Raw genomic sequence first — 543146 nt, 5'->3', positions numbered from 1 at the left:
CAGACACATCTGTTACTGACACCCCACCACCATCGCTTCAGTCACAGGAAGCCCCAGAATTGCTCGTGAAACTCTAGAGCCTAGAAAATATTTTCCAGGCTCCTGGCCATATAAAACCACTTATTCGGTTTTTTTTTTTTTTTAAATAAAGTATTTAATATCTATCCAAGTAAAAACTATCAAAGACTAAGTCCATGAAGAAGAAACTAAAAAATGTAATGCAACCGTTGGAACAGATGAGGAAATACTTTCCTCTAAAGCAGTACATGGCAGCTCAAGCAATAGTATGTACAAACAAAAACAAAAAAATAATGATAATATGTATGGTAAAGTGGGAAGGGGTGAGTGGGAAAGCTTATTGAGAATTTATGGTTGTAATTCTAACTTTGATAGCTGATGTTTTAGAACTAAGCTTCATCTATAGATGAATACCACAGTTTGTGGAATACTGGTACCTTAAGAGCACATAGTAGGAACCCCGGTAGGGCAAAGTCAAGAGCTGGGCTGCTAACTGAAAAGTTGGCCATTCAAACCCACCACCCACTCCGAAGGAGAGAAGACCTGGCAATCTACTGCTGTAAAGACTACAGACCAGGAAACCCTATGGGGAAGTTCTACTCTGTCCCATAGGGTTGCTGAGTCAGAATCAACTCGACGGCAAACAACATGAACACACAATAGATATTTAATAAATATTGGTTGGTTGGATGAATGAATGATTTAAGATTTGGAATGATGGGTGTGGGTGTGAAATCCAGCCAGGTACTTGAGGAATGAGATCCCACTAAGGAAGACCTGTCTATCCTGATAGGTGGTGCACCCCTAAGCAAGCCCAACATACCTTTGGGCTGAAGGAGGCTTGGTCCTCTGGTTTCCTTAAGACCAGGGCTCTCCTGAGACTGACATATTCTCCTATCTTATGTAACTGCCTCTAGAGCAAGCCATCCAACCAGCTAGCTGCCTGAGCCAGAAACCTGGTTATCCTTGATTAATTGGCCATGTCACACATCCACTCAATCACCAAGCTTTGCCCATTCTAACTTTTCAAAAGTCCCAAGAATCCACCTGAACCTCTCTGTTCCCATTGTCTCAGGCTTAGTTCAGCCTCCATCATCTTTCACCCAGACACTACAATGACTTCAGGGGATTTTAGGTCTTCCTCTTCTCCAACCCATTCTTTATAAGTTAGTTGTAATAGTATTTCTAAAGCATGAATCTGATTATGTCACTACCTGTTAAAGTAGTCCGGTGACTCATTATTCCCAGGAGAAAGCCTGGATCACTTAACTTGGCATATAAGTCCCAATTATAGCAAAGTATGTGCAATCCCTCAATAAGCTCCCCTCTTTTAGTCCTTTGCACATTCAGCCATTCTTAGAGCTCTAGCTAGATTGTTCTTTCCCCACCCTCTTCACCTTGATAACTACAACTCATTCTTCACACCCATCTTAGACTTCGTTATGTGTTCCTCAGAGGCTCCTGTAGTCCCCTGTTACAGCGTTTACCACATGGTATTGTAATTGTCTGTTAATATGTCTATATAGTTCATAATATACAAACTTCTTGAGAGCAGAGATTCTCCCTTAGTATGTATGTACCCCTGGTGTTTACACTTAAAGCAACCAACTGCTAACCAAAAGGTTGGCGGTTCAAAACCACCAGTGGCTCCAAGAGAGAAAGATGTGGCAGCCTGCTTTCATAGAGATTTACAGCGTTGGAAACCTTATGGGGTTGCTATGAGTCGGAATCGACTTGACAGGAATGAGTGGTGTCTATCACAAGATAGACAGAAAATGTATGCTTGTTGAAAGAACGAATCCATATATGCATGAATGGTAATGTTTGGCATACGCAGGTCTCAGCTTACCAAGTTTGCAATCTCACCCACCTCCTCTGTTTCTTTGGCAATTCCTCTACCCAATAACCACACCCCATCTGCCTCTGCTTTCTGGCCCCATTCTCACCACTTCATCCAGTCTAATTCACTGAGATTCCCCAGGTATGCTCCCACTTCAAACTGCATACTTGCCCCTCCTCGTAGCACGCCACTAGAGTCCCTGTTACGCATATACCTGCCTCCCTCACCAAGCCTGAGATGAAACTACACTTCTGATTACCCACAAGAGGCACCTGCCCTCCTGATACAGCCAAACCACACCTTAGGTTCTAACCAACACTTCCAGGGCCACTTCTGGCAGGGAGGCTTAGTCTAGAAATACAAGTTAAAAAGAACCAGGCCATGCTCTGACTTTGGTTTTAAGCTATTGCCATGATATGGCTCTATCTGAAGGAATTAATTAACTAGAAGCACCATATTTGGGGAATTGATGGCATGTTCCATCAACCAGACACACAAACAACCACTGGTTCTAAAAAATATAAACACCCTCACAGTCTACTTGCTGATAGCTAATATTATAAATCAAGCTACACATAAATGTATACATATTGATTTACAAAACAAATTCATTAATTCATTTGATAAACATTTACTTGGTGTCTCCTATGTACTAGTCATTGTGCTAAACACTGAGGATGAATATTGTCTCATCCTTCAAGGAGGTTTCGAACTTGTTGGGGAGACGAATAACTGGACAGGTCATTACAGAACAATGGGCTAAGTGCAGGCATAGAGGTATGCACGGGGTAGACCAAGGATCTGCAAATAATAATAGAACCTGAAAGTTGGAAGGGACCTTAAGGCCTTTGGTCCAACCCTAGTTTTATGAATGAGTCCCCAGTATATGTCCAATCAGCCTATACTTTAATACTGCTAGTAAGGAGCTTACTTCCTCCCTAGGCATCCCATTACATTTGTGAACACCTCTGTGAAAAACTCATTTTAAATTCTCAACACAATATTGATATTCGCCAGTAATCTTCAGTGCTGCTGAGTTGCTCCAGGACCTCTTGCCCCTTGTTTTGCCCTTCAAAAGCTGCTTGAAGGTGAGATATTCTTCCAGAGACATCAAGATTTCACCCCAGCTCTGAGGGCCTCCTAGCCTTACAAATCTGGACCTTCGTCTTCAGTGAGTCAGTAATCAGAAGGAATGTTTCATCTTGGCCACAAGTAAAAAAAAAAGGGGGTGTAAATTATCTGGGCACACCCAGAAGATAAACCTGACCACTAATTGAAGCAAGAGAGGGAAGAAGTCACACAATGGGATCTTTCTTCCTCACCAGGAATACCTAGCCAAGATCGCCATCATCTAGGTTTGGTCTAGTGTTACCAACACAGGAAAATCCAAATCACAGGTGACCTCATGGACCACAATGGAATGGAGGACAACTTCCTCTTAGGCTGTCCAAAGGGCTTGGCTCTGATGAGATTCAATTCCTAAACTTGGAAGGTTGCTCTCTTTCTAGTTCCAGATAGTCTCACTGAAACTTGATAAACATATCAAAGTATACACCTGAGCTCTTAATATTCAAGTGATAAAATTCAGTGACATTTATAATACAAAACTATTAAGCCTGGTTGGAAGAGAGGGATACTCTAAGTAAAAAAAAAAGAGAGGGATACTCTAAGTATCCACTGTGAAAGAAAATAGCTCTTTCCACGTTGAATAAAAGGATGTGAAATGCTAGATGGATAGAATCCTCTTTAGCCTAAATGGCTAAAGTTTAGAGAGCTGAGATGATTGTTCTGGGCTTCTTATTTGTTTCTAAGACTACTTACCAGCTTTGTAGAGCCGGAAACTTTAAGTAACTTGAAAACCATTATTTCAAACTGGCTTATCCAACTGGGCAGAGTGCTTGTGAAGCTACTGTGAAATTTATTGATATTAATATTTTAAGTATTCCTATAAATAATTTATGGTACTACTCTCTAAGGAGCTGTGGCAACAAGCGTATTTTTAGGAAACCAAATTATGAGGTTTTTTTTTTTTTTTTTTTTTTTTTGTAGAACTTTCAGTGACTCAGGCTTTTCATCTTTAAAGTCAGTTCATTGAGATCAAGTTCAAAATTTCCCCCTACCATGAAATATTCCCAGGCAAGTTATTTCCCTCTACCTTTGTGCTTCTCGGAATTTTTTGTATTCTGTTAGGACAGTGGTTTTCCACTGGATAATACTCTGTTTACAAGGTGATTGTCTTCTCCATTAGAAGGTCCTTAGAACGAAATCATGTCTTATCCACCTATCCGTTCCCACTGTTAGCATAACATCTGACCAGACTAGGGCTCAGACAATGCTTGATGGATGAATGAGGACCACCCTACCTACATCTGAGAAACTCAAGTGAGTCTGTAATCGCAAACCCTTCACATAATGAAAGAGCTAAATCAACAATTATAATAAAACATTTGTCCCCAAATATTGCCTCCCAGACAGCACAGTGCCCAAGGACACACTGATGAGAAAAGAAAAAGGAAGAGAACTGGGTTTTCATATGGTTTGGAATCTTTTAAATTGACCCTGGACAAATTACTTTATCTCCCTGGAGCTCAGTTACCTAGTGTATGAAATAAAGCTCATAAAGCCCACTATTCTATCTTTGACAAGGTTTTGTGAAAGTCAAGTGTCAACTAGAAAATCACCAAAACAGTACACAAATGCATAGCACTGTTACTTTAGCAAATTTGCTTACAGACCTCACTTGGCCATGCAGGACTGAATTCCAATTTGGAGTTGCCCAACTTGGGAGGTGACACAGCAAGTGGGAGGCAGCATAAATGTAGTGGGTAAAAGCAAAGATTTGGCAACCCATCTAAATTTAAATCCCTGGCTCACCATATACCAGCAGTGATACGTGAGCAAGATATATAACCCCATTGAGCCAAATTTTTTCACATCTATAATATAGGATCATTGCACACACTTTGTCACTTTGTGGGATTGTTGTAAGATTAAGAAATGTTTGAAATGTACCTAGTACACTCCCTGGTCAATAATAAAATCTCATCATTATTAACTCTTGAAATATATACACTTTGGAAATGATTTAGCCCCCTCCACAAACCTCATTCTACGTGGAAACAGAATAAACTGTGAGGAGACACTAGGAAGCAGCCATTTGCCCCTAAAGGAAGGGCTGCCGGCTAGAACACATTTCCCTAGAGAGGAATACATGTGAAAAGTGGATAAGAGCACAAATGCGAGTCAGCTGCTGTGTGCCTGTTCTAGAAAGGGAGGAGATGGGGGGAAGGGAAATTAGGCAGAAAAGAGCAACAGAAGGGAAGAGGTGGAGAAAAGTTCTGTAAGGACTTGCTGAGGCAGAGCTACAAAAAATACCACCTGGGTGTGGAATGTTGGGAAACCATAGGAGAGGATTAACTGTTTCTATTTGAGAAAAGGAATTGAGCAGCAGTCTACCAGGCAGAGACAAAGAGCCAGAATGAGATAAATTGCCCTAGCTCTGATTATGAACCAAGAATAGGATATTGACATGGGCTCTACAGCAAAGTGCTGTTGCTCATGCAAAGATCTTTACCCATATTGTGCAGGGGAAAACATGAGGTACCATCTAATCCAGGACTCTTTTATGCACTAATCACTAATGCCAAAGATGCAGAAGCTGAAGATTTTTACCAACTTCTGCAGTCTGAAATTGATCAAACATGCAATGGAGATGCATTCATAATTACTGGGATTGGAATGCGAAAGTTGGAAACCAAGAAGGATCAGCAGCTGAAAAATTTGGCCTTCGTGATAGAAACTAAGCCCAAGATTACGTGACAGAATTTTGCAAGACTAACAACCTATTCATTGGAAATACCTTTTTCAACAACATAAACGGTGACTATACAAGTGGACCTCATCAGATGGAATGCACAGAAATCAAATATACTACATCTGTGGAAAAGAAAATGGAGAAACTCAGTATCATCAATCAGAACAAGGCCAGGGGCTGACTGTGGAACATATCAATTGCTCATGTGCAAGCTCAAGTTGAAGCTAAAGAAAATTAAAACAAGCCCGTGAGAGCCAAAGTACAACCTTGAGTATATCCCACCTGAATTAAAGACCGTCTCAAAAATACATTTGATGCATTGAATGCTAATAACCAAAGACCAGACGAGTTGTGGGAAGACATCAAGGACATCATACGTGAAGAAATCAAAAGGTCATTAGAAAGAAAAGACCAAAATGGATGTCAGAACAGGCTCTGAAACTTGTTCTTGAGCATAGAGTAGTTAAAGTGAATGGAAGAAAAATGAAGTAAAAGAGCTGAACAGAAAATTTCAAAGGACAGTTCCAGAAGACAAAATATTATAATGAAATGTGCAAAGACGTGGAGATAGAAAACCAAAATGGAAGAACGTGCTCAGCATTTCTCAAGCTGAAAGAACTGAAGAAAAAAATCCAAGCCTCCAGTTGCAATATTGAAGGATTCTACGGGCAAAAAAATTGAATGACACAGGAAGTAACAAAAAAAGACGGAAGGAATACACAGTCACTGTAGCAAAAAGAATTCGACATTCAACCGTCTCAGGAGGTAGCACATGATCAAAAGCATGTTGTACTGAAGGAAGAAGTCAAAGCTGCACTAAAATCGTTGGCAAAAAAACAAAGCTCCAGGAATGGATGGAATATCAATTAAGATGTGGTCAGCAAACAGACGCAGCACTGGAAGCACTTGCCAAGAAATTTGGAAGACAGCTACCTGGCCAATTGACTGGAAGAGATCTATATTCGTGCTCATTCCAAAGAAAGGTGATCCAACACAATCGGAAATTATTGAACAATATCGTTAATATCACACACAAGAAAATTTTGCTGAAGAGCATTTAAAAACGATTGTTGCACTACATCTACAGGGAACTGCCAGAGATTCAAGTCGGATTCAGAAGAGGACATGGAACAAGGGATGTCGTTGCTGATATCCAGTGGATCTTGGCCAAAAGCAGAGAATACCAGAAAGATGTTTACCTGTGTTTTATTGACTATGCAAAGGCATTTGACTGTGTGGATCATAACAAATTATGGATAACATTACAAGGAATGGGAATTCAAGGACACTTAATTGTGCTCATGTGGGAAACTGCACATTGACCAAGGCAGTCATTTGAACAGAACAAGGGGATACTGTATGGTTTAAAAGCAGGAAAGCTGTGCATCAGGGCTGTATCCTTTCATGTGCTTATTCAATCCGTACGATGAGTAAATAATCCAAGAAGCTAGACTATATGAAGAAGAATGTGCCATCAGGGTTAGAGGAAGACTGATTAACAACTTGTGATATGCAGGTGACACATCCTTGCTTGCTGAAAGTGAAGAGGACGTGAAGCACTTACTGATGAAGATCAAAAGCCACAGCTTTCTGTATGGATTACACTGCAGCATAAAGAAAACAAAAATCCTCACAATTGGACCAGTAAGCAACATCATGATAAACAGAGAAGAGAGTGAAGTTGTCAAGGATTTCATTTTACTTGGATCCACAATCAATGTCCATGGAAGCAGCAATCAGGAAATCAAATGATGTATTTTATTTGGCAAATCTGATGCAAAAGATCTCTTTTAAGTGTTAAAAAGCAAAGATGTCACCCAAGTCTCGTATGGATTCGAAAGCTAGACAATAAATAAGGAAGACCTAAGAAGAATTGATGACTTCGAAATACGGTGTTAACAAAGAATATTGAATATACCGTGGACTGAGCAAATCTATCTTGGAATAAGTACAGCCAGAATGCTGCTTAGAAGCAAGGATGGGGAGACTTCGTCTCACATACTTTGGATATAGTATCAGGACAGACCAGTCCCTGGAGAAGGGCATTACGCTTGGTTAATTAGAGGGTGAACAAAAAAGAGGCGGGCCCTCAATACCATGGACTGACACAGTGACTGCAACAATGGGTTGGAACATAGCAATGATTGTTAGGGTGGTGCAAGACTGGGCAGTGTTTCGTTTCTTTGTACAGAAAGTCGCTATGAGTTGGAATCAACTCAATGGCACCTAACAACAACAACAGCCATTTAATCCAGTGCTGTCCCACAGAAATAGAATGTGAGCCACAGATATACTTTTAAATTTTTTAAGAGTCATGTTAAAAAAATAAAACAGGTGAAATTGTTTTTAATATTTTAATTTAATCTAAACCCAGAAAAAAAAAACCAAACGCAGTGCCGTCGAGTCGATTCCGACTCATAGCGACCCTACAGGACAGAGTAGAACTGCCCCATAGAGTTTCCAAGGAGCACCTGGCGGATTTGAACTGCAGACCTTTTGGTTAGCAGCCGTAGCACTTCACCACTATACCACCAGGGTTTCCTAATTTAATCTACTATATTCAAAATAGTTTTTTATCATGTAATTAATATAAAAAATGATAAATGATAATGTGAGTTTTTATCTCGAGTCTTCAAAATTCAGTGTATATTTTCAACAACAATATCTCAGTTTTGACTAGCCATATTTAAAGTGTTCGATAGCCATGTGGATCTAATCCCAAAGTGGAAGCAGAGGAGATTTCATTCTTCTGACAGTCTAGGTAGTTAAGACCTTTCTAAAGTCTAGATTCTTAGAGCCAGAAAGGATCTTTGGAGATGTTCAGAGTGCAGGGATCATCTACACATTCCTGGTAGGTTCTCTCTTAGCACCTTTGCTTGAATTTTATCAGTTTCACATCCCTTGGAAATCCATTCTCCAATTCAAATTTTATTGGGCTGATTTAGTCTTGACCTGGAGAGGTCATGTTTTGGTACATGTTCTATCCATTCTCCCATTCTAAGGGAAACCGCCTCAACCCCACCCTCCCCTTCAATCCCAAGGCAGTTTTAGGCTCCCCACTTCTTCTTCTCTTCCCCACCCCATGCTGGGCCAGCAATTAGACTAGGGAGGCACAACTCCATGAAGCATTCAATCCATCTATGCATGTAGAGAAACTCATCCATGGGTCAGACCACCGTGGGCCAGTTAGATTCTCAGTCAGGAATATAGTCACAGAATCGGTCAGCTGATGGGGACAGCCGTTGGGAGAAAATACTCCCAAAAGAAGCAGAAAGGGAGAGTAGTTGAGTCATATTAAGGGCAGATAAAAACAAGTCACCATCGAGTTGATTTCAACTCATGGTGACCCATGTGTGTTACTGTAGAACTGTGTTCCACAGGGTTTTCAATAACTGGCTTTTCAGAAGTAGGTCACCAAGCCTTTCTTCCAAGGTTCCTCTGGGCAGACTTGAATCTCTAACTTTTTGGTTAGCAGATGGGCACTTTAATGATTTGCACCACTCAGGGTCTCCAAGAGCAGATGGAACTACAATAACTCTGAGTTTCCAGTCATTCCTTAGGCTTCTTCAAGCAGGGTTTTGGGTGAGGTTGGTAAGCAGGTCAGAATAGCTCCTCTTCTACCTACTCCCGATCAGTCTTCCAAAAGCCATTTCATTCTAGCAAAGCAGCTCTCTAGGTGAAAGAAGTTTGAAAGCTTCCCACTGCACAGTCTCAAAATAACTCTGGTACCCGGGACTCAGTTGGCATCTTCCAGCACCACACACATTCTGGGCTCCTGAGGCCCACCTGTTTGGTTCCTAGTTTTCCATGAGATTCTCGTCTTTCTTATGCTTATGACTAGTTTACTAGAATCCTTTATGACATGAGGGAGCCGGATTGAGTTTCTATACCTTTCAACAATAATGTCTACCACAGATCTAAATACTTTTACACACATTTGACCAAAGTTCTTTCCCACTTCTCCCCTATGGACTCATTTGCACTTATTCTCATGTCAACACTTAGCCTGACAGAGAAATGACTTTGGGCTGCATCCCCAAGTAATCAGAGTCTGAAAAGACTTCATGGCTGTGGCCTTCTGCGGACTCTTTTAAGCCTCATATTATCTACAACCATGCCAGCACATTAGAACCACCTGGGGAGCTTTTAAAATTTGCAGATGCCCAGGCCCTTCTCCAAACCTGTTACATCAGAATCTCTGGGTGCAGGTCCCTGTTAATCAGTAATTTTTGAAAGCTCCCCAAGTAATTCTAATGTGCAGCAGTAGTTGAGAACCATTGATATGCAAGTCCCTCATACAGGCTTGGGGACTCTGGCAGAGGAAATCGTACTGGCTTTAACTATAAAAGAAACACATAATCATTTTTTTTGGAAAATAAATACCATTTTTTTACATGTTGCTGTAAAAAAAAAATTAGCATAGTATACTTACAAAAATACCTCACAGGGGGAGGGAACAGTTGGCAAATGCTGAAGGTGTGTATTATTTGCATAAAAATAAGGTCAATAGTGAGGAATGATTCAAAGTGAAAAGCCTCACTCATCAATTGTACTCCCAACAGTCCCACTCCCTGGAAGTAACTTTTAATTTCTGGTGGTGCAATCTATTAAGTGCTGAACTACTAACTGAAAGGTTGACTGTTCAAATCCCTTCAAAGGCATTTTGGATGACAGGCCTGGTGACTTGCTTCCGAAAGTTCACAGCCTTGAAAACCTCATGGGACACTTTTACTTTGCATACAGAGGGTTGCCATGAGTTGGAATCCACTTGATAGTAACTAATAACAACAATACAAACATATAGGTATGTTTGTTTATATTTTTATTTACACAAATGAGCTTATACTACACACACATGCATGTTTTTTTCTAAGACTGACTTTTCTATTACAAATATATCTTGGTTCATTAGCCAAGAAATTTTGGCAAGGTTTGGGGGTTACATACTTTCCCAAGTAATAAAACAAGTTATAAAACTAAAGTAATTAAAACAGTATGATAGTGTTACTGGAATAGACAAATTATTTTCTAAAATAGAATAAAAAGTCAAAAGATAATCAATGAAATTGATTTGGTATAATGAAAAGGTTTGCATTTCAAATCAGTGGTGAAAGGATAGACTACTCAATAAGTGGTATCAGGATAACTGGCTACTCATTTTTTAAAAAATAAATTCTTATTTCGCAATGCATATAAAATAAATCCAAGATGAATGAAAAGATCTAAACAATGAAAACAAATCTCTAAGAATGTTAGAAGAAATAATTTTATAATTTTGAAGTGGGAACATTTTTATTAAATAAGACTTGAAATCTAGGAGCAATAAAATAAATGATAAAAAATAAATAAATGATAAAAATTTATTTTATTTTTTTAGATAGATTTGATTAAATAAAAAATTTAAAACTAATACTCATGAAGAGTATGCTTCTTAGTTCAAGTAGATACATGAGACTAAATGGGCAGCTCCTGTCCAGAGGTGGGATGAGAAGGCAGAAAGGGGTAGGAGCTGGGTGAATGGACATGGGAAACTTGGGGTGGAAAGGGGGAGTGTGCTGTCATGTTATAGGGATTGCAGCTAGGGTCACATAATAGTATGTGTATGAATTTTTGTATGAGAAATTAACTTAAGCTGTAAACTTTCACCTAAAGCACAATTTAAAAAAATTTAAACTTCTCTAAGATGAAAGACACAATAAAGAAAAATAAAATAAAAACGAGAGAATTTAGGTAACATTTACAACATACGTAACAAGAAATTAATATCTATACTAAAAAAATTTCGATATGTCAATAAGAAAATGACAGTCCAACAGAAAGATAAGCAAGGCTATGAGCTGGCGATTAACAGATAAACAATTATGAACCATAAATGTATGAAAAGATGTTCAATCTCAATAGTGAGAGAATACAAATTAAAATAATGTTCACACACCATTTTTTACTCATCACATTAGCAAAATGTTTTTAACGATTGAGTAACATCAAGAGATGGTGACTATTTGAAGAAGCAGGTATTCCCATACTTTTGGTATGAGTAAACGTATACAAACGACAAGTTGGTACATCCTCTAAAACAAAAATTCATATATACTTTGATCCAGCAATTCCACTTGTAAGTACTTATTCTACAGGATAAAACTATGAAACAAGTGAGCACAAAGATATATATAATGCAGCATTCTTTGTAATAAAAAAAGGAAACACTTGAATGCCTCTAAATAAATGGTTAAATAAAATACAGTATATTTTTATGGCAAGTCCTGTGCAGCTATTAAAAAAAAAAAATATATTACAATACAGGCGAGGTCAGCACAACTGGGCTAAACCAAACACAAAGAAGTTTTCCAGAATAAACTGAATGCTTCGAAGGCCAGAGTAGCAGGGGTGGGGGTTTGGGGACCATGGTTTCAGGTGATATCTAAGTCAATTGGCATAATAAAATCTATTAAGAAAACATTCTGCATCCCACCTTGGAGAGGGGCATCTGGGGTCTTAAAGGCTAGCAAGTGGCCATCTAAGATGTATCAATTGGTCTCAACCCACCTGGATCAAAGGAGAATGAAGAATACCAAGGACATAAGGTGATTACAGGCCTAAGACACAGAAAAGGCCACATAAACCAGAGACCACATCAGCCTGAGACCAGAAGAGCTAGATGGTGCGTGGCTACAACCGATGACTGCCCTGACAGTGACACAACAGAGAACCCCTGAGGGAGCAGGAGGGTGGTGGGATGCAGGCCCCAAATTCTCATAAAAAGACCAGACTTAATGGTCTGACTGAGGCTAGAAGGACCCCAGTGGTCAAGGCTCTCAGAGACCTTCTTTTGGCCCAGGATAGGAACCATTCCCAAAGCCAACTCTTGACAGGGATTGGACTGGACAATGGGTTGGAGAGGGATGCTGGTGAGGAGTGAGCTTCTTCGATCAGGTGGACACTTGAAACTATGTTGGCATCTCCTCCCTGGAGGGGAGATGAGAGGACAGAGGGGGTTAGAAGCTGGTGAAATGGACACGAAAAGAGAGAGTGGAGGGAGGGAGCGGGCTGTCTCGTTAGGGGCAGAGCAACTGGGAGTATGAAGCAAGGTGTATATAAGTTTTTGTGTGAGAGACTGACTTGATTCGTAAACTTTCACTTAAAGCACAATAAAAATTAAAAAAAAAAAAATGTGACCCTATAAGAACTGATATGGAAAATTGTGCTAATATGTGAATTGTAAAAAGCCAGGTTCAGGTGCAAAACAATTTATAAACAGGATTTAATGTGTGTGAAAGAAAGAAAGAAACACACGCATGCACTTATAATCACATAGAATAAGGGCTGGAAGGAATAGCAAATATTTAATACTAGGGAAGGAAATGAGATTTCATACTTGAAGGAAACCTTCATTTAATACCATATACTTCATATGTGGAAACCCTGGTGGCGTAATGGCTAAGTGCTATGGCTGCTAACCAAGAGGTCAGCAGTTCAAATCCACCAGGCACTCCTTGGAAACTCTATAAGGAAGTTCTGCTCTGTCCTGTAGGGTCACTATGAGTCGGAATTGACTCGATGGCAGTGGGTTTGGTTTTTGGTTTACTTCATATGTATTTTGCAACTTTTATAGTGCATTTATTAACTTTTTAATTTTTAAAACAGTAGAAAAGAAAGTTTTCTCACTGTTTTAATTTGCATTTTTAAAACTTGTAGTGAGTTTATCCTCCTTTCATATGTTTTTTGGCCACCTCTATTTTCTCTAAACTGCCTATTCATGCACTTTGCCCATTTTAACTTATCGAATGTACTATTAAGAAATTAAGAGAGAGTTGCACTACTACGAAATAGATTTTTCCCCCACTGATGTAATTAAAATGGAAAAACTAGCTAGCAAAGAAATTGAGTCTCTTTTTTTTTTTGGCTTTTTTTTAACTAAAACATTTGCTTCTTTAGTGGTCTGAGGTCAGAGAAGAAACAAGGACAGAGAACTCTCTGGATAGATTCCCCCATTCCTCCACATCACCTCAGGAGCTTGATCTAGGATGGCTTCTGTAAAATTTACAACCCCCAAACTTAGATAATATAAATTATTGTTATCTCTGAAAGCTCTGTGAGTTTACTGGGCTCAGCTGAACAGTTCTTACGTGGGGTCTCTCAGGAAGTTGCACTCAGATAGTGGCTAGCTGGGTTTGGAGACATTTAAAGACTTCTTTCCTCACATGTTTGGAGATTGAGCTTGAATGGCTGGAACAACTGGAGGCTGTTTGGGTTTTTCTCCACGGACTTTCTTCACATAGCTAGCTTGGGCTGTCTCTCAACATGGTAGTTTCAGAAAAATTGGCAGTGGTGCTCTGGGACCAGCTTGTGGCCCTTTTAAGAACTGATTGCATACCTCTTCTCAACTCTGCATTCGGTATAGCTTGCAACTGGGATTATTTACACTATGGAAATTGGCAAACACTATACTTCAGCACTCTCTCTCTTTTTTATTCCCAGAGAGCCAGTTTACATGGTGGTTGACTTTCCCCAGAGTGAGTGAATCAAGAAATCGACGAGGAAGCTGCAAAACTTCTTAGAACCCAGCTTTGGATGTCCCAAAACATCACTTCCTTCTCATTCCATTGCATGTAAGTCCCTAAAGTTAGCTCAGGTTCACCTCTCCATGGGAGGAGTAACAAAGAAGTGTATATTTTAAGACCCAGCACAGAGCAGGTACTCAACAAATGCTTGCTGAATGAATGAGTAAGGTCACTTTTAAACATACATCTATACGTTCTAGAATCACTCTAGACTGGGAACATCAGAGAGACCAAGGATTTTTAAATCCCCAAGAAGCCTAAATATAAATTTGCTTGATATAGCATTATTTACACTCTGCAGGTATTCACATGCCTGCTTACTCAGGCCTTTCCTGGTTATGTACTCAGTTGGGAACGTATACATGGCAATCACAGATTGCTTGTTTTATTGATGCTTTTGGGCTGTTTAGGTTTGATTTATCTCTTTAAGTAGATGGTGAGTTCCTTAAGCGAGTTCTCGTATATTTCTTTGCCATGGCTTCTTTCCACCATGTTAAATACAGATCATTATACACACACATATGTAAAAATACTTTCAAGACATTGTGATTAGAAATTATAAGCTTTAAAAGGGAAAGAAAGAAAAAAAGAAACCAAAACTTCTTAATTGCTTGGTTCAGAGTCTTCCATAATTGTTCAATTAACCCTTATATTTACTCAGTGAAGTAAAAAAAAAAGTAGGTATTATTATTTCCATTTCATAGTTGAGGAAATGAGTCTCAAGAAGGTTCACAAACTTGGCCAAAGCCACAGTAGGAAGTGGAGCAGCTACGATTCAAATGCAAACGTGTGTGGCTCCAAGGGAGCTTCTTGCATTCTCCGTGCTTTCTTCCCACTGCAATACATATCCCCTAACTCCTCCCCTTTTCTCTCCCCACTTCCTTGAAGAATCCACAAGAGTCATAAAAATGAAAATGCTTCCAAAAACCCATGTTCCAAGTTCTTGTAAAAATGCCCTCAGAAGCCTGGGAAGACAAGAAGCTTAAGATGTCTTATACTAGGATGAGCACGATCCTGGTGGCAGGAAGACCAGCTAGGAGGCAACTGCAATAACTCAGGCAAAGGGTGCTTGTGGGCTGAGCCAAGGTAATAGAGGTAGAACAGAGAGATGTCAGAAATGTTGAGGCATAGTAAGAAGACAGAATCGACAGATTAGTGATTGATTGGATTGTGCAGGTGCTGACCAATCATCTTGGAACCATCACTCTGATTGCTGCCAGGAAGGTAAGACTGGAGAGACGAAGCCTAGATGAAAGCTTTCAGTGTTCCTGGTAGAAGATGATAAGGTCTTAAACAAGGATAATGGCCAAGGAGGTGGAGAGAGCTGGGTGCAGTTGAGAGATATTAAGTTGGAACCTGCTGGATACTTGCCAAACCAGATGTGGAATGTGAGGAAGAGGGAAGGGTCAAAGGAGAAGTCCAGAAATCTGTCACAGACAACCAGGTGCTTTTCACTGAGCTAGGAGCATAGAAGGGGAGCTGATTTCAGGTGAGTATGGATTTTGAGCATGATTGAGTTTGAGGTCAATGAGTAACCAAGAACTGGTAGCCAGTACGCAACTGCATTTAAAACCAAACATCTTTTTTTTTTTTTTAATTTTTATTTCTGTTAGTTATTGGAAATATGTACAGCTAAACATATACCAATTCAGTAATTTCTTCATGTAGAATTCAGACATTAATTACATTCTTCAAGTTGTATAACCATTCTCACCCTCCTTTTGAAAACAAAGCATCTTTTATCTAAATGAGATCCTTTGCTCCCTTCATAGGTTATAGATGACTGCAGCCAATGCTATTTGTGGCAGGGCTCTGTGTCAATCAATGAAGGGGATCTGCAACTCTCAAATGTTTCTACTTCGTAGGGGCTCAGCTCTCTCCAATTGCCATTCATCACCCTGCAGGCGCCTGTGTCATAACCAAAATGTCTCTACTGAGCATTTGAAAGCTAAAGTAAGACTCTATGATTCAGTCAGTGACAGTGACTTGTATAACTCAGAGAAAGCAGAGGGAGATTTCAGTGGACTGTGCACACATAAAACAAGATTTCACGTCCGTTTTCTTAGAAGAACTCATATGGGCAGGCACTAAGATGTTTTTGTACATTTCTGCCTCACCTGCAGCCACACAGCCATTGTTTACACAAGGTACTTGCATGTCAGGACAGGAAGCCAGGGCTCCTTTGTCTCCCCTACCCTCTTGAGGAAGAAGGGAAGCATTCAAGCCAGCTAATGAGCAAATGAGGGCTCTTCAGAGAGCCGCTGCTTTTCTGCACATCAACTGTTATCAGAACCTTCTGAGGGTTATTCTATCCAAAACACAAAGCCAAACATTAGGAAAGCAAAAGAGGGTACAAATGGCCCCAGCCCAAAGAAGACCACTTGCAGCTGCTTCACCAACGTGCTCAGTTCATTAAACAACTAAGAGAAACCAAACCTGGATTAGATGTCCTTGACCACTCTGAGAGTCCACCGTCTCAGCTCAGGGCTGAGTGGGGTTTCTGCTTACCCAGCCCAGGGCTGCCCCACCCACCAGGTGGAGACCAGCTGCCTGGAAAGCAGCCATTCTTTTCATTTCATCGAGTGTCCTTCAACCTTAACCCCACCTCTACAAACAAATGCCCTCCAAAGTTCCCCTCAAATCCCCCTTCCCTGGATTTTTTTTTTTTTTAATAGAAACCCACTAAAGAAGAGTTTTCTTACCTGAGAGGAGGTCCTAGGTGTGCAGCAGTGGAGAAAGCACCAAGTTCTAACAGAATTGACAGGGACTCACGGGGCAAGTCAGTTGGTTTTAAAAGAAGAAAGGTGACTTAATCCCTGGTGCCGTGGAGTTTAAAAAGAGCAACGAGTACTCCCCGCCTGAGCCAACTCTGCTCCATCCAGCGATGACTCCATCCAAATTATGCAACCATTGCCCAGACATGCTGAGCCTTCAGAAGGTAAATCTTTGGAATCTGACTAGCCTGTTGTTTTCAAAGAGCTTCAGAACGTCCCGAAGCACCAATCGCCTTAACCGGCGCCAGGGAGGAGGAAACCATGCACTTATTTCCCTGAGTCTTATCATTATCTCTAAGAATTCAGCTGTGTGAAAAAAAACGGTACTCTAGGGAAGGAAAACAGATTTAAACTTCTGAGAGGTAGAAATTCTCAGAGGGCAGGGGGTGGGAGAGAGAAACAAAGACATTTCAGTCTGGAGGAAGGGCAATAACCCAGATAGGGCAATAAGGGAGCTGGAAATTATCACCTTGCTAAGAGGTTTTCAGAGCTGGTGGATTTGTAAGTACACATATACAAAGCTGAAGCGAAAGCTAGTGCAGAGGGGCAAGCGACTGTATGGAAAAAAAGAAGTGTGGCAGCCATTCTAACCAAATTTTGTTATTTTCATTTTGTTGATGAAGTACTAAGGTGCTCAGGTCGTATAGTGGTTAAGCACTCGGCTGCTAACCGAAAGGTCAGCAGTTCAAACCCATCAGCGGCTCTGAGGGAGAAAGCTGTGGCAGTCTGCTTCTGTAAAGATCACAGCCTTGGAAACCCTATAGGGCAGTTCTGCCCTGTCCTATAGGGTCGCTATGAGTTGCAATCAACTCGATGCCAATGAGCTTATAGTACTAGTCAACCAAGCCTGGATTGCTTTTTTGTATGTTGAGGGTCAGGCTGGAGCAATTGGACTTGTAACAAGAGATTCTCGGTTACTTCAGTGCTAGGCACCTCCCATTTGGTGCCAGGTTCTTGGGCAAAAACTTCAGGCAGGACTTCTGGCTGGGATGCCAGGACAAGGAATGGCAATGGATGTGAGCTCTGTTAGAAGTGGGGTGGACAGCTTGGCAGCTGACTGCCCTTTCTTCCTCAACTCTACTTCAGGAGAGGGTAAGGTAACTCTGGGTCACTAGGCATGTGTCCAGGTTCTTGCTGAGCTGTTCTGAGGTTTGACAGATTTTCTTGTGTCACATTTCACTCCAGAGAGGCTAAAAGAAGAAGAAACCCTTTTCTGTTCAGATAGAGGTATTCAGGCCCAACATTAGAAAAGGTTTGGTTTTTGAACTTGGAAATTTAAGACATTTCAGACTGGCTTATAAAAAGAATTTGCTAGTCTTCTGTCCAGGGTGTAAATAATGATAGAAGTAGAAGAGGAGAAGAGGAACAGAGTTTGGACACTGGTAGGACTGATGAAGGCAGGAATCATTTTTGTTTCATTCACCATAGTATTGTCAAAGCCTAGCACAGAGGCTGGCGTTCAGTAGGCACTCAGTAGATAGTTAAGGGGTGAATGACCTCAGACAGCCCACTCCACTTCCAGGTATGCCATTTTACTATTTGTTTTCTTTTTGTTCCCCCCCCCCTTTTTTTTTTATTCCTCTGCTCCTCCTTTTGCTTTCTTTTGCATTCATATTTTAAAATTCCCTTTTAATCTATCTATTCGCTTTTTGGAGCCCTGGTGGCGCCGTGGTTAAGTGCTACACCTGCTAACCAAAAGGTCAGCAGTTTGAACCCACCAGGTGCTCCTTGGAAATACTATGGGGCAGTTCCACCCTGCCCTATAGGGTCACTATGAGTCGGAATCAGGTTATTGGCTTTTTAGCAACACATCTTTGCATTATATTTTTAGTGGTTGCTTTAAGGATTAAAATATATATTCTTTACTTTTCCCAGACTCCTGGGAGTTAATATTGTACCACTTCATGTAAAACATAGGAGTCTTGCTACTGGTTTGGTGTATTTACCCTCTCTACCTCCTCCTTTATGCTGTAGCTGTAATAGGTATTTCCTTTATATACACTATGAACTCCACAATACAATGCCACGTTTTTTCTTTAAACAATCACGTAGTTTAAATAAATTAAGCTGAAGAAAATGGTATTTTATATTTACACCATTTACCATCTGAGATGTTTTATGCTTTCCTGAATAACCGAGTAGCCATCTAGTTTTATTTCCCTTTGTTTCGAAGAATGTCCTTTAGTCTTTCATGTAGTGCAGGTCTACTCGTGACAAATTAGTTCTGCTGAAGGTGTCTCATTTCATCTTCATTCATCAAGGATGTTATTGCTGGATATAAAATTCTGGTTGGTAGGTTTTTTTCTTTCAGCATTTGAAGATGTTGACCCACTGTGTTCTGGCCTTCATTGTTTCTGGCCTCCATTGTTTCAGTGGCATTTAAAATCATTGTTCCTACTCTGCAAAGTATCTTTTTTCTTTGCCTGCTTCCAAGATTTTTTCTTTGCCTTTGTCTTTGATTTTTGGCAGTTTGACTATGTAGGATATGTCTAGGTGTTTTTATTTATTTAATTTTGTTTTTTTATATTAATCCTTAGTGTTTGTCAAGGTTTTGGTATATGCAAATTTATCTTACACAATTGGGAACTTAGCAGCCATTATTTATTCAAATACTTTTCTGAAGCATTCGTTCTCTCTCTTTCTGGGACTCCAATTACATGTATGCTAGACCTTTTTGTATTGCCCAAAGATCCTGAGTCTGTGAATTTTTTAAAAATCTGTTCTTCAGTTTGGATCATTTCTGTTGATCTACTTCTGGTTCATTGAGTCTTTCCTCTTCCATCTCCTTTATGCTATTAAGTACATTTAGTGATTTTTAATTTCAGATACTATATTTTTCAGTTCTTAAATTTCATTTGATGCTTTTTTATAGTTTCTGTTTCTCTGCTAAGGTTTTCTATATTTTCATTCATTATGAGCCTATTCCTTACATACTTGAGCATAGTTATAATAACCCATTGCTGTCAAGTTGATTCTGACTCATGGAGGCCCTACAGGACAGAGTAGAAACCATAGGGTTTCCAAGAAAGAGCTGTGGGTTCAAACTGCTGACTTTTTCATTAGCAGCCAAGCTCTTAACCACTGTGCCACCAGGGCTCCATGGCTATAATAGCTTCTTTAAAATTATTGCCTGCTAATCTTTTTTTTTTTTTTTTTTAATTCTGATATCTAGGTCTGCACTGGAGTTGGTCTCTATTGATTATCTTTTCTTTTTTAAAATGTATCATGCTTTCCTGTTTTATTGTATATTAAATAATTTTGAAGTGTATCCTGGTCATTACCAATGATATGTTATAGAAAGTTTGGATTGTATTTTGTTCTTCTGGTAAGTATTGAATTTTTGTTATTCAGGCTTTTAAGGTGGCTGGACTGCAAAATTCTATCTTGATGGCAACAGCTGAAACTTCAGGTCAGTTCTTTTAACCCTGGCTGGGCTGCTTAGAGTCTGCCTCATGCATACGTGGATCAGGAGTCACCCAGAGGTTAGGCAGAGTTGACTCTCCCCTAGTTTCTGTCTGATTTTGTTCTCTCTCCGGTGCCTTCAGCTAGTTGCTTTTGTATCTTATCCAGAATTTATAGTTGTTACCTACAAAAGGGGAAACCCTGGTGACATAGTGGTTAAGTGCTATGGCTGCTAACCAAAGGGTCAGCAGTTCGAATCTACCAGGTGCTCTTTGGAAACTCTATGGGGCAGTTCTACTCTGTCCTGTAGGGTCGCTATAAGTCAGAATCAACTAGACGGCACTGGGTTTTTGGCTGGGTATCTACAAGAGGTTTGATCTAAAAGTTTCTACTTGGCCATCCCAGAAGCCTTCAGCTACCTTTTGAATCAGCAAGATAATTCATAGCTCTTAGCTGGAATACTAAGTGTTTCATTTCAAGCAAGACCTCAGATTGATTAGTAATGTTGAAAAGGATGTTGGGGCTCAATAGAAAGGGCAACATAATCAATAAGCAATGTCTGCTTTGGATACAGTAGGAGAAGTATAGGTCAGATATTTATATTTTCCATCTATTTATTTACAAAACAATGCATAATACTTAGACATTTGTAGCTACTAGAACATCTCTTGGAGTCAAAGTACTATATTTGCTTGTTTGACAGTTAATTTTCCCCATTAGGTGCAACTTTCAGGAAAGCAGGGAGTGTACTTGTGAAGCTTATGATTGTATGTCCAGTGTCTGTCTTGTGGAGCACAGTAAGGAATCAGTAAACTTTGGCGAGTGTGTTAAGGTAGTGTCTGTTCAGGACCCATCTCTTGATATCATGACATCATCAGTGATCTATTCCAGAAAAAGTAGACCACTTAGAAATACCTCATCCAGTTTAACTTTTGTTTTAGTTTTCCCTTTTTGAATTATATAACCAATATACGGAAACAAATGCAGAACACAGATTAGCAAAAATAAATCAAATCATGTCATTTGTTCTCTCCTGGACATAATCATTGTTACCATTTTTTTCACATAGATTTTGGTCATCCTTCAAATTTTGTTTCTCAACTTTGGGTGAACATTAGAATCACCTGAGGAGCTTTGAAAAATCCTGATGCTCAGGCCACACCCCAGACCAATTAAATCACATCTTCAGGGGTTGAGACCCAGGTATTCATATTTTTTTAAGTTCTCAAGATGATGCCAATACAGCAAAGAAGACCTAAAGAATTACCAGTCAGGACTACCAGAGACTTTTCAGATGTTATTTTCTATATGACATAGTCCTTGCTCTCAAGGGCAATTCAGAGAAGGCAGGACTTGAAGTGATTAAATATAAAACAATTAGAAATCAAAAGGACACCAAACATACATCATCAAGTGCTAAACTGCATAGAAGCTGGGAGTAAAGTGTGTCAGGGTAGGCACACTTGAGTACAGTTAGAAGTGGACTTACCTGTGGATCTTGATCCTTGGCGAAGCCCAACCAGCTATGCTGAGGGAATATCCTTCCCAGCTATGCTGAGGGAATATCCTTCCTCTGTGCTTGTGGGGGAAACCCTGGTGGCGTAGTGGTTAAGTGCTACCGCTGCTAACCAAGAGGTCGGCAGTTCAAATCCGCCAGGCGCTCCTTGGAAACTCTATGGGGCAGTTCTACTCTGCCCTATAGGGTCGCTATGAGTCGGAATCGACTCGACGGCAGTGGGTGGGTTTTTTACGCTTGTGGGGGGGATACCCCTGTGGTGTAGTGGTTAAGAGCTACAACTGCTAACCAAAAGGTAGGCAGCTCAAATCTACCAGGCGCTCCTTGGAAACCCCATGTGGCAGTTCCACTCTGTCCTATAGGGTCACTATGAGTTAGAAGCAACTCAACAGCAACGAGCTTGGTTTGGTTTTGGTACACTCGAGGGAGGAGCATTGGTGGTACAGTGGTTAAAGTGCTCAGCTGCTGCTGTGGCTGTTAACCAAAAGGTATCACATTATATGACCCAGGATGAGTTGGTCCATCCTCGTAGGATGTGGATGGGTTTGAAATTTTCCTTCCTGCTACTCCTGGAGGCAGCACAGAGGACAGTCCCAAGGCTTATGTTAAACAAGCTAAGGTCTGAAATCTTGTTTTGCCATTTACTAGCTGGGTAACATTGACTAGGTTACTGAACATCTCTGATGCTTCATTTAGTTAACTGTAAAAGAGGCAAAATAACAGTAGCTACCATACAGGATTATTTTGCAGACCCACTGAGACACCATATATAACAAATAACACATAGTGTGTACCTGATAAACATCCACTCCCTCCGCATCTCCCCACGCCCCTCCACCCCTTGCCCTGCCTTCAAACTGTGACAAGAGCTACAGGAAGCTCTGGCTGGGTTCTGAGCTATTTCTCCTTGATCTGACCAAGACTATGGCCTCTGCCTGGATTTGCAGCCCTGGTCCCAGGATCTAGCATTCTGATTTCAGCTTCTGAACCTGATCTGGCTCTTCTTTCCTGCCTCACAAGTTCTGGGCCCAGTTTCCATCACCTGTTTCTCTTGCTCAGCTGTAGGCCCAAAAGCATGGTTGCTAAAAGTAACTGGGCCTGATGTTGCTGCCTTCCCAGCTGAGCCTTAGCACTGGGGGAAGGGGTGGTGGTGGCTAATTTTAGGCTTGTCCTGGACTAACATCTGAGAACAAGCAAGGGCTGGCAAGTCCAACCTGCCCCCTCAGTACCACCAGGATGGGATTTACAGAGAAAGATTGGGGAGATTTTGTCACAGGGTTTGAGTATCTGTAGCATGTCTGGCACCTTATATGGAGAAACAATATAGGAAACCATATGCCTTACAATCTATTTGGATTTCAGCCTCAGGTGCTGTGCTGAGTGGGAGCAACCCCAATGTAAACCGGAGTTTTTGGTATGCTATAATGGTTATACTGAGCTAGTAGGGATTATTTTCTGCCTACACTGGGGACAGGACCCGACAGGTGTGAGCAGAGCTCTGGGCTCAAGACCTTGCAGAAAAGGGGCTGATGAAGAGAAGAGATAACCAAAAACCAAACCCATTGCTGTAGAGTCGATTCCAACTCATAGTGACCCTAAAGGACAGAATAGAAGTGCCCCGTAGGGTTTCCAAGGCTGTAATCTTTAGGGAAGCAGACTGCTACATCTTTCTCTCGTGGAGCAGCTGGTGTGTTCAGATCATCAGCATTTTGGTTAGCAGCTAAGCATATTTAACCACTGCACCACCAGGGTTTCTTTGAAGAAAAAAAGATACAAGAGGTTATTTACTTCCATTTTAGAGAAACTGAGGAAAGAAAATGGAGCTCTGATTTAGAGCTCCTAGAACAGACCAAGTGGAAGAGTTCCATATTAGAGCCCATTCCAAAGAAAGGTGATTCAACAAAATCGGACATTATCAAACAATATCATTAATATCACACACACACATAAAGTGTTGCTGAAGGTGATTCAAAAGTGGCTGCAGCAGTACACCAACAGGGAACTGCCAGGAATTCAAGCCAGATTCAGAAAAGCATGTGGAATGAGGGATATCATTGCTGATTTCAGATGGCTCTTGGCTGAAAGTAGAGAATACCAGAAAGATGTTTACCTGTGTGTTTTTTTTGACTATGCAAAGGTATTTGACGTGTGGATCATAACAAATTATGGGTAGCATTGTGAAGAATGGGAATTCCAAAACACTTAATTGTGTTCATGAGGAACCTGTACTTAGACCAAAAGGCAGTCGTTCAAACAGAACAAGGGGATACTGCGTGGTTTAAAGTCGGGAAAGGTGTGTGTCAAGATTGTTTCCTTTTACCGTACTAATTCAATCTGTATGCTGAGCAAATAATCTGAGAAGCTGAACTATATGATGAAGTATGCAGCATCAAGATTGGAGGAAGACTCATTCACGTGGTATGCAGATGATACAACCTTGCTTGCTGAAAGTGAAGAGGACTTGAAACACTTACTTACAAAGACCATAGCCTTCAGTATGGATTACACCTCCACATAAAGAAAACAAAAATCCTCGCAACTGGACCAATAAGCAACATCATGATAAATGCAGAAAAGATTGATGTTGTAAAGGATTTCATTTTACTTGGATCCACAATCAACACCCATAGAAGCAGTAATTATAAAATCAAACAATGAGTTGCACTGGACAAATCTGTGCAAAAGACCTCTTGAAAGTATTGAAAACCAAACATGTCACTTGTAAGGATTAAGGTACGCCTGACCCAAGCCATGGTGTTTTCAATCGCCTCATATGCATGTGAAAGTTGGACAATGAATAAGAAAGACCAAAGAAGAATTGATTCACCTGGAGTTGGTGAAGAATATTGAATATACCACAGACTGCCAGAAGAATGAACAAATCTGTCTTGAAAAAGTACAACCAGAATGCTCCTTAGAAGCAAGACTTAGTCTCACATACTTTGGACCTGTTATCAAGAGGGACCAGTCCCTGGAGAAGGACATCATACTTGACAAAATAGACGACCAGCAAAAAATAGGAAGACCCTCAGTGTGGTGGGTTGACACGGTGGCTGCAAAAATGGGCTCAAGCATAACAATAATTGTGAGGATGGAGCTGGCCTGGGCAGTGTTTCGTCCTGTTGTACACAGGGTCAATATGAGTTAGAACAGACTCGATGGTACCTAACAGAAACAACAACTTAACAGGCCTGGCCTCTGATAAGTTTTGAATGACTTTTGCATGATTGTGGAATGGAAGATTTCTAAGGTGGGGAAGAGGAGATGCTTTGGGGCTGCCCAGTGAGCATCTTGTGCTTTGGAAGGAGGGCAACCAGATCAGAGAAAACTGAGTGTCAAAGGATTGCCCACAGCATCAGAAGGGATTTGTGGCCTCTGGGTCAAGGGAAATCCCCAGAGAATCAGCTCTTATGTTATCAGGCCATAGACTGAGGATACCTAACCATGAAAATGGGTTGGGGACCCCTAGGATTAAGAGGCAAACAAGGTAAAGGGGACAGTGAGACCAGTAGGGGCTTTGGAGTAAGTCAAGCTAATTTTCTCATCCCCCTACGTAAAGCTATGAGGTTTTATGCAAATGATCAACTACTCTGAGTCCCCAGTTACCGCATACATTTATTCAACATTCTCCAACGTATAATTATTCTACATCCAATATTCAGTACAGCATCTGAGCATTTGGATACTGTGTATTGGATATACTTGGATACTGTAGTTAACAATACAGAGAAGTTTCTTGCTCGTATGCATCTAACAATCTAGTAGGGAAAGGAGACAAGAGAAAAGGATGCGCATTAGTGACAAGATGAAGGCAGGTGATGCTAAGTGCTGTGAAGGAAGTAAACAAGATAAAATATGAATGGAAGGTAATTTGGGTAGGGAAAGCTGTTTTAGGCAGTGTACTGGGTTACTTAGTGTGTCATCCTCCCAAAATGTTCCTTCCCAAAACCTCAGAATGTGACCTGATTTAGAAATAGGGTCTTTGTGGATGTAATCAGTTAATGTGAGGTCATACTGGAGTAGGGCGGAACCTTAATGCAATCTGGGTGTTCTTATCAGACAAGGAGACGAGACATAGCTGCAGGCACAGAGGAAAGACGGCCATGTGAAGGCAGAGATAGAGATTGGAGTTATGCCACTATAAGCCAAGCAAAACCTGGGTTACTAGAAGCTGGAAGAGACAAGGAAGGATTTTCCCCTAGTTGAGTCAGAGGGAGCATGGCCCTGCCAATACCTTGATTTTGTATTTCCAGCCTCCAGAACTATGAGAGAATGAATTTCTGATATTTTAAGCCAACCAGTAGGTGGTACTTTGTTATGGCAACCCTAAGAAACTAATGTTGGTGTTGTTGGATGCTGTTAAGTAGATTTTCAGCTCATAGTGACCCCATGTGACAGAGTAGAACTGCCTTGTAGGGTTTTCTAGTCTAGAAACCCTGGTGGTATAGTGGTTAAGGGCTATGGCTGCTCACCAAAAAGGTCGGCAGTTCAAATCCACCCCGCGTTCCTTGGAAACCCTATAGGCTCATTGTGAGTCTGAATCAGCTTGACAACAATAGGTTTTTTTTGGTTTTTTAACCTTTACAAGAGCAGATTGCCAGGTCTTTTCTTCCAGGGAACTGCTGGATAGGCTCAAACTGCCAACCTTTCGGTTAACAGTCAAATACTTAATTGTTGCACCGCCAGGGCTCCTTAGGAAGCTAATGCCCAAGCCTATTGCTGTCAAGTCAGTTCCGATTCATAGCAACCCTGCAGGACAGAGTAGAACTGCTCCATAGGGTTTCCAAGGAGCGCCTGGTGGATTTGAACTGCTCACCTTTTGGTTAGCAGCCGTAGCATTTAACCACTATACCACCAGGGTTTCCAAGGAAGCTAATAAGTGTGGGCAAAACTTCTCTGAGGAAGTGACATTGGAAATGAGCCCTGAATGACAAATGGCCAGCTCTGCTGAAGAATGCTCCAGGCAGAGGGAATAGCAAGTACAAAGCCCCAAACAGAAAAAGGCTCAACAGGTTGGAAGAACAGAAGGGAGGCTAATGTGGATTCAGGACAATGAACCAAGAGAAGATGGACTCACATAAGATTAGAGGGGAAGGCAAAGACCACACAGGGCCTCGAGGGCCTTGAAAAGGATTCTGTATTTTGTAAGAGCGGGATAATTCCCATCTCTTGGAGTGTGAGGACAAGCTGGAAGGCAGCTGCTCCTATGGAGGATATAAGTGTACAGGATCATAGGGCAGAGCTGGTGAAGAAGGGTCTGTGAAATGGGTGCCACTGGGGCACAGCATCCTTAGAATACAACTCAGATGTCAGCTGGGTACCCACTAGCCCTCAGGTAGCTGGCCAAATAGCTGGGAACCCCTGTAAAAAAAACAAAAAACAAAAACATATACATATGTCTTAAATCTGGTCTAGGATAGAACTTTTTGGGGTGATGTAATTCAAAGTCTACTCCTGGGGAAAAAAAAAAAAAGACCATTTCTGATAAAATGCTTAATTGATCAGTTGTTGTTTTTTTTTCAATAAACTTTAAGAAGATTAAGATTTGTGCTGGGAAACTAGTCCCTCACTCACCCATCCACCTGCAGACTGTCAGTCAGTTGTCCAGTGGGGTTTAACCAATCTTTTCTTTTTGCGTCTTGGTCTAACAATGACCTAACCATTTCCTTTTTCTACGAAATACCAAAAAAGAATATTTGAATTGGCCTCCTAGAGGTCTTTTCACTTGCAGCAAGATTGTAATAAAACTTTGGCATGGGCTTTTTAAAAATATTTATTTTATGTTTTGGTGAAAATACACAGCAAAACATGCACCCATTTAACAGTTTCTACATGTACAGTTCAGTGACATTGGTTACATCCTTCACTTTGTGTTAATAATCTCACTATTTCTACTCAAATTATTTCACTGCCATTATGTTAAGACTCCCTGCTCCCCTGGTCTTCTCATCTATGCTTTATAGTGGCTGTTGTCAATTTGGTCTTATACATATACTCAAGGCACACGTTCTTTACTAAAAAAAAAAAAAAAAATTTTTTTTTTTTTTTTACTGATTGAGCTAAATTGTTGTTTAGTTTTTAAAGATGACTTCAGGAATAGTTTTGGTTAAAACAGGGGCAAATTATCCAGTAAGCAAGGTAAGCACGGTTTTACTTGTGCTTACTCACAATTTCACTTTAATGTGGTATGATGAAATCCATGTGAAATTGTGCACCACAGATTAGTAAGTAAGCACAAGTAAGCCCACGCTTACCTTGCTTATTGGATAATCTGCCCCTGGGTTAAAGGTTTAAAGAGTACCTCAGGGAAATAGATTCACGGGTTCCTCCAGTCTCAATGAGTCCAGTAAGTCTGGAATCCGTAGAAATCTGCAGTTCTGTTCCACATTTTTTTCCCCTTTTGATCAGGATCCATCTACTGTGTCTATGATCAGAACATGCAGTCATGGTAGCCAGGCACGTTCCAGTCCTGGTCTCATGAGAGGAGAGGAAGTAGTTCATGGATGCAATGATGTGCGCTTTTACTGAATTTTCTGGAAATTCTGTAACATCTCCAAGTTTGTAGCCGGGGGGAAATGGGAAAGCTTCCTGATTTTTCTGTGAATCCGTTGTCCCTCCTCCCTCCAATCTCCTGCTTATGCAAATGCTGTCTCCTGATGTGACTGCAGCCAAGAAACCCAGCCCTTCCCTCTAGTTCCACTAAACTCTGCTCCCATAAAGCCTCTGCAGTCCGATAAGTAAGAGAAGGACTTTAAAGGGAACATGACAAAACAGAGATTCTTAAAACCTTCTCAGCCCTCCCCAGCATGGAATGGCTCAGGTCTGTCCCCTTTCTTAGTCCCAGCCTCTCCCTACCTTGCTGGCCCCTGTGCCCCATCCCATTGTAGCCCTCCCTCCCTGCCTTCCTCATTCTTCTCCTGCCTTCCTCTCATCAGAAAAGCAATTTCTCTTCTTGAATGCCACATAAGAGTCTCATTCCCATCTTAAACAGCTCATCAGATTTAATTTTTAAGTAAATTTTAATAGAATTGTAATATATCTATATGCCCATATCTATGTAAGGAGCCCTGGTGGCACAATAGTTAAGCATTTGGCTGCTAACCGAAAGGTCAGCAGTTCTAACCCACCCAGCAGCTCCATGGGAGAAAAGACCTGGCAATCTGCTCCTGTAAAGATTACAGCCTAGGGAACACTGTGGGGCAGTTCCACTCTGTTACATAGGATCGTTATGAGTCAGAATCAACTTGATGGCATACATGCAAAAAATATATCTATATATCTAAACACACAAATCTTAAGGTACAAGTTGATGCATTTTCACTAAGTGAAAATGTGGCATCCCAAGCCTGCTGTGGAACTTCCCTCCCCTTCCCTCCTTCTCACAGGTCCCATACACCCAGTTTGCTGTCTGATGCTCTTCAGAGTGGCCGCTACCCAACCCTTGAGGTTCTCCTTTTCTGCAGAGCAGCCCTTTAGATTTTACTCACCCAATGAAAATGGGCAGAGGCTATAGAAAAGATAAATGTGATGAATTAAAAAAGATTAAGGTATCTTTCCAACATATTAAGAGTCACAGTTGCTTTTTTTCAGTCTTTGACTCCATATTGGCATGGGCACGGAAAGTGTCTCTGAATTTTTGTCCTCTCCTTTTATTCCTGAGGGTGGCTCTCACTTCACAGCTCCTCAGAAGGGCATGATGACTCTTCTCCCATAAAGGTTCTTTTCCTCAGCACTGGGGCTGTGAGGTAATTAGAGCAGAATAGTGAGCACCCCATGGGTAGAGTTACATTTAACACAGAGATAGACCTTGAAAGTTAGCGTGCAAGGTGAAAATTGCATAGAATTCATAATAGAATTATGAAAGTCTCTCCTGAAGGTATCATTTTGGAGGCTGAAATGCCATTTTTCAGTTAAGTCGAACACACAGTTGCAAACTATACCACCATTTCTTCAGCTGAACACAAGATAAGGCAGTTGGCTTTCAGGGGCCAGGTTGTACAAACATTGTACTCTCTCTTCTTAATTCTGGAATCATCCTCAGTATGGCAGCCAGCTCACACTGAAGCTGACTGAGAAAAAGACAGGTGCATGCCTCCCATCTCACATTCAGCTTGGAGCACACCTTTAGCAAGTAGATGGTTAGCAGAATTGCTCACAACACTTAAACGGTCGTTCTCTCTAACCCATATGTGGGTTATGGTTGAAGTGCATATGGTTGAATTTGTTTATGATGAACCTTCATTATATAATGATTCAGGTAAATTTTTATCATCTTGAAACTCACCCAGAATTTCTGTTTAAGTGGAATTTGAAAAAATAAAAATAAAAAGCAGGAAACTGACTTGACTCTCAGCTATGTCGGCTGCCTCTGACTAATTTGCAATACGTCAAACCTCCCACTGACAAACAGCAACAGAGAAGCTGGATTTACAAAATGGTTGGACAGGGGACTGTTGGGGCTGGGGCCTCAGGAAAAGATTAAAATTAGAGTGTAAGAAAAGAAAATAGAAGCCATGTTTCCAAGACCTGTGTTATAGGTGCTTCACCAGTGTGTAAGACATGAGTTCGAAATAGCTAGCAGTTTGGTTCTCAAAAGATCTCTGAATCCTGTGCATTTTACATGGGCGAGTGAGTCAGCACCCTGTCATGAGACAGGTGGAAGGGAAAAATCCAGTCACTATATTTTCTCTAGGAACAATGAGTTGTGTTGATTAGGGTAAAGTGAAGTATAACAAATGGGTGACACCCGTCAAAAGACAACATGGCACAGAATGTCAGTATTCCCGTTGGTATGGGGAAAAAAAGGTCTCGCATTTATGGGGAAGGGAAAGTAGACTACGGTGAATACATAGATAAAAATAATACGAGATGACAGGCAATGGTGATCATAGCTGATAACATTTTATTTCTAAGTGACCAGACAAAAGAGAAGGCTAGAGTGGACGCGTCTTCTTTGGTCAATGTTTGGTAGTCTCATTTCCAAATTATGTATGGTCTTTATAGTTCCTAAGGACAAAAATTAAAATACCGCTTTATAGAAAAATTTTTTGAATAAGATGAATATGATTGATGCCCCTGAATTTTATGTGTAAAAAAATGCTGAAAAGGCAAATGTTTTGTTGCATGTGTGTTTACCACAATAAAAAAAAAAGTGGTTGAAGGTATTCAGGCGTTTCCCAAGAAGCCAGGACATGAGGGACCAAGAGCTCTGAGGGAAGGGAAAATTCACTGAGGTGAGCCTGACATTTTATGCTGTGTTTCCCCCTCAAGGAATTTGCTAGCCCATAATTATTTTAGGATAAGTCTGACAAGCCAAGCAGGAAGCTGAACAGAAAGCAGTAGCTAAGCAGAGCTTTTGGCAGAAAGTGAAGTTCAGGGCTACCAAGGAGCCAGGAATAGAGGGATCAAGAGAGAAGGGATCACAAAGAAGTGAGCTTGTTGCTATGAGATACTGTTCTTCTCAAAGCATTTGTCTATACATAAAGAGTATAGAGTTATGCTGATAAGCCAAACCAAAAGTACCCCATAAGAGGCTGGGAACCTAAGCAGAGCTTTCAGCCATACCACCATGCTGAGGAGAACAAATTGGAATTCAGGGCCTATCCAGCAAAACGGAACCTGGGAAATACCTCAGGCTTTCATTTGCTGTTTCAAGACCTGTATCCTAGGAATAATGGCAATTAGAAACAGACCCAAGTTTACAAAAAGGAAATGCAGCTTTAAATCAGTCCAACCCCTGACTGGATTAAGGTGATCTCATTTACCCCCTTATAATTGCCTGGGAGAAGAGAAAACAAATCCTTTTCGGAGAAAGATAGCCTACAGGGCCTCTGAAGTGTTTCATATGCCATGCCAGGATGGCTACTCTGTGACTTCCACAAAATCTTCCCTGGCTGTTCTTTCCCTGACAATTGCATCAGCCTCACTGAGTTGTTATTTAATTAACATTTACTGAGCGTCTGTAATAGCTGCCAAAGATGAGGGGAATAGCTAGTATTGGAAAATGATCCATTATTTACACTTTTTCTTCACAATTCATTCCCAACAAATAGCTGATTTTGCAGAGATTTTCCCTAGAATAGCCTGTGGTATTGAGTCTCTAGCTAAAGATTCATCTGCGTCCCCTACACAGTAGCCAGCGCAGAGCCAAATTCAGAGACCTGGAGAGAAGAGAGGTGTCTAGGCAAGACGGCACTGTAGGAGAGGTTGTCAGTCCTAGCTTGTATCCTGTATGTCTCTTCCTCTCTTTTTAAGCTCCAGAATGAGTTGGCCTATTGTCTGGGAACGCCTTTGAATAGTGGGGCTGGTGAAGAATCATCAATATACCATGGACTACCAAAAGAACAAACAAATCTGTTTTGGAAGAAGTGCAACCAGAATGCTCCTTAGAAGTGAGGATGACGAGACTGCATCTTACATACTTTGTACATGTTGTCAGGAGAAGTCAGTCCCTGGAGAAGGACATCATGCTTGACAAAGTACAGGGTCAGCAGAAAAGACAAAGACCTCAACAAGGTGGGTTGACACAGTGGCTGCAACAATGAGCTCAAGCATAACAATGATTGTAAGGATGGTGCAGGACCAGGCAGTGTTTTGTTCTGTTGTGCACAGGGTCACTATGAGTTGGAACCAACTTGACGGCACCTAACAACAACAACATTATTGTCTGGGAACAAGCCACTCTCAATAGCATGAGAGCAAATTTCAAGGCATGTTGGAACTTTTGAACATCTCAAGGCAGCTGTAGAGTACAAAGAAGAGGAAGATAAATGGCCCTGCTGCTTCATGTCAAAAATTCATTTAGAACCAATCTGGGTTGAAGTATTTACTCTGTTATGAGTCCTATGGCCTGGAACCAAGTCTCTTAACATCTCTGAGTTTCAGGTTCCTTTTCTGGAACCTGAACAAGTTTTTCTGAAGAACTTTTAAAATAGTACAATTAGAACTCTTGGCACACAATAGTACTCAATTCATCTTAATTTTTCTTTTTGACCCATTTTTAAGGGAAGAGAGTGACTTCAAAGATGAATAAGAACCAATAGATGGTGTTTATAGACATTCATTCAGCAAATATTTACTGAAGGCCTACGATACTTTAGGCATTGTTCTAGGCTCTAGAGATACAATGGCAAGTGGCTTTGGTGGTTTGCCACAAAGGGCTGAGAAAAAGTGTTCCAAACAGAATGGGTAGTTACAGTGACTACAGGCGGACATATACGAAAGCCCTCCCCAAGAAAACAAAGAAGAAGAAAGTTAAGAGAGAGAAGGGGTCAGTTAAATGAGAGAAGAGCTCAGTTTTCAGGAACTTCCTTGAAGAAATAATTTGGGCTGAAACTCACTGATTTCACCCACTGGTTACAAAAACAAGCAGAAGCTCCAACACAATTAGTTCAAGAAGTCAGCCTTGAAGAAAACCGAAGACCCAAGGAAAATATTAGTCCAAAGGACTAATGAACGGACCACATGAACCACAGCCTCTACCAACCTGAGCCCAGAAGAACTAGATGGTGCCCAGCTACCACCACCTACAGCTCTCACAGGGATCACAATAAAAGGTCGCAGGCAGAGCAGGAGAAAAATGCAGAACAAAATTCAAATTCACAACAAAAGACTAGACTTCCTGCTCTGACAGTTGTTGTTGTTGTTAAGTGCCATCGAGTCGGTTCCAACTCATAGCAACCCTATGCACAACAGAACGAAATGCTGCCTGATCCTGCGCCATCCTTACAATTGTTGTTATGCTTGAGCTCATTGTTGCAGCCACTGTGTCAATCCACCTCATTGAGGGTCTTCTTCTTTTCCACTGATCCTGTACTTTGCCAGGCATGAGGTCCTTCTCCAGGGACTGATCCCTCCTGACAACATGTCCAAAGTATGTAAGACGCAGTCTCGCTGTCCTTGCTTCTAATGAGCATTCTGGTTGCAATTCTTCCAAAACAGATTTGTTCGTTCTTTTGGCAGTCCGTGGTATATTCAATATTCTTCACCAACATCACAATTCAAAGGCATAAATTCTTCTTCAGTCTTCCTTATTTGTTGTCCAGCTTTCACATGCATATGATGCGATTGAAAATACCATGGCTTGGTCAGGTGCACCTTAGTCTTCAAGGTGACTTCTTTGTTTTTCAACACTTTAAAGAGGTCCTTTGCAGCAGATTTACCCAATGCAATGCCTTATTTGATTTCTTGACTACTGCTTCCATGGCTGTTGATTGTGGATCCAAGTAAAATGAAATCGTTGACAACCTCAATCTTTTCTCTGTTTGTCATGATGTTGCTTATTGGTCCAGTTGTGAACATTTTTGTTTTCTTTACGTTGAGGTGCAATCCATACTGAAGACTGTGATCTCTGATCTTCTGACAGAGACTGGAGGAGTCCCCAAGACTACGGCCCCTGACTCCCTGTGAACTCAGAGCTGAAGACACTCCCAAAGTTTATGTTTCAGCCAATAATTAGAGTTATAAAACACACATGACAAAGGGGCTTCTTAGTTCAAACAAGTACATGAGACCAAATGGGTCTCTCACTAAAAACAGAGGGAATAGTATATACAAAGGGAGAGCATGGCTTGTCCAGGAAGCAGTAAATAATTCCATCTGATGAAATGTGAAAAGTAAAAGGTGGGATGGGTCAACAGGTGAAGCTAGAGAGAGAGAGAAAGCAGATCATGAAGGGCCTGTCTTAGTCATTTAGTGCTGCTGTAACAGGAATACCACAAGTGGATGGCTTTAAGAAAGAGAAATTTATTCCCTCACAGTCTGGGAGGCTAGAAGCCTGAATTCAGGGTGCCAACTCCATGGGAAGGCTTTCTGTCTCTGTCAGCTCTGAGGGAAGGGCCTTGTCATCAATCTTCTCCTGGTTTAGGAGCTTCTCAGTGCAGGGACCCTGGGCCCAAAGGAAGCACTATTCTCCTGGCTCTTGTTTCTTGGTGGTATGAGGTCCCTGCATTTCTCTGATTGCTTCTATCTTTTATATCTCAAAAGAGATTGACCTCAGACAGAACCTAATCTTGTAGATTGAGTCCTGCCTCATTAACATAAATGCCTCCAATCCTGACTCCTTAACATCACAGAGGTAGGATTTACAACGCATAGGGAAATCATATCGGATGACAAAATGGTGGACAATCGCATAATGCTGGGAATCATAGCCTACCCAAGTTAACACAGATTTTGCAGGGACATGATTCAACCTATAACAGGCCCCTTTAAGCCAGAAGTTAAGATGGTCCTCGATTCATCCTCAGCAATTTAAACAGTCTATTTGAAATGGTGGATTTACTTGGGGCAGTGCTTCCCAGGGCCATGCAGTTTTGTTCCCTTTTGGGAACACTGATTATCTCATACCGATGAGCTCAAATTGTTAGGTATGCTTGTCTTTTTGATTAGTAAATTGATCAACAAAGATGCTAATATTGGAAAATACGTGACATAATACAGTAAAACCTGAGAAAGCCAGAGCCTATGTAAGACAGAAACCTGTCAGGAAGGAAAACTCAAATGTTTCCCACTAAACAGAGCAATAGACAGTTGTAAGACTATACCCTGTCAAAGGTGGAAAACTTGAGAGATCTGGAAAAACAAGGCAGTTCTATTGAGTTCCAGTTCTCACAGGTTTCACTGTATAACCTGACTTGAGGAAGAAAACTTGAAAAATATGAAAGATACTTGTGAGTTAGACCTGGCAGAGCTTGGTAGCTGACGGGCCTCAGTGAATGAGGGTGAAGGAGGAGTCAAGGATGACTCCCAGATATCTAGCTTGGACAATTTAGACTAATTTTCTTATGGCAAATAAGATACATGTAGTCTTGTGCCTCGTTTATATACCTTTTGGATCAAACAGCTCTGAACCACAAGCATTTACTGAATATCTGCTACCTGTCAGTAGAGGGCCATCGAAAAAGGGGAAGACTCTGAACAAAATGGATTGACACAGTGGCTGCAACAATGGGCTCAAACGTAGCAACAATTGTGCAGATGGCACAAGACTGGGTACTGTTTTGTTCTATTGCACATAGGACTGCTATGAGTCAGAACCGACTCAATGGTACCTAACAATAACAACAAGCTACATGTCAGGCATGTCTAATCTGATTCAATTCTCATAACAACCCTAAGAGAAGAGGACTATAATTTTTTACCTTACCAGATGAAGAAACAGCTCCAGATTGCACAACTTTCAAATGAATGAGTTAGGACTTGAGCCCAAGTGTGTCTGACTGTTAAGATTAAGCTTTTCCACATACCTTGCTCATGGACAGGAAGACTTAACATAGTAAAAATGTCTATTCTACCAAAAGCCATCTATACATACAATGCACTTCCAATGCAAATTCCAACGACATTTTTTAACTTGACGGAGAAACAAATCACCAACTTCACATGGAAGGGAAAGAAGCCTCGCATGAGTAAAGCATTACAGAAAAAGAAGAAGAAAGTGGGAGGCCTCACTCTACCTGATTTTAGAACATATTATACAGCCACAGTAGTCAAAACAGCCTGGTACTGGTACAACAACAGGCACATAGACCAATGGAACAGAATTGAGAACCCAGATATAAATCCATCCACATATGAGCAGCTGATATTTGACAAAGGCCTAGTGTCAGTTAATTGGGGAAAAGATAATCTTTTTAACAAATGGTGCTGGCATAACTGGATATCCATTTGCAAAAAAATGAAACAGGACCCATACCTCACACCATGCACAAAGACTAACTCCAAATGGATCAAAGACCTAAACATAAAGACTAAAACGATAAAGATCATGGAAGAAAAAATAGGGACAATGTTAGGAAATACAAGGTATAAACAGAATACAAAACATTACTAAAAATGACGAACAGAAACCAGATAACTGGGAGCTCCTAAAAATCAAACACCTATGCTCATCTAAAGACTTCACCAAAAGAGTAAAAAGACCACCTACAGACTGGGAAAAAATTTTCAGCTATGACATCTCTGACCAGCGCCTAATCTCTAAAATCTATATGACTCTGTTAAAACTCAACCACAAAAAGACAAACAACCCAATTAAAAATTGGGCAAAGGATATGAACACGTACTTCACTAAAGAAGATATTCAGGTGACTAACAAATACATGAGGAAATGCTCTCGATCATTAGCCGTTAGAGAAATGCAAATTAAAACTATGACGAGATTCCATCTCACTCCAACAAGGCTGGCATTAATTCAAAAAACACAAAATAATAAATGCTGGAGAGGCTGCGGAGAGGTTGGAACTCTTATACATTGCTGGTGGGAATGTAAAATGGTACAGCCACTTTGGAAATCTATCTGGCATTTTCTTAAACAGTTAGAAATAGAACTACTGTACAACCCAGAAATCCCACTCCTCGGAATATACCCTAGAGAAATAAGAGCCTTTACACGAACAGATATATGCACACCCATGTTTACTGCAGCTCTGTTTACAATAGCAAAAAGCTGGAAGCAACCAAGGTGTCCATCAAGGGATGAATGGTTAAATAAATTGTGGTATATTCACACAATGGAATACTACACATCGATAAAGAACAATGACGAATCTGTGAAACATTTCTTAACATGGAGGAACCTGGAAGGCATTATGCTGAGTGAAATTAGTCAGATGCAAAAGGACAAATATTGTAGGATCTTGAGAAATAGTTTTAACTGAGAAGAACAAATTCTTTTGTGGTTATGAGAGGGGGGAGGGAGGGAGAGTGGGAGAGAGTTATTTACTGATTAGATAGTAGATTAGAACTACTTTAGGTGAAGGGAAGGACAATACTCAATACCTGGAAGGTCAGTTCAACTGGACTAGACCAAAAGCAAAGAAGTTTCTGGGATAAACTGAATGCTTCGAAGGTCAGCGGAGTAAGGGCAGGGGTTTGGGGACTATGGCTTCAGGGGACATCCAAGTCAATTGGCAAATAAATTCTATTAAGAAAACATTCTGCATCCCACTTTGAAGTGTGGCATCTGGGGTCTGAAATGCTAAAAAGCGGCCGTCTAAGATGCATCAATTGGTCTCAACCCACCTGGATCAAAGGAGAATGAAGAACACCAAGATCACAAGATAATTATGAGCCCAAAAGACAGAAAGAGCCACGTGAACTAGAGACTTACATCATCCTGAGACCAGAAGAACTAGATGGTGCCTGGCCACAACTGATGACTGCCCTGACAGGGAGCACAACAGAGAACCCCTGAGGGAGCAGGAGAGCAGTGGAATGCAGACCGCAAATTCACACAAAAAGACCAGACTTAATGGTCTGACTGAGACTAGAGGAATCCCGGTGGTCATGGTCCCCAAACCTTCTGTTGGTCCAGGTTAGGAACCATTTCCGAAGACAACTCATCAGACATGGAATGGACTGGACAATGGGTTGGAGAGAGATGCTGTTGAGGAGTGAGCTACTTGTATCAGGTAGACACTTGAGTCTATGGTGGCATCTCCTGTCTGGAGGGGAGATGGCAGGGTAGAACCAAACCAAACCAAACCCAGTGCCATTGAGTCGATTCCGACTCATATTGACCCTATAGGACAGGGTAGAACTGCCCCATAGAGTTTCCAAGGAGCACCTGGTGGATTTGAACTGCCGACCCTTTGGTTAGCAGCTGTAGAACTTAACCACTATGCCACCAGGGTTTTCGTGGGAAGGTAGAGAGGGCTAGAAACTGGCAAACGGTCACAAAAGAAGAGACTGAAAGGAGGGAGTGGGTTGACTCCTTAGGCGGAGAGTAAATGGGAGTATGTAGTCAGGTGTATATAAGTTCATATGTGAGAGACTGACTTGATTTGTAAATTTTCACTTAAAGCACAATAAAAATTATTTTTTAAAAAAGATTAAGCTTTTCCAAGAGATGGTGCTTGGATTTCAACATAAGACTGCTTTTAATTGAATCTCGAATCCACGCAGCTTGGTGTGCCTAATTAAGATGACCCCACAAACTATGGACTTAATCAGTATTTCTAGGTTCTGTCACAATGGGAGCCTTAGACAGCTGTGTAGACTGAACTTGTCCCAGTGGTAAGATGGGCCCAGCTCTGCAAATGAACTCTAGGGACATGGGGCAGTTTCTTAGCCTCCTCTCCTTTAGGAAGGCTCAGAAACAGGAACTCTTCCTCATCATTTAGTGCTGCTGAGCAGTCAAACCAGTGAGAGTTAATTAATGTCAGCTGGGATTGCAGGTGTTGTTCCTGAGAAAGTGAACTGCATTCTGCACCATGTAGGGTCGGGGGACAGCTCTACTTTGACTTTTCCCCTCGGCTGTTGTCAGCAGTGGGCAGGAAACTAATTACAGCAGAGATTCCACTATGTCTTTCCTCCCCCAGAAAGAGGACACAGAAAAGCTCCATTGCATACCTCCCTGAGACGAAAGTGGCCCCCCTTGTAAAAATGGTAGTGTGGCATCAGACCTCATCTAACGTCATAAAGGGGAAGGAAAGCCATTATCAACAGCATTAGCCCAAGGCTGATTCCTATGAGGTAGAGGTCAAACATACCTCCTCTCTCCAACCATTTTACCAATTCTGACACCAGGTGTCCTTCCCACAGCACTCTCACTTCTCTACTGGGTTCAATAATTCGTTGCAATGGCCACACAGAACTCACAGACCATACTCACAGTTATGAGGTTTATTAGGGAAACAACAGGCTACAACTTAAGATTAGGAAGCATGTAGGCAAAGACTCCCTTCTTCAGTGCACCACAGCTCTCTCAGCTCCTCTTGGCCATGAAGGGCTCCTCTCAGACACCTCAGGACAGGCTCCTCTCAGGTTCCTGAGGACAGTCTTCTCTCAGCACCCTCAGGACAAGCTCCTCTCTGTCGTCAGCCCCAGCCCTGGCCTTCTCTGCCCTCAGCCCCTGCCCTGGCCTGGCCTCTGCCTTGTTCAGTCAAACATTACAAAGCTCTTTAGCTCTGCCAGTAAGTACCCTGAGGCACCCCACTCCACCAGCAAGACTCCTACCCAAAGGCACTCAGCTGTCTCACTCTGTAGGTCGGCATGCTCACGGTAGCTATCTTGCTCCATGAGCTGGGAAGCCCACCACACTGTCTCCTGCTGGTCTCCTGGTTCTGCTGCTGCTGTTTCTCTGCTGCGCTTGCCACCACTTCTCACCGTCTTGTACCTTCTCCAGTATTACAGCTCTGTCTCCTGGGTCTAGGAATTTCTCAGCACAGGGAGCCTGAATCCAAAGGATGCACACCACTCCTGGCTCTTCTTTCTTGATGGTAGTGAGATCCCCTCCTCCATTCCTCAAATTGTCTCTCTTTAAGGCTAAGGGGATGGCAAAACTGACCAATCCCCTCATTAGGGTTCTATACATCTTATTTGCATGGTTCCATCCCCACAAAGATTCCGTGCACTTATTTGCATTATTATCATGATGTTCAATCTCCTTGGTGGGCCACGAGCACCTTATTTGCATAGTCCTTCGCAATCATTTTGCGGCTGTCACAAAGACTATGGCTAGAAGGTCCATATTAAGTAATTTGCTGCACTGAATCCCTTCTCTCTCTGTCCCTAAAATGTCAGTAAGGGGCATTTTATTACCCTTGTGGAATATTTTCAGAAAATTTTAAGGGTCTCCCAAGTTCCACCTGCATTCCTTCAAACCAGGCAGTGAACTTAACAAGAATGATAATCATCAGCATAATCACAATTTTGAATTTACAGAACACTTTCACTTGGATGATCTCATTTCACTTTCCCAATGGGTCTGTGACATGGGTGGAGTAGACATTATCATCCTCATGTTTTACAGTAGGGGAGACTGAGGAGCCATGAAGTAAAGCTCCCTAGTGGCTGCTCGAAGCCTAGTGCTGACATCACTGAATGCCCTTATAACCAAAGTGTAGGCAGATGCAGGGTATATTGATGTATGCCTGCTAAGAAGTTCACAGCCAAGGAGACCAGCCAGGTGGGATGATTCTCAGAGGGCTTCAGAGAGTTGAGGATGTGGGAGGAGCTGGGCTAAGAGATTGTGCCATGGGTAGTTCCTTGCAAAATGGAAAATTTTGAGCCTTTCCCTCTTTTTAGTGCCTGGGGCTCATTCCAAAAGCTTTCTGGGGCCTACCTGAATCTGTCTGCACAAGCCTAGCCCAGCCTCCTCTGAAGGAAAGAAGACCAAGGATCTTCACCCATTGCTGTTGGGACAGGTCTAGGCCCCTCAGGCTAGTCTAAAAAAGGAATGCTAGTCATCCTCTAATGCCATCCTAATGGGCCCCTTTTTAATATGGCCTCAAGTGAAAAAGGACTGGAAATGAGTACCTGCCTGTCTTTCTCACCCCCAGAAGCTTTTCATATTAGGTTTGAAAGGGGTCTAATGCAACCTGTCAAGTTGCAGCATGTTCTCCTTCAGAGGTGATGATTGTGCCCCTACCCCTCTGCACATTTATTTGTATAAAGCTTATGGGTCCATTTGAAAGGCACACATTCCTGACTCCAGGCAGAATGGCATGCCAGCTCTCATCATTTTGAATTAAGTTCTAAGTCACTAAGCCTTTCTCTTTGCATTCCAAGCATTCCAGTAAATGAAAGGCTAACAGGAAGGAAGAGAGGGAGGGGCCAAAGTAATTACATCACTGTGGTCTGCAAGGGGTAGCAATTCAGTTTAAGGTTCAAGAAACCTGGCATTCTATTAAACAGGGTCCTCATACTCCCACATCAAGGTCACAAGGACTGGTGGCTCCACTCAGGTCACTCAGCCACCCACAACAGGGGTCCAAGGATAACTGGTACCTCCCAGTCCTTACAATCAAAAGCATTGGGTGCCCATGGTCCATCTGCAGAGCCCACCCACCTGTACATTCTAGGGAACAAGGATGTGCTTTCCTCAGAGACACTTGGGGGAAGGTTCTCGGACCCTGCCCTGTTTAGAGAGTGACCCCGTCCTGCAACCAGATGCCGGTTCCTACACCAAACACCCCTGCCCCTCTAAGACTGTAGGACACAGCCTGTACCATACAACTGATGACCAGCTACCTGGACACCTGAGCTGAATCCACACAAGAAGAGTAAATAGACTCATAAGTTCATATACCTGATAACAGCTCTAGCCATCTGGTGACAGGACGTCAGAGTTCCAAAGGCAAAAATAATCAAGCTAGCTCACTCAAGCAACCTATCTGGGCATATCAAAACAAAACAAAGCAAGAAACTAGGATACATTAAGCAAACATAAAATAAACTAATACAATAACTTATAGATGGCTTGGAGACAACAGTCAATATCAAACCACATAAAGAAACAGTCCATAATTGTTCCAACAAGCTCTCAAAACAGAGACTCAAAGGATCTTCTGGATGAAGGTGCCTTCCTGGAATTACCGGATGCAGAAGACAAAAGATTAATGTACAGAACTCTTCAAGACATCAGGAAGGAGATCAGGCAATATGCAGAAGAAGCCAAGGAATACACAGATAAAGCAAGTGAAGAAATAAAAAATGTTATTCAAGAACATAATGAAAAATTTAATAAGCTGCAAGAATCCATACGGAGACAGCAATCAGAAATTTAGAAGATTAACAATAAGATTACAGAATTAAACAACTCAAAAGAAAGTCAGAGGAGCAGAATTGAGCAAGTGGAAGGCAGAATTGGTGACCTTGAAGATAAAGTACCTGGTACCAATATATTTGAAGAAAAATCAGATAAAAGAATTTTTTAAAAAATGAAGAAACCTTAAGGATCATGTGGGAATCTATCAAAAGAAATAATCTACGAGTGATTGAAGTACCAGAACAGTGAGGGATAACAGAAAATACAGAGAGAATTGTTGAAGATTTGTTGGCAGAAAACGTCCCTGATAACATGAAAGATGAGAAGATATCTATCCAAGACGCTGATTGAACTCCACAAAAGGTAGATTTTAAAAGAAAGTCACCAAGACATATTATAGTTAAACTTGCCAAAAACAAAGATAAAGAGAGAATTTTAAGAGCAGCTAGGGATAAACGAAAATTCCCCTACAAAGGATAAAAAAAAAAAAAAAAAGATAGTTAATAACAATAAGCTCAGGCTACTCAGCAGAAACCATGCAGGCAAGAAGGCAATGGGATGATTTATGTAAAGCATTGAAGGAAAAAAATTGCCAGCCAAGAATCATATATCCAGCAAAACTGTCACTCAAATATGAAGGTGAAATTAGGACATTTCCAGATAAACAGAAGCTTAGGTAAAAAGCAAACCAAAACTACAAGAAATTCTAAAGGGAGTTTTTTGTTTAGAAAATCAATAATATCAGGTATCAACCTAAGACTAGAACACTGGACAGAGCAATCAGGCGTTAACCCAGACAGGGAAATCACAAAAATAAATCAAGATAAAAAAACGCTCGAAATAGGGAAACAGCGATGCCATTATATAAAAGAAGAAAACATTAAAATAATAAAGAGGGGCTAAGAAATTTTTTTTTTTTTAAGCAATGTAGTCATAGATCTTTGATATGGAGAGGAAGACAAGGCGATACAAAGAAATAAAAGTTAGGTTTAAACTTAGAAAAACAGAGGTAAATATTAAGGTAGCCACAAAGAGGCTAACTATCCTACTCATCAAAATAAAATACAAGAAAAAAATAGAGACACAGCAGAAACAAAATCAGTAACAACAAATATGAGGAAAAGACAATATATAAAATAAACTACTCAGCACAAAAAATTAAGAGGGAAAAAGAAACTGTCAACAACACACAAAGAAAGACATCAAAATCAAAGTACTAAACTCATACCTATCCATGTTAATGTTCACGGATGAAATGCACAGATAAAGAGACAGAGAGTGGCAGAATGGATAAAAAAATATGATCTGCCGATATGTTGCCTACAAGAGACACACCTTAGACTTAGAGACACAAACTAAAACTCAAAGGGTGGAAAAAAATTTATCAAGCAAACAACAATCAAAAAAGAGCAAGACTGGCAATATTAATTTCTGACAAAATAGACTTTAAAGTTAAATCCACCACAAAGAATAACGAAGGACACTATATAATGATCAAAGGGACAATATACCAGGAGGATATAACCATATTAAATATTTATGCACCCAATGACAGGACTGCAAGATACATAAAACAAACTCTAACAGCATTGGAATGTGAGATAGACAGCTCCACAATTATAGTAGGAGACTTTAACACACCACCTTCCGTGAAGGACAGGACATCCACAAAGAAACTCAATAAAGACATAGGAGATCTAAATGCCACATTCAACCAACTTGACCTTACAGACATATACACAACACTCCCCCCAACAGCAACCAACTATACTTTCTTTTCTAGTGCACATGGAACATTCTCTAGAATAGACCACATATTAGGTCATAAAGCAAGCCTTAGCAGAATCCAAAACATTGAAATATTACAAAGCATCTTCTCTGACCATAAGGCCATAAAAGTAGAGATCAACAAAGAAAAAAAAAAGGGGGGGAAGAAATCAAACACTAGGAAACTGAACAATACCCTGCTCAAAAAAGACTGGATTATAGAAGACATAAAGGATGGAATAAAGAAATTCATAGAATCCAATGAGAATGAAAATGCTTCCTATCAGAACCTTTGGGACACAGCAAAAACAATGCTCAGAAGTCAATTTATATCAATAAACGCACACATACAAAAAGAAGAAAGGGCCAAAATCAAAGAATTATCCCTACAAGTTTAACAAATAGAAAGAGAGCAACAAAAGAAACTTTTAGGCACTAAAAGAAAGGAAATAATAAAAATTAGAGCAGAACGAAATGAAATAGAAAACAGAAAAACAATTGAGTTAACAAGACCAAAAGCTGATTCTTTGAAAAATTAACAAAATTGATAACCCATTGGCCAAACTGACAAAAGAAAAACAGGAGAGGAAGCAAATAACCCAAATAAGAAATGAGATGGGTGATATTACAACAGACCCAACTGAAGTTAAAAGAATCATATCAGATTACTACGAAAAATTGAACTCTAACCAATTTGAAAACCTAGAAGAAATGGATGAATTCCTAGAAACACATTACCTACCTAAGCTAACACAAACAGAGGTAGAACAACTAAATAGACCCATAACAAAAGAAGAGATTGAAAAGGTAATCAAAAAACTCCTAACAAAAAAAAAAGCCCTGGCCTGGACACCTTCACTGCAGAGTTCTACCAAACTTTCAGAGAAGAATTAACACCACTACTACTAAAGGTATTTCAGAACATAGAAAAGGACGGAATACTACCCAACTTACTCTATGAAGCCAGCATAACCCTGATACCAAAAACAGGTAAAGACACCACAAAAAAAGAAAATTACAGACCTATATCCCTTATGAACTTAGATGCAAAAATCCTCAACAAAATTCTAGTCAATAGAATTCAACAACACATCAAAAAAAAAAAAAATTCACCATAACCATGTGGGATTCATACCAGGTATGTAGGGATGTTTCAACATTAGGAAAACAATTAATGTAATCCATCATATAAATAAAACAAAAGACGAGAACCACAAGATTTTACCAATTGATGCAGAAAAGGCATTTGGCAAAGTTCAACACACATTCATGATAAAAACTCTCAGCAAAATAGGAACTGAAGAAAAATTCCTCAACATAATAAAAAGCATTTATACAAAGCCAACAACCAACATCATCCTAAATGGAGAGAGTGTGAAAGCATTCCCCTTGAGATCAGGAACCAAACAAGGATGTCCTTTATCACCGCTCTTGTTCAACATTGTGCTGGAGGTCCTAGCCAGAGCAATTAGGCTAGATAAAGAAATAAAGGGCATCCAGACTGGTAAGGAAGAAGTAAAATTATCTCTATTTGCAGATGACATGATCTTATACCCAGAAAACCCTAAGGAATCCTCCAGAAAACGACTGAAACTAATAGAAGAGTTCAGTAGAGTTCAGGATACAAGATAAACATACTAAAATCAGTTGGATTCCTCTATACCAACAAAGAGAACATGGAAGAGGAAATCGCCAAATCAATACCATTTACAGTAGCCCCCAAGAAGATAAAATACTTAGGAATAAATCTTACCAGAGACATAAAAGGCCTATACAGAGAAAACTACAAGACACCACTCCAAGAAACTAAAAGAGGCTTACGTAAGTGGAAAAACATACCTTGCTCATGGATAGGAAGACTTAACACTGTAAAAATGTCTATTCTACCAAAAGCAATCTATAGATACAGTGTAATTCCAATCCAAATTCCAAAGATATTTTTTAATGAAATGGAGAAAAAAATCACCAGCTTCATATGGAAGGGAAAGAGGACCCGGAAAAACAAACATTACTGAAAAAGAAGAACAAAGTCAGAGGCCTCACTCTACCTGATTTTAGAAACTATTATATCGCCACAGTAGTCAAAACAGCCTGGTACTGGTACAACAACAGAGACCAATGGAACAGAATTGAGAATGCAGACATAAATACATCCATATATAAGCAGCTGATATTTGACAAAGGCCCAAAGTCAGTTAAATGGGGAAAAGACAGTCTGTTTAACAAATGGTGCTGGCGTAACTGGATATCCATCTGCAGAAAATGAAACAAGACCCATACCTCACACCATGCACAAAAACTAACTCAAAATGGATCAAAGACCTAAATATAAAACCTAAAATGATAAAGATCATGAAAGAAAAAATAGGTACAATGCTAGGAGCCCTAATACATGGCATAAACAGTATACAAAACATTACTAACAATGCAGAAGAGAAACCAGATAACTGGGAGCTCCTAAAAATCAAACACCTATGCTCATCTAAAGACTTCACCAGAAGTGTAAAAAGATTACCTACAGACCGGGAAAAAGCTTTTAGCTATGACATTTCTGATCAGCATCTGAGATCTAAAATCTACATGATACTGCAAAAACTCAACTACAAAAAGACAAATAACCCAATTAAAAAATGGTTAAAGGATATGAACAGCCACTTCTCTAAAGAAGACAATCAGGTAGATAACAGATACATGAGGAAATGCTCATGATCTTTAGCCATTGGAGAAATGCAAATCAAAACTATGAGATTCCATCTCACTCCAACAAGGCTGGCATTAATCCAAAAAACACAAAATAATAAATGCTGGAGAGGTTGTGGAGAGACTGGAGCACTTACACACTGCTGGTGGGGATATAAAATGATCCAACCACTTTGGAAATCGATTTGGCACTTCCTTAAAAAACTAGAAATAGAACCAGCATATGATCCTGCAATCCCACTCCTTGGAATATATCCTAGAGAAATAAGAGCCTTTTACGAACAGGTACACACACACCCATGTTCACTGCAGCACTGTTTACAATAGCAAAAAGGTGCCCATCAACGGACGAATGGATAAATAAATTATGTTATATTCACACAATGGAACACTATGCATAGATAAAGAACAGTGATGAATCTGTGAAACATTTCATAACATGGAGGAACTTGGAATGCATTACGCTGAGTGAAGTAAGTCAGATGCAAAAGGACAAATATTGTATAAGACCACTATTATAAGAACTCAAGAAATGGTTTAAACAGAGAAGAGAATATTCTTTGATGGTTATGAGAGGGTAGAGGGAGGGAGGAAGGGAGAGCGGTATTCACTAATTAGATAGTAGATAAGAACTGTTTTAGGTGAAGGGAAAGACAACACACAATACAGGAGAGGTCAGCACAACAGGACTAAGCCAAAAGCAAAGTAGCTTCCTGTATAAACTGAATGCTTCAAAGGCCAGCGTAATAGGGGCAGGGGTTTGGGGACCATGGTTTCAGGGGACATCTATGTCAACTGGTATAATAAAATTTATTAAGAAAACATTCTGCATCCCCCTTTGGAGAGTGGCGTCTGGGGTCTTAAACGCTAATAAGCGGCCATCTAAGCTTCATCAATTAGTCTCAACCCACCGGGAGCAAAGGAGAATGACGAACACCAAAGACACAAGGTAAGTACAAGCCCAGGAGGCAGAAAGGGCTACATAAAGCACAGACTACATTAGCCTGATACCAGAAGAACTAGATCGTACCCGGCTACAACCGATGACTGTCCCGACAGGGAACACAACAGAGAACCCCTGAGGGAGCAGGAGAGCAGTGGGATGCAGACCCCAAATTCTCGTAAAAAAGACCAGACTTAATGGTCTGACTGAGACTCGAATGACCCCGGAGGTCATGGTCCCCAGACTTTTTGTTAGACCAAGATGGGAACCATTGCCAAAGCCAACTCTTCAGACAGGGATTGGACTGGACTACCGGATAGACAATGATACTGGTGAAGAATAAGCTTTTTGGATCCAGTAGACACATGAGACTATGTTGGCATCTCCTGTCTGAAGAGGAGATGAGAGGGTAGAAAGGGTCAGAAGCTGGCCGAATGGACACAAAAAGGGAGAGTGGAGGGAAAAAGTGTGCTGTCTCATTAGGTGGAGAGCAATTAGGAGTATATAGCAAGGTGTTTATAAATTTTTGTATGAGAGACTGACTTGATTTGTAAACTTTCACTTAAAGCACAATAAGAATTAAAAAAAAAAAAAAAAAAAGAATAAAATGTAAAAAGAAACCTGGCATTGAATCCAGGCTCTGCCACTTAGTTTTGTAATCATGAACAAGTGTTTCCACATTTTTGAGCTTTGGTTTCCTTAGCTATGAGTGCTTTGCCTGACTCATACAGATGTTGTGAGGATCAAATAAGATAAAATAAGGCAAAGCACTTTATTATAAGTCTAGGACAGCCATGTGGTTAGGACTTGCTCTACCAGTCGCTCTGGTTGGGAGGGCTGCATTATCACTCCCATTTTCGGGATAGGGATTGGTAAAAGCCAAAACGAAGCAGTGGGTTGGTGACCCTCAATTCAGGTTGATAGGCAGGCCTGGGCATTGCAGATGGAAGAAAGACTTGCTTGGAAATGTACCTCCCACAATCTCCATATTTCTCTAGGCCTTGAGCTTCTACAAAAAAGGCTGTCTGTCTCATCGTGGTATTGTTAGGTATCACATCAATTCTGGGAGGAGGAAAAAACTTTGACAGCTACACAGGCAGTAAGGAACAGCGCTGGGACGAAACCCCATGCATTCCAAGGCCCATGACTGTGCCCTTTCTCCATATCGGCTGCCCTGATGGGGAAGGAAATTTTGATTTGGGAATAGAGAAAGGAAAGGTGATATTATTTTGGAGAATGAGACACTTCTGGAAGGGTAGACCTGGGCTAAGGGGAGCTGCAGTAAGATATGTTTGAGAACCATAGCACAGGATGAGGGCCCTGGCTGCCTGAGCAGGAAATGCAGGAGAAAGACTGCAGAAGGCTATTCATTCATTTATTCGTGCATTCGCGCATTCATTTTTTCATTCATTCTGATTGCCCTTCCTAACAAGTGGTTGCTGGGATGATCAGATCCAGGCTAGCAAGGCAAGGACCAGAGCAACTCAGAGAGTGGGATGAGGATGAAGGTGAGTATGGGGATGCTGTTGGACCAAACCTCAGGATATTCAAAAGTATCAGAGTGAGTCTGAAATAATAGCCAAGCCAGGTAGATACACAAGTTCATCAACACACAGGGACCGGCCAGAGAAAAAGATCTAGTTCTGAGGTCTCAGGACTGAAACTGGGGACTTCAGAGCAGAGCGAGAAGGCTTTAAAGGTTGGCGTTGGGAGAGGAGAAGACAGCCTGGGGATACTCTCTGAGTGTAAGGGTGAGAAGGAGGCTGGGGAGGCCAGGAGTCAGATCAGAAAGGCCTCTTCCTTTATGGAAACTTTCTGATGGTTCCCAGTGTCCCTGGAGTAAGTAATGGCTTTGGACTTACTCCAGGGACACTGGCAACCATCAGAGAGTTTCCATAAAGGAAGGGACATGATGGAACTTGCATTTTAGAAAGATCACTCTGGTCTGGCAGGGGCACTGGGAGGAGGATGAGTAGTTAAGAGGCTTCTGAGGGCCTGAACTAATCCAGTGACCACAGAGATAGAGAAAAATGAGAACATAAGGAGGAAGAATCCATTGAATTTTATAATAATTTGAGCATGAAATGACTTGTAGGGGGAAGAAGACATCGAGAATGACCTCCAGATTTACTGACATATCCCCCACCCCAGTGCCGTCGAGCCAATTCTGATTCATAGTGACCCTATAGGACAGAGTAGAACTGCCCCATAGAGTTTCCAAGGAGCGCCTGGCGGATTTGAACTGCCAACCCTTTGGTTAGCAGCAGTAGCACTTAACCACTACGCCACCAGGGTTTTCAAAAAACTCAAACCAAACCCCTTACCGTCGAGTGGATTCTGACTCATAGTAACCCTATAGGACAGAGTAGAACTGCTCCATGGGGTTCCCAGGGAGTGGCCGGTGGATTTGAACTTCTGACCTTTTAGTTAGCAGTCGAAGGCTTAACCCTGCACCACCAGACTAGAAAATTTAATTCAGTCCCCCACTCTGCCATTAATTTCAAACTTTCAGACCATAAGTCATTATCCTCTTTTAGGTCTCAGTTTCTACTTCTCCAAATAAGAAAGTTAATCTAGATTTGTGGTTTTCTAATTATGGTCCTCAGGGTAGTCCTGCTGGGTGTGGCTGACCCTCATGGGAAGAGCCCTGGACTAGAGTCTGAAGATCTGGTTTACTTCCTGGCTCTGCCTATGACATTATGCAAGACACAGCATTTCAGAGCCTGGGTCTTCAATTGTATAAATAGAGATAACTATTCAGTTGTTCAAGAAATAAACATCCTAGACAAGATAAAAAGGATGAAAGACTGTCTATGTCTCCTGGGGCTCATAGCCCAGGAGGAGAAGCAGACATAAAAACAAATAGTTGCACAGGAGCTTGGTAAGTGTCATAATGACGTGAATGATATATAGTGTATACAGAAGGAAACAGCCCAAAGGAAGAAGGGACCAGCAAGTGCTAGAGTTGCGTCCAGAAACAGACCAAGAAGTTTCCAGGTAGATTAGAGAAAAGCGTACTCTAAATTGAGAAAATCAGGTTAAACCTTCCCCACCTCTCCCTCTTGCCTTCTAAATAACCTGTTGCCATTGGACTCATATAGCGGCCTGAAAAGACAGAGTAGAACTACCCCATAGGGTTTTCAAGGAGCAGCTGGTGGCTCTGCCTTCTAAATAGCAGTCCTCTTTCTTACCTGCAGGTGAAGCCCTGCAGGATTCCTTAGAAAGCAAGAATTTGATCTACTCCATATTACTAACACTCCAGCCTACAAAGAGAACATCTAACCCAACATCAAGGGGTAGACACACCAATAGTGGACTTCCAGGCATCAGAGACAGGCATAACTCACATTGTGAAGTAAAACCTGTGAAAGTCAGAACCTATGTAAGGCAGAAACCTGTCAGGGAAGGAAAATCAAATATTGTCCACTAATAGTGATAGAAAAGTGGTAAGACCACACCCTGTCAAAGACAGAAAACTTGCAAAACCCAGAAAAACAAGGCAGTCCTGCTGAGTTCCGGCTCTCACAGGTTTCACTATATAGGCTAATATCTATATATATAGAATATATACTGTGTGTTTGGGAGAGCAGGTATGATGTTTGATTCATAGCTGTCATCCCATGCCTGGCACATGGGAGGTAACTAATAAATGTGTGTTGAATGAATAAAACTTCATAGAATCTTTAAATTTCGAAGTGTCATTGCCTCATTTATTTCCCGAACTTTAGGCTAGACTGCATCTCAACCACCACACCTGGGGACTGTTCAACTTCTTTAACAGATTTAATGGTACCTTTTCTTTTTTTTACACAAGAAACAAAAAAAAAAAAAAAAATTTTTTTTTTTTTTACACAAGAAACAGGCAGAAAAGTAGCAATGCCTTGAATTTGTCAACTTTAATTTACTCATCAAGTATGTATTGCGATCACCACCTGTCTGTCAGTTTATTGTACAGCGGTGGCTGTATTTCAAACACGAGCAGGGTCACCCATGGTGGACAGCTTTCAGCAGACCACGACAGACTAAGAAGAAAGGCCTGGAGATCTACTTCTGAAAATTAGCCAGTGAAAACCCTATAGATCACAACAGAATATTGTTCAATACTGTGCTGAAAGATGAGCCCCTTAGGTTGAAGTTACTCAAAATACGCAGTGGCTGCAACAATGGACTAGAGCATACCAACAATCGTGAAGATAGCACAGGACTGTGCAACGTTTCATTCTGTTGTGCATGAGGACACCATGAGTCAGGGCCAACTCAATGGCAAGTAGTAACAACAACATATATTGAGAACAATCAATGTGCCAGGCCCTGCACTAGGCCTGCACAGGGGCAGGGCAGGGGGGCGGAGCCACAGAGATGAGTATGACCTCAAGAATGTCATAATGTCATAGCCTAGTTGAGGGACAGATATTATGTTCATAGCTGCCACATAATGGAGGCCCCAAAAGAGGGGATGGGCTCTGCCACAGCAGTCTGGGCAGGAGATGCTTGAGGTATGTCTTGAAAAATGAGTAGGCATTAGACTAGGGTGGGTAGGCTGGCAGAATTAAGGGAGAGGAAGGGAGCTGGGACCAGGGCCTTTAAGGCAAGACAGTGTCAAATATATAGCGTTTACAATAATGTTACCCAAAATGCAGGTCCACGATGGGACAAGAAACTCATACTGTACTGCTTCCTTCAACGAGAAAGTCTTGCTATTAAAAAAAAAAATCTGTCAGCTGAACTAATCAGTGTGTTAAGTGACCCTTGATTTACTTTCTGGCGCAAGTTCCTTATCTACGGCACCAGTAACAAATGGTTTGGGGCCTGCAAATCACACCTTCAGTAACATTGCTTTATAGTTTACCAAATGCTTTTACACAAATTAAAGTTCTTTTGCTTCTGGAAAAATCCTATGAGGCTGGCAGGGCAGGGCATCATAATCCTCATTTTATGGGCCTGAAATTGAAACTCAGGGAAGTGACAGTTCATGTCACACAGCTGGTAAGCAGGAAGGGATGCGAAGCCAGAAGTCTTCTCCTAGCCCTCTTCTCTTTAATTCATTAATGACTTGTGAAGGCAAACTAGGCCACGTGGGAAAGCACTGCTGACTAATGGGACAGCTTCATGGCTGCACGTCCCTGGGAACAAATGTCAGAGAGAGAATCTGCATGTAGATGGGTCCATCTGTGGCCTCACATGGCATTTCTTGTGTTCCTCTGTCTCATATTACTGTCATATCATAAATAGAGCCAGGATGACTCGTCCTTTCCACCCACCCACCATGGAGCCTGCCCCCACCTGCCATCCTAGGAGAGCTTCCTCCAGCTCAGCCCTCTGACATTTCACTACCTGAAAGGGCTTGGCATTGGTCCCGGGCCTGGAGGTTGTCTCATGTGTTCACAGAGCATCACTCCATGCTGCTCAAAATAGGCTTAACTTTGCACAAACGCCATTCTGGGATGTGCTGTTCTTACCCTGGCCAGGTGGGGCCATGGTGTTGTGGTAAGCTACTGTGTCCATTTGCTTAGAACAGAACCTTGTTTTTCAGACGAAGAAGCAGAGACAAAGTAGAGACAGCTATGGGAAAGGTCACTCTGGCCAGGAGAGGAGGGAGTCTCCAGGCCTGAGGAACCATCAATCTGCACTAAGATCTGATCATTACTCTAAGCAGCAAGCTACGGGGGAAAGCTTGAGGGGCCCAGATCTATGATTACACAGCTATCTGACTGTGGGAACATTCTATGAAACTGGAGTGAGCTCTACCACCAACCCCTTGGAACACAGCCTTGCTGTCCATCAATGTGTTTTTAAGGGTTGCTATGAGACGGAATCGACTCGAAAACAACAGGTTTGTTTTTTTTTAATTATTTTTTATGTAATTGTTTTACATAACAGATGTATCAGAGTCTTCCATGGGTCACACCCATTTGTATGCTCTGAGTTTTCTTAGTCTTTGTGTACCTTGAAATACATAGCACGTTACACAAATACAGGTGATTGCTAAATGAATATGAAATTGAGTATTTTTCTGACTTTCAGAGCAATATAAAAATACGGATAGGCTTGACTATGTCATAGACAAATACACCCCAAATTTCAGTGGCTTAAGGTAAGGGAAGTTGACCCCTGTTGCACTATATTTCTTTTGCAGATCAGCAGGGAGGCTCTGCTCATTGAAATCGCTTAGGGACCCACGCTGAGGGAGGCTGCCTCTTGATTCATGCCATGGTGGGGGAAGAAAACATGCTCCCCTTAAAACTTCTGTCCAAGTGATGTACGTCACTTCTACTCACACTGCATTTGTCAAAGCAAGTCATATAGTCAGACCTAACTTTAAATGAGGCAAGGAAATACAATCCAATGATGTCCCCAGAAAATGAGAGCTAGCACATTCGTGAACATCCCTAATGACTAACAAATATCATCTATCCAAGCAAATCCTATGTATACCAGAAATCAGCTTATACAACCCTGATACAGGATGTTTTGTTAACTTGAGGGTGTAATCAGACTTTGAGAAGAGAAATATTACTCAAATTCCAGGCCCTCTAGGTGTTAGTGGAGATAGCAGCAGAAGTCTGTCTGAGAATGTATGCTTCCCTTCTCTGCCACAATCATCTGATTTCTATTGCCCATATGGCAGGCAGTTATAGGTGATAACCTAGGGAACCTGAGTAGTTATTTTTGCAACAAATCACTCCCAGCATTGGTAGTATGTCAAAGAACACTCTTTCCATAAGGTGCTCTGTGAAGCTAGAGCAATAAGGCAAGAAAAAGAAATAAAGTCATCCAAATTGATAAGGAAGAAGTAAAACTATCCCTATTTGCAGATAACATGATACTATGGAAACCCTGGTGGCATAGTGGTTAAGTGCTACGGCTGCTAACCAAGAGGTCTGCAGTTCAAATCTGCCAGGTGCTCCTTGGAAACTCTATGGTGCAGTTCTACTCTGTCCTATAGGGTCCCTATGAGTCGGAATTGACTTGACAGCAGTAGGTTTGGGTTTTTTTTTTTTTTTTTTTTTTGGTTTATGATACTATATATCGAGAACCCTAAAGGCTCCAGAAGAAAACTACTGGAACTAATAGAAAGATTCAGCAGAGTAGCAGGATACCAGATAAGTACACAAAAATCAGTTGAATCCCTATACACTAGTAAAGAGAACTATGAAAACAAAATCAGGAAAGCAGTACCGTTTATAATAGCCCCTAAAAAAAAAAAAAAAAAAACTTAAGAATAAATCTAACCAGGGACATAAAAGATCTGTAGAAAGAAAGCTGCAAAACACTACTGCAAGAAACTAAATGGTACCCACATAAATGGAAAAACATGGTATGTAGACTCAACATTGTGAAAATATCAATTCTACCCAAAGCAATCTACAAATAAAATGCAATCCTGATCCAAATACCAACAGCATTCTTTAACGAGCTGGAAAAACTAATCATTAACTTTATTTGGAAAGACTTGGAGTAAGCATAGCATTATTGAAGAAAAGGAACAAAGTAGGAGGCCTCCCATTACCTGATCTCAGAACAGCTATGGTAGTCAGAATAGCCCGGTACTGGTACAAAGACAGACATATTGATCAATGGAACAGAATCAAGAATCCAAATGTAAATCCATCTACCTATCACCACCCGATCTTTGACAAAGGCCCAAAGTCCATTAAATGGGAAAGACAGTCTTTTTAACAAACGGTGCTGGCAACTAGGTGTTCATCTGTAAAAAAATGAAACAGGGCCCATACCTCACATCATACCCAAAAACTAATTCAAAATGGATCAAAGGCCTAAAGATAAAACCAAAAACTCTAAAGATCATGGAAGAAAAAATAGGGTCAACTCCAAGGGCTCTAATATACAGCATAAGCAGCATATAAACCATAATTAACAATACACAAATACCAGAATATAAGCTAGATAAATGGAGTCTCCTAAAAATTAAATACTCATGCTCATTAAAAGACTTCACCAAAAGAGTAAAAACAGAACCTACAGACTGGGAAAAGTGTTTTGGCTATGACATATCTGGCAAAGGTCTAATCTCTAAATACAGGAAAGTTCAACACCACTGTAGTAAAAAGACAAATAATCCAATTAAAAAATGGGCAAATGAGATGAACAGACACTTCACCAAAGAAGACATTCAGGCAGCAAACAGACACAAGAAGAAATGCTTGAGATCACTAGCCATTACAGAAATGCAAGTCAAAACTGCAATGAGATGCCATCTCACCCTGATATTACTAGAGAAAGAAACCAGAAAATAACAAATGTTGGAGAGGCTGTGGGGAGATTAGAACTCTTATGCACTGGGAATGTGAAATGGTATAACCACTATGGAAAATGATATGGTGTTTCCTTAAAAAGCTAGAAATAGAAATACCGTAGGATCCAGCAATTCCAATCCTAGGAATATATCCTAGAGAAATAAGAGGCGTCACATGAATAGACATATGCACACTCATGTTCATTGCATCATTGTTCACAATAGCAAAAATATGGAAACAAGTGCCCATCGACAGATGAATTGATAAACAAACTAGGTACATACACACAATGGAATACTATGCAACAATAAAGAACAGTAATGAACCTGCAAAACACCTCACAACGTGGATGAAATTAGAGGGCATTTCACTCTGCTGAGTGAAATAAGCCAATCACAAAAGGACAAATACTGTTTGAGACCACTACTATAAAAACATGTGAAAATGTTTCCACACAGAAAGAAATGCTCTTTGATGGTTTGAAGGAGGGGAACAGTGGGGAGGGAAAAACACTAACCAGATGGAAACCCTGGTGGTGTAGTGGTTAAGAGCTATGGCTGCTAAGCAAAAGGTCTGCAGTTTGAATCCACCAAGAGCTCCTTCGAAATCTTATGGGGCAGTTCTACCCTGTCCCATAGGGTCACTATGAGTCAGAATCAACTCGACAGCAACAAGCTTTGTTTTGGTTTAGACAGTAGATAAGTGGTAACTTTGGTGAAGGGTAAGATAGTACGCAATACTGGGGAAGTTAGCAAAACTTGACCAGGGCAAAGTCATAGAAGCTTCACAGATATATCCAAACACCTTGGGAGAACTGAACCATTGGGCTGAGGGCTAGGGACCATGGTCTTGGGGGACATCTAGCTCAACTGGCATAATATAGTCTATCAAGAAAATGTTCTACACCCAATTGTGTTGAGTAGTGACTGGGGTCTTAAAAGCCTGTGTGTGGCCATCTAAGATACATCTACTAGTCCCATTCCATCTGGAGCAAAGGAGAATGAAGAAGACTAAAGACACAAAGGATAGGGTATTTTAAACTCAGATGTCCATAGGCTACCCAACTCTCAATTGTTTCTTCAGAGACAATTGTTTCTTCTGCCCACCTTGATGGCTTCAGGAATAGAGGCATCAGACGCCAACTGGACATCTCCCTGGCCACAGTGCTTGTCATATTATTTTCCTCTCTACTCTATTTGCTTAGATATGTTGATCCCATATACTATGCCTCTTCTTCTCACTCTTTTCTTTAGAACAACCTTATAAAATTCTCCCGTACTGAAAAATTTCTGTCCTCCTTCTACTGTAAACATCTTGGAAACAGGCTCCTCACCTTATTTGTATCCATGGCACCTAGCACAGTGCCAGTCTGACTCATTAATTGTCTGTTGAATAAACTATTGATATTTTCCCCCAACAGAATCCATGCCTCCAAAATATTTCATTTATATTAACAAGCACTTATATTAAGCTTGCTATGCACCAGGCATTATGTTAAGCATTAAACATGTATTAATCCATCTAATTTCTCAAAAATCCTATGAGGTAGATGCTATTGTTATGCTCGTTTTATATATTAAAGTCTATGTCTGATAACTTCAATAGCTGGATCTCCTATCGTTCTGTTTCTCTTGCCTGTATTTTCTTTTGGGTTTGATTCTTTATTTTTGGTTCCTGATGATTTTGGATCGAATGCCAGTGATTTTATATGAAAAACTGTAGAGCTATTTCAAGACTCTGGATAATGTTCTCTTTCTCCGGAGATAATTTACTTTCGCTTCTGAAGGCAGTTAGGATAGAGGCAGATCAGGTTAATGGAGTCTGGGACTGGGCCGATTCGAAGCTGCGTTTCAGTCTTTGTGTTAGCTGGCTTGTCTTCAAACCGTTCTTGTTCCTAGGGTGTTGTCGTTCAGTGTGTTAACTGGGGACGCACCTCCCTAGTGGGTGCTGAATTCTAATTTTTAACATCCAAAACCTGACTGCTGAAAACTTGGCTCCACTTCTCAGCTCCTTAGCCACTTGCTGTGCAGCTTCTTGGCCTCTCGGCTGCTGCTTTAAAAAAAGAAAAAGATTTTTTTTTTTTAGAAATCAGCAAATACTTGAGGGAAAGCTGGCTTCAAATATTGGGCTAATCTACTTTTTCCTTCTCTTTGTGATTAAGATCACCCAAGTCCTCGCTGCCTTGTTCCTGCTAACACCCTCAAAAAGCTTATATGTATATAACCAAAAACCAAACATGTTGCCGTAGAGCCTGTCCCAACTCAGAGTGATCCTATAGAACAAAGTGGAACCACCGAGCAGGCTTTCCAAGGAGTGGCTGGTGGATTTGAACTGACAGCCTTTTGGTTAGCAGCCAAGCTCTTAACCACTGCACCACCAGGGCTCACTATATAATATATATATAACGTGTGTATAAATATATGAAATATACATATATATGTATCTGCTTTTATAGATCTCAACAGGTGGCTTAGTCTAGTGCAAGCTGGTCTACCAGAATTACTTCTATTTTATTGATGAGGAAGTTGAGGCACATGCATGTTAAGTAACTTGCCAAATAAGTGAAACATTTATTCATTTATTTAAAAATATTCAGTAAGCACCAATAATGCATTAGCTACTGTCTTGGGCATTGTTGTTGTTGGGTGCCTTTAAGTTGATTTTGGCGTATAGTGACCTTGTATGACGCAGTAGAACTGCCTCATAGGGTTTTGTAGCTGTAATTTTAGGGGCGCAGATTGCCAGGTCTTTCTCCAGTGGAGCTGCTAGGTGGGTTCGAAAGTTGGGTGAGTTCAAACTGCCAACCTCTTTTTAGCAGGTGAGCACTTAACAATTGTGCCACCAGGGCACTAGGATTATGCAAATTAATAAGCCAGCCCTTGCTTTCCAAGGTCTTGGTGTCAAGTAGAAGTCACTTGTAATTCAATGTAGTCAGTGTTATTATCAAGGAAGGTATAGGTGCTCCAGGAGCTCAGGTGAGGGGCTAGCCTAAATTTATCATTCTCACCTGTACTTCTTTCTTCATAGAAATTTCTTCCTAGTATCCAGTGAACTTCTTCAGGTCAGAGTCTGTGACTCATTCTATTTTCTAACCCCAGTACCAAGTGGCTAGATGGAGGCAGGTGCTCCCTGAACTGAGTTGAATTAATTCTCAAACAGGAAGGAGGAAAAGTAGCATAGGATGAAGGTCCTAAGATAATGGAGAGTACCTTAGCCTGCCGGTCGGGAATCCCTGGTCTACCAGCTCTACCTCAACTGTCTGTGAATGTGGCAAGTCATCTCTCCTGTCTGAATGTCAGTTTTCTCATCTCCAAACTGGTTGGACTGGAAGATGTCTAGTTTCCCTTCCAGCTCTATGTCCCTGTAGCTGAGTATGACCTCACAGAGGATAAATGACCATAGCCCACCCCAATGTGTCTCTTTGTGCCCTCCTGGGGCTGTAGTACTTGGCCACATAGGCTGTTGGACAAAACCAGCGTGGTAGTTTTATGTCTATCTCCCCTATTTATGCCTATTTAAAATATAAAATGAAAAGTTTGTCAAGCTCACCTGGCAACTGTCAGAAGCCCTATTGCCCAGGACAGGCCCGCCTGGGGCAGGAGTAGTGGGGAGTGGGGCTTTCTATGTTCTCTCCACCTGGGACTGGCTACAGCCTGACCTCCTCTGTCTCTCATGCTCCCCAGCACAGAATTTACTTACTTTCCTGTTTGAGAAAATAGCACTGTCTCTATGGCAAAGAGGATACTTCTTCCACAATGCTTGTCCCAGCTAAAGGATGGGAAGGAAGCCAATCCCCGAGTAAGGAGAGTCCTCTTTCCGGACACCCACCTCTCCATCTCCCGGGGATCTGGACATCCTCACAAAGGCACCCGGGGCAACAAATGGACCCAGATTCTCACTCAGCTGATCAGTGAGAGGAACCTGCACCCCCTGAGCCCTGGAGTAGGTCTTGGAGAACCTGCTAGAGAGAGTGCTCGCCTCAGAAAGACTCTGGGAAGCTGGGAAGTATTGGCGTTGGAGCAGCAAACTCACCTCCTTTTACAGACAGAAAAACTGGGCCCAGAGAGCCCTGGTGGTTCACCTGAGGCCACATAGTTTGTAGCAGGCTAGGACATAGAATTGAACATCACAAAAAGACAGATCACCTGGCCCTGGTGCTGAGAGGTTGGTGCGATTTTGTTACTGAATCACATAACCAACTTTCAAGCCCCTTCTCATTGTGGGTCCTGTGTGCAGCATTCCTGGCCCTAGTTCCCACCCAGAACACTTAAGTCAGCTGGGGGAAGCGTTTGTACCCAATTATGTATTTCTAAACATACCACTCGGAGGTGGGAGGAGGGATAGGAAGCAGCCAGGGTTATTTCTGTGGCTTATGCAGTTACTGACCTAAATTTCATATTGAGGGGAAAAAAAAGAAAGAAGCGCCGCAGGTAACACTGACATGCTGGAGAAAGTGCAGAGGAGATGAGATGCTCGACTGGGGTCTTTGAAAATGTTGTCTGTTTTAATTGGATGTGTCTCATGAGAACTAGCTGGTGACAGGTCCGTCACAGGCTCCTTTTAATCAGTAGAATTCATATTCCCCCACCACAGCTCCACACTGAAGAAAGAGCAATGGTGCAGGGGCCGAGAGGAGAGACAGTAATTGCAATTTGAAATATGATAATTTGGAAGAATTTTATTTAAAATGAAATTGCCAGGCTTCTTCTGCTTTATGCCTTAGTGAGTAGATTTTTCAAAGAAGAAAGTAACTTCTTCTCTTGGAGGAAGAGCCCAGAGTGATCTTCTGGCCCATTTTCTTCTCATTTTCTAGAATTGGGTGGGTGGGTAGAAGGGGGGTGTCCTTGTTTTTTCATGGTGTCCAGCAGCAGAGTGCACTGTTCCCCAGCCCCAAAGGGTAATGCAGAGGGGAGACAGGTGGGTACCTGTGGCTGGGGCGGGGGAGGTGGAAAGGCAGAAGTGGCCAGGCCTTGCTTTCGCAAAGGTCAGCCCGAAGCCACGGAAGCCGTAGATCTGGGACTTCCCACTGGGGAGCCAGGCCTGTGTCCTCTCTTTTTAACCTCAGAATAGATAATCTCTGACCAAAATAAGGCCAATGCTGTCTCTAGCATTTATTCAGTCACTCACTAAATCTTGGTTGCATAGAGCTCCTTGATATTATGGAGTCCCTGTGTGGTGCAAATAGTTAATGTGCTCAGCTGCTAGCCAAAAAGTTGGCAGTTCAAATCTAACTAGGAGTGCTTCAGAAGAAAGACCTAGTGATCTGCTTCAAAAAATCAGTCATTGGAAACCTTATGGAGCAGAGGCACAGTTATAGATACTTCTAGACATAACCAAACACCTCGTGGGACTGGTTTTATGGGTTTGAAAACTTAGGAACATAGTCTCATGGGAGAATTTGGTCAGTTGGCATAATATAGTTCACAAAGTTTATGTTCTACATCTTGGTTTGGTGTGTAGTGTCTAGGGTCTTAAAAGCTTGTGAGTGGCCACCTAAGATACAGCTCTCAGTCTCTTCTCATCTAGATCAAAAGAGAAAGAAGGAAACCAAAGACTCAGAGAAGAAACTAGTCTACAGGACAAACGGTCTACACGAACCATGGCCTCATCTACCCTGAGACCAGAAGAACTGGATGGTTCCCAGCTACCACTAACGATCATTCTCCTCAGGGCCACAATGGATGGATCCTGACAGAATGGGAGAAAAAAGTGGAACAGAACTCAAATTCTTAGAAAGTCCAGACTTACCGGACTGATTGAGACTAGAGGGCTCCCGGAGACTATCGCCCTGAGATACTCCATAAACCTTGAATGGAAACTACCCTTTGAGGTGACCTTTCAGTGAAATAACAGATTGGCACATAAAGAATATTACCAGTGAGTACTATGCACCTTTTAAAAAATCATGTATATGATACCAAATGGTCAACAATTACTCTAAAGCCAAGATGAAAGGATAAGGGAACAGGGAAACCAGGTAACTGGAAAAGAAACATCCAGAATGGAATGAATGAGAATGTTAACACACTGTAGAAAATGTAACCAATGTCACTGAACAATTTGTGTAGTAATTGTTAAACGGGAACCCAATTTGCTGTACAAACTTTCACCAAGAATAAAAAAGTATTATACAACTAAAGTATTATTAAAAACAAAAATCTGTGGAACGTAGTTCTATTCTGACACAACTGAGATCACCAAGCTGGAGTCAATATGACAGCACCTGTTTCTCTACTTGCTGCTAAGCACTGGAACTTACACCTTATAAGCCTTGATGGGCCCCACTTGTGGCCTCAGTCAGGCATTGAGATCAGTCTAGCGCACACTAGAGCAGATCTAAACACTCAGAAATGTCTTGGGACTAGTAGAGCTGCCTGAAACCTATGGAGAGCCCAACCAGTGGCAATCTCAACATTCTGTGAACCACCCAGCACCGTAGCCAGGATCTAGGTTAGACCCACAGTCTCAGAGTAGACTCAGAGTCCATCGAGACTGAGCAACAGGGGTTGGGAGAGGCGAGGAGGACAGACGTGAAGTGGAGAAACAGCACACTGCTAGTTACAGTGTCAGACCAAATGGCAGAGAGGCTTTTTGGGACCTCAGTGTCTTCAGCTTAATCTATAAAAGGGGATTGATTCCCACATCTAGGTTAAGTCTTTGAAGACACTTAACCCTGACACATTCATCAGTTATTTAATGAACACCCATGGTGTGTCAGGAGCCCTGGTGACACAATGATTATGCATTCGGCTGTTAACCAGAAGATCAGTGGTTGGAACCTACCTACCAGCAGTTGTGAGGGAGAAAAGACCTGGTGATCTGCTCCTGTAAAGATTATAGCCTAGGAAACCCCATGCAGCAGTTCTCTTCTGTCATATAGGGTCATTATGAGTCAGAATTGACAGGACGGCACATAACAACATGGTGTATCGGGGACAACACCAGATTTGGCAGTCCCTGCCCTCAAAAGGCTCACAATGTCATGAGGGCGATACTGTGCCAACTAATTTTTATAGAGTGCTCTTTTCAACAAGACCTGTTCCAGGCGATGGGTATACGACAATGCCTAGGACAGACTTTCTGTCTTGAAGGATTGTACATTGTATTGTGAGGGGAGGAGGAAGCTGACAATAAGCATATAAATAAATAGCTGAATTAATAACTAATAAATAAGAAAGAGGAGAATTTCAGGCATTTAAGTGCTAAGAAATCAAGTACTGTATTAGAGAATGATCGGGTAGGGACTGAGTTAGATACCAAGGTGGAAGAAGGCCACTCTGAGGAGATGGTGTTATGGATTGAATTATGTCCCTCCAATTTTTTTTTTTTTTAATAAATGTGCTGGAATCGTAATCCCTATACCTGTGGATATAATTCCATTTGGGAATAGGATTTTCTTTGTTTTGTTAATGAGGCCATATCAGTATAGGGTGTATCCTAAAATCTAATCACTTCTGAGTATAAAGAGCAGCATAGAGACAGAGTCAGGCAAGCATGAAGAGGGGGAAGATAGTCACCATACGGAGATCACTAAGGAACCGAGGAATGCTGGGGCTACGGAAGCTGAAAGAGTCAAGGACCTTCCCTCAGAGCCAACAAAGAGAGAGAAAGCCTTCCCCTAGAGGCGGAGCTCTGAATTCAGACTTCTAGTCTCCTAAACAGTGAGAAAATAAATTTCTATTTGTTAAAGCGACCGACCTGTTACAGCAGCACCAGGAGACTAAGGCAGGTGACAAAAGAGCCAAAAGCTGAGTGATGAGAAGGAAGATGCTGAGAGGCTAGGTATGAAGAAGACCACGACAAAGGCCAAGATACAACCTGTTCAGCATGTGCCAGGGGCAGGACGAAAGCTAGCAAGTCTGAAATGAAGAGAAATGGGGGGAGATTGCAAAGAAGGTATCAGACGACTAGGCTGTGGTCAGATCGTGGAAAGCCTTGGTTTTATTTTATGTATGACCCTCCCATTGAGAAGGGGGGGTGGTCTATGTCCCCTCGCCTTGAACCTGGGCAGCCTCTCTGACTGCTTGCCAAATGGAATTCAGCAGACATGATGCTATGCCAGTTCTTGGGCCCAAGTCTTAAGAGATTAAAAAAAAAAAAACCATAGCCATGGAGTCGATTCCAACTCATAGTGGCCCTATAGTACAGAGTAGAACTGCCCCATAGGGTTTCCAAGGAACAGCTGGTGGATTGGAACTGCTGACCTTTTGCTTAGCAGCCAAACACTTAACCACTGTGCCTCACATGCTCTAGAAGCCCAGCCCCCATACCATGAAAAAAATCCAAAGAGCCCCTTGGAGAGGCCCACAAAGGAAAGAATCAAGACACCAGGCCAAGGACCCCAGCTCAACTGCCAGCCAACAGCCAGCATCAACTTGCCAGCTGTGAGAGTGAGCCATTTTGGAAGCGGGTCCTTCAGCCCCGTTGAGCTGCCCAAGCTGACCCCACGTGCAGCAGGGATGAGTTGTTCCCATCAAGCTTTACACAAATTGTAGATTCATGAGCAAAATAAATAATTACCATTGTTTTAACCCACTAAGTGTTGGGGTGGCTTGCTATGTAACAATAAATAACCAAACATATGAGAAGTCAATAGAGAAGGAGGGACAGGCAAACTTTTTCTGAAAAGGGTCAGATAGTAAATATTTTAGCTTTTACATAGCAGACAGTCTCTGTGACAACTACTCAACTCTGCTATTGGAGCACAAAAGTAGCCATCAAGTCGACTCTGGCTCATGGCGACCTCTGAGTTGAACTGTGTACCACAGGGTTTTCAGTGGCTGATTTTTTGGAAGTAGATCACCAGGCCTTCCTTCTGTTGACTGCAAGCTTAGCTGGGGCTATTGGCCTGGAGCCTCTGGGTGGACTTGAACCTTCAGCCTTTTGGTTAGCAGCCAAGCACGTTAACTGTTTGCACCACCCAGGGACTCCAAAGTAGCCACACATAAACAAATGGGCATTATCTGTGCTCCAATAAAACTTAAGTAACAAAAACAGGTGGTGGGCTGGATTTGGCCTTCCAGTTGTAGTTTGCCAGCCCCTGCAATAGAGTGTTTTAAGCAGCAGAGTGATATGCTCTAATTTAGACATAGGAAGCTCATTCTGACTGCTGTGTTGAGGATGGACCATAGCGGAGAAGGGTGGAGGTGAGGCTATCACCCAGATGAGAGGTGATGGTGTCTTGGCTTAGGGTTTTATTAGCAGCTGTGGAGTGATCTGCTTGGAGGTGACACTGGCAGGATTACTGAGATAGCTAAGTAAACAGCCAGTTGATAATTCCTTTGAGAACAAAAGACTCATTACCGTCAAGTCCATTCTGACTCATGGTGACTCCGTGTGCTGCAGAGTAGAAATGTACTCCATAGGGTTTTCTTCTTTTTTTTTTTTTTTTAATTGTGCTCTAGGTGAAAGGTTACAGCTCAAGTTAATTTCCCATACAAAAATTCATACACATGTTGTCATGTGACCATAGTTGCTGTCCCTACAATGTGACAGCACATGCCCCCTTTCCACCCCAGGTTTCCCATGTTCATTCAACCAGCTCCTTTCTCTTTCTGCATTCTCATCCCACCTCTGGACAGGAGCTGCCCATTTAGTCTCATGTACCTACCTGAACTAAGAAGTACATTCTTCACGAGTATTATTTTATGTTTTATAGTCAAGTCTGATCTTTGTCAATTAGTTGTCGAAGAGTTGGCTTCAGGAATTATTTTAGTTCTGGTTAACAGAGAATCCGGGGGCCATGTCTTCTGGGGTCCCTCTAGTCTCAGTCAGACCATTAAGTCTGGTCTTTTTGGGTAAACTTGAATTCTGCACCACACTTTTCTCCTTCTCCACCAGGGACTCTGTCGTGTTCCCTGTCAGGGCAGTCATTGGTGGTAGCCAGGCACCATCTAGTTCAGGTCTCAGGCTGATGGAGTCTCTGGTTTATGTGGCCCTTTTGTCTCTTGGGCTAAAATTATCTTCGGTGTACTTCATTCTCCTTTGCCTCATGTGGGTTGGAACCAATTGTTGCATCTTAGATGGCCACTCGCAAGCTTTTAAGACCCTAGAAACCACTCACCAAAGTGGGATGCAGAACATTTTCTTAATAAACTTTGTTAAGCCAATTGACCTAGATGTTCCCTGAAACCTTGGTCCTCAGACCCTCGCCCTTGCTACCTTGACCCTCAAAGTGTTTGGTTGTATTCAGGAAACTTCTTAGCTTTTGGTTTAGTCCAGTTGTGCTGACAGCCCCTGTATTGGGTGTCGTCTTTCCCTTCACCTAAGATAATTCTTGTCTATTATTTAGTTAGTGAATTCTCCTCTCCCTCCCTCCCTCCCCTCATAACTATCAAAGAATGTTTTCTTCTGTGTTTAAACCTTTTCCTGAGTTCTTATAATAGTGGTCTCCTACAATATTTGTCATTTTGAGACTGACTAATTTCACTCAGCAAATGCCTTCCAGATTCATTCATGTTATGAGTTGTTTTGCGGATTCGTTGTCTGTCTTTATCATTTCATAGTATTCCATCGTGTGAATATACCATAATTTGTTTATCCATTTGTCTGTTGATGGGCACCTTGGGTGTTTCCTTCTTTTTGCTATTGTGAACAGTGCTGCAATGAACACAGGTGTGCATATAACTACTTGTGTGATGGCTCTTATTTCTCTAGGATATATTCCAAGGAGTGGGATTGCTAGATCATATGGTAGTTCTATTTCTAACTTTTTAAGGAAGTGCCAAATCAATTTCCAAAATGGTTGTACCATTTTACATTCCACCAGCAGTGTATAAGTGTTCCAGTCTTTCCACAACCTCTCCCACATTTATTATTTTGTGTTTTTTGGATTAATGTTAGCCTTGTTGGGGTAAAATGATATCTCATTGTGGTTTTGATTTGAATTTTTTTTAATGGCTAATGATTGTGAGCATTTCCTCATGTATCTGTTAGCCATCAGAATGTCTTCTTTGGTGAAATGTCTGTTCATAACCTTTGCCCATTTTTTAAACTGAGTTATGTGTCTTTTTGTTGTTGAGGTTTCATCAGGTTTTCTTGGCTACAAATTTTGAAGAAGCAGATCCCCATATCTTTTTTTCACGGCACTGCTGGGTGGGTTCAAACAGCCAAGCGTGTTAACTGGTTGTGCCCCATAGGGGCTCTGAATAGGAACTAGCCAGAGGACTTACCACAAAAAGAATGATGTTTCAAGCAAGCAGAGCAGAGTAACAGTTCAGTATGGCTAAGCTTAGGGTAGTTGGGGGTGCCAGGAATAGAGGTAATAGAGGGTAAAGACTCTGGAGAGTGGTTAGGGCAAGATCTCAAGAGATCAAGAGGTCATCCTATACAAGATCAAAGACAGGTCCAGATTTGATTAAAGATTCTATTGAAGAAACTTGATCAAAAGGGGGAAAATATAGAACGGAATTTAAAATTCTCATGGAATCCAGACTTTCTGGAGCCGTGGAAGCCGGATGAAGGATGAACCCCTGAAACTATTGCCCTGAGATAGTCTTTAAACCTTAAGCCAAAAATATCCTCTGAGGTCTTCTTAAAACCAAACAATAGTTTAGCTCAGCTAGTAAAGAATGTCTGCTTTGAGCATTGTGTTCTTGCAAGATCTATCTATATGGGATCAAATCTACAACACAAACTCGGAAGATTAGATAGGAAAATTAGGGGGCAGTGAGTTTATGTTAAGGCGGGAGGAACAACTCAGAAAAGGAGGCCGGTTGCATAACTCGAAGAATGTAAACAATGTCACTGAATTTTACATGTAGAAACTGGCGAATTGGTGTATATTTTGCTGTGTATATTCTCAACAACAACAACAACAACAAAAAGACAGACTCATCCTGCTGAGATGCCACTAGTCTTTTTTCAGAGCTTCTTTCCAGTCATTCCTCCCAAGGCTGCCCTAGGATATCATCCCACCAAGGGTTTTGAAGCTTCCCCCTAAAGGGAGCTCAGATTTGTTATCAACAGCCCAGGCTGTACATGGAGGCCATGTCCTGCCTATGACACTTGATAGTTATGAACCAGGTGGCAGGTCTCACTGAGCCTCAGTTTCCTCGTCAGTAAAATTGTGACAGTAACAACTGCATGGAGTGGTTGTGAGAACCAAATGGGAAAATGCATATGAAAGTACTCTGCAAATACCATAGAAATGCCAGGGCTTGTTAGGGTGACAATGCTGATTATTAAAAATCGGCATCCTGCCTCTCCTACAGATATCTTTTGTTGTTTTTCCTCTCCCACTGCCCTTCTCACCCCTTATCCTGAAGGTTCTTCTGAGTTGTGGGGAGATACCTTTATATCTTGTTCTGTGGTTCTAAGGGAACATGGCCACCCCTCCTCTGCTGAAAAGAAAGCCCAGCCAGCTTTAGTCACTTCCCAAGATGCCCAGGAGTCAGCATGATGTTTTCCAAGCAATCTGCAAATGCCCACTGTGTCTTCTTTGTCTCCCCCACCACTGCCCCCCACTATCCGGTCATCATTACCCACCTTTCCAACTCAGCCAGCCTGCTAACAAGTCCTCTTGCTTTGTTCTCAGACAAAGTGCTTTTCCCAAGATGACTAAACATAGACTGTGACCTGCTCTGAAGAACTCTTATGTAGCTCTCTCCCTCTTATTCTATGTTACGGCATGTCAGAGGAACATTTCAGAAGGGTTGTGTGTGTGTGTGTGTGTGTGTGTGTGTGTGTGTGTATCTAGCACCCATCTGAGGCATTTTGCCCTCAGTGTTGCTCCACAACCTGCAGGTATTACAGGCTCAGCTCGGGTTCCACCTACACAGTCTTGAGCTCAGTGTAAACCGTGACCCCTGAGTTCACAGCATCACACAGCTCCTTGGGCAGCCGTTCATGTGGACTATAATGTCAATGATGCCTTCTAGAGTTGAGAGTGCACAACCTGTGTGACTGTACATCATGGCCCTGAATACCCTTTCTCAATTTGTTTTATGATGACTAGTGGAGTTCAGAATCTCACTGCTTTCTTGAACTGAACAGGCCTTCAGAATTTGGCCACTTCAATAGAGGAGAAGGGATGGGTTTTGAGAAAATCTGATCTAGGTTCCAATTCCAGTACGAGCATTTATTAGCTAAGAAACTTAGACAAAGTCTTTGAGTCCTAGTTTGCTTATGCAGGAAAAATAATACTTTATGGAGTTGTTGTGAAGGTGAAATGAAGTATATTTTACAAAATAGAGAGAGTGAGGCCAATAAGTTAATGGCTGGTTTGATCCCAAGGGTTCTGATGCCAAGTAGCAGATGATAGATACTCAACAAATGCTTGTAGAATCGAGCAATGACCTCAACAAGAGGCCTTCAGGAGATGAATTCTGTGGGAATTTTATTTTGTCTGTGTAATTGTAAATGCTTTCCAAAATTTTAATCATGAGTATGAATTACTTCTATAATCAGAAAAAATAAAATAAATGTTATTAAATAAACAAAAGCAGAAGGCAAGAGAAACAAATAACGAGAAAATATGGAATACGACGGTAAGAGTTACACACCAATTAGGAAATCGAAAGTAATTTGGGATCCTCCTTTGTTGAACTTTGGAACAAGTTCAAAGATTTTCCTCTACCTGTCTACTTCCTACCCAAAAGTGGCTTGCAGTCTAGTGGAAGGAAGTATTATAAATCAATATGTATGATAAGGCAAGTGATTTTGAAAGCTAAGAGGACAGAAGAGAGGCCCCAACCTAGTCTGGGAGGCTAGCAGTTAGCGGTCCCAAAGGGGAGTCAATACTTGAGCTAAAGCTTGATGAATGACCATGAATTATCCAGGTGAAAATGCTCTGGGGATGGGGATGGCATGCATAGTGGCAGGGAGCCAAGCCACAAAACAACTGTTTGATCTCGGGCAAGTCACTTAAACTTCTTTGGCCTCAGCACTCCCATCTGTAAAACGAGAGGGTTGGACCAAATCCATGGTTCTCAATTCTGGCTGTGTGTTAGAATCATCCGAAGAACTTAAAAAATATCAAAGCCCAAGCCCTACCTCATAGCAATTAAATCAGAATCACTAGGGGTGGGACCCAAGTAATAGTATTTTTAAAGGGCTCCAGTAATTATAATGTAGACTGCTGGGCTAAGTTGCTTTCAGATTTTTTTCTCTGATGGCATGTCTTTCAGCCTAATGATAGTCTTCTCTCCTCACTGATGGCTTCTTTTGTGTCTTATTAATCAGCCTTTCGATCCTGCTGTTCCCTTGGCCAAAAGTCATTTGTTAGGTGAGCAAGAGAAAGACAGAAATCTCTTGTCTCCATACTAGTATTTAAATGCTACGGTCACCTGTTAAATACACAGAAGATGTAAACCTGCTCATTCAGAAACATACCTGGATGGCCATTCACCCCGATCACTCGTCTCAAGGTTAGATTGGTGTTTTACCAGTCCTGTGAACTTGATGCTTCATTGATCCTATATCCTATATCTATATTAACCTATAGAAATGAGTTATGGTCCCCATCACAGTGGCCAGGCCTGTTTCAAAGTCAAACTATGGGATAACTGGCCAACTTGAGCTATTTGTTGAAGGCCCCAGGCAACTGCTTAAGCAGTTGTTGACCTGAAACATCTGGTTCTTTGAATTAATGGATCATGAAAAATAACCGATTAGACATCATTTCAGTTTTCACAGCTCAAATGATGATAAAAGAACAAGAATGCAACAACGGAAATCTGACCCAGGTTAGTATGTGAAACTCCAGACTTAAAAGGCAGATAAATTATGGGAGAATTACTTCTGTTACAGAGGAGCTCTTCAGTTTGTGAAAATATTTGAATACTTCATCCGAGACTGAAACTTGGACATTGCTTTATGTTTACAATTCATTTTCAGATGTATTTATTATCTTAGATGACATCCTCAACAATTCTGTGAGTTAGATACTATTGACACATTTTACCGAGAAAGTCAGAAGGCTCCTAGGGAAGTGGGAGAGCCAGGGCTCCCTCACAGCTCACCAGACTGCAGAAGCTCCTTTAATCACCAAACCACCTCCCAGGGTGCTGTTAAGAGATGGCACTCAACAGCAACTCGAAAGTTTGGGAGGCAATCGGTTTATGTTAATAGTGGAGGAACAATCCAGAAAAGGAGAGTGAAAATGGTTATACAACTTGAAGAATGTAATCAATGTCACTGAATTGTACGTGTAGAAATTGTTTGAATGAGTGTATGTTCTGCTGTGTATGTTCTCAACAACAACAACAAAATAAAATAAAATCTTTTTTTAATACAAAAAGAAAAAAAACTTCACTCTGGTTGCTGTGTTGAGAAGACAGTGGGTGTAGAGGGGGGCGGCAAGGGCAGAAGAAAGGAAACCAACTAGGAAGCTTATGTATAATCCAGGTGAGAAGTGAGAATAGCTTGGGCCAGGGTGGTAGCAATGGAAGTGGTGAAAAGTGGCTAGAATCTGGATCTGAGTTCAAGCTAAAGCTGAAAGAAATTCCCTAAATAACGATGGCAATTTCTTCAAGTCAGTGACGCTGTCTGGAGTTAACAGATGTCTCAGAATGAGTGCCTTCTCCCCACCCCATTCCCTATCTTCTAGGCTTGATCTACCCGTCACTAGGGACCACTGGTGAACTTAAGACACAGGATGTGAGTGTTAGATTGGACAGTAAAATCTTCCAATTAAGACCTATCCTAAAATCACAGGACGAACTCAAGGCCCAAAAAGACGTTCTTTCTGGGGTTTAGAGCGAATAATCATTTTGAGATAATTTCCTCCAGAATGAGGTTCTGTGGGATACAAACAGCAATGGGTTTGCAGTTAAGCATATGCTTGCTCAGAGGCCCTGCACCACTATATGTGCACTCTCATACCTTCTCTTCATCCCAGAGAGAGGTAAAGGGCTTCACCCAACCTGCTCCCCAGCAACACCACTGCTGGAAACAAAAGATGCATTGTCCTTGGCCTAATAAAAGTCTTTACATCCTGATGACCTTCAATTCAAAGTCACTACCCTTCAATCTTACCGCCACCCTCTTCCCACCAAATCTCAGGGATGTCCTGACTCTTTCATAATTATCTAAATGCATGGTCTTCTGCAGAGACACCTAAAGCCAGCTTATTGTCCCTTCCCTTAGACCCTCTCTGAAGGTGGCAACATTGTCAACAGCCACTTCTCGAACATGGTCAAACTGACTATGATTTTGAGCTTCCACCAAGTCTCTTTCCTTCCTAGAAGTTTAATACTTGGGTTGCACTGAACATCTAATAGAAGTGCTACCTTGATTACACATTTTTTCAGTTATAGAAGTGCTTACCTTGATCTCCCACCACTCATCTGTCAGTTTGTTGTACTCTGGTGGCTTTCTTGTTGCTGTGATGCTGGGAGCTATGCCACCAGTATTTCAAATACCAGCTGGGTCACAAATGGTGGACAGGTTTCAGCAAAGCTTCCAGGCTAAGACAGACTAGAAATAAAGGCCCGATGGTCTACTTCCAAAAATTAGCCAATGAAAACCTTATGGATCACAAGAGAACATTGACCAACTCACTTACTTTGGACACATTATCAGGAAGAATCAATCAGTGGAGGAAGATATCATGTTTGGCAAAGCAGAGAGCCAGCAAGGGCAAAGGAAACCCTCTGTGAGATGGATTGGCACGATAGTCACAACAATGCACTGAACATGCTGGAGATTGTGAGGATGAGGCAGGCAGGACCAGGCAACGTTTTGTTCTGTTGTACATAAGGTTGCCATGAGTTGAAGTCTACCTTGATTTCATGTGTTTTCAGTTCCCAGAACCTTCCACAATTATACGGAGTAATCAAATTGGCAAATGACTTCTAAAGACCATTTCTGTCTTCTCTGCCTCTGGGCAGGAGTGTAACAGAACAAAGTATTTTGCCAAGAATAATAGCACATAATACCTGGCAAGTCACAAAATGTGTATTTACGTGGCTAGGAGAATGGCTTGGGAAGTCACACAGTAACAGAAGCAATTAATAGAGACAGAACACCATCTCCTCTGAGAACCTGGGCAGAGTCACAGGAGGAATGGGAATGCAGTTTGTGCTTTTTCAGGTAAGTTTAATTGAAAAAAAAAAAAAGGAGAAGTATAAGAAGACACAATCTTTTTCTTTGCCTTTCTCAGAATGCTGTACCTGAAAGGAAGAAAGATTATATTTAAAGGCCAACTTCCGGCTAATGTAAAGACTAGCTGACTCATCTTGATATTTGCCAGAGGATCTTACTAACCTGTCCTAGAAAATAAAGCAAAATTCACAAGGAGTATGGCAAAGGTCACATCACTCAAAACCAGCAGATTTGTAAATTTTCAAATATATAAGTGATTAGTACATGTCTTTATTGCGCAAAGGTTTTGAAGCTTAACGGACTTGAAAGAGAGGCAGGAGCTGAGTATAACTGAGTTTTCTAGTTAGGGACTCAGATACTCTTGCTTTTTAAATATCTAAAACCTTCTCTAGATAAAATGCAAGGAACTCATCCTCACTCAAGTGTAAATGAGCAGTTGTTATCTAAAATATGTGTCTGTTTTTTAAACAAAGATCAAAGCTTTAAGCTAAAAACAGAAGCTTTGGATAATGGGGAGGGGATATTTGGGGACTCAGTCTATTCAATGCTTTTTTTTTTTTTGAGTCTATTCAATGCTCTGTAAGCCAGTGTCTTAATTATCTAGTGCTGCTATAACAGATATACTTTAACAAAGAGAAATTTATTTTCTCACTGTCTAGGAGGCTAGAAGTTCAACTTCAGGGTGGCAGCCTCAGGGGAAGGCTTTCTCTCTCTGTTGTCTCTGAGGGAAGGCCCTTGTCATCAATCTTCTCCTGGCCTAGGAGTTCCTCTGCACAGGGACCGGGGGCCCAAAGGACGTGATCTTCCTGGTGCTGCTTTCTTGATAATATGAGGTCCCCATGTCTCTCTGCTCACTTCTTTCTTTTATGTCTCAAAAGAGATTGGCTTAAGACACATCCTGTTCTTGTATATTGAGTCCTGCCTCATTAACATAACTGCATCTAATTCTACCTCATCAACATCATAGAAGTTGGATTTATAACACGTAGGAAAATCACATCAGATGACAAAATGGTGAACAATCACACAATACTGGGAATCATGGTCTAGCCAAGTTGACACATTTTGGGGGAACACAGTTCAATTCATGGCATTCCCCCCTTGGTCCCCCAAAATTCATGCCCTTGCCACATTTAAAACATATTCACCCCATCATGTCATAGCAAAAGTCTTAATTTAACTTCAAGTCCAAAATCCAAAAATTCCTCTTCATCTGTGAAATCTAGGATACAAGTTATCTGCTTTAATGTACGAAGTACAATGGTGGAATAGGCATAAACTAGACATTTCCATCACAAATGGGAGGAATTGGAGGGAAAGTTGGGGTAACAGGCACCAAGCAAGTCAGCAGAACACATTACATTAGCCCTCAAGGCTTGAAAATAATCCTCTGTTGTCTGAGACCATTTACACAATGGCCCTGCCCTCCAGAGTCTAGGTATTGGCCACAGTCTCCAGATTCTGCATGGAGACCCCTCTGCCCTAGACTTCAGCTCCACCTTCCAGGCCCACTGGCACGGCAATTCTGCTCCCTCAGATTTGGGTGGTCGAATTCTCCTAGTCCATCTGAATGACAATTCCTCCTTTCGAGACTGAGGCAGCTCTGCTTCCTGTGTTCCTTGTCTCTTCATCTTCTGCTTCCTGGGTCCTAGGCCTCTCCAGCCTCACTTCCGGCATCTGCGCTACTTGGGCAAGTGTTCCAAAGCTCTTTAGCTGCACCAGTAAGTGCCTGAAGGCACCTCACTCTGCCAGTAAACTTCGGCCAGAAGGCACTCAGATCTCTTTCTCAGTGGGTCGACTCCAGTACTGTCTAATGCTGGTCTTCTGGTTCTGTTGATGCCTCTTGCTGTCTGTACTGTCTCCAGTGTAACAACTCTCCTCATTTCCTTCTGAGTCCTCTATCCATTCACAGTTCCAAAACTGCTTCCACATTCTAGGTATCTGTTAGAGCAGCACACCACTCTCTCAGTACCAAATTCTGTTTTGGTTATCTAGTGCTGCTAAAACAGAAGTACCACCAGTGAATGGCTTTAACAAAGAGAGATTTATCCTGTCACAGTCTAGTAGAAGGCTGAATTCAGGGTGCCAGCTCCAGAGGGAGGCTTTCTCTCTCTGTCCACTCTGGAGGAAGGTCCTTGTCATCAATCTTCCCCTGGTCTAGGAGCTTCTCAGCAAAGGGACTCGGCTTCCAAAGGATGCGCTATTCTCCTGGCTCTTGTTTCTTGATGATATGAATCCCCCCTGTCTCTTTGCTTGCTTCTTTCTTGTGCCCACTCTGGATCCTGCAGCTGGCTCCTGTTTGTATGACCTCGGTTCTTGGGACTTGACCTAGCAGCTTACTCCTGGTCTTGCCTGCCAGTCTTTGGATTCATCGAGCTTTGCAGCCTGTGACCAAGAGCTCTGCTCTCTGACCTACCAATCTTGGGTTCACCAGCCCCTGTGGCTACATGAATCAGGAGAAGCCTCTATCCTGATCCACAGACTCGGGACATTCTAGCCTCTACAGCCATGTGAGCCATTTCCTTGACATAAGTCTCTCTCTATATACATTTATTTGCTCTACTGGTCTTACTTCTCTAGAGAACACAGCCTAAGACAGTCAGAAACTATGAAAGGTTGGCCTTGGCTTTCTCTACCTCTGAGCTGTGTGGGCCCTGAGGTGAAGCTTGTTTAGAGCATCCAGTTGCTTATAATTCCTTGGGAGTCCCTGGGTGTTGCAAATGGTTAATGTGCGCAGCTGCTAACTGAAAGGGTGGAAATTCGAGTCCACCCAGAGGCACCTCAGAAGAAAGGGCTGGTGATCTACTTCTGAAAAGTCATCCACTGAAACACTGTGGAACACAGTTCTACTCTGACACACGTGAGGCCACCATGAGTTGGAGCTGACTTGACGGTAACTGGATTTATAATTCCCTGAACAGTATTTCATGCTTCCATGTTCCCCTCATCCTGTTGCAAATTCTCCCCCAGAATTTTGAAGAGAAAATTTAAGGATAATTTTTTTTTTCTTTTAATTCTAAGTAATTCTTTTGTGATTATCAAGAGCAACAGTACTGGACTTCAGAAGCTGTGTCAAGACCAATGATGTTAAGATTAAGATACTATTTGAACGTTTTATGTAACAGGACATATATCCATTTGTGTTAGCTAACAAGTTACAGGTAGGCCTCGACTTAACAATGGGATTCTGTTCCAACAATTCTGTCCTAACTCAGCTCTGGCATAAGTTGAATATCTTTTTTTTTCCATTTTCGTTATTATTGCCTTTTATTACCAGTATCTTTATAAATTCAATTTCTTTGTCTTTAGAGGTTGAAAACATTACACATGAACTAACACATATATTTTAACATTGTATGTAGTACATATTACTAATGATAGATGTGTTTAAAAAAAAAAAAAAACAGATGGTCCTAAGTGCAGTTCATTGTAACGCAAATATGTTGTAAGTCAGGGGATTATCTGTATTTATTTTCCTGCATGGGGAGAAGCCAATGTCTCTTTCAAAGAGTCCAGTCAAACAGGTGAGCATCAAGTGCAAACATTTTGCCTGCTTTCCTGATGTTGTGTGAATCCATGACAATGAGATATTTGAAGAGGTTTTCTGAGACTATGTTGAAGACTGGCTGGGCTTCCTTTGTGTTCCAGCTGCTGTCTGGAAGGACCTGATTTTGTTGTTGTTGTTGTTCTTTGTTCTGTAAGTAGGAAATCAAACACAAGAAGCCTAGCCCGTGGATAGATGAAAATCTTTGATACTTCTTTCTCCCTCGTTACCATCGCATCCAGTCAGTCATTAAGCCCATCCTCTTCTCTACGTCCCCTTGCCGTAACACTCACCATTATCCCTTGCTTGGACCACTGCAACAGCTCCTAATTTCTCTCTCCATTCTCATGCTTGCCCTGCCTGCCTCCAGCTTGTTCTCTGCACAGCAACCGGAGTCATGTTTTAAAAATATAAATATGAATATGTGATTCCCCTGGTTAGGAACCTTCAAGGCTTTCCATAGCTCGTCAAATAAATCAAAAATCTTCAACCAGAACTTTAAGGCACTTTGTGGTCTGGCTGCTGCTTTCCTCCCTAGCTTCATCTTACCCCTACTCTCCCCACTTTCTACACCCTATAGCCATTTTGACATATTTTTCCCGTCCTTGAAAGTGCCAAGCTAATCCCTCTGTCTGGAATGCTCTCCCCACTGCATCTTCTCCTGGTTAACAACTTTGGGCTTTCAGATCTTAGCTTAAATGAACATTTAATGGCATCACAGAAGAAATGCCATTTCACTGTCAGGAAGGACCTAGCTCCAAACTAGGTTAGAGATCCCTCTTGTATAATCTCATAAAACTTTGTACCTCACATTTTAAATATTTCTGTGGTGGTCATCTGATGGCTCAAGACCATGTCTGCCCTGTTTACTGCCATGGTCCCAGGATGCAACATTGTTCTTGGCACCTGGAAAGCCCTCGGCACATCTTTATGGGAGAAATGAGTGAACCAGGACTCACTGTCAGGAAGGACCTAACTCTCAACCCTGGCTCTGGCACTTACTGAGTTCCGTGGTCTTGGGCAGGTCATTTAACTTCTCAGTTTCCTCATCTGTAAAATGAAGATGATGACCACTGCTTTGCTTTCAGGGCTGTTGACAGCATCAAATGATAATTGAAGCTTGAGGCAATTTGAAAGCTGTGAAACGTATACAAATGCCATATATTGTTACCGTTTTACAAGTTGGATTGGTTACTAAAGGGTTAAACAGCTCAAATACCCTAAATCTTGTGCTTCCCAACCTTCATGGTTTCCAGAGAAGTTCTGAAAACCCAGTGGCCTGCTGGTGCTTACAACTTGGTGGACTCTGGCAATGTGGGAGTGAGTTGGGTAAGGAGGTGTGGACAGGGAGCCAGGCTTCTTCCTGCCAAAGCAGAATCTTTGCCTAATCTCCCTCATGAAGAGACAAGGAAGAGCCAATCAGTAAGCCTTGAGTTCAGGTTTTATGTCAGGGCAGGTACAATTTCACACAGACTTTAGTCCTTGGAGCCAGGCATTCCTAAAATCTCCGTCTCCCACTTCTGTCCTCACTGCTGCCAGTAGCTAAGATATCCTTTACGACAAGCCACCAATTCCATGACAATCTGAGCTGAGCAATGATTTTCATAAAATTTCAGTGAAATAAAAGGCGTAGACCATGTCTGAAGGGGGAAATGTAAGATGTAGGAATATAGCTAAACTGGCATCTAAGGGTCCCTCTTGACAGTTGGACTGGAGTTATGACATCTAAGGGTCCCTCTTGACAGTTGGACTGGAGTTATGGATCAGATCTAAGAAAAACAGTGCTGATTGCTGTTTAAAGGAGAAAGATGGGAAGAAGAGGCTTCGAATATGAAATACGGCCATTCGTCCGTATACTGTATTAGTATTCTATTGATGCATAACTAATTACCCCAAATCTAGCAGTTTAAAATTTAAAAGTTTCAATAGGAGTCCAGACATAGCTTAGTGTCCTCTGCTCAGGGCCTTTTGAGGCTGCATTCAAGGCGTCAGCCAGGGCTGGAGCCTCATTTGAAGTCTGGGGTCCTCTTGCAGTCTCAAGCAGCTGTTGACTGAATTCGTTTCCATGCATCTTGTTTCTTTAAGGTCAGCAGGACAGAGTGAGTTCCTGAGCTTTAGGCTTTCTTTCAAAGGCTCACCCGATTGGGTCAGGCCCACCCAGGATAATCTCCCTTTTGAATAACTTAAAGTCAACTGATAAGGGACATTAATTACATTTGCCAAATCCCTTCACCTTTATTATATTCTGTTGGTTAGAAGAAAGTTACCACACTCAAGGGTAGGGATTACACAAAGGCATGGATATCAGGGGTAGAAATCACAGGAACTATCTTAGAGTGCTACCTACCGTACCTTCCAGTTGCTGAACTCCTACTGTGTGTGTGTGTAACAGAAACCAACCTGCTCTAAGGTATGTATTGTTGTTGTTGTTGTTGTTATGTGCCATCAAGTTGATTGGGGCTCATAGTAACCCTATAGGACAAAGTAGAGCTGCCCCATAGGGTTTCCAAGGACTGACTGGTAGATTTGAACTGACAGCCTTTCAGTTAGCAGCCCAGCTCTTAACTACTGTGCCACCGGGGCTCTAAAGTTTGTATTAGGTATGAACAAAGGATTAATGGATATTAATGATATTAATGAAGATCATTCAAAAATAGCTGCAGCAGTGTATCAACAGGGAACTGCCAGAAATTCAGGCTGGATTCAGAAGAGGACGTGGAACCAGGGATATCATTGCTGATGTCAGACAGATCCTGGCTGAAAGCAGAGAATACCAGAAGGATGTTTACCTGTGTTTTACCGACTATGCAAAGGCATTCGACTGTGTGGATCATAACGAACTATGAATGACATTGAAAAGAATGGGAACTCCAGAACACTTAATTGTGTTCATGAGGAACCTTTACATAGATCAAGAGGCAGTTGTTTGGGCAGGCCAAGGGGATACTGATTGGTTTAAAGTCAGGAAAGGCGGGTGTCAGAGTTGTATTCTTTCACCATACCTATTCAATCTGTATGCTGAGCAAATAATACGAGAAGCTGGACTATATGAAGAAGAACAGGGCATCGGGATTGGAGGAAGACTCATTAACAACCTGTGTTATGCAGATGACACAACCTTGCTTGCTGAAAGTGAAGAGGACTTGAAGCACTTACTAAAGAAAATCAAAGACCACAGCCTTCAGTATGGATTGCACCTCAACATAAAGGAAACAAAAATCCTCACAACTGGACCAATGAGCAACATCATGATAAATGGAGAAAAGATTGAAGTTGTCAAGGATTTCATTTTACTTGGATCCACAATCAACAGCCATGGAAGCAATAGTCAAGAAATCAAAAGATGCATTGCATTGGGTAAATCTGCCCCAAAGGACTTCTTCAAAGTGTTGAAGAGCAAAGATGTCACCTTGAAGACAAAGGTGCGCTGACCCAAGTCATGGTATTTTCAATCGCATCATATGCATGTGAAAGCTGGACAATGAATAAGGAAAACCGAAGAAGAATTGATGCCTTTGAATTGTGGTGTTGGTGAAGAATATTGAATATACCATGGACTGCCAAAAGAACGAACAAATCTGTCTTAGAAGAAGTGTGGCCAGAATTTTCCTTAGAGTCGAGGATGGCGAGACTGCATCTTACATACTTTGGACATGTTGTCAGGAGGGACCAGTCCCTGGAGAAGGACATCATGCTTGGCAGAGTACAGGGTCAGCAGAAAAGAGGAAGACCCTCAACAAGGTGGATTGACACAGTGGCTGCAACAATGAGCTCAAGCATAACAATGATTATAAGAATGGCGCCGGACCAGGCAGTGTTTTGTTCTGTTGTGCACAGGGTCGCTATGGGTCAGAACCGACTCGATGGTACCTAACAACAACATGAACAAAGAATAATGCAATGTCCTATTATCCATTCTCTTACTAGGGAGCTCCTATTATGCTCCCCAAGACCCTAAGCAAAATCAGGGGAATTTGTTTCCAGGATATATAAATGTCTTATGGACCAAAGGTAATAATGCAGCTTACCTGAGGAAGGACAAGAAGTAGGATGTGGAATGCCATAGGGGACCTGTGTCTCTGTGTGTATTTGCTTCATTATTACCTCTCCCTATGAACCAATTTATCTGCTCTCCAATGTATGCTTTACAGTTCCAGCCACCTGCTGTCTCAGGTAGACTCCATTACTCTCTCCCTCTTTTCTAGTTTTAGATTCTCAGAGAAGGAATCCTTGGACCAGGTGGTCATCTCTAGTATAATCATTTGTGGCCAGAGCAGGGAGGACACACACTGCAAACATGGCTGCTGGGGCTCCACCCATGTAGAAAGGGAAGGATGGGGTTAGTTCTCAGAGAAAGAGCAGAGGCATGCACAGCATAGTATAAGGCATTGTGGTCAGTGGCCAGAACATATATAATCCACATCATCTTGCACATAATTTAGCAGCAATGCCTTCTGGTTAGTAGTGCAGGGAGCAGGGTGTGTTTAACGATATTCCACAGGCAATGTCATGTGCTGCATAAGCCAGGGACTGGTTCGTTTTGTTTTTTAATTTTTATTGTACTTTAAGTGAAAGTTCACAAATCAAGTCAGTCTTTCATACAAAACCTGATATACACTTTGCTATAGACTACGAGTCGGAATCGACTTGACGGCACTGGGTTTGGTTTTTTTTTTATATACTCCTAGTTGCTGTCCCCCTAATGAGACAGCACACTCCTTCTCTCCATCCTGTATTTCTGTCTCCATTCAGGTATCTTCTGTCTCCCTCAGCCTTCACATCTCCCCTGCATACAGGAGCCGCCCACATGGTCTTGTGTCTACTTGATCCAAGAAGCTCCTTTCTCACCAGTATCATTTTCTATCTTATAGTCCAGTCCAATCCCTTTCTGAAAAGTTGGCTTTGGGAATGGTTCCTGTCTTGGTAACAGGAGGTCTGGGGGCCATGACCTCTGGGGTCCTTCTAGTCTCTGTCAGACCATTAAGTCCGGTCTTTTTATGAGAATTTGAGGTCTGCATCCTACTGCTCTCCTGCTCCTTTAGGGATTCTCTGTTGCGTTCCCTGTTATGGCAGTCATGGGTTGTACCCGGGCATCATCTAGTTCTTCTAGTCTCGGGCTGATATAGTCTCTGATTTATGTGGCCTATTCTTATTCTTGGGCTCATACTTACCTTGTGTCTTTGGTTTTCTTCATTCTTCTTTGCTCCATGTGGGTTGAGATCAATTGATGATGCATCTTACATGGCCGCTTGCTTGCATTTAAGACCCTAGATGCCACTTTCCAAAACGGGAGGCAGAATGTTTTCTTAATAGATTTTATTATGCCAGTTGACTTAGATGTCCCCTGAAACCACGGTCCCCAAACCCCTGCCCTGCTATGCTGGCCTAGGAAGCATTCGGTTTATTCAGGAAACTTCTTTGCTTTTGGTTTAATTCAGTTGTGCTGACCTCTCCTGTATCGTGTGTTGTCCTTCCCTTCACCTAAATTAGTTCTTGTCTACTATATAGCTAGTGAATTCCCCTCTCCCTCCCTCCCTCCCCCATCTCGTAACCATCAGAGAACATTTTCTTCTCTGTTTAAACTATTTCTTGAGTTCTTATGATAGTGGTCTCGTACAATATTTGTCCTTTTGCAACTGACTGATTCCACTCAGCATAATGCAGGGATTAGTTTTCAGCCAAAAGCAATTCTTCCTGTCCAAAGGAGTTTAAAGCTACTTTCCCATACCATAGCACTCAGAGGAAGGCTGAACCCATAGAAAAGAAGGCAGTGGCTACAGAGACTGCAGGTATAGACGCAGAGGGCCCAATTTAAAGACAGAATCAAGGCAACATCTTATAAAACCTTTCCTGGAAATGGCTAGTAAAGAGCATGCTTTGAGCGAGTGCAGACAGCAAATAAGTGCTCAGTGATAAAACGTACTGAAGGAGAAGGGAATATTCCAGCACAGACTGTACTGTTCTTGTTCTGATAGGAACAAAGAGAGACACACAGAAGACAATCCAGATTGACCAGTACTTCAACCTCAGCCTTGGTTCTTAAGAGCTGTTATAAATTCTTACTTATAAGGAACTGGTATCATTATTCTTTGTGAATCTTATAATGATGAGTAAACTGTGTGTGATTCTCATCCCAGAGCATGGGTGCATTACCTGCAAATTCTGTGGCCTTCATATAGTTCAAAGTTCAAGGATCTTGACCAGCATTGACATATATGTGTAAATATGTATACCTGGACCAGGTGGTCTCTACTGATGACTATGGTCAAGATTCTGAGGTCAGAGTGGGCCACACTACATAGATACTCACCAGACCCATATCCTTAAAGATCTTGGTTTCAGTGAGGCTTGTTTATGTCAGGTGTTCTAATGGTACACAAGCATTGTCAAAAGGGAGGATTTGGCCTGGCTATTGTTATAGTCCCACTAGATTAAAGGTCTATTGGAGAGAGGGACAAAGGTGTAGTCATCTCTGTAGTATGGTGCCAGCCCATATTAGGTCCTCAAAAACAGCTTATTGAATGGAGAAGAAAATATTAGTTACAATCACCATATCATATAATCATTGTAATTAAAATCTGCTGTCTCTCCTATTAGATTGTGAGACACTAGAACTGTGTTGTCCAATATGGTCGAGTTGATTCTGATTCATAGCAACCCTATAGGACAGAGCGGAACTGCCCCATCGTGTTTCCAAAAAGTGCCTGGTGGATTTGAACTGCCAGCCTTTTGAATAGCAGCCATAGATCTTCACCACTATACCACAAATGTTTCCAGCCCTACATAGATTTTTAAATTATTTAAATTTAACTAAGGGAAAAATTCAGTCCCTTCATCATACTAGCCACATTTCAAGTGCTTAATAACCAGATGTGGCTAGCAGTTACCAAATATAAAATTCCCATCACCACGGAAAGTTTTAGAAGATAGAGACGTCATCGTTATCCCTCACAGACTCTGTATCAGGGTCACATAACATTGTGTTCGACAATTATTTATTGAATTAATGGCAAATTCCCTCCTAGTAAATCCCAGCCTCATTTTTATTTTTACACAGAAGCCTTCCCTGAGTTTTGTTCTCTGTGCACCCCACCACCGAGGCAAATGGGTGTCAGATACTGCTTTATACTGGAATGGCCCATTCCCAAGTCTCTCCTGCTGCCAGGCAGTAAAGCTCTTGGGAGCAGGGATGATGCCTCCATGGTTGACAGAGCATAGATGCTCAATCTTGTTTGTTGAACAAAACCAAATAGGAAGAGTGAATTGCTGGCTTATAGAAACATCTCTGTGGCTTGTCAAGTTGATGAGAGAGTGGGGAGAACGCTGTCCAGGCAGTGTCTGCCTGTGGGCAGGACTTCTGTGTAGCACATCTCCATGGGAATCTAAGTCACATTAAACACCAGCATGAGGGTACTAATATTTAACTAATGTCTAGTTCCTCAGGGCAACCCAAGTTATTGAGGAAGTTTTCAGACTTTTCAATTTAATCTCTCTCAACTCCTTGCTTCTCTAATGCTTTTTTTTTTTTTTTGTATACTTTCAGTGCTATAAAATACTCAGAGAAATCTCTAACAAACATCTTAACTGTGGCTTATCTAGGGTTTTGCACCAGCCCTGGGCAGTGGCGCCACTGAGCAGTTTCTATTAACCCGATATAGCCCAATGTCCTTCCGAAAGCACCAAACCCAAAAAACCAAATCCGTTGCCCTTTGAGTGGGTTCCGACTCACAGTGACCCTATAGGACAGAGTAAACTGCCTCGTAGACTTTCTAATTAGGGTCTGGTGGATTAGAACTGCCAACCTTTTGGTTAGGGGCTCTGTCACTTAGCCACTACTCCACCAGGGTTTCTTCTGCAAGCACAGTAATGTGTTAATTAAAAGACTAATGAGCTTGTATTGTTGAGGTGACATTATGGTAAAGGTTATCTAAAAGAGGGGTGTCAGATGTTTGAACAGGGCCGCAATTTCGGTGCTTTTCATAGGCGTCTTTTTCCATAGATACGCCGTAGCCGTACTGGGTTAATAGAAACTGCTCAGTGGCATGACGCATGCCCAGGGCCGGTGCAATACCTGCCATACCCTAGTTACTCCTCTGCTACGCTTGTACCAGGAAGGTTCCTAACAGGAATATATGGCAAAGGAGTAAACAAGGTGCAGGAAAACCACAGGGGGTAGTGCTGTACCCCAAGGGTTGGGGGAAACTTTACCACCTTAAAAGGACAAGAGGAGGTTGCTGTTACCAAAACCTGGCCAGAGGAACCGTGTGGAGAGGACCTCCTGACAGGAGCCTGCATTCCCTCAGAGAGGGACCTGGGACATAAATACCCAGACTTCGCTCTCTGCCCACCCCCTTGTCTCTGCCCCCACTCCCTGCTGAATGAACCCAATATGAAGCCAGAGAAGCCAGAGGGCTGGGAAGCAACCTGCATGACCTTCCATCTGTATTAACAAATGTTAGCATTTTGATATTTTTGCTTCTCATTAAAAAAAAAAAAAAAATTAAAGCTTCACGGATAGAGTTAGAACTCCGCCTCATTTGCCTCACCATTCCATTCTCCTCCCTCACCACGGATAGCCAACTTAATCATTTTGGTATAATCATGTTTTTGTCCTTTCATTACATACATATTAACATAAACTGGGTAACATTGTTTTGGCTTTTAAAATTTTTACATCAATGTTTTCATGCTGTTCATATAATTCTGCTACTTGCTTTTTCATTCAATGGCGTATTCAGTGGAAATACGTGTATGCTAATACATATTGATATTGATATATTTCATTCGTTTTTACTGCTGAATAGTAATTCCATCCTATTTATCCACTTCTCTGATGATGGACATTTACGTTATTTCCAACATTCACCATTCATACTGCTGGAGTGAATGGTCTTGCACCTTGGATCATGAGGTTTGAACATTCTCACGTTTACCAGACATTGCCAAATTACTCTCCAGATCGGTTGTACCAATTATATTCTCACCAGCAACATATGAGAGTTGTTTCCCTACATCCTCACCCATGCTTTAGATTTTAATTTTTGCTAACACAATGGATGTGAAATGTTATTCCCTTGGTTGTTTTAATTGGCATTTCCCTGATCGCTAGTGAAGGTGAGCATCTTTTTCAGATACTCATTGGCCACCTGGGTTTCCTCTTCTGTGAATTTTTTGTTTATACGTTTTGCCTACATTTTTATTGAATTGTTTCTCTTCTTCCTTTATGGTTTCTAAGTCTTCATATGTTCTGGACCTTAAACCTTCATCTAGTATGTGGTTTGCAGTCTAAGGCTGTTTTACTGGCTCGGGATGAGGTTTTATAAGTACCTGAGCTGAGAGCCTGACAGAAACAAACAACCCTAAGGGAAAGGAATAGGCCGACCAAAGCCAAGGTTTTTCTAGATTACTGGAGAATAACAGGTAAGGCAATACGCTTCACAGGAAACAGGTACATTGAATTAGGGCTTGACATCTCTTCTCTGCAGAGTTGGCAACCCCTTGTTCCTGGGCCCCAAATGCCTTGCGTCAAGAGAGAAGATTGTTGCTCTGTTTTCAGCGGCTGTTCTGACTTGACGACGCACTGCATGATGAATTGATGCTGTCAGGAAGACATTTTAAGCCACTAAGATATGTGAACTAAATCCCCCAACTCATCTCTCAGGAACAACTGCCTGAGGGTAGGGCTGTTTCTGAAAACGTAAGCTCTGGTGACAAATTTTATTCAACGTGACAGAGCGCTGCACATTTTTTTAGAAAATGGTTCTACAGGCAGCAAAGTAATTCACACGATGAAACACTGAGAAATGCTTCAGTGTAGGGAGAGGTGAGGGAGATTCCATCCACCTATCATTTGTTCACCCAGGCAAATGTTCTTGTATTTCTCCTTTGTGGTCCAGCCACTAAGCATAGCCCTGGGCACTTGAATGAATTGGACATAGTACCTGCTCTGGAAGAATTTACAGTCTAACAAGGAGAACTATGTATAAACCAATGGTTAAAATACACCTCAGCATTAGGTGCTGTAAACAGGATTATGCAAAGTGTTATGGGATCATGGGGTCATAGAAGAGGGAGAGGCTGATCACCCAGCCCCTTCCGGCTCCAGCCCTATCTCTGTGCACGTTCACTCTCTCTTCGTTCCCCACATTATGTTGCCACTTTCTGCTTATGCATCTCTCTCCCCAAAAAGGCTCTAAGCCAGGGCTTCTCATCCTCAGCATTACTGACATTTTGGGCCAGATTAATTTTGATATGGGGGTCTGTCCTGTGCATTATAAAATGTTTAGCAGCATTTCTCTGGCCTCTACCCACTACATGCCAGTAGCATGCATGTACACTCATGCGCACTAGAGCACACACACACACAAATTGTGGCAAAAAAAACCTCTAGACATTGTCAAACGTTCCCTGGGTGGCAAAATCACCCCAGTTGAAAATCCCTATTTTAAGCTCTTCCAGGGCAGCAACCACATTTTCTTCATCTCTGAATTCCTGGTGCCCTCTACATGAACCAAAAAGCACTTTGCTTGAAAGGGTGAGGGAAAACCCATCATGAGAAAGGATGTCTGATTTGAGTGTTGAAGGATAAATAGGAATAATCTATGTCTTTTTTTTTTTTATGGGCATTCTCTTATAGAACTTTCTGTGATGATGACAGCTCTGTATCTGAACTTTCCAGTAGAGTCGCCATTCCCACACATGGCCTTTGAGCACTTGAATTTTTAATTTTATTTCACTTTAGTTACTTGAAATTTAAATTTTAATAACCACATGTAGCTAGTCTAGTGTTGAACAGCCTGGCCTAGTGTAAACACTACTGATCAAATGCAAGTTCCCTTCTATTGGGTTTGGATGGTTTCCCAGACATTCAGGAACATAGTTACATTTCCAGTTTCACTGACCATTGTCCAAGCCTTAAGCAGTATGGTATGGAATAAACTGACTATTACTATGCTTCACTCTATAGACATGGTAAAAGAAGCTGGTCTCACCCATTGTAAAGTAACCAGGATTACCATTATGGATGGTTTTGAAGATGCTGGTGAAATTTTCAGAATTACCCAGTGCATTTAAAACCAGTCTACTCATCCATCCTTCCATATGCATTTATCCAAACAACACCTACTGCAGGCCAACCATTTGCAAGGTGTTATATTTTTCACTGAGATCACAAAAATATGCAAAACAATCCAAAAGATAAACATGTGAACAACTAATTTGAATACATTGTAAGCAGCACAATGATGGAGCTGTACATGTGGTATGGTGAAGAAATAGAGAAGGGAAAAACTGAGATGGGTAGAGAAAGCTCGACAGGGGAGGTGGTGCTGAGCTGAGTCTCAAAACTGAGTGAGAATTAACTAAGTCAGTGTCATGGATTGAATTGTGTCCCCCCCAGATAGCTGTCAACTTGGTTAGGTCATGATTCCCAGTATTGTATGATTGTCTACCACTTTTTCATCTGATATGATTTCCCTATGTGTTATAAATCCTATCACTAGGATGTTATGAGATGGATTAGTGGCAGTTATATTGTTGAGATCTACAAGATTAGATAATGTTTTAAGCCAATCTCTTTTGAGATATAAAAGAAAGAAGTGAGCAGAGAGACATAGGGACCTCATACCACCAAGAAAGCCCTGCCGGGAGCAGAGGGCATCCTTTGGACCCAGGGTTCCTGGGCAGAGAGCCTCCTAGTCCAGGGGAAGATTGATGACAAGGACCTTCCTCCAGAGCCAACAGAAAGAGAAAGCATTCCCCCAGAGCTGATGCCCTGAATTTGGACTTCTAGCCTGCTAGACTGTGAGAAAATAAATTCCTCTTCGTTAAAGCCATCCACTTGTGGTATTTCTGTTAGAGCAGTACTAGATGACTAAGACAGTCAGTTTCCTAAATTTGTCTGAACAACCAATAAGAAAAATCACTTGGTATATTTGGTTTTACACATATCTTCACCACACACACACACACAAAAAATCGAATACTATGTAGCCAGAAAGACAAATGAAGTCTTGATAGATGCTATAACGTGGATGGAGCTGAAAGACGTTATGCTGAGTGAAGTAAGTCAATCACAAAAGAACAAATATTGTTGATCTCACTTATGTAAAAAGACAAGAACAGGTAAATGAATAGAGACCAAAGTTTATTAGTAGTTACCAGGGATGGGAGGAAGAGAGGATAGGGGAGTTATTGCTTACAGAGCTCTGAGTTTCTGTTTACGGCGATGGAAAATTCAAATTGATTAAGGGTAATGTTTGCATAGCTGGTTAATGTAATTGATGTCAGTGAGTTGTACACCTGTAAAAAGTTGACTTGGCAAATGCGTGTGATGTACATTTTTGCAAAGACAACAAAAAATGAAAAAGAGCAGCTGCTGAGCCTGTACCTCGTGAGATTTGGTTTTTTGGTTTGGAGGTTTGGGTCATGGTTTCATGGGACATCCCAGTTAACTGACCTAATATGTTTAGTGGTTCTGTTCTACCTCACAGTTCGCTGTGTATGCCTGGGTCTTAAAAGCTTGTAAGCAGCCATCCAAGGTACAACGATAGGTCTCTATTAACCTGGAACAACAGAGGAAGGAGAGAGTTAAGGAGGAGAAAATGTAATGCATGGCAAATTGCCTTTGTGAACAACTGCATCCTTTACCATTAAACCAGAAGAGCTGGATGGTGCCCAGCTACCATTACTGAACATTTTCTTTTTTTAACTGAACATTTTGATCACAGATTCTATAGAAGAATCCTGAGCAAAAGGGGGAAAACGCAGAATAGGATTTCAAATTCTCATGGAACCCAGACTTTCCGGATCTATTGAGGCTGGATAAGCCTCTAAAACTATTGTCCTGAGATAATCTTTAAATCCTAGCCTGAAACCGAAAATAGCCCCTGGAGTCTTCTTTAAGCCAAAAAATAGTTTAGCTTAATTAGTGAAGCATGTCTGCCTTGAGCATTGTGCTCCTTTAAAGAACCATCTATACGGGGTCAAATTAACAACAACAACTCAAAAGGTTAGATAGGAATCTTAGGAAGCAGTGAGTTTATATTGATGGGAAAGGAACAATTCAGAAAAGGGGGGTGAGAATGGTTGCACAACTTGAAGAATGTAATCAATGTCACTGAATTTTACGTGTAAAAGTTGTTGAATTGGTGTATGTTCTGCAGTACATATTTTCAGCAACAACAAAAATAAATTATAAAAAAAATTATCTGGGGCACTTGTTAAAAAGTAAATTCTGAGGCCTCTTTCCTGAAAATTTCTGGTATAGAGCTTACAGTTCTGCAATTTTAGCAGGCATCCTAGGAATATATAGGAAACAGGTGCTAGGAGGATGAGGGCAAATAATTTTCACATGTTGATAGGAACGATGTCAAGATCTTGGTTATGTTCCTGATATCTGACATGTATCAATATATCATGACTGTCTTATATTAGATGGCAGGAGTTTGAAAAATATACATTTTTTCTGATACTAAAACTAACTAGAAACATGCAAAAATAAAGAAAAATAACAGTATGAAAGAGAAAATAAATGCCACCCATAATTCCACCATCCAGGCTGTTATGGATTGAATTATGTCCCCCCAAAATGTGTGTCAACTTGGCTAGCCCATGATTCCCAGTACTTTGTGACTGTCCGGCATTTTGTCATCTGATGTGATTTTCTTATGTGTTATAAATTCTACCTCTATGATGTTAATAAGGCAGGATTGGAGGCAGTTATGTTGATGGAGCATGACTCAATCTACAAGATTAGCTTGTGTCTTTGGTCAATTTATTTCGAGATATAAAAGAGAGAAGCAAGCAGAGAGACATGGCGACCTCATACTACCAAGAAAGTAGCACTGGGAGCAGAGTGCGTCCTTTGGACCCAGGGTTCCTGCACTGAGAAGCTCCCAGATCAGGGGAAGATTGATGACAAGGACCTTCCCCCAGAGCTGAGAGAGAGAGCCTTCCCCTGGAGCTAGCACCCTGAATATGGGCTTCTAGCCTCCTAGACTGTGAAAGAATAAATTTCTCTTTGTTAAAGCCATCCACTTGTGATATTTCTGTTACAGCAGCACTAGATAGCTAAGACACAGACTTAATTATTGTCTGGCATTTTGATAAATATTCTGCTCTTTTTCTCTGTGTATACACAAGTGTATACACACTAATACAAAATTGGAATAATACTTTACCTATTCTGTTTTTTTAATAAACTTGTTTATTTTAGAATAATTTTAAATATAAAGAAAAGTTGAGGAAACAGTACAGAGAGTTTCCATATACCTGACACCGTCTCCCCTATTATTAACATCTTACGTAAGTATGGCACATTTGTCACAATTAATGACTCAATATCGATGCATTATAATTGACTGAAGTCCACACTTTATTCAGATTTCCTTAGTTATTTCTTAATGTCCCTTTTCTGTTCCAGGATCCCATGGAAAAGATATCACCTTACCTTTAGTCATCATGTCTATTTAGGCTCCTTTTGGCTGTGACATTTTCTCAGACTTTCCTTGTTTTTGATGACCTTGGTAGTTTTGAGGAGTGCTACTCAGGCATTTTGTAGAATGTCCCTCAACTGGGGTTTACCTGATTTTTTTTTTTTTCTCATAATTATACTGGGTTATTGGTTTTGGTTTTAATTATAATTTTGGTAAAATTTTACATTACAGAAAAGAACAAAGAATAATATGACAAACACCTACATGTCTTCAACCCAGAACTGAGAGCTATTATGTTTGTGATATTAAAATCAATTTTTAAAAATTAATAGAATTGAAATTAAATTACCTTTGTTCCTCGTCCCTGTACAGTCTCACCACCCTTCCTGCCTCATGGATGCAACCACTGTCTTAAACGTAGTGTGTAATCTTCATTTCTGTTTTTTCTTTTATATGCGTACATATATGCATATATAAAACCAGGAAAATATATGATATTTTATACGTATTTAAAATTTTTTTCATGAAATGGCATATATACATCATTCTGTATCTTGATTTTTTTCACTCAACACTGTTTATGAGAAGATCTACATAATGCTAGCTAACTCAGTTCTTTTAACTGTTACATGGTATTCTATAGTACAACTATTGTGTATTTCCATTACCTTCTTTCTGGACATTTGTTTCCAGTTCTTCTATTACCAGTAAATATCTTCTTGTACACATGTACGAGTTTCTCTGACATATACACCTCAAGGTAGAATTGCTGGCTTGTAGGGTATGGACCTTCCAAAGTGATAGTACCAATTCACACTTCCGGCAGCATTGTTTAAGAGTTTCAATGACCCCACATTCTCAGTAACACTTGGTATTAACAGACTGTGTGTGTGTGTGTGTGTGTGTGTGTGTGTGTATGCTTTAGGCAAAAATTTACACAGAAAAATTCGTTTCTCATTCAAAAATTTATACACAAATTGTTTTGTGACATTGGTTGCAATCCCTGCAATTTGCCAGCACTCTCCCCCTTTCCCTTTCCCTTTCCCCTCTACGTTCTCAGTGTCCATTCATCCAGTTTTCCTGTCCCTTCCTGCCTTCTGGTCTTTGCTTTTGGGCAGGTGTTGCCCGTTTGGTCTCCTATACTTGACTGAACTAAGAAGCATGTTCCTCACGTGTGTTACTGTTTGGTATTAACAGATGTTAAAAATTTTTCCACACTAACGAGTGTAAAATTAAATCTCATTGGTTTTTTATTTTGGATTTCCCTGATTACTGGTGAACTTGAGCATCATTTTTATATATTCATTAGCCATTTGGTTTCCTTTACTGTAAATTTTATGTTAATTTTTTGGTCCATTTTTCTATTGGGTATTTTCGTCTTTTTGATTAGTAGTAAGTCAAAAGCTTCTTTTTTCTTTTCTTTCTTTTTTTTTTTTTTTACATGTTTTGGATGGTAATTCTTTTCCTCTTATATATGTTATAGATGGAAACCCTGGTGGTGTAGTGGTTAAGTGCTACAGCTGCTAACCAAAGGGTCTGCAGTTCAAATCCATCAGGCGCTCCTTGGAAACTCTATGGGGCAGTGCTACTCTGTCCTATAGGGTCGCTGTAAGTCAGAATCGACTCGACGGCAGTGGGTTGGGTTTATGTTATAGATATATTGTTCTGGTCTGATTTTTTTTTTTAGCAATACTATTGGCTCATTTGTCATTCAGAAGTTTACATTTTGACATAGTCTTTTCTTGCGTAATTTAAGCTTTTTAAGTATATGGCTTAAGAAATTCTTTGCTACCTTAATAGCTTAAAGAAAATTCTTATATTTTCTTCTAGCTGTTCCAAATTTTGTTTGTCATGTATAGGTGTGCAATCTACATGAAACTTCTTTTTTTTTCACATGAGGTAGGGATCTAATTTTCTTTCTTTGTGAAGCTCAGTTATCCCAATATCTTTTTTTTTTAAATAATTTTTAATGTGCTTTAAGTGAAAGTTTACAAATCAAGTCAGTCTGTCACATATAAGATTATATACACCTTACTCCATACTTCCACTTACTCTCCCCCTAATGAATCAGCCGGCTCCCTTCTTCCAGTCTCTCCTTTCGTGACCATTTTGTCAGTTTCTAACCCTCTCTACCCTCCCATCTCCCCTCCAGACAGGAGATGCCAACACAGTCTCAAGTATCCACCTGATACAAGTAGCTCACTCTTCATCAGCATCTCTCTCCAACCCATTGTCCAGTCCCTTCCATGTCTGATGAGTTGTCTTCGGGAATGGTTCCTGTCCTGGGCCAACAGAAGGTTTGGGGACCATGACCGCCAGGATTCTTCTAGTCTCAGTCAGACCATTAAGTATGGTCTTTTGATGAGAATTTGGGGTCTGCATCCCACTGTTCTCCTGCTCCCTCAGGGGTTCTCTGTTGTGCTCCCTGTCAGGGCAGTCATCAGTTGTGGCCGGGCACCATCTAGTTCTTCTGGTCTCAGGATGATGTAAGTCTCTGGTTCATGTGGCCCTTTCTGTGTCTTGGGCTCATAGTTATTGTGTGACCTTGGTGTTCTTCATTCTCCTTTGATCCAGGTGGCTTGAGACCAATCAATGCATCTTAGATGGCTGCTTGTTAGCATTTAAGACCCCAGACGCCACACTTCAAAGTCCCAATATTTTTTGCTGTTGTTGTCATTGGTGTTCTAAAAATATAGATAACATATTTGCCAATTCAGCATCCATCATGTGTGTACAATTCAGTGACATCAATTATATCAGTCATGGTATGCAACCATCACCAATATCTGTTTATGCAACCATCAAATATTTGTTGACAAATTTTCCATCACCATAAACAGAAACTCAATGGTTCCTAAGCAATGCGTCCCCCTTTTCCTCTCTCTCCTGCCCCTGGCAACCACTATTAAACTTTGATCCTATACTTTTTATTAGGTAGTTCATCCTTTCTGATCTATACCGCCAGCTCCATTAAGTGACAAGTGTCCATATATGTACGGATCTGTTTCTGGGATTCCTAATCTGTTCAACTGATCTTTTACATGGCTGAGCCAAAACCACACTGTTTTGTTTATTTAGCTTTATAATAAACTCTGATATCTGGTAAGATAAGGACTCCCTTCCTCTTCAGAATTGTATCGGATATTTTTGGACTTTTATTCTGCCACATACATTTTGAAATACACTTATAAAATTTTATGGAAAACCACATTAAGGTTTTTGTTGAAAGTGTATTGAAATGATAAATTGTTTAGGGGAGGATTGCCGTCTTCATCAGATTGAATCATAAACTGTATATTCATGAACACAGTTTATCTGTCCCTTTATTAAGGTATTCTTTATATGCTCTTTAATAAAATTTTGAAATTTTCTCAGCAAAAAAGTGTATAAATCTTTTGTTTTACTTATTCTTAGACATCAAATTATTTTGTATTTCTAAATGAGATTTCTTTTAGATTTCTGTGTAAATGCTGACTTGTAGGAATTGTAAGTTGAGGAATGCTATTGGTTTTTTAAGGTAGTTTTTTATCCATTTACCTTGTTGAATAGTTTTATTGGTTTATAGACTCTCTTGGAGTTTCTAAATAGACAGTTATACCACTCAGAACTAATAATAATTTTGTCTCTTCTTTTTTGATTCTTATATCATATTGCTTTTTTGGCTACAGCCTCTAGTACAATAGTAATATTAGAAGTGGTAATGGATATCTTTGTCTTGTTCCTGACTTTAATGAAAAAGTTTCTAAGCATTTACTGTATGACGTATGATGAGATTTATTGTGATAAATAGGTTTTTTGTTAGATGCACCTTTTCAGGTACAGGGAGTTCCAGTTTCCTTCTATTTATGCGGTGTTAAGAGAGTTGTTTTTTAATATTACAAATGAGTATTAAATTTTACTGAATGTTTTTTCAACACCTATTGCAATGATCGGCCCTGGTGGCATAGTGGTTAAGCATTTGGCTGCTAGCCAAAAGGTTGGCAGTTCAAATCCACCAGCCACTCCTTGGAAACCCTATGGAGCAGTTTTGCTCTGTCCTATAGGGTTGCTATGAGTCGGAATTGACTCGATGGAAACAGGTACTGCAATGATCAGATGGGTTATCTACTTTAATCTGCTAATGTGGTGAATTACGTGGATAGATTTTCTGAAGTTCAGTTCCTGGAATGAACCATGCTTGTTCTTATTTTTAGAATGTGTCCTTGTATACTGCTACACTGGATTTGATAGTATTTTATTTAGATTGCTTACAACTATGTTTATAAAAGAGGTTAGTCTGTATTTTCCCTTTTTATACCAACTTTGGTTTTGGAATCAAATTATATTGTCTCATAAAATCAGCTGCATGACTTTCTCTCTTTGTCTATTTTCTGGAACCATTTGTCTATGATGGGAATTATCTGTTCTTTGACCACAGTAAAACTCAGCTGTAAATTTTTCTGGCTCGGTTTCCTTTTTAGAGAGAACATTTTTGACTACTGATGCAATCTCTCATCATTTTATTATTACCATATTAATAGCAGATAACACTTACATAGTCTTACTATGTGCCAGGCCCCATTCTAGTCTATGCATTTCAAAAATTAATGTTCATTTAAGCAATCTATCAGTTTACTAGCCCCACTTTACACACGACAAAACTGAAGCAAAGTGGTATTAGGCAGTTGTTGTTGGTAGATGCCCTCAAGTCAGTTCCAACTCATAGCAACACTTTGTACAACAGAAAGAAACACTGCCTTGTCCTGTGCAATCTTCACAATAGTTGTTATGTTTCAGCCCATTGTTGCAGCCACTGTGTCAATCCATCTTGTCAAGGGTCTTCCTCTTTTTCACTGACCCTCTACTTTACCAAGCATGATGTCCTTCTCCAGGGGCTGCTCCCTCCTGATAGCATATCCAAAGTATGTGAGATGAAGTCTGGCCATCCTTGCTTCCAAGGAGCACTCTGGCTGTATTTCTTCCAAGGCAGACTTGTTCGTTCTTCTGGCACTCCGTGGTATATTCAATCTTCTTCCCCAACACCATAATTCAAAGTCATCAATTCTTCCTTGTTCAATATCCAGCTTTCACATGTCTATGAGGTGATTGAAAATATCATGGCCTGGGTCAGGTGCATCTTAGGCCTCAAAGTGACATCTTTGCTTTTTAACACTTTAAAAAGGACTTCTACAGCAGATTTGCCCAGTGCAATACATTTTTTGATTTCCTTACTGCTGCTTCCACGGGCATTGACTGTGGATCCAAGTAAAATGAAATCCTTGACAACCTCAATCTTTTCTCCATTTATCATGATGTTGCTTATTGGTTCCGTTGTGAGGATTTTTGTTTTATGTTGAGGTGTGATCAATACTGAAGACTGTGGTCTTTGATCTTCATCAGTAAGTGCTTCATGTCCTCTTCACTTTCGGCAAGCAAGGTTGCACATTTACATATCGCAGGTTGTTAATGAGTCTTCCACCAATCCTGATGCCACATTCTTCTTCATATTGTCCAGCTTCTCCAATTATTTGTTCAGTATGCAGACTGAATAGGTATGGTGAAAAGCTATAACACTGACATACACCTTTCTTGATTTTAAACCTTGTAATCTCTCCTTGCTCTGTCTGAACAACTGCCTCTTGGTCTATATCTACAGGTTCCTCATGGCACAGTTAAGTATTCTGGGATTCCCATTTTTCACAATGTTATCCACACAGTCTAATGCCTTTGCATAGTCAATATAACACAGGTAAACATCTTTCTGGCATTCTCGGCTTTCAGCCAGGATCTGACTGACATCAGCAATGAAATCCCTTGTCCCATATCTTCTTCTGAATCTGGCTTGAACCTCTGGCAGTTCCCTGTCAATGTACTGCTGTAACTACTTTTGAATGATCTTCAGCAAAATTTTACTTGTGTGATATTAATGATATTGTTTGATAATATCCACATTCTGTTGGATCACCTTTCTTTAGAATGGGCATAAATAAGGATCTCTTCCAGTCGGTTGGCCAGGCAGCTGTCCTCTAAATTTCTTGGCATAGACGAGTGAGCATTTCCAACACTGCATCAGTTTGTTGAAACATCTCAATTGATATTCCATCAATTCCTGGAGACTTGTTTCTCGTTAGTGCCTTCAGTGCAACTTGAACTTCTTCCTTTAATACCATTAGTTCTTGATCATATGCTACCTCCTGAAATGGTTGAATGTGGACCAATTCTTTTTGGTGTAGTGACTCTGTGTATTCCTTCCATCTGCTTTTCATGTTTCCTGCATCATTCGGTATTTTGCCCATAGAATCCTTCAGAATTGCAACTTGAGGCTTGATTTTTTTCTTTAGTTCTTTTAGTTTGAGAAATGCTGAGTGTGTTTTTCCCTTTTGGTTTTCTAACTCCAGGTCTTTGCATATTTCATTGTAATATTTTCAACCTGCCATTTGAAATCTTCTGTTTGGTTCTTTCACGTCATCATTTCTTCCATTTTTCCATTCGCTTTAGCATTCAAGAGCAAATTTCAGAGTCTCTTCTGATATCCAGCTTGGTCTTTTCTTTCTTTCCGGTCTTTTTTTTCTTTCCGGTCTTTTTAAAGACCTTTTGATTTCTTCATGTATGATGTCCTTGATGTCTTCCCACAACTCATCTGGTCTTCAGTCATTAGTGTTCAATGCACCAAATCTATTCTTTAGATGGTCTCCAAATTTAGGTAGAATGTACTCAAGGTCATATTTTGGCTCTGGTGGACTTGTTTTAATTTTCTTCAGCTTCAACTTGAACTTTCATATGCGTAATTGATGCTCTGCTTCGCAGTCAGCCCCTGGCCTTGTTCTTTTTTTTTCGTTTGTTCCTAGTGCTTTATGTTTTTAAAGGATATTTTTTTATTGTGCTTTAGAAGAAGGTTTACAGAGCAAATTAGTTTCTCCTTAAACAATTAATATACATATTGTTTTGTGACATTGGTTACCAGCTCTGTGATGTATCAACAGTCTCCTCTTCTCATTTCCATTTATCCAGCTTTCCTGTCCCCTCTTGCCTTCTTGTCCTTGCCCCTAGGCTGGTGTGCCCATTTACTCTCATATACATGGTTGAGCTGCGTGTATTATTATTTGTTTTATGGGCCTGTCTAATCTTTGGCTGAAGGGTGAACCTCAGAAGTGACTTCAGTACTGAGTTAAAAGGGTATCTGGGGGCCATGCTCTCGAGTTTTCTCCAGTCTCTGTCATACCAGTAAGTCTGGTCTTTTTCTGAGTTAGAATTTTGTTCTACATTTTTATCCAACTCTTTCTGGGACCCTCTATTGTGATTCCTGTCAGGGCAGTCAGTGGTGGTAGCCAGGCACCATCTAGTTGTGCTGGACTCAGTCTGGTTGAGGTTGTGGTAGTCGAAGTCCATTAGTTCTTTGGACTAATCATTCCCTTGTGTCTTTGATTTTCTTCATTCTCTCTTGCTCCAGACCGGGTGGGACCAATGAAGTATCTTAGATGGCCGCTCACAAGCTTTTAAGACCCCAGATGATACTTACCAAAGTAAGATGTAGAATATTTTCTTTATAAACTATGTTATGCCAATTGAGCTAGATGTCCCCCAAGACCATGGTCTCCAGCCCTCAGACCAGTAATTCGTTCCCTCAGGGAGTTTGGCTGTGTATGAAGCTTCTATGCCTGCCTTGGTCAAGTTGTGCTGACTTCCCCAGTAGTGTGTACTGTCTTACCCTTCACCAAAGTTACCACTTATCCATTGTGTAAAACCCATTGCCATCCAGTCCATTCTGACTCATAGCACCCTATAGGACAGAGTAGAACTGCTCCATAGGGTTTCCAAGGAGTGGCTGGTGAATTCGAACTGCTGACCTTTTGGCTGGCAGCCAAATGTTTAACCACTGTGCCACCAGGGTCCCCATTTATTTGTAGTAAGTGTTTTTCCTTCACACCACTCCCCTCCCTGGTAGCCAACAAAGATTGTTTCTTTCTGTGTGTAAACCTTTTCATAAGTTTTTATAGTAGTGGTCTCATACAGTATTTGTCTTTTTGTGATGGACTTATTTCACTCAGCATAATGCCCTCCAGATTCATCCATGTTGTGAGATGTTTCACAGGTTCATCATTGTTCTTTATTGTTGAGTAGTAGTCCATTGTGCATATGTACCATAGTTTGTTTATCCATTTATCTGTTGATGGGCACTTAGGTTGTTTTCATCTTTTTGCTATTATGAATAATGCTGCAATAAATATGAGTGTGCATATGTCTATTCGTGCGACAGCTCTTATTTCTCTAGGATATATTCCTAGGAATGGGATTGCTGGATGGTATGGTATTTCTATATCTAGCTTTTCAAGGAAGCACCATATCATTTTCCAAAATGGTTATACCATTTTGCATTCCCACCAGCAGTGCATAAGAGTTCAAATATCCCCGAAGCCTTTCCAGCATTTGTTATTTTCTGTTTTTTTGGTTTGTGCCAGTAATGTCGGGGTGAAATGGTATATCATTGAAGTTTAGATTTGCAATTCTCTAATGGCTAGTGATTGCGAGCATTTCCTTATGTGTCTGTTAGCCATCTGAATGTCTTCTTTGGTGAGGTGTCTGTTCATATCCTTTGCCCATTTTTTAACTGGAGTTTTTGTCTTTTTTTGTAGAGGTGTTGGATTGTCTTTTAGATTTTAGAGATTAGACTTTTGTCTGATATGTCATAGTCAAAAAGTTTTCCCAGTCTATAGGTTCTCCTTTTACTCTTTTGGCAAAGTCTTTAGGTGAACATAAGTGTTTAATTTTTAGGAGCCTAGTTTACTTTCTGGTGTTTGTGTATTGTTAGTTATGGTCCCTGGCCTTCTTCCAGCTAATGATATTGAGCTTTTCCATTGTCTCTTTCCACAGATGTAGTGGATTTCAGTCCTGTGTTTTCCATCCGGTGAGGACCACGTGTATAGTCATCATTGATGCTATAGAAGAAACCCTGGTGGTGAAGTGGTTAAGTGTTCAACCACTAATCAAAAGGTCAGCAGTTCAAATCTAACAGCTGCTCCTTGGAAACCCCACGGGGCAGTTCTGTTCTGCCCAACAGGGACACTGTGAGTTGGAATTGACTCCAGCTTCGTTTCTATCACTAAGTCCATATTTTTCAACTACCAATCCTTCTTCATTTCTAACTATCAAATTTCAATTACCAGTACATCCTGATTACATGTTTAATTTCAGACTGCAGAATTTTGTAAAAATCTTCAATTTCTTCATCTTTGGCATTAGTGATTGGTGCATAAATTTGAATAAGAGTTGTATTAACTGGTCTTCCCTGTAGGCATACAGATATTATCTGACAGCATTGTACTTCAAGATAAATCTTGAAATGCTCTTTTTGACGATGAACGCAATCCCATTCCTCTTCAAGTTGTCACTCCTGGCACAGTAGCCCATATGATTGTCTGATTCAAAATGGCCAATAGCAGTCCATTTCAGCTCACTAATGCCTAGGATATCGATGTTTATGTGTTCCATTTCATTTTTGATGATTTCCAATTTTCCTAGAGTCATACTTTGTACATTCCAGGTTCCAATTATTAATGGATGTTTGCAGCTGTTTCTTCTCATTTTGAGTCGTGCCACATCTGCAAATAAAGGTCCCAAAAGCTTGACTCTGCCACTTACTGTGTGAGCTTGAGCCACCACGTGTCTGTCAGTTTGTCATACTGTGGTGGCCTGTGTTGCTGGAAGCTTTGCCACTGGTATTTCAAATGTCACCCACTATACTGTAAGTTTTTCTCTCTCTTCTTGGGCAAATTTTGCTAATTTACATATAGAGTCAGTGTAATTGTTTCTTTGCAGGAATTCCGTGGATCTATGTTTCTTTTCTGGAGTCTCTTAAATTTTCTTTTTATATTTGATGTTCTACAATTTTCGTAAAAGTATTAGGTATGAAACTTTCTTATTTATCTTACCTAGTGAAAAAAAAAATCATAAAAAAAAATTTTTTTGTTTTTTTTTATGATTTTTTTTTTCACTCTAAGTATGTATGTTTAAATTTTAGAACACTCTTAGACATTATCTCTGAAATTTGCCTCCACCTTCTACCTGTTATTGTTGCTGGATGCTGTTGAGTTGGCTCTGACTCATAGCGACCCTTTGCACCACAGAACGAAACTCAGCCCAGTCCTGCGCCATCCTCCAATCCTCGTTATGCTTGAGCCCATTGTTGCAGTTTCTACCTGGTTCTCTGAATTTCCTCTTTCTGGAACACCTACCGAATGTGTGGTAGAGTGTCTCACCTTATTTTCCACGTCTCAATCTTTATACTGCATCCTATGTGATTTCCTAAAATTTACCTTCCAATGTATTAATAGTCTATTCATCTGTTTTTAGTCTACTGTTTAACAAACCTATTGGTTTTATTTCAATTATTTTGTTCTTCATTTTTAGCATTTCTACTTCCTTTTTTTTTTTACCCACCAATTCTTTTATAAAAAACTCATAGCGACCCTATAGGACAGAGTAGGACTGTTGCATAGAGTTTCCAAGGAGCACCTGCTGGATTCGAACTGCCAACCTTTCGGTTAGCAGCCATAGCACTTAACCACTACGCCACCAGCGTTTCCTATTCTTTTATAGAATTATTTAAATAAATAGTTTAGATCCTTACTTCACACTAAAACATAATCTAGATGGATTTACAGAGTTAAATGAAAGGAAAGTAAAACCACAAAGAAGTAATATTTCTCAACTCTCTGGGTAAGAACAGATTTTTCTTGGTTTCAAATCCCAGCTCTACTTTCATAACCTCAAAAGAAAAAAGTGATAATTTGACTACTTAAACTTTAAATGTCTGTAGTGAAAAAGACAGCATAAACAAAATTTAAAAGCACACAGTACACTAGAGACAGTATTACTATCTTCCAAATATGAAGGCTTCATAAAATTTGGTAAGAAAAAAAAAAGGTTATAAGTTTTCAAACTGAATTCCTTTATTAATAATCAAATAAATGGCTGTACATGTAATCAAACAAACACAAGAAACAATCATCTACCATACAAGGAAAGTGTTTCGTTTTTAATGAAAACTTACAAAGCTTGCTTGGGTGCCACAGTGGGATGACAGGGTGATACGACATTACTAAAACAAATTTAGCACGTAAAAGAATTCTAAGCCTGGTGGTGTCGTGGTTAAGAGCTCAGCTGCTAACCAAAAGGTCAGCAGTTCAAATCCACCAGCCACTCCTTGGAAACCCTATGGGGCAGTTCCACTCTGTCCTATAGGGTGGGTATCGGTTGGAACCAAGTGGATACCACTTAACAACAACTTCATTTTTAGGGATATAACCCAAGGAACCAATCACAAATAAAATAATGGAAACAGCCTAGAGATACAACAAATACAGGAACAAGTAAATTGTTACATCTGTACAGTAAAATACTACTCAGTCATTAAAAAGTGTGCTTTAAGTAAAAGTTTATGAATCAAGTCAGTCTCTCACACAATTTATATACACCTTGCTATATTTTTTTTTTTTTTTTTTTGCTATGTACTCCTAGCTCCTCTCCCGCTAATGAGACAGCACACTCCTTCTCTCCACCCTGTCTTCCCCATGTCCATTCAGCCAACTTCTTTCACCCTCTGCCTTCTCATCTCCCCTCCAGACAGGAGCTACCCACATAGTCTCATGTGTCTACTTGAGCCAAGGAGCTCACTCCTCGCCAGTATCATTTTCTATCTTATAGTCCAGTCTAATCCGTCTGAAGAATTGCTTTTGGGAATAGTCCCACTCTTGGGCTAACAGAAGGTCTGGGGACCATGACCTCCAGAGTCTTTCTAGCCTCAGTCAGACCATTAAGTCTGGTCGTTTTATGAGAATTTGGGGTCTGCATCCCACTGCTCTCCTGCTCCCTCAGGGGTTCTCTGTTGTGCTCCCTGTCAGGGCAGTCATCTGTTGTAGCCGGGCACTATCTAGTTCTTCTGGTCTCGGGCTGATGTAGTCTCCGATTTATGTGGCCTATTCTTATTCTTGGGCTCATACTTACCTTGTGTCTTTGGTGTTCTTCATTCTCCTTTGCTCCAGGTGGGTTGAGACCAGTTGATACATCTTAGATGGCCACTTGCTAGTGTTTAAGACCCCAGATGCCACTCGCCAAAGTGGGATGCAGCATGTTTCCTTAATAGATTTTGTTATGCCAATTGACCTATATGTCCCCTGAAACCATGGTCCCCAGACCCCCCACCCCTGCTACTCTGGCCTTCGAAGCATTTGGTTTATTCAGGAAACTTCTTTGCTTTTGGTTTAGTCTAGTTGTGTTGACCTCTCCTGTACTGTGTGTTGTCTTTCCCTTTACCTAAAATAGTTCTTGTCTACTATCTAGTGAATTCCCCTCTTCCTCCCCGCTCTCGTAACCATCAAAGAATATTTTCTTCTGTCTTTAAACTATTTCTTGAGTTCTCATAATAGTGGTCTCATAAAATATTTGTCCTTTTGCAACTGACTAATTTCACTCAGCATAATGCCTTCCAGATTCCTCCATGTTATATTTCACAGATTCATCATTGTTCTTTATCCATGCGTAGTATTCCGTTGTGTAAATACACCATAATTTATCCATTCACCTGTTGATGGGCACCTTGGTTGCTTCCATCTTTTTGCTACTGTAAACAGTGCTGCAATGAACATGGGTGTGCATATATCTGTTCATGTAAATACTCTTATTTCTCTAGGATATATTCCAAGGAGTGGGATTGCTGGATCCTATGGTAGTTCTATTTCTAGCTTTTTAAGGAAGCACCAAATCAATTTCCAAAGTGGTTGTACCATTTTACATTCCCACCAGCAGTGTGTAAGTGTTCCAGTCTTTCTACCACCTCTCCAACATTTATTATTTTGTGGATTCATGCCAGCCTCGCTGGAGGGAGATGGTATCTCCTTGCAGTTTTTTTTCAAAGAATTTTTAATAAAATAGGAAAATTTAATGCCATAATCTTATGTTAAAAATGAAGCATATAAAACTACATATGTAGTAGTTAAAGGACTAGAAGAAAATTATGTTTCAAAGGTTTGATAGTATATATTTCTGGGTAGTAGCTTATTGGTGATTTTTTCCTTTATTTTTATAATTTTTTGTACCTTCCAAATATTCCATACTGTACTTCTATTATTTTTATAATTGTAAAATTAGTTAAGGATTATAAAAAGAAGAAGAAAAACTTTCCTAATAAATTGAGGGGAATTTCACTCAGAAAGTTCTTTTTTTTCAGGAAGGAACTGAAATTCTTTAAATCTCCTCATCCTCTCTCCCTTCAAAGTGAGTCCTTTCCTCCTATCTGTGTTCACTTAGCCCACAGTGTCCGCTCCTTCAAGTCCTCCTAGCAGGAGCTGAGGGATTATTCTTGGCCAGCGGGCACTGGGTCAAACAGAATGCGCACGGTACAGGTTCATCTGAGCAACAAACTCAGACATTTACAGCAGCTCTCAAGAGTAGTTTACATTTCATGTCTGCGATCTTGAAGGGCGTTAGAAAAATTTACAAATAAATTTCCCCATGGAAAATTGCTAACCCAATATTTAAAAGGTTATGACACCTCAAGGTAAATAGTTTTCTTTTAAATTTCATGTCGTAGTTGATGTAGACTCCTAAGACTAAAAACAGACTTTCTAAAGAGTGACTTAATGGTGAAGGAAATTGTGTTGGTTTGGGTTTCTGAAGAAGCAGACACCAAGACAGAATTAGACATTCAAGAGGTTTGGGGGCGGGGCGGAGGAAATGCCTGTGAAGATAAAGGGGAGAGAGAATAGGAGTAAGGAGGGAAAGTCTTTAGATCACAGTGCTGATCTGACATCTATGAAAGGAAGAAAGTGAAGGAAGAAGGATTACAGGAAGAGCCCCAGACTATCATGCAGCTCTGAGAAAGTCCTTGTCAGGCCACAGAGGGAGCCACTAGTAAAGGCTGTCCATTAGTAGAGTCCCAGGTAGATAGAAATGGTACCTCTCCACCACCTGTCAGTTTGTTATACTGTGATGGCTTGTCTGTTGCTGTGATGCTAGAAGCTATGCCACCAGCATTTCAAATACCAGCAGGGTCACCCATGGTGGACAGTTTTCAGTGGAGCTCCAAAACCGAGACTAGGAGGAAAGGCCTGGCAATCTATTTTTCAAAAATTAGTGAAAACCTTCTTGATCATAGCAGAATATTGTCCGATATAGTCCTGGAGAATGAGCCTCCTAGTGGTCACAACAATGGACTTGAGCATACTAACAATCACAAAGATGGCACAGGACCAGGCAACATTTCATTCTGCTGTACACAGGGTCGCCGGGAGTCGGAGTGGACTCTGACGGCAACTAACAACAACAATAACAAAAGCCATTAGTACCTCTGCTGTGCTATCAGTGGCTAGGAGTAGTGTGGAGATTGTAGTCCCAGATTCAGCACTGTAGTGGATCTTGGAGGTGTGACGTCTAGAGGTTGTCGGCCAACTACGCTCCTTGCAGAAGATTCTTTTGAAATAAAATCTGACTGATGCACCTCCACGGCCACCACAAAAATGTATTTAAAGTATACTTTCTTCCAGTCTCTTCCCTACATCACCTTCCCCTCCCCAAAACAGTAAAACAAAACAAAACAAAAAAACTGCCCAAAACAGCTGGTGGTAGACTGCTTATGACTAAAGAAACTGTTAGCCCTTTCCTTAAGCAGAACTGTAGAAGAAGTTACAGCCTGGCACAAAACGTGCATCCTTATTTGCTGACTGAATTAGGTCATTTGATTTTTTCCCTTTTATCAGGTCTAATAATGTGATGTTGCTGTGTGCCATCAAGTCAATTCCAACTCATAGTGACCCTGTAGGACAGACTAGAACTGCCCCATAGGGTTTCCTAGGCTGTAATCTTTACAGGAGCGGATCGCCAGGTCTTTTCATCCACAGAGCAGCTGGTGGGTTCAGACCACTGACCTTCTGGTTAACAGCTGAGCGCTTTACCTTTGTGCTGCCATGGCTCCTAATAATATACTATTTGGGAAAACCAGATACTTTAGATTTGTTATTTCTAATCCTTACAACAACCCTAAAATGTGGACTTTGTTAGCTATCTTCACAGGTAGGTATGCTGGGGCTCAGAGAGGTGAGGTAACTTGCCCAAGTTCACATAGCTGAAAAGTGGTGGTTCTGGGATTCAAACCCGGCATCACTCAGAAGCCTGGTGTGTGCCCTCTTTCCTCCTTGTCCTTGGTAGATTTAATAAGCAAAACTAATGTTTGCAAAACTAAGTAACAAAAACTAACTAATCATGTAACGTGAACCAGGGATGGAACTTAGCTGTTATCTGGACCCATGGACCTCAGCCCAGGCTTAGCATCAGCATCGCCTGGAGAACCTGTTTCCCAAATTACCACCACGTGGGTGGCTGAAAACAGCAGAAATTTATTCTCTCACAGTTCTGGAGGCCAGCAGTCTGAACTCAGGGTTTCCACAGAGCCATGCTCTCTCTGCAGGCTCTAGGGGGAGATCCTACCTTGTCTCCTACAGCTTCCCGTAGACCCAGGCTTTCCTTGGTTTGTGGCAGTGTAACTCCAATCTTTCTCCATTCGCATGGCCATCTTTCCTCTGAGTCTGTGTCTCTTCTCATGAGGACACCAGTCATACTGGGTTGGGATCTACTGACTCCAGCAGGGCATCACGTTAACTAACTACAAAGGTCACATTCACAGGTTGTGGGAAGGTTAGGACTTCAACGTATCTTTTCAGGGGATACAAATCAATTCATAACACCTGGAGAACTTTTAAAATATTCAGATGATCAAGCCTCATCCCAGACTAATTAAACCACTATTTCTGGAGGTGGGCCCAGGCACCTTATTTTTTCAAATATTTTTAATATGAAAAGTTCTAATGTTTCCAAGGTTGAGCACCACTGGTCTAGCTCAACTCCCTTCCGTATTACAGTTGGGGTAACTTCCTCAAATGGAATCCTGGGTGGCGCAAATGGTTTGAGCTCCATCACTAACTAAAAGGTTGGGGGTCTGAATCCACTCAGCACACAGTGGCATGGTGTTCTACTTCCATAAGATTACAGCCATCAAAAACCCTATGGAGTGCAGTTCTACACTGAAACATGTAGGGTCACCATGAGTCAGAACTGACTTGGCAGCAACAGGTTAACTTCATCAGAGAGGGAAAAAAGCGTTGGAACCAGGGCTCAAACAAAGGTTTCCCTAATCCTATGTTGCCCTCTGGGAGCTGACTTGAGGTTGACAGTTTTCCCACTCTGTTGCATCACACTGCTACTTGAAAGGTGAAGGACTCTATTCATACCACGGTCCTTGTGTGCCCCCTGGTGGGATAAAATAGTTAAGAGCCTAGGGCAGTATTTAATAGGTCAGAGAGTGAGCCTGGTGGCATCGTGGTTAAGTGCTATAGCTGCTAACCAAGAGGTTGGCAGTTCAAATCCATAGGGCGCTCCTTGGAAACTCGATGGGGCAGTTCTACTCTGGCCTATAGGGTCACTATGAGTCGGAATCAACTCGATGGCAATGGCTTTTTTAAGAGTGAGGCGCTCTGCAGACCTTTGACCTAATCAAAACATTGCATGTAGATTTATACAAACCAGCTGGTCAGGCAATACAGCTTTGCATTATCCTTGTACTTTTAAAGAAGATGATCACAAAACAACATCAACACCAATACAGAAACAAAACCCAAATCCACCACCCAATATTTATATAGCACCTTCCTCCAAAGACAGTTTCAGTTCACGTAAGAACTCTGGGAGGAATTTTTAAAATCTCAGAGTACCTTTTATTAAGGCAGTAGGGTCTTATGGGTCACCTCAAGGGGTTTAGAGTGGAGCAAACCTGAGGGCAAATTCTAGCTCCACAACTGATTAATCTCATAAATTTTGATGAGCCACATGGCATCTTTAATCCTCAATTTTTTCATCTGTAAAATGGTAATTATAGTGTCTAATTCAGACAGCTGTTGTGAAGATTAACTGGGCTACTGTATGTAAAATGCTTGGTGCAGTGCCTGGAATGTCTCACCTCCCCCCACCTGCCATTCCCTACCACCCTCATGCCCACAAATGGTTACCGTCAGTACTAATGGAATGGGCCCATGTTGAGTGCATGCTACCAGACCCAGACAAAACTTTCCAGTAAGAAAAGGATGTTTTCAATGCCATTTTATCTCTACATTGGTGTCCCTCCTGGTGGCCTCGTCCTCTCACTTCTGCCCTCCCCAGCTCCCCCTCACTACAGTCCTCCATATCATCTTCCCTGTGCAAACAGCATTTGGAACTTACAATTTGTCCATTATTAAAAGATCTTTTATGTGGAACAAAATTTCCAATTTTCATGGAATCCAGACTTTCTGGAGCCATTCAGTCTAGATGAACTCCAGAAACTATTGCCCTGAAATAATCTTTAAACCTTGAAACAAAAATATCCCCTGAAGTCTTCTTTAAACCAAACCATAGTTTAGCTTAGTAAAGAACGTCTGCCTTAAGCGTTGTGCTCTTGTAATGCACCATTCACTGTATTTTTATGCAAATAATGCATGCCTTCTACATTTGTTTGCCAACTGTGCTTCCTCCAGATATTTTCATAAGCACCACTTGGCAAACATTTGTTTGCCAACTGTGCTTCCTCCAGATAGTTTCATAAGCACCACTATGCCAATATTTTTTACGTTATTGTAAAAAAATTAGCATAGCACACTTATGAAAATACCTCTTGGGGGGACGGCACAGTTGGCAAACAAACACAGAAGGTGCACATTGCATGTGTAAAAAATGGTATATCAGATCAAATGGACAACAGCAACCCAAAAGACAGGAAGCTTGGGGGGCAGCGACTTTTATGTTAATGGTGAAGGAGCAATTCTGAGAAGGAGGATGAGAATGGTTGCACAACTTGAAGAATGTAATCACTGTGGGAAATGTTGAAAATGTATATTTTCAACAACAACAACAACCAAAAGATCTTTTACATGTAGCCATTCTCATTCTGGGGGAATGCCAATGTAAAAAGGATGAGGACATGAGGAGAAACCAGCAAAGGAGACTGAGAATAAGCAATCAGTGCAGTAGGAAAGAAACCAGAAGTGTGTGTTACCCTAGATGCCAAGTAAAGAGTGTTTCAAGATGGAGGAAACAATCAACTGGGTCAAATGAGGACTGACTATCAGATCTAGCAAAGTGAAAACCATTGGTGACCTCAACAAAAGCAATCTTGACGTAGTAGTTGTGGTGAAGTTCTGAATGGAGTGAGGAACTGGATTCATCAAACAGATTATTCGTTTGAGAAGTTCTGCTGCACAGGGAAGCTGAGAAATGACATGGTAGCTGGAAGGGGAAATGGTTTTCTTTCTTTAAGATGAAAGACATTAACACCCTAATGGGAGAAATACCAGCATATCTATAATGCTGATGGGAACGATCCTGTAGGATAAAACTGATGATGCAGAAAGGACAGGGGATAATCACCAGAGCAACAACCTTCATAGGTCTGAGGGAATGGGATTTAGTACACATTAAAAAAAAATTGCCATGGAGTCAGCTCCAACTCATGGTGACCCCCATGTGTGTGAGAGCAGAACTGTGCTCCAGAAGGTTTTCAACGGCTGATTTTTCAGGAGTAGATCACTGGGCCTTTCTTCCAAGGCACCTCTGAGTGGATTTGAACCTCCAACTTTTTGATTAGCATCCAAGTGCGTTAACCATTTGCACCACATAGGGCCAAATGGTGGAAAGACCCAAATGGGAGCACGGAGTAGGGGAAGGGGAGGGTCTACGGACACGATGCCCTTAGGTGGGTAGATACAGTGGGAACCTGTGTAAGTTCTCTTCTGATGTCTCCTGTTTCCTCTGCAGCAAGAAGCAAGGTCATCACTCAAAGTAGCTGCTATTAAGTGAAACAAAGTCCCATCAAGAGGCCAAGTGGTAAGTTCTGTTTTAATAATATAACTCAAAGAGTGAGGTGATGTGATCTAGTGGGTAAGAGTCCTCTCTGAAAGCAATTAAATAATGAGGATCACGTGTAATGTCAACTCAAAATTTAAAGAATAAACACATATGTGATGCGCTCAATTTTCTTTATTTTCTAATAATTATTTAAACTACTCTACAAAATGTTCTATAACATTATCTTTTTCCAAAAACAACTGCAATATTTAGGATAGGAACTGGATCCCATTTATCTATCATCCAAACACCACGCAAACACACTTATTTTCTTATAAGATATTTAGCTTTGTGGGATCCTTTATAGTGATGGTATATTTTAATTCCATATACCATAATGAGAATTTACACCAAGCATATAAGTCTTTAAAATAAAACAACACACATTTCTTATGAACCCTTTCAGATTGAGCTGTTTCTTGTTTTTTTTTCAGAAATTAAAACAAAACTCAATCCCCTTGCTCCAGTCACAGGCTCGAGCTTATGGGAGATTTTTTTTTTTTTTATCCCAACTACTCCTTTGCTTCTTCATCTAGGGATACCAATGGTTCTTCCCATCACAAGTAGAAGAGAGAATTGGCTAATTCCAAACTTGGTTCTTTATGAATGCTTTGTGCCACCAGAAAGGTCAGCTTGTGTGCATACTGGCAAGGTGCTGGGATACGGATTAAGCCCTGAGGAGGGAAAAAAAAAAAAAAAAGAGGGAAAAGTATTGATTAAATAATCTGGTCTTCAGACAAAGTGAAATTTTGTTTGTTTTTCCATCTCAGAATGAAATACTATATACAATGAATATACAATATAACGGAAACCCTGGTGGCATTGTAGTTAAGTGCTACGGCTGTTAACCAAAAGGTCAGCAGTTCAAATCTGCCAGGCGCTCCTAGGAAACTCTATGGGGCAGTCCTACTCTGTCCCATAGGGTCGCTTTGAGTCGGAATCGACTCAATGGCACTGGGTTTGGTTTTTTTTTTTTAATATACTGTAACATGTTTCTGGGTAAACAGTAATTAAACTCAACTAAAAAGGCAACCTTGATCACTGAAAACTAAGCTCACTGGGTAAGATAGGCTGGTGTGGGCTCCAGTCTGGCTCCATGGTGCTGGGGGCCATCACACTTAGGGCTAATCTCAGTTTCCTATGAGGCTCAGAGCAAAGCTGGACTTTGAGAGCCGGTCTTGGCCTAGTGCAGAGGAATACAGGACAGACCCCTGCCTATTGACGCTTTCCCACCAGGTGCCACATCGAAGTTAGCTTCTACTTCCTCACCTGTAACATGGAAATACTAATACCTACCCTGATTTCCTGCCAGACTTGCATAGTATCATGTACATAAAAGCCCTCTTGTCGTTGCTGTTGTTACTGTCCAGTCAATTACGACTCATGGCGACCCCATGTGTGCAGAGGAGAACGGCTCTGTAGGGTTTTCAAGGCTGTGATCTTTCAGAAGCAGATCACCACGCCTGTCTTCCAAGGCAACTCTGGGTGGATTCAAACTGCCTACCTTTCAACTAGTAGTCGAACGCTTAACCTTCTGTGCTACCCAGGGACACCAGAAGTCCACTAGAATTATAAATATTAATATATATATTAATATTTATTATAATACTTATTTTGTTTCTATCACAGACAGAGAGCTTATCACTGTGGGCTTAAGAGGTCATTCATTCCTTTTCATTCCTCACTGGTGAAAAGGCAGGCACTGGGGTAAGCCTAGAGGTGCAAAGGTAAATTGGAGGACAGTTCCTGAGTGGGAACCTTGAGTATCAGTGCTTACGTAACTGAAAAGCTTTCACTTACCGACCAATTGTAGTACAGGTGGCACAGTTTGAATGTAAGTCTCTGCATGTGGTCTGGCTTTAAGCCGTTGTTATCATAAATGACATTATAGTAAGTGGGATTAACGGTCCCCTGATGGGCCACCTGGCTGATCAAGTAAAAGTCATACCTGGGGGGAAAACAGAATGAATGTAGGAAGGAATGCAAACAGAAAAAGGCTAAACCTGAACAGCCCACATTGAATGGTTTCCAAAAAAATTAATTTTCTAGTGGTACTTGCCAATCAGGACGCGTTGCCTCTGAATCCACGACAGTGCCAAGCGGGGGGTTCTGCAAGGTACGGTTCATTTCCATAAAGAATCGCGGCACGCACTTCTTTCTCACCACAATCACTGATAGTTTGGAGCTTGGAAAAAGACAGGCAGGAAATGAGGAGAGAACAAACACCAAGTCATGTCGTTTTCTATTTAACTTTCTTTGTGATTTCTTTAATGAAATAGAAATTTATCAAGAAAACACTGCGAAACAAAACCCAAAAATTGCTCACAATCCCTCTAACCAGAGATACATAGTTTTTTAAATTAGGGATTTTGTTAGAAAAGTATGGTAGACCCACTCATTTGCCTAGTTTATATCATTTGAATGGGGGGAGGTGGATGGTTAATAGAACAACGAACTTCAATCAGGGCTTCTAAAGAGATTTTCTGGGATTATCCATGGAGAAGTTCTTTTTTTTTTTTTTTTCCATTGTTGTTGTTAGGTGCCACTGAGTCGGTAGTGACTCATAGCGACCCTGTGTACAACAGAAGGAAACACTGCCTGGACCTACACCATCTTCATGATCTTTGTTATGCTTCAGCCCGTTGTTGAAGCCACTGTGTCAATCCATCTTGTTAAGGGTCTTCCTCTCCTTCGCTAACCCTCCATTTTACCAAGCGTGATGTCTTTCTCAACCCGTCGCCAACGAGTTGCTTCTGACTCACTTTGATCCTATGGGACAGAGTGGGACTACCATCCGTAAGGTTTCCAAGGAGCAACTGGTGAGTTCAAAACGCCAGCCTTTTGGTTAGCAGCCGAACTCTTAACCGTTGCGCCACCAGGACTCTACCATTAGTACCGTCACCCTATTTTCACCTTCACTCTTCCTTTCAAATGTATTTCTGAGTAGCAAAGGGAGAACCACTAGGTCCTCTTGCTCCTCAAATTCCCTCTTCTGAATTCCACAAAACTTGCCTGGGTGGATAAATGGACGGACCTAATGTGCATTTCGGCCAAGTGATGAATGACCAAGTGTTAAAGTTAGCATTTGGTAAAGCCAAGGCCAAATCCAAATAGTTGCCACCATGGAAGGACCTCTAGGATGGAAGGATCGTGGTGAAATTTCACTTTAAACATGTTAATTATTTTTTATATTACTATTAATGTTTTTAATATGGAAAATTTTAAATTTGGCATTCTAGTGCAAGTAAAAACAGCCCTGGTAGCACAAAGGGTTAAGCACTCAGCTGCTAACAGAAAGGGTGGTGATCCAAACCCACCCAGCAGCTCTGAGGGAGAAAAATGTGGCAGCCTATCCCCTTAAAGGTTACAGCCTAGGAAACCTATGGGGCTGTCTATTCTATCCCACAGGGTCACTCTGAGCTGGAATCAGCTTGATGGCACACAACAACAACATTCCAACTACATGGAGTCCCTGGGTGGTACAGGCAGTTAATGCACTCAGCTGTTAACCTAAAGGTTGGAGGTTCAAGTCCACCCAGAGGTACCTTGGAAGAAAGGCCTGGAAGTATACTTCTAAAAACTCAGCCACTGAAAACCCTATGGAGCACAGTTCTACTGTGACAAACGTGAGGACATATGACTCAGAATCAACTCTACAGCAACTGATTGGGTTTTTGGTTTTTACCCCAACTACTCTCCAATCTAGTGAAAATCCAGCCAGCTATACTCACAAGATGCAGAAACAGAGCAAAGCTTAAATGCATTAAAAAAAAAAAAGATATGTTTGCATAGCTTGCGTTTACTAGTTACAGCTGGATGTACCATAACTGGGAGTGTGGCAGCAAGAACAATATTTCATACCTGGTATTCGAGCTGGATTCTGCCACACTGCTCAGCAGCTGGGGAACTTCATATTCGATAAGTGTTTTTAGCTGACCATCCCCCACACCATCACGGTACACAATTATTCGAGCTGGCAAACCATGGTTGTACTGGTACCATTTGTTGAGTGCTCCTGCACAATGTGGTTTTAGTAAGAGAAACATGACTCGTTCAATGCCGATAAACAATAAAATTCCCACTAACTTCAATGTTTAAATAAGTTTGCCATTTAGGACCACCGTAAAATAGAGCAATACCTAATCTGGGTTGCAGTTGCAATAATCTGAAAAAGAATAATTTTAAGGAACATTCGTTCATCTCCACTTTTGGAGGAATCCAAATTATTTCTATGGCATAATATATTCTTCAAGCTCAGCATATCTCTCTGGTACAATTTTAACATTCAAGCAATAAATTAAAATTTAATACACGTAGTACACATAAAAACTCCCCAAACCAAATTAATACTAATCTAGTTTCTTCAAGTCTTTGAATCCTCTTAACAGATACAGGCTGGATAATTTTATGTCATCTTCCCCCCTAATGAACATAAATATGAAAACATAAGAAAATGTCTTGGCTGTCATCTCTTCACACTGACTCACTCAGTCAGACTCCAAGTCTCACCTATGATATGAACTCTGAAAACGTTTCCACCCACTCTAACTATAAATTGCCTAAAAAGTAGAGACCAGACAGGAACTCCACAGAAACTTCTAATAACTGCTAAAAAAAAAAAAAAAATTACCATGTCTTGAAGTAAAGGAAAAGGAATAAGGTGCAATAATTCCGTTAACGTACAATATTGCAACACTGTTTTAGCAGAGTTAACTGCCCAGGAAATTCACTTGGGTTAGGTAGAAGATAACCATATATATAATCACATACAAAAGACGTGTATACACATAAATCATATGTATACCAAGCACATATACCAAAATACGTACTGCTAAATTCTCTTTTTTAGATAAAATATATTTACAACCCCAAAAGTGCCCTGACGGCACAGTGGCTAAAGCACTCAGCTGCTAACTGAAAGGTCATCAGTTTGAATCCACCAGCCACTCCATGGGAGAAAGGCAATCTGCTCCCATAAAGATTACAGCCTTGGAAACCCTATGGAGCAGTTCTACTCTGTCCTAAAGGGTCGTTATGAGTTGGAATTGACTCAATGGCACACAACAACAACCAAGCGTACAGATGGGAAAAGGGAGATCAGGGCAGGGAATGATCTGTACAAGGTGTATTGCTAGGAAGTGGCCAAGCCAGACCTGGGCTGGGGCTGGTGAGGAGGTGGGAAACCCTAGACCGCCTTTCCACTGCATCCCACCGTAAAGAGGGCTTCCTTCCTTGTCTGCTGTCTTCCCTATCTTCCCCTGCTATCCCATACTTCATTTGTTACCAAGGTCCCTAGGTGGCGCAAGCAATTTGTGCTCAACTGCTAACCTTTAGGTTAGAGGTTTCAACCTGTCAAGGAGCCACTGTGGAAGAATGGCCTGGCAATCTACTTCCATTAAGATTATAGCCAAGAAAACCCTATGGAGCAGTTCTACTGATAACAGATGGGGTCACCATGAGTCGGAATCAACTAAACGGTAACTAGGTAACTAGCGACAATGATCCATTAGTGCCTCTATCTCAGTCCCAATGGCTTCTCTCCTATTTATAGACTTAATATTGCTCTGTCAGAATCTTAGTTCCTCCAGGGCAGGTTTCTTTTGGCCTTCAAAGCACTTGCCAGATGGCCATCAGCAACTACAAACTCCTTCCTCCTGGCTTTCTGTTATCACACAGGCTCGAAGCTTTGAGAACCCCCAACTGGGTGACAGTAGACACTGGCAGGCTTGGACAGCTTATTCCACCTATCTGGTCTGCTGCAGGCATGGGGACCTTTGGGTCTGAAGGCACAGCCCTTGGAGCCCGTGGGCATTGCTACATTTTTAGTACCTATCATAAGAACTTTTAAGCAATCTGCAACATTAGTCGTCGTTCTCTGAAGGATACAGCGGGAATACCACCTAAAGTAAGCAGAAGACAAAAGTAAAGCTCAACATTAATTTTCTACAATACATGTGGGTTAGTATTAGATTAAGAAATAGACATTAGAAGTAAAAATCAATGTTCAGGATTTAAAGCCCCCCTTCACAAAAAAAAAAAAAAGAGGAAATTTACTAAAAAGAGAAACCAAAGCATAATGCTGGCATCAGACATCTGGGTTCAAATCCTGGCTGGTATACTAACCAGCTATGTGACTCTGCAAGGAGCCCTGGTGGTGCAGTGGTCAAGTGCTCAGCTGCTAACCAAAACGTCACTGCTTTGAACCCACCAGTGGCTTCGTGGTAGAAAGATGTGGCAGTCTGCATCTGTAAAGATTACAGCCTTGGAAACCCTATTGAGCAGTTCTACTATGTCTTACAGGGTCGGAATCGACTTGACAGCAATGGGTTTTGGGTTTATGTGACTTTGCTATCTGAATGTAAGCCTTAGTTTTCTCAAATGTAAAAAGGAGATTCATCAGACAGTAACGACCTCATAGGGTTGATCGGTGGCATGTTGAAACTTAACGGCCAATGATTATTTGCCTCCACCAGCTTATCCACTCAAGTAGATGCTTCCAACTTTGTTAACTGCTTTGCACAGAGGCCGGACTACAGAAGTGTCAACAGTTACGATGTCAACAGAGTTTTGATATGTAATTGGGGGGTATCTACCTAGCAGGAGGTAATTTGTTATAGGGACCTCTCTATCGCTGGCCTTAATTGTAGGTATATAAATAAAGCTGTAGGCCTGCAGATATGCTGCTATTTTTCCTGTTTCTCACAATCCCAAATATACACCTGACCAAGCTTAATGGAAGTGTGGGAAGACACCATTTTGCAAACAGCTTCTACAGCCTCAAAACACATTGCTGAGTTACAAACACTGAAACAATTCTAAGAACTACCCTTTAATGAGAACTCTGAGCCAGTGTTTAACATGTTATCACTAATCCTGCCTATTGTGTAATAGCTCTATAAACACCAACCAGGACATGTGTGAGAGTATTAGTAACAGTAACAATAAAGCAACAAGCATGCACTGAGCATTTACTACGGGTGGCAATGTTCTAAGTACTTTATTTTATATAATGCCGATAAATGCCCTATGAAACAGGCAACACTATTATTCCCATTTTACAGATGACTGCCTTGAGGCACAACAAGGTTAAATGCCTTGGTTACAGAAAAAGTAAGCAGCATATCAGTATACAAATCCAGGCAATCCGATTCCAAAGCTCAACTGCTTGAAATAATGAATGCAAAGTACCTAGTACAATGCCAAACCCATTACTTTCAAGTGGATTCCAACTCTAAGTGACCCTGTAGGATAGAGTAAAACTGCTCCATAGCGTTTATAAGTGTAATCTTTATGAAAGCAGACTGCCACATCTTTCCCCCTCGGAGCAGATGCTGGGTTCGAACCACTGACCTCTCAGTTAGCAGCTGAACACTCAGCCACTGTGCTACCAGGGCTCCTATACAGCCATTATTTTGTAAATATGATTGGCACATGGTCAATAGTTTTCTCTAATGAATGTATAAAAAATAGTTTTCAATGAAGCTACATATTTTCCATTATAAAAATATTTTCTATATGTAAACATAATTTTTTTTCTTTTTTGTTAAACATAATTTATGACCGTACATGTTGGTGTTTTAAAAATAAGTAAACAATACAAACTATTTCTTGCTGCTATGGTCTTTTTTTTTTTTTTTTTATGGTCTTTAGCTAAACCACGATTAATAGTCTAAATAACTGAAGAATATGTTAGGGTAATTTTAAACGTACCTGGTAATTCTGGTGTTAATGCTGGCCACAAATCCAACCACTGCCATTTCCTTGTTCAGGGCATCTTTGCAGACATCAATACCGACTACCATCAGGGACTTTAACTGTAAAATCAAATTTTTCATGATTTAATGGGATGAGGCAGCATCTCTCCAAACAATGATTTAATTTGAAGTTTTCAAAAAACTGTTCCCAGTCACTCCAAACCCAAAACCCAGTCACTAAATTATTTAAATTAAGCTATGTGTCAGGGGGATCAAGGTAGAGATTAGGCAGATAATTTAATCAGAAACCAAGGAGACTTAAAGACAGAGGGAAGAATTAATTGCTTCAGAAACTTACTAGACCAAGTTAGTCATCATCCTCTGTGGGGTGGACAAGGGGTACTAGTGACGAAAGAGATTCTGGGAAAATGGTTAGTCCATTCATCCCTTGTCTTTGGGCTGAAGGACTGACAAGAACTTCCATCCCCCATTATGTGCTTCAGGTTGCTAAGGAATCCTCACTTGGCCATGGGCCTCCAAGAGGGACACTGGGGGTAACCGCGCTCGCTCATCTGATTATGGGAATGTAAAGAAGTGGACAGCATTTTCATTTCTCGTTCCTCTCATTTCCAACCATGGTGGCTGTATTTCAGGAGAGAAGAGGATTTTCTCAGTTCCCACCTCAGTCTGGAAGTTCAAATCATAGGCTACGCCAGCTCCATAGCTCTGGGAAGGCCCCAGCCAGGGGTGCAGGGCTACTCGGAGTCAGCGCCATGCCGAAAGCAGACCCACATAGTGGCCACGGAACACTGATTTTAAAGTTGTGCCTGGGAGGATCCAGGGCAAGTCCTTTCAAGTTTCTGCCCAGCTAGACTCTCTTTTACAAAATATTCTATGTGTTCAGTTTAACAAAAGCCCTCTGAGAACAAGCGCCATGCCTCACCTTCTTTTGGATACCCCCACAGTGGCTTGTGAAATGCCAGAACCCAGAGCAGAGACAACACAAACAAATAATTCTCGGATCGTGTAAAAATCTCCTACTTTGATTTTTTTTTTTAATTGGCTGACTGACTAAGTGAGAAAATGTGACAGATTCCTCACAGGTATCTCCACAGCCCATAGTTCGCCTCCAAGTTTACAGGTCATCTGCATGGCAATCTTGGTGGCAACACTCATCATCATTCCCTGTTTATTCAGAGTCCGAGTAAGCACACACTGGCTTGGCACTGGGCAGTCTGAGCTCATGTACTTTTTAATGGAATCATAGTAGCTCTTCTGATTAGAAGACAGAATACACATCACCTAAAACAACAAAATATAGCCGAAGAGGAAATCAGTTTACTTATGCTTAGAAGTAACTTCTTAAAAAAAATGAATACATGGACTTTCCATACGTCTTTAGCCCCTAAGTTCTCAAGAAGCAAATATGAACACATCTCCAGCTCTCCTAAATGGCACTTCATCAATGCCACTTGAAATGCCTTTTCATCAGCCATTCTCTGTGCAAAGCCCCATTCCAATTCTGCCCATCTTTCTTGGCACGTTCCTTCCTTCCTCGTTTCTCTCCTGATTAGATTCCCTTATACCATACCAGTTGCCATCAAGTCGACTCTGACTCATGGTGAACTCAAGTGTTGCAGAGTAGAGCTGCACTCCAGAAGGTTTTCAAGGCTATGATCTTTTGGGGAAACAGATCACCAGGCCTGTCTTCTGAGGTGACCCTGGGTGGGCTCAACCAGCCAACTGTACAAACAGTAGTTGAGCCCACCAGGGGCTGGTGCATTGTTAGTCCTCTCAAATGTCCTTCTAATCTAGTTCTTTCTCCAGCTACTCCTTCTCTTCTCTTCAGTAACCCTTTCCTGTGGCTCTCCAGCTCTCCCAGTGCATCAATGACAGGGAAAGTGGAGAATTAGCTTAAATTATGTTGCTTTCCTCACTAGGTGCTAGGTAATTAAAATAAAGGAAATAAATAAACAGAAAACCATTTTGTTTACTGTGACTTGAAAGTAGGGATATGGGGGAAGAAGGGAAAATAAGGAGAAAGAAGCTTAAGGTCCTCTGGTATTTTTAATCCCAACCCATCACTGTCACTGCCCCTATTTCTTACCAGGTGTTACTACACTGATGTACTTCTCCTAGTCTACCTCCAATTTCTTCCTATCTTTTATCCTCTATCTTCAAATGCCCCCAAATTATAGTGGAGTTGAGCACTGTCATGTTTAGCAGAAGAAAACAAAGCAATTTTTTCACCTAGACCTGTTTAAAATCATAATATCACATGCTAAAATTATTTACACCTAATTAATACAGTGGGGAAGAAAAATATTTTTAAAGTGTCAGCCATATTCTCTTAGGGGACTTCCTTCTTTCTATCCTATGAGTGTGGAGCCAAGCAAGGTAGGTGGCAGTGACCCAGTGAGGGTTGAGCCAAGAGAAGATGGTGTCTCAGTTACCTAATCTAGTGCTGCTATAACAGAATTACTACAAGTGGGTGGCTTTAACAAAGAAAAATTTATTTTCTCACAGTCTGGTAGGCTACAAGCCCAAATTCAGGGTGTCACCTCCAGGGGAGGGCTTTCTCTGTTGGCCTTCTCATTGATCTTCCCCCGGACTAGGAGCTTCTCTCTGCAGGGACCCTGGGTTCAAAGGATGTGCTCTGCTCCTGACATTGCTATCTTGGTGGTATGAGGTCGCCAACTCTCTGCTTGCTTCTCTTTCCTTTTATCTCTTGTAAGATAAAAGGTGGTGCAGGCCACAACCCAGGGAAACTCCCTTCACATCGGATCAGGGATGTGACCTTAGTAAGGGTGTTACAATCCCACCCTAATCCTCTTCAACATAAAATTACAATCACAAAATGGAGGACAACCACACAATACTGGGAATCGTGGCCCAGTCAAATTGATACACACATTTTTGGGGGGACATAATTCAATCCATGACAGATGGTTACACACAGGGGATGGAGCAAGTAAGCAAATATGTGGAGAATAATAGGAACCATGTTTCTCAGTATCTGAGAAAAAAAAAAAATTTTTTTTTTTTTTTTTTTAAGAGAGGTACAAATATGAAAAAGAGGAAAACTTTCCTTGGTGTTGAATTGTAATTGGAAGTATGAGCACATGTTTTCAACATACACAGATACGTAAAGTAATGAAATAGTTGCAGGTATGCACGTATATATGCTTGGCTGCTAACTAAAAGGTCAGCAGTTTGAATCCACCAACCACTCCCTGGAAACATTATGGAGCAGTTCTACTCTGTCCTAGAGAGTCACTATGAGTCGGAGCCAGCTTGAGGACAACGGGGCAGGGCGGGGGGGGGGGGGGTTGGTATGTAAATAGATAAACACACACCAATATTTCCTAACTTTGCCCACTGAGAACACCTAGGGGCAGCAACAGCCCAGTAACAAATAAGCAAACTCAGTGTCCAGATATTAGTTTCTAAATACCATTCTCTACCAAAAGGAATCAGAGAACCTTGGAGAAATACAGGATTCCAGGGCTAGGTAGCAAAATCACAAGATGAACCTGCAGTATCTTATTGTACCGGAAAGTGAGGAAGTGGTCCGAGAAAGACGGGGACATATGAAAAAGACGCAGGTGCCAGCTTGAATGAGGCTTCCACTGGCAAAATCAGAGACAATCTGAGCACCAAAATAAATAATGATGGTAATGGACTATAACCCAGTAAATAAGGATTCATGAGTTCATACTGATGTAAATAAATGAACAAACAAATGAGAAGAGAAGCCTCTTCTCAGTATGAATCAATTATTTCTATGACAGTTGCCAAATGGCAGTTTTCTAATTTAGTAATAAATGTAGAAGGAATGACAGGATTAGAAAACTGCCATGTGACAACCATCACAGTAATAACTGATTCAGGTAAGAATCATCAATGGATGCTAAAACTAGTAGGTAGAAGTTTGATGAGGAACAGGATATTTACATAGTCTCAAAATAGCTTCCACAAAAAAAAAAAAAAATTACAAAGAGAAAAAAAGTAACTTCAGAGTGGAGAATTCTGGCTGATATCACCTTATTGTGTGATCAAAGTTAGCATCACCAGTAATGGAAGAGACATTGAATACCACCTGGTACAATGCAGTGAGGTTATGGGATCATTGCTGTGTTACTCCTGCCAAATGCATATAACCTGAGTTTAATTATAAGGAAACATTAAACCAACCCAAACTGAGGGACAGTATACAAAATAACTGGCCTGTATTCTTCAAAACTGAAAGGCTTTAAAGTCATAGAAAACCTGAGGAACTGTTCCAGATTGAAAGAGTCTAAAGAAACAGGACAACTGTGCAATGCATTAGATTCTTCCTCTATAACAGACATTACCTGGACAAATAGAGAGATCTGAATGGGGTCTGGAAACCCTGGTGGCATAGTGGTTAAGAGCTCAGCACTAACCAAAGGTCGGCAGTTTGAATTCACCAGGCTCTCCCTGGAAACCCTATGGGGCAGTTCTACTCTATCCTATAGGGTTGTTATGAGTTGGGATGGACTCAACGGCAACGGGTTTGGTTTTTTGGTTTTCTGAATGGGGTCTTTGAATTAGCTAATTGTACTGTTTCACGATTTGGATGTTGGTCCTATGGTTATGTAGAAGAATGACCTTGTTTGTGGGAAATATGCACTAAAGTATTCAAGGGTAATGGGTGTCACATCTGTAACTTATTCTCAAATGGCTGAGGAAAAATAATAGATGAGTGGGATGGGTGAGCGAGGGAGGTGAGGAGAAGAAATGGAAAAGAGACAGGAAAAGCACTGCAATACAGGGTGAGCCAGACCCCTGGGAAAAAGAGCAAAAAGAAAAAAATCTAAGACATGGGAAAAGTCAAGGGGTTTTTAGGAACGAGGATGCTCATTTCAACTTGTCTGAAATGATGGGAGGAGATTTAATCATACCTTGTCCCCAAATCCTCTGCCAAGTCACACACACACTTGTGGCACTTTGGGAAATGAGGAATTGGGGGTATCCCACAGGGTCAAGCAGTGCAGGAGGAAAGGACACTAGCGAAAGATGGAACACACAGAGGGGAGTGAGGATTCAGAGGAAGAAGCTGGGGCCATAGGTGACTCCGGGAACCCTAACTCCTCCGAGAATCTCCTTAACCACTGGGAAGAACACTGGGGGTCCCAACATCTATGAGCTATGGAGGGGGCATTTTCTCTTAAAACTTAAGTAAAAGATGACCCCCAATAAGTTGGAAAACATGCAGACACCCAAGAGTCTGATAAAGGGGAAACTAGAAGTACTTAAAAAATTAACATTAGAAATATGAAAAGGAAATAAAATATTACTGATGAAAACACTAGGACTGATACTTTCTTGGATACTTTGGAAAATGCACAGTAATTTACAAAGACATCATGCCACAGTCTGTTCAGATTCCTGCTTTCCAGACTGACAGACAGAAAAAAATACCAATCATATATCACAACAAAAAAATTATCCTATACTTACCAGCTGAACATCAGCGTCAACGTGTTGCTGTATTGCTCTAAGAAATGCAGCTGGATCTTCTTGCACTTTTATCCTACATAAAAAGATCGATTTTGAAGCTATATTAATTCCCTTCTGAGTAGGACATGATCATGTGGCATTAGAAATAATACAAATGGATTTTCAGACCAGACTAGTAACTCAAGGAATAAATCGCTAGAGAAAAATTGAAACCTTCTGAGGCTAAAAGTGTTTCTCCCTCTTGAGGGTATGCCAAAAAGACTTACAAATCATTTTCATTAGCTTAAGAAATACAATGGGTAGAAAATGAAATTTTGTCAATTGTACAGAACTCCTACAATTAGTAATTCTGTTGTTCAAAATGGGGCTGAAAGTGAACTTGTGAAATCATGAATCTCCTATCAAGTGCCTGAAACAAGGTTCAGGTTAAACCAGGATTATGATTTCACTAATACTCAATCTATATGGGAATTTTAAAATGAAAATTTAATAGTCATCACGTTAATGAGATCAAGACAGTCTAATCCGCCTGATTCAGACCATGTTTTTTTCCTTAGTGGTGGTTTATTTGGAGCCTGAGTTTGGGCTTCTTAACAACCTTAACCAATCCATCAGTCAGCAAGTACTTATTGTTTATGATCCTGCACACAGGAATGGACGAGTTTAGTTTCTTTATGAAGGAGCCCTAGTGGCACCGTGGTTAAGAGCTCAGCTGCTAATCAAAGGTCAGCGGTTTGAACCCACCAGCTGGCTCCATGGGAGAAAGATGTGGCAGTCTGCTTCTGTAAAGATTTACAGCCTTGGAAACCCTATGGGGCAGTTCTCTTCTGTCCTATTCGGTAGATGTGAGCTGGAACAGACTTGATGGCAACTTTTTTTTTAAGTCTCTTTATGAAGAATCAGGCTATCTTATGTCTACATGACTGGACCGTCCCAATGACTAACCAAACCTGTTGCCATTGAGTCAATTACGACTAATAGTGGCCCTATAGGACAGAGTAGAACCTTGTTAGGGTTTCCAAGGAGCAGCTGGTGGATCCGAGCTGCGAAACTTTTGGTTAGCAGCCAAACACTTAACCACTGGGCCACCAGGGCCCCTCCCAGTGACTAGTGGACTTTTAATACTTGCCCAACAGGTTGCAGGACCACTATCTCCAGATTGTTGATTGTCACAGATATAAGTGAATGGCCCGCAGCATTGTTTATTAAACAGCCTAACGATTCTGACTTTTCCAATTCAATATCTTGTGTGCAGACTCGGCTTACCGTCCATTCATTCTAAGACCAACAGGGAAATGATTTTACATAAGAGAAACTATGTATATGAATCTAAAAGGTAAACTGATACCTCATAAAACAAAAACCATACTCATTGCCATCGAGTCAATTTGACTCATAGTGACCTTATAGTCCAGAGTAGAACTGCCCCGTAGGGTTTCCAAGGAGCGCCTGGTGGATTCTAACTGCCAACCTTTAAGTTAGCAACCATAGCTCTTAACCACTACGCCACCAGAGTTTCCCAGATACATCAAGGAAAACGAAAAAGGATTAATTAAAATTTGGGTTTTCAAATAAAACAGACCAAGAACAGAACATGGGCACTAGCTCACTCATGGAACTTGTGTGATAAAGAGGCTGTGATGACAGCCTAGGGTCAGCTGACTGGCCTTCTTCAGTCATCTTTTCCTGCTTTATTAGCTGATGGGTTAAGAGAAATTACAGCAGATGAAACTCAAACCAGGCGATTTGTTACCAGATTTGGTAAGAGGATAATTCTAAGCTATGTGTAAAACAAGACTTTTGGAGTATCTGTGGTTTACAACAATGCTTGCACACTACCAGCGTAATTAATTAGTAAGCACTTGTTAAAGAAACAATAACTTTCCACCCTGCCAGTTAGGACATCTGTACCTCCACTGTCAGAAAGGAAAAGAAGTACCGTGCCTGTTTTTCTTTTCTAAACATATCAAATTCAATCAAGTGGGGCATGACCAAATTTATGGCTTTCCTAAGGCAAAACAATATTTAATTTTGAGTATGCTCATGTATGTATGTATCCCTTACTAGCCTGAAACAACTAATTCTCTTCATCATGCCCAGCAATTGACATAAAATGCCCCCAAAACCCATTGCCATTGAGTCAATTCCGACTAATAGCGACCCTATAGGACAGAGTAGAACTGCCCCACTGAATTTCCAAGGACTGGCTGGTGGATTTGAACTGCTGACTTTTTGGTTAGCAGCCAAGCTCTTAACCACTACACCACCAGGGTTTCCAGCAATTGACACAGTATCTAGCATACAGTAGATATTCAGTAAATACTACAAGAATAAATGAACAACCTCATGAGAGTTTCACCAGAAAATTTTTATCTAAATTATTAATCTTATATTACAGTAATAGAACCTGAAAAGTTTATTTCAAATCTACTTTACATTAAATTTTAAAGCACCAAATCTGTCAAGTAAATCAGGAAATGCAGCATCTATTTTTCAATATTCTGTTTGCTCTTAAGTTTTATAAATAGCTGATAAAAACGTTGAGGAGGCAATACATGGGTTTATTAAAATTTTATATCTCAGCTATTACTAAAAAGATTTTGACATAATGAAATTATTGTTTAAGAAGAGCTGTGAAAACAATGTAAAAAGACCAACATAAAATCCATTTTAACTTTATAAAGATTTAATCATTAAAAAATCCATCTACATATAACTATTTCCTTGGAACTTTATATTAAGAAATTTTACTGAGATAAAGAAGCTTTTGTGGATACTTCTGCCATTATTTCCTACCTTCTAACCAAACCAAATAGAGACATTAAAAAAAAAAAAAACCCCACTGGGATGACCTGTAGCATAGTCTCACATTTTGGGGTAGTCCACATTAAATCCCATGGAACTTCCGACTCTTCTCAAGCAGTTCAGAAAGCTCTCGTTCACATGTTCAGCTCTGTTATTACATATAATCAACCATTTATTCAAAGACGGTGCACTTAAAATCTTGCAAGTTCGCACATCCTTGGACCAATCAGCAGCAGACATTGGTTGACACTGAGAAGTATAATGATCATGAAATGATTGAACAAATTCATTCACAGAGCAATTAAATAAAAACGGTGTGAAGACGGCCCGAGTTTATCAGAAAAGAAGTATTTGGTACAGTCGGCTATTCACAGCCTTAAAACTGTAACTGTTTAAAATCATAGGATCTGACTTCTGGAGCGCAGAGGCACCGCAATTCAACCCTCACTGTACGCGAGAGGAATGAGACGGAGAGGTTAAACAACCCGTCCAAGGTCACACGGGTACAGGAGCTGTGTGTCTGAACAAAATGCATGATCTCGCTGGTTGTATAACCATGGAAAAGTCCCTTTATCTCATAGACCTCCAATGCGTACAACGCAAAGTGTCTGGTTCAAAGATCTCTGAGGGTCCCTTCCAGCACTAAGAATCTATGATTTTTACTATGAGCAGCTCAGGCAAGTCGACTGTCCGATCTGGTCTCTTAAGACCATCTCTTTACATCTCTTTACTTTGGGCATCCAAAGTATCCAGGTAGAAAATGCTTACTGTTGATACTCCAGGGATACTCCAAGTATCAATAAATTACTCTATAGAGCAGTTAAGTATGTACATTATGGTCAGAGTTAGCTACGTCTAGGAGCAAAGATGAAGCCAGGACTCAGGCTCCTTTCTCACTCTTGGGACATCTGGTGACCAGAAAAAAAACAAACTTCCTGCACTGAAGAAAGGGCAGGGGCTTTAGATAGGTCACCAGCCACCTGCTTATACCCATAGACTGGAATCAAATGGAAATGCCTTGGTCTGGTAAGCCAGAAAGAGCAACTATTAGAATTAAAAGGGATGATACAGCAGTCTCATCTCTTGCCACTCCAAGTGTTGTCTATGAGCCAGCAACATGGACATCCCCTGAGAGCTTATTAGAAACGCAGAGTCCTGGGCCCCACCCCAGACGTAGTGAATCAGAACCTGCAAGTTAACCAATTCCCCAGGTTAGTGTTAAGCACCTTAGTGTTTAAGATGCATTCCAATCCCTTTGTTTTACTGACTCAGAAGCTGCGACTAAGAGAAGTTATGAAGCAAGTATCACAGCCACAGGCTTAGAATGCTGGTTTCCTGATAGTACAGCCACTTCTACCAAGTGCTTTGACTTCCCGCCACCACTCATCTTCAAAATGCTTTGCCATTAGGTGGTCAGGCTGGGACTCAGCCTAGGAGGCAGCTTTTGCCTAAGAACAAAGAGGGAGGGTTGAAACCAAAAAAACCAAACCCAGTGCCGTCGAGTCGATTCTGACTCATAGCAACCCTAATAGGACAGAGTAGAACTGCCCCATAGAGTTTCCAAGGAGCGCCTGGCGGATTCAAACTGCTGACTCTTTGATTAGCAGCCGTAGCACTTAACCACTATGCCACCAGGGTTTAGGGTTAGCCCTCCATAAATCGTTCTATCTGAAGCTAAGGTCCGCTCCTGTCCATTAAGCAGGTATGAGGAGAGCCACAGCCTCCTCACCCACAACACTTCCACCTGCTGTCACCTTGTGGACAACAGGGGGAAATTCAGGACAATACGCCCACAGCATACGCTGAGGTCAATAAACCTTTACTTTGCACTGTTCCTAGGACCCAATTTCAGAAAAGCAGAATTAGCCAAGAAGTCATTGACATGGTCACCTCTAGCCATCCACCACCACCTTTAGGGGTAGGTTCTCCAATTTCAGCACCCCTTCCATATGAGACCTATTTCCACGCCAATTAAAAAAAAAAAAAAGCAACAAAACTGACAAACATGATTTTACTTATTTAAAACAAAAACCAAACCTATTGCTGTTGAGTCAATTCTGACTCATAGTGACCCCACAGGAGAGAGCAGAACTGCCCCATAGTGTTTCCAAGGAGCACCTGGTGGATTCGAACTGCTGATCTTTTGGTTAGCAGCTGTAACTATTTAACCAGTACTCCACCAGGGTTTCTCCTTTTACTTACAGAGATCACGAAACAGATTATTTTAGCTATTTTAAGTTCCACTTCACCTGTGGAACTTGGAGTTTGAAATTAGACTACCCTTTAGTGACCCCTGACCAAGATCCTAAGGCGGACCTATTTTTAGTACTTAAAAAGTTTTGTTTTGTTTTCAAAAGTAGTTTTCCCTCAGTTTCTCCAATAGGGGTTTTAGTTACTTAGATGACCAAAAAGAAAGGATGAAAAAAAATTCCTATTCTGTCAATACGAAACATTTGTCATTCAGTTATATTAAACATGTTGGTTTGTTATACCAAATAAAGGCAAGAAGAAAATACAAAAACCCACTGCCTTCGAGTCTATTCTGTCTTACAGCAACCCCACGGGGTTTCCAAGGCTGTAAATCTTTATGGAGGAAGACTGCCACATCTTTTTCCTGCAGAGCTGCTGGGGGTTTCAAACCACCAACCTTTCGGTTAGCAGTCAAGCACATTAACCACTGTACTACCAGGGCTCCTCAAGGCGAGAAGAGAGCCTTTAAAAATGAAATGAAATGTAAGTGACTCTAAAAATGGGCATAATAGGAGAAAAGTACAAAAGTAATGCACAATTTTTGCATGGAATAGGTTCCTTTCTTCAACTGGAGCCAGGAAGAGGCCAAGATTTCTGTCTTTGGGTTTTAGCATGCCTCTCTCCCCAAGTGCTATGGCTAGGCATGGGTTTTGTGTGAATTTCTTCATTTTTATACCAGCTGAGCAGCATTTTATTCCGGGAGATTAACAGACACAGAAACTAAAAAACCAGTTCTGGTATCAGGAAACATTCTCATTAGGTACCTTCACCAGTTGAGAAAACATTCTCACATACTGTGGGTGTGTACATATAACATAAGAGTAGTACAGTGGTTTGAAACACCATTTTCTAACGCATCTTTAAACATGACACTACGCCACAATGACTAGCGAAAATGTCTCCACTGGATGCCACTAAGCCCACGCGAGTCCATGCAAGTGAAAAGGAAACCACAGGGGACCTCAAGGCTTAGGACAAAGGGAGAGGAGGGACACAGTGGTGGAGAAACCAAATAAATATTATGAGCCTGCTAGTCACTCTAGAAGGAGCCCTGGTGGCACAGTGGTTAAGCACTCGGCTGCAACCAAAAGATTGGCGGTTTGAACCCACCCAGTGGTTCTGTGGGATAAAGACCCGGTGATCTACTGCCAGAAAGATTGCTGTTGTTAGGTGCTGTTGAGTCGGTGCCGAGTCACAGCAACCCTATGTACCACAGAATGAAACACTGCCTGAGCCTGCGCCATGCTCACAATCACTGTTACGCTTGAGCCCATTGTTGCGGCCGCTGTGTCATCTCATTAGGGATCTTTCCTTTTTCCGCTGACCCTGTACTGTGCCAAGCATCATGTCCCTCTCCAGGGACCGATCCCTCCTGACAACATGTCCAAAGTATGTAACACACAGTCTCGCCATCCTTGCTTCTAAGGAGCATTCTTCCAAGACAGATTTGTTCATTCTTTTGGCAGTCCATGGTATATTCAATATTTTTCGCCAACACCATGATTCAAAGGCATCAGCTCTTCTTCTGTCTTCTTTATTCATTATTCAGCTTTTGGCATGCATATGTGACTGAAAATACCATGGCTTGGGTCTGGCACACCTTAGTCTTCAAGGTGACATTTTTGCTCTTCGACACTTTAAAGAGGGCCTTTGCAGCAGATTTCCCAATGCAATGAGTCTTTTGGTTTCTTGACTGCTGCTTCCATGGCTGTTGATTGTGGATCCAAGTAATACGAAATTCTTGACAACTTCAAATTTTTCTCCATTTACCATGATGTGGCTTATCGGTCCAGTTGTGAGGATTTTCGTTTTCTTTATGTAGAAGTGTAATCCATACCGAAGGCTGTAGTCTTTGATCTTCATTAGTAAGTGCTTCAAGTCCTCTTCACTTTCACAAACAAGTTTGTGTCATCTGCATAATGCAGGTTGTTAATGAGTCTTCCTCCAATCCTGATGCCCTGTTCTTCTTCATATAGTCCAGCTTCTCGGATTATTTGTTCAGCATACAGACTGAATAGGTATGGTGAAAGGATACAGCCCTGACACACACTTTTCTTGACTTTAAACCACGCAGTATTCCCTTGTTCCGTCCGAACAACTGCCTCTTGATCTATGTAAAGGTTCCTCATGAGCACAATTGAGTGTTCTGGAATTCCCGTTCTTTGCAGTGTTATCCATAGTTTGTTATGATCCACACAGTGGAATGCCTTTGCATAGTCAATAAAACACAGGTAAACATCCTTCTGGTGTTCTCTGCTTTCAGCCAGGATCCATCTGACATCAGCAATGATATCCCTGGGTCCATATCCTTTTCTGAATCCGGCCTGAATTTCTGGCAGTTCCCTGTCGATATACTGCTGCAGCTGCTTTTGAATGATCTTCAGCAAAATTTTGCTTATGTGTGATATTAATGACATTGTTCTATACTTTCCCCATTTGGCTGGATCACCTTTCTTGGGAAAAGGCATAAATATGGATCTCTTCCAGTTGGTTGGCCAGGTAGCTGTCTCCCAAATTTCTTGGCATAGACGAGTGATCACTTCCAGCACTGCATCCGTTTGCTGACACATCTCAATTGATATTCCATCAATTCCCGGAGCCTTGTTTTTCGCCAATGCCTTCAGGGCAGCTTGGACTTTTTCCTTCAGTACCATCAATTTCTGATCATGTGCTGCCTCTTGAGATGGCTGAATGTCAACCAACTCTTTCTGGTATAATGACTCTGCATATTCCTTCCATTTTCTTTTGCTGCTTCCTGCGTGGTTTAATATTTTCCCCACAGAATCCTTCACTATTGCAACTTGAGGCTTGAATTTTTTCTTCAGTTCTTTCAGCTTAAGAAATTCTGAGTGTGTTCTTCCCTTTTGGCTTTGTGTCTCCAGCTCTTTGCACATGTTATTGTAATACTTTACTGTCTTCTTGAGCCACCCTTTGAAATCTCCTGTTCAGTTCTCTTACATCATCATTTCTTCCTTTTGCTTTAGCTGCTCGACGTTCAAGAGCAAGTTTCAGAGTCTCCTCTGACATCCGTTTTGGTCTTTTCTTTCTTCCGTGTCTTTTCAATGACCTCTTGCTTTCTTCACGTATGATGCCCTTGATGTCATTCCACAGCTTGTCTGGTCTTCGGTCATTAGTGTTCAATGCGTCTAATCTATTTTTGAGATGGTCTCTAAATTCAGGTGGGATGTACTCAAGGTTGTAATTTGGCTCTCATGGACTTGTTCTAATTTTCTTCAGTTTCAGCTTTAACTTGCATCTGTGCAATTGATGGTCTGTTCCACAGTCAGCCCCCTGGCCTTGTTCTGACTGACGATATTGAGCTTTTCCATCATCTCTTTCCACAGATGTAGTCAACTGAATTCCTGTGTATTCCATCTGGCAAGGTCCATCTGTACAGCCGCTGTTTATGCTGTTGAAAAAAGGTATTCATAATGAAGAAGTCATTAGTCTTGCAAAATTCTATTACGTGATCTCTGGCATCGTTTCTGTCACCAAGGCCATATTTTCCAACTACCGATCCTTCTTCGTTTCCAACTTTCATGTTCCAATCACCAATAATTATCAATGCATCCTGACTGCATATTCGATCAATTTCAGACTCAGAAGCTGGTAAAGATCTTCAATTTTTTCATCTTTGGCCTTAGTGTTTGGTGTGTAAATTTGGATAACAGCTGTATTAACCTGTCTTCCTGGTGGGCACATGAATATTACCTTATACTGACAGCACTGTACTTCAAGATAGATCTTGATGTTCTTTTTGATGATGAAGTTGTCATTTCCTCATCAAGTTGTCATTCCCGGCCTAGTAGACCATATGATTGTCCGATTCAAAATGGCCAATACCAGTCCATTTCAGCTCACTAATGCCTAGGATATCAATGTCTATGTGTTTCATCTCGTTTTTGAAGATTTCCAGTTTTCCTAGATTCATACTTCATACATTCCAGGCTCCGATTATTAATGGATGTTTGCAGCTGTCTCTTCTCATTTTGAGTCATACCACATCAGCAAATGAAGGTCCCAAAAGCTTTACTCCATCCACATCATTAAGGTTGACTCTACTTTGAGAAGGCAGCTCCTCCCCTGTCGTCTTTTGAGTGCCTTCTAACATGGGGGTTCATCTTCCAGCACTGTATCAGACAATGTTCTGCTGTTATTCATAAGGTTTTCACTGGCTAATGCTTTTCATAAGTAGATTGCTGGGTCCTTCTTCCTAGTCTGTTTTAGTCTGGAAGCTCAGCTCAAACCTGTCCGCCACGGGTGATCCTGCTGGTATCTGAATACCGGTGGCATAGCTTCCAGCATCACAGCAACACGCAAGCCCCTACAGCACGACAAACTGGTAGACACATGGAAGCCATAAAGATTACAGCCAAGGAAACCCTACAGGGGCAGTTCTAGTCTGTCACATGGGGTCACTATGAGTCGGAATCGACACAGTGGCACCCAACAACAGTCACTCCGGTAAATCATCAAACTAATGCATCTTCAAGTGGATTCTTTCAAATGAAAATAAAATCACAGCACTTACTACTTGGTCTTGCATTAATATTTTTTCCAAAGGCACAATGCGGCCAGTCAGAGACATCTGGCATCCAAAATGCAGCCCCCAGGTCTCCAGCTCGAAACGTGCATCCTTGTTTCTGTTGATAGATTTGAGTTTTGAATCATTAAAGTGATTATTTTATAAAGAGTTTTAATCATTAGTGATATAATTATAAGTTACTGAATTATTCAGGAACTGGTTTTTCTGTTTCTTTAAGGTTCCTGGCTTCTATTTCTACACGCCGGTTTTTTTTTTTTTTTTCTTATTTTCCTTAGCACGCCCACAGAGCAATTCATAATTGTTTTGAGCAACTTCTTTCATAAATAGGACAATATAATGCTCAAAAGAATCAGGGGAAGATAGTGTCTATACAGGCCATGCAGGAAAGGGAAAAGGCTCCCAGTGTGGCACGTTGATTATAAAGATGGGCCACAGAGCCAAAGGGACCCGGGTTTAAGTTTTAGCTCCAACATTTAATAATATGTGACCTTGAGCAAACTAATCTTTTTAAGTCCCAGTTTCCTCATTGGTAAAATGTAGGTATAATAAAAGTAGCTACTTTTATTAACGATGAAATACAACATACAAGCAAAGTGATTAGCACAGTGCCTAGCACATACTACGTGCTCAATAAATGCAAGATATCATTCCTGTTAATGAAACTGAGAGAGAGTACTTTAAAGGTTCTGGATATGAAGATCCAAAATACTGTCATTTCAACATGTAGCACTAGCCATATCTCAAGTGCCTAAGGGCTACACGGAACTAGCCGCTACTGTACTGGACAGGGCAGTTTAGAAGGTCAGAAGGGAGAACCGGGGGAAGCTCAATTTTCCCATCATGGGTTCGACAAACTGTCACAACTTAGGGCAAGAACACAGACTGAGAATCCAAAGGGCTGAACCATGAGAGGCCAAAAGTGTTGCCAAGCTTAAAAAACATATAGTGGGATTTTCTTAATGTTCAGCGTGCTGAGGCCACTATGTTAAGATCTGAGCATTCCTGGTCCTGAACACTGGGGACCTGAGGTGCTTGTTGTTTTGTTTTTTAAACTGTAACTCTTTTCTTTACTCACAATTTTATCCAGAACTTCGATGTATTAGACAGATGAAAGCAGAGCTGTCTAGCTGAAGAGGGTGGTACTCTTACCAGCATGGCCTCCTACCATCTTCCCTCAACCCGCTTCCCCTAAGGCATCTCAGAGGAGCCTCTAGGTTCAGGACTCCACCACCCAAAAACACTTGCCCTGGATCAACAAGAATGAGATGGTGTCATCAAGGAATGACAGAACGATAGAACATCTACCACCACCAGTTGCTATCAAGTGGACCTGACTCAACGGGACGCCATGTGTGTCAAAGTAGAACTGTGCTTCGTAGGGTTTTCAATGGCTCATTTTTCAGAAGTATATCACTAGGCCTATCTTCCAAGCTCCCTCTGGGTTGACTCGAACCTCAAAACTTTCATTTCGCAGCTGAGTGCGTTAACCAGTTGCACCACCTAAGGATTCCATATAATAACTCGTTTCCGTTGAGTCAATCCCAACTCACAGCAACCTTAAAGGTCTGAGTAGAACTGGCCCATAGGGTTCCCAAGGAGCAGCCAGTGAATCTGAACGGCTGATCTTTTGGTTAGCGGCCATAGCACTTAGCCACTACGCCACCAGGGCTCCAACGACTCCATATAGAACATAGAATTCTATAAACCAGGCCCTAGGCAGGGTACACACTAGTTCCAGAAAGGCATCCTGCACACCAAAGTACCTCTGGATATCGTCTGCAAGCCTGGCCAGCCGCTGCTGCCTGCCCAAAGGACTAAGGTGTGTTACTTCAGCCAGAGCCTTCATCAGTTGGAAATCAGAGATTGCCTGGCTAGTCAGTCCTATTAAATGCAAACGAAAACAAAGTAAAAAAATGAACAGTATACCATGTAATCACAGCCCAACTTAGGCACCATTTAACACATTCACTTAGACTAAATCAAATTCACCGTCTGGATCCAAAAGAAATGCAATTTTTTTTTGAAGAAATGTCATTTTAAATTTTCTAGTAGCCACATTTAAAAGAGTAAAAAAGAAACGGGTGAAATTATTTTAAATAATATATATTATTCCACCCAACACATCTAAAATAAGAGGAAGACCCTCAACGAGATAGACTGACATAGTGGCTGCAGCAATGGGCTCAAACAAAGCAATGATTATGAGAATGCCTCAGGACCAGGCAGTGTTTCGTTCTGCTGTAGATAGGGTCACTATGGGTCAGAACCGACTCGACAGCACCTGACACCACCCAAAGTTTTATTATTTCAACGTCTAATCAATATAAAAAATTTACAAATAAATAGTTTCTTTTTTTTATACTAAATCTTCAAAATCCAGTGTACACTTATACTTCCATTCAGTTCTTCACCTGCACTAGTCATATTTCAAATGCCCATTGGACTCATGTGGCTACCATATTGAACTGTGTTGGCAGAGAATATCAGGCTTACCACTAAGAATGAGTAAAGCTCCCCTCAAGGATTGTACCCTTATTAATTTTCCTAGTTGCAAAATAAACATATACACGTCATAACTGAGGAAACCCTGGTGGTGTAGTGGGTAAGTGCTACAGCTGCTAACTCAGAGGTTGGCAGTTTGAATTCACCAGGCGCTCCTTGGAAACTCTATGCGGCTGTTCTACTCTGTCTTATAGGGTTGCTATGGGTCATAACTGATCTACTGTAAAAAGTAGAAAGTCCCCCATTCTTAATCCTCCCCGTTAATCTAATGAACATAATTAAAAGTACTCCAGACAATTATTCAGATTCTACCATATAGTGAGAATTACCTTCTGAAAGCTCATGCAAAAAGAAAATAAGCATCATTTTGGCACCATTGAACAAGGTTAATTAATACCAGAGCTGAAGAAAATCAGTCACACTGCTTCCTATGCTATTGAAGTTCAATAAATGGAAAACAGGCAGCTTGGTTTCAGGAAAATATGTGGGAGCCTATTTTACGTCCAAGTAACAAATGGAATACATGAGATAAAGGAGACAGTTTTTAATACGCCAAGAATTTCCAAAGGCCATTCTCTCCTCCCTCTGTTCTTTAATCGCATAAACGACTTAAAGGGCCCATCTTCCCGGGGTTAGTTTAATCCTCTGGCACTCAGCTAACTTCAGCAGGTTCTGCCCACTGCTAAGTATCTGGTGTAATCAAGGGCCTGACAGAGTTATAAAACATAAACAGTACCTGTTAGAAAGCAGAGTTCGGGGATCAGGTGGGCAATCCGAGCCTCAGTGTTGTCATTTCTCTTGCTTTTCAACAGACTAACAAGCACAGGCTGATTTAGGTCAGATAAAGTAATATCATATTGCTATAAAATCCAAGATTAATAAGGGAAAAGTTAATATGGAAGAAGTACTATATGCTGAGCGTCTCTGCTTACAAGCAATAAGCAATGGTATCACACAAACCAATTTTTTCAGTGAAGAACAACAATCCCATGGTTATTTACTCATTTTTACTTCCTTGCCAAAACTTACCTTTTATTTCTGAGGGCCAGTTTTATAATTTTAATTATTATCTTTTACAATATGACACCATTTACCTTTAAAAAAAAAAATTAATTTCCCTCTTCCCTTCTGGGTTTCATCCAGATTCAGGAGAGCCTCCAGCTGGCGCCGTACATACTACAGTGACCCCGCTGGAGCTGGTCAGCATTTTCACCATTGATGACTGGGGCGGACTGCCACAAACTTGCCTGGCTCTAAGTATATCTGTATTCATTTTGATAATACCTAAGCACGACTGGACTCACTGCCCTCGAGTCAGTTCCAACTCATACTAACACAGCTCGAGGCAAGGTTATATTGAGTCAACCCCCAATTTCCCAAAAACAGCATGACTGTCTTCAACTTTCAGGATATAATGATATAGGAAAACAGCTTTGAAGTCTGACAAATGTGAATTTGATTCCCAACTCTTCTACTTCCTTGGACTATGACACTGGAGAAGTTACTTAACTTCCCCAAGACTCAACTTTTCTCATCCTTGCAATGAAGGTAATAGTAGCCTAGAGGCAGCCTATATAAACTACTAGCATGCCAACCAAAAACAAAAGCCAGTACCACAGAGACGATTCCAACTCAGAGTGACCCTATAAAAAAAAAAAATGACCCTATAGTACAGAGTAAAACTGCCTCTAGGGGTTCCAAGGCTGTAATCTTTACAGAAGCAGACTGCCACATCTTTCTCCCGTGACCATTAGCACAGTGCCCGGTATATAGCAAGTCCTCAGCAATTGTTACGTCCTCCTCCAACCTTCCTTTTCCTAAACTTGAATTTCAACATTCTCATCTTGCTAAAAATTCTGTTACCTTCCAATAACAAAGGTTCTGATTGACATTCATTTCTAATATAATTTACTTAACACTAACGGCAGAACAATTGTAATTATACTCTGCAAATGCCTGGGCACCATCCGACACCAACATCCATAATTAAAATTGAGTAAGAAAGAAGTGGGAGTTTCTCTATTTCAATAAGAACTTTTCATCATTAAAATAAAAAACAGTTCAGGGATCACATTTTAAAGTGGCAATTACAACAAATGCTGCAGCTGTAAAGCTTGGAGGAAACTTTACTGAAAGAGAATTTTTATACATGACTTCAGTAATTCAGTACACACCTTGTGCTTCCTAAGCTCCAAGAAATACAATGGATACAGAGACAAAAGGGGCGCAGACTCCTTCCTTTACACCTAACTACACTATCTATAAAGCAAGGCAGACAAGAAGCACAATAATGACCTGCTAAAGGCGTTTTTTTTTTTTTTTGTAGTGGTTAAGCGCTACAGCTGCTAACCAAAGGGTTGGCAGTTCAAATCCACCAGGTGCTCCTTGGAAACTCTATGGGGCAGTTCTACTCTGTCCTATAGGGTCGCTATTAGTCGGAATGGACTTGATGGCACTGGGTTTGGTTTGTTTTTTTTTTGAAGGTGGTGTCAAGGGCATTCCACTACTAGCCAAAAGGCTGACCGTTCAAATTCACCCAGAGGTGCCTTGGAAGACAGCCCTGGAGATCTGCTTCTGAAAGGTCACAGCCTTGAAAAACCTATGGAGCAACTCTGCTCTGCACACATGGGGTCACCACGAGTCCAGATCACCTCAACAGCAACTAACAAGAAGCACTTATATTTTTCCTCATTTAATCTTAACAACAGAACTATCAGATGGAAGCTACCATCTCCCCCTTCATAGATGAGAAAACACGGTGAGTAATTAAACAACGTTCCCAAAGCCCCATAACTGGAAATTAGCACAGCCAGGATACATTCCTTAAGGCTTGGGGATCATTCAGTACTGGGTGAGATTTACAGAAACAATTCAGGACTCCTAAACCAGAGAAGGCTTCGTGAAGGAGGTAATGTTCAAATGGGGACCTTGAAGAAAATAATGGGCATAGGAAGAGAAAGGATGCTAAGTCCCAGATAATAGATCAAGCAAAGCTGGCAACATGAGCGAGGAACATGGTATTCTGTTCAGCTGGAGCACGGCCAAGAACACTACCCAGTAAACTGCTGTCATAAGGGGAATTTTAACCCTTTTTTTTGCCCCAATCTTCTTAGCATTTGAGACTATTTTTCATGATAACATTAAATACAGAAATAAAAAGTACAATATCAATGTCTTCCACTCTGAAAATAGATTACATAATAATTTAACGTTCTTTTCCTGCGCACAGAGAAAAGCACATTCTAGAAACTGGCACAATTTGGGTTTTCCCTCCTTAATTACAGTATATATGCAGTGAATCACAACTCATTACAAAAAAAGTCAGTAGATTTTACCATGATTCTCTTTTCAGAACATCATAGGTCCTGAAGCACATCTGTTGCGGTAAGAACAATTTACTCATGCAGGAAAGAAGCTCAAATGTTAAATAGACTTTGGGTTTAATAAGCAAACAGTTGTGGAGCACATTTTACGCACAAGCCGCTTTGGTAGGCACTGTGATCAAGGATTAGTCATACACCATCCTTGTTCTACCAGGAACATGTGTTCCAGAAACAATGTGAGGAGTGGCACGGGTGCTTAGAGAAGCCAACAGCTAACTCATCTGTGGGTGTGACAGGAAGCAAACTTAGAGAAGACTTCACAACAAGATAACATCTGACTTTGAAGCTACGGTTTTACCTGGTGGCGAAGGAGGAAGATAGTGTGGATTTATGTAGCCTTCTAGTGTATATGAGCAGAGGTGGTGGAACACCTGGTGAGGAGCGAATGGACTGGGGTGATGGCAGCAGGGTGTGCAGTGGGAATGCTGCAGGTCACGAGGCTGCCAAGGTGGGATGGGGTCAAACTGTGTGATACCAGAGATGAAGGAGGGGAAGGCGGAGAAGCAAGGGCAGGGTTTCCACTGTTTACCCAGTGCTCACAACGTGCAGACACCTGGACATTATCTCATACAATGCTCAGCTGCACCATTAAGATTGGAATTGTTATCAGTTGTTGTCGAGTTGATTTCAATTCATGGAGACCCCAGGTGTGCAGAGTAGAACTGCTCTACAGAGTTTCCAACGCTGTGACCTTTTGGAAGCAGATCGCCAGGCCTTACTTCTGAGGTGCCTCTGGGTGGATGTGAATCACCAACCTTTTGGTTAGTAGTCAAGCACTTAACTGTTTGTGCCTCTCAGGGGCTCTACAGATGATACTCCAAGTTTAATGATGAGCCTAAGGTTACAGAGCTAGTGCCAGGACCACCTTATACCAGGGCTTATTCTCTTAAGCACATTTCTGGTCCGTTTCAGAAAGATCCCTCCGGTGACAGTGAGGATGATAGACTCCGGTGGGGAGAGAGCTAAGACAAGAAGACCCTAAGGGGACAACTGCAATGCCCCAGGCAAGAGACAGTGGGGTCCTGCATGAATGCGGTCAGTGGTAATGGGGCTGGGGAGGCAGGGGTGGGTTCCAGAGAGAATTCAAGCATAAAGGAGGCAGAACTCATCTTGATGATGATTGAATGAGAAGGTAAGGGTTATTAAAAAAAAAAAAAAAAGGAAAGCAGCAAAATGATTTCTTAACCAAGATGCAGAATTCCCAAGTGGAAACAGGAATGGGAAAGGCAATGAATTCAGTTTGAATTATGTTAGTCTGAGATGCCTGCAGGACATTCACGCAAATATGTCCTGAAAATGCAGATGAGTACACAAGGCAGGAATGAAGGCAAGGCAAAAATACTGTATTTGAGCGGTCTCAGAACAAGAAGAAAAAACCCTACATGAGGGAACCCTGATGAATAATAACATTTAACTTGTGGGGGAAAGGAAGGAGGAAAGCATCAAAGGAGGCAGAGACAAAACAACCTGAAACCTAGCAGAGAACCATAAGGAAGGTGCTGTCCCAGGGGTCAAGGAGTACAGAAATTCAAGCAGGTGGGGGTGGTCACTAGTGTCAAATGCCACCCAAAGCCCCTCAGGATAAGAACAATAACTGAATTTGACCTTTACTGAGCTATTTCCATCACAGCAGGGCCAGAAACCAGACTGCTGAGGCTTCAGAAAAGAGGAACCAAAGAGGTGCACGGAGCTATCGTAGATGACTTTCTGAAGAAGTTAGCTAGTGAGAAAAAGGATATGGCATTTCCTCAAAGTGTACAAAAATCAAAGGTTTTGCCTTGTGTATGTTTTTTTAAAAACACCTGTGAGATTTCAGAGATTCAAGTATGAGTGCACATTAAAGAGAAGGAACCTCTGAAAGGAAGTGAAAATGGAAGGGGGGCTGGTAACTGTGAATCAAGCTCCCAAAGGTAGCAGGAGATTCAATCAAAAAATATTTACTGAATATCTACTAGATGCAAGGTGCTAGCCCCAGATATACAGAAATAAAGAACCCAAGGCACAACCTTCAGAGCTCAGGCAAGGTCCAGGAGGAGACACTGACCATTCCCACTCTGTGATAATCTGAGGCAGATGAATGCTGGGAAGGGTGTCCTGGGGAGAGTCAGGGGCTCCCTTTAGAGCTGACAGCTGAGTAATGAAGAGGGTTTAATGTCTGGCTGGTTGCAAAGGTGACTCCAGAAAGAGGAAGCAATGTGTGTGCAAGTGCACAGGGAAGCGAGTAAGTCAAGGAACCAAAAAAAGCCGAGTTTAGGAATCGAGCCAGGGAGTGGTAAGAGATAAGGCTCCAGAGGTAGGGAGTGCCGGGTCATAAAGGGCCTCATAAACTCCGCCGAGGAGCTTTGATTTGGCTCCTAAGGCATTAGGGAATCAAGGAAATACTTTAAGCAGAGGAGTGACATTATCAGACATGCTTTTTAGGGAGATTATCCAGACTACAGAAGAAGGGTGACAGGAGACCGAATGAGGGCCCGAGTCAAGCCAGCGATGGTGGGGATGGAGGGAAGGGACAAGTCAGAGAATTATGAAGGAGGAAGAGTCAGTCTGACAACCAGGGAACTCATTAGACTTGGAAAGGAGTAGGGAGACTTCTCTAAGAGGAAAGGAGCTAGGGATGAAGGGAAAAAGAAGCATGTGTGCACGTTTATGCATGTATTCACACATACACACGTTTTTTAATAAAACAAAAAAACCCATTGCTGTTGAGTCGATTCCAACTCATAGCAACCCTACACAAAGTAGAACTGCCCCACAGAGTTTCCAAGGAGTGCCTGGTGTATTCAAACTGCCGACCTTTTGGTTAGCATTTTTTAATATTTAACAGTACATACATAATTTCTATTTTTACGTATATGTATAATATTGAGAAATGAAGTTTTAACTAATGGAATACGGATTTCTGCATGTACTCCATTAGAGTTAAATTGCGGTGACCCATGCAAGCTACCACCCTGAGATGGTCTTTGAACCTTGAGGAAACTGGTCTCCTACAAGTCACCTGTAAGTCAAGAAATAGTTAATTAGTGAAGATCATTTTGCCTTAGACCTTGTGCTCTTTTGGAGAATTATCTACGGGGAGTCAATTCCAAGAAACAGAGACTCCAAAGGTCAGAAGACTAGGGCTATGTGTTAGGGTAAATCTAATTATTTCAATTGCTCTTCAGGACAGTGCTGTATGGAAGCCTACTGACCACAGATTGTTTTACTAGCGATAAACTGGAGTATAAAAATCTGTAAAAGACTCTTAGCCCTTGGAACATCTTTGACTCACTAGTCAAAATGTTACCCTGATTTGCAAATTGCGTATGACATAAACTTCAATCGATCTCCATTACTGGCTTAATAAGATTTTTGTTTTAACAATATTTACCATTATAGTACTTACTAGTTAAAAGATGGAAATCCTGGTGGTGTAGTGGTTAAGCACTACAGCTGCTGACCAAGAGGTCAGCAGTTCGAATCTGCCAGGCGCTCCTTGGAAGCTCTATGGGGCAGTTCTACTCTGTCCTACGGGGTCACTATGAGTCAGAATCGACTCGACAGCAGTGGGTATATAGTCAAAAGGTGCTGTTCTAGGGGCTTCACACATATTAACTCATTGAATCCTTACAATATGGGTATTAGATAGATCCTGTTATCCCTGTTTTCAGATGAGGAAGCTGTGATACAAAGAGGTTTAGTGACTTGTTTGAGGTCACACAGGTAGTAACTGCCAGAGGCAAGAGCCAAACCCAGTCCAAGCTCAGGACTGCCATGCTTTATTGGTTCTCCATGACAACACTGTGACTTTGAGGGGAGGGATGAGTAAATGAAATTTCACCGCAGCTTTCACTGATCCTACCTGCTTGTAATAATCCACATAGCTGATCTCAGCGCCATCCCGCTTCTGAAAGGTATGTGTGGGCCTCACAGACCAGTCAATGTCATCAATGCGATAGGTTTTGTTATTGTATCTGGAAAAATACAAGAGATCTTTAAAAAAAGGTTCCAAATCATACAAGATACGCTGCCATTTCACCAAACTTTTTTTTTTTTAATTTCAGCAGGTGATAGTGGCACAGATTAAAGATTCCTCATGTGAAGGTGGCCTCAGATATGATTAGTTCTGTTAGGTCTCAGGACCTCTTTTATGAAGTGTGGGGACCAGTCTGGGTGGCTTTCAAGGGTACTTCAGGATCTAAACATTTCTAAGACCGCACCATCTATGGCAATATCCCCTTAAGAAACCAGGTCAGTTTTACTCTAAAAGATCTTAGTGCCCCATTACTCTCATTCGAATGTCTGACCAGATCCTTCCAATATCCCCCACTGACCACCTTAGGATCCCTTTCCGGAAACATCTTTGTGTCTCACCAGCACAGGTTTCCTCCCTAAAAAGGTAGCAGGCAGTTAAGATAATGAGCTCTGGAGTCATGTTGCTTGAGACTTTGGGGCAAGTGACGTATTTACTCTCTGCTTCAGTGTCCTCATCTTGAAAATGGGGACAGCAATTGTGTCAACCTCACAGGGTTACAATGAAGATTCATGAGATAATGCATACAAAGGGTATGTGAAGATGCGTGCCACGTAAGCGATGGTTATTATCACTCCCACTAACTACAGCCACCACTGGTGGACATCCACTGGATTAGACTCACACGAGCCTGCAGGTTGGCTGGGATGTGGAAGAGTGAGGACAAAAAGAAAAAAGAGGATCCGTACAGAGTCATGCTGTACAGGCTGCCTATAAGTCCTCTCGAAGGACAGAAGACATCCAGAGAAGACTTTCTTCTCCTCGAACCTCAACCCCACCTCTCTACCCTGTTGGACATAAAAGGTACAATCCCAAGCCCCAAACAGAAAAGCCTCAGGCCCTCTAAAAGTAAAAACCTATCATGCCAGCACCACCCACACAAGGCACCCATATGCTCCGAACCCTTCAAGGACTTACTCTTCTTTTTATCACTATTATTTTATTGTACTTTGGAGGAAGGTTTATACAACTAGCTTCTCATTAAAAAATTAGTACACATTGTTTTGTGACACTGGTTGCCAACCCCGTGACATGTCAACACTTCCCCTTCTCAACCCTGGGTTCCCTATTACCAGCTTTCCTGTCCCCTCCTGCTTTCTCATCCTTGCCCCTGGGCTATTGCGCCCACTGAGTCTCATTCTATTTTATGGGCCTGTCTAATCTTTGGCTAAAGGGTGAACCTCAAGAGTGACTTCATTATTGAGCTCAAAGGGTATCCGGGGCCATACTCTCACTCTCTTTCTCCAGTCTTGTCAGACCAGTAAGTCCCCCCCGCTTTTTTTTTTTGCATTTCACCAAACTTTTAAGTCAAAGTATAAGACTCTAGAATTTGAGGAATGATGGAAGACAGTAATACAAGAAAAACGATATTTAAGTCCAACGAGTTTTTTAATTTTGTTGTTATTGTTGAGAATGTACACAGCAAAACATACACCAATTCAACAGTTTCTGCATGTGCAATTTAGCAACACTGATTACATTCTTCAAGGTGTGCAACCATTCTCATCCTTCTTTTCTAAGTTGTTCCTCCTCAATTAACATAAACTCACTGCCTCCTAAGTTTCCTATCTAATCTTTCAAGTTGCTGTTGTCAGTTGACTCTCATACAGATAGATCTTGAAAGATCACAATGCTCAAGGCAAGCATCCTTCACTGGTGAAGCTAAACTACTCTTAGGTTTTAAGAAGGCTTCAGGGGATATTTTTGGTTTTAGGTTTAAAGATGATGTCAGGACAATAGTTTCATGGGTTCATTCAGCCTCCATGACTCCAGAAAGTCTGGAATCCATGAGTATTTAAAATTCTGTTCTACATTTTCTCCCTTTTGATCAGGATTCTTCTACAGAATCTTTGATCAAAATGTTCTGTAACGATAGCCAGACACCATCTAGTTCTTCTGGTCCCATGAGGCAATCAGCCACACATTCCATATCCTCTCCTATTCCCTGACTCTTCTTCTTTCTCTGTTGCTCCAGGAAAATAGAGACCAATTATTGTGCCTTGGACGGCACCTTGCAGGTTTTAAGACCCCAGGCACTATGCAATGAATTAGGAGGTAGAACAGAAGGACTGAACACATTATTAGGCCAATTAACTGGGATGTCTCATGAAACTATGACCCTAAACCTCCAAACCAAGGAATCAATGAGGTTTTTGGTTGTACATAAGCAGCCTCAGCGCTACTCTTCTTATTTTTGTCACTGTTGTATTTTTAAGGATCAGCTCTTACCTAAGAACAACACTAATTAAATCATTACTATGTAAGAAGACATCCATATTCCAAGAAATCCCCTGGGAAGTCATTATACTGCAATTTACTTTTCTCACTGACAACCACTTAACTTCAGGAAACCAATACAGTATTTTATGCAAATAAGTACACCTTCTACATTTGTTTGCCAACCACTCCCTTCCCCCTCGGGGTATTTTCAGAAGTGCCATTATGTCAATTTTCTTTTTTTTCTGCATGTTGCTGTAAAAAAAAAAAAAGCATAGTGTGCTTAAGAAAGCACTTTGCAGGGAGAGGCAACAGCTGGCAAACAAATCTAAAAGGTGTTCATTATTTACGTAAAAAATGCGGTAAATCAGTTGCCATCAAGTCAACTTCCACTTACGGTCACCCCACGTGTGGCAGAGTAGACTGTGTTCCACAGGATTTTCAGTGGCTGATTTTTCAGAAGTAGGTCGCCAGGCCTTTCAAGTCACTTCTGGGTGGACTCAAACCTCCAACCTTTCAGTTAGCAGCCATGTGTGTTAACTATTCGCACCACCCAAGGACTAAAGTCAGGAAAATCATTCTTAAATGTCCAAAACGAAAGGCATTCCTCAAAAACTTTCCCCTCCACTTCTGGTGTCACTCAAACGTTCTGTGCTTGCAGACAAGTTTTCTGATAAAAAGCATCAAAAGAAGACTGATCAATCATGTAATTTTGGTATCCTGCTTAACCTCCCAATGAGGGCTGGCCCTTGGCAAAACTGCATAGCAAGTCAGCTAGGATCATTCTAAGCTCTCATTCTAAGCAACTTCTCCCCTCCAGCAGAGTTTCTGAGTGGTGCAGTTGATTAACACGCTGGGATGCTAACTGTTACATGAAATAAAAATGGAGTCGTGTGGTTGACAAAATGGAGTAGGAAGTCGAGTGGATGACATCCTTAAGACATGTCTTCACCAAAACTTAAGTTTAGCTTTTCTGTAAATCAGGCCACCCTCGTTGACCAATGAGATTCTGACAGCATTTCCACAGTAAATTGTACAAGCCAATCAGAAATAAGCTTCTTTGCTTCTGGGTTGTTTTCTATAAAATGCCAGTCACTGCTGCTACTTGGCAGAGTACCTTTCCACATGTGGTCTGGTGCTGCCAGATTTGTGAACCTTCTGCTGGAATAAACCCCATCTTATAGATTAATTTTATTATTGACTCAGTTTCTTTTGACATAACCAAAAGATTGGACGTTTGAGACAACCCAGAAGTGCCTGGCGAACCACTTCTGGAAAAACAGCCACTGAAAACCCTGTGGAGCACAGCTCTACTCTGACACATGTCGGGTCACCATGAATTGATGGCAGCTGGGGTTTTTTTTTTCTCCCCTTTAGCACTGTATAGAGTAGAATGATCCCCATGTCACTTAAGCCCTCAGGACAGAAAACTCCATGGCAGGATTCTTCAAAGCCCTCTGTACCTTCCAAGGTGACTTTCAAATAATGTGATAAGCTAATCCATGAGCAGTAAGATAAAAGGGCAGCCTTCTCAGCCCAGGTAGTGTGGAATTCAACCAGTCGCATCTTTCTGCTCCATTATCCAGAAAAACAACTTTGGGAATTCCAAGACAGACTAGAAGGCTAGCATGTCCTCTAAAAGAAATCTCTTGGACTGGCAGCAGTATATGGTGAGCTTTGTACTCAGGAAGTCACCTAATCCACCTGTGTTTAATTCCAGTTCAATATGCACTGAGGGTGAACTCCCAACCTTGAAGACCTCATCATCTTATAGAGAAGATATGTCAGGGACCTAACATTCGTCCTGTAACATAAAATGGCTAGAAGCAAAGTGCTATGGGAGCAGCACCAGGGAGGGAACTAGTTAATTCCAACTGAGTGGACAGGTAGAGGCTTCAGGGAAGGTGTGATATTTGAGCTGGGCCTTGCAGAAGGAGTAGAATTTCAACAGGAAATGTTTAGAGCAGTTTTATTCATAATTGTCAAATACTGGAAACAATCAAGATGTCCATCAACGGATGAATGAATAAACTGGTGCACACATACAACGGAATATTATGCAGCTATAAAAAGAAATGACAAGTCACAGAAAGACATGGAGAAACCTTAAATGCGTACTGCTAAGTGAAAGAAGCCAGTCTGAGAAAGCTACATACTGTATGATTCCAACTATGTGACATTCTGAAAAAGGCAAAACTATAGAGTCAGTAAAAAAGATCAGTGGTTGCCAAGGGGTTTAGGGAGAGGAGGAAGGGAAGAATGAGTGGATCAGGAGGCCTTTTTTAGAACAGTGAAACTCTCCTGTAGGATACTGTAACAGTGGACACAAGACATTATACATTTGTCAAAACCCACAGAAACGTAAAACACAAAGAATGAGCCCTAATGTAAACTATGCACTTAAGTTAATAATTATGTATCAATATTGGTTCATCGGTTATAACAAACCTATCACAAGAACTCAAGATGTCAGTAACGGGAAAGAGTGTGCAGGTGTCCCCCTCTGTACTTTCTGTACAATTTTTCTGTAAACCTGAAACTGCTCTAAAAAACAAATTCTATTAAAAACTTTGGAAACCCTGGTGGCGTAGTGGTTATGTGCTACAGCTGCTAACCAAAAGGTTGGCAGTTTGAATCCACCAGGAAACTCTATGGGGCAATTCTACTCTGTCCTATACAGTCTATATGAGTCAGAATCAACTCGACTGCAGTGGGTTTTTATTTAAAAATTTAGATGAATGGATAAATAAAACATGGTATATACGATGCATACAGTGGAATATTTATTTAGTCATAAAGAAAAATGAAGTTCTAACATGTGCTGCGACATGGATCCATTTTGAAAGCATTATGCTGGGTGAAACAGGCCAGTCATAAAAAAAAAGGGCCAATGCTGTACGATCCCACTTACGTGGCTCTCTAGAACAGGCAAATGCATAAAGGCAAAAGTTTATTAGTGGTTAGAGGGAGGGGAGAATGGGGACTTATTGCTTAAGGGGTACTGAGTTTCTGGGTGGGGTAAGGAGAAACATTAGGAAATGGCCAGTGGTGCCGTTGCACAACATAGTGAATGTAATTAATGTCACTGAATTATACACTTACAAACGGTTAAAATGGCACATTTTTTGTTATATGCATTTTACCAGGATGAATTAAAAAAAAAAAAAATTGGGTGGGAGAACCAGCAAAGTGCAGACTGTTGGAGGTTAGGAGGAGTGTGTGGGTGGAGGTGGTGGATGTACGACAACCGATAAAGGGCAGGTGTCAGGCTGTGGAGAATGCCATGTGAAGAGTCTAAATTCTAAGCACAACCGATAAAGGGCAGGTGTCAGGCTGTGGAGAATGCCATGTGAAGAGTCTAAATTCTAAGCAATTGAGCACAGCCAGGCCTTCTAAACTGGTGAGTAAGCTGATCAGATCTGTGCTCAGGGCAACATCCTGATGTTATTCCAGCTCCCGAACACCAACAATAATTTATTCTCTGAAGAAAAATGTATTTAAATGCAGGCTTTTACCTTGTAAGGACAATGAGTCCTAACAGCTCTTTCTCACAGGCCTGGGTGAAGGAGGACAGGCCAGTTTTATGGTAGAGATCAGTCATGAATTCCAGAACAGTCTCACTCCGGAGGACTTTATAACACACATCAGCACTAAACAGCAGACTGCTTTCAAACTGGGATACAGAAACGGAATATCCAGGCCAAAGGGTCAATCTTAAAAAATAATAAAATTCAATTAATATTATACCAGAAAAACAATAAACTTTTTAAAAACGGTGATTTTACATTAGAACTCTCTGGATTTTATCCGGCAATATTTTCTTTAGTCTGATTTCTTCCAGTTGCTGACTAAAAACTTTACTGTTTTTAGCTATAGCGTCTTCACACATTGTCTTAGCTATCTAGGGCTGCTGTAACAGAAATACGATAAATGGGTGGCTTTACCAAGTAGAAATTTATTTTCTCACAGTTTAGGAAGCTAGATGTCCGAATTCAGGGTGCTGGCTCTAACGGAAGGCTTTCTCTCTCTGTGAAGGTATTTGCTTCTTCAGCTTCTGCTTCCTGGTTCCCTGGAAACACCCACCTGTCTTGGCATCTATCTTCCCCCATCTCTGCTCTGTTCAATTGTGTAATCTCTTTTATATCTCAAAAGAGGTTGACTCAAGATACACCCAACACTAATCCTGCCTCATTAACATAACAAAGGCAACCCATTCTCAAACGGGATTATAACCCCAGGTATCAAAAAAATAAAAACCAAACCCATTGCTGTTGAGTCTATTTCGACTCATAGCAACCCAAAGAGCAGAACTGCCCCACAGAGTTTCCAAGGAGTACCTGGTGGATTCAAACTGCTGACCTTTTGGTTAACAGCCATGGCTCTTAACCACTATACCACCAGGGTTTCTACCACAGGTATAGAGATTAGGATTTACAACACATATTTTGGAGGGACATAATTCAATCCACAACACACATAATATAATAGGACACACATATATTCAGGATTGAATACATTCCTGTAGAACAGGGCGCCTCAATCTTAGCACTATTGACACTTTGGACCGAGTAATTCTTTGTTAGGGGCTGTCTTGTGCAATACAGGACGTTTAGCACCATCCCTGACCTCCAACCACTAAATACCAGTAGTAGCCCTCCAGTGTGACAATCAAAAATGTCTCCAGACATTGTCAAATGTCCTCTGTGTGATTAAATCGCCCCTGGTTGAGACCCACAGCTATAGGATTGATACGTCCCAGCAGGAAAACCTCCAGGTTCAGAAAAGCACACCCACTCAAAGGTGAATACAATGGACAGACTCAACAATGAGACTCAGAAATACTTAAGTGATATCATGTACAAATAAACATGAGAAACTTTAGTCTTTTTCTGTCCACATTTATAAATGCCATACACTGAAAAGCCTTGAATAAGAAATGGCATGAAAGAATAGCTCATTCCCTTTTACATTTTTGTGGGTCTGGTTTACCAATCTTCAGGACAATCATATGCACTGAGCATAGACCCCCCAGCTCAACCCACTGCTGGACCTATGAGTATTTCTAATCCAGGTGGAGAGGTGACAGAGATGAATGGATTGGAATGCTTTTATACAGAGCATTCTGACACACTGAAATAGCAGACAGCAACCCGATCACCCGGCAGAAGGTCAAAGAACCTGCCCCAGTCTTTATCTTTTCATGCACTTGTTCCCTTTGTTTATGTATGTGTCCTTGAGCTAGCAGCTGCCATTCTGTAGTTAGCTTGACCATACATTTTGGAGAAATGTGTAACCAACAGCCTATTTAAGGTGTATCTGACCACTTTCCCTGAAGCACCTAGTTAGTTCCCAGGTTAGAGTAAAATCTGTGACTGTTTCTAAGGATTCTTTCCTTCACTAGGGTAGGTAGGTCGGCTTCTCTGCTTGACCTCTGCTTAACAGGCGATTTCTTTTTTACTGCCCTTTCCGCGCTAACTGCCTTTTCTGCAAGAAATCGGAACAGCAACGACGTGTTAAAACAGAATACTGTTCATTCTACTTTCGTTATTACTTGACAGACAGAAATCTTCGTTTCTGAATTTCTTCAAGGACTTATGGTGATGATCCAGCACACTAAAACAAACAAATAAAAATAGGCTGCTAATTTCACATTCACTGTTCTAGGAAAAAAACTTGAAAATTACAGAAATCCATTACATCACATATCGTAGCGTCTCTCATAGGAGGTATAATCATATAATTTTGTCTTGCAAATTATGCTGCTCACATTGGAACAGTTTCTGAGTAACAGAAAATATAAATAAACCTACTTGTACTGGGGAATTTCCACTGGTTCTGAAGGATTATAATAGTTCCGTCCTATTTGGTACATGGATAGCTTTTTCAGGATCCTGCAAGAATATTTTTTTGAAGCTTTGGTAAGTATCAGTCAATGACAGTGTGTAAGTTTATACCAATGCTGAAAATTATGATCTAAACATACAGAAAGGACAGAGCTGTAATCCTTATAGCACCGGATGGTTTAGATACTAAACATACATAATATGAGTATAGATATAAAGACTACGGTTTTTTTCTTATTTAAGTATGACACAGCTGAAATTATCTCTATCTGGCTGTGTCTAACTGCAAAGGTAAATATGTGGTTCTTTATCAATTAAGATCTGTGGTTGTGACATTCTGGTTAGCCTGATGGATGAAGCAAGTTGTCTGAAGTCTCTTTCGGCTTCTGCTCTATTTTGAGATGAGCAGTCTGTCTCTAATGAAGCTAGTCAGACTCCCAAGACGCCACCAAACAGCACAGTCACCTCCTCAGCGACCAATCCTGGTCACTTCTGGAATTTGTGGCATCACCAACATGAGGCTGCCCAGTGCATGGGGGAAAAGTAGGGAGCTTCAGCTCAGGAAAGGGGGATTCCGATTGTGTGACTTTAAGTACAATCACTGAGCCTCAGCCTCCTCATCTGTAAAATGGGGATTTTAATGGTACCTGCCTCATGGTGCTCTAGTGAGAGGATTAAGTAAGAAAAAACACAGGTGAAAGAGCTTTGTAAGTAAAAACCATCTTCCAAGTGTTGGCTGATTTAAAGATAGTCCCTTCCCAGGAGGGCACATGTTAAGACTGGCTTCTGAAGAGCAAGTATACAGCACAAAGCTGAGGCCCAGATGTGATCACAGGACGTCCAACCAGAATTAGGACAGTATTTCTGTGTGTGGGAAGTCCCTGTATGTGCTCTACTCAGCAAACCCCAAACTTCCCTCACCTCATCCTCTCCTGGGGCCTCTGTGGCCAAGGGCTCACATCTCAGGTTTTGAACAGAGCACCTTAATGACCCACACTAGTAACACGCACACCAGCAGTTCTTGAGCTTTAAAGTACCCACATGTCATCTGGGCAGCTTCCTAAAAATGTGGATTTCCAGGTTCCACCCATGCAATTCTGACTTACTAGGTCAGGGGCCAAGGAAGCCCCCAAGATTACTTTAAAGCAAGTGATCCTCAGACCAGTCAAGGAAACACTGGAAAGCTTGGTTACAACCTTCCCTCTGCCCCCACACAGAAATGGGGGGAAGGAAAAAGGCTAGACGGGAGAGAGGGCAGAGAGAAAATGGTGATGTCTTTTCACATACAATATAAGATGATAGAAAAAAAGAAATCTTTCAGTTTACTGACTTAAACATGTTGCTGTGATCGAGTCTACCCTCAACTCCTGACAATCCCATGCACAATCGGGATGAAACACTGCCCAGTCCTGTTCCACGTGTGTGATCAGATGCGGACTGGACTGTTGTAATCCACAGAATTTTCATGGTTGATTTTCACAAATAGATCGCCAGGCCTTTCTTCCTAGTCTCTCTTAGTCCGGAAGCTCTGCTGAAATTTGTTCAGTATCATAGCATCATGTCAGCCTCCACTGACAGCTGGGTGTTGGCTACCCATGAGGTGCACTGGCCAGGAATGGAACTTGGGTCCCCTGCATGGAAGGCAAGAATTCTGCTACTGAACCACCACTAGAGAAAATTGAACCACCACTGCCCCCTCATAACTCTAACATACTGAACTTCAAATCTGGATGGGAGGACAAAAAAAGAAGAAAAAGGAAAACGGCACTCTCCCTGTTTCCAACGAGACAGCAAGTCTTAGTCAGCTATTGCTGCTATAACAGAAATACCACAAGTAGATGCCTTTAACAAACAGAAGTTTATTCTCTCACAGTCTAATAGGCAGAAGTACAAATTCAGGGTGCCAATTCCAGGTGAAGACTTTCTCTCTGTCGGCTCTGGAGGAGAAGTTCTTAACAACAATCTTCCTTTGGTCTAGGAGCTTCTCTGCACAGGGACCCCAGATTTTGGCACTACTTTCTTGGTGGTAAGAGGTCCCTTTCCTCTCTGCTTGCTTCTCTGTTTTAGATCTCAAAAGAGACTGATGTGAGATACAACCTAATCTTGTAGACTGAGTCCTGCCTCATTAACATATCTGCCTCATTAACATCATAAAAAGAAAAAAAAACCAAACCTGTTGCCATGGTGGAGTCAATTGCGACAGAGTAGAACTGCCCCACAGGGTTTCCAAGGAGCGCCCAGTAGAATCGAACTGCTGACCTTTTGGTTAGCAGCCGTAACTCTTAACCACTATGCCACCAGGGAATAGAGGTAGGATTTACAGCACACAGGAAAATCACATCAGACGACAAAATGCTGGACAATCACACAATACTGGGAATCATGCCCTAGCCAAATTGACATCCATTTTTGGGGGGACACAATTCAATCCATAACACAGCACAACCTAACCTGGACTTCTTTGAGTCAACTGGGATGATAATGGTTTATACCAAGGACAGACTGCGATGGACAGTGTTGCACCTCCTTATACAAGTCTGTGAAAATGCTATTGTGGTAGTAAAAGGAAAAACTGCCCTAAAGGGGGCATTGTTGCTGGCACTTTTACTACAAAATGGTTGATAGTTTTAATACCCAGGCTTTATACTTAAAGGTATCATTAGCCTAAATTAAATTCACATTTAAAGTTTCTTACTTTTTGAAAATGATGCTGAAAACCTGGAAGCACACGGGGGAACTTGACGGCAGCTCCCTCGTCAGAGTGATGACAATCTTCACAGTCTCGCCTCTCTGCGTTTCACTTGACAATTCCGTGACCTGGGAAAAGAAGTATTTAATATGCGATGTACAGATTATCCCATGTGCTGAATGTCGCTATTATAAAGCCATCACAATTTCGTACACATTAACAAAAACCGAACTGCAGGTGTTAGTATGTGATGAATAATCTAATCACCACGTTATGTTTAGAGGATTTTTCTTTCTGGTATCTGGCTAATTCTAGAAAATCAACAGATCTCTCTGCTCTCTTAACTTCTTACGGGAGAATCAAAGCTAGACTCATGGATCAAAGACTCCATCCAAAAAGCAGTGGTTCTTAACCTCTTGGGGGAAGGAAAGTAAAATTACTTTGAGAGTCTGATGAAAGTTAGATATTCTCCCCAGAAAGTGTCACATACATATATATCACAACAACGTATATAACGTACCCATTTTCCGGGGGTTCAAGGACTCCCAGGAAGCTTATTGGTGGATTGTCCTGACCACGAGGAATCCCAGTGGTGCAGTGGTTAAGTGCCTGGCTTATCAAAAGGTTGCCAGTTCAAACTCATCAGCCACTGTGTGAGGAAAGATGTGGCAGCCCGCTTCCGTAAAGATCACAGCCTTGGAAACCCTAAGGGGCAGTTCTCCTCTGTCCTACAGGGTCACTATGAGTTGGAACTGACTCAACAGTAATTAGTTTTTTGCTCTGACCATCCCAGGTTCATGGGTTCCAGAGGACTGCCTCTCACAAATTTACTTACAAGAGAGCACTGAAGAGAGGAGAAAAGCAAAGAACAGGGGAGAGCCAAGAGAGGAAAGTAAATACGGGGAGAGAGAGGAATTCATAGCAGATAAGAACCTGATTGTCTTATTTACTTTTGAGAGGTCTGGAGAGAGCCCTAGCGTTCTCATAACCTGGAACAATGTTGTGGCAATGTAAGGAGTGCGTGAACAGGTTTCTGTGCCAGCTCCCCGACTAAACATAAAACTCCCTGGGTCCGACAGGGCTCAGTACAGGTTTTTGGAATTAAAAAAACAATGAATAAATCAGTCAATAAATATCAATTCGTGATCAAAGATTTTTCAAAGGGGTAAAGAATCAGAAGCTGATTAAGGTGCATTTGTTTGTTTTGCTCCCTCTTTTTACAGTTAAAGTGTAGTTTTAAACACTTTCCAGTTGAACCAACAATATACGGCAGGAAATGGTCAGGACACGAAAACAAGGAGAACTTGGACCCTTCACAGGGGATGAAATATTTCACTGAGATGATTTCCTGCTTGAGATAAAACTGTACAGAAATCAGAAGGAGCTCACTTTGGCAACATCCGGGAGAAAGAAGTCTGGCAGGAAGGAGCTGTTCCGGCTTTTAGGCTGCAGCAGGGATGGTAGGAGAAAGGTTTAAGTAGAACAACAAAGGATTTGGGGTGCAGGTAGCAGTAGAGCCTCTCAGCATGGAGCCCTATATGGGAACTCTATTCCTAACAGCCATGAGAACTTCTCCCCAAGTACCTCAAACTCGTTTTCTCTAAGATCAAACTCATTGCTCCCCCTTGCAGGTCCCAACCAAAAATCCACTCCTTTTTTTGTCTCCTAAGTCTGTTTGGAACCCACCACCCTCCAGTCCCCAGGCTGCTAATCTCAAAGGGAACTTTCACTTCCACTCCACGTTCCCCTAATTGTTCAACAGGTCTTAGTGCATCTACTCATCTGAGTCAGAACTGACCCCACAGCAGTGCACTTTTATTGGTTTTAGTGCATCTATACCAGCAAGGCCTCTGATCTATTTCCGCTGGTCCAATACCATCATTTACCTCTGTGCTTAACAGCACAAGCTTTGAAATCAGACAGACTCCAGTCTTCTGCCTCTTAAGCCAAAACTAAACCTACTGCTGTCGAGTCGATTCTGGAGTCACAGAGTGGAACTGGCCCACAGGGTTTTCAAGGAGCAGCTGATGGATTCAAACTGCTGATTTTCTGGTTAGCAGTCCAGCCCTTAACCAGGGCTCCTCTCACATCCTGTGTAATCTGGAGCACGGTGAATTCTTTAAGACCTTCCTCCTTCTCTAAAGTGGGAGTGAGTCCAATTTATGTCACCGGGTTGTGAAGATTAACTGAGATAATGCAGAGAAAACACAGAGCACTGGGCCTGACACTTGGGAAGTTTAAATAAAAGGCAGCCGTTTATACCTTTGTTCCAGCCCTTGTTACATCCTGCCCAGATTATTCTAGTGGCATTTCATTCATCTTTCCCCCTGCCTCCTAAACCATGTAATAGGATAAGGTCAGAGTAACTGCAATATCACACAGCTGCAATGGAAACCCCTTTTCAGAGGCTTCAATGGCCCAAAAAGAAGGGTTCCTATCCCTCACCATGACATTTCAAGTCCTCCTTCATGAAACCCCAGCCTACTTACGGGGCCACAATTTCCACTCCTTCCTAGCTATGACCCTCACTTCCTATTATAGTGCCTTTGCTCCTTTGCCTATAAACCGCCCCCACCCCTGACCATGAATCTCCCCACTAACCCAAATCCTACCAAGAAGCTAATTAAATATAACTCCCTCCATGAACTGTCCCTTTCCTTCCTTTCATCAAACTCTGTATGATGACCTTGGGCAAGTGGCTTAACCTCTCTTACACTCCAGGGATGGGGAGAGGACTAAAATGAGATCATGAATGTAAAGGGCCTGGCAGAGTTGGTGCTTGTCATGGGTTGAATTGTGTCCCCCAAAAATATCTGTCAACTTACCTGGGCCATGATTCTCAGTATTGTGTGACTGTCCACCATTTCATGTGATTTTCCTATATGTTGTAAATCCTATCGCTGTGATGTAATGAGATGGATTAGCGGCGGTTATATTGATGAGGTCTACAAGATTAGGTAGTGTCTTAAGCCAATCTCTTTTGAAATATAAAAGAGAGAAGCGAGCGGAGAGACACGGGGACTTCATACCACCAAGAAAGCAGTGCCGGGAGCAGAGCACGTCCTTTGGACCTGAGGTTCCTGTGCTGAGATGCTCCCAGACCAAGGAAAGACTGATGAGAAGGACCTTCCCCCAGAGCCTGCAGAGAGAGAAAGCCTTCCCCTGGAGCTGATGCCCTGAATTTGGACTGGTAGGTAGCCTACTATACAGTTAGCAAATAAATTTCTCTTTGTTAAAGCCACCCACTTGTGGTATTTCTGTTATAGCAGCACTAGATGACTAAGACAGTGCTCAACAAATGAAATCTAGTAGGTGTGACAGTAGCAGTGGTGGTAGGGGTTTACTTTATGAGACACAAAGTATTACTTGTTCAACTCAAGAGAAATACGCTCCAGAGAACAACCAAGCACAGAACTTAACACATACGCTGTGCAATGGCTTGCTCTCAACTGCTAAACTAAAGGTTGGTGGTTTGAATCCTCCCAGTGGTAAAAAATAAAAATATTTATTTATTTATTTATTTATTTATTTATTTACCTCAGAAGAAAGGCCTGGCAATCTGCTTCCGTTAAAATTATAGCCAAGAAAACCCTAGGGAGCAGTTCTACACTATAATACATGAGGTCATCGTGAGCTGGAAACTACTTGATGGCAACTAAGAACAACAACAAACAAGTGCTCAGTAAATGTTAGCTATGATAAAAATAACAACTAGTATTATTACTATAGCATTTAATTCATCCTACCTTGCACTGTGTTTATCCACACAGGACTTGTCTTCGATACTAAATTGAAACTTTTTTGAGAACAAGAACGCTGTTTTATTCATCCTTGTTTCCTTCATGGTGGTAGCAACCAGACGGGCACACAGCAGGCTTTTTTTAAGTGCAGAATGAATTTGTAAAAAGGGCAGTAGGATGTGAACAGTGATAGCAACACAGAGCACGGGTGCACAGACAAAGTCTGGAAGACAGTGGAACGCCTAGTGACAGCTGAACAGGACTTCTAGAACCACACTATTTTGCAGTGCAGTGAATTATGGAGGGGCTCTTTCCACTAAAATAAGCATAGTAGGAAGTGTGTATGGGATGGGTGGGGTACAGAATTAAGCCTGAGGCAAATACTAAGATCAGAAGAAAATAGTGTGAATAGCAATATTTTCCTTAGGATACCATTTCTTTTTCACTGTCACTAGGTGGCAGGTCATATGCTGATGCCAAAAAAAAACTCCAAACCTGCTGTCGTTGAGTCTATTCCGACTCATACTGACCTTACAAGACAGAGCAGAACTGCCCCATAGGGTTTCCAAGTCTGTAATCTTTACAGAAACAGGCTGCTACATCCTTCTCCGGCCATATGCTGATAAAGAGTAACAAAACTCTGTTCTACCTAAATCTAGCATCACCCGTGTCTGGGAAATACAATCAGCAGATGTGATTTGTCTGTCACGCCCTGTTTTAATGGTCTATTTATTTGCCCGCCCCCATCTCCAGCAACTAGAGGGTGCTTGGCACATACTACATGCTCAGATACATTAAATGAGAAAAAGAATAGTATTAACTTATTTCTGTCATCTTTAGAGTAAAAATTTTCCACCGTGATTAAATAGAGCTGAAGTAAACTGGACCATTCGAATACTAGTTGCCATTGATTCCAACTCATGGCAACCCCATATGTGTCAGAGCAGAACCGAGCTCCATGAGATTTTCAATGGCTGATTTTTTGGAAGGTGAGCGCCAGGCATTTCTTCCAAGGCACCTCCAACCTTTTGGTTAGCAGGGACTCCATTCCAGGGTAGTGTATAATAATAATAATAAGATATCTAAATTCCTGAACTATTACTATAAACTTATCTATAGAAACAAGATGATCTTGAATGATAACAATATATTTGAAATAAGTCATTTAAGTATGAGAGGCCATATTAGCATGTTATTAACATCTGGTGGCCACAGGACAAAATACTGAGGGATTAATAAGGATTTGTCGTGAATAGGGAACCCTGGTGGAAGTAGTGGTTAAGTGCTATGGCTGCTAACCAAAGGGTCAGCAGTTCGGATCCGTCAGGTGCTCCTTGGAAACTCTATGGGGCAGTCCTATAGGGTCGCTATGAGTCGGAATCAACTCGATGGCACTGGGTTTGGTTTGGATGGTGAATAAAAATGTTTCCAACGTTACAGTTTCAGATTTTCCAGGCCCTTAAATTTAACCATGTGATATAATTTTAAGCTTCCATATCCAGATGGAATGACCACTCAAGAAACGCCTATAGATCTCAGTTCTAATGAATGGATGAAGGCCCCAAGTGTTCTCAGAAACATTTCTTGAGGAAATTCACAAAGAACTGCCTGGAATCTAGAAATTTAAATTTATGCTATCGTTACCATCCTGCTCAAAATGCTGACCTAAAGGATTAGGCTTTCCAAGGATCAGAACTATAAAGTTTTAATACAATGCCCATGTAATGGATTGAATTACGTCCCCCCAAAAATGTGTGTATCCATTGTGTGATTTTTCTATATGTTGTAAATCCTGCCTCTGTGATGTTAATGAGGGAGGATAGGTGGCTGTTGTGTTAGTGAGGCAGAGCTCAATTCTTGGAATAAAAAAGAAAAGCAGGCAGAGTGTCTGGGGGACCTCATACCACCAAGAAAACACTGCCAAGAGCAGAGGGCGTCCTTTAGACCTGGGGTTCCTGAGCAAAGAAGCTCCTAGTCCAGGGGAAGACTGAGGAGAAGGCAGACAAGACAGAGAAAGCCTTCCCCTGGAGCTGACACCCTGAATCTGGACTTTAACCTCTTTGTTAAAGCCATCCACTTCTGGTATTTCTGTTTACAGCAGCACTAGATGACTAAGACAGCCCGGTTTTCATTCTTCTGTAGAAACCGGTTCTTCTTCCGGTTGCAGCTTTAATTTTCTTTTAGAAAACATATAATGAAAATTATAAATTCCAACATCTTTATCTTAGGCTTAAAAATGCTGAAAGTGTAAAAAATGGATAAGGGAATATGAAATATACAATCACCATTCCAATGGTAGCACCATTTTTAAAATACCCTAAAAAGTGACATTGGTAACTCATATTTCACAAGCTAGAGTATAAGATGAAACAAGTCATGAAAGAAACAAGTTTTAGAATCAGTGATTGACGTAAAGGTATTTGGTAAAAGAGGTGCACCCGCGCAGGAGCAAATAAATCAGTGAGTTTAAAGCACTGACGCCACAGGGTAAGGGATGCTTCTTAAAGTCTTGCTTATCTTAGGAAAAAACGAACAAACCTGTTGCTCTGGAATCGATTTCAACTCATAACGACCCTATAAGGCAGAACAGAACTGCCCACAGAGTTTCCAAGGAGCACCTGGTGGATTCAAACTGCCAACATTTTGGTGAGCAGCCCAACACTTAACCACTATGCCACCAGGGTGTCCATTTTAGGAAAGCAGGATGACTATTTCAAGGATACTTCACCCAAATAAAAGTCGTTGAAAAAGTAATGTTTGTACGAGAGGTCTTATTTTGAAAATGCAAGACCATCACCTTCTTAATTAAGAAATCAATTACTGATGAAGTCTTAATTAGGACGTCTTTTAGCTCTCAGGTAGGGGAATAGGAAAGAGGAAAGGAATCAGTGAAACACTCATTCCAGCTGTCACAAAAATCAACTAGCCTGTTAAATTGTATACGTGCGTGTATACATATGCATAAACGTATATATGTGTGTGTATATATATCCACCACTTGTTTGTCAGTTTGTCATACTGTGATGGCTTGTGCGCTGCTGTGATGCTGGGAACTGCACCACTGATATTCCAAACACCAGCAGAGTCACCACAGTGGACAGCTTTCAGTGCAGTTTCCAGACTAAGACAAGCTAGGAAGGCCGGCCTGGCAATCCACTTCTGAAAATTAGCCATTGAAACCCCTATGGATCAGAATAGAATACTGTATGGCTGGATTCAAACATGCCAACAATTGTGAAGATGGCATAAGCCAGGCAACATTCATCCTGTTATACACAGTGTTGCCATGAGTTAGAGCAGACTTGACAGCATATACATACATATACGTACACGTGTGTGTGCATTTGTATACATGCACATACATGCATACATACATATATATACACATATACACGCACACACCCACTGCCATATTTTCCAATTCATAGAGACCCTACAGGACAGGTAGCAATGCTCCACTGGGTTTCCAAGGCTGTAATCTTCACAGAGGCAGACTGCCACAACTTTCTTCCATGGAGCAGCTGGTGGGTTCAAACCACTGACCTTTGTTATCAACTAAGACCTTAACCATTGTGCCACCAGGATTCCATATATATGTGTGTATATACACATGTGCACATATATATACACATACACAGGCATACATATATATGTATATTTACATACATGTTTGTGCATATATACAATACACATATATACCTAAAAACCAAACCCACTGCCATCGAGTCAATTCCGACTGATAGTGACCCTACAGGACAGAGTCGAACTGATCCATAGGATTTCCAAGGAGCAGCTAGTAGACTCAAACAGCCAACCCTTATGGTTAGCAGCCGAGCTCTTAACCACTGCACCACCAGAGCCACTACATATACAGATATGTACATATATATACATACACATACACACACTCACACACATATATAGTGAAAACTTAATCATACTATACCTTTTCTTCTAGTTTTTCTAACAGAAAAAGGATGGCACCATCAAATACTTTTGCTTTGTTGAAAAGTTCACTATGACTGTAAAGCAAAGCGATTCTCAGTCTTCTAGATTCTAAATCTGGAATATATGTCACATAGTACTGATAGAGCTGCCAATCCTGGGGCAAGTCTAAATTAAAGAGATTCGTGACCAGTTTCACAGGTATTCCACTAGAACCTGAAAAAGACAAATTTTTTTGCAAAAATCACGTATTTATTATTTACATAATTAAAAACATCTATTTTTGGAGCAGGAGCCAACATGATGCTACATACAGATGTACCATGCCATCCCTCTGCAGCAAAGACCCGTAAAACAGATACAAACAGATACAAACGTCAATCTGGAACCCTAAGCATCAAATGAAGGGAGAAAGAACTACATCAAGCACCAAGTGGAGGAAGAAACTGATAGAGAACAAAGAGAGCTATGCAGTGGAGGTCCCCTGCCAGCAAACGTGGCCGTGTCACCATCTTGGAGCAGAGCCAGCAACAACCCAGACAGGGAGTACAAGAAGGCAACTTCACAAGCTCCCAAAAGGAGACAGAACACCTGGTAACCAGAGGAAAACACTTTCCCACCCTTCACCTAGTATTATTAGCTTCTAGAAAATATTAAGTTAAAATCTGTTTCCAAATGATTATTTTGTTTAAACTGAGTACAAGGTGATGTTTTAAGACACATCTTTGGCACTTTGAAAATAACTTAAAAATATAAAAATACAGGAGGTAAGTGAACTAACTCTAGAACTCCAACTTGACCTTTGTATGCAACTATTCCAAATGGCACTGTCACTTGCTCAAAACTGCTGTCCATACCCTTCTGAGTGGAGTCTGAATCTCCCAGGAAAGCCACATACCTTATACAATTTTTAAAATTCTATTAGCCTCACTTCACTACCCAGATCATACTTTGCATTTCATAAAGGTAAGCACTTTTGTTTCAAGTGTGTGCGTGCTGGATTATACCTATTTCTTAGTGTGCTGCATAGTTTTTAAAAAAAGTTTGAAAAACACTGATCTACATTACTGAGTCTTAACATGTGAGGGGGAGTCACAAAGCCTTTCATTGAGAATCCAGTGAAAACAACAGACTCACTTCCCAGAAAATGCATATACCCACAATTCTGCATTTAATTTCAGGGGTGGGTCTGAACTCCTGGTAAAAAAAAAAAAAAAAATTTTTTTTTTTTTTCCTGGTAAAGAATCCCTGAAATAGGCCACATTTTTCTTTTTACAGCTTATGAAGTCCAGAGCGGTTATTATTCTCCATATGTGAAAAGGGTAGGGAAGGACATGAAGCCTCTCTGTAATTCCCACCCCAGGTGTGAGGAGAAAATCTTTTCTGCAAACAAGATGTGATTTGCCAGGGGTGGGGGGGGTCATTATTTGTATTAATAGAACAGAAACTTAAGGCCAAAGAAACCAAAGTGCCTAGACAATGCCTTAAGCACAGGAGATGTTCAATAAATATCCATTAACTGCATACACGACCTTGTTTTATTTTAGACTTAGAAACTAAAATTCCTTAAGGAAGATTTAGTAACATTCCAAAAATAAGCACTATGAAGATTGCGTACCTGTTTTGCAATCTCTTACATGTGCCAATTTCTCCCTGGTACAGGCACCCAAATCCATGAACTCTCTTCTGATTCTTCCACCTCTTCCCAGGAAGGTACATCCAACATCACCAGAAGATACACCATCTTTATCTAAAATAGGAAGACAACTCAGTAATACCTCGTATTTCATTCTACTGATATTATTTACAACTACTGTAACAAAAACGCATTCTCAAACAAAGCTAAGATTTTTGTGGTTTTAATAAAACTTCCACACATTGCTGAAAGCAACATAAGACTATATAGAGATGTCTTCCCCCTAAAAATGAAAAACTGTGAAGGAAGTATGAAATGTTTCGTTAGAAAAAACAGATGCTGAGTTAGACCCATCTCTAAACTGTGGATAGGACTGGTCTGATTCTCATCTTGGCTAAGGACAAAGCTCTATCTCCCTATGTCCTGCTCCACCCCATTTATGGAGGGCAGCTCTCCCTTCTCTAGCTCCTTTATAACCCTGAGGAGTTACAAACTAAGACTGCCCACACCTGCTTCTCTGCACAGAGAGAGGCTACATCTCTTACCCTTCTCACTGAAAGGCAGAGAAATTGCCCAGAACATCGCCATCTCTTTTTATGCTAAATCATTCCCCTGGAGAATGAATGCCAGTATTTCACCTTGGGCCATATCACCTAGTATTAGCTTCTAGAAAACAGGAAGTTAAAATCTGTTTCCAAATGATTATTTTGTTTAAACTGAGTACAAGGTGATTTTTTTTTTTAAGATACATATTTGGCACTTTGAAAATAACTTAAAAATATAAAAATACAGGAAGTAAGAGAACTAACTCTAGAACTCCAACTTGACCTTTGCAGGCAACTGCTCCAAATGGCAGTCACTTGCTCAAAACTGCTGTCCATACCCTTCTCAGTGGAGTCTGAGTCTCCGAGGAAAACCACATAAAATTCTATTAGCCTTGCTCGATTACCCAGATCATTCATTGCTCGTGGTTTCAAATGATGTTGGGCTGTTTTTCAAAATTAAATTCATCCTTAAAGGATGAAGGGTTTCCACCACTTGGTATTCACAAGAATGTATGACAGATATGGAAGGAAATCTGCAAAGAGAAATTGGAATAATGTTTGATGGTGGCAGCAGCGCTGGGCCTAAAGCATTGCCTCAGAGCAGGTCTTCTGAGAAGAGCACATTCACTCGTGTAGGTTCAGATCACAGAAGGTACCTGAGTATGGCTGGAAACCCCCCCAGGACAGAGCACAGACAGGAGAGCCAGGAGTGAGATGAACAGAAGGACTGACGATCCTCAGTCTGGGAGGGCCTATGTATTTGGAGCTTACACGTTTGGAAGAAATCAATCACATAACTTCATGATCAAAACAAGGGAAATGGCCAACAGGTTTCATTAGATATGACAACTCGCACTGGGTGATAGTGTCTACTTGGAGTAGCACGTTGACAAGTATCCTAAGGCCAAATCTGGCTTTGCAGGAAAAAGGGATAGCATTAAATGGCGATGTCTACCATGGCTGGAATCCCTAGGTGGTGCAAATAGTTAATGCACTTGGCTGCTCACAAAAAGGTTGGAGGCTCAAGTCCGTCCAGAGGGGCCTTAAAAGAAAGTCCTGATAATCTACTTCTGAAAAATCAGCCACTAAAAACTCTATGGAGCCCAGTTGTACTCTGACACACATGGAGCTGCCATGAGTCAGACTCAACAACATGTGGGTTTACATGGGTGAGGAAAAAGAGAACAGCAGCTTGCATGCCAGGTTTCTACCATCCTGCAAGGTAATGGCACCGGCATTTATACACCATAAAAACAAACAAACAAACACGTTGCTGTTGAGTCAATTCCAACTCATAGTGACCCTAGAGGACAGAGTAGAACTGCCCCATAGAGTTTCCAAGGAGCAGCTGGTGGAGTCGAACTGCCAGCGTTTTGGTTAGCAGACATAGCTGTTTAACCGTATACCACCAGGGTGTCCATACATTACAAAGCATTTAAAAAAAATTTTTTTTTTTCAAAATTCTTCAGTGAACAAAAAACTACTAAAAAACTAGCTTCCTAGTATCTGTGGGTTCTTATCTGCGAAGCACTGTCAGGAAACTCTGCAGCAGACTCTGTTTTAGAGGATCCCAAAAGGAACACGAGAAAGGCGGATCCTTCAAGGCAAGGAAAACGGGATATTCAAGAAGTGACCCTGCTGCTGTGAAGCTTAGTCTCAGCCACCAGATTGAACGGAACTGAATGGAGCAGATAGGTACTCTTACTTTTCTGTGAAATCCTGCTTGTTCCCATGTAGCCACTGCTAGAGGGTGTGTCCTTGTCACTAACATCAACAGATGCAGGCTAAAAGGGACAAAAAAAAAAAGTTTTGTTCAGATTTATGATGTTAAGTCATAAATCAAAAGGCGATCACAGCAAAAGAGCAGTATCGTAAGTCATTAGATTACCACGAGCCAGGAAAAAGAAATATTAACAGGTAAAACTCCGTGAGAGGTGAAGAGACTGCCAATTCCAGAAGGAAAAAAAAAAGGATAAGAACAAGCTGTCATTTCCCCCATTCATCAAACTTGGATTTTAGTACCAACTCTAGCCAGATACAGTGTTAGATCCTGGGGGTATAAAGAAGAGGAAACGCCATGCTTGACTCAGGGAGCTCATCAGAGGGAACGTGGTACTAATGAGCATGGACTTACATGCTTCAAGGCCCATGGACATGGGCCTCTGCTACGTATCTGAACATGTAAACATATCTCTAGCAAGAAAATAGATGGAGGCCAGCAGACCTGGGCCATCAGTTCAGATGATGACTCTTCCTGAATCAAGTGGGCCAAAATTAGCTCTTGTGAAGAGAATATTATTTTCTTTTCACAGTAAGTACTTCTCTTTGTTCAAGATGTTGTTACATCTTGATCTGCAATAAAGCATGTGAAGTCCACAGAAGACGGCTTTATGAGAGTAAAGACATAATGACCACAAGATGACTCACTCTGAGTGCTTTTTGTTGAAGAGGTTGCTGTGGATAACAAAAGTGTGTAGTTGTAACATCACTCAAAAGTTGCTCATTTGCAGGTCAAGTCAATCCAGTTGCCTAAATCCAACAAGAAGCCCAACCCAAGGTGGTTGCTCAAATTCAAACAGTGGTTGAACTTAAGCCCCATCTGTATTTGAGATTATGTATTTTTACAGATTATTTCGATTATATGCTATACAATGGTACTTTGGAAGGTCCATCAATTTTTACCAGGCAGTTTAAAACAAAATCCAGTAATTAAAAGTCAGAAAGTGGAAGGTAATGACACACTTGCTTTCAATTTTCTGTCCTCTTCACTACCTAATGAATCTACATTAATATCTTAATCAAATAAGATCCTTAGAAGAAAAGAATGCAAAAACCTTGGAAAGACTCAAAGTTGAGAGAGAAGATACTGCACTACTGCCTAACAGAAAGTAAGAAATATAAGCAAAGTAAGGCGTTGTCTGGGCTGGAGATAGCCAAGGGCAAGAGTGAAATAAGTCAACTAAGCGTTTCTACACACCGATGGCGAGGCCTGAGTGCGCCCTATTTCCGGGGTGCTGGGGCGGCAGGCGATGCCTCGCGCTCTTACGCGGGCCCGTCCACTCATGTTCCGAAGTCCAGAGTGGCTTCAGGAGCAGTGCGTTATCAATTAGGGCATCAATTTGGCATCTGGATGGCAAGGCTTGAGGAGCGCTGGCAGGTCTCCCGCCTCACTATGCCCGCGCGTGGGCGGCGGGGGCGCATATAGCCCGCGGGCGTTCCCGAGGCGCGAAGCGGTCTGGGTCCGGGTACAGCAGGGGCTCGGCGCTCGTCCCACCGCTCGTGCCAGCGGTTGGCCCCCGGGCGTGGACCGGGACTACGTGCGCCCTTAGAATGCCGGCGTGCGGTAGATTTCCACTGCCCCGCTGCCTGCCCCCCCACCGCGCAATGCTTCCTTTGCCTTATGCGCCCCGTCCCTGCCCGGCTTCCTGCATCCTGCGCACCTCAGTGAAGGCTGCCTCTCCCAGAGCCTTTTGGCAGGGGGACCCCAACTCCCCAGTGTGCCCCAGGGACAGAATCAAATAGGTTAACTAACGCTCTTGGCGCTCTGATCTGACCTTGACCCCTCAGTGGACTACCCAGATCCAGAGCAACAAAGTGAGAATCTGGGAGTTGTAAATTGACCGGGGGGGGGGGGGGGCTATTTTTATTGTTGTTCTTTTTCTTATTTAATTTCACCTTCAAAGAGCATTTTCATTTTCAAAAGAGTGTGTTTGGTATGAGGAGACACGGCAAAAGTAGAAACAAACCTTAACAGAATGTGGGGCCCAGGTAAAGGACAATGTGGGCGCCAAATTCCACAGCCCACCCAAATTTTAATCCTGCTGAACCCTTAGAATAAAGATCAAAAGTGTTTTTGAATGGAGCGTGAGTAATAAGTTAGCAATTATTGAATCCCTCTTAGGGCCTCTGCATGTATGTTACTGCCAGCTTCAGGGCAACCCTGTAAGGATATTTTTACTTCCAATTTGTAGATGAGTGGCATTTAAAGGCAGCCTGCCACCCCGAGCATCTCGGATCTTTTTATGTAAATATAATTTTATATTATAATTCACATATATAAATATATTTATGATATTATACAGTAGTGTATGTAAGTATAATTGAGCTAATCTAGGACATCTACCCAAGAATTGATTTCCTAGGAAAGGGTACACGCTAGGCATTGCCCGTGACTGTGCAAGTTCACACTCACACCAACAGCGTGTAAGAATATCCATTTCCTTCCATCATCCCAGAAACTTGGCCTTATCCTACTTCCTAGTTTTTGCCAATCTTATGTGTGTAAGGTATCTTCACACATTATTACTTTTCCGGTTTGTATTTTCTCCCTAGTGTGGGATGCATTTCTTCACGTAAGTGACAGCTTTGGGGCTTTCCATTCTCTGAAGTGTGTGCTTAGATTGTTGCCCATTTTTGAGACTGGGTTTCCCATATCGTTTTGGTGATTTGAAAGAATTCAGTTATGTGTTTTGTTTTTTCTTTAACATCGTATATATCTTCTCCCAATCTATTGTCTGTTAATTTTGCCTCTGAAGTCCTTTATCTAGCCAAAATCCTTAATTTTAATATTGTCAAATCCACCATTTTATTGTTGGTGCTTTTTGAATCTTTTTAAAAGAAAATTTTCCCTGCTGTATGTTTATAAGGTATTTTCTTTTACTAGCTTTGTAAACTTACTAGTCACACTAAATATCTTCTAGCCTCCAGGAGTTCACTTGTATATGTGGTATGAGGTAGGGATCTAACTTTACCTCCATATAGTGAGTCATTTTCCCCTAACACACCTACTAAACAGTCTGTCCTTTCTCTAATGGTTTGTGGAGCCACTTCCAGCAAATGGAAATTTGCCATGTATACTTGGATCTGGTCCTGTGCCTTCCATTTCTATCCCACTTATCTATGTCTGTCCTGCATCAGTTCTTCACCATTTTTTATTATTATTTCTTTGTAGTGTTTGTAAAATCTAGTAGAACAAGTCTTCCCTCTTTAATCCTTTTTTCAATTGACTTATTTATTCATGAACATTCTGCCATATAAATTTTAAAATGTTTGTCAAGTTCCTTTTAAAAATTCTACTCAAATTTCAATTGGTACTGTATTGAATATATAAATTAACTTTGGAAGAACTCTCATCTTTACAATGTTAGATTTCTGCATTTATTTAAGTTTCTCTTTTTGTCCTTTAAATGAGTTCAAACTTTTTTTTGCATAAAAGTCTTGTGTATTTTTAAGTTAATTTCTGGAATTTTATAGCTTTTGTTGTAATTAATATGAAATCTATCTTGTTTTCATTGTATTTCCTAATTGGTTATTATTAGTGCAGACACATGATAATGATTTTTGTAAGTTGATACTGTTTATCAAGCTTGCTGAACTCCTTGATTTGTTTTTAATTAAAAAAAATTTTAAGTTTGTATGTATGTGATGATACGATTTACAAATAATGACAATTTGGTCTCATCCCTTTTTATCCTTACTGTTATTTATTTTTCTTGTCTTACCATGTTGGTCAGATTTTCCAGTAAAATATTGGAGGTTGCTGTGATAGCTGGCATTCTTGTCTTCTTCCTGATTTTAAAGGGACCATCTGTGAAATGCTTCCATTTTGAATGGTTTGCTGTAAATATCTGGTTTTTGGCCTTTATAATTTTAAGAAAACACCTCTCTATTCTTAATTTTCAAAGATTATTTTAAACATAAATATGTGTAGAACTGTATTAAATACTACTCTGTATCTAAGGAGCCCTGGTGGCACATATACCTTGGCTGCTAACCAAAAGGTCAGTGGTATGAACCTACCCAGAGGCTCTACAGGAGAAAAGACGTGGCTACCTGCTCCTATAAAGATTGTTGTTGTTGTTGTGTACCGTCGAGTCAATTCCGACTCATAGTGACCCTGTAGCACAGAGTAGAACAGCCCCATAGGGCTTCCAAAGCTGTAATCTTTACGGAAGCAGATTGCCACATCTTTCAAAGCAGCTGGTAGGTTCGAGCCACTGACCTTTCGGTTAGCAGCCAAACGCTTAACTGTTGCACCACCAGGGCTCCTTCCATAAAGATTGCAGCCTACGAAACCTAATGGGACAGTTCTACTCTGTCACATGGGGTTGCTATGAATTGGAATCAACTCGACGGCACACAACAAAACTCTGTATCTATTGAAAAGCTTGTGTGGAGGTAATATGGGCACATGTCCAGGCTGTTCATCAGCTTGCTGGCAGATAGTTGGAGGCAGCCTGTGTGTTCATCAGAAGAGGAACAGGTAGGCAATACACGGTAGATGCATAGAGTGGAATAGTGGGCCAATAGTCAGGAGCAATGACCTAGAGATACAGATCATAAACACGTGGTTTGAGTGAAGAAAAAGAAACAGATTGAAGTCTATACTATGGCAGAATATCACATATGTTAATTTTAAAACATTGCAGACGCATGTATATGGAAATGCACTAATTTTTTTCAAGTAAACACATACAGCCAAAGATATATAATAGACCCAATAGAGTGAGTACCTATATGAGGGGAAGAATAAGAGCAGGGGTGCGGGGGAGTGAAGGGAAAGCAAAATACAACACAACACAATACATTTAGGACTTGAGAATCTTGAGGATCCACGATAATCTTGTACAATGAATTAAAGAGTATGATTAATTTAACTTTCTGCACTTGAGGTCCTAAAATGAAGTAAATATCGCAGCTGGTATATACTGAATACCTACAGTGTAGCAGGCTCTGTGGAAGACATTATTATCCCAGTTTTATAGACGGGGAAATTGAAGTTTAGGAAACCTGTGTGACTTGCGTAAGGCCCTACAGCTTGTGTGGCAGAGCTGGGATTCCAATTCAGGAATGTCTACCCATAAAGCCTACACCATATCCACTCATTGCCTCTCTGCAGCCTTTTCCTCTCCCTCCAAGCAGGTCATCTGTCTTAATTTAACACGGTCCTTACTAGAGGAAATGGCCAGATCCTATGCAATATGCCATGTGCTGCTGTGTATTTATTCCCGATTCCGAATACCCTGTTTTCATGCTCTCTTGGAAAACCATTAATGTGAAAGACTAGCAAGTACAAGAGGTAATGATGGCCTTGGGCAGAGATGGCCCGTCTTGGACTTGGTTCAGTGAAGCCACTCTAATGGGTGATCATTCATTTCTTTGGAAATGGATGTGTCTGAACCTTGTGGGTAATCATAAACTGCTAGTTAAAAGGAGGGGCGGGTAGAAAACAGAATCTGGACGAAGAATTTGAAAATCCATGGCTGTGTTTCTGATTATAAGAATAATCATTATCCCAAATTTTCCAAATTTTCTTCCTCCTGGTACTACATTCCTTTCCATCTGATTCATATTGATGCAGAACTCCAGAGTGACAAGAAAGGTCGAAAACATGCATAAGAGATTTCTAACAGTCTAATGCTTTCAATTTCCCCAGTACCGACTACTTACAAAAACAGAAATATCGATTATTTCCCATCATTATCTGCATTTTTCAACTCTCTGTTGTAATTACTATTGTAACTGGCCCATTGGGCCCATCAACGTTGGACCCTCCACATATGACTTCTAAAATGAACTTATATTTTGCCTGTAACTGGAGGCAGTACAGCATGGTTATAAATATACATGGGCTTTAGAATCAAACAGACTAGAATTTACATCCTAATTCCATCACTTACTAGCTTTTTGACCCAAGAAAATTCACTTAATTTTATTTAGCTTCAGTTTCTTCAGCTATAGAATGGGAATAAAGATATACTAGGATTTCTCAACTTTGGCACTATTTGGGGACAGATAATGCACTCTCTTGTGGGGGAGCAGTCTTGTGCATTATGGGATGTTTAACAGCATCTCTGGCCTGTACTTACTAAATGCCAGTAGCATCCCCTCCTTGTCATAACAACCAAAAAGGTCTCCAGACATTGCCAAATGTCCCCGGAAGTGTAATATTGCCCCTGGATGAAAACTACTGAGATACGACTATCTCCCAGGTTTGTTCTGAGAGTTAAATGAACCGATGATAACGATGCTTCCTGCAGTGTTTGGCATGTAATAAGAACTGGATACTTAGTTTACTCAGTTATTATCATCATAAGAATGTGTGATAGACAAATTTTACAAAAATTAATTCAATACAATATAGTTTTGACATATTTCATACTTCCTAATTTATATCACTTCATGTGCACGTATTGGCTCACGATAACGCTAGTCATAGACACCTGTGTTGTGCCCCTGTATACGTTTTTCTCAGTCCACCTTGTATTTTAACTCCAAACGTTGCTATGGCAGTCGTCCACTGTGCAGACAATTTTGTGGTGCATTCTTTGGCTTCACGGAGGGTCCCTAGTGCGATCAAGTACCAGATGCCACAGTGAAGATTGGCTTGATGATGCATCCTTGGATTGACTTTCATCTTTCCCCATTTCACTCTTCCAAGTCCCTCCCTGCTGTTCTTTGCAATCACTTCCGCCAACGCAAAAAAAAAAAAAAAAAAAAAACCCATGAAAGCCCTTATCTCAGGTTCTCTTTGGGGGAAACTAGTTTAGCATAGTTCAATAAGACAATAGACTATTACTCAACTAAAATATATTTCATGTCTACTATGGGCCCAAGCATTGATACCTGAATTTTATCAATGAGGAAAAACAATTTAAAGGTTGTCTAAACTCATCCTACAAGTCAGTTGTAAAATCAGTTTTTCAGTCATTCATCCCTATGGCTGTAGCTTGATTTTTTAAAACTGATTTTTATTAGGAAAACCTACAAGCGCAGACATGTTCGCATCAGTTAATTTGTTTTGTTCAGTATCCATGGTGACTGCTAGTACAAAATTAATACCCCAGGCATAGGAGTAGATGGTTGAAACACCTGTAGAATTCATACATCAATGGTGTTATCATCTTTGGGGGTTACTTCAACAATAATTAATTAATTTTGAACAGTCTATTTAACTTTTTACTTCAAAATATATCACATATTGCAAGGATAGCACAAAGAACTTCTGTAAACCTCTCACCAAGATTTAGCAGTTAACGTTTTGCCATATTTGCTTTATTGTTTTTTTGTTTATATGTGTATTTTTTTCTGAAGCATTTGCAAAGAAGTGTAGACGCCTTGCCCCTTGACCTCTAAATACTTCAGTGTGCATCTCTTAAGAACAAGAACATTTTCCATTCTCTTACAAGACAGTCCAGTGATCAAAATCAGGATGGTTATCCTGGAGAAAATACTATTGCTTAATCTATAATCGGAAACCCTGGTGGCACAGTGGTTAAGTGCTACGGCTGCTAACCAAAAGGTCAGCAGTTCGAATCTACCACGTGCTCCTTGGAAACTCTGTGGGACAGTTCTACTCTGTCCTATAGGGTCGCTATGAGTTGTAATCGACTCTACGGCAGTGGGTAATCTATAATCCTTAGTTACATTTTTCTAATTGTCCCAAAATGTCCTCTAAAGTAAAAAAAAAAAATTGTGGTCCAGAATAAAGTCACGATAATGCATTGCACTTCCTTGTCATGAACCTTTAGTCTGTATCATAAATTGTATCATGTTTTAAAACATACATTAAAAGACTCTTAGTTGTTGCTGTTGAGAGCCGTCAAGTTCCTTCCGACTCATAGCAACGCCATGTGACAGCAGAACTGCCCCCAGGGCTTGCTTGTAATCTTTTTATTTTAATTTTATTTTTACAGTATGGCCAAATGAGATCTCAGAAATGCAAGGTTGGCTAAACATTCAATAATCAGTTAGTGTAATTCATCACACCAAGAGAAAAAAAGGAGAAAATCATGTTATATGATTTTTTCAATAAATACAGAAAAAGCATTTTACAAATTTCAACACTAATTTATGACTATACTAGGAAGAGAAGGAAGCTTCCTCAACCTGATAAAGAGCATCTATTAAAAAAACCTACAGCCAACATCATACTTGATGGTGAAACAATGAATACTTTTTCACTAAGATCGGAAATAAGGCAAGGATGTCCATTCTCACCATTTCTATGCAACATTTTCCTGGAAGTCCTAGCTAGTACAGTAAGGCAAGAAAAATAAAAGGCATAAAAATTTACAAGGGAAGAAGTAAAACTGTTATTATTTGCAAATAGCATTATTGTGTACATGGAAAACCCTATAGAATCTACAAAAAGTCCACAGGACTTAATAAGTGAGTTTAGCAATCTTGCCAGATACAAGGTCAATATATAAAAGTTGATTAAATCTCTATAGACTAGCAATTTTCTTTTTTTATTTTACTTTAGATGAAGGTTTACAGAACAAACTAGTTTCTCATTAAACAGTTGGTACACACGTTGTTCTATGACATTGGTTAACAACCCCACGACATGTCAATACTCTCTCTTCTCGACCTTGGGTTTCTTGGCTGTAGTCTTTACAGAAGAAGCAGATCACCAGGTCTTTCCCCCTCAGGGTCACTGGGTGTGTTGGTTAGCAGCTGGGCACTTAAACATTGCGTCACTTGGATATAAATGTAAAAATAGCAAAATGCCCACTGTCATCCTCAGAGTGCATTGAAACTTTTCCTTAATACATCTTCCATACGTCGTTCATTTTATAAGCACATCTTACAGTATACAGTTATATGTATGTTATCTTTTTAAATTCTTTTAAGTCTTTTTGAAGCAAGATGGCTTAATTATCATGAGCACAGATGCTAGAGCCAGACCACTTGAATTCCAAACCTAGCTCAACCGCTTACCAGTTTTCAAAGCATAGGCAAAGTCCTTAACATCTCCATGCCTCAATTTCCACATCTGTGAAATGGGGACAATAATAGTATCTACCTCACAGTATCATTGTAAAGGCTAATTAAATTCATCTACAGTGCCAACATTAGTAAATGTTGACTACTAGTTCCTAAAAATATCATGTTAATTCTTTTGGAGGTTGGGAAATCATTTTAAAATAAATCTATCTTTCTCTGTGACTCTTTAACATAGCAAAGTAGTTATGTTACTTTGCATTTGTACAACTTAGAGTTTCTAGATGCTTTCTGTTTAGGTATTGTATAGCTACTAAGATCATAGGTTCTTGGAGGGAGAATAGACATTTGACCAAATCAGAGCTCTGTCGTTAATTAGCTGTGGGATCTTGGAGAAATTATCCTCTTTGTACAGATGAGGGAATTGAGTTTTGAGTTTCAGAAAATTTAAGTAGCATGCTCGATGTCTCATAGCTAAAAAGGGCAGAGCTAGAAGCGAAGCATAAAAACTGTCTGAGACTTTCCACTGCAGCAACAGACTCCACCACTTTCGGTATAGGACCTGTTATGAGAGGGAGAAAATTAAACTTTGGTGGAATGTGTCACAGATATCAAAGTAACTTTGCAAACAATTAATTCTTTTTTTTTTTAAATAATTTTTATTGTGCTTTAAGTGAAAGTTTACAAATCAAGTCAGTCTCTCACTTATAAACTTATATACACCTTACTACATACTCCCAATTACTCTCGCCCCAATGAGACAGCCCGCTCCCTCCTTCCAGTCTCTCTTTTCATGACCATCTTGCCAGCTTCTAACCCCCGCTACCCTCCCATCTCCACTCCAGACAGGAGATGCCAACATAGTCTCAAGTGTCCACCTGATCCAAGGAGCTCACTCCTCATCAGCATCCCTCTCCAACCCATTGTCCAGTCCAATCCATGTCTGACGAGTTGGCTTTGGGAATGGTTCCTATCCTGGCCAACAGAAGGTCTGGGGGCCATGACCACTGGTGTCTTTCTAGTCTCAGTCAGACCATTAAGTCTGGTCTTTTTATGAGAATTTGGGGTCTACATCCCACTGCTCTCCTGCTCCCTCAGGGGTTCTCTGTTGTGTTCCCTCTCAGGGCAGTCATCAGTTGTGGCCAGGCACCATGTAGTTCTATTGGTCTCAGGATGATGTAGTCTCTAGTTCATGTAGCCCTTTCTGTCTCTTGGGCTCGTAATTACCTTGTGTCCTTGGTGTTCTTCATTCTCCTTTGATCCAGGTGGGTTGAGACCAATTGATGCATCTTAGATGGCTGCTTGCTAGCGTTTCAGACCCCAGACGCCACACTTCAAAGTGGGATGCAAAATGTTTTCTTAATAGATTTTATTTTGCCAGTTGACTTAGATGTCACCTGAAACCATGGTCCCCAAACCCCTGCCCCTGCTTCACTGACCTTCGAAGCATTCAGTTTATTCAGGAAACTTCTTTGCTTTTGGTTTAGTCCAGTTGTGCTGACCACCCTTGTATTGAGTAGTAATTCTTATCTACTATCTACTATCTCCCTTCCTCCTTCCCCCGTCTTGTAACCACAAAAGAGTGTTTTCTCCTCAGTTTAAACTATTTCTCAAGATTTTATCATAGTGGTCTTATACAATATTTGTCCTTTTGCAACTGACTAATTTCACTCAGCATAATGCCTTCCAGATTCCTCCACGTTACAAAATGTTTCACAGATTCACCACTGTTCTTTATCGATAAATAGTATTCCACTGTGTGAATATACCATAATTTATTCACCCATTCATCCATTGATGGGGACATTGGTTGCTTCCATCTTTTTGCTGTTGTAAACAGTGCTGCAGTGAACATGGGTGTGCATATATCTGTTTGTGTAAAGGCTCTTATTCTCTAGGATATATTCCGAGGAGTGGGATTGTTGGGTCATGTGGTAGTTCTATTTCTAGCTTTTTAAGGAAGCGCCAAATCGATTTCTAAAGTGGTTGTACCATTTTACATTCCAACCAGCAGTGTATAAGTGTTCCAATCTCTCCATAGCCTCTCCAGCATTTATTATTTTGTGTTTTTTGGATTAATACCAGCCTTGTTGGAGTGAGATGGAATCTCATTGTAGTTTTGATTTGCATTTCTCTAATGGCTAATGATCAAGAGCATTTCCTCATGTATCTGTTAGCTGCCTGAATGTCTTCTTTAGTGACGTGCCTGTTCATATACTTTGCCCAATTTTTAATTGGGTTGTTTGTCTTTTTGTGGTTGAGTTTTAGCAGAATCATGTAGACTTTAGAGATCAGGCCCTGGTCGGAGATGTCGTAGCTGAAAATTTTTTCCCAGTCTGTAGGTGGTCTTTTTACTCTTTTGGTGAAGTCTTTAGATGAGCATAGGTGTTTGATTTTTAGGAGCTCCCAGTTATCTGGTTTCTCTTTGGCATTTTTAGTAATGTTTTACACTCTGTTTATGCCTTGTATCAGGGCTCCTAACGTTGCCCCTATTTTTTCTCCCATGATATTTATCGTTTTAGACTTTATGTTTAGGTCTTTGATTCACTTGGAGTTAGTTTTTGTGCATGGTGTGAGGTATGGGTCTTGTTTCATTTTTTTGCAGATGGATAACTGACACTGGGCCTTTGTCAAATATCAGCTGCTGATATGTGGATGGATATATATCTGGGTTCTCAATTCTGTTCCATTGGTCTTTGTGCCTGTTGTTGTACCAGTACCAGGCTGTTTTGACTACTGTGGCTGTATAATAGGTTCTAAAATCAGGTAGAGTGAGGCCTCCCACTTCGTTCTTCTTTTTCAGTAATGCTTTACTTATCTGTGGCTTCTTTCCCTTCCACATGAAGTTGGTGATTTGTTTTTCCATCACGTTAAAAAATGTTTTTGGAATTTGGATCAGAAGTGCATTGTGTATATAGATGGCTTTTGGTAGAATAGATATTTTTACTATGTTAAGTTTTCCTACCCATGAGCAAGGTATGTTTTTCCACTTATGTAGGTCCCTTTTGGTTTCTTGCAGTAGTACCTTGTAGTTTTTTTTGTATAGGTCTTTTACATCTTTGCTAAGATTTATTCCTAACTATTCTATCTTCTTGGGGGCTACTGTGAATGGTATTGATTTGGTGATTCCCTCTTCAATGTTCTTTTTGTTGATGTAGAGGAACCCAACTGATTTTTGTATGTTTATCTCATAACCTGATACACTGCTGAACTCTTCTATTGGTTTCAGTAGTTTTCTGGAGGATTCCTTAGGGTTTTCTCTGTATAAGATCATGTCGTCTCAGAATTAATTCTTATACAACAAATGGTGAGAAATACATTTTTGAGATTTCCAGAGAAAGAAAAATTCCCATTAGGCAATAGCTATAAAACTACTCAACCACTGTGATGGAAATCTTCCCCGAATGCATTATCTGCCTCCTTGCCTATCATGAGTGTGCTAAAGGTATTAATTAACTCCTGGAAACTTGGACTCCAAGCATCAATTTTTCTGTGCTGCAGAGGTATTTCTGTTTACCTATTCGTGCCTATCTTTCTCCAGAAAGGGTTTAAGTTTAGTTACATATCTATTGTTGTTGTTAGGTGCCGCCAAGCTGATTTTCAACTCATAAGAACCTCACATAACAGAGTAGAACTGCCTGTACATAGAATTTTCTAGGCTGTAATCCTTATAGCAACAGATTGCCAGGTCTTCATCCCGTGGAGCCACAGGGTGAGTTTGAACTGCTAACCTTTCGGTTAGCAGCCCAGCGCTTAACCTTTGCACCGCCAGGGCTCCTTACTTACATACAGGTAATATAATGTCTCTTGGACATTCCCTAGCTCCTGCCCTGGTTCCCTCACCATCAGGTTTGCATGTTGCATACCCAAGCACTCCTTTAAGTCTTTTTCTGAGAAAATCCGTCTGCCTCTAACAGGAAGCTCTACTCCAGCCCACAGGGGTCCTGCTCCATAAATCCATTCCCCTTGCCCCAGGGCCACATTTTGACTTTCATTGGCCTTAAGCATTTTACCTGTGTGGCCCTTTCCTCAATAAAAATATATTAAAAAATTACATTTTACAACTAACTTGGTATAAAGATGAATATATTAATATTATATATTAAAATATTTTCCTAAACCTAAAAGTTTCTCTTTTTCTTTTCTCTTCTGATTTTAGAAGAAATTAAAGCATGTCCATGGACCCATCCCCAGGAGTATTGTGAGCTCTAGGTCCTATGCCTACTGAGCCTAATGGGTTGTCAGCCGTGTCCTCACCCCATACGCATTTCCCCAAGTCTGAGGGATTTGATGGAGAAGAAGAATACCCAAGGGACTACAGTAGGAAGGTCAGGGATGGCCACTGACTCCCAGTTCCACAGGTGGGTTGAGGGAGGATCCCTGGTCCCCAGAGATCAATGGTCAAGGTAGGTGTGGGTCTCTAGGTTATATATATATATATATATAAATTTTTTTTTTTTTTTTGCAGTAGTCCCCTCTTGTGAGCTACAGGCATGTCCACTTATTTATTTAATTGTGGAATTATTTAATTGTGGAACCCCTTAGAATAGTACATGTACCTCTCCAAAAGACAGGCATAATTGGATTGGGGGGAAGGCTGTACTGCCTAAACTCACATTGGGAAAGGAAATACTTCCTTAATTACCAAGGGTCCTCCTCCCTCCCTGCAAGTCAGTATGCCCTTCATCATTGTGTGGAGTTGCCTTCGGTTTCTTTCTGGCTCAACATTGGAGTTTACCAGAATCAAAAAGGAAGTTATAGTCTCTCCACATTGGCTGTGTACCTTGTGATCCTCAGGAAGGGCTCCAACTTTATGATTCTAGTAAGGATGAAATTAAAGTTTTAGGTTTTCTCAGACCCGGTGCCTGGGATGAAAGGATATAGTTCAGTAACAACGTTATAACATAAAGGAGCATTACCAGGAATCTGTAACAAACTGGGCTATGATCTACAAGGTACAGAGCTGTTGAACTTGATCTGAGAAATTGGGCAACAATGAGTCTCCTGTATATCCACTGGACTCAGCCCCCACGAACTCACTTACTGGACTCATGACTCAAGTAAGAATTCCCCTTCTCTTGTTTAAAAAAAAAAAAAAAAGTTTTTTTTTTTTTGTTGTTGTTTCCTAGTTCTGCTACAACACAAATACCACAAGGGGGTGGCTTTAAAGAACAGAAATTCATTTTCTTAACAGTTCTGGAGGCTAAAACTCCAAAGCAGGGTCTCAGCTGTGTTGATTCCTTCCTTGTAGGTGGTAGTCCTAGGCATTCCTTGGCATCTTGGCTTGTGGATGATTCTCACTTAGCATCTACTCTCCCTCTCCCCCAAACCCATCTGTGTGTCTCTGTGTCTAACCTGCTCACTTTAAACTTAGAAGTGATTCAATTTAGAACCCACCCTAATCAGGTATAGTCTAATTAACATAACGAAGTAAACCCTGTTTCCCAAGAGGATTACATCCACAGGTATAGGTATTAAGATTCAAACACACATTTTGGGGGGACACAATTCAATCCATAACACCTCCAATGTGCCCTTATTATCAGACTTAATAGTCGAGTCTTCACAAATGGGGTTATTATAGCTGAGATTTTTTTAAACAATAAAATTCAGATGTGATAAGATCCCAAGCAACTGGTTCTGACCTTTTTTTAGCCTAACACTGTGGTGAGATTCACTCAGCATAGAGAGAGAACTTTGCTGGGACACAATGGGACTTTGTCATGGAGGAGGACGCTCCTCAAAGGGGCGGGGAAGGAGAGCCAGTGGGCGGGGCTCTAACAATGCACCCTATCTTCAACTGGATGACTCAGCTTTTAGCTGTTTTATGTATTGGGGTTAAAATTTTGTTTGGGAATTAGATTCTGCTCTAAAAAGAGAGGTTAGAAAGCTACCAGCATTCTCTTTTCCCTTACTTTGAGCCAAGAAATTACCTAAGCAATCCTAGGCAAAAGTTTAAATATTTTGACTGGGATATTCCATCCACCTGAGCTCAAGGTAGAATACAAGTAGCCTTTGAGTCCAAGAGACCTAGCATAACCTTAGCTGTGCACAGATAAGATGTGTGATGTTAAGCAAGTACAAGTCAGCCTCTCTCAGTGACCTATAAGTGTAAAAGGGGATAACTAAGTGGACCAGTACCCAGGCTAGGCTGTCACATGCCATTTTCACTAAGCTCACCTTGGCCTCTGCACTGCCTTCCCCCTAACGGCAACTCCACCTGTATTCCTGGTTAAAGGAACTTCTTTGCTCCCTTACAGTGAAAAGCTCATTTTCTCTCATTTAGATCCAAGCAGAAATCAAAGACACTGGGTATTATTCTGAACAATGAGCCCTCCTATGCTATAGAAAATCCTTTTATTTATTTGGTTACTTGTTTATTTTCTGTTTCTGTCTTATGGTTCTGTCACAAGGGATTGGACCTTTTCTGCATGTTCACTGCTTAATCTAGCAACTAGAACAGCGTCTGGCATTCGGTAAACATTTGCTGAGCGTTGAAGATGCTTGAAGACCATGAAAAAACTCTCCTTAGCTTTTTCTTCTCTGGTTTAAATTGCCATCGCTTCATACTTTTCCATAAAGAACTTTTTTTTTGAACTCCTTAATCATGTTTCTTAAATGACTCAACAATTTCGAAAATTATCAAAGCAGAATACTAGTTAAAGTAGAATAAAATTGTTTACCCTCATGCACAGAAATAAACTCGAATCTTGCTCATTGCCTAAAAAAAAAAAACCAAGCCCGTTGCTGTCTAGAGTGGATTCTGACTCATAGTGATTCTATAGGACAGAGTAGAACTGCCCCACAGGGTTTCCAAGGAGCGGCTGGTAGATTCAAACAACTGACCTTTTGGTTAGCAGCCGTAGCTCTCAACCACTGTGCCACCAGGGCTCCTGCTCATTGCTTAGAGTCTGAAAAACAAAACCAAACCCATTGTCTTCGAGTTGGTTCATCTCAGAGCGACCCTATAGGGCAGTGTAGAACTTCCCCATAGGGTTACCAAGGCTATAAATCTTTACAGGAGGAAACTGCCAAATCTTTCTCCTGCGAAGTGGTTCATAGCCAAGCGCTTAACCACTGTGCCACCAAGACTCCTGCCTGGAGTCTAGACCCAAGATTATTATACTTAGTAAATAAATAACTATGCATTTCCTGGGTGGCACAAACAGTTAAAGCACTTGAAAAGGTTGGCAGTTTGAGTCCACCCAGGGGCACATTAGAAGCAAGGCCTGTGATCTGCTTACCAAAAATTAGGCACCGAAAACCCTGTTGAGCACAGTTCTTCTCTGACACACATGCGGTTGCCATGAGTCAAAGTGGACTCAAGGGCAACTGTTTTTATTATTATAACTATAATCCCACCCTGTCCCCAACCCCTGTTGCCGTCAAGTTGATTCCAACTCACAGCGACCCTATAGGACAGGGCAGCACCGCCCCATAGGGTTTCCAAGGAGCACCTGGTGGATTTGGTTATCAGCTGTAGCTCTTAATCACTGTGCCACCAGGGTTTCCTGACTATAATCCCAAGAGAACGTAAACAGAATTTCAAGCAGAATGGCAGAGTTGCCAAAAACTGATGTCTAAATAAGTGTGATTTGTGGTGTATGGTACTTGCTTGTAGAATTAAACCCATTGCTGAAGAGTCAGTACTGACTCATAGCTACCCTATAGGACCGAGTAGAACTGCTCCATGGGATTTCCAAGGCAGTATGAGTTGGAATCAACTCATCAGCAAATTTTTTTTTTTTTTTTTTAATCTTTATGGAAGCAGATTGACACATCTTTCTCCCCAGGGAGTGGCTGGTGAGTTTGAACTGCTGACATTTTGGTCAACAGCTGAGCACTTTAACCACTGTCCCACCATGGCTCCCTTGCTTACAGAATTACTGGGCAATAAATGACCTTGATAAGTCTTCAAAGAAGGAACTGAGTAGACTATGAATAATTTCCAAGGGTGCTATAAAGTACTTGAGATTACTTAATTATGAAACAATGAAAAAATGTATAGAACTTTAAAAATCATTCTACAGGACTGCTAGCAAAATAAAGTGCTTTCAAATGAAACAAGGCTTACGAATGAGTAAAGACATTCATTTCTTTTGGCTTTAAGGGCAATTATCTGTTAAGACTCATCTAAATCACAGATATCATTTAGAGGAGTATAAAAAGAAAGGAGCAAATAAAAAAATTGGAAACTTTAAAAGGGCCACCTGGATTGCTGAGGATTTTATGGTTAGTTATGTGTGGACATTATAAATAGATGCTCTTTTAAAGTGCAACTCAGAAAATACTACAAAGCGTTTATTTAAAAAAAACTCATAGCAACCCTGTAGGACAGAGTAGAATTGTGCCCTATAAAGTTTCCAATGAGCAGCTGGTGGATTTGAACTGCCAGCCTTGTGGCTAGCAGCCAAGCTCTTAACAATTATACCACCAGGCCTCCGTAAAGTATTTATAGTGCCCTGAAAACTCAAATAGGTACATGGCTACGTGGAAATAAAGGGGAGCTTTGCAGTTAATCTCATTGATTTGCTTCATAAATTGAGAATCAGAGAGCAAAGCTACTTGGTCTACTATGAATGAATCACCTTAATATCACATCAATGCTTTTCAGTAAGCGAATAACAGTATTTCATGCAAAGAGATTAACCTGTTTACTTGTGTGTGGTCGTCTAGTCTAGACCGCCTAAGTATCCTAACCTAAAACAGTATTATTAGCTAAAAATCTAGGATGGCACCACACCAAGTTGTTGGTGCATGGACCATTTCAGTGTCTTGGTTCAGAATGTACTGAACCATTTTCCTTCCAGTACATCAAGGAAAAGGAAAATATTGCCAGGTTTTTAAACAATGAAAAAGAAAAATCGTTGGTCATAACTAAAAGCAACAATGAAATCATCACATTCTTTTATTTCTTAGGACATAAAAACCTGGGAGAATAAGGTTTTTGTGGTTAAGTGGCCTAGTTCAAGGAATAAACTTAAATAACTGAACTGTGCCTCAAAAGTACATTGAATTTCTCATATAAGTCTGCCTTTAAATGTGAGCTCAGAGTTGTGAAAAAAAAAATCATTAATATTATAAAAAGAAAGGCAAACAGGCTGACCAATTTTTTAAAAAAAGGGAAGGAGAGAAGGAGGAAGGGAGCAAAGAAGGCAGTAAGGAAAGTGGACAACATAAGAAAATAAACGTGTACCCTGATATAATAGGTTCTGCAGACATCTAAGAAGCCCTGGAGTGGCAGACGGTTAAACACTCAGTTGCTAACTGAAAAGTTGTCAGTTCAAACCCATCTAGCAGCTCTACTAGGTGAAGAAAGGCTTGGCAATCTGCTTACAGCCAAGAAAACCCTACAGGGGCAGTTCTACTCTGTAATATGGGGTCATGAGTCAGAATCGACTCAACATCCCCCAACAACAACAACCAAACACTTAAGGAAGAAATAATACCAATTCTACTCAAACTCAAAGAAAATAGTAGAGAAGGCAACCCCTCCAAACTTATTACCAAAGTAAGCATTATTAACACCAGGCAAAGATATTATAAGAACAAACCAAAACTCAAAACTACAGACCAATATCCCTCCTGAACATTGATGCAAAAATCCTCAACAAAACATTAGCAAAAATCTTCATGGCCTTGGGTGTGGAGATGAATTTTTAGGTACAACTCTAAAACCACAACCCATAAAATAAAACATTGATAAATTGGATTTTATCAACATTAAAAATTTCTGGTCTATGAAAGACACTGTTCAGAGAATGAAAAGACAAGCCACATACTAGAGAAAATATTTGTAGAACATACTTCTGATAAAGAACTTGTATATAGAATATGTAAAGAATTAATGGAATACTATTCAGCAACAAAAAGGAAGGAACTACCCATACACACAGCATGGATGAATCTCAAATGCGTTATGTGAAGTGAAAGAAGACAGACTGAAGGCTGGACACTGCATGCTTCCATTTATATGACATTTCGGAAAAGGAAACCATAGCAATTTGGCCATGGTTCTATAGACATAGACTTAATCTCAGGTATAATTTCAAATAACTGAAATATGACTATAATTCTTCCCACTCCACATTGAGGGTAAGGGAGCAGGAATGGGAGTGGGGGGAGGAGGATGCATTTTACTTAGATAATAGGTTGGAGACAGAGCTAGGTTTAGATGAATGAAAGAAAAATAACTACACGTGAGGGAGCAACCTAAAAATAAAAAATACTTTTAATATGCACTTTTGACATAAACAACAGTTCTATCCAAAGATCTTTTCTTTTTAATAAGTTGGTATAATATAGAATTCAAATAGTATAAATAAATAACTATAAATGGGCACATAATGTGGTATGAAAAGAAAAGCAACCAATTGCCAGGCTGTTATTATTAAAATAGTACTGAAAAATCAGTGTTCTGGTAATTGAAATGACTTTTCCCCAAATTTTATCATAGCCTCTGGTTCTTTGTTTGCTTGTGGTTTATATAATATAAACCTATTAATAATGGAAACTATTTTAAACCAAAGATGCCTTAGATACGAACATAATTCCAGAATAATGACACTATAGCAAGACAGGATATAGCTGATATTTAAGAGGGAATAGATACATTCTAGTGTCCCAGTTTTAGAGAAGCCCATGGAGGGAAAAATCCATGAATTCATACTACATTAATAGCACTTAGGTCAAAATGCTGTAAATAGTTACAAAATTCCTTTTTGAAGCTTTTTTTAAGGTTCTTTAAATTTCTCAGATGAAATCTAAGCAAGCATCCTGAACATGATAAAATGCTTTTGATCCCTAAACTTCTGGTTCTCCCAAAACAAAGAAATAATCAGCAGCCCCCACTGGACAGCTCAGCAGCACACACGCACACCCCTCTCCTCCCAATTCACTCACAGCCAAGAAGATTTTGGGCAGATTGGAATGGGGCGTGCACCACAGATAGCCTAAACCTTTAATCACCAATCCATGAGTAGGGAGGCTATTCTTCAAAGATACAGTACCACATTTTTCATACCCAAAATTGGGAAATATGGAGAAATGTGTATAATTACAAAATTTTATAAATTGTGGGCATTGAAAAATCCAGGGCCATAACTGCAATAAGTTCATACCTGAAATCAATGACCTTGGCTCCATAACACCCTAGAGCCAGCACTATCTTCGTGTTATCAGTATCCCCTGTCCATTCGTCACTAAGAATGCAGAGAACCAGGGACTTAGTAAGATGAAGAGAAGCCTTGGCACCAGGTGGCTCTATAGAAAAGAGCAGTTGCATTTGCCAGACTCTCCTTTCCCAGCCCTGCTCGGGGGCTAACCCAGAATCTTCTCTACCTCTTGCCAACCTCATTTTCCTAGGGCCTGGACCCTATTTCCTGTACTCCTAGCAAGTAGCTATGATCTTGCTCCAAACCACATGGCCTGACCACCTGAAACCACAAGGCTGCTACCCATCTGTCCCAAGTCATATGCGCTGGCAGGCTATTGTACTTTTCTCACAGGATCACATCTGCTGTTAATCTGATACTGGTTCTCACTGCAAAGTCTCTGGGCTCTTGTAGTTAACATGATAAAAGCTGCCAGCAACCACCCAAAGGTATTGCCTTTCTAGAGAGTCAACCCACCTTGTCAAAGCCTTTCCCAATTGTCTTAGTCATCTAGTGCTGCTATAACAGAAATACCACAAGTGGATGGCTTTAACAAAGAGAAATTTATTCTCTCACAATCTGGTAGGCTAGAAGTCCAAATTCAGGGCATCTACACCCCCCCCCCCTTTTTTTTTTACACTAGTGGGAAGGCTTTCTCTCTGTCGATTCTGGAGGAAGATTCTTGTCATCAATCTTCCCCTGGTCTAGGAGCTTCTCAGGTCCAAAGGATATGCTCTGCTTCCAGTGCTGCTTTCTTGGTGGTATGAGGTCCCCATGTCTCTCTGCTCGCTTCTCCCTTTTATATCACAAAAGAGATTGGCTCAAGACACAATCCAATCTTATAGATTGAGTCCTGCCTCAACATAACTGCCCCAATCCCATCTCATCAACATCAAAGAGAGAGGATTTACAACACATAGGAAAATCACATCAGATGATAAAATGATAGACAATCACACAATTCTGGGAATCATGGACTAGCCAAATTGTCGGATATTTTGGGGGAACAGTATTCAATCCATGACACCAATCCTGGCTCTTTCTTTCCAAATGTCCAGAAACTGAGGTCCCTGCAAGTTATGTGCCCCCACATTGTACAGATGATACAACTCAAATTCAGAGTAGTTAAGAAAGTTGCCCATACTAAGCAGCTAGTGATTAGTGAAACATTTAAACTGGGAAACTGCAGCATGCATCACAATGATTGCAAAATTTAGTCTTAATGAGAGACAGAGCACCACAACGAAAGAACACAGACTTTGGAGTCAAGCAGGTGGATCTATTTGAATCCTGACTCAGTTACTGTCTTCATGACTGTGAGCAAGCCCCTTAACCTGTCTGACTCTCAGTTTTCTTGTCTCCAAAACAGGGATAATGCCTGCAGTTGTCATCTATTGCTGCATAACAAATTACCCCAAAACATAGGGACTTAAAGCAACAAATGTTTATTATTTCATAGGTTCTGTGGGTCAGGAATCCATGCACAGCTCAACTGGGGACCTTTGGCTCAACGTCTCTCATGAAGTTGCACTTAAGTTGCTGGCGAGGCCTGGGGTCTGATCTGAAGGCTGAACTTAGGGACAGGCCACTTCCAAGCTCACTCACATGGTTGGCAGGACCTAGCTCCCTGAGAGCTGTTGGACTGAAGCCTAGGTTTTCACCAGCTGTTGGCTGGAGGTCTCCCTCAGTTTCTTGACACAGGGCAGCTCACATCATCTCAGTTGACTCCTTTCAGAGCTAGCAAGCTAGAGAGTGAGAGAGGGCCCCCAAGACAGAAAGCCAGACTTTTTTTTTAAAGTATTTGTGGTATTTTTGGTGGAAACAAGTTCCTATTCAACAATTTCTACACATGCCATTCAGTGACATTGGTTACATTCTTCACTTCAATGTTGTGTCAACATTGTCATTATTTCCATTCTAGTTGTTCCATTCTCATTACCTTAGCCTTATTGCCCCGACCTCCCCCCACCGACCCCGCCAACCTTCTCATCCATGCTTTAGAATAACTGTTGTTCATTTGGTCTCATATAATCTTTTAAAAGAGTACTCAAGGAAAGCCAGACTTTTTATAACCTAATATCAGAAGTTTCAGCCTATCATGTCTGCCATATTCATAGAAGTCACTAAATCCAGCCCAAACTCAAGGAGAAGGGATTACATGAGGATGTAAATATCAGGAGTCTGGGATCAATGGGGTTATTTTATTTCACTAATGTGAAGGGTAATATTATTGCTATATTTATATACATAAATAAATTATATATCACTATATTAAAATATATACTATATATTACTATACACAGTAATATATATATTACATATAGTAAAATTATTACTATATATACATAATATACTATATATATTGAAACCCTGGTGGCATTGTGGCTATAATAATATTGCATATATATATATACTAAAAATACTATATACATATATATATACAGCACAGTGGTTAAGCATTTGGCAGCTAACCAGAAGGTCAGCAGTTCACATCCACTAGCTGCTCCTTGGAAACCTATGGGGCAATTCTACTATGTCCTATAGCATTGCTATGAGTTGGAATTGACTTGATGGCAATTGGTTTGGTTTTGGGGTTTTTTTTTTGGTTTATGTATATATACACACATACGTGTGTGTGTGTGTGTGTGTGTGTGTAAAGCATCCAGCATATAGCAGGAACTAACAAATTACAAATATTATCAGTGAATGACAACTTGTGGTAGAGAATCCTTGCATAAAATCCATGAATTTGTACCTCCCCAAAAAGACTAGATAAACTGTAAGGCAGACTTATTCTTAACTAAAGGTTTTTGGTCACCAATACGATTGTGCTTAACTGCATTTCAGACTAAGTTTCAGTCAGTGGAAGTAACATGTCTAGAATGTGTACTTAACATTATGAGAATGAGAAAACCATAGTGTAATGGCAGGTGTTCCTAGTTGCTAGGAGAGCAAAATCCCTATAGAGATTAGTCATTTTGAAGGTGACACTTAATAATCACCTTAACAATAAGGTGATGCCTCGTAGTTTATTTTTAACTTTCATATCCGTGGAAAAAATCAGGTAGACAAGTGTTGAGACCAGAGGCTGCAGCACTGTTTTTCAGAAAGAACATTAAAAAAAAAGTTTGTGGTGAAGGAAGTTCGTTCCTGAAATGTAATCCTCTGCCTCCTCCTGTTAAGAGATTTTTTTTTTTTAATTCTGTGACTCTGCACATCTCCCCATGACATGCCTTTATTATGAAAACAGTTGTCATATGTTGGAACTATTTGCCAACATGTCTGTTCTACCACTAGAACGTGAACTTTCTGAGTGCAGAGTCCTTGCCTTAGTTTTATTTATATCCCCAAGTCCTAACACAGTGCCTGGCACATAAAAGGCACTCATGAAATGTTTGTTAAATGCTATTAAATAGGCTATCTCCACCTTCCCGTTTTAAAAACAATTGAGATTAAGCTGCTTAGCACTCATGGTTTAATACGGCATTATTATTATCATTATTATTTGTATACTTATGTGAGATCCAGTAATTTAAAACAAACATTAATTCGGAGATCTCAAAATAGATCAGTCATAAAAATCCAATTCTTTAAAACTTATTTGAGACTTTCAGGGAATGGTGACTTCCCCACAAGAACATATCTTTTTTAGAAGACCTCTTTTCATCCCTCTCCAGAAGAGAAGAAGAAACGCCGGGCGCAGAACCCCAATTCCTACTTCACGGATGTGAAATGCCTAACCCAAAAAACCAAACGTGGCCATCAAGTCCATTCTTACGCATAGCAACCCTATAGGACAGAGTAGAACTGCCCCCTAGGGTTTCCAAGCAGCAGCTGGTCAACCTTTTGGTTAGCAGCCAAACTCTTAACCACTGCGCCACCAGGGTTTCCATGAAGTGCCCAGGGTACTGTAAAATCACCACGGTTTTAGCCATGTAAAAACAGTGGTTTTGTGTGTTGGCTGCGCCATTGTCCTCTGCCTGCCTAGAGAAGGAAAGGCCAGGCTCACAGAAGTGTACCTAGGGATACTAAATCATGTCTCTTCTAAGAGTCAGTTGGTGATTATGCCTATATAAAAAAATAAACTTCTCTAGAAGTGGATATTGAGTTGAGCTGAAGTATGCTAACTAGGAATGAGAAAACACTGCAGTGAGTATGATTTTTCTCAGATGAAAAAGACGCATACATAAGAGTTCAAGAATCTGTTGTAATGAATCGAGGGGCAGTGTTCTATTTCCGCTGGAATGTTAGTTTATTCCTTGTTAAATCCTGGCTTTTCCCTGTCAGAGTTCTTGATTTCATTCCGCATTTGCCAGCAGACGCTAAATTTCAAGCTGAACAAAGGTTTCTTTCCAGAAAAGTGCTTTTGAATGGTGGGTTTTAAAATATTCCTTCATTCTCTGTGCATATGTTCCTTCTTTACACTCTTTTGTTGTCATTTAACCTTTATCTTTCTTATTTGTCCCCTTCCCCTCTTTTTCTTCTATCTGATCTTCTCACCGTCTCATCAAACACTTCTTACCCATTTACCCCAGTGTCTTCCCTTTTTTTCACTCCCCATCTATATTCACCATCTGTTCTACTTTATAGTGTCCCTTTCTTTTTACTCATTTATTATTGAATCTTCTTTTCTTGTCCTGCTTCTGTCCTCAGCTGGCCATCATTATATTTCAAAGTCTCTACTTAAATGAGCACGTCGGTGTGTATTGAAGGAGGGCAGGTCCAGGAAGCAAAGAAAATATTCTGAGCTTCATGTTCCGCCCAACTTCAGGTTTTCCACTTCCGGTACTATCACTGCTGATGTTACGAAGCAAGTTTACCTCCTCTGCTCTCTACCTGCTCTCATGTTTCCAATCTTTATAATAGATTCTACTTAAGAAAAAAAAAAAAAAGGGCATTATTTAATTTAGTGAACAGGTCTAGAGTCAGTACAAAGAGGGCATCAGAGCACTTAGTAAAAATAAATTGGACGGAGTGGAAGGCATTGTCTTAGTTATCTAGTGCTGCCAGTGCTAACAGAAATACCACAAGTGAATGGCTTTCACAAAGAGAAGTTTATTCCCTCACAGTCCAGTAGGCTAGAGGTCCATCCAAATTCAGGGTGCTGGCTCCAGGGGCAGGCTTTCTCTCTGTTGGCTCTGGAGGAAGGTCCTTGTCATCAGTCTTCCCTTGGTCTGGGAGCTTTTTGGTACAGGAACCCCAGGTCCAAAGGATGCACTCTATTCCCTGAGCTGCTTTTTGATGGTAGGAGGCCCCCCTGTCTCTCTGCTCACTTCACTCTTTTATTTCTTAAAGAGATTGGCTTATGACAGTATTTAAACTTGTATATCTCATCAGTATAACCCATCTCATCCATTTCATTTCATCATAGTGATAGGATTTACAACACATGGGGAAATCACATAAAATTGTGGACAATCACACGATACTGGAACTCATGGCCAGATATTTTTGGGGGACACAGTTCAATCCATGACAGGCATATACTACTTATGCCCCTGGAGAGGAGTCACCAGATGAGGATCAAGAAGCCAGACAAGAAAGAGCAAGAGGATGTAGTGAGCTGAACCCAGTGCAGCTCAGAAGAGGCAAAGCCATCATTACCAGCCTAAGGGTAACGAACTTACAGAAGCTGTCCCCTGACCAAGAAATATCCGGTATGTCATTATTGAACACAGTGCATGGAGGGCATACACTAGAAACAAGGAGTCGTTTCCATCTCATTAATCATTTTGTCAGAGTAATCTGAACATGGATACATAAATGCTTGATTTGTTAGAAGAATGTGTAGCATAAAAGTGCCTGAGACACATCCAAGAATAACTTGAAACTTATTCAATGCAATTATTTACCCTGATAATTATCAGGGAGGAGCCTGGGTGGCGCAAGTGGTTTGCAAGCAGCTGCTAACCTAAAGGTTCCCAGCTCGAGTCTGCCCAGGAGCCTTGCAGGAGAAAGCTCTGGCAAACAGCTTCTGTCAGGGTTACATCTTCGAAAGCTCTATGGGACAGTCCTGCTCTGTAACACGTGGGGTCACTGTGAGTTGGAGGCTGACTCAATGGCAGTTAACAACAATTACCAAGGATTTGGCTCCTCTCGCTGATATCTAAGGCATGGGACACTTTAAAAAATATGGATTTTTAGTGCTAAATCAGTCTCCCTCTCTGGTAGCTGGTTTCCTGTCAATTTACTCCTGCTATGTATGAAGTCATTTCCGGACCGTAAGGAAAGCACATTGGGAGATGAATCAGCTCTTTAAGCCCTAGGGTGCCAGTTAGTAGAACAACAGCAAGTAGAACGAGAAAGTCCCAAGAGATGATTTTGTCCAACCCCTTCATTTTTCAGTTCAAGTGACAGAGGCTCCAAGGGGTGGGATTTGCACAAACACAGCTGGTTCTGCCACTACCCCTGTGACCTTAGGCAAAGTCCCTCAATGGGTCCGACCTCAGCTCCTTCCTTTGTAAAAAAGGACTGATGATAATCGCAGCGAACATTTTCCAAGTGCTTCCTATGTGCCAGGCACTATACTATTTTAGGTGTCTTAGCTAATCCTTCCTCCCAACTCCTCCATAAATTATATATGATTATCTTCAGTGAGGGAGGAGGATATCAAGGCACAGAACACTTAAGTTATTTGCCCACAATCAGATAATTAGGAAATGTTGCAAAGCTGGATTAGGAACCCAGCAATCATTCCCTCCAGAATTCTTAAATTCCAACTTTTAAATTGCTTCTAAGTAACCATCAGCAGGTAGTTTCTCAAATTCCTTAGATCTTTTGAAGTCCAGAGCAGGGTTGGCAAACTATGGCCTGCAGGCCAAAGCCAGCCATCCCATCTGTTTACATATGGCTGCTTTCACACTAAAACAGCAGATCTGAGTAGTGGCAACAGACTGTATGGCTTGCAAAGCCTGTAATATTTACTCTCTGATCCACAACAGAAGAAGTTTGCCAACAACCCTGGTCTAAAAAAACCGGTTGCCGTCAAGTCAGTTCTGACTCATAGCAACCTTACAGGACAGAGTAGAACCGCCCCACAGGGTTTCCAATGAGCAGCTGGTGAATTCTAACTGCCAACCTTTTGATTAGCAGCCAAGGTCTTAACCACTGCGTCACTAGAGCACCACCTCTGGTCTAGAGCCTTGAAAATTTAGAGCACTTTTATAGTTGTATAGTACTTTACAATGTACAAAGAACGTTGGCATACATCATCACATTTAATCCTTGTTCATGCATTATAAAGGTTACAACTCAGAGAGTTTAGGTAACTTGCCTAATCGAAGCCAAAGAGGCAGAAAGTGGCAGGGCCACGTACCCAGGTTCTGACTCTAAATTGCAAACTCTTTCCGTGAAGCTACTCTGTCTCCCCTAAATTATTGCCAGGGAAAGGCTTGGGAACTGCAGAGAAGCTGCAAAGAAACCGCAAACCAAGTCTAACTGTCCTGATTCATTTGCGTCATTCCAGGTGCACTCATGTAATTAGTCATCTAGGCGCTGGGTTTTTTTTTAGTGCTAAAATATTATTAAATTTGTAGCATACGTAAAGGAAATGTTTATTTCTTAAAAGAAGGGCATGACAATCATAGGAAATATACTTTGAAATACATGAGATCATTCATATGCATTTTTATATTAAGGCATGTGAAGTTTGAACCTACCCAATTTAGAACATGAATGATAACAAAATGAGCAATTGCCACATTTCTCTTGCTCTTTGAAGCGATTAGCCTAAAAAAATAGTCTCTTTGTTCCATACCAAAGTTTGCATATGAATAAGATTGCAATTATGCCATCCTCATGCTACTCAATAAATATGTTGTTAGTTTTAAATGGACTTAATACTAAGACCACTAGTAAAACGATAGATACAGTATATGAACATGAGGCTTATTTAACTACATAGCTTAACCAAAAAAAAAAAAATTTTTTTTTCCCCAAAGGAAGCATCGTTGCTTCTTCTTAGTCTGCAAATTCAATTTAGATGGCAATGACGATTCTTAAAATAATATGGCTTAGCTTTAGGGACTCTTTTGAAATACTTGAGTCTGATACGAGGATGATGGATCTTCCTTTTTTTTTTTTTTGAGATGTAACATACCTTGAGATTTAAGTTTTACTCGTATTAATGGGTTTTGAGAAGGGGGGAAAATTGGGTACTCACTATGTTAGGCACTTTCCCGTATTTTATTTCCCGAAATGCCCACAATGAACTGTGAAGCATTTTCCTCCCCCCATTTTACAGACGAGGAAGGTGGGGCTCAGAGTTATTAACTAATTTGCCTGAGGTCACACTGCTGGCCTTCGACTTTAAACCAGATTACCTTCAAAACCCAAGCCCTCCCCCACTGCCTCGTGTAGATCCCAGTAACACCAAGACAATTGGCAAGTATCTCATGAAAACTCATTTTAAGAATAGAACGTTATCTTTATTGGATGGCTGGTACATTGTCATTGTGATTCTGCCCACACCATAATACTCTAATGAATATTTTATCCACAGATTTTAATTTCTCCTTGTAAGGAAAAGAATCGAGGCACCTAGAATTAAATGAACTTATCAAGTAAGCCTGCAACAAACACATAAAAATAATCCTTAAAGACAAACTGTTGTAATCAAATGCAACATTCATGTTTACAGCAGAATTCTGCATAAAACTAATTAATCTTGGACCCTATCCACAGTTAATAGTCACAAAGGGTCCTTTTATAATAAAGAGAAAAAAAAACAGCATTATATCAGACTGTAAATCAACTGATTTTCTAATAATTTATTTATGATCTGCATCTCAAAGAGTGCCAATTTAAACAAATAGGTTCTGCCAACTGTTTTATCAGCATTCACTAATTTTTGGTAGTGGTAAGTTATAAGAACTTTAAAGAACGGGAACTTGCCTTATACATTTTTCTATCTTCCCAGTGTTTGGCACAGAGTAGGCCGTTAAATACGCTACTCATTCAACAACTTTTTAAAGTTAATGTATATATTTTCAAGGTTGGTCCCATAGCACAGTCTCAGGGATATAAGAAATGGGAGGAATCTGCACTGTACTGTTATGCAGACTAGGTGGGAAGCCTGCTGGTACCCGGGAGAAATACAGATTTCACCTTTAACGAGAAACAGAGAAGTTAATCGTAGGCACTGATTTAGTTCCTTTCCCTAAGAACTAAACATTTAACCAAAAACTGACAGAAACATAAAAACTGCCACTAACAGACACCATGAAGCTGTGTTTTCCTTTTGCGTGATTCCACAATGCAGTGTAGTGTCTTTCAATGCTCTGCAGACAAGGTAATGCCAGCATCCCTGCAAGACTGACAGTCCTGTTTTAATTTCAGGTCCAGTAAAGACACAAAATAAATAACACTGTGGAAAGTGACACTGCGGCTTCCTTATTTCTGTTTGTAAACACAGACTGGTTTTCTGGGAAGAAGGAAGAAGTTTGCTTCTGTCTTATTTTCACATCTGTAATTTTCATATGCTTCTTTAAAAATCCGTGTTATAGAAAAGCAGAAAAGTACAGAAGTAATAAATTAGGAGATGATTATTCACATTGTAAAGGGATTCTCCACAGGGTTTCTTTAAATATTGAACTCCCTTGGGGCATTTAACCTGGGATTTGATTTAAATGCAGCTTTTCAGGAATACATTTCTTGTGTAAAGTTGGGCACACCTATGTGTTCATCTCACTCCCCTCCAAGGAAATCCAGCACCTTGTTTCCATTCACAGGGCAGGGGAACACGCTGTCAATGACTTCTTCCTCAGGAGGTGAGGCTTTGAAGAATCCAACCAACAAAGAGAAAGACCCACTTGCGGGCATAGTCCTTCCACTATCAGGCAACATGGCTTTCTATAACCAGGGGTTTGCTTCAGGGACCCGGGATACTTGAGCTGGTGAACAGTGTGTATATTTGGAAGCGTGGCCTACAAGTATGGAGCAAGACACTCAATGGCTTCTTGTAGCTATCAAGATGGGCAAGAGGCACTTACCACTCCTGAAAACTGATGCCCACCAACAGCAGAGGGAGCCCAACTCCTAGGTGTGCAAAAAATCATGATAGCCCAGGATTCTTCCCACCTGACCTTATGCTGTATAATATTAATTGGTAAGTCATTTTCCCTATATACCAAACAGGTGTTTGGAGAAATCAGTCCCATGATTCGGCAGTCAAAGAGATGTACAATCAAAGGATCAAAAAGCTGACGACTGGGCTTCCCTGGGTCACACCCAGTGGAAGGCAGCTTCATTGCTCAAACCAGTGGGCCAAGTTGCTTATGCTCTTGGGCCGGTCCCCAGCAGTCTGCACGGCCTGGCAGACCCGGCACCAGGGCTCGTCCCAGAAGGAGGTGATGTGCACCGCGTAGCTCCGGCGCCAGTTGAAGTAGAGGCGGTAGACAGCCGGGTTGCGGTCGAGGAAGAGCAGGTAAGCGGCCAGGGAGGCTGCACTAGGGAAGTCATCTACATGGATAAAGGCGCCGCGGGGCAAGAAGCGCTCGTAGTTGGTACGGTTCGGGCCCAGGACCACCGGCACCGTGCCGGCCAACAACGAGTTCCGCCAGAGCTTCTCGGTGATATAATCCAGGTGCTGCGAGTTCTCGAAGGCCAGGTAGAACTTGTAGCGGGCCACCGTGTGCAGGAGCCCGCTGTCTGGCAAGGGCCGTCCTGGCCCGCCCTTGCCAAACACGTCGACAAACACGTGCTGGGCCAGCTGGTGGTAGTAGCGGACTCGGGCATGGCGCTCGTCCCAGTGGCTCACCACCCAGGCGACCAGCCCCCGTTTCCGGGCCAGCGACGGGACCAGGCCCAGCGGCTGGTCTGTGGGGTGGCTCCTGGGGTACAGGTAGCCATAAGGCACGAAGACGTCTGAGTCGACCCGGTAGGAGAGAGTCCAGTTGAAGAGGTTGCTTGCCAGGTTTCGCAGTCCAGGGGAGTGGGTGGGCGACTCGAAGTTCATCCACACCCAACGTTGGCCCGGGGGCCTGGAGCCCGAGACCGCCCCGGCTTCGGCTGCCGCTTCCTCCTCGTCGTCTACCACGAGCAGCTCCCGCTCCTCGGCAGTGCGCCCCCGGACGTACCAGGGCGGGGGCCAGTCGGGGGGCCCCTTCACAAGGTCCCGGTGGTGGAAAATCACGGCCTGCGCCTCCCCGTAGGCCGAGCGGTCGGTGAGCAGGCGGCAGCCACCGATCTTGAAGCGCAGCCAGCAGTCGGGGGGCGGTTTCAAGGCGCCAGTGCGCCCTCGGAAAGGCTCCCACCACAGCAGCACGCGGACTGGCCGCGGCGGGGCCGGAGACGCCCAAGGCAGCGGCGGCAGCTGTCCCCAGCAGGCGTAGGCGGCCAGCGCAGTGCATATCAGGCCCGCGGCCGCCAGCGCCGAAGGGCTCCGGGACAGTTCCATGCCTCTGCGCCGCCGGTGTCGCCGGTCCAACGGCGCCCCCATGGAGCCGTCAGGCAGAGCCGCAGCCCCCTGCGCGTCCGCAGACGTGGAGGAGCGGCGCCAGCTCTCATGCTGCCTCTGTGGCTCCGGCCGTCGCTGCAGCTCGCCAAGCCGCCGCAGGCCCTGGACTGGGAGGGGGCGGTCCCGGAATCTAAAGGCCAGCGGGTCCGGATTCCCTTCCCCCGATTCACCGGCGGGGCGCGCCACCAGGGCGAGGTGAACCGGCCGAGCACTGCAACCCGGAGCCGTCCCGTCCCTCCTCCACAGTGCCCCTAACCGGGCCGGCCCGGCCAGGCCCGGGGCGTTTCCAACTGCGCCTCCGCCCACTCCCCACCTCCACCAGGGTCCAGCCCCGCAGACGCTTCACCCGCTATTCGAGATCTTGTCTCTGGACGCCCCGGGCTTCGCCATGCGAGCCCACCGCCCAGCCTTGCTCCTGGGTCCTTCCCGGGATCCCTCCAAGCTACACCCCAGCCCTTGCTCACGAGGCCAGAACCCTCGCCTTCCAGAGTGAGGGCCTGTTTCATCCCTGGGCGCGTCAGGGGGACGCGAGAGCAGGCGCAGGCACGGACGTCAGGCAGGCGAGGGGGGTGGGGGGGCTGAACCTCCCCGAAATCCCCTTGGGAATCCAAGTAGGTTTCCTTCCGCACTGCCCAGCTATCCAGCCCTAGAGGCCACGGGAACGTCCTGGCAGAGGCTGGGCTAGTGGCCAAGACCTCGTGGCCAGCCGAGACGGGCCAATTGTGAAGTTAGTCCCCAGCGACGAGGCCCACAGTGGTTATGCATTTTGTGAAACCAGGTTTTCAATATGACTAGCTGGTGTCCTTAATAAACTTCCTGCCTGTTCGGTGAGATGAAAGTCACTATTAATTTTACTAGGAACTTATGAAACAATTAAATTTCTGCAGTCAGGATTATGCAAAATACTTTGGACTATAAATATCAAATGATGACTAAGATAAATGTTATAGCTCCCAGGTTTAGTGTCACAATGGATGGCTTCAGATTTATCAGTATGGCAGCAATTGAGGCATCTACAGCAACCATTTAAAGAATTGTTTCCCTAAGGCTTGAATTTAAGTTTCAGGATTTGGGCATTCATTTATGTTATTCAACTTTTTTTCGGAGAAATTCTAAATAGGCCACGGGCGGGGCTGCTAATCTAAGCGAGGAGGTAGTTTTGATAGGAGTTTTAGTGGATTACAGCTGTGTGTATCCGTGGGTTCCCAACAGAGCCAGAGATGTTACATAGTGTTGAGTACCAACAGACATTTGCTAGGAATGGTGACAACTTGCCAGTGGGTTTTTTTTGGGGGGGGGGTCAGTTTTTCCTTTTTAAAAAATGTTGTTGAAAATAATACACAGCAAAACACACACCAATGCAACAATTTCTATATGTATAATTCAGCGATGTTGATGACATTCTTCGAGTTGTGCAACCATTTTCACCCTCCTTTTCAGAATGTTGCTCCCCCAATGACATAGGCAGACTGCTGGCTAAGCTTCCTATCTAACCCTTCCAGTTCCTGTGGTCCAGTGGATCCCAGATGGATAGTTCTTTAAAGGAGCACGATGCTCAAGGCAGACATTCTTTACTAATTAAGCGAAACTATTGGTTTTTCTAATTATTTATTTATTACTGTTTTTTTTGTTGTTTTTTCCCTAAACTTTCTTCTTCTTTTTTTTAATTATGATTTAAGTGAAAGTTTACAGAGCAAATTAGTTTCTCATTAAACAGTTAATACACAAATTGTTCTGGGACATTGGTTGCTAACCACTTTTTTATAATTGTGATTTAGGTGAAAGTTTTTTTTTACAGGATAAATTAGTTCCTCCTTAAACAGTTAGTACACAAATGGTTTTGTGACATTAGTTGATAGCCACTTTTTGTGTGTATGTGCGCTGCTTTAACTGAAAGTTTACAAAGCAAATTAGTTTCTCATTAAACAATTAGTACACAAATTGTTTCGTGACCTTGGTTGCCAACATTGTGATGTGCCAACACTCTCCCCTGCTCAGCGTAGGTTTCTCCATTTCCATTTGTCCAGTTTTCCTGGCCCTTCCTGCTTTCTCATCTTGAGAGCCAACACAGCCAGGAGCTGCTTAGCCATTATCAAGCAAGACCTGCTCCTCCGGCCCATTAGCAAACAAAACCTTAGGTGATGGTGATGGGTGTGCCTCGACTGGGAGCTGCTCAGACCAAGCAGGAACATACCCCCTCCTATCCGTTGTCCTCAAAGCACTGGGTATGGTTCAAGCCAGTCAAACCCAGTTTATTAGCCTGATGCAAAAAAAAAAATGTGATTTGTCTTACTGAGCCTGCACACCATGATAATCTATGTAGTCCATAATCTTTGTGTATACAAGTTTCTGGGAGCTTGATTTGAGGTATACATTTCCTTGCTCCTTGCCTGCACGCTTGCAATAAACGCTCTTCCTCCCTCCTCACCTCTGTGTGTCTTTATTGATGAGAGGCCACCTCCCTCCTCACCTCTGTGTCTTTACTGATGAGAAGCCACATCAAGTGGGACCTGCTTTGGGTAATGATCTTTGCTTTTGGCCTGGTGTGTCCATTTAGTCTCATACACAGAGCTGAACTACATGTCTCATTTTTTGTTTTATAGGCGTGTCTAATCTGGCTGAAGGATGAACTTCAGAAGTAACTTCAATACTGAGTTAGAAGGGTATCCCAGGGCCATGCTCTCAGAGTTTCTCCAGTCTCAGAGCAGTAAGTCTGATCTTTTTCTGTGAGTTTGAATTTTGTCCTACGTTTTTCTCCTGCTCTGTTCTGGACCCTCTATTGTGATCCCTGTCAGAGCAGTTAGTGGTGGTAGCTGGGCACCATCTAGTTGTTCTGGACTCAGACTTGTGGAAGTTGTGGTAGTTGTGGTCCATTAGTCCTTTGGACTGATCACTCCCTTGTGTCTAGTTCTCTTCATTCTCCTTTGCTCCAGATGGGGTGGAGCCAGTGGATGTATCTTAGAGGGCCTGTCACAAACTTTTAAGACCCCAGCTGCTACTCACCAAAGTAGGATGTAGAACATTTTCTTTATAACCTATGTTATCGCAGTTGAGCTAAGTGTCTCTTGAGACTATGGCCTCAGCCCTCAGCCCAGGAACTCAGTCCTTCAGGGAGTTTGAATGTATCTATGAAGCGTCTATCGCTTTGCCTTGGTCAAATTGTGCTGACTTCCCCAGTACTGTGTACTGTCTTACCCTTCACCAAAGTTACCACTTATCCATTTTCTAGTTAGTGTTTTTCTCACCTCACCCCTCCCCTCCCTCATAACCATCAAAGGTTGTTTCTTTCTGTGTAAAAACATTTTCTTGAGTTTTTATAATAGTGGTCTCATACAATATTTGTCATTATATGATTAACTTATTTCGTTCAGCACACTGCCTTCCAGATTCATCCATGTTGTGAGATGTTTCGCAGATTCATCATTGTTCTTTATCATTGTGTGGTATTCCATTGTGTGTATGTACCATAGTTTATTTATTCATTTATCTGTTGATGGGCACTTAGGTTGTTTCTATATTTTTGCTATTGTGAATAATACTGCAGTTAACATGGGAGTACATACCTCTATTTGTGTGATGGCTCTTATTTCTCTAGTATATATTCCAAGGAGTGAGATTGCTGGAGCGTGTGGTACTTCTATTTCTAGCTTTTTAAAGAAGTGCCATATTATTTTCCAAAATGGTTTTATCATTTTGCATTCCCACCAGCAGTGCATAAGAATTCCAATCTCCCCACAGCTCTCTAACATTTGTTATTTTCTGTTTTTTTTTTTTTTTTTTTAGTGCAAGTAATGTCAGGGTAAGATGGTATCTCATTGTGGTTTTGTTTTTTAAGGGCTAGTGATCAGGAGCATTTCCTCATGTGTCTGTTAGCTGCCTGAATGTCTTCTTTGGTAAACTGTCTGTTCATATCCTTTGCCCATTTTTTAGTTGGATTATTTGTTTTTTTGTTGTAGAGGTGTTGGATTTTCCTGTAGATTTTAGAGATTAGGTCTTTGTTGGATACGTCATAGCCAAAAATTTTTCCCCATCTATAGGTTCTCTTTTAACTCTTTTGCTGAAGTATTTTGATAAGTATAAGTGTTTAATTTTTATCTAGTTTATCTTCTGGTGTTTGTGTATTTTTAGTTATGGTTTCTATCCTATTTATCTTATTATTCTCATTAAGACCCCTAGCATTGACCCTATTTTTTTTCTTCCATGATCCTTATTATTTTAGGTTTGATCCATTTTGAGTTAGTTTTTGTGTATGGTGTGAGGTGTGGGTCCTGTTTCATTTTTTTACAGATGGATATCCAGTTTTGCCAGCACCATTTGTTAAAAAGACTATCTTTTCCACAATTAACTGACACTGGGCCTTTGTCAAATATCAGCTGCCCATGTGTGGATGGATTTATATCTGGATTCTCAATTCTGTTCTATTGGTCTATGTGTCTGTTGTTGTACCAGTACCAGGCTGTTTTGACTTCTGAAGCTGTAGAGTAGGTTCCGAGGTTAGATAGTGTGAGGTCTTCTACTTTGTTCTTCTTCTTCAATAATGCTTCATTTATCCAGAGCATCTTTCCATTCCATGTAAAGTTAATGATTAGTTTTTCCATCTAGTTAAACAATGCTGTTGGTATTTGGATCGGAATTGCCTTGTATTTGTAAAATGCTTTATGTAGGATTGACGTTTTCATAATGTTGACTGTACCTATCCATGAGCATAGTATGTTTTGCCAATTAGATCTCTTTTGCTTTCTTGCAGTAGTGTTTTATAGTTTTCTTTGTATAGGTCTTTTACTTCTGTGGTTAGATTTATTCCTAAGTATTTTATTTTTTAGGGCCTATTATAAGTGATATCGCTTTCCTGATTTCCTTTTCATAGTTCTTTTCATTGGCGTTTAAGAGTCCGACTGGGGATTTTTGTATGTTTATCTTGTATTTTGTTACTCTGCTGAATCTTTCTATTAGTTCTAGTAGTTTTCCTGTGGAGTCTTTAGGGTTCTCTATGTATCAGGATCCCTGGTGGCACAGTGGTTAAATGCTACAGCTGCTTATCAAAAGGTCAGCAGTTCAAATCTACCAGCTGCTCCTTGGAAACCCTATGGGACAGTTTTGCTCGGTCCTATAGGCTCCCTATGAGTTGGAATCAACTCAATGGCAAAGAGTTTTGGCTTTTTATGTGTAGTATCATATCATTTCCAGATAGGAATAGTTTTACTTCTTCCTTACCAATTTGGATGCCCTTTATTTCTTTTTCTTGCCTTATTGCTGTAGCTGGGACTTCTAGCACAATATTAAATAGGAGTGGTGACAAAGAGCATCCTTATCTTGTTTCTGTCATTGTTTGGTTTTAAGAAGACTTCAGGGGATATTTTGGTTTAGAGCTTAAAGATTATCTCAGGGCAATAATTTCCAGCATTTATTCAACCTCAATTGCTCCAGAAAGTCTCTGCCAGGTGTTTTTGATGTTATGTGTAGAGAAAATAAACTTGGGTTTTCCATTTGGATTTACTGTTTGGAATGCCTTCTTTAAAAATAAAGTACTGAATTTAAAAGCTTCCATAAGAGTGGTTTCAAGTGGCACTGCCCCTGTACCTCACCCCCAGTCCCAGCACAGATTGGGAGTTGGATGGACAGTTGGATGCTCTGGCTATGCCCATCAACCTTGTAAGATTTCTTCCTACACATGAAAACCTTTTGTAAAGGTTTTGGGTTTTTTATTTCCTATATATATGTTTTTTGAGCTCTGGTGATGCAGTGGTTACATGCTCAGCTGCTAACCAAAAGGTCGACAGTTTGAGTCCACCAGCTGCTCCTTGGAAACCCTTTGGGGCAGTTCTACTCTGCCCTATGGGATTCCAATTCTGACTCAACGACAATGGGTTCGGTTTTTTTGTTTTATAAATTTTTTTAACCTAATTAAGTTGATTGTCATTGGACCAAGAAATTTCTGTGATTTCCCATTCTGATACCCCTATTTTTTTAATTAAAAAGAAAAAATTATAAATGTACAAATTGTTTTAACCACATAAAAAAAAGGATGTATTGACTTTTCGTGCAGTTAAAAAACTATACACTGATGCGCTTTCCTCCCACACCTCAGTAAATTAAAACATCATAAATAGAGCCTAATGTTGTGTCAACATGGTAGGAAGGCATTTGCTTGCTTGCATTCTTCCTCCCTCACTCCTAATTTTCCCTTAAATCCTCCAGATGGTCCAATTAAGCCAACTTTTTGTATGCAAAATATTCATATGCTTATATTACATGAATATAAATTTCCATTGCATCCACTTACTTTGATAGGTTGTGATGCCACAGACTGCCCCTACTTCAATAAACTCCCCGTCTTATTTTGAAGGGCTGGGGGGTGAGGAAGACACTGGGCAAGAGCATGTGGCTAGATCGGTGGAAACTAGTCATGACTTCTCCACAAATGACTGACTGAAGTTTCATAACCATTGACTTATTCACAAGGTGAGAGATTGTTCTTACTTAAAAGAAGGTCAAGGGGGAACAAAAGAACAAAGAGAAAGAAATAAAACCTAGTGTTCTCATTTATTCATTTAACATATTGGGCTGAGATGAAAAACACAGTTTTTACCTCCAAAAAAAGAATGAGAAAGACAGTGGAAAGGGAAGGGATCATTGAAGGCTTTGTGAAGGGGCTCCTGGAATAATTATAAAATGGGGGTGGCGGGGGAGAAGCCTGACATGTTAGTCTAAATAGAAGGAGCAGCATATGCAAAGGCCAGGCAGTGAGGACTAGGACAGAAGGTTAGGAATTACAACGGTTTCATAAGGCTAAGCGGCCTAAGGAAGTTGTTAACAGGTCGGCTGCTAATTAGAACGTCGGCAGTTTGAATCCACCAGCCGCTCCTTGGAAACCCTACTCTGCCTTATAGGGTCACTATTAGTTAGAATCGACTCAACGGCTCTGGGCTTTAGTTCGACTAAAAGGAGCTCTGGTGGCACATTGGTTAAGCACTTCGCTGCTAACTGAAAGGTCGCTGGTTTGAACCCACCAGCCTCTCCACCAGAGAAAGATGTGGCAGTCTGCTCCCATAAAGATTACAGCCTTGGAAACCCTATGGAGCAGTTCTACACTGTCCTGTAGGGTCGCTATGAATTGGAATTGACTTAATGGCAAAGGGTTTAGTTTGGTGAAAGAGTCCCTGGGTGGGACTAGTAGCCAAAAAGTTGGTGATTAGAATCCATCCAGAGGCTCCTCAGAAGACAGGCCTGATGATCTGCTTCCAAAAGAGCACAGCCATGAAACCCTGCAGAGCACAGGTCTACTCTGAAATACAATGTGATCTCCATGAGTCGGAATTGACTCCATGGCAACAGGTAAGTTTGGCTAAAGAGATGGGATTTTATCCTGAAGGCTGTAGAGGGGGTTCTTGAAAGGTGTTAACAAAGTAAGGGAGCAATGTAATGAGATTTGTGTTTTTAAAAGATCATTTGTGAGGGGGGTGAGTAGTTGGGAGAGAGAATGAGAAGAGCTTCTGGAATACTGGCAATGTTCATTGATAGAGGTGCTGGTTAATGGGTGTGTTTGGTTGAGGAAATTCATCAAGCTGTATTCTTACATATGTACTTCCATGTATGTGTATTATACTTCAATAAAAAATTTCCCGATAAGATCATTCTGTTACCCAAATAAAGAATGAGTTGGATATTAGACGCAAGGTTAAGAATGCAGGCATAGAGTCTATTTGGAAAGCTACTGCTATAATTCGGTGTGAACTAAGATGTTGTGTGCCATTGAGTTGATTCCGACTCATAGCAACTGTATAGGCACAGTAGAACCGTCCCAAAGTTTCCTAGGCTGTAATCTTTATAGGGAAGATTTCCAGGTCTTTTCTCCCATGGATAGTAGGATTCCGACTCATAGTGACCCTATAGGACAGAGTAGAACTGCCCCATAGGGTTTCCAGTGCTGTAATCATTATGGAAGCAGACTGCTACATCTTCCTTCCACAGAGCAACTGGTGGGTTCGAGCCTCTGACCTTTTGGTTAGCAGCCAAGTGCTTTAACCATTATACCACTCAGGCTCCTGTGAACTAAGATAATAGCTGTAAGGGTTAGGAAGAAAATTACAGAAGAATAGATTCAAGAGATATTTAAGAGGCCAGTTCCTTCCTTCGAGAAGTCATCCTGGACACTCACATGCACACACCAATGCTATGTATGCCCCTCTGTGCTCCTTTATATATATATATGTTAAAACATCACGGGGAAGGAATCATGACTGTTTCATTCAAAACTTCATCTCTAGCACCTAGCACAGACCCAGGCATAGAATAGACTCTCAATGAATACTCACTGAATAAATAAATGCTCTTGATGTATTTTATAGAAACTATCTGTCAGCATCCTCATTCCCCACTAGATTGTGAGGAACTCACAGTGGGTAGGTATCAGGAGAACCTGACTGTGTAGATGACTTGCTGTGACCTTGCCTGTTCAGTGGAAAATGCTACATATTCATTAGTCAGAATCCTGGTGGCAACTCTATCAAAGTAGGTTGGCTCTCATTGGCCCAGCCTGGACCCCATGCTCATTCTTGAAGCAACCACTGCGGTCAGGGGATGTGGAATCTTCTTAGGCCCTCCTCTGGAGCTGAGGGATATAATCAGCTTCGTCTAAACTTCATGGACTAACGATCGGGGGCATGATAGTTCCTCTAAGAAAAAAAATGAGGTGCTGTTACCTAAAGAAGAGGGAAGGGATGCAGGCCAGGCAAGAAACACGTCAACTATACCCATGCAAGGAATTATTATTTTAAAGTGAAGAGGCTGGACTAAATGAATGCTAAATGACCATACAGCTTGAAGCATACTATGATTCTTTTTAGTTTGGTAACGATAAACTAATAACTCTTTTTGTATTTTAAGGCCTCTCAGTTTCCACAAAATATTACATAGAATGAACTGGCTTTAAGTTGCAAGCATGAAATAACAAAAGGTCAGGTATAAAGAATGGCCTTTAGACTCTGAGGATTGTGAAAATAATGTAGAAGAGAGCTCTGTAATTCAAGGATCCATTTATCAAGCTGAATGAGCTTGTCCAAGAATATCTGATTCAGTTCCAAACTTAATATAGGACAGTATTTCATGAGCACCAGAACCAGGCAGGTTCCTAGGAGTCTAAGATATTCTTTGTTTTTCCTCAGGAAAATAGACCACTTGGTTCGTTTTAATCCTGTCCTAATGCTACCCACCAGAAGGAGATTTGGTATTTCTTACAGAAGCTTCAAAATGTGTTCTATCTGCCTATGTCACCCAGCTGGAACTTAACTCTGTCAGCGTTGGCTCCAGAAAAACCAGGCTGCCCTCAAATGGGTTACATCTGAGATTTCTGTGACTGAACATTGATCCGCCAAGTATAATTTCAGTTTTTTTCCCAGAAGGAAGAAGAAGGCAGTTCAAAGTTCCTCCCAATATTGTGCACTTACTGGGGACTGGTGACCAGCTTTGTAACCAGGTGTGGTTGGAAAGGCTAATAATCTGTTTGCAGATAGGTGGGAATTGTTTCCTTAAATAGGTAGGAATTGTTTCCTTTGGCAGGTACAATTTTTAAATGCACATAATTGGCCGGATGAGTACGGAAAGAATTGGTGGTTAAAAATTATTAAGAATTGTATAACTCAAGAGCAACTGGTTTAATTATTTTCTGTATGTTGGCTGTTTACATATTAACTATGTTTTGTGTCCATTTTTAATTATGAAAATATCACATTTAAATTAAAAAAAAGTATAAAATCAACAATTCACAATTTATTGTTCATTGCCCTTTTGATAGAAAAAAAATGAAGCTAACACAGACTTATAAGGTTTTTTATTTTGATCCAAGCACAAAAAATTTACTGCCTCTCTAAAAGGTGTTAATGTCAATATGAGAACTTAGTGTATTTGCTCTAAGATTTTACCCTTTAGGCACTCAAGTTCTTCCTGCACATTTATGTGACTGAAAAAGTAATGCAAAAATTTCAAATGTTCAGAAAAATGTGCAAAGTGAAATTTCAGTTAAAGTCAGAAATTTGTACACAGTGTTTTAAAGATTTGGAGGGTTTACCTCTGCATACTTCTTGTTAAACTACTCTTTACTAAAACAGAAATCATTTGCAGTCACGTGTAAAAGTTATGGAATACGTGACCCAACAGAAAACTATTTTGACATTGAAATAAACATGTTAATATCCTACAGTGCAATGCCTGTGTTTAGTAAATATTTGTTGAGTAAATAGATTAATGAATGAATGAACATCATTATTCATTTTCTATTTCACAAGACACTTATGAAACAATCAATTTGTGTACTCATGAAGATTATGCAAAATACTTTGGAGGATAAAATAATGACTAAGATAAATATCATAGCACCGAAATCGAGGGTATAAAGGGTAAGTATCACACTCTTCAGGTTTATCAGCACTATCCCCCATCCCCACCCCAAGTCTGTTGAAGTCTTCAATCAAATGAGTTAACACAAATTCTGTACAGTTTCAGAATCACAAGCACACCAGATTCGGGGTTGCTGGGGAACCTGCCTCTCATCAGTACAGTGGTCAGATGGGTTCCGTTGTACTCATTCCTGTCGTTCTTCATCCAACATGAGGCCTGGGGCACTTGCAATGTTAAGAAATACCTGCTAGATTAATGTGAATGAAATTAGTGACATATACATGATTTTGGAAAAGTTTGGAAAATCAAAGTGTAAATGCATGTTGCTCATATGCAAGGAAAAAATTCCAAAAGTGGAACAGCCAAATTTTAGAGGGTAGCTGTGAGGTGGAATCAACTCAATGGCAATGGCCTTAGTTTTGGTATTTTTAGGTCAGGTTTACTGTGGCCAAATAAACCACAGCCTTAGAAATCGTGCATAATGCCTAAGGGGGGAAACCACATTAATAATGCTGCTTATAATAAGATCATTTTCAACTACCCTAGAAGGAAAGTTTGGCCTGCCTTTACTTCTAGTAATGTTTAGTGCAATGAGCATTGGTAGCACAATGGTTAAGTGCTCGGCTGCCAACTGAAGGGTTTGCAGTTTGAACCCACGAACCCATGAACCCACGTAGCGGCTCCACAGGAGAAAGACCTGGGGATCCGCTCCTGTAAAGATTACAGCCTAGGAAGCCCTAGGGGGCAGTCACATAGGGTCACTATGATCAAAAATCGACTCAAGGGCACTTAACAACAACAACAGCGTTTAGTGCAATTCAACAAACCTTTGGTCTTTGGGGAGAGACAGAGAGACAGATGAACAAACACTGTCCAGGTTGTCTAAACTGCATTGCAGGAATTACTTCTGTCTCGGCAGCACCTTTGGGACAGAAAAAGAAAGCCTCTCTTTCTAATGTGAGCCCAATGCTCAAAGACTTAGTTTCTTGTGTCATCCAAGGCAACAGTGTAATAACAGCAACTCCGAAAATCAGAAAAGAGAAATCGAATGTGAGTGAAAGACAGATGCAGTCTGACCACTTATTTGCAGAGCCCACCGGTCCTCACTTTCACCACCGAACAGCCATTTCGCTTCTGTGGCTCCTTCAGTGCTTTCCTGGGCCCCATTTCCCAAGCCGCAGTTTGAGAAATAGTAACGGGGACTCTTGGTAGAAGATTTTGATATGATGACTCCAAGATTTGTTGTGTTCCTTTAAAAGATAAATACTTTAGTTTTTTTTTTCTTTTATGTGTCATGACATGACTCATTTGTCATATCAGGCTTGTAGAGCTATTTCCAAAGTGTTTTCCAAGCAATGCAGGACTGAGAATTAATTGTTCTATATTGATATTTGCAGGGCTACATTAGGGTCAGATCTGGTTTGTGCTTATAAACTTACAAAAGCTATAACCTCCTTCAATAGCATTTATTGGATACCAGTATGTCCCAGGAACGTGGGATATAACTGAACAAAACAAATCCCTGCCCTGATTTTTATGCTCAACACATCCGTTAATTATAGCTTCAGAGCAATTCCAGACCTAAAGTGTCTCAAGGTTGATGTCAGGTGCTTTGAGTGTTAGGCTGTCACTAATCCTGCCCACTTGCCTTTTGAAGCGGCACTTCCTTGATATCCTTGTCACATTGTCCTTTGTCACTTCTATATTGATCAGTTGTCATTGTCAGATTAGGAGATTCTTTTAGGCACCTATCTTTCCAACATTCTCATCTCCATTTACAGTTAGACAGTTGGTCAGATTGTCAAGGATGTTTTTCAAGTTGAAGCGAAGCGACTATCCGTTGGGTGGATATTAGTTATAGAGACGTGGAAATATAAATGAGGAGGTAGCTATTTAGCCCACATATCTCCTCCAAGCAGGAGCTATAAGTAAGCCCGATAAAACTAAAGGCAGTTGAATTATGAAGATTCTTTTGGTTGCAATTATAGTGACTTCGTGGAAGCAGCTTCAGGTAAAAAAAAAAAAAAAAAAAGAGCAAGAGGGAGGCAAAATTTACTATCATCTTAGAAGTGAGTCTCATAGAGCCCAAGGGGAGAGCTAGCCCTCAGGGAGGGACCCAGACAGGACTGATAACCTTGTCTGGATTCTGCATCTCTCCCTCCTCCCACCCTCCCCTCCAGATCAGTTTTCTCTGCTCCCCCACTTCACTTGGCAGAAGATGGTTCCCCCAGCGGGAGCTTCCAATCAACAGTAGAGAGGACTAGCAGATTTTGAACCCCAATTTTATATCTTTGGCAGCCAGAGTTTTACTAGCCCCTCTTGGGCCTGGTATCACAATGGTGCAATTAGCATGGCCAGGACTGGGTTTTATAGTACAGTGGTGATGGTAAGTGGATTGGTGTGGAGGGATGGGGGTCAGTGGTGGCTGGGTTCTCAGAGGAATGAGCATCTTAGTGAGATGAACACCACTGGAAAGGTGCTACGAACTGCTTTTTTATTTATTTAATTTTTGATTGCACCTTAGGTGAAAGTTTACAGCTCAAGTGATTCTTTCATACAAAATTTTTATACACATATTGCCATGTGACACTAGCTGCAATCCCTACAATGTGACAGCATACTCTCTTTCCACCCCCGGTTCCCTGAGTCCATTCAATCAGTTCTTGTCCCTTCCTGCCTTCTCATCCTGCCTCCAGACAGGAGCTATCCATTAGGCCTCATGCATCTGCTTGAACTGAGAAGCACACTCTTCACGAGTACTATGTTTTATAGTCCAGTTTAATCTTCGTCTCAGGACTAGTCTTTGGGAATGGTTTCTGTTCTGGGTTAACATAGCATCCGGAGGCCATGGCCTCAGAGATTCCCTCAGTCTCAGTCAGACCATTAAGTCTAGTCTCCTTATGTAAGTCTGAGTTCTGTTCCACACTTTTCTCCTGCTCCATCACGGATTTTCTGCTGTGTTTCCTGTTAGGGCGGTCAATTGCTGATAGCCGGGCACCATCTAGTTCTTCTGGTCTCAGGCTGATGGAGTCTCTGATTTATGTGGTACTTTTGCCTCTTGGGCTAATATTTTCCTTGTGTCTTTGATGCTCTTTGTTCTCCTCTGCTCCAAGTGAGTTGGGACCAATTGATATGTCTTAGATGGCCGCCTGCAAGCTTTTAAGACCCTAGACATCATTCACCAAAGTGGGGCTACCAGCTGCTTTTAAATTTTTATTTATTTTTTTGGATAATCAAGAAGGGATATTCCACAGTCTACTGTTTCTATGAATAAGTACTTCCTTATGCCTGAAGTAGATACTTGAAAAAAATTTGTTAGGAAAATTTTTAAACATACTCAAAAGTAGGAAGAATAAGGTGATAAACCCCCAGTTCTATTCACCAAGGTTCAACAATTACTAAGATTTGCCACATATTCTTCACCTATTCCTTTTTATTTGTTCTTTTTTTCTTATATATTTTAAAGTAAATCCCAAGTATCATGGCATTTCACCCGTACATACTTCAGTGTGCATCTTAAAAATATATAGTTTTTTTTTTGTTGTTGTTAAATAACCATGATGCTATTATCAGACTTCAAATATGACAGAATTGTCCTGGTATTTTCTAAAACACAGTCTCGAAATTAACTTTTTAACAGGGATTATTCGAACCAGTATCTAAATAAGGCTAAAAACATTGCATTTTGTTGCTATAGCTTTTAAGTCTCTTTTTATCTCAAGTAGTCCTCTACAACATTTGATATATTTTCTCCATTCTTTGATTTTTAATATATTTAGGTCTTTGTTTCTAAGGTGTGTCTCTTGTAGACAACATATTGATATGTCCTGTTTTTTCAATCCATTCCATCACTCTATGTCTCTTTGTGGGTGCATTTAAGCCATTTACTTACATTCAGTGGGATTATTGATAGGTGTGAGTTTACTGCTGTCATTTTGGAATGCTTTTTTGTGGTGCTAACGTTTTCTTTGTTCTTACTGTTCTACGCTGAATCTTTTTTGTTTGTGGATTTTTTTTTTTTTTTTCATTTCTTTCCTGTTTGTAGATTTTGTGTTCACTAAGACCCTTATGTTTTTCTTCTTTATTTTGATGAGTAGATTTGTTAACTTTCTTTTTGGTTACCTTGAAATTTGTTCGTATCTTCCTAAGTTTAAACCAGTCTTTTATTACTTGGTATCACCTTGACTTCCTCTCCATGTGAACTTTCTATACCTACGCTGTTTATTTCCCCTTTTATTGTTCTGATGTTGCTGTCATTTATAGACTGACATCTTTGGTTCCCTGCTGTAAATTTTTTAGTTTTGTTTTATCCTCAAGAGTTCATTATCTAGGTTGGCATCTGGCCGATGCTGTCTTCTGTGCTGATTCAGATTGTTGTCTGATGTTGTTTGTTCTCTAAATGAAGGACTTACTTTAATAATTCTTGTAAGCTTGGCTTGGTTTTTACGTATTCCCTTAATTTCTGTTTATCTGGAAATGTCATAATTTTGCCATCATATTTAAGTGAGAGTTTTGCAGGATTTATTATTCTTGGTTGGAAGTTTTTTTCTTTCCAAATTTTGTGTATGTAATCCCATTGCTTTCTTGCCTGCATGGTTTCTGCCAAGGAATCAGAGTTTAGTCTTATTGCTTCCTCTTTGTATGTGACTTTTTGTTTTTTCTCAAGCTGTTGTCAGAATTCTTTCTTTGTCTTCGGTTTTACTGAGTGTGATTATGATATGTCTTGGTGTTTCTCTTTTGGGGTCTATTCCACATAAGGTTTGTTGAGCTTCTTGGATGGTTGACTTTTCATCTTTCATGATATTAGGGAAGTTTTCTGTCAGCAAATTTTCAGTGATCCTCTCTCTGTTTTCCGTTTTCTCCCCCTTTTCTGCAACTCCAATTACACGCAGATTTTTGCTTGTGATTGTATCCTACAACATTCTCAGGGCTTCTTCATTTTTCTTCCTTCTTTTCTCTGATTTTCCTCCAAGTGTTATGCAAGGGTTTGTCAATTTCGCTGATCCTATCTTCCATTGTTTCAAATTTGCTCCTAAAACCTTCTATTGAACTGTCCACTTCTGAAATCTTGTTGTTTATCTTTGAATTTCTAATTATCTTATATGATTTCTAGTTGTTTATTTATCTTGACATTTTGTTCCTGAATTCTTCCATTGTTTTGTCTGTCTTTTCCATGATTTTCTCTATTTTTTCTTTATTTTTGTCTACATTTTCTTTCATATGTTGGAGAACCCTGAATACTAGAGTTTTGAATTTCCAATTGGGTAGTTCCAGTGCCTTTTCCTCTAGCAGAAGGTCATCTGGTATTTTATTTTGGTTGCTTTCTGGAGCCATCCTCTCCTAGTTTTTTAAATGTTTTGATATTGTCTGCTGTCTCCAGGACATTCCTCTACAACATTTAAACTATGTCATTGACTTGTTACAGAATTTGGGTCAATTACCCTGTATACCCAGACCCCGGATTTGTCTTTTGATTCCTAGTGGTGCCATTTAACTTGTTTCTCTAATCTCCATGTGTTGTTGTTGTGTGTCATTGAGTCTGTTCTCACTCATAAACCAAAAAAAAAAAAAAAAAAAAACCAAACACATTTCCGTGGAATCAATCCTGACTCATAGCAACCCTATAGGGTAGAGCAGAACTGCCCCTTAGGGTTTCCAAGGAGCAGCTGGTGGATTCAAACTACTGACTTTTTGGTTAGCAGCTGAGTTCTTAACCACTGCAACACCAGGGCTTCATATAAAACATAGCATTTACAAATTCAACATTTTTTACATACACAGTCAACGACACTGATTACATTAATTGTGTGGTGCAGCCATCACCTGTGCAGTCTGATGAGTTTTGACAGTTAGTTGTATACATCCGTGAAAACCACCGCCACAATCAAGTGACAGAACATTTTCATCACCCCCAAAAGATTCCTCATGCCCCTTTGCATCCATTGTTGGTATGCTCGAGTTCATTGTTATGATTACTTTGTTTTCTAAGTGGTTTCCAACCTAGGGGGCTCATCTTCCAGCACTATATCAGACAATATTCTGTAATGATCAATACAGTTTTTATTGGCTAATTTTTGGAAGTAGATCTCCAGGCCTTTCTTCCTAATCTGTCTTAATCTGGAAGCCTGTCCATGATAGGTGATCCTGCAGGCATTTGAAATACCAGTGGCATAGCTTCCAGCATCACAACAACACACACGTTGATCTGTTCTCTTTAATTAAGTCTAGAGGTACGGTTCTGTCTGAACCCAGGGTGTAGTTTATCCATATGGCAATTTTTATTCCCTTTCCCCAAATACCAATGATTTTTATGGATATTCCGCCTGAAAAACGTTCCAGGAACCAGCGACGTGTCCAGATTTTTGCAACATGCATCATCCATCCTTGTAGCAATTCCAGTCATTTATCTAAATTTTACATTTTTTAATAAGAAATGAGAAAGTAGAAGCACATACTTCATGAACACATCAACCCGCCAACTCAGTTTATAAAGTTTTTGGACATATAACTGAGGAGATATGGAAAACTCCAAAATGCTCAATGTATTAAAAATTTACACTGAAAACAAAAAGTGAAATTGTTAGAATAGCCCAAATGCTTATTTCTATGATTCGAATGGATCCTTAACTATCGGTTCTGTTTTAATTAACTGCCCTTGCCACTTCTTGCTTTTTAGCTTTAGTCCTGAACTTCTGGCTTACCTAGATTAATAGCTGTAGACAAATTTTCTGCCTTGTTGTTTTACTTTTAGGAATGTCCTTTAAAAGAACTCGTAAAACTCTCCTACAAAGAAAGGGAACATAGAAAATAAGAGGAAAAAAAAAAAATCAAGCTTAATTTGACTGACTCATAATCTAAACCACTGAGAAAGTCAATCGGTAACATTCATATTTCCTTCGTGCTTTGTGATGATTGGTGGCCAAGGATATTTCTGGATTGCTTTCCTCCTTTGGCACGAATGAAGGTGAAAAACAGGAAACTGTTAAATCTTATCGCTTTGTGTGGAATCTGCTAAGAATCATAATGTATCATTCAAAACTTGTATTGACCTCTCCTTGGTTTTTAATCTGGGGATAATAGTTGCTTCCTGGCTAAGCAGCAGGAGCTCCACATAGTCCCTGGGTATTGTCCTTGGTAAGCAGCTGCACTCAATAGACCAGATGGGATGGGAATTGCCTCCTGGGTGGGCATACCTGAAGGACTTGCAAATCATCAGCTCTTCACACCATTGCTATTGAGTGATTCCAACTCATCGTGACACCATGTATAACAGAGTAGAACTGCTCCATAGGGTTTTCTTGGCTGTAATCTTTAAGAAAGCAGATGGCCAGGCCTTTCTTTCACAGTGCCACCAATCTTTAGGTTAGTAGTCAAGTTCTAACCATAGACATTCCAAAACCCTTGCCTGTGTATAGACAAATCAGTTGAGAGCTGGGTACTCAGGTCTTGTGTGACCCACCTGCATGTCCTCCAGGCTCCTCTCCTCTAGCTCACAGCCTTGCTTTTTAGAATTGCACTTTGGAATGAAGCCATTGGCCTATGTTGTGGACCTGCCTGATAAATGCCTGTATGAACCTCAGTCCCCTGCCTGAGGCTATTGTGAAGAAAGTTATTCATTTCAACACACTGTGGCCTCTTCATGAGGATACCTGAGATAGCTTTGTTTTCTGGCATCAGTACCAAAAATTAGTCATTCTTTTCCTGAGGAATTTTTGTTGTTTTTAATATGAACACTGTGACTCGTTTAATTTACCAGGTTTTCCTTTCAGTATTCATTGCCAGAATCAAACTTGAAAAACATTAACTTAAAATTTGGGTGAAATAAGGATCAGGATCAGAAAAAACATACCTTAATGACCTATGCATACCTACAATAAACCAAAAAACTCGTTGCCGAGGAGTTGATGCTGATTCATAGTGACCCTATAGGGCAGAGTAGAAAAGCCCCATAGGGTTCCCAAGGAGCAGCTGGTGGATCTGAACTGCCAACTTTTTGGTTAGCAGCCTAGTTCTTAACCACTGTGTCACCAGGGCTCCATAACTATAATAAAAAAAAAATAATAGGGGGACCATGAATTTGATTGTTGGAAGAATCCTAGCATAAAGCCTTAAATCTTTTTTTTGAACTAGTCAGAGTATAAAGAAATAAGGGACAGAGGGGGAGAGGAGATCTAAAGGGTAAGAAAATAAAAATTAAAAGTAACTGGGGCATGTTAAGAAATGAAAGATATAAAAGGATCTTGATAAGCAGTGAAGAAGTTTTTTCATAACATTTATTGTGTCTGTCTCATAAATATAACACATATTTACTATATGAAAAATTTTAAATATAGAAAAGTATAAAGAAGAAAATGAAGTTTACCTGTAATGTTCCTCCCCCACCCCCACCCCAATACAAACAGTCTATATTTTGGTATTTAACAAATACACAGTATATATAAACTAGGATCATATTATAATATCACTTCTATTTCACTTTCTCCTCTTAACATGATAAGCATTGTCCCATGCTTTTAAATTCACATGGGAAGCATGACTTTGACAGTTGCATCATATTTTATTATTTGGTAATTTTTAAAATCATCCCCTCCATTGGGCAAAGTGGTTAAGATCTTGACTGCTAACCAAAAGGTCGGCAGTTTGAATCCACCAGCTGCTCCTTGGAAACCCTATGGGGCACTTCTACTCTGCCCTTTAGGGTCTCTGTGAGTCGGAACAGACACGTTGACACGTAACAACAACAACACTGGGCATTTAGGTGGTTTCGGTTATTCATGATTATAAATGTTACTGGCACGAACAACTCTGCACATGAATCTAGGTGGGAAGATGTGCAGTGGGGCAACGAAGAACAGGATGTAACTACAAAAGTAACCAGGGCCCCAGAGTGGATTGAAGACTCCTTGCAAAGAAGAGGAAAACCAAACCCGTTGCTATCCAGCTGACCCACTTCCAACTAGTAGTGACCATATAGGACAGAACTGTCCCAGAAGGTTTCCAAACCGGAGAAGTCTATAATCTTTAGGGAAGCAGACTGGCACATCTTTTTCCTGCAAAGCAGCTGGTGGGTTCAAACTGCTGACCTTTCAGTTAGCCCCCCAGTGCTTAGCCATTTCTCCACCAAGGCTCCTTGCAAGGAAGGAGAAAGGCCCTCTCTAGCAGCTGGTCATAGACAGCCTGATGTGGGGCCCCAAGTCATAGGAGAAAGGCTGAGTAAACAGGGAGGAGCTTGTTTACTGAACAGGAGCAAGGTAGAAATCAGAAAAGAAATCCCTGAGTGTTTATAAAGTCTTAATTTTTTTTTTTTTTTTAGGAACTCAAGTGAAAACAGGACATCATTTTTACTGGATGAATAAAAGTCAATACTCCCCACCCACTGGACTTTATGTGTGGCATCCTAACGTACATTCTACAGGCAAAAAGGTTGCTAGTAAAAATTTTTAGAAGGTTAAGATTTTAGATACATAGAAATAGCAAATGCTTTTTCTCAAACCTAGGTAAATGACTGATGTTGTTTAAGATGTAATCCTCCGATTTTAGGCATTGGCTCAAAACACTGTTTTTGAAGTAGCCAGTGATGACAGATTTCCGTAAACATGGTGGTGGTTGGAATTGGCTTACACGTAGGTTCCGATCTAGTGAGCACTAACTAAATGGAAATTTTTATATTAAATCTAGAAACATTTGGTTCTTGACTAAAGATAATATTGACTGTTTTGTAGTAAAGATATTTAATTTTTTTTTACTGTAAGGTTTCAATTTTTTAATTTGTTGTAAAAAACTATGTAAAAACAATTCGTCATTTCAACCTTTTTTATGTGTACAATTCAGTGACCTTAATTATGCTTACCATGTTGTATAGCTATCACCACTATCCATTTCCAGATTTTTCATCACCCTTAACAGAACACAGTATAAATATTTTTGAGTAGGGCAGGGACATGCCCTGTCAACAAATCTTTGTTGACTGACCATGTCCCCATGCTTGTTGACTGGGCATATCCCCTCCCTACTTAAAAATCTTTGTTGACTAGATTTGATTTATTACATTAAAGACTGAGTAATAAATTGGAAATGGTAAACTAGAGGAAGTTTTAAGATGAATTTAGACTAGAGAGGAAGGCAAATGAAGGGAGCATGACCAGAATACTTATAAGAACTTTTAAAAAGAAGGGTGACGGTGAGTAAAACACTACAGCTATGTATAGAATGAAAAACTGGAAAAACCCAAGTATCTAATATTAGAAAAGTAAATGAGTAAATTTAGGACAAAAATATAATTTTTATATAATTTCTAAAAGTATGATTTTAATGAATGGGAGATTATATAACATTGTGTAAAAAGGGATAATAAAAGTATACACAGTAGGATTCTAAACATGCAAAGGAAAACATATGTATAGAAAAAAGAATTTTTAAAATATCAGTATGTTACCAGTGAGTGTTTCTGGGAACTGAATCACAGATGAACTTTTTTCCTTTCGATTTCTTTGTATTCTAATTTTCTATACCGCACGTATATTAGTTTTACAATTAGGGGGAAAAAGGAAGACCTTTTTTTTCTTTTCTCTTTTTTAACCCAGTAATACTGTAAAATGTTCTTTTTTAAAAAAGATACTTTCATAAATTTTCTGGTTCCTTGCTATTTTGTGGGCAAATGCCACAGAAATGACTAGCTCTACCAAGGCTAATATCAAAATGATTGTCGCTGCATCAAAGATCTTTTATGTATGTCATTCACACACTAACTCTTACCTATACCTAGATTGATTTCTGACTTTTATGAATGAGCATAATTATACTATAGTGAAGGGTTAAGATTTATAACATATTTATAGTATATGAGAATATAATGAACTAAAGACTCAATAAGCACAACTTCGTTTCAAATTGTTTCATATATTTAATAGAATAAATTGAAGTAGAAGCCCAATTATTCCAACTGTAACAACTGAAAATAAGTATAATATTTTCCTACATTGTTTTCAGATGCTTAGCAAAGTTTACCAACAGTCTTTCATTAGTTTAGATTAATTTATAGATAGGATTTCATACCAACCATAGATATTACAGACTAACATACATTTTTTTACACATCTTAAATGGTGGGAAAAAGTGTGAGTTTCTTCTCTGTCCTTCAGACATCCGGAGAAAGTGGTTTCTTCTTACTGGAAAAATTTATTCATCTTATCCTAGAGCAAAGAAATATGTGGACAAATGAGTAAGTATTTCACTTTGCGAAAATGCTCTTTGATCCCAATCCCACTTTATAAACTAAATTTGATTTCACCTTCCCAACAATAAGTAGTTCATTTGGTAGAGCAGAATGCGAGAGCCATACCCATGTAATCCAAGTAACTGGAGAAACCAATACGCAGTCTTCTAGACCTTCACTACTCAATGAATAGTTGCTGGACAAACAGCACCTGCATCACCTCGGAGCTAGTTAGAAATGCAGAATTACAGACCCCACCCCGAACCATATCAGAATCTGAAATTTTTTTTTGTTACTGTTGTCTCGAATCCATTTTTTTTCTGCTTTTTTAAAATATATTTTTGTTGTTGTTCCTGTTGAGAATATACACAACAGAACACACACAAATTTAACAACTTCTACTTGTACAATTCAGTGACATTGATTACAACCTCTGAGTGGTACAACCATTGTCACCCTCCTTTTCCAATTGGTTCTTCCCCCACGAACATAAACTCACTGCCCCCTAAGTCTCCTATCTAATCCTTCTAGTTGCTGTTGTCAGTTTGATCCCATACAGATAAATCTTAAAAGAGCACAATGCTGAAGGCAGACATTCTTTACTAGTTGAGCTAAAGTATTGTTTGATTTTATGAAGACTTTAGAGGACATTTTTGATTTCAGGTTTAAAAGATTTAAAGACTATCTTAGGGTAATAGTTTCAGGGGTGAAATGCAAATTTCAGCCACATCCCCATGTGATTTACAGGCACGTTAAAACTTGAATAACACTGGGGTAAACCTTTTTTTTTTGTTATATGGCACAGAATGAAAAGGAAATGAAAGAGTAAACGAATGAACCTTGTTAGTATAGTAAAAATATGTGCTTCTGAGGCCCTCATGGAAACATGCTTAAGAACTATAATTAGATAATAATAATTTTAAATTTTAATTTGAAATGATGTGTATTGGATGTTGGAAGAGTCAAAACCAACATGTTGCTGATGAGAAGGATAAAAAGGTGGCAGTGAGGTTTGACTGCATTTACTTAAGTATTACTTTGTGGGAGAAGTTCCTGGAAACCTCATTGTAATCCATGGAAAAACTTCTCTTTGAAAGTTTCAGTTCCAAGAGCTGTTTATAAAATATACTCAGCTTTTCATGAGTCATACTCTGAAGTCAGTAGTTTCCCTTGCTTTTTCTTCTATTATTTAGCAGTTTCACGTGGGGAAAGTCACGTACTTTTGTGGAGAGGAGAGACATTTGTAGGTGAGCAACAAGGTTCTGAACACACAATAGACATTCAGTATATACTTCCTGTGTCATTCATTCATTGGTCGTTCTTGTGACAAACAGTGATTTGTCTGCTATGCCAGGTACGATGCTAAGTGCCAGGTACACAGTGATGAGTGAAAGAGACAGGATCCCTTCCTTCATGGAGCTTTCCATAGTGTATGAATTACTACTGACCAAGTTTTTTAAGTTATCTGTGGATTTTATTCATCTATGGTATCTCCCTGCCTAGCATCTTCCCTTTATCATTGATGAGAAATGGCTAATGCGTTTAATTCATTTTTTTATTATTGCTGAAAATATACACAGCAAAATATACACCAGTTCAATAAATTTGATGAACAATTACATGTACAATTCAGTGACATGGATTACATTCTTCAAGTTATGAAACCATTTTTACCCTCATTTTCTGAATTGTTCCTCACCCACTGACAAACTCACTACTCCCTAAATTCCTATCTTATTTTTCAAGTTGCCGTTGTCAGTTTGATCTCATATAGATAGTTCTTTAAAAGAGCACAATGCTCAAGGCAGACATTCTTTACTAATTAAGCTAAACTGTGGTTTGGTTTAAAGAAGACTTTGGGGGATGTATGTGATTTAAGGTTTAAAGATTATCTCAGGGCAATAGTTTTGGGGGTTCATGCACCTTTAATGGCTCCAGAAATTCTGAATTCCCCCAGAATTTGAAATTCTGTTCCACAGAAATGTCTAATTTTTAGTTTTTAATCTGCTTCAGGTAGACCGATAAATTGTGATTTGAATAGCAGATAGTAGCAGTTCATATCCTGGCAAAATGCAACTTCCAGAGGTGAAGTTAATATATATGTTAATAACTGATATTGTAATATGTTCACTGTCAGAGCTTGATATGGGCTGGAGGTAGAGGTCTAGAGGCTGCTAGGAAGGTATTGTGTATGGACAGCAGTGAATAGAACCAAAAACAAGTCTCTTTTAAATTGTATGAATGTAAGTAATACATGTATGGTCGAAATCAAATGGTTTATTTTAGCATATATCCCCAACTGATAAAATGGGTAATTTATTGGGCATGTATGTCTCCTAGTTCATTCAAAAGAAGGTAATTTCTTCTTTAAAAAAAAAAAAAATTTCTTCTTTAAGTCAGTCTCATATGGCATTTAGAAAACTTCCATCTTTAAAATAAATTGCTTTGTGAGTTTTCCTGGATTGATGAATTTACCTACTATAAATGGGAACTGACAAATTAGGTGGGACTGTCTCTAGACACTCTGGATGTTCCTTGTGTCTTTACATTAATACCCCTTACATTTCCCAAATCCTGCCACACATATTCCCGGCAGACACAGACTATGAGTAACGTACTGTTATGAACAAGTAATATGCTGTTCCAAACGTTACGTCTGTTGAGAAACATTACACCAGCCCCAGTCTGATGGCTTCTTGCCTAGAATAGGGTGGTACTAAGGGAGCCAAGCAAAGTACTCGCTTTATTCTCCTTAATTCCTCCACCTCCCTTTTCTCATTTCGGCTGGTTAAACGAAGGCCACCCATCCCAAAGAAAGGACTTCTCCCCGAAGTATAGAACTTCTCCCCACTGGGGCTGAACTCTGTGCTAGAAAGTCTTATGTAGATTAAACGTAAAGAAAAAAGTAATGAGTACTGCCCAGAGTATAAAATTCTGTTGTATTCATGGGGTAAATTGGTTAGTTGAACTGTTACTGTTTGAGTTCCACAATGACTACAGCTAAATTAAAAGTAAACTGGAAGATGCAAGTCAAAGGATGATTGATTTTTTTTTTTTAAATAATAGAATTATTATTACTTATTTTTTTGTGCGTGTTTTTGGTGAGGATTCACATAGCAGTTTAGGTTCTCATTAAACAACTTCTACACACATTCACTGACATTGCTTACCTTCTTGACAATGAACATTCTCATTGTTTTCATTCTGGTTGTTCTGTTTCCATTAATCTAGTTTCCCTGCCCCCTTACCTTCTCATCTTTGTTTTAAAGTAATTATTGACCATTTAGTCTCATATCAATGATTTTTTAAAGGGATGATTGAATTTTGATTGAGATCTTTAAAAAAGGTAGATGCCACTCTTTTGTTGCTTGCCCAGTAAGCTCAGGGGCTTTGATGAAAGTAAAGGATATCAGGGTCTTACTTCTCAGTCCTCCGTGCCTCGAATAGTACTTGGCTTGAGGCAATAAACTGTTTCTGCTTGGCAGTCCTGGCTTCAAGCTTCCCACAGGGAGGTTCCTTTTAATGCTCCAAATCCCTTCCAGGGCCACTGTCAATATTTTCAAAAAGTAATATGATGATTATTAGCATATTCTGTATTTAGCATAAAGTGTTTTTAAAGGATTTGGTTGGTGATTATTTTTTCAAGCCTTTGGGTAGAGTTTATTTGGTTTGATCAACCAAGCCACCTGAGGTCTTTACCATTTGTTCAATCCTTTATTCCAGTTCATTTATTAAAAAATTCTCTATGTGCATATTAAACCTGTACTGCACTATTAGATAAATTAACTTGTCCCCAAACAAATATAGATGAAGTCAGCATAGAAACACACATAAGAAAGCCCAGACAGATTAGGAAAAATAATAGGTAATATATAAACTTCATTCAACCTTCCCTGATTGTGATTTAATTCGTAGAAGTGTGAATATTTCCAAAGATTAAGAACCCAATGTTAATTCATCCAATGGATCCAAAAATCTTCCAAAAGCTTGAACTAAAGGCTGTTTAATTCATTCTTTAAAGAAACAACAAAATCACTGGAGCCCACATTTACAACACTATAGCAAAATATTCGGAAAGTGATATCTCACGTACATAAAATGAAATTTTATTGGTTCAATAAATTCTGTTTTAGTAATGATTTGCACTGGGCTATCTCCCACACCTAAAGTCACTTGTTTAGGTTTTGAGAATGTCATTAAGCGTCTGGTGAAATTTGGTATAAAAAACTGCTACTCAAGTCGAGAAAAGTGGTGAATTAGTGCCATTGTTTTCTCCATTTCTGAGACTGTGTATTTTTTTTAAGTTTTTTTTTTAATTTTGGTGAAAGTATACCCAGCCAAAGATACACCATTTCAACATGTACAATTCAGTGACACTTATTACATTCTTCAGTCATTCTATCATTCTCAATATCGTTTTCCAAACTTTCCCACCGCCATTATCTTAAATTCACTCCCCCTAAGCTTGCCAATCAACCTTTGGAATTGCCATTGTCAGTTTGATCTCACATTGGTAATTCTTTAAAAGAGCACAATGCTCAAAGCAGATAAGCTATTGTTTTGGTTCAAAGAAGACATCAGGGGATGGTTTTGATTAAAGTTTTAAATTTTTAAAGATTATTTCAGGCAATAGCTTCAGGGGTTCATCCAGCCTCAATGGCTCCAGAAAGACTGGATTCCACTGAGCTAAGGCTGTAAATTCTAATGCCAAATATCCTCTATAGACCCAGGCTGACATGTGATCCTTTCACAAGGTGTAATGATTATGAGTACAGTTGAGATCTGGGTTTCTGCTCCACCATTACCAGCTATGTGACTGTGGGCAAGTTATTTAACCCACTATGTTTCAGTTTTCTCATCTTTGAAATGGGGGGTAATAATATCTAACTTAAAGGATTATTGGAGTCCCTGGGCAGTGCAAACAGTTAATGTGAGTGCCTGCTAACCAAAAGGTTGTTGATTTGAGTCCAACCAGAGGCACCTCTGAAGAAAGGCTTGACAATGTACTTGCAAAAAATCAGTGACTGAAAACCCTATGGAGTACAGTTCTACTTTGACACACATGGGGTTGCCATGGGTAAGGATCGACTCGGTGGCAAATGGGTTTTTTGTTTTTTTTCGGATTTGGGTGAAATGGGTATAAAGTGCATTGTACTTAATAAGTGGGAGCTGTTATTTTTACAGGGACAATGATTTTCCTGTCCAAGCATGGACTCAGATGCAGTTTTTAGAAGCACAGTCATTGAGCTAACACACAAAGTTAAATGCCAATACTTGCCCCTCTCTCCCCAGTCCTGAACGGAGAAGCTAAAGCTATCTGTCAAGATTAGTCTCTTCTCTTTAAAGACCTTCAAGGAAGACTCCATAATCTCCAATCTCCCTCTGTTAAGACTTCAAAAAGTTTAAGATGTTTCTTCTATCTAACCCAAATCTTACCCCGCTGTTGAAGCCAGTTTTCTCTTCTTCTGTCCTGACTAGAGATAGAAAAGTGTTGATCTCTAGTCTCTGGATAATATACCCTTAAATTGAGGAGGCCACAGACATTTATTAAATACCCATTGTGCATGACACCTTGTAAGAGGACAAGGAAATAGATTTAGACCTGTTCCATGCTACGGGAAGTTCTGGTAAATGGAAAGCAGTTTAAAATCAGGAGGCAGGTTATATTGACAAACCACACCAAATTAGAAGAATTGTACTAGTGCCATTTAGTTGTGCTCTTTCTGATGCAATCACAGGAATAACTAGAACTTTACAACTAATAGGGAAGATAGCAAGTATAAACGTAGATGTTCAGAAATACATGAAAAAAACCTCAAAGCAAAATGTGGTTGTGAATAAATATTTACTATACTCAGAGATGGAGGCTACTGGAAAAATACTACTACTTTGATCTGATCCGATGTTTGCACGAAGAAGTTATAGAAGATAGTATATTTAACTAAGGATATAAAGAGATCCAGGAAGTAGAATGGACGCCCTTTGAGGCAGCTGCTGCTTTTAAGAGAAACTTAACTCTCTTAAGTCTGGGTACATGCATCCCAGGAGGAGGAAGAAAGACAAGGGAGAGGCAGAGACAGAGACCTCAGTGTTGGCAATGCCCTTTCCTGAAAAGGAAAAGGGCAGAGGTACAAAAGAGTAGCTAAGAGAAAGGAATTAAATCCTTTCCCAAGGCTCGAATCTTCCAGAGGTCCTTTTTCTCTCTCCCTTCTCATGTCCCCAGTCTCTTCTACTCAGAGGCCTTTTTTAATATGACTTTACCCTAAGTTTTGAAGTGACTAAACCATGACTTTATGTCAAAAATTTTAGCCACGGGGGCCTAGTCTGGTCTTACAGGGAAGGTAAGCACACCCTTCAAAAATATTTTTGTTCCATTCAACTGTCTCATTTGGACAGGGAACAATGACCATTAGAGCTTGAAAATCTAGTTTAGAGCCATATCATCTGAACTTCCCTTAGGTAAACATGGTCAGAGATTTGACCAGAAGAAGAAATATTTAAGCAATTTTAATTTATGTATGGTGGCCTCTAGTTAGTTAGGCGCTACTGAGTTGATTTCAGCTCATAGTGATCCCATTGGACAGAGAAGAACTGCCCTGTAGGGTTTTCTAGGCTGTAATCTTTATGGGAGCAGATCACCAGGTCTTTAGATCTGATAAAGCCACTGGCTGAATTTGAACTGCCAACCTTTTGGTTAGCAGTGGAGCACTTAACCTTTGTTCCATCAGGGCTTCTTTAGGCTCTGTGATTACCTTGACACGTTCTTGGTGTCCAGGATATTCCTTGTGTGTTATAAGTACACAAAGCATTTTTGTTGAATAAATGAGTAACAAACACACCCACACTTGCTCAGCAACATTTCACATTTTCAAAACTTTACCAAATGTATTAAATAAACAAGTCTCAAAATTAAGTTTCCATGTATTAAGATTCAGACAAAAATGAGTGGATTTAGCAGGGTACTTTTGAAATTCCTTGTAAAAGGAACTGTTATATAAGAGAAAGCTAGTAAGTATCTTTAATTAAATCTTTCATGACTACTGTAACCTCTGCAGATTTTAGCCAGAAAAATAGAAAAGCCCTTGCAATTCAAAAACATTAAACTGATATGCTAATTTAATTATACAAAATCCTCTATAGAAATTCTTAGAAATGTAGATACAATTTTAAAATAAACAGTAAAATAACTATACTAGTTCCATAATGAACATCTCACAAGCCTACCTTTTTAAAAAGTTGCAAGGAAGGAGAAATCTTCACGGAATCACTAAGACTATATGAATGATATCAAAACCAAATCCAAACCCACTGCCATCGAGTTGATTCCAACTCATAGCAACCCCACAGGACACAACAGAACTGGCCCATAGGGTTTCCAAGGAGTGACTGGTGGAATCGAACTGCCAACCTTTTGGTTAATAGCCCAACTCTTAACCACTACACCACCAGGGTTTCCATATGAATGATGAGGTTAGCCAAATTTTTCATAAATAGAAAGTTCCATAAGATCCCCCAAATTCCATTTTCATGTGTAAAGACTCTGAAACCTATTCTATCTCAAGTCCGAACCTAAACTGAGGCTGAACCTGGTGAAGGCTGTGACAACTTTTTTACTAAAGAGAATACCATTTGCTACTGATACAATATCAAATCTTTTTTTCTTCTCAGAAAACATAATCCTATGTTTTAGAGACAGCATAACCCAATGACAAAGAGCAAGAACTTTAGCTTCTGACAAGCTTGCATTCAAGTATCAGATACTGCACTTGCTTGCCATGTGACATCGAGCAAGTCACTGTACCTCTCTGAGCCTCAGTTGCTGGATCTGCAGAATGTGAATAAGAGCATTTTTCTCGCGGGGTAGTTGTAAGAATTAAAAGAAATAACTTACAAAAACTGTCACACCAAAAAGGCACTCCATAATGATAGCCATCATCATCATCATCACCACCCCCACCATCATCATCATCACCATTATATAGGGAGATACCTCTTACCCACCATCTAACCTCACCCGCAGCATTCAGTGCTTCTCATTGAGCTCACATCCCTCTGTATCAGGAGCCTAGAAAGAATCAAAAGCCCAGAGAAAGGAGGCTTAGAGGGCTGGCAGCCCATTTTTCCTGTTTCCATTGATGCCATTCCCTAGCCCGAAGCACAAGGTGCACAGTAACAATCCCCTGGGGCACCTGGGCCACTGTGAGGACTACACAACCTTTTCATGTTGATCTATGCCTTTGTCTGTCAACTGCTATCATGACACAACCACAAGAACAGGTGGGATAGCTCATTCAGTTGATGGCCCCACATAGCATCTATTGCTACCCATACAACAATATTCAAAATGAAATGTAGTGCTCACTCTGCTGAACCTCCATAAAGCCTAACTCCTGGAATCCTTTTGTTCCTGGTGACTTTTACCAATTTCATTTGACCAAAGGAGAAGGAAAAAAGCACAGAGGATTTAACTTCACTGTTTCTGGGTATGTCCATAATTATCATCATAAGCTCTGTCACAAACAGAACATTCTATAATTTAAGTTGCTTAACTTCAGGACAAATCCCTCTTTTTTTTTTTTTTATTTTATAAATCCCCTTCCTATTAGATAATACAAGCGCTTCAGTAAGCTCATCCACACTTTGCCACATGACCCAGGATTTCTGTGCTTTATTTATGGCTGAGGACAAATCTAGTCTGAACTCTTATTGAAATCCTGCCTTCCTCAATTAGTTTGAGTGTTATGAGAGCCTGTGGGGTTGTGTCTTTAAAAATTCAAACAAATCCAACCAATATATACATAGCTCTACAGATATGTTCCAATACATGCATATATAGTTGTCATGGATTGAACTATGTCCCCCCAAAATATGTGTCAACTTGGTTAAGCCATGATTCCCCGTTTTGTGTGGTTGTCCTCCATTTTGTTATTGTAATTTTATGTTAAAGAGGATTAGGGTGGGATAGTAACACCCTTGCTAAAGTCATATCCCGGATCCAATGTAAAAGGAGCTTCCCTGGGGTGTGGCCTGCACCACCTTTTCTCTTACAAGAGATGAAAGAAAAGGGAAGCTAGCAGAGAGCTAAGGACCTCATATCACCATGAAAGAAGCACCAGGAGCAGAGCACACCCTTTGGACCCAGGGCTCCTGCACTGAGAAGCTCCCGGATCAGGGGAAGATTGATGACAAGGACCTTCCCCCAGAGCTGAGAGAGAGAGAGAGCCTTCCCTTGGAGCTAGCACCCTGAATATGGACTTCTAGCCTCCCAGACTGTGAGAGAATAAATTTCTCTTTGTTCAAGCCATCCACTTGTGGTATTTCTGTTATAGCAGCACTAGATGAGTAAGACATTAGTGTTTATCTAAAGTCAGAAATTCAAATACATATAGAGAGAGACGAGGTAGGTAATATAAGTAAATAAAGGAGGCTGACAGTAAGAGATAATTGGCTCTCTCAGTCTTTTTGTAAGAGCCCTAGTGGTGCAATGGTTAAGTGCTCCACTGCCAACAGAAAGATCGGTGATTTGAACCCACCAGCCACTCCATGGGAGAAAAGACTTGGCGATCTTCTCCTGCAGAGATTACAGCCTAGGAAACCCTGTGGAGCAGTTCTGCTCTGTACGATAGAGTAGCTATAAGTCGGAATCGACTCAATGGAACAGAGACAACAACATTCTTCTGTTTTTCCACTTTTGATGCAAGTATAGATACCAGAAATAATACTTCCTATTTTTACCATGAGAAGAGAATGTAAATATCAAATAGCTTATAATATCCTCTCACTGACTTGAGTGGAGACCTTGATGTGCAATGGTGAACACTGGAATGGATGGGTCAGCATAACCCAACTCCAGTAACTGTTGCCAGATACAAATGTAGACATGGGGTTGTCAGATCTTCCTTTACCCCCTCTCTAACAGCATCAAGAAATCTAGAGGTATATGTAAAAACATCTTATTTTTTAATGTTGACAATTGGTTCAGATATTTTAAAAAATCTGAGTGCAGAGCAAATAAGCACAAGATGAACCTGGCAAGTGAGTCCACAGGTTGGGAACTCGAGCTGAATTAAAACAGCCCTCACATCCTGATTAGATGAAGGTCATGGCAGTAGGGATGGAGCTTGGAAACTAGGCCATGCCATTCATTTGGATGGGTGATACAGAGGAACAAGTAAGTGGAGAGAGGTATGAGTTTATTTTGAACATGTTGATCCTGAGTGTTTTGGGACATCCAGGAGGATAAGTTTAGCCCAGAGACACAGATTTCAAAGCCATCTGAATGAGGTGACTGTGGAAACTATGGGAGCAGATGAGACAATCCAGGGAGAGGTCATGGAACAACATTAGAAGATGGTGCTAAGACCCTGGTAAACACCAATATTTAAGGGAGGTGAGTAAGTAAAAAAGGCCCGTGAAGGAGGATGAGAAAGAATATCCAGAAGAGTAAGAGGAGCACAGGATAGGTTAATATCAAGAAGTTGAGAAAGGAATGAGGTTTAAAGGGAGAATCATCCACTAGGTCAAATGCTGCAGAAATCTCAAGTCACCCAAGGATAGAACAGCACCCACTGGATTTAGTCAATAATATATCACTGGAGACACAGTAGTGAATAGAAAGTCAGTGGGCTTTGGGGCCAGACCTTGATTTGAAACGCAGTTCTGCCACTTACTTAATACCTAAACTTTGACAAGTTATAAACCTCTCAAAAATCCCAGTTACTCATGTGATTCTTAATGGGAATCTTAATACCTATTTGTGAGGATTTGCTACAAGCAAAATAAAGTCCCTGGCCTCAAGTAGCTTACATTTTAGCGGAAAAGATAGTTAATAAACATGTATGCAAATACATATATAATTCCAGATAGTGACAGAAAGAAGAAAGCAGTATAAGGGAGTTGAGGGTGACTAGGGGGGTGGTTGCTATTTTAACCTGGTAGAGAAAAAGTTTCTCTGAGTAGGTGACATTTGAACTGAAACCTGAGGAAAGAGGGAGGAAGACGTGCGATGGTTCAGGTGGAAGGTCCTAAGGTGGTATAAAAATGGTGTGGTGGGGGTGTCTGACCTCCTCTGACTTCACAAGGTGAGAGAATCATTATCAGCATTCATAGCCCAAAGCTGATTCCTGTGAGACCAAGGTCAAACATACCTCCTCTCTCCAGCCTTTTCACCAATTCTGGCAGAAACTGTCCCTCCCACAGCACTCTACTTCTCTGCTGGGTTCGATAATTCATTGCAATGGCCACACAGAACTCACAGACCATACTCACATTTATGGGGTTTATAGGGAAGTAACACATTACAATTCAGGACCAGGAATGACTCAGGATACAGTTCTTCGGTCGGGAAAGCTTTTCGGCTACGCGCATAGGCAGGTCTCTCCCTAGTCCTGGGGCCCTCAGCCTCTTGGCCCTCTTGCACTGGCCTGACCTCTGCCCTCCTTGAGCAAGTGTTTACAAAACTCTTTAGCTCCACCGATAAGTGCCCAGAGGCATCCCACTCCACTAGTACACCTGCTGCCCGAAGTTGCTCAGCTTTCGTTCCGTGGGCTGGGAAACCCACCGCGCTGTCTCCTGCTGGTTTTCTGGTTCTGCTGCTGCCGGTTCTCTGCCATGCTTGCGACTGCTTCTCGTCGTCTTATGTTGTCTTTGGTGTTACAGCTCCCTGTCTCTTGAGTCTAGGAGGTTCTCAGCGTGGGGATCCCATCCAAAGGATGCACTCTGCTCTCGGCTCTTCTTTCTTGGTGGTAGCGAGGTCCCCCCGTCTGCCTCTGGGATGGCTCATTTTAAGCCTAGTGGGATGGCAAAACTGACCAATCTCTTTGTTAGGGTTCCATATACTTTATTTGCATGGCTCCACCCCCACAGGGTGCCATGTACCTTACTTGCATTATTAGCAAACTCTCCAATCTCTTTGGTGGGCCATAGCACCTCATTTGTATAGTCCCACCCATCCATTTGATGGAGGTTACAAGACCATGACAAGAAAAGCCAAATAAAATGATCCATTGCACCACAGGTGGAAATAGGTTTGACATGTTCCAGAACATCAAGAAAACTATATGACTACAGTGGAGTAGGGAAGTACAAAGGGATATGTTTAAAGAGGTGAGCAGGCCATATGAGAATAAAATTTTTAATAAGAAGCCATTGAAGAGTTTTGAGTATGGGAGCTCCTGTGGGCACCATGCATGCCCCTAAGATATATATGTATGTGGAATGTTAGATGTATGTGACAAGGTGGATTTTCCTAGGGAGGGAAGCCAAAACTTGCACCATGTTGACAACCCTGAACTAGGAGGTCCAAGGGCTCACCTAGGGTGCCACCAATCTGATACTAGACTGGAAGAGTGTGGCACCCTATCCAGGTGTTAGTTCCCTGTTCTGGCCATGGATATAGGGCTTCTAATCACAAAAAAGAAAAAAAAGAAGATGAAGGAGGAAGAGGAGGAAAAGAAGCGCAGCTTTGTTTTCTATCAGCCAAACCAAAACCAAACCTGTTTTTTGTCAAGTCAATTCTAACTCATAGTGACCTTATAAGCAGAGCTCTTTAAGACCTAACCTTACAGAATCTGTTCTCAGCTTTGAAAGATTTTTCTAGGATGAAATAGCACCTCTGTGCGACCTCTGGTGGATGTTATAAAAATGCAACCCAGGCATTCATCCATTTGAAAAAAAAAAAACCTGTTGCCTTCAAGTCAATTTTGTCTCATAGTCACCCAATAGGACTGAGTAGAACTTCCCCATAGGGTTTCTAAGGCTGTAATCTTTACAGAAGCAGACTTGCCACATCTTTTTTCTGCAGAGCAACTGGTGGGTTCAAATCACCAACCTTTTTGTTAGCAGATGAGCACGTAACCACTGCATCATCAGGGGTCCTTTCATCAATTTTACATGAAGGATATTTGAAAAGATAGCTTGAAAAAAGAAATTTTTATAAACCAAACAATATTTCCTATTCACTTAGACTATCTCATAATCAAATGTACCCGATAAGAATAATGCAACACACAGCTAGTGTGTAAATTAGCTTTGATGTGGTCTTTGTAAGCAAATATAACAGCACCGTATAGACTTTTTTTAACCACCATAGAAACAGTACATAGAGGCTGGGTTTGACTACAGCAATTGAATAGATCATTCTGCATCCATTTATAGAGTCCAAACTAGACTTCAAAACATTCCTTTCAGATACTGTGAACAAAAGGGGCCATTTTGCTCATCTTTCCCTTTGTACGAGTAGTTTACATGAGAAGGCCCAAAAGACACTTCAATGGTTGATTCTGAAGTGTTAAGTGAGCATATACATTATAGAATCTGAAATGATACATTTCTGGGCCTGCAGCTTTTGCTCGTAGGAATCCTTGGTGAATTCAGGCCTTACCTGCACATTGTTCAACTCTCCTCCCCAGAAAAATGTCCAGTTCCCTGAGCACAGCAATTGCGTCTTACAGTTCTTTTATTTCATACAGCAGCTGCTAGTACCCAAGAGGCGTGCAATAAAAGCCTGGTTTGAAGAGTGTAAAATATGCATCTAGTAATCGCTGAGAAAGAACCACGAAAATAAGGAGAAGGACATCTTTTCATTTTGGGTAAAGTAGAGGATCGGTGAAAATAAGGAGACGATCAGCAAAAATAGGGGAAACACTCCCTGAGATGGATAGCTGCAACAATGGGCTCAAACATACCAATGATCGTGAGGATAACACAGGACCTGGTAATATGTCATGCTGTTTTACAAATGGTCACCATGAGTTGGAATCTCTTCATTGGCAGCCGCCAACAAGAAGTAGTTTCAAAGTAATATCTGTGAGGGATCCTGGGGCTTCTAGAGCATATCTTTTCTCACATGAACAATGAATGAGAGATTTTAATGCCCCAGACCATAAAACTCATACACAATTTGTATGTGGGATGAAATCCTTGTATGATTTGACCTATTTAAATGACAGATGGTTCTAGGTCAGTAATTCATAAAGTGTGGTCCCAAGACCAGCAGCATCACCATTACCTAGGAACTTGTTAGAAATGGAAATTCTTGGGCTCCAGAATTCAGCATGGAGCCTGAGAGTCTGTTTTAAATAAGTTCCCAGATAAGTCTAATGAATTAAAGTAGGAAACTCTGTTCTTGGTCCTGCCTACATTGATAAAGACTGAAGAAGCTATCGTGCTTTGCAGGCACTTAGAGAAACGTCTTATTATTAAGTGAAATAATACCACCAAAACAGTGGGACAGAAATGCAGGCACTGACATCTAGCTCATTTTTTCCCTAAACGTAATGGTTTATTTGGACACAGGCAAAATAATTATAAAATAGCTCCAGAGTTTCCCAAGAACCCGTTTTTCTTTTAATAATCACAATTTTTAATAAATAAGATAAGCACCCTGCCATCAAATAGGCAATTTCATATTTATTTCACCAACACAGTTCATTACCTGCAGGTGGATTTTTGATGTGACATTCATCTCTCTTAATATAAAGTTCTTCTTCCAGCACTTCCTTAATTCTCTTATGTGGCTCACAATACAAGAATTTCTTCCCTGTAAAGACATTAACAAAATTGGTCACTTATCATAAATTCTGCCCAACCTCTAGCCATTACACCTACTTGAATATTTTTTTTTAAAGACACAGAATTCCATGCAAACAGCAGACAATTTACCTGAAGGCTTTGTCTTGGAAAGATCCCTTTCATCGTAACTCGTGGTTCTTTGGTTCTGGCAATAGGACCTTACCCTTTCATATAATTTCTGAACTTTTAAGTTTCAGATACTTCTTCTAGGTATTATGACTAAATATATGGCATTTTCTTCAGTTAGTCTTAAGATACCTTTCATTCATTTATTCAATGAATTCTTATTTGAAGACCTACTCAGTGCCAGGCACTTAGCTAGGTGCAGGTGACATACAAATAAATGAGAGGTGCGTGTGGAGTTTACAATCCAGTTATACAACATAAAACAGCCTCATCGTTATTTAACCATCATTTTTAAAAGATTAAAATTGATTGCAGTAGTGAAACACTTACAGGTACATAACTTTCCTAGCCTCTAAACCCGGCCCTATCAGATATTACTGCTACAGTCGAAGACCGGATTGTTTGTTCTAACTAGTTACACTTCTGATTACTCCAGAGGACAGAGCCCCAGGGGAACAAGACAGTTCTGCACCATCTGACCCCATCTGCCTCTCCACTCTCTCCTGTTAGCTTTTCTCCCTCTGAGCTCCTGCCTTCTGCCTTTCTGTCCATTCCCACCTCTATGTCTTCACCCATGCTGTTCCCTTTGCTTTTCTCCTAATTTTTTGCCTGGGTAACTTCTCTCAATTTTCAGGTTTTGGCTTAAATGTCAATTCTTTGGGGAAACTTTCCCTGTCTCCCCAATCTAGACATATCTCCCTGGCTGTTTTTTTCTCATAGTACCCTCCTCTCCTCTTTCATGCCATTTATTAAAATGGCACACAACTTCATTTCATTTATATTTAGTTATTTGTGTTGCTATTAGTTTAATATCTATCTCCCCTAATAGACCATAAACTCCATAAGAGCAGAGATGTTGTCTGTTCAGTTTATCATAGTCCTGGAATAGAGCTTGGCATGATAGCAGGTGTTCACTAAATTTGTGTTCAGGTAGAACTGAGCACTGTTAAATTAGAGCTCTGAGAAAAAACTATTCTAAATAGAATCTTAAATAACTAAATCTTTTGATTGTTTGGGTTTTCTATGGCTCCTCGAGTTAAGTTTTTGAATACCAAGATTGAACTTCTAGTTCCCTGACATTTATAAGTCTGCAACGCTGATTTTATTTTAAACCCACTAAGACTCAGTGGCTGTCTCACCTTTCCCAGACTAATCAATAATGAGCGCAAATGAATCAATTTGACTTGAGTCTGAACTGGCCCAAATGGGGTGAAAGCCCTGGGTCATTCCTGGGCATGAAGACCCAAACACATCCTCAGACTTGGACAAGGCAGAATGAGATACTTTCTGGGTTTCATTCTTATTTTCCAAAAGTTAGGAGTCATATGAATGAAAGGTAGGGCCAGCACCATTCACGCCTAACTTTGGTTTAATCTTTTCCTGTTAAATCATGATCTCCAGGCAGAAAAGGACTTAACAAACTTGACTAGGAAGAACAGCCTATAACACGTCAGTAGAGAGAAAGAGATCACCTGCTCTAAGTTCAAGTCTCCTGACAAATTTCAGCCCAGATGCTAAGAAAATTTATAGAGGAAATTACTAAGATGACAGTGTCTGAGGAACTGTGAAAAAAGAGAGAGTAGTAAGGACAAATATCCTCTGCTCCAAAAGGAAGAAAGGAAAAGAGAAAGGAAGATAATTTTGCAAGCTATAACACAGCAGCTTGAGGTTGATCTTCACCAACATTTTGAGTTCAACAGATGGCTTGTGAGAACAAGCAATGAGGAGAACTGCTAAGAAGACTGTTCAGACTAAACTGCTTTCATTTGTTGAGAGCTAATACCAACAGCTACAGTCTATTGAATGCTACCATCCTCCAGAATCTTACATATATTATTTCTCTTTCTCACAATGATCCTATGGACAGGTATAATTATTCCTATTTTTAAATGAGAAAATAACTTGCTGAAGTCATAAAGGTCGTCATTAAAAAAAAAAAGAGAGAACTCAACCCTGCCTGACTCTTCTAAAGCTCTAGGGTTCTGAGAGGACTAGATTAAGGAAATGTAGCAACCATATATTTGCATTTGAGCAAGGTATTTAGTAAAGTAGGTTTGCAGGAGGCTGAATGCCCATGGCAAATATGCTGATTAGCAGCTTAAACAGGATGAGGGCGTCTATTTGATCCTGTTGGGATTGCCATCTAAATCACCGATTTGGATAAAGGAACCACCAGCAAAAGCACCAAATGTGTGAATGGCACAAACTTGGGTGAATGGTTAACTTGCTGAAGGACAGAATCAGGAGTCAAAGCGGCTGCTTCTATAGATTTGAATGAAGTACTAAAATCCACTGGATGAAATTGATGGGGATAAATGTAAAGACTTGTATTATGGATCAAACAAATTAACTGCATAAATATAGGGTAAAAAAAGCCTGGATAAAATCTCTTCAATTGAGGAAAGGGGAAAGAAAGAAACCAAGGATGTCATAGACTATGTTTGTTATATGCGTCGATAATACCATGTGTCTACCAAAACAGCTAATGTAATTTGGGACCCATTGAATAGAAATATAATATTCAGATCACACTACACTAATCAGATCACACCTAGAATGCTGGGTTCATTGATTTAATAAACTGGAGAATAGTGGAAGCTGCCAGCCAACATAAGAAGGGTGCTAGAGATCATTTTAAAGGGGACACAAAGTCTGTGAAGGACTTGGCTTTATATAAAGGCTTAAATAAAACAAAAAACCAAACCTGTTGCTGTTGAGTTGATGTCGACTCATAGCAACCCTACAGGACAGAGTAGGACTCCTCCATAGGGTTTCCAAGGCTGTAATCTTTAAGAAGCAAATTGCTACATCTTTCTCCCTAGGAGAAGCTGGTGGGTTAGAACGGCCCATTTTTCGGTTAGCAGAGGAATACCTAACCACTGCGCCACCAGGGTTCCTTAAAGCCTTAAATAGCTGCCTGTATAGAATTCAAGGATGTTTATATAGGAAAGGACCACACTTCATCTGTATATATCTGAGAGTAGGGAATAGAAGTTGTAGGGAGGCTGAAGACCTTTCCAATAATTAGAAATATTTGAAAATTGAATGTGACCAGCCTGCCTTTACTTAGGCTGAAGTCCTGAAAGAAAGGTTCTCAAGGAGGCTGAGGCAGGATGTTTGCACACCCTCACCAGGGCTTTGTGAGGTCCTGGAAGTTTGAACAGCTGTCTTAATTCATCACTCATGTCCCTGCACTTTGCCCCACGCCTGGCACATAGTGAGTTAATATTTATTTAACTGATGAGTGAATGTTTAATTCTACCTTTTAGTCCTAGAGCCACAGAAGTAAAGAACCTTTAAATACGAGCACCTTCAATGGGAAAGTTCCTAGAGAGTATATTAAATATGAGTAAGGAATCTCAGAAATATATTGAATTTAGTTGCTCTAAGAAAGTCTGTGCTGTTGATAGTAATAATTAGAAAATGAGGTATCATAACCAGTCATATTGGGGCTGATGCTGAGGGTACAAGTCCCTTTCACTGGGAAGCAGCGGTTCTCTGCCTCCTTGATGAGGTCTCAGGTGGAGGGCGTGTGGTCGGCCAAGCATGGAGCTGAGGCGCTCAGCCCAGTCCTCCCTTCTGGGGCCGGCTGAGCGCAGGGGGAGCTTGAGAACCCGAGGCTGCCCTCTGGGGAGGCAATCAAGGAGGCGCTGCGAAAGGGCTGGAAACCGCTGGCGTTCCTCCTTGGCCTGTTACTTTCATCAGCGTCATTCCTTAGCACCAACTGAAGACTTGTAGGGCACAAGGGGCTGGAAAATGTCTGTAAATTCATGAAACAGTATGGCTGAACGCTATCACCCGGCGCGGAACCAAGCTACAACCCTGTCGGTTGTACTTGTGGATCAGAACTACCATTATTTATTTGAATGTGTGTGTATTTGTGTTTGAAAAAGCAGGGAGGAAACAGCACTGTGTTAAAATACTGCCCAAAGGTGTGATATTCTAAAAGGATTAGGTAATAAGTTATGAACTGAGGTGAGAGTTTTAAGTATTTTAAGCATTTTGCCAACACTGACTGAGTGACCCTGGACAAGTCACTTTCTTTCCCTTTTCTTGATCTATAAAAATGAAGGAACTGACAAAATGATATGTACATTCTGCCAGCCTTGAAACATGAAGATCATTTTAACAATACTCGCACATACATGTATGTATACTTTAAAAAAAAAAAAAAAAATTCCTTCCAGTCCAACGCCACTACCGATTAAGGTGGAGGTGACTGCCCAGACCCTGGGCTCAGGAAGCCTGTAGTGAAGGAAGGCTTGGAGAAACGGGCGGGAACGCTTTCTGCCATAGAACCTTCACCACCGTCTTTGCCAAAACTGCATCCCCGCCCCACTCCCCCCCCCCCGCCAAGAAAAAGACCTTTCGGGACTTCAGCCAGTCCCATCCCGGCTTCCCCAGCTCCTCGTTCACCCGGTCGCCACGCCACCCGCTCCCCGCAGAAGCCGCGGCAGGTGCTGAACTTACACTGTTTGCCGCCACTGCCAGGCTCCCCGTGCGCCGCGCACCCGAGCCCTGGCGGCTGCCCAGGCTGCTCCCCGTCGCGGCCCGCCTCGGGCGCCGCCGTCGCTGTCACCACCACCGCCTCCGCCCCCCGCATGCCTCTGGGGTCTCCGCGGCCCTCTGGCCTTCTCAGCTGCGCGGCCTGCAGCCTTGGAGCCTTGGCGTCCCGGTTGCCATAGCGACTGCGGAATTTCCCCGCCCCAGCCGCCCTCGGCTGGCTGCTTCTCCCAGGCCCCAGGTGCCTGGTAAACCAAGGAGGACGCTGAAGTGAGGAGCAGCGAGCTGCTGCCCAAAGCAAAGGGCGTTTCACTATTTCTCGTTTGTTTCTCACACCAGCTGCACAAGAGAGGCTTTCTTTACCTAGCTAGGGAAACTGAGATGCAGAAAGGCTAAGGAAATTGCCAGAAGCCACAAAGCTAGTAAGGAGCACAAAGCTAGTAAGGGCACAACCCAGAAAAGTTCTGCCCCAAAGCCTGAAGGCTAGTCCACCGGAACAGAAAAGGTAGGAGTGAGGGCAGGTACTGGACAGATGAGCTCAATAAACGGTCGCTGGTTTGCCCACCCCGTTACACCTGTCGTGTTCAGCTCCCTGCTACACACAGAAGGTAAATGAGTAAATGAATATCAAGGATTCTCTGCATTCTAGGATGGGCGCGCCGTGGCACAGAGGTTAAGAGTTGGGCTGCTAACCAAAAGGCTGGCAGTTAGAATCCACTGGGCGCTCCTTGGAAACCGTATGGGGCAGTCCCACTCTGTCCTATAGGGTCACTAGGAGTCGGAATCACTCTATGGTTTTGGTTTATATTTTGGATTGTAAATTATTACTATTGTTGCTACTATTGTTATTAACAAGCAACTCTTGTGGTTTCCAAACACTTTTAACATCTACAATATTTTTCAATCCCCAGCATAACTAATTTTATCCATGAGGAAATTAACTTTTAGAAAAATTTGCTTTGAACAGCAAGTTGGAAAATACAGAGGTTTTTTTTTTTTTTTTTTTTTGTGGGAGTTGATTTTCTGTTTTTGTTTCCGTTGTGGTGTTAATTTCTTCACAGTTAAACGTGAATTATTTTACAGAGCCAAATAGTTCTCCAAGACTTGTATAACCAAATACAGGGGTCTCCCCTCTGCTTCCATCTCACCCACCCGAGGCTACCACTTTTACCTCTTCTGTCTGATAACATAGTATTCACAACCATACAGCCAAATGCTTACATTGCTGCTTTTTATGTTCTTAGGAGCCCTGGTGGTGCAATAGGTAAAGTGTTCCGCTGCTAACCTGAAGGTTGGTGGTTCAAACCCACTGTTTGCTGTTGCAGAGACAGATGTGGCAGTCTGGTTCTGTAAAGATTACAGCCTTGGAAACCCTACGGGGCAGCTCGACTCTACCCTATAGGGACACTATGGGTCGGAATCAACTCTAGGACAATGGGTTTATGTTCTTTAATTTTAGGCCTCGTATGTTGATTTCCAAATATGGACAAGGAGGATTTAGCTCCCTTTCATGATCCCCACCACACATGTACTTACTGTCCCCTAATCCTCCCAATATAAATTAAAATTTGGTTAGAGCAAAATTTAAGGTTTATATTGCTGTGGCTGTGTAAACTCTAGTCACAGCTGAGCTGTAGTCACTTTTTCTTTCCAGCAAAACTTTTTATTTGTGGGATGTTAATATTTATTTGTCTTGTTTTTTAAATTTGTTTGGTTTTTAATGTTCTTATTTTTTTTTATCACCAATTGGAGCCCTGGTGGCTCAGTGGTTAAGAGCTCAGCTGCTAACCAAAAGGTCAGCAGTTTGAATCCACCAGCTGCTCTTTGGAAACCATATGGGGCAGTTCTACTCTGTCCTATAGGGTCGCTATGAGTCAGAATTGACTTGATGGCAATGAGGTTTTTTTTTTTTCAGGGGGGGTTATCACTAATTAATCTTTAAACTGTTCTTCCTTGTTAGATCTCTTAATATGTTCAAACACATGAGGAATTCTATCCATCTCATCTTCTTGAAAATGTCCGTTTCAGAGCTTTTTGATCTACTCTAGTCAGAACTGATTGCTGTCTAGGCCTGTTGTTACACAGCTGTTGTCTAGAGATTCCCCTTTGCTATCATGCTAGAGATTTTCTCAGTCATTCTGTATTGGCTCACTTATTTTCTGGATCCCATCTCTCTTTTTCTTTTTCCTCTTGGCTTACTCCCTTATTTGGTGGAATATATCTCCAGGAAACCCTGGTGGTGTAGTGGTTAAGTGCTACGGCTGCTAACCAAAAGGTCAGCAGTTCTGACGCATCAGGTGCTCCTTGGAAACTCTATGCGGCTGTTCAGCTCTGCCCTACAGGGTCACTATGAGTCACAATTGACTCGATGGCAATGGGTTTGGTTTGGTTTTTGGTATCTCCAGTAACTTCTTGAGAAAGAGTGTATGGAAAGTAAATTGTCCAAGTCATTGCAGGTCTAAAGTATTTATTTTACTCCCTACTAGAGTAGAGGTTTGGCTGAATCAAGAATTCTAGATTGGAAATAAATTTTCCTCAGAATTTTAAAATCACTGCACCATTGTTTCATGGATTCCAATGTTACCATAGAGAAGTCTGCTGCGATTCCACTTGTGATCCCTTGTATAAGGACTTTTTTTTTCTTTTTAGAAACTCAGGATATTCTCTTTGTCCTTGTTGTTCTGAAATTTCATGATGCTACATCTTGATATGGGTCTGTTTCTCAACCATTGTGCTGCACGCTCGGTAGATTCTTTCAATCTAGAAACTCATGTCCTTCATTTCAAAGAATTTTTCTGAATTATTTCATTGAGATTAGTTTTTTTTTTTTCTGTGTTCATTCTGGGACTCCTGTTATTTGGATGTTAGATGTCCTGCTTTGTCCTCTAATTTTCAAAGCTATTATTTTCTTATTTTATGTCTCTGTCTTTTTGCACTATTTTTGGGAGATCTCCTCAACATTATTTTCCAAACACTCTATTTTTCACTTCTGCTACCATGTTTTCACTTCTCAGAGCTCTCTGAATATTCATTTTTATATAACATCTTAGTTAGATATCATGGATGTAATATCTTCTTTTATCTCTTTGAAGATATTAACAATATATTTCCAACTTTTTTTCCTCCATGCATAATTACTGCTTCTTCCAAGTTACCTGTTCCTTTTTGTTTTGATCTCCTTCTTAGTAGCTTTTCTTAATATTCAGGTGATCCTTCACTGTCTTCCGCCTACCTAGGAGTGGAGTGATATGTATCTGATTGGAATTTCTTTGTATAGGGGTGGGGCTTACGCACAGACTGGGGGTTTCGCTGATGACGGATCTGTCTGAGCTGGTCAGTTGAGGAACCCCTGACATCTGCACTTTAAGGTCTATCTCTTTGAATTGGTCTGATGCTTCATGGGGTGACTCTTCCTGTTTCCCTGCTGGAGGGTGTAAGTCTGGCCACCAGAACTCTAGAGAATGAGTATGAGATGAGGACTGTAAATTTCCATGAAATTCCTTTGTTTCAATAGGGCAGTGCTGCTCTCAATTGTGCTTTCTACCCCCCAGTCCAGAAGCCCTCTGTTTTACTTCCTCCAGAGAATTACCTCCAGTTTAGAGACCCTGGTGGAGTAGTGGTTAAGTGCTACGGCTGCTAACCAAAGGGTTGGCAATTCAAATCCAGAAGGTACTTCTTGGAAAATCTATGGGCAGTTCTACTCTGTCCTTATAGGGTTACTATGAGTCAGAATCGACTCGATGGTGCTGGGTTTTTTTGGTTGTTAGGTGAGGACCACCCATCCAGCTGCTCCGAGCCAGGGTTTGTTTTGTTTGTGTATTTCTCTTGTTATTGGTAGAAGCCAGATTTTTAACCTAGGTCTAATGTTCCCAAGCACCAGTCCAGTGTTCGTTCTGCCTTACCCCAAATGCTTTTATGTGCAAATGACAACAGTAGACATTAGAGGAAATACAAAGGGAATTACTAGGTCTCTGCAGCACTTCTGGAGCCCTGGTGGCACAGTGGTTAAGAGTTCAGCTGCTAACCAAAAGGTCGGCAGTTCAAATCCACCAGCTGCTCATTGGAAGCCCTATGGGGGCAGTGCTCCTCTATCCTACAGGGTCATTTATGAGTTGAGATCAACTAGACAGCAACAGGTTTTTACAGCACTCTTCCAGACCTCTATCCAAAAAATTTCTATACATTATCGACTGACTCACATTTATTCATTCACTTGACAAGTATTTGGAGTGCCTACTCTGTGCCAGGCATTGTGCTAGGTGCCTGTAATTTAAGACTAATAAGTCACTTCCTTGACTTTGTAGAGCTTACCTTTCAGCCTGTAAGCCCTGTGTAATATGAGCTTAGTATATAAGTTCAGTGTAGTATGTAAACAAATAAATTCAATAAAGTAAACAGCTGTCCTAATAAAAATATGCACAAGGTTCCATGCAGGGATGATAAAAGAAGTAGACAGCACTCTAAAGGGGGTGATATATGGGAAGACTGAATGGGGGAGATGACCTATTGAGTTAAGTTTATTGGAGTGGGGTGGAGCATATTTTAAGATGAGGACAGAAGCAATATGAGCTGAAGCACAGAGGTGTGGAAAAGCAAGGGGACCCTCAAGGAATGGCCAATTTATCAGTATAAGCAAATGAAGGGGCTATGGTGGGACCAGCAGAGCAGAAGCTGGGATCAGATCATGATGGGCTTTACTAGCCATGATAAGGCATTTTGGATTTCATCATGAAGCCAATGGGAATCCATTAAGAATTTTTGAAAGCATATACTAGGGATCACTGGGTGGTGCAAACCAACACATTCTTGGCTACTAACCAAAAGGATGGAGTTTTGAGTCCTCCCAGCAGCACCTCAGAAGAAAAGCCTGGTGATCTACTTGTGAAAATTCAGACACTGAAAACCCTATGGATCACAACAGTCTGATCTGCAACTAATCACGGGGATGGTGCAGGACTGGACAGCATTTTGTCCCGTTGTGATGGGGTTGTCATGAATTGGGGCTGATTTCAAGGGCAGCTAACAACAACAACAAATGACCCAGAGGTTCTATTCCTAGGCCTATATTCAAAAAAAAAAAAAAAGGAATGTATAATATATACACCAAAACCCATATAATGGAATGTTCATGGCAATGTTCGTAAAGCCCTAAACTGGAAGCAGTCCAAAGGTTGATCAACAATACAACATATATATAAATTGTTGTATGTTCATATAACAGAATACAGCAATGAAAAAGAACAAACCCCTGTTACACTAAAAAAAAAAGTGAATCTCACAGGCAGTAAAGTTGAGTGAAAAAAGCTAAACACAAAATTGCAAATAATAAATGGTTCCATTTGTGTAGACAAAGCTGAACCAAGGTGGTAGAAGCTAGAATACTGGCTACCTTTGAACAAATACTGAGAGGGACAACACAGAAGGTGTTAGAGGTGCTGCTTATGTTCTATATCTTGATCTGTATAGTGTTCGCTTTGAAGACTTCATCAAGACTTCTGAACTTTACTGCATGTTTGCTGTGCCTTTATAAAATTATACCAAAATAAGCATATCTAAGTTAGAAAATACTAGTTTGGAAAAAGATTCTTACTCATAACTGATAACAATGTGGTTTGCTTGGCCAATTACTGAAGAATTATGCAATTATTATCTTTTTTCTTCAATACCAAAAAGCTTGGAGCAAATTGAATCATCAATTGCGGTAACTGTGTGTATATTAAATGGTTTATTTGCTTCTTTCTCCTACATGGTTTTTAATTTTTTATTTCCAGTTATTGCATACATGTCTTCAGTTGTAAACAACCTCAAATCCTTTTGGGAATAAATTATCAATAAAAATAAGCAGAGAAGATACTGCTCTATCTATGAACTATGGTCACCATTTTTCTTTACTTTTTGTTTATTCCAAAAAACTAAAAGTAAACAGCAGACGATAGTTTTAATTACGAAAAAGATCACGTATCTTTTAATTACGAAAAAGATCAGTATGTCCACTAGATGGAGGCAAAACCCAAGACTCAATTTTTATTGTAGAAAGTTAAAAATTATGTTGAATATAATAACATGGCAGAACTTTAATCAATGAACTATAACCTTGTCCAGAGTTAATAAGTTACTTTGGTTTACTCAATGGTACATTAGTAAAAATCTAGGTGGATTAATTTTTACATCCTTTGTTTAATTCTACAGAGTTAGAATAGGTTTCCAAAGGTCATCTCAGTCTTTTTTGTTTTGTAATAGGGCAATTGAGTAAGCAGTGTAATGTTTTATGCTATTGCTTTATCTTCAGAGAAGTAGATGCTATAACACACTTCAGCATCCTGGTCCAGATTCTAATAGTCCCGATTTAAATTATTTAAAAAGCCAACCAAATTCTTCTTATAGTAACTAAGTCATCTTTTCAAACTTGTTTAATGTTCCCAAATGGACTAGTTACTTTGGGAGTGATTATTAATAAATTAAGCTATATTTTGCATTGGACAAATCTGCTACAAAAGATCTCTTTAAAGTTAGAAAAAGCAAAGATGTTACTGTGTTGACAAAGGTGTGCCTGACCTAAGCCATGGTCTTTATAATCGCCTCATATGCATGAAAACGTGGACAGTGAAAAAGGAAGACAGAAGAATTATTGATGCACTTGAATTGTGATGTTGACAAAGAATATTGACTATAGTGTGGACTCCCAGAAGAATGAACAAATCTGTCTTAGAAGAAATACAACCAGAATGCTCTTTGGAAGGGAGGATGATGAGATTTCAGCTCACTTACTTTGGACGTGTCATAAGAAAAGACCAATTGCTAGAAAAGGACATCCTGTATGACAGAGGGTCTGCAAAAATGAGAGAAGCCCTCCATGAGATGAATTGACGTAATAACCACAACAACGGACTCAAAAGGACGAAAGTGGTCATCCGGATTCCTACTTTTAAAAATCAACTTTATGGAAGTATAGCTTATGTACAATAAACCTCATCATATTTAAAGTATAGAATTCAGTGACTCTTTTGGAGGTGACAAAAGATTTTTTGACAGTTGTATACACCTGCAAAGCCACTACTATAATCAAGATACAGAATATTTTCATCACCCCCAAAAGACTCTTTCTGCCCTTGTGATGGTTAAGATTGTGTGTCAGCTTGGCTGGGCCATGATTCTCAGTGTTTTGGCAGTTGTGTAATGTCGTGATCACTTACTTCCCTGTTGAGATTTGATATGTGATCACCCCCATGATGGGATCTGCTGTGAGTAGCCAATCAGTTGAAAGGGAGTTTCCTTGGGCTTGTGGCCTGCGTTGAATATAAGCGGACATTCTGGCAAGGCAGGGGGCCTTTTTACTCATGATGGATCCTGCAGCTGGCTCCTGTTGATCTGACTTCCGGTTCTTGGTGCTTGAGCTAGCACCTTACCTTTGGTTTTGCCTAGCAATCTTGGGATTCATCGATCTCCACAGCCTGTGAGAAAAGCCCTGCTCTTTGACCCGTCTACCCTGGCTTCGCCAGCCCCTGTGGCTATATGAATCAGGAGAAGCCTCTATCCTGACTCACAAACTGGAGATGTGCACCCTCTAAAACCTCATGAGCCATTTCCTTGATATAACTCTCTCTCTATGCATATATTTATATGTTTTACTGGTTTTGTTTCTCTAGAAAACCCAGCCTAAGATAGCCCTTTTGCAGTCCAACCTCTGTCCCTGTCCCCAGGCCACCGCTGACCTGCTTTTCATCTACAAATAAGTTCATTTTTTCCCAAATGGGTATTCAGTTGTTTCAGTACCATTTGTTAAAGAGAATTTTTTATTGAATTGCCTCGACACCTCTGTAAAAAATCAGTTGACATCTATATCTAGATATATTTCTAGGCTATTCTGTTGTATCGATCTACATGTCTATCCTCGCACCAGTACCACACTGTCTTGTTTCCTGTAGTTTCATTGTCTTCAAATCAGGTTGTGTAAATTCCCCAACTTTTTTTTCTTTTTGAAAATTGCTTTGGCTCTTAGGATTTTCCACCAATAGAATTTTTGCTTATTTATATTCTGATGCCATAAAAGGCAATTTGCTCCTAACGATAGTAATTTTTGGGTCCTCAAACTCTACCATGAATGAATATCATAAAAATAAGACTGAAGAAAATGGAATTTTTTGTTGTTTTGATTATTTAATAGACTAACTGGTGTTACGTAGATATAAAAGTTTAAGAACACCATGGGCAAAAAGCTATAACATTTAAACGTGAGTTTATGAAACTTAGTTCAAAGAAAATACATTAAATGTGCAGCAAATGTATCCTTTAACCAACGTTACAAATAGTTGTCAGATACTAGTGTGTGGTGAAGAGCAACTGGGATGGAGTCATGAAGGCAAGTTTGAAATTTACCTCCCTAACTGGCTCCATGACATCTGAAAAGAGAAAAAAAAAAAAAAACATTAAGAGATTATTCTCGTCTTCTATTTCCCCATTTGTTGCACTTGGAACCTGCTCTGTTGTTGGCTTCTCTTCTCTTATCCCTTCTCTCGTAGAAATGGAAAGCTGTGTGACAGTTTATTTGCAATTTTATTTAGCAATGCATTAAAAAAATTTACATTTATAGTGGTACAACCTATTAAAAATCAGGATATGACTATCATCTCCATTAATACACAGAAGTGAGAATTAGATGCTACTGGCATCTAACTGGTACAGATTAGGGCAGCCCCGAATGACAAAGAAAATTCTGACCCCAAATGCCAGCAGTGCTGAGGCTGAGAACCCCTGATATAGCTGCCTTTTTAGATGGACTCCAAAACCCCCTCTGTGTCTAAGAGTGCAGACTAAAATCAAAAGAAAGAATCAAAGGACCCTAATAACTCTTTTCTTCCTTTTGAATCTCCTTGTAAGATTCGTGTACTTTCAAGTAAATATGCAAAAGCACATAAAAGTAAAACTGAAGGCTAGTGCTTTTTTTTTTTCCTGGTACAAGCCCTGAAGGATCTGATTATACCAGGTCTTAACCTGATTCTGACAACAGAATCTATGTCTTGCTCCTAGAGTTGGTTCCTGCAAGCAGGCTATATTTTCTTCTTGAGTTATTACACTGGGTTTGAAATACCTGATAGGCACCTAGGTTTTTTTACATGATGGCATGTTTACTTTCTCTTTTTTTTGGATTGATAAAGACTGCCTCTGTTCTCCAAAGAAGATATGTAAAGGGTCAATAAGCCTATAAGGGATGTTCAACATTGTTAGTCATTAAAAAAAAAAAAAAATCAAACCCATCGCTATTGAGTCGATTCCAACTCATAGTGACCCTATAGGACGAAGTAGAACTGCCCCACAGGGTTTCCAAGGAGCAGCTGGTGGATTCAAACTGCCAACCTTTTGGTTAGCAGCCAACCTCTTAACCACTGGGAAATGTAAATCAAAATCACAATGAGATACCACTTCACACCCACTAGGATGACTAGAATCAAAAAGACAATAACAAGTGTTGATAAGGTGTGCAGAAACCAGAGCCCTTGTGCACGGCTAGTGGAAATGTAAAATTGTGCAGCCTCTGTGGAAAACACAGTGGCAGTTCCTCAAAAGTGAAACACAGAATTACTGTATGACTCAGCATTTCCACTCATAGATACACACCCGAAAGAACTGAAAGCAGGGACAGATACTTGTATACGGATGTTCACAGCAGTACTATTCACAATCACCAGAAGGTGGAAACAACTCAGATGTCCATCAACTGATGGGTAAACATAATGTGGCATTTCTACATGATGGACTATCATTCAGCTATAAAGAAAAATGAAGTTCTGATACATGTCATAACATAGATGATCTTGAAAACATTATACTAAGTGAAAGAAGTCAGACACAAAAGCCCGTGTATTGTATGATTCATTTATAAGAAATGCCTAAAATAGGCAAATCCACAGATAAAGAAAGTAGATTAGAGGTTACTAGGGACTGAGGAGATGGAGCCCTGGTGGTGCAGTGGTTAAATGTTGGGCTCCTAACCAAAAGGTCAGCAGTTTGAATCTACCAGCTGCTCCTTGGGAACCCTTTTGGGCAGTTCTGTCACTATGAGTCAAAATCTACTTGAAGGTAGTGGATTTTTTTTTTTTAGTGTGTGGGAGGAGAGGAGGATGGGAGTGACTGCCTAAGGAGTACAGGGTTTCCTTTTGGGGTGGTGAAAATGTCCTGAAAATAGACAGTGGTGATGGTTATGGAACATTGTAAATGTACTAAATGCCACTGAGTTGTTCACTTTAAAATGGTAAGTTTTATATTATGTGTATTTTACCACACACACACAAGGAATTTTCTCTGCTTAGGACAACTGAATCTGAAAACAGAGCTCCACTGATGACTCAAGAGACAGTGCCCTATATGAACTCGCATTAATTCTCCAGTGATGTTTTCCTAATTTTCAAGTACTTGATTATGGAGCCGTAGTGGCGCAGTGGTTAAGAGCTATAGCTGCTAACCAAAATGTCGGCTGTTTGAATCCACCAGTTGCTCCTTGGAAACCCTATGGGGCAGTTCTACTCGGTCCTATAGGGTCACTATGAGTCAGAATCAACTTGATGGCAACGGGTTTGGCTTTTTTTTTGGTACATCTAAAGATAAAATGCTGAACATGTAATAGGAAGGGAGGGAAGAAAACAAATTAGGTAGCAGTTTGCTTTTAAATTTTATAAGCTATTTCTTCTATTATGGAAGCCCTGGTGGTGCAACTGTTAAGCGCTTGGGTTTTAACCAAAAGATCGGCGATTTGAGCGCACCCAGCAACTTTGGGAGAAAAGACTTGGCAATCTGCTCGCATGAAGATTACAGGCTAGGAAGCCCTATGGGGGCAGTTCTACAGTGTCATATAGGTCCATTATGAGTCAGAATTGACTCAACAGCAAAGGACGTTTCTTCCATCAAACTCATTTTCTGGCCTATAAATCCCGCTGCTGAGAGACCAACTGTAGGATATGGCCATGCCATTAAGCTCACAGTGAGGACTATTAGATGTACCTTGGTTTCTATTGGCAAATTAAAGTCACGAACAAAAAAATGAATGTTTTCATTTTTATACCATTTGCCCAGCATTCATAGGAACCCATCCTGGAAGGGGAAAAATGAGGTATGAATTTAAAGAGCAGCTCATTTGATAGGTACTGAGAAGCTAGACTTAGAATGAACAACAGGCCGTTCTTAGTTTTAAAGCCCTGGATTCACTCTGAAAACACAATTTCTCTCTGAATTTCATTTCTGTCCAGTCCTTGTAATTATTTGCTGAAATGCTTTTATCTTGCTTATTCCTGGAATTTTTCCTTTTGCTGGAATGAGAGCTTTGCCACCTGGCTGGGACCTCTGAAAACAAGCAGGCATCTTTTTTTCTGGGGATAAAGGTGCTTTGAGTCTTCAAAGCTGCTCATTTTATTTGAAAGTCATGAGAGAGATCTATGGAATATAAAGGGTGAGCTAGTACGGGGGTTTTCAAGAATCCAAATAGCTAAAACAGGAAGGGCAATTCCGCTTGAAATGCCACGGAAAGCAATACCATTTTTTGAGTACTCACTATGTACTACATACCTTACCCACGTTTTATTATTTGTTCCTGACACCATTGCAACAAGATTGTTATTATTCCCATTTTACATATGAGAAAATTGAAGTTATTTGTCAGGATTTGAATCCAGATTTGTCTGGCTCAAACTCAAATGCTCTTGCTCTTACCCATTATGTTCTGCCTCCAATGAATGTTTCAAGTACCTAGACCACACTGTTCAATATGGTAGTCCCTAGGAAACTCTGGTGCCATAGTGGTTAGAGCTCAGCTGCAAACCTAAAGGTCGACAGTTTGAATCCACCAGGCACTCCTTGGAAACCCTATGGGGCAATTCTACTCTGTTTTATAGGGTTGCTATGAGTCAAAATCGACTCCACACCAAAGGGTCTGTTTTTTTTTTTTTTTTAAGTCAAATATAGCTATTGAGAACTTGTAATATGGCTGTTCTGAATTGAGATGTGCTATTTATAATATCTACTGAGCCCTGGTGGCATAGTGGTTAAGAGCTTGGCTGCTAACCAAAAGGCTGGCAGTTCAAATCCGCCTGCCACTCCTTGGAACCCTTTGGCATAGTTTTACTCTGTCCTATAGGGTTGCTACGAGTCAGAATTGACTTGACGGCAGTGGGTTTTTTTTTTTTTTTAATAATATATGCTATATTTTGAAGGCTTAATGCAAAATAAAGACTATAAAAAATTTCAGTAAGTTTCTTATGTTTATCACATGGTGAAGTGGTAACATTTTGGGTATATTTGGTTAAATAATATGCATTATTAAAATCAATTTCATGTTTATCTTAATGTGGCTGTGAGAAAAAAATTTAAAATCACATGTGGCTTGCATTATATTTCTATTAGATAGCACTGATCTAAACAGTTTTTACTTAGGTTCCCAGAAGTGAAATATTTGGGGTTTCAAAGGGAAATTTCCAGGGATTTAAAACATCAGTGGAGCCCATGGGTGGTACAGAACGTCAACATGGTCAGCTGCTAACCAAAAGGTTTGAGGTTCTAGTCTACCCAGAGGCACCTAGAAAGAAAGGCCTGGCAATCTAGTTCTGAAAAAACAGCTATTGAAAACCCTATGGAGCACAACTCTATTCTGACACACATGGATTTGCTCTGAGCTGGAATCGACTTGATAGCAACTGGTTCAAAACATCAATAGGCTACACTCAATCCTTCTTAGTTTACTCTCTTTTGAATGTAATAAACATAGACATTGATACTCTGAAACCAACGGATATCCTAAAATAATAATTGAAGCTCTCTCAAGACTGTTTACCACGATGACTCAGTTCATGTACCATCTTTAACTTTTCTGAGATGATCCAATTTATTTTCACCAAAAAACTGACACGTATTTGATTAAAGAATATCATTCCTTAGTCTAGGGTGATTGGGCCACATGTGCTGTCTCGAGAGGTAAACCATACTGGGCATTAAAAATATATAACTAAAAACAAGGGCCGTTGGTAGTCTCCTTCCCCCCCCCCCCTTTTTTTTTTTTCCCTTAGCGTGTAAGTCCTGGTGTTGAGAAGTTAGAGGAAACCCTTTGGGAAGCCACAGGGGGTTAGTAGTCAACGTGAAACTGCAGCTGGAGAGACTGAAAGAAAATATTAAATAAATGTATGCTGGATAAATAAAAGTATGTTATGGATCTAAGGAAGGTGCATACAAGTAAAAAAGAATTCATGCCTTTTTTGTCATTCAAAACTTGTCACTTTATTTATCCTGAAAATTTATGCTTTTGCCACTATCCACACAGTGGCTTAAACAACAACAACAAAAAGCCTCAGCCACATTGTGGTTCTAGCCCCAGTGTAGCAATCATCCTCTTGCTTATAGAATTCCTTTTCCCTTGTCACTGCTTTTGTATGGTTTGCATAAGATGAGGACCTTTGAAAATCAGCATTTCCTGTGATCTCAGTGAGCAGTGCCCAAACCAGCAGAAATAGGTAAAATCAGCAGGCTAGCAGATAAAGTACAATCTTCTGGAGCAAGGCATAGTCATGTGCATGTCTGAAAGGTCATACTGACTCACCAGTGGAATAAAGACATGTAGCCTGACAAGACTGCTTTTGGGTGGCACAAACAGTTAATGCCCTTGGCTGCTACCAGAAAGGTTGGAGGTTCAAGTCCACCCAGTGGTACCTCGGGAGAAAGGCCTGACAATCTACTTTGAAAAACCAGCCACTGAAAACGCTATGGAGCCTAGGTCCACTAACACACATGGGACTGCCAGGTGTCAGGGTCGACTTGATTGCAACTGGTTAGGTTAGGCTGACAAGAGTGAGGTAGAAACGTCAACAGCACTGCATGAATTGTGGCAGGGGTGGCAATGTATACGCCTCACAGGTTAAAGACACAGTGGGGATTTAACATCCACCCAGGTGCTTTCCTGAAAATGATCTATGTTCTAAAAGACAAAGCTACCTAGGGCTTTTTTATGTTCTTCTAACTTACAGAGTAATTTGAGTCACTAATATGTTAGTCCTTCTGGTTTAAAATGAAAGCAACAGGCTATGGCAATGTAAAGAAGGCAGCTGAACTGCACCAGTGTATTTAAGACTTTTTCATTAAATTCGCAGCTACCTCACCTGGAAAAAATGGAGTACTCACTAAAGGAAAAATTTAATAAGGATTTAGCTGGAGTTACAAAAATACATGTCAATATACTAAGAACTGAACAAAGATATAAGATGTGGGGTATTTAAAATACATGTCTCTCCGATCAGCACTAAAAATACAATTTTTTTCTGTACAATCTGTGTTGTGTTTAAATATAGGTAAGTTAAAGTTATTTCTGGTAAAAATCACAAATGCCACAGAAATTGTTAACGATACACCAAAAAACCTTAAAGTACATTTTGACATCAAGGTCAGGCAATTCAGTTGGAAGGGAGTTAAAATGAATACCACTGAATTTTTGTAGTAAGACTTTTGCTGCCAATTTTGTATTATGTATTTGAATATTTTACATCTCACACAAGGAGGCACAGGTACTTAGGAACTTAGGAAAGTTACTAGAGCTGTTAACACTGAGGTGAAGAATTTGTGCAGCCTTCTACAATTTCAAAGAGGTAGTGGTAGATACTTGACCTCCTGGCGATATCAAATGCCGTCTCATCCAAGTTGTTTTTCAGACCCGGTTTGATGTAACGATTCATCAGAAGGAGTTCCAGGGTATCTCTGCTGTCTCTGTTCCCAGCAGCAAGATGTAATGGGGTCAAGAGGCCTTTTGTCTGGGCGTTGATATCTGCATCATGCTGAAGCAAGAAAGAAGCCACTCTGGTGTTATTCCACTTGCAAGCACTGTGCAGCGGCGTCCAGCCATCCACAGTCACTGCGTGCACATCTGCTCCCTGTGCAATCAGCTCACGCACAACAGCTAAGTGTCCGCTGTAGGCTGCTCGGTGAAGGGGGGTATACTCGTCTTCGTCTCTCGTGTTCACGTGTGCGGCCTTTTCAGAAAGCAGTCTCCGCACTGTACTTAGCTGAGAAGGAAAAAAAGACCTTCAGAAAACCCAACTTGAACCAAAAAGTAAACAAAGTAATACTGTCTAGCATTACTTAGAAACCCCGGCAGTGTAGCGGTTAAGAGCTATGGCTGCCAACCAAAAGATCAGCAGTTCAAATCCACCAGGTGCTCCTTGGAAACCCTATGGGGCAGTTCTACTCTGTCCTACAGGGTGGCTATGAGTCAGAATCAACTTGATGGCAATGGGTTTGTGTTTTTTTTTTTTGTTTTTTTTGGTTAGTGTTACTTATATTAATGTTTTTTATTTAACTTAACTTGATTAAATAAAAAATTATCTGTTAAGTTTAAAATAAGAGAACCCCTGAGGGAACAGGAGAGCAGTGGGATGCAGACCCCAAATTCTTGTAAAAAGACCAGACTTAACAGTCTGAATGAGACTAGAAGAACCCCAGAGGTCATGGTCCCCACATCTTCCGTTAGACCAAGACAGGAACCATTCCCAAAGCCAACTCTTCAGACTTGTACTGGACTGTGGGACAGAAAATGATAACTGGTGAAGAGTGAGCTTCTTAGATCAAGTAGACACATGAACTATGTGGGCAGGTCCTGTCTGGAGGGGAGATGAGACGGCAGAGGGGGTCAGAAGCTGGCCGAATGGACACGAAAATAAGAGAGTTGGAGAGAAGGAGTGTGCTGTCTCATTAGGGGGAGAGCAACTAGGAGTATAGAGCAAGATGTATATAAATTTTTGTATGAGAGACTGACTTGATTTGTAAACTTCTACTTTAAGCACAATAAAAATAAAAATAATTTAAGTTTTTTGGGGGTTATGGGAGAGGGCCAGTGATTTAAGAATGAACAAGTTAGTCTTAACCATGCTCTGTTGCTTCTAAGGATATGGCTCTCTGGATATCAAATCATGCATTTACTCTTGGTCTGATTTAGGTTTCTTGCACAAAAACTTTTGTCCTAGGTGAATAATATAGGCTGTAATTGTATTTAACATTTTATATTTGATCTGTGAAGTAGACATAATGATTTTTTGATTTTTTTATATTATTATATTTTTATAGTATATCATCACACCAATATAAAACCAAACCAAACCTGATGCCACTGAGTTGATTCCTACTCATAGTGACCCTATAGACCCTATAGGACAGAGTAGAACTGCCTGATAGGGTTTCCAAGGAGTGGCTAGAGGATTCAAACCACCGACTTTTTGGTTAGCAGCCAAGCTCTTAACCACTGCGCCACCAGGGCTCCCACACCAATATACAAAGCACAAAAAACTTTTAAAAAATAAAACTTCTTTTATAGAAGAACAATGGTAACAGGAAATCTAGGGGTTAAAGAGCTCAATTCCTTCTAGCTAGAAAGACCTTAGAATCATGCTTTCAGGTAGTGATTTTCAGTTCAGTCTATTGCCCATGGGTGGGCTTGCAGGATGCTCTTTAATTAAAAAGTTATCTAAATATGCAAATCTGTTTCAACTATATCAGCTTACTAACACAGACATGGAGGAACTTGGCAAATCAAGGAAGAAGGTGACAAGAACAGACTTCTGGTGTTAATTTTACTTGGATGACCCTGAACAAATTAATATTCCTGAATTTCAATTTCTTAATTTGTAAAAGGGAAGAATACCTATCTTGTAAGGCTGTATGAGAATTAGATAAAATAATGTAGTAAGGCACCTAGTGTAGTTTGTATTCAATAAATGTTAATTTCCATCCTCCCTTTCCTAAATGATACTTGGCTCTAGGATGATCCTACTGATTTAATATACATATGATTTAATATAAATGACTTAGGAATATAGATGATTGCATTCTATCTTTATAATTACTCGTATTTTTTAGATACTAGATAATAAACAATATGGCACTTTGTGGCTTAATAAGTACTTTCATATACATTGTCTCATTTGATTCATACAGCTCTGTATAAGGAGATAGGTATTATAATGTCTACTCTTACAGACAAGAAAATAAGAGGTTCAGAGGTGGTAAGATTTACTCAAAGTTCCAGACTAAATGGAGGCAGGTCTTCTAGCTCCAAACCCAATACCTTTCCCCACCATATAATGGTTTCTTCTTCAACTATTTTTTTTTTACCCGATTTTGCTCAGCAGCCCAAAGAAGCAATTTGCTTGGATCTTTTTCCATTTTTTTTTCTTGCAATTGATACCACTCTTCTGTTTTTTCATCTTGCTCCTCGTCTTCATCAGAACTGCCTGCCCAGAGACTTGGGGTACCAGTAGGAATAAGGTGTCTGTGTGTTTCCAACAGTTCAAGTTGGTTAAACTGTTCAGAAAAGTCCAGGGAATTCTCTGGGTCTGGTTTTTCATCATCATTTACTTTCTCTTTTTCCATTTTTACTGCTATTCTAAATAGAAGACATTTCAAATGCCAGGGTATAAATAAGTTTTCTAGAGATAGATTATGACTGCTTTATTTTATTCATCCAAACCTGAAAACACAAACACAAAAATTATTAGCAAAACAGTAGTTAAGGCTTCGATAACATAGGTAACAGTTTTACAAGCATACACAAATAAACTCTGTCTGAACTTTTCAGTGTTTTCCTCACAACTGCTACCCTTTCACTACTGGAGCTGACAGATTTGTCACCTCCAAACTTCAACGGAGCCCTGGTGGAACAGTGGTTAAGAGCTTGGCTGCTAACCAAAAGGTCGGCAGTCAAATCTACCACCTGCTCCCTTGGAAACCCTATGGGGCAGTTCTACTCTGTCCTATAGGGTCATTATGGGCAGGAATCAACTTGAAAGCAACAGGTATATGGACTTTAATGGCCTAACACTCTTCGGCTCTTTTTTTCCCTCCTACTCTGTCAATGGTTGACTGTATTATTTTGAATCTATTCGTTTAGGTATTATTGGTAAGAGAGATGAACACCTGAAGTTCTTAAAGTATAACTAGCACAATAAAGACAGGCACAATCAAGCTTTTTATAAACTAGACACACATAATATAGAATAGGAATAAAAACTTTAAGCATCTAAAAAAACGACTTTAAAGAATCAGGGATTAGAGATGGGATAGCCCCCAAAGGACATCGGTCCCAACCTCTCACCAATGAAGATATCTTTATCACAGCATCCGTCATAATCATCCTGTTTCTACTTTAATGGTTTCTGGCCTGGGAAAATTCACTGCTTTCAGAAGCCCTAGTCACTGAGAGACAGCTATAATTTTTAGTTGCCGCATTCTTATTTTGAACTTAATTTTGGCTGTCATTCACTCCTTTACTCAATAACTATGAACAAAATGTCCAGCATGTGCCATTTTCTGGGAACTGCAATTTAATTAAGATTCATGTCTTGATCTCGAGAATCTTGATGTCTAGTGGGGGTGACTGGCAAAGACAATGTGATACGTGCTACGATAGGACCATGTCCAAATATGCATATTCAGGAAGGTCATAATTAACCCAGTCCTAAGGCTGAGAGAAGGCTTCCTGAAGGAAGGAATGCTCATTCTGCTAGGCTGCCTTATTAATTTATAAACCAGTATCATAATTGCCCCATTCAGTTTCCAAGGACGGCTGGTGGATTTGAACTGCTGACCTTTTGGATAGTAGCTGAGTTCTTAGCCACTGCACCACCAGGGCTCCTAAAAAGTTACCGGCATATTAAGATTTAACCAATTAAAGAGAATGTGAATAACAGATAATTAAAAAAAAAAAATCTTTGCTAAGACTGTTTCTTCAGCCTCCCAGCTATATTTGTTGAAATCTCATCAGTCTTTCAAGGTTCTTCCCAGATGCTGCCTCTTTCATTAAGTCCTTGGTCCTCACAATAAGACTTCACCCTGCTTTCTACTTTTTTTCTTTTGGTGCTATATATTGCCTTTATTTCACCACTAATTTTGTTTTTGTTTTAGCTCCTTAAAAGATTGTAAGATTAATGATAGGGACTGCATTTAACTTTTATTTGTTCTGCTTGAATACACTAGGTGTTAATATTTGTAGAATTGAATTTAATTAAAGTCCTATCACTTAATTTTACCTGAAAATGGATTGAGAGGTTCCAGAGTTCATCATACCCCTCGGACACTGATTTCTTTCTACCTAATTTCACAAGTTTAATAGTATACAATCTTAAGGCAGGGTTAAATTTCATTACTAGTGCTAAGGGTACTAAACTTAGGTTCAAATCTATCACTCCTGAGTGGTAACTTCTCTGAGCCTGTTGCTTCATTTGTAAAATGTTAAGGGTTGTATTAACGGATTTCCAAGGCTCAGCCAGCTTTTCCACCTAGTAAGAGACCCTATCAGAACTAATTCGTTTCATTACTTTTCTTGGAGTTTCCATTTTTTTCAATCTCAAACTATTTCCTGAACCTTACAGCACAAAAGTGATCATACACCAATTCTCTGAACACTTTGCAGATACCGATAAATAATGTATAATGGAAAGTTTGGTTGTTAATTGCATTAAATATAGTAACATTATATATAGTAACAATATGAGTCAGAATCGATTTGAGGGCACTGGGTTTTATAGTAACATTAAAAAAAAAATTTTTTTTTTTTTTACATTACAGCACACATATCTTACCCTCCAAATGCCTTTTCTTTTTGTAAAACTTCTTTATTACAAATTCTGAATTTACAGCTTCAGATACAACAAATTATGTATAAAACTTCCTCGGCTGATTTAATTCCAAAGGTCAAGCCCAGGTGCATCTCCCTGATTCAGAGTTTTAAAAAACGGACCAAGATTCTTATTTGATGACATTCCTCCAAGAAGACAGAGTATGTTTCTTTCTTTAAAGGACATACTCCATTTTGAGGGATCGAAACTCCTCACAACTCTGTGGCAGGTGGGGCTACACACTGTTTTACAGATGAAGGCGCTGAAGCTCACATAAATTAAAACAATTTGCCCTACATTAAGAACCCTTCAATGAATGGAAGTGAATAGCCAGACCTTCTAATGCAAAAGATTAACACTGTTTTCTTACTGCTGACAGCACAAAGCGGTACAGATACGTTGAGCCCGTGGATCTAGTAGCCACAGTATGGGGACGGAGGAAATAAAGGCTTATAAACCGGAGGGTCTGAATGCTCCACCTCTGGCGAGTAGGAGTGAGAGAGAGGGACCGGCCATCAGACCCGGGCGTTCCGGCACGGGCTGGTCACCCCACAGCCTGGGAGTCTCGCTTGCGGCCTCCGAGACAGCAAAGGGCGGAGGAGAAGCCGTGTCAGCCCTACCTGGGACCCACGATGCGGCGTGACCTGTATGACTCGGTCCGGACCGACAAGCGATCCTTCCCTACGGGGCCAAGCGTTGGTAGACGGCACGATGCGCCCCGAAACCGTGGTGAGGCGCGGGGTGGAGGGTCTCACCTTAACGAACAGCCGCCGCCAACCTCGCTTCCGGGGTGCTTCTGGTCGGCTGCTCAGGATTGGCTCCTGCGTGGGGGCCGGGCCTCGCCGCTACTTTCCCCGCCCCCCTGCACTCGGCAGCCTATGAGAGCCTGAGAAGACTGGATGGTGCTTACGTCATCAATCAGGACTCGCGAGAGAAAGAGCTACTTTTCTCTCCCGCCTAAATTAGGTTTATGGCCGGACGCATTCGGCTTCAGGCCGTGCTAGTTGCATTTCTTCTTAAGAACTTCGCTCGTTTTTCCCGGGTGAAAAGACTGCCTCGCGTTCCGAGAGGTGGGACTTTGAAGCGTCCAGGTGTGGGATAATTCAGGAGTCGTACCCGCCTCATCTTCGCAGGTTTCCGGGCGAGATCCCAGAGTGGATTGCACCCTGGGGGAAGGGCGGGGATCGGCGGGTTTTGCTGGGGTCCTGGAGGGCTCCGCGATTCTGCGTTCAAAGAGGCGAGTCCAGTGATGGGGGCATGCTGGACCTTGGGACCCCTGAAGAATCGGAGACGCTGGACGTGGAGGGGTTGTCGCGGTGGTGGCCATTTTCAGTTCCCCTGCTGGCGCTTGCAAGGAGCCTTGGTGGTGCGGTGGTTAAGTGCTCGGCTGCTAACCGGAAGGTGGGCGGTTGGACTCCACCAGCCGCTCTGCGGGAGAAAGATGTGGCAGTCTGTTTCCTTAAAGGTTTACGGCCTTGGAAACCCTATGGAGCGGTTCTACTCTGCCCTACAGGGTAGCTGTGAGTGGGAATGGACTCCATAGCAGTGGGTTTGGTTTTGTTTTTTGGCTGGCGCCTGGAAGTGTTTATCCGTGGACCACGTGTTGGATTCTGCTGTTAGTTTACACTAACTTTAAACTTGGACCCGTCTCTTTCCACTGAACTAGCTCATTACTTTCAAAAATCTTGTGTTGAGCGGAACATAGGGGGCTGCTTTCAGGCCCCAGACTAGCCTGTGCATGCAACTTAAGAAAAATTTGTGTACACCCATAGTTATCAGTGTGCTAAATCAGAAGCACAGTAAGTGACCCTTCTTTGCTCGTTCATTAAACAAACATTTAACAAAAAAAAGGTTCCCATAAGGGCATGGACAAGAAAAATATTAGATGAGTTTAATCGTAATAGTGAATAGAATGACACTGGAGATGACATGTGTTGTTTTCTATACTTACCAAAAAACACGAAAAACTTAGCTCATTTAAAAAATAACAGCACAGTTGATGAAAATAAGATGCCATTCCAAAATTGCCAGTCTGTTTATTTAAGAAGTCTGTGCCCTGTACAACCTAAATCATGTTGGTTAAATGCATACAACCTTTTAAAATGTGTTTTGTGACAGTACAGTTTTGTTTTTGGAATTTGCTAGGAGAATTTGGAATCAAGTGAGTTTTCTGACATTTTATCACAGGACCCACTGGTACTTGGAGAAGGAATCTGGTCCCCAAGGAGCTGGACTGAACATAAAAATGAGTCCTCCAGATGCACTGTAAGCATATGTATCTTCTGGAATCTTCGTTGCTTTGGGTTTCTGAATCTCATTAGCTATGACCACCATAAGAGAAAACATCTCTAGTAAAGTTAATAACGCAGTAATAAAAGAGCTTGCCTGTGAGCAGAACTGTTAGTCATCAGGAAGAATACTTAGAATGTCTAAGAATTCATTTGCTTAAAAGGTGATAACGCAGTTATCAGTTGGGGGCTTGCAGAGTTTGATACACGCTATAGTATATAAGTTTGTGTTTTAAAAAAGTTGAAGCTATAAGTATTGCTGAACTTTTGTTACAGGATAAGGAGTCGCAGCGCAGGACTGAGCCCTGCTTAGGTTCTTACCTTCTTCTGACCAAGAATGACCAGGAGAGGCTCAGAGATTCCACATGAACAGAGGTTTATTAGAGACAGAGTAAAAGGCTCGCGAGACAGAAAGGGAGAGGGGTTTCCACCTATGCTAGCCTCCAGTCTCTCAACTGGACAAAGGATTTCATAGGGCTTATAAAAGGGTCGCTATGAGTCGGAATCGAGTCCATGGCACTGGGTTTGGGCTGGGAATACAGAGTGCTTGGTGGGGGGTGGGGGACACATTATCTTTATTCATTAGATGGGTGGGGATTTCTAGAAGGGGAGGGATTATGGAAATCACATGCGCACGCTGTTAGAATTCAAGATGGACTTCCTCACAGAGGTGGCTGGAAGTAGGATGGAATCTGTCAGGCTGCTGGGATGTCGAACAGGACCTATTCTGGGATGTTGTGCATGTGTGATGCCTCTGGATCTCAGTTCGAGCCCCTGTGAGGAGTGTCTGTTCATGTTTGTCTCATGTGGAAGGTCATCCATAGGCCACGTTGATCTTTACTGTGTATGAGGTGCACCTGGTGAGGCCTTGAAAAAGCAACCCAGGAAGATTATTAGTAATTTATAGCTGGTGGAGCGCACAGGGCCTTGAAATGTAGCCTTTATTTAATTCAGCCAGCCTGATCTCTTCCCTGTCTCACTTTTGTTATGAAGTCTTTGATTAATAGTCAGTGCAGTTCCATTTAAGCAGAGTTTTAGAGGAATAATTTGCTCTAGTATTGAATCAACTGGAAATTAATTTGAGTAAAATGGAAATAAAAAGACTGTATTATTTACTTGAAAAAGCTATGTGGAAAAGCTGTAAACTTGGAATCTTCTATCCTGGTTTCCTGTCCTTGTTCAGTACAAGCTGTGTGACCTCAGGCACGTCAGCGGCTCTCTGAGCCTTGTCTCAATTTCTTCATTTGTATCATGGGAATAATGCCTTTCTCAGAGCAATTTTGAGGTTTAAATGACAAAATTCCTGTGAAAATACTTAGTTGTTTTGAAAGTGTGGAGTGGTAATGTGATCTGAAAAGTATTCCGATCTTCCTGTGTACGTAGCAGTCAGAACTATGTGGATCTCATTTTTGAAGTTTTTAAAGAGTTCCTGAAGAGAACTCTTTTCTTGAAAGATCTTTTGTATATAAAGATTCAAATTTTGCGTATGCAAAATGTTTAAAGTTCATTATGGTTCAGTGAAGATAGCCTGCCTTTTGATCCTGGGTTTTATTTAGTCCTGTTCCTACCACCAGTTGTGTGGTAAATTAGTTAATTTCTCCATGTAGACTGGGTGGAGTCTTACTTTGTGGAAACCCTGGTGGTATAGTGGTTAAATGCTACAGCTGCTAACCAAGAGGTGGGCAGTTCAAGTCCACCAGGCACTCCTTGGAAACTCTATGGGGCAGTTCTACTCTGCCCTACAGGGTCACTATGAGTCAGAATCGACTTGACGGCAGTGGGTTTGGTTAGTCTTACTTTGTAGAGATAATACCTACCTCCTTCCGTGTGGGACATTTCTACTGTGTTCTCAGGGTCGCTATGAGTTGGAATCAGCTCTGTGGCAGCGAGTTTCACATGTGAGACTTGAGATCATGGATACAAAAACATTTTATTTAAAAGTGACGTTAAGTTTAATTTTGTGTCTGTGCTTCACTTGAAAGTATTTTTTAATACTACAGAATTAAAATTGAATTGTATTTTAAATAATTCTCTTTTGTTACATGGCAAAACTTATTAATGCAAAACTAACTTTGTATAGGGAGGTGAGTAAAGCAAGTGTCTTTTAGGGCCTGAATGTAAGTTAGTAGCGTACTAGTATAAAGTCTGCTTATAAAATTAGGGGAACCAAACCAAAAACCAAACCCAGTGCCGTGGAGTCGATTCCGACTCATAGTGACCCTATAGGACAGAGTAGAACTGCCCTGTACAGTTTCCAAGGAGCACCTGGCGGCTTCAAACTGCTGACGGTTTGTTTAGCAGCCGTGGCACTTAACCACTACTCCACCAGGGTTTCCAAAGTTAGAGGAAGGGCTTTTAAATTAACCAGTTAATTCTGAGTTTTCTGGAAAAGTGAAAAATCAGATAAATAGCATATTTAGAGATGGGCTCAATCCTATTGGGTTTTTGCTGTGGAACAGAATGGTAAACAAGAATACTTTCGGGTCCAGGTTGCACTGTAGTTTTTAGTTGTCCTCCAGTCAATTCTAATTCATGGCGCTATGAACGTATAAAACTGGTTATAGCAAGGTTGTACAATTTTGAAGCAGTTACAAAACCTTTTTAAAGTTTTTGAACGTTTGTTCGGTGTTAAGGTAGTGGTAGAAAGATTATATGACTTAAAAATCTGTTGAATACCGCAAATTTTCAGACCAAGTTTAAGGCTAGAGAATGATTTTACTCTCTAACTGCTGTATGTAGCTTATAAATTCAGGTCTCAGTTTGCTTGAACATCCGTTTAATGAGTCACATTGAAACAGTTCTTCTTTTTTTAATACAGTGACGATGAAAATACATTTAAAATCTTAGTTGCAACGGATATTCACCTTGGATATATGGAGAAAGATGCAGTCAGAGGAAATGACACATTTGTAACGCTCAATGAAATTTTAAGACTTGCCCAGGAAAATGAAGTGAGTTTGGTTTACGTTTTTGTAGTTTCTACTCTATTCCCTTAGTCAACAAGCTCTTTTCTAAAGTTAAAAGTGTGTTGTATAGGCTCATGTGCTTCCATTGCCTGTTTAAATATCAGTATACTAAAAGCCCAGGGTAGACTTCATGTGCTTTTGTGTCCTTAATTGAAATAGGTAGTTACATTTGTAAAAAGTATTTTTTACAAATATTTCTAAATATTTTTATAAATATTTATGGGGTGTTTGCTGTGTGTGAAATTCTGTAGTTGTCTCTATGGAAGACATAAAGAGGAATCCTGAGTGGTCTCTAGTGGAGACGTAAAGATGACTGCCATAGTTTCTGCTCAGAGAACATACAGCAGGCCAGTACGTAGATAAGACAGATGTCCAGAAATCTCTGGTGCAAGGTCGTAAACCAAAACCGAACCTGCCACTGTCAAGTCGATTCAATGCAAGGTCATAGGTAACGAGAAAATTATAAACAGCTTTTCCTGGGGCTTTAGAGGTAGAAGAGATCCCATTTAGATGAGATAATCAAGATGAGCTTAATGAAAGCCATAGCATTTAACGTGGGTTTTGAAGGATGGGTAGGCTTTTAACAAGTGAAGAGCATAGAGAATGCACATCCTGGGGAACCCAGGAGTAAGGGCACAGAGGTGAGACAATATGAGGTATGTTAGAGAAGCAGCAGGTCCTTCTGGCTCGCCATGTGTTAGAAAGCATGCTGAAAGACTAGGAACACAGGTTTGAGCAAAATTAAGAAGGGCTTCAAATACCAGGTTGAGCATTTTACTGCATTGATCATAACAAATTATGGATAACATCATGAACGGTGAGAATTCCAGAACGCTTAATTGTGCTCACGGGGAACCTGTGCATAGATCAAGAGGCACTCACTTGAACAGAACGAGGAAATACTGTGTGGTTTAAAGTCAGGAAAGGTGTGTGTCAAGGTTGTACCCATTCACCATACTTCAGTCTGTATGCTGAGCAAATAATCTGAGAAGCTGGAATGTATGAAGAACATGGTATCAGGATTAGAGGAATACTCATTAACCACCTGCCACGTGCAGATGACACAGCCTTGCTTGCTGAAAGTGATGAGGACTTGAAGCACTTACTGATGAAGAAGATCAAAGAGTATAGCCTTTAGTGTGGGTTATACCGCAACATAAAATAAAAATCCTCACAACTGAACCGATAAGCAGCATGATAAGTGGAGAAAAGATAGAAGTTGTTAAGAATTTCATTTTACTCGGATTCACAATGAATGCCCATGGAAGCAGCAGTCAAGAAATCAAGCAACACATTGCATTGGGCAGATCTGCCGTAAAAGACCTCTTTAAAGGTTGAAAAGCAAAGATTTCACTTTGAGGAATAAGGTGTGCCTGACCCAAGCCACGGTATTTTCAGTTGCCTCATATGCTTGTGAAAGCTGGACAATGATTAAGGAAGACCAAAGAACTGATGCCTTTGAATTATGGTGTTGGTGGAGAATATTGAATATACCATGGACTGCCAGAAGAATGAACAAATCTGTCTTGGAAAAAGTACAGCCGGAATGCTCCTTAGAAGTGAGGATGGTGAATCTTCATCGCATGTACTTTGAACATGTTATCAGGAGAGATCAGTCCCTGGAGAATGACTTCATGCTTGATAAGGTAGAGGATCAGCAAAGAAGACGAAGACCCTCAACAAGATGGATTGACACAGTAGCTGCAACAATGGGCTCAAACGTAGCAAAAATTGTGAGAATGGCACGGGACCCAGCAGTGTTTCGTTTTTTTGTACATAGGGTTGCTCTGAATCAGAACCAACTGAACAGCGCCTAACAACACCACCACCCAATTCAATAGAAAGTCTTCTGGCAGCAGAATTTAGCCTGAATTGGAGACCGGGTTGAGGCTTTTTAAAGTGGTGGCATTGGGGATGGAAAAGAGGAAATGAATGCAAGTGATATATAGGATATGCATACTTTGGTTAGCTGTAGGAGGTGTGGATGAGGAAAAAGGGATTGACTGTGACTGATACATGTTAAGTCTTGAGGAATAGTGGTGCTAGTAATCCAACCAACTGGTTGTTGTCCAGTTGATTCTGACATGCAACCCCTTGTGTGTCACTGTAGAACTGTGTTCCATAGGATTTTCAATGGCTGATTTTTTGGGAAATAGGTTGCCAGGCCTTTCTTCCTACTCTGTTTTAGTCTGGAAGCTCCATGGAAACCTGTTCAGCATCATAGCAACATGTAGGCCTCCACTGGTAGATGGGCGGTGTCTGGGCATGAAGTGCATTGACTGGAAAACCAACCTGAGTCTCCCAAGTGGAAGGCAAGAACTCTACCATCGAACCACCAGCCGCCTCTCTTATTTAAATCCATTAATTGAATGAGGGAATGGCTCATGTTTTAAGCTATATTTCTGTTTCCCTGAGGGCAGAGAAACTTAGACAAGCAAAGAAAGTCTATTTTCTGCCAGAGAACCCTATCTGTGAATTTTCTTTTTTTTTTTTAAACGCTTAAGGGATGGAATGTTTCTTCTCTTAGAATGGATTTGAACATAAGTTTCTTCCCTCTACTTTGCCCTGTCCTTCCCTCTGTTTCGTCTTGTTTTCCTTAATCTTAATAACCCCCTTCCCCCATGCCGGGACTTTCAGATGAATATTATTTTTATTCAGCCCCAGCCAGGGAATCGAAGCCGGGGAATGAGAGACTGTATAGGCGTGACACCCCATAATAAGTCCTGCTACGAATCCCAGAGGCCTCCAGGACAGGAGCCATCTTGGAAAGCTGCTGCCTGCACACAGTAGTTAACATATTTCCGCCTGCGCCTGAGAATAAACGTGAATCTTTTCCTGCCCAAGAACTTTTAAAAACCCAGGCTCATCTTTTGTTCTTTGCTCTAGGCCCTCCTCGTCTCCGCTTGCAAGCATCTTCAATAAAGCTTTGCTCGTGTGGAAAACTACGTGCCTTACCTGCTCATTCTTGACCAGTGAGAGGAAAGAACCTTATTCCAGTAACAATATATTCTCATGGGAAAGAGTTTCAGTTCTCCTAGAATCCAGATTTCTGGGTTCATGGAGTTGGGGTGACCCACTCAGGCCATCTGCCCCAAGGTGCCCTTTTGAGCCTTGATCCTTTAAGGAACTGTTTTTCTCAAGTCACCTTCAAGTCAAACAATAGCCTCGTAAGCAGCTTAGTGGGGATTGGTTTGCCTGATAGGCATTGGGCTCTTTTAGAGAATTATCTATGCGCAGCCAGTTTTGAGGAGGGTCTGACTGGAAAATTCATGGCATGTCCTTACAACTGACCTATCCTGGAACCCTGCATGTGTTCTGAAGTTATTTCTGAGGAATTAACGTGACAATGACGTATGGAAACTGCTTTCACTGTCCCCTCTTCGGAGCACCTTCCTGTAGCTTAGAGTTGGTGCTGGCCATTTCAAATCGTATTTACTCACAGTAAATATATTCAGTTGCACTAATTTTTGGTGTTTCTCTGTGCATTTAGGTTTTTGACACCCACGGTTAGATCAGGCTCTGCACTTTTGGCAAGAATGCCATAGAGTGAGTTGTGCCCTTAGTGTTCCCTGGAGTCACAAGCCAGTTTCTAAAAACAGTTTTGCTTTATTTATGTTTTGTTTCTTCATGGCTTTGCTTATGATCATTTTCTTCCCTTACTAAAATCCTGCTCGTTCTTGAAGGCCTAGCTTAAATGCTGCATTTCTGATTAAAGTTTTTCCCACTACTCTAATGTACAGTGATCTGTACGCCTGTGTTCTAGGTATACCATATAAATAAGAACTTCAGTTTTTTTAGGTAAATTGTGTACTTTTTGGGAGTGAGTGTGTGCTGGACATTGGACATTTTTTTTTTCTCCCCTGTATAATTTCACTCCTTTCCTGATGCTTTTTCTAGAATGCTCTTCCTCAAAGTCTTGTTTATCCTTTATAGTGCAACCAGTGTGCCATGTCAGTGCAGCCTTCCCATATTCTCCCTCTTCAGACACCTTTCCGGCCTCTAGAATTAACTGTAATGTCATCTTTCCTCCTGGTTTGTTCACATATCCATTCTGGTGCATGTCAGAATCTGACTTGTGTTTAGATGCTTAGCAGTTTGTCTCTTCCGTTAGATTTGGAACATATTTAGGATAGGGATCACATTTTATTCATCATTGTATCCTCAGGATCTGTACAGTATGAAGTATTGCTCATGATGGGTATTTAAAGAGAGCGAGGTATCATCTGTTTTGTTTATTGCTATTTCCTTAGCTATTAGAGCCTATTGGCACTCTGTAAATAATTGTCAAATGAATTGAATATCTTATCTAGGCTCTATTAAAGTGCTAAGTTTATGTTTGATTTAAATAATAAAAAAGAAATATGGTCACCTTGGGCACCATGAATCAGGGACTTGGTGTAGTAATTTGAAGATGGCTTTTTTGAAGGTAGAGTTCCTGGGTGGTGCAGATGGTTAATGTGCTTGGCTGCTAACCAAAAGGTCGGAGGTTCAAGTCTACCCAAAGGCACCTTGGAAGAAAGGCCTGGTGATCCACTTCTGAAAAATCAACCGTTGAAAACCCTGTGGAGCACAGTTCTCTTAACACACATGGGGTCACCATGAGTCAAAATCAACTCAGCGGCAACTGGTTTGGTTTTGTTTTTTGAACGTGGCTCAGGAGCCCAACTTAGAATCTGCTTAATTAGTAGATTGGAAGGCCCTTTGAATTTAAAAAAATGGAAAAATTTAAGTACCCATAAATAATTAATGTCTTGTGATTTTTTTTTTCTATCTAAATTTAAAAAGTTTACCTATGAAACATACTAATAAATGCACCGTTTTCTGTTGATTAGGTGGATTTTATTTTGTTAGGTGGTGATCTTTTTCATGAAAATAAGCCGTCAAGGAAAACGTTACATACCTGCCTGGAGTTATTAAGAAAATATTGTATGGGTGATCGTCCTGTACAGTTTGAAATTATCAGTGACCAGTCAGTCAACTTTGGTTTTAGTAAGTAAGTATGTTTATATGCTTTAGTGAATATTTATTTTTTAACATTATTATATTTGAATTTCATAATTAATCATGGGATTAAGTATCTCAACTGTTTTTTGCCATTTTGGTATCTTTTGTTCACATCCTTGGCTAATTTTAAAAATCTGGTTTGTATTTTTTTTCTTGTCTTTTTCTATCTAATATGTAGAAATTATTTGTTTTCTAGGTCCTAAGGATTTGTAAGGGGCCCCAGTGGCACAGTGGTTAAAGCACTTGGCTGCCAATCAAAAGGTTGGCGATTCGAATCCACCACCTGCTCCGCAGGGAAAAGGTGTGGCAGTCTGCTTCCATAAAGATTATAGCCTTGGAAACCCTATGGGGCAGTTCTCCTCTGTCTGTAGGGTTGCTGTGCGTCAGAATTGAATTGATAGCAGTGGGGTTAAAGATTTGTCAGGCTTATTTATTTATTTTTTTTACCAAACAATGGATTGGCTTTTGGGTTTTTTTGTGGGGCCTTTTGTTGACAAAAATGTGTAGTTTTGACATAGTCAAATGTATCGTTCTTTTTCTTTAAAATTTTTGCTTTATGGACTTATTTAAGAAACACATCTAGAATCTAATGTCATATACATTTTTTTTACTAAGCATTGCATTTATTGGAAATATTTTTGGTTGTCTTCAGTCTGACAGATTCTGAATCTTTCCTTGTCTTTCATAACTTTGACACTTTAAAAAAAGGTCATGGTTAGTCGTTTTGTAGAAATTCCCTCTATTTGGATTTTTCTGATTTTTTTCATGATTAGGCTGGGCTTATGGGTTTTAGGGAAAAAATAACACAGAGGTGAAGTGCTGTTCTCATAGCATCATAATTAGGGGTATATGATATCAACATGACTTATCACTGGTGATGTTAACCTTGATCACTTGGTTAAGGTGGTATCTGCCAGGTGTCTCCACTGTAAGCTTACTATTTTTACCTTCCCTACTCTGTTAGACGTAAGTGACTCAAGAGGAGAAGAATTAAGTTCCACTTCTTAGAGGGAGAGGCATTAAAGAATGTGTAGACATATTAAGAATCACCACCAAAAAAAAAAAAAAGCCAAATCATCGAGTCGATTCTGACTCATAGTGACCCTATGAGACAGAATATAACTGCCCCACTAATTTTAGCATTTATCAGTGGCCTGCAGCATTTATTACTGTGGTGTTCTAATGGTGATTATCTCTTTTCTACATTTATTAATTGGAGTTCTTCTGTAAGGAAGACTTATGCCTTCTCCCTCATTTGTATATTGGTAGGAACGTATTTAGTTGTTTATATCAGTGGGAACCTTTTTTCTTTTCTGTCTCTCATTTTTTTGACATTATAAGATGCTCCTAATTAATTTTGTATTTTCCCTTCCCTAGCTTTAGGCACAACCATTTCTTCAAGGAAATCTTGGTTCCTATTAAACCTGTTGCTGTCAAGTCGATTCCGACTCATAAGGACCCTATAGGACAGAGTAGAACTGCCCCATACGGTTTCCAAGGAGTGCCTGGTGGATTTGAACTGCTGACCTTTTTGGTTAGCAGCTGTAGCTCTTAACCACTACACCACCAGGGTTTCCATTATTGGAGAACGGTAATTAGAAGTCAAATCTGAATGCTAGGTGTGCACATTGCTGCTGGGTTGTCACTGCGTCTAGACTCTGTCAGCAGACAGAGCTAGGAAATACACCTCTGTATGAAAACCCATGAAGGCAGACATACCCATATTTATTTCTTATGTATCATTCTGTATTTTTTAAAACTGTAAGTTTTTACTGGGAGATAATTTTTTTGAGATTTTGCATGTAAGAGTATGTCTTTATTTTTGCCATCCCTCTCGATTGATAGTTTGGCTAAGTATAGAATTGAGTCTAAATGATTTTCATAATTTTTAACGTATGTACTGGTTTGTAAGAATTCTCATTAGTATCTGTACCCTTCTTTTCAAATCTAAAACTTTTGGGACATTTTAATTTAGTCTACCATCTGCCATCTTAGTTTCATCCTGTTTTTAAACTGCCCCCCTTCCAATAAACATGTTTACTTAATAAAATTGATTTATTTTTGCTTACTCTTGCTTCTTGCATTTCATCCCTTTTATCTAGTATTAACTTCCCTCTTTTCTGAAGTACATTTTTAATAGTTACTTCATTGAATGTTAGTGAGTGGCAAACTTTTAATTTTTTTTTTTTTTTTTAAATAAAACATCCTCGTTTTACCTCAGCTCTTGAATGATAACTTAGCTGGCTGTAGAATTCTAAGTCGACAGTAGCTCTGTTGTTGCTTTTGAGAAGGCTGCTGTCAGTTTAGTTGCTGGAAAGAAGTATAACAGTGATTAAGAGTATGAATTCTGGAACAAGACTGTCACTTATTGTATGACAGAGTAACTCACCTGACTTCCTAGCCTCAGTTTCCTCATTTTTAAAATGAGAAAAGAATAGAGTCTGTCTTACAGAGTTGTTGTAAGAATCAATTGAATTAATACATGAAAATTGCTTAGAATAGTGACTGGCATAAAGAAAACACGTAGGCACTTATTAACGTTCTCTTACTGTCCTTGGTCTTTCTCTGTCTTATTTAGTGGATTTAGTTCTGTTTATCCTATTTGGACTTCATCTTGCATTTCAATCCGAGAAATTTTTTTTCCAGCAATTCTGGGAAATTCTTATGCGTTATATTTTCTAACAGGATCCCTGGTAGTGCAACAGTTATGCTCTTGGCTGCTAACCACAAGGTTGGAGGTTTGAACCCAACCAGCAGCTCTGTGAGAGAAAGACCTGGCAACCTGCTCCCTTAAAGATTACAGCCTAGAAAGCCCTAAGGGGCAGTTCTACTCTGTTACATGGGGTTGCTGTGTGTTAAAATCGACTTGACAGGGCCCAACAACAGCAGCACATTTTCAGATGTTAGTTCCCATTCTTACTTTTTCTGAAGGTCCTTTACATCTCTTTCATATTGCCCATAATTTATCTCTTTTGACACATTCTGGATAATTTCTTCTTCTGGTTTACTAGTTCATATTAAGAAATAGACAGAAATAGCAAAGTTCTGAAAAAGAAGACTATTGAGGAGTGACCAACCTTATTAGATATTAAAATATTACGGTATAGGAAACCCTGGTGGCATAGTGGTTAAGTGCTGCAGCTGCTAACTGAAGAGTCAGCAGTTCGAATCTGCCAGGCGCTCCTTGGAAACTATGGGGCAGTTCTACTCTGTCTTATAGGGTCGCTATGAGTCGGAATCGACTCGATAGCACTGGGTTTGGTTTGATTTGGTATTATGGTATAATAATAAAAAATGTGGTATGATTTGTGAATTGATAGGCACAGAAGTAGAACAGAAACTTCAGAAATAGCCTCAAACACAAATGAGAATTTAGTATTTGATGAAGGTGACGTCTGGCGAAAAATATGGATTATTCAATGAAAGTACTAGAAGAAATTGTTAGATCTTAAAAAATATAATCTAGATGTGGAAGAGGTTTTTTTAAGTATGACACAAAACCCCCAAGCCGTAAAGAAAAGATTGATACATTGTGTACATAAAGATAAATTTTTGCATGGCGAAAACCAAGTGAAGCAAAGGCAAAAGTCATAGTTCAACCAGGAAAAATATTTGTAATTCTTTGCAAATAGTGGCCTAATGTTCCCAATAATAAAGAGTTGACATTTCAAGTCAATAAAAAAAATAATTAATGAGTTAATAGAAAGTGGATAAAGAATAGGGGCATTGTTCACAAAAGGAAGTAAAATTGCTCATAAAATATTAAAAATAAACTCTCAAGATATATATTATTTATTCTGAATATACATATAGTAAGTAAAATATATGAATGGGGGAAGAGAGGTATTACTCTGGACACTTCTTAGATGATATTTTATTCAGTCCTTTAATCCTCACAATAATTCCATGAGGATTCTGGTTTACCTAACTTATAAGGTAATCTGGAACTCAGGTACATTGTACAGTTTAATCGAGTTGCACAGGTAGTGAGTGGGAGTGCTGGAATTTTTAACCTAGGTCTTTTGAATTGCAAAATATATGGCCCCCACCCCGCAAATAACAACCTTACACAAGAATTTTTAAAATTCGGAAGGCCTAACTTTCCATTCATCAGCTATACCACTCTTACAGTTTACAAGAGTTTATTGTTGTTATTTTCTTTAAAATGCGATACTTTGAGATACTTTTAAACTTGAATTGTTGTCTATGATTTTATTTTTTAATTTTTGGTGAAAGTATACACAACAAAACATACATCAGTAATTTCTGCATGTACAATTCAGTGACATTGGTTATATTCTTCAAGTTGTGCCACCCTTCTCGATAACGATTTCCGATTTGTTTCACCACTGTGGCCACAAACTCACTTGCCGCTTAAGCTTCTCCTCTAAGCTTTCAAGTTGCTGTTGCCAATTTGATCTTATATAGATAATTCTTTTAAAGAACATGATGCTGAAGGCAGACATTTTTTTCTAATTAAACTATTTGATTAAAGATGATTTTAGGAAGTTATTTCCATTTAAGGTTTAAAGATTTCCTGAAGGCAATAGTTTCAGAGGGGTCATCCAGCCTAAATGGCACTAGAAAGTCTGGGTTCCATGGGAGTTTAAAGTTCTGTTCTCCATTTTCTACAGAACCTTTGATCAAATCATTCATTAATGGTACTGGACACTGATTTTTTTTTTAAAGCTCCAAACTAGTGGTCATTTGCCAGTTGAGATCATCCTCTTTGCCTATAATTGCATTAATTTTTTTCAGGAGGATATTGGGAAAAGCAGCTTTTGCTCCTTAGAGAAATTTTAATTTTTTTTTTTTTTTTAGGTTTCCATGGGTAAACTATCAAGATGACAACCTCAACATTTCGATTCCAGTGTTTAGTATTCATGGCAACCATGATGATCCCACGGGGGTAATTATTATGTTCTTACAGTTGGTTGAAATTTTACTAATGACCAGTTTAGTTTGTGAAAAGCATTCCTCCCCTTCTTCTCAGCAATTTTTAATTAGATTGACTTTTTAAATACCTAGACGTCCTTCATTTAAGCTTTTGTAATGCTTTTTTTATTTAATCTGCAATAAGAATTGGTATATGAGCCATGCTTTTGTTTCCTTAGCACTAAGGTTAACAGTAGGCAGCCAGGAGGAGGAATAAATACCTGAAATAGCATTTGTATTGTGGTTTGCAGTTTACCAAGTGTTTTTTTATCTATTATCTCATAAAATCTCACCTGTAGGAAATGATTGTTTCATTTTAAATCTAGCTGAGGTTATCTTATTTCCTCTTTGATATGAAAGACTTTTTGTTGTTAGGTGCTGTCGAGTCAATTTCAACTTATAGCAACCCCATATGACAGAGTAGAAGTGCCCCGTAGGGTTTCCTATTCTGTAATCTTTTCTGAAGCAGATAGCCAAGTCTTTTTCCTGTGGAGCCACGGGTGGGTTTGAACCACCTTTTGGTTAGCCGCCAAGTGTTTACCTGCTTAGCCATTTTGTCACAAGGGCTGCTTGCAAGTAAGACTAAAGGTCCTGAATTCAAAATACCTTTTAGTCTTATATGTTCATTGCTATTATAAATCACTATTTAGCTAGTGTTTTTTCCCAGGTCTTCAGAGGTGTGCTTAATATTACAAAACACTTTATTTCATGGCCTGTTTTTGTTTTCATGATGTTTTGAGAGTTCCTGGGTGGTGCAAATGGTTAAGCGCTCAGTTACTAACCAGAAGGTTGGCAGTTCAGACCCACCCAGAGGTGTCAAGGAAGAAAGGCCTGATGATCTGCTTCCAGAAGGGCACAGCCGTGAAAGCCCTCTGGAGCACAGTTATACTGCGCAACACATGGGGTCACCATGAGTACACATTGACTTGATGGCAACTGGAATTTTTTTTGACAATGTGTTAACTTTTCGTTTAGCATGTGATTCCAGTTGCAGTAGGTGATTTATTATAATATTAGAAAAAAGATAGCAAATCCTTTTACTGTTGTAATTTTATTTTGAGAAGACTCTCCTAATCTATGTTTTTGTAACTAGTATATAGAGTATGCTTTTAATAGTATGATATGCACGGAGCCCTGGTGGTACAGTGGTTAAAGTACTTGACTACTAACCAAGAGATTGGTGGTTCGAACCCACCAGCCTCTCTAAGGGAGAAAGATGTGGCAGTCTACTTCTTATAAATATTCACAGCCTTGGAAAGCCTATCGGGTTGCTATGAGTTGGAGCTGACTTGATGGCAGTGGGTTTTTGGGTAGTATGATACGCAGATTAATTACTTTTAGATACACATTAATATTGTTTTAAAATTTTTTTGCGTAGGCAGATGCACTGTGTGCTCTGGATATATTAAGTTGTGCAGGATTGGTAAATCACTTTGGACGTTCAATGTCTGTGGAGAAGATAGACATTAGTCCCGTTTTGCTACAGAAAGGAAGTACAAAAATTGCTTTATATGGTTTAGGTAAGATGGTCACAATTTTATTATTTATGTGTACATTACCATTTGTGAAATTGGTAAAGTGGTGTGGCCAGTGGACTAGATGGCTGAGGTGGAACACGGAGCACATAACTGGAGATGATGAGTCATGGCACTTAAAGTCGAGGGCATTAAAAGGTCGGTTTAAGTAGATGTTGAACCACTGAGAACACTGACAAAATTTGAAGGTAGGCAGATGAAAAATTTGAGGGGAAGGAGAGGGCAGTTTAGCCAGATGGCTTAAGCTTCAAGGAAGCAGGGTGTTCTGCAGTCAGGAAAGAAAGTAGTAGTGAGTGGATAGCAAGACAAGGAGGACAGCGACCCCCTTCTGCCCCACAGTACAGGGGTAAGAGCTGAACTGGATGAGACAACCTCACGGGCCAGCCAGGTTTCACTGATGGCCTGAAGGTGGAAACAACATTCAGAGAACAGACCGGTGACATTAGGGAATTTGCTGATTATAAGGAGAGAGCTCTACGGTACATGTGGAGGGTTGGAGTGGGGTGTAGAGCCAGGGTCCAGTTTCAGTGGAGCTGGCAGACTAAAACAGACTGGGAAGAAAGGCCTAGTGATCTGCTTCTGAAAATTATCCAGTGAAAACCTTACAGAGCACAATGGTCCGATCTGGAACCAATCATGGGGATGGTGTAGAGCATGGGTTTGCCATGAGTCAGGGGCCAACTCAATGGCAGTTTACAACAATAGCAAGGAAGAAAGAATGGTGGGATGAGCTTGGGTGAAAATAGGTGACTGAAGAGGTGTGAACTTCTGGTGGTGATGGGCATAATGGGATCTGTTCTAAGTCTGAAAGTGGGAGGAGCAACCATTTACTGGTGCTATGATACCTAACACTGTAATGGTGTAAATACTTACTTGTTTGGACAGCTGTGGAATGAAATTTCTGGAGATAATACTGTTTCCAGTTAGAAAAAAAGTGGAGCAAATCTGATTATACTTATTGATGATGGTAACATGTGATAGAAGGTTTTAGTCAGGTGAATTTTTTTAGTACTTAATTAGAACCGATTAACTGCTAAGCAGCTGTCATACAAGAACCTGAATTTATCCATTTGTAAATAAATATTCCAGATTTCAAATACATCTCTAATAGTAAAATGAAATACATCGAGAAGCACGTCATTTAGAAGCCTAAAATATATTCATTTTTTTTTAATCGAAGTAAGAAAACAGTTTTATAATAATGTAATATCCATTTCAGGCGCCATTCCAGATGAAAGGCTCTATCGAATGTTTGTCAATAAGAAAGTAACAATGTTGAGACCAAAAGAAGATGAGAACTCTTGGTTTAACTTATTTGTGATTCATCAGAACAGGTAAAAATATTCTCTGAAAATTTTTGAGCCAAGTATTGGAGTTCCCCAAACCTTGGTGGGTTGTTCTCAAGATTACCTATTTTGAGTCAGTGCTAACTCATGTCGACCACGTATGTATGAGTAGAACTGTGGTCCACAGGGTTTTCGGTGACTGATTTTTTCAGAAGCAGTTCACCAGCCCTTTCTTTCGAGGTACCTCTGGGTAAAGCTTCTGGGTGGACTTGAATTTCCAACCTGTTAGCAGCCAAGTGCATTAACTGCAGCACCCTGGGACTTCATAAACATACATACAGGTGTGTGTGTGTATATGTGTGTATATTTGCTGTTGTTGTTAATTGCTGTCGAATATATATAAGATTATTGTAAATGCTTGCAGTCCCCCTCTAGAGCAGGGACTTTGGTCACTGCCGTGTCTCCAGTGTCTGGAAGAGGCCTGGCACACAGCAAATATTTGTTGAATCAATGAATTAATATTAGTTCAGATTAAGGAAATGTTAGGTTGAAATATTTAAATACTTTTACTTAAATTCCCAACAGTATAAGTCAATGTTAGAGAAAACTTTTTCTTCCTCTCGTCTTCCCTCACCTTGGGTTTTCATACATCTTTGAATAATAACAACTAATCTAGTTATAAAACCAGAGTTTGCAAATTATTATTTATACAATATTTTGTTTATAGTTGAAAACTCATACCTCTTTTATATAAGGTTGGTATTTTCACTCCCATTGTTTTTATAATTAATAAAAGAAACATGATATTAAGAAATGATGGAGTATTTTTAGAGATTTGTTTTTATGTTACTAAGTTTCACCTTAATTCTCTTTCATTGTCTGTATAGTCAGACCAGCTCGTAGGTTTTTACTATTGGTAGAGCTCCTGACTTTCACAAAGGGAGAGTCACTCCTCCGTAAAGCCGTTCATGGCCTACCTCTAAATGAAGAATTGACCGCTTTCTCTCTGGGGCTCCACCAGCTGCTCCTTGGAAACTCTATGGGGGCAGTTCTCCTCTGTCCTATAGGGTCGTTATGAGTTGAAATCGACTCGGTGGCAACAAGTTTGGGTTTTTGGTTTTTTTAGTATACCAGGGCATTTTTGACTTCTAACACTTACTTTCTCGTCTGTGGTCTTCAAGTTTGTAACCCACCGGAGGGCAGGAATTAGATATTGATGATATTTGTATGCCCAATCCCTTGCACAGTTCCTGGCACTTAGAAGGAATGTAATAAATCTTTGGCTAATAGATAAGGAAAGATCTGTATAGACATATTTCATATGAAATTTTTCTACATCTTTGGGAATTTGTGTTACCTTTTTTTTTTCCCCTCCATCTCTGTATAGGAGTAAACATGGAAACACTAACTTCATTCCAGAACAATTTTTGGATGACTTCATTGATCTTGTTATTTGGGGCCATGAACATGAGTGTAAAATAGCTCCAAACAAAAATGAACAGCAGCTTTTTTATGTATCACAGCCTGGAAGTTCTGTGGTTACTTCTCTTTCCCCAGGAGAAGCTATAAAGAAGTGAGTAATTGCTATATATCCCTAATCAACTTAAAAAAAAATGTGTGTTACAGTAGCCTTCTGATCATTCCATAAGTTCAAGTCACTGACGGTGTTCCTATTTATATGATAGATTTGTTTATGAAGGTGGATCGTCCTACATAGTCTGTTTTACCAGATTCTAAGCCATTTTTTATTGCTAATTGGTTTTGCTACTCCTTAGGCAAATTCAAGACTAACACTTTTGTTCATTAAATTTCAAGTTAGTGTTGTAGATAATGATTACAAATTTTACACAGTCAATTTGTAAACTCATTCACCTAAAACCATTTAATTGCAGCTTTTCTCATTATAAATGTAATATTAACGCATAATTCATTAAAAAAATTTTTGGGGGGAATTATATAATAAAGTAGTTAAGAGCGATTAAGCTCAATATTTAGAGTGGGTCTTACCCTTTGAGTCCCTTCAGGTTCTGATTGCTATGATGATAAGAGGTTTCAAAAATAGGATGGTAGGATTTAAGTTTGTTGGCTTTGTTTTCATGGCTCCACTATGAATTCATTTTATGTATGTGTGTATACGTGTATACCAAAAACCAGGACCAAACCTGTTACTCTCAAGCCGATTCCGACTCATAGCAACCCTACAGGACAACGTAGAACTGCCCCATAGGGTTTCCAAAGAGCACCTGGTGAATTTGAACTGCCGACCATTTGGTTAGCGTGCAGGCTCTTAAACACTGTGCCACCAGAGCTCCACGTATATATATACACAGTGCGTGTATAAATATGTATATATATATGCATATAAAATGAATTTTATATATACTATTATAGTACTGATAACGTTCTTTTATACTTGTCCGTCTTCCCTTATTAGACTGTATTTGTCCAGACAGGAAAGATGAGAAACAAGTGGATTTTATCGTGGGGAAGAAGAATGTTAACATTTTTTTTCTCTGTGTTTATAACCTTAAGGTTAAATTGTCAGAAACATTTGTTTTAAGGGTATGATTTTATACAGAAATATTTTGTAGAAACTGAGTTATAAATATGTTAGTTTTGACGCACAAACTTTCCTGAGGAAATTTACAGTCTGACTAGGCTTTCTTTTCCTCGTCACTTCAGACATGTTGGTTTGCTGCGTATTAAGGAGAGGAAGATGAATATGCAGAAAATTCAGCTTCGCACAGTGCGGCAGTTTCTCATGGAAGATGTTGTTCTGGCTAATCACCCAGCCCTTTTTAACCCGGATAATCCTAGGGTAACTCAAGCCATACAAAGCTTCTGTTTGGAGAAGGTAATTTACGTTATATGCATGTGAGTATCTTCGAACTGTTTGAGGCTGGGGCCCATAGTTTACTTTTCTATACAGGTATCCCCCATTTTTTGAAAGTGTGTTTTTTGCCAGTTCGCTTTTACAAAAGCCCTACATTATTACCTGTTTTGCTAACCGAAAGAAATCTGAGAGGATTTTTCACTTAGAAGAAAAGGGGGGAAAAGTGGAAATAGCGTCCAGCGTTTGTTTTGCAGCGCTTAAAGTGGCAGTGTGACATCACCAAGCTGTTTCCCTGGGAACTATACTCAGCATCTCAGCTTTTACTATATGTTAGTGTTGTTTTCGTTTTTATGTGCTGTTTGGTATGATTTGGTGAGTTGTATTTTGGGTCTAGGAACGATCAGAATTTTTTCCCATATAGATTAATGGTGATTGCGTCATCACTTTATGCCATATCTGCTTATGAATGGTTTCATGGGAATGCTCTACTTTTGGATAGCAGGGGAAACGTATGTTAGCACGTGGCCTGGAACCTGGCAGAAAGTAGGTGCTCCTGAAATACACGTTGACTTGAAAGAATTGACCTAGTAGATCTTTTTAGAGACCTGTACTGTCCCACGTGATATATACACTGGCGCATGTAGCTATTTCAGGTTGAATTAAGGGTAAATAAAAATTTTACATCTTCCCTTGTACTGGCCAAATTTCAACTGATCAATAGCCACATATGGCTAATGGCAGCCATACTGAACACTGCAGGTATAAAACATTTCTATCATTGCAGAAATTTCTGTTGCACAGCTTTGTTACAGAGAGTAGCTTAAAGGCCAAGATTATAAAATTTTAGACTTGGAAGAGATCCAAGAAATCTAACATCTCACTAGTACTGAAATCCTTTTCACAAATATTTATTTGAATACTAATTAGCTAACTTCAGATGACCAGTTCTGTTGCGAAACAACTGTAGTTGTTCAGTTTTTTGTCTTGGGGCTAAAATCTGGTTCATTGTAACTTGGTTTTGTCCTCAGGAACAATATTAAATAAGTGTTTTTATCCTTTAGCATGACACAGCTTCAGATATTTGAAAACAGTGGTCTCTTTTTCCTTTAACTTGGACTTCTGGGTATATAATCCAAGATCTTTTGTTTATAGATCCTCAGATATTCTGGTCAGTCTCCTCTGGACGTATGACTAAAGAACTAGATTTATTTGGTTTTAAGTTAATGAAATGAGGGAAGCCATATTGAAACAAGAGTAGAAACTTTGCACAAGAGTCACTTTTTTATGTTCTTTTCTAAAATACTAATATTAGAGATTGAACAATTTTCGTGTTAAGAACTTTGGTGAAATAAAATCGTTAAGGAATGATATTAGCGGGAGTGTTAAAAGGAGGTGTATTTTTAAACGTGTTACAGATGAACTAGGAAACAAAGATGGTCTTGTGGCTTAGGATGTTCCTGTGGCTCATAAAGGAATACGAGCTCCTATTTGGATAGCTCAAACTAAGATTAATGTTTTGTTTTTTAATCTTTATATATTTTTGTTTTGAGATTGAAGAAATGCTTGAAAATGCTGAACGGGAACGTCTAGGAAATCCTCAACAGCCAGAGAAGCCTCTTATACGACTTCGAGTAAGCTCCATTTTTGTAAATTAAAAAAAAAAAAAATAGTGCTATCGAGTCGTTTCCGACTCATAGCGACCCCATTTTGTAAATTAACCGCTGTTAATTTTCAAAGGATAACCATGTATAGTTGACATGGATTTTCTGAAAAGTAAGGAGAGTGCATAGAGTAATAAGGAGAACAATCACCATTGGGAGGCCAAAAATAATAAAACTAAAGATTTGATTTAGGCACAGTTTAATTCTGATAGGTCTCTCTCTGTTTTTTAAATGATGCTTTAGGTGAAGGTATACAGAGCAAATTAGTTTCACATTAAACAATTAATACACATATTGTTAGATGGGAAACCCTGGTGGCGTAGTGGTTAAGAGCTACGGCTGCTAACCAAAAGCTTGGCAGTTCAAATCCACTAGGTGCTCCCTGGAAACCATATGGGGCAGTTCTACTCTGTCCTGTAGGGTCACTATGAGGCGGAATCGACTTGACGGCAACAGATTTTTATTGTTAGGTTTGATAATTTATTTATTTATTTTTAATGTTCTAAACAGTCTGTTGTTATATTTAACAGGCAGGCTGAAATCTCTGATTTCATTTTTGGCTAGCCTCCATCCTCTCACTCCGTCCCAGCCACCCTGGCCTTGCAGTTCCTCAGACATACTCTCACCTCCTCTGGATACTACTCTGTGAGGCCCCGCCGTAATTCACATTGCACCCTGCATGCTTTCTGTCCAACACTCTGGATTTTGCTTACCCTCCTCTACTTTTTTTTTTCCCTCCACACTCATCCTCCTAAGCTACTATATACAATTTATTTATTTTAGTCATTAATTGACTTCAGTTACAAAACTGTAAGCTCTATGAAAGTATGAAACTTTGTGAATTTTGTTAACTAATGTATCCAAAGATCCCAGGACCAAACCAAAAAAACCCCAAACCTATTGCCCTCAAGTCGATTATAACTGATAACAACCCTATAGGACAGAGTAGAACTGCCCCATAGGATTTCCAAGGAGCGGCTGGTAGATTTGAGCATTTTAGCTAGCAGCCAGACTCTTAACCACTGTGCCACCAGGGCTCCTGATCCCAGAACAGTTCTTGGCATATAGTAGGTGCTTGATAAATATGTTGAAGAAATTAGCGAGTATTTGAAAGCATTAAAAAAATCTAAGAAGTTTGTTTCTTATGCCTATAAACTTATCTTTTCCAGTGTGATTAAAAAAAAAAAAACCAATAATCCTCTTTTTTGCCCCTGTGCTTTTCCCTTCTAGCACCTACTCTGCCTTTCTCAGTCTCTTCCCTAGCCCAAGCCGCTCAGGGTAGATAGCCTATACTTATCCAACCATCCTGTTCCTCAGCCCGCTATAATCAAGGCTCTGGTCCCATCATATCAGGTAGCAAAGGTGACCTTCAGTTACCAAAGCAGGTAGATTTTTTTTTCCTACCTGACTGAATCACTCTTTGGCATTGCCTTCTATTACTTACCTTTATCCCCTCTTATCCCTTAGTTAGCCCTCTTTTCATTCCAGGCATGTAGCTTTAACTATCACCTATATAGTGATGACTCCCAAATTTGTACCTCCAGCTTAGACCCCTTTGTTGACCTGCATACCTAGGGGTCCCTTAGAGGCTTAGTGGTACTCCAGGAATATGGTCTTCAAACTAGCAGCACTGCCATCACCTGGGAAATTGTTAAAAATATAGAATCTCAGGCCTCATATCATACACAGTGAATCTCGTTTTAACAAGATCCTTGAGGTATTTGTTTTAAAGTTAGAATTAGAATTTCAACTAGAATTTGTGGAAAGAGTATAGTCTGGTGGCACACTGACTGGGTTTGGTTATGGCCCTACTACTAGCTATATGACCTTGAGCAATTGAATCTCTCGTCCAACGGTTTATACTCACTTCTTACAGCTATGAAGTAAATGAATTAAACAGTACCTGGTGCAGAGTAAGTAATCTAGTCCCTTCTCTATCCCAGTGTCAGTGCTGTAGTTGAACCCTGGTTATCTCTTTCCAGGCCTATAGCTGCAGCTTCCTACCTGGACTGTACTCCCAGTTCCCCCTACCCCCGCACTTCTAGCCAAACCATCTTCCACACTAATGCCAAAGTGATCTTTGTAAAATGCTGTCTTTCATATATTTCCTGATAAAAAGGATTTAATGATCCCATGGGACTCAAGGAACAAGTCTAAATTCTTGTAGATGGCATTCAAGGTTCTTCTCAATGTGGTCTAAATCGACTTCTTTGGCTTCTTTCTCCTTTTCCTGTCAGTTCATCCTAAGCTCCATTCGTATTGGACTAAAAATGACTGTTCCTTGAATCCGGGGGGCTTATCTCACTCTTTTGCATGTTTGCTTATGCTCCTTCAACCTGCAAGGAAGACACCTCCGTCCTTCTTTCTCTGTATCTCCTTCAATACCCAGTCAGAGCCTGCTATCTCCAAAGAAACCTTTCTTGGCCACCAGTTAAAATTGATTGGTTCTTCCTTTGGGTCCTCATTCTACTTTGTACATGCTTCTTATAACACCATTCACGTTCTGCTTGCAGTTAACTTGTCTACTTGTTTGTCTTCCCTGTCAGCTTGTAAATTTGACAACAGCGATTACGTCGTATATATGGTTGTATCCCTAGCCCACAGCAGAGTTCCTAGCACATTGTAGATACTCAGTAAATGTTTCCTTAGTGAATGCATTTTTCAGCTCTTAAAAAAAAAACCCATTGCTGTTGAGTTGATTCCAACTCATAGAAGCCCTATAAGACAGTAGTAGAACTGCCCCATAGGGTTTCCAAGGCTGTAAATCTTTTTGAAAGCAGACTGCCACACCTTTTTCCTGTAGAGTGGCTGGTGGGTTCAAGCCACTGACCTTATGGTTAGTAGCTGAGCACTTAACCACTGCAGCACCAGAGCTACTTTTTCAACTCTTAGGAGCAGAAAATTGCACGTAAAGCTAAGCTGGAGTACAGCTGTTAAAAATGAAGATTTTTGGGGACCAGTCGCTTCAGCACTCAGCATTTTCTCTTTTACAGCATGAGAGCTGTTGCAATGGTCTGATAATATAAAGATAGTTACTCTGGGGGAACCATATAGCCAGTCCTCTTTACCAGGGCAAAGGATCCCATGTTCCTTATTAATATCTGCCTGACACTGTCAGAACTAACCAGACTTAAATAGAAGATAGGCATTCCTTTGTGAAACACAGTGAAATATTCATTCCTGAAATGAAAAAAATAGTTACTGCCAGTAAGCAATATTATGAAAGTACACTGTATCAACTAGAGCATCCTTGTTAATTAATTGAATGAATATTTATTGAGTACTTTCTGTTCTGGATGTTGGGAGATACAGCGATGATAAAACAAGCAAGGTTTTGAACTGGTGGAGCTTCTAGGAGGTGGAGGCATGAAGAGAGACATAATAAACACATACCAAGTCAAAGAACAAAATTTCAGATAGTGCTAAGTGCGATGAAGAATGTAAGTGGGGTGGTGGTTAGGAAGTACTTTTGAGAGGCTGACCAGGCTGGCCTTGGAGATGATGTGATGCTTCCCAGAAAGCATGCTTTGAGAACAGGTAGTTTAGGAAAATGATTCTATCTCTCAGAAAGAAATGTGGTAATTCTCTCTGTATGGTCTGTTTACCACTGTAGACTTCTTTAGAAAGAGCCTGCTTGAGAGAGTGTGTTCGTTCTAAATGGATACTGTGCTTTGAAGGTAGCCATTTCTCAAATCTCCTGATTTTTATTCTTTTCCTATGTGGATTTTCCCAGCATCCATCCTTATCTCAGCATGAGAATATATCTCTATGATAATAGACCAATTAACTAATGGGTGAAAGGCTAATTATTTTGGTGGGGGATATTGTTTTTGCTTTGAAAGTTTAGAAATTCATGTAGAATTTTTTCACGGCCTTTTAGATGGTACCCCTGGTACCTAGACTATTAGTGTGGTCACGGGGAGTTGCAATCATCCCAACATTGTGGAAATTTTTGCTCTATCCTGATTCCACTGAATAAAATATTTTGCTTCAGCTTATAGCTTTCCAAACTTAAATATTTCTCTGTAGAATAAATGTTATTAACCCCATCATGATCTTTATTTTTATGATTTCCCTATCTGGGTTGATATCTGGTTGCCCTGACCTGTGTTCTAGTCTTGGGTTGTTATCTGAATATTATTGATTTTCTAACCAGAGGACCTCCTTTAGTATTTCTTTTAATTTTGGTTTGGTTTTTGCAAATTCCCTAAGCTTCTGTTTATTTGGAAATGTCCTAATTTCACCTTCATATTTGAGAGACAGTTTTGCTGGATATATAATTCTTTGCTGGCAATTTTTTTCCTTCAAGGTTTTATGCATGTCATCCCATTACCTTCTTGCCTGCATGGTTTCTGCTTAGTAGTCTGATCTTAGTCTTACTGACTCTCTTTCATAGGTGACTTTTCGCTTATCTCTATCTTAAAATTCTCTCTTTATCTTTGGTTTTGGCAAGTTTGATTGTGATATGTCTTGGTGACTTTCTTTTGGGATCTACTTTGTGTGAGGTTCAATGAGCACCTTGGATATACATCTGCTCATCTTTAATCATATCAGGAAAGTTTTCTGCCAACAAATCTTCAACAGTTCTCTCTGTATTTTCTGTTATCCTCCCCGTGTTCTGATACTCCAGTCACTTGTAGGTTATTCCTCTTGATAGAGTACCCCATAATTCTTAGGGTTTCTCTGTTTTTTAAAATTCTTTTATCTGATTTTTCCTCAAATATGTTGGTGTCAAGTGCTTTATCTTCAGTCTCACTAATTCTGACTTCAGTTTCCTTAATTCTGCTCCTATGACTTTCTATTGAGTTGTCAAATTCTGTTAATCTTCTGAATTTCTTTTTGTCTTCCTGTGGATTCTTGCAGCCTATTAAATTTGTCTTATGTTCATCTCTAATCTTCTTAATTTCCTCTAATGCTTTGTCTCTAATGCTTTGTTCCTTGGCTTGTTCTGTGTTATGCCTGATTTCCTTCCAGATCTCTTGAAGAGTTCTGTATACTAATGTTTTGTATTCTACCTCTGATAATTCCAGGAAATCCTCTTCATCCGGAAGATTTCTTGATTCTTTGTTTTGGGAGCTTGCTGAAGACATCATGGTCTGCTTCTTTATGTGATTCGATATTGACTATTGTCTCCGAGCCCTCAATAAGTTATTGTATTTATTTATTTTATGTTTGCTTACTGTGTCTCAGCTGCTTCTTTTGTTTTGATATGCCCAAATAGGCTGCTCGTATAAGCTAGTTGGATTATTGGCACCTTTGAAGCTCTACTGTCCTGTCACCAGGTGGTTAGAGCTGTTACTAGGTATATGAGCCTAGGAGTCCCTTTACTTTTCTTGTATGGATTCACCTGAGGTGTCCAGGTAGTTGGTCACCAAGTGTGTGGTACAGGCTCTCACCTGCAGTCTTAGACGTGCAGGGGTGATTGGTGTAGGCACAGGTATCTGGCTGCAGTAGGGGGAGGAGTCATGTGCTGAGCAAGGCAGGGAGCTGACATGACAACCATCCCTGCGTGTCTGTGAGGAAAGCGTGTCCCTCTTCCCTAGAGTGTGTAGGTGGGTGAGTTTTGCAGCCAGACTGTGGGCACCCAGTGCTGTTGTCTGTAAGGGCCAGGGGGCAGCACTTATCATTGGACCCCTGTCACAGGTGACTAGGTGGCATGGATGAAGCCATCGGTCTTGAGGCCCCTGACGTGTGTAGGTAAGGACCCTGCTTAATAGGCAGAGCAGTGTCAAATGTCAAGAACCTGCCTCTCCACCATATAGCTGAAATAATTGAAGTTAGACATCAGATATATACCCTGTTGTACTGTGCTAATGAGGGCCTGCGTTGTTGAAATGGACCCATGCAGGTCTATGCAGGGATGAAAGACATTCAAAGTCTGTGGGCCTCTAGGCAAAGGAGCTGTTTCTGCCCTGAGTCCCCAGCTTAGGGGAGCTGATAGATTATTTTTCCCCTGTTAATTTGTTCCTTCTCCAAGGCCAAGAGAATGGCTCAGGGCGCATGACAGGCCCTACTTCTGGCCCAGGGAAAGCGGTTGTCAATGAAGCCGGCTTGGGACCCGGTGCAGAGCAGGGAGGGGTCAGGTAAATGGGACAGAATATTTTCCCGAAGGGGTTTTTTCATCTGCACAGAGATTAGATGCATGTACTTATCTTTTGCCGAGAGCACCACTTTTTGCTGGTTCTGGAGGCATAAGTGGACTCTGTACCATTCGGTCTCTCCTAATGTGGAAAACACATCCCAGATGTCACTGCTTGCCTCACAGTGCTCAAGCCAGCCAATCAGGCCTGTGGGGTGCCCCTTCCCACCAGGTCAGGTCTGGCAACTGTTCGCTGTTTGTGAACCATCTCTCCTTCCCCCTGTTGCTCAGTCTGATTCTTCAACTTTGCCTTTGATGTTCAGAGCTCCTAGATTGTCATATAGAATCGATTCGCTTGTTTTTTCGGGTCTTTGTTGTAAGAGGGACTGCAGGAAGGGTCTGATTACTCTGCCTCTTGGCCCCACCTCCCCATGATGGTCTTTAAAATGTATCATAGAAAATTAACACATTAATTTAAAAAAATATTGAGCATAAGCACTATAAACACTGAAGGATGAGTATGTTTCTTAAAAACTGAAAAAATGTTGTTGCCCAGCCTAAAGCATGTTCTGTATTTCCAGGTGGACTACAGTGGAGGCTTTGAACCTTTCAGTGTGCTTCGCTTTAGCCAGAAATTTGTGGATCGAGTAGCTAATCCAAAAGACATTATCCATTTTTTCAGGCATAGAGAACCAAAGGAAAAAACAGGTAAGCTAGTTTTAATTTTGTAAATTAAAAAATGCTCTCACAGGGTTCACGTAAATAAGTCTTTAGTAAAGAAGTATAAAAAATGATGGAAGAAGTTTTAGTATGTTTCTTTTTAATATTTTGGACAAATAAACTGATAGTTGGAACAACTAAATCTCTTGCCTTCTAAAAACTAAATCGCAGTTATTTTTAAACCTGGGGACATCGATAGGGAAATGGAAGGCCTTCTCTGCTAATATAGTTTTTTTAAAACAGTGCTGTTGAACACACAGATTTAGAGATTTATTGCTCAAAATAAATTATTTATTGTATATTATAAATGATCAGAGAATATACTTTCAATTTTTAGAATATTAAGTGTTTTGACTTCAGAGAGTATAATTAGTTAGGAAGACTCCAGTCTTGGGAAATAAGTGGTGTCTCATACCTTGATGTTTCTGATGATCCAGGTAATTAATTTTCAATTAAATTTCATAAACAGTAATTGCCCTTATTCAGACATTCACAGAGAAGTTCATATGACTGAGTGCTTCTTCATAAAAAATACTGAGCTCATTAAACATGGATGCTCTTCTCTTTGAAACTGTTGAGTCAGAGAATTTTCATAGAAAAGCGTGGCCCTTGTTTACAAGTAAGCTACCTAGGCTTTTATAAAGTCATGTTTAACGGGCTTATATTTTCAGCATCCATTCGTGACCAGAAATTGGGTATGCTGTTAATTCAACCTGAAATTCAGATATTTAGATAGAGTTCAAATAAAACTATTTAGAGGGGAAAAATTCCACAGTAGAGAATTGTATTTTTATGCTGTGAATTTGAATTAGTTGCTTATTGATGATAGTTTACTAATTGTACATCTTTACGAATTCCTTAAATTTTACGGGTGTAACCTTCATAAGAATACAGGCTGTAGAGCTTAGTACCTTATCCTAGGTTTCATCTGTAATGAGTTTTATTCTAGTGCTTCCTTTTTGGCTTAAACAGAAATTGCTCAGCAGAAACAAGGATGCTTTGGTATGTTTTAGTAAAAGCATTTTCTGTTGTTTTGTTCAGCTCTGCCACTTACTAGATGGGTGACTTGGTACAAATTATTTCACGTCTCTGACTTTTAGTTTTCTCCTCTATAAAATCAGGATAATTTCTGTATTTCATCTGTAAAATCAGAATAGTGCTCTGAGGCGTCTTGCAGCCTCACAGGATTGTTGTGAGGACTAGATGATATGCTGAAGGTCAGTTATCTTAACATAGCATCTGGAGTGCTGGAGGTACCTGTCCACAGTGGGGTGCTGTGCTTCCCGCAGAACTCACTGCGAAGCTATCAGAGAAGGTGCCTAAGGAGGAGTCTAGCCACTGGCACTCCACTATGAAATCGATGGCCCAAAAGGGAGGGAGGTGGGCTGGAGGAAGCCTTCCCTGATGCTGACACTCATCTGTGAAGCTGTCTGAGAGGATGTGCTAGGAGAAGCTGTTGACAGGACAACTCCCTGCAAAGCTGCTGGGGGTGCCAGGGAAGCAGCCCAAGGGGAGGTGCCTGGCTGGGGGCATTCCACTAGAAACTGCCAAAATAAAATCGTGATATGTTGTTTCGGTTGAAATATATGAAGAAAATCTTCTCTCAAACAAAAGGTAGGTAGAAAAAACAATTGCTGTCAAGTTGATTCCAACTCGTGGTGACCCCATGTGTATCAGAGTAGAACTGCACCCCATAAGGTTTTCATTGGCTTTGGAAGTAGATTGCCAGGACTTTGTTCCGAGGTGCCTCCGAGTGGATTTGAACCACCAACATTTAGGTTAGCAGCTGAGCATGTTAACTGTTTGTACCACCCAGGGACTCCAGGTGGAAAAAGGAGGAATATTTTAATAGCCTTTTCAGATAATTATGGATTCTTTTCAATATTACAGCAAAACTCAATGAGTGGTAATTTCTTAAAGGTGAATTGCAACGAGGAATCTGTACCATATCAGGGTGACTGTTCATACTCTTACATTAAATTCATTAGTATCTCTTCTACTTTAAAACTGAGCTCACCCATGCAGGATTTTATAACATCATGTGTTGGTCGTTTGGAAAACAGTGGTTTACTGAGTTTTGCAGGTCTTGGTCCAGACGTTGATTATATAAGATTAAAAGATTACACTTAACAAATATTGCCATCTATCTCATCAAAAAAGTCTTTAGATGTTAGAAAACCACCAAGCTCTCAGCAGATAGAAATTTTCCAAAATTCTAATTTTTGCTCTAGAGCTTGAATTTTATTATTGGCAAGAAACACTGCCTGTTGTTTTCTTTGAAGCGGCCCAGGTTACCCACGTATGGATAACCATAGCGTGTCCAGCAGTTCAAATGGCTGCAGAGTGCTTTTCCTGGAGACAACCATCCTGCATAACAGTGCCGCAGAAGTGCTTTACGCATGTTTATCATTTGTCTCCCAGAATGTTAAAAAAAAGTACACACTCAAGGGCCGAGATTTAATCAATCACTTTTGCTGTCGTCTAGGACATTTGTCAGTGCAACCTTTTTTTTTTTTTATAAATATGAGTACGTGGTGGTGACTGCTAGTACAGCTTTGTGCCACTGCCTTGACTCATCCCAAGATGCCAGCAGTTTTACTCATTATTGCTTTTGTATCTTCACCGCAAATGTTAATACAGAGAAAAAGACAAGTAATGTCTCAGTATTACTAGGAAAGTAGTTTTGGCTTCACAGACCCCCTGGCAGGGTCTAGGTGATGCCCAGAAGCCTGTGGACCATATTATGAGAGCATCTGGGCTAGACATACTACTTGGAGATATGAAAAAGAAGTCCTGACTGTCGCTATTAGCATAAATGGCTTGTTTTTGCCTCAAAATTTACCATGTTGACCATGATGGCCGTTGATGAATTTGTGCTGTACCTTCTCCGTTGACACAATCTGCAATGAGTTTGTGACATTATAGTATGAGATACTGTTTTTTGGGCTTCTTTTTTCTAGGAGAAGAAATCAACTTTGGGAAGCTTATCACAAGACCTTCTTTAGAAGGAACAACTCTCAGGGTGGAAGACCTTGTAAAACAGTATTTTCAAACCGCAGAGAAGGTAACTTCTTAATTACACCTCAGTTAAACAATGGCTATCTTATAATAACAGATTTTAATTTAGGATATGCTTAATTGATGGTTTAAACAAAATGAATCCTTACAGTGCTTCTGTGAAGCAAATAGGGTGACCGTTAATTATATTCGTTTATAGTTGTCACACATGGAGAAAAATTAGTGCTTAATTAAGGTTTGTTACGAACACTTACTATTGTGGCTGTTTTGTTGTTGTTGTTATCTTCTTTCTTTTTATCTCTTCTATAAAAATCTGAGTCCAGGATTTAATTTTCTCACATCTGGATGTAATTTCAGGGTTACTTTACTAATACAGTTCAGCCACATGATGATGAAACCACTCACACTTCCTGTCATGGATTTGTACCACTCTAAGTCCTTCTGGTTATAGTAGTTTCCTACTGTAGCTGTAACAAATGACCCCAGACTTAGTGGCTTCAGACAACACAAATGTATTATTCTATAGTTCTGTGGGTCAGAAGTCTGACACAGGTCTCACTGGGCTAAAGTCAAGATGTCAGCAGGGCTGTGTTCCTTTCCCGGAGGCTCTAGGGGAGAATCTGTGTCCTTGTCTTTTTGAACTCACAGAAGCCACCCACATTTCTTGGTTCATGGCCCTGTTTGTCCATCTTCAAAGCCAGCAAAGTTGCATCTCTCTGCCCATCTTTTCATAGTCAACCTCTCCCCCTGGCTTTCCTCTTCTGACTCCCTATTGCATGCTGATAGTCCCTGGCCTGCCTATGTTATGGTCAGCTGTTAGGAACTTCGATTCCATCTGCAGCTTTAATTCTGCTTTGTTGTGTAACGTATTCATAGGTCCTGGGAATTAGAATGTGGACATCTTTAGGGGCCAGTATTCTTCCTAGGGGGCCTAATAGAAACATCAAGAGGGCCATCTTTAAAGAGTCCAATAGAAACTAAACCCAGTTTCTACTAAGTGTTAGCTGCCATTTCTGGTCTCTGTGTTTTTGCTTCTTCTGTACTTTCCTCCCTTTTCTTGTTTTGTCTTTGCTTTTTCTAGCCCTCAATATTTATCAGTAGATTTAATTACTGTTCACTAAATTGTTTTTTTTTTTCCTTTCAATAGCTCGGTAAATTTTTGCCTTTTTTCCTGGTAATATTATCCTACAGATTTTCCTTCTTCATATATAAGTATTTTTTAAGGAACAGGTACTGTTTTCTGTGTTTAGTGATTTGTGTCTCTCTTGCAGAATGTGCAGCTCTCACTTCTAACAGAAAGGGGAATGGGTGAAGCTGTACAAGAATTTGTAGACAAGGAAGAAAAAGATGCCATAGAGGAATTAGTGAAATACCAGTTGGAAAAAACACAGCGATTTCTTAAAGAGCGTCATATTGATGCCGTAGAAGACAAAATCGATGAAGAGGTAGGTAACTAATTTGGTGGTGGGTAGATCTAGTTCGACAGTCTCTCCTTAAGCGTAGCTCTGAGTTTCTTTCTGATGAACAATTGTTTAACTTCTCAAATTTGGGATAATACAGTGAGGATTAAATTAGAAAACATCTGGAATAGTCAGTCAGTTTTATTTCTTGTAGGTAGCATCTTCTCTTGAAAATCCCAAAAATGCTTTAAAATGAACCTTATGAAAATTTCTTCTCATTTCAATTTTTTAGTAAGCTTTGATTGATTTTTTTTTTTGATACTTTAAGTTAATCTAGAAAATGCATTCTGTTCTAAGCATAAAAGTGGTGGAAGAATCACAGATTTTACGAAATAGGAATTTTAAATATTTGCATGTCAGGTTGTCAAAAACCAGAAATAAAAGATGGATGTGGAGAAAGTATTTCTAAGAAATTTGGGCAGAAAAAAGGTGGATATTCTTAACATGGTATTAAAGAGCCCATATTAGTCTTAAGAAAATACTAAACATTTCAATTGGATAATGAACAAAGAATATGAATAGGCGGTTGATAAAAGAAAGATAAGTGACTAATAACATATGAAAATGGTATTTAGCCTAGGGTAAAAAAAAAAAGAAAGTCAAATGTATTTTTTATTGGTCAAATTGGCCACAGTTTGGAAAAAATAATATTTAATACACTGCCAATAGGAGCCTTGTTGAAAAGCACTTTGGCAGTGTATATCACGAGGCTTACATTTTACTTTTTAACTCAATCCTGGGAAATTATTATAATCGTGAGATAGAGATTTGTTTATGGGGTAACTCATCTTAGTGTTATCCACGGTGGAGGAAAATCGGAAATATATTGGTAATATAAATGTTGGCTCATACATAATAAATATAGAATGCTTTTTTTGTATGCAACCATTAAAAATGACACTTTTGGAGAACATGGAAGAATGTTTCTTATATAACGTTAAATGGGAAAAGAATTCCAAAGATGCAAGACTATACACAGTATGACCCGCATTATGCTTAACATGTTTAGTACGTGTATGTGTGTGTGCATATAAAAAAATGGAAGAAAATGTTCCAAACGTATCATCAGTGTTTATGTTCATATTTGTGTTTTTCATATTCCCTCTAAGCAGAAGAACAAAACATTATTCTAAAAACTTACTCCCTTTGGCTTTCATTTTAGTGCTTTTAATTGGTTAACATGGCTCTCTTGAAGCCTTATGGTATCAGTTGCAACTAGTATTAGTCAGTATCAAGTACCTTCAGGGTTAGGGCAGGTAATCCACACTTTAAAATCACTCACTGTATGACTTTGAATGTGGTATGTTCATAATTTTTTAGCATGGTGAATTTTTCAGTTAAGTGGCAGAAATAAAACATGACCATCGGTACCTTAAGTCGTATCTCGACTCCTGAGAGGTGTGTGTGTGCGTGCACACATGTGCACGCACCACCTGTGTTCAAAATCAAAACCCTTCCCAACCATGTGACCACTGGTTATGGTAGTTATCTCAGCTCTCTGTACCCGAGTTCCTCAGCTGTAAAAAGGGAATATAAATAGAACCTCCTTAAAGATTGTTGCAAGGATTAAAAGAATTAATATTTGCAAAGTCCTCAGCATAGTGCCTGTTACATGGTGGTTGTCCAGTACGTATTACTGGTATTTTTACTCTGAGTCTTCTCTTTTTCGCTGAAGACTTAGCACCTAGCACGTTTGGTATTGCACACCACCTAGAGCATTACAGTGAGACCGTGAGGGGCACAAACTGTTAAAATGCTTGGCTACTAACTGAAAGATCGGTAGTTCCAACCCACCCCAAGGTGCCTCAGAAGAAAGACCTGGGCAGTCTGCGTCCAGCAGGTTACAGCCATTGAAAACCCTCTGGCAGGTAGTCCTACTTTGAAACACGCAGGGTTGCAGTGAATCAGAATTGACTCAACAGTAACTGGTTTTGGTTTAAAGCACAATTACGTACTATGTAATCTTTTTATAAAAATTATTTCTGTAGTTTCCCCCTTCTGCCGAAGCATAACACACTGTTATTTCTCCTGGCTTAAAAAACAATAAACCAAATGCTCTTGATCCCACTTTTTCCTTTAGCTGTTACTACTCTATTTCTTTGTTCTCCTTTACAGCAGAATTACTCCAAAGACTTCTCTACATTTGCTGCCCCCTAATTCTTCTCCCTTCTCTTTTCTTAAACTGATCCATTCAGGCTTTTGACTTGGTCATTCCAGGGAAGTGTCTGCTGTTCAAGTCCCCAGTGACCTTCATTGCTAAGTCCAGTGTCGGTTCTTATCTTAAATCTAACTTGATTGCTTCTTGAATCATTTTTCGTTGGCTTCCTGTACTCCCACTCCTGAAGGTTTCTTTCTGCCTCTCCTGCTCTCAGTCTCTGTTGTTGATGCCTCTCATCTCTTCAGCCTCTTAAGTTGGAGTCCCCATAACTCAGTCCCTGGACTTCTTCTTTATCTACATATTACCCTTGTAATCTTGTCCAGTCTCTTGGCTTTAAATACCATCTGTTCAGTGGTGTCATGGATTGAATTGTGTCCCCTAAAAATAGGTGTCAACTTGGTTAGGCCATGCTTCCCAGTATTGTGTGATTGTCAACCATTTTGTCGTTTGATGAGATTGTCCTATAAATCCTATCACTCTGATGTTAATAAGATGGATTAGCAGGAGTTATGCTAATGAGATCGACAAGATTTGATAGTGTCTTAAGCCAATCTCTTTTGAGATAAAAAAGAGAGACGCAGCAGAGAGACAGGGGGACCTCACACCACCAAGAAAGCAGCACTGGGATCAGAGCATATACTTTAGACCTGAGGTTCCTGAGCTGAGATGCTCCCAGACCAAGGGAAGACTGATGACAAGGACCTTCCTCCAGAGCCAACAGAGAGAGAAAGCTTTCCCTGGGCTGGCACCCTGAGATCAGACTTCTAGCCTACTGGACTGTGAGAAAATAAACTTCTCTTTGTTAAAGCCATCCACTTGTGGTATATCTGTTATAGCAACAGTAGATAACTAAGACGATTGGGGACTCTCAGAAGTCTATCCCAGACCTCACGTCTGAACTGCTGGATATTTCAATTTGAATGTCTAGTAGACATCTTAAACTTTTCACATGCTGCACTCTAAACTTCTAATCCCTACTCCCTGCCCCCAAACCTGCTCTACCTAGTGGTAGCCTCATTCTTGACTCCTTTTTTTCTGTCACCTGTATCCTGACTGTTAGAATAGAGTAAAACCTGTGAAAGCCGAAACCTGTGTAAGGTAGAAACCTGTCAGAGAAGAAAAACTCAAGTATTTTCCATTAAAAGGAGTGATAAAAAAGTGATGAGACTTCATCTCATCAAAGGCATCAAACTTGTGAGACCCAGGAAAACAAGGCAGTCCTGTTGAGTTAACTGGCTCGCACAGGTTTCACTGTATATACAGAATCTGACTAACTTCTCACCACCTGCATCACTACCAGTGATCCAAGCCAGTTCCATCTCTCACCTAGCCTCCTAACTAGTCTGCCTGCTTCTGCTCTTGTTCTTCCTTTTCCCCATTCTGTCCTCAATTCATCTGTCAGTGATTCTAGCATATTTCAGCTCCTTCTTGTTTAAAAATAGAAAAAAGCTCTTAGAGTTGTTCACGAGCCTTATTCAATCTGACCCTCCTTTATTTCTCTGCCTTCACGTCTACTGTAGCCACACTGGGCTCCTTGCTGTTTCCCAAACAAACCGCTATGCTTCTGCCCCAGGGCCCCTGTACATCTTCTTTCCTTTGATTGGAATGATCTTTCCCCAGTTATTTGCGTGATTCGTTTCCTATCTCTTAAGGTCTTTCTTTGCTCATATATTACTTTCTGAGTCAGGCCTTTTCTGACCATCCTATTTACATGCAACCTACCTCCCTGAACATGTTCTATCCTTCCTGCTTTATTTTCCTTTAAAGGCTTATCACCTTCTGCAAAGATTTTACAAGTTCAAGTATCTGAAAGGACTTAAAAGACTCCACTGACCTTACTCACTTAAGGCTATTATTTAAAGGCAAAGGATCCAGTACAGCAAGAAAAAGAGTGCAGGCAAGCACTGGGGACCTGAAAGGCATCCAAGCATAAGCTCCCCAGGTCTTTGCCAGAAGATGCCTTCTGGAGGGGTCGAGGCAGAAGTTCTTGGGGGGGCCCTTTATGTCCCTCTAGTCACAATCACGTTGCGAAGAGTGAGAATTCCAGAACACTTAATTGTGCTCATGAGGAACCTGTGCATAGATCAAGAGGCAGTTGTTCAGACAGAACAAGGGAATACTGAGTGGTTTAAAGTCAGGAAAGGTGTGTATCAGGACAGTATACTTTTACCATACCTATTTAGTCTGCGTGCTGAGCAAATAATCAGAGAAGCTAGACTATATGAAGAAGAACGAGGCATCAGGATTGGAGGAAGACTAACAACCTGAGATATGCAGATGATACGACCTTGCTTGCTGAAAGTGAAGAGGACTTGAAGCACTTGTTGATGAAGATCAAAGACCACAGCCTTCACTGTGGATTGCACCTCAACATAAAACAAAAATCCTCACAGCTGGACCAATAAGCAACATCACGATAAATGGAGAAAAGATTGAAGTTGTCAAGGATTTCATTTTACTTGGATCCATGATCAACACCCATGGAAGCAGCAGTCAAGAAATCAAAAGACACATTGCATTGGGCAAATCTGCTGCAAAAGAACTATTTAAAGTGTTGAAAAGCAAAGATGTCACCTTGAAGAGCAAGGTATGCCTGACCCAAGCCATGATATTTTCCATCACATTATATCCATGTGAAAGCTGGACAGTGAATAAGGAAGACCAAAGAAGAGCTGATGCCTTTGAATTGTGTTGGCAAAGAATGGACTGCCAAAAAAACAAAAAAATCTGTCTTGGAAGAAGTGCAACCAGAATGCTCCTTAGAAGCAGGGATGGCGAGACTGCGTCTTACATGCTTTGGACATGTTGTCAGGAGGGATCAGTCCCTGGAGAAGGACATCATGTTTGGTGAAGTACAGGGTCAGCAGGAAAGAGGAAGACCCTCAATGAGATGGACAGACACAGTGGTCACAACAGTGAGCTCAAGCATAACAACGATTGTAAGGATGGCGCAGGACCAGGCCATCCCTATGTGGTACATAGGGTCACTGTGAGCCGGAGCTGACTCGATGGCACCTAACAACAACAGTCACAGAATCAAGTCCTGCTGCCTAACCGGTTATGCAGGTTGAAAACCGTCTGGACAAACACCTGCTTCTGGAGAGCCAGAGACTTTATTTTTGACCCTGTTATTGTTAGTTGCCACTGTGTTGATTTTGATTCATAGTGACCCCAAAAGTGCAGAGGATAACTGCTCCTTAAGGTTTTCAAGGCTGTGACCTTTGGGAAGCAGATCACCGGCCCTGTCTGCCAAGGCACCTCTGGGAAGTTTCAAACTACCAGTGTTTCAGTTGGTAGCTGGAAGCATAACCATTTATGCCCCTCAGAGACTTCGTAATAGTGCTCTGGGTGGTGTGTAATACACCAAAAGTGCCAAGTACGGAATCTTCATAGACTTCTTTATAGACCAGCTTTTTGGCCAGTAGTCAAGTGCTTAACCATTTGCACCACTCAGGGACCTCATGCTTGACCCTACACCCCTAAAATACGTTATAATTTAGTTAGTTTGTTGCCATTCTTTGGTCCACTCTGCTCTAGATTATAAACTCCATGAGGGCAGAATTTTTTTTTACTATTTTATTTACTGTTGCATTCTCAGTTCCTATAATAGTGCCTGGCACACAGTAGGCGCTCAATAAATATTTGTTGAATAAATTATTGCATAAATGGCATTTATCTCTCCAACTGTTTAACTCTACTGTAAGAGCCTTGTGAGCAGGAACCACTAATAAAGGAACCTCTTGTATCCGTCACAGAAACCCTGGTGGAGTAGGGGTTAAGAGCTACGGCTGCTAACCAAAAGGTTGGCAGTTCAAATCTACCAGGTGCTCCTTAGAAACTCTCTGGGGCAGTTCTGCTCTGGTTGGCAGTTCGAATCTACCAGGTACTCCTTAGAAACTCTCTGGGGCAGTTCTGCTCTGTCGTATAGGGTCGCTATGAGTTGGGATTGACTCAACGGCAATGGGTTTGGTTTTTAGTTTTGTATCCTTCATGGTCCCTGGACCATGGTCAGCAAGCAGTAAACATTCAATATGTGACAGTTGATAAAAATGGATGTTCAGGGTCCATTACTTCAGATACCATTTCAGAGGGCCTCCAACCTATCTTGCAGCCAGATGCCCAGGAATGTTTTGAGCAATGTAATAAATATTTCAAGCTTCTTAAAGGAGACTGGATTTTGTTTTTAACTTTCTACTGAAGTATAACACTGAAGGCATATTAGACTTTTTTTTCTCTCCTGTCTGACAGACCGTTTTTCAGTGACAGAACATTTGGCAGCAGGTAATATAAGTTTGCTCAGGGCCAGTACATTTTTGTTTTCTAGGGTACATTTCTGAAATTTTAATGTAAGTCACTGGGAAAATTTGGTTTATCAATCACTCGTGAACTAAAACTGTACTTAAATTTTCCAGGTTTTATGTTATAATGGAAAGCATTTCTTAATTAGTTGTAGCCGCTTACTTGATATTTACGAAATTGATATAAGCGACATGTTTGCAATTTACTCTGTTATGATCTAGGTACGTCGTTTCAGAGAAAGCAGACAAAGAAATACTGATGAAGAAGATGATGAAGTTCGAGAGGTAATTTTTCTGTTATAAATTCCTACGCTTGTATGTCAGTTGGAGCCCTGCTGGTGTAGTGGTTAAGACCTTGGCTGCTAACCAGAAGGTCAGCTGTTCAAGTCCACCAGCTTCTCCTTGGAAGCGCTGTGGGACGGTTCTACTCTGTCCTGTAGGGCTGCTGTGAGTTGGAATCACCTCTACGGCAGTGGGTTTGGTTTTTCTTTTTGATATGTCAGTTTGCTAAATTACAGTAACTAGAAAAAAATTTTTTTTTTTAGTAGGTTTACTTAGAGCAGTTAATCCACCTAGATTTGGTGGGTGGGAATGGGCAGGCATTGGCTAAGGATGGAAGATGGGCGGGTGGTAGATGGCCGTCTTTGATTTATAGTAGCTTAGCCTCACTCACACTGCTCTTTTTTTCTTTTGCTTGTGGCTAAAACTTACTTAATGCGATGGGGGCGGGGTGCTTACAATAAGAGCCCTAATTAATCTAAAGAGTGTTTTATCAGTATAAGTAAGATCTTACCTTACTGAGCTAATGTTATTTTAGGTAAAAAAAGAAGAAACTTAGTGTTCCGGTTAGCCATCTTTTCATGGGTAGATACAGAGAATTTCCGTTGGCCTTTTTGAAATGTGGAAATTAGCTTGAGCTCTACCATCACTGTCTTCTTAGGAGGTACAGGTTAGCAACCATTTACTTAAATTTTGGGCCTCTCTCTGGTACTTGGCAAATTCATTATCAAAATGTATTTTCTTATTTTCTAATTGTCCCTCATGTTTTATGATTGCTACCTGGTATTTAAAAGCTATTTTATAAATTATTTATTTTCAGCAGACATTTTGTGTGGTGCCTGTCATGGATTAGGTATTCTGCCTTATATTAGGAATACAGATATGGAAAAGATATGTGGCCAGTGTCACTCATCATTATGTCTAGAAACTGTTGAACGTAAATGGGCTTTTACTGTGTATATCTTCACAGATGTGAAAAAGGTCAGTCCGTGTCCATAAGGGAGTCTCAGTTCAGTAGGAGAGACAGATATATGTGTAAAGAAAGTATTAAAGCTTTTCATGGCTGGAAGTTTCCCCCTCTCTCAATGAGTACAAATGTCCCACTAGTCCATGGTCATTTTCCTCAGTATTTCTGAACAGTAGCTGACGGTTAGTGAGTTCGAAGGAGTTGAAACACATCCCTCATATTAACTTTGACAAATTCCTCTATTTTCTCTGCTATAATAAAAGACGAATTAATAGGACCATCCACCCCCTTCAAATAATAGTTTTTGCCTCATTTTAGGCACACTCCTTAGGTAAAAATATCTGAGATACCAGAAAGAGAAAGCCTCCTGTTTAAGGAGATGACTGTTAGTTTACGTTTTCTTTTCTCCTGAGCTCTTCAAATGAATCCCTGTTCAGGAGTTGATCTATTGATGATTACTAGGTAATAACACAGTCTTTAATGTCAAAAGGAATTTTAGACCCTGATACAGGAAAAAATCAGTTGTCAAAAATACTTCTGTACCGTCTCTAGAGACTGAGACAGCTCAAAGGCTTTTCTTTCTTTTTTAATAAAACCTCCAAGTATATTTCTGATCTGCTTTATCATCTGGCATTTTGTACTAGCTATTTAGGCTTTTTGGACCCAGTTATAAACCCGATCCAATAATGCCACTTATCTGGAATTTTAGGGGCCAGAAAAATGACGTTTTAGGTGTTGCTTTTTTCTTTCCTTTGTTTTATTACAAAAGTTTGATGTTCTGTGCTTATAGAGGGAGAAAATTGCCGCCTGCCCAAAATCGTGTCCCAGTTCATTTGGATAAAGAGTATGCAGTAAAACCTGCAAAAGCCGAAATCTCTGTAAGTTGGAAACTGGTCAGAGAAGGAAAACTCAGATATTTCCACTAAAACAAGTGATAGAGAAGTAGTATCTTAGGCTGGGTTCCCTAGAGAAGCAAAACCAGTAAGCATATAAATATATAGAGAGAAATTTATATCCGGGAAATGGCTCACACAGTTGTAGAGGCTGGAATGTCCCAAGTCTGTGGGTCAGGATAGAGGCTTCTCCTGATTCAGGTTGCCACAGGGACTGGTGGACCCAAAATCGGCAGGTCAGAGAGCAGGGCTTTTGCTCCCAGGCTGTTAAAAAGTGATGAATCCCAAGATCGACAGGCAAGACCACAGGTAAGCTGCTAGGTCAAGTCCCAAGAATTGGAGGTCAGATGAACAGGAGTCAGCTGCAGGATCCAGCATGAGCAAAAAGGCCCCAAGCCTTGCCAGACTACGCACTTACATTCAGTGCAGGCCACACACCCAAGGAAACACCCTTTCAACTGATTGGCTACTGAACAGCAGATACAATTATGGAGGTGATTGCATAATACCAAATGACATCATGGAAGTTAACACAGCATCATACGTCCAGCAAACCACTGAGAATCATGGCCTAGCTGAGTTGATACACAACCTTAACCATCAGAAGTAATAAGACTGCACCATGTCAAAGGTGGAAAACTTGTGAGACCCGGAAAAACAAGGCAGTCTCATTGAGTTCTCGGTCTCACAGTTTTCACTGTAGTAACTCAGTTAATTGCCTTTCCCTGAAAAGAATATGCTAGAATAATCTAAATGTCTACTTTTAAGTTTCATAGATTTCTTCTCCTTTATACTAATTATACAATCTCCACGGAAAAACACAGGGTATTTTTCAACATAAACCAACATTACTAGCATTAGTGCAAGTATTGACCACAGCGTCCCCCTGCCCCCACCCCGCTGCTACATTGTGCCTGTCTTTAATAGCCTTCAGTACAGAACTAGGATTCCCTGGGTAGCACAAATGGTTAACTCTCGGCTGTTAACCAAAAGGTTGGTTGTTCCTGTCTACCCAGAGGCACCTTGGAAGAAAGGGCTGACAATCTCCTTCTGAAAAATTAGCCATTGAGAACATTATGGAGCACGGCTCTACTCTGACACGCATGGGTCGTCATGAACTGGAATCGGCTCAATGGCAACTGGTTTAATAGGGAATTAAAAGCTACCACCTGGCAACTGGTTTAGTAGGGAACTAAAAGCTACCACCGTCCACTAAGTTCCATACTCACCATTCCCAGTGTCAAAGTCATTTCCCAAATAAGAGTATTGGGAAAAACAGAACTGATTACCTACTTGATTTTATTTGTTATTTTCAAGGGAGAAAGGGAAATGACATATATGTAAATTATTTTTGTGAGGTGTCTTGCTTATACCGTCTCAGTTCCCATTTTATAGATGAGGAGGCTGAGACCAATCAAGGTCACATAGTGGGGCTGGAATTTGAACCTGAATATTTCTGCCTCCAAGTCTAGACTTTTCCACCCCACTATGTTCTATCAAAACTTTAGGTTAAAATACTAATTCACTTCATGGCCAATGAAGGGGTGAAGTTTTAAAGCTTCTAGAACTGGTATACAGTACATCAAAATCCCTGTTGGTTCATAACAAGTATAGATGCAACTGTTCTACATTTTACAGGTTTTTTTTTTTTTTTTTTTAATGAAAGTTAAGAGGAAGAAAAAACAGAGTAAGGATTATTTTCCACATTTATTATATTTCTATTCATCTTACAAGTTGCCCTTAAAGTAGAAAAGAGTTTGCTGAATGGTAAGAATGTATACTAAAAAGAAATGATTCCTGGTTCTTGAATCTTCTAGCTTCAGCGTAATTAACGTTTTCAGTTTAACAAATTACGGAAATATTTCTTTACAGTGGGTTTAAAGCCATTAATCTCAGTTTTTTTTATTAGTCTTTTAAAGCTTTAAAAATAAGAGTGACTATTTTATACAAGGAAGGCATAGGACGAATTTCAAATGGGAGTTTTTCAGAAGAAAGAACTTTGGGTTTAGATTTTCAACTGTATTTTAAGGCTTTAGCAGGTAATCGGATTCTGAGGTGATTTTCCAGCTTGACATATTATGTTGTAGATTGTTTTTATTCTCAGCATGCTGTTTGGGACTTGAGTAGTGGAGTTAAGACTTTCCCAGGCTCTAATTTACCAGCTTTGCAGAATCACTTAGCTCAGAATATGAATCCCAGTACTGTGCTTAAATTATTTAAAGAAACAAACAGAGAAAGGCATTAGCCTTTCCATTTAGATGAAAAAAAAAAAAAAATTATGCATTAAAGTCCCTCGTTCACATGGAAAAACTCTGAAGTATTTTCTCTAATTTTAATTCATGTTTAAATAAACAAACAAAAATATTAATGGTCTACATAGAGTTGGCAAACTTTTTCTGTAAAAGTCCAGAGAGTAAATATTTTAGGCTTTGCAGGTCATATATGGTCTCTGTCACATGATCTTCTTTGTTTTTTTAAAAAACTGGTCCCATCTGCCATCGAGCTGATCCCGACTCATGGCGACCTTTATGTGTGTCAGAGTAGAACTGTATTCCATAGGGTTTTCAAGGGCTGATTTTTCAGAAGTGGATCACTAAGACACTCTTCCCAGGTGCCTCTGGATAGATACTCACTCCAACCTTTTGCAGCTAAGCATGCAACTGTTTGCACCAACCAAAAAAAGAAAAACCCAAACCAAACCCATTGCTGTAGTGTTGATTCTGACTCATAGTGACCACCCAAGGACTCCTTAAACTTGTAAAAATCATTCTTAGCCTGACGTGCATGGCACTGTAATCCCATGTTGAACCCTTCATTGTAGTGGTTTAGCTGTTACTTCAAGCAAGATCACCTTCATGAAGCTGATTACCTCTGACTTCTCACCCATCCCACTCCCAATTCTCCCCTGCCTGCCTTGTTCATGGAGCCCTGGTGGCACAGTGGTTAAGAGCTTGGCTGCTGAACAGAATGTTGGCAGTTTGAATCCACCAGCCACTCTCTGGAAACACTATGGGCCAATTGTACCCTGTCCTGTAGGGTCACTATGAGTAGGAATCAACTGGATGACAGTGGATTTTTTTTGCCTTGTTGGCATCTCCCCATTAGCCGTGGCTCCCCTTATTTCATGATATCCCAGAGAGCTTAAAAATGTTGTACTCTCCTATTCTCAGACCCAGAATTTACCATTCCGAGCAAGAGGGACTGTTGTCATAGCTTTCTAGAATATGTATCAATTTTGGAGAGCTCTACACTGCCAGAAACTTAGAGACATACATCTCAACTTTCAGCCTTAGCCAGGTCAAAAACCTGTCGCTGTCGAGTCGACTCCGACTCATAACGACCCTGTGGCCACTCAAATATTCATGATATTCATTAACTCTTTATCATAGATTTTTTGTTTTGGAGTTGGAGCTATTTTCTAATTTCATTGAAAATATATTGTGTTTTGTTTTTGTTCTCCTTGTTACGTTTGTTTAAGAGAAAATATAAGGGCAGAATTGGATTTATTTTGTCATTTCTAGTCAGAAATCTTGATATTCATTTTAAAGTCAGTCAGAGTATTTGGTTAAGTCTCTTAACTTTTTTGGACATTTTCTCATCAAGTTAAAATTTTGTGGCATTTTTTTGGCCCTAAGGTTTTTATTCTTTCACAGGCTGTAATTCTTTTTATCATATATACGCTTATATATAGCCCATGTTTTTTGATTGCAAAAGTAATATTTTAGAAAAAGTTTATTATAGAAAATTTGCACTATTCAAGTATAAAGAAGAATACAAGAGCACCCTAAAATTTCACTACTCAAAGATAACTTTGGGTTTTTTTGTGTGTGTGTGTGTGGTATTTTCTTGTTATTTATTAAGAGCTCATTGTATAAATCCTTTATAAATGAGATGTTGAGTTACAGGTGACTGCCAGTATTCCCTCCAGTTCCAAAAGCTCTAATCCTGTGTAAATTTTATCTTGTTAAACCTTTTTGGAAGGTTTTATTTCGCATGTAGTATTGTAAACTTATTGTAAACTGGAAAGGAGCACCGGTGGGGCAGTGCTTAAACACTCGGCTGCTAACCGAGAGCTTGGTGGTTCAATCCCAACAGCCACTCTGAGGGAGAAAGATGTGGCAGTGTCTTCTGTAAAGGTTACAGCCTCAGAAACCTCTGGGGCTGTTCTATTCTGTCCTATCAGGTCACTATGAGTCAGAATCGATTTCATGGCAGTGGGTTATTATAAACTGATCTGACAAATCGTAGGCATTGAATTTGATGGGGGGGGGGTTCTCTCCTTTTTTACATTTTTGTAGCATGATTAGTGAAAAATAATAATGTAGGCAGTTTAGATATCCCAGGCATTAGTGAGCAGAAATGAACTGGTATTGGTCATTTTGAATTGGACAGTCATATGGACTGCTATGCAGGGAAGACATTGAAGAGGAATGGTATCTCATTCATTGTCAAAAAGAACATTTCAAAATCTATCCTGAAGTACAGTGCTGTCAATGATAGGATAATATCCATACACCTACAAGGAAGACCAGTTAATAGGACTGTTATTCAAATTTATGCACCAACCACTAGTGCCAAAGATGAAGAAATTAAAGATTTTTACCAACTTCTACAATCTGAAATAGATCAAATATGCAGTCAAGATGCATTGATAATTACTGGTGATTGGAATGCGAAAGTTGGAAACAAGAAGGATTGGTATTTGGACAATATGGCATTGGTGATAAAAATGATGCTGTAGATCACATGATAGAATCTTGGAAGACCAACAACTCCTTCACTGCAAATACATTTTTTCATCAACGTAAACGACCACTATACACATGGACCTCGCCAGATAGAATACATAGGAATCAGGTTGACTACATCTGTGGAAAGAGACCATGGAAAAGCTCAATATCGTCAGTCAGAACTGTGGAACAGACGATCAGTTGCTCATATGCAGGTTCAAGTTGAAACTGAACAAAATCAGAACAAGCCCACAAGGGCCAAAGTATGGCCTTGAGTATATCCCACCTGAATTCAGAGACCATCTCAAGGATAGATTTGATGTGTTGAACGCTAATGACCGAAGACCGGACGAGTTGTGGGATGACATCAAGGGTAGCATACCTGAAGAAAGCAAGAGGTCGTTAAAAAGACAAGAAAGAAAGACCAAAACGTGTGTTAGAGGAGATTTTGGAACTTGCTGTTGAACTGAGAGTAGTTAAAGAGAATGGAAGAAATGCTGAAGTAAAAGAGCTGATCAGAAGATTTCAAAGGGTGGCTCGAGAAGACAAAGTATTACAGTGAAATGTGCAAAGCCCTGGAGTTAGAAAACCAAAAGGGAAGAACATGCTTGGCATTTCTCAGGTTGAAAGAACTAAAGAAAAAATTCAGGCTTCGAGTTGCCATATTGAAGGATTCTGTAGGCAAAATATTGAACAACACAGGAAACATCAAAAGAAGATGGAAGGAATGCACAGGGTCACTGTACAAAAAGATTTGGTCGATGTTCAGCTGTTTCAGGAGGTAGCATATGATCAAGGACTGATGGTACTAAAGGAAGAAGTCCAAGCTGCACTGAAAGCACTGGCAAAAAAAAAGCCTCCAGAAATTTATAGAATACCGATTGGGATGCTTCAACAAGCAATGCAATGCTGAAAGTGCTCACTCACCTATGCCAAGAAATTTAGTAGACTGCTACCTGGCAAACCAACTGGAAGAGACCTATATTCGTGCCCATTCCAAAGAAAGGTGATCCAACAGGATGCAGAAACTACTGAACAATATCATTAATATCACATGCAAGTAGAGTTTTGCAGCAGATAATCCAAAAGCGGTTGCAGCAGTACATTGACAGGGAACTGCCAGAAATTCAAGCTGGGTTCAGAAGAGGATGTGGAACGAGGGATATCATCGCTGATGTTAGATGGATCCTGACTGAAAGCAGAGAATACCACGAAGATGTTTTCCTGTGTTTTATTGACTATGCAAAGACATTTGACTGTGTAGATTGTAATAAATTATGGATAACATCGCAAAGAATGAGAATTCCAGAATATTTAATTGTGCTCATGAAAAACTTGTACATACACCAAGAGGCAGTCGTTCAAATACAGCAAGGGAATACTGCATGGCTTACAGTCAGGAAAGGTGAGCATCAGGATTGTGTCCTTTCACAATACTTATTCAGTCTTTATGCTGAGCAAATAATTCAGGAAGCTGGATTATATGAGGAAGAATGGAGTATCAGAATTGGAGGAAAACTCATTAACAACCTGCAATATGCAAATGACACAGCCTTGCTTGCTGAAAGTGAAAAGGACTTGAAGCACTTCCTGATGAAGCTCAAAAACAGCCTTCAGTACGGATTGCACCTCAGCGTAAAACAAAAATCCTCACACCTGGACCAATAAGCAACGTAATGATAGCTGGAGAAAAGACTGAAGTTGTCAAGGATTTCGTTTTACTTGGCTGCACGATCAGCGCCTATGAAGCAGCAGTCCAGAAATCAAATGACATATTGCATTGGACAAATCTACTGCAAAAGACCTCTTTAAAGTGTTAAAAATGCAAAGGTGTCACTTTAAGGACTAAGGTGCGCCTGACCCAAGCCGTGGTGTTTTCAGTCACCTCATATGCATGTGAAGGCTGGACAGTGAATAAGGAAGACTGAAGAAGAATTGATGCATTTGAACTAAGGTGTTGGCGAAGAATACTGAATATACCATGGACTGCCAGAAGAACGAACAGATCCGTCTTGGACGAAGTACAGCCAGAATGCTCCGTAGAAGCAAGGATGGCAAGACTTCGTCTTATGTGCTTTGGGCATGTTTTCAGGAGAGACCAGTGCCTGGAGAAGGGCGACATGCTTGGTACAGTAGAGGGTCAGCGAAAAAGAGGAAGACCCTCAGGGAGATGGATTGACACAGTGGCTCCAACAGTGGGCCCAAACACGGGAACGATTGTGAAGGTGACGCGTGACCGGGTAGTGTTTTGTTCTGTTGTACGTTGACTGGCTGTGAGTTGGAACTGACCCGATGGCACCTAACAACAACAACAATAGGCAGTTTAGCATTACCAGATTTTCATCTGAATGACTAGTTGAATGATTTTTAGGGTGCTGCTTTACCTCCTAATCTGTACTGTCTTGTAATCCCTCTCAGGCTATGAGTAGGGCCAGAGCCCACAGATCTCAGCTAGAGGACACTGCTTCTGCCGTCAGTGCTGATGACCTCATGAGTGTGGATTTGGCCGAAGAGATGGCTGATGATTCTGATGATAGCAACTCAGCAGCAGCCAACAGAGGGAGAGGCCGGGGAAGAGGTCGAAGAGGAGGAAGAGGGCAGAATTCCGCCTCAAGGGGAGAGCCTCAGAGAGGAAGAGGTTAGCAATGAATGTAACATTCTGCATGTATTCAGACTTTGCCTACCTGTTGTCAGAATTGAACTATGGGTTTTAATTTCTAAAATAAAATCTTTTAAAAGTTTATTTTTATAGTACATAAAGTCAGTCTTTAATAGTTTTGACAGATACCTTTTACTAAACTTATGAATGGCAACACGCACATAGGATTTTTATTACGGTTGTTGTAGTTAATTGCCGTTGAGTCGATTCCAACTCAGGGCGACCCCTAGTGTGCCGAGTAGAACTCCATTGGATTTTCAAGCAGATCACCAGACCTTAATTCCAAGGTGCCTCTGGGTGGGTTCTAACCTCCAACTTTGTGCCACCCAGGGTTTAACAAATATTTTTTAAAGAACTTCACTGTGTTTCTGACACAGTGCCTTTTGGTACATTTAGTGTCATATTTACTTTCACGTGTCCAAAGTAGTAGTAAGGCCAATATGAGCTGTTAGGGAAAAGGCCTAACTAATGGCCATTGGCAGCAGGAAGAAAATCTCAGATCATAAAAATGGTTATTTTTGTTACTGTCATAAGTTACAAGTGCCCACATGCTTAAAAGTGGTCCTGGTAAAATGTCTTTGAAAAGGAAAGCTTACCTCAAACAATTTGATTTCTAAAACTAGTCATTAGGATTAATTTCCATTAATGTATTTAATGAGACACTTCTTGTCACTGAGTAGTCCAAATAATAGAATCTAGTCATTTCTTAATGTATTATACAAATCCATTCCTAGGAGTATTTTAAGACCATTTTTAATAAATATTTAACCATAGGCATTATAAGCTGGTAAAATGGATAGTGGTTTAGTTAAAAATCTCTAGGGAGAGAAATCCTAATCTTCCAGAGATAGTTATCCTTACATTTACAAACTTTTTTCCTTAGATTTTAATTGGAATAAATTGAAACAAATGTGGCCTAAGAATTTGCTCTGAAAATTCATTGGTTCAGACTCTAGATGTTTTTTCTTATATGTATCTTTGGCTTTTTACAACTAAACTGTGTTTTGATATAACTATTTAAACTTCATTTTAGTATTGTTTTTAATTAAAAAAATAAAATCCTTATCTCTTGATGGGATCATATATTGATTGTGCTCATTATTCTAACATTAGGCACTGGTATGGCGACAGCTTCTCGAAGCAGAAGCTCCAAGCCCACTACGTCAGCATCATCTAGAAATATGTCCATTTTAGATGGTAAGTACAGGCTGCTGGTGATTATCCAGCAGTTATTGGTAATTTTCCAAACCAGGAAGACCTAGGAAATCCCCATTAGCAAACTCATTGGTTGTGCTGCCATCATTGTGGAATCGAAGGGGCTATTAGGATCGCAGGAGAATTTATCTTTAAAGCCTTTGGCATTCATCAAAGCTGTTGAAGAGGATGAGGCATAAAAATTATTTTTATAATACCTTTAGACAAATTTGATTGTTATTTCCCTTTTATAAATGGATCAGTAAGTTATAGAAAAGTGGGACAGTTGGTCAGTTTACCAACAGTGATCAAGAAATAAAGAGATGGAACTGCCTCTTAAGGTATTGTTTATTTTCTTTCTCCATGTTGCTTTCCTCTACAATTAGTACAGAGAACTCATGTGGACTGTATTAAATTAAGAGATATGTGACTTTAGCAGGAACCCAAGTAAAAAAGACTTGGGCCAGTAAGGTAAGAGAGCAACGTAGCTGTTCAAAACTAATGATGCCTTAAGCTGTTTTAATAGAAATAGTGAGTCTCTACCACAAAGTTGTTCTCCACCTCTGCTGAATTAGATCTGTCATGCCCAGAACGCTGTGTTCATCTTTGGAACTATATTTTAAGAAGGATACCAACTGTACATCACCATTCAGATTAGAAACAATATAATATACAAAATGGTTAAAGGAATTTGGGATATCTAACGTGGGAAAGATTCAGGTCATTCTATAGTTTAAGTTCTATAGCTTGAAAGATGGACTAGCCTTGATTTATATAAAGGCAGTGGTTTTCAATCTATTTGGGGTCATAGACTCTCTTAGTGAATCTGAGGAAAGCTATGTCTCTTGTCCCCAAGTATATGCAATTTGGACTCAATTTCAAGGGATTTAGGAACCACTGTGAAGCCTGTGCATGGCCTCCAGATTGAAAACTCTTGACCCGATAAGGATGAATGGGAAAAGCTAGAACAATGCTAATTTAAGTTTATTATCTGATAAAATGGACCTTGAAGACTTGAGAACAACTTTGCCTACGTCCTCATTTTACACATGAGGAAACTGATCTAAGCAACTTGCCCAAGGTTAATGATACCACTAATAGTACTAATAATAGCTCATTTATGCAACAGTTACTGTGTGCCTCTTAACAACTCTTTGAGGTAGGTACTATTATTGGCCTTGTTTTATAGAGAAGGAAACTGAGTCTTTGAGAAGCTAGGTAAGTTACCCAAGGTTCCACAGCTAGTAATAGAGCTTGGATTAGTTCCACATTCTCTGGACTCCAGAACCAGTAGTTAACCACTACACTGGTTCTCAGAGCAAGAACAATTCGAAGCCTAGCTACTGGATCTCAGTAGAGGGCCTTTGGATTGTACAGAATAAACTTTCTAATTAATATAAAGATAGAATAAACTGTCCCAGGAGGAAGCGAGTTGACACTCTATCATGGGGAGTTTATCAACATTTATTGGATGACAACTTACATTGGAGAAGGGATTCAAACATCAGATAGATTAAATGACTCCTTAAGGTACCTTCTTACCAGAGTTTCTGTAGCTATATTTCTACTCAAAGATTATTCAGTACTTGAGGAGAGCCAACTGAGATCCTGATCTTTTGGCTTCGGAAACATACTGCCTTTGTTGACATTTGGGAGATGGCATCCAGAAAGATGGTGTTCTCGTCTTGGCAGGTCTAAGGTAAAACCAAAGAAGAAAGAAAAGAAGAGAGAGAGAGGAGAAAAAAAGAGAAAGGGAGGGAGGAGGGAAGGAAGGGCGCAGCATGGTGTTTTGTAAAGAATCCAAGCTGATAAGTGTTAAAGTTGAGGCGAAATGTCACCACATCTGCAACTTACTTTTAATTTGTTCAGAAAAAAAGGATATTTAAAGAGAAAGAAAGCAAATGTGGCAAGTTGTTAACAATTGCTGGATTTAGATAAAGGGCGTTTGAACATTAATTGTGCCATTCTTTAAACTTTTCTGAAGGCTTGAAATTTTTTTAAATAACAGTTTGAGTGGTGAGGGAAGCCAACAGATGATATGTCTATGCAAAGTTCGTTTACCTCTACTCTCCTTAACTCCTGGGGTCTCAGCTTACGGTAGGGAGAAAATGCATTAGGTTCCTGCCCTAGGGAGGCCCTGGACGATGGTTGCTGTCTCCTTCGTCCTGTCAAAACTGATCTTAAAACATCTTCCAGATTGACAAATGTTCTCTGATTAAAGGACTCCACTTGCCTAAATTTTAACTTTCCTTCAGTTTTGGCCTGCTGATTGCTTACTGTGTTATCAGCTCTTCAGTGCTCTTAAGAATTTATTTTACTTTTTTTAATGTTTGATGTAGCAGTTTGGTTGTTTTTAGCAGAAGTATGTATCTGAATAACCCAGCCTGTGATAAACAGAACAGAGGTTTAATCCTTAATCTCTTTATTTAAAACTCACGTGTGGCTGTCTCCTTTATATCTAGGACTCTATGTCCCATAAGGGTTTTTACAAGCATTTTTTTACTTTCTAACCACTACGCCAATGAAATTATCAAAGAAATTTCTTAATGACTACTGCTTTGTTACCCACTGATAATGTGAAATAAAGGTATTATTTGTGTAGAGAGGCCAGAGGTCAGTTATGGTGCATTAAAAACTTCACAAGTTGGCATGACTGATCATTTTCATAAGTAATAATATTATTCATCTGTGAAAGGAGGCTTCATAAGTAAACCAACTCAGAAGAAAGGCTTGTTGATCTGCTTTCAAAAAAGCAGCCATTGACTTCACTAAAGAAGACCAGGTAGCTAACAGATACATGAGGAAATGCTCATGATCATTAGCCACTAACCCATTGCCGTCGAGTCGATACCGACTCTTAGCAACCCGATAGGACAGAGAACTGCACCATAGAGTTTCAAAGGAGTGCCTGGTGGATTTGAACTGCCGATCTTTTGGTTAGCAAGCGTAGGACTTAACTACTACGCCACCAGGCCATTAGAGAAACAAAAATCAAAACTACAATGAGATTCCATCTCACTCCAACAAAGCTGGCCTTAACGCAAAAAACACAAAATAATAAATGTTGGAGAGGTTGAGGAGAGACTGGAACACTTACACACTGCTGGCACAACCACTTTGAAAATCGATTTGGCGCTTCCTTAAAAAGCTAGAAACAGAACTACCATGCGATCCAGCAATCCCACTCCTTGCAATATAGCCAAGAGAAATAAGAGCCTTTACATGAACAGATATATGCACAGCCATGTTCATTGCAGCACTATTTACAGTAGCAAAAAGGTGGAAGCAACCAAGGTGCCCATAGGCTGATGAATGGATAAATTATGGTATATTCACACAGTGGAATACTATGCATCAGTAAAGAACAATGATGAACCTGTGAAACATTTCATAACATGGAGGAATCTGGAAGGCATTATGCTGAGTGAAATTAGTCAGTTGCAAAAGGACAAATATTGTATGAGACTACTGTTATAAGAACTCGAGAAATAGTTTAAACAGAGAAGAAAATATTCTTTGATGGTTACGAGAGAGGGGAGGGAGGGAGAGGGGTATTCACTAATCAGATAGTAGACAAGAAATATTTTAGGTGAAGGGAAAGACAACACACAACACAGGAGAGGTCAGCACAACTGGATTAAACCAGAAGCAAAGAAGTTTCCTGAATAAACCAAATGCTTTGAAGGCCAGTATAGCAAGGGCGGAGGTTTGGGAACCATGGTTTCAGGGGACGTCTAGGTCAGTTGGCATAATAAAATCTATTAAGAAAACATTCTTTATCCCACTCTGGAGAGTGGCATCTGGGGTCTTAAATGCTAGCAAGTGGCCATCTAAGATGCGTCGATTGGTCTCAACCCACCTGGATCAAAGGAGAATGGAGAACACCAAAGGCACAAGGTAAATACGAGCCCAAGAGACAGAAAGGGCCACATAAATCAGAGACTCCATCAGCCCGAGACCAGAAGAACTAGATGGTGCCCGGCTACAACCAGTGACTGCCATGACAGAGAACACAACAGAGAATCCCTGATGGAGCAGGAGAGCAGTGGGATGCAGACCTCAAATTCTCATAAAAAGACCAGACTTAATGGTCTGACTGAGACTAGAAGGACCCTGAAGGTCATGGTCCCCAGATCTTCTGTTAGTCCAAGACTGGAACCATTCCCAAAGCCAACTCTTCAGACAGGGATTGGATTGGACTATAAGATAGAAAATGATACTGGGGAAGGGTGAGCTTCTTGACTCAGATAGACACATGAGACTATATGGGCAGCTCCTGCCTGGAGGGGAGATGAGAAGGCAGAGGGGGACAGAAGCTGGCTGAATGGACATGGGAATACAGGGTAGAGAGAAGGAGTGTGCTGTCTCATTAGGGGGAGAGCAACTAGGAGTATATAGCAAGGTGTATACAAATTTTTGTATGACAGACTGACTTGTAAACTTAAAGCACAGTAAAAAGAAAAAGCATCCATTGAAAATCCTATGGACCACAGTTCTACTATGACACACAGGGGTTCCCCATGAGTTGGAATTGACTCAACGGCAACTGGGGGGGAAAAAAAGTGAACCAAATCAATATGAAACTTAAGATTTCCTGAGTGACGTTTCAGGCCCAAATGTGACTGTGATGCCTTTTGCAGCCTAGAATCGTGTTTAAGTCCGGGACGTCTAGGGTCAGACCTGGTTCAGCAGGCCAGCTCTTCACCCTGCAGCTCAGTGCTGTTGCGCTGTGTGCGCTGGGAGAACAGGATCGGCACCATTCTTGTTCATCGTTGTGTGACGGGCTGCCACAGAGTAGATGCTTGGGAATGACTGAGTAACAGTTACTTACAGACTGTACAGCGTGAAAGTAGAGAGCTTGGTTCTGAAGTCAGAAAGACCTTGGTTTGCATTCTGACACCTCAGTTTGTTAGCTGTGTGCCCTGCGGCAGTTTACTTAAACTTTCTAAGCCTCAGTGTCCAGATCTGTAAGGTGGGGTAATGATTGTATCTACCTCGTTGGGTTATTTTGAGGATTAATGAGAAATTGCATGTGAAGTTCCTGACACAGTGTCTCTGCATAGTAAACCCTCAGCAAGTGTAAACTTGTTATTTTATAAGCCTCATCTATAAAATCGGTGATATAAAGTAGTTATATAAATATTAAATGAGCTTATGTATATACAGTACTGAGCACAGCACCTAATAAGAACTCACAGATGATTGCTGCTATTTGTGTTAGTGACAGCGTTGCAGTGTTTTCAATAAATTTGTGAATATAGATATTTCATAAATTATTGACCTAAATTTCTTTTTTTAAAAAATTGATTTTATTTATTGGCTTTGTTAATACATCTGATGGATATTGAACTCCTTTTTGATAAATGAAACTGATTTTTTAATATGAATGTATAAAACATTCCTTATCAGGTTAGAATTAAGTGTTTTTTAAGTCTGACAAAATAACGATGGGGTCCTAACTATACTTGCCATAACTCTGGGACAAAAGCAACTTTAAAACTATAACATCTACAAAATAATTCTATTATGAAAACATCCTGCATCCCACTTTGAAATGTGGTGTCTGGGGTCTTAAATGCTAACAAGCTGCCATCTAAGATGCATGAATTGGTCTCAACCCACCTGGCGCAAAGGAGAATGAAGAACACCAAGGTCACACAACAACTAAGAGCCCAAGAGACAGAAGGGGCCACATGAACCAGAGACCTACATCATCCTGAGACCAGAAGAACTAGTTGGTGCCTGGCCACAATCGATGACTGCCCTGACAGGGAGCGCAACAGAGAACCCCTGAGGGAGCAGGAGATCAGTGGGATGCAGACCCCAAATTCACATAAAAAGAACATACTTAATGGTCTGACTGAGACTAGAGGAATCCCGGCGGTCATGGTCCCCAAACCTTCTGTTGGCACAGGACAGGAACCATCCCCGAAGACAACTCATCAGACATGAAAGGGACTGGACAATGGGTAGGAGAGAGATGCTGATGAAGAGTGAGCTAATTATATCAAGTGGTCACTTGAGACTGTGTTGGCATCTCCTGTCTGGAGAGGGAATGGGAGGATAGAGAGAGTTGGAAGCTGGCAAAATTGTCACGAAAGGAGAGACTGGAAGGGCTGACTCATTAGGGGGAGAGCAAGTGGGAGTACGGAGTAAGGTGTATATAAACTTATATGTGACAGTCTGACTTGATTTGTAAACGTTCACTTGAAGCTCAATAAAAGTTAATAAAACAAAAAACTATAACATCTAGATTCATATTACAAATGAAGAATGAAAAGGTAAAGATTAAATCCTCTTATACAAGCTTCATGGAGTATGAAGATTATTGTACTGGAATTTTATTGGGAAACATAGAAATTATGCTTTTAGCCCACAGCAGTTATAAATAAAAAAGTTGACAACTCAGATTTTTCCATTGAAGTTAGTCTGAAAAACACTATGACCAAGCAAGTAAAAGTTACCTCTTAAGTCACTGCTTTTACATTGCATTTGCCACCATGGCTACCATCTGCTGAATCTGCTGCAACTTCTAGTAGCTACATTTGTTGGGAGGCTTACTCTCTTCTAGGCACTTGTGAATGCAATTTACATGAACACCTGTTTTTATCCTTTGAACAGCTTTCGGCATGAAGTATTAACATTATTTTGCAGGTGAGGAAATTGAGGCTTCAAGAATCCAGGGAGCTTAACCAATAGTCACCCAGCTATTAAGTCAATGAGTTTCACTCCAAAACCAGAGCTCCTCACCCCCATGTTATATTGCCTTCCTCATAAAATTCAGTGCTTATTTTTCTGATGAACTTAATTTATGTCACAAACATTTATTCATATTTTGCTACAAGAAAGGAGTGTTCCTATTTTCATGCATCTCAGAGTTTGAAGAGTCATTTAGTGAATAATTATTGAGCAGAAATAGTCCTTGGAAGCATCACAGGTCACTGGCTTTTTTATTCAGTTGCCCGTCTAGCCTTTTGAGTAGAGTAGGATATCAGGACAATAATTGCTCCTGCCTTTCCTTTCCCTTTTCAGGTAGACATCACATGAGCAGGGATAGAACCTGGACTGGGAAGAATGAGTTAATCATAAAAGGTGGTCTAGCTAGAAATATTCTTGAGGTTTCCTGACTAGAAGAATTTTTGACTTTGCACAATATTTTGAGTGTTTTGGGTTTTTCAAGTCTCTGTCTTTTCGTCCTTGCCCTGCTTGATTTGGGGGTTGTCTTAGGGGAGACACTTTTATATACAGTAAAATCTGGGAGAACTAGAATTTGATGGGACTACCTTGTTTTTCTGGGCCTTACAAGTTTTCTACCTTTGACAAGGTGCAGTCTCACCACTTTTCCATTGCTCGTTTTAGTGGGAAGTATTTGTGTTTTCCTACTGTGACAGGTTTCTGTCTTACACAGGTTCCAGTTTTTGCAGATTTTACTTTTTTAGCAAACTGGTAATGCTTAGGCAAAAATAAACCTGTAATTGACTATTCAAGGTTTATTCTAGGCTGTGGTCTCAAGGGGAAAGATAAAGAGCTAAGCTTCAAGTTTCTGGCCAAGTTTATAAAGCTAAAAAAGTTAAGGATTCCAAGGAAAGGTTTCTAATGGAATAAAAGGTATGCTGTTTTCTGGAATTCCCCTTCTGGTGTATCCCGCTTCTGGTATTGAATATGGCTAACAGTGTGGAGGAGATAAGGAAGTTCCTATGGAACGACACGGCTCCTAACACAGCCACAGGGAAAGGATTCACAGACTACAAAGCAGGAAGAAGTTAGGGCTGGTTCTTTCTTGATGGGTTTCATGAATGAAGCCCATTTGAGGCTTACCGTCAGTATATTTGGAATTCAGTCAGATGATCAGATTTTATCCTTTGGGTATTTTTCTGCAAAATATTTTTTAGCGTGAGTGTATTTATGAACACTGCTTGTTACTGTGGAAACTCTGGTGGTGCAGTGATTAAGTGCTGTGGCTGCAAACCAAAGGATCAGCAGTTCAAATCCACCAAGCGCTCCTTGGAAACTCTATGGGGCAGTTCTACCCTGTTCTATAGGGTCGCTATGAGTCGGACTCGACGGCAACAGGTTATGGGCTTGTTACTATATTCAGATAAGCTGGGAAATCATATGAGACTGTCAGCTAGGCATTGCGTCATTTGAACAAATAATTCCATCTGCCTCCACGTGTCTATCAGTTTGTCATACTGTGGGGGCTTGCATGTTGCTTGAAGCTATGCCACCAGTATTCAGATACCAGCAGGGTCACCCATGGTGGACAGGTTTCAGCTGAGGTTCCAGAATAAGACAGACTAGGAAGAAGGACTCGGTAGTCTATTTCTGAAAAGAATTAGTCAATGAAAACCTTATAAATAGCAGCGGAACATTGTCTGATACAGTGCTGGAAGATGAGCCCCCAGGTTGGAAGGTACTCAAAAAATGACTGGGGAAGAGCTGCCTCCTCAAAGTAGAGTCGACCTTGATGATGTGGGTGGAGTAAAGCTTCTGGGACCTTCATTTACTGATGCGGCCCAACTCAATATGAGAAGAAACAGCTGCAAACATCCATTAATAATCGGAACCTGGAATGTACAAAGTATGAATCTGGGAAAATTGTAAATCGTCAAAAATGAAATGGAATGCATAAACATCATTAAATTGACTGGTACTGACCATATTCAATCAGATAGTCATATGGTCTACAATGCAGGGAATGACAGCTTGCAGAGGAATGGCGTTGCATTCATCATCAAAAAAAAAAAACATTTCCAGATCTCTCCTGAACTACAGTTCTGTCAGTGATAGGATAGTATCCATACAGCTACAAGCAAGACCAGTTAATACGACTATTATTCAAATTTACACACCAGCCACTAAGGCCAAAGATGAAGAAATTGAAGATTTTTACCAGCTTCTGCAGTCTGAAATTGACTGAATGTGCAATTGGGATGCATTGATAATTACTGGTGATTGAAATGCGAAAGTCGGAAACAAAGAAGGATCTATAGTTGGAAAATACGGCCTTGGTGATAGAAACAATGCCAGAGTATTGCATGATAGAATTTTGCAAGACCGACGACTTCTTCATTGCAAATACCTTTTTTCGACAACATAAACGGTGACTGTATGCATAGACTTTGCCAGACGAAATACACAGGGATCAAATCGACTACATTTGTGGAAGGACTCAATGGAAAAGCTCAACATCATTAGTCAGAACAAGGCTCAAGACTGACTGTGGAACAGACCATCAATTGCACATATGCAAGTTAAAGCTGAAACTGAAGAAAATTAGAACAAGTCAAGGAGAGCCAAAGTATGACCTTGAGTAGATCCCACCTGAATTTAGAGACCATCTCAAGAATAGATTTGACACATTGAACAGTAATGACCGAGATCAGAGAGTTGTGGAATGACATCAAGTGCATTGTACATGAAGAAAGCAAGAGGTCATTAAAAAGACAGGAAAGAAAGAGAAGACCAAAATGGATGTCAGAAGAGACTCAAACTTTCTCTTGAAAGTCGAGCAGCTAAAGCAAACGGAAGAAATGATGAAAAAAAGAACCGAAGATTTCAAAGGGCGTCTCGAGAAGACAAAGTAAGGTATTATAATGACATGGGCAAAGAGCTGGAGATAGAAAACCAAAAGGGAAGAGCCCACTCGGCATTTCTCAAGCTGAAAGAACCGAAGAAAAAATTCAAGCCCAAGTTGCAGTAGTGAAAGATTCTATGGGAATAATATTAAACGACACAGCAAGCATCAAAAGAAGATGGAAGGAATACAGAGTCATTATATCAAAAAGAATTGGTTGACGTTTAACCGTTTCAAGGGATAGCATATGATCAGGAACCGATGGTACTGAAGGAAGAAGTCCAAGCTGCATTGAAGGCATTGCCAAAAAACAAGGCTCCAAGAATTGAGGGAGTATCGATTGAGATGTTTCAACAAATGGATGCAGCACTGGAAGTGCTTACTCATCTATGCCAAGAAATTTGGAAGACAGCTACCTGGCTGACCGACTGGAAGAGATCTCATATTTATGCCTGTTTCTGAGAAAGGTGATCCAACTGAATGTGGAAATTATCGACCAATATCATTAACATCACATGCAAGCAAAATTTTGCTGAAGATCATTCAAAAGTGGTTGCAGCAGTATATTGACAGAGAACTACCAGAGATTCTGGCCAGATTCAGAAGAGAATGTGGAACCAGGGATATGGTTGCTGATGTCAGATAGATCTTGGCTGAAAGCAGAGAATACCAGACGGATGTTTACCTGTGTTTTATTGACTACTCAAAGGCATTCAACTGTGTGAATCATAACAAAGTATGGATATCATTGAGAAGAATAGGAACTCCAGAACCTGTACATAGATCAAGAGGCAGTTATTTGGGCAGAACAAGGGGATACTGCGTGGTTTAGTCAGGAAAGGTGTGCATCAGAGTTGTATCCTTTCACCGGACCTGTTCAGTCTGTATGCTGAGCAAATAATGCGAGAAGCTGGACTATATGAAGATGAACAGAGCATCAGGATTGGAGGAAGACTTATTAACCACCTGCATTATGCAGATAACACAACCTTGCTTGCGGAAAGTGAAGAGGACTTGAAGTACTTACTGATGAAGATCAAATACCACAGTCTTCATATGGATTACACCTCAACATAAAGAAAACAAAAATCCTCACAGCTGGACCATTGAGTAATATCATGATAAACAGAGAAAAGATTGAAGTTGTCAAGAATTTCATTTTTTTTTTTATTATTAACTTTTATTGAGCTTCAAGTGAACGTTTACAAATCAAGTCAGTCTGTCACATATAAGTTAATATACATCTTACTCCTTACTCCCACTTGCTCTCCCCCTAATGAGTCAGCCCTTCCAGGTCTCTCCTTTCATGAGAACTTTGCCAGCCTCCAACTCTCTCTATCCTCCCATCCCCCCTCCAGACAGGAGGTGCCAACACAGTCTCAAGTGTCCACCTGATATAATTAGCTTACTCTTCATCAGCATCTCTCTCCCACCCACTGTCCAGTCCCTTTCATGTCTGATGAATCGTCTTCGGGGATGGTCCCCATCCTGTGCCAACAGAAGGTTTGGGGACCATGACCGCCGGGATTTCTCTAGTCACAGCCAGACCATTAAGTATGGTTTTTTATGAGAATTTGGGGTCTCCATCTCACTGATCCCCTGCTCCCTCAGGGGTTCTCTGTTGTGCTCCCTGTGAGGGCAGTCATCGATTGTGGCCAGGCACCAACTAGTTCTTCTGGTCTCAGGATAATGTAGGTCTCTGGTTCATGTGGCCCCTTCTCTCTCTTGGGCTCTTAGTTGTCGTGTGACCTTGGTGTTCTTCATTCTCCTTTGCTCCAGGTGGGTTGAGACCAATTGATGCATCTTAGATGGCGGCTTGTTAGCATTTAAGACCCCAGACGCCACATTTCAAAGTGGGATGCAGAATGTTTTCAAAATAGAATTATTTTGCCAATTGACTTAGAAGTCCCCTTAAACCATGGTTCCCAAACCCCCGCCCTTGCTCCGCTGACCTTTGAAGTATTCAGTTTATCCCGGAAACTTCTTTGCTTTTGGTCCAGTCCAGTCCAATTGAGCTGACCTTCCATGTATTGAGTGTTATCCTTCCCTTCACCTAAAGCAGTTCTTATCTGCTAATTAATCAGTAAAAAACCCTCTCCCTCCCTCCCTCCCTCCCCGCCTCGTAACCACAAAAGTATGTGTTCTTCTCAGTTTATACTATTTCTCAAGATCTTATAATAGTGGTCTTATACAATATTTGTCCTTTTGCCTCTGACTGATTTCGCTCAGCATAATGCCTTCCAGATTCCTCCATGTTACGAAATGTTTCACAGATTCGTCACTGTTCTTTATCGATGCGTAGTATTCCATTGTGTGAATATACCACAATTTATTTACCCATTCATCTGTTGATGGACACCTTGGTTGCTTCCAGCTTTTTGCTATTGTAAACAGAGCTGCAATAAACATGGGTATGCATATATCTGTTTGTGTGAAGGCTCTTGTTTCTCTAGGGTATATTCCGAGGAGTGGGATTTCTGGGTTGTATGGTAGTTCTATTTCTAACTGTTTAAGATAACGCCAGATAGATTTCCAAAGTGGTTGTACCATTTTACATTCCCACCAGCAGTGTATAAGAGTTCCAATCTCTCCGCAGCCTCTCCAACATTTATTATTTTGTGTTTTTTGGATTAATGCCAGCCTTGTTGGAGTGAGATGGAATCTCATCGTAGTTTTAATCTACATTTCTCTAATGGCTAATGATCAAGAGCATTTTCTCATGTATCTGTTAGCTGCCTGAATATCTTCTTTAGTGAAGTGTGTGTTCATATCATTTGCCCACTTCTTGATTGGGTTGTTTGTCTTTTTGTGGTTGAGTTTTGACAGAATCATGTAGATTTTAGAGATCAGGCGCTGGTTGGAGATGTCATAGCTGAAAATTCTTTCCCAGTCTGTGGGTGGTCTTTTTACTCTTTTGGTGAAGTCTTTAGATGAGCATAGGTGTTTGGTTTTTAGGAGCTCCCAGTTACTTGGTTTCTCTTCGTCATTTTTGGTAATGTTTTGTATTCTGTTTATGCCTTGTGTTAGGGCTCCTAGGGTTGTCCCTGTTTTTTCTTCCATGATCTTTATCGTTTTAGTCTTTATGTTTAGGTCTTTGATCCACTTGGAGTTAGTTTTTGTGCATGGTGTGAGGTATGGGTCCTGTTTCATTTTTTTGCAAATGGATATCCAGTTATGGCAGCACCATTTGTTAAAAAGACTATCTTTTCCCCAATTACCTGACACTGGGCCTTTGTCAAATATCAGCTGCTCATACGTGGATGGATTTATATCTGGGTTCTCAGTTCTGTTCCATTGGTCTATGTGCCTGTTGTTGTACCAGTACCAGGCTGTTTTGACTACTGTGGCTGTATAATAGGTTCTGAAATCAGGTAGAGTGAGGCCTCCCACTTTCTTCTTCTTTTTCAGTAATGCTTTGCTTATCCGAGGCTTCTTTCCCTTCCATATGAAATTGGTGATTTGTTTCTCTATCACCTTAAAAAATGACATTGGAATTTGGATCGGAAGTGCATTGTATGTTTAGATGGCTTTGGGTAGAATACACATTTTTACTATGTTAAGTCTTCCTATCCATGAGCAAGGTATGTTTTTCCACTTAAGTATGTCCTTTTGAATTTCTTGTAGTAGAGCTTTGTAGTTTTCTTTGTATAGGTCTTTTACATCCTTGGTAAGATTTATTCCTAAGTATTTTATCTTCTTGGGGGCTACTGTGAATGGTATTGATTTGGTGATTTCCTCTTCGATGTTCTTTTTGTTGATGTAGAGGAATCCAAGTGATTTTTGTATGTTTATCTTATAACCTGAGACTCTGCCAAACTCTTCTATTAGTTTCAGTAGTTTCCTGGAGGATTCCTTAGGGTTTTCTGTGTATAAGATCATGTCATCTGCAAATAGACATAATTTTACTTCCTCCTCGCCAATCCGGATGCCCTTTATTTCTTTGTCTAGCCTAATTGACCTGGCTAGGACTTCTAGCACAATGTTGAATAAGAGCGGTGATAAAGGGCATCCTTGTCTGGTTCCCGTTCTCAAGGGAAATGCTTTCAGGTTCTCTCCATTTAGAGTGATGTTGGCTGTTGGCTTTGCATAGATGCCTTTTATTATGTTGAGGAATTTTCCTTCAATTCCTATTTTGGTGAGAGTTTTTATCATAAAAGGGTGTTGGACTTTGTCAGATGCCTTTTCTGCATCAATTGATAAGATCATGTGGTTTTTGTCTTTTGTTTTATTTATGTGGTGGATTACATTAATGGTTTTTCTGATATTAAACCAGCTTTGCATACCTGGTATAAATCCCACTTGATCGTGGTGAATTATTTTTTTGATATGTTGTTGGATTCTATTGGCTAGAATTTTGTTGAGGATTTTTGCATCTATGTTCATGAGGGATATAGTTCTGTAATTTTCTTTTTTTGTAATGTCTTTACCTGGTTTTGGTATCAGGGAGATGGTGGCTTCATAGAATGAGTTGGGTAGTATTCCGTCATTTTCTATGCTTTGAAATACCTTTAGTAGTAGTGGTGTTAACTCTTCTCTGAAAGTTTGGTAGAACTCTGCAGTGAAGCCGTCCGGGCCAGGGCTTTTTTTGTTGGGAGTTTTTTGATTACCGTTTCAATCTCTTTTTTTGTTATGGGTCTATTTAGTTGTTCTACTTCTGAATGTGTTAGTTTAGGTAGATAGTGTTTTTCCAGGAATTCATCCATTTCTTGTAGGTTTGCAAATTTTTTAGAGTACAATTTTTCATAATAATCTGATATGATTCTTTTAATTTCATTCGGTTCTGTTGTGATGTGGTCCTTCTCGTTTCTTATTTGGGTTATTTGTTTCCTTTCCTGTATTTTTTTAGTCAGTCTAGCCAGTGGTTTCTCAGTTTTGTTAATTTTTTCAAAGAACCAGCTTTTGGCTTTGTTAATTCTTTCAGTTGTTTTTCTGTTCTCTAATTTATTTAGTTCAGCTCTAATTTTTATTATTTGTTTTCTTCTGGTGCCTGATGGATTCTTTTGTTGCTCACTTTCTATTTGTTCAAGTTGTGGGAACAGTTTTCTGATTTTGGCTCTTTCTTCTTTTTGTATGTGTGCATTTATCGATAGAAATTGGCCTCTGAGCACTGCTTTTGCTGTGTCCCAGAGGTTTTGATAGGAAGTATTTTCATTCTGGTTGCATTCTATGAATTTCCTTATTCCCTCCTCGATGTCTTCTATAACCCAGTCTTTTTTCAGGAGGGTGTTGTTCAGTTTCCAAGTATTTGATTTCTTTTCCCCAGTTTTTCTGTTATTGATTTCTAGTTTTATTGCCTTGTGGTCTGAGAAGATGCATTGTAATATTTCGATGTTTTAGATTCTGCAAAGGTTTGTTTTATGACCTAGTATGTCTTCTATTCTAGAGAATGTTCCATGTGCGCTAGAAAAAAAAGTATACTTTGCAGCAGTTGGGTGGAGAGTTCTGTATAAGTCAATGAGGTCAAATTGGTTGATTGTTGTAATTAGGTCTTCCATGTCCCTATTGAGCTTCTTACTGGATGTCCTGTCCTTCTCTGAAAGTGGTGTGTTGAAGTCTCCTACTATAATTGTGGAGGTGTTTATCTCACTTTTCAGTTCTGTTAAAATTTGATTTATGTATCTTGCAGCCCTGTGATTGGGTGCATAAATATTTAATATGGTTGTGTCTTCCTGATCAATTGTCCCTTTTATCATTATGTAGTGTCCTTCTTTATCCTTTGTGGTGGATTTAAGTCTAAAGTCTATTTTGTCAGAAATTAATATTGCTACTCCTCTTCTTTTTTGCTTATTGTTTGCTTGATATATTTTTTTCCATCCTTTGAGCTTTAGTTTGTTTGTGTCTCTAAGTCTGAGGTGTGTCTCTTGTAGGCAGCATATAGACAGATCGTGTTTCTTTATCCAGTCCGAGACTCTCTGTCTCTTTATTGGTGCATTTAGTCCATTTACATTCAGCGTCATTATAGATAAATAAGTGTTTAGTGTTGTCATTTTGATACCTTTTTATGTGTGTTGTTGACAATTTCATTTTTCCACATACTTTTTTGTGCTGAGACATTTTTCTTAGTAAATTGTGAGATCCTCATTTTCGTAGTGTTTGCCTTTATGTTTGTTGAGTCGTTAACGTTTTTCTTGGCTTTTATCTTGAGTTTTGGAGTTGTTATACCTCTTTGTGGTTACCTTATTATTTACCCCTATTTTTCTAAGTAAAAACCTAACTTGTATTGTTCTATATCGCCTTGTATGACTCTCCATATGGCAGTTCTGTGCCACCTGTATTTAGTCTCTCTTTTTGATTATTGCGATCTTTTACATATTGACTTCAGTGATTCCCTGTTATGAGCTTTTTTTTTTTTTTTAATTAATCTTAATTTGTTTTTGTGATTTCCCTATTTGAGTTGATATCAGGATGTTCTGTTTTGTGACCTTGTGTTGTGCTGGTATCTGATATTATTGTTTTCTGACCAAACAATGTCCTTTAGTATTTCTTGTAGCTTTGGTTTGGTTTTTGTAAATTCTCTAAACTTGTGTTTATCTGTAAATATCTTAATTTCGCCTTCATATTTCAGAGAGGTTTTTGCTGGATATAAGATCCTGGGCTGGCAGTTTTTCTCCTTCAGTGCTCTGTATATGTCGTCCCATTCCCTTCTTGCCTGCATGGTTTCTGCTGAGTAGTCTGAACTTATTCTTATTGATTCTCCCTTGAAGGAGACCTTTCTTTTCTCCCTGGCTGCTTTTAAAATTTTCTCTTTATCTTTGGTTTTGGCAAGTTTGATGATAATATGTCTTGGTGTTTTTCTTTTTGGATCAATCTTAAATGGGGTTCGATGAGCATCTTGGATAGATATCCTTTCGTCTTTCATGATGTCAGGGAAGTTTTCTGTCAGGAGATCTTCAAGTATTTTCTCTGTGTTTTCTGTTATCCCTCCCTGTTCTGGGACTCCAATCACACGCAAGTTATCCTCCTTGATAGAGTCCCACATGATTCTTAGGGTTTCTTCATTTTTTTAAAATTCTTTTATCTGATTTTTTTTCAACTATGTTGGTGTCAATTCCCTGGTCCTCCAGATGTCCCAGTCTGCATTCTAATTGCTCGAGTCTGCTCTTCTGACTTCCTTTTGCGTTGTCTAATTCTGTTATTTTATTGTTAATCTTTTGGATTTCTACATGCTGTCTCTCTATGGATTCTTGCAACTTACTAATTTTTCCACTATGTTCTTGAATAATCTTTTTGAGTTCTTCAACTGTTTTATCAGTGTGTTCCTTGGCTTTTTCTGCAGTTTGCCTTATTTCGTTTCTGATGTCTTGAAGCATTCTGTAAATTAGTTTTTTATATTCTGTATCTGATAATTCCAGGATTGTATCTTCATTTGGGAAATATTTTGATTCTTTAGTTTGGGGGGTTGTAGAAGCTGTCATGGTCTGCTTCTTTATGTGGTTTGATATGGACTGCTGTCTCCGAGCCATCACTGGGAAACTAGTTTTTCCAGAAAATCCGCTGACTGGGACGCTGGCTCCAGTCTCCGAAAACAGTCACTGCTTCCCCGTATTTGTTCGTTTTCCATCTCTAAATGTGTGTTTGTTGTTCAGGGTTCGTAGATTGTTATGTATGTGATCGATTCACTTGTTTTTCCGAGTCTTTGTTGCAAGAGGGATCTGAGGTAGCGTCTACCTAGTCTGCCATCTTGGCCCCGCCTCTCAAGAATTTCATTTTACTTAGATCCACAATCGACACCTGTGGAAGCAGCAGTCAGGAAATCAAAAGACACGTTGCATTGTGCAAATCTCCTGCAAAAGACCTCTTTGAAGTGTTGAAAAGCAAAGATGTCACCTTGAAGACTAAGGTGCGGCTGACCCAAGCCATGGTATTTTCAGTCGCATCATATGCATGCAAAAGCTGGACAATGAATAATGAAGACCAAAGAAGCATTGACGCCTTTGAATTGTGGTGTTGGAGAAGAATGTTGAATATACCATGGACTGCCAAAAAAGTGAACAGATGCATCTTGGAAGAAGTACAATCAGAATGCTCCTTAGAAGCAAGGATGGCGAGACTGTGTGTTACATAATTTGGACATTTCAGGAGGGATCAGTCCCTGGAGAGGGACATCATGCTTGGTAAAGTACAGGGTCAGCAGAAAAGAGGAAGGCCATCAACGAGGTGAATTGAAACAGTGGCTGTAGCAGTGGGCTCAAACGTAACAATGATTGTTGAGCGTGGTGCGGGACGGGGCAGTATTTTGTACTCTGGTACATAGGGTCGCTATGAGTTGAAAGTAACAACAACAACAGTTAACAAAAATCTCCAGAATAAAAAAAAATTAAGATGGTTTTATAATTAATCATCATGGCTGATTGCAGAGAGGACTGAAAGATCTTTAGCTAAAGAAACGTGCAGATTTTTAAGTTATTTTAAGAATAACCTAGTGAGTGTTTCATTTTTTTTATCCTAGTCTTTAAACCTGCAAGACAACAGCCCTCCGGTAATGCTGCTACTAAGAATTATTCAGAGGTAAGGGAAAAAAAAAAAAAAAGCTTTTGTGTTTAAAATCCTTCATTATCAAGTGTTAATTCTTGGATCTACCAAAAAAAAAAAGAAAAGAAAAAGGGTAGAATATTAAAGCTGGAGAGAAGCTTGTTCATCATTTAGACCTGAGAGCTTCTAGAATTTGTGCTTTTATTTTTGTTTTATTTTAAATAATGGGTCTTATGATTGGAAATCCGTAAATATATGTGTATTTTTATGGATAACAGTGTTGAACGAAGAGGACCGATGCATGGCATGCTAATATTGAAGGTGAGCTCAGTGCATATAGAGGTTTTACTTATATCTGAGTTCCTCTCGCCACTTACGCTCTCATAATACTCTGGCTTGTGTCCAAATAGCTGATAATTGAGACGCATTTAAGAGTAAGAATCTAAGGACCTCTGTGTTCTTCACTATAGATTTATGTTAGAGCCTTCATTTAAGAGCCTTTTGCTCTACTTTTGAATTCCAAGAAGAGTCCAGTGTGGGCTTGTCTCTCCTATTACCTCCCTCTCAAAAGCCACGTATTTTAACTCCGGAGCCAATACTCTTCCATCTTGATCAGGGTTTCTCAACAGCAGCTCTATTGACATTTTGGATCGGACAGTTCTTTGTTGTGGGGCCAGTCTTATGCGTTGTAGGATGTTAAGCAGCATCCTTGGCCTCTGCCCACTGGATGCCAATAGCAACCCTTCCCCTAGTCATGACAATCAAAAAAGTCTCTAGATCTTGCCAAATGCCCCCAGAGTAGAGGGGGATATAAAATGGCTCCCAGTTGGGAACCACTGCTCTGTATTATACTCCCCCAGTAGCCTTTTCTCGTATTTCATTGCTTCTAGATCTCTTAAGCTTTTGGCACAACTGACTGCTGGTGATCAACAGATACGTTGAAATCTTCCCTGTCCTGATTCTAGTCTTGCTCTTTTCTCTCTCTTAACATTATCTTTTTCCTCCTTTTTTTAAAATCTGGCTGTTATCTGCTTATATTGAGTATACCAGTGGTAACTTTTACCCTTTTTTATAAAAAAATAATACTTTTATCCTTAGCTCCATTTAATTATTTGCAGTCAACTATTGCCTAGCTATTGCTTCAAGATGAACATATCTGAAAATAAATTTATTATCATGTGTGCATTTTTCTATCATAAGGCAAGAATATGAGTTCAAAAAGAGCCAAGTCATGCCAAACCGACTTTTTCTTTACATTTTTTGATTGAGATTGCACAGTGGTAAATCAGGAGGATGTTGAATGCATTTGATTCCTTCAAGGCACACAAGACAATCTCCTTATAATTTATGCACAAGATACAGAAATATTGTCTGGATTCATAGCTGCTTGAACAATTGCACTTAATGACTTGCTTAATCTTTCAGCCTGGAGGGGAGTCCTTGGGTGTTCTTTTCCAGTATTCTCTCCTTGAATTCATCCTTATCTGCGCTTTTTCTCCATAGATGAAGACATAGCTGATATGTTTAGCAAACATCAGGATAACAAAAACGTAGAGGAATAGCTAGGATTTGAATGATAGAATCAAATATCTTCATTTGGACTTAAAACTAAAAAATGGCATTTAACAGGGACAGATGTAACAGAAATACAAATATACAGCACTTCCAATGTGGTCTTTACCTCATTTAAAATTGGACGCTGAACGTTGGTGGTCTAGCTTCACATCAGGATCCAAGAAGAAAAGCAGCGGGCACTGTCAGCACATGAGCTTAGGGAGCCGTTTACCGATCTAGCTGGATGTCGCTTTAGACACCTGGGCTGCTGTGATGGCCAGGAGGGAAGCGCGCCCAGAGCTATAGATCAGAAGACCCGTTGTGAATGAAGACGACACTGGGGGAGGGCAGGGCTGGGCTTTGGTTCTGGAGGTTGCTGCTTACATGGCTTCTGCCTCCTTATGGCCTTTTTGTATGTTTTTTTAAAAAACACCTTAAGATCCATTTTTACTGAGATGGTTCCATTCCCACAAAAACTCCTGTTTTGTCTTTTCCCTCAGGTGATTGAAGTGGAGCAGTCAGATGAGGAAGACGACATTTTTCCCACCTCGTCAAAAACAGATCAAAGGTAGGACAGTGTTTTACTGCAAAAAGAAACATCTGAGAACTTGAAAAATGATCCAGAATTCTACACCTATACATTTTTCTATGCCATAGAAATTTAACAGATTTCTTTTCAACAAATAAAGTATGTGGAGAAATATACCAAAAAAAAAAAAAAAGACCAAGAACTATTCTGTAGAGTCGATACAGCATTATTATAAGTGTTTTTATTGAAAATTTAAGTAACCTATAGTTTGTTTCCTTTTGTCTTTATTACCCAGTGATTTTCTTGATAGAGAACTGATGATCCTAGCTGAGAGCAATGACATGAGCAAGAGTTTTAGAAATACGGGGGAGTTTGAAGAAAAAATTTTATGTTGATATTTCTCAAACATTTTTTTTTTAATTGTGCTTTAAGTGAAAGCTTACAAATCAAGTCAATGTCTCATACAAAACTTATATACACCTTGCTATGAGACAGCACACTTCTCTCCCCCCTGTATTCCTTGTGTCCATTCAGCCAGCTTCTGTCCCCGTCTGCCTTCTCATCTTGACTCCAGACAGAAGCTGCCCATATAGTTTCATGTGTCTACTTGAGCCAAGAAGCTCACTCCTCACCAGTATCATTTTCTGTCTGATAGTCCACTCCAACACCTGTCTGAAGAGTTGGCTTCGAGAATGGTCCCAGTTTTGAGCTAACAAAGGGCCTGGCGACCATGACCTCCAGAATCCCGCTAGTCCCAGTTAGACCATTATCTCAAACATTTGTTTATGAGCTCAATCTTTCTTCAATATGTAAGGAGAAAAGTAAAATTTGATTAAATTAATTAAAATAAGATAAATTTAATTTCTCCCTTATGAAAGACATTATATACTAAATAATGAGATTTTTATCAAGTAGAGATGCACTTGGGAATCCAAAAACCATTTTGATATCTAAGATTTTCCACCTCTCCCAGGAACCAATTTTCATTCCTGGGGTGATACTGACCCCATCAAGAATATACTTTTTATGTGAACTAAGAGCCTGTGTTTGAAAAACTGGTAAATGTAGTTCCACATCCACATACTTATTCAGTTTAATATTATGCTAGGTGCTTTTTTTTTTTCTTAGGTGCTAGGGATATAGAAAGATGAAAGAAATGTCCCTCCCTTCAAGGAATTTACACTTTACTGGTATGCTAATTACAGGGCACTATATTCTACCAAGATAAATGCTTTATTCAAGTACAATAAAACCTTTGTAGTCCTGGGGTGGTACAAATAATTGAAGTTCAGATATACTCAGAGGCACCTCAGAGGAAAGGCCTGGCAATCTGCTTCTGAAAATCAGCCATTAAAAATCCTGTGGAGCTCAGTGCTACTCTGACACACGTGGAGTTGCCATAGGTCAGAATCAGACCGTCTCGACAGCAGCTGATTCAGTGAAGTCTAACAAGTGCCAATGCCTTTCTGGGAAAGGTCATCGCAGATTTCACAAAGAAGCTGACATTTGAGCTGATGATCAACAGATGTGTAAGAATGCTTTGATGGAAATGAACAAGGTGCAATAAAAAAGAGTAATGTCAGCAGGAGTAGGTATGTACTTGATCAGGGAAAGCCTGTGAGGAGGTTACACTTAAGCTGAAAGTTTCAGAATAAGGGAGACTTGGCCTTGCAAAAAGCAGAGGGAAAAGCATATGAAAAGACTCCTGGGCAAGAAGCAAGCTCAGTGTGATCGAGGAGCTAACTAATATGGCTAAAGCGTGGTGGAAAGAGAGGTGGTATGAGATGAAGTTGGAGAGGAGAGTCGGGGGTAAATCATAAGCAGGAACAAGTGAGCATGGTAAGGGTTTTGGACTTTATTATAAATGCAGTGGGAAGTCAGTGAAGGATTTCAAGAGAGGAGTACATGATCTGATTCACATTTATAAAGGATCCTTATGGATGTGGGAGGACAAGAGTTGAAACAGGCTGACCAGAAAGGAGATTATTGTAGATAGTCCAGGTAAGAGAAATGATGGAGGCTTGCACCAGGGTGGGATGGCGGAAACGGAGAGAATAGATGGTTTCAGGAAGTACATTTTTGAAAGTAGTCATGGCAGAACTTGGGGTAGATGGAATGTTTGGAGTGAGGGAGAGTGAGGAACCATGATTAATTTCCAGGTTACCTGCTTGAGCAGTTAGGTAGTGCTCAAGGGCAAAAAAAAGAAGAAAGAAGCAGATTTTTGAAGGGGACAAAGGGAATCAAAGCTCAGACTTTAAACATGTAAAGTTTGAGATGCCTATGAAATTTTCAGGAGGAGATATTTCCATAATGGGCAGTTGGATACATGATTCCAGAACTCAGATGAGAGGTTTGGACTAGTACCTAAATTACTTATCAACAGTGTATAGATGGTATTTAAAGCCATTGAAATGGGTGGGATCACCTTGGAAGAGAAAAATTGAAAGCGATGAGAGCGGATGTTCTAATCCTGGGATTTCAGCTTTTAGTGCTTAGGTAAAGCAGAAGAGAAGCAACAAGAGAGACATGAGGAAAATTCAGATGTGTATAGAGTTGAAGAAATAAGTTCTGGCCTTTGTAGAAGGAATAAAAAATACCAGATTGGCATAGTTCAGGTTGGTTCATGTATTTGTGGCGTAGGCAGTTAAGGGAGTTCTTTTAGCTCCTACAAAGGTTTACTTGAATTCCTTAAGCTGAGTTATGTGTATTAAACGGGACTCCTTTGGTTCCAGTTGATGGAAACCCACCTGAAATTCACTTTGGGAAAAGATTTCCTAGAAGAATATTGGGATATCTCAGGCATTGAAGGAGGAATCTCTTTGAGAATACTTGTTTGGTTGTTCCTGCCTTTGTAAATTAAAACACACACATATGATCAGGCCCAGCTTTCTGTTTTTTTGTTAGTTTGTTTTTTTTTCAGTAGTGGACCAGTAGTTGAGCAGAATGGGGAAGTTTCGCTAATATGGGGGCCTTATTTTTTTACTGGTTGTTCAGTGGCAGAATTCTCACCTTCCGTGCTGGAAACCCTGGTGGCATAGTGGTTAAGCGCTACAGCTCCTGACCGAAAGCTCGGCAGTTCCAGTCCACCAAGTGCTCCTTGGCAACTGGCAGAGCAGTTCTGCTCTGTCCTATCGGGTCGTTAGGAGTGGGAATCCACTCACTGTCAACAGTATGCAGGATATCATGGGCAGGCACTGCTCACCTGTCAGTGAAGACTTGCTTATTGCAATCATGCCGAACAGGGTTCAGTGGAGCTTCCAGACTGAGGTGAACTAGGAAGAAAGGCTTGGTGATGTACTGTAGTTTTTATGCAAATAACCTGCACTTTTTTCATTTGTTTGCCAACCACACCCAACTTTTCATAAGTGCCACCATGTCGATTTCTTTTACATGTTGGTGTAAAAAAAAAATTAGCATAGTGCCCTCACAAAAATACCTTTCAGTGGAGGGGGGTGGACGTGGTTGGCAAACAGATGTAGAAGGCGTGCATTATATGTGTAAAAATACGATACTTCAAGAAATAAGCCAGTGAAAATGCTACGGATCACAGCGGTCTGATAGGCAGCCAATCATGGGGATGGCACAGGACCAGGCGGCATTTCGTTCCATTGTGCACGGGGGTCCCATGAGTCAGGGGCCGACTTCATGGCAGCCTCGATGGCAGGCAACAGCAACAATTTTTTTTCATCATTGGAACTAATGAAAGTAATAGTTTGGCATGTTAACATATGTCTAAAGGCATCAAAGAAAAAAATCTTGATTTTGCTACCCTTTTGAACTGTCTGTTTTTCAGTAGGCAAAGTATGTGTTGATTTCTCAGTTATGAAGTAACAAGAATAATAAATGGCAATTGTCCAGCACTTCCTATGTGTCAGGTGCTGCTGTGAGCTCATTTGATGCCCATAACCACCTCAGGAAGTAGATATAGTTACGACTTTATTATCCCCATTGTACGTACGAAGAAAGTGAAGCACAATTAGTCTAAGTAACTTACCTTAAAGTTACACAAGCCAGGCATTCTGTTCCAGAATTCATCCCTGCTGCTGCTTCTTAAGATAATAGATGAAGTTCTTAAGCCATGTGCAAGTAGTAAAAATCATTTAAAGTATGAGAGGCTATTTAGAAGTTCAGAAGAGGACATGGAACCAGGGATATCATTGCTGATGTCAGATGGATCCTGGCTGAAAGCAGAGAATACCAGAAAGATGTTTCCCTGTGTTTTATTGACTATGCAAAGGCATTCGACTGTGTGGGTCATAACAGATTATGGATAACATTGCGAAGGATGGGAATTCTAGAACATGTAATTGTGTTCATGAGGAATTTGTACATAGATCGAGAGGCAGTTGTTTGAACAGAACAAGAGGATACTGTGTGGTATAAAGTCAGGAAAGGTGTGTATCAGGGTTGTATCCTTCGCCATACCTATTCAATCTGTGTGCCGAGCAGATAATCTGAGAAGCTGGACTATATGAAGAAGAATGGGGTATCAGGATTGGAGGAAGACTCATTAACAGCCTGTGTTATGCAGATGACTCAACCTTGCTTGCTGAAAGTGAAGAGGATCTAAAGCACTTACTGATGAAGATCAAAGACCACAGCCTTCAGTATGGATTACACCTCAACATAAAGAAAACAGAAATTCTCACAACTGGACTGATAAGCATTATCATGATAAACAGAGAAAAGATTGAAGTTGTCAAGGATTTCATTTTACTTGGATTCACAATCAACACCTACGGAAGCAGCAGTCAAGAAATCAAGAGATGCATTGCGTTGGACAAAGATGTCACCTTGAAGACTAAGGTGCGCCCGACCCAAGCCATCGTATTTTCGTTCGCATCTTATACACGCGAAAGCTGGACAATGAATAAGGAAGACTGAAGAATTGACACCTTTGAATTGTGGTGTTGGTAAAGAATATTGAATTGCCAAAAGAACGAACAAATCTGTCTTGGAAGAAGTACAACCAGAATGCTCCTTAAAAGCAAAGATGGCGAGACTGCATCTCACATATTTTGAACATGTTATCAGGAGGGATCAGTCCTTGGAGAAGGACATCGTGCTTGGCAGAGTACAGGGTCAGCCGAAAAGAGGAAGACGCTCAACGAGATGGACTGACACAGTGGCTGCAACAATGGACTTAAGCATAACAACGATTGTGAGCATGGTGGAGGACCGGGCAGTGTTACGTTCTGTAGTACATAGGGTTGCTAGGAGTCGGTACCAACTCAATGGCACCTAACAACAACAACATTTAGAAATTGACGTTTGGGAAACAAATCTGAAATCAGCCTTGGCAGATTTGTGTTTCTGATGACTAACTGGATGACAATAATTTACACTGTTTTTACAGAATTATTTAATGGTGACACAGTGCTTATGGTTTTTTCACTTATAATTTATAGCATTTAAGCTCTGCCACTTACTAGAGATGGACCTTAGGCAAGTTATTTGATTCCTCTGGGCCTCAGCACCCTTATTTTTTAAATGGAGATAATAGTATTTACCTCATAGTATTGTTATGAACCAGATTATGGCTGTTGCCATGATTAAAGAAGCCAGGGCCCACCATAGGTGCTTGGTGTGTTTCTGGGCCCCATTGGTTATTTTCCTGAGAAAACATCAGAAAGCAGGGTCAGATCCCAGTGGGTATTTTTTTCTACAAGTCTCAGCTGCCTCCCCTTGCTCTTCCCCAGCCCCAACAACAGCACAGCAACCTAACTTGCCAACTTTGGCACTGTGGCTTCTTCTCTTGATGGCCTGCCTCTTTCTGTCACAGGTGGAAACAAGTCAACACCTGACCAATTCTTTGCTTAGGTCAGATACAAGAGATTGGGACTCCCCCAGATGGATCCATTGATAAATTCACAGTCCTCTATCTCAGAAGCCTTGTTGCTTTTCAGATTTGCTCATCAAATCCTCTTGTCCTTTACTTTTGTGCATAAGGACCTGTGGATTTTTCTGTTGCTCTCTGACATAAGGTTCCCTTTACCCCCTCATCCCCTCAACCCACTGCTGTCCAGTCAATTCTGACTCATACTGACCCTGTTGGACAGAGTAGAGCTGTCCCATAGGGTTTCCAAAGCTGTAAATTTTAAGGAAGCAGACCGCCACTTCTTTCTGCCACAGAGTGGCTGGTGGGTTCAAACCACCAACCTTTGGATGAGCAGCTGAGTGCTTTAACCACTGCACCACCAGGGCTCCTAGACCCCCTTTACTCTTCACCCCTTTACGCTTATTTGCCTGACAAGACCTTCGGACGTATTTCTTTTGGTATAATAACATCCCAGAGCAAGTTAAAATTTTTGGTTGGGATTTCACAAACACTGCTCTGTCTTTCTATCATTTAAGACAGAAGTTGGCAAACTTTCTTAAAGGGCTGAATAGTTAACATTTTAGATTCTGTGGACCAAGAGGCAAAATCAAATGAAGGCTGTTAGTAGTCCCTGTATAGCCATTTAAAATGTAACCATTTCAAAAGGTGAAAAACATCAGTTAGCTTACAAGTGGTAATAAAATAGACTGGATCTAACCCAGGGAACATAGTTTGCTGGCTCCTGATCTAAAATGATTTACAACTCTTTATTAATAAAAACATGTATAGGTATAAGAGTTCCATTACCATAGTTAAGCTTCGTAAGGGTAGGAATCATGATTTTCTTGTTCACTGATTTTTATCATAGTACCTGGCAAGGAATAAACACTCTAAGTATTTGCTGTTTAAATTGGATTGAACACAGGTAATACAAGCAGTGAGGCAACTCTGGAGAGTGGTGAGCCTTTCCTAAGATCCTTTTATCCTATTACAGAAACGTAACTGAGGTTTGAATAAAAAATATTTTAATGTCACAGTTTTCAGAAGTGGGGGATGTGGTAGATACATTTTAATACATCTAAGAACTATAATAATAAATGTACTAGGTACTGTATCACATATTTAAGTATATTAACACATTTAATCTTTAAAAAAAACCAGTGAGGTGGGGTCGCTATGAGTTGGAATTGACCAATGCAACGAGTTTGGTTTTTTGTTTTTTTTTTTGATGAGGTAGGTACTATTGTTACCCTCTACAGATGAGAAAATTGAGGCACAGAGAGATTAAGTAGCTTGTCCAAGGCCACACAGCTAGTAAATGGCAAAACTGGAATTCAGATCTCAGCCCCGGAATCCTTTTCCTAACCATTAAGTCCTACTGCCTCTCAGATTGGTTGAAACGAATTGTATTAGTTATTTTTATTCATGACTGCCACTAGATTGAAAAACTTAGCTAAATTTGATAAATTCTGTAGTAGGCACTTTTGATAAATTCCATGGTTCATTTTCTTTGTTTTCCATGTTTTTGCCTCAGGAGGCCAGGCGTATCATCCAGCAAACGCGTGTCCCAGGTCCAGATAGCTAAAGGGGTCGATTTTGAATCAGATGAGGTAATAAAGTCATATTGTTAAATGTTAATTTTTAACTGTTTTTAAAATGTAAATAGGCACTGCTGCTTAATTTCACTGACAATATTGTTTTGAACTGTAGTCAATAAGTAACATCTGTTAAGCGTCCATAAATGTAATTTTTTCAGATATTTTCATATTTGTGAATATTTGAAATATGGTTGTTACTCAGCTCTTACTAATTTGCCCAGTTAACAGTAAGATCAGAATAGTTTTTGCCAGCTTTTGTCATTTGTCTCTGGAAAAATGCTTATGATCATGATGATATTCCAGAAGCTTTTAATATTGTTTTAAGAGATTATTTATTAAGTGCCCACTTTGTGCTCTCCATGTATCTTGTACAAGGTGATACGTGGCCGTGATTTTTATGTCACAGAAGTCTGTAGGCGTTAACTGAGATACTACCTGGGAGGTCGTATGGAAGGACCTTAAATTCAATATGGTGCCTGAACCAGAAAACCAAAAAATCTCTTCTAACTTGAATGAGAAGGAATAGGAAGAAATACTTGCCTCTTGCCTTTATTCATTTGTTTTTCAATTAAGTTGAATTAAAGATACATGACCAAATGATACCGGCCTTTGCCTCACTTCCATGGCTGCCATTTGAGAGGCCTCCCCAAGTTTTTGGGAACTTCCCAGATTTGGAACTTCATCTGTTTCTATCTTGTTCGCTGTATCCCAGCTGTGGTTTTGAAGCAGCTTGAGGAGAGGACTCAACCCAAACGCAGGCAGCAGAGAAAAATGGCAGGGAAAGCTCAATCTACCCATCTAATAACATGTTGCCCATGAGAGGGAGGTCAGCCATTGCTGACTTGTTTGTTAAGTTCAAAGCATCTAAATAAGCACATGGTTACATGTCAGAGCTAAAACCGTAAGCTGGTTCATGTTAACTGCAAAGAAGAACTACTAGCACATTCTCTATTTCGTTTTGTGTTTATCTCTGGTTTATTAGCAATTTCTGTGTTTGACAGCAGAGAATAAATCAGTAGATGAGAGTGGATTTCTGTATCTCAAGGCATGCATTTCTCACCAGAGATAACTACTGTAGGCAACATTTCAATGTGGTAATACCACCAGTGAATCCAAATGACACCAAATAATTATCGCTTTTTATTAATGTCTTAAAAATAAAACAAAAATTTGTAAAAAGTTAGCTTTTCTCTTTTGAGTATTTATAGAATACATAAGAATCAATTTTACAGTATCCACATCAAATATATAACTTGGCTTATCTAAGATTTGTTAGTTTTTATTCTGTTTAGTTAAGTTCCTAAATAATATCCAGTATTCCTGTTTATTTTGACTTTGCATATAATCTGAAGCTCAGCAGCATGAGAAAGCTTTGAAACCGAAATACTTCATCAGCTTTTCCCAAAAAATGTTTGAAAGATTGCTTTGCTCGGTTTTTTCTTGCATCAATCCGGGAGTAGCTAGCTATTTCTAGCATTGAATGGGTAATAGCGAAACAAGAATTACACCTCTTTCTGAGTTAGAGCTTCTCCATGTGGCTTCATTATTTTCTTGGCTCTGAATTGTCCAGAGCAGCAGATATACCAGTAATAAAATATAAGTGGGACAAAACCTATTGAAAAAACAAATAGTAATGATTTGAGGAGTAATAATTTTTCTGGCTCACCCATACTGATTTGCCTTTACGAAGGTTAATAATTGAAAGAAATGTGTATATGTAGTGTAGGTATACACAGAAAGAGAGAACAGGATAATTCTTTTTCTTGTTTAAAACTTTTTTTTAATGCACTTTATATTTTAGAGTAGTATTAGGATTATAGAACAATCGTACAGCAAGTACAGAGTTTCCTATACCGCCTCCCACCTGCATGCAGTTCCTCCTATTATTTTAATGTCTTGCACTTGTTACAGTCGATGAACCAATATTGATTAAAGTCCGTGCTTTACTTTAGAGTTGTTCTTCGTGCTGTGCAGTCCTGTGGGTTTTGACAGATGCGTAACATCATAGATCCACCATGACAGTATCCGGCAGAATAGTCTTAAAAAACCCCGCTGCCGTTGAATAGTCTTACTGCCCTTAAAATGTCCTGCGCTTCACTTCTTCATCCCTATCCCCTAGAGGTTTATTTATGTGCACTGAGAATTTAATTGGACTTACTTGTTTCAACACTGAAGTAGCTATTAAGAAAGGAAGGAAGAGAGAAGATAACATATAGACAAGCTATTCACATTTTTAAAGGACATAGAAAAATGTGTTCTCTCCGCCCACCCCCCCCCCATGAAAGGAGAAAATGACTCTTGTTTTGCCCATAAAAACTTCTGTCTTAATGAAGTACAGGAATGATCACTAACATTGCATTTTTATGTCATTGCAGGATGATGATGATGACCCTTTTATGAACATTAATTCTTTAAGAAGAACCAGAAGATAATAATTTTAATGTCACTTAGAAATGTTCAGAATTCAGGAAGAATTGAAATGTTGCAAGCAAGAGTTTACAGCTGAAGAATTTTCTTAGGAATAGTTGTCAGATAGCTCCTTTTTTTTTAAGTGTTGCTCTTGACTGAAGAATTCAAAAGAAGCTTGCTTAACAGAGAAGTGATGTATAAGAACTTAACTATATTTTTGAATAGTATTTCCTGAACATGATTCCATTATTTGAGAAACTTCTCAGCTCAAGAACATAATAGCTTTTTTCCTCCTTATTTTTAATATGGTTGTTAATATAACCTGGGGATGCTCCTGTAAAATTTAGAATGTTATTTTCCTGACATGTATTAGTGTTCATCTTACTTATGAAGAGCTTTGCTTAAATATCATTCTTGAGTGAAGGAGAAAGTAAATCTACCATTAAACATTTCTGCTTCATGATCAAAGACTATGCCAGTATTTTAATGTGGTTACATTTAACCAAATTTGAGGAAAACAGCTTATAAAATTTAACTTCTTTAGAGATTCTGAATTTCCTGTAGGTAAAAAAATATATGTGAAATAGCACCTAAGCTGTTTGTTGCTAAGTATGTTTTCTTTTTCTAATGCTTGTTACAGTATCAGCTTCTGAGATTTTGGATGATGAGATGTACCTTGTACTTCAAAAATAAGATGTAAGTTTGTATTAAAAATAGAACAGTCTGATGTAGCAAGGTGTATGTAAGTTTTTATGTGAGAGACTGACTCGATTTGTAAACTTTCACTGGAAGCACAATAAAAATTATTTTAAAAAAGGATGTTCAAAAATTATGAGAACATATTAGTTAGTATGATTTAAAATCTTAGTCTAAGGTTATGAATAATAGAAAAAAGGGTAATCGATATTACCATGTAATAATCACCTGCAGTCAATGGCAGGCCACCTATCTAAAAATCTCAGCTCTCCTTGGGAGGGATGAGTAATACAATTAAAAGTCTCGGATATCAAAAAAAAAAAAAGAACAGTCTGTCAGACGTACCTTGAGTTACTCCACTTGTAGCAAAGATGCTGAAAGGCTATGTTCCCATTGAGTGGTAGTAGTTTTCTCTGTTATTCTCTGTCGTTTATAATTCTTCTCTTTTTATCTGTTTCTAAGAAGAAAAGGGTTAAAAAAATTTTTTTAAATATCATTTTGGAAAATATTGAAGAACTTTTTTGAGATAGAGTAGTCTGTTGAACATTATGGTTTCATTAGATTAAAATATTCAAATATAACTTCTGTGGAACATTAATGCCAAGATTTCTCAATGATATTTTTATCTTACCAGTGGTTCATATAAAACATCTCTGAACGAGCAGTTTTGGAAATCTTAGTGAAGTAGCCCATATTAAGTTTCCTTTTTCTTAATTGTTTTAAAGGGGAAAAAAAATTTCTCTTTAAATTTAAATTAAATAATCTTACTATGTAAAAAGGCCCCTGAGAATATTTTTTGTTTTAATCTTATGAGGTAGCTATATTTAAATACTCCTTAAGGAAGGCGTAGGTTTGACTGTACAGAAGCCTGACATTTCTTCTTCGGCAGAAACAGTTGACTCAGCAACATTCATGACTATCAGAATAGTCATACTTGAGATATGTCAAATTATAAAAGAACATTTGGATAGCAGCTGCCTCTATATTATAGCATCTTTGAAATGGCCTAAGTCAAAACTTGTAATAAAACATTCTAATGAGTTTCTTAAAAAATATTTTTCATGCCTGAACCCGTTGCCTTTGAGTCGATTCCAGCTCGTAGCGACCCTATAGGACAGAGTAGAACTTCCCCCAAAGTTTCCAAGGAGCGACTGGTGGATTTGAACTGCCCACCTTTTGGTTAGCAGCCATAGCACTTAACCACTATGCTACCAGGGTTTCTACACGTGAGTATAAGGATGATTTTAGCCAATGCCAATAGCATTAACTCACTAGAAGGCATTGTCCTGTGCAGTATTCTCAGCCAGATCTACCCACATCATTAGTGGAATTTAACTCTAATGTCCCCAGTACCTGAACCAAGGAGAGATTCAGTTAGGGGTGGTAGTTGTTTTCCATGATGGCGTGGAAGCTGGTACGGGGTGGCAGTCCCAACACATGGCACACTGACTGTCAGACTGAGCTATAGGCAGCGTCAGCTAATAGCTCTTCTCCACTGCCAGTTAGGTAATGGCTGGTGAGGGTGGTAGTGAGGAGATGTCCCAAAAGTACCCTAATAAGGCTTTCTCCCTTTTTAAAAATTGCTCTAGAGTATGAAAGAGCTGCTAAATGTGCTGCAGTTAGCTGCCAAGGAGAGTGATTCCATGGCAGTTACAGAGGGTGAAAATCTCTACAGCTAATTCAAGTCATTTTGTGAATAGTACTGGCGCAGTGGTTAAAGTGCTCGGCTGCTACTGGGAAGGTTGGTGGTTTGAACCCACTCACCCTTCCACGGGAAAAAAAGACCTGGTGACCTGCTCCCATAAAGATTCACAGCCTTGGAAACCCTATGGGGCAATTCTACTCTGTCCTGTAGGACCGCTGTGGGTTGGAATTGACCCCATGGGATACAACAACAGCAGTGTGTGTCAAGCCCTGGAAATAAGATAATTAAAATGTGAAAGAAACACCTTTTGATTAATTATTGTTGCATAGTTAAATATACCGCATATTTAACTGATATTCTGTACTGATGCAGCAAAATCTAATTCTTTTTACAATTTTCAGACATGTTGGTGTGGGTGTGTAGTTGTCTTTCAGATGATTCCAGAGACCTGCAGATAATCTTGGAGACTGTGAGACAGCAGTGATGAAAACATTCTGAGAAAAATGTCTGTAGGGAATCCTGTCACTTAACCAAAGAATTTTTTTTTCCTCTCTTTTTTGGTGTTTTATTTCCTATCATAAAAATGCAATAGTCCATTTACAAGTTTAAGAGTGCATTGTAGTTCTGGAAAATTCTAGGAAATGTTACTGGTGCTTAGAAAATTCAGGGATGTAAACACGCAACCTTTAATTCATGTACATTTAAAAAATTTTTTCTCAACTTTAGGAATTGTGAAATATAAACAGAAAAGCCAGTAAAATATTTATATATCTACATATATACATATACACACACACATATATACCTGGTGGCACGGTGGTTAACACATTGGCAGCTAACCAAAAAGGTCAGTAGTTCGAATCCACCAGCCATTCTTTGGAAACCCTTTGGGGCAGTTCTGCTCTGTGCTACAGGGTTGCTATGAGTAGGAATTGACTTGACGGCAACTGGTTTGGGTTTTTTGATTATGTTTGTTGTGGAAACCCTTGTGGCTTAGTGGTTAAGTGATATGGCTGCTAACCAAGAGGTTGGTAGTTCAAGTCCACCGGGCGCTCCTTGGAAACTCTAGGGGACAGTTCTACTCTGACCTATAGGGTCACCATGAGTCGGAATCAACTCGATGGCAACGAATTTGGTTTTTTTGGTTTATATATGTTGTCGTTAGGTGCTGTCGAGTTGGTTCCAACTTGTAGTGACCCTGTGTACAACAGAACAAAACACTGCCCAGTCCTGCATCATTCTCACAATCGTTACGTTTGAGCCCATTGTTGCACCCGTTGTGTCAATCAGCCTTATTGAGGGTCTTCTCTTTGACTGACCAAGCGTGATGTTCTTCTCCAGGGACTGGTCCCTCGTAATAACATGTCCAAAGTGCATGAGACAAACTCTCGCCATCCTTGCTTCTAAGGAGCATTCTGGCTGTGCTTCCAAGATAGACTTGTTCATTCTTCTGGCAGTCCATGGTATATTCAATATCCTTTGCCAACACCATAATTCAAGTGTGTCAATTCTTCAGTCTTCCATGTTCACTGTCCAGCTTTTGCATATCATGCTATTGAAAATACCATGACTTGGGTCAGACACACCTTAGTCCTTCAAAGTGACATTTTTGCTTTTTAACACTTTAATGAGGTCTTTTGCAGTGGATTTGCCCAATGCAATCTGTTGTTTGATTTGACTGCTGCTTCCGTGGGTGTTAACTGTGAATCCAAGTAAAATGAAATCCTTGACAACCACAGTATTATCTCTATCATGATGTTGCTTGTTGGTCTAGTTGTGAAGATTTTTCTTTATGTTGAGGTATAATCCATCCTGAAGGTGTCATGCTGGTGCAGTGGTTAAAGCACTCGATATTTACAGCATTGGAAGTCCTATGGGGCAGTTCTGCTCTGTCCTGTACAGTCACTGTGAATTGGAATCAAGTCACCAGCAATGGTTGTTTTTTTTTCTTTTCAGTTGATCCATACTGAACGCTGTAGTCTTTGATCTTCATCAGTAGTAAGTGCTTCAAGTCCTCTTTGCTTTTAGCAAGCAAGGTTGTGTCATCTGCATATCACAGGTTGTTAATGAGTCTTTCTCCAGTCCTGTTGCCTCATTCTTCATATAATCTAGCCTCTTGGATTATTTGGTCAGCATACACATGCAATAAGTATGGTGAAAGATACAACCCTGGCGCACACCTTTCCTGATTTTAAACAAGGCAGTATCCCCTTGTTCTGTTTGAACGACTGCCTCTTGGTCTATGTATAGGTTCCTCGTGAACAGAAGTGTTCTGGAATTCCCATTCTTCACAATGTTATCCATAATTTGTTATGATTCACACAATCGAATGGCTTTGCATAGTTAATAAAACACAGGCAAATATCTTCCTCGTGTTCTCTGCTTTCAGCCAAGGTCCATCTGACGTCAGCAATGATATCCCTCCTTCCATGTCCTCTTCTGAATCTGGCTTGAATTTCTGGCAGTTCTCGGTCCATGTGCTGCCGCAACCGTTTTTGAATTACCTTGAGCTAAATGTTACTTGGGTGTGGTATTAATGATATTGTTCGGTAATTTTCGCCTTCTAGCGGATCACCTTTCTTTGAAATGGGCACAAATATGGATCTCTTCCTGTTGGTTGGCCAAGTAGCTTTCTTCCAAATTTCTTGACATAGATGAGTGAGCACCTCCAGCGCTGCATTTGTTGAAACGTCTCAGTTGGTTTTCCATCAGTTCCTGGAGCCTTGTTTTTCACCAGTGCCTTCAGTGCAGCTTGGACTTCTTTCTTTAATAGCATCAGTTCTTGATCGTATTCTACCTCCTAAAATGGTTGAATGTCGACCAATTCTTTTTGGTGTAGTGGCTGTGTATTCCTTCCATGTGCTTTTCATATTCTCTGCGTCATTAAATATTTTGCCTATAGAATCCTTCAGAATTGCAACTTCTAGGCTTAAATTTTTCTTTCAGCTTAGGAAATGCCGAGTGTGTTCTTCCCTTTTGGTTTTCTAACTCCAGGTCTTTGCAGCTTTCGTTATAATACTTGGTTGTCTCAAGCCACCCTTTGAAATATTCTGTTTATCAAGTGACAGTCCGGAAAGCTTGACTCCATCCACATCATTAAGATTGACTCTGCTTTGAGGAGGCAGCTCTTCCCTGTCATATTTTGAGTGCCTTTCAACCTGAGGGTCTCATCTCCTGGCACTGCATCAGACAATGTTCACTAATATTCATAAGGTTTTCACTTGTCAGTTTTTTCAGAAGTAGACTGCCAGGTCATTCTTCCTAGGCTGTCTTAGTCTGGAAGCTCCACTGAAACCTGTCCATCAAGATGGACCTTGCTGGTGTTTGAAATATTGGTGGCATAGCTTCCAGCATCACAGCAACACGCAAGCCACCACAGTACAACAAACTGACAGGTGAGTGGTATATATATATATATACACACACACATGTGTGTGTGTATGTGTGTATGTATATATATACACACACAAATATGTGTACATACAGTTTAACAATTACAGTAAAACCTGTGAAAGCTGGAACCTATGTAAGAGAGAAACCTGTCAGAGAAGGAAGATAAAATATTCCCCACTAAAATGGATGATATAGAAGTGGTAAGACTGCACCCTGTCAAAGGCGGAAAATTTGCAAGACCCAGAAAAACAAGGCAGTCCCATGGAGCTCTGGCACTCACTGTGTATAGTGAGCAGTCTTGTTATTACTATACAGGTCAAGAAGTAGAACATTACTGTTGTCGAGTTCAACTCAAAGTGACCCCATAGGATAGAGTAGAACTACCCTATAGGGTTTCTTAGACTGTAATCTTTACGGAGCAGATTGCCAGGTCTTTTCTCCGGAGGAGCAGCTGGTAGGTTCGAAGCACCGACCTTTCAGTTAGCAGCTGCTGTAGTGCCCAGAAGTCCAGCTAGCGTACTTGCCTCCTCTCCTCTAGATAACCAGTCCTGACTTCTGTAATTTAGATGCCCTTCCTCGTACCACAAGGAGGTGCTTCCACCATTAGATGCAGTTAGGATGATGCAACTGCAAATCTGAAATTAAGAAAGGGTAGTTTTGCAATAAATTTGAAACCTATGCAGTAATACTAAATCCGTGCAGTAATACCAAAATCAGCCTTCTAATCTTATATGTAAATTGCTTTACATATTTCACCTAGCTCAGCATGTTAATAGGGAAATTGTCAGTTTGATGGGTTTGACTTACAAAAGTTCAAGAAGAAAATGTTTAATGTCTTAATAAACAGAAAAATCCTTATTAAGGAAATTTGAGTAAAAACAGTCTCCCAATGTAACATTTTCTCTTTGAAACATATTACATTTAAAGATAACTTTTCCAAGAAATAATCTGATAGCCTTTTTTTGCATCTGTCACATGCATAGCATTAATTCCATAGCATTTTGTGGCTTTTTAAAACTAACTGCCATTAAAATTATGGAAGTTTTATGTAATAAAGATTTGATTTTTTGAGTCCAAAGAGCTTCTGTATTCTTGAATGAAAACTGTTCAGATTTCCTCATTTTCTTACCTAGTTTCCTTTTAATGTTTTTGAACTCAGTGTTCATTAGCAAGGTGTGAAAATACTAGTATCCTAGTTTGATCTCTCTGAAGCTGGTTCACGTAGCTTGGTATTGCCATGTGTGCACGTGTATATGTTTACCATGACTGATCACTAGATCTGATTTTTAGCTGTTTTTAAGTTATAAAACCAATGCGTATTTACTGTTCAAGATTCAGACATTGAAATATGCATCACAAAGTGTGCGTTTCTCCCCAGACATAACCTGTCAAAAATTTGATACATATTTCTCCAATTATTCTTGGTACGACAACCGAAAGAAATTGTTGAATTAGAATCCCAAATCATAAACGAAATCTTTCAGTCCTTATGTCAAGGTACGTACTCACCTTGGTACCTATCTTGACATCCTGAGTTTTCCACATCTGCCTTGTCAACCGCTTTTTATTGAACCATTATTGTTCATTTTGAGAGAAAACGTACTGGTTTCCAATGTGTAATTTAAATGTTATTGCTCAGTTTGGGTCAAGTAGAAGAATACTTAATCTATGGTGCCTTGATGGCAGAAGTGGAAAGTGATTTTCAAGGGCCTCTTGTCTGGCAATTACGCTCATGATTGATTTGCTGAACGAGGCACAATGGTTATTAGACTGGCTGAACCAGGCCACGCTTTGTTCTGTCTCTCAGAGCTGAGGTGCAGTCCTGATGACTCATATGCAGACACCCAAAACCAGTGCATAAGGACCCTTGATCACACTGCCTGCTTAATTTCAAGGGTTTCATGTTTGTTATATTTAAAAGTCCGTATTTGCCACACTACAAGCTTATAAACTCCAGTCTACCTATTAGTGCATTTGAGCAAATTTTGCTAGAGGCAAAAAGTCATTGCTAAATGAGAGGCACAACTGCATTTCTGTTGGTCCTTTGGTAGCCTGGAGATACGGCTCGCAGCTTGTGAAAGGAAGGCCTTCAGTTTACATTCATGAAAATGCCTTGCCTTGGTTTTTTCGTAAAAATTTAAGATTGGAAATAAATAAACATTGATATCAATCCATTATAGGCATACCTCAAGGCCCCAATAATTTATTATTCCAATCCTGATTTCTGAGTTTTTTAGTAGTGCTTTAAGTCCAGAGCACATTTTAAAAACATTTAATTTTGAAATAACATCAGATTTACAGAAAATTTGAAATAATACAGAGCTTTTTACCCTTTACTCAGATTCATCAATTTTTAACATTTTGTCATTCTCTTTTCCTTTTTTTTTCTCTCCTTCTATATACGTGTGTGTTTGTGTATGTGTGTGTGTGTATATATCCATGGAACCCTGGTGGTACAGGGGTTAGGAGTTCGAATCCACTAGCCACTCCTTGGAAACCCTATGGGGCAGTTCTACTCTGTCCTATAGGGTCGCTATGAATTGGAATTGACTCCATGGCAATGAGTTTGGTTTTTGGTTTTATATATATATATCTATATACAAACAGCAAACCCTGGTGGTGTAGAGGTTAAGTGCTACAGCTGCTAACCAAAAGGTCAGTAGTTCAAACCCACCAGGCGTTCCTTGGAAACTCTATGGGTCAGTTCTACTCTGTCCTATAGGGCTGCTATAGTTGGAATCGACTCAACGGCAGTAGGTTTGGTTTTTTGGTTTATATACAAACATGTATATACACACACTTTTTTTTTTTTTTTTTGCTGTTAGTTGTCAAGTCATATAATTTTTTTCTCATTTTTTTGAGAGTAGGTTGCCACCTCATACTCCTTTACCCCTTAATAGTTCTGTGTGTATTCCCTGAAAATAAGGCTGTTCTCCTACGTAAACACAGTACAGTTACCAATTTCAGGAGATTTGACACAGATTTAATACTTCACAGCCCATATTCCAATTTTGTCAATTAGCTCAATAATTTTCTCACATAAATTCCCCCCTCTGGTCTACAATCTACTCCAGGATTTAATTTTATTTTTTGAATGTGAAGAACATTAACATGCTTCCAAAAGTCTAAACTATTCAAGATGTGTACTCAAAGAAATGTTCCTCTGTTCTCTGTCCTTCCACCCCTTTGACCCCCGCACCCCTATTGCAGGTAACCAATTCCATTCTTCTTTTTCTGTTCTGCATTTCTCTTTGCCAAAATAAGCAGATTTGTTTTGTTTTTTTCATTTACACTTTCTTCCACAAAAGGTGGCATGCTACATAAACTCTCTCTTTTTTTTTTCAACAGTATCTCCTAGAAGTTACTCCATATCATTTTATAGAAATATTCTTCATTTTTAAAAAGCTACACAGTACTTCATTGAGTTTACATACCAAAGTTTATTCAGCCATTCTGTATTTGGGAATTTAGGAAATGCTACAATGAATAGCCTTGGTGTGTTTGTATTTTCATATTTTTCTAAGTGTATCTTCAGGATAAAATCCTAGAAGTGGGATTCGTGGCTAAAAGGATAAATGCATATGTGTTTTGTTAAATATTGCCAAATTCTCATCCAGAGGTGGTGACATTTTGTATTCCCATGAGCAATGTGAAAGTGCCTATTTCCCCGTAGCCTCACATCAGAATGTGTGGTCAAGCTTTTGCATTTTTTTGCTGATGTGTTGGGTAAATGGTAGTTCAGTGTAATTTTAATTTGCATTTCTCTCTTTATTAGTGAAGTTAAACTTTCAAAAATATCTTTAAGGGTCATTTTTACATCTTTTTTTAGGGAGTTACCTCTTCATGTATTTTGCCCATTTTTCTAGAATCTTTGTTTCTTTTTCCCACTCAATTTCAAGTTTCTTTCTTTTTTTTTAAATATTAGGGATATTAATCCTTTGTAATGCATTGTAAATATTTTTTCATCATTTCATTTTTTTATTTTCATTTGTCTTTTGATTTTGCTTATGGTATTTTTTGCCATGCAATAGTTTTTTTTTTTTTTTAACGTAGTTAAATTTATTAGGCTTTTTCTCTCTGTCACATCTTGACTCAAAATAATAGGAACTATTCCTGTACAACCCAGATTGTAGAGGAATATACAATATACTCATGCTTTCTTCTTGCACTTTTATAGTTTCATTTCTTCACATTGAGATCTCTGGTCCATTTGGAGTTTATTCTTGTGTAAGGTTGAGATAGATGGATTTAATTTTATCTTTTCCAAAAGGCTATTCAGTTGTCCATACACCATTTATTAAAAAGTTCATCTTTGCCCCAGTGATTTGAGATACCATGTTTAACATGTACTAAATTTTCATGTATAGTGGGGTCTATTTCTGGACTCCTATTAGATCCTCTCTCTCTCTCTTTTTATGCACCGGTAGCACAAGGTCTAATTATAGAGGCTTTGTAGTATGTTTTAATATCTGATAGGGCTAGTCACCTATCATAGCTCTTCTTTCTCAGTGTTTTACCAGCTATTCTTTTGTGTTTTTCCACATGAACTTACGTATCAACTTTTTAGCTCCAGGGACAAAGAAGCTTTCTTGGTGTTTTTATTGGAATTGCATTAAATTTATGAACTAGGAAGCACAATTTGTTGAGATGTCCTATCCAACAATACAAGATATTTTTAGATTTGTTTAAGTCTATTTTGTGTGTTTCAGAAGTGTTTTAATGTGTTCCTCACAGAATTTTTGAACATTTAAAACATTTACTCCAAAGTATTTTGTCTTTCGTGTTGCTATTGTAATTTCCATTATATCTTTTAACTGGCTATTATTCTTATATATGAAAATTAGTTACTTTTTTTTTTTTAATTTTTATTAAGCTTCAAGTGAACATTTACCATTCCAATCAGTCTGTCACATGTAGGTTTACATACATCTTACTCCCTTCTCCCACTTGCTCTCCCCCTATTGAGTCAGCCCTTACAGAAAATTAGTTACTTTTGCATTTTAATTTTATATCCTGCTACCTTGCTGAATTCTTTTATAGATTGAATTGGTTTTGTCTTTGTTTCTCTAGGGTTTTCCAGGTGTAGTGTTATGTGATCCATCAGTATAGATATTTTTACTTCTTTTTGATTCTTATGTCTCTATTTTTTTCTCTTTTCTGATTGCATTGGCAATACATCAAAAATCGGTGAAGTGCTGACAGGGAACATGAAATTTTTTCTCTATACTTTGGTGCAATATTATTAAAGTTAAAAAGCTTGCATAGCTCTGAAAATCCAGCTTTTCCCAGACAGGCTTTATAAATTAACCACATTTTCCAGTTGTCCTCAAGTCAGCATATGTGTCAGAGTAAACTGGGGGAACTTCATATAAATACAGTTATACAGTGTATGCTCCCTGTGTTAACTTCTTTCACATAACTTTATGCCTGAGATATATCTGTGTTACAGTAAATACAGGCAGTCCCCGGGTTATGAATGAGATCCGTTCCTGTATATTTAAGTCTTTAAATTGAATTTGTAGGTAAGTCAGAACAGTGCATATGATTCTTATTTAGCCTTAATGCAGTGCAAGAAAAGGCTTGAGGCCTTTGCAATGATTTAAAAGCTGTAAGTACAGCAAGTGAAGGTGATGGTCATGAAGAATTTGTTTTGTTGGGAGTAGGGGTTGGTTAAATTGTTTCAAAGTGAGGGCAAATTTATATAACTTTAAAGGGCAAGTAGAAGTTGTCCTTAACTCGGAAGTTCATAACCCAGAGACTGCCTGATGTGTAGCTTATGCTTTTTTATTGCTTATACCGATTTACATTGTCACCAACAATTTCTGAGAGTTCATGTTGCTCCATACCCTTGAAATACTTGGTACTGTCAGTCTTTTTAATTTTAGTCATTTTGGTGTGTATATAATAGTTCCTCACTGTGGTTTTAATTTTCATTTCTCTGATGATTAATGATATTATAGACTGTCTTAGATGTTTATTGGCCATTTTGTTGTCCTCTTTTGTGATGTGTCTGTTCAGATCTTTTGCCTATTTTTATTGATTTCTAAAAAACAAAGAACCGACTGCTGTGGAGTTGATTCCAACTCATAGCGACCCTGTAGAACAGGGTAGAACTGCCTCATAGGGTTTCCAAGGCTGTAAATCTTTACAGAAGCAAACTGCCCCATCTTTCTCCTTTGGAGCAGCCGATGGGTTCGAACTGCTGCAGCTGAGTGCTTTAACCACTGTGCCACCAAGGCAGCTAGGAGCTATTTATATATATTTTTATACAAGTCCTTTGTTGGATATATGCATTACAAAATAATCTGCTAATCTATGGCTTGCATTTTCATTCTGTAACTGGTATCATATTGAACAGAAATTCTTAATTTTAATGAAATTCAATTTATCGGTCTTTTATGATTAATCATTTTGTGTCCTATTTGAGAAAACCATTCCCTACCCTAAGGTCATGAAGACATTCTTCTGTGTTGTATTCCATAAGCTTATCTATTTTGCCTTTCACTTTCATCTCTGCAGTTGAGCCAGGAATTGATTTTTGTGGATGGTGTACGACAGGAGCTGTGCGTCTTCCACTTCCATGTGGAAATGCACATGCTGCAGCACCATTTATTGAGATGACCATCCTTTCCTCTGCTCTCAGAGCCATGTTTGTCATTAATTAAGAATCCATATATACATAAATCTGTTTCTGAACTCTATTTTGTTCCATTAGTCTATTTATTCTTGGGCCAATACAACACTATGTCAATTACTGTAACTTATTAAGTTTTTTATCGACAAGAACAAGTCTTCCTACTTTGTTTTCTATAAGAGTGTCTTGATAATTCTTAGCCCTTAGCATTTTCATATGAATTTTATAGTTATGTATAATGCATGTGACCTAATACAAGGTTTTAACAAGAATAGCCTTCTAGTTTTAGTTTGGTTATAATTCTAACAATTGTCAATTGCAGTTGATTAAATTAAACTTTGCTTTTGTTCCCAGGCTTGACTAGATATTTCCTTTGATAGCCAAAGAAACTGATTTTTGTTCCCAGAACTAAAGCTTGCTCTGTGAGTTAAGAAAGGTCACCTGTCTTTGCTAGACTATTTCAGTTTCCTACCTGAAATGTTATCAACCCAATTTATTGGCTGAATGTTCCTCTGCTCCCTTGTGACATAACCTAATCAAGACAGGGTAATAAATGTTTTCCACCCCCACCGCACCTGCCTTCCCTTCCTCCAGCCTCTTTAAAGGATGTATTGCCTTTCCTTGCCTAGGTTTAAAAAATTCACAATCCAGGCTTTCTTCCATTTCTGATCCTCACTACCCAAACCCGTCTTTATTTCCACTCATGAGCTTCCTTCCCTCCACAAATCTAGCACCAAAGAAACTTATATTCTTCAGGAATCCTCCCCTCCCATCAAATGCAACAGATACTATGAAAGAGAACAAGGAAAAGACAACGGGGGGAAAAGGAAAGAGAAAAAACTATTGGGTACGTTGGTGGTTCGGTGGTAGAATTCTCCCCTTCCGTGCAAGAGACCAGGGTTTGATTTCCGACCAACGTGCCTCATGCACAGCCACCACTTGTCAGTGGAGGCTTGAGTGTTGCTATGACGCTTAACAGGTTTTATCAGAGCTTCTAGACTAATGAAAACTCTGCAGATCACAATGGTCTGATCTGCAAGCAATCATGGGGAGGGCCCAGGACCGGGCAGCGTTTTGTTCCATTGTGCGTGAGTCGACAGCAGCTAAAACAACTCCACGTCAGGTCCAGGGGTATAGACAGATTATTACCGTGAAACCTGTGAGAGCTGGAACTCAATGGGACTGCCTTACTTTTCAGGTCTTGAAAGTTTTCCACCTTTGACAGGGTGCAGTCTTACCACTTTTCTCTCTCTCTCTCGGTGGAAAATATTTTAGTTTTCCTTCTCTGACAAGCTTCTGTCTTATACAGGTTCTGGCTTTTGCAGGTTTTACTGTATTATTATTTAATTCTCATAACAGTATTTAAGTCTCCTATCAGCACTATAAAGAGGTATTTTTACCCTTCTTTATAGTAAGGGAAAAAGCTTAAAAATAAGATCATAAGCTAATAAATGCTAGAGCTAAGATTAAAATCTAATTCTGTCTTAATCCAACTTTCATTCTTTCCATGGGACCACACTGCCTCTCATTATCTGAGCCATGTCCTGACTTACAACTAAAAACATAAACCTCCATTCCTGAAGCACGTTTTCCCAGGGACCATACAGAAAAGACAGGCAAAGTCCAAGGAGAAGGTGAGTTGTGTCTAAGTTGGTGAGTGGCCCTAGCAGGTGGATACCGGGAGGAAGCTTCCCTTGAAGAGAGACATTTCAGATAGGTTACAGGATTCTTCTTTTTTTATTATTTGAATTTTTATTGTTGTTGAAAGTATACACGGTAGAACATATACCAATTCAGCAATTTCTACATGTATAATTCAGTGACAGTGATTACATTCTGCAGTGCAACCATTCTTGTCCCCTTTTTCTAAGTCGTTCTTCCCCCATTAACATGAACTCACTGTCCCCTCAGCTCCTATCTAATATTTTGAGTTGCTCTAGTCAATCTGATCCCATATAGATAGCTCTTTGAAAGAGTATTATGTTCAAGGCAAACATTCCTTATTAAATAAGCTAACTTATTGTTTGGTTTAAAGAAGACTTCAGGGGCTATTTCTGGTTTAAGATTTAAAGATTATCTTGGGGCAGTAGTTTTGGGGGTTCATCCAGCCTCCATAGCTCCAGAAAGTCTGGAGTCCATGAGAACAGACAGCATTCATATTTAAACACTGAGTAGTCAATATGAATGACTCATTGGCCAAGTGCTTGTGAGTATTGAAAATGAAATGGCTTCCAATCGGTTTAGACAAAATCTATAATAGATGATAGACTGAAAATGTGCTTCTGCTGGGATTTTCAGGATTGAATCAGTAAACTTAATGTGCCCATAAGCTAAAAGTCTATTTAATAGTGATTTCCCACAGGACATTTTTCTTTTTTTGTTGTTTTTTCCAAATCACATTTATAAGGGTTTTTTTCCTGATTATAAAAAGTACGTACTATTCTAGAAAACCTGAGAAGTACCAAACAACATAAAGAAGAATATATATAGATATTCCCACGTAAAAAAAATATTCCCATGTAAAGCATATATAAATATATATATATATATATGTTGTCATTGCCATCGAGTCAATTTCGATTCTTGGTGACCCCATGTATACAGAGTATTACTGCTTCTTAAGGTTTTCAAGGCTGTGACCTTTTGGAAGCAGATTGCCAGGCCTGTCTTCCAAGGCACTTCTGGGTGGGTTCAAACCACCAACCTTTCAACTGATACTTGAGTGCTTAACCCTTTGAGCCACCCAGGGACTGACTCTTTTTCTCTCTCTCACAAATATATATACAGATAGATAGATAGATAGATAGATACTTACGAATATAGTTGCTTTGTTCCTCCAGGAAACTCTTAGGTGTGAACTTACGGAATGACCAACGGACATAAAATTTAAAATGACAGATTGGGAATACTAATGGCTAAAAACCTAGCACTTTAAAAAAAAAAAGTAAAGTATACTTTAAATGACATATAATTTTTAGCTATCAAAACAATGTTTTCATCCATTCAGTAATGAGTGCCAGCTATGCATCAGGCACTAAGCAAACACCAAAAAAAAAAAAAAAAAAAAAACCCAAAACAAAAAACCAATAGATATGATCTCTTGGAGCTTTTAGTTTAATAGAAATATAACATTTATTGAACAGTTATTATGTGCCAGAACTGTGCTAAGCACTTTATAAACATTATTGCATCCAGTCACCCCAAAAGCCTCTGAAGTAGGTATGTTTTTATCCCCAAATTTACTGAATTGGGACGCAGATGTTCAGAGACTAACTTGTATAAAGTCATACAGCCCAGGACTGACTGACTCCAAAGACCACACCAGCATCCTTTGGGTGAAGAAGTTTTTTAAAGCCTGAAACCAATGGAAGAAACCTTTTACATGCATTTCGAAAAATCAAGTAAATGATTGGGTGCTGGTTAGGGCGCAGTGAAAGAAGTGCTCTTGTGTTGCTCCTGGGAGTATAAATGTGCATGTTCTTTCTGCAAAGCAATCCGGCAAAATTATCAAAAGCCTTCAAACATTTCATCCCCTTTACCTTAAACTTATTATATTGGACTCTATCCTAAGGGACGCTCCTTGGAAGTGAGGATGGCAAAACTTATCTCACGTACTTTGGACACGTTATCAGCAGGGACCAGTCCCTGGAGAAGAACATCACGCACGGTAAATTAGAGGGTCAGTGAAAAAGAGGAGGACCCTCAATGAGATGGATTGACACACTGGCTGCAACAATGGGCTCAAACATAACTATTGTGAGGATGGCGCAGAACCTGGCAGTGTTTCATTCAGTTGTACATACAGTTGCTATGAGTCAGAACCGACTTGAGGGCACCTAACAACAACAACGACAACATGGTGTGGTCAAAGATTTATACAACTGACTTGATAGATGATTTTAAAAAAAGAGTATCCGTATCTTTTACAGATATACACTAAACAAGTTACAGATTAACTGATAGGATGCCTGGATTTTGCTTCAAAATAATTTGGACCAGAGGAGAGGAAACAGATTGAAGCTGGGTGAGGGATACATATAAGTTTATTATACCATATTTCCATTTAAAAATCTAAAAACATTTATGTAAAAAGATTCCATGAAGCATTATTTATTATAGTAAAAAAATATGGTATGGTATTCCATAAGACAAAATACTATGCAGCCATTAAAAAGGATGTTTTTGAAAAAAAATTAGTAATGGAAAATGCTTTCAGTACAATGTAAGTAGAAAAAACAAGACATGAAACTGATAAATTTCATCTCAATTATGTAAAAAGTTATTAATCATTAAAAAAAAGGAAACATCTGTCTTAGTCACCTAGTTCTGTTATAATGGAAATATCACAAGTGAGTGGCTTTAATGTATTTTCTCATACTTTTAAACCAAAACCAAACCCATTGCCGTCAAGTTGGTTCTGACTCATAGCAACCCTATATGACAGGGTAGAACTGCCCCATAGGATTCCCAAGGAGCAGCTAGCGGATTTGAACTGCCGATCTTTTGGTTAGCAGCTGAGCTTTTAACCAATGCGCCACCAGGGCTTCTCTCATAGTTTAGGGGAGTAGAAATCCGAATTCAGGATGCTATCTCTAGGGGAGGCTTGCTGTCTTTGTTAGCTCTGGGGGAAGGTTCTTATCTCTTTTCAGCTTCTATTCCTTGGATCCCTGGTGATCATGTGGCATGGCATCTATTTTCCCTCATGTCTGCTTTCTTCTCTGAGCCTAATCTATTTATATCCCAAAGATGATTGGTTTAAAACATACCCTACACTGATATGGCCTCTTATCATAAAAAAGAAAACCCATTTCCAAATGGGATTATAACCACAGGTATAGGGGCCAGAATTTACAACACGTGTTTTTGAGGAACACAAATCAATCTATAAAAACACCAAAATGTTAATAGTAGGATGATGTTGATTTGTATTTTCTTTCTGTTCTTTTATGGTTGTCAGGTTTTCTACAAACACCATTTACATTCAGAAAAAAAAAAAAAGTTGTAGTTTACAGAAGAAAACAGTCAATCCTTACCTGTAACAGGTCCTTTATTATTGTCACTGTCGCATGGGCCACTGGTCCGATTAGCCAACTGAGCTGATCTGACCCAGGGGGCAATTTTTGTCATATGGAAGGAAACCATTGGCAGAGAGGAAACCAAACGGCTGGCTTTGTAATTTATACCCTCACCTCTACCACAAGGATCCCTGGTGGTGCAGTAGTTAAGGTGCTCAGCTGCTAACCGAAATGTCGGTAGTTTGAACTCACCAGCTGCTCCATGGAGAGAGATGTGGTAGTATGCTTCCATAAAGTTTACCGCCTCGGAAACCCTGTGGGGAATTTCTACTCTGTCTTACAGAGTTGCTATGAGTTGGAATCTACTCGACTAATGGGTTTTTTGTTTTGGACCACTACCACGGGACTGGAGCCCTGGTGGTGCAGTGGTTAAGCATTTAGCTGCTAATCCAAAGGTGGGCAGTTTGAATCCACCAGCTGCTCCTTAGAAACCCTATGGGGCTGTTCTATTCAGTCCTATAGAGTTGCTATGAGTTGGAATCAACTCAACGGAATGGGTTTGGTTTTTGTGGGTTTTGTTTGTTTTTTACCATAAGGCACACACAGCCGTTTCTGTTTATGAGAGGTATTTCCATTGCCAAGGAGTGATGGTGAAATTAACAGCCCTGCTTTATTTCCCCTAGTGCTTTGGAATTTTTGTCTTCTAAAAACTTTTAATCATGTTCTCACATATTCATGCATTAAGTACTTAGTGAGAGCTTGCTCTGTGCCAGGCACCACACTAAGCATCATGTAAAAGATGAAAAGAGCCGTGTCCCTTCCCTCAAGGAAGCTCAGTCTGATGGAAGAGGCAGAGCATAGATGGTTGCTGCCTGGTGTGAAGGAGCATGTAAGCTCGGGTGATAGAAGTAAGCTCAGGATGAATGATGTAACCCAGGCTGGGGGCCCACAGGCTTCTCAGAGGTCACTTGCTGCTAAGATCATTTATTTAACGATTAAACTAGGTATATCTTCATGTGGTTTTCTAAGTAGCCTAACTGATCAGTCAAGATTAGGCTTTTTTCCACTTAACATTCGGACCCCACATGTTTACTGCCTCAAATACCACAGCTGTCTTTGGATCTATTGCTGGCAAGCTGAATTTTCCACAATAATTGCTAGAATTCATATCTATCATAGCATAGACTTTATAAAATAGAAGTCAGTCTAAAATTAATACAAGGAAAAACTTTTTTTTTTTTCCTGGCACTCATAATTAATGGTTCCAGGTGGTAATTCAAAAAAATTTTTTTCTGCTAAAGTAATGACAGCTACTCCCTGCATCCTGTGAAAATGAGTGGGGATCCAATAATGCTTTCTAGAAATGTCCTATACAAAGTTTTATGTGGTGTTGCTATAAAAAAGAGAAAAACCTCACCACCTTAACCATCATTTCTCCTTCTGTAAAATGAAATATTAACCAAATGGCTTAAATATCATGCTTAATTATCCTCTTTCTCTCTTTGAGGACCTGATTTGAAAGGAAGCACACAACTGAAATAAAAAACAAGCAGGAAAAAATAGCCCAGTAGCAGTTAAGAGTATAGAATTAGAGATAATGGTTAAAGATGTGACTCACACTGCAGGATTACAGAAAAATTCCCTTGAAACATTCGTTCCATGGCTCTCCCCATTAAAGAAACTATATCTTCTTGTCCTTAGCCCGTTAGAGAGCTAATGAAGAAATTCTCATTTAAAGTCATTAACCAGCAACAGAACCAAAAAATACAATTATTTTCACAGAAAGTGGGTTTTATGCTGTGTATAGAAGGTGGAGGTTTATATAATTTTAAATTATAAAATTTAGAGATGCCCCAGATAGATAAAGGAGTATTCAGGAAAATTAAGGCTTGCATCCTGGGTGGTCTGATTCCAAGTCCAGCATCTCTACAACCATACCGCCCATTTCTCTTGTCTGGGGACTTTGCTAGGCTCTGGGAGGTAGTGGTAGGAGTAAGAACAGTTCTTGGCTTGGAAGAGCTGATAGTAGGAAAGACAGATATGTGACAAATAATGAGACTACAATAAGGGAAGTGCAGCATCAGAGCAAATCACGTTATGCGAGCACATTTAAAAGAGTGGGTTTGGGGGGCACTGGCTCTGCTCCTTCTGGGGGCGTGGCATCAAGGGAGAAGGGAGTCCCCGCAAGGGAGACATTTGAGCTGGGTCTTGAAGAATGAAGAGTTGTTTTGTATGTGTGTGTGTATGCATGTGTGTAAGGGATGGGAGGATGATTCTAGGCAGAGAAACACCATCTTCAAATACACAACGTCATGAAACCGGTGGGGGTGTGAGACGACCCAAAAATTTTAACCATGGGAAACAAGTGAACAAGAAAACAATTAAGTATAAAGAAATGAGAGAAAAGTGGGATATTATGAGTTCAGTTTGGAGTGTGGTGAATTTAAAATGTGCGCAAGTCTTGCAGGTGAAAATATCCAGTGGGATAGTACATAGGTATGGAGCTTTCAACAGTGGTAGGAATTAGATACAGATTTTGGGATCATTGATGGGTGATGGTTGAGCCAATGAAGGTGGCTGTGATCACCCCGCTGGGATATTTGATTCAAGATGAGTAGATAATGCTGTACCCTCCATCTGTAAGTTTGTTGTACTGGGTGGCTTGTTTGTTGCCATGATGCTGGAAGCTATTCTGGTATTTCAAACACCAACAGGGTCACCTGTGGTGGACAGGTTTCAGTGAGCTTCCAGCCTAAGACAGACTAGGAAGAAAAGCCTGGTGATCTACTTCTGAAAATCAGCCAATGAAGACCTTATGGATCACAACAGAACATTATCCAACCTGCTTGCTTTGGACACGTCCTCAGAAGGCATCAAATGCTGCAGGAGGACATCACGTTTGGTGAAGGAGAGGGTCACCGAGAGTGTGGGAGACCCTCCATAAGCTGCGACAATGTACTCGAACATTTTGGCGACTGAGTATGATGCAGGACCAGGCAACATTTTGTTATGTTGTGTATAGGTCGCCATGAGTCGGAGCTGATTTAACGACAGCTAATAACAATTTAATAACAACAGCAAAGAGATAGATAATGGAGGATGGCACTTGGAGCATCAACACCTTAACTAGCAGTTAGCAGTTCTGTGGTACAACTAATGCTGCATTGTAAGTTAAATGGGCTGGGGCTGTTATGAGTGGCCTAAACCATCGTTTACAATACTTTCTGTGTAAAAGTGCAGAGTGAATTCAAGCAATTTATAAATTAGTTTAGAGGCACAAATTGTTTGTAAGATGGGAACTGGGTGTACTTCCTATTAGCTGCTGTTGTTTACTTATCCCAAATATACCATTTTGCCCTGTGGTTCCAACGTACCTGGACTTGGAAACCAAATCCTAGCTTAGCCTGCCCACACGCTTTGTGTTTTTATTGCATTTGAGCATACCTTCAGTTACGCTTTATATTTCAGGTCTACTTGGTGTATTTGTAACTCAAGTATGATAACATCTAACTTGTGCCATTAAAGCAAACAAACTTTGTGTCGTGCACCTGGCACTGTGCTAATTGCTCTTTCTTTCCGTCTGGCGCTTTGGTTGGCACCAGAGAGGAATTCTGGGTGTGATGAATTTTTAATTCAAGGAGGACCTTTTCAGAAACAATATTGGTGTTAAAGGTGCAATTGCTTGTGGTGTCAGGAATATTGATGTGGCGAGGCACTCAGAAACACCTGTTTCTAATTCCGCTGTATGATGTTATCATTATCCTATAATTCTTTTCTTGGCTTTATTAAAATACTTGTGAAGTGATTTACGATTTTTCTTTTTTTTTTTTTTTCGTTTCAAGTCTATTTGGAAGAGTTAAACACTAAACTCTGCTCTTCGGCATGTTTGATATGTGTGACTATTATTAGAGATGTAGAAATATAATTACTACTTGGCACATACTGAATATGCACAGTATCCTTGCTTTTATTCAGAATGTACAACAGAAGGAGCTGGCTCATTCTGTAAAAGCAGCTTGTTGTTGTTAGGTGACATCAAGGCAGTTCCAACTCATACAACCGTATGTACAACAGAACGAAACACTGCCCGGTCCTGCACCATCCTCACAATCATTGTTGTGTTTGAGCCCATTGTTGCAGCCACTGTGTCATTTGACCTCATTGAAGGTCTTCCTCCTTTTTGCTGACCCTCTACTTTACCAAGCACGGCGTCCTTCTCTAGGGACTGATCCTCCTGATAACAAGTCCAAAGTATGTGAGACAAAGACTCACCATCCTCGCTTCTAAGGAGCATTTTGGCTTTACTTCTTCATAGACAGATTTGCTCATGCTTCTGGCAGTCCATGGTATAGTCAATACTCTTCAACAACACCATAATTCAAAGACATCAATTCTTTGGTCTTCCTTATTCATTGTCCAGCTTTTGCATGAATATGAGGTGATTGAAAATACCATGGCTTGGGTTGAGCACACCTTAGTCCTCAAAGTGACATCTTTTTAACACTTTAAAGAGGTCTTTTGCAGCAGATTTGCCCAATGCAATACAAAGTTTGATTTCTTGACTGCTGCTTCCATGGGCATTGGTTGTAGACCCAAGTAAAATGAAGTCCTTGACAACTTCAGTCTTTCCTCCGTTTATCACGATGTTGCTTATTGGCCCAGTTGTGAGGATTTTTGTTTTCTTTATGTTGAGGTGTAATCCATACTGAAGGCTGTGGTCTTCAATCTTTATCAGGAAGTGTGTCAAGTCTTCTTCACTTTCAGCAAGCAAGGTTGCGACTCTGCATATCACAGGCTGCTAGTGCGTCTTCCTCCAATCCTGATGCCACATTCTTCTTCATAGAGTCCAGCTTCTCATATTATTTGCTCAGTACACAGATTGAATAAGTATGGTGAAGAAACACAACCCTGATGCACACATTCCTGATTGTAAGCCACACAGTATCCTCTTGTTCTGTTTAAACAACTGTCTCTTGGTCTATGTACAGGTTCCTCAGGAACACAGTTAAGTGTTATGAAATTCCAGTTCTTCACAATGTTATCCATAATTTGTTATGATCCACACAGTCGAATGCCTTTTCATACTCAATAAAACACAGGTAAACATCTTTCGGGTATTCTCTGCTTTTAGCCAAGATCCATCTGACATCAGCAATGATATCCTTCATTCCACATCCTCTTCTGAATTCAGCTAGAATTTCTGGCAATTCTCTGTCGATGTAGTGCTGCAACTGTTTTAAAATTATCTTCAGCAAAATTTTGCTTGTGTGTGATAACGATGATATTATTCCATAATTTCTACAGTCTGTTGAATCACTTTCTTCGCAATGGGCACAAATATGGATCTCTTTCCAGTTGGTTGGCCAGGAAGCTGTCTTCCAAATTTCTTGGCATAGACAAGAGAGCACTTCCAACGCTGCATCAGTTTGTTGAAACACCTCAATTGGTATTCTGCCTGGCTTTCCTCACACCGCATAGTTATTTTGAGGTTCCGCCACAGTGCAGCGTATATCATAAGAAATTTCTATTCATGGCTGAGTCTTGTTTGTCTGTTTCTTTGGCTTTTTGGTTTTGATTCTCCATAGCTGGCCTGGCCCCTGTGCAAACTGAGACAGATTTTCTTCAAGAATATGGCCACTCTTCAATGGGGAAGGACTGTGCTCCTGCTTGATTTCCCGGAGGCTCCCACCAGCTCTCCTGCTTCATTAATGTGTGAATCTTCTCTTGGCGTGGCTTTGGCAGAATCTGGGAGAGCCAAGGGGACCAGAGTTGGTGGCTGCCAGTGTAACACCCCAGTCTGTGCTCTGTTCTGTTCCTCAGAGTCCAAGTCAGACCCCGGTGACACCCCTACTCCACAGTGCAGAGGCTCAGGGCCCCATGGAGTCTTGACATAGGGACTTCTGGGCCAGGCTGGCAGGAGCAGGGCATCTCAGTGGAGTGTGGGCAGAAGGCGGGACACCCTTCTTTCAAGGGCGCCATATTTCCTCCCTTGCACCAGATCAGACACCAGCTTTTCCTAAGGAGAAATGTAGGGCACCACCACTATGTCTCATAGTCAACTCAAGGTCTTTAATATATTTCAGCCAATGCCACTGCATGAGGTGAACAGATCATATGGCATCAGCCCAAGTTCTTCAGATCCACAAACTCTGGAACACCCGCTGCCTCCAGGAATACATCTGGGCAAGTGAGCATGAGTCCCACCTTTATTCATCACTACTGTCCCAAAAGTTGAGCAATAGGCAACAAGTCTGCAGCTTCTCCTCCAGTGGTGGTCACTCAGCCCAATGCAAAATACACTTTCAAAATCATAGTTTCTCCCAATAAGCCCCCTGCGGTTTTTCTAGGGATGGTGTCCCCTACCTTTGAGCTAAAAATCTTCTCAACCATCCCGACCATTATGTAGAAACAGAGAATATTCACCACCTCACGGACCCCACTTTAGCACATGTGAATAGAATAAGCGAAGCATGGAAGTTGAGTATGGGGTCTGATGATGCTGCCTACACACAAGCTTTAAAAGTACACCAGAAGACCAGAATGGAATGCCTTCAAAGAGAGCTTGAGATTCAAAAGAAAAAGCTGGGTAAACTAAAAACTGAGATCAATGGAATGGAAAATAATCTAACTCAAAGATGCCTGAAAAGATCAAATTCCATATCCCAAATACCTTCACTTGAAGAAATGCAGCAGGATTGACACTGACTGCCTGACCGAAGAAGTCTATCTTTTTCAAGCCCAAGGACCACATTTTAATCCCAGCAGTATTTGTAATTTTTACAATATTGAATTTGTAGGCCCTGTGTTGCTATGAGTCAGAATTGACTCGATAGCAACGGGTTTGGTTTTTGTGTTTTCGGTGGCCCCAGAACCCAGAGATCAATAGTCCACCACCAAAACACCAAAGAATCAAGCCACAGAACATGATGACGGAGCACAGTGGAATTGCACTGCTATACTTTTGTCAACCATTCTGCCTTCATTCGTTGTGAACAGTGTGAGATGCCAAGGCATGTCTAAGCCAAAAGGCGCTCTGTCTTCTCTAAACTCACATCTTAAAGTCAGGAATCTAGTCTGTTATCAGGGGAAGCATTTCACTGCTACATTGGATTTGTCAACTTGAAGGTATGACAAGATGGTGTTGTGCTAACGTTAAATGTCACCCCACAGAACTAATAATACCTGGAATGTCATAGGCAGTGAAATCCATCACATGAAAGGTAATCTGCTGGAAGACTTGGTTGCCCGCTGTACAGTGTCACCAGTATCCCATTATAGATATCCTCGGTATGTTAATACCTGGATGTTCCCAGTATCTTTTCCCTCTCGTGTCACTACTGAATTTTGACAGGAAGAAGGAATAGAATGATCACTTTTTATTTTTAAAGCTTTCAGTGAAACACTACATACACAAGGAAAAAGAACAAGATTTAACTGTTTAAACGGTTTGCTGCCGCATAGTGCCAACCGATAGAGGAAGAACTTCACACCTCTGTGGTACTCTTGGCTGTGTCTTTGTTGTCCTTAAAAATGTCTTTATGAAGCCAGCATCTAGAGTCTAAAGAGGAAAAGGAGAGCAGCAAGCATTGCCTATACAAACATGCCGTGACACGCCCCAGAGCTTTTCTTACTGTATAGATCTCTAGCGTCTGCTTTCAGTGATTTCTCTGCTCCTTCATTATTTTCTTATATTTCTATAAGTAATTTTCTCTTTTCCTTTTAACGATTAAACATGATCATGTCCCTTTTTATGCCTTACCTGAGAGAAGCAATACCTTAAAATCAAAAGCATTAATAAAATTTTATGCGTAGAGTCGCTATAAGTCGGAATTGACTCGACGGCAGTAGGTTGGGTTTTTTTTTTTTTTTAATGCACAAAATCCCTTTCCTCTTTTTATTCTGTACCGGCCGTCCTATGTGCCGGTGTGCTGTGAAGACGTGCAGTTGCGTGCAGTGAATTGGGGAAGGTGGTGAAGGATCGTGCCATAGGTCACACCCACTAACTTTAGCAGTAGGTGACACAACAGAGTGTTTTCTTCTCCACAGCAAAGCTTAACACAAAAAATATCTTTGGCCCGCTGACAGAGCAACAAGGTGGAGCTGGCTTCGTCTGCCTGGTGTCCTGCCGAACTTTGGCCAGAGATGATGATCAGGGAAGTAGCATTTCCAAACCAGCAACAGCAGCGGTACATCCAGACCTTTTTATGGAGAGTTTAAATGCTTTACTGTTTGGACAATCAGTTTCTAAACCTGACTTGGTGGCAGTATCATGTGTGTTTATGATACAAGGCTAGTCGTTTAGGACAATTGAAGGAAACCTGGAAAAAAGAAAAACAAGCAAACTCGAACACTGAAGCCACCTCAAGCATCTCTCTGTTTTGTTGATATATTGTTATATGGAAAATAAATATTCAGATGATCAGGAAGGTATATAACAAAATGTAATCAAGAAATAGAAGTATCATTATGCATTTCAAAAGACAGAATTATGAAATTATATACCAGTGCTTAGAAGTGGGGCTGAAGAAAGCATTGAAAGGTAGCAAAAGATAGGAGACCCTGTAGACTGTCTTTCACTGTGCGTGTTTGCAAGTGGATGTTTTTAAATAAGCAGGATTATTACAGGTGATCTAGATGAATGCCCAAGCCTTGACTTCCAGGCTTTGCACTTTTGTATATGGGGAGAAATATGACAATCCTACTTAAGTAGACACTAGACCCAAAGCCCTTGCATTTGACGCATTTTGTTTTAAACAGGCCTTGTTTTTCAGCTTCATGTACAGTTCTATGTGAAGATGGATTAATTAGTTTTTACTTGTTTTATTAATTAAAACATAACGTGGAAAAAAAAAACTGGCTTTACAAAAGTGAACAGCTACATTGAAGGCAAAAAGAAGAAAGAGATGAACATGAAGGTGACGGCTGCAGTGACAAGCTTGGCGGAGCCAGGTTCAGGCCCTTTTAGTGAGTCTACCATCCCCATTCCCTGTAAGTCCCTTCTGAATGGCAGTCTGATCTGCCCAAGCCTTCAGAGTCAGTTGTCTTCGTTGTAGACAGAGCCAAAATGACTGTGTTTGTACAGTCTTTCGATGAATTCTCTAGTGCCCAAAAGAATCAAGAACAACTTTTGACATTAGCAAACGTTTTGAGGGAAGAAGGAAAAATTTTCAGTGAAAAAGTTTACTACACCACTGGCTATAAAAGCCCTTTAAAATTGCTTAGTAGAAATAATAAAATGTGGCTGATTCAGAAATAAAGAACCCTCCAAAGAAAATGAATGAGAGAATGAAGAAAGTGCCACTGCCAGGGGCAAAACTTCTGTTTGATAGAAACATCAACACTACCTATAAATAGTGAGTCTAGTATCTTCTACCTGAGAACACTGCTCTGAACTGAGTTTATTTCCAATGTGCCTTTTTAATGCCTGGAACTTTATCTAGATACAAAGAAAAGATAATAGGGGATAGTATTCTACAATTATATATATTGGTCATCTTTACTTCTATGAGGATCCAGAGAAATACCATGTTGCTTCCCCCTTCTCTACTTCATCACAATTGTGTTGTCTTTATCTACTTGAATTTGTGTCAGTTGGGTGTTATCCCTTTCAGACATTATCAACAAAATTTTAAAGATTAAAAAAAAAAAGGCAGTTTGTATCTTCCCACATCCCCTCAGTGAGGGCAACATGAACATGAACAGGATGACTAACACCTCTGAGGAAAGAATTTATTTTAATAATTTAGCCTTAGTGTGGGGTAAGGTAGCGGGGTGGTTCTTATTTCCTTAAACTGGATCGTTGCAGTTTGGGATGAGAAGGAGGCAGGGCCGGATGAAGGCATGTGAGGGCCCTAAGCCCTGATAATCCGTGATGCCTTCTCCTCTGCTTACCCATGCATTTGAACAGGATATGTGAGTTATATGCATGCCCAAACCCACGGCTGTCAAGTCGATTCTGACTCATAGCAACCCTGCAGGACAGAGTAGAACTGCCCCATAGAGTTTCCACGGAGCTACTGGTAGATTTGAACTGCTGACCTTTTGGTTAGCAGCCGAGCTCTAAATTGCTGCGCCACCAGAGCTGCATAAATGTGTGTGTGTGTGTCTTAGCTGTCTATCCATGATGTAACTTCTTTTTAAATGCGACTATATTGTCAACTATTGAACGCAAAAGTGGTGTATGCCATTTTAGGGGAATGAGATGAACCGTATTAGAAAATTTTTAGTGGAAGTGGGGTATTGAGATTTTTACTGTATACCACATTTTCTACAAAAACAATATTCCATATATCCTACCACAAAGAAAAGGAGTCAGTGAACTCAGTTGTTTCAACAATGAATGCAAAATTCTGTCGCTGTCTCACAATGAAAAATTGACTTTCAGCTATTTTCTTTAAATGGCTCATACTTCAGTTTTGATGCTTGTTTTGTAATAAATGCTATAATTATAAATGAACAAATGAAAAGATGTCATAAAAGAAAATTTTAATGATCAGGAAACATGCTACAACAAATTACTATATTTTATTTTTAGATAGATCTTTCATCTCTGTTAAAATTAAAAATATTTCTTTCTATTCTTTGCTCTTACAAATTCTTCAGTCATTTTATCACCATTAAGCTGCCAAACATATGTAATAAGAATAATGAATTGTGTCTTTATTGAGTCATTGTTGTACACTGAGTGTTTTTGAGTCTCTCTAGGTACAAAAATGCATGTTCTGTTGTGCAGTTTGTGATCATTAATGTTAGAAATATGTGTAAAGCAATTTCAACATTGGGAAATATGTATTTTACCTTCTAATATGGAACCATACATGTCTACACGAGTAAAATTTGTCTTCACCGTAACTGTAAACTTAGTTTTCGCGTAAGACTGAAATTGTCACAGTTCTTTGTGAAGATTTGTATTTAAGTCATCAGGATAAGTCTGCACTAATTTCTGACCCAAGCCATGGTGTTTTCAATCACCTCATCTGCATGCAAAAGCTGGACGGTGAATAAATAAGACCAAAGAAGAATTGATGCCTTTGAATTGTGGTATTGGCAAAGAATACTGAATATACAGTGGACTGCCCAAAGAATGAACAAATCTGTCTTGGAGGAAGTACAGCCAGAATGCTCCTTAGAAGCTTGGATGGCAAGACTTTGTCTCACATACTTTGGACATGTTATCAGAGGGACCAGTCCCTGGATAAGGACATCATGCTTGGTAGAGGGTTAGCAAAAAAGAGGAAGGCCCTCAACAAGATGGACTGACACAGTGGCTACAACAATGGGCTCAAGAGTAACAACAATTGTGAGGATGGCAAAGGACTGGGCAGTGTTTCATTCTGTTGGATAGAGGGTGGCTCTGAGTTGGAACCGACTCGACAGCACCTAACAACACCAACAAAAATTTCTTGGATGCCTTCGTGCATTCTTCATCAGGTATATCCGCATTGTTTAAGAAAGAAAATTTATTTGATAGAACTTCATACACTTTCACTCTTCTTTTCATGCAAGATTCAAGTGTGTCAAAAACAGTGTAGTATGTGGTTAAGCAAAATTGATCTCTGGCACTCATTGGTACTTCTGGAGCCTTCTATCATTTACTTGTTTCTTTCTAATGCTTCTGCGATGGTGAACTGCTTGATAATCTGTATTTGTTTTGTAGTGTTTTAAAAAATTTCAAAATCTTCTCTTAAATTATGTAAATACTCTCCTAATGACTGGTAGAGATCTGTGCATACCTTTAATTTACTTCTGAATCTTGGAGAGCTTGACTTATCTGATGAAAATGCTGCAATGTATTATTCCACGTAACCAACATGAATACATACCCTAGTGTTTGCATTTTGTTGGTGATGTTTTCAGCTCCTCTTTTGGTATCTCCTTTATGTGTCTGGTCTTCAGCAATATTTTATAAGGCATCTAGGATGTGAGTGTACAATTCCAAGATTGCACTTCTAACTACAGCTTGCACTTCCCAACCTGTATTAGACAGATATTTTAATACTTGATCATTGCCTAAAAATGGCTTAAGAACTTCCCATCGGTGATTAGAGGTGGCAAAAAAATGTGTAGAGTAACTGAGCAGTAGAAAAAAATTCGACTGCTTCCAGGCAACAATCTACAAGTGATATGTCCAGCACATAGTATGAAAATAACATATTCATTATATTCTAAAATTTTCTGTGCATGCCGTTGTAACTCACTGACATATTGGTAGCCTTGTCATAGGAATGGCCTCTGCACTTAGAAAAATCAATTTTGCAAACTAGGGATAGTGAAGTACTTGATTTGCAATTTCTTCAGTGGTATGACCTTTTAAGCTAGTAAATGTGATCAGTCACTCAGCAGGCTTTCCATCTGTTGAAGATACATATCTTAAAACAATACTTAGCTGAGTGGAATCTACAGACAAACTGAAATATTGAGCTATACTTATTTCACTGAAAATAGTTGGTTGAGCTTTATCACTTATGATTAAGTTTATTAATTCTTCACACGCTGTCTTAGACATATACGAGGGGTTGCTTTTTCCTGTGTTACCATATTTTGAGATGTGATCTGCTAAAAATGGATTGAACTGAGCAACAAGTTCAAATAAATCCAAAAATTTTCATTTTGTGGGGACCCAAACGCTTCATTTCTTCCTCAAAAAGATAGTTCACATTCAGCGATTGTTATAATGATAGCAATGACACATTGGGAAATGTGTTTCTAATATTGTCATTCTTCCTTAATTTGTGTTTCCAGTTCATGAATTAAGCCAAAACCGTGTCTTCGGTTTAACTATGACCACATATAATCTCTATGAATTGAACTGTTTTCATGTTTATCGATCATATTTGAGCTGTATCAACCACTAAATCCATCAGTAGCAAATTGAGAATTAAATTATTTAGGACTGAATAGTTTGCAAACAAAACAATATACAGAGCTGACTGATGGAGAATACAGTAGTCATTCCCTCTTATGATTTTCACCATTAGCTTAGCACCCTAGAAATATATTCTGGCTACAGAATCTTTGTTCTTTACCGTACAGAAACTTTTGATACAAATTTTCAAATGGTTCACTGTGATGTTGACAATAACTTGACCTTCTTTTGATCCAATAGTTTAACTCATTAGAAGAAAAACTATTCCACAAAGCAGGGTCTGTATTTCTGTTATTTATGGGGTCTGCAGATGTGGCAACTTCAGATTCTAAAATAGTTTCACTTTCTACACTATTATTAATTTTTTTCTTGCTGATTCTTTTTGTGTCTGTGTGTGTGTACTTTAGATGGAGGTTTACAGAGCAAATCAGTTTCTCATTAAACAATTAATACACATATTGCTTTGTGACAATGGTTGCCAACCCGGTGATGTGTCAACCCTCTCCCCTTCTCCACCTAGGGTTCCCCATTTCTATTCGTCTAGCTTTCCTGTCCCCCTCCCCCGCCCCGCCTTCTCATCCTTGCCCCTGGGCTGGTGTGCCCATTTAGCCTCATGTACATAGTTGAGGTATGTGTATCACTATTTGTTTTATGGACCTGTCTAATTTTTGGCTTAAAGGTGAACTTCAGGAGTGACTTCAGTACTGAGTTAAAAGAGTGTCCAGGGGCCATATGGTCAGAGTTTCTCTAGTCTCTGTCAGATCAGTAAGTCTGGTCTTTATTTTGTGAGTTTGAATTTGGTTCTATATTTTGCAGCAAGGAAGGGATGCAGAATTTGGAACAAATTCTATTATATTCATGTTGCTATTAGTAATATTCAGCACTAGTTGTACTAGTATAATGATTTGCACCCATTAAACTTGAGTGTTCAATGGAAAAAATCTTTTCTGATTCATTAGGTTTTCAAAAGGAAGTTAATTTTGGAATTGTCTTTAGGGATTCACAGATCATTTTCTTTTTGTCTTCTGCAAGCTTTTGTTTTTGCACTCTCCTTAGTTGTTGCTGTTTCATTTTACCTGGATATAAAATTATGTCACTTTTAAAATTTGGTTCTACTGTAGCTGATAAATTTGAGTAATTGAAAATAAATAGAATTTATAAAACAAATAAAATTTACATTCAAATTTGGACATTAACACAAAAATTTATATTTGAAAATTAGTAAGTAAAAAAATGATATGGAACATGTAATTTTGTTCCTCAGGTCTGAGGGAGTCAAAAGAAATAGTATTAACAAGGCGACTGGAAATAATTTCATTTGTTGTATGATGTTTGTTGGCAGGTTCTTTGCAAATCTTCACGACTGTTTTTTGTCTTGAAATAATACTTAAAAACTTGTGCGCTCACTTTCCATCTTTTGATGCTGCATCTTCACAGTTCATTGGACTACTGCTAATACCTGACGAGGGCGAAAGCGATCGAAAAGAGCATGATACAAGTACAACGTATGCTCAATCTAAAGACATGTCTGGTTCGCTTTGCACAGGACCAGATGCGTCATGAGTCATGTGATTATAGTGCCACCGATGTGTTCTTATGTGGTTGATGAGAGAGAACTGAATGCGAGGGTATACCCAACCGGTCCAAAATGAAAAGGAAAATATGATTGTATTGTACACACAATTTATAAAACGGTATTGATTTTATTTAATGCCATCACAGTTCCCTTCCACTGCGGCACTCACTTTTCCTTGCGTCCTATCTCCTTGGCATCTATGGGTCTTTGCTTTGGACAACTGCTGCCCCTGTCTTGTTGATGACTTAAGCATATGCTTACCTTGGTCATTGGTAACCTGTCACTGGTTGAAGGTAGTGGTGGTGGGTTGGGAACGTTTAAGTGACCAAGAGTCAAGCTGAATGCTTAGGGAAGAGGAAGAAGAAATTCTAGGCTTCATGCCTAACCTTGGATTCTGTCAGTGCTCCTTCCTCCATCAGAACCAAGGCTTCAAACTGGTTCATTTAGGTTTGAGCCCTTGCTGAGAATTTGCGTTTCTGTGCCAGATACACTGAATTGGAATCTACATTTTAAATAAGATATACATAAGAATCACCATTAATCCATAAGAATCATCTGAGGTCCTGTTAAAATATAGATTCTGATTCAGTATATATGGGGGTGGAAATGCAAATTCTTGGCAGGGGGTCAAGCCAGAATGAACCATTTGGGAGCCCTGGTCAGACTACACCAATCCAACACCCAACTGCCAGCACCTGCATTTATTTGCCTAAAGGCTTTCTCTTGCCTCTGGAACCCACTTCAGCTGCTTACTTGGCAGGCCAGAAGTGCAGGAGAATTAACACACCCCTGGCAGAAGTCTTCAGCCAATGATTGACAGGATTTGGCATGTAGATAACCCAGCTCCCTCACCTGTTGAATTGGATAGCAGAGGTGTGCATTTTGTACTGGCTTTCCCCTCTTTTTTTTTTTTTTCCACCTCAGGATTAAGTTGTAATCACCTACAGTGGTAACTGGCATGACCCAAACAAAACCCAGTGCCATCGAGTCGATTCCGACTCATAGTGACCCTATAGCACAGGGTAGCACTGCCTGGCATGACAGCTCACCTTTTATTGGCTGCCTTGTGGTGCAAATTATTAACACACTTGGCTGCTAACTGAAAGATTGGTGGTTCAAGTCCACACAGAGATGCCTCTGAAGAAAAGCCTGGCCATCTGCTTCCAAAAAAGCAGCTATTGAAAACCTGTTCTACTCTCACACAGATGGGGTTGTCATAAGTTGGGATGGACTTATCGGCATCTGGGTTTCCTTCCTTGTCTTACTACTCCACTCCGCTACTGGTAATTTCTTTCACTTCCCAAACAAATCACTTGCACTAGAATCTTTGTCTCACAGTATCTTCTGGGGAAAGAACTAAAGCACCTCGCTTCCTCTGTCACATAGAAAGTTTCAGGCACCCGCCATGAATGACCTCACACCTACAAAGTGGGCATGATGAAAAAGAAATCAAAGCCCAGATTAAGAATATGCCTGCCATGGGACACCAAGCAGGGTACCCCCTCCTCAAGAAAGTGCTTGGAAGGACAAACTACCTCTAATTTCTTCTCTGTGTTTAATGCTTACTATCCCCCTTCAGCCCATATACTTTTCTCAACACTAGGCACTATTCGGTTGACTCAGATTCTGTTTTCTAAATTACTATCACATCCCAGCCTTGCCTCCCTGAGATGGTTCCAAGCCATCTTGATGCACTATCAAGTCTATCCAAGCTCTTGAGTTACACATTTACAGGCCACGTCTTGGCTTATTGCCTGTGGCTAAATACCTATTATTGCATCCCTATCTTAGTTATCTAGTACTGTTATAACAGTATTACCACAAGTAGATGGCTTTAACAAAGAGAAATTTATTCTCTCATAGTCTAGGAGGCTTGTTGTTGTTGTTAGGTGCTGTCGAATCGCTTCCAACTCATAGCAACCCTAGGTGCAACAGAACGAAACACTGCCCAGTCCTGAGCCATCCTCGAAAACTTTGTTATGCTTGAGCCCATTGTTACAGCCATTGCATCAATCCATCTTATTTAGGGTCTTCCTCTTTTTCACTGGCCCTCCACCCTACCAAGCATGATGTCCTTTTCCACGGACTGATCCCTCCTGATAACATGTGAAAGTATGTGAGATTAGTCTCACCATCCTTGCTTCTAAGGAGCATTCTGGTTGTACTTCTTCCAAGACAGATTAGTTTGGAAGTCCATGGTATATTCAATAATCTTCACCAACACCACAGCCATGGTGTATTTGATAATCCTCGGCAACACCACGATTCAAAGACATCAATTATTCTTTGGTCTTTGCTATTCGTTGTCCAGCTTTCGCATGCATATGGGCAATTGAAAACACTGTGGCTTGGGCCAGGTGCACCTTAGTCTTCAAGGTGATATCCTTGCTTTTCAACATTTTAAAGAGGTCTTTTGCAGCAGATTTGCCCAATGAAATGTGTCTTTTGATTTCTTGACCACTGCTTCCATGGGTGTTGATTGTGGATCTAAATAAAATGAAATCCTTGACAACTTCAATCTTTCCTCCATTTATTGTGATGTTGCTTATTGGTCCGGTTGTGAGGATTTTTGTTTTCTTTACATTGAGGTGTAATCCATACTGAAGGCTATGGTCTTTGATCTTCATCAGTAAGTGCTTCAAATTCTCTTCACTTTCAGCAAGCAAGGTTGTATCATCTATATATTGCAGGTTGTTAATGAGCCTTCCACCAGTCCTGATACCCCATCCTGCTTCATGTAGTCCAGGTTCTTGGATTATTTTCTCAGAATACAGATTGAATAGGCATGGTAAGAGGATACAACCCTGACGCACACCTTTCCTGACTTTAGACCATGTAGTATCCTCTTGTTCTGTTCGAACAACTGCCTCTTGATCTACGTACAGGTTCCTCATGAGCACAATTAAGTGTTCTGGAATACCCATTCTTCACAATGTTGTCCATAATTTGTTATGATCCACTAGTCAAATGCTTTTGCATAGTCAATAAAACACAGGTAAACATCTTTCTCGTATTCTCTGCTTTCAGCCAGGATCCAACTGACATCAGCAATGATATCCCTGGTTCCACATCCTCTTCTGAATCCAGCTTGAATTTCTGGAAGTTCTTTGTTGATATACTGCTCCGGCCGCTTTTGAGTGATGCTTAGCAAAATTTTACTTTTATGTGATATTAATGATATTGTTTGATAATTTCCAAATTCGGTTGGATCACCTTTGTTGGGAACAGACGTAAATATGGATCTCTTCCAGTCAGTTGGCCAGGAAGCTGTCTTCCATATTTCTTGGCATAGATTGGTGAGCACTTCCAGTGCTGCATCAGTTTGTTGAAACATCTCAATTGGTATTCCGTCAATTCCTGGAGCCTTGTTTTTGTCAATGCCTTCAGTGTAGCTTGGACTTCTTCCTTCAGTACCATCGGTTCCTGATCATGTGCTATCTCCTGAAATGGTTGAATGTCAACCAATTCTTTCTGGTATAGTGATTCTGTGTATTCCTTCCATCTTCTTTTGATGCTTTCTGAGTCGTTTCATATTTCCCCATAGAATCCTTCACTATTGCAAGTCGAAGCTTGAATTTTTTCTTCAGTTCTTTCAGCTTGAGAAATGCCAATCAAGTTCTTCCCTTTTGGTTTTCTACCTCCAGGTTTTTGCACATGTCATTATATTACTTTACTTTGTCTTCTTGAGCTGCCCTTTGAAATCTGTTCAGTTCTTTTACTTCAAAAAATTTCTTCCTTTCGCTTTACTCAACGTTCAAAAGCAAGTTTCAGAGTCTCTTCTGACATCTATTTTGGTCTTTTCTTTCTTTCCTGTCTTTTTAATGACCTCTTGCTTTCTTCATGTATGATGTCCTTGATGTCATTCCACAACTTGTCTGGTCTTCTGTCATTAGTATTCAATGCATCAAATCTATTCTTGAGGTGGTCTCTAATCTCAGGTGGGATATGCTCAAGGTCGTATTCTGGTTCTCATGGACTTGTTCTAATTTTCTTCAGCTTCAACTTGAACTTGCATATGAACAATTTTGGTCTTTCACAGTCAGCCCTTGGCCTTGTTCTGACTGATGATATTGAACTTTTCCATCATCTCTTTCCACAGATGTAGTTGATTTGATTCTTGTGTATTCCATCTGGCAAGGTCCACGTGTATAGTTGCCATTTATGTTGTTGAAAAAAGGTATTTGCAATGAAGAAGTTGGTCTTGCAAAATTCTATCATGTGATCTCCAGCATCATGTCTATCACCAAGGCCATATTTCCCAATTACCAATCCTTCTTTGTCTCCAACTTTTGCATTCCAGTCACCAGTAATTATCAATGCATCCTGGTTGCATGCTTGATCAATTTCAGACTGCAGAAATTGGTAAAAATCTTCAATTCATCTTTGGCCTTAGCGGTTGGTGTATAATTTGAATAATAGTCATTACCTTGTTTCCTTGTAGGCATGTGGATATTATCCCCTATCACTTAGAGTGTTGTACTTCAGGATAGATCTTGAAGTGTTCTTTTTGATTACGAATGCAACACCATTCCTCTTTAATTTGTCATTCCTGACGTAGTAGGCCATATGATCATCCAATTCTAAATGGCCAATACCAGTCCATTTCAGCTCACTAATGCCTAGGATATTGATGTTTCTGATTTCCAATTTTCCTAGATTTGTACTTTTTACATTCTATGTTCTGATTATTAATGGATGTTTTCCACTATTTCTTCTCATTTTGAGTGGTGCCACACTGGCAAATGAAGGTCCCAAAGTCTTGACTCCATCCACATCATTAAGGTCGACTCTACTTTGAGGAGGCCTTCCCCAGTCGTATTTTGAGTGCTTTCCAACCTCAGGAGCTCATCTTCCGGCACTATATCAGACAGTGTTCTGCTGCTTTTCATAAAGTTTTCACTGGCTAATTCTTTTCAGAAGTAGACCACGGGATCCTTCTTCCTAGTCTGTCTTAGTCTGGAAGGTCAGCTGAAGCTTGTCCGCCCTGTGTGACTCTGCTCGTATTTGAATGCCAGTGGCATAGTTTCCAGCATCACAGCAACATACAAACCCCCACAGTGCAACCAACTGACAGACGTGTGGTGGGCCCAGGAAGCTAGAAGTCTGAATTCAGGGTGCCAGCTCTAGGGAAAGGCTTTCTCTCTCTGTCAGCTCTGGGGGAAGGTCTTTGCATTCAATATTCCCTAGTCGAGGAGCTTCTCAGCACAGGAGCCCTGGCTCTGTTTTCTTGGTGGTATAAGGTCTCCCTGTCTTTCTGCTCACTTCTCTCTTTATGTCTCAAAAGAGATTGACTCAAAATACAACCTAATCTTGTAGATTGAGTGTTGCTTCATTAACACAACTGCTTCTAATCCTGCATTAACATCATAGAGGCAGTTTACAACACATAGGAAAATCACATCAGATGACAAAATGGTGAATAATCACACAATACTGGGAATCGTGGCCTATCAAGTTGACACACATTTTTTGGGGGGGATTGGGGGACACAACTCAACCCATAACAATCCTCTTCTCCTGGCATCAGCTTTTCTCCTATTCCAACCTTAGGTCTGTCAGCAGAATTAAGGACAGCTACTCATTTTCCACTCAAGGATGGTATAATTTGGACATGTTATCAGGAGGGATCAGTCCCGGGAGAAGAACATCATGCTTGGTAAAGTACAGGGTCAGCAAAAAAGAGGAAGACCCTCAATAAGATGGATTGACACAGTGGCTGCAACAATGGGCTGAAGCATAACAAAGATTGCGAGGATGGCATAGGACCCTGCAGTGTTGTGTTCTGTTGTACACAGCTATGAGTTGGAACTGACTCGACTGCACCTAACAACAACAACAACAACAACTCTTACCACCACCCCAGTGACACAGTCACTTGAAGAGTGAATATGAGGTGAAGAACTGGAGACAGCAAGAGTGACTTCTTGGAACTTGCTGATTAAATAATGGAGAAAGATTAGCTTAAATCTTTAGAAAGAGTTGAAGTTAAAGGAGAAACTTTTGTGAGTGTGTGTGTGTGTGTTATTTTTTGTGCTTGACTTCAACATAGCTGAAAACTTGACAGTCATTCTGATTCCTCTCTCCAACGTCTGTATTAACCTTGCTTTTTCCTGCTCTGCTAGCATGTAGATCCCGTGTAGCAGCACTTTCTGAATCACTCAAACAGCTTTCAAACCTCCTGCTTTAAGCTGCAGCCCCTCTATTCTTACTGCTACTAGTGTTGTTTCTACAAATGCAAACCTGATCATGTCAGCCCTTACCTTAAGCCCCTTCCGTGAATTCCCATTACCCTCAGGTAATCATTCAAATCCTCGGCATGACCTATGAGGCTCTTCTTGTTCTGGCCCCTGCCCACTTCTCCAGCCTTCTCTCTCCACTCCATCTCCTTGTATAACATACTCTGGCTACTTTAAATGACATGTAGCCATTAAATGACTCATACTCACCTCCATGTCTTTGCATGTACCATTATTCTTTCCTTATGGAATACTCCATCTTCTTCCTTCTGCCTCCTTGCCCATGATCCAGCTGTCTCCTGCTGGTCCTTTAGGACTAAGCTGAAGTATAACTTCCTCTGAGAAAACTTCCCTGATTCTCTGCAACCTGGGAAGGTGAACCTTGTGTTTTAGTATGGTGACACTTATCAAACCATTTTCTAATTGCTTTTTTTTTTCTTTACTTGGATAACAGGTGAGCTTAACCTGTGTCCCTGAAGTTCAAGGGGGTACAAAATCTGATTCTAACTTTTCTGGAAAAGATTCAAGGAGAGATGGCCCAGTGAGAAAAGAGGACTTTTGGTGGGGGGAGAAAGGGAACCTGTTCTTCCAGGGTTTGGCTTTCCCTGTATTCGGAAAGGTACTCAGAAGATACTTGGGCTTCAGTCATTTGTTCAAGTCCTTGCCGAAGGGCACTGCTTAACAGGGTAAGATAACTCAGTAGATGTAATCTGAGAGGTAGTTACAAGTGATCTGCCAAAGACGTCATGTCTTGTACCAGAAAAATGTAGTGGGAAATCCAGACAGATTTCTGAAAACCCCACACACAGGAAAAAGAAGGCTTTTAACTAGACCAGAAAAGTTAAACAGCTTGCCCAAGGTTTCACAGCCAGAAAGTGTCAAAGCTGGTGTTTAACCCTGATTCCAGAGCCTAAACCACAGGGTTAAGTGGAAGGGTGACAGGAGAGAGGTGACTGGAAGAGACTTTTCAGTGGGAGTGAAAAAGGGTCAGAGCGATGGCAAGATTTCCAAGAGAAGTAGGCGGAGAACAAAAAACAACCTTGGTGGTACTATCCCTTACAAATACAGCTTCAACAACTTCAGCAGCAGAAAAATCTCTGATAAACAAGAAGTGTTCAGATAGCTATATTCCTAATCTTTTATTCTTTGATCCTGTCAGGAGAACTGCTTTTTAAAGGATTTTCTTGAAAAATAAAGCTCCTCACAGTGTGTTCCTAGGTCTGTCAAAGAAATTGTAAGCCTTTAATAAACGACAGGAAACAAGCCCTCCAACACTTCTGAGATCTGTATACTAAAGAGTGGAGATACCCTACTGTCTCTGTTTCCCGGTTTGCCTTGTTCCCCAAACCGCCAGAACTCAGGGATCCACCTCAATATTGAAATTGTGCCAGTACTAAAGCTCAAATAGAAACAAGCAGAATTTATCAATGCGGCTAAACTGGAGCTGCCCAGGGCAGGCATATCAGTCTTTGCAGCATGACCCGGGCATAATCCCAACTCGCCCCATGGGCTTGTCCACCTGCTCCCTTTACTATAACAAAGAGGCTTAAGCAGCAACCAAGTGAATGTTTGTGTTTTCTAGAAACAGCCTTTGCAGCCCTACCGGAGTTTTATTTCTAGAGTGGGAGCCGGGCTAGCTAGGGGCGGGGAGCAGCCGAGCCATCCAGGCAGGGCGGGGGATGAGTCTTGTCAGAGCCACGGCGCGTCACCGTCGCCGGGAGAGACGCTGCACTGCCCAATAGACAGGCGCTCGTTAGCAGCCTGGTGGAAGCAGAGGTATAAAAGTGCTGCAACAAAACCCGAGTGTGCCAATCGAGAGCTGGTGGCAGCGGGCGCACGGGCGTCCTGCTGGGCACTGAGGGCTGTGAGCTGCGCTCCGTTTAGTCCAGAAGGGTGCCCTTCCCTGGGATAGCCCGGTGCCCCCTTCTGCTCACACCCGGCTGCCCACGGGGTCCTGCGGCGAGATCAGGAGTGCAGAGTCCCAGGGAGGAGCGGTCCCTGCAAAATGCTCCCGCACTTCTTGCTGCTCTGCCTCCTGCACTCGGTGCAAGCCACCGAGCTCCCCGAGAGCCGTGGGGACAACCAGAGCCTGGAGGCCGCGCTGGCCGCGCCCAACGCCTCGCACTTCTTCTCCTGGAACAACTACACCTTCTCGGACTGGCAGAACTTTGTGGGCAGGAGGCGGTACGGGGCCGAGTCCCAGAACCCCACGGTGAAAGCCCTGCTCATTGTGGCTTACTCCTTCATCATCGTCTTCTCGCTCTTTGGGAACGTCCTGGTCTGTCATGTCATCTTCAAGAACCAGAGAATGCACTCGGCCACCAGCCTCTTCATCGTCAACCTGGCCGTGGCGGACATCATGATCACGCTCCTCAACACCCCCTTCACTTTGGTAAGGCGAGGGCAGCTGGCTGTCGCCCTGGCTGGGCTGGCTCTCCCTGGCTCCTGCTCTCTGGCTCTCCGAGTCTCTAGCTCACCTCTGAATTCTCAATTCTCTTTGCTTCTGTTTTTCCATTTCTCTCCCTGTCTCTGCTTTTCGCTCTCTCTGTGTTATTCCCTCTGTCTTCTGCACCTCTCTTTTGTCTTTCTCTGCCGGTCACATACCCCCCGCCCACCCACCCGCATTTCTGTGTCTGTCTTTCTTCCCTACTTCTATCTCCCTCTCTTAATCTCCTTCCTCTCTTGCTCTCTCATTTCTCATCTCCCAACTCTCTGTTTTTCTGCGTCTCTTTTAATGTCTCTCTCTGTCATTCCCTATCTGTCTTCGTTCTCTTTTCTCTCTTTTTTCTCTTTCTGAAGTCTTTCTGTCTCTCTGCTCTGTGTCTCCCAGTATCTTCATCTTTCTGTCTCTCTGTGACTCTCTTTCTGTCTCTTTATTTGTCGTCTCTATCTCTCTCCTCACCTCTTTAGGACTTTTCCTCCCCCCTCTGTTTTTCTCCTCCCACGTTTTCAGCTAGAGCTTCTATATACTGCTGGTGCCACCGGGTCAGAGATTGGAGTGTCTGCAGTCAGCTATGAATGAATGACCATCTTCTGTGTCATCCCACTGTGCATGGGTGTGTTTGATCAGTAACTCGAAGCCCCTGAAGTGTCCACAGACATTGTTAAGTCACCTCCTCTCCCCAAATGCAACCCACTAAATATTCCCCTTCCGCCATGGGATGCTGCTTTGTGCCAGGGCTGGAATATCAAACAATTTCTAATTGTTAAAGGCGCATTAAGTGCATTTTCCTAGACAGCTCATTTAAATTGCACTCCCTTCTGTGGTGTGGCAGTGCAGCTCTGTCTGAGGTGTGTGTTGGGGAGGAGATGAGGGTGAGATGGGCTTGGCCATTTGCACACAAATGGTGAATGGGTTTCCTCCCCGAACCCTGGCTGGTCTGTGTTGGTTGTGTGGTTTCTGCCCCTCGTAGTGGTTAAGTGCTACGGCTGCTAATCAAAGGGTCGGCAGTTCGAATCTGCCAGGCGCTCCTTGGAAACTCTATGGGGCAGCTCTACTCTGTCCTATAGGGTCACTATAAGTCAGAATCGACTCGAGGGCACTGGGTGGGTGGCTCTCAAGGGTGATCTGGGTCTTTGAGGGCTATGATTGAGGAATCATAATGAGAGTTACATCTCATGTTTCTGTGGCAAAAGTTACTTTTTTAAAATTTATAGAATAATATTATTCTCATTTGAGTTGTTACCAAAGTTGTATCTGTTCGTCTCTCTCTCTATCTCTTACTCACACAACCAGAAACAGCAGACAAACAAAAAGAAGAAGGTGAAGCCCCACAAATCCATCCACCTGTGTGAATGTCCTTGCACATCCTGTGTTTTAAAAGTACTCTCACATTTCCTTTCTTGTCCTCACTTCTGGGAAGATTATTAAGATTTTGCAAGTGAGGAAACTAAGGCACAGAGTGGTCCAATTGGCAGTAATTGGCAGAGCTAGGACTACTATTACTCCCCGACTCAAGTCCAGAAGTCTGTCTACTAAGCTTCCCAACCAAGTGGTGGGTAACCTTGGACTATGCTTAGTCTCCACTGCTCCAAGCCACAGGCTTTTCTTGCTCTCCTTCCAGCCTACGTCCATTCTATTCATGGCTAGTCAAGATTCTCTGGGCAATGACCAAGGGCAAAAGGGCTTCCAAACACACCCCCTTCACTGTTTCAAAGCACAAGAGGGCTGGGTCTCTGGCTCCTGTTGGCTCCCCACCGGTTTCTGACCTAAGAATCTGCAATGGTAGGGTTGGACTTGGCCACCCAGGACAGGGCCTGGAAGACCCCAGGGCATGTTTGATCAGTAAATAGAAGCCCCTGAAGTGTCCACAGAGATTGTGAAATCACCCCCTCTCCCCAAAGTACACCCCATAAAATATTCCCCTCGCTACGGGATTCTACTTTGTGCCAGAGCTGGAATATCAAACAGTACCGTTAATGCTGCACCAGACACAAATGGGGGGTGGGGGTGGGGAAAAAAGTCACAAACCCAAAGCCAGGCCACACTAAGAGCTGGCAGCCCCTGCCCCAGTTCTTGAGAGCCTAGCACCCCCAACAGGATGACACACAGCATCTTGGCCTTGGAACGTGGCCCATGCATCTGCCCCAATCCATCCCCCAATTAGGGTTTACAAGATGCTGGTAACTGGAGAGTACAGACAGGGAGGATGTCCTAACCCCTCAGTCTGCTCAGCCCAGGCTCCCCAACTGGGTAATATGTCCTGCTTTCAACCTGATTGGTGACAATATCCTTCTTCCCTGGTCCCCCCTTCTATCCACTTTACATGTGATCATCAGCAGGAAGCCCAGCTCTGGCCATCGAGAGAAAAGCACACCATTATTTACAGTTCCTGTAGTTTTTTTTTGTAGTAGGGACATACACAGTACGTTTTGGAATCTGGAGGAAGGAGTCATTCCACGAGAGGGTCAAAGGAGAGTTTACAAAGGACATGCCATGTCAGCTGGGCCTGGATGAGTAAAAATTTCCCCGGTCAAGATGAACATCAGTGCGGACCAGGACATCAGTGCAGGACTACCAGGGAGAGCCAAGGCAAGGAGGCATCGAAGTTCATGATGCATTGAGGGAATGTTGAGTGGTTCAACGTAGCTGGAGCAGAGAAGGCTGGAAGCACAGTGAAGGAGTGGGGCAAAGGGAGGGAAGAACGGGAAGAGGGCCCAAAAGGACCTTTCACCGACCTTTTGGTTAGCAGCTGAGCTCTTAACCACTGCACCACCAAGGATCCAGAGGGACCTAAATACTTGTCCAAGGTAACAGCTGTAAGTCGCAAAATGATGCTGTAAGCCACAACACTACTCTTTCTGTCAGGCTGATTTCTTTATTCCTATCTCTTTCATCTCTCTCTCCCTGCCTCTACTGGCCCCCACCCATACCTCATGGCCCGTTTGCCCTTGATCTGGGTCTTCTGAAGGGCACTGCTTACTTTCTGTCTCACACCCAGGTTACTTGAGTCCTTTCTACGTAAACTGGATGCTCCTTGGTCAGAATCCATGTTCCACCTCTCTCAGGCATGGGGCATTCCTCACAGAGGCTGCTGAAGTACTAATTGACTGAACAGCCCTGAGTGTGTGGGGGCAGAGCCCTTGGCCTGCTCCTGGTGGCCCACACTGTCCTGTGAGCATGTCTTCTCTCCCCACTGGAGAAAATTTCTCTGCTTCCCCCACCCCTGCTCACACCTCTCCAGAACCCTGGATCCCCTTCCCAAATGATGAGTTTCAAGGCCTGCTTTAGCCAAGATTTGCTAGCTCAGACCACGCACGAAGTTGTGAGTTTTCAGATATGTCTCTCATATTTGACAGAAGTCTGTATAGACCAAGAATGAACTTTCTTATTACCCATAAAATATAGCTACTATTTATTTCTAACAATAGCTTTCTAACAATCTGCCAGACACTGTTTTGCCCTTCACAGACTTTTACAAAATTTAGCCCTTAACAAAAGCTTATAAGGTACAGGTTTTTAAGCCTTTTTTGCAAATAAGGAAACTGAGCTTCAGAGAAGTTACGTACCTTGCCCAAGGTTGCACAGCTAGAAAGTTTTAGAAATGGGGAGCCTGACTCCAAAGCTTACGTTCTTCCCAAGATCTCCTAGCACCTAACACAGGGCCCGGCCCCAACAGCATGATCAGGGCTCGTGGAATTGAATGAATGGAGAATGAGGAGTGCTGGAGAAGGTCACGTGTGACCTAAGTTTCAGCAGCATAGAGAGGGAAAGAAGGGAGGAGTGGGGAGAGAATTCTGTGGGGCCAGGGAGGCCTCCCACTGGGTGTCAGGGTCAAGGCCATGTGTCTCCTGACCTCTGTGGGCTCATCTCCAGGTCCGCTTTGTGAACAGCACGTGGGTGTTCGGGAAGGGCATGTGCCACATCAGCCGCTTTGCCCAGTACTGCTCCCTGCACGTCTCAGCCCTGACGCTGACGGCCATTGCTGTGGACCGCCACCAGGTGAGGGTACCTACCCCAACGCTCTGTCCTGCTCTGGCATTGCTTTCCAGGGGGCTGCTGGGATCTCTCACGGCAGTGTTTTAGCTCCCTTTTTTAAATATCTATTTTTAAGGTCTTTATTCTGGCAAAATACTTATAATAAAACATCTTCCATTTCAACCATTTTTACATGTACAGTTCAGTGGCATTAATTATGCTTACTATGTTGTACAGCCACCACCATGATCTGATTAAATATTTTTTAAGAGTTTTTTTTTTTTAATTGTGTGTTAGGTGAAAGTTTATAGAGCAAATTAGATTCTCATTCAATAATTTGTACACAAAGTGTTTCTTGGCCTTGGTTCATTCCCCACAATGTGTCAGCACTCTCCTCATTTCCACTCTGGGTTCCTTGTTTCCTTTCATCCTGATTTTCTACCCCTTCCTGCCTTTTCATCTTTGCTTTTGGGCAAATATTACTCTTTGGATCTCATACAATTGATTGTTCTAAGGAGTATATCTTGGGTATTATTGTTTATTTTATGGGCTTGTCTATTGTTTGGCTGGAAGGTGGTCCCCGGGGATGGCTTCGGTTCCAGTTCAGAAGGGTGTCTTAGGGCCACAGTCTTGGGGGTTCCTCCAGTGTCTGTCATAGTAAGTCTGGTCTTTTTTCTGAATTTGATTTCTTGTACTACATTTTCCTCCCTTCTGTTGTGATCCTAGGCAGAGCAGTTAGTAGTGGTAGCCGGGCATCATCTAGTTCTTCTAGTCTTGGGGTCATGTAGGCTGTGGTTCATGTGGGCCACTAGTCCTTTGGACTAATTGCTCCAGTGAGTCTTTGGTTTTCTTCACTCTCCTTTGCTCCAGATGGGAAGAGACCAATAGTGGTAGCTTAGATGGCCACTCACAAGCTTTTAAGACCCCAGATACTACTCACCAAAGTAGGACGCAGAACATTGTCTTCATGAACTGTGTTGTGTCAGTTGACATAGATGTCCCCTGAGTCTATGGTCCTTTACCTTCGAACCTAGGAACTTTGTCCTGCAAGGTGTTTGGTTATATCTGAGAGGTTTCCCAGGCTGTTACCGTGGAGTGCTCTATTGTCTATATTAATATATGGGGAGCACCTACGGTCATGTATGTAGAAATATCCACCACCAAACCTGTATCTGCAGGTGGGTGTGTTCTCTTATACCCTCCCAAACCTCTTGCCATATCTATCTACGTATGTATCTATTCATAAATTATTGTTTGTTAATACTATTGTTGCAGGATTATCTGTGATATAGTGGTTACCGCAGTTGCCCTTTATTCTTGGATTCTTCTCTTGCTTTGGTATCCCCTCTTGCCTTGGTCATGTTGTGCTGACTTCTCCCATATTGTGTATTGCCTTTCCCTTCACCAACATTAACATGGATCTTCTATCTATTTGGTAAGTTTCCTTCCCTCACCCTGCCATCCCTGGTAACCATCAAAGGGTGTTTTTTTTTGTCTGTGTGTAAACTTTTTGTTTGTCACTTTCTAATAGTGGTCTCATACAATACTTGTCCTTTTGTGATTGACTTATTTCACTCAGCATAATGCCCTGCAAATTCATCCATGTTGTGAGATGTTTCATGGATTGGTCATTATTGTTTATTGTGGGAAAGTAGTCTGCTGTGTGTATATACCACAGTTTATTAATCCATTCCTCTGTCGATGGGCACTTAGGTTGCTTCTATCACTTTGCTACTGTGAATAGTGCTGCAACGAACATGGGTGCGCATATGGCTATTCGTGTCACGGTTTTCATTTCTTTAGGGTGTATAGCTAGGAGTGGGGTTGCTGGATCATGTGGTATTTCTATTTCTAGCTTTTTGAGGACGTGCAATATCGTTTCCCATAGTGGATGTACCATTTTACATTCCCACCAACAGTGTATAAGAGTTCCAATCTCCCCACAACCTTGCCAACATTTGTTATTTTGTTTTTTTGATTAGTGCCAGTAATGTCGGGACGAGATGGCCTCTCACTGTAGTTTTGATTTGCATCTCTCTAACTGCTAATCGGAAATTCTGGTGGCGAAGTGGTTAAGAGCTATGGCTGCTAACCAAAATGTTGGCAGTTTGAATCTACCAGGTGCTCCTTGGAAACCCTATGGAGCAGTTCTACTCTGTCCTGTAGGATCACTATGAGTTGCAATCAACCGACAGCAGTAGGGTTTTTTTTGTTTGTTTTAGTTTGCTAATCATCGTGAGCATTTCTCCGTATGTTGGTTAGCTGTCTGAATGTCTTCTTTGGTGAAGTGTCCGTTCATATCATTTGCCCATTTTTTAATTGGATTGTTTGTCTTTTTATCGTTGAGGTGTTTTCTATAAATTTTAGAGATTAGACTCTTGTTAAATATGTCTTAGCCAAATTTTTTTTTCCCCCAATCTGTAGGTTCTCTTTTTACTCTTTTGAAGATGTCTTCTGATGAACATAAATGTTGAATTTTTAGGAGATCCCATTTGTCCAGTTCATCTTCTTTATATGTACATTTTACATTATGCTTGGTATTCTATTTATGCCATGTATTAAGGCCCATAGCGTTGCCCTTATTTTTTCCTCCATGATTCTTATAGTTTTAGGTTTTATGTTCATGTATTTGATCCATTTAGAGTTAGTTTTTGTGTATGGTGTGAGGTAGGAATCATGTTTCATTTTTCCACAGGTAGATATCCAGTTTGGCCCACACAATTTGTTGAAGAGACTGTCTCTTTCCCATTTAAGGGAATTTGGCCCTTTGCTGAAGATCAGCTGTGCATAGGTAGATAGATTTACGCCTGGGTTCTCAATTCTGTTCCACTGGTCTTTGCATCTGTCGTTGTACCAGTACCAGGCTGTTTTGATTACTGTGGCTGTGTAGCAGGTTCTGAGATTAGGTAGTATGAGGCCTCCTACTTTGTTCTTCTTCAATAATGCTTTATTTATCCAGATTCTCTTTCCTTTCCATGTAAAGTTGGTGATTAGTTTTTCCATCTCATTAAAGAATGCTGTTGCAATTTGGATTGGGATTGCTTCATATCTGTAGATCGCTTTGGGTAGCATTGATATTTTCACAATATTGAGTCTTCCTATTCATGTGCGTGGTATGTTTTTGCATTTCTGTAGGTCTTTTTTTTTTTTTGATTCTTGCAGTAGCGTTTTGTAGTTTTCTTTGTGTAGGTCTTTTATGCCCCTGGTTAGATTTATTCCTTTGCATTTTCTCTTTTGGGAGGCTATTGTAAATGGTATTGTTTTCCGGATTTCCTTTTTTTAATTCTCTTTATTGGTGTAGAGGAATCCAACTGATTTTTGTATGTTGATCTTGTATCCTGCTACTTTGCTAAATCCTGCTATGAGTTCCAGTAGCTTTCTTGTGGCATTCTGGGATTTTCTATATATAGGATCATACCACAGTTTTACCCCTTCTTTACCAATTTGTGTGCCCTTTATTCCCTTTTTTTGTCTTTTGCCTTTTCTTAGGACTTCCAGTACAATGTTGAATAAGCATGGTGATAATGGGGATCCTTGTCTTGTTCTCAAGGAGAATACTTTCAGTCTTTCTCCATTAAGAATAATGTTGACTGTTGTATAAATGCCCTTTATTATGTTGAGGAATTGCCCTTTTATTCATATTTTACTGAGGTTTTTTTTTTTTTTTAATCAGGAACAAGTGTTGGATTTTATCAAATGGCTTTTCTGCATCAATTAAGATGATTGTGTGATTCTTATTTTGTTTTATTTATGTAGTGGATTGTGTTGATTGATTTTTTAATGTTGAACCATCGTTGCATACCTCATATGAATCCCACTTGGTCATGATTTTTTTTTTCTTTTTTAATGCTTTTGAATTCTATTGGCTAGAATTTTGTTGAGAATTTTTACATCTATTTTCATGAGGTATATTAGTCTATAATTTTCTTTTTTTGTGGTGTTTTTGCCTGGCTTTGGTATCAGGATTATGTTGGCTTTATAGAATGAATTCGGGAGTACCCCTTCCTTTTCTATTATCTGAAATAGTTTTAGTAATGTTGGTGTGAACTCTTCTCTGAATGTTTGGTAGAATTCTCCAGTGAAGCCATCTGGACTACAGCTTTTTTTGTTGGGAGTTTTCTTTTGTTTCCTCTTCAATTTTCTTTTGTTATGGGTCTGTTCAGTTTTTCTACCTCAGTTTGTGTTAGTTTAGGTAGGTAATGTATGTCTAGAAATTTGTCATTTCCTCTAGATTTTCAAATTTGTTGGAGTACAATTTTTCATCATATTCAGTTATGATCCTTTTTATTTCAGTTGATTTTGTTGTAATGTCACCCATCTCACTTCTTATATGGGTTATTTGCTTTTTCTCCTGCTTTTCTTTTGTCAGTTTGGCCAGTGGTTTGTTGATTTTATTGATCTTTTCAGAGACTCAACTACTGGTCTTGTTGATTTTTTTCTATTCTTTTTCTGTGCCTTATTTCATTTATTTCTTTTCTAATCTTTACTATTTCCTTTTTTCTGGTTACCATGGGCTGCTCTTTTTTTTTTTTTTTTTTTGAGTTGTAGGGTTAATGCTTTAATTTTGGCCCTTTCTTCTTTTTTGATGTGATGTGTATGTTTATTGCTATAAATTGTCATCTGAGCACTGCTTTTACTGTGTCCCAAGGATTTTGGTAAGACGTATTTTCATTTTCATTTCATTCTAGGAATTTTTCTTTGATTTCTTCTATTACCCGATAGCTTTTAAGTAAGGTGTTGTTCAGTTTCCATGTATTTGATTATTTTTCCTTGCTCTTTCTGTTATTGATTTCAACTTTCATAATATCTTTGTGATCAGAGAAATGCTTTGTATTATTATTCTGAATTTTATTAAGGCTTGTTTTGTGGCCTAAAATGTGGCCTGTTCTGGAGAAGGATCCATGTGCATTGGAAAAGAATGTATACTTCGCTGCTGTTGGGTGGAGTGTTCTGTATGTCTTTGAGGTCAAGTTGGTTGATTGCGACAATTAGGTATTCTGTATCTTTGTTGAGTTTCTTTCTAGTTGTTCTGTACTTCACTGAAAGTGGTGTGTTGAAGTCTCCTACTATTACTGTGGAACTATTTCTCTTTTCAATGCTGTCAGAATTTGTTTTATATATTTTGGAGCCCTGTCATTGGGAGTGTGTATATTTATTATGGCTATGTCGTCTTGGTGGATTGACCCTTTAATCATTATGTAATTTTCTTCCTTATCTTTTTTAAAAATTAAATTCAATTTTTTTCTCATTCAAAAATTTATACACAAATTGTTTTGTGACATTGGTTGCAATCCCTGTAATGTGTCAGCATTCTCCCCCTTTCCCTTTATACCCCCGGTTCCCTGTGTCCATTCATCCAGGTTTCCTGTCCTTTTCTGCCTTCTCACCTTTGCTTTTGGACAGGTGTTGCCCCTTAGGTCTCCTATGCTTGATTGAACTAAAAAGCACATTCCTCATGTATGTTAGTGTTTGTTTTATAGACCTCTCTAATCTTTGGCTGAAAGGTGGACTTTGGGAGAGACTTTAGTTCTGAGTTTGCAGGGCATCCAGGGGCCATAGTTTCGGGACCTTCCTTATCTTCTGTGGTGTGTTTTGCCTTAAGGTCTATTTTATCAGAGACTAATATTGCCAGTCCTGTGGGTTTTTTTTTTTTTTTTTTGGTTATTGTCTGCTTGATATATTTTTTTCCATCCTTTGAGTTTTAATTTATGTCTTTGTGTCTAAGGTGTGTCTCTTGTAAACAGCATATTGATGAGTTATATATTTTTTAAAATCTGTTTTGCCAATTTCTGTCTCTTTATTGGTACATTTAAGCCAGTGTGATTATTGATAGGCATATGTTTACTGCTATCATTTTGTTGTACAATTTAGGTTTTGGTTTTTGATGTTGACGATTACTTCGTTCTAATTTTCTGCACTGATTTCTTTTTGTTTGTGGATGTTCTTTTCATTTCTTTTGTTGTTGATTTTGCAATTATTAAGACTTTATGTTTTTCTTCTTTCTTCTTTTGATAAGTTTGTTAACTTTCTTTGTGGTTACCTTGAAATTTACCTGTATCTTTCTAAGTTTAAAATACTCTTTTATTTTTTGATATCACCTTGACTTCCTCTCTATATAAAAATTTGATAACTACTCCATTTATTCCTCCTTTTTGTTTTGATGTTGTCATCATTTACAGATCGACGTCTCTAGTTTTCTATTTTCAGTCATTCAACTTTTTTTAATTTGGGGAATTCTTAATCTGGGTTGGTATCTGGCTGATGCTGCCCTGTGTCCTAATCTCAGCTTGTTGTCTGATGTTGTGGTTCTCTGTCTGAAAAAAAAAAAAATAATAATACTTCTTGTAAAGCTGTTCTGGTTTCTACAAATTCCTTTAATTTCTGTTTATCTGGAAAAGTCCTAATTTCCCCATTAATTTGAGAGATAATATTGCTGGATATATAATTCTTGGTTGGCAATTTTTTTCTTGCAAGGGTTTTTATATGTCATCCCACTGCCTTCTTGCCTGCATGGTTTCTGCTGAGTAATCAGAGTTCAGTGTTATTCGTTCCCCTTTGGAGGTGACTTTTTGTTTTTTCCAGGCTGCTCTCAGGAGTCTTTCTTTGTCTTTGGTTTTGGTAAGTTTGATTATGTTATGTTTTGGTGACTTTCTTTTGGGGCCTATCCTGTAAGGGGGGTTTGCTGTGCTTCTTGGATGGATGTCTTCTTGTCTTTCATGATATAAGAGAAGTTTTCTGTCAGTGAATCTTTGACAATTCTGTCTTTCCCATTGCTTCTGCCTGTTCTGAAACTCCAATCACATGCAAGTTTTTCCTTTTGCTAGTGTCCCACATAATTCTTAGGCTTTCTTCATTTTTCTTTATTCTTTTTTTCCTGTTTTTCCTGAAACAAATTGATGTCAAAGTATTTATCTTCAATTTCATTAAGTTTGTCTTTCAGCAATTGAATTCTGTTCCTGTATCCTTCTATTAAGTTGTTTAGTTGTCTATTTCTGAAATTTTATTGTTAAACGTTTGAATTTGTAGTTGTTTTTGTGTGGTTTCTCATTGTCTATTTATTTTGTCCTTATATTGTTTTCCTGAGTTCTTCTATCATTTTGTCTGTGTTTTTCTTGACTTTGTATGATTTTCTTTGTGTTTTCCTTGATCTCTTTCTTAATCTCTCAGAGACCCATGTATATTAGTCTTTTGAATTTCTTAACAGGTGATTCAATTACCATTTCTTCCCCTGGAAGCTTTTCTTGTTCTTTATTTTGATCACTTGCTGGATCCATCTTGACCTGCTTCTCTATGTGATTTGATATTGTCTGTTGTCTCTGAGGCATCAAGGTGTTACTATATTTATTGATTTATTGTATATTTGTTTGTTGCATCCTGATTTTTTGTTTTGTTTTCATATATCATTGTAGGTGGGCTTGTATGCTACTCTGGTTGCTAGTCTGGCTGCACGGGAGCTCTCACCTCCTGTCTCCAGGTGGGTGGGGCAGTGACTTGGTATTTGAGCATGGTTCTCTGGTGGTCTTACAGGACAGCTGAGAATGTAGCTGGCATTTCTGGTGGGATGCTATGTCTGTCTGGTCAGCCAGCTGGGCGTGGGTCCAGGGAGTGTTCTTACTGATTGCTGGGTTTGGTGTGTGTGTGCACTGTTGGTTGCCAGGTGTTCTGAGCAAGGGTCCCTGGGTTATCGGTCACTGGGTAGGTGGCACAGAAACTCACCAACAGTCCCGGGCAGGGCGGGCTGGGCAGGGGTGGTTGGAGCTGGCACAAGCCTCCAGTTATAGGGGGAGCAATGCAGGGGGCAAGGCAGGGAGATGCCACCAATCCACATGCGCCTGGTTGGAGAGCATGACCCTATCCACGAGAGCATACCATAAGGGAGGGTGTGTCACTGGTCTTCAGGCCCCTGGTGAAGGTGGCTGAGGGCATAGGAGGTGCTGCTGGACTGCACACCCCAGCAAGGGTGTCTGGGCATAGGAGTGTGTGGGTGCTTCTGCTCACTGGGTTAGTGAGTGGGGAGAGGGGTGATGGGCATGTAAGTGCATGGGCACATGTTCACTGATACCTGCCTGGTGAGGGGGTTGATGGACAGGCTAGCTCGTGAATGCTTGTGTACACAATTGGGCGGCCAGGAAAAGTGGAGCAGATGGCTAAAGCCATGCCAGTGTGGTCTGTTGGTGCTTAGCAGAGTTGGCAGGTGAGAAGGGCAGGGCAGTTGGGTCTATGCTGGAGTGATCTGCTGGTACCCTGCATGGTCAGGCAATGGAAAACGTGTTGTGAGGTGCTAAAGTTGAGCTGGTGTGGCCTGCTGGCACTAGGTGCAATTGGTGGGTGGGAAAGAAAGAGCAAGCAGCTGGGTCCATGCCAGAGCAGCATGCTGAATCTCAGCTTGATCAGGCAGACAGGAAAGGTGGGGCAGGGGGCAAAGCCATGCCTCAGTGGCCTTCTAGTGCTCGCTGGAGTTGGTGAGTGATAAGGGAGGGGTTGGTGGTTGTGTCCATGCCCGAGTGGCCTGCCTGTGCTCTGTGTTGTCAGGCAAATGGGAAAGGCAAGGCGGGGGGGGGGGGCCAAAGCCAAGCCATCACTGCCTGCTGACACTTGGCACAGTCAGGTGGGCAGGAAAGGAGAGGCAGGCCAGCAGGTCTATACTGGAGCAGCCTACAGACACTCGGCTTGATTGGGCAGGCAGGAAAGGCAAGGCGGGAAGCCAAAACTGTGCCAGAGTGGCTTCCTGATGTACAGAGCAGTAGGGCAGGCTAGTAGGATAGGGTGGGTGGCTAGGCCTGTGGTGTAGCAGCCTGCCGGTGCTCGGTACAGTTGGTCAAGCGGGAAAGGTGTGGTAGGTGGTCGGGTTGGGGGGAAGGGGGAGGGTTCCTACCATGGCCCCTGGTGGTCTGGGTTACAAGGATGGGGTGGGGGGGTTTGTGCTGCTGTTCACCTTGTTTCACTCCAGTGTGTCTTCTCAGTTTCTCTGTGTCCTCGTGAGGATTCCATGAAGTTGCCTCCTGTGCTCCTCACCTGGGATCTCTGCTGTTTTTGTCTCAAGATGGCCGCATTGAGCCAGGCCAATTGGCAAGGCACCTCTGCTCTGTTCCTTCTTGTTCACTGTTTTCAGTCAGTTTCTCCTTCCTTTCAGTGTTCAATCTAGCTTTGTCCCTTCATTTGATGTTCAGGTTTCCCAGGTTGACATCTGTATCTGTTTTTCTTTGTTTTTCAGGTCTTTGCTACAAAGGGATGGCATGGCATGTCTGACTAGTCGCCATCTTGCCTCTCCTCTAGTCCATTTTTTCAGTTACTGTGTTTGTCAATATGAACACTCAGGTTAGGGATGGTAAACCCTCTTTCCTAAGTGCAAAAGTTCTTCCCAGTTTGTTGTTCCAGCAAACATTTTTGATGTTGCAAATTCACTGCCGGCAGTTTCTGTCTCAGAAGTCGATGAGCTTATTCTGGGAGTAGAGAAGCAAACATGGAATATCACTAATGAAAAGAGAGAGAGAAATAATTGCAGGTCAGGGACAGGCTCCTCACTGGGCGATGGAGTGATTTTTCATTGGTCCAGGCTGTCAAGAAGGAATGCAGGCTTGGGTGTCCAGGTGACAAGAGTGGGGGTTGGGGTGGAGGACGGCAGAACCCCAGGGGCCGGCAGGCCCTGCTTGCTGTCCCACCCTATGGAAACACCTGGGTTGGCCTGGCGAGGGGAACTGAGAAGGACCGGAGAGTGCTTATCCTAGAGAGTATAACTCCACGTCATGCACATGATAACACAACAAACCCATGTTGCATATTCAGGCGCCCAGTAAATCATGAAATGGAGGTTCAGAAAAGCATCTATGTAGCTTTCCCCAGATCATACACCTGAAGAACAACAAAACCAGATTAGGACTGAGATCTGCCTGGCTCCAAGCCCAGGCTCTGATCTCTAGGCAACCATGCTTTGAGAAGATTCAAGAGAGCCTACATGTCAGTATTGTAAGGGCCATGGGAACAAAGAGAGATGGGATTTATTCTGAGTAGCACCAAGAGGTGCAACAAGGGTGAAGGAGTAGCAGGCTACAAAGACAGAGATTCCAAGACGCAGTTCAGTTTTGATCAAAAATTCTATAGAACCTTGATCAAAGTGGGTGAAATGTGAAAAAGAATTTCAAATTGTCATGGAATCCAGACTTTCTAGAGCCATTAAGGCTGGATGAACCCTCCAAACTATTACCCTGAGATAGTCTTTAAACCTTAAACCAAAAATATCCCTGAAAGTTTTCTTTAAACCAAACAATAGTTTAACTTAATTGGTAAATAATGTCTACCTTGACAGTTCCTGTCTGGAGGCGAGATGAAAAGGCAAAGGGGGACAGGAGCTGGTTGAATAGACACAGAGAATACAGAGTGGAGTGGAGCAGCGTGCTGTCTCATTAGGGGGAGAGCATCTATGAGTACATAGCAAGGTGTGTATAAGGTTTTGTATGAGAGAGTGACTTGATTTGTAAACTTTCACTTAAAGCACAATAAAAAAAAAAAAAGTGCCTGCCTTTAGCTTTGTTCTTTTTTAAAGAACTATCTATATTGGATCAAATTTACAACAGCATCTAGAGAGGTTAGATAGGAAGCAATCTTAGGGGGCAGTAAGTTTACGTTAACGGGAGGAACGATCCAGAAAAAAGGGTGAGAATGGTTGCACAACTTGAAGAATATAATCAATGTCACTGAATTTTACTTGCAGAAATTGTTGAACCGGTGTACGTTCTGCTGTGTATATTCTTAACAACGACAAAAAAAAATTAATTATTTTAAAAAAGCGTGCAGTTCAATATAAGGAAGACTTTTCTAATAGAAGTATTCAAAGGTAGACAAAGCTATCTGCAGAGTTGATGAGTTTCATATGACCAGCCGTATTTCAGCAATGGCTGGATGATAACATGATAAGGATGTTTGAGATGGGATTCATGCAACTAATAGGAGATTGGGCCAGGCCAACTCTGAAGTCTTTTTATCCCTGAAATACCATCATTTTTTGAGAATCAACTCATGTTTATATTACAAATGCTTAGTGCAAAATGCAAAAAGTTTGCATGGAAATATTTTCTACCTTTTCTTGACCTTCTCCCCTGATTCGTTGAAGGAGGCTCTGGATTACCTTTACTTGTTCTATGCTTAACCCCATTTAACACAGCTAACTGAGAGTGCTCCTTGGAAACTCTATGGGGCAGTTCTACTCTGTCCTATAGGGTTGCTATGAGTTGGAACTGACTCGACGGCAGTGGGTTTTTTGGAACTGAGAGTTGACTCTTGGTCAAAAGGTGTGTAAATCTTGTCCATGTTGTCCACATTGCTGTATCATATACGCAAACATGGGGCACTGAGGCCCTGTCCCAAAGCCAAAGGAGCCTATGAGGGGTGTATGGGATCTCTGACCCAGGCTGCCACTCCCTGCAGCTCCCAGAACAAAGAAGGAATATGAGGGGCAGACGCCAAAATCCAGAGTGAAAATGTGCTTCTAAAGCCCCGCCACCTCCTCCCATAAAAACTTAAAAGAATTGGGGGGAAAAATAGCAAAATCCTTAGGACATAGCCAGATGGTTCACTGTGTTCTGGGATGACATCTTGAGAAAGGGCAGCTCTTTAGGAACTCTCTCTCCAGAACTTTGACCCACTTATCCCAAAATAATTTTTTCAAGAAGTAACCATTCTACTCTGCCTTGAGAATTGTGCTCTTTTACTTTAAAGAACTATCTGTATGGGATCAAATTGACAACAGCAACTCGAAAGGTTAGACAGGAAGCTTGGGAGGGGTGAGTTTATGTTAATGGGCAACAATTCAGTTGAGAAAGGTGGGTGAGAATGGTTGTACGACTTGAAGAATATGATTAACGTCACAGAATTGTACATGTAGAAATTGTTGAATTGGTGTATCTTCTGCTTTGTGTATTTTCCATAACAAAAAACAAAGTAAAATAAAGTATTTTTTTAAAAAAAAAAGAACAATTCTCTTCCTAAAATGAGAATGCTTTTAAATTCCAAAGTCTTTATTTCACCCTCTTAGGAGAATTGATTGACATGCAGTAGCAATTGCAAGATGAATTTCAACCTGAAGCCTGTCTTAATTAAGGCATGTGACAGCTGGGCCCCATTGCAATTTTAGATACAGTTTTCATGAGCAGTGTTGTGAACATCCCAGTAAGCATCAACGCAGCTTTCCATCATAAGTGATGAGAGTCCCTGCTCCATGTCTGTCACCCTCAGATCCTCTCAGAACCCTTCAAAACCTAGGTGAGCTAGGATTATGGGAAGATAAGCTCAGATCCCAGGGTGGGCTTGCTTTTCTGCTGGCCTTGGTGTGAGTGCCATGCAAGCTGACCCCTTCCAGGTCCTCTCCCTGTACCCTGGCTCTACCTGGATATGACTGGCAAGAAGCATTTGATTCTCATAGATTTCAGACCCTTTGGAGTCATGGAGGCTGGATGAAACCCTGAAAATATTGCCCTGAGATAATTTAAACCTTAAACCTTAAATCAAAAATATCCACTGAAATCTTAAACTTCAGCTTAAGTAAGAATGTCTGCCTTGAACATTGCATTCTTTCAAAGAACTGTCTATATGGGATCAAACTGATGACAGGAACTCAGAAAGTTTAGATAGAATGCTTAAGGAGCACTGAGTTTATGTTAATGGACAGGAACAATTTGGAAAAGGAGGGTGAGAACGGTTGCTTAACTTGAAGAATGCAATGAATGTCACTGAATTGTACATGAAGAAATTGTTGAATTGGTGTATGTTCTACTGTGTATATTTTAAACATCAACAACAAAAATAAATTATTTTTTTAAAAGTCATATCAAGCACACACACACACACACACAAAAAGGCAGTTGAACTGCCAAGTGTCTATGAGCCCAGGTTAACAGCCTCTTTCTGCCCCCTGGAGAAGGGCTGTGGGGTGGGGCATGGCCAGTGCAGCTCAGGGGCTCAATGATGAATGTAAAGGCTGCTTGACTAAGCAGTACCTGCCCTGCTCGGCAGTGACAACTGAGCTGCGCCTTCCAGGTTTCTCATTTGCTTCAAAACTTCTTCAGCCAGTAATGCATGGTTTGCTTGTGTTCCAGGTCATTATGCATCCCTTGAAACCCCGGATCTCAATCACAAAAGGTGTGATCTACATCATCATCATCTGGACCATGGCTACGTTCTTTTCACTCCCACACGCTATCTGCCAGAAATTATTTACCTTCAAGTACAGGTGAGGTCCAGCTAACCAGTAGGGAGTAGCCTGGGGACTCTGAGAGGCTGGCTGCCTCTGTGCTCCTGAGATAGGCGACAGACATCCACTGGGGCCTGGATAAGGGAAAGCTGAGCCGCCTCTGAATCTATGACACGGCACAGTCACTGATGCACTCCCTTTGCCTCTTTCTCATTCTGTGACTTCTTGGTGCATGCTAGCCTCTGATTTTCTTCTGTTTTCTTTCTTCTCCTTAACAGCTTTGTTATTGTTAGCTTCTGTCGGGTTAGTCTTTACTCACGGCGACACCGCAGCAGAATGAAATGCTGCTTGCACCATCACCATGATCAGTTGGAGACTGGATCATTGTGATCCATAGGGTTTCTACTGGCTGATTTAAGGAAGTAGATAACCAGGTCTTTCTTCCTAGTCTTAGTTTAGAAGCTCTGCTGAAGCCTGTTCAGCATCATAGGCACATGCTAGCCTCCACTGACAGGTGGGTGGTGGTTGCACATGAGGTCCATTGGCTGAGAATTGAATCCAGGTCTCCCCCTTGGAAGGAGAGGGTTTTACCACTAAACCCAACAACTGTAACTTCTTCCTTATTCTCTTTCCAGCTTCTCTGAGAGGGGACAGCAACAGTTACCAGCACCTGTCCCTAAGGGGGATGTACTCACAGACAGGGATTTGCAACCACTTTTTAAACCTTGTTTAAAAAGAGCAATGTTTAAATTCTCTCACACAATGTACAAACAGAAATATGTACAGACAGTTCCCGGATTATGAACAAGTCCTTTTCCTAAATCTGTCTTCAAATCAAATTTGTACATAAATTTGTACATAAATTGGAACAGTTAGGTACAGATTTATCTAACATCAGTTAGTCAAATGTTTGTCTTAGTATATAGTGTACCTTTCTATGCATAAACAACATTAAAGAAAGACTTTAAAATACGCTAAAACATCTTTAACATAATAATACAGTAATAATAACAACAATGTTTTGAAGCACATCGTCAAGTAATGCCCATTTGTTACTACAAACCATTGTATGTACCTCAGATTTTTAATGTAATAGGCTTTGGGGGGGTTAGTTCATAACTACAGGTTGTACTTAAGTTACAAATTCATGAGGCGGGACCGAGACGGCAGAATAGACAGACGCTTCCGGCAAGCCCTCTTACAACAAAGACCCGAAAAAATAAGTGAAATGATTATATTTATCACAAGCTAGGAGCCCTGAACATCAATGGAAAAGTTAGGAAATGGACAGAGCGTCAGGGGGAGGAAGAGACTATTCAGAAGCAGAGAGGAGTTACCAGACCAGAATCACTGGGAACCTTCAGACACCATTCCCGGGAGCAGCTGTGGTGGGCTGGTACTAGCGTGTGGTACGGTTTTCTCAGGGAGAAGCATCCAGCCGCACAGCCTACTCACACGTCCGGAACCAGAGAACAGTGCTCTCGGCAAAAGCTAAGTACTTGTGTATATTTTACTGTAAACCACCCCCTCCAAGCTGACTTCAGTGGCTGTTGATTTCCCTGGGCCTGAGATAGGCCTTGCTGAGCTCCTAGAGCCATCCTCCTGGCCTTGGAGAAAGAATAAATTTGCATTTGGGGGAAAAAATAATTTTCCAGCTCCACTAACCTAGGGAGCTCAGGACAGAAGCGGATCTTGTCCAGGCATGAATGGTCCATGGACTTTGTGTACCTTTCCCCCCTGCATGGACCTTTGTGGGCCTATTTCAGGAGAATAGGCCCTTGTTGGCAGACTACAACTGTTTCAGCTGTGCGGTGGAGAGGTGGGTGTTTGATGTTTGACACCACCCTGCCTGCTAAACAGGGTCCTCACCTACCCACATCAGGGGTCTAACAACTGGTGGCTCCACTCAGGCCACTCAGTCACCCGTGACAGGGGTTCAAGGATAACTGGTACCTCCCAGTCATTACAACCCAAAGCTTTGGGTGCCCATGGATCTTCTGCAGAACCCACCCACCTGTACACTCTAGGGAAGAGGGATGTGCTTTCCTCAGAGACACTTGGGGGATGATTCAGCCCCCTGCCTTGTTCAGAGCAGGACCCCCTGCTGCAACCAGATACCAGTATGTACACCAACCACCCCTGCCCCTCTAGGACTGTAGGACAGAGCTTATATCACACACTTGATGAGCAGCTAGCTGGACACCTGAGCTCTGAGTCCATACAAGAAAAGTGAATGGACTCCTAGACTAATACCTGATAACAGCTCTAGCCACCTGGTGACAGGATGTCAGAGCTTCAAAGGTGAAAATAATCAAGCTAGCTCATTCAAGCAACCCATTTGGGCATATCAAAACAAAACAAAACAAAGCAAGAAGCTAGGATATAGTAAGCAAACATAAGCTAATACAATAACTTATAGATGGCTTGGAGACAACAGTTAATATCAAATCACATAAAGAAACAGACCATGATCATTTCAACAAGCTCTCAAACAAAGAATCAAGGGATCTTCTAGATGAAAGTGCCTTCCTGAAATTACCAGAGGCAGAATACAAAAGATTAATATACAGAACTCTTCAAGACATCAGGAAGGAGATTAGGCAATATGCAGAACAAGCCAAGGAACACACAGATAAAGCAGCTGAAGAAATTTAAAAAGTTATTCAGAAACATAATGAAAAATTTAATAAGCTGGAAAAATCCATAGGCAGCAATCAGAAATTCAGAAGATTAACAATAAAATTACAGAATTAGACAACTCAATAGAAAGTCAGAGGAGCAGAATTGAGCACGTTGAAGGCAGAATTAACTACAAGATAAAGCACTTGGCACCAATACATTTGAAGAAAAATCAGATAAAAGAATTTTTAAAAATGAAGAAACTTTAAGAATCATGTGGGATTCTACCAGGGGAAATAACCTGCGAGTGATTGGAGTACCAGAACAAGGAGGGATAATAGAAAATACAGAGAGAATTGTTGAAGATTTGTTGGTAGAAAACTTCCCTAACATCATGAAAGATGAGAAGATATCTATCCAAGCTGCTCATCGAACTCCACATAAGGTAGATTTTAAAAAGAAAGTCACTAAGACTTAATCAAACTTACCAAAACCAAAGATAAAGAGATAATTTTAAGAGCAGCTAGGGATAAATGAAAAGTCACCTACAAAGGAGAGTCAATAAGAATAAGCTTGGACTACTTGGCAGAAACCATGCAGGCAAGAAGGCAATGGGGTGACTTATATAAAGCACTGAAGAAAAAATATTACCAGCCAAGAATCATATATCCAGCAAAATATCTCTCACATATGACGGTGAAATTAGGACATTTCCAGATAAACAGAAGTTTAGGGAATTCGTAAAGCCCAAACCAAAATTACAAGAAATACTAAAGGGAGTTCTTTCATTAGAAAATCAATAACTCCAGGTATCAACCTGAGACTAGAACACTGGACAGAGCAATCAGATGTCAACCTAGACAGGGAAATGACAAAAATAATTCAAGATAAAAAAATGCTCAAAACAGGGACAGAACAATGTTATTATGTAAAAGAAGACAACAATAAAACAATAAAGACAGACTAAGAAATATAGTCATAGATCTTTCATATGGAGAGGAAGACAAGGCGATACAAAGAAATAAAAGTTAGGTTTAAATTTAGAAAAATACGGGTAAATAATAAGGTAACCACAAAGGAGTCTAACTATCCTACACGTCAAAATAAAATACAAGAAAAAAAAAAGAGACCCAGGAGAAACAAAATCAAGAGAAACGAATAAGAGGAAAAGACAATATATAAAGATAAACTACTCAGCACAAAAAGCTAACTGGGAAAAAGAAACTGTCAACAACACACACAAAAAAAGACGTCAAAATGGTAGCACTAAATTCATACCTATACACTGAATGTAAATGGACTAAATGCACCAATAAAAAGACAGAGAGTGGCAGAATGGATAAAAAAACATGATCTGTCTACATGCTGCCTACAAGAGACACGCCTTAAACTTAGAGACACAAACTAAAACTCAGTGAATGGAAAAAAATATATCAAGCAAACAACCATCAAAAAAGAGCAAGAGTGGCAATATTAATTAAATATTAATTAAGACTTTAAAATGAAATCCACCACAAAGAATAAGGAAGGACACTATATAATGATTAAAGCAACAATATACCAGGAGAATATAACCATATTAAATATTTATGCACTCAATGACAGGACTGCAAGATACATAAAACAAACTCTAACAGCATTGAAAAGTGAGATAGCTCCACAATAATAGTAGGAGACTTAAACACACCACTTTCGGTGAAGGACAGGACATCCAGAAAGAAGCTCAATAAAGACATGGAAGATCTAAATGCCACAATCAACCAACTTGACCTTATAGACATATACACAACACCCCACCCAACAGCAGCCAAGTACACTTTCTTTTCTTGTGCACATAGAACATTCTCTAGAATAGACCACATATTAGGTCATAAAGCAAGCCTTAGCAGAATCCAAAACATCGAAATATTACAAAGCATCTTCTCTGACCATAAGGCCATAAAAGTGGAAATCAATAACAGGAAAAGAAATCAAACACTTGGAAACTGAACAATGCCCTGCTCAAAAAAGACTGGATTATAGGAGACATTAAGGATGGAATAAAGAAATTCAGGGAATCCAATGAGAATGAAAAGGCTTCCTATCAGAACCTTTGGGACACAGAAAAAGCAGTGCTCAGAGGCCAATTTATATCAATAAATGCACACATCCAAAAAGAAGAAAGGGCCAAAATCAAAGAATTATCTCTACAACTTGAACAAATAGAAAGAGCAACAAAAGAAACCTACAGGCACCAGAAGAAAACAAATAATAAAAATTAGAGCTGAACTAAATGAAATAGAAAACAGAAAAACAATTGAAAGAATTAAAGACACCAAAAGCTGGTTTTTTGAAAAACTCAACCAAATTGATAAACCACTGGCCAAACTGACAAAAGAAAAACAGAATAGGAAGCAAATAACCCAAATAAGAAATGAGATGGGCGATATTACAACTGACCCAACTGAAATTAAAAGAATCATATCAGATTACTATGAAAAATTGTACTCTAACAAATTTGAAAACCTAGAAGAAATGCATGAATTCCTAGAAACACACTACCTATCTGAACCAACACAAACAGAGGTAGAACAACTAAATAGACCCATAACAAAAGAAGAGATTGAAAAGGTAATCTAAAAACTCCCAACAAAAAAAAAGCCCTGGCCTGGACAGCTTCACTGCAGAGTTCTACCAAACTTTCAGAGAAGAGTTATCTTCTCTACTACTAAAGGTATTTCAAAGCATAGAACAGGACAGAATACTCCCAAACTCATTCTATGAAGCCACCATATCCCTGATACCAAAACAGGTAAAGACACCTCAGTTAAAGGAAATTACAGACCTATATCCCTCATGAATGTAGATGCAAAAATCCTCAACAAAATTCTAACCAATAGAATTCAATAACATATCAAAAAAATAATTCACCATGACCAAGTGGGATTCATACCAGGTATGCAGGGATGGTTCAACATTAGAAAAACAATTAATGTAATCCATCACATAAATAAAACAAAAGACAAGAACCGCATGATTTTATGAATTCATGCAGAAAAGGCATTTGACAAAGTTTAACACCATTCATGATAAAAACTCTCAGCAAAATAGGAACAGAAGGAAAATTCCTCAACATAATAAAAGGCATTTATACAAAGCCAATAGCCAACATCACCCTAAATGGAGACAATCTCAGAGCATTCGCCTTGAGATGGGGAACCAGACAAGGATGCACATTATCACCACTCTTGTTCAACACTGTGCTGGAAGTCCTAGCCAGAGCAATTACGCTAGATAAAGAAATAAAGGGCATCCAGATTGGCAAGGAAGAAGTAAACGTATGTCTATTTGCAGATGACATCATCTTATACACAGAAAACCCTAAGGAATCCTCAAGAAAACTACTGAAGCTAATAGAAGAGTTCAGCAGAGTATCAAGATACAAGATAAACATACAAAAATCAGTTGGATTCCTCTACACCAACAAAAAGAACCTTGAAGAGGAAATCACCAAATCAATACCGTTCACAGTAGCCCCCCAAAAGATAAAATACTTAGGAATAAATCTTACCAGAGATGTACAAGACTTAAACAAAGAAAACTGCAAGACACTACTCCAAGAAACCAAAAGAAACCTACATAAGTGGGAAAATATACCTTGCTCATGGATAGGAAGTCTTAACATTGTAAAAATGTCTATTCTACCAAAAGCAGTCTATAGATACAATGCAATTCCGATCTGAATCCCGACATTTTTTAATAAGATGTAGAAACACATTACCAACTTCATATTGAAGGGAAAGAGGCCCCAGATAAGTAAAGCATTGCTGAAAAGGAAGAACAAAGTGGTAGGCCTTACTTTACCTGATTTTAGAACCTACTGTACCATCACAGTAGTCAAAACAGCTTGGTACTGGTACAACATCAGATGCATAGACCAAGGGAACAGAATTGGGAATCCAGACATAAATCCATCCACATATGAGCAGCTGACACTGACAAAGGCCCAAAGTCGGTTAAATGGGGAAAAGACAGTCTTTTTAACAAATGGTGCTGGCATAACTGGATATTCATCTTCAAAAAAATGAAACAATACCCATACCTCACACCATGCACAAAAACAAACTCAAAATGGATCAAAGACCTAAATATAAAATCTAAAACAATAAAGATCATGGAAGAAAAAATAGGGACAAAGTTAGGAGCCATAATACATGGCGTAAACAGTATACAAAACATTTCTAACAATGCAGAAGAGAAACTAGATAACTGGGAGCTCCTAAAAGTCAAACACCTATGCTCATCCAAAGACTTCACCGAAAGAGTAAAAAGATTACCTACAGACTGGGAAAAAGTTTTTAGCTATGACATTTCTGATCAGTGCATGATCTCTAAAATCTACGTGATACTGCAAAAACTCAACTACAAAAAGACAAATAACCCAATTAAAAAATGGGCAAAGGATATGAACAGGCACTTCACTAAAGAAGACATTCAGGTAGCTAACAGATACATGAGGAAATGCTCACGATCATTAGCCATTAGAGAAATGCAAATCAAAACTATAATGAGATTTCATCTCACTCCAACAAGGCTAGCATTAATCCAGAAAATAGAAAATAATAAATGTTGGAGAGGTTGTGGAGAGACTAGAACACTTATAAATTGCTGGTGGGAATGTAAAATTGTTCAACCACTTTGGAAATCGATTTTGCACTTCCTTAAAAAGCTAGAAATTCAACTACCATATGATCCAGCAATCTCACTCCTTAGAATATGTCCTAGAGAAATGAGAGCCTTTACACGAACAGATATATGCACACCCATGTTCACTGCAGCACTGTTTACAATAGCAAAAAGATGGAAGCAACCAAGGTGCCCATCAACGGATGAATGGATAAATTATGGTATATTCACACGACAGAATACTACGCATCGATAAAGAACAGTGATGAATCTGTGAAACATTTCGTAACGTGGAGGAACCTGGAAGGCATTATGCTGAGTGAAATGTCAGTTGCAAAAGGACAAATATTGTATAAGACCACTATTATAAGAACTCGAGAAATAGTTTAAACAGATAAGAAAATATTCTTTGATGGTTATAAAGGGGGGAGGGAGGTAGGGAGGGAGAAGAATATTCACTAATTAGATAGTAGATAAGAACTACTTTAGGTGAAGGAAAAGACAACACACAGTACAGGGGAGGTCAGCACAACTGGACTAAACCAAAAACAAAGAAGCTTCCTGAATAAACTGAACGCTTCAAAGGCCAGAGTAGCAGGGGCGGGGGTTTGGGGACCATGATTTCAGGGGACATCTAAGTTAATTGGCGTAATAAAATCTGTTAAGAAAACATTCTGCATCCCACTTTGGAGAGTGGCATCTGGGGTCTTAAACGCTAGCAAGCAGCCATCTAAGAAGCATCAATTGGTCTCAACCCACCTGGAGCAAAGGAGAATGCAGAACACCAAGTGCACAAGGTAATTACAAACCCAAGAGACAGAAAGGGCCACATAAACCAGAGACTACATCAGCCTGAGACCAGAAGAACTAGATGGGGCCTGGCTACAACCAATGACTGCCCTGACATGGAACAAGACAGAGAACCCCTGAGGGAGCAGGAGAGCAGTGGGATGCAGACCCCAAATTCTCATAAAAAGTCCAGACTTAATGGTCTGACTGAGACTAGAGGCACCCCAGTGGACATGGTCCCCAGACCTTCTGTTAGCCCAAGACAGGAACCATTCCCAAAGCTAACTCTTCAGACAGGGATTGGACTGAACAATGGGATAGAAAATGATACTGGTGAAGAATGAGCTTCTTGGATCAAGTAGACACATGAGACTATGTTGGCATTTCCTGTCTGGAGGGGAGATGGGAGGGTAGAGGGGGTCAGAAGCTGGCCTAATGGACACGAAAAGAGAGAGTGGAGGGAAGGAGTGTGCTGTCTCATTACGTGGAGAGCAATTAGGAGTATATAGCAAGGTGTATATAAATTTTTGTATGAGAAACTGACTTGACTTGTAAACTTTCACTTATAGCACCAATAAATATAAAAAAAGAAATTCATAACCTGGGGACTGCTGCTTTGTGTCTAAGGTATACCTCCCCACCTCCCCATTCTAACTCAGGTTTCTTTATGATTATGCTCACATAGAATGAGAATTTTTTCTCTCAAAGCACTTAGTTTTTTTAATTTAAACCCACATTTGTGCTATCAGTACATTCAAGGCAGTTTTATCTGCTAGAATGTAAGTTTGGGGAGTGCTGGTCGCATTTCTGATTTTGTTATCAGCACCTGGCTGACTGTGTCCACGTAATAAACCCTCAATACATGTTTATTGAACAAATGAATGATCCTAGAGTGATTTTCATTGTTTTATAGCGGTTTTATATGGGATTCATTAGAAGCAGACCCTGAGATAAAGGTACCTGTGCAAGTGAGTTATTAAGGAAGTGCTCCCAGGACTAGAGGGTAAGGGAGTGGTGGGACAGGACAGGGAACAGGGAGGGGCCAAGGAAGGGAGCAATTTCAGCCTGAACCACAAGGGCTGGCTCTGCAGCATAAATTGTAACACCAAGTTTGTCCCACCTTGAGGCAAAGGAGTTGGGTTTTCATATTCCTCCATCTATAAATCATTGGTTCCAGGCCGTCTGGGGAATGCAGAAAACTTCCAGCCACTTCTGGCTCCTGTGAACCAGGGAGAAGTGGCTTCAGTGGCCCTGTTGTTGTTGTTGTTATGTGACATCAAGTCAATTCCAACTCATACAGATTATAGAACAGGGTGGAACTGCCCTATAGAGGCTTCTCGGCTGTAATCTTTACAGGAGCAGATCACCAGGTCTTTTTCCTGCAGAGCTGCTGGGTGGGTTTGAAATGCCGACCTTTGGGTTAGCAGCTGAGTGCATTCATTTTTTGCACCACCGAGGAACTCCCTGTGACATTAGCAGGGTCAAAAGAAATCCAACCTGAAGGCCGATTTCGATTAATTTATAATTTTAATTAATTTGTAAGTGCTCCTTCCCCAAATTCAAGGCTATTGGAATCCCCCAGTATTTAGACTCCCCACCAGCATTCAGACATGGAGCACTTTTTTGCTGCTTTTTCTCTTACTTTCTCTAAGGATGTCCACCAGCACATACAAGAGCAGCCACGACATTAAAAAAAAAAAAAAAAAGACACGACATGGATACCCCTAAAAAGCATAAAGAGGATGAGAGATGCATTCCATATAAAATAAATACGTGTTATATGTGTGGCAAAAGGTACAAATAATGGATTAGTTCAGGCTTTGCCACTCAACAATCTCAAAGCCCATCATTTCTTCACCTTCCTTCTCCTCTGGTTTGAGAATGGATAGTACAATAGGGAATTCCAAGTTTCATGAATCCATGGTGCTCCAAGGATGAGTTAGTTCTAAGATTAGGAACACTAGTGTCTTCTTCCTTCATTCAACAAATATTCATTCATCTTGACTATGGACTAGAATGAGGGCATTGGTGGTTCAGTGGTAGAATTCTTGTCTTCCGTGTGGAAGACCCAGGTTAGATGCCTGGCCAATGCGCCTGATTGCATAGCCACTACCAGTCTGTCAGTGGAGGCTTGTGTGTAGCTATGATGCTGAACAGGTGTCAGTGAAGCTTCCACACTAAGACAGACTAGGAAGAAAGGCCTGGTGGTCTTCTTCCAAAAATCAGGCACACACACACACAAAACTCTGTGAATCCACAGTCAATCATGGTGCAGGATAGGGCAGAATTTTGTTCCATTGTACATGGGGTCAACATGAGTTGGAGCCAACTCAACAGCAGCTGACAACAACTATGAACTAGAAATAATAAAAGGTTAAGAGGATACAACTATATTCCTTGTCTTTATAGAGCTTCCAGCCTAGAAAAAAGAAAACCAAACCTGTTGCCGTTGAGTCAATTCCGACTCATAGAAACCCTATAGGACAGGATAGAACTGCCCCATAGAGTTTCCAAGGAGTGCCTGGTGGGTTCAGACTGCTGACATTTTGGTTAGCAGCTGTAGCATTTAACCACTACACCACCAAGGTTTACCCCAGCCTAGTGAGGGAGCCAAAAACCATAATGTAATCAGATAATTAGACTACAGTATAAAAAGTGCTGTAACAGAGAAATGAACCAGGAGTCCAGTGGAGGGACAGTCAGTGCTTATTGGGATGAGACCCTTCCACACTAATACCTTTGTCTCTGTCTTCTCTATGCCCCCAGTGAGGAGATTGTCCGCTCCCTATGCTTGCCAGACTTCCCTGAACCAGCTGACCTCTTCTGGAAGTACTTGGACTTGGCCACCTTCATCCTGCTCTACATCCTACCCCTCCTCATCATCTCGGTGGCCTATGCCCGAGTGGCCAAGAAGCTGTGGCTGTGCAATACAATCGGTGACGTGACCACGGAGCAGTACCTTGCCCTGCGGCGTAAGAAAAAGAAGACCATCAAGATGCTGATGCTGGTGGTGGTACTTTTTGCCCTCTGCTGGTTCCCCCTTAACTGCTACGTCCTCCTCCTGTCCAGCAAAGTTATCCGCACCAACAATGCCATCTACTTTGCCTTCCACTGGTTTGCCATGAGCAGTACCTGCTACAACCCCTTCATCTACTGCTGGCTCAATGAGAACTTCAGGGTCGAGCTGAAGGCATTACTGAGCATGTGCCAAAGGCTCCCCAAGCCTCAGGAGGACAGGCCACCCTCCCCTATTCCTTCTTTCAGGGTGGCATGGACAGAAAAGAGCAATGGCAGGAGGGCCCCACTAGCCAATAACCTCCCACCCTCCTCCCATTTCCAGCCTGGGAAGTCAGACCTGTTGTCTGTGGAGCCCATTGTGGCAATGAGTTAGAGGAGGTTGGGAAGAGGCAGGGGGAGGGATCTATCTCCAGCTGAGGTTAGAAGAGAGCCTGAGGAGATGGCCTGCCTTCTCACACACAACCTTAACAGTACTGGAAACAAGTCCATGCAGAAGATATAGGATTCTGGAGTTTCTAGAATACTCTGCCCAGCCTCCCAGCCCTATCTGATGTGAAAACTATAAGGCAACTACCAACTAGACACATGATTATAAATTCCCATCTAAGAAATGCTGAGCGACATATCACCCTGGTCCCATGAGCAAGAGACCTGAGGACAACTTCAGGCCAGATGGGTGCTAAGTCAGTCATTGCTCCAACTGTCTGGCAACTGGCTTTTGTACAACCCTCCCTACTGCTCAGCTCAAGTAAACCTAAGTCATAGCCAAATAAGGCAGGGTTTTTAGTGTACTGGCCCAGATACACAGAACACTGCTTTGAAAATGTTCATTGGCGAGGGAAAGTAATGAAGCTAGAGTTGGCTTCAAGGTTTTCATGTCTTGCTTTCTAAAGTATTTGGACCAGGATGAATCACAATCCTGTGATGGCCTGACCATTTATATGCAAGAAGAGACCAACTTGGGTACGTTAAAGAAAGAGGAATTACTTCATTTTTCATACCAGAAGAAATTATTAGTAAGACTATGGAAAATTCAGACATGCCAAAAAAGAAAATAAAAATCACTCTATATCCCACCAACTTGTGATAACATCTGTTACCATGCTTTGGATTCACTTGCAATTTTTTTTTCTCTACTTGTGTAGAGTGCCTCTGTGTGTATACGTAGTTTTCTTCTGAGTTATGCTTTTCTATTTAGAGTGTAATGATAATCAAGAAGCAGGTACATAGCGCAGTACTTGTGAGGTGAAAACTGTCCTTGCATGGGCAGAGTGGCCCCATCTTGTACCAATCTTGGACCCTGGAGTCTGGCTGAAGTACCCCACTGAGGCACTTTGATCTGGGGAACAAAATTCAGCCAGGACACATACTTCCTTCTCCCCTTCCATCACTTAAAAGCAAGAGCCAATGAAAAATTGTTCTGCTTTAAGAAGAGCTGAGGGAGCAGGCTTCCCAACATGCTGGAAATAATTGTGCTTAGACACCTCACCCTCCCAAGCTGTCTAGATAGGCCATTTCTTTGTGTTGTTTGAATAATATGGCTTCTTCAAGCCAGTTCCTGTAAGAAGACTCACTGTCAACACCACCTTGGCGCTCAGGCTGTCAGGATCCCACTTACAGAAAACTATGGGATCGTGATATTCCTTAAAGACCCAGTTTGCCAGAGAAACCTTACTCCAGAGACTGAATGTTTTCATCACCTTCCATCTGGTCCTGAGTTACTCACTGTGTCACTCAGAAGAAAGAGGTGGCACTGTGTCACCCAGAAGAGAGATGTGCCAGGCTTATTTCACCAGCCCTATTTTTTATAGGGTTGCTACTTTCATGCTACTTTTAGGTTTCCTTCTAGCACCAGCTAGAGCAGGACAGCAAACATGGATACAGAGCTGAGCGTGAAGCTGAGTTTTGAGTGAGAAGGTGTTTGTCCAATGATCACTTGGCTCTCTTGACTGTTAACTGAAACTGAACAATACCACACCATCTGCTTCCCTGGGTGATGGTACATGAGGGCTCATTATACTATTCTCTGTGTTTATGAAGATGTTTGGAATTATTCACAATACAAAGTTTTTAATAATCATCTTCTGAACAGCCAGTAACAATTCCACCCATCTCTCACAGGGTAGACAGAGCCTTCTAAGCCCATGTTGTTGTTGTTAGTTGCCACTGAGTTGATTCTCCATGTGTGCAGAGTAGAACTGTTCCCTAGGGTTTGGAACCACCAACCTTTTGGCCCTTAGTTGAGCACTTAACTGTTTGCACCACTCAGAGACTTTTCTTAGCCCACAGGGATCCTCAAAGGGATTTTGCAGAACAAAAATCTCCTGTGACAGTGGGACTATGCCTGTCCTTGTTGTCTGGAAGTAGCTTCTTTTTATTATTTATTTATTTTTATTGTGCTTTAAGTGAAAGTTCGCAATTCAAGTCAGCTTCTCATACAAAAACTTATACACACATTGTTATGTGACCCTAGTTGCTCTCCCAACCACCTTGACAGCACACTCCTTCTCTCTACCCTATATTTCCCTGTCCCTTCAGCCGGCTTCTGTCTCTTCTGTCTTCTCATATTGCCTCCAGACAGGAGCTGCCCACATAGTCTCATGTATCTACTTGAGCCAAGAAGCACACTCTTCACCAGTATCATTTTATGTCTTATAGTCCAGCCTAATCTTTGTCTGAAGAGTTGGCCTCAGGAATGGTTTTAGTTCTGGGCTAACAGAGTCTGGGGGCCATGTCTTCTGGGGTCCCTCCAGTCTCAGTTACACCATTAAGTCTGGTCTTTTTACTAGAATTTGAGCTCTGCACCCCACTTTTCTCCCGTTCCATCATGGGACTCTCTGTTGTGTTCCCTGTCAGGGTGGTCATTGGTGGTAGTGGGGGCACCATCTAGTTCTTCCAGTCTCAGGCTGATGGAGTCTCCAGTTTGTGTGGCCATTTCTGTCTCTTGGGCTCATATTTTCCTTGTGTCTTTGGTGTTCTTTATTCTCCTTTGCTCCAGGTGGAAGTAGCTTCTTAGTGATGCCATAGAAATTCTACAAGCCAGAATGAGAACAGCCAGCGAGGATGCAGAAAGTTTATCCTGCTTTCGAACTTCACTTTGTTCCTCTAAGAGGGTGGGGAGTAGAAATACTGCTAAGTCACAGAGAGGACACTTCTCTGAGAACCCACCATTGATCCATTAAGTTCTTCGTCTCCTTGCAAAGAGATGTCAGCACCCTTCCCCATGAGCCCTGTATACCTCAGAGCAAAAAGTCATTTGTGTTTGTGAATGTGTCATTTGTATAATTTGAGTTTTTCCATTGTGCTATAAAAAGTACTGTATTGTAAATGGCTCTGTCTCAATAAAATATATTTTGAGTACATGGACTCTGCCTCCTGGGCGTGTGATTGTGTCACATTTGGTAACCTTTAAAGTGGGTGTCTTAGTTATCTAGTACTACTCTAACGGAAATGCCACAAGTGGATGGCTTTAACAAAGAGAAGTTTATTCTCTTACAGGCTAGAAATCCAAATACAGGGCGCCAGCTCCAGGGGAAGGCTTTCTCTCTTTCAGCTCTGGAGGAAGGTCATTAAACTTCTCCTGGTTGAGGAGCTTCTCAGCACAGAGACCCCGCTTCCAAAGGACTCACTATGCTCTTGGTGCTTCTTTCTTGGTGGTGTGAGGTCTCTGTGTCTGCCTGCTTGCTTCTCTCTTTTATAGCTCAGAAGAGATTGCCTTAAGACACAATCTAATCTTGTAGATCTCATTAACATATAACTGCTGATAATCCATCTCATTAACATCACAGTGATAGGATTTACAACACATAGGAAAATCACATCAGATGACAAAATGGCAGACAATCACACAATACTGGGAATCATGGCCTAGGCAAATTGATAACACCTATTTTTTGGGAACAGTATTCAATCCATGACATTCCATCTTTGGCCCCCCAAAATTTGTGTCCTTGCCACATGTAAAACACATTCACCCCACCATATCATAGCAAAAGCCTTAAATCAACTCCAAGTCCCCAATTCAAAAATTCTCCTTTATCTGTGAAGTATAGAATACAAGTTACCTGCTTCCAAAGTACAATGGTGGAACAGGCTTAAGCTAGACATTTCCATTACAAGTGGAAGAAATTGGAGGGAAAGAAGGGATAACAGGCACCAAGCAAGTCAGCAGAATGCATTACATTAGCTCTCAACATTAGAAAATAATCCTCTGTTCTCTGATACCATTTACACAATGGCCCTGCTCTCCAGACTCTAGGTATTTGCCACACTCTTTTGCGTTCTGAGTGGAGGCCGCTTGGCCCTGGGATTCAGCTTCACCTTCCAGGCCCACTGAAACAACAACTCTGCTCTCTTGACAAGTGTTCAGAGGCACCCTGCTCCACTAGGAAGCCTCCTGCATATAGGCACTCAACTCTCTCGATCCATGGGTTGGCTCCAGCACCATCTTCAGCTTGTCTCATGGCTCTTCTGCTGCAGGTTCTCTGCTGCTCCTTTCTCTTCTGCTGCCTCTCACTGTCTGTGCTGCCTCCAGTGTAATAGCTCTCCTCATTTCCTTCTGAGTCTTCTATCCATTCACAGTTTCAAAATCTCTTCCACATTTTAGGAATCTGTTTGTGCAGCACCCCACTCCCAGTAACAAATTCTGTCTTAGTTATCTACTACTGCCGTAACAGAAATACCCCCAAGAAAGCAGTGTTGGGAGCAGAGCAAGTCCTTTGGACCTGAGGTTCCTGCACGGAGAAACTCCTAGTCCAGGGGAAGATTGATGACAAGGACCTTCGTCCAGAGTCGACAGAGAGAGAAAGCCTTCACCTAGAGCTGGCACCCTGAATTTGGACTTCTAGTTTTCTAAACTGTAAGAGAATAAATTTCTCTTTGTTAAAGCCATCCACTTATGGTATTTCTATTATAGTAGCAAACTAAGATGGTGGGTATTGGAGTACATTAGACCAAGAGAGCCTGGAGACCCTTTACCCAAAACCCTGCCTTTTTGTTTTGTTTTGGTATATATATATTTTTAGTTTATGTTTTTGTGAACATATACACAGCAAAGGATTTCCTGTTTCAACAAGTCGTACATGCACAATTCAGTGACACTGTCTACACTCCTCAAGTTATACAGCCTTCTCACTATATTCTTCCAAATCGTTCTACCACCATCAACACAAAGTCACTGCCCCCCAAGCCTCCCACCCAACCCATTGGAGTTGCTGCTGTCAACCTGATTCCATATAGACAAATCTTTGAGAGAGCACAGTGCCTAAGGCAGACACACCTCACTAACTAGGCTAAATTGTTGTTTCAAACCCCTGCATTTTACAGGTAAGGAAACTTAAACAATCAGAGGTTCCAAACCCAGTTCAAAAACCTCTGACTCTTAATCTAGTGCTTTTCCCACGGAGCAAGCTGCCAACTCATAAATTCTGCCAATTCATAATCCCCACTTGTGATTATGAATCTGTGCTGTGAGTTTTAACCTGGGACTCCATCTGTTCTTCTGTGCTTCAGGAGGGGCAACACTACCGCTTGAGCCTTGAGAGCGGTTCTCACATCTGGCCCTATGAGGTGGGAAAACGTACCCTGTGTTTATGAAGATTTCTGCTCCATGGGCCTGGTATCCTACTATCCTGTAACCTGATGGCAGCTTTCATTGCAGACATATTTACCTTGATGCCATCCAGAGGCCCCAAAATTAGTCTGAAATAATTCTACAGAAGATTGTAAATAGGGGCAATTTGCTGGACCTAGTAGAAATTTTGAGGAAAAAAAAAAAAAAAACAGGCAGGCATAGGAGAAGGGAAATAAGATTTGTTGATGACTTTTATGAGCAGTACTGTCCTAAATGCTTCTGAGTGCATGATCTTCTTCACCCTCAGAGCAATCCCCTGAGGTGGGTATTATTATCCCCATGTTGCAGATGAGGAAACTGAGGTTCAGCAAGCTGAGGTAACTTGCTAAAGATCACCCAGCTAAGTTTGGAAAATGCTTAGAGATTAGAACCTTAAAATTTCTGAGAAGCTACATAGAAAAGAGTCTTAAATTTTTCTTTAATTCTCCTGATTGTCTTGATTATGAAATATTTGAGGGGGTAGTAAAACATCTTTTAACTTCCCTGTGAACTAGTGTTTGAGTTACACATTTTGGGAAATGCTTGACTAGTAAAGCCCCAAGGCCCCTTGTAGCTCTGCAGATCAATAGATCCATGGTTCTAGTAAGGCATGCTTTCCTGGCGCCTTCTGAGCTCAGCTCTGGTTAGAATCTTCTTCCAAACACGCTCCTAAGTGACTCCCAAGTTGCTAGTGCCCTGCTTGACTGACCGTGGCAGGTTGCCAAAGCCAACAGCCATCTCATTGCCAGCTGGGCCACGAGATCCTCAGAAACCACAGGCAGAGCTCAGCCAAGGCTTCACCATTTCCAAGTGTGGTTGTGAGGTGTCACCAGGGCCTCTATGCTGATTTGCAAGCAGTAGGCTTGATGGTGATGGGAATGATGCCAGGGTGTCTGGGGCCAGGGAGAATTCTTGGAAGATTGAGAATCTCTGAGTATCCATTGGTGGAACATCCTTGTCTTATAAGGAGCATAGCCTGAAGATGGTAGACTGATGCTGCCTGCCTCCTAGTGCTGTGGAATCTGATCATTAGCCTCTCGATTGAGCATCTCTGTGCAACCCCAATTCTATCTCATTCCAAGGGGTAGGGAAGGAACAAATAAAATACATGCAATGCTGGATGGATGTGCTTTGAAAAAAAGCAGTGGTATCAAATGCGAGAAAACCCTCACTTAAAAGGTTTTGTAACCTCTCTTGCAGAGAATAAACTATTTGCTGCTTCATGGGGACAAAGTGCTTGACTTGAACAGCTCTTCCTCTCTCCTATTTCTGGTCCAGCAGGGGCTTTGATTTCAGACAGGTCATGAATTGAAATGTTCACCTTTAATACGAGGAAAAAACAAAGGAATTATGAACACAGGATTTAGGATATTGGATAGCTCAGCCAGGGTATGGGTTGGTGTGTGTTGTGGGGGGAGGGCAGGGGCTATGTGGTTAGATGTAGATGACTGTCAAGGTTCTAGCATTAGTTTTGGACAGTGGGTTCACAGGTGCTTACAGTGTGATTACAAATACCTAAAGAAATAACTAACCAGATGGACCAACATGAAGAGTGTACCATGAACCAAGGATTATAATGCATCCAGTTTTTGGTCCCTTCGGTCTATAAGGGAGTCCCTGGGTGGTGAAAATGGTTAATATGCTTGGCTGCAAACCAAAAGGTTGGTGGTTTGAGTCCATCCAGAGTCTCCTTGGAAGAAAGGCCTGGCAATCAGCCACTGAAAATCCTATGGAGCCCAGTTCTACATGGCTTCTAGCCTTGGCAGGGTATAGGAAGTTAACCAGACATAGTCACTTCAAAGGAGAGCTGTCTAGCTCTGCCCTCAGACGTGCTGCACACATTTTTAGATCTTATTCACACAAAGCAATTTTATCAGCCAAAGTCTTGATTTGCTTTGTGGGGGAAGCTAAGACCTCTTCCCTCTTTTATTATGCGGCTTTCCTGAAGCATTTTTTTTTCTCTCATCCTAATTTCTATTTTATTTATTTATTTATTTATAATGTTCTTTACCTCTGCCAGACCCCAAAGGCATTTGTTAAGCCATCAGTTCTAGAACTTCTCATTCCTTCTTGCAGATCCAAGATATATAAAACCAATTTTTTTTTTTTGACTGGACTTTTTATCCTGCAACCATGTTAAATTCACAAATTCCTTCTGTTAGGTTTTTTTTTTTTTTTTAATAAACTCTTCAGGATTGACTATATACACGATAATGTCATTTGCAAATGAAGACAGTTGATCTGCAAATAAAGACATTTTTGCTTTTTCTTTTTATATGTATCACTTTTATATCTTTTCCTTGCCTTATTGCACTAAATAGGTTCTCCAGTACAATAATGTATTGAAGTGGTGAGGAAAGACACACTTGCCTTGTTCCTGTTCTTAGGTAGAACACATTCACTCTTTTCACCATAAGGTATGATGTTTGCTGTAGGCTTTCTGTACATACCTTTTATCACATTGAGAATATTTTCTTCTATTCCTAGCATGCTAAGAGTACTTATAATGAATAGGTGCCAAATTGTGTTAAATGATTTTTTTCCAACTACTGAGGTGATCATATGATTTTCCTCCTTTATTCTAAGAATATGATAAATTACATTAATTGATTTTTTTTTTTAATGTTAAAATAACCTTGCATTCCTGGGATAAACCCATCTAGCCACGTGTGTGTGTGTGTGTGTGTGTGTGTGTATCTGGATATATAATTCTTTTTTTTTTTAATAACTTTTATTAAACTTCAAGTGAACGTTTACAAATCCAATCAGTCTGTCACATATAAGTTTACATACATCTCACTCCCTACTCCCACTTACTCTCCTCCTCTTGAGTCAGCCCTTTCAGTCTCTCCTTTCTTGACAATTTTGCCGGCTTCCCTCTCTCTCTATCCTCCCATCCCCCCTCCAGACAAGAGTTGCCAACACAATCTCAAGTGTCCACCTGATATAATTAGCTCACTCTTCATCAGCATCTCTCTCCCACCCGCTGACCAGTCCCTTTCATGTCTGATGAGTTGTCTTCAGGGATTGTTCCTGTCCTGTGTCAACAGAAGGTCTGGGGAGCATGGCCTTCGGGATTCCTCTAGTCTCAGTCAGACCATTAAGTTTGGTCTTTTTATGAGAATATGGGGTCTGCATCCCACTTATCTCCTGCTCCCTCAGGGGTCCTCTGCTGTGCTCCCTGTCAGGGCAGTCATCGATTATGGCCGGGCACCACCTAGTTCTTCTGGTCTCAGGATGATGTAGGTCTCTGGTTCATGTGGCCCTTTCTGTCTCTTGGGCTCTTAGTTGTCGTGTGGCCTTGGTGTTCTTCATTTTCCTTTGTTCCAGGTGGGTTGAGACCAATTGCTGCATCTTAGATGGCCGCTTGTTAGCATTTAAGACCCCAGACACCACATTTCAAAGTGGGATGCAGAATGATTTCATAATAGAATTATTTTGCCAATTGACTTAGAAGTCCCCGCAAACCGTGTTCCCCAGACCCCCGAGCTTGCTCCACTGACCTTTGAAGCATTCATTTTATCCCGGAAACTTCTTTGCTTTTGGTCCAGTCCAATTGAGCTGACCTTCCATGTATTGAGTGTTGTCTTTCCCTTCACCTAAAGCAGTTCTTATCTACTGATTAATCAATAAAAAACCCTCTCCCACCCTCCCTCCCTCGTAACCACAAAAGTATGTGTTCTTCTCAGGTTTACTATTTCTCAAGATCTTATAATAGTGGTCTTATAAAATATTTGTCCTTTTGCCTCTGACGAATTTCGCTCAGCATAATGCCTTCCAGGTTCCTCCATGTTATGAAATGTTTCAGAGATTCGTCACTGTTCTTTATCGATGCGTAGTATTCCATTGTGTGAATATACCACAATTTATTTACCCATTCATCCGTTGATGGACACCTTGGTTGCTTCCAACTTTTTGCTATTGTAAACAGAGCTGCAATAAACATGGGTGTGCATATATCTGTTTGTATGAAGGCTCTTGTATCTCTAGGGTATATTCCTAGGAGTGGGATTTCTGGGTTGTATGGTAGTTCTATTTCTAACTGTTTAAGATAACGCCAGATAGATTTCCAAAGTGGTTGTACCATTTTACATTCCCACCAGCAGTGTATGAGAGTTCCAATATCTCCGTAGCCTCTCCAACATTTATTATTTTGTGTTTTTTGGATTAATGCCAGTCTAGTTGGTGTGAGATGGAATCTCATCGTGGTTTTAATTTGCATTTCTCTAATGGCTAATGATCGGGAGCATTTTCTCATGTATCTGTTGGCTGCCTGAATATCTTCTTTAGTGAAATGTGTGTTCATATCCTTTGCCCACTTCTTGATTGGGTTGTTTGTCTTTTTGTGGTTGAGTTTTGACAGAATCATGTAGATTTTAGAGATCAGGCGCTGGTCGGAGATGTCATAGCTGAAAATTCTTTCCCAATCTGTAGGTGGTCTTTTTACTCTTTTGGTGAAGTCTTTAGATGAGCATAGGTGTTTGATTTTTAGGAGCTCCCAGTTATCGGGTTTCTCTTCATCATTTTTGGTAATGTTTTGTATTCTGTTTATACCTTGTATTAGGGCTCCTAGGGTTGTCCCAATTTTTTCTTCCATGATCTTTATCGTTTTAGTCTTTATGTTTAGGTCTTTGATCCACTTGGAGTTAGTTTTTGTGCATGGTGTGAGGTATGGGTCCTGTTTCATTTTTTTGCAAATGGATATCCAGTTATGCCAGCACCATTTGTTAAAAAGGCTATCTTTTCCCCAGTTAATTGACACTGGTCCTTTGTCAAATATCAGCTGCTCATACGTGGATGGATCTATGTCTGGGTTCTCAATTCTGTTCCATTGGTCTATGTGTCTGTTGTTGTACCAATACCAGGCTGTTTTGACTACTGTGGCTGTATAATAGGTTCTGAAGTCAGGTAAGGTGAGGCCTCCCACTTTCTTCTTCTTTTTCAGTAGTGCTTTGCTTATCCGGGGCTTCTTTCCCTTCCATATGAAATTGGTGATTTGTTTCTCTATCCCCTTAAAATATGACATTGGAATTTGGATCGGAAGTGCGTTAAATGTACAGATGGCTTTTGGTAGAATAGACATTTTTACTATGTTAAGTCTTCCTATCCATGAGCAAGGTATGTTTTTCCACTTAAGTATGTCCTTTTGAATTTCTTGTAGTAGAGCTTTGTAGTTTTCTTTGTATAGGTCTTTTACATCTTTGGTAAGATTTAGTCCTAAGTATCTTATCTTCTTGGGGGCTACTGTGAATGGTATTGATTTGGTTATTTCCTCTTCGGTGTTCTTTTTGTTGATGTAGAGGAATCCAAGTGAATTTTGTATGTTTATTTTATAACCTGAGACTCTGCCAAACTCTTCTATTAGTTTCAGTAGTTTTCTGGAGGATTCCTTAGGGTTTTCTGTGTATATAATCATGTCATCTGCAAATAGTGATAACTTTACTTCCTCCTTGCCAATCCGGATACCTTTTATTTCTTTGTCTAGCCTAATTGCCCTGGCTAAGACTTCCAACACGGTGTTGAATAAGAGCGGTGATAAAGGGCATCCTTGTCTGGTTCCCGTTCTCAAGGGAAATGCTTTCAGGTTCTCTCCATTTAGAGTGATATTGGCTGTTGGCTTTGCATAGATGCCCTTTATTATGTTGAGGAATTTTCCTTCAATTCCTATTTTGGTAAGAGTTTTTATCATGAATGGGTGTTGGACTTTGTCAAATGCCTTTTCTGCATCAATTGATAAGATCATGTGGTTTTAGTCTTTTGTTTTATTTATGTGATGGATTACATTAATGGTTTTTCTGATATTAAACCAGCCTTGCATACCTGGTATAAATCCCACTTGATCAGGGTGAATTATTTTTTTTATGTGTTGTTGGATTCTATTGGCTAGAATTTTGTTAAGGATTTTTGCATCAATGTTCATGAGGGATATAGGTCTATAATTTTCTTTTTTTGTAATGTCTTTACCTGGTTTTGGTATCAGAGAGATGGTGGCTTCATAGAATGAGTTGGGTAGTATTCCGTCATTTTCTATGCTTTGGAATACCTTTAGTAGTAGTGGTGTTAACTCTTCTCTGAAAGTTTGGTAGAACTCTGCAGTGAAGCCGTCTGGGCCAGGGCTTTTTTTTGTTGGGAGTTTTTTGATTACCATTTCAATCTCTTTTTTTGTTATGGGTCTATTTAGTTGTTCTACTTCTGAATGTGTTAGTTTAGGTAGGTAGTGTTTTTCCAGGAATTCATCCATTTCTTCTAGGTTTTCAAATTTGTTAGAGTACAATTTTTCATAATAATCTGAAATGATTCTTTTAATTTCATTTGGTTCTGTTGTGATGTGGTCCTTCTCATTTCTTATTCGGGTTATTTGTTTCCTTTCCTGTATTTCTTTAGTCAGTCTAGCCAATGGTTTATCAATTTTGTTAATTTTTTCAAAGAACCAGCTTTTGGCTTTGTTAATTCTTTCGATTGTTTTTCTGTTCTCTAATTCATTTAGTTCAGCTCTAATTTTTATTATTTGTTTTCTTCTGGTGCCTGATGGATTCTTTTGTTGCTCACTTTCTATTTGTTCAAGTTGTAGGGACAGTTCTCTGATTTTGGCTCTTTCTTCTTTTTGTATGTGTGCATTTATTGATATAAATTGGCCTCTGAGCACTGCTTTTGCTGTGTCCCAGAGGTTTTGATAGGAAGTATTTTCATTCTCGTTGCTTTCTATGAATTTCCTTATTCCCTCCTTGATGTCTTCTATAACCCAGTCTTTTTTCAGGAGGGTATTGTTCATTTTCCAAGTATTTGATTTCTTTTCCCTAGTTTTTCTGTTATTGATCTCTAGTTTTATTGCCTTGTGGTCTGAGAAGATGCTTTGTAATATTTCGATGTTTTGGACTCTGCAAAGGTTTGTTTTATGACCTAATATGTGGTGTATTCTAGAGAATGTTCCATGTGCACTAGAAAAAAAAGTATATTTTGCAGCAGTTGGGTGGAGAGTTCTGTATAAGTCAATGAGGTCAAGTTGGTTGATTGTTGTAATTAGATCTTCCGTGTCTCTGTTGAGCTTCTTACTGGATGTCCTGTCCTTCTCTGAAAGTGGTGTGTTGAAGTCTCCTACTATAATTGTGGAGGTATCTATCTCGCTTTTCAATTCTGTTAAAATTTGATTTATGTATCTTGCAGCCCTGTCATTGGGTGCATAAATATTTAATATGGTTATGTCTTCCTGATCAATTGTCCCTTTTATCATTATATAGTGTCCTTCTTTATCCTTTGTGGTGGATTTAAGTCTAAAGTCTATTTTGTCAGAAATTAATATTGCTACTCCTCTTGTTTTTTGCTTATTGTTTGCTTGATATACTTTTTTCCATCCTTTGAGTTTTAGTTTGTTTGTGTCTCTAAGTCTAAGGTGTGTCTCTTGTAGGCAGCATATAGATGGATCGTGTTTCTTTATCCAGTCTGTGACTCTCTGTCTCTTTATTGGTGCATTTAGTCCATTTACATTCAGGGTAATTATAGATAAATAAGTTTTTAGTGCTGTCATTTTGATGCCTTTTTATGTGTGTTGTTGACAATTTCATTTTCCCACATACTTTTTTGTGCTGAGGCGTTTTTCTTAGTAAATTGTGAGATCCTCATTTTCATAGTGCTTGACTTTATGTTAGTTGAGTCGTTACGTTTTTCTCGGTTTTTATCTTGAGTTATAGAGTTGTTATACCTTTTTGTGGTTACCTTATTATTTACCCCTATTTTTCTAAGTAAAAACCTAACTTGTGTTGTTCTATATCGCCTTGTATCACTCTCCATATGGCAGTTCAATGTCTCCTGTATTTAGTCCCTCTTTTTGATTATTGTGATCTTTTACCTATTGACTTCCATGATTCCCTGTTATGTGTATTTTTATTTATTTTTTTTAATTAATCTTAATTTGTTTGTTTTTGTGATTTCCCTATTTGAGTTGATATCAGGACGTTCTGTTTTGTGACCTTGTGTTGTGCTGATATCTGATATTATTGGTTCTCTGACCAAACGATATCCTTTAGTATTTCTTGTAGCTTTGGTTTGGTTTTTGCAAATTCTCTAAACTTGTGTTTGTCTGTAAATATCTTAATTTCGCCTTCATATTTCAGAGAGAGTTTTGCTGGATATATGATCCTTGGCTGGCAGTTTTTCTCCTTCATTGTTCTGTATATGTCATCCCATTCCCTTCTTACCTGCATGGTTTCTGCTGAGTAGTCAGAACATATTCTTATTGATTCTCCCTTGAAGGAAACCTTTCTTTTCTCCCTGGCTGCTTTTAAAATTTTCTGTTTATCTTTGGTTTTGGTGAGTTTGATGATAATATGTCTTGGTGTTTTTCTTTTTGGATCAATCTTAAATGGGGTTCGATGAGCATCTTGGATAGCTATCCTTTCGTCTTTCATGATGTCAGGGAAGTTTTGTGTCAGGAGTTCTTCAACTATTTTCTCTGTGTTTTCTGTCCCCCCTCCCTGTTCTGGGACTCCAATCACCCGCAGGTTATCCTTCTTGATAGAGTCCCACATAATTCTTAGGGTTTCTTCATTTTTTTTAATTCTTTTATCCGATTTTTTTTCAGCTATGTTGGTGTTGATTCCCTGCTCCTCCAGATGTCCCAGTCTGCATTCTAATTGCTCGAGTCTGCTCCTCTGACTTCCTAGTGCGTTGTCTAATTCTGTTATTTTATTGTTAATCTTTTGGATTTCTACATGTTGTCTCTCTATGGATTCTTGCAACTTATTAATTTTTCCAGTATGTTGTTGAATAATCTTTTTGAGTTCTTCAACAGTTTTATCAGTGTGTTCTTTGGCTTTTTCTGCAGTTATCCTAATTTCATTTGTGATATCATTAAGCATTCTGTAAATTAGTTTTTTATATTCTGTATCTGATAATTCCAAGATTGTATCTTCATTTGGGAAAGGTTTTGATTCTTTTGTATGGGGGGTTGGAGAAGCTCTCACGGTCTGCTTCTTTAAGTGGTTTGATATGGATTGTTGTCTCCGAGCCATCACTGGGAAACTAGTTTTTCCAGAAAATCCGCTGCGTCCAGTCCAAATCCCTGCGGGACGGTTCCCCGGCTCGGATGCTGCTCTTTCTGCTCCAAGACCAGTCACTGCCTCCCAGGGACTTCTCCTACCTGCTGCGTCCCACGCCGCCCATGGAACCGGCTGGTCCCCCTCCCGGGGTTAGTTCAGGAGGGTGGAGCAGGTCTCTGTGCTTGTGCCGTACCTGACTGGTACGCTGGCTCCAGGCTCTGGAAACAATTGCTGCTTCCCCGTATTAGTCCGTTCTCCGTCTCTAAATCTGTGTTTGTTGTTCAGGGTTCGTAGATTGTTATGTATGTGATCGATTCACTTGTTTTTCCGTGTCTTTGTTGTAAGAGGGATCTGAGGTAGCGTCTGCCTAGTCCGCCATCTTGGCTCCCTGGATATATAATTCTTGATCAACACTTTTGGCCTCCTTGATTTTTTAAAAAAAAACTTACTGTCAATTGAATTATTTTTCCTTTACATGTAATATTTTATTTTTCTCTAGCTACTTTCAGGATATTGTATTTATATTTGGTTTCATACAATTTGATTATGATATACTTATGCCTTTGAATATATTCTGTCTGAGGTTCATGGAACTCCTTGAACCTGAAAATTGATATCTTTCTCGAAAGTTTTCAGCCATTGTTTCTTCAAAGATTTTTTTTCTGCCTCAGTCTCTTTCTCCTCTCTGTCTTGGACTCCAATTGCACATATGTCAGACCTTTTGAAATTGCTCCACAAGTCCCTGAGGCTTTATTTACTTTTTGGTCAAGGGTTTTTCTCTTTGTTCTTCAAATTGGATGATTTTTAAAACTCTATTTCAAGCTTACATATTCTTTCCTGTCATCTTCATTCAAATATTGAAGCCATCCAGCGAATATTTTAGTTCAGATGCTGTATTTTTTTTAATTCTAAACTTCTCAGTTGGTTCTTTTAGTAGTTTTTGCTTCTCTGGTGAGAATTTCTCTTTACATTTATTTCAAATGAGTTTAACTTTATCTCATGGAGCATATTTATAACAGATTGTTCAAAATGTTTGACAATTTCAATATATGAGTCCTCCCAAAGTGGTGTCACTAGGGTTGGTGTCACCCAGAGCAGTAATTCATGGTGTCACTTCTGGCCACCGCCTACCACGGGCTTCCTCCCATACTATAGACCAGATAGAATCCTTAGTGATAATTATCATACGTTTTAATCATAGAATAATATGTGATAAATACATTTGTAAATTTCTCAAATGTAATATTTCTTAGAATATATGAATACTAGCAACAAAATTTTTTTTGTAAAATCTTTCTACGTGGAGTTATGACTATTAGTGATTATATTACTTTCTTTTAACTAATTGGAAGTCAGGCGCTCCTTGGAAACTCTATGGGCAGCTCTACTCTGTCCTATAGGGTCGCTATGAGTTGGAATCGACTCGACAGCACTGGGTGTTTGGGTAATTAGAAGCCTTTTTGATTTTTCTCCTTCTTTTCCTTTAATTACTACTTCATTCTCAAAAAAGTTATTGATATAGGTACACAAATACTAATTACCATAATATTGTGGCTAAAACACCAGAATATCTGACAAAATCAACGACTATAAAAACAGCAGCCAACAAAAACAACAGCTGTGTTTGTAGCGTGTGCACACGAAACCACGTGATTGGAAGCATCATTGTAATTGGGTAATAATTACAGCCCTGACCAGAGCGCATTAGAAGGTTCAAGAATTAAATTAGCATAAAGTTTTAGCCTTGTATGTATATTGAGACATGTAAGCTGGGCTTGTGAAAAATGTTTTTGTTGTTTTAACTAACTCCAAAAGCAAACCTGTTGCCAGAGAGTTGATTCCAACTCATAGCAACTAACTATGGGGACATTTTTATAAAAAATAATAAATTACTGCTGAAACTCTGCACAAAAATTTTATAGAGAGTCATTTTGGCGTCACCCCTTCTGACAGTGTCACCCGGTACAGTCCACACTCTCCACGTCTCCCTAGTGATGCCACTGTTCTCTCAGGGTTGGGATCTGTTGTCTGTCTTTTCCCTTGAGAAATGGTCACTTTTTTTTTTTTTTGGTTCCTTGTACATCACGTAATTTTTGGATTGTATCCTAGCCATTTTGAATATTATGTTATATAGACTCTGTGCCCTGTTATAATCCACTGGAAATGGTGATTTTTTTTTTTTTTAGCAGAAAATTAACTAACTTAGATTCAGACTGAAAGTTCTGTCTCACACTTTTTAACCAGTAGTTTCAATCTCAGTTCAGTTTTCAAAGTATTTGCTTCTTTGGGTCTATTTCATGCATCCATTTCTCAGGAGCTAGTCTGAAACTAGGAAACGCTGGTGGTGCAGTTGTTAAGAGCTACAGCTATTAACCAAAAGGTCAGCAGTTCGAATCCACTAGACGCTCCTTGGAAACTCTATGGGGCAGTTCTCCTCTGTCCTATAGGGTCGCTATGAGTCAGAATTGACTTGACAGCAATGGGTTTGGGTTTTTTTTTTTTTTTTTGGTTTAGTCTGAACTAAGGAGCCCTGGTGGTGCAATGGTTAAGTGTTTGGCTGCTGACCAAAAGGCTGGCTGCTCAAACCCACCAGCTGCTCCTTGGGAGAAAAGACCTGGTGACCTGTTCCTGTAAAGATTATAGCCAAGGAAATCCTATGGGTCAGCTCTACTCTGTCCTATAGGGTTGCTATGAGTCAGATTCAACTCAATGGCACATACAACAAGAGTCTGAGACTTGGGCAGTGATTCAAACTTCAATTCACTTCTCAATGAGTTTACTATTGGTTCTGTTCCATGCACAAGCCCCTCACAGGTGAACCTGAGACTTGTGCTGATTTATACATAGAATTAGGAGATCCCCTTCTCTAGCTATCTCCTCACCAGGATTTCTTCCATACTCCCCAGCACACAGAGACCCCTTTGTCTGGTCCCTTTGACCAGAATTGTGAGATTTCTATTAAAGGTTTACCTGTCTTCACTGGTGCTCCACCATGCAACTCTGTGATTAAGGCAAAACTATGAAGGAAAAAACAGAAAGAAAAGAAAAAACAGGAAACACACCCTTTTGGGTGTCACTTCTCCAAGTTTTGACTCCTGTCTTAGGCTGCCTTCTCTGGAGGAACAAAACCAGTGAAGTGTGTATATAAATATAAAACCAAAATCAAACCCATTGCCGTCAAGTCGATTCAGACTCAGGGTAGAACTGCCCCAGAGGGTTTTCAAGGAGCGGCTGGTGGATTCGAACTGTCCACTTTTTGGTTAGCAGTGGAGCTCTTAGCCACTGTGCTACTAGGGCTCAATATAAATACACATAGAGAGATTTATTTCAAGAAAATGGCTCATTCAACTGTGGAGGCTGGCAAATCCCAAATCCATGGGTCAGCGGCAGGCTGGAGGCTTCTCCCGACTCATATAATAGCAGGGGCTGACACACCCAAAATCTGCAGGTCAGACAACAGGCTGCTGGGTCACAGGATTGCAGGTGCTGGTGAATGGATGCAGGTCACACCCTCAAGAAAACTCTCCTTGCAACTCAACTGAGTGGCTGCTCACATCAGGTCCCAAAACAGAGGATTATTACAGGTATGCGTTGCTTAACACCCACAATACGTTCTGTGAAATAGGATGTTATGTGATTTGGCTATTGTTCGAACACTGTATTAAAACTATATGGGGGACCATTTCCGGTTGTCCTGTGGAGGCAGGAGGAATGGGGATCCGCTGAAAGGAGAAGGGCCAGAGGAAGCGAGCGAGAAGGAGGTGGATCGTGGCCAGCCCAGCCCGCTGTTCACTGGCCTAAGCAGCAGAAGCAGCCTGGGCACTGAAGCCCCCACCGCTGCCACCCACCTGCCCACTGAACCAAGCCCTACAGCCTATGACAGAGCCGTGTCTTCTGCCTCACCTGCCTGTATCCTGCCCTTGGTCCAGTGCTACAGGAGTCTGGATTTAGGGTCTTTAAAACCATTCGGGGAAAATAAAATAAAATAAAATAAAATAAAATAAAATAAAATAAAATAAAATAAAATAAAATAAAATAAAATAAAAGGACAACTGCTTTCCCTTAAAAAAACAAACAAACAAAAAAACCCTTATTAGACATTGCCCGAACAGACCTTAAGCGACACATACCCGTATATAACATCTGCCAAACCACTAAGAATCATGGCCTAGCCAAGTTGACACATAGCCTTAACCATCACAACTCCCCTCCACAATCTGTTTTTGTTTACTTTTCAGAGTCCTCAGGTAGTTGCTTTTTTAATTTTGTCAAAATTACTTATTGTAATCAGTTCAAGAGATAGGCTGTAGTGGGCTTTTGCCACTATAAGGCAGCCGGACTTCTCTGCTTAGTTATTTTGCAGCTGACCTGCTACTTTTTCAGGCTGGCTCCTTGGAGGTTTTCCTTGTGCTCGCATATTTGAGTTGTCAGCCAAGTATCTGGACAGAATTTATACTCAGATTTTGGATCGCAGCCCTTCGGCAGCTCTCTCCTTTCCAGAACTCCCTCTTAAATTTCCAGCTGTTCTGCTGCTCTAAACCTAGTCATATGCCACCTACAGCTGGTAAACCTATGGTTTTTCATTACCTGAGCTTGGCAAGTTGGGAAACTCCTCCAGGAAAGAGGCTGCAGACTTTGACTCTTACCTAATGCATTAGTAGTTATTCAAGAGTAAACTCTTTACAAGATTCTGCCTGACATTTGGGCATCTTAAAGTGCCTTAAGTAGTTGTTTTAAATCATTTTGTCCAGTATTCATCATCATTGTTATCTGAAAAAGGAATTGGCCTAACCTTTTTATGCCACCTTTACCAGATATTCCATACTTCCTGCATTTGATTATTTTTTATAATTTCTGTTTCTCTTTTGAGATTCTCCATTTGTTTATTCATTATGAAGATATTTTCTTTTAAAATATTTAAATATTTGTAATAGTGGTTGCTTTAAAGTCCTTGTCTTCTCATTGCAGCATCTAGGTCATCTCAGGATGGTTTCTATTGCCTGCTTTTTCTCTGGAGTATGGGTCACATTTTTCCGTGCCTTTGCCTGTCTAATAATTTTTTATTGTATTCTGGGCATTGTGATGGTATATTGAAGAGACTTGTATTTTATTATGTTCCCCTTTAGTGCTTTTTTCTTCTAGCAGGCAGTAATCTTGGTGTTCCCTGTGATGGGCAGCAGCTAAAATCTCTTTCAGCATCTAGCTGTTGCTTTTCAACTGAGCTCCCTAGGGCCTCTTCAGCACAGGCATGGTTTAATCTTGCTCCCAGGATTTGGGCTCAGTTTATATTTGTGTTTTAGGGTTCAACCTCCTGCAGATCGCTCTCATCTCAATTTCTCCCCTAACTTCCAAGCCACTCTGAAAGCCCTGAACTTTGTCCTGTGACACCTCAAGACAGTAAGGCTGTAGCTTCTGCCACTCTGAGCCTCATGCAAATTGGAAAATCTACAATCAAAATGCCTCACTCTCCCAAATCAAACCAATTGTAATTTTTGTGTTTTAGGGGTAGGCTTCCCTTCATTTTCTACATGATTTTTGTTCCCCATCAGTTCCTTCATATAGTTGTTGTAAAATATTTTTCCAAGATGTTATTTATTGCTATAGAAGGATTAATTAGACCAAGCAGTTCTGCCATTGCCACACTGAATAAGTTTTTTAAGTTGTTTCGTAACTTAGGCTTCACATGCCCCATGAGTAGTATCAGTTTGGTCTACAACTAAGCACAGAGCGAGCTTAGATTTCCAATTTCTTGTGGGTAACTCTATTTTCCACCCACGGTCCAGGATGAGTGGAAAGCTTTCATAACAATTTCCTTGTTGTTGACTTTATTCCTCTCAAAAGTTAGCTAGCCAGAATATTTCCAGAAAGCCTATGGGCTCCACTCCCCTCCCTTCCTCTCACAGCATGCTCCCAGGAAGAACACTCACTCAGGCTGGCCCCCCAAATATCCATAGATTAACAAAATGTTAACTGCCTCAAATTTTATAATTAATAAAGCAATGTCTAAAGGATCTTTGTAATTGTCTTGTGTCTTTTAAAGCATGATTTTGTAAATGTCAACCAATCAGAATTTTTTCCTTATAAGTTCCTGAATTTTCTGTATTTAAACTCTATGAAAAATTCCTTTCTCTGGGATGCTTTTGTGAATCGTCATGGAGTGGTGCCCAGTCCAGATCTCTCTATTCCTTCAATAAAACTCTTTGCTTTAATTTTAATGGAGATTCCAGTTCACCATTTGACATCACAAAGGCAATATAACCTCAGCATCTAAAATGTATATTAATCCTGATATCCTCACACATAGTTCTGATATCAACTCCTGCTTATGACTTTAGCTGTTAGTTTACTACTTGTTTATGGCACCAGAATTTTTTTGTTCTTAGTTTTAAACAACATTCCTATGTGTTTGTAGTGGCCAACATCATTCCTTATCATCCTAGTCATTCATTTTGAACAAAAGTCTAATAATTTACTTTGCATAAGTACTCATTAAATTTTTTTAAAATCCAACTTCTATTATATGTTAGCTACTTGAAAGGTGGTGTGCAGTTTAGTCAACTTCAATGCTTTCTTAAGAGTCACCAAGCAGAAGAGATGTTCACATTTCATACATGATGAGAATTCCATGCAAAATTGCAAGTTTGTAGACAAATGGAAACATTCAGAAATTTATTCAACAAGTATGTATTGATCCAGGCATTTTAAGCTTTAGAAGTACAGTAGTGAGTCTTCATTACTGTATCTATTTGAGTAACTTGTCCAAGTTCACACAGTTTGTACAAAGTTTGTTTTGGATGTCAGAACCAAGTCTTTCTAGTTCCAAAAGTCATGCTTTTGCCCACTACTCTATGCCACTATGGGTCTTGCCAAGAATAATTTTATAGCCATCTGTAAGGCCTGAAGAAGGAGCCCAGATGGTGCAATGGTTAAGCACTCAGTTATCAAATCAATAGAAAGTTCAGCAGTTAGAACCTACCAGCTGCCTCACAGGTGAAAAGACCTGGCAATTTGCTTCTGTAAAGATTACAGCCTTGGAAACACTTTGGGACAGTTCTATTCTGTCCTATAAGGTTGCTATGAGTCAGAACTGACTTGACAGCATCCAACAACAACCACAAGGCCTGAAGTAGATAAAGTAGGAAGCTGATCTAAAGAATGGCTTAAATGCCTTACAGCAATTAGACCTTTGGATTCTTTGTGATGCTAAAGAAATTTGGAGCCTCCCTGGGAAACTTCACATCTAATAGAGTCTTTACAGCCACAGATTTAAATTCTTGGTGCCAACAATTCACTGAAGACCCAGAGGTCCATGGAATGCCAATAATTTGCAGGCCTGAGGCATGTGCGTTGTTTTCCATCCTTCAAAGTTTTTCATTATTATATTTAAAGTTTTTAACAATTATTGAACATGGAAAAAATCAAACAATATGAACAAATGTAAAATAAAAGCAAAAATCTCTAGATCAACCACCTTTATCCACTCACTGCCTCACACTTTGGAGGCAGCCAATTTAGCCATTTCTGTGACAAATTAAAAAAAAAAAAGTTGCCATCTAGTTGATTCTGGCTCATAGCGACCCTACAGGACAGAGGAGAACTGCCCCATAGGGTTTCCAAGGAGTGTCTGGTAGATTCAGCTGCTGACCTTTGGGTTAGCAGCCACAGCTCTTAATCACTGCACCACCAGAGCTCCATTCTGTGACAGATACTTAGGATATTATATAATACCTGTATTAACCTCCTTTTCCTTTGCAGCTAAGGGTGACCGTATGCCATAGTTCTGGTCAAAGATATAAGCTAGTCTTTTGGTGCCATCCCTTCTTCCTTCCTCCTTATTTGAAATGAGATCTTAATAGCTGGGACTACAACAGCCAATTTGTGACCATGAGGAAAAGGCCGAGAGAATTACAGAAATATCTGCCCTCACGTTGGGTGTTTCTGAACTAGTGGCAGCAGCTGCTTAACGCTGAACTGCTTGTTATAAAAAAAAAAAAAAGCTTGTTATAGGGGGAAAAAATGCCTCTATTTCTTTAAACCACAATAGTCAGTTTTTTTAATAACTGAAGCTAAAGTATTCATAAGTGACTAACTTCTGTAATTGTAAAGCCTGTGTTTAAAATCTCTGTTCTTGATTTATTCATTTCATCCAGTATCTATTGATTCTCTGCCATAAAATATGATTAGCTCAGTTACAATCCCTGTTTCCTTGCTTCTCTCAGACTTCTGTCACTTCCTCCTTTTGTTGCTTAAATAATCATTTTAAATTAATCTAGTGATATCATCATAAATAATTTGCTTAAATTTCCTTTTCTTGTACTGTTGCCAGGTGAAAATTCCAGGTTTTGCTTGGCGTGACTTGTTACAGCCAATAAACAAGAGGCCAAGGTGGAAGATCAGAAAGACACCTTTATTTCACTGTACAAGGAAAGCAGCCATCAGGGCTATTGTTTCCAAGACTGCTGGCCAGCAGCTTGGGGAGGTGGGCTTTTACAGAGAGCAGGCAAGGAAATGTAAATTAATCATGAATATTCACGACTGACCTTTGCGCAGGTCCTCAAACTTGAGGATGACCATGCATTTTCGTTAGACAAGGGTTGCAACCTGCAGGATGGGGGAAGAGGTTGATTTTCTTTCATTAGGATGGTAAGTTTCCACCCAGAGGTGGGTTGAGGCCATCTATGGCCCATTCTCTGATTATCTTATCTAGGACAATTTCAGAAGAATGTGTGACTTATTCTGCTTGGTGTAGGAGGATAAGCCAGAACAGGTGTTTCTTAGAAGAGTTGGGCTCCGAGGCTGCCTGCGTCAGTGTTATCATAATCATACCACTTATTGGTTTCATAGACCTTTTCAACTAGGGAGAAAAACCCAGCAGTCTACTTCTGAAAAGAATCAGCAAGTGAAAACCTTATGAATAAAAACGGAACATTGTCTGATATAGTGCTGAAAGATGAGTCCCCCAGGTTGGAAGGCATTTAAAAGACAACTAGGGGAGAGCTGCCTCCTCAAAGCAGAGTTGACCTTAATGACGTGGATTGAGTAAAGTTTTCAGGACCTTCATTTGCTGATGTGACATGACTCAAAATGAGAAGAAACAGCTGTAACCATCCACTAATAATCGGAACCTGGAATGTATGAAGTATGAATCTAGGAAAATTGGAAATTGTCAAAAATGAAATGGAATGCATAAACGTCGATATCTTAGGCATTCGTGAGCTGAAATGGGCTGGTACTGGCCATTTTGAATTGGACAATCATATAGTCTATTATGCTGGGAATGACAACTTGAAGAGGAATGGTGTTGTTCATTCATCATCAAAAAGAACATTTCAAAATCTATCCTGAAGTATAACGCTGTCAGTGATAGGATTATATCCATATGCCTACAAGGAAGACCAGTTAATATGACTATTATTCAAATTTACAGACCAACCACTAAGGCCAAAGATGAAGAAATTGAAGATTTTTATCAGCTTCTGCAGTCTGAAATTGATCGAACGTGCAACCAGGATGAATTGGAATGCATAAGTTGGAAACGAAGAAGGATCCATAGTTGGAAAATATGGCCTTGGTGATAGAAACAATGCCAGAGATAGAATGATAGAATTTTGCAAGGCCAACAACTTCTTCATAGCAAATGCCTTTTTTCAACAACATAAATGGTGACTATGCACATGGACCTCGCCAAATGGAATACATAGGAATCAAATCGAGTACATCTGTGGAAAGAGACTATGGAAAAACTCAATATCATCAGTCAGAACAGGGCCAGGGGCCTACTGTGGAACAGATTATCAATTGCTCATATGCAAGTTCAAGTTGAAACTGAAGAAAATTAGAGCAAGTCCACAAGAGCCAAAATACGACCTTGAGTATATCCCACCTGAATTTAGAGACCATCTCAAGAATAGCTTTGACTCTTTGGATACTAATGACAGAAGACCAGATGAGTTGTGGAATGACATCAAGGATGTCATACATGAAGAAAGCAAGAGGTCATTAAAAAGACAGGAAGGAAAGAAAGAAAAGACTCGGAAACTTGCTCTAGAATGTCAAGCAGCTAAAGCAAAAGGAAGAAATGGTGAAGTAAAAGAACTGAAGGTTTCCAAGGGCAATTTGAGAAGACAAAGGAAAGTATTATAATGACATGTGCAAAGAGCTGGGGATAGAAACCAAAAGGGAAGAACATGCTTGGCATTTCTCAAGCTGAAAGGACTGAAGAAAAAATTCAAGCCTCTAATTACAATGCCAAAGGATTCTATGGGGAAAATATTAAATGACGCAGGAAGCATCATTATACCAAAAAGAATTAGTTGATGTTCAACCATTTCGAGAGGTAGCATATGATCAGGAACCGATGGTACTGAAGAAGAAGAAGCCTGAGCTACACTGAGGCCCTGACAAAAAACAAGACTCCAGGAATTGATGGACTATCAATTGAGATGTTTCAACAAACAGATGCAGTGCTCACTCCTCTATGCCAAGAAATTTGGAAGACAGCTGTCTGGCCAACTGACTGGAAGAGATCCGTATGTATGCCTATTCCTGAGAAAGCTGATCCAACTAAATGAGGAAATTATCAAACAATATCATTAATATCACACACAAGCAAAATTTTGCTGAAGATCATTCAAAAGCGACTGCAGCAGCATATTGACAGGGAACTGCCAGAAATTCAGGCCCTGTTCAGAAAAGGACGTGGAACCAGGGATATCATTGCTGATGTCAGATGGATCCTGGCTTAAAGCAGAGAATACCAGAAAGATGTTTACCTGTGTTTTATTGACTATGCAAAGGCATTCTGCTGTGTGGATCATAGCAAATTATGAATAAAATTGCAAAGAATGGGAATTCCAGAACACTTAATTGTGCTCATGAGGAATCTATACGTGGATCAAGAGGCAGTTGTTTGGACAGAACAAGGGAATATTGACTGGTTTAAAGTCAGGAAAGGTGTGTGTCATGGTTGTATCCTTTCACCATACCTATTCAATCTGTATATTGAGCAAATAATCCAAGAAGCTGGACTATATGAAGAAGAACAGGGCATCAGGGATGGAGGAAGACTCATTAACAACCTGTGTTATGCAAATGACACAACTTTGCTTGCTCAAAGTGAAGAGGACTTGAAGCACTTCCTGATGAAGATCAAAGACCACAGCCTTCAGTATGGATTTCACTTCAACATAAAGAAAACAAAAATCCTCACAACTGGACCAATAAGCCACATCATGATAAAGGGAGAAAAGATTGAAGTTGTCAAGGATTTCATTTTACTTGGATCCGCAATCAACACCCATGGAAGCAACAGTTAAGAAATCAAAAGGCGAGTTGAATTGGGCAAATCTGCTGCAAAAGACCTCTTTAAAGTATTGAAAAGCAAAGATGTCACCTTGAAGACTAAGGTGCGCCTGACCCAAGCCATAGTATTTTCAATTGCATCATATGTGTGCGAAAGCTGGACAATAAGTAAGGAAGAGTGAAGAAGAATTGACGCCTTTGAATTGTGGTGTTGGTGGAGAATATTGAATACACCATGGACTGCCAAAAGAATGAACAAATCTGTCCTGGAAGAAGTACAACTAGAATGCTCCTTAGAAGCAAGGATAGCGAGACTGGGTGTTACATACTTTGGACATGTTGTCAGGAGGGATCAGTCCCTGGAGGAGAACATCATGCTTGGTAAAGTACGGGGTTAGCAGAAAAGAAGATCCTCAACAAGATGGATCGACACAGTGGCTTCAACAATGAGCTCAACCATAATAACGATTCTGAGGATGGCGCAGGACAGGGCAGTGGTTCATTCTGTGGCACATAGGGTTGTTATGAGTCAGAATGGAGTTGACAGAACCTAAAAACGACAACACCACCATGAAAATGGTAAGGAGCCCTGGTGGAGCAACGGTTAAGTGCTCGGCTGCTGTCTGAAAGATTGGTGGCTCAAACCCACCAGTCACTCCATGGGAGAAAAGATCTGGTGATCTGCTCCGGTAAAGGTTACAGACTGGAAATCCCTGTGGGGAATTTCTGCTTTGTCCCTGTGGTCACTATGAGCTAGAATTGACTCAATGGCACCCAACAACAACAAAAACAGCTCCTGCACTTGAGACAACGTTGGCATCTCGTGCCTGGAGGGGAGATGACAGGATATGGGGGTTAGAAGCTGGCGAAATGGTCGTGAAATGAGAGTGGAGGGATGAAGCTGGCTGTCTCACTAGGGGGAGAGCAATTGGAGTAAGTAGCAAGGTATATCTAAGTTTCTGTGTGAGAGACTGACTTGATTTGTAAACTTTCACTTAAAGCACAATAAAAATTAAAACAAAAAATCAGCTTCTGGCTGCTAACCAAAAGGCCAGCAGTTCAAATCCACCAACTGCCACTCCTTGGAAACCCTATGGGGCAGTTCTCCTCTGTCCTATAGGGTCGCTATGAGTCAGAATCAACTTCACAGCAATGGGGTTACACTTACTTCTAAGAATTAATCATGCCAGAGATTAGAAGTTGGTGTGACTTCAAAGATGAAAATATTAGAAATATTGATCTTTAATGTGAACAAAACCAACCCATACAGAAATAAAAAGTTAAAAAGACATTTTATGGCACTTCCAGTGAGTGCCCAGTCAGCCCCAACTTGCTTACTAAGTGGAAGATAAAACTCACATAGAAAACAAAAGCATGGTTAGATTGGATTGTGAGGTTGAGTAAAGGAAATGTGACTGTTGACTAAAATGTAACATGAGGGGCAATTAGGTACCACTCTAAACATTTTCACATATGTCATTGTGAGAGATTTGTCTAAATCTTGGGAAAATCCCTTGAAAATGTCAAGGTTCTACTGTCTAGTGTCAGTGAGACCTGAATAGCTTGTTTTGTCTCCTTTGAAGGTAAAATAATAAATAAACCAGTGTACATTGTTTAGTGAATATTTGACACTGGAACCATATGGTGCTAGAAATAGACATATCTGTGGAGGCGTAAAATGTAAGGTCACCCTCCGACTTCATTTCAGCATGAGAAAAAATAAAGTATAACAGTAGGTAGAAAAGGCAAAACAGAGGAGACCAATAGCTAGGAAAACATGTTAATTTTTTTGTTTCACAAATTCTATTAAAGAAAAAAAAGCTTGATCAGTAATGAGCCTTGGTCCCTTAATAGTAAGGAATAATTTTATTTTGCTCCCTCCACCCAAAAAAAACCTTTCATTTTTACCAGTTGGGACATGATCTTGAAAATAAGAAATGAATCACAACAAGTCCAGAGAAAGTTGGAGCTGTTTTTAATGAAAGAGGGCAACATAAGTATTTTGAAATAACACTTTCATTTCAATTTATTCTAAGTTTTTACGACTCAACTAAATAAGAAGAAATGAGTTGAAATTACAGCAAGAAGCAATTAAGTTTTTTTTTAATTAACTTTTATTAAGCTTCAAGTGAACATTTACAAATCCAATCAGTCTGTCACATGTAAGTTTACATACATCTTACTCCCTTCTCCTACTTGCTCTCCCCCTATTGAGTCAGCCCTTTCAGTCTCTCGTTTCGTGCCAATTTTGCCATCTTCCCTCTCTCTCTATCTTCCCATCCCCCCTCCAGTCAAGAGTTGCCAACACACTCTCCAGTGTCCACCTGATTTAATTAGCTCACTCTTCATCAGCATCTCTCCCCGCCCCCCCCCCCCCCCCGCCACTGACCAGTCCCTTTCATGTCTGATGAGTTGTCTTCGGGGATGGTTCCTGTCCTGTGCCAACAGAAGGTCTGGGGAGCATTGCCGCCGGGATTCCTCCAGTCGCAGTCAGACCATTAAGTATGGTCTTTTTATGAGAATTTGGGGTCTGCATCCCACTGATCTCCTGCTCCCTCAGGAGTTCTCTGTTGTGCTCCCTGACAGGGCAGTCATCGATTGTGGCCGGGCACCATCTAGTTCTTCTGGTCTCAGGATGATGTAGGTCTCTGGTTCATGTGGCCCTTTCTGTCTCTTGGGCTCTTAGTTGTCGTGTGGCCTTGGTGTTCTTCATTTTCCTTTGCTCCAGGTGGGTTGAGACCAATTGCTGCATCTTAGATGGCCGCTTGTTAGCATTTAAGACCCCAGACTCCACATTTCAAAGTGGGATGCAGAATGATTTCATAATAGAATTATTTTGCCAATTGACTTAGAAGTCCCCGCAAACCATGTTCCCCAGACCCCCGCCCCTGCTCCGCTGACCAGTGAAGCATTCATTTTATCCCGGGAACCTCTTTGCTTTTAGTCCAGTCCAATTGGGCTGACCTTCCTTGTATTGAGTGTTGTCTTTCCCTTCACCCAAAGCAGTTCTTATCTACTGATTGATCAATAAAAAACCCTCTCCCTCCCTCCCTCCCTCCCCCCTTCGTAACCACAAAAGTATGTGAAGAAGCAATTAAGTTTTGACAGAAGAGAGAAGTTCTCGAAGTAGTCCCAGTGTGAGGCTTTAAGATAGGGAATTGTTTCCTCAGAAAGGCTGATGGATCTCTTTCCTTGAAGTGCTTGTTTGGGGAGCAGGACTTGGTGAAGAGACCCTTTGGGGTGGGGGGGAATCTGTTTCATCCTGTGTTTCTGAAGCCAGAAGAGGCAGAAGGGTGTAGTGCTTCCTATCATGGCTCTGCTAGAGTCAGATGGACTGGGATTGAAATCTCCCTCGGCCACTTACAACATGAGTGCCATTTGCAACTAAATGAATGTCTCTGAGCTTCCATTTCACTATCTGTAAAACAGGATTGTGGGGATTAATTATGACCTCATGTTAACTTGATTACACCTACAAAAATGCTATTTCCAAATAATGTCACATTCACAGGTACTGGGGGTTAGGACTTCAACGTATCTTTTTGCGGGGGGAGGCACATTCACCCCAAAACACTGCCTATTGCTAAAGCTGGTGGCAGACTGGATGCCATCACTCTGCAAACAGTAATGCCTAGCAATCACGCAGCACTCACCGAGTGTCAACACAGTGTTAAATGTTAATGACTTAATTCTATCATTATGCCTACTTTGCAGATAAAAAAAGTCAGCTAGAAGTTAGAATAGCCAGTCCAAGTTCACAAGGCTGGTGAGAGGTGGAGTCAGGATTTGAAGCCAGCCCACCTGGTTTTAGAGTCACAGACTATACATCTTAAAAGGACAGCTCCCTGCCTCCCACCCCGAGGCTGCAGGTCTGTCTGGCTTCCCAGACTCCTCAAGCTGGTCACAGCTATTTTCTCTGGTGAGTCTCCCCTCATCATCCACGGCTTCCTCTGCAGTTTGCATCCATCTCATTACGAAGTTGTGTTTGCAGCTCCTTGATGACCTTAGTGTCGACCACGATGCTCAGTCATCCCTGTCATTTCTTGGTAAATCCCTCTTCCTGCTGAGAGTGTACTACAGGCTGTGGCTCCCCAGGCCTCTACTTCCCTTCCCACCCTGCCTTCCATTCTTCTGTCTCTCTGCCTTCTACATGCCCCACACCTCATTCCACACTCTGTGTGGGAGCCTGCTAGCCGCAAGGCCCTCAGCCAGATTTGGGGCTTTGGGAGGAAAATATATATATATATATACACACACACACACATATATATGTATAGAGAGAGAGACAGAGACATACATGTATACATATACACCACATCTCTATATACATACATGCATACATGTATTCACACATATACATACATTACACACACATATATATACATACATATATACACATATATATGCATTTCACAAAAAAGATTCATTATGAAAACAGGCTGATGTGGGGACATGGGGACAGACAAGTACCTTTCGGTTGGGTGGCTGTGGTAAAGTGGTATGGCTTCTTCACACTGATGTTATACTTGCCTAGGGCAGGGGTCTAATCCTCCATGGTTAGGGTGTACTTGCAGTCCTTTTGCTTTGGGAACTGCCGGAGGCTGGGCCCTAAATTTTGCAGTGCTGTAGGGAATCTTCGCCCCTATTTGAGATAAATTTTTGGACCGCTAGGGTGATGACTAGGATTAGGCATGGATCTCAGGTCTCAAAGTAAGCAGGGTCAGGCAGTAACCAGTCAGTGCATCTGGGATAGGGGGTGGGTAGTCCTTTAGCTGCATCAGGAGGTTTACCAGAGACGTGCTGGACACCACCAACCATCATTCCATGCTCTGATCACCAGCGGGCTTGGAGGTCTCCTTTCTCACTCCCAAGCAAGGCTTGAAAAGCAGCCAGAAGGCTGAAAGGCCAGAGAGCAAATGATTCAAACTCTTGCCTCAAAAGAGCCTCTCTCTACAAATCGTCAATCACATACTAAAGTTCAAGAAAAAAGACGCCAACTCCAGTCATTTCTTTCAGGCTCATGCTCCTCTCACATGGAGCTCCTGTGGAGAGAACCTGTGCAGACACACTGAGGGACTGGATTCAAGTCACTGTTATTGAAGCCCATGGCTTTTTTTTTTTTTATCTAAAAACAGGATAGGTATGGATTTTCATGAGATCTGGGATTGAGGGGAGGGATGGAAGAAGGTATAGGTGCCTGAGCTCAGTTGCATACAGGTGTTCCCACTTCCTGATGAACACCCTCCCCCGCCCCAATGGAGCAGAGGTACATGCTGGGGAACATCAGGTCCCAGCATGTACCTTAGATCCTTAATAGCTACAGGGGCAAAAAGGAGGAGAGGAGGAGGAGGAAGGGAAGGGGCTTTCATCATTCTCACTCACACACCCACTCAGGCCCAGGAGCTCTCACTTCTCCTTGCTTGGAGCGGTGGCAGGCTCTGCAGATTCAGCCCACCTGTTACACTGGGACTTGAGGGCTGTGAGTGGCCTGGCTGGTTCGGCCTGGAGGAAGATGCCATCAGCCAACAGGGAAGATGCAAACACTTTTAACTGAAGGAGCTGAAACAGCAAATTCTTCCTTCTAAGCAGTTGCTGCTGCCCCTAGGTGTACTGACAAAATATAGTGGAGAGAGTAGAGAAAAGGGGAGGAATTAGGAGAGGGTGAAGAGAGGGGAAGTGAAGGGGACTGTGATCCTTAAGGTTGTGTGTCACCTAGGTTGGGTCATGATTCTCAGTGGTTTGGCAGTTACGATGTATTTTGGCAGTAGTATAATGACTCGAGGGCACTGGGTTTTTTTTGGGTATAATGATGTAATCACCTCCATGATGAGATCTGATATAGTGTGATCACTTCCATGATGGGATCTGCTGTTACTCACAGTAGCCAATCAGTTGAAAGGGAGTTTCCTGCATCCAATATGGATGGACTTTCTGGCAAGGCTTTTGGGCTTTTGCTCACTCTGGATCCTGCAGCTGGCTCCTGTTCATCTGACCTCCAGTTCTTGGGACTTGAGCTAGCAGCTTATCTGCCGATCTTGGGATTTGTTGTCCTCCTTAGCCTGTGAGCCAGGGGCCTGTTGTTTGACCTGCAGATCTTGGCTTCTCCAGCGCCTGCAGCTACATGAATCAGGAGAAGTTTCCAGCCTGACCCTTGGGATTTTCCAGCCTCTACAGCTGTGAGTCATTTCCTTGATATAAATCTCTCTATGTATATATGTGTATACACAGAGATGCTTCACTGGTTTTGCTTCTCTAGAGAATCCGGCCTAAGACAGGGAAGGAGGACTCCAGGGGACCGTGGCCTCTTATCCTGCTCATTAGAGCAGTTGTAGTCTTCAAGCAGTGGTTAAAGCTGTGGCTGCTAAACAAGATGTAGGCAGTTCGAATCCACCGGCCACTCCTTGGAAATCCTATGGGGCAGTTATACTCTGTCCTATAGGGTCACTGTGAGTCAGAATTGACTAGATGGCCACAGGTTTGTTTTGGTTTAGAGGTGCACAAAGGTTGTCTAGGGGTACATAGTCCAGGATGGTTTTATTTTTGCTGTTGCTAGGTGCCGTGGCGTCAGTTCCAACTCACAGCGACCCTATGCACTACAGAACGAAACACTGCCCGATCTTGCACCATGCTCACAATCGTTGTTAGGCTTGAGCCCATTGTTGCAGCCACTGTGTCAATTCATCTAGGATGGTTTTAAGAGAACCTATTTCCAAATGTTTATCTTCTATTTATCCCTTTTGCCTAAAATCCATCTGCCTAGGAACAGGTCTATAATGTGCCAGTCCTCTTTTTCCACTTCTCTTTTCACAATTGCTCTTCTCTCAATTTAGAATGGTAAGGCAAATATCTCATCCACCTAGATTTCACTGTGGCACACTGCTCTGGGGTATGAAAAACTCAGGAGCACCAGGAGAAAGGACAATTCAAGAATGCAGAAGAATTCCTTGAGAAGAAAGCCAAGAGAGTTTTGGTAAGAAATATTGAAGGGGAAAGCATCTTATTTCATCCAGAGGACAAACTCATAAAAAGCTGTCTATATATCCACCTATCCACCCACCCACCCATCCATACATATGCCCACTCACCCATTCACCCATCCATGCATTTATGCATGCATCCATCCATCCATCCATCCATCCATCCATCCATCCATCCATCCATCCATCCATCCATCCATCCATCCATCCATCCATCCACCCACCTATCTACTCATCTACCTTAGAATAAAACTCACGAGTGAACCAGTTGTCATGGGGATGTTGGTAATAATGCATTCATTTCCACTGTATTGTAAAACTAGATTTTTTTTCTGATAGACTATAGAACTGATTTGCCTTATCAATTTGTTTGGGGGTATGTGAGCAAATAGGCTTGAAGGCCATTGCCCTGGAGCACACTGAGGGGTGGCAAGAGGCACAGGCTCAGGTCTGTGGCTGCCTTGGACACAGATGGGCACTGTCTTGCTTAGCATTACCTTGGCACTTAAAACTAAGCTACTGCCAGCACTAAGGAGCCACCATCTCTTTTTGGAAAACTTGCTCCCACATCAGAAGGAAAAAAAAAAAAATCCTTTCTCTCCTCTGATGCCATTATCCTCTCCCAAGAGCCTCATCATGAGCACTCAAACCCACTTCCTTGACCACAGGAGAAAGGAATGGAGTTCTTTTTTGTCACATGCATGGGCATGTTTACGGGTCTGCTGTGTGTTGGGCACATTAGAATTTTTTTTTTTATCTCATTTTCTAGTAATCAATTCTCTAGCTTGAGGGTTCTTTTTGCAAAAACAAATACCTCTGCTAGCACCTAAATTATCAGTTATCAATGCATTAGTCCAGGGCTGGGACCAGAGTGAGGCAAGTGAGGTGCCCAGGGCACAAAATTTAAGGAGGCATGCACACAAACCTGAGAGTGAGTACCTCCTAAAACTTCGTACCACTCACTTGCCTCACCCTGGGTAGTCTAGTGGTCTCTAAGCTGGCTTCAGGTACCAGTCTTGCCCCTTCCAATGCATTCTTCATGCTATGGGTTAAACTGACTCAAAGCTGAGTTTGTCACCCCTCTCACCTCCCACTTAAACTCTTTAATGATTACCGTTGCATACAAAAGCCAACCTATCTATGTAGCCTCATCTGCCACCTCCTCTTCTTGCCTTTGCTCCTGCTAAACTAAACTACTTATTTGAAGTTCCTTAAGTGTTCGGGATCTTTGCACATGCAGGTCTCCTGCTTGGAGGACTTTTGGCTCCGTCTTTACCTGGCTAACTTCTTTTCAAGTATCAGCTCAGGATCATATTTCTGCTATCCTGATCCTCAGGTTTGGGAGAGGAGCCTTCATCTGTGAAAGCATAGAACCCTGATCTTCCTCCAGCCCTCTGCATTGTAATTGCTTCGCTTGTCTGTCTCTCCCACTAACTTGAGAGGAGATAATTCTTACCTTTCAGTTAAATTTCTCTTGAGTGCTTAGCACCGAGTAATTGAGAATAATCATTTGCTAAATGCCTGTGTAACATAGATAATATTTTACAAATACCTTTGCTGTGTTTCTCATTTTAGAAATCTTTTCTTCTGCATCCCCAGTAGCTCTTAAGACACCAAGACCAGACCATGAGACTTATTGCCTCAGAGGAGATTGTAAACAGCACCTAGAATAAAGAAGTCCACAGAGCAAGGAGAAAAGAAGATATGACATAAAAGGGAGTTCCTTCAAGACAGGAAAAGGAAGGAGAGAGGCCTTATGATGCTGAAAACAGTGAGAGAGAGAAAGAGAAGAGCAAGCGTCCTCCCTAACCCATGATTCTACCACTCCAATTCTGAAGGGGCTGAAGGTAGAAACATTCATATGGGTTTTGAAGGGGATCCAGGAATTCCTAGGCCATGTTCTGCTTTCTCAGATGTGGATCAAGGAAACTCTAATCTTCATGGAGAGGCACGTGCCATGTCAGGCATGGCAAAGGAGCAGAAGAGCAGCAAAAATGGGATGAGTGTCTCTGCAGCAGGTCTGAGATAGTACCCTTTATTTTCCATGGCCTGCGTGTGGAACACGAGGTGTAAAACTTGCAGTGTGTATGTGGAAGGGGGGCTATGGAATCAGAAGCTCTGAAATGATCAAGAAGAGGCATGAGGTCAAAAAGAATATGTGGAGTGTGGGGAACTTGTGATGCGAAGCAGTTGCAAATGCCAGTACAATGTCTGGAGCTCCGATCAGGCTGTACTCCAGTGAACATCAACAGTGGAGGCCCAGGGACCAGGCAAGTGAAGTATAGCATAGCAGAGGCCAGTGAGGGCCCAAGGACAGACAGCAGATGGACTACTCAGATGGGTATTTATTACTTCAAATACTTCTGTTCCATTCTCTTGTTTTTCTGGTGTTCTTATTACTTTTATGTTATAGCTGTTATAATTGTTCCACAGTTCTTGGATATTCTATTCTTTTTTTTTCCCCCATTCTTTTTTCTCTTTGCTTCTTAGTTTAGGAAGTTTCTATCAACATATCTTCAAGTTCACTGATTCTTTCTGTTGCCCTATCTAGTCTACCAATTCGCCCGTCAAAGGCATTCTTCATTTCTGTTACCATGTTTTGTTTTGTTTTCTGACATTTCCTTTTGAGTCTTTCTGAGAATTTCTATCTACCTACTTGTATTACTCATAGGTTCTTGCATGTTGTACACTTTTTCCATTAGGACCCTTAGCATATGAATTAATTCATATGCTAAGGAAAAGCTTGATTCCAACTCCTAGAGACCCTATAGCACTCAGCAGAACTGCCCCAGAGGGTTTCAAAGGCTGTAAACCTTTACAGAAGCAGACTGCCACATCTTTCTTTCATGGAGCAGTTGGTGGGTTCGAACTGCCAACTTTTTGGTTAGCAGCCAAGTTCTTTAATCACTGAGCCACCTGTGCTTCTTTATATGAATAATACCCTGTTGCCATCGAGCCGATTCCAACTCACAGCAACCCTATAGAACAGAGTAGAATTGCCCAATAGTGTTTCCAAGGAGCTGGTGGGATAGAACTGTCGATCTTTTGGTTAGCGGCCGAGCTCTTAACCACTGGTGGTGCAGACATAAGGAATTTCCCCTAGAGCCAACAGAGAAGCAAGGCTTCCCCTAGAGATGGCACCCTGAATTCAAGTTTCTAGAGCCTTGGAGTCACAGTGGTTAAAAGCTGTAAGTTGAAATCAACTCAATGGCAACAGGTTTTACAACACTTATTTTAAATTCCCAGTCTGATAATTCCAAAATCTCTGCCATATTTGAGTCTGGTTTCGATGTTTCCTTTGTCTCTTCAGACTGTTTTTCACCTTCTACAATGCCTTGTAATTTTTTGCTGGACACCAGACATGATGTATTGGGTACGAGAAACTGAGGTAAATAGGCTTTCAGTGAGTTTTTATGTTTATCTGAATAGGATTTAGGCTAGGTTTACTGTTTTCTGTACCTGTAGGTGTCAGAGGCTAAAGTTTCCTCTAGTGTCCTTAATTTTGTCTCCTTCGTTGTCTTTGGGTTTCTCTAGAGACTTCTTCTTCTTCTTTTTTTTTTTTTTTTTTGTTACTTTAGCCTTCCCTTTTTTTTTCATAATTTTTATTGTGCTTTAATTGAAAGTTTACAAATCAAGCCAGTCTCTCACACAAAAACCCATATACACCTTGCTAACCCAACACCTTGCTAAAAAAAAAACCACTCCCAATTATGCTCCCCCTAATGAGACAGCCCGCTCTCTCCCTCCACCCTCTCTTTTCGTGTCCATTTCGTCAGCTTCTAACCCCCTCCACCCTCTCATCTCCCCTCCAGGCAGGAGATGCCAACATAGTCTCAAATGTCCACCTGATCCAAGAAGCTCACTCCTCACCAGCATCCCTCTCCAACCCATTGTCCAGCCCAATCCATGTCTGAAGAGTTGGCTTTGAGACTGGCTCCTGTTCTGGGCCAACCGAAGGTCTAGGGGCCATGACCACCGGGGTCCTTCTAGTCTCAGTCAGACCATTAAGTCTGGTCTTTTTATGAGAATTTGGGGTCTGCATCCCACTGCTCTCCTGCTCCATCAGGGCTTCTCTGTTGTGCTCCCTGTCAGGGCAGTCATTTGTTGTAACCGGGCACCATCCAGTTCTTCTGGTCTCAGGATGATGTAGTCTCTGGTTCACGCGGCCCTTTCTGTCTCTTGGGCTCATAAGTACCTTCTGACCTTGGTGTTCTTCATTCTCCTTTGATCCAGGTGTGTTGAGACCAATTGATGCATCTTAGATGGCCACTTGCTAACATTTAAGGCCCCAGACACCACTCTTCAAAGTGGGATGCAGAATGTTTTCTTACTAGATTTTATTACGCCAATTGTCTTAGATGTCCCCTGAAACCATGGTCCCCAAATCCCTTACCCTGCTCTGCTGGCCTTCGAAGCATTCAGTTTATTCAGGAAACTTCTTTGCTTTTAGTTTAGTCCCATTGTGCTGACCTCCCCTGTATTGTGTGTTCTCTTTCCCTTCACCTAAAGTAGTTCTTATCTACTATCTAATTAGTGGATACCCCTCTCCCACCCTGCCTCCCTCCCCTCTCTCATAACCACAAAAGAATGTTTTCATCTCAGTTTAAACTATTTCTCAAGTTCTTATAATAGTGGCCTTATACAATATTTGTCCTTTTGCCACTGACTAATTTCACTCAGCAGGTTCTTCCATGTTATGAAATGTTTCACAGATTCCTCGCTGTTTTTTATTGATGCATAGTATTCCATTGTGTGAATATACCATAATTTATTTATCCATTCATCAGTTGATGGGCACCTTGGTTGCTTCCATTTTTTTGCTATTGTAAACAGTGCTGCAATAAACATGGGTGTGCATATACCTGTTCGTGTAAAGGCTCTTATTTCTCCAGGATATATTCCAAGGAATGGGATTGCTGGATCGTATGGTAGTTCTATTTCTAGCTTTTTAAGGAAGCGCCAAATCAATTTCCAAAGTGGTTGTACCATTTTACATTCCCACCAGCAGTGTATACATGTTCCAATCTCTCCACAGCCTCTCCAACATTTATTATTTTGTGCTTTTTGGATTAATGCCAGCCTTGCTGGCGTGAGATGAAATCTCATTGTAGTTTTGATCTGCATTTCTGTAATGGCTAATGATCGAGAGCATTTCCTCGTGTATCTCTTAGCTGCCTGAATGTCTTCTTTAGTGAAGTGTCTATTCATATCTTTTGCCCATTTTTAATAGAGTTATTTGTCTTTTTACAGTTGAGTTTTTGCAGTATCATGTAGATTTTAGAGATCAGGCGCTGATCGGAAACGTCATAGCTAAAAACTTTTTCCCAGTCGGTAGGTAATCTTTTTACTCTTTTGGTGAAGCCTTTGGATGAGCATTAAAAAACAAAAAACAACAACAAAAAAAAAACCCCGTCGAGTCGATTCCAATTCATAGCGACCCTATAGGATAGAGTAGAACTGCCCCATAGAGTTTCCAAGGAGAGCCTGGTGAATTCGAACTGCCAACCCTTTGGTTAGCAGCTGTAGCACTTAACTACTACTCCACCACGGTTTTCTTTGGATGAGCACAGCTGTTGATTTTTAGGAGCTCCCATTTATCTAGGTTTTCTTCTGCATTCTTAATAATGTTTTGTATACTGTTTATGCCATGTATTAGGGCTCCTAACGTTGTCCCTATTTTTTCTTCCATGATCTTTATCGTTTTAGATTTTATATTTAGGTCTTTGATCCATTTTGAGCTCATTTTTGTGCATGGAGTGAGGTACGGCTCTTGTTTCATTTTTTTGCAGATGGATATCCAGTTATGCCAGCACCATTTGTTAAAAAGACTGTCTTTTCCCCATTTAACTGTTTTGGGGCCTTTGTCAAATATCAACTGCTCATATGTGGATCGATTTATGTCTGGATTCTCAATTCTGTTCCATTGGTCCATGTGTCTGTTGTTGTACCAGTACCAGGCTGTTTTGACTACTGTGGCGGTATAATAGGTTCTAAAATCAGGTAAAGTAAGGCCTCCCACTTTGTTCTTTTTTCAGTAATGCCTTACTTATCTGGGGCCTCTTTCCCTTCCATATGAAGTTGGTGATTTGTTTCTCCATCTCATTAAATAATGTCCTTTGGATTTGGATCGGAATTGCATTGAATGTATAGATCCCTTTTGGTAGAATAGATGTTTTTATAATGTTAAGCCTTCCTATCCATGAGCAAGGTATGTTTTTCCACTTAGGTAAGTCTCTTTTGGTTTCTTGCAGAAGTGTTTTGTAGTTTTCTTTGTATAAGTCTTTTACATCGCTGGTAAGATTTATTCCCAAGTACTTTATCTTCTTGGGGACCACTGTAAATGGCGTTGATTTGGTGATTTCCTCTTTGATGTTCTTTTTGTTGGTGTAGAGGAATCCAACTGATTTTTGTACATTTATCTTGTATCCCAATACTCTGCTGAACTCTTCTATTAGTTTCAGTAGTTTTCTGGAGGATTCCTTAGGGTTTTCTGTGTATAAGATCATGTCGTCTGCAAATACAGATACTTTTACTTCTTCCTTGCCAATCTGGATGCCCTTTATTTCTTTATCTAGCCTAATTGCTCTGGCTAGGACTTCCAGCACAATGTTGAATAAGAGCGGTAATAAAGTGCATCCTTGTCTGATTCCCGATCTCAATGGGAAGGCTTTCAGGCTCTCTCCATTTAGGGTGATGTTGGCTGTTGGCTCAGTATAAATACCCTTTATTTTATTGAGGAATTTTCCTTCTATTCTTATTTTGCTGAGAGTTTTTGTCATGAATGGGTGTTGAACTTTGTCAAATGCATTTTCTGCATCAATTGATAAAATCATGTGATTCTTGTCTTTTGTTTTATTTATGTAGTGGATTACATTAATTGTTTTTCTAATGTTGAACCATCCGTGTATACCTGATATGAATCCCACTTAGTCATGGTGAATTATTTTCTTGATATATTGTTGAATTTTATTGGCTATAATTTGGTTGAGGATCTTTGCTTCTAAGTTCTTGAGGGATATAGGTCTATAATTTTCTTTTCTTGTGGTGTCTTTACCTGGTTTTGGTATCAGCGACATGGTGGCTTAATAGAATGAGTTTGGCAGTATTCCGTCCTTTTCTATGCTCTGAAGTACCTTTAGTAGTAGTGGTGTTAATTCTTCTCTGAAATTTTGGTAGAACTCTGCAGTGAAGCCCTCCACACCAGGGCTTTTTATTATTATTATTATTACCTTTTCAATCTCTTCTTTTGTTATGGGTCTATTTAGTTGTTCTACCTCTGTGTTAGTTTAGGTAGGTAGTGTGTTTCTAGGAATTCATCCATTTCTTCCAGGTTTTCAAATTTGTTAGAGTACAATTTTTCTTAGTAATCTGATATGATTCTTTTAATTTCAGTTGGATCAGTTGTAATATCGCCCATCTCATTTCTTACTTGGGTCATTTGCTTCCTCTCCTGTTTTTCTTTCATTGGTTTGGCGAGTGGTTTATCAATTTTGTTGATTTTTTCAAAAAACCAGCTTTTGGTCTTGTTAATTCTTTCAATTGTTTTTCTGTTTTCTATTTCATTTCCTTCAGCTCTAATTTTTATTATCTGTTTTCTTCTGGTGCCTGTGAGTTTCTTCTGTTGCTCTCCATTTGTTCAAGTTGTAGGGATAATTCTTTGATTTTGGCCCTTTCTTCTTTTTGTATGTGTGCATTTATTGATATAAATTGGCCTCTGAGCACCGTTTTTGCTGTATCCCAAAGGTTTTGATAGGAAGTATTTTCATTCTTATTGGATTCTATGAATTTTTTATTCCACCCTTAATGTCTTCTATAATTCAGTCTTTTTTGAGAAAGGTATTGTTCAGTTTCCAAGTGTTTGGTATCTTTTCCCTGTTATTGATTTCCACTTTTATGGCCTTATGGTCAGAGAAGATGCTTTGTAACATTTTGATGTGGTCTATTCTTGAGAATGTTCCACGTGCACTAGAAAAGAAAGTATACTTGGTTGCTGTTGGGTGGAGTGTTCTGTAAATGTCTACGAAGTCAAGTTGGCTCATTGTGGCATTTAGATCTTCCATGTCTTTATTGAGTTTCTTTCTGGATGTCCTGTCCTTCACCGAAAGTGGTGTGTTGAAGTTTCCTACTAGTATTGTGGACCTGTCTATCTCACTTTTCAATGCTGACAGACTTTGTTTTATGTATCTTGCAACCCTGTCATTGGGTGCATAAATATTTACTGTGGTTATATCTTCTTGGTGTATTGTCCCTTTAATCATTATATAGTGTCCTTCCTTATCCTTTCTGATGGATTTAACTTGAAAGTCTATTTTGTCAGAAATTAATATTGCCACCCCTGCTCTTTTTTGATTGTTGTTTGCTCGATATATATTTTTCATCCTTTGAGTTTTAGTTTGTTTGTGTCTCTAAGTCTAAGGTGTGTCTCTTGTAGGGAGTATATAGATAGATCTTATTTTTTAATCCATTCTGCCACTTTCTGTCTCTTTATTGGTATATTTAGTCCATTTACATTCAGAGTAATTATGGATAGGTATGAATTTAGTGCTATCATTTTGATGTCTTTTTTTGTATGCTGTTGACAGTTTCTTTTACCCCCTTAATTCTATGTGCCGAGTAGATTATCTTTATGTAGTGTCTTTACCTCATATTTGTTGTCGTTGATTTTTTTTGTGCTGAGTTTCTATTTTTTTTCTTGTATGTTATTTTGATGAGTAGGATAGTTTGTCTCCTTTGTGGTTACCTTATTATTTGCCCCTATTTTTCTAAATTTAAACCTAACTTTTATTTCTTTTGATCACCGTATCCTCCTCTCCATATGGAATTCTATGATTACATTTCTTAGTCCCTTTTTTTTATTATTATTTTAATGTTGTCTTTTTTTTTCTTTTATATAATAACATCACTGTTACCCTGTTTTGAGCTTTTTTTTTTTTTAAATCTTGCTTTGTTTTTTTGGATTTCCCTGTCTGGTGTGACTTCTGGTTACTGTTCCCAGTGTTTCAGTCTTGGGTTGATACCTGATATTATTGATTTTCTAACCAAAGAACTCCCTTTAGTATTTCTTGTAGTTTTGGTTTGGTTTTTATGAATTCCCTAAGCTTGCATTTATCTGGAAATGTCTAAATTTCACCTTCATATTTAATAGGCAGTTTTGCTGGATATATGATTCTTGGCAGACGATTTTTTTCTTTCAACTTTTTAAATATGTCATCCCATTGCCTTCTTGCCTGCATGGTTTCTGCCAAGTAGTCTGAGATTATTCTTATTGGCTCTGCTTTGTAGGTGACTTTTTGTTTATCCCTCGCTGGTCTTATAATTCTCTCTTTATCTTTGGTTTTGGCAAGTTTGATTATAGTATATCTTAGTGACTTTCTTTTAAGATCTACCTTATGTGGAGTTCAATGAGCATCTTGGATAGATATCTTCTCATCTTTCATGATATCAGAGAAGTTTTCTGCCAACAAATCTTCAACAATTCTCTCTGTATATTCTGTTATCCCTCCCTGTTCTGGTACTCTAGTCACTCATAGGTTATATCTCTTGATAGAGTCCCACATGATTCTTAAGGTATCTTCATTTTTTTAAATTCTTTTATCTGATTTTTCTTCAAATATATTAGTGCCCAGTGGTTTATCTTCGAGTTCAGAAATTCTGGCTTCTACTTGCCAATTCTGCTCCTCTGTCTTTCTATTGAGTTGTCTACTTCTGTAATTTTATTGTTAATCTTCAGAATTTCTGGTTGCTGTCTGTGGATTTTTCCAGCTTATTAAACTTTTCATTATGTTCCTGAATAATCTTTCTAATTTCTTCAATTGCTTGTTCTGTGTGTTCCTTGGCTTGTTCTGCATATTGCCTCATTTCCTTCTTGATGTCTTGAAGGGTTCTGTATATTAAACTTTTGTATTCTGGCTCTGGTAATTCCAGGAATGCACTTTCATCTAGAACATCCCTGGATTCTTTGTTTTGAGAGCTTGTTGAGGTGATCATGGTCTGTTTCTTTATGTGACTTGATATTGACTGTTGTCTCCAAGCCATTTATAAGTTATTATTTTAGCTTATGCTTGCTATTGTGTCATAGCTTCTTACTTTGATTTGTTTTGATATGCCCAAATGGATTGCTTGAGTGAGCTAGCATGATTATTTTTGCCTTTGGAGCTCTGACATCCTGTTCCCAGATGGCTAGAGCTGTTATCTAGTATATCAGTCTAGGAGTCCATTCAGTTTTCTTGTATGAATTCAGCTCAGGTTTCCAGGTAGCTGATCATCAAGTGTGTGGTGTAGGCTCTGTCCTACAGTCTTAGGGGGCAGGGGTGATTGGCGTGTATGCAGGTATCTGATTGTAGCACGTGGTCATGCTCTGAACAAGGCTCAGAACCAACCCCCGAGTCTCTCTGAGGAAAGCACTCCCCTGTTCCCTCTAGCACGCAGGTGGATGGGTTCTGCAGATGGACCACGGGCAGCCAAAGTTTTTGATTGTAAGAACTAGGAGGTACCAGTTATTCTTGGACCCCTATCTTGGGTGGCTGGGTGACCTGAGTGGAGCTACCAGTCCTTAGGTCCCTGATGTGGGTAGGTGAAGGCCTTGTTTAATAGGTGAAGCGGTGTCAAACATCAAACACCCACCTCTCTACCGCAGAGCTGAAACAGTTGGAGTCTAACAACAAGTTCCTATTCTCCCAAAATAGGCCCACACAGGTCCATGCAGAAGGGAAAGGTGCTCAAAGTCCATGGACAGTTTATGCCTGGACAGGAGCCGCTTCTGTCCTGAGCTCCCCCGGTTAGTGGAGCTAGCAAATTATCTTTTCCCCCAGCTGCAAATTTTTTCCTTCCCCAAGGCCGGGATGATGGCTCTAGGCACTCAACAGGGCCTATCTCAGGCCCAGGGAATTCAGCCGCTGAAGCCGGCTTGGGGTTGGGGGGGTGTGGTAAAAAATATGCAAATATTTAGCTTTTGCTAAGAGCTCCATTCTCCTCAGGTTCCAGAGGTGTGAGTAGACTATGTGGTTGGCTGCTTTTCCCTGAGGAAATTGTGGCCAAACACTAGTAACAGCCTGCCACCGCCGCTCAGGGAATGGTGCCTGAGGGTTCCCCACGATTCAGGTCCGGTAACTCCTCTCTGCTTCTGGACAGTCTCTCCCTTCTCCTGCCCCTCAGTTCATTTTCTAAGCTTGCCTTTGAAGCTCAGGGTAGAGACTCCTTTTTAAATGGAAACTGAGCTTTGCAGTTCTTTCCGTTGTAATCCTCTATTATTATACAGGAGCCCTGTTGATGTAGTGGTAATGTGCTGGGAAGGGGAAGCATTCCATAATCCTATGATTGGTCTCTGTCTTTTAGTGGGCCTGTGCCCTTAAAAAAAAAAAAAAAAAATTTTTTTTTTTTTTTTTTGTGCCCTTGAGCTGTGACAATTAGAAGTCTTTCTCGTCTTTTTTTTTTTTTTTTTTTTTTTACCCCTTTAAAGAGACAGGAAGACTAGTTGGGGCTTAATGTAGTTAGGTGCCATCGAGCCAATTCTGACTCACAGCAGGCATATGTACAACAGAAGGAAACACTGCCTGGTCATCCTGGTTTAATCATTGTTATGTCTGAGCCCATTGTTGCAGCCACTATGTCAATCTATCTCTTTGAGGGCTTCCTTTTTTCACTGACCCTCTACTTTACCAAGCATGATGTCCTTTTCCAGGACCTGGTCTCTCCTGATAACATGTCCAAAGAATGTGAGATGAAGTCTCACCATCCTTGCTTCTAAGGAGCATCCTGGCTTTACTTCTTCTAAGACAGATTTGTTCATTCTTCTGGCAGTCCATGGTAGAGTCAATACTCTTCACCAACACCGTATCAAAGGTGTCAACTCTTCTTGGGTATTCCTTATTCATTTTCCAGCTTTTGCATGCATGTGAGGTAATTGAAATCACCATGGCTTGGGTCAGGAGCACCTTAGTCCTTAAAGTGACATCTTTGCTTTTAACGCTTTAAAGAGATCTTTTGCAGCAGATTCAACCAATGTAGGTAGGACTGGTGTTCAGTATTTCCCTTTATCCATGTCAGTTAGGCTCTGGTATAACCCATTGTGTTAGTAGTCAGTGCTGTTATAACAGAAATACCACATGTGGATGGTTTTAACAAATATAAATTTATTCTATCATGGCTTAGGAGGATAGAAGTCCAAATTCAGGGTGCCAGACCTCAGGAAATGCTCTCTCTCTCTGTTGACTCTGGGGGAAGGTCTTTGTCGCCTTTCAATATCTGTGACCTGGCTTTCCTTGGAAATCTCCATGTGTCTTGGCATCGATCTTCCCCTTGATCCAGGAGGTTTTCAGTGCAAAGGACCTGGGTCCAAAGGAAGTGCTCTGCTCCTGGCTCTTTCTTGGTGGTAGTGGGTTCCTTTCTCTTTGCTCGCTTCTCTCTCCTTTTATCTCTTGTAAGATAAAAAGTGATACAGACCACACCCCAGGGAGATTCCCCTTTCAGTGGATCAGGGCTATGACCTGAGTAAGAGTGTTGCATCTCACCCTAATCCTCATTCAAATGACCTAATCCTGCTTCATTAACATAATGGACAGCTCACTCCCAAATGGGACCATAAAACCTAACCCCATTACCATCTAGTTGAGTCCGACTCATAGCGACCCTATTGGACAGAGTAGAACTGCCCCATAGAGTTTCCCAAGGAGCACCTGGCAGATTCAAACTGCTGACCTTTTTGGTTAGCAGCTGTAGCACTTAATCACTATGCCACCAGGATTTCCAATGGGACCATAATCACAGGCATAGAGGCTAGGATTTACAACAAATCATGAAATGGAGGATAATCAGATCACAAAATGGAGGACAATCACACAGTACTGGGAATCATGGCATAGACAAGTTGACATATATTTTGGGGGGACACAATTCAGTTCATGACACCCACATTGACTAAAAAAAAAGGCCCTGGTAAAATAACTTTCCTTGAAGGCAGACCTTTGCTAAAGAAAATAGATGATCTGGGTATATAGGGTCACTGTGTGTTGGAATCAACTAGATGGCAGTAGGTTTGGTTTGATTTTGGTTGGATATATTTTAAAATGGTTATATTTACCCTCCCCTTGCTGGAAGCATGAGGGAATTTTCCTCCAGTCTTCCCTGTGAGAACCTGGTGGGGCTCTTGGAGGTAAAGCTCATGAGGCTGGACCCCCAGGAGTTTTCATCATTCAAGCCTGTCCATGCTCAGTCTACAGCAAGTAGTCATTTACCCTTTATGTTTTCCAACCAGTTGCTGGCTCCACTGGCAGTTTCCATTCTCCCTAAGCTGTGGTTTTCTGTATTTGCCTGTCTTTCTAGTTTTTAAGGCATTGACAGAATACCAAATGAGATGTTTCAACAAACAGGTGCAGTGCTGGAAGCTCTCACTTGTCTGTGCCAAGAAATTTGGAGGACAGCTACCTGGCCAACTGACTGGAAGAGATCCATATTTGTACCCATTCCAAAGAAAGGTGATCCAACAGAATGCAGAAGTTATAGAACAATATTATTAACATCATACACAAGTAAAATTCTGTTGAAGATCATTCAAAAGCAGTTACAGTAGTACATCGACAGGGAACTTCACCCCAGAAATTCAAGCCGGATTCAGAAGAGGACATGGAACAAGGGATATCATTGCTGATGTGAAATGGATCAGGGCTGAAAGCAGAGAATACCAGAAAGTTATTTACCTGTGTTTTATTGATTATGCAAAGGCATTCAACTGTGTGGATAATAACAAATTATGGATCACATTGTGAAGAATAGGAATTCCAGAACACTTAATTGTGCTCATGGGGAACCTGTACTTAGAACATGAGGCAGTCGTTCAAACAGAACGGGGGGATACTACATGGTTTAAAGTCAGGAAAGGTATGTGCCAGGGTTGTACGCTTTCATCATACTTATTCAATCTGTATGCTGAGCAAATAATCCAAGAAGCTGGTCTATATCAAAGGGAATGACGCATCAGTATTGGAGGAAGACTCATTAACATCCTGTGATACGCAGATGACACAACCTTGCTCCTGAAAGTGAAGAGGACTTGAAGAACTTATTGTTGAAAATCAAAGACCACAGTCTTTAATTACACCTCAACGTAAAAAAAACAAAAATTCTCACAATTGGACCAATAAGTAACATCATGACAAACAGAAAATATTAAAGTTTTCAAGGATTTCATTTTACTTGGATCCACAATCAACACCCATGGAGGCAGTAGTCAAGAAATCAAATGATGTATTGCATTGGGCAAATCTGCTGCAAAAGATCTCTTTAAAGTATTACAAAGCAAAGATGCCACTTTAAGTACTAAGGTGAGCCTGACCCAAGCGATGGTGTTTTCAGTCAACTCATATAAAGCAGAACAATGAATAAAGAAGACTGAAAAAGAATTGATGCCTTTGAATTACAGAGTTGGTGAAGAATATTAAATATACCATAGACTGCCAGAAGAACGAATTAATTTGTTTCTGAAGAAGTAGAGCCAGAATGCGCCTTAGAAGCAAGAATGGTGAGACTTTGTCTCACATACTTTGGACATGTTTTCAGGAGGGACCAGTCCCTGGAGAAGGACATTGTCATGGATTGAATTGTGTCCCCCCAAAATGTGTGTTAACTTGGCTAGGTCATGATTCCCAGTGTTATGTGATTGTCCACCATTTTGTCATCTAATGTGATTTTCCTATTTGTTGTAAATTCTACCTCTATGATATGATATTAATGAGATGAGATTAACAGCAGTTATGTTGATGAAACAGGACTCAATCTACAAGATTAGGTTGTTCTTAAGTCAATCTCTTTTGAGATATAAAAGAGAGAATCGAGCAGAGAGGCATAGGGGCTGACCTCTTAAAACAAAGGAACAAGAGCCAGTCGAATAGGGCGTCCTTTGTACCCGAGATCCCTGCACTGAGGAGCTCCTTGACCAGGGGAAGATTGATGACAAGGGCCTTCCTCCAGAGCCTGCAGAGAAAGAAAGCCTTCTCCTGGAACTGGCACCTTGAATTTGGACCTCTAACCTCCTGAACTGTGACAGAATAAATTTCTCTTTGTTAAAGCCATCTACTTGTGGTATTTCTGTTATAGCAGCACTAGATAACTAAGACAGACATCATGCTTGGTAAAGTAGAGGGTCATCAAAAAAGAGTAAGACCATCAGCAAGATGGATTGACACAGCAGCTGCAGCAGTGGTTTCAAACATAGCAAAGATTGTGAGGATGGCACAGGGCAGTGTTTCATTCTGTTGTACATAGGGTCGCTTTGAGTCGGAACAAACTCAACAGCACCTAACAACAACAACAACCACGTATATGTTAACGTGTACTGATGTTGTGAAGGCCTAATGTTAATGTTCACAGAAACCTATTTCTGAACACAGTAGGCTTGCGCTGCCTGGAAAACAAAAGGATTCTGTCTTCTATGTGTTCTAACAAGTGATTTTTGCAGACTGAGTCACATGTTCCCCAAGGACAAACAGCTCTTAAGGTTGTTTATGTAATTATCTTCCTTCGTTACATTCTGTTTTTCTTCTTATCTGCAATGTTTTATGGCCCTCTGATCGGAAATTGTTTCTCCTGTTTGATAGATTGAATTGAAATGTTAAGGTGGGTACCAGGAAGTCAGGAATGTTTGGAGAAACAGGAAAGTAATTTGAGTATCAACGAAAGCTACAGAAAGGAGATATGTATCCCCCCAAAAAAGCAGGCAAATATCCTAAGTCTCTTCATTCACTCCTTGGGTTCAGTATAGGATGTGAATTGTATTAGTGGTGATATCAGGGGAGGGTAGGGGTGGCACTGGTAGAATGTTCCAGAAGATACTATCAATAATGAGAAGGACCTGATCCATACAATTGTTGTGGAAGTTTCATTCTCTGAGATAGAATTTGCATGGCCTGTTCTCAAGTTGTTGTAGCCACCTGAGAAAAATAAAATCTCTTAAGATTCTGTAAACCCAACAAAATTGCTACTTCTCACCCTCAGTTGTTACAGATAAAAAGATGGTAGGCCCAGGAACTGGTAAAAATATGAAAATCACGCAGCCCGCCCTGTGCAGCACATGAAAGTAATTCTATAAATAATTTATAAATAATAGTGTTAAAAATAACCAAAACTCAAAGAAATTGAAACATAAGATTTATTCTGAGAAGTTATTTTATATGCATATAGGGAGACCATTCTGACTCCAAAAAAAAGCATATGGCTCAAAGTAGGCTGGTTACAATGAAGCTTATAAAGAGAAGAGGAGGGAGAATAGATCAAGCATTAGGTAATATTAACATGATTGATTGAACCCTGCCCTCCTCCTTTTCCTGATATCTGGTCACAGTGGTCTCTGGCCCTCCACCTACCTGCAGTCATGCTACCTTTTGAAATTCAAATTAAATAAGCCTGGCTTTAAACAGGAAAGAAAAGATTAGTAACTTTGGGTGAAAAAAGCTGCTGGCAGAATTAATTTTTGATCAGGAATTTTTTAAGTTTATATTTGGTTTCATGGGTAAGAAAAACCTTAAAATCAAAGTGAGATGTCTCTTATTAATTTTTCTCTTTGACAGTAGTAATGCAGAAAATCATATGAGTAGCTCCAGTGAATATTGCCCAGGCCCAGGGGACTCCAAAGGACTCCTCCTGTGTCTCCTGTGTCTGGAGAGGCAACCTGAGTTCACTGGACACCCCGGGGTGACGGTGTCCAACTGTAAGGGTGGGTACAGATGGCGGTTAAATAGGAACTTTATGAGATAACATGGAGAAAGCGCTTAGAACAGCTCATGACACATATAATCACTCAGTATTTAATCTTCCTAATATCTTTCTTTTTTTTTTTCCTTCTCATCCTCCTCAACCTGCCAGAGTCAGCTCAAACTGAGTGTAGAACTGAAGCACAGAGGCAGGACAAGGGTGACTGGCCTCTGTGGAAGCAACCCTGTGCTGGAAGCAGGAAGAAATGTGTCTTTGAGTAAGAATGTTTATTCTGTTAAAGTAAAAACTAAGAGTTTATTGAGGTTAATACAATTCACAAATTGGGAAACATGGGCGGAGAGGAACATACCAAGTGCTCCAAAGCATGCAGGGGGAGGTGTGCTAGTGCTCCAAAGCATGGAGGGGCAGGTGTGCTTTTATAGTAAAGATGGGGAAGAGGAGTCTGTGATGGTCACATAGTCACAAGGTGGGTAGGTCATCAGCAACTCTATTTTCAATTACCTTCTTTCTGGAACATCTTGTTCTCCTGCAATCACATTCCTGACCCCCACCCTTATTTACTTAAGAGTGGCTTGGAGCAAGAGTCAGTCCTGTTAAAATAGTTGATCGATAGAGGGCCAGAGTCTTTCAGTTCCACCCAGCCAGAGGGCCAAGACCATATGCATATGAATGGGAAGAAGTCAAGGTTACCTTATCAGAAATGCAGAATGCAGGAGCTTGTAACAAAATGGAGTTTTGATTCAGACTTCATGTCAGCCATTTTGTTATTTCAAGTGTCTCAGTTTTAGAGATTTGCTAGCACATTCTCCCCTTTTATTCAAGCCTGCACTAGGGGACACTGAACACGACAATGGAGTTACCGTTTTTCTACGAGGAATTTTTGAGTATGTTGCAACCTCAAGTATTGAGAGTACCAGACCTTAAGGTCACTGGGCTGGTTTTCTTCTTCACATTGCCAATTGATAGGCCTCATCTTCAGGGTGACTTAACTTTCATCAGGGTTAGTGCTGCAAACAGGGCTGAATTTGGAGGAACAACTTGGCAAATGCTAATTCAAAGTGTGAAATCAGTTACTTTTCCGTATAAATTTGGTTTCTTCTAAGTATGTGATTCGTTGCATAGTGAGGGTAGTTGTAGTGGAGTTACATATATTAGATGACGTGCAATGATTATTATAATGATTAAGATAACTATTCTGATCTGTAAAATGGAATGCAATCAGGAACCAACATTTTGAGGTAACCAGCTGAAAAGATCACAATGGTACATATCCAGGTAGCCTTCTGATGGATTTTTGTAATGCTTTATTTTGGCTCCCTGGAGGTGTTTATCCAGGAGCAGTAGGAGGGGCTGACTGGCATTAGTTACTGATTAGGCTAATTTAATAAATGTGGTTTTTTCCTAAGCACCAAAAGAAACTGTTAGAAAGAAAAAAATAAGACTTAATGAGCTTTCATAGTGAGCAAAGTTATTAGGAAGTAAGATCACAAGTATACAGTAAAGGTAATAGCACAAGAACAGCTATGGTTGGAAAGCAATTTTCCAAATATTTCAGCAGGTTGAATGAAGTCTTGTTCTGTGGTATTGGAACTGGTTGTTTACCTCAGCTGTCGTCTGCTTCTGGCTGCCTAGGCATTTCAAAGTGATTGTCAATTCTCCAGAGGACTGACAAATCAATAAAGGTGGCTTGGTGGTTGCTGTAGATGAACAGAGACCAATTGTTGCTCCTTGAATGGCCACTTGCAAGCTTTTAAGTCCCTGGATGCTACGTTACAAGCTGGAAGATAGAACAATATTAGGACAATTGATTGAAATGAACCATAAAACCATGGCCCTAGGCCTTTGAACTAAGGAAACAAGTCCTATGAGGCATTTGTTTATATATAAACAGCATCAGTAATTGCATTTCATGTGCCTCAGCAGCAAGTACAGTCCACAAAACCTCAGAATGTGTGTTATTAATATAAACACAGCAATGTTCGAAATCGACGGCACTGGGCACTGGGTTAATGTTCATTTATCAAGGCATGAATTCCTCCTTAGGAGACTTAACAGGAAATCTAATGTTATTCTATTTGTAAAACTATAGCTTGAGCTTCAGGTGCTTCTTTAATCATGATCTTCATAACTTTGCCAAGCTTATCAACAGAGAGTTATATATCTGATGATGTCCTTTAATGACTCTTCAAGGATGCTGTGACTGCTATTTTATGTAAGTCAGATTTGACAGTGGGAACTGCCCTAACTGAATCAAGACACCTTACTATAACGGAGCTAGTTGGACCCCGTGGTGGTAAGGGCCATGTGGCAGCACTCAGTCGACAAAGACAAGGTAAGTGTGGTTACCATAATGGACACGAGAGTCAAAGCAATCGTCAAAATAGTCTGATTCATATGGACTTATGGTGTTGACTATACTGAGTCATAGTGTCCCTAGGAGTGAAATAGATAGTAAGTCTACTAAATATTTACTTGATTTGTACAAGCGGAAGAATTCTAGGTCAAGTGAACAGCAGTCTAACTCAAATCGCCAAAATAGAGAGTCACGGCCCCTCAATCAATTCCCAGATTTGAGTGAGTTTACAGACCCACAATCCCTTGAATGAAAGGGAGGCTGGATCTCCTTGAAAAAGGACCTCATTACACTACAAAAAAATATACTGTTAATCTTCCTCCCAGCCTTTCCTAAAGAGATATGTGGCCTTTTACTAGAGTGACTCTTCACTGGGAAAAAGGAAATAATAAGACTTTTGGGCAGTTACTGGATACTGGCTCTGAACTGACACTAATTCCAGAAAACCCAAAACATCTTTGTGTTCCACCAGTGAGAATGGAGGCATATGGAGGTCAGGTTATTAATGGAGTCTTAGCTCATGTCCATCTCACAGTGGTCCCTGAACCCATTCTGTAGTGATTTCCCAGTTGCAGAATGCATAATTGGAATAGATATACTCAGCAACTGCCAGAACCCCCACACTGGATCCCTGACAAGTGGAATAAGGGCTACTGTGATAGGTAAAGCCAAGTGGAAGCCATTAGAACTTCCTCTACCTAGGAAAATAGTAAACCAAAAGCAATACTGCATTCATGGAGAGATTGCAGAGATTACTGCCACCATTAAGGACTTGAAGAATGAAGGCATGATGATTCCAACCATATCCCCAATTAACTCACCTATTTAGCCTGTGCAAAAAACAAATAGATCTTGGCGAATGACAGCGGATTATCAAAAATTTAACCAGGTGGTGACTCCAATTGCAGCTGCTCTTCCAGGTATGGTTTCATCGCTTGAGCAAATTAATACATCTCCTAATACCTGGTATGCATCTATTGGTCAAGCAAATTCCTTTTTCTCCATACCTGTTTTGAAGGATCACCAGAAGCAGCTTGTCTTCAGCTGGCAAGGCCAGCAATACACCTTCAGTGTCCTACCTCAGAGCTATACGAACTCTCAGGCCTATGTCATAACTTAGTCCACAGGAACCTCATTACCACTCACAGTTATCTAGAGCTGCTGTAACAGAGATACAAGTGAATGGCTTTAACAAAAAGAAATTTATTCTCCCACAGTCTAGGAGGCTAGAAGCTTGAATTCAGGGTGCCAGCTCCAGGGGAAGGTTTTCTCTCTCTATCAGCTCTGGGGAAATGTCCTTGCCATCAATTCTCTCCTGGTCTAGAGCCGCTCAATGGAAGGACCCCAGGTTCAAAGGATGTACTCCCCTTTTAGTTCCTCATTCTTGGTGGGACGAGGTCTCCTGGTCTCTCTGCTCACTTCTTTCTTTTATATCTTAAAAGAGATTGACTCAAGGTACAACCCAATCTTATAGATTGAGTCATGCCTCATTAATATAACTGCCTCTAATCTTGCCTCATTAACATGATAGAGGTAGAATTTACAAAATATAAGAAAATTGCATCAGATGACAAAATGGTGGGAGGACAATCACACAATATTGGGTACTATGGCTTAACCAAATTGACACACAGTTGGGGGGAACAAAACTCAGTCCATAACATTCCATCCTTTGGCCCCCCTAAATTCATGTCCTTGCCACATGCAAAACAAATTCACCCAATCATATCATAGCAAAAATCTTAAGTCAACTCCAAGTTCTAAATCCAAAAATTCCCCTCCGTTTGTGAAATCTAAAATACAAACTATCTGCTTCCAAAGTACAGTGGTGGAGAAGGCACAACCTAGACATTTCCATAACAAATGGGAGAAATTAGAGGGAACAAAGGGATAACAGGCACCAAACAAGTCAGCAGAACACATTACATTAGATCTCATGGCTCAAAAATAATCCTCCATTCTCTGAGACCATTTAGGAAATGGCTCTGCCCTCTAGACTCTTGGTATCAGCCACGCTGTCCAGATTCTAGATGGAGGCCCCTCAGCTCTGGGCTTAAGCTCTGCCTTCCAGGCCTACTGGAATGGCAACTCTGATCCCTCAGATTTGGGCAGCCCTATTCTCCTTCTGAGTGGCGAGTCCACCCCCTTAGTCCTGGTGGGCCCCATTCTTCTACCCCTTGGGTATAGTAGCGCTGCCTGCTTAGTTTTGGGCAACATACCTGGCCTCAACCTGCTGATATTCTTGAAAGGCAGCCCCACACTTCGGAACAAAGTTGGTTAAGATATGACTTTTTGAAATCTAGGAGGCTCTGGCCCTGCCCTTTGAAACCCCAGAAGCCGTGACTCCACCCTTTCAGATCCCAGAGGTTGTGGCCCTACCTTCTGGGACTGAGACAGCTTTGCTTTTTGTGTTCTTTGTCTCTTCAGCTTTTGCTTCCTGATTCCTTGGACTCTTTGCCTCTCGGGCCTCACTGCCTGAATCTGCCTCGCTGGGGCAAGTGTTCCAAAGCTCTTTAGCTCCACTGATAAGTGCCCAGAGGTACCTCACTCTGCCGGTAAACTTCAGCTGAAAGGCACTCACCTCTCTTGCTCTGTGGTCAGCAAACCTAGCTTCACTGCTAAGTGCCTGGTGGCACCCCACTTTGCACCCCACTTTGCCAGGAAGCCTCCTGTGCAAAAGGCACGCAGCTCTCTTACTCCATGGGTCAGCAAGCCTAGCTCCACTGATAAGTGCCCCGTGGTATCCCACTCTGCCAGGAAGCCTCCTGAGCAAAAGTCACTCAACTCTCTCATTCCATGGGTCAGCTCCAGCACTGTCTCTTGCTGGTCTGCTGGTTCTGCTGTTGCTGTTTCTTTGCTGCTGCTTCTCACTGCCTGTGCTGTCTCCAGTGTTACAGCTCTGCTCACTTCCTTCTGAGCCCTTGCCAGAATTGTCTTTGATGCCCATAATTTCACCAACAGTGTCTTACAGGCAATCTAGACTTTTACTATTAGGCACTTTAAAACTCTTCCAGCCTCTACCCATTCACAGTTTAAAAACAACTTCCACATTTTAAGTATCGGTTAGAGCAGCACCCCACTCTTCTGGTACCAAATTCTGTCTTAGTTACCTAGTGCTGCTATAACAGAAATACCACAAGTAGATGGCTTTAACAAAGAAATTCATTCTCACACAGTCTAGGAGGCTAGAAGACTGAATTCAGAGTGCCAGCTCCAGGGGAAGGTTTTCTTTTTGTTGGCACTGGGGGAAGGTACTTGTCATCAATTTTCTCCTGGTCTAGGAGCTTCTCAGTGCAGGGACCCTGGGTCCACAGCACACACTTCCCACCTGGTTCTTCATTCTTAGTGGTAGAGGTCCCCATGTCTCTGCTTGCTTCTCTCGCATATCTCAAAATAGATTGACTCAAGATACAGCCTAATCTTGTAGATTGAGTCTTCCTTATAAACATAATTACCCCTAAACCTGCCTCATTAACATCATAGGGGTAGGATTTACAACATATAGGAAAATCACATCAGATGACAAAATGGTAGACAGTTACACAATACTGAGTATGATGGCCTAGCCTAAGTGACACACAATTTTGGGGAACACAATTCAACCCATAAAAACCACGAAACAAGAAGTGCCAGGAGAAGAGCGTGTCCTTTGGACTCAGATCCCTGTGCTTAGAAGCTCCCAGAACAAAGGAAGACTGATGACGAGGACCTTCCCCAGAGCTGATGGAGAGTGAAAGCCTTCCCAGGGAACTGGCACCCTGAATTTGGACTTCTAGCTTCCTAGACTGTGAGAGGATAAATTTCTGTTTGTTAAAGCCATCAACTTATGGTATTTCTGTTGGAGCAGCACTGGAGAACTAAGACAAGGAGTATAAGGTGTTTTATGGTGATGGTTTTTTTCTCATCTCCTGATTATAATGTTTTTAAGGTTTCTTTTCTGTCTCAATTTTATCTTTGTCTCATATTTCTTGTTTTTCCTCTTGGTTAATTGATTATATACATGTTGTTTTTGTTAGGTGCCATGGAGTCAGTTCTGACTTAAAGCGACCCCACATACAACAGAACGAAACACTGCCTGGTCCTACAGCATCCTCACAATCTTTGTTATGCTTGAGCCCATTGTTGCAGCCACTGTGTCAATCCATCTCATTGAAGGTCTTTTAGCAGGCCTTACCAAGCATGATGTCCTTCTCCAGGGACTGGTCCTTCCTTATAACATGTCCAAAGTACGGGAGACAAAGTCTCACCATCTGGGCTTCCAAGAAACATTCTGGCTGTATTTCTTTCAAGATGGATTTATTCATTCTTCTGGCACTGCATGGTATATTCAACATTTTCTGCCAACACAATAATTTAGAGGTATCAATTCTATTTCATTGTTCAGCTTTCGCATGCATATGAGGTGATTGAAAATGTCATGGCTTGGGTCAAGCACATCTTAGTCCTCAAAGTGACGTCTTTGCTTTTCAACACTTTCACTGCAGACTTCTCAATGCAATATGTCATTTAATTTCTTTGACTGCTGCTTCCATGGGCATGGATCGTGTATCTACATAAAATGAAATCCTTGAAAACTTCAGTATTTTCTCCCTTTATCATGATGTTGTTTATTCTTCCAGTTGTGATGTTGTTTATTCATCCAGTTGTAAGGGTTTTTGTTTTCTTTATGCTGAGGTATAATCCGTACTGAAGGCTGTAGTCTTAGTGCTTCAAATTCTCTTCACTTACAGCAAGCAAAGTTGTGTCACCTACATATAACAGGTTGTTAATGAGTCTTCCTCCAATTCTTCTTCATAAAGTCTAGCTTCCTGGATTATTTGTTCAACATACTGATTAAGTATGATGAAAGGATATAACCCTGACACACACATTTACTGGCTTTAAATCACTCAGTATCCCCTTGTTCTGTTCAAATGGCTGCCTCTTGGTCTGTAAACAGGTTTTGCATGAGCAAAATTAAGTGTTCTAGAATTCCCATTCCTGGCAATGTGTTTCTTAATTTGTTATGATCCACACAGTTGAATGCCTTTGCATGGTCAATAAAACACAGGTAAATATTTTTCTGGTATTCTCCACTTTCAGCAAAGATCCATCTGACATCATCAATAGTATCCCTTGTTCCACGGCCTCTTCTGAGTCTGACTTGAATTTCTGGTAGTTCCCTGTTGATGTACTGCTGCAGCCGTTTTTAAATGATCTTCAGCATAATTTTACTTGTGTGTGATATTAATGATATCGTTCGATCATTTTCGCATTCTTTTGGCTCTCCTTTCTTTGGAATGGGCACAAATATGGATCTCTCCAAGTTGGTTGACCAGGTAGCTGTCTTCCAAATTAATTGGCATAGACAAGTGAATACCTCTAAAGCAGCATCCATTTGTTGAAACATCTAAATTGGTATTCTGTCAATTCCTGGAGCCTTGTTTTTCACCAATGCATTCAGTGCAGCTTGGACTTCTTTCAATACCATCAGTTCTTGATCATATGCTACCTCCTAAAATGGTTGAATGTCGACCAATTCTTCTTGGTACAGTGGCTCTGTGTATTCCTTTCATCTTCTTCTGATGATTCTTTCATCGTTCAATAATTTACCCATAGAATCCTTCAATATTGCAACTTGGGGTTTGAATTTTTTTCTTCAGTTCTTTTGAGAAATGTCAAAAGTGTTCTTTCCTTTTGGTTTTCTAACTCCAAGTCTTCACATGTTTTATTATAATACTTTACTTTTTCTTCTTGAGCTGCCCTTTGAAATCTTCTGTTTAGCTCTTTTACCTCATCATTTCTTCCAATTACTTTAGCTACTCTTTGTTCAAGAGCAAGTTTTAGAGTGTCTTCCGACATCCATTTTGGCCTTTTCTTTCTTTCCTGTCTTTTTAATGACATTTTTCTTTCTTCATGTATGATATCCTTGATGTTATCCCACAGCTCATCTGGTCTTCGGTCATTAGTGTTCAATGCATCAGATTTATTTTTGAGATGTTCTCCAGATTCAGGTGAGATATACACAAGGTTGTATTTTGGTTCTCGTGGACTTGTTTTAATTTTCTTCAGCTTCAATTTAAACTTGCCTGTGAGCAACTGGTAGTCTGTTCCAAAGTTGGTCCCTGGCCTTGTTCTCACAGGTGATATTGAGCTTTTCCATCTTCTTTTTCCTCAGATGTATTCGATTTGATTTCTGTGTTTTCCATCCAGGGAAGTCGTCGTTTATGTTTTTGAAACAAACACATTTGCAATGAAAAAGTCGTTAGTCTAGCAAAATCTTACCATTTGATCTCCAGCATAATTTCTATCGCTGAAGTTACATTTTCCAACTACTGATCCTTCTTCTTCACTCCCAACTTTTGCATTCCACCAGTAATTATCAATGTATCTTGACTGCATGTTTGATCCATTTCAGACTGCAGATATTGGTAAAAATCTTCAATTTCTTCAACTTTGACATTAGTGTTTGGCCCATAAATTTGAATAGTAGTCCTATTAACTGAACTTTCTCATAGGTGTATGAATATTACCCTGTCACTGACAGCATTGTACTGCAGGATAGATCTTGAAATGTTCTTTTTGATAATGGATAGAATGCCATTCCTCTTCATTTTGTCATTCCTGACAGAGTAGACTATATGACTGTCTGATTCAAAATGGCCAATACCAGTTCATTTCAGCTCACTAATGCCTAGGATATCAATATTTATGATTACTACTTCATTTTTGACAATTTCCAATTTTCATTGAGTCATACTTGTACATTCCACAGTCCGATTATTAATAGATGTTTGCAGGTGTTTCTTCTCATTTTGAGTCATGTCACATCAGCAAGTGATGGTCCTGAAAGCTTTACTTCATCCACATCATCAAGGTCAACCCTACTTTTAGGAGGCTATCCTTCCCCAGTCTTATTTTGAGTGCCTTCCAACCTGAGGAACTCATCTCCTGCACTATATTAGACAATGTTCAGCAGCTATCCATAAGATTTTTATGGCCAATTTTTTTAGAAGTAGACTGCCTGTTCCTTCTTCTTAGTCTATCTTTGGAAATTCAGCTGATATCTGTCCACCATGGGTGACCCCAGTGGTATTTGAAATACTGGTGGCATAGCTTCCAGCATCACAGCAACTTGCAAGCCACCACTGTACAACAGATGCATGGAGGGATTACATATATAAACCAATCTAAATCTACATGTAAAAAAAAAAAAAAGATAATTTAGGAGAAAGAAAGAAAATGGTTTCTTATATAAAGAAAATAGAACATTAAAAACACCAACAATATTCCTATATAAAACCATAGCAAACATTTAGTCCACTCAGTCCTATGTAGTTAGTTTCTATTCTACATGATTCTGGATCAGCCACAGCCTGTGAACCTGTCGGCTTCTACATAAGAGTTCTGGAAATCTTGATTCAGTTTAGTCGTATCTACATTTGAAATATCAAAGTCTTTTTCATAAGTCTGATATAGTCCATCTTTTTGTTGAAATATCTTGGTCAAGCGTTTTCAGCAAGTCAGCAAAGTAAAAACTTATCTACAGAAAACAAAACTTAATATGACTGTGATTAACTTACAATAATAATAATATTTCTTAAAAGTGAAAAATCTGATGGGAATTAATTACAAAAGGTAAGGCAGAGCCAATAAAGTCAATTCAGATAAAAATATCTCTAAACCTAATGATTAGCTTGGTTTCCAAAGAGCTTCAGATATAACACATAATAATCTTGAGACAGAGTACCATTTAATAAGAATATAATGAGAATATACCAAGATTATCAGGTCTCTAAAATATGAATAGTAATAAAAAACTCCATGGGTAAATAAATTGAATTCTCCAGTTAAAACCATTGGCCTTGATATACTATATTCAAAAGAAATACAGTTGTGACCAAGTTAGCAATTAAAAAAATAATAAAATTTTGATATAATAGTATATGCTTGTCTAATATCAAGCAAAAACATAAGAGGAAATACTAACACAAAAAATTTGAACCCAAGGAAAATTAGGAACTTCTATTGATTTGAGAACATGTTTCATGTAACTCAGAATGCATTAAATAATTTTTTTTTAATATATAGCACTTTTCCTTTTATAAAGCAAGAATAATTCTTTTGTGGTTTTCCACGAAGTTTCAGAGTTGTCAGGAGTTTGTCATAGGTCACTGAGATACAATATTAGAATTATTTTACCAAATACCTTAAAGGTAAAAACCTTAGCTTTTTTTCTCAAAGCCATGCAGCTTAGTTTTCAACTCAGGAATCTTATTCTAAGGAGAAGCTGAACCATTGTCTTTCAGACAGATTACACAAAGAATAGATTGAATCTTCAACCCAGTAATCAAAGAAAATGTTGTTATTTTACCAGAGAGAAACTCAGTTCTTTGTTTTATGTGTTATTTGTTACTGAAAGTTTTTAAAAGCCCCATAAGCTAACCTATTAAACTTTAGCCAGAAAAAGACTTTGAACATATCAAGTAAATTCCCTTTTAATAAACATTTTAAATATTGTCTTTGTTGCATATCTCTCATAGTGTAAACCTTTAAGTGACAAAAGTGAACACGCTCATTAGTAGAGCCAAATATATTTTTGTATACATCCTCACCCCATTGCCGTTGAGTCAATATATATGTTCATATGATTGATTCAAAATGGCCAATACCAGTCCACTCCAGTTCACTAATGCCTAGGATATTGATGTCTATGTGTTCCATTTCATTTTTGAGAATTTTCAATTTTCCTAGATTCATACTTCATACATTCCAGGTTCCAATTATTAATGGATGTTTGCAGCTGTTTCTTCTCATTTTGAGTCATGCCACATCAGCAAATGAAGGCCCCGAAAGCTTTACTCCAACCATATCATTAAGGTCAACTCTATTTTGAGGAGGCAGCTCTTCCCTAGTCATCTTTTGAGTGCCTTCCGACCTGGGAGGGTCATCTTCTGGCACTATATCAGACAATGTTCTGCTGCTATTCATAAGGTTTTCACCGGCTAATTCTTTTCAGAAGTAGACTGCCAGGTGCTTCTTCCTAGACACTTTTAGGAAGTTCAGTTGAAACCTGGTACAAACAATGCCAGAGATCGAATGATAGAATTTTATAAGACCAACAACTTCTTCATTACAAATTCCTTCTTTCACCAACATAAATGGCAACTACACACATGGACCTCACCAGACAGAACACACAGGAATCAAATCAAATACATCTGTGGAAAGACACAATGGAAAAGCTCAATATCATCAGTCAGAGCAATGCCAGAGGCTGACTGTGGAACAGACCGTCAATTGCTCATGTGCAAGTTCAAGCTGAAAATGAAGAAAATCAGAGAAAGTCCATGACAGCCAAAATATGACCTTGAGTATATCCCACCTGAATTTAGAGACCATCTCAAGAATAGATTTGACACATTGACCACTAGTGACCAAAGACCAGACAAGTTGTGGAAGGACATTATACATGAAGAAAACGAGAGGCCATTGAAAAGACAGGAAAGAAAAGAACAACACGAATGTCAGAGGAGACTCTGAAATTTGCTCACAAATGTCAATCAGCTAAAGCAAAAGGAAGAATTGATGAAGTAAAAGAACTGAACAGAAGATTTCAAAGGGTAGCTCAAGAAGACAAAGTACAGTATTATAATGACATGTGCAAAGAGCTGGAGATAGAAAACCAAAAGGGAAGAACACAGTCAACATTTCTGAAGCTGAAAGGACTGAAGAAAAAATTCAAGCCTAGAGTTGCATTAGTGAAGGATTTTATGGGGAAAATATTAAATGACGCAGGAAGCATCAAAAGAAGATGGAAGGAATGCACAGAGTCCTTATACCAAGAAGAATTTGTTGACGCTCAACCATTTCAAGAGGTAGCATATGATCAGGAACCGATGGTACTGAAGGAAGAGGTCCAAGCTGTACTGAAGGCATTGGTGAAAAATAAGGCTCCAGGAATTGATGGAATATCAATTGAGATGTTTCCACAAACAGATGCAGCGCTGGAGGTACTCACTTGTCTATGCCAAGAAATACGGAAGACAGCTTCCTGGCCAACCAACTGGAAGAGATCCATATTTATGCCTATTCCCAAGAAAGGTGATCCAACCGAATGCAGGAAATATCCAACAATATCATTAATATCACACACAAGCAAAATTTTGTTGAAGATCATTAAAAAACGGCTGCAGCAGTATTTCAACAGGGAACTGCCAGAAATTCAGGCTAGTTTCAGAAGAGGACATGGAACCAGGGATATCATTGCTGATGTCAGATGGATCCTGGCTGAAAGCAGAGAATACCAGAAGGATGTTCACCTGTGTTTTATTGAGTATGCAAAGGCATTCGACTGTGTGGATCATAACAAATTATGGATAACATTGTGAAGAATGAGAATTCCAGAACACTTAATTGTGCTCATGAGGAACCTTTACATACCTCAAGAGACAGTTGTTTGGACAGAACAAGGGGATACTGAGTGGTTTAAACTCAAGAAGGTGTTTGTCAGGGTTGTATCCTTTCACCATACCTATTCAATCTGTATGCTCAGCAAATAATCCGAGAAGCTGGACTATATGAAGAACAGAGCATCAGGGATGGAGGAAGACTCATTAACAACCTGTGTTATGCAGATGACAGAACTTTGCTTGCTGAAAGTGAAGAGTACTTGAAACACTTACTGATGAAGATCAGATAGCACAGCCTTCAGTATGGTTTACATCTTAACATCAAGAAAACAGAAATCCTCACAACTGGGCTAATGAGCAACATCGTGATAAATGGAGAAAAGATTGAAGTTGTCAAGGATTTCATTTTACTTGGATCCACAATCAACACCCGTGAAAGCAGCAGTCAAGAAACCAGAAGACACATCGCATTGGGTAAATCTGCTGCAAAGGACCACTTCAAGGTATTGAAAAGCAAAGATGTCACCTTGAAGACTGAGGTGTGCCTGACCCAAGCCATGGTATTTTTAATTGCATAATATGCATGTGAAAGCTGCACAATGAATAAGGAAGACCAAAGAAGAGTTGACGTCTTTGAATTGTGGTGTTGGCGAAGAATATTGAATATGCCATGGACTGCCAAAAGAACGAACAAATCTGTCTTGGAAGAAGTCCAGCCAGAATGCTCCTTAGAAGCAAGGATGGTGAGACTGCGTCTTACATACTTTGGACATGTTGTTAGGAGTGATCAGTCCCTGGAGAAGGACATCATGCTTGGCAAAGTACAGGGTCAGCGGAAAAGAGGCAGACCCTCAAAGAGGTGAATTGACACAGTGGCTGCAATAACGAGCTCAAGCACAACAACGATTGTAAGGATGACACAGAACCAGGCAGTGTTTTGTTCTGTTATGCATAGGGTCTCTATGAGTCAGAACCAACTCAACAGCACCTAACAACAACAACATACATATATATGTATATATGTGTGAAAACCCTGGTCGCGTAGTGGTTAAGAGCTTTCAAAAGTTCAGCAGTTCGAATCCACTAGGTGCTCCTTGGAAACCCTATGGGGCAGTTCTACTCTGTTGTATAGGGTAGCTATGAGTCGGAATTGACTTGACGGAAATGTTTGGTTTTTTTTTTTGCATTTTTTTTTTTTATATATGTGCATACATGAATACTCATCTGTCAGGTTATCTTACTGTGGGTGGCTTACATGTTGCAGTGATCCCAGGAGCTATGCCACTGGTATTTCAAATACCAGCAGGGTCATTCATGGTGAACAGGTTTCAGCAGGGCTTTCAGATTAAGACAGACTAGGAAGAAGGACCTGGCAGTCTACTTCTTAAAAATTTCGCCATTGAAAACCTTATGTATACCAATGGAACATTGTCTGATATAGCAGCAGAAGAAGCGTCCCTTGGGTTAGAAGACGCTCAAAATACAACTGTGAAAGAGTTGCCTCCTTAAGGTAGAGTCAACCTTAAAGATGTAGATGGAAGCAAGTTTTGGGGACTTTCATCTGCTGATATGGCACAACCCAAAATGAGAAGAAATAGCTGCAAATATCCATTAATAATCAGAAAGTGGAATGTACGAAGTATGAATCTAGGGAAATTGGAAGTTGTCAGAAAACAAATGGAATGAATAAAAATCTATATACTAGGATTAGTGAGCTGAAATGGACTGGTATTGGCTATTTTGAATCAGATAGTCATATAGTCTACTCTGTCAGAAATGGCAAATTATAGAGGAATGGCATTCCATTCATTGTTAAAAAGAACATTTCAAGATCTATCCTGAAGTACAACACTGTCAGTGATAGGACAATATCCATACGCCTACAAGGAAGATCAGTTAATAGGACTATTATTCAAATGTATGCACCAACCACTAATGTCAAAGATGAAGAAATTGAAGACTTTTACCAACTTCTACAGTCTGAAATTGATCATATATGCAATCAAAATGCATTGTTAATTACTTGTGATTGGAATGTGAAAGTTGGAAACAAAGAAGGATAAGTAGTTTAAAAATATGGCCTTGATAGAAACGACGCCAGAGATCGCATGATAGAATTTTCCAAGACAAACGACTTTTTCATTGGAAATATCTTTTTTCAACAACATAAATGATGACGATACATGTGGGCCTCACCAGATGAAATACCCAGAAATCGAATCAACTATATCTACAGAAAGAGACAATGGAGAAGGTCAATATCATCTATCAGAACAAGGCCAGAGGCCAACTGCAGAGCAGACCAGTGTTAAAAAAACAAAGATGTCACTTTGAGGACTAAGGTATGCCTCATCCACGCCATGATATTTTCAATTGCCTCATATACATTCAAGAGCTGGAAAATGAATAAGGAAGACCCAAGAAGAATTGATGCCTTGGAATTATGGTGTTGGAGAAGAATATTGAATATACGATGGACTCGCAGAAGACTGAACAAATCTGTCTCTGAAGAAGTATAAACAGGATGCTCCCTAGAAGTGAGCATGGTGAGACTTAGTCTCATATACTTCGGACAGGTTATCAGGAGAGATCAGTCCCTGGAGAAGGACATTATGCTTGATAAAGTAGAGGTCAACAAAAAAGAAGACCCTCAACAAGATGGATTGATATGGTGGCTGCAACAATGGTCTCAAACAGCAACAAATGTAAGGATGGTGCAGGACTGGACAGTGTTTTGTTCTGTTGTACATAGGGTCAGTGAGTCAGAACTCAGTCAACAGTGTCTGACCCACTAGACTACACCTAGGAGGCCCCACCCTCCCTATCTTATGGATTATTGTCAAAGACAAGAAGTAGTCGTTCCAATTCATTTATGTATGTTTAAGTTGGCCCCAGATATTTTGAAAGACCAAAGATAAGCAAATTCTTTCCCTTTTATTATTCTTTTGGTACATAATTTTACCTTGTCTTTATCGTAACCTTGTATCTTTTTTTTTATATCTACTCAGTAAATATCAAAGCTGTTTAGCAAAAATCAACCCATGGTTCTTGGCTAGACTTTTTTTTTTTCTTTTCTAGGTTTGTCTTATGCCTCCATCTTCTCATATTGGAACTACTAGTTTTACTTTAAGACAAAATTACCCTTTTTCCTTAGATAAAACATACTTTATATAAAAGGTTTTGCTTTTAAGATTGACATATAGCAGCATAAAAAATTTGGTCAGAACAAATTCACTTTCATTAATTCCTGGAAATATTTGGCTACTAAATTATATAAGTGCTCATTTATCATTGAATCATTTCTATTTTAATAATACCATCTGGAGGTAGGGAACTATTACATTTTCATAACCCTGTCTTTTGCATGCCTCATAAGATCCTTTAGGGAAGGAATTTAGAATAATTTCTCCTTTTTAAAGTCTTGTTATACCAGCCAAAATAAACAATCCATCTTTTTTCACTGTACTTTTCAGTGAAATACTTTGTATTGGACAGTCTCAGAGTAGGTCTGAAAGCTCAGGCGTAAGAAGCAGTTTTCCTTGGAATAGAAAAATGCTGAGATTTCAGACACTAGCCATGGCCTTCAACCTGATACAAGACAGAAATTCAGACACTGTTTTCTAGACCAGAAGCAAACTCTTAGAACAAAATGAGACAGAAAACCATTTAAACTCATCAGTTTGTGTGGCCAGCTCAAAGACCAGGCTTATACAATACCACATAATATAAACAACCCAGTTTCTTAAAATGTATATAGCAATTCTTTGGTAAGATTGACCCAGTTCAACAGAAAAATAGCTCAGATGGAAGGGTCTCAGACACTCCAAAAACCCTGAGCATGAAACAAAATTTCCCCAAAGAGGAAAGAAAAAAATAACACAAATGGGAGCTCATTTTCCCAAAGTGGAAGGAAAAAAGACAGAGCAGATGGGAACTTGTTTTCCTAAAGTGATCACTAAAATTCTAAATTGCTTCTAGTATATTCAGCTTTTTTTTGAACATAAACCTCAAACCAGTATCCTGGTAGGGGGGAAATCCAGGGTCATTTATCACGATGTTAAGAATAGGTTGAAACTTTGGTCTCCCAGAAAACTCATTTCTGTAGAGTTAATTCTGACTCATAGTGACCCTATAGGACAGGGTAGAACTGCCCCACAGGGTTTCCACAGCTGTAAATCTTTTATGGAAGCAACATGCCATGTCTTTCTCCAGTGGGGCAGCTGGTGGGTTCAAACCACTGATCTTTCAGTTAGAAGCTGAGCACTTTAACCACTGCACCACAAGGGATCCTGGTCTTCCAGAGTCAAATCAAATTCCTAGCAGGGTTGGGAACAGCCTCCCGGTCCAATCTGTGGCATTTGACTAGCTCAGATAATTCAAGGTGAAGTCCATTTAGGAATAGGGAGTTGAAAGCTATTTCAGCTCCAAGTTCTCTTAGATTTAGCCCAAGTGTTCAGTAAAAGTTTGATCAAGGGATCCCTGTAATTATAAATATTTTCATAATTTTCTTGTTTACAACCTTGAACTTTAGCCCAATCTATTTTCCTAGAAAAAAAAAAAACTTTGGAGATAGAATCTATGAATCAGTTCTGTATTGGCTTTTATATCTAGTGAATTTTCTGGATGTTTCCAGATAGTTTTTCTATCCATCTCAAAGCCTTGCCTGGTCCTATTAGCATATTTACTAATTGATAGAGGTCTGGTGAACTAGGTTAGTATATTTCCTTTGAATTCTAAATTCCTGGGTGAATTTTTGAGGGTCTTCATAAGGGTTAAGAAATTCCTTTACAGTTGCACAGATCTCTGCTTTAGATCAAAGAGTAAAGGAAACTTGCACAGGTTTACTAGTTCCCTTTGGATATATATTTTTATCCTGCATAGAGGCAATTTTACTTTCTTGACTTTTTGGATGTCTTTTGGAGGCTGCTAAATACCAATTAACATAGGTGTCCCATTGTGGTTGCTGAATCTGGGAGCCTTGTTTTTCCAATTTACTTCACGGAAAAACTAATTTATCCAGCTCAGAAGAGCCCCATAGTGACTACTGATTATCAAAACTGTCTTTAGCAAAAACATGTCAGTGCTCTAAAAACAGGCAGGTACGAAGACAAAAGTGTTTGTTCCTATAATTAGTCAGGGTGCCATAGGGTAGCCCTTCTGAGTCCTTAAAATTAGCGTTCCTTATTCTACTAAAATAGTGAATTCACATATGTTACTGAAACTTGCCTCCACGTTTCTGTCAGTTTGTTCTACTGTGGGGGCTTGCGTGTTGTTTTGATGCTGGAAGCCATGTCACTGGTATTCAAATACCAACAGGGTCACCCATGGTGGACAGGTTTCAGCTGACCTTCCAGACTAAGACAGACTAGGAGGAAGGGCCCAGCAGCCTACTTCTGAAAAAACTTAGCCATTGAAATCTTTATGAATAGCAGTGGAACATTGTCTGATATAGTGCCAGAAGATGATCCCCTCAGGTTGGAAGGCACTCAAAAGATAACCAGGGAAGAACTGCCTCCTTAAAGTAGAGTAGACCTTAATGACATGGATGGAATAAAGCTTTAAAGACCTTCATTGGATTTTGTGGCATGACTCAAAATGATAAGAAACAGCTGCAAATGTCCACTAATAATCAGAACATGGAATGTAGGAAGTATGAATCTAGGAAAATTGGAAGTGGTTAAAAATGAAATGCATAAACATTAATATCCTAGGCATTAGTGAGCTGAAATGGACTGGTATTGGTCATTTTAAATTGGACAATCATATGGTCTACTATGCTGGGAATGACAACTTGAAGAGGCATAGTGTTGCATTCATTGTCAAAAAGAACATTTCAAGATCTATCCTGAAGTACAGCACTGTCAGTTATAGAACAATATCCACACACCTACAAGGAAGACCAGTTAATACGACTATTATTCTAATTTATGCACCAAACACTAAGGCCAAAGATGAAGAAATTGAAGATTTTTACCAACTTCTTGCAGTCTGAAATTGATCAAACGTACAATCAGGGTGCATTGATAATTACTGGTGACTGGAATGTGAAAGCTGGAGACAAAGAAGAAGGATTGGTAGCTGGAAAATATGGCCTACGTGATAGAAAAAATGCCAGAGACCACTTGATAGAATTTTGCAAGACCAACTTCTTCACTGAAAATACGTTTTTCACCAGCATAAACAGTGACTATACATGTGGACCTCGCCAGATGGAACACAAAGGAATCAAATCAACTACATCTGTGGAAAGAGACGATGGAAAAACTCAATACCATCAATCAGAACAAGATCAGAGGCCGACTGCAGAACAGACCATCAGTTGTTCAAATTGAAACTGAAGAAAATTAGAACAAGTCAACAAGAGCCAAAGTATGACTTTGAGTATATCCCACCTGAATTTAGAGACCATCTCGAGAATAGATTTGACATGTTGAACTCTAATGACTGAAGACCAGATCAGTTGTGGAAGGACATCATACATGAAGAAAGCAAGAGGTCATTAAAAAGACAGGAAAGAAAGAAAAGACTGAAATGGGTGTCAGAAGAAACTCTGAAACTTGCTCTTGAAGGTCAAGTAGCTAAAGCAAAAGGAAAAAATGATGAAGTAAAAGAGCTGAACAGAAGGCTTCGAAGGGCGACTTGAGAAGACAAAGTATTATAACGACATGTACCAAGACCTGTAGATGGAAAACCAAAAGGAAAGAACGTGCTCAGCATTTCTCAAGGTGAATAAACTGAAGAAAAAATTCAAGCCTCGAGGTGCAATATAGAAGGATTTTATGGGGAAAATATTAAACGACTCAGGAAGCATCAAAAGAAGATGAAAGGAATACACAGTCACTATACCAAAAAGAATTGGTTGACATTCAACCATTTCAGGAAGTACCATATGACCAGAACCAATGGTACTGTAGGAAGAAGTCCAAGCTGCACTGAAGGCATTGGCAAAAAACAAGGCTCCAGGAATTGACGAAATACCAATTGAGATGTTTCAACAAACAGATGCAGCACTGGAAGTACTCACTTGTCTACGCCAAGAAATTTGGAAGACAGCTACCTGGCCAACCAACTGGAAGAGATCTATGTTTATGCCTATTCCCAAGAAAAGTGATCCAACCAAGTGCAGAATTTACCAAACAATACCATTAATATTACAACACAAGTAAAATTTCGCTGAAGATCATTCAGAAGTGGCTGCAGCAGTATATCGACAGGGAAGTGCCAGAAATTCAAGCGGGATTCAGAAGAGGAAGTGGAAACAGGGATATCATTGCTGATGTCAGACGGATCCTGCCTGAAAGCCGAGGATACCAGAAAGCTGTTTACCTGTCTTTTACTGACTATGCAAAGGCATTCTACTGTGTAGATTGAAACAAATTACGGATAACATTGTGAAGAATGGGAATTCCAGAACACTTAATTGCGCTCCTGAGGAATCTGTCATTCGAACAGAACAGGTGGATACTGCATGGTTTAAAGTCAGAAAAGGTGTGCATCAGGGTTGTATCATTTCACCACACTTATTCAATCTGTATGCTGAGCAAATAATCCGAGAAGCTGGACTATATGAAGAAGAACAAGGCATCAGCATTGGAGGAAGACTCATTAACAACCTGTGTTATGCAGATGACACAACTTTGCTTGCTGAAAGTGAAGAGAACTTGAAGCACTTGCTGATGAAGATCAGATAGCACAGCCTTCAGTATGGATTATATCTCAACATTAAGAAAACAAAAATCCTCACAACTGGACCAGTAAACAACATCATGATAAATGGGGAAAAGATTGAAGTTGTCAAGGATTTCATTTTACTTGGATCCACAATCCACACCCATGGAAGCAGCAGTCATGAAATCAAATATACTGTCAATATACTGCTGCAGGGGCTTTTGAATGACCGTCAACAAAATTTTGCTTGCAGACGATATTAATGATACTGTTCGATAATTTCTGCATGTGGTTGGATTATCTTTCTTGGGAATAGGCATAAATATAGATCTCTTCCAGCTGGTTGGCCACGTAGCTGACTTCCAAATTTCTTGGCATGGATGAGTGAGCAGTTCCAGTGCCACATCTGTTCGTTGAAACATCTCAACTGGTATTTCATCAATTCCCACAACCTTGTTTTTCACCAATGCCTTCAATGCAGCTTGGACTTCTTCCTACAGTACCATTGGTTCCTGGTCATATGTAACCTCCTGAAATGGTTGAACATCAACCAATTCTCTTTGGTATAGTGACTCTGTGTATTCCTTCCATCTTCTTTTGATGCTTTCTGTGTCGTTCAATACGTTCTCTGTAGAATCCTTCAGTATTGAAACTCGAGGCTTGAATTTTTTCTTCAGTTTATTCACCTTGAGAAATGCTGAGCCTGTTCTTTCCTTTTGGTTTTCCGTCTCCAGATCTTTGAACATGCCACTGTAATACTTTACTTTGGCAGCAATCTAGGATACTCCATTTGTCTCACTCCTTCTGAAGCAAGGAAGAATAAAGAAAACTTAAGACATAAGGGAAAGATTAGTCCAAAGGACTAATGGACAACATCTACCACAGCCTCCACCAGGCTGATTCCAGTATAACTAGATGGTGCCCAGTTACCACCACTGAGTGCTATGACAGGGATCACAATAGAAGGCCCCAGACAGAGCTGGAGAAAAATGTAGAACAGAATTCTAACTCAAAAAGAAAGACCAGACTTGCTGGCCTGACAAAGATTGGAGAAACCCTGAGAGTATGGGCCGTGAACACCCTTTCAGCTCAGTAATGAGGCCACTCCTGAGGTTCACCCTTCATCCAAAGACTGAACAGCACCATGGAACAAAACAAGAATAAAGGGGTGCACCAGCCCTGGGACAGGGACTGGAAGGTAAGAGGGAACAGGAAAGCTGGTAATAGGGAACCCAGCATTGAGAAGGGAGAGTGTTGACATGTCTTGGGGTTGTTAACCAATGTCATACAACAATGTGTGTACTGTTTGATGGGAAACTAGTATGTTCTGTAAACCTTCATCTAAAGTTCAATAAAAAAAAAAAAAACAACTACTTTGTCTTCTCAAGCTGCCCTCTTTTACTTCATCATTTTTTCCTTTTGTTTTAGCTACTTGACCTTCAAGAGCAAGTTTCAGAGTTTCTTCTGACATCCATTTCAGTCTTTTCTTTCTTTCCTGTCTTTTTAATGGCCTCTTGCTTTCTTCATGTATGATGTCATTCCACAGTTGATCTGGTCTTTGGTCATCAGTGTTCAACAAGTCAAATCTATTCTTGAGATGATCTCTAAATTCAGGTGGGATGTACTCAAAATTGTACTTTGGCTCTCGTTGACTTGTTCTAATTTTCTACAGTTTCAACTTGAACTTGCAATTGATGGTCTGTTCTGCAGTTGGCCCTTGGCCTCGTTCTGACTGATGTTATTGAGCTTTTCCATCGTCTCTTTCCACAGATGTAGTTGATTTGATTTCTGTGTATGCCAACTGGCAAGGTCCATGTATATAGTTGCAATTTATGCGTGTGTAAAAAGTTATTTGCAGTGAAGTTGTTGGTCTTGCAAAATTCTATCATGTGATCTCAGGTATCATTTCTATCACGTAGGCCATATTTTCCAACTACCAATCCTTCTTCTTTGTCTCCATCTTTCACATTCCAGTCACCAGTAATTATCAGTGCATCCTGATTGTATGTTCAATCAGTTTCAGACTGCAAGAAGTTGGTAAAAGTCTTCAATTTCTTCATCTTTGGCCTTAGTGTTTGGTGCATAAATTAGAATAATAGTCGTATTAACTGGTCTTCCTTGTAGGTGTGTGGGTATTGTTCTATAACTGACAGTGTTGTACTTCAGGATAGATCTTGAAATGTTCTTTTTGACAATGAATTCAACACCATTTCTCTTCAAGTTGTCATTTCTAACAGAGCAGACTATATGATTGTCCAATTCAAAATGACCAATGCCAGTCCATTTCAGCTCACTAATGCCTAGGATATTAATGTTTATGCATTTCATTTTTAACAACTTCCAATTTTCCTAGATTCATAACTCGTGCATTCCATGTTCTGATTATTAATGGATATTTGCAGCTATTTCTTCACATTTTGAGTCACACCACATCATCCAATGAAGGTCCTTAAAGCTTGACTCCATCCACACCATTAATGTCGACTCTATTTTGAGGAGGCAGCTCTTCCCCAATCGTCTTTTGAGTGCCTTCCAGCCTGAGGCGCTCATCTTCCGGCACTATATCAGACAATGTTCTGCTGCTATTCATAAGGTTTTCGCTAACTAATTCTTTTCAGAAGTAGTCTGCCGGGTCCTTCCTAGCCAGTCTTAGTCTGGAAGGTCAGCTGGAACCTGTCCATCATGGTTGACCCTGCTGGTACTTGATTACCGGTGGCATAGCTTCCAGCATCACATTGCATTGCATTGTACAAATCTGTTGCAGAAGACCTCTTTAAAATGTTGAAAAGCAAATATGTCACCTTGAAGACTAAGGCATGCCTGACCCAAGCCATGCTGTTTTCAATAGCCTCCTATGCACCTGAAAGCTGGATGATGAATGAAGGAGACTGAAGAAGAATTGACGCCTTTGAATTGTGGTGTTGGAGAAGAATATTAAATACATCATACACTGCCAAAAGAATGAACAAATCTGTCTTGGAAGGAGTACAACCAGAATGCTCCTTAGAAGGAAGGATTGTGAGACTATGTCTCACACACTTTGGCCATGTTGTCAGGAGGGCTCACTCCCTGGAGAAGGACATCATGCTTGGTAGAGTTGAGGGTCAGCGAAAAAGAGGAAGACCCTCACTCAATGAGATGTCTGACACAATGACTGCAACAACGGGCTTAAGCATGACAATGATTGTGAGAATGGTGCCAGACTGGGCAGTGTTTCTTTCTGTTGTACATAGGGTTGCTCTGAGTCAGAACCAACTCAATGGCACCTAACAACAACAACATCTGAAACCTGAATGTGCACTGAAATGAGTACTCAAAAGAAAAAAAACAGTGAGTTCAAGCTTAATGGCCTGAAACCTTTGGCCTCCTTAAAGGCAAACTAGAGTCCTGTCAGGGATCTTTTCACAGGGTTTGTACTGGGTTTTGCTTAGACCAATGTGTGCCTCTCCTTATGTAAGAATTACCTAGAGGCCGACAGGCAGCCTAAGGCTCTGGCCCGTCTTGCATCCCGGCTTATCCTGTCACGAGAAAGTTTAACCGCTCAGAGCGGCAGGTGACTGTTGTAATGGCTTTTACTGGTCAATCCGTGCACTTGTTTTTTTGTGGCTTAACAGACCTGGCAATGAACTTGTCAAAATGTTTAGAATGTGAACTGAAAGTGAAAGTAAAAGAAAGAGTCCAACAATAAATTTTGAAAAGCATCAATGCAAGGAGTGGAGCTTGGTTTTGAGAGACTATTTACTTGGGATGACTCCCAGGAATCTGGGGAGGTGGCGAGCCCAAGTGGCTTGACTGGTACCAGCAGCTGGAGTCCTTGATGTTCCGGGGGCCACCAAAGGGAATGTGTTTTCAAAATCCCAATTTCTGACACCAAGAAATGTCTAAGAGTAAGAATGCTCACTCCATTAAAGTAAAAAAAAAAGCAAAGAGATTTATTGAAGGTAAAACAATTTGCAAATTGGGGAAATGCAGGGCAGAGAGGAGCCGAAGCATGAAGAGGTGTGCTTTTATAGTGAAGATATAGAAGGGAAGTGTGTGATGGTCACAAGGCCAAAGGTGGGTACATCATCAATGGCTCTATTTTCAATTACCTTCTTTCCGAAACATCTGGAGTAAACTTGTTCTCATACAATCTCATTCCTGACCCCCACCCTTATTCACTTAAGAGTGGCTTGAGGCAAGAGCCAAGCTGGTTACACTAGATGATTGATAGGGGGCCAGGGTCTTCTGGGCCCACCCAGCCAGAGGTCCAAAGCTATATGCATAGGAATGGGAAGAAGTCAAGGTTACATTACTAGGGATGCAGGAGCAGGAGCTTGTAATAAAATGGAGTTTTAATTCAGAGCTCACATGAATCATTTTATTACGCCAAGTGCCTCAGCTTTAGAGGTTGCTAGCACAGATGGCAGAGAAAGTTTTGTGGTAGGCAGCTTCCAAGATGGCCCCCAATGATCCCACCTCCTGATATTCACTCCCCTGTATAACCCCTTCCTGTTGAGTGTGGGCTGGCCTTGCTTCTAATGAATAACCTATTGACATCAAGAGGATTCCAACTCCTGGTGACCCCATGTGAATCAGAGGAGAACTGTGCTCTTTAGAGTTTTCAGTGGCTAATTTTTCAGAAGTAGATTGCCAGGCCTTCTTCTGAGGTGCCTCTGGGTAGACATTAGCCGCCAATCTGATCTTTACTGTTTCCTTTTCTTTTGCTTCCTTTTGGTTTAATTTGCTTTTCTGTTTCTAATTTCTTAAGGTGAAAGCTGAAGTAATTAATATGAGACGTTTCTTCTTTTCTAAAATAGGCATTTAGTGTCATGAAAGAGCTAGGCATGCCAAAGTATGGGGCAAAAAAATCACAAGAATAGGAAACAGCAAGTGCAATGTTTCTGAGGCAGGAATGAGCTTACTCTGTTTGAGGACCAGATAGAAAAACCATGTGGCTGGAGAGTGGTAAGCAACAGGGAAAGATTTAGGAGCTGAGGTCAAAGAGCTGAACATGGGCAGATCTGTGGAAATGGGCTCAACTATTGTCGATGATGCATTTCCGGTGATTTTGGTTCCTTGGCATGAGTCTTTTGGTTCCTTGACATAAGTTCTCTTGCGCTATTGAGCATGCATGGCAGCCCAGGATCATTTGTCGCCCATTGTGGTCTGCTCTGTGCATATCAGGCTACTCTGAGCCGGTTAAATCTGGACTCTCTGGAGGGTCTGAACAACAACTTAGAGGAAGTGAGTGACTTCGTGGGGAGGTGACCAGGAATGGCCTGATCCCTGGTGGAGTCACTAATTAATTAGGTATCTTCAGTGTCTTCAGCATTCAGAGTCCCCTAACACTATAAACCATGGTCAGGAGTTTAGATTTTATTCTAAATGTGAATTATTTATGCAAATGCTTTGCTCATATTTTGCTCAGGAGGAGCCGCCTTTTCAAATTGATTTGTAAAGCACTCTTTTTGTATTAAGAATGTTAACATCTAAATGTATATTTTGCAAATATTTTTCCTTATCTTCCATTTATCTTTTAACTTTGTTTACAGTGTCTTAGAAAATATCCCCTTCCCCTTCTTTTCTTACTTACCTTTTTTAATATTACTATATCTATTAGTCTCCTACTTTATAGGTACTGACTTTGGTGTCTTGCTTAGAAAGTTCTTCTCACCAAAATTATGAAAACATTCATCTATATCCAGGTTACTCATTATTTTCATAAACCATCTTTTTCAGTTTTTTATTAAGTCATGTGCAAGACAAGTATTTCTACCTGGAAATCTCCCTGGAGAGACCAAAGCTAGGAAATGTGTTCAAAATTGAGTGATCTGTTCTACCCCTTCCTTAAGATGAAAAATAAGAGCATATATTATTTAAAATCTTGCTGTGGCTATTTTGATGCTCCTGGAGGTGGTGGGAAGACACATTTGACTTGTGTCCACAGAGGACAAACTCTTAACTTAGCTATTTGTTAGCAGCGGGCCCCTTCTGGTTGCCTTTCTTCATTCTCTTCTACAAACTGGCTTCTTCCTGCAGAGACCACAGTCCACCCCAAAGAAAATTATTCCTTCCTTCCCAAGCTCACCTTTGCATTGAAGTAATCAGAGCCTTCAAAGTACTCAGAGCCCCCTCGTTGAGTCAGAGGGCATAACCTCAGCAGCTTCACAGTCAGTGGCCGCTCTGGGATCAGAAGTCACACCCCTGGTTCTGCAGATAATTGTAGAGCCCAGAAAAGGTTGAGATGAATTTAAGGTTTTTTACTTTTACATTACTGGAGCCAACTCTTGGTCCCTATATTCACAAACTGTCCTGACCCAGAAAATAATCCTGTCTCAGTGTTTTGAATCCTACCCTTGGTGGCTTTTGATCCTCTGGGAAGTTTACAATTACCATAAGGCTGAAGATGGACTAGCTGTCTGGGCTGCAGCTTTGGAATGTGAGGAGCAGGTGCCCAGCCTACACTTGGGCCAGAATGCTCCCATTGGCCCCATGGTCTGGGCTTCCAACTCCCAGCAGCTGGCAAAGCCCTAATGTTATTTGAATCTACTATTTATATTTGGAGAATTTTAATTCTGATATCGCTTTTTAACATTTTCTCTCTTCTTCTCTTGCCTCAAAGGAAGATGCATCCAACCTCCTTGCCAAGACTAATGTTTGTGTCCATACCCTGGCTCACCCATCCCCCTTGAATTCATCCCCTCAGCCCTTCCACCCACCTCTTTTAACTTCATCCCCACTAACTCTTTCCATTCATCCTACAAACTTGTTCCTCAATCCTAAAAACATTCCCTCAAACTACTTACTCCCTTCATCTATCTCATTTAAATTAGCCACCTTCCAACCCCTTCTCTGAGTTACTTGTGCATTTCCTTCCTAACTATTGTCTCAATTTGTAGCCCTTTTAATTTTTATTATTTACTTATATCTTTGTATTTCACTACAATATAAGATCCATGGGGCAAGAGCCAGGCTAGTTAAACTTAATTGTGCTCATAAGGAACCTGTATATAGATCAAAAGGCAGTCATTCAAACAGAACAAGGGGATACAACATGGTTAAAAGTCAGGAAAGGTATGCATCAGGGTTATATCATTTCACCACACTTATTCAATCTGTATGCTGAGCAAATAATCCAAGAAGCTGGATTATATGAAGAAGAACGTGGCATCAGGATTGGAGTAAGCCTCATTAACAACCTGTGATACCCAGATGACACAACCTTGGTTGCTGAAAGCGAAGAGGACTTGAAGCACTTACTGATGAAGATCAAAGACTACAGCCTTCAGTATGGTTTACACCTCAACATAAAGAAAACAAAACTCCTCACAAATGGACCAATAAGCAACATCATGATAAATGAAGAAGACATGGAAGTTGTCAAAAGACTCCATTTTATTTAGCTCCACAATCAACACCCATGAAAGCAGCCATCAAGAAATCAGATGATGCATTGCATTGGGCAAATCTGCAAAAGACCTCTTTAAAGTGTTAAAAAGCAAAGATGTCACTTTAAGGACAAAGATGCACCTGACCCAAGCCATGCTATTTTCAATCTCCTCATATGCATGCAAAAGCTGGACAATGAATAAGAAAGACCAAGAATTGTCGCCCTTATAATATGGTGCTGGCAAAAAAAACCATAGACGGCCAAAAAAATGAAAAAAATCTGTCTTGGAACAAGTACAGCCAGAATGCTCCTTAGAAACAAGGATGGTGAGACTTCGTCTCACATGCTTTCAACATGTTATCAGGAGTGATCAGCCCCTAGAGAAGGACACCTTGCTTGGTAAAGTAGAAGGTCATTAAAAAAGAGGAAGACCCTAAATAAGATGGTTTGACACAGTGGTTGTAACAATGGGCTCAAGCATAACAACAATCACGAGGCTGGTGCAGGACCAGACAGTGTTTTGTTCTGTTGTACACAGGGTTGCTATGAGTTGAAACCAACTCGATGGCACTTAACAACATAGGGACAGGAACCATGTTTGCCTCACTCACTATTATATCCCCAAAACTTAACACAGTGTCTAGCACAGAGGAAGAACTCAGTTTTTATTGATGGATTAATTAAAGCATGGATGGTCTATTAGTTTCCTAAGGATCCCTGGTGGTGTAGTGGTTAAGCATTCCATTGCTAACCGAAAGGTTGGAGGTTTAAACCCACCAGCTGCTCCACTCTGGGGAAGAAAGGTGTGGCAGTCTGCTTCCATGAAATTCAAAACCAAACCAAACTACTGCCATCCAGTTGATTCCAACTCGTAATGATTCTATTGGACAGAGTAGATCTGCCTCATGGGGTTTCCAAGGCTGTAATCTTTACCGAAGCAGAAGCTGACTGCCACATCTTTCTCCTGTGGAGCTGCTAGTAGGTTCGAACCCCCGACCTTTTGGTTAGCAGCGAAGCACTTAACCATTGCGCAACCATGGATTATAGCCTTGAAAAGCCTTTGGGGCATTTCTACTCTGGGGAGCCTATAGGGTCGCTATAAGTTGGAATAGACTTGATGGCATCAGGTTTAGTTTTTGTTTTTTTATTATTTCCCTAGTGTTGCCTTAACAAAGTACCACAAACTGGGTGGCTTGAAACTACAGAAATACAGTTTTGGAAACTAGTAGTATGAATTCAGAGTGTTGACAGAGCCTTTGACTCTCTCCAAAGTCTCCAGGGAAAGGTCCTTCCTTATCTCTTCCAGCTGTGGGTAGGCCCAGGCACTCCTTGGTTTGTGGCAGCATAACTCAATCTGTCTTCATTGTCACATGGCTTTCTTCCCTGGGTGCCAGTCTGTCCCTGTGTCTCTTTTCTTCTTATAAGGACACCAGTGATATAGGATTAAGGAGCTCTGGTGATGCAGTGGTAAAGAGCTCAGCTGCTAAACAAAAGGTGGACAGTTCGAACCCACTAGCAGCTTCGTGAGAGAAAGATGTGGCAGTTTGCCATTGTAAAGATTATGTATAGCCTTGGAACCCTATGGGGTAGTTCTACTCTGTCCTATAGGAACACTATGAGTTGAATCCACTCAATGGCAACAGGTTTGTTTTTTTGTTTTGGCATATAGAATTAGGGCCCATCCTACTTCAGTATGAACTCATGTTAACTAATTCCATCTGCAAAGGCTCTATTTCCAAATAAGGTCACATTCACAGGTACAGGACTTAGAACTTGAACACATTGTGTGGTGGACACAAATCAACTCATATCAGATGACAACTTGGCAGTGACCCTCTGAGATCCAGCTGTCTTGGTCCCTCTTCTACCCCGAGCTCTGCTTCCCTGTCTCCTCAGAGCTCCATTTCCCTCTCATCTCCTAACTGTAGGTAAGCTAGACTTTTCACAAGCCTTTTGTTTTCTCCCTACATTTTCTCTTAGAAAAGTCATCCACTCCCACAGCACCAAGTAACACTTCCATGAAAATGATTCCAAAATTCCAATCTTTAGCTCAGACCTCTCCCCTGCACTCCAGGTCAAGTGTCTAAGGGACATCTTTATGCTGACATCCTGATGGCCTCCTGAAAGCACGCCATCTGCCCCTCCTTCCTGTGAGGGCCTCTCTCTTCCCCTCAGCTTTTCCTGCTTGGTTGATTTGTGTCATAAACACTCCTGAAAGAGGCCTCTGGTTCTGTGGGAGGGTAAATCTGAGCATGGATGTGAGCAGAACGGAGGGAAGGAAGGAAAACCAAAGCTGCTTCAGAGGGTGAAGGAAACACACGACTGGGGTTGTTGACAAGAATATCGGTGGCCACTCAAGCTCTCTCAAGGGTTGGGTAAAAGAGGCCAGCCTAGGACTCCAGAATAATCTTCAAACCTGGGTTCCCCAACAGAAAAAGCTACAGGGCACAGGGAAGCACCAGGAACCAGTTGTTGTTGTTAGGTGCCATTGAGTTGGTTCCGACTCACAGCAACCCTATAGGACAGAGTAGAACTGCCCCGTAGGGTTTCTAAGGAGCAACTGGTGGATTTGAACTGCTGACCTTCTGGTTAGCAGTCGAGCTCTTAACCACTATGCCACCAGGGCTCCCCAAGGAGCAGAGGAAGCAGTCATTCTTGTGGGGCAGTGGGGGTGGAAGAAGGAATGGGCAGGAACATGGTGAGGGAGGGAGGAAGAGGTCTATAGCAGCTGAGGAGGCCTGGGGCAAAGATTCCAGTGTGTGTGTGCCAGGCTGCAGGACTTCTGTAGTCAGGTGGGTAAGTCAAAGGGTTACTCGGGAAAGGATCTTAAAGCAAAAGCAACATATAAAAGCACCTGCCACCCAGGGATTCCGATTCCCACCATTCTCTGAGGGGAAGGATTTGAATAGGGTCTGATGTCCTCATAAGTGGAAAAGTGACTGGGTCCCATCCAGTAGAGGGAATGCCCTCCTTCATCTTCCCTCCCACCCAACACCTATACAGTCAAAGCTAGGGGAAGTACCTCTTAAAAATGGTACCATCAGAGGTGAGTTATCCAGCTTGAAACTTTGGTTCCTTTATGATCCCTGGACATTTAGTTTTACACCTATTTTGTGGCACTTTATAAAAAAATATATAGTTTCAATTTCTATTGGTTCTATCTTCCTAATAGTTCCCAAATCCGTCCTTTTCTGGTCTACTATCTCACCTGTAGCCTGGTTTCTGCCTCCTAGAGGTTTGCTCACAATTAGGTTACTATCACCAGCATTTCTTACTTCACTCCCTTTTGGCAAATTCACCCTACGTATTGCCCGTGAGCTTCTTGTCTTCAGCTCGGCTCTCTTTCAGCAAACTCTTTACACATTAATCAGATTTTTTAAAAAACCTGCTGCTGCTGGTTTCAGAAAGTGGAATGAGCACAAGCATTTGTTGTCTCCCCCGCCCCCACCCCAGCATCCCACTAAAATGACTCTTTACTTCCTTTTCTGTTCCTTTATTAAGAAGAACCATCAGTGAACGAGCAGATTACAACAAGTATTTAGAAGATGGAGAGCACAGGAAAGCGTATCAAAAGGAAGAGGGGTGGCCAGAGTAAGTGGAGGAGATCACTGTGGTAGAAGGAGCTGATCTGCCAGACAGAACCTCTGAGAAGCTCTGGGCTCAGAGGGGGTAGGTGTGGGGCAGAGAGAAAAAGACTGGATGCTTCACACCCCCATGTCCTCTTGAAGTAAGCAGTCATGAAAGGTTATTAACCATCCCATAATAATTGTTTTTCAGAAAAGCCTACTCTAGCTACATTTTTGTTACCACTTTTACAGCACTTCGCCATGATTGGTCAAATCCTTAGGTTTTTTTCTCTTCTCCTGGCAGGAGGCCAAGGCACAGGTGCACTAACTCCAAATTTACCCGCTATATGACCTTCCTGGGGTGGCAGTAGCAAGCCATTGCCATTTTTTTAGGGCTGTGCAGAATATTTTTAAAATCATGGGCAAAAACTCATTCACTAAAATTAGGCAGGCTGCGCATGCCTCACGAGACTGAAGATCCTCCCTCGCTCTTCATGCATATGTATGTCACTCCCTATAAAAGAGCAAATCTACCCTGGTTCAGGGAGCTGGCAGCCTTAGTTCACAATACCCTGCCTGTCTCCCAGTTTGCAAACTGTGAATAAACCTTTCCATTCTTCCAACCCTGTGTCTGACTGACTTCAATTCTATAGTCTGCTTGACAAGAACCTATTAGTTGACAGCTTCACTCTGCCCAAATCCAGAGCTCAGGCAACCTAGCTTTAACCCTTGGGGTGCGGGGAACTTGCATACAGAAGAATGTTTTCTCTAAAAAAAACTAAATAAAATTCTGGATAATGATGAAGTTTTACATACGGGCGTTGGCACCCCAGAGAGAACCATCCTTATTCTGGCATTTGGGGGTCCTACGCCCCAGTATGGCTCCTGCCAACTCATTCTGAAGCAGGCTTCCAGTCAACAAGCCCTCCCTTGTACCTAGCACTCCCCATCACCCTTGCTCCTTAGGGGAAAGCAGACCCACATATACAACCACAGAGGAAACCCATACCAGCTAGCTAGAAAAATCAACCTAGCCCCTCATTCTTAAATATGGACAGACAGCCAAGATCACCAGACAGAGAAAACCAGCAGCACAAATTGAAGATCAAGATAAACAGAGCAGATTGACCTTGGAGGAAACAGATCATTCAGAGACTAAAAGCAAGCTTTAAAAAAATTCTAATTAGTATCTTCAGTGAGATTTGAGAAAATATTACATCCATAAAATCAGAGGCAACAGTCTGTGAAAAACAGCATGGGAATGAAAAACAGTCTCCTGGAAATTAAAAGTGGATTGCTGAAATTAAAAGGATCAGAAGATTACACTGAGAAACAGAACACAGAGCAGAAAGTTAGTCTGACTACTCTCGGAAAAGATAAGCTACCTTTGAAACTTTTTTTGTAGCTAAATCCAGAAATAGAAGTGGTCACCTCTGGGGAGGGGCTGGCCTGGGGGAAAAAAAAAATTTTTTTTTTTTTTTTGTAGCTGGAAATCTGTTACTTTGTATTATAAATCCTTTGAAATATGTGCTTTAGCCTTGTGCATATATCACTCTGATTAAAACAAATAATCCAACTGCAAATCTGACAATTCCACTCCACTACTTAAAACTAGTATTAACAACAACTTAATACTCATTACTCCTCCCAGCCAGGGACAGAATAGAGATCAGAGTCTTATATCTGACCATGACCTACCCACTAACTGCACACCCGCCCCAGCCTGACTCAGCTACTTACCAGGCCTTACAAACGGGACTTTGCAGACAAACTTAACTGGTTCCAAACCTGCTAATGGCTTATGTCTTAATTTGAACAATGGAAATGAGAAATTTCCTTCTCAAGGTTGTCTCAAGGCTGTTGTGAGGAGCCCTGGTTGCCCAATGGTTAGGTGCTCAGCTGGTAACTTAAAGGTTGGCAGTTTGAATACACCCAGTGGCTTAGTGGGATAAAGATCTGGCTTTCTGCTCCTGTAAGATTGCAGACTAGAAAACCCTACAGGGCAGTTTCTACTCTGTCACGTGGGGTCACCATGAGTCAAAATCGACTGCCGTTGTGAGATGAAATGTAACATGCTTAACAGAGCACTTAGGCCCACAGTAAAAAAAATCAGTAAATAGTAATAGTTAATAGGGCTCCCCTAGTCCTTGTGGTACAGTGGCTGCTAACCAAAAGGTCAGCAGTTTGAATCCACCAGCTGCTCCTTGGAAACCCCATGAGGCAGTTTTACTCTGTCCTATAGTGTTGCTATGGGTCAGAATTGGCTCTGCGTTAGGTGAAAATTTACAGAGCAAATTAGTTTCCCATTTAAAAGTTCATAATAAAATGTTTCATAATCTTGGTTGGAAACCCCATGGGGCAGTTCTACAGAGTAGATATGAGTTGGAATTGACTTAATAGCAATGGATAATGATAGTCCTGTTCTGATGCAAATAGTTAACATGCTAGGCTGGTAACCCACAATGTGTCAGCACTCTCCCCATTTCCACCCTGGGTTTCCTGTTTCCTTTTGTCCTAATTTTCTACCCCTTCCCGCCTTCTCATCTTTGCTTTTGGGCAAATGTTGCACTTTTGATCTCATATAATTGATTACTCTAAGGAGTACATTCCTCTCAGGTGTTACTGTTTATCATCTGTGCTTATCTATTGTTTGGCTGGGAAGTGGTCTCTGGGAATAGCTTCAGTCCCAGGTCAGAAGGGTGTCTTAGGGCCATCGTCTCAGAGGTGCCTCCAGTCTCCATCAGACCAGCAAGCCTCATCCTTTTTGTGAATTTGATTTTTTGCTTTACGTTTTTCTCCCTCTCTGTCCAGGACCTTCTGTTGTAATCTCAGTCAGGGTAGTTGGTAGAGGTAGCCAGGTACAATCTAGTTCTTCTGGTCTTGGCGTCATGTGGGCCATGGTTCATGTGGTCCATTAGTCCTTTGGTCTAACTGCTCCCTTGAGAATCTTCTTTGCTCCAGATGGGAAGAGACCAATAATTGCATTTTAGATGGCTGCTTGCAAGCTTTTAAGACCACAGACGCTGCTCACCAAGTAGGATACAGGATATCGTCTTTATGAACTTCTTTGTGCTAGTTGATGTAGACATCCTCCAAGTCTCTGGTCCTTTATCTTCTAGCCTAGGAACTTCATCCAGCAAGGTGTTTGATTACGTCTAAGAGGTTTCCCTGACTATATACCTTGTGTGTGCTATATGAGCCATGCCTACAGTCATGTATGTAGAAATATCCACCATCAAACCTATATCTGCTGGTGGGTGTGTTCCCTTACATCCTCCCACACCTCTTGGTGTAGCTATCTACCCATTTATCCATTTGTAAATTGTTAATATTAGTGATGCAGGACTGTCTAAGCTATAGTAGTTACCATAGTTGCCCTTCATTCTTGCATTAAAAAATATGGAACACTTCACAAATTTACATGTCATTCTTGCACAGGGGCCATGCTAATCTTTTAGTAATGTGCTGCTGAAGCAAGCATCCTATATGTATTTTTGAAACTGCAATTTATTTGATCAATTTAAGAGCGATTAAAGGTCCTAATGCAAGTATTTCATGTCTTGGGGATTTTGCTGCTTTTTGCCTAGAATTTCATTCCTGTTCTCACACACAGCCTAATGAACTGTCCTCTTTCCATTCAGGCTAGAGTCAAGCCTCAGGCCCTCTGCCATGCCTTCTCCAGACACCCACCTGGCCCCAGGCCCTGTTCTTACAGACTTCCAGCGAAGTGCTTCATCCCCACTGCTTCTCTCTGTATCCTACTCCAGACTGTGAACAGCTCCCTTGGCAGGACCTTGTTTGCTTTTATAACTTCAGTACCCCACCTGGAGCAGGGTGTGTTCAGTGAATGAGCATGTTCAAGGACGTATGGAAGGAATGGAGGCCAAGGGTAACCGAGAAGCTGGGCTTGCTGGAGTCTATAGAGAATGAATAATTGCTAGAAAAGTCAGCCATCTCAAGGACAGCCATAGTAGGGGCTCTCTCAGTCCAAGCAGAAGAATGTGGGCAAGGCCCTGTTGTGTGGGAAGCTGTGGCGCTTCAGGCACTGGAAGGTTCAAGAGGGCCATCAGCTGCCCAGTGCATTACAGACGTGAAGTGAAGGCAGTGTCAACGCCACCTCTCTAGCTCTGCGTCTCACCCTTGAGGACGTGGCACTGCCTGAGAAGCACTTTCTATCTCCAAGCAAACAGTGACAGTGACTTTTTTTTTTGTAAGTTAAATCATCTGACCCAACTATCCCATTCCTCTAAGGGGAAAACAAAACCAAGACAATCATTAATGAAGGTCAAAGGATTTGACAAAAGTCATATTGAAAGCGGTAAAGCCAGATTAGAACTCAGGTTTACAAAATTCCAGACCAGGGGAGGGAGGATTAAAAGAGGAAAAGCCAGAAAGCATTTCAGGCAGCTGCTTCAATCTTTGTACCCAAAGTAGAGATGATGGTCTGAGTGGCCCCCATCCCTTATTCTGGCCTTGGGTCTTTCGTATGGTGCATCACTATTGAAAAAAACAGTGTTGAACATATTCTTGTCAGAGATGTTGTGTGGATGTAAGGAGAGGGCCCTGAAGTTAATAATTGTTAGGTAAGTAATAACCAACTGGCCCCATTGTTGTACAGCTTGGCTCCCTGCACACAGAGCTAGGACAGAGGGGGCCACACAGAGAGAAAAGGTCAACTGCCGTTTTATTGGAGGCACCATCATAGGACAGGTGGCCAGGGCTGCCCCATCAGCTCTGCCACAGAAAAGGACAGGCATGCACTGGACGAGAAGGTCCCTGAGTCCCACGTCTGCACCCGCCACCATTCTTAAAATCAGGAGAAAGCAGAGCCCCTTGGAAATCCAGCCCCTAGCTGCCTCTCCAGCACAGTAAGGCAGAAGAGAGCAGGAGTGGGGCCTAAGATGGAACATGTAAGGTTCAGGCACCAGCTCCTGCAGCCCCGATGTCCTCTCTCCATCCCCAGCCTGTGCTGCCCCTTCTAAGGAGTGGCTTGCGGAAGGGGCGGCCAGGGCCTGGCCCACAGCTGGTGGAAGCGCATGCGTGTGCGTGTGCGTGGGAAACGGGGATCTCAGGAATGGAATGACAAGAACAGAGACAAGACCAGGAGGGGGCAGGAGAGTTCCCAGGACCGGGCAGGGTTGGCGAAGAGGCGGGCCACAGCCACATTGGGGTTGCCCTGAGCCGGCTCAAACCACTTCTGCATACACCGTCCACTGCTGCGGCGCTCAGGGCTTGCCTTGTAGGAGTTGCTCCAAATCTTGTCACACAGGTCAGCCGGGGTGGGGAAGTAATCGGGGAAAGGGAGGCAGTGAGCCCCTGCAGGGCAGCGGACCTTCCCTGCGGAAGATAGAGGCCTGCACAATTTCCCTCCTACCACCACCACCACTACTCCCACACCCCCAGCATTTGCCCGTGGGAGGAAAGGGGGGTTTACACCTGCCCCCAGGTAGGAGACCTCCCAGGGGCCGCTTCATTCCCCTGGCCCTGTTGGGCACACTCACCCCGTCTCCAGTCCCAGCCGCCCTGCCAGTTGGATTTGCATGTGTACGACGAGCGGCAGTCATCCCACCACTGCTCACAGTCCTCCCAGCACAGCGGCACGCCCACGATGCCCTTTTCCTGCCCACGCGGGTCCACCTGGGTCCAGGCACAGAAACAGGCAAGAACATTAATAGCAGCAGTTTGAAGGCTATTAGTAGCTACAGTGGTACTTGTGCCATGTACCATCTGTACATTACCTCTTACCAACACAGTCTATAAAGTACTGTTATTTTACAAATGAGAACAATGAAGGCTAGAGGTTAGTTTGTGCCAGATCACGCAGCTAATAAATATAAGAGATGGAATTTGCACTCAGGTCCATTCAACTCCACCAAGCCACCACAGGTGACAGTCCTTCATCCTATTGTTCCCATTGGCCTAGTCTCTCCCACTGGCCTCTCCAGGGCTGAAGTAGCTTCCTCTTCACCCTTTTTCCACCTGGGGGCCTCTAACTCTGCTCTGTCCATAGGGGGACCGCACCTCCTGCTCCTACTAGCTTTCTGGAGACACCAGCATAAGATGGGCGGGGTACTCAGCCTCTTAGTAACAGGCATTGCACTCATCTTCTTCCTGTCCGCCATCTTGCCTTCCCACCTGTTGAATCCAAGGCCCCAGGTTTGGGGAGCACTCGTAGAAGCAGAAGGCCTGGATGAAGTGCTTCTGACAGCTGGGGGTCAGCAGCCCACAATGAGTCAAGCTGAAGTTGTAGAGCAGGGACATGTCCAGGTGGGCCTCCCAGCTCGTGTTGGCTGTGCAGCAGGCATTGTCCTTCCAGGGGGTGCACTGAAGGTGGGGGAAGAAGCAAAGGGCTGAGTGTCTAGGGCACAAGGGGGCAGAATAAAAATGTCTCTTAGGAGAGGACCAGGGCTGGTGGGATCCCTTTAAGCCAGCAGCCCCCTATCCTGATTGTCAAGTTATTGCTGTTGTTAGGTGCCGTGGAGTCAATTCTGACTCATAGTGACCCTATATGACAGAGTAGACCTACCCCACGGGGTTTCCTAGGCTGTAATCTTTATGGGAATAGATTGCTACATCTTCCTCCCACTGAGCAGCTGGTTGGGTTCGAATTACCAACCTTTCAGTTAGCAGCTGAGCACTTAACTGTTGTGCCACCAGGGCTCCTTTGATTGTTGGAGGAGCCCTGATGATTTGACAGTGTTCACACCAAAGGGCAGAAGGCGCCCTGCACGCTGACCTCTCTGCCACAGGCTGCTGCTGTCACCTAGAAGCAAGACTTCCAGGGTTTCAGCTCTTGAGAGGTGGTGGAGGCCTTTGGAGGGAAGCAGGTAGAGAGAGGCAGCCCAGCGAGACCCAGGGAATCTGGGATTGCATTGGTGGGAGGGTACCTGCACCTGAGAAAGACTCAGACTAAAATCTTGCTCACCCTACAACTCCTTCTTGATCTCTGTTAATTGCCTTCAGGAGCTTGAGGGAGGGGTCACTTCAGAAATACGTTTTCCCAGGGCCTGCTGGTAGGAGGGAGGACAAGGTTTGTTTTCATCTATGCTGAACCAACAATGAGCTTCTGGCATCACCATTGGAGCCAGCTCCCTGTGTGGCTGGAACAGCTCAGAGATGGAACTTTAATTTTTTTTGTGCTTTAAGTGAAAGTTTGCAAATCAAGTCGGACTCTCATTCAAAAATTTATAAACACCTTGCTATACTCTTGCTCTCCCCCTAATGAGACAGCACACTCGTCCCTCCACTCTCATCAGAGATGGAACTTTAAATCACTGGACTTAATGGTCAGCAAGGGTCATTCAAGGCAGATTAACCAGTAAGCAAGGTATCCATGGCTTAATTGCGTTTACTTACTAATCTGTAGTGAACAATTTCACATGGGTTTCACATCTTTTATGTGGTAAAGAACTTACAACAGATTAGTAAGTAAGTACAAGTAAGCCCGTGCATACCTTGCTTATTGGGTAATCAGTCTCTGATCATAGTCTCTCTCTAGTTGCCTTTGCCCAAATCCCAACTTAAGGAACCAGACAAGCCTGGATTGATGGGGGTTCAGAGATCATCGTGGCCTTTGTGTCCCCCTCTCACCCTTAGGCCAGGTCTGACCTCGTACCTCCTCGTAGAGCTTGTCTTCTGGGCTGGGCTCTGTCTTGTGGTGTTTGGTGTTCATGCAGACATTGAGCAGCTTGTCCTGAGACCACGTAGTTGTGACCGTCCACATCCCTAGCAGGAGCCGCCACCACCATGCCATGGCCTGCTGCAGACGGGAGACCTGCTCTGCTCACAAAATGGGGAGGACACCCCTGTCCCCCTCCCTCCACCATACCAGGCACTGAGGAGGGAGCATAGGGTCAAGGTTTCCTCAAGTGATGGTGACACCAGTTACCCCCAGACGTGAGGCACATCACAGAAGGTCAGGCTGGGATAGAATAAACCTTAGACACTTCACCCTCAACCATTGTATAGATGCATAAACTGAAGTCCAGAGAGGGGAAAACATGAGCCCTAAGGTGACAGTCAGGGGTAGAAAGGTTCACAGCCTTCACTGGGAAAATTTTTCCCAGCCCTTTTTTCTCTGGGAGGCAGCCTTTTTAACTCAGTGATATAAACCAGTTGCCATGGACTCGATCCTGCCTCATGGTGATCCCATGTGTGTCAGAGGAGAACTGCACTCCATAGCCTTTTCAATGGCTGATTACTCCAAAAGTAGATCACCAGGCCTTTCCAAGGCACCTCTGGCTGGACTTGAACCTCCAACCTTTCAGTTAGCAGCCGAGCATGTTAACCATTTGCACCACCTGGGGACTCCACTTAGTGATATATGGGCTGAGGATTCAGAGCTTTGGTCCTGGCCCGCAATGAACCTCAAAATGGTGGCCAAGTAACCAAACAAATGCCTTGTAATCAGATTCTCCAGGGTCCAAAGGCTGTGACTTGGTAGCATGACAAACCCAGTCCTGCCCCACCAAGTGCTAACCTTAATTCCAGCCCCTCTAAGCAGTCCAAGCAAGACCTACAGCTCCTTGGAGAAGCTTGTCCTTTCCCAGTTCCTAGGCCTTCTAGCCAGTCCTTTCCACTATAGAAATCGTTCCTCTTCCACCAGCTTCATCCCATCTCAAATCCTTCTAAGCATGAGGCTGGATCCCCACGTTCCCAGCCACCTTGCTGGCATCTCAGAGCCAGGGAGTATGGCCAGGCCTGAGTCAGAGAGAGGAGCCTTCCACTTCCAAAGCCCAATCCCATCACAGGAATGGGGAGGACAGCCTTTCACTTGGTGTTTATTTGAGCTCTGTGTTTCCAACCTTGTTCTGGATGGTGATGGTAATGACAGGGAATACAAACAGAGACCTCCTTCCCCCCTTTCCCCTTCCCCCTCCCCCCAGAAGAGGGCAGAATCGAGGAACCATGCCTCAAAAACCCAGGCCCCAGGAGGACACTATCTTTTAAAAGGCAACTAGGGAACAGGCTCCTTCAGCCTTCACTGACCTTGGGGACCCATGGCTGTCCCAGTTCTCCAGTCCTTGAGGGAGCCTGCAGTGGACCCAGCATAGTGAAACTGAAAATCCTAGGCCTAGCTTAGGTTTTTCTAGACCCCCGGGCTCCACCTTCAGAGCCCATTCTCAAGTCTAAATCTATGGTCACTCTCTGTCCACAGCACAAGTTACAAGGGCATAAACAGCTATGGAGTATTTTTAAAGAATCAAGTACATTAGTCTTGGACCAAAGAGGGAAGGTGCTTTCCGTGCTCCCTCCATACTCACTTTCAGAGCAGTGAATGCTTCAGGTGCTCCCTCCCACGCCAGAGACTTGGAGACTTAGGAGAATTACCCTGTCCTGCCCATTTATTACCCAAACCTGTTTTTATTACCCAACCCTGTTTCTACTAGGCCCAGGTGCAGAGCAGAACTCTAGGCGGCTCCATTAAACAGGACCTGTCTTACCCAAAAGTGTGGCCTCTTGTAGATGGGACAGGGTGGATTCTCAACGAGTTTGCTTCCTCAGAGAAATAGAGACTCCGTAATGGTTAAGATTCTGGATTCTTCCATCAGTTACTAAGCTCAGCTTTCAGCTTTGGTACTCACTAGCTGGATGACTTTGGGAAAATTACTTAAACTCTCTAAACATCAGTTCGACCATCTGTAAAAATGGTTAGTACAATGGGGTTGTTGGGAAGAAGGAGTTAGAGTTGTTGTTGTTAGGTTCTGAAGAAAGATGTGGCAGTCTGCTTCCATAAAGATTTACAGCCATGGAAACCCTATGGGGCAGTTCTACTTTGTCCTATAAGGTCACTATGAGTCAGAATCAACTTGACGGCAGTGGGTGGGTTGTTAGGTGCCATAGAGTCGATTTCAACACATAGTGTCCCCATGTGACAGAGTAGAACTGCCCCATAGGGTTTTCTTGACTATAATCTTTATGACAGCAGATCACTAGGTCTTTCTCCCATGGAGCCAGTAGGTGGATTCGAACTGCCGACCTTTTGGTTAGCAGCTGAGCACTTAACCTGAGCAGGGCTCCTGGTGCATGAAAAAGACTTAGTGTGGTGTCTGGCACAGAGCAAGCACTCAGTAAGTCTTACCAGTTTAAATTCGTATTCTTTTATTTTCTGGAGCCTCTCTCTGCCCAGCCCTGCAGCTGTCCTTGCCTCTTCATCAGCTCAGTTACTTGGGGTGGGCCATACAGTGGTTTGAGTAACAGCACCCTCCTCGGCTCACAGGAGCAAAGCTTCCTGCTGGAGAGCAGACCCACCAGTACACAGCAGCACAGAAGATGAAGTATGTGGCCTTGAAGATCCAAGAATTTAAATGCATGACCAAAGCCAAAACAAACAAACAAAAAAAGACCCTCTGCAACCCACAGAACAGCCTCCTTAGCATAATGCCTCAAGAGCAGGAACGCTGTCCCGTGAAATATTCTACAAGCACTCTCAGCAGTAATAATCATGAAAATATCCTTGTCCACTAAAGAGAGTCTGTGAAACTTGGAGAGGACTCTTAGGAAAGTCCCGAAGACATGAAAACACTGGAAAAGGAGCCCCTTGCTTTGCCTGTTTCTTGTAACAAGCTTCCCCTCCAAAATAGGAATAGCCGAAGCCACTGGAGTTTTGCTAATAACATGTAGGAAATGAGAACAGAGCATGAAAAGCATTTTTTAACAGAAGAAAATGAAACAAATATATTGTGTTATTCAACTGCTTAGCTGACCTGCAAAGCATATAATAATCATCATGTTGGAAAATGACATTTCCCACTCCTTGCTAATCACAGCCACTATGTACTGAGTACTTCCAAGGGCCAGACACAGGGGTGATGCTGTGTATACACAGTCTCGCTTATTCCTCACAATGACTGCACAGTGATCAACCTCCCCATTTAACTATGAGGAAACTGAGGCTCAGCTAGCAAGTCGCAAAGCTAGAATCTGAGTGCAGTTATTGTTAGCTGCCATTGAGTTGGCCCCCAACTCATGGAACCCCATGTACAATAGAATGAAATGCTGCCAGGTCCTGTACCATACCCATGTGTCTTAGTTATCCAGTGCTGCTCTAACAGAAATACCACAAGTGGATGGCTTTAGCAAAGAGTAATTTATTTTCTTACAGTAAATTAGCCTAAAAGTCCAAATTCAGAGTGTCAGCTCCAGGGGAAGGCTTCTCTGTTGGCTCTGGAGGACGGTTCTTGACCTCAATCTTCCCCTGGTCAAGGAGCCTCTCACGTGCAGGGACCCCAGGTCCAAAGGACGCGCTCTACTCCTGGTGCTGCTTTCTTGGTGGTATGAGGTCCCCAAATCTCTCCTTGCTTCCCTTTCCTTTTATCTCTCTTGAGCGATAAAAGGTGGTGCAGGCCACACCCCAGGGAAACCCCTTTACATTGGATCAGGGAGGTAACCTGAGTAAGGGTGGTGTTACAATCCCACCCTAATCCTTTTAGCCACAGGTAGAGATTATGATTTATAACACATAGGAAAATCACAAAATGGAGGAAAACCACACATGGCCTAACCAGCTGACATATATTTTGGGGGGACAAAATTCAATCCATTACACCATGATTGCTTGCCGGGAGGACCATTTGATCCATAAGATTTTTATTGGCTAATTTTTGGAAATAGATCATCAGACCTTTCTTCCTCATTTGTCTTAGTCTGGAATCTCTGCTGAAACCTGTTCGGCATCATAGCAACATGCAAGTCTTCACAGGCAGATGGGTACATTGGCTGGGAATTGAACCAGGGTGTTCCACGTGGAAGGCAAGAATTCTACCATTGAACCACTGGTGCCTCAAGAACCCAAGTATACCTGATTCCGTATCTGATGCTCTTATGGACCAGGTGATGGAGAGATCTCCAGTACTGAAAGAGTAGGGGCTGTCTGGGTCTCAAACGAAATCTTTTTTTTTTTTTTTTTTTAAGTTAAATCCCATAATTAGATTGTGTGTGTGTGTGTGTGTGTGTGTTGGGGCTGGGTGTTATGGATTGGATTGTGTCCCCAAAAATGTGTGTCAACTTGGCTACGCCATGATTCCCAGTACTGTGTATTTGTCCACCATTTTGTGATCTGATGTGATTATCCTATGTGTTGTAAATGCTAACCTCTATGATGTCAATGAGGCAGGATTAGAGGCAGTTATATTAATGAGGCAGGACTTAACCTATAGGATTAAGTTGTATCTTGAGTCAATCTCTCTTGAGATATAAAAGAGAGACGTGAACAAAGAGGAGTGGGCCCTCCTACTACCAGGAATGAAGAACCAGGAGGGCAGTGGGTCCATTGGACCCAGAGTCCCTCCACTGGAAAGCTCCTAGACCAGGGGTAAGATTGATGACAAGGACCTTCCCCCAGAGCCGACAGAGAGAGAAAGACTTCCCCTGGAGCTAGTGCCCTGAATTCAGACTTATAGCCCCCTAGACTGTGAGAGAATAAATTTCTCTTTGTTAAAGCCATCCACTTGTGGTAGTTATACAACAGTGAGTGTTGGCATTATTCACAAAGTGATGGCTACAAACCCAGCCTCCCATATCCCTGTCTAAAGTAGAGCTTGAGGTTCCCTCTTCAGGGTCAGGCACCAGTGGTAATGGAGTTTCTGTAGCATGGGTCTCTTCACCTGGGTGTCTACTTGGCAGGGGTAGAAACAGGTTCTCATGTTCTGTTCAAACCCCCACAAATATTCAAGAAGCTCTAAGGAATGAAGAGGCTTGAGATTTTAGTTTTAATGTTAAGTTTAAGGTGGCTGTGGATGTGGCAGGGACAGAAATCCAGAAATGAATCACAAAAGTCATTACTGAGATGGAGCACTGGTCCTCTGGTACAAGGTTGAAGGTGGCTTCATATGGAGAGAAGAAGGATGAGGAGGGACTTGCTAATGGTCTCCAGAACAAGGCTGTCGGAAATGAGCTAAAATTGTAGCAAGCACAGGTGCCGATGAAAGGAAGGAGGGAGAGAGGAAGAGAGGAAGGAATTACCAAGTTGCCTTTCAGAGAGCAGGTGGTCAGCCAGCATCTGCTCCCCAGAGAGGCAGTTTACAGCCCTTGAAGAGACCTTGTTTTTTTGCCTTATTGTTACTGAATCTTCCAAAGAAGTCTATTTTCTGCCTGGAAGCTGATAAACCAAAGCTGGCTGTAGATGAAACCATTTGAAGCAGCTGATCCAAAACAATTTTATTCTTACAGAACAAAAACAGAACACTTAAATTGCCAAGAGAAGCAGTCCAACAACATTCAGAGCGTTCTGAGAGGACAGCGAGGAGTGCAGGAGCAGGGAATGGAGCAGGCTAGTGTGTTGCCACTTTGGCTGGGGGGCTGGTGTCTCATGTCCAGACTGAGCTCTGATTTGGCGCTACAGGAGATGCGGCGTAGTAGTGACTGACTCCCATCCCCAGGCTTCAATCATACATGAGGTCACCCAAAGCGCTGAAGCTCACTGAGTTCAAGAACAGGCTCAAAGAGCACAGAACTTGTGTCAAGACTGACATCAGAGGCCAGCTGGAGGAGACACTGGTAAAGCTGGTTCTTAGTGGCTCTTACGAGTCCTTCTCACCAAGAAATCTATTGACCATCCTTGCCTAAACTCTTCATCGGTTTGCATCTAGGGCAGGTATCCCTAAGTATCTTATCCTTCCCTCTTCCTTCCCTGTACATCCATTCAATCACCAAAGCTCCCATGGCTTCCTGTACTTCTGTTTAACATTACTTATTACAGAATATTGTAATCTTCTGTATATTTGCTTGCCCCCCCCCCCACCCTTTAGACTCTGAGTTCCTTGAGGGTGAGGAACTTGTTTATCTTTGTGTTACTAGCCCCTAGCACAGTTTACATAGAAGAGCCTGTAAATGTTTGAATGACTTAACTTTCTAAATATCTCTTCAATTCAAATTCTGTTACCCCTTTTTCTATCCCTACGATCTGGGTCATGATTATCTCTTGCCTTAATTCCTGCAACAACCCCATAACTTCCCCCTTCCAAATCTTTATTCAAGCAGCAGCCAGAATGATCTGTTCCCCACCCCCAGCATTTTGTTATGAAAATTCTCAAAATACAGAGAGTTGAAAGAATTTTACAATGAACATCCATATGCCTACTACCTAGATTCTACCATTATTACCATTTTACTATATTTTCTTTGTCACATATCTAGCCATTTATCCATCCCTTTATCCATCTGGAAACCCTGGTGGCGTGTGATTAAGAGCTACGACTGCTAACCAAAAGGTCTGCAGTTCAAATCCCCCAGGCTCTTCTTGGAAACCCTGTGGGGCAGTTCTACTCTGTCCTATAGAGCCACTGTGAGTCGGAATCAACTCAACGCCAACAGGTATTTTTTATCTACCCACCAATCCATCTTTTTAAAAATGCATTTCCAAGTAAATTACAGACCCAAGCATATTTCCCTCTAAATAATTCAAACATCCATATCATTAATGAGAATTCTATATTCGTTTAGTTTTTTTTTTTTTTCAGAATGGTCTTTTTAAAATGTAAAGATGGTTACCATATTCCTGTGTTTAAAACACTTCTGGACCTTAAGATAAGGTCCCAAATCCTTAACATGGCACACAGGACCTTTTTTTTTTTCTTTTTGTGGTGAAAATGCGTACAACAAAACTTTTGCTAGCACAACTTCCATATTTAAAGTCAATGGCATTGATTACGTTTTTCATGTTGTGCCACCATTATCGCTTTCCTTTTCCAAAATATTCCACCATCATTAACGTAAACTCAATGCCCCCCAAACAAAATATTCTTCTTTCCCCCCCACCCTCCCACCCCAGTAACTGTTAGTAATCTTTAGTTTCTATATACTCGTTTCATATAAATGAGATCATACAGTATTTGTCCTTTTGCGACTAACTTACAATGTTTTCAGGGTTCATCCATGTTGGAGCACACATGTGGATTCATTTCCCTTTACGGCTGCATAATATTCCATTGTATGGATATACTGTATTTTGTTTATCCAGTCATCTATTGATGGACATTCTGGTTGTTTCCACCTTTTTGCTGGTGTGAATAGTGCTGCACTGAACGCAAGGCCTTTTTCAGTCTTCGTCCTATTTACTTTTCTTAATCTGTTGTCCTTTCTCTCATCTATACTCTAGGCACTTGTTTACCATGCTGGTCTGCAAGTGCCCTGCTACCTTACATATGGCTCCCTCTGCCAGGGCTTTTCTCTCATAGCTTACCCTTTGCGTCTAGCTAGCTCCTATTTACCCCTCAGCTCTCTGAAGGGCTAGTTTCTCCTCAGGGAAGCTTGCACTGGTACTCCAGGGACTGGCTAGATGTCCCTTAGTGTCTTGTGCTTACCGTTGTCAGTGCACTTACCACCCGACATTGTGCATGCCTGCTTCCAGGCTTGTCCCCACCTCTCGACTGTAAGCAGTTTGGGGATAGACACGGTAATGTTCACAGTGTTAAGACAGTGGTTGGCCCAGAGTAGATATCCAATCTATGTTTGTTGAGTAAAAGAGGAAGAATACCTGGAAAAAAAAATGCATTTCTTAAAGACATTGTTTTAATACAGACACTTCCCTAGTTTAACCTGACTTGCCCTTCTCTTCTCCCTTTCCCTTTCCCCCTTCCTTCCTTTTCCCCTTTTTCTTCCAGTCACTTGTCCTATTCTCCCCTCTCCTTCTCCGTTGTAGTTTAAACTGACCTCTTCTATTTCCCCTCCCTCCCCTCCCCTCCCCTCCCCTCCCCTCCCCTTCTCTATTTCTTTCCTCTCTCTCTTCCTTTCTTCTCCACTCTCTTTTCTCTGCAATTTTTCTCCCTCATCCTCAGACTTTCAGACTGGAACACCTTCACTTTTTGATGATTTCTGTGAGATTTCAGACTGTTAATCCTGGGACCTTTCATCACCACTTGAGGAAGGCCACTTTTTAGGCCTAATCACAACAATGGAGATGAGTGGGAAGCCTCTCAGGGTTGGAGAGAGTCCAAGTAAGGAAAGGACTGATAGAAAAGCATCAAAATTCTAAGGGAAAGAGATTAACTGAGAATTAGACACAGGGGAGAAAGCTATGCCACAAAGAACAAAAATTTTTACTCTCCAGCTTATTTTTCTTGTCAGGTTGGAGACTCCTCTCTTCAACACAAATTTTCCCTGTTGTTAATGTTCCTTTGTTAAATTCAAGCCAGTCTGCCTCTGGGTCTACCAGATAGTGTTAATAATAAGTAACTAAGGTTTGTATGCAGTTTTACAATGTGTAGCTGTTCTCAAAACATTTTTTCTTTCAATTCTCTCAACACCCATCTCGGAACTGTCCCTTGGTGCTAAATTTCACCCTAGATTCAGTCCTGTCCCTCTGTTTCTCTTCCTAGCCAAAGACTCATTTATGTTCCTTGTGGCTCCTCCGTACTACCTCCCATTCATTTGTCAACCACTGTAGCCCGGCTTCCCACCACCATCCTGTGGAATCCAATCTTGCCAAATTCACCATCAGTCTCCCAATTCTTTAATCCAATGGGCAAGGTCAATCCATATCCTACTTGACCTCTCAGTTGCCTTTGACCAAGGTACTCCCTTCTACCTTCTTGAAACTCACTTCTCCCTTGATTTCCAGGGCTCTGCTCTGTTCTGGTTTTCTCCCTACATCTCAATTTGCTCCTTCTTAGCCTCCTTGGTAGGCTCCATTTCTTCCATCTGCCACTTAAGTGTTTTCTTGAGCTCTGTCCTTGGGCCTCTTCTGTTCTTATTGTTTATCCTCTCTGGGCAATCTTACCCGTCCTGTGACTTCGGTGATCACCTATACGTGTGTAGCTCCTAAATCTCTCTGTCCAGTCCTGACCCTCTAGAATTGCATATCCATATGCCTCCAATGGTATTTCCCTTGGATTTTCCACAGGTACCTTACACTCATTATGTCCCAACTGTTCTTAGTAACTCTTTCATTCAGCTTTTCTATTTTGGTTAATGGGACCTCATTCCTCCAGTCATCCAGGCTGGAGGCCTGGAGTTGTCCTGGATTCCTCTCCCTCTCCTACCTCATGCAATGCTTTAACATGACATGTAAGGCTCTTCATAAGCTGTCTGTGATTTACGGCAAAAGCCCTTCTCCCTCCCTTATCCATCCCCACCCTACACACTAGCCACCCTGAACTAGTTACCATTCCTCCAAATGCGCCACTTCTCTCTACCTTTGCACCTGCAGCTCCCTCTGCAGGGCTGATCTTTTCCTGCTTCTTCATCCACCATTCATCCTTTAGGTCTCTACTTAGCAGCATCACCTCTGGAAAGTCTGCCTTTGACCTTCCTTGGGTTAGGATCTCTCCTGCAGGCTCTCATGGCTTCTTGTACTTCTGTTTAGCATTGAATTTATTACAGATTATTGTGATCTTCTATATACTTGCTTACCTCCCCCTTTAGATTCTAAATTCCTTAAGTGTGAGGAATTTCTCTTTTCATTCTGTTACCAGCCCCTAGCACAGTTTATGGTGCATAGAAGAGCCTCTAAATGTTTAAATGAATGAATGGGACATGCCAGGTGTGAGAACCTGCAGGAGTCTGAACCTGCAGTAGAACCCAGTTTTTCTGTATCCATGGACAGTACGTTTTCCTCATAGTTCAATTTTCAGCACCCATCCTTGAATGTTCCATCCTGATAGCCTAGTGTGGTTAAAATTGAAAGTGTGTTTGAACAGACACAAACCTATCCATAGCTGCTTTCAGAGGGTCTTAGAATACTCCTATATATGTTCTTTTAGACAGGGACAATTTTACATTGTTATAATACATATGGTCCAGTGGTCCAGTCCAGCCATGGATGCCCAGAGGATAACGCTTAGCCTCAGTGTGTCTTCTACCCACATCTCCTAGCCCACCATCCAAGGGATATGAGCCACAGCTGGCCTGAGCCTTAGAATGGTAACCATTGCCCTATTCTTGTTGAGGGAAAGGGAGGAGGCCCAAACTCCAGTTAAACTGAGCTGTCTTTAATACTTCCAATTCTCCATGCTCAATCTTGCTCCAGGCTTTGCACATGCTGGTCCCTTTTACATAGGATGCCCTTCCCTCAATCCCCACCACACCCCATACTTTCATTTTGCTGACTCCTTCCATTTTTTAAGTCTCAATTTAGACCTCACAAACTCAAGGAGGCACCAGGAGGCTGATTAGATGTCCCTCCTGGTGCCCTCATTGCCTTTGGGTCACCTCAATCATGACACTTGCCACACTATTCTGGAATTGGCTGATGACTTATATGTGTCCTCCACTAGGCTATAAGCTCCTGGACCAGGACAGACTATGTTTGCCCATTTCACAGGTGTTAATGGTGGTGCCTGGAACAGTATAGGCATTCAGTAGTTATTTGTTAAGTAAAGAAGTGATTTTTTTTTTTTAATAAGAAAGCTTCTCTGTATGATTCATTTTTACCAAGAAACACACCAGGAAAAATTCTGAGAAACCTCAGTTTTTGTGTATAGTTACAGTTATAAGTGTTATAGATATGTGATGTCCAAGCTCATGGGTTTCTGCCTTAAAAAAAAAAAGTGTTTTTTCTGTTCTTCATTCACCTCTCACCCATTACTAGATGACCTGTGCCTCGAAGGTCTTGTCTTACTCAACTTCCTGACTCCCCACAACTCTACAAACCATGAGGCTTGGCACATGTGGTCATGAATTGTTTTTCTCCTAGGCACTTACACCATTTCAAGTTTTAAGACTAGAAGTGGATCAGCTGATATTTCATAGGCAAGAGAAAATAAACATGCAGCTTTCTAGATTTGTTTTAGTCTTTGTCTTATGCTGAAAATGTCTGAGAAAACTCACAGAAGGGTTGGAAAGTCCACAATGTACTTTGTGGTTTATAGAAAGCAAAGGGTGGAAAGTAAATAGTTTTAAGGTGGTAAATATTTAGCTCCTTATGCCCTTGTGCCTACAACTGAAAAGATAGATAAGGAAAAATTAATTTTCTAAAAGACTGTATGTAAATTGGCTTCTGGCAATGCAATGATTAAGCAGTTGTCATTTTTAGAAAAGTGAATTTTGTGATTCTTTAGAGACCTCTGTTACCGACCAATATGATATATATATATAACATTTTGTGACGTTCTTGAATGGTTTATAGTTATTTAAGACTTCAGTCTGGAGAATTTTAATGATTGCGAATACTCAATGATTCCACTTTATAAAACTAGATTCTAACTTGCTAATTGTTTCCTCAGACTTGAGCTGATGATTCTGTTTTTTGATCAAAGCTTCTGAAAAATCTTGTTTCCATGGCTACTGAGGCTTAAGAGGAAACATTGACTCATCTTGCTATACTGTCCTCAATTCTGCATCCCATCTGTAGGTAAGTGGAATGTCTCTCTCAGCCAAATCCCTGGCAAGATGGTATCATTGGATCTGCAAGAAGTTTCTTGGTTTTTTTTTTTTTACTAAAGAATGAATGACTGCTATGTGTGAAGTGAAGAGATCCAGGATATGACCATAGTTATCCTAACAATTTTGTCTTCCCCATTCCAAGAGAAAAGGGAAGGCAACTGAGATTTCTTAGTTTTACTCTGTTCCAGGTTTTGTACTGGACTCTTGATGACTTCATCTCACTGCCTGTCTGCTTGTCCAGAGCAGACTATTTGTAATTCAACATTACACACCTAGTATCTAGCATAAAAAAAAAAAAACAAAAAACTTATCTATTGGTACAAATGGTTGCTGAATGAATTAATGAGGAAACAACACTGCATAATAGGTTTTATAAACCCAGTTTACAGATGGCCTCAGAGAAGTTAAATAAGTTGTTCAAGGTCTTATCCCTTTATCATCCGACATAGGTGAATTAATAATAATTAACTTTATATCACAGTATTTAAGTTACAGGAGATCAACCAAACACTTTGCATCCTCTTTGAGGGAACAGTTCAGTGTATTTTCAGTTGTACTCAGAAGAGTCGTATTATGTTAAGTGAAAATATGACTTTATTATCACCTTTATCTGGAGATTAAGTATGATTTAAGGAGAAGCATACAGGCTCCTGGTTGACTGTGATGGTCAGTTTTATTTGTCAACAAGCGTAGGCTATGTCGCTGTTAAGTGCTGTCTGTCGAGTCAGTTCTGACTCATAGCGACCCTATGTAAAACAATGAAACACTGCCCGGTCTTGCACCATCCTAACAATTGTTGCTATGCTTGAGCCCATTGTTGCAATCCACCGTGCTGAGGATCTTCCTCTTTTTTGATGACCCTCTATTTTACCAAGCATGATGTTCTTCTCCAGGGACTGATCCCACATGATGATAAACGGAGAAAAGATAGAAGTTGTCAAGGATTTCATTTTACTTGGACCACAATCAACACCCATGGAAGGAGCAGTCAAGAAATCAAAAGACACATTGCATTGGGCAAATTGGCTGCAAAAGACCTCTTTAAGTGTTGAAAAGCAAAGATGTCACCTTGAGGACTAAGGTGCACCGGACCCAAGCCATGATGTTTTCAATTGCCTCGTATGCAGGCAAAAGCGGGATGATGATGAAGAAGAATTGATGCCTTTAAATTGTGGTGTTGACGAAGAATATTGAATGTACCACGGACTGCCAAAAGAACAAACAAATCTGTCTTGGGAGAAGTACACCCAGGATGCTCCTTAGAAGCAGGGCTGGCGAGACTACGTCTCACATACTTTGGACATGTTATCAGGAGGGACCAGTCCCTGGAGAAGCACATCATGCTTGGTAAATTAGAGGGTGAGTGAAAAAGAGGAAGATCCTTAACAAGATGGATTGACACAGTGGCTGCAAGAACGGGCTCAAGCATAGGAATGATTTTGAGTATGGTGCAGGATCAGGCAGCATTTTGCTCCAGTGTACATACAGGCACTATGAGTCGGAACCAACTCAACAGCACCTAACAACAACAACAGCTTCCATGGGCGTTGATCATGAATTCAAGTAAAATGAAATCTTTGACAACTGCAATCTTTTCTCTGTTTATCATGATGTTGCTTATTGGTCCATTTGTGAGGATTTTTGTTTTCTTTATGTTGAGATGTAATCCATACTGAAGGCTATGGTGTTTGATCTTCATCAGTAAGTGCTTCAAGTCTTCTTCACTTTCAGCAAGCAAGGTTGTGTTATCTGCATATCACAGGTTGTTAATAAGCCTTCTTCCAATACTGAGGCCACTTTCTTCATATAGTCCAGCTTCTGGGATTATTCACTCAGCACACAGTTTGAATAAGTATGGTGAAAGGATACAACCCTGACACACATCTCCCCGACTGTAAGCCACACGGTATCCCCTTGTTCTGTTCAAAGGACTGCCTCTTGATCTATCTTCAGATTCCTCATGAACGCAATTAAAACATTCTGGAATTCTCATTCTTTGCAATGTTATCCAAAATTTGTTATGATCCACACAATCTAATGCCTTTTCACAGTCAATAAGACACAGATAAACGTCTTTCTGGTATTCTCTGCTTTCAGGCAAGATCCAACTGACATTAGCAATGATATCCCTGGCTCCATGTCCTTTTCTGAACCCAACTTGAATTTCTGGTAGTTCCATGTCGATGTACTGCTGTAACCACTTTTGAAGTATCTTCAGCAAATTTTACTTGTGTGTAATATTAATGACATCGTTTGATAGTTTCTGTTCTGTTGGATCACCTTTCTTTGGAATGGGCACAAATATGAATCTCTTCCGGTTGGTTGGCCAGGTAGCTGTCTTCCAAATCTCTTGGCATAGATGAGTAGGCACTTCCAGTGTTGCAGCTCTTTGTCGAAACATCTCAGTTGATATTCTGTCAATTCCTGGAGTCTTGTTTTTTGCCAATGCCTTCAGTGCAGCTTGGACTTCTTCCTTCAGTATGATCTGTTCTTGATCATATGCTTCCTCCTGAAATGGTTGAATGTTGACCAGTGTCTTTTTGGTATAGTTACTCTGTGTATTCCTTCCATCTTCTTTTGATGTTTCCTGTGTTGTTCAATTTTTTGCAACTAGAGACTTGAATTTTTTTTTTCTTTTGTCTTGAGAATGCTGAGCTTGAGAAACGGGTAGGCTCTAGTCCCCAGTTATTCAATCAAACACTAATCTCCATGTTGCTTTGAAGGCATTTTGTAGATGTGATTAAAGTCTGTAATCAGTAGTGAGTGATAGAATAAGTATTCGAATCCAGTCTGTCTGGTTCTAAGTCTGTTCCTCCTACTCTACATTAAACAGGGAAAAATGTCTACTGCACTCTTTCTTCTTGACACATAAATCTGACAATCAGATCAGCAAAGATAAATACCTATCATGTGCTAGGTACTGGGACAAGTATGTCATTCAGGTTATCATATAGCAACCCCAAGTGCTATATCCCAACTGTGGTCTGAATAGATTGGGCCATAGAAAACCTTTTTTTTTTTGCTTAATTCTTTTTGCAATATTCCGTAAAGAGTGTGTTCCCTGAAGTTCCAGTCTCTGAAATAAAAGATAATTTCACCATAAAAGCTTTGGAAATATTCAGACTAACAACACCTCCTGCAGATACATAGTATACATGCATAATGGATTGAAAGACTCTGAGGAATTCTGCAGTAAAAATATTTCTTGAACTACACTTAACTCAGCATTTCCATTTACTGGTTTTCTTTCTGTCCATTTCCCTTTCCATCCTTTAATTCTTTATTCCATTTAAAAGCCTCTTGGTCATAAAATCATTAGTTTACCTAACTGTACCACTGGAAACCCTGGTGGTGTAGTGGTTAAGAGAGATGACTGCTAACAAAAAGTCGGCAGTTTGAATCCACCAAGCGCTCCCTGGAAACCCTACGGGGCAGTTCTATTCTGTACTATAGGGTGCCTATGAGTTGAAATTGACCCAATGGCAACAGGTTTGGTTTTGGTTTAACTCTACCACTAAATGGAAAAAGCCAGCCAACCCTCAGGAGGGGGGAGTTGTCTCTCTCTGGAATTGTGTTTCGCTAGGGTTGGTATAAGGAGTCCCTACATCAGAATCACCTAGTTAAAATGAAACACCTGGTAAATAATAAATTAAATTAAATAAAAAGCACCTGTTAAAATGAAGACTCTCAGGCTCCACACCTCAGATTCTGATTCAGTAGGCCTGGGTCAGGGTCCAAGAACCTTCATTTTTTAACAAGCACTTCCAGGTGATTCTTAGGCTCATGACAGTTTAGAGAATCACTTCTCCAAAGAAACTTCATCTTGCCATTCAGATAACAGAACATGATTTAGTGAAGGCTTACTTTCTCCCCCACTCTGTCACGGTCCTCTTGTCCTCTCCCCAGCAATGAATACTATTATTATTGGTGCTTAGTGGGTGTTTGGAGTTCCTGGATGGTGCAAACGGTTAGTACAGTCTGCTGCTAACAGAACGGCTGGAGATTCTAGTCCACCTAGAGGCACCTCTGAAGAAAGGTCTGGAAATCTACTTCTGAAAAATCAGCCATTGAAAACTCTACGGAGCACAGTTCTACTCTGACACGCATGAGGTGGCCATGAGTTGGATCAACTCAGCAGCAGCTGGTTAAGTAAGGGTTTTTCTGAAATGGTTTAATATCCTGGTATTATTCGTTAATACTATGCTTGGTGAAAATCCTAAGGTTCCTCTCTTCTAATTTACTTCCGTATACCTAGATTTCTGTTTCGCTCTCACAGTCTCTTCCTGTTCCTTACCCTGTGATGAATACCTGTAGCTTTATCTATCCACATGCACCCCTGCTCCTGGGCTCAGTAATCCCCTTCTCCAGGGGACTGCTCCTCCCTCAACTCCCTTCATAGGAGGATCTGCTCTGTTTTTTCAGGATCCAACCTCAGTCATATTGTTTGATATACGGGGATGGAACCTGAGCCAAGCTGGACCAATGAGACCCTTCCCCAGATTTTTGGACATGAGATCAAACATATCAGGTTAGTCTCTTTCACATAGCTAAAACTAATAAAATATAAAGCTCATGCATTCTGCCATGTAGAGAATTTCAATTTGCAATGAGGGAGAAGAATGAAGCTGGTGTGCAGAGAAAAGCACTGTTAAGAGATGGAAAGAAAAGCATTCTGACAGCATTTTGTTCCCTTGTTTCAGTTGTTCCCAAGACCCAGCAGTACCACTGACTTTCCCAACTCTTTCAAGGGATTAAAACCAGTTGCCATCCAACTCATGGCAACTCCATGTATGTCAGAGTAGAACTGTCTCCGTAGGGTTTGCAATGGCTGGTTTTTTGGAAGTAGATTGCCAGGGCTTTCTTCTGACGCAACTCTGGGTAGACTCAGACCTCCAACCTTTTGATTAGCAGCCGAGCACATTATTCATTTGCACCATGCAGGGACTCTCTTTCAAGGACACCCAATACTTTCTAATAAACTATCCTTTTGGCTTAGTTTATTTCAAGTTTGATTCCTGTCATTGTATGCAAAGAATTCCTAACATACAAACTTTCTTTGATTTTTTTTTTTTTTTTGCTTTCCGTGGTGATATGATTGCCTCCTTTCATGAGAGTTGGAGGACAAGTACCACCGGTGAGCGAAGGACAGGGAGGGAATTGCTTTAAGTGGTAACATAAGTGGCCCAGTTTGAGGGTCACTTAACATATCCAAGGTGCCTATGCTGCTGATGGCTAAGATTTTTTTCCTCAGAAGCTAAGACATGACAAAGCTTGAGATGAGGAGGAGAAAAGATCAAGATCAGCGCTGCTCAAAATCTAATTTTTACCTAGAGAAAGATTTCATTCAACAACTGTGTGTTGAACACATTATCATGTACTCTGTCCTGGGCTGAATCCCAGGCCCTCCTTATCACACTTCAGAATTTTTTAGCTCAACTGCCTCCCCTTGGCTTGAAGTCATACCTACAGAAACAAAAGTCTATAATTCCAAATTAATTAAAATAGTTTAAACCTTTACTCAATCTCTTGATAACACAAGACATTTAGAAAAACAAATCTTAAAATCTCCTTTCCTCTTTTCTCTCCCTCCCCACGCTTTCTTTCTCTCTCAATATTCCTCCAGCCTAATGGACCACAACTCCCACAACCTCTAACAGGCTGAGTCCAGCACAACTAGATGGTGCCCAGCTACCACCACCAACTGTTCTGACAGGGATCACAATAGAGGGTCCTGGAGAAAGCTGGAGAAAAATGTAGAACAATATTCAAATTCACAAAAAAAGACCAGACTTACTGGTCTGACAGAGACTGGAGAAACCCCGAGAGTACGGCCCCCAAACACCATTTTAACTCAGTACTGAAGTCACTCCTGAGGTTCACCCTTCAGCCAAATATTAGAAAAGCCTATAAAACAAACAATAACATGCATAGTTCAATCATGTATACGAGACTAAGTGGGCACACCACCCCAGGGGCAAGGACGAAAAGGCAGGAGGGGACAGGAAAGCTGCACGAATGGAAATGGGGAACCCAAAGTCAAGAAGGGGAGAGAGCTGACACATCTTGGCATTGGCAACCAATGTCACAAAACAATGTGTGTCTTAATTGTTTAACGAGAAACTAATTTGCTCTGTAAACTTGCACCTAAAGCACAATTAAAAAAAAAAAAAAAAGGTTCCTCCAGCCTGGCAGTAGCCCTCCAATTCTCTTCTCCTCATTCTGAAGTCCCCCAAACTCACAAACTCAACCCATGTAGGCTTTTTTTTTTGCTTTTCCATCTGTCCTGTCTCTCTCCCCATCTCTCTCTTAGAACTCTCTCCAGGTCGGAGGTAAAGAAATTAGGTCCATCCAGCTTCTCTTGTTATTCTCTTTATCCATCATACTAATCTGTGTGGGAAACCCTGGTGGTGTAGTGGTTAAGAGCTATGGTTGCTAACCAAAAGTCTGGCAGTTTGAATCCATTAGGCACTCCTTGGAAACTCTATGAGCCAGTTCTACTCTGAACTATAGGGTCACTATGAGTCGGAATCAACTCCACGGCAATGGGCAATGGGTTAATCTGTATAATAATGTCCCAGGTGCCAAGAGGCAAAACAGAACTCTCCCCAGTGGATGGAGGTGTGGGAGAGGTGGTGAACACGCAGTCACTTGCCACAGGAGCTGACTCTCACCCAGGTCTCCATCTGAATTCAGGTCTGTCAGGAAAGAGCCTTCCTGCTGTATAGGTAAGGCCAGGATATGACTCCTTTTTGAAATTCTCTTTCACCAGCTTTATAAACTTAACTTTCCAGACAGAGCCAGGGAAAAACAGTTTGAAAAGGGCAACTTGTCATAGCTGTGTATAGCTTTGAGGCATTTGTATTCCCCTGCCCAGCTATGTCTTTTTGGAATATGAATAACATGGTGTTCTTTCTCTCTGGTCTAAATAACAAGTATGTTGTTTGCTCCCTACCAACTGAAGAGCTATTACAGAAAAAAGTCAAGTGCTGCAGGACCCACTGGACTGTATCTTTCCTTAAGATTGGCTGTCAACATTAACAGAAATTTTGACCCAGATATTCAGAATTTACCCAGTTTCTCCTTCTCCTCTCCATCTGCCCCCATTCTGTTCCTCGTGTGTCCTCACCTAACTTCCCCTCTGCCTCCAGCAGGTGGCAGTGGTCAGGGAGACACTGATTGCAATTTTCAGGTGCATTTATTAGTTAGTTCATTTAAGCATTTCATGAATTCCATTCTACAAGCCAGGTAGGGTCCAAGGCGCTGGGAGTAGAAGAGAATAAGAGACAAAGCCCCTGCTCCCAAAGCATGTATGTTCTAGTGGGAGGAGCCAGAACATAAACAAATACATAAATAAAAAAGAACATGACAGAATATGATATGCTATGAAAAAATAAAAAGGCTGATGTCATAATGATGTTGTGGGTTGCAGCTTCTTCCATTTGGGTGGTCAAGAAAGGCCTCACTGAAGAGGTGATACTTGAGCTTAATCAGGACTCAGTTCTGCAAGGGTCAGAGGAAAGAGTGTTCCAGAATCTACTATTTCTAAACTCCATACTGGACACATTGAGAGGGGAAGAGTTTACATAAATGTAATCTTATGCAAAAGTCCAATACTCAGCACATAGAGATGCAGAGATTCTCTGGTTGGAGCAGAGATAGGATACCCAAAGCTCCACTCTCCCAGGCAGCCACTCCACACTATCCCTCTCACCTTATCCGAGGTCTTCATGGCATATGATTTAAAAGCCACTGATATATAGGATATGGAGCCCTGGTGGCGCAGTGGTTAAGAGATCTGCTGCTAACCAAAAGGTCGGTAGTTTGAATCCACCAGCCACTCCTTGGAAACCCTATGGGGCAGCTCTACTCTGTTCTATAGGGTTGCTATCAGGTAGAATTGACTCGACGGCAACGGGTTTGTTTTTTTAATACAGAGGATAGAGCATGAACTTTTGGGTGAGACAGGTCTGCCTGTCTACTTGCTTGCTTTCTTCATTCATTCATTGATTCATCGGTCCAGTAAATATTTATCAAAGATCATGTGCTAGGTAAAATTTGAATCTTGGCTTCACTGTTTATTAACTGTGTGACTTTAATCTCTTAGCCTCTTGGGCTTCAGTTGCCTCCCCTGCAAACATACATTTGATAACCACCTGATAAGCTTCAAGGGTGATAGGAGAGGATATAGCTACAGCATCCATGCAGCCCCTGGCTCTTAGTGGCAGGACTCCTTTCCTTCCTACGCTGATTCTGAAGTATGATGTATTTCAGGGTAAAATCATTTTTAAAAATGTATAGTATACACACACATACAAACATTTTTAAAACAACTGTACTTGTTTCCATTCCTTGCCCTTTTCTTTCTCTCAGACCAGTGAGGAGCTTTCAAAGCCTTCTTTTTTCTTCCCTTCTCGCATTCAACTTGATACCATTTCTCAATCCCTGTTCGGCCACAGCATGTAAGCTCCTCCTTCAACAACCTTCTCATTTTCCCAGCCTGCACTCCCCCAGCTCACTCTCTTGCTTTCTCCTCCAGATCAGCTGATCCCAGCTTCTCTCTCAGCATCTGCTGAGCCCTCCCTCTCCATAAATAATAGAAAGAAGCCACTAGAAGTGAAAAAAAAAATCTCCCATTTCTCCTCCAGAGTACAAAATCCTTGTGCCCTGTATCCTTCTGTTGTCAGAGGGTTCCAACTGCATGTCTTCTGGTTAAACTGTTATTCTTTCCCTGCTAATAGGGAACAAAACATAGCCTGGCTTCTAGAACAGCATTACTGACTGGGGTTAGTACTGAACAGGCTTTCAATTGTTTCCGTTAGCAAACACAATATGATGTTTAAAATCACATTATTCAAGTCAGCAAAGAAAACTGCATACACATAAAATTTTCTATAAGACCAGACTCTTCATCTATTATACAAATAGTGCCTTAGTTATCTAGTAGTGCTCTAAAACGAAATACTACAAGTAGATAGCTTTAACAAACAGAAATGTCTTCTCTTACAGTCTGGGAGGCTAGAAGTCCAAATTCAGGCACCAGCTCTAGGGGAAGGCTTTCTCTTTCTGTTGGCTCTGGGGACAGGTCCTTGTCATCAATCTTCCTCTAGTCCAGGGGCTTCTTAATGCAGGGATGCTGTGTCCAAAGGACACGCTTTTCTCCTGGCTCCTCTTTCATGGTGGTATGAGGTCCTTCTTTCTGCTCGATTCTCTCTTTTATATCTGAAAAAGATTGACTCAAGATACAACCTAATCCTGTAGATTGAGTCCTGCCTCATTAACATAACTGCATCTAATCCTGCCTCATTAACATCATAGAAGTTAGAATTGACAATACAAAGGATAATCACATCAGATCACAAAATGGTGGACAATCACACAATACTGGGAATCATGGCCTAGCCAAGTTGACACACAATTTTGGTAGGACACAGTTCAGTCTACAACAGATAGTGTAATGGTTAAGAATGTAAGTTTGGAAACTAGATGGCCTGCATCCATATCCCAGTTCTCATTCATATGAGCTGTGTAGCATTGGTTGACTTCTTTATTTTTTTTCAATTTTATTGTGTTTTAGGTGAAAGTTATAATGACTCCGTGTATTCCTTCCATCTTCTTTTGATGCTTCCTGTGTCGTTTAATATTTCCCCAATGAATCCTTCAGTAATGCAACTCCAGGCTTGAATTTTTTCCTTCAGTTCTTTCAATTTGAGAAACGCCAAGCGTGTGCTTCCCTTTGCACATGTCATTATAATACTTTACTTTGTCTTCTTGAGCTGCCCTTTGAAATCTTCTGTTCAGTTCTTTCACTTCATCATTCCTTCCTTTTGCTTTAGCTGCTCGACGTTAGTGAGCAAGTTTTAGAGTCTCCTCTGACATCCATTTTGGTCTTTTCTTTCCTGTCTTTTCAATGACCTCTCACTTTCTTCATGTATGGTGTCCTTGATGTCATTCCACAACTCCTCTAGTCTTCAGTCACTAGTGTTCAATGCATCAAATCTATTCATGAGATGGTCTCTAAATTCAGGTGGGATATACTCAAGGTCATGGCTCTCATGGACTTGCTCTGATTTTCTTCAGTTTCAGCTTGAACTTGCATATGAGCAATTGATGGTCTGTTACACAGTTGGCCCCGGCCTTGTTCTGACTGATGATATTGAGCTTTTCCATCATCTCTTTCCACAGATGTAGTCAGTTTGATTCCTGTGTGTTCCATCTAGTGAGGTCCATGTGTATAGTCACCGTTTATGTTGGTGAAAGAAGGTATTGTTACTGCAAATCGTGGATTCATGCTGCCTGCTGCAAAGCCAATACTGAGACAGGAGGAGGTAAGCAGCAAGAGGGCTTTATCGAACACCGGTGTCCAAGAGACAGAGGGGGTTAAATTTCTCTCAAAAATGTCTGACCCTAAAGGACTAACTGGAGGGTTTTTATAGGGAGGAAGGTCAGGGTTCAGAAGTTTTCAGGAATGCTGATTTTTCTTTGAGGTAGACACGATGGTAAAATTATCTATTAGTGAAGTCTTGCAAGTCTCTTCATGCCATCTTGGAGTCCTGCAAGTCTCTTCACACCGTCCTGGTTTCTGTCACAAGATGGACCTAAGCCTTGTTCAGCTACCTCGGTTTTGTGTATTTTTTTTCCTTGGGAGAGGAACATAGTTTAATCAACAACTAAAAATTGATTATCTTATTTTTCTTTAAAGGAACAATCATGGGACAGATTACAGAGCAAGTAATTATGTTTCAAAGACTAGCTTATACAGTTATACTAAAACATTAGAAAATATATTCTCTCTACTTCAATACTAAAACACTAAAGAAAATATGTTTTCTGTACTTCAGTATTTGCAATGAAGAAGTCATTGGTCTTGCAAAATTCTATCATTCGCTCTCTGGCACTTTTTCTATCACCAAGGCCATATTTTCCAACTACTGATCCTTCTTTTTTGTTTCCGACTTTCGCATTCCAATCACCACTAATTATCAATGCATCTTGATTGCACGTTTGATCAATTTCAGACTGCATCAGCTGGTAAAAATATTCTGTTTCTTCATCTTTGGCCTTAGTGGTTGGTGCATGAATTTGAATAATAATCATATTAACTGGTCTTCCTTGTAGGTGTATGGATATTATCCTATCACTGACAGCATTGTACTTCAGGATAGATCTTGAAATGTTCTTTTTGACGATGAATGCAACACCATTCCTCTTCAAGTTGTCATCCCTGGCGTAGTAGGCTCTATGACTGTCCGATTCAAAATGGCCAATACCAGTCCGTTTCAGCTCACTAATGCCTAGGTTATTGATGTTTATGCATTCCATTTCATTTTTGATGATTTCCAATTTTCCTGCATTCATACTTCATACATTCCAGGTTCTGATTATTAATGGATGTTTGTAGCTGTTTCTTCTCGTTTTGAGTTGTGCCACATCAGCAAATGAAGGTCCTGAAAGCTTTTCTCCATCCATGTCATTAAGGTCGACTTTACTTTGAGGAGGCAGCTCTTCCCCAGTCATCTTTTGAGTGCCTTCCAACCTGGGGGGCTCATCTTCCAGCACTATATCTGACAATGTTCTGCTGCTATTTCTAAGGTTTTCACTGGCTAATGCTTTTCAGAAGTAGACTGCCGGGTCCTTCTTCCTAGTCTGCTTTAGTCTGGAAGCTCAGCTGAAACCTGTCCTCCATGGGTGACCCTGCTGGTATCTGAATACTGGTGGCATAGCTTCCAGCATCAGAGCAACACACAAGCCCCCACAGTATGTCAAACTGACAGACACAAGATGGAAGGAATACACAGAGTCATTATACCAAAAAGAATTAGTTGACGTTCAGCCATTTCAAGAGGTAGCATACGATCAGGAACTGAAGGTACTGAAGAAGTCCAAGCTGCACTGAAGGCATTGGCAAAAAACAAGGCCCCAGGAATTGACTTACTATCAGCTGAGATATTTCAACAAACAGATGCAGCACTGGAGGTGCTCACTTGTCTATGCCAAGAAATATGGAAGACAGCTTCCTGGCCAACTGACTGGAAGAGATCCATATTTATGCCTGTTCCCAAGAAAGGTGATCTAACTGAATGGAGAAATTACTGAACAATATCATTAATACCACATGCAAGCAAAATTTAGCTGAAGATCATTCAAAAACGGCTGTAGCAGTATATTGACAGGGAAATTCCAGAAATTGAGGCTGGTTTCAGAAGAGGACGTGGAACCAGGGCTATCATTGCTGATGTCAGATGGATCCTGGCTAAAAGCAAAGAATACCAGAAGGATGTTTACCTGTGTTTTATTGACTATACAAAGGCATTTGGCTGTGTGGATCATAACAAATTATGGATAACATTGCAAAGAATGGGAATTCCAGAACACCTAAGTGTGCTAATGAGGAAACTTTCCATAGATCAAGAGGCAGTTGTTCAGACAGAACAAGGGGATACTGATTGGTTTAAAGTCAGGAAAGGTGTGCGTCACGGTTGTATCCTTTCACCATACCTATTCAATCTGTATGCTCAGCAAATAATCTGACAAGCTGGACTATATGAAGAAGAATGGGCTCCAGGATTGGAGGAAGACTCATTAACAACCTGCTTTATGCAGATGACACAATCTTGCTTGCTGAAAGTGAAAGACTTGAAACATTTATTAATGAAGATCACAGACCACAGCCTTCAGTATGGATTGCACCTTAACATAAAGAAAACAAAAATACGCACAATTGGACCAATGAGCAACATCATGGTAAAGGGAGAAAAGATTGAAGTTGTCAAGGATTTTATTTTACTTGGATCCATAATCAACACCTATGAAAGCAGCAGTCAAGAAACCGAAAGACACATTGCATTGGGTAAATCTGCTGCAAAGGACCACTTACAAGGTGTTGAAAAGCAAAGGTGTCACCTTGAAGACTAAGGTGTGCCTGACCCAAGCCATGGTATTTTTAATTGCATAATATGCATGTGAAAGCTGCACAATGAATAAGGAAGACAGAAGGAGAGTTGATGCCTTTGAATTGTGGTGTTGGCAAAGAATATTGAATATACCATGGACTGCCAAAAGAACGAACAAATCTGTCTTGGAAGAAGTCCAACTAGAATGCTTCTTAGAAGGAAGGACAGCGAGACTGAGTCTTACACACTTTGGACATGCTGTCAGGAGGAATCAGTCCCTGGAGAGGGATATCATCCTTGGCAAAGCACAGGGTCAGTGGAAAACAGGAAGACCCTCAACAAGGTGGGTTGACACAGTGGCTGCAACAATGAGCTCAAACATGACAACAATTGTAAGGATGGCGCAGGACAAGGCAGTGTTTCATTCTGTCATGCACAAGGTCGCTATGAGTCAGAACGGACTCGACGGCACCTTACAGCAACAACAACAGGCGAAACTTTACAGCGCAAATTAGTTTCTTATTAAAAAATTTATACACAAATTGTTTTGTGACATTGGTTGCAATCCATCTTTTTTTTAATAATATTTTACTGTGTTTTTGGTGAAAGTTTGCACAGCAAATTAAACTCCCATTTAACAATTACCACACAAATTGTTCAGTGACATTGGTTGTATTTTTCACAATGTGTCAACATTCTCATTAATTTCATTCTGGAAGTTTTGTTTCCAGTAATCTGGTTTTCTTGTCCCTTCCCCTTTCATCTTTGCTTTAGAGTAATTGTTGACCATTTGGCCTCATATAGATAATTTCTTAAAGATGTGCAGTACTCACTGGTAATATTCTTTATTTTGTGAGTTAATTTGTTATTTAGCTAAGAGTTAGCCTCAGGGCGTAGTTTTGGTTCAAGGTTTATGGAGTAACTCAGGGCGATAGTTTTTGGAAGTCCTCTAGTCTCAGCTGGTCCAGTAAGTCTGGACTTCTTAAGAATTTGAGTTCTGTTCCACATTTTTCTCCATCTCTGTCAGGATCCATCTATTGTGGCCCTGATCAGAACTGTCGTTAGTGGTAGCTGGGCACAATCTAGCTCTTCTGGTTTCAGGGTAGATAAGGCTGTGGTTCGTGTAGACTGTTAGTCCTATAGACTAGTTTCTTCTCTGAGTCTTTGGTTTCCTTCTTTTTGTTCTGTATGAGAAGAGACTGAGAATTGTATCTTAGATGGCTGCTTACAAGCTTTTAAGACCCTAGACATTATTCACCAAACTAGGATGTAGAACATAAACTTTATGAACTATATTATCACTATTGACCAAGATATTCCATGAGACTATGGCCTTAAGCTTTCTAACTTAGAAAACCAATCCTATGAGGTGTTTGGTTATATCAGATATATATAACCATATATATATTCTCAGCTTGTAGCTGTGCTTCCTGGGCTTCTTTGTGATTCTGCCCAAAGTCCTCTGAGTTCCACGGGTCTGCCCCATCACTGGCCCCAGCTCTCCAGGAAGGCACAGCAGGAATCGCCTATCTGATTCATAGAAGCTGTTGCTATCAACAGGCCCTGGCAATGACCTGGGAAGAACCAAAGATGGTGCCATGTGGCCATGCTATCCAGAAAGACTGGAGGACCCCCACTGCCACAGGAAGACTGCAACATTCAGGGGTAACCCAGCAGGGGTAGTAGACCTGAATTTTCTTTCAGAACTCTTGGGCTTGAGTTTCAGGACAGAGAGAATTTCCACACTAGGCTGTAAAGTGTCAGCATACCTGCTGGGTATTCCTGTTGTATATTGACTCTGATAAGATAAACTTTTTTCTGACAGGCATTGACATAAAGCACAATTTCTAACGGAATGAGACAGAGTGCAGGATATAATTTCAGAAATCTGTCAGAAGTGACCTGCTACAGAGGCTTCTCTTCAGTTTCTGTAACGCTTTTGAAGTGGAAGGAGGCCATGCTTACATTTTGGTCAGACCAAGGTAGGTAGCAACAATTTGTTTTCTCTTCTTTTTTATTTGAACTTTAGATGAAGGTTTACAGAACAAACTACTTTCTCATTAAACAAGTAGTATACACATTGTTGTATGACATTGTTAAGCAACCCCACAGCGTGTCAACATTCTCTCTTCTCAACCATGGGTTCCCTATTACCAGCTTTCCTGTTCCCACCTGCCTTCCAGTCCCTGACCCAGGGCTGGTACGCCCCTTTAGTCTCATTTTGTTCCATGGGCCTGTTCAATCTTTGGCTGAGGGGTGAACCTCAGGAGTGACCTCGTTACTGAGCTGAAGTGGTGTCTAGAGGCCATATTCTCAGGGTTTCTCCAGTCTCTGTCAGGCCAGCAAGTCTGGCCTGCCTTTTTGAGTTAGAATTTTGTTCTACATTTTTCTCCAGCTCTGTCTGGGACCTCCTGTTGTGATCCCTGTCAGAGCAGTCAGTGGTGGTAGCTGGGCACCATCTAGTTGTACTGGATTCAATCTGGTGGAGGCCGTGGTAGATGTGGTCCATTAATCCTTTGGACTAATCTTTCCCTTGTGTCTTTAGTTTTCTTCATTCTTCCTTGCTCCCAAAGGGGTGAGACCGGTGGAGTATCCTAGATGGCTGCTCACAGGCTTTTAAACCCCAGAAAGTAGCAACAATTTGGATGAGCATAGTGTGCAATGAATTTGGATTGTAGCATTTGTGACAATTTTATTGCTAGAGACATACCTGATTGAATTCCATTTCCAGTAGTACTGGATAAATCGTTAAGCCTCCACAAGTCTCTGTTTCCTCCCCCCATGACTGCTGTTTAATTATACTTACTTTGGAAGATTATTTAAGAATTATAACATTTATTAAAGGAGCCCTGGTGGTACAGTGGTTAAGCGCTTGGCTACTAACTAAAAGGTCAGCAGTTGGAACCCACCAGCTGTTCTGTGAGGGAAAAGACCTGATGATCTGCTCCCATAAAAATTACACCCTGGGAAACCTTATGGGGCAGTTCTAACCTGTCCTATAGGGTTGCTATGAGTCAGAATCAACTCAGAGGAACTTTCATTAAGTGTCTGGAACTTTAGTAAGTGCTCAGTGTAACATTTTCCATCCCTCTCTGCACTCTCTACTGGGTCCTCCAACCCTCGAGGCCCTCCCAAGCAGTGGGCATCATGAGCTCCAAGAGAGGTCACTCCTTTTTTGTTGTCTGTGTGTCGGGAACAAGGTAAAGCAGAGGTCTGCCCTGTCTTAGTCAGCTAGTCCTGCTATAACAGAAATACAAGTAGATGGCTTTAACGAAGAGAGTTTATTCTCTCACAGTCTAGTAGGCTAGAAGTTCAGATTCAGGGTGTCAGCTCCAGGGGAATGCTGTCTATCTCTGTCGGCTCTGGAGGAAGGTCTTCCCCTGGCCTAGGAGCTTCTCTGCACAGGAACCCCAAGTCCAAAGGATGCACTCTGCTCCCAGTGCTTCTTTTTTGGTGGTATGAGGTCCCTCTGTCCCTCTGCTCTCTTCTTTCTTTTATATCTCAAAAGGTTGCCTCAAGACACAATCCAATCTTGTAGACTGAGTTCTGCCTCACTAACACAGTGGTGCTGTGGAAAAAAAGGCCTGGCAGTTTGCTTCCATAAAGATTACAGCCAAGAGAACCCTGTGGAGAAGTTTTATTCTGTAACAGATGGTGTCGCCTTGAGTCAGAAACAACTCAACAGCAACAGTTTGGTTTGGTTTTGGTATTATTTCAATGGGGTTTGGGAGGCAGGGGGTTAATATGACTAGAGTTGTTTTGAATTAATTAAGGCAAGGTCCTATGTGGCAGAGGAAATTAAAACCAAGTTTTTTATGGAATTACCTCACAGATCCGATTTCTTTTTTGTGTGTGTGTGTTTCTCCCTCACCCCCTCATCCAATCTGTCAATTCTAAGCCAAGTACTATTAAGCCTACATTTTACACATCTTTTGAAACCATTTTCCTTTTCCTTTCTCCCCAAACACTGCCTTATCTCCCCAGGGCTAAAGGACATGCTCCACTCCCGTGTCTTCTTGGTGGTAGTGAGGTCCCCCTGTCAGTCTCTGGGTTGGCTCATTTTAAGCCTAGCCAGATGACAAAACTGACCAATCCCCTCATTAGAGATCTATACACCTTATTTGCATGAGCCTGCCGCCACAAGAGTGCCATGCACCTTATTTGCATTATTAGCAAGCTATCCATTCCCTTGGGTGGGCCATAGCACCTCATTTGCATAGTCCTACACTTATTTGATGGGAGTTACAAAACCATGGTGAGAAAAACCATATAAAAGCAACTCATTGCACTGCAGCATCCTTGTGTAGTCTCCTTCCTTTGTATCTAAGCTGGCCCCGTGATCTTCTTTAAGAAATAGAATGCTTGTGGGGAATGAAACCAAGGTCATGAAAACATTATGTACAAACTATCAAATGGGAAACTAATTTACTCTGTAAAATTTCACATAATACACAATTTAAAAAAGGGAGAAATAGAATGCTGTGAAAATAATGCTGTGGCAAGTCTGGAACTAAGCCTTAAAAAGCCTCAGCAGCTCTACTTACTTTGGTGTACAACTCAATGATATTAATTACTTTCCCCATGTTGTATGACAATCACTGATATTTTAATACAAAAAATTTAGGGGGTCTTTGGAGATAGGAAGACACAAGGATAGGAGAAAGCAGGACATACGGCTTCTGGTCAGTTCTGCTCTCCAGAGAAGGGTGGTATGGAATGGACTTCTGGGATTCGCGTGTGTGCATGCATGTGTGTGTGTGTGCGTGTAGAAAGAGAGAGGGAAAACTAGACAGAGGAGTGCAGAATGAGGTGGTGGGTGAATAATTTACTGTTATTTGCTTATGCATCTGTCTCCTGATGTACGGAAGGCAGAGGCATCCCTCCATCAATTGGAAATCGGTACTTAGAAGTAAGAACAGAGCTGTAGATACAGATGTGGGAATCATCTGCAGAGAAATAATAGCTGAAACTGAGGGGAAAGATGGGTGAGGGGGTATATTTGCTTTTGTGGTGGTTTGGTGGTAGTGCGATATAGAGGATACCTCAATCTTTGGCAAGTGGAGATCCTGGGTGAGGGCATTCCAGATGGAAGGAACAGCATGAACAAAGGCATGAACGAGTTGAGGGGCAGGAGGAAAGAGATCAGTGGCGGGGAGGAAAGGCTGGAAAAGTAAAACGGGATCAGATAGTGAAGGACGCTGGTGGTGCAGTGGTTAAGAGCTTGGCTGCTAACCAAAAGGTTGGCAGTTGGAATCCAGCAGCCACTCCTGGGAAACCCTATGGGGTAGTTCTACTCTGTCACTATGAGTTGGAATTGACTCGATGGCAACAGGAGTAAAGGGCAGTGAACAGTTCCTGAACCTTTCAGAACAGTGCTCTAGAAAGCTCCACATGATCGCCTCTCAGGAGATGGGTTAGAGGGGCAGGCTGGAGGCAGGGAGGCAGAGGGAGGCTGATGCCACGGTCCAGGGGAGGGTGATGGCAACCAGGACTAAGGCAGCACAAATGGCCATACAGGGACCCACACAAAACAATTTGCAGTGTTTGGTGCCCAAGTCGATTTGAGGGGTGAAGGAGTTGGTGGAATCAAATATGGCAGTGAGATTTTGGGTTTAGGCCATTTAATATGAAAGGAAATACAAGAGAGAATAAAGTTTGGAGGTGGTTGTCATCATATTGGCCTTGAGGAATAGTGGCAATTGGAAACTAGCTGTTAGGAGCTAAATTAGGACAGTAGATACAGGTTTAGGTATCACCTGCAGAGAGATAATAGGTGAGAGTGAGGGGATAGATGAGACTGGAGAAAAAGAGAGTCAGAGAGAAGAGGAGAAAGAGAGGGCCTCAGTGAGCCAGTCATTCAACAATCTACAGAGCATAAGATTATAATAGGATCAAGAGCGTAGAGTCTGGAGCAGACAGCCTGTGTGTGAATCCCCGGTCTGCCATTTACTAGTGGTGTGACCTTGGACAAGTATCTTAAATGCTCTGTACCTCAGTTTCCTCATCTATAAAATGGGTAGACTGTTAACCAGTTGGAAACCCTGGTGGCATAGTGGTTAAGTGCTATGGCTGCCAACCAAAAGGTCGGCAGTTTGAATCTACCAGGTGCTCCTTGAAAACTCTATGGGGGCAGTTCTACCCTGTCCTATAGGGTCATTATGAGTTGGGATCAACTTGATGGCAACAGGTTTGATTAACCAGTTGAATTTTAAATTTTAATATGTGTAAAGAATTTATAGCATACCTGACAGACTCTAACTGCAAGGTGTGTTAGCTATTAATCTTATATAAGGGTTAGCTATTGCTGCTGTTGTTATAAGGGCTAGGCTCTGAGCTAGATTCTGTTAATACAATAATGAGTTATACCCATCCAATTCTTAATGAGGAATCTAGTGGCAGAAACAGCAAGTCAGCAGCAATTACCCTAGAGTGACTCATGCTATAGTAGGGATAAGTGTAGGACACCTTTGGGACCACATAAGAGGGGTCATCCTAGTTATGGCTTGTCAGAAAACACCTCCGGGGTGAGTGTACTCCTTCCCTCCCTTTCTTCTCTCCTGCCAGTGCTTTTGCAGGGCCCCGCCTAGGCAAGACACACTGGACTATCCTTAGCAGCTGCCCTCAGGGCTAAAGAAGTTGGAATTTCTGGGCTACCCATCAGCACCCACCCCCCTCCAGGCTGGAAGATGGGATTGCCAAGCCTGGGTAACCATGGCTTTTCCTCCTGAGTTTTGACACCACCTTTTCTCTGGCCAACCTTGCAATTTGTAGCCTTGCTCAGACCCAGACGATCCATTCTTTGCCCTGGTTTCATCTCCTTTTATCCAAAACTTCTTTCCAAGGTCTCCACAGAAAGGAAGGCTTCTGGCTGGGCCCGTCCCTGTGGAAACTTCAAGAAGATTAATGGGCAACTTTCCCATATTCTGTTTATTTCTTGCTTTTTGGTTTGATTAAGAAATCACAGTGCCGGCTCTTTTTCTCCCTGGTGTAAGAGTGGAGAAGTACACGCCTTGGTGAACAGGTTCCATATAACATGTACGTTTGATTTGAAGGCCATGTCTCTGCAGTTGTGTCAACATTGTATTTACTGGCTTGGAGTAAAAAAAAAAAAAGCCATGTATTTGCATAGATACTGTTGATTGATGAAAATGACTGGTTTTTGAGTATCCCTTATTAGCAGCCGGGAACCTGAAGTACAGGGGAGGGCATTTGTTATCTTTGTTGCAATAGGTGTGGATGGTCAAGCTGGTGCTGAGCAGTCCTAGGTCTGCTAGGACCAGGACTAGGTCACTAGGTCACACACAGCCCCCCCACCCCAAAGCATCAGTTCCTCCCTGGCAAGGAAAGGTTGTGGGCAGTCTCAGAGGCGGAAAGGGAGAGTGCTTGGGAAGACCAAACCAGTTGCCTTCGAGTCAACTCTAACTCATGGCTACCACATATGTTTCAGAGTAAAACTGTGCTCCACAGGGTTTTCAATAGTGATTTTTCAAAAGTAGATTGCCAGGCCTTTCTTTGTGGAGCCAAAACTCCAACCTTTCAGTTAGCAGCCAAGCACGTTAACTATTTTGCGCCACACGGGGACTCCTTTGAAAAGGCAGGTGTGGCTTATATAGCATCTTGACTGACCTCAGCAAGTTCAGAGCTGTGACCTAAGACTGTACAGCTGTCTTGGTGGGCTGGAGTGAGAGAACTACATTATTTTTTAAAGCAGGCTTATTTGAGGCATAACTTATATACAGTAGAAGTCATCCTTTTTAGTGTACAGTTCTTTGAATTTTGACAAACACATAAGGCCAAGCAGCCATTACCATAATCAAGATATAGAACAGTTCTACCATCCTCCAAAATTCTCTTGTGCCTCTTTGTACTCAACTCTTCCTGCCCCTGCACCCACCCTAAACCCCTGTATTTTGCATCTGCCGATTTGTTTTCTGTCCCTATGGTTTTGCCTTTTCTAGAATGTCATACAATGTAGTCTTTTTTGAATCTGCCTTTTTAGCATAATACATATGAGACCCATCCATGTTGATGTGCGCCTCTAATTCTTACAATAATTCCTCAAGGTAGGAGTTATCTTAATTTGTACATGAGGTTCCTAAAGCTCAGAGAGTATTCAGGATGTGCTGAAGGTCACCCAGCTCATAAAGGTGGATCTGGATTTGAACCTAGGTTTGTGTGGTTCCAAGGTCCACAATTTTTCTACTATCCTTCAAGGCAAAGGTGGTCCTGGCCAAAGAGGTTGCATCGTTTCTAATCCTTACCTGCTGGAGGAGGTGAAGAAGACACGTGGGAAACCTCTATTGTAAAGATCATCTATCTGAGTGAAGAGAAAGCCTCTTCTGCTAGGTCCCTCCTGTGAGCCTTTCCTGACATCAGGTTGTTTGAACTCCAGGTGTTCTACTACACATGAAGAGTGTAAAGAATCTCTCGCCATGTATCTTACAGGTCTTCTATGAGCGGGTCTGTGTATCCTAGTTATTTTTATATTGTAATATTGCTATTCTCAAAGAAGGTGGGGTTAGGCACCTAAGCAAATCACTATGGAAAGCTCGAAGCATTGGTAGAGCAGATCCCCTGGGCTAGAAAAGGAACGGAAGTTTGTAGTACCAGGCACTGTGCTTCACTTCCTTTTCAACAAATTTTTTTCTTTTTTTTTTTTTTTGTGGTATATTGTTGTTAGGCGCCATCTAGTTGGTTGCAACTCATAGCGACCCTATGCACAACAGAACAAAAAACTGCCCGGGTCATGCATCATCCTCACAATCATTGCTCTGCTTGAGCCTATCGTTGTAGACACTGTGTCAATCCACCTTGTGAGGGTCTTCCTCTCTTTCACTGACTCTCTATTTTACCAAGCATAGCATCCTTCTCCAGGGACTGATCCCTCCTGATAGCATGTCAAAGTGTGTGAGACTAAGTTTCACCATCCTCACTTCTGAGGAGCATTCTGGCTGTACTTCTTCCAGGGTAGGTTTGTTCATTTGTCTGGCAGTCCATGGTATATTTAGTATTCTTTGCCAACACTGTAATTCAGAGGCATCAATTCTTCTTCGGTCTTCCTTATTCATTGTCCAGCTTTTGCATGCATACGAGGTGATTGAAAATACCGTGGCTTGGGTCAGGAGCACCTTTGTCCTCAAAGTGACATCTTTGCTTTTTAACACTTTAAAGAGGTCTTTTGCAGTAGATTTGCCTAATGCAATACATTGTTCAATTTCTTGACTGATGCTTCCATGGGCATTGATTGTGGATCCAAGTAAATGAAATCCTTTACAACTTTAATATTTTCTCCATTTATCATGATGTTGCTTATTGGTCCATTTGTGAGGATTTTTGTTTTCTTTATGTTGAGGTGTAAACCATAGTGAAGGCTGTAGTCTTTGGTCTTTCTCAGTAAGTGCTTCAAGTCTTCTTCACTTTCTGCAAGCAAGGTTGGGTCATCTGCATAACACAGGTTGTTAATAGTCTTCCTCCAATCTGATGCCCCATTCTTCTTCATATAGTCCAGCTTCTCACATTATTTGCTCAGAAAACAGACTGAATAGGTACGATGAAAGGATACAGCCCTGACACACACCTTTCCTGACTTTAAACCACGCATTATCTCCTTGTTCTGTTTCAATGGCTGCCTCTTGATCTATGTATGGGTTCCTCATGAGCACAATAAAGTGTTCTGGAATTCCCATTCTTTGCAATGTTATCCATAATTTGTTACGATCCACACAGTTGAATGCCTTTGCATAGTCAATAAAACACAGGTAAACATCTTTCTGGTATTCTCTGCTTTCAGCCAAGATTCATCAGACATTAGCAATGATATTCCTCATTCCACATCCTTTTCTGAATCTGGCTTGAATTTCTGGCAGTTCCCTGTGCATGTACTGCTGCAATAGCTTTTGAATTATCTTTAGCAAAATTTTACTTGTGTGTGATATTAATAATATTGTTTGATAATTTCCTCATTCTGTTGGATCACCTTTCTTTGGAATGGGCACAAATGTGGATCTATTGTAGCACGAAAAATTATCCCAAAATGTAGCTACTTAAAACAACAATTATTTATTATCTCATAGTGGGCCTAGAGGTTGCCTACCACAAAGTATTATTTACATACAGTAAAATGCACAGATCTTAAGTTCTATGAGTTTTGACAGTTGTATACACTGTGTAACCATCACCCCAAACAAGATGTAGAACATTTCCATCCCTCTAGAAGTTTTCTTCATGACCCTTTCCATTCAGTCCCTCACAGAATACATGGCCATGGCTGAGGGGAAACTTTCATGATCTGGAACAGATGAATCTTCAGAACCAGCTGTGTTCCTTGTTTAGAGGGGACAACTTGGGTGGGGATATTAGGAAGGAGTCTCCCACTGGCCTCAAGAATCCCACCAGAACTAGTAACCCTATTACCAACTTGGGTTTTCCACAGTGCAGAGCTTGAACTAACACTCTAACCACGGAGGATACATTCCTGGAGAGAATTTGAGACAGGGAGGCAGGAGCCACAGCCCCAAGCCACTTGTTTTTGGGGAAATCAAAGAAATGGAGACTTGGGGAGAGCAGGCTTCCCTGAATGGATCCAAAAGTGGAGGTGGCAGTTCAACAACAACAGCAACAACAAAAAATACCAAATGTTCCTTTTCAAGACTCCAAGCCAGGTATGGTAGTTTGGGGAGAAGGACCCTTGTGTTCTACTCCTCATTCTGCTATATAAATATAAATACAGCAGAAGCTTGGAAAATGCTGACAGAATGGACATTCTGTTATGTGGCATTAACCTGGGGCAGCCCAGAAGGAGTCAACATCTTCTCCATCTTTCTAGGCTGTTCCATTGAAATCTTTGTCATCTCAGTCTGCCAGCACCAACACTTCATCCAAGACTGCCTTTAGGTTTTTTTTTTTTTTTTCCATCTTTCCAAAATCGGGTTGGAAATTCAATTATAGTTTAAATCTCTTTCGTTGGTCTTCCAAGAGAGAACTTGAGTCATAAGCTTGTCATTCAAAATGTAAACATGCTACTGTTTTCTCACAAAATAGACTGCTTTAAAAGCCTAATTTTTTCACAAGACAGCCTCTTTTTTATTTTTACATAGAGCTATCTGTACGGGGTCAAATTAACAACAGCAACTCAAAAGGTCAGATAGGAATCTTAGGGGGCAATGAGTTCATGTTAACGGGTGAAGAGCAATTCAGAAGGAGGGTGAGAATGTAGTCAATGTCGCTGAATTGTACTTGTAAAAATTGTTGCATTTATGTATGTTTTACTGTGCATACTTTCAACAACGATAAAAAAATTCTTTGTCTATTATCACTTCCACTTTGAAACTCTGTCTCTGGGGTGGGATGGAGCCCAGCATGGCCTTTGAAACACCCTGCTTCACTGAGAAAATGGAGGCTGGCAAGTCAAACCAGCATCTTCCTCCACCTTCACACTTAACCTCCACCTTTTTCCTCCATCCCTCCCTTTCTTCCTCTTTTTTTCCTTCCTTCCTCCCTCCCGCTTTCTCACCTTTTCTTCCTTTCACCCTCTGCCACTATTTAATTCCCGTTTCCTTTATTTCCATCCTTCCCTTCTTTTCTTTTTAAATATTTCTCAAGTATCTAATGTTGCCAGGTACCATGTTAAGCCCTGGGTACAAACATACGAGGAAAGAATAAGTCCAACATGTGAAAAAAAAAATTTTTTTTTTAATAATAAAGAAATGTTCAAAATGTAGCAGAAGTCCAAGAACATCTGAGGCTGCCTTGAGAAGTCAAGGAAGGCTTCACAGAGGAGGTGCCCTTTGGGCTGAGATTTTAAGCATGAGCAGATATTTGCAGGTAGATAAGTGAAACAGGGAAAGATGGTGTCCAAGGCAAAGGTAATGGCAGGTGCAAAGGCACAGGGTCCTGAGACAGCTTGGTGTTTTGGGAAACTCTCAGTGGCTTCACATTAGTCAGTTATGAAATTGCTAAAATGGGTGGCAAGAGGTGGGATGTAGGGATGGATCCTATCGTGAAGGGTTCTGAAAGTTATGCTAAGGACTTTCAATTTTTATTTTGTGGACAATAGAGAGCTACTGAAGGATTTTGAGTTGGGGAGTGATGTAATCAGTACTGTGTGCTAGAAATATCACTCCATCAACAGTGGAGAGAGTGAACTGAAAGAAGGCAAGACTGTGAGAGGGGAACATGTAGGAAGCTAATACAATACTCCAGAAAAATCATGGCAATGGCAGTGGGGAAGGAGAGAAGGGGACAAATGAGATACCTCAGGTGGTCAGATCAATAGGTCTGAGGACTGATTTGATATGACAGATGAGAAATGCTTGAGAAGGAGGGTGAATTCATTCAGTGTTGGGCCAGTTGAGTTTGAGGAACCATCATCCAGCAAACCTCCAATCTACTCTTTCTGTAACCCAATGTGTTCATTCTAATAAACAGATCTGGTCAAAAATAATTTATGGCTTTCTTCCTGACCTCAACCTACCTTTCTAGCAGTTCCTATCATGAACACATACTTCAGATCCACCTTGAAACTCATCCTTCCCAAACATGCTAATGTACTTTCAGGCAGCTGTGCATATTTTCAACAACAATAAAGAGAATTCTTCCTGACCTTGACCTACCTTTCCACCAGTTCCTATCATGACACTCCCTTCCACCACCTGCTTTGCTGCTAAAACACTACTGATTCCTTAAGACTTGGCAGAAGTATCTATGAAGCCATCTCTAACCCCCCAACAACCTTGAACTAAATTAACTGTTTATTTCTTTATTAAATCAGAACCATTAAACAGAATCTTGAGGAATGAGGCCTAGGCATCATTTTTTATTTTAACATAGATATAGAGATAAACAAACAAAAAAACACATTGCTGACAACTCGATTTCAATTCACAGAGACCCTATTGGACAGACTAGAACTGCCCCATAGGATTTCCAAGGCTGTAAAGCAGACTGCCACATTTACCTTCTGCAGAGTCACTGGTAGGTCTGAACTGCCAAACTTTTGGCTAGCAGCCAAGCACTTAATTGCTGCGTCACCAGGGATCCTTACAGAGATACCAAAAAAAAAAGACCTGTTGCCGTCAAGTCGATTCTTACTCATAGTAACCCTATAGGATGGAATAGAACTGACCCATAGAGTTTCCAAGGAGTGCCTGGTAGATTTGAACAGTCAACCTTTTGGTTAGTAGCCTTATCACTTAACCTCTATGACAAGTGTTTTGTTATTTATTTATTTTTTGCTTTAAAAATAATAATTTACATTATTATTTAATTTACACATCTCTATTTCTATAAGGTTTCCCTTATAGAAAGAGATATGTAAATCTCTATTTCCTTTATAGAAATAGCGATATATAAATCTCTATTTCCCTTATATAAGAGATGTATAAATCTCTATTTCCCTTATAGAAATAAAAATAGCGATATATAAATCTCTATTTCCCTTACATAAGGGAAACCTTATAGAAACAGAGATGTATAAATTAAATAATAATGTAAATTATTATTTAAAGTAAAAAAAAAAATAACAAAACACTTGTCATTTTAACTATTTTTAAATTCCTCAATGTCAGGTTGCCAATCTGTTTCCAAGAGGGACTAGCATACTATTGCACATACAACAGGTTGAGCCTCAGTGTCTTTATCTGTAAAATGGGGATACCTGTAAAATTTATAGACATTCAAATTCTGTCTTATCTCAAAGGATATGATGCATTCAAAGTATCCAGAATGGTCCAGAACACAGCAAGTACCCCGTAAGTGGTAGCTATTATTGGATCAGTTGAAACCCAGGCATTATGGCTTCCAGTCCAGTGGGTCTTCTAGATTTTAGCAAGTGACCAAAGTGACCAAAAGACTCATAACCCCCGAAGTTGTCATGTGTAAGTGCTGAGGCATTGAGGCTTAGTCAGGCTGTGGCTTCAACGACTGGCTACTAATTGCAGTCCCTGCTCAGGAAATGAACATTTTGAGCAGTGGGTTTTGCAAGGCCAGTAATCAAGAGAATTTTATGTCAACATGACCTAGCAGAAAACAATAGGACCTGAGTCATTCAGAGTCCTAATGGTGTGACATGAGGACTCCATCAGCCGTATCAGCATGCCTGTGGCTTTATGCCAGGACACGGCCTAGCTTACTCTGAAAAATACAACGGACTGAGGTCAGCCCTCCCTCCTCTTCTCATTCTGCCTGGCTCTTCTGGGAAGACTGTGAAAACCTGATGTTCTAGACAGCAGGTGGTGTGGACAGTTTATTCTGCCACTCAACAGGAAGGACACATACTTTGTATTTTGTTGTCAAAGAAAACAACTATCAGATGTTGCAAAGTTGCCAATGCAGATAGACTGCCGAATTTAGCAAATCCTTCCTCATTCAGTCTCTTCTGTTAAGAAGAGCAAATAGTGGTCAGGTGAATAAGAGTAGGGCCATGTTAACCAGAGGGTATAGAGACCCAGGAGGAAAAAGATTGCGAGACAGCTCAGAATTCACCTCAGTGGCTTCAAGCCATCCCCTGATAGAACATTTCCCATTTTACTGAGAGAGGTTGGAGGTGAAATTGTGAAACCTTTGTCAGAGACTCATGAAAGGGGTTCCTGGGGTGCAGGTAACATTACGTTTCTTTTTTTTTTTTTTTTAACATTTTATTGTACTTTAGGTGAAAACTTACATAGCAAATTGGTTTTCCAATCAATGATTCATACACAAATTGTTCCGTGACATTGGTTGTAATCTGCACAATTTGTCAGCTCTCTTTTCATTTATTCCCTAGGTTCCCCGTTTCCATTCATCCAGTTTCCCTGTCCCTTTCTGCCTTCTAATCTTTGGTTTTGGGGAAATGTTACCCTTTAGGTCTCCTGTAGTTGATTGTTCTAAGGAACACATTCTTCATGGGTATTATTATTATTTTATAGCCCTATCTGTTATTTGGCTGAAGGCAGGCTTCCAGGGGTGTCTTCAGTTTCCAGTTAGAAGGTTGTCTTAGGGCAATAGTCTTGAGGGTTCCTCTAGTCTCTTTCAAAAGACTAGGAAGTCTAGTTTGTTTGTTTTTTTAACTTGAATTTTATTCTACATTTTGTATCCATTCTAACCTGGACTTTCTACTGTGATCCCAGTCAGCGTGGTCAGTAATGGTAGCCGGGCACCTTCTAGCTCTTCTTGTCTCAGGTTAGAGGAGATTGTGGTTCATGTGAACTGTTAGTCCTTTGGTCTAATTGTTTCCTTGAGTCTTCGGTTTTCTTCATTTTCCTTTGTTCCAGGGACCTCCAGGAGTACGTACAATCTGATTCATATAGGTTCCTGAAGCACCTGCCTTCACAGCATTTGTCTGAGCTGCAACCGTACCTTTTCTTTAATGAGGTGATTGTACTGAGGTTCTCTTCATCACTAGACTGTATGTCTCACGAGGGCAGGAATCACGTCAGTTTTTGTTCACCTCTATTGTCCCACTACTTAGCAGAGTGACACAGAGCAGGTACATAATAAATACTTGTTGAGTAAATGAATTAAGCACCCACCGCAAACAATTATTATATTTTTTAATGATATAAATTTACAGCAAGAATTAAATAAATACAAATAATGTAGTATTATCTGGTAGAATTCTCATTAGTTTAGTGTAATCACTGTTTATTCTTCAAAGCCAAGCAGAACGTGTTCCTATAATTTACCACAAGCCTTTTTACTAGAATAGGAATAATAAATTTAAAAGCAAAACATTTAGGGGAAACATTCAGAGCTCTGCCTTCGGCCTGTGTTTTCAATGATCCAGTGATTTTTTTTTTTTCCAGTAGAAAGGAATCCTGGTGGTTTAAGGTCACAGTCCAAATCCACCAGTCGCTCCTTGGAAACTTACTGGGACAGTTTTACTCTGTCCTGTAGGGTCGCTATGAGTCGGAATCGACTCAACAGCAACAGGTTTGTTTGTTTGTTTTTTTGGTTTTCTAGTAGGAAAGAGAGTTTTTAGCTGCCTGCTAAAATGTTGGTAAGGGGAAAGCCTCGGTTGCCCTGCCAACCTGTTTATTTTCTCTCTTCCTCAAGGCAGAAGTGGGGTGGCGGGAGAGAAGACTATGGAGGCAAAAAAGATCAAAAGAACAACATATGTCTATATATCTGCAGTGTACGTCCTGGTAATTGCTCTTTTGCAGTTGGCTGGGGTAATATACTAGAAACTTCTCCTCATCAGATTGCTTAAAATTCCCACAGAAGCAGTGTCTTCATTAAACTTTTAGGTTACCCTTTTAACTAAACCTCTGGATCCATTTCGTTGATTTTAAGTGCAATTTTTGTGCTGTAATTGAACAGAGCAAAATAATGTTCTCAAGCAGAGACGAAAAGCAGTTCTCCACTTGTGCTACTTCCATTTTAAGAGCTTTACCTGCCTGTATTCATTTCTTAGAGCTGCTGTAACAAAATACCTCAAACTGGGTGGTTTATAAGAACAGAAGTGTATTCTCTCACAGTACAGAAGACTGAGAGTCCCAGATGAGGGCAACACGACCTTGTTGATTACTTCTGAGGGAACTGAAAGAAAAACTGATCCATGCATCTCTCTCTCCTAGTTTCTGGTGGCTTCTGACCATCCTTTGTGTTCCTTGGCTTGTAGATACATCTTCGCTTGCTTAGGACCCAAGTCTGCAGGGGTTGGCTCAGGACAAACTTTATAATAAAGGGCAATAAGGTGACAAAGTATAGGACAGAGGGAATGCAAGGCCCTAAGGCCTTCCCATGGCCACAAACCACAGTGCAGCTTTGGCGCCAGAAATGCAATGAGGCTCCAGTGGAGAATACTCTCAGTGTGTTGCCAGCCCCAGAGGCAGTGCCACGTGGCTCAAAGGAGCAAGGAAGGGCACAAGAACATGGATGTGGCTCCTCCTCCCTGGTTGGAGGAGCTCTCAGAAAGAGTTGTTCAAGTTTTGTTGTTCTTTTCTTTTAGTTTTTCAGGAGTACTAATGTTCCTCTTAAGGAGATTTGGTGTCCCAGTGGTTAAACACTCGGCTGCTACCCTAAAGGTTGATGGTTTAAACCCACCAGCCACACCTCAGGAGAAAGATGTGGCATTCTGCTTCCATAAAGATTGCGGCTTGGAAACCCTGTGGAGCAGCTTTACTACATCCTATAGGATCTCTATGAATCAGAATCCACTCAATGGCAATGGGTTGAGGCTCCTCACAAACGGAGATTTTAGCTGTAATTAAGAAATTAGTGCTGGTATAAATGACTTCATACTAAAGAGCTGGTGAGAGACTTGGGGCATTTCAGTTTCAAGCGTTTTTTGAATCACCTCAAAGCCTTTTGAAGATGAGATGGAGATATTAGTTAATTACTGTGTGAAAGTATTAAACCAGAAGGTATAAATATCTGGTATTTCTGTTTTATGAACACTATTGTATCTCTGCCTTCTCTTGTGATCAGTAGAAAGTAGAGGATGTGACCAACGAAGGTGCTGGGTCCTTTTGAATTTGAGAAATGCTCTCCCCTCAGAGAAACAAAGCAATGTCAATTCCTCATTCTGCCACCCTGGCCAAGTTCCTCATGATGCTATTAAAGAAAGAAAAAAGAGGCTGCATAGACAACCCTCCTGTATTTTATTTCTTTGAAGTATGGCATGCTCCCAGTTTGTCTGCTATCTGCAGAGGATATTCAGAAACCATGGGAAATCAAGATACTCCTACAAGATCAGTGGCTGAGAATAAGAGCATCTCTTACTCCTCTCTGTTGCCACCGTTGTGGTGCCTGGCATGTGTACTATAGTTGCTCAATAAATATTTCACTAATTTATCTTTTTTATCTGTTCCTCTCCTACTAGAATGTCAATTCCTTGAAAGCAGGTCCTTTTTCAATTTTATTTGTAGTATACTCTGGTTGTTGTTAAGTGCCATCAAGTCGGTTCTGACTCATAGAGACCCTATGTACAACAGAACAAAACACTGTCTGGTCCTGTGCTAGCCTCATAATTGTTATGCTTGAGCCCATTGTTGCAGCCACTGTGTCAATCCATCTCATTGAGGGTTGTGATGGTTAAGGGTGTTTGTCAATTTGGCTAGGCCATGATTCTCAGTGTTTTGGCAGTTGCATAATGTGGTCACGTCCTTGTTGAGATTTGATATGTGATCACCCTCATGATGGATCTGCTGTGAGTAGCCAATCAGTTGAAAGGGAGTTTCTTTGGGCATGTGGCTTTCATCGAATATAAGTGGACATTCTGGCAAGGCTTGTGGGCTTTTGCTCATTCTGGATCCTGCAGCTGGCTCCTGTTCATCTGGCTTCCGGTTCTTCGGACTAGAGCTAGCAGCTTAACTGTGGTCTTGCCTGTCAATCTTGGGATTCGGAGATCTTCACAGCCTAGGAACAAGAGCCCTGCTCTCTGACCTGGCGATCTTGGCTTCACCAGCCCCTGTGGCTACACGAATAGGAAGAAACCTGACCCAGAGACTTGGGACATTCCAGCCTTGATAACTGCATGGGCCATTTTCTTGATATAAATCTCTCCCTCTCTCTCTCTCTCTATAGGCTTTACTGGTTTTGCTTTTCTAGAAAACCCACCCTAAGGCAAGGATCTTCCTCTTTTTCCCTGACCTTCTACTTTATCAGCCATGATGTTCTTCTCCAGGGACTAGTCCCTCCTGATAACCTGTCAAAGTACGTGAGATGAAGTTTTGCCATCCTTGCCTCTAAGGAGCATTCTGGTTGTACTTCTTCCAAGACAGATTTGTTCATTCTTCTGGCAGTCCATGGTATATTCAATATTCTTCACCAACACCATAATTCAAAGGCTTCAGTTCTTCTTTGGCCCTCCTTATTGGTTGTCAGTCTTTCACGTGCATATGAGGCAATTGAAAAGACGACGGCTTGGTGCAACTTAGCCCTTAAACTGACATCTTTGCTTTTTAACACTTTAAAGAGATCTTTGCAACAGATTTGCCGAATGCAATATGTCTTTTGATTTCTTGACTGCTCTTCCATGGTTGTTGATGGTAGATCCAAGTAAAATAAAAATCCTTGACAACTTCAATATTTTCTCTGTTTATCATGATGTTGCTTATTGGTCCGGTTGTGAGGATTTTTGTTTTCTTTATGTTGAGGTGTGAGTGTGAACTATACTGAAGGCTGTGGTCTTTGATCTTCATCAGTAAGTGCTTCAAGCCCTCTTTACTTTCAGCAAGCAAGATTGTGTCATCTGCATTCTCTGGTAACTATGGTTTTTATCTCTCCAGCTTTCTTCCCGTCTCCCTTCTTCTGGTAAGGAGATGCTGTTTTCTTTTGGGGACCTTCTTCTCCACTCACTGTGGTCCTGGTGGACTTTCAATTATGATAACTTCTCCCATCCAGAGGAAAATCACACTTTGTAGCTTAACATTCTTCAGTGGAGGAACCAAACCCTAGAGCTTCCTTCTGCCATTTCTTAATATCTCAGTTTTCAAACTAAGAGAAAAATAGGCAACTCTGGCAAGAATACAGCCAGAATCATCAAGCTCTGAAGTGAGAATTACACCATTTTCTGGCATCTGGGGTAATGAAGAGCCAAACCTTCTTCCACAGTAGAACCTAAAAGGCAGAGTATATCCAGGGACTTCACGCTGCCTCTGGTATTGTCTGTGCCTCTGGCTGGAGTGGTCTGAGCACTGAAGGATCAATGTTCTGTTCAATAGGACACTTCTGCCTGGCAGGAAGGAAATTCTTGATGATGTGATGGAGTGGTATTTTTCACTCTCTGACAAAAGGGGGACAATGAAGGCAATAGCACACTGCCAAAATGTGCAGTGAACAAATTTTGAAGCAATCAAACATCTTGAGTAAATTGCAACCATGTCTGATATTGCTTTGTTATAGAAAACTTCAAATATGAGAGGACCTGGTCTCTCAGAAAGTGGATGAATGTACTCCCAAGAGCATGACAAAGGGGGAGTGGTGCTCCTGGACAGCTCAGTGTGGCATGGCAAGGAGCCCAGGATGCAAGTACATTACGCACTAGCTGTGTGACCTCTCTTAGTCTGAGGTTCCTCATCTGCAAAGAAAATGAGACAGTACAAAACCCTGCCTCACGTGATTGCTGGAGGAAGTATAGGAGTAACACAAAGGCAAACGTCCAACAGAGTACCTGCCAAATGTCTGTGGAATTTAAAAACATGGAAAATCTATACTGCATGCCATTGCCTAACTTCCCACAGTTAAACGTAGTTAGATACACATTAAGGAAAAATTCAAAAGGAGGTTAAAGTCATCAGATGTCTTGCCTGACCCCTGAATAAATTAGTTTCCCCAGCTCAGTAATCCCATGGCATCCCTGTATATCCTTTGTCATAATCAGACTTTCTTGCAATTGCTGATTGTCAGTCTTCCCTGATGATTGTCAGTTCTGTGAGGGCAGAGGCCATATTTCTCTTGTTTCTCCACTGTATTACTAGAGTTAGTATAGACCTGGCATGTAGGAGGTGCTAGATATGTTTCAAATGAATGAGAGAATGTGGGAGAGAGTGGATAGCTCCAGCTGCTTTGCCTTTTACTTCCGGACCCCTGGCCTGGAGACCAGCATAAGATCTGGAAACAGTACCCAAAGGATCCAGACTCAATTCATTGACGACCCAGATCCCAGCTTGGCCTGCAGGTCACTCAGAAGACATCTCAGAGCCCCTGACAAGAAGGGGTTAAAGAAAGGATGAGTGGATCAGAACTTCCCATGAACAGGTCACAAATGTGCTAGAACATTTATCCCTTATATGGTCCCCATCCATTATCAGAAGGGACCAATTCCTGAAGAAGGACCTCATGCTTAGTAAAGTTAAAAAAGAGGAAGACCCTCCACAAGATAGATTGACACAGCGGCTGCAACAATGGGCTCAAACATAGCAATGATTTGAGGATGGGGCAGGACAGGGGTCACAAGGCCTAGGATAGCTGGAGCTCACATATCCTCCAGGTGTTGGCCTATCATTCCATGCTACTTTGATCTTGTGACACCTCCGTATCAACATGTTGTTGAAGAGAAAAATTAATAACAGATATTTACTTTGATTTTAAGGTGTTTCTTACCCATGAAACCAAATATTAGCCATAAAAAAATTCCTGACCAAAAATTAACCCAGCTAGCAGTCTTTTTCTCCCCCAAAAAAAGTCCTGTTCAAAGCCAGGCTTACTTGATTTAAATTTCAGAAGGTATCATGGCTGCAGGTGGGTGGAGGGAGAGTATACCTTATGACCTGATATCACTTGATGTCAGTAAAAGGGGAGGGGCAGGGTTCGATCAATCATGTTAATTATAGCAATGATTGGTTGGTCTTTTATTCTTCTTCCTGCTCTTCTCTTTATTGTAACTAGCATCATTGCAACTAGCCTACTTTGAGCAATTTCCTTTTTTTGAAATTAGAATGGTCTCCCTATGCGCATGTAAAATAACTGCTCAGAATAAACTTTATGTTTCAATTTCTTTGAGTTTTTATTGTTTTTAACAATGTGCTTCTATATGTTGGAAGCTGTGGCAATGAAAGAGAGAGAGCTGGTGAGTTGACCACCAATAATTAAAGACTTTGGTCCAAAGGTGACACGTATCTCATTAATTCTCAGTTTATTGGCCCCATCTGATCACACAGCCTCACTTCATGGGTGCATGGAAGCACAGTTCTCTCTTTACCAGAAGTAGAGGAGAACTAGATATTGGTGAACATTTGTAATGCCCATTGCACTATCTGGCAGTGTAATGAACTGCAAGCCTGACAAACCTTGTTCTGAGTCCCAGGTCTAGCACTCACAAGGACAAGCCTCCCTGACTCATTGTGTAAAATGGGGCAAGACTCTTTTTCCTTTTGAGACTCAAATGAGCTAATGTAATTGCAAGTGTTTGAGAATTATAAGCATTAACTATTAATTGTTCACAGTAATGGGAGCCATTGCAAAATTTAATAGAAGAGGGAGCTGAGCTTTCTAAATAGAGAAACAACAAAGTACAAATACACCCTGAGGGGAAATATGTCTAACTGCTAAGACTAAAAAAACTAGAGGGATTAATTTTTCATTTGGTCCTTAGTCTTTAGTGCCTTGTATGGCTGGTTTTTTTTTTTTTGCTGTTTTATTCATGAATTGTTGATCGGCTCTTCATGTACTTGTTGAAGGTTTGGGGGCAATAATAGCTTTCCTCTTCTCTACCTGAGTTTGGAACCAACCGAAAAACAGAAAGGAGTCAGGCAGAAGGAGAATAAAACGTCAGCTTTGTTAGTAATAACATTGATATTGGAAAACTTACCATTAGTGCATGCAACAATGGATTCCTTAATACTGGATCCTAGAATTAGACAGACATACCCCACAAAGTCACTTCAATATAATGCAAGCGTGATGAAAGAAATGTAAGCAGGGAGCTTTGGATGCAAAGAGGAAGGGCAACTCACTTTTCAGTTCTTGTGCCAGCCATAGAATGAGTATAGACTAGAATGCATGCCCACCATTCATGGTTGTGCAGGTTGTGCACTGCACATTCTAGGAGATGTCATTCCATTATGGTCTACATGACTGGAGCCCTCCCTTCACCCAGAGCTGTGTAGGGTACAGCCTGAATGACTGCACAAAATGACCCTATGTAGAAAGAATGAATAACTTTTGGGAGTGTGGACCCTTTTGAGACTCTGATGAAAGACAGGGATATCATTGCCCCCAGAAAAATGTACATGCTAGCAGTAGAATTTTGCAAATAGTTTCAGGAGTGATGCTAACTGCTTGAATCCCATCTCTGAAATGTGGTTGAGAATTTCTTGAGATAATGATCTGCAGAGTCCATTCTAATCCTGACATCCTTTAATTTTAGGGCAACCTTCTGGTTAGATTGCAGGGTTTGCCTGGCAATAACCTGGGAAAATGTATGAACAATAAGGTTAAGAGAAAAGACAAATACAAAACACAATGCATCAGCACACAGCACAAATGGCCCAAGCTTGAAAAGCTCATGCAAAAATCTATAATAGCCACTGGGTTCGGATTTTTTTTTTTTTAATAAATTTTTATTGTGCTTTAAGTGAAAGTTTACAAATCAAGTCAGTCTCCCACATAAAAACTTATATACACCTTACTCCATACTCCCACTTACTCTCCCCCTAATGAGTCAGCCCGCTCCCTCCCTCCAGTCTCTCCTTTCGTGACCGTTTTGCCACTTTCTAACCCCCTCTTCCCTCCCATCTCCCCTCCAGACAGAAGATGCCAACATAGTCTCAAGTGTCCACCTGATGCAAGT

At 40.7% G+C, this 543146-nt stretch overlaps 7 protein-coding genes and 2 pseudogenes across 13 annotated transcripts; 3 read left to right on the top strand and 6 right to left on the bottom strand.

The window, feature by feature from the left end:
• The first annotated feature begins 30438 nt into the window (after positions 1–30438).
• Positions 30439–31237, top strand: LOC100674168 (single-stranded DNA-binding protein, mitochondrial-like; annotated as a pseudogene).
• A 78820-nt stretch (positions 31238–110057) lies between these two features.
• On the bottom strand, positions 110058–166449 carry PIWIL4 (piwi like RNA-mediated gene silencing 4). The gene is made up of 20 exons (XM_003415590.3): positions 166278–166449; positions 165006–165084; positions 162738–162869; positions 161121–161335; positions 153441–153562; positions 150713–150793; positions 148418–148615; positions 142515–142626; positions 136027–136150; positions 134552–134669; positions 132774–132885; positions 126057–126241; positions 123188–123260; positions 118805–119005; positions 117720–117823; positions 115839–115909; positions 113871–114024; positions 112069–112194; positions 111810–111957; positions 110058–110683 (listed from the first exon to the last, which is right to left on the bottom strand). The coding sequence occupies exons 1-20, from the start codon at positions 166362–166364 to the stop codon at positions 110567–110569; spliced, it is 2559 nt and encodes an 852-aa protein (XP_003415638.1). The 5' UTR covers positions 166365–166449; the 3' UTR covers positions 110058–110566.
• Positions 166450–188825: 22376 nt separating this feature from the next.
• Positions 188826–198374, bottom strand: FUT4 (fucosyltransferase 4). Its single transcript, XM_023554726.2, is given in 4 exon segments — positions 188826–196726; positions 196729–196770; positions 196772–196870; positions 196873–198374. Coding segments are annotated over 4 exon segments (1713 nt in total). The 5' UTR covers positions 197140–198374; the 3' UTR covers positions 188826–195421.
• A 23173-nt stretch (positions 198375–221547) lies between these two features.
• C7H11orf97 (chromosome 7 C11orf97 homolog) lies at positions 221548–237543 on the bottom strand. Its single transcript, XM_023554725.2, has 3 exons — positions 237411–237543; positions 232678–232782; positions 221548–221790 (listed from the first exon to the last, which is right to left on the bottom strand). Exons 1-3 carry the CDS (start codon positions 237541–237543, stop codon positions 221549–221551), a joined length of 480 nt encoding a protein of 159 aa, XP_023410493.1. The 3' UTR covers position 221548.
• Positions 237544–246327: 8784 nt separating this feature from the next.
• ANKRD49 (ankyrin repeat domain 49) lies at positions 246328–257914 on the bottom strand. 2 transcript variants are annotated; one of them, XM_003415646.4, is made up of 3 exons: positions 257830–257914; positions 254574–254928; positions 246328–252472 (listed from the first exon to the last, which is right to left on the bottom strand). In XM_003415646.4, exons 2-3 carry the CDS (start codon positions 254829–254831, stop codon positions 252011–252013), a joined length of 720 nt encoding a protein of 239 aa, XP_003415694.1. In that variant the 5' UTR covers positions 254832–254928; positions 257830–257914; the 3' UTR covers positions 246328–252010. The 2 variants fall into 2 exon arrangements, with proteins under 2 accessions (XP_003415694.1, XP_010593697.1); XM_010595395.3 differs by having other exon boundaries at positions 257695–257873.
• A 73-nt stretch (positions 257915–257987) lies between these two features.
• On the top strand, positions 257988–345783 carry MRE11 (MRE11 homolog, double strand break repair nuclease). Of its 6 annotated transcripts, none has more exons than XM_064288832.1 (20): positions 257990–258165; positions 259262–259339; positions 262181–262313; positions 267161–267321; positions 272154–272241; positions 273646–273787; positions 275022–275136; positions 276476–276661; positions 277771–277942; positions 279472–279552; positions 286243–286369; positions 289342–289445; positions 290671–290844; positions 297538–297600; positions 306603–306822; positions 307957–308040; positions 326064–326122; positions 328141–328208; positions 335522–335597; positions 337961–345772. In XM_064288832.1, the coding sequence occupies exons 2-20, from the start codon at positions 259320–259322 to the stop codon at positions 338015–338017; spliced, it is 2130 nt and encodes a 709-aa protein (XP_064144902.1). In that variant the 5' UTR covers positions 257990–258165; positions 259262–259319; the 3' UTR covers positions 338018–345772. The 6 variants fall into 6 exon arrangements, with proteins under 6 accessions (XP_064144900.1, XP_064144902.1, XP_023410492.1 ...); XM_023554724.2 differs by having other exon boundaries at positions 257990–258311; XM_010595392.3 differs by having other exon boundaries at positions 257990–258475.
• A 32276-nt stretch (positions 345784–378059) lies between these two features.
• Positions 378060–407464, top strand: GPR83 (G protein-coupled receptor 83). The gene is made up of 4 exons (XM_003415589.4): positions 378060–378446; positions 382371–382496; positions 395564–395697; positions 406498–407464. Exons 1-4 carry the CDS (start codon positions 378060–378062, stop codon positions 407120–407122), a joined length of 1272 nt encoding a protein of 423 aa, XP_003415637.1. The 3' UTR covers positions 407123–407464.
• Positions 407465–491120: 83656 nt separating this feature from the next.
• Positions 491121–491261, bottom strand: LOC111752145 (U6 spliceosomal RNA; annotated as a pseudogene).
• Positions 491262–491609: 348 nt separating this feature from the next.
• On the bottom strand, positions 491610–495668 carry IZUMO1R (IZUMO1 receptor, JUNO). The gene is made up of 4 exons (XM_010595475.3): positions 495343–495668; positions 493863–494051; positions 493229–493364; positions 491610–493064 (listed from the first exon to the last, which is right to left on the bottom strand). The coding sequence occupies exons 1-4, from the start codon at positions 495478–495480 to the stop codon at positions 492796–492798; spliced, it is 732 nt and encodes a 243-aa protein (XP_010593777.2). The 5' UTR covers positions 495481–495668; the 3' UTR covers positions 491610–492795.
• Between the last annotated feature and the right edge of the window lie 47478 nt (positions 495669–543146).

Source organism: Loxodonta africana, chromosome 7 (assembly GCF_030014295.1).
Source record: "Loxodonta africana isolate mLoxAfr1 chromosome 7, mLoxAfr1.hap2, whole genome shotgun sequence".
Classification (NCBI taxonomy): Eukaryota; Metazoa; Chordata; class Mammalia; order Proboscidea; family Elephantidae; genus Loxodonta; species Loxodonta africana.
Note: the sequence above shows the minus strand (reverse complement) of the source record. Positions and strands in the feature narration are given on the sequence as shown.

What these genes read in the sequence shown, in the direction of transcription:
- PIWIL4 (XM_003415590.3), bottom strand. Translation starts at nt 166,364, where the DNA reads ATGAGTGGACGGGCCCGCGTAAGAGCGCGAGGCATCGCCTGCCGCCCC. An exon ending in GCACTCAGGCCTCGCCATCG is followed by an intron (nt 165,085 to 166,277) that starts GTGTGTAGAAAC and finishes TGTCCCTTTTAG; the next exon opens with CCTGCATCTGTTGATGTTAG. An exon ending in GAGGCAACGCGTCCTGATTG is followed by an intron (nt 111,958 to 112,068) that starts GCAAGTACCACT and finishes TTTTCCCCCCAG; the next exon opens with GTATGACTTTTACTTGATCA.
- C7H11orf97 (XM_023554725.2), bottom strand. Translation starts at nt 237,543, where the DNA reads ATGCGGGGGGCGGAGGCGGTGGTGGTGACAGCGACGGCGGCGCCCGAG. An exon ending in TGGCAGTGGCGGCAAACAGT is followed by an intron (nt 232,783 to 237,410) that starts GTAAGTTCAGCA and finishes ATGTCTTTACAG; the next exon opens with GGAAGAAATTCTTGTATTGT. An exon ending in CATCAAAAATCCACCTGCAG is followed by an intron (nt 221,791 to 232,677) that starts GTAATGAACTGT and finishes AAATATTGACAG; the next exon opens with TGGCCCTGGAAGGGATTTGG.
- ANKRD49 (XM_003415646.4), bottom strand. Translation starts at nt 254,831, where the DNA reads ATGGAAAAAGAGAAAGTAAATGATGATGAAAAACCAGACCCAGAGAAT. An exon ending in GGGCTGCTGAGCAAAATCGG is followed by an intron (nt 252,473 to 254,573) that starts GTAAAAAAAAAA and finishes TTTCCTTCTCAG; the next exon opens with CTAAGTACAGTGCGGAGACT.
- MRE11 (XM_010595392.3), top strand. Translation starts at nt 258,324, where the DNA reads ATGGGGGCATGCTGGACCTTGGGACCCCTGAAGAATCGGAGACGCTGG. An exon ending in AAAGCTTCTGTTTGGAGAAG is followed by an intron (nt 277,943 to 279,471) that starts GTAATTTACGTT and finishes TTTTGTTTTGAG; the next exon opens with ATTGAAGAAATGCTTGAAAA. An exon ending in AGCCTCTTATACGACTTCGA is followed by an intron (nt 279,553 to 286,242) that starts GTAAGCTCCATT and finishes CTGTATTTCCAG; the next exon opens with GTGGACTACAGTGGAGGCTT.
- GPR83 (XM_003415589.4), top strand. Translation starts at nt 378,060, where the DNA reads ATGCTCCCGCACTTCTTGCTGCTCTGCCTCCTGCACTCGGTGCAAGCC. An exon ending in TCAACACCCCCTTCACTTTG is followed by an intron (nt 378,447 to 382,370) that starts GTAAGGCGAGGG and finishes GCTCATCTCCAG; the next exon opens with GTCCGCTTTGTGAACAGCAC. An exon ending in TTATTTACCTTCAAGTACAG is followed by an intron (nt 395,698 to 406,497) that starts GTGAGGTCCAGC and finishes CTATGCCCCCAG; the next exon opens with TGAGGAGATTGTCCGCTCCC.
- IZUMO1R (XM_010595475.3), bottom strand. Translation starts at nt 495,480, where the DNA reads ATGGCATGGTGGTGGCGGCTCCTGCTAGGGATGTGGACGGTCACAACT. An exon ending in AAGACAAGCTCTACGAGGAG is followed by an intron (nt 494,052 to 495,342) that starts GTACGAGGTCAG and finishes CCCCACCTTCAG; the next exon opens with TGCACCCCCTGGAAGGACAA. An exon ending in TGGGGCCTTGGATTCAACAG is followed by an intron (nt 493,365 to 493,862) that starts GTGGGAAGGCAA and finishes GCCTGGACCCAG; the next exon opens with GTGGACCCGCGTGGGCAGGA.